This window comes from Ictidomys tridecemlineatus, chromosome 6 (assembly GCF_052094955.1).
Source record: "Ictidomys tridecemlineatus isolate mIctTri1 chromosome 6, mIctTri1.hap1, whole genome shotgun sequence".
NCBI classification, from domain to species: domain Eukaryota; kingdom Metazoa; phylum Chordata; class Mammalia; order Rodentia; family Sciuridae; genus Ictidomys; species Ictidomys tridecemlineatus.
In genome coordinates this window covers 71,871,504-72,359,090 of record NC_135482.1, presented here as the reverse complement: position 1 = coordinate 72,359,090, position 487,587 = coordinate 71,871,504, and the positions used below count along the sequence as shown (strand labels likewise).

The 487,587-nt window shown below is 36.2% G+C and overlaps 1 protein-coding gene across 2 annotated transcripts; it reads left to right on the top strand.

Annotated features, from left to right (window-relative positions):
• The first annotated feature begins 1,673 nt into the window (after positions 1–1,673).
• Pdzrn4 (PDZ domain containing ring finger 4) lies at positions 1,674–353,093 on the top strand. Of its 2 annotated transcripts, XM_005324834.4 has the most exons (10): positions 1,674–2,475; positions 4,714–4,800; positions 6,669–6,776; positions 286,206–286,462; positions 289,757–289,859; positions 331,440–331,538; positions 333,963–334,025; positions 340,527–340,628; positions 344,835–344,951; positions 350,747–353,093. In XM_005324834.4, the coding sequence occupies exons 1-10, from the start codon at positions 1,816–1,818 to the stop codon at positions 352,271–352,273; spliced, it is 3,123 nt and encodes a 1,040-aa protein (XP_005324891.2). In that variant the 5' UTR covers positions 1,674–1,815; the 3' UTR covers positions 352,274–353,093. The 2 variants fall into 2 exon arrangements, with proteins under 2 accessions (XP_005324891.2, XP_040136734.2); XM_040280800.2 differs by lacking the exons at positions 1,674–2,475; positions 4,714–4,800; positions 6,669–6,776 and adding an exon at positions 217,372–217,694.
• Positions 353,094–487,587: the final 134,494 nt, after the last annotated feature.

The window sequence follows — 487,587 nt, the reverse complement described above, 5'->3', positions numbered from 1 at the left end:
AGTTTCCATTTATTCTTTCTTTTTTAAAATGTTCTCAGTGTTGTGTTTATTATAAAACATATAAATGTCAAGATATAGCTATAAAATCACAGATGTAAGTCATAGCCTTTTATATGCTAAAGGTGAATAGCTCTCTCTTGCCCAGAAATATTTCAATAAATTCTATAACATTATGTATTCCTTGTTTATGCAACTCACAAAAATATGTTCATGCTGTTAATGTAAAATTATTTCTGATTTTACTCAAAAATTTATCATTTGCTTATTTATTTGTAGAAAGATAGGACAAAGAAGAGGGGGAAGTTTGAAACAAAGTGGCAAATGTTATTTAATCATTTCTATTTATATGTAGCAAATGTGCAATATAGCATCTCATTTTGAAGAAAAGGTTTAAAAATATGTCACACACTTGGAATGCCACTCTGATTCTAACTATTGAATTATTCTAACAAAATTTCATCTTTCAAACAGAAAATTCTTATTAGACCCAATTATTAACCTGTACTAATTTTTCAGTTAGCTCTAGGGATTTAAGAGACAAAGTGTGGAGACTTTTACAGTACAAACTGATGTCTTCACAACTTTCCAGGAACAACACTTAACTGGCAATGAGGACTCATCAATGATTGATGTGCAAAACCCATCTTAACCATATATATGGCAGTTGCTGCAAAATAAGTAATTGCTACCCCTGAATTAGGGGCTCTTTACCTTCTTGTATTTCAGAAGATGGTGAAGGAAATTAGGGAAAAAGGATTAGAGGGACCCCCTACTGTGCAGTTTTAGGGGGCCTGGCCTGCTACACACTTTAAAGAGTCAAACTGGGAGATGGGGAAATTTGGATCAAAGGGTATGTTCAGTGTAAGTAGAAGGAAGTATCCATTAAGATTTACTTCTATGTGATTTCACTGCTTTCTTTGGTAATCCTTCCCTTTCCAGGTGCCCAGATGATCTATTCCTATTCACAGAAGTGAAATGCTTGTGAAAAGACAAATGGTGTGGCGACTGACCCTGGAGTCAGGCTGCAGGGTAGCAATTCCAGTTTCCTCCCTGGGTAGCAGGCTTTGTGTGGACTGTTGACTTTCCAACAAAGAAGGAGGTAATCCTGAGGTGAACACCTGGCCTTTTCCCCATCTTTGCAGCTCAGTCAAGCATCCTGCCTCTCTATACTAACCTGATTTCTGGATCACAGTTTGAGAAGCCTGGTTTTGTGATTTCCTAAGTGATGTTTTCTTAATAGTGATATTCTCAGGTGGCAGCTTCTGAGCTGGCGATTTTGTAGTTGACAGATTTGAAAGAAGAAACGTGCATTTATTTCAAACTTTAATAGAAGATTTACTTGACGCAAACCTATGAAGATTCAGTCGAAAACCAAAGATAGTGCTCTCACGAAGTTGACATTCTGTTGAATTTAAAAGTAGTTTTTAAACCTCCGCCCTGAACTTATCTCCCTCTCTGCCCAGGGGAAGAGCCCTGACTTCTTGAAGTTCCCTGTTCAGGCAAAGAACACCTCTTTCCCAAGGGCCATTGTAAACTAGCCTCAGTTCTCCTCTGACAAAATTTGAAAGATCATAAATTGCAAAGCAAGCCAAAAAGGCCGGGGTCGCTGGAGGTGGCTTCTATTAGCGTCAATACGGCGAAGTCAAGGACCAAGCAGAAGCCTGAAAACTTCAAGCCAAACAAACTCTGAGATTACACCTCTCAACCTCCTCCTCCCCTTCAGAGAGCTAAGGTCGCTGTGAGACTTCTGTCTAGGGGCAACCCAGGAGAGGCAGGGGGCTCAGAGTAAACCGACTCTTCTTCCCCGCGCGTAACATGGGCTTTGCCCTGGAGCGCTTTGCAGAAGCTGTGGACCCGGCTTTCCAGTGCAAGCTGTGCGGCCAGGTGCTGGAGGATCCCTTGTGCACGCCTTGCGGCCACATCTTCTGCGCCAGCTGCCTGCTGCCCTGGGCGGCGCGGAGACGCCGGTGCCCGCTCCAGTGCCAACCGCTGGCGCCAAGAGAGCTGTATAGAGTGCTGCCGCTGCGCAGCCTCATCCAGAAGCTGCGCATCCAGTGCGACTACCGCGCGCGTGGCTGTGGCCACACAGTCCGGCTGCAGGAGCTGGCAGAGCACGTCGAGCACTGTGACTTCAGCCCAGCCAGTCACTGCCGCAGCCTCCCGGGCTGCGCCTTGGTCCGGGGCGGCTACCGAGACCGCGGAGACGTACCAGCGCGGGGGGGCTGCAGGCCAGCGACCAGGGTTCGCCCGGGCGGGGACACAGGCAGGGGGTCACCAGGCTGCCGCTGCAGCAGTGGACCGGGGCCCGAGCCTCAGGTCCTCGCCTGGAGGCAACGTGAGAAGGCGCTGCTCGAACAGCTCTGGGCGCTGCAGGGCGAGGTACAGCTCACAGCCCGCAGGTATCAGAAGAAGTTCACCCAGTACATGGCTCACATCCGCAACTTCGCCCGGGACCTGGACCGCGGCCACCGCAGGGTAAGCCTAGAGGGAGTGGGCACCTGGGAATGATCGATTGGGGTAGGAAGAGGAATACTTAAGGAATACTTAAGAATTCCTTTAGGAGGAAGCATCTTTCTTTACTACGCAGTAAAAAAGCATCACCCGCCCTGAATATCCTCTGTGGTCATTTTCTTCTAAATGTGTTTCTATTACAGTTAGAAAGGAATGACCCTTTGCCGTTTATATTAGGATTGGAAAGAGTTAAACAGATTCAATTCCAACTTTTCCCTGAGAAGTAGAAATTGGAAAAACTCATTTTCCCATCCAGACTCTTGTTTCCCATCTTTCACTCCCACTCCATCATCTCTGCCTATCTTTTGTGTCCGTGCAATGTGCCTGAAGCAAATCCCAGAGGGAAAGGCATTACCCATAAACGACTTACTTTTTTCTGTCAAATTGTCCTTATCAATCAACTACCCTCTACTTAGTTTAGGGACTGTGAGAGAAGAGGGGACCAGGACAACCTCAGGGGTTGGGAGGTTGAAAGACGGGATTTCTTAGACCTTCTAGCTTCATCACCCTTACTCTTCCTAAAAAAAAAAAAATTTTCCCTGCCTTGGAATCTCCCGAGGTTGTTAGTGGTGGTGGTGGGCGAACGTGCTTATGACTTGGGAAGCCTGGTCTGAGAGCAGCTACATCTATCAGCAATTAGACTGGCCCTAAGAGTCTTGGCTGGGGCTGTTTTCCTTCTTTGTCGAAGCTGCTGCCCCTGATCTGCTCTCCTTGACCGCCCACTTTCAGACGGCATAAACAAGCCTCTTTGCAGCACCCCTTGTGAAGAGGCTTGTTTATAAAGCTGTTACTTCTCTTCTGGAGGACTTCAGCACAGTGTTTGACATTGTTGGTCGCTGCCATGGTGAGCGGGGATTTAGCAGAACTTGCACTCCATTCAAGGAGCTGTTTTCATTTTTCAGTACTCCTGGGGAGGAGCAACCCAGACTGATTCCCATTTGGGACTGATTGCGTAGTACTGCCTCCAACGCAGGCACTGAATTTAGATGTTCCTGTCTTTTAATTAAAATAATAATAATAATAATAATTAAAGTGAGAGGGGCTAAAATGCTTCTACCCTGATAGGGGAAAGCTTACAATGCTTTAAAAGATTTGGTGTTAGGATTCTTTCTCTAGCTTACATACAGGTAAATTTACAAAATGTGAGGACCCAGAGAGAAGCCCAGAAATGTACTCTGCATTACTAACCCAGGTTTCAAAGTCTGAAGGAAAGGAGCAGCATCTAAGAGTTATAGGACAGAGAAGTCCACACAAGTCAAGCCATGGTTTGAGAAGTGAGGAGCAACTGCCAATGATTTGCAGATTAATTATCAGTTTCCCAGTGCTTTTCAGAAATATTTTTCCACTGCCAGTAGGGGCTGCTGTGTGCACTGCCTGGGAAAAGCTCCTGGGAAAAGGTACTGGGAGCTTATGCAATGTTATCATTCAGAAGTAATTTACAAGGATTTAATTTCCCAAGATAAATTAGTATCTCTAACCAGGAATAAAACTCATCTTGTCCAGTACTGTTTCACCTTACATTTAAATTGGTCTTTACTCACGAACAGGTTGTAGATATAATTCCTATTTATTTAACTGTTGTTGGGCTATAAGAAAAGAAATACATAATATTTTACCTGGCAAAATTTTGCTTTTTTTCTTCTGCAAGATTTGTGCAAAACCAAATAGGGTCATTATTTAATATTAGGAGTACTGTAACCTAACAGATCCCGCATTAGAGAAGCAATCCAAATGTTACTTAGCATTTATTAAATTCCTCAAGATTTAATCCCTTAAAATTTTGTAAAGTGAAAATTTTACAAAAATCTTTCTGAGCTTCACTGACAATTTATTTTATTTTCTGTCATGGAAGGGAAAATTGCAAAATTCCTGTAAGTTTAAACCAGAAATCTGTTTTAAATTATGAGGAAGGCAAAATTAGATGCTGCATTTGGATAAAAGCTGCATATGTAAAAATACAAAGCCATTGGTCATTTTTGAAAATAGTTTCTTTTTTTTTTCACAAGCACAGTTGTTCCTTTTGAATACATAGTTTCAAATATTTTTAGGAAGAAATTAACCCTCAGCCACATTCAATAACCCTTAATTTTAAGCTTTTCTCCTATTCACATGTTCATTTATTTGCCATTTTAAAATAGCTTCACATTTGTATTTGTTTTCTTTTATATTTTTAGCTTAGTCAGTTTATCCCTTTTCTTCTAGGATGGAGAACAGAAGCCATTCACCATCGTGTTAGAAAGAGAAAATGACACCTTGGGATTCAATATTATAGGAGGTAGACCAAATCAGGTAACCCACCTTCTTAATACATTACTCTCTTGGCTTATAAAATAATTGAAGTCTGAGCTTTCATTTGTGGATTTAGGGTCAGAAAAATAAGTAGTTTCATCTTTAAAATTATGCTTGAAATCAAATGCTGGATTCCTTATTTAGACCTTCTAGCTTCATCACCCTTACTCTTCCTAAAAGAAAATCTTGCAAAATTTCGCAAAATTTCCAGTATGTACCAAGATTTTCTTTTAGAGAAAAGTAAAAATCAATGGCTAACAAACTGGGTCTCCTAGCTGCTTTAAAAAAAGAGAGGTACATTCCACATTTTATGTTTTTTGGCACCATTGGCAAATTTCTTAAATAATCTTATTGCACAGTAATATGAATAAATAATTTCTGTTTGATATAAGGTGATTGTATTGTCTGCTTACACTTCCTATCTATTAAATCAAATTGTTAGACATTAATGCCGGCTGGGAAGTCAATAATACATGTTGAATGAACAGTTAAATTCAAGTAAGGGATGATTGTTTTCATAATTATTTAGGAAACTCCTTATTAAAGAAAGTTGATTTGAAATATTTTTAGCTTCTTCACTTAATTGAATGAAAAATGATCTCTACATTGATACCAGTGGCTTTCAAAATGCATATTATAAGCTTATATACCGAAGTTGCTAAGCTTTTTTACATCCTTCAAATTCTACATCAACTTAATTTTTACCATAGCTGGAAAAAGGTAGTAAAATTTTTAAAAATTATATTCTTTAATTTACGCAATAAACTGCCTTGAAAAAAATTTGCATTCTTCATTGCACATGTCATCCAAGGAAACTATCATAGGATTGTTGGCCATATGCTTTTCAAGTTAGGAAGGTGATGTCCTGTTTCCTCCTGTGTCTACGATGCAGCTACCAAATCTAGCAACTCACCATTACTGTGCCTCTGCTTCTAATATGGTCCCCATGCATGATAAAAAGACAGGAGTCTTGTCATATCATTTTTGTTCTCTTTTCCCCCAAGGAATACTTTTATAAATGCCAGTTAGGTATTTGACATTTAGATAATACTGGATTTTTTTGTAGTCTCTTAAAACTCATGTTAAGGCAGGTTAATTAAGGAGAAGTTATTTTATTTTACCTTCCATGAAGTAAAATGACATTTCAAACTATATAATGATCTATCATAGGTAATAATCATTTTTTTTTCTAAAAAAGTTTTATAATATAATTGGTTTCCTGAGTCTGGCTAAAATGTCCTATTTGAATCAAATGGCCATATGTTTGAGTTTCAGTCATGAGGCACATCAAACTAGAAGCAGGCAAAGATCAGCTTTGAATGGATTTCCTTGCAGTTTAGTGTTGATCTTTTGGGATTTTACACTTGAGCAAGCTCCTAGTCACCTCTGTGAATAGACATAATCAGAATTGTTTCCAAATTTGTCACATTGGAGCCTAACTCATATTTTCAAATGTAAGACCACATCTCAAACATATTGTACAATACAGGCTGGATATGCTTTGTTTTCCTTCTGTAACTTTATCACTTTTTATTTAATATCTACTTTAGAAGTATGATATTATAGAAATAAGACTTAGAAACCAGTCAATCTTACCTTGAACATGCCCCTTTCCCCAGAGCTTTTTATGTGTAGTCAAAAATGTGAAGTGAATAGATAATCTCGTCAGAGTTGCTGGACTTGTTCGTTACAGCTGTCATCCTGATTAATTATTGGTTGGTGTTAAGTAAGTTAAAATTCAGTGCCAAATTCCCAGCTGAGAGAGTTACATATTTAAGGAGGACTGGCAATGTTACATTTAGAAAATTGTCCTTTATAAAAATGTTACTTGCATATTTATTTCTGCTGATGAGTATATTTTTTTATAGAATAATCAAAAAGAATCATCTACTGAAGGAATTTATGTTTCAAAAATATTAGAAAATGGACCTGCTGACAGAGCAGATGGCCTGAAGATTCATGACAAAATCATTGAGGTAAGATAATAATAAAAGCTACATATGACCTATAGGTTAAATATTTAAACACTTGAAATTTCCAAGCTTATTGCTTTACCTTGGTATGGCCTTATTAGAATACATATCTAATGCAGCAGTGGAGGTATTACTTTTTCAATTCTTCACCAAAATGTGAAACTCTATGATGATTCTTTATTAATTAATAGATATTGGAATAAAAGATTAAAATGCTTAAACTTTCCAAATGTGTTAATGAATAACTCTTTTAATAAATTGTCTCTTCCATGAACTGTAAGGATTCTTGTATAGTTATTAAAGAATTAATTTTGTAACATTTCAAAGGATGATAAATCTCTGTTCAAGGACATTTTAGACCAGGAAATATTGCTGTTTTAACTTGTGATTAGAATATGTAGAATTTGTAATAATTTATACAATGCCTTCACCTTTACCATTTCTTAGTTTAATATGATTGCATCATCCCATATCCTTTTTTTTTAATGTTTGAAAAAAATAGGAAAGTAGCTTTTTTGTCCTGTTGAAAAAAAGTTGGTGGAAAACTTTTATTTTCTCTCATGTATGATACAACTGCATTGTATTTGGTGATGATATGAGTAAATACCTTTATGCTAGTGATATTGGACTAAAATGTGGAATTTGGGGTTACTGCAGTCTGCCATCTTTCTCCTTTGTATGTTTCATTAGCCAATTGAGATGGTATTCTTTGGCATTACCAAAATGATTAGGTTGCTTTTGTCAATGGATTTATTTCCAATGCGTTAGTAAAGGTAAAGGTAGAAATTAGAAAGGTTTATTTGACTCCACTATTTTTTTAAAAATTCTGTTTATTCTGTTATTTAGTCACTGATACTATCTTTCTGAATGTCTACATAAACTCTCTGGGTGGAAGCTATTTTTCTTTATTAAGCTTTGGATAAAGTTTTAGATTCTTATTCAGTATTTGTACATAAGTTGAATTTTAAATACATTGATATAGGATAAAAGCAAAGAATATGGAGGAGCCACTAGTTTTCTGTCTGAGGTGCAAGGGGGAAGAACGCATAATGTTTAGAACTTAGCTGACTAGACACTTTGGAAAGAGAAAAGCGTTACCTTGGGCTGAGCAGGTCTGGGTTTCTGTTGTTTATTTGTTTGTGTATTTTTAATCTAAAGAGTTCTTTTTTATCAAAGTTTTCTGCTTCCAGTTGTATAGTCAAAAAAGCACAGATTGCTTTCACTGTTGCTATCAGCTTTTCTTGACAGTTTGCCTACTGAAAACATTTAGAGGCTATAGTTTCCAAAGTTAGAATTTTTCTATTTCTACTCATGTTTGTGCATTATATTTTAAATAACAGCATAATTTAAACAGAAGTTGTCCTCATTATTGTCTGCCTTATCTCTAATGCATTTTCATTTTTCCAGATAAATAGAAAATAAGCACTTATATTTCATGCTATTAGAAGGGCTGATGGAACTGAATTACATGCATTCAATTACATACACACACACACACAGACACACACACAGACAGACACATACACACCACAGAAACAAGTACTGGTAATTTTAAAAGTAACTTATTCTAGATTCTAGCTGGGTAATAATGTTATAGATACTTCATTAATATTGCATTAAAAGGAAGGAAAAAGAACTTTTATGTTGTAATACTTTTGTTAATTACTTAGTTTTTGCTTATGTAAAGAGGCAATTCTATAGTTTTATAAAAACTATAGTTGATAAATCCAGTGCATCTAAATATCTGTATAATATGTTACTAATGTATGCAAGACTAGCTTTATGTAAGCCCAATAAGATAAAAGAAATCAACCATGGGAATCCAAATGGAATTTATTACTAGCTGCAATACTATTATTATTTACCTCGATTTTAATATATTAGCAATTAATGACAAGGACTTGAAATTTTTCTTATTTCAATATGAATTTTTCAATGTATCTTTTATGCAAGGATGTGTGTGTGTTTGTGTGTGTGTGTGTGTGTGTGTGTGTGTGTGTGTGTATCCCACACGCATGAAATCACTGTAATGGATTACTGTGGTCACATTTGCAGTTAGGAAATGAATTAGACATGCATATTTCTATAATGTTGTCTTGTTAATTAGCATGAAATATTTTAGAAGGAAAATTACTAGAAATAAATACATCATATTTAGTTGCTGTCAGTTTTTTTTTTAGTGGATAAGTATTTGTACGACTTCTTTTCTTTTTTATTGATTTTTTTTTAAAAAAAATGACAGCAGAGTGCATTACAATTCTTATTACATGTATGCAGCACAATTTTTCATATCTCTGGTTGTATATAAAGTGTGTTGATGCCAATTCATGTCTTCATACAAGTACTTTGGATAATGATGTCTATCACATTCCACCATCCTTGCTAATCCCCTGTCCCCTCCTTTTCCCTCCCACCCCTCTGCCTTATCTAGAATTCATCTAATCCTCCCATACTCCCCCTCCCTACCCCACTATTAGTCCACCTCCTTACATCAGAGAAAACATTAGGCATTTGTTTTGGGGGGATTTGCTAACTTCACTTAGCATTATCTTTTCCAAACGCCATCCATTTACTTGCAAATGCCATGGTTTTATTCTCTTTTATTGCGGAGTAAAATTCCATTGTGTATATATGCCACACATTTTTTTTATCCATTCATCCACTGAAGGGCATCTAGATTGGCTCCACAGTTTAGCTATTGTAAATTGTGCTGCTATAAACATTGATGTGGCTGTGTGTGACCTTAATATCTATTTAAACAAAGAGCATGTTTGCCTTGTGCATATATATCATGGATTTTAGAAAACAAACAAAAAAAACATGTAAAATAACATAATTTTCCTAAATCACTTATTTGAATAAGAAGATATATATGTTAAATAGTTGCTCCTATTATTGGTTAAAGTGACTTCACTAATACTCACAAAAATATTGATTATAACAATTTTTCTATTGGTAAGCAAAGCCCAACAACTCCAAAAGTATTATTTAAAAAATCTAGATTGTACTAAAGCTGATGAAATTAACAATCATGCAGGAATAAAAAATATCACAGTCACAAAGTAAGCCCATGTTGTAGTTTTCATATCACAAAAGACAAGTTGATTTTTGTGTTCAGTCTCCACAAGCCACCATGTTGCCCAGTTTCTAAGTATTCCCACATCCACATTTATGAAAATAGTCACTGTTTGAAAAACTGCTCTAATATTTGAGTTGCAGCATCAGGTAGCAAACTATCACTGGAGAGTGAAAAGGCCAAGGAAGATTCTTGAAATATCACAGGATTCCACATAGACTAGGCATTTACTCATATGCATGCAAATAAAAGCATCTTTTGCTTGCTTTTTTTTTTTTTTTTTTTTTGCCTTTTCAAGACTCAAAAGGAGCACAGAGCCTCTTTGCTACTAGAAATTTGGACACAGTTCTAAAAGAGGCTACTACTGTTGCCATATTATCATCGTGTTAGGATGCCTAATGCATTCATCGGAAGAGTTGAGAACCAAGTTCTCTGCTGCTGTCAACATTGTTCCTGTGTTAATACTGTCATATTGGTAGCAGGTACTGTAGGCATAACCCAAGAGTGCGAAAAGGTGCACAGCTATTTATAGCTCCTTGTTCACTATCTTGCCCCACCCCTTCCTCCAGCTCCCAGTCAATGCTGTGTAAAAGAACAGTGCTGGTGCAGGGTGGTCTTCTCTCTGCTTCTGGAGACCAGAGGACTCTGTGACATCAATTCTTTTGGGGGAAAAATAAAGCAGTGTTTTCAAATATATATTTGTCTTTTCTATATTTAACTTGAAATGCATAGTGAAACACAACTAAAAAGCCATTTTATTTTTCTTTGCAGTAGTTCCCACACTGAACAGTGACATTGTACTGCTTTCCATGAGGTGCAGAGTTCAGTACTAGAAGAAAGAACTTACTTGCCAGAATGTAATTATACTTTCCTTTAGTTCTGTAATATTTTCTCTCCTGGATTTTTTTGTCATCACTCCCTGCACAGCTAAAGTAAAAATCTTTATTAGCTCTCACATTTATTTGGCTAAAGTTTTGCAGAGTAGTTTATAGCTGTTAAGGAGGAAAATTAAATGCAGATCAGAGCTAGACACTTTGAAATGTTTAATCGGGTCTGCTTGATGCTTCTTCTGTGTATTTCTGATGGCACTTCACACCCCACAAAGCTGCAGGCCTCATGTGTTCATTATAAGAAGTATTTGCAAGTTTTGTAGGTCATCTATAAAACTAGTGGGCAGGTAGTATTTTTAACAAATTATTGTTTAATAATCTGAACACACCACTGAGTGCTTCAATAGAATAATATCCTCATCCTATATTTTAAAAGTGTATTTTAACTGTTCAAATAACAGACTGGCTGTTTGAAAGAATGAGGAAGGACCTAAAAGCAATTATACTTATTCAAATGAATAAGTGAAATTTGTAAACATAATTTAATGTTATTCAATCAATCAAATGTAGTTTCACCAACATAACGCAGTTATTATACAATTGTATATTTTAAAGTATCTTGAAAAACAGTGTGTTACAGTTGAAAGACGCCGAAATCTGAAATCAAGGAGACCTGGCTGAAATTTCTGTCCTGGGAGTTAAAATTTATGTGACCTGACCAAGCCAACTATGCCTCAGTCTCTGCACTATTCCGTTTCTGTATATACAAGTGCCTCCCCCAAGGGCAGATTTGGGGACTTCACTATTGTGTATCTACTGTATTGTATTAAGTTTGTACAAGTAAAATTTCTCCACAGTACAAGGAGGGAAATCGGCACTAGTTCCTTCTATTTCTTCCCTGGGAAACTCCAGGCTATCAGCTGCCAACTTTCAAGTCATTCCTTTGTGTATAGACACATGAGTTTAGATGAAGAAATGTAGGTGGTTTTAGCTTGTGGATTTTCACATATCCAAATGAATACCCAGAGGCAAGAAGAGCTGTAGGGGGACTTTTGTAACCATGTGGTTATGAGCTAATTCATTCATCCAACAAGTATTTATGCATTGCTTCATATGTGCCAGGTGGTACGCTCTGTGTTACAGAAAAGATCACTAAGACCCCTCTCTGCACTCAAGTGGCTGAAGGTGGAGAGCTGTTTTCTGCTCATGAGAAGCCTTTCCTTGAAGTTGCCACTTCAGTTCTTAAGGATGTAAATGGACATTACTGTCTTGCCTTAGTGGATTGACACTATGGGTTGATTTTAGTTCTGCCATCATCCTACAAGCAGTTCAATGCATTTTTAGAAATCATGACATGGGTTAGTGAAATAGTAGAATCTGGGGATGTGAGACAGCATTGTGGTTCAGGAAGGAGTACCTTCTCTGAACTTGAGTCTTGGCCTTGAATTTGTGCTAGATTATAATGGAAGCTTTCTCAAATTCTCTGTTTCTTTCCTGTAAGTTTATGTGTCACAAGAGGTAAAAGTTATGGTTTAACATATCACCCAAGGGTTTATACATTGGACACTTAGTCCCCATTTTTGTGGCAGTCTTAAGAGGTCACAGGACCTTTAAGCAAAGGGGGTCTAGTTAGAGGTTATTGAGGGCATCATCCTAGGAAAGGATCAAGGCAGTTTTGTTGGACGCTGACTAGTTCTCTCTAGAGCATTGTTATAAAAGAGCAATATTGGCCCCTCCCTGGGCTCTGGCTTCCTGCTTTGCCATATGACCTCTCTCTTTAATGTGTATTCCTTCCAACATGAAGGCCTAACCAGCGCCAGACTGTTTTGGTACCATGCCTTTAAACCTCCAGTACTGTGAGCTGAATAAACCTCTTCTTTAAAGCATCCAGCCTCATCTATTTTGTTATGGTAACAGAAAATTGGCTAATACACTAGTCCTTTCTATTTTCTGTCTAGATGATCATTTTTTTTTTGGTCATTCCACTGAGTTTCCATTATTAATAAACACAGTTTAAATTTACAAAAGAAAGGCTGGGAAGGTCTTTATGCAACTGAGCTTTAGTGTGTTAAGTACTGGTATATTTATTGTAAACTTATAAGACATAAACTTGGGTTTGATTTATTGAGGGCTAAGTTCCCAAGAAAGGAAACCAGGCCCCCATGTGATTGTGCCAATTGCATACTGCCTTACCCCATTTGGTGTCCTTCTCAGGAGGTCTAACTGTGTTTGCTAGTCTCCTCCTCACAGCACCTGTAACATTATCACAATTCATCTTAAAATGAGATACAGTGTTGATTTTAGGTAAAATGTCAGAGTGGGCTGTGTGTTTCTGGTTTTCAACCTCCTTTTTTTTCTTTTAATCATCCTAGCCATCTGGCAATTTCTTCTTTACTTTCTATTTCTCTGCAGCATTGGAAGATGTTGAGCACCCTTTGCACTTCAGCTGAAGATGATGCACTAATCTTTCTCCAGCTTTTGCCATTTTTCTCCTCCATGTTCCCTTTACCTACCTGTTGTCATTTGTAAATCACTTTGCTCACCCCTAGAGGATTTTTGTTTTTACTCCTTTGCTGAAGGTCCCTCATTAGCTTATTATGGCTTGGATATGAGCTGTCCCCCCAAAACAAGAATCTTCAGAGGTGAAATGTTTAGATTATGACAGCTGTAACCTAATCAGTCTATCCTAGTTTGAATGGACTGACTGGATGGTCTCTAGGCAGGTGCACCAAGGCTGCAGGAGGGGGTCACTGGGGGCATGCCCTGGAAGGGTTGATATTCCTGAGGCCCCTTCCTCTGTTTTTCCTTCCTGATCTGCTATCAGCTGAGTATCTTTCCTTCTCTGGGTCCTTTCCCCATGATGAGCTGCCTCATGTTGAGCCCAGAGCAATGGAATCCTCTGTCTATGAAATGAGACCTTTGAAACCATGAATCCCAAATAAACTTTCCTTCCTCTAAGCTGTTTTTTTTTTTTTTTCCGTGTGTGGTTTGGTGACAGTGACAAAAGACTAACTAAACATTAGCATTCTATTGTCAGCAGGTTAAAATTCAGCTTTCTTCTTCTTTTGTGGTGCCATGGGTTGAACCCATGGTCTTGGGCACACTAGGAAAGTGCTTTATTGCTGAGCTACATCTCCACTCTCCAGAATCCAAGTGTTTAGTGAGCAAACGGAGTTCTTCAAAACCTTTACATTAGATATTGTTTTTCTCTCTAGATCCTCTAATGTAGCCACATGAAACGCCTCTCCTTTCCTATCTTTAGACCTCTATGTTTTTTCTTTTCTTTCCCTGCTATCTGATATTCTTTCCCAGGCTCTTCTCTAGCTGGAAAACCCCTTAAATCCTTTTACATGCCCTGAAGCCCTTTACAACCCACCAAGCAGAATCACTTTATTATCTATGTTGCCAAAAAACTTTTAGACCTTTTACTTTCATAGCAATTTCATGTGCTAGGGTGAATATTTATTCTTCGGTGTTCTTAAATGTGGTTTTGGTATTTTATTGAAATTATTATCCTTCAGCATTGATACTGGTAAACTCCACACATTCTGTTCAATTTCATTGAATGTTGGAATAAATGAATGGATTAATCTTGAGCTCAGGATTTTAGGCATTATGGTCTTTATCCAAGGGTTTTTCAATGTCCCTGAAATCTTGCTGGGTGGGCAGTCAATCCCTAATGATTGTCTTAGCACATCCTATTCCTTGGTGTTGTATCTTAACTGCAAGATGGCTCAGAAATTAAGTGACTTACTCTTCCTTAAGTTTCAAGATCTCTAAAATCTAGTGACAGAAGCCTGAAGAATTTGTACCTCTCTAGATTGTTTCTTCTACCTACAAATCAAAAAAGAACTGAAGTGTGCAATGCAGGGTTTCAAATTTTATTTATGTTAATGTCTAAATTGGATCTGAAAACAGGTTTGTGGGCTTTCACCCTAATGCAGAGTTTTAGTTATTGAACTTGAAGATCACTGGTAAAACTGTCTGAATGTACATGATTGCCTGCAAAGCAGACTTGCAGAATATGGCCTTGGACCAAATATGAAATAAAAAAATAATATGATTAACCACAGAGGAATTGAAAAGATGAAAGATATTTTCCATATTTCCAAACATTGGAAATGGTTTGGTGAAAAGACAGAGTTAAAAACTTCCTAGAGCACTGGGATGGTCAGGGAGTATCTTTGAAGTTCTCGGGATGAGAAATGCTTGGAATAATTAACAGTAGCCCCAGCTGTGAGGACACCTGTGTAGGACTTTAAGGAACAATTCTCACAGCTTGTTCTGGGAACTTCTTTTTTTTTTTTCATAGAGCAAATGCTGCTGATTCCGAGTAGATTTTACTTTTTCTGAGAAGACATGTGAATGGAAATATTTCCACTCTTTTCTAAAAATCCTGTTTCATCCCAGTGCCTTGAGAAAACATCCCAAAGAAGAAAAAGGCAGCTGGCAAGTGTGGGGTGGATCTGGTGCTTGATCCTCTTAACCCTAAGAATTTGAATTATTCTGTCCACCCCAGAGTCCAGTGGCCTTATGGGTAGTACTTTGAATCACTTCCCTCTTCTTTTTGAAGCTGTTAACTGTTCTGAAGAAAAAGCAAATGATTCTTTTTTGTAATCAGCAACTCAAACGTGATTCATTGTTACCTTCAAATAAAAAATGTTCCCCTATATAAAAATTATTCTTTATGTGGTTTCAACTATTTTAAGCAATTCTGTATTACTATAGAATATATACAGAGGTATATATTCAGCTCACAAAATTAGATGGGCAACAGACTATAATCACTTTATAGATAGGAAAAAAACTATTTTTCATAATATAGATTAGGAAACAATTTATCACTGGGTAGATAGAAAAAATACATAATGTTCAATTAGAATTTTTCAGATATTTTTACTTAAAATTAGGTAATTGGGTATTCCAGTCACATAACCTGTCACATTAAAAGAAACAATACATTTGCTTTATGAAATCATATTTCAGAAAAGAAATCATTCGTTAACAAAAATGTTTTCCTTATATGAAAGATAATCAGTTTTTAAAGTAGTTTACTGCAAACGTGATTCCCCAAGTAAAGAACACATGTTTGAATAACAATTGGCTTTTAAAGCAGCTGGAGGTAAAAAGATCTGTTGGTGATGATACAGGACTCTCAGAGCTTATAATCAGAAGACAGCTGTATATTGAACAAATAAACTATAAGTAAATGACCTGAACTCAGTGGTGGATGACTGGCAGAGAGGAGCTACCCAAAAGACTTCCCTCATCTGATGGTGGTATGAAGCTTAAAGAGTGAAATGGAACTTGGAAAGGGCCTTTACAGGAAAGGTGAGAGATAAGAAGGTAGGTGCGTGCAGCAAGAGCTTTCCAGATCTAGGAAGAATGCCATGAGGAGCAGGATTTGAATGTCTTGCTGGGCAGCCTCATCATTTCATAATAATGAATGTTATGGAAAAATATATCAGCTAATGCTTATCATTATGATAAGCATGCCTTATGTTCTTCATAGGTATTAATGTGTCTCCTCCTCACAGCTCTGTGAGGTTGGTACTGTTATCAGTGGTAGGATTTTGATTTTCCAGAGGAGAAAACAGATACAGAAGTCAGTTTGCACCATCACATAGTAGGAGCTCCTGGGTCAGTTCTTTTTTTAAAAAAAAATATTTATTTATTTATTTTTTAGGTGTAGATGGACACAACACAATGCCTTTATTTTTATGTGGTGCTGAGGATCGAACCCGGGTCCCGCCCATGCTAGGTGAGCGCACTACCACTGAGCCACAATCCCAGCCCCCTGGGTCAGTTCTTGACTATCATTTGATTCTACCTATTATTAAGAGGTACTCGGTTGTAGCAGACTTTGAAGAAAGTTCCTATACTACAGGACATGAGAAGTCAGTGTTAAACTTCGAGCAGGGGAATGACATGGGTAAAGCAATTATTTAAAGATTAAACCTTCTGTAGACTTCACCGAGGTACATAAATAGTTTGAAAAGCAAAGTTATTTGAGACAGGGAGATTGATGTGTGAGGATTGCAGTTGTCCATATGAGATAAGAAGTGTAGGAAGCAAAACAACAGAAAGCTGTTGGAAGGTAGTGATGGGTGGGTGACCTTATCTATTCATCATACTTACCTTGAATATTTTCCTCTGTCTTCATTTTTCAATAGTTCATTCTGTTTAGTCTACTACCACTGAGATTATGTACTTTCTTTTGTTTTCTTCATTGTTGTGTGCAAAATAGTGTTTTGTCTAAATTATCTTTGAAAATCTATCCTCTAATTGGTCAGCTAAGACAGAGTTTTAGGAAGTCTTGAATGGTTTTGTTTTAAAGACAGCCTGTGAAATTCTTTGAAACATGGAGAGGGAGAAAGAGATTGAGTATCCAAATGTTTGATGCATTATTCTGCCTTGAGGAGCACTAAGGTGTCCCAGAATAATTTTCTATGCAGATTGTGGAAAGGGCCCTGCAATAATATGTGATTACTGGCAGTCCCAGAATGGCTTGGGGTCTATTGTTTACCTTTTGGATTTAATTTGATATACTTAGAAATAGTATTGCATACAACCAGAGATATGAAAATTGTGCTCTTTATATGTAATAAGAATCATAATGCATTCTGCTGTCATACACAAATTAAAAAATTTACATAAAAAGAAATAGTATTGCATCTTAAGCTTCTTGAGACAAAATTTACTCTGCAATGTCTCTCAAAGTGTTTCCCAGCAAAAATTGTCCTCTGCCAAAGCTCTCTCTATACTATTGTTTCTCAACCACTTGTGTGAAAGACAATTTTTTCAATTGTACATTGATAAAATAAAAATGTACTACTAGAAAGAAATGAAATACAATGATAAGATGTAGTCAATTTCTTTATTATTTATTATCATTAGATTCCTCAGACATAAAGTTGCCCTATGGGATCAGCATAAAACGTTCTGAATGCCTACTCTGTTTTGGTACTTATCCTGTCATGAACTTGTAGCACATTATTTATGAATTAGCCCTAGTCCTTGGTCCCCAGACCACTCTGAATGGCTCCTCTCACAGCAGTCAGAGAGATAATTTACAAAGTAAATGACATCTTAACTTTCTGCCAGTTACTCCACATACTTGCAAATCCTTTGCCTAGAATCCTTAAATAACTTCTCTGCATATGGGATAAAATGCAAAGCGTTCTCAACCTATTTGCTAAGGCCCTGCCTCCTTGGCTCTCTGACTCTCACTTATAACCTTACAACTCTTTTTTTTTTTTTTTTTTTTTTGCCAATCCCCTTGGCTTCCCTTGCTGAAACCACACTGGCCTTCAGGATGCACTGAGCTTCTTCCCATCACAAGGCCTTCCCACTGGAAGTCTCTCCCCTCTCCTGTACCTTTAGGTGACAATCATCTGTCAGCTCTCAGCTCACACATCACCATTGCAGAGAGGTCTTCTCTGATGGCCCTATTTAAATGATACCTCCACATTATGTTTTTTCACTTACCCTCTTCTCCAAAAAATCACAATTTGAAATTATCTATTTTTAAGCACAATTTTACAAGAGAGTCATAAATCATAAACGTCTAGTACAGTGAATGATCAGAAAGTAAAGTCATCCCTGTGTCCAGTTCCAGGATCAAGGAACAGATCATAGTAAGTGTCCCAAGAATCTGCCTTCTTCCCTGGTTTCATTATTACCTTCCTCTAAGTTCTGCCAATTTTGGCCCCTGCTTAAATAGAATTTTAAAATAGATATTGTCTAGAATCTGTTTCTTTAACATTATATTTGTGGACTCCACTTACGTTGCTGCATATAATTTTAGTTTGTTTGTTCTCATAGCTGTGAGCGCTGTAGCATTTCACTGTGTGACTGTACCACAGTCTGATTGTCAATTGTGTCATTAATGATATTGTTGAATCTGGACTGTTACAATAACAGTGCTCTGAACATTCTTGTGCATATATTTTTGTGAACATCTGTATACTTTTCTGAAATATGTGTATGTGTGTGCACACGTGCAAACACACATACACATCTAGGAATCTATTTGCAAGGTCATAAATATGTACATATTTAGCTATAATAATTGTTATCAAACATTAATTTAAATGATGTAGCAATTTACATTCTTTCTAGCAATGTCTCAGGGTTTCAATTTTTTCAAATACTTACAAAGACTTGCAATTATGTATAATTTTTTTGAAATTTTAAACCATCTTATAAAATGATATATAGGATCGTATCTGGTGTTTCCTTGATTTCTAATGAAATTATAAATAAGTATATTTTTTTAATTTTTTTTCAGCCATTTCACTATCCTGTTTCGTGAAGAACAGGGTGAACCTAGAAATCCTAGCTTTTGCTGTAACTTCAATACTTAGAATACTGCCTGGCATTCAGTTGGTATTCAATGGTTGAGGGAATGAATTACTATTTACAGGACTACAAGGATAAATTAAATCTAGCACTGCTCTTAAAACCCTATGCTTAACATATGAGATGTGTCATTGGCATGTTTTAAATAGATGAAAAAAAATCCTAAGTTTCTTTAAACATATTCTATCACAATGCAGTTAAGTTTTCTACTTTGTCCAGTAAGGGGGAAAAAATATCAGTTCTGTGTTTCTTTTGACGTTATCATTCTTGATCATCTTGGTATGCTCAGTTTTTAATGCTAGTCTTTTAGTAGGACCAGTCCTACACTGTCCCTCCATGATTCTTTGTTGTAATGTCCCTAAACAAATACTTGTGGCCTGGATACCCTGTTGCAAGCTCTTTCACTTAACTGAATGTGTGGGTGTTATTTTTTTCACAGACATCATGCTTTCCAACAGATAAGAATGATCAAAGAAGAAAAATTCTTTTTCTTCTTACACAAGCTTTCGCTTAGAGGAGATTTCTTTTTATAACAGAGAACTTTAAAATGCATATCTTTTCTTGGACTGGTATAATTTTTCTTTGAATCCAAATGAGAACTCCTGTAATGTCAGATACTACTGATTTAGAATGAAGTTGCTGAGACATATTAAGTAAATACCGAAACAAAGATAGATTCCCAGGCATAGAGATGGTGAGAGAGAATCTTAGATCTGAAAAAAAACAGGGAGGGTCAAATTTATTATGTGGTAAATAATTGAAAAACAATTTTCACACAAAAGCTGAAAAATCATATTTATGTATATACTATATACTTAAAATGATTGTCATATTTTACACAAACAAATATTTTGTATGAAATCATGAGTTATCAAATCATCTCACTATAATTCATGCGCATATGTCTAATACAGACAAATCAAAATATCTCAACACATAAATTATATACTAAATGATTTTTTTATATTTAATCATAACAGTGAAGATTGTGATGATTATAAAAGCTAATAATAGCTAACACTTATGGATCTTTATCATGTGCCAGGCATTATGCTAAGAAGTATATGTAATAAATAAGCACATTGGTGCCTTTGAAGGATTCTAGTGAACAGCTACTTCAACTTTGATGTGGTTCAATTGTCTCAGAATCAACTTTATCACATCCAAGGGAAAAATATGCCTTGGTTAATTTGAAAGCATAGTAACCATGCAATGACATATAATAGAGAGCTGTAGAAGTGAAAGAAATTTCTAAACGTGTCAATTATTTAACCAGTAGCAACTGTGAAACTTACCTTTTAGAATGAGCACAAATTAATAAATTTGCTAATCTTCTTCACCTTATTCTGTTAAATTATTTACATGAAAGTTTATTTTACAAAGGGTTTTTAAAAAATATTTATTCTTAAGTTTTTTAAGTGGATACAATATCTTTATTTTACATTTATGTGGTGCTGAGGACCAAACCCAATGCCTCATGCATGCCAGGCGAGCACTCTGCCACTGAGCCACAACCCCAGCCCTGAAAGCGGTTTTATAATATCAAAAACTAGGAAAAATATTTGTTTGTTTTTTTTATTTAATGAAAGCTTGAATCCTCTGATTTGCAGGAAACATTCTATGTAGTCTTTCTTCTCCATAAAAGAACTTGATAGGAAGCAGTCTATTGTTTATTCTTTGGAGAAAAGACCATATTAAGAAAAGAAAGCGAAGACTGTTAAGTTTTATAATTATTTTTCCTTGTTCTTTTTGGATTTTATCTTTTTTTGAGAACATTGTTAGAAAGATTTTTCCAGAAGATTTGCATACACAAGAGAACAAATTTGCACCTTTATTTATTTTTTCAGCTTCTAGGAGTTTAGAAGTATGTAAGTGAAATTACACAAGGTTTGGAAGGTACTTAAATATTATGAATATCTTCGTGTGTGTGTGTGTGTGTGTGTGTGTGTGTGTTTGTGTGTGTTTCCTTTCTCAGCTAGGTCTGAAAGAAACGTGTCAGCATTTTTTTGTCAGATAATTTTTTAATTCTTATTTTGGAAAGAGCTCCTGGGATGCTACAGGAGTGGCTAGTAAGGAACCATGAGAAGTGGTGGTTTTTTATGAGTGGAAATGACCTTTAAAAAAACAACCATTACCTTGTTTAGCCTTCCAAAATATCATTTGGACACACATGAAGATACCTAAAAAGAAGGCATGATTTTCTTTATCAGTAAGCACAATAGTAGTGGCATATTTTCTACTGAAAGTATTCAACAAACAATAGAGGTGTTAATTATGTTGCATTATTACTGATATCTTTTGGAAAAGAAGTTTACAACTTACTTAAAATCTCACAGTGTGCTTAAAATGCAATAAAATACAATTTTATATCTATTGCTTGTTTTCAGCAATAGACGCCCAAAATATCTAAGTATAAAAATATTTTAAAATTGTTTTATTTGTAGTCAGTTGTTAAAAATGATGAAGCCAAAGTGTAAAATATTATTAAAACTGCTTTTTCTTTTGGGGGATTATTCTTAGAAATTCTGAAACATGTAACTGTGAATTTACATTGCACTCAAAACCAGAAGCCTGGCTCTCCATTCTTTTGTTTGTATGGTTCCTTGTATGGACTGGTAGATACGAGTTTGCTAATGGTTTAAAGACCCAGAAGTTCTGAAACCATATCTTACAGTCCAAATCCTTTTAGGACTTTTTTCAAAAGAAAATAAAGTCAAAAAATAGTGAACTAATTTTTATCCTTAAACTTTGAGATCTGTTTCTGCTAATTATTTATAACTTTCTCTCTGTGTCAAGCTGTTATTCAAAAATGATCTCTAAAACATTGTCAGTTGCATACATAAATTATGTCTACACAATGCCAGGAAATATAAACAAATTGTAAATTAAAATCAAATTAATGTTTTTAATATTTCATTCTTTTGACAATCATATATAATTGGAGATGTATGTCATTGTTAATAGTTCCAGCTGCTAGAGTTGTCATTCCAGAGTATTCTACAAATAGTTACCTTATTCTTAGAATTGTCAGTATCCCTTTTGTCCTTGAGTGGAAAAAATCTCAAGATGTTGAAAGATTTCTGGATTCCAGATTGGATTTTAATTTTTAGACACAAGCTCAGTCCTGGAATTGTTCTTAGAAGACAACTTTAAATTCTATTGCTGTGTTTTATTTTTAGGATAAAACCTCTTAGAAAATATAAGGGCATTTCTTACCTATTTTATGCTTGACTATTATTTTATTTTCTTTCTTTCTTTCTTTTTTTTTTTTTTTTTAAAGAGAGAGTGAGAGAGAGAATTTTTAACATTTATTTTCAGTTCTCGGCGTACACAACATCTTTGTTGGTATGTGGTGCTGAGGATCGAACCCGGGCCGCACGCATGCCAGGCGAGTGCGCTACTGCTTGAGCCACATCCCCAGCCCTTATTTTCTTTCTATCTGTGGCAATTATAGAAAGCCTTTGAGATGGTACTGTTTTTCTAGTCATTCCTACATTGTTTAAGAAACTTCTTAAAGCTGGGAATGTCATTTACATTACATATTAAATCTCTACTCCAAAAAAAAAAAAAACTTCTCTGAGGTGCTTGCGTATTACCATTATCATGAGAAATGTTAGCCGCTTAACCTAAAAGGTATAATCTTTTTTTTTTATTGATTGTTCACAACATTACAAAGCTCTTGACATATCATATTTCATACATTAGAATCAAATACAGATTGCAGAATTACATCGGTTACACATCCACATTTTTACATACTGCCATATTAGTGACTGTTGTATTCTGCTACCTTTCCTATTTTCTACTATCCCCCCTCCCCTCCCCTCCCATCTTCTCTCTCTACCCCATCTACTGTAATTCATTTCCCTCCATGTTTGTTATCCCATTCCCCTCATAACCTCTTATATGTAATTTTGTATAACAATGAGGGTCTCCCTCCATTTCCATGCAATTTCCCTTTTTTCTCCCTTTCCCTCCCACCTCATGTCTCTGTTTAATGTTAATCTTTTCTTCCTGCTCTTCCTCCCTGCTCTGTTCTTAGTTGCTCTCATTATATCAAAGAAGACATTTGGTATTTGTTTTTTAGGGATTGGCTAGCTTCACTAAGCATAATCTGCTCTAGTGCCATCCATTTCCCTGCAAATTCCGTGATTTTGTCGTTTTTTAGTGCTGCGTAATACTCCATGGTGTATAAATGCCACTTTTTTTTATCCATTCATCTATTGAAGGGCATCTGAAAAAGGTATAATCTTAATTGGAAAACTATGGTCCTGAAACTGCAATCTCCACAAAATCCAAAATAATACAGAAGGTCCCCTGTGGTCACACTCTGCCTGTTTCATAATTGGACTCTTTAGGCAGTGGGCAAAAAATTCTACATATACATGTAAGACAGTAATTAGATTTTATTGCCTGTCTGAAGACCACCTTGAACAGAGTAAAAGGCATTATATTGGCCCAAATCAAATGAAAACATAGTTTCAAAATTATACGTTTTTTTGTGATCTGAAACAATAATGACATAAATTGTTCATTCTTTTATAAATGGTTATCCTTTGGCTCTTCTTTTTTTACTGGTCCCTTTATATGCTACTAGGTTCCTTTGGATGGTTAAATAGGCACATATGCTATAAGTCTAATTTTATAAACTCCACTTGCATATTTTCTATTTTCTTGCATGTTACTGTTCACCAAGCCGAGTGAACCTCTAACCAGGCCCTACTCCAGGCAGCCTAATGATGAAAGACTCTTAATCTGATGTCATTGGATCTGACCCTACACCAGCACACATACCCAAACCTGTGGGTCATTAGATTCAACAGTTATTACAGAAGAATAAACTCCTATATAGCCATTTAATTATTTGTTTTGCCCAAAACAAATTACTGCTAAGCATAAAATCATATTGCAATATTAAAGCAATATTTTTCTTTTACCTGTTTTTGGAGGTTCGGCTTGTTTTGTTTATGAACTAGCAATTATATAAGAAGGTTTGTATTCAGAGAGTTGGATTTCTTTCCAACTATTCTTATTTTATGTCATTCCACATAGAGTACCTATGCCCTTTAAATATGGGGAAATTGAGAGCCTGTATTTTCTGTTAATACGTATTAATTGCACACATTAATGGGATTCAGAGAGATATTTCCATACATACATAGAGTGTGTGTTGATCATAAAAAGTACCCTTCTTTACATCTATCATCTTCCCTCTGCGGCACCTTTTCCATTCCCTAATAATCGGTATTCTGTTTTCAAGAGAGAGAGAGAGAGAGAGAGAGAGAGAGAGAGAGAGAGAGAGAGAAAGCTTCCACATATGAGAGAGTACATGCAATACTTATCTTTCTGTGTCTGGCTTATTTCACTTAACATATCCTCTAGTTCTATTTATTTTACAGTAGATGAGATGTCTTCTTTCTTCTTTATGACTGAACAATACTAACTTGTGTATATATGCCACATTTTCTATATCCATTTATCGGATGAGGAAACCTACGCTGATTCCATATCTTAACTATTGTGAATTGTGACTAAAAAAAAAAACAAACCACATGGGCATGCCGTTTCTCTTTTGTATGCTGACTTCATTTCCCCTGATGTGCACCTGGGAGTAGGATAGCTACAGTACATGGTAGTTCTCTTTTTAGTTGTTTTTTAAAAATGTTTACTTTTTAGCTGTAGTTGGACACAACACCTTTATTTATTTATTTATTTTTATTTTTAATGTGCTGCTGAGGATTGAACCCAGGGCCTCACAAGTGCTAGGCGAGCACTCCACCACTGAGCCACAATCCCAGACCTCTTTCTAGTTTGTTGAGGAACTCCCATTGCTGTTCTCTATAGTGGCTCTACTAATTTACAGTCCCACCAACAGTGCATACGAGTTCATTTTTCTCCATATTCTATCATGCATTTGTTATTCTTTTGAAATACTAACCATTCTAACTGAAGTGAGATGATATAGCTCATTATAGTTTTGGTTGACTTTTCCCTTATTACTAATGAAATGAAGCATGTTATTTATTTATTTATTTATTTATTTATTGGCCATTTGTATTTCTTTTTCTGAGAAGTGTCTATTCAGATCACTTGCCCATTTTTAATTGAATTACTTGATTTTTACTGTTAAGTATTTTTGGATTCTTTATATATTCTAGATACTAACCTCTGTCAGATTAATAGCTGGCAAATATTTTCTCCTATTCTGTAGGTTGTCTCTTCCATCTGTTGATTGCTCCCTTTGTTATACAATTATTTATTTATTTATTTATTTTGATGTGATCTCATTGGTCTGGTATTTCCTGGGCTTTTGGAGTCCTGTCTAGAAAACCATTGCCTGTGCTAATATCTTGAAAAGGGCATAGGTACTCTATGGATGGAAAGTTGCACTTGTAGGACTTCTGAGGTCTTGTGAAAAAAAACTTGTTATAAGAACAAGACTGAATCCTGAATTGCTCTTTGGGCTTCCTGGTTTGATATATCATCTCTTCCCCTCACATGCACTCCTTACCATTAGGACCCAATTGTTGTTAGGTCCATACTAGAAGCCAATCCGGTGGGACTGCCCAATCTAGGATTTTGAATTTCAAGAACTGAGAGCTAAATAAACCTCTTTTATTTATAAAGTCATTCTGCTCTCAGATGTTTTGCCATAGTAGTGTAATACCAAAATATAGGTTAAACAAATATTAAATTATAAATTGTAATAAATGTATGAAGAGAACATTTATTATTTAAGGAAATAATAGGAGTAGGGTGACATGTTTTTTATTTGGAGGATCAAGGAAATCTTTGAAGAATGGAATTTACAGAATAATTTGAAATATAATAGATGCTATGGAGGGTTTGTTTTTTAAACAGACAGGTGAATATACATAAAACTCTAAGGCAGGAAAAAACTCAGTATACTACACAAATTAAAAGGAGGCTGGGTAGAAGAACAGTTATTGTCAACAAAGGTTAAGAGTTTGAGAGTAGCTAATTCACAAAATGTCACACAGACTAGTTGACCATGCATCTAAGTTGCCCTGGGCAGACTTACTGATCTGGAAAATGATTAATAGCACCCCTACCCACCCATTCACAAAAGTGTCTCAATTTAATGTTAAATTGTATGGTCTCCCTATTTTATTTAAAATAATTGAATTTGTATTATTGAAACTACTCATCTGGAACTCCCCCCCCCCAAAAAAAAAGAGGAGGAGGAGGAATGAGTTTAATAGGATCAGAAGGGGTAATAAGAATTTTCAAGTCCTTATATAGACAGTAATAGTAATTTAACATGGTAGAATATTTAATGAATTACAGAATGTTTTCATCTAAATTTTCTCATTAAATTCTGACAACACCCTGAGATCTAGGAAAGCTGGGATGTTAAATTTCGTGAAAAAAAAAAAAAAACCAAACAAACATGGAAAACATGAAGGATTAGAGTATCTATGAAGCTTATTCAAAATCAAAGCTGTTCAAAGAATGCAAGTCATACTCTGATAACGTTGCCTTAGGCCATGGTGATGGAAGAATGGGGGAAAATGATATTAGATCAAGAGATAGAAAGATAACCTGAATAGTCCTACCAAAGGTGAAAATTTGACAGTTATATCTCAAGTGGACATATTGAGTACCTGTAAAAACAATTCCCCAAGTTACATATTATCATCATGGCAGACAATCTGTAGAGACTCTAAAGACCGTCTCAGTACAGTCTTAGGTTGAGACAGCCTCCTCTCCCAGCTACAAAACAGACAAACAAAAACCCCAAAACTATTTTAATTTTCCTCAGGGATTCTGCATTACCAAGGAATTCTTAAAACTTAAAGAAGCACTACATTTCTAATGGTGGAAATTCAAGCCAGGTAATAGGTCAGAAGCAGGGCTGGGGATGTGGCTCAAGCGCATGCATGCGGCCCGGGTTTGATCCTCAGCACCACATACAAAAAAAGATGTTGTGTCTGCCGAAAAACTAAAAAATAAATATTATAACTTCTCTCTCTCTCTCTCTCTGTCTCTCTCTCTAAAAAAAAAAAAATAGGTCAGAAGCAGGTTCATCATTCTCCATGTTGTTCTTTCCTCTGTCTCAATTGAGAGTCATGGACTCAATTGTACCAGTTACCTAATTTAGTTACTTTAAGTTAAATAAAATTTCATCTCTGTCACCAGTGAGATAAAGTTCCATGGACCAATCCAGATTAATTGTAACTACTAATTAATAAGGCATCTAGGACATACAAGGAATTATTCTGGACATTATGTAGGAGAAATAATGAGTAATTAAAATATTCTTCATACTGTTGTAGAGATTTTAAGAAGAGGAAATAAGAAACGCAAACAGCCATAATGCAGTTTATTATGTAATCAGCACCATTAATAAAAATAGAAAGTGCTGGGGGTGGAAGTTGTTTGAAAGGAAGAAAAAAAAGATTCATTTTAAGGTAAAACAAGGGTTCCATATGGACTTTGAAAAATGAGTAGGATTTCAGAAGCTTTTTTTTCAGAAGGAATCTGACTTCCATATAAGGAAGAAATGATTTCCTAAATATATTTTAATTGCAAAATTTTGAGATTTGAGATCAGAAAAAAAAACTTTTCAGTATCTCTTTTGTTAATTTTTTGTTATCAAAAATTACATTTCTCTATATCTTAATAGCCTCTGTGTTCAGAGCATTAAAATTATGCCCTACCTTCCATTAGATTTTTCTATAGACAGCAATAATTGAGTAAGTTATTCAGCTATCTTCTGGGCTCTAATTTACAAATTTGCTTAAGAAGAGTTTTACTTGAAAGTCTAACCCTCTATTTTTTTATTTGTTTGTTTTGAAATAATTTTGTAAATCATTTTGTAATGCTAGAAAAATTACAAAATTCACAGTAAAATTAAAGAGCATATTTCAAAGTGATTTTTCCTGAAGTGGTAATGCTTAAAAATGAAGAATGTTTCACAACTATAACATTTATGTTGACAATCAATATTTGCATTGAAGTTATTTGTTTTGACACTTCATTTGATTATTGAATCATGCTGTTTATATTTCATGATAAATTTAATATATTTGAATATATCTGTTACATAACTTTATATGTTTCTGAGTATCATTACAGTCAAAATATGACATTGCAGTTATTTATTTATTTATTTAAATTAGATATTTATGACAGCAAATACATTTTGATTCATTGTACACAATTGCAGCACAACTTTTCATTTCTCTGGTTGTTCACAATGTAGTGTCACATCATATGTGCAGTTATACATGTACCTAGAGTAATGATGCCCATCTCATTCCACCATCTTTCCTGCATCCATATCCCATCCTAATGCCTCCCTCCATTTTTTGCCCAATCAAAGTTCCTCCATTTTTCCCATGCCCCTCCCCCCATATATGGATCAGCATCCACTTATCAGATAGAACATTCAGTCTTTGGTTTTGGGGATTGGCTTACTTTACTTAGCATGATGTTCTCCAACTCCATCCATTTACCTGCAAATGACATAATTTTATTCTCTTTTAATGCTGAGTAATAATCCATTGTGTACATATACCACAGTTTCTTTACCCATTCATCTATTGAAGGGCATCTAGGTTGGTTCTATAGTTTAGCTATTGTGAATTGAGCTGCTATAAACATTGATGTGGCTGCATTACTATAGTATGCTGATTTTAAGTCCTTTGGGTATAGACTGAAGAGTGGGATAGCTGGGTCAATTAGTGGTCCCATTCCAAGTTTTCTAAGAAATCTCTGTACTGCTTTCCAGATTGTTTGTACCAATTTGTAGTCTCACTAGCAATGTATGAGTGTACATTTTACCCTACATTCTCACCCACAATTATTGTTGTCTGCATTCTTGATAACTGCCATTCTGATTGGCATGAGATAAAATCTTAGAGTAGTTTTGATTTGCATTTCTCTAATTACCAGAGATATTGAACTTTTTTTCATATATTTGTTGATTAAATGTATATCTTCTTCTGAGAAGTGTCTGTTCAGCTCTAGCCCATTATTGATTGGGATTTTTTTTTTTTTTTTTTGGTGCTAAGTTTTTTCAGTTCTTTATATATCTGGGAGATCAGTGCTCAGACCAATAGCACAGAATAGAAGACACAGAGACAAACCCACATAAATACAGTTATCTCATACTAGACAAAGGTGCCAAAAACATACATTGGGGAAAAGATAGTCTCTTTGACAAATGGTGCTGGGAAAACTGAAAAGCCATATACCACAAAATGAAACTAAATCCCTATCTCTCACCATGCACAAAACTCAACTCAAAGTAGATCAAGGACCTAGGAATTAGACCAGAGACCCTGAGCCTAATAAAGGAAAAAGTAGGCCCAAATCTTCATCATGTTGGATTAGGCTCTGACTTCCTTAACAAGACTCCTACAGTGCAAGAAATAAAATCAAAATAAATATATGGCATAAACTCAAACTAAAAGCTTCTTCCCAGCAAACAAAATAATAGGTGAAAAGAGATCCTACATTTTGGAAGGAAATTATTCTTGAACTCTTTATTTGCTCTGCTCTGTTTCTAATTCATCTCAGAGCACAGAACCAGATATTTTTCATCTTCTTTTTTTTTTTTTAGGAAATATGGAATCATCAAGCATTATGTTTCTCAAAAAGTCATGGAGACAACCTATGCCTAAATTAATGTTCTTCATTACGTTATAAAGGAGTCACCTGTCTCAGTAATGTTCAGAATAAATACCTTACATATAAGAAGCTTCCTCATGAAGAAATCCACTCCCCAACATTACATCCTTTTTAAAATACATGGACTGATTCCAGGTCTCCCATTTTTCATGAATGATCCTTTCATAATTCTCTCAAAATTACCCAGACACAACAGGTCGGTTTGGAGCTAGCATAAGCAGCAGATGAAGCAACAGTGTTACTTAAAACTGGCACTGGGCCTGTACTCCCAAGTTCAAGTGCTCCTGAAGTAGGGTCTAAACTCCCAAATCAGAGCATCCCAGCTAATCATTGTGTCCTTATTTGAAATCCCAGTTCAAGAGGTCACAGCCACTCTAAGGCAGGTCTGGGCCCCTCTGAGAAGACTGCTGCAGTCACACAGGGCCCTGGGCCCACAAGGGTCCTGAGCTCTTTATAATGCATGGCTGTCACCATCTTGAAATCCTTAATCATGTTTAACGAGGAGCCTCTGCTTTTCATGCTATGCTAGGCACAGCGAATTACACAGTGATCCTTCTATACAGCTTTTATCTCTTACCGAGGAGACATCTGAAAACAGGATGAAAGCACCAAGTGAGTGCTTTCAGTTTTTTATATGAGGAGAAGAAAAGATCTTGGAGATCCAATCAGATGGAAATGTCATATTTTCCTAGTCTTTCCAATTCAAAAGAAAAAAAAGTTTATATTTGAAGCAGTCAACAAAGGTACCGGTAGGTTGGATTTTTTTTTTTTTTCAGTTTAACAAATGTTTTTGACAGCCTGAATTCATATGGCTGAGTTATATGGTGACCATTTTCTCAGCTCTGCCTCAACCTATCTGTTCTATTTTTTGGTTGTTTGTTTCCTTTCAATGAAGCATGCAGACACCATCCATCCTAGCCATATTTAGTATGGACTGCCAATGAGACAGACAATGCTGCACGTTGAGTCAATTTTTTAGTGTGCAGAGTTCCTCTCCATGCCTTTGAGACTTCTCTAAACCCCATCTATAAGTTTAGTGGAGAAACAAGGGAGACACCACATAATTCATAGGAGCTTCCACAGGGCACCCCCTTTCCAAACAATGTGAAAAAGACTTGGAATCAACAGGTCAGATAGCAAGGAGCTGAAATGCTATGAAAATGACATCATTCTCCCAGCCAACACTTCTGAGTGAAGCATTTTAAAAAGCAATCCATTATGTCTTTCCAAAATTCAGTCTGCTTCCTTGGCATAAGGTACCTATTGAAATGACTAAGCCCATTTTTAAAAAATAACAGTCATTTATTCATTCATTTTTCAGTACTAGGGATAGAACACAGGGCCTCATATATGCTAGACAAGCACTCAACCATTGAGCAGCATCCCCAGCCCTTTTGATTTTATTTTGAGACAAGGTTTCCCTAAGTCAAGTCGATCAGGCTGGCCTTGAACTTGTGAACCTTCTGCTCCAGAGTCCTGAGCCACTATTACAGGTGTGCGTGCCACCTCACCCAGCTAAAACAATATTTTTTTCTCTTGATTGGATTGTAGGGTTAATTAGAAAAAGAAGTCTATTTTCCTTTTGGGTGTTTCAGAATGTGTCTTCCTCTCCTAGCTTGTTGCTTCATTTAATTTGCTCCTTGGTTGATACTTTGTGCCTTAGCTGGGAGAGGACAAGATAAAGAAGATAGGTCACATAATAAGTAAGGTTTAAGAGTCAAACCTTACTTATTATGTGACAAAGAATTGTCTAAAGGGCTAAAGAACGGGAATCCTATTGAAGATCAGCAGTGATAATTGATTTTTAATCAAAAGATGAAAAATTCATTCTGTATTATAGCACACTCACCTATGATGTATAATTTAATTTCAGAGGCATTTGTTTCCACATATGTTTTAAATGACTAGAAAATCACTATTATATAAAATGTTATTATATTCTGATACTGTATAGAGCATTTCCTCTAATAAAGACAGTTGGAAGGACTCTTGAATAATTTAGTTGTATATGATGAAATAAAATAATATGAAATTATTTTATCTTTAACTACATCTCATTTCCAGCAAAAATGTATCACATAGATTAAAGTGTATTTAAATATTTTCTACCCATTGCTCTTTGTGCATTTTTATTTAACTTCTACCTCTTTTGGCAAGTTAAAATTTCTGGCTAAAAGAGAATAAAACTTAAGTTAACTGTAGAAATATTTCTAAAATTTTCAGCAGTGTCTAGGAATAATAATACATAAATTTATGAGCATAAGTAACTGTTGCTTCATTAAGCAAGAATTCATAGATGCTGCATTGTGTACAAAGACATGGCTCCTACCATTTAGGAAAGGAGGCTCTGTGAGAATTGCAAAGTAAAAGCTTCAAAAAGATATGAGCATATCCTAGTTCAAGGTGGACATGGAGAAGAAGCCAAGAAGACTGAGGAAACTTCTTAGAGGATGTGACCTCTGACCTGAATTTTGATGATTGAGTAGGAGTTCAGTCAAGATTAGAGGCGGGGGGTGGCAGGGAGAAGAAAACTGATAGACTCAAACCTCACATCACAGTTACTACAAATATTAGATTTTTTTATAAATATTTTGCTATTAAAGTGAAGATCAAGGGGAAGAAATAATCTAGTGATGATGCTCTAGGAGTGGAGATGTGCATTCTTAGCAGTGGGGGGAAGCCTAACTTCTTTGCAAATCAGTTGTAGCCTTGGCAACGTCCTTTATAATCTGAATTTTAAGTGGCACAAGAGCTTGAGAGAAATTGAACTATATATTAGGCGAGGTGTTAGAACTGCTGACTGACAAACTTGAACTTGCCTTGACAAAAGAGAATGTTTGCTATGGATAAGACACACAGTAATGCTTTAAGTAGTGTAAAAATCACGAAGAAACCCTGATGTGATATGAAGAAATTAGCTGTATGGTATTTGCTGCTTTTGCAGAAAACGGAATATTTTTCTTTAAATGGATATTTTAAAGGTGTATCATATGTTCCAAAAAGTTTATTAGGAATTCCATATTTCTGCAAGAATTTTTACCTATGTAGCTTGAACTGCTAAAATAGCAGCACAATAATAATAATGCTAGGAGAAATTCTGTGGCTCTTCTGTGTCAGTGTGACCTAGAAATCTGTCTCACTCTGCCTCACAAGGATAGAAAACCTTGTGCTGATGTTTTCTATAAAGGTGGCGAATGCAAAGAGGAATACCTGGGTGGAGACTAGTTGGGAGGAGTGGGATCAATGGAGGGGCAGCCAGGAAGCAAGTCTCCAAGCTCCAAGAGAGCACAAGGATTTTTATCTGTTTTCCTTTTTCTGTGAAATCTAAGCTTGTTTTCTAGGGCTTCCATAACAAAGAACCACAGACTAGATGATTCTAGAAAATTTTCTCAAAGTTTTGAAAGCTAAAAGTCTAAGATCAAGGTGTTGGCAGGATTGGTTTCTTCTGCAGTGTTTTTTTTTTTTTTTTCTTTCATGGCAGATGGTCATCTTTTAGCTGTGTCTTCACAGCTATTGTATCTGTCAAATCTCTTCTTAGAAGATTATGGGTCACATTAGATTAGGGTTCACCCTAATGGTCTCATTTGACTTCAATTACTGGAGTAAAGGCTTCAATATATGAATTAGAGGAAGATATAGTTTAGCCCCTGAAGAGAATCCTCAATACTTCAGTATTGTAAGTGCCCAACTGATAGGAGCATGCAGTAATTTCATTTTAATTGTTGTTTATAAGAATAAAGACATGGCTCAGAGAGAAAGTGATGTCCAAGGCTGAGTTGGGTGATATATATAACTGGACTAAGATAAGAAAATGTATGGTAAAATAGTAATTAGTTCTGGAATCCCAAAAGATTAAGAAGATAAAATTAAGAAGAAGTTATAAAGTTGACAAGGAAGTTAAAAAAAAATGCTAGATGTTAGTCAAGAAAGTAGATCCATAATAATGATGTCCTACCTTTGACACTAGTTAACTATAAGTAATTTTGGCCACTACAACCATCATTTGGAAGGACATCAAAACACTATAGAGAAAAGCATCTGTTTCAAGGATCCATCTTCCTACAAATTCAGCCTGGTGCATAAACATGGCTGAGGCAAAGCTGGGTACTTCCACATTGTTTCATTTTTCTTGTGGCCATATCAAACTCCATTTCCCTGCTCCCTTGCCTCATAGGTGTGACCATGTGACTACATTCTAGGCAAGAAAATACAAATGGGAGCACTACTACTTCCAGGAGTGGCCATAAGCATTTGAGCAATTGTTTTTGCTCTGTCACACTCTTTTCTGCTCACATACTGAGAAGCAAAGGATAATAAAAGGGTGAGCCACATATTAGAGAGAGGTCAGATTCCACAGTCATTGCTTGAAAAGAGCCACTCAGGAGAGCATTTGGTCGAGGAATACTCTTTTAGTCAGCTTTTTTTGCTGCTGTGACTAAAGGATCTGACCAGAGCAACTATAAAGGAGGAAAAGTGTGAGAGCTCACGGTTTCAGACGTCTTAGTCCATGGAAGGCTGGCTTCACTTCTCAGGGCTTGAGGCTGAACATCATGGCAGAGTGTGTAGCAGAAGGAAGCTGCTCACGTCATGGTAATCAAGAAGGAGAGAGAGAGAGAGAGAGAGAGAGAGAGAGAGAGAGAGAGAGAGAGAGAGAGAGATTGACTTTACTCTCCAGATACATACAAAATATATACCTCATAGTCACACCCAAATTTCCACACCCTACCACTTCAATTAATGTCATCAGGGATTAATTCACAGATTGGGTTAAGACCCTTATAAACCAATCATTTCTCCTCTGAACCTTCTTGAATTGTCTCACATGTGAGCTTTTGGAGGACACCTCACATCCAAACCATAACAAATTCTAACATGGTCAAAGTTCATGTTAAGCCATTGAGGTCTGAGGGTTGTTTGTTACAGCATTTAGTCATCTTAACACAGAAATGGGCACTTTGCAGTGGGCATTCTATTGTAAAATAAATACATGCATTGACTTAGTGTTTAGGGGACATCGTAACGAAGATGGTAACAAAGGCTGTAATCAAAATAGAGAAAGAGAAAAGGTCCAGTGGAAGATATAGTATAAGACCATGTCCCTGGTGACCTATTTCCTCCAGCCATAGATCACCAGGGACATGGTGATATCCAGTATAGTCCACTCTATTATCAATGATGAGGTCAGAGCTCCAATCATTTCCCAAAACCCCTTGTTGCACTGGGAATCAAGCTTTTAACACATAAACTATCAAGGTATATTCCAGGTTTAAACCATAACATAGATACTATGATATTTACTGGGAGCTTGTTAGATTCCACTAACCAATACCATGAAGAAATCTGGTATAAACTTAGTGGGATTATATGTAAAACATTATTATCAATATTCAACTCATATAACTAAATCACTTTTATGGTGGCATGTGTGTGTGTGTGTGTGTGTGTGTGTGTGTGTGTATTTTAAAAAACATAGTCTATCAGGTTCTTCTTAAAATTTTCTAGATTCCCTCTTTCTCTCCCCCTTCTCTCCACCTGTCCTCTTTCCATTTGTTTTTAATTCATCCAGTCACACAGGGGAAAGAAGAGTGAATGACATATATCTCTTTCTTTCAAACCCTCCAGTCTTCAGGTACATTGACTGTTTTCTGTGTATTTAAAAAGTAGAATTATTTTGATCCACATACCAAATTCCAGATAAGAACACTTTTGTTAAATGTCAAACATAAAATAATAATATTGGTGCTGGGAATTGTTGGGCAATTAGCTCTTGTGATGGTCATTTAGGACAATAATCCAAAATAATACTCAAGGCTTTATTGGAACTTTGCAAGCAAGAGGCAAAATGAGCTTCTGGCACTTTAGTCTGATTTTCCTACATGGAATGGCACTGGGTGGAGTTCAGGTTTGTGCATCACATGAGAGGAATTGTCTTATTGTTGAGGAGTCACAAATAAGTCTACTTCTTTATGAACCTACTGTTACAGGGCAGGAAAAGGGGAAGGTACTGAGTAGATAAAGTGTTTGAGCCAAGAACCTCCAGTAAAGATCCTGTGACTGGAGATGCTTGGGTCAGGGAAGCAGATGTGCACATAACCTGGCCGGCCTGGGGATGCTAGGAGAGGGCTCAGTCCTTGACTGTAACACCGTTCAGAAAACTTTGCCAAGTCTTGTGGGATTAGGGTTGTTTCCCCCGTAAGATCTGCAAGGTAGAGCTTTACAATTCCTAGGTGTAGACCTGGAATCACACATAGGATTTTAGTTGGAGCTGTACTTCCCAGGATCTAATATTTATTAAAAGCTCATGATGGCTGGGTACAGTGGCACACACCATAATCCCAGTGACTCCAAAGGCTGAGTCAGGGGGATCACAAGTTCAAGACCAGCCTCAGCAACTTAGTGAGACTCTGTCTAAAAATAAAAAATGAAAAGGACTGGGGTCGCAGTGGTAAAGTGGCCCTGGGTTCAATGCCTGGTACCACAAAAAGAAGAATAAAAAATAAATAAAGCCCTTCACTAGCCTTTGGAGGTCAAGTATTCATGAAAGTGCATTTAGGATATACGTAATGCCATTTTTGTAGATGAATAAACTGATGCTTGGGGACATGATGATGTCACTTAGCTGACATTTTGTCATTGAGTCTGATAACCAATGGCCAAATGCAGAGTGTCAGGTTATATTTCATCTATTGACAAAAATTGATAAACTTTGTCTTTGGTGGTCATCTTGAATCTTTATTGCATTAAACACAAATGCAAAGACTAATGGGTCAGTTATTTGCTGGTGTGTTTTTAAGAATGAAATTTATTCCTAGTGTGGAAAAAAATTACAGTTTCAGTGTTAATGAGGAGGAAATCATGTGCATGAACATGCTCTTAGTGGGGTTAAAGGAAAAAGAGAAGTGAATGGAGAGATTTCCTCTTCATAGAAGCATAGAATTTTGGACCTTAATGGTCACGGAGATCATTTTATGCAGCTCCAACTGCAGTGGCTCTCCTTAATACATTGACTTCATAGATGAAGAAATGAATACTTTGGGACCAGTAGCTTAATTAGAATTTGAGCCCAGACTGATGAACTCCAGCTCACAGTTTTAACCACAATGTAATGATGCCTTAATACTGCCCTAAGTCTACTGTACTGATGAAGATCATAATTTTTAGGAATAAATCAGGTTGCTGTGTCTGACAAAATCACAAGGGAACACTGAAAAAGTACAGACAACCTTTATTTACTCATAGTATCATTGTGTCATTGTATAGTTCTCCTTTATCCAGATTATTACAAAGTTGTGCTTTTCTTCTTTGGGCAATTTATAATTGCATGTATTCATATTTTAAATCAGACAATAGTATATTATTAATCATTTGACTTAGATTGCCATTCTGATGATATTTCTACTACAGAATTTTCAGGTGTGCTTACCATTTTAAGTGTTAAAGCTAAATAAAGATGGTTGCGATTTCAATCTGTCAATAGGAAGAATAACATCTTAATGCTTTAAGCTCTGGTGGTTGTATCTAATGTTACAAATCAAAGGAAGAAGGCTGAAAACAAAGCTCTAAATGATGCAATGTATTTTAGGGTTCAGATTGGATAGCATTATTCACTTTATTTTATGTTGTGATATTTTTCTGACACCACATACATTATCTTTAAAGTAAATTTTTAATTACGGAAAATTGTACTGTAATTAAGTACTTTATATTGAGATGCTTTTTAAGTACTTTTACAATTTAGTTAAAGAAACAGAGATTATGAGAAAAATTTTAAAACTAGCATGATTTTAACCCCCCCCCCTTTTCTTTCTGGTTCAGAATGGATGATCCCATGCTGTTGTGTATTAAGAGACAACTTCATAGAGGGTAGGGAACCTAGAAACTTCATCCTTTACCAGGAATCAGGAGTCAAAACAAGCCCCTGCCATTCTTGTCATCAATTTTACCTTCTGCACCTTTCATCTTGGTTTTCCTGTTAATTAACTAGCATTAAAGTATTCTAGAATTTGGTATCCCAGAATTTCATCTCATCATGCCTTCTCCTACCCTTTGAGTTATACCAGAGCAGGGTGCACTGATGGGGTGGGTGACCATTGTCAACAGCACACTCCTGCATAGCTTGGAATTTTTCCCACCTTCTGTGGCTATCCTGACATTCCCACTGGTCCTATTTACCTGCTCTGGGTTTCTATCTCTTAGGACCTGGTTACATAGTGCTTTGAAATGCCAGAGCTGATTATTTGATATTATACTTTTTAACATAAAGGCTTCCACACTATCTGAAACATGCTGTGTGCTGGATGTTATTATTATATATATGCATTGCAAAATGAAGATCCTTTTCCAGTCCATTTCACTCACCAAATTCATGGCATTGCTCAAATAGCAGCTCCTTGGTGAGTGGTTGCCTCATCACCTTCTCTAACTGCTCTTCTTTCCATAGCACTAGCAACTTCTACTCTGTGATGCATAAGGCACTCAGCTATGCATTTTTTGTCTATCCCTCACTAGATCAAAAGTTTTAGGATGGATTTGTTTGTGTGTGGCTTTTGTTCACTCGATAAGAACTGCAGAACAGAAAAATAGAGACTAGTACCTTTGTAGCTGCTCATGAATGTTGTTGAAGTGTTTTAGTCAGCTTTTTCACCACTGTGACTGAAAGACCTGAACAGAACAGCTGCGGAGGAGGAAAAGTTTATTTGGAGCCTCGTGGTTTCAGAGTTCTCAATCCATAGATAGTCTGCTCCATTCCTCAGGGCTTGAGGTGAGGCAGACCCTTATGGTGGAGGAGTGCAGTGGAAGGCAAGCAGCTCATAGGATGATCAGAAAGGAGAGAGGGAGACGGAGAGGGAGGGAGACTCCACTTGCCAGATCCAAATATATACTTCAAAGCCAGCCCCCAATGTCCCATCTCTTTGAGCCATAACCCATCTGCCTTCCATTATTAGTTAGTTAATCCCATCAGGTGATTGATTCACTGATTAGGTTAAGCCTCTCACAACCTGATTATTTGTCCTCTAAACCCTCTTGCATTGTCTCACATGTGAGTTTTTGGAGGACAACTCCAAACCCTAACATGAAGTAACAGTAAATCACAGAAGAATATTACTCTCATTAGATTCTAAAATAAGCCCATGACCTTTTACAACATAGAAGTAAAGAATCCCTCCCTCTCATAAAGCACATAGCCTCCCAATTTTAAATGTTGTTTTGATGTATAAATCAATACAGGTAATAAAAAATATGTCTGGGTTTCAAATATTGGCCATGTGATTCCAGTTTATAACCTATGGTGCAAGGTATTGCTCCTGCCAAGAATATTGGTATTTTAAGAATGTAGGTCCAGAAAAAGTGTCAAGATCCAGAGAGAGAACCAAATCATTAGTAGCTGGATGGTTGTAAGAGTATGTACTATGATCAAAAAAGGAAGATCTTGGTACTTTCTTCACCTCAGCCCCCAAGTCCCATTCCTGCCATGTGATGAGATCACCTATTGCCTTTCAAGTCACACTCTTTACCCTGTAAATGTCTGTCCACAGTACTCTTTCTCATCCTTCTTGTGTCAGTCAAACCAACTTTCACTTGGCCATTTTATATTTGTTGTTTTATTATACTCAAGTATCTTGCCTGTTCGTCTCATGTGACTGCCAAAATATCATCAATTGCATCTTAAAAGACTGTTCTCTATCCAAATTTGTAGACTCATTCAAATCTTGTCAACAAGCCCACATATTTAGAATGGTGAGTTATGCTAATGCAGATTCTCTCACACAGATGGAAAGTAAAATACACAAAAAGGGGATTAAAAAGATATCCAGGGGCTGGGGTTGTGGCTCAGCGGTAGAGCGCTCACCTCGAATGTGTGAGACCCTGAGTTCGATCCTCAGCACCACATAAAAAAAAAATAAACAAGGGAAATAAAGGTGTTGTGTCCAACTACAACCAAAAAAATACATTTAAAAAAAGATATCCATGTGACATTAGAGCATGAGTATTTCAGTCAAGCAATGGAAGTAACTTTGACTTAGCCTGAAGTTTGTTCTGCTCATCTCAGATCAGCCAGCTAAGATCCCAGTGATTTTTAATAGGTCCATTCCTTCTCCATATCTCATCAGGGCCAACTGAAGTTTGCACATGATTATCTAGTCATACAGTAATATGTCAAAGTCACCAGGATATGTAGTATGACTATATGTATATGAAATTATATGATGCTAGGTGTTTACTTATCAATAGCATATTTCTCCCTATGTCAAATGTAGTAATGAAACAAAGCAGCCAACAGTAGAAACCTATGGGAAAGCAAAAACCAAGTCTTAAACAAACAAGCAGAATCTACACACAGAAGGGTTGATACTGTGAGTAATCATACATTGAAAATGCAATGGCTTTCAGATGTTTAGCAATGCTATTATTTAGTGGACTGAATGCGCCATTAAAGTAAAGTTCTTTGATACTATCCATGAAAGAAATAAAATGATACAAGAAAAGACAGTAATTTAGACTGAAAGAATATGGAGCCAGAAAGACAACTCTGTATCTACTCACTATAGACGTTATGAACAACCCTCTTCAGAACCCATAAGAGCCTGGGGAAGATTCTAGCATTTCCCCAGTGAGTTGAACACTGCTGGCCATTCATCAGAACATCACCATCTATGTCATCAAAATTAGCTTAAAGCACAGATGGGAAATTCATGAGGCTTTCTTTGGGCTGAAGGTTAATTTTAATTAAGTATCAGGGCAGAAGTCAGACTTATGAACTACAGAATAATTTTTGTACTGCTCTGAGAAATTTGTGAGTACTCAAGAAAGTTCACAATAGCATTAGTATTATATGAATAGTCTGTTTAACTTGGACATAATAGTTTAAAAAAAAAGACCTTTTGCTAGAAAAAGGGAATGTGCTGAGGGTTAAAGTGTTAATTGGGCAGGCAGGGTTGGGGGGGCAGGAGAATTTTATCATCTTCATAAATTAAAAGGCTACCTTTGTTCAGGATATGTCACACTCGGGGCTGTGACGCTCTCATTTTTATGAATCAGATATTTGTTATATCACTTACACATATATGCATGAGTTTTAGCTCTTTTTTTTTAAGAGAAAACAAAGTTGGGGTTGACAGATTCCTTGGAGTACCTCAAGCAAACAACATTCCTTAGCACTTTATTGAGCCATATCTATGAAATTTAATATTATGTAAAATGAAATGAACTGGTTCTCTAAGTTTCTTTATGTATTTTTGTTTGTGTTTTATTGGGAAATAAGTGAATTTTTTTCATGGAGAGGATGTTATAGAATTTAAAGCTCAGGTAGTGGGTCATTATATAGTACTTAATGAGTCCCTTTGTTTTATTAATTCATCTAATGAAAAACTATTTCATCTAATGTTTACACTGATAATCTGAGGCAGATAATGTGCACTGTGCCTGTTTAACCCACTGATGGACCATGCACAGTGTGAACCTGAAGATTCTTACTGTAGCTGGCACTCAGAAATTGTCTGATGAAGGAATGGAAAGTTTACTATTATAAATAAATCATGGAAGACCAGACAGAATTTTTCAAAGTGTTCATAACCAAAAAGGGCAGATTCTGAATTCCTGGTGCTTTGTTATTTCTATTAAATCTGTGTTCTTATTTAACAGAAGAATCTCGGCCTTTCCAGCAAGCGTAATAGCCCGGTAGGATTATACACCAGGTCAGATGTGAGAATGAGGTCCAACTCTCTCTGACTGTGACCTTTCTTGTCTTTATTCCCTATCTGCTGTATCAAAGAGGACTCGTTGCAGTTTTGTTACCCACTTTGATCTAGCTTCACATTATTCTTAAAAGAACCCCATGACTATGGTACCATTGCTGTATTGGAGTTTTTCGTTTGTAACCCGTCTTGTGCTGGACTTGGAAGCGTTCCAGCTCTCCAGGCTTGAGGCCTGAGAGACTACTTTTATTAACAACCTTTCTTTCCCTCGGGGAACTAGGTGAGGTCAGTGGTATTCTTACTGCAAAGATAGCCTCTTTTCCCAGGCTGGTGGCTCAAGGATGATCCAACTACACATTTTTTTAAAGGTATAGTAATTTTTCTTTTGCATTAATAGATGAACTTAATGATTTTTTTTCTAAAGTTTCCACAAGTGGCTCTTAACAGAGATGGTTTATGATCTGATTGTGATTGTTGTGTCGGGGATTCCCTATAACTCAAAAGTAATTGAGTTTCAAATCCAATCCTGTCTCTCCTAGGGGCCAAAATTCACATACCTGGTAATATATTTTAATATAATGGACATTTCTATGGGGGAGCACTGTGTTAGCACCACTTACAGTGAGAACCCCTGCTTCAAGTTGATCAGGTAGACTTGTGCATGCTCTTTCAGTTCTGGGAAAGGGACATTGCATCCTATGTACGGGGTGGGGGGAGTGTTCTGGCACCTTATATTGTATTTATATCAGTTACAGATCTTTAACCCCAAGTGCCTTCCAGAGGCTCTTCTTATCACTGTATCTGGGGAGTAGAGTTGTAATAACTGTTAATTACCTTGAGGAAGGCATAGTAGGAAAGCATATCTTCTGTTAAAATATATAATCAATATCACATATTTGTGATGTCTCAATTACATCTTGACTGAATTAAACTTCTGCTTTCCTTTATTGGCACATAGTCCAAGGTATTGAACATTATTAATAAGTTATAAATGCAAGCTCTCATGAATAGGATAGCATATTATAATAGTATGGTGGAGTAAATAATATCCTATTCTGCTATCCTTGGAAATAGTAGATTCCAAGTGTATTTCATCTGTCTCAGTGGATTCGGAAACTTTTTTTTTTCCAGTTATTTATAAGCAATGTCTGGATTATTTTAGGTATTTTCAGTACAGTAGGTATAGTAGATTTTTCTTTTATTTCTAAATTGTGTAATAATCATATATATGGTGGTTCTTTTATGTTAAAATGAAGCTAATCTTTTTAGCCAGGAGGCAAGAAAATCTGTATTTCAGACACATTCAAAAGTAACAATGTACTCTTTGTTTTATTTCTTAGCTAATTCTGCCAGGGTATGATTGATTTAAGGCAATTCCTGCCACCTCCCCCATGGTTTAATGGAGTGTGTAGGTGCACTTGTGTGCGTGTTTTCAAAAAGGAAACATGGAGGCGATATAGAACAAAAATCCATTCATGAGCTAACACAGCTCCATTACTAGCACATTCATCTTACCTGAAAAGCCCTGATGGGGCAGAGCAGATACAGGGGGTTAGGAGCAGATTTGGAATTGATAAACCCTTGAGCAATAGGATTGCTCTATTATTGTTAATGGGTTTTGTAAATTTCTCAATTGCTTTACTGGATGGGGGTTATTAGGGAAAAATACATAAATACATGTATGCACAAAATGCTTTTTGTCATCAGCATTAAAAACTCATTTGTTGGCATTTACATTGCCTAATTTCCCAGTGACACCATTTATTGCAGAAAGGATCAGTCTCCCCCTCTTCTGACATATATAAAAGCATGAACCTGCAAGATAAGATAACTAACTTGCTGATCTATTTAATTTGACTTCTCTGTTGTTAAAACAATGGCAGAATGCAAATAGATTTCCTCTAGGTATGATTATTCCAGTAGATGGTGTCTTCTGGTTAAATGCTGCAAGAAGCAACATCTTTTCCTACACTTTTTAAGAATTTACTTGGTCACCACCTCTGCTGTTTCCAAATTGTATTAATTTTTTTAACTCAATAGCAAGGATGGAAAAGCCTGAACTATGATTTTATGTATCATCCTTACTGCTACATGAGAGTGAAAAATTTGCATACTTCCTGAGCTCTGATTTCCTTATCTTCCAATTGTACTTGCTAGACTAGTTATGGTTAGTTCCAGTACCAAAGATTTAGGATTCCATGAAAACATACTTAGAAGCTATTGTGTTGAAGTTAATATGCAAAAATCAGGATAAGAGTACAAAAACATTTCCAAAATACTGTGACAGAGCTTGTAATGGAATTGAAATTTTAATAAATTTAAAAATTAGTGAAACTGACATAGTTTTATAATAAGCATAATTAATGATCACTTTAAGTATAATTAGTAAGTATAACATATAATATATAATAAGTAAGTATTAATAAGTATAATTAATGATAAGTGAATTATTTGAAATTTATTTATATTAATTTTATGTTTCTCAACATGAAAATAAACATTTGACTCTTTCTAAAGGACAATTTTAAAAAAAAAAATACAGAGGTGTGTTGTGGAATACTATCTGTAATTGCAGACCCACTTAGATTATGAACCTATTAGGAAACTGCATGCTAAGTAGCATGTGTTCACTTTTAAATTCATAGGCTTCTATGTAGCACTGGCTTCATATACTTTTGGTGAATATTTTTATAATAAAGGAGTGATAAGCTGGTGCTATGTGGCCTCCCCTGCCTCTCCGCCTAGGATAATAATAGAGTGCCTTATCGTGCTTTCCTTAATTCACTGTGCTCTGAATGTACAGTGTGAAAAACACTGCTAATCCCCTACACCGTTCCTGGATATGGAAGGGGGTGTTCATCAGCTGTGTTCTCCAGGACTAGAATTTGGCAGCACATTGTGAAATTTATTTAGCTTCTGGATGAAGGAACTTTAATCCTTATATGTTGGCACATGAGGAAAGGGATAACAAATCTATTCCAGATCTAGCAGAGCACCTCTCTGACTGGACTCCATTAAAGAGCAATGCTGGGGCTGGGGATGTGGCTCAAGCGGTAGCGCGGACACAAAGATGTTGTGTCTGCCAATAACTAAAAGAAATAAATATTAAAAAAATTCTCTCTCTCTCTCTCTCTCTCTCTCTCTCCTCTCTCTTAAAAAAATAGCAATGCTGACCCTTTAAACAATATCCATTTCAGTGGATTTATTGATCCTTGAAAAACAAATCCCTCAGAAAAACAGGTCTGGAGCACCTTTGGAAAACTCTTGCCTGCCTGATAGTATATCTTATTTTTTTCCTTTTAAACACCTCAAATTACAGGGCTTCTTCAAACTTACAAAATCATTTTGTCAAGTACTGAGATCTATAATTTTCTTTATTTTTAAAACATACAGAAAGAGAGTAACTTCGCTCCATGTGTGCATTATGTTTCTCAAGTAAATTATGAATATGAGTAGCCAGGATTAAGATGGAAACTAACAAACTCTAGTCAGAAAAGCCATCTTAGAAAAATTTGAATACACTTTTCAGAGCTTCAAAAGAGAGAATTCTAGGTCCTGGTTTAAGGTATGGTTGTGTTACATTTAGAAAAGAGACATTCACAATCAAAATATGGAATAATCCAGTGGAAATATTAGATTTCTCTTACATCTGACAAACATAAGATTCTCACCTGGAAAATGGGCTGTTTCAGTGGTGGCTTCTGGATTTCTGGGATGAGAGTTTGTAGTCCCATCTGAGCCCATAGGCACCATGAGAGGTTCATCTAAATGTGCACGATTATCCTATTTGAGATGCATTCACAAAACCCCGAAAGGACAATGTTTTTCTTTTCTGAGTTGCCCTTTAGAGGTTATATCAATGTGTCCCGTAAAAGTTGACTGGATCAGAGTTGAGTTTTCTAGTTCATTGAATCTCCTGAAATTGGAGATGGTTATTTAACCCTATGACAGATGGAGACAGCCTGTCTCAGCCTTCAAGGATGAAATGTGAATGAGCACAAATGAGTGAATATGAGACTAATTGAAGTAGACTGACTGAGCGACTGAGGAAGGGTGCATTCCTGGCACTCCTCAGACCCCAGCTTTGAAGCCAGCCACCAGTCTGTGTAAATGACCCCACTAACCTATACCGGAAGGGGTTAGAAGGTTATCAAAACACACAGTTCTTTATAAACCTATTAGAAACACCTTTCAGAGCATGAGGAGTCCTGAATATGCCAGGCCTACTGATCCATCAGACTATAAGAATTAAAAAATACTGGTTTTAAGATGAGCTCTACAATTTTCCCTTGTTCAGATATAGATTTTTAATGTGGTATAATCCAGTGTTAACTCTTTGGCTTGACAACAGCAGTAACATCTCAAGCCCTGGCATCCTCTGAGTTAATATGCCATTTTTCCTCCTTTTTCAACAATATACATCTCCTGGAAAAATAAGAACTTGTCAAATAATGAAACAAAATTGAAAATATATTCAAATTCTACCTTTTAAGACTGATGGCATTTTAATGGAATATTAAACTAACAAAGAAGAGAATTATTTGAAACCAGGGTTACATATTCAAAAACTGTCTAGAAGGGCCACAGGGTTTCCACACATTGAGAGATCAGGGAGAGAGTTTATAGACATACTGCACATCTGAATGGTCAGGATCTCAAGGAATTAGATGCAAATGTGAATTGATAAGCATGCAGACCCAGATGTCCTAGACCTATTTTTAATTTCATTTTTTTTTCAGAAAGGTAGAAACCTAAATTTATATGTAAAACTGTCTCAATTTTTAAATGTTGGCTAAAAAACCCTCTATGGGCCAAGTCAGATACACATATGCTCTTCGGGACCATTTAGCATGTGGGCCACCTATTTGTAACCTCTGACAAAATGCATAGATGAGCACTTAAAGCTTTGTGTATAGCAGGCAATCCCCAAATTCCTGTGTAACCAGGTTGATCATAACCAGGCATCAGAGTTACCAAATTTTATTTTCAATTGTATAACACTAACTTTTTCTCATTGTTGAACTTTGGAAAGCCAAATTCAAGCTCAAAAGTTATATTTAGCTAAGTCAGTTCTTCATGAGACAGAGAAAAAACAATCATCATCTCTGTACTTCCATAACTCAAAGGCAAGAAAGATGGATTCTTTCTAGGAAATCAAAGACCAAGGAAATCATCCTGGAGCCATGGCATTTCCATATGTATGTGAAAGTGAGTCATTACAGAATCAGCGGCTGGAGAGTATCACTATTTTTGGACAAACTAAACTATGGTAAATGGTCTGGCATAGTTGGTGCACAGAGGAGCCAGCTGGAGCGGAGGTGGGAGGCTAACTGGGACAAGATTACAGGGAACTGTGGGTGTCATACTGGCACACTTGAGGGGCTTATTCTCTACAAGGAAAAGATCATGCTAGTGCCTTGTAAAACTTAGCAATGAAGGCGAAAAGCCCCAAAACAGAAATACCATTTAGGAGGCTATTTCAGTAATATAGGCAACCGATGAAAACTTGAGGTCATGCTAGTGGGACACTAAAAAGGCCATAGATTCAGATGTCCAAGGATTTATTTAGATGTCCAAGGATTTTTTTTTCTTTTTTACCCACAAGTGAAATAATTTGATCTTGGTCTTTATTTTTCTCCCACTCTATCAGTTCATCATTCTCTCTGAATTTCAACACAACCAGTGGAATAAGGAAAAAGTGATAAACTAATGGGTATTTGGATGTTCTCACATAGCCAAAAACAGCTTCTATGTTCAGCTTCAGAGCTTGTTTTATTTTATAAATGGAATTTATTGAGGTAGAAGAGACAAAATATAAAATTGGTTTTTAAAATTATATTATGCACTAAAGCTAGAGTTCTGATAGCATTGCATGTGCTTACATAGATCACATTTTAAATAAATTATTTCATAGATTACAAAAACAAAGACAAGAAAGATTCGATTTTGCAACACTGGAAAAACAGAACATGTAAATGGAAGCACAATTAGGTGATATCAATTTCTAATCATCATACTTTCTTGGTGATATTGACCCTTTATAGGTACTTCTCCAAAAAATCTTTGAAATCAAGATGTTTTAAATGAAAATATAATCCAGACACAGTTCAGAAAAATGAAAGACTTATTCATAGTACTTTAAAACAGAAATCAATTTCTTATATTTTCCCTTATGAAACTGAAATCTAAAACATCTGATAAAATTTTGATCACTAAATATAGACATATTTAGAACATATTCTCCTTTGGTCATGTTTATTGCTATATGTTCAAATAAATGTGTCAACTAAAAATTTTCATAATATACTACTATTACTAGTATGTTTCACTTTTTAATATGTAGTAAAATAATTTGAGGCTTCAGTGCACATATTTGTCACCTCCTCTGCTTTCCTAATTTTGAAAAACTCTACTAATATAGGAAAATTACGTACTTTACTGTATTCAATTCATGCACACCAAAAATTTATTGAGCGCCTTACTAGCTTTAAGGTTCCACCTACTATAGAGGTTAGAAAGGTAACAAATGAAGCATCAAATCAGTATTATTCAAGATGTCGAGGGTTTTAGGAAGTATTACAAGGTTAAATTATAGCTTTTTATTTCTGCTGATTGGTCAAGCAGCAAATAGACTACAGAAGGTAGAGTATTGAAGACAAAATTATATAATTTTGAAGAATGTAAAAATATATTTTAGAAGGCCAGTTTTATAAATAAAAACCATGAAAAGGATTGAGCTTAAAAGGTTGCAGAGGAAAAAAAAAAACTACTTGGTAGTAGTAAACCCAGATGTATCTATATCTATGTCAATTTTCTCCTTTTTAATAAATTCTAAGGTGTGTATTTAAAAATAGCCACATAAGGGACCTTAACAAGATGGACTAAATCACTGAAGTAGGCAGAAGTTTGTAGTGTTAAAAATGTGACAAATTGTATTATTTATTTCCTGTTCTATCTTTTCCTTGCTCACTGCTTTGAAAATCTGTCCTTATAATATTGTGATTATAACTGAATTAAAATCAATCATAAGCATCTGACAAATTTCTAGTTGTTGATAGCCAGTGGCCTTTTTCTTTGTGGACCACATTATTCCTAAATATTTGTTTCTCATTGTTCCCATTAATAGCATAATGGAGGTGCAGTTCTCATATGAACATCCAAGGGCCACGTCCAAGGGCCCTGTCTCAGAACATAATAGATATTATAGCTCTAGCCTGTTGGCATCATACTAATAAGTGAAAGGTTAAAATCTAAATTTTGGAGATGCATCAAATGGAAGTAGCTGAAGAGCCAACTAATTCACACTGTATAGCTGCTTTGGTTGCCAGGTGGATCTAATTAGAAGGAAGTCAGATAAAAAAACGATTCACACACACTAGATGCCTCATTGACAGTCCACTTGGGCTACTACCACTAATTCCATAACCTGGGACGATTACAAACAGTGGAAATTTGTTTCTCTCAGTTCTGGAAACTGGGCAGTTCCTTAAGAAGGAGCTGACAGATCTAGGGTCCATGGAGGTCTTGCTTCCTCACGGAAAGCACTTTCTTACTGAGTCCTCCTATAGTGGACTCACATGGCCAGCCCTCTAACATGCATGAGGACCCTACCTTCATGACCTAAGCACCTTCCAAAGGCCCCAACTCTTACTACTGTAATCTTAGAGGTTAGGATTTCAACATGATTTGGAGAGTATATGGAAGACCCTGGCATATATCAGTTAATTGTCTCTTGATCTAATAATTCTGTATAGATTTGGATTCTGCAGTTTTAAAATGGATAATATTGAGTGTCTATGAGTGAATTACTCATCTCAGAATCTCAACTTTTTCACCTACAAAATGGGGATAATAACTACATCCCAAAGGTATTGTGGGAATTAATGATGCAGTAAATAATAAAGCACCGTAAAACATTTAATACAGTACAGGACATGTAATTGGAATTCCAGAATTTTTTTTTCTACTTTTCTACTGTTGCTGGTCTAACCTGTTTCTTAACATTAGTGTTAAAAGTGTTTGTTGGGTCCACTCTCATTCTGTTCCCTTGACTGGGATTGTCCTAGGCTGTTGAAATTCTCAGCCATCCTTAAGCTCTTCCAACCCCATACTGTTTAGCTAAGCTAATCTGGAACTACATCTCTTAGAACCACTTTCTTACCTAGATCTGGCCTAAGGTTTTCCACCAGAGAAATTTCTGCCAAATCTGGGAGGCAGAAATGCAGCCGCAGCTCCGTTTCACTCTTGAACCTTCAGGGTAGGGTCGGTGAAGGTGACTGCTCACACACTTTTATCTTAGGTGTGCTGAGTCACCTTGTTGGCTTGAGGCAGAACCTGTGCACACAGTTGCTCCAGCTCCTGCAAGATCTTTCAACCTCCGCAATTGCTGGGCAGGAATGCATTGAGCTCTGTGATGCCGGTGCAGGGTGGTCTTTGCAGGACACCTATGTCATGGGAGCTGGAATCTTAGAGGCAGTGAGGAAGCAATGTAGGTTCTACTTTGTCTCATCCTGGCAGGTTCTCTTTCATGTGAAGTTTCTTTTTCTCATATAAAGTGTATCTTCTTCTTTCTACCCGCCTGCCCTACAGACATTAGTTCTGTATCAGATGAAATGGCCATTCATAAGTTGTTTAACCAGCACCTATAATTATCTAGTCCAAATTCTTTTTATTTTTTTATTAGTTACACATGACAGTACAATGATCTTGACATTTCATACATTTGAATCAAATGGGGTATCATTTCTCATTTTTCTGATTGTACAGTTTGCAGAATCACATTAGTCATACAGTCACGTATATACATACAGCAATAATAATGTCTATCTTAATTATTCTCATTGTTTTTAGTTTTTTGCTCAAACTCTGATTGATAAAGTTATAAACTATGAAATCTTCAACAACATTTCACATTTACTATTAATTTATTCTTTTGTACAGCATTGCTGGAGGACCAGTTGAGTTAGAGGGTAAGATTTGATTGCAAGCATGTTGGAACTTGAAATCTAGAGTTTTGCATGTATCCTCTCCCGTGACCTAGTGAGAGACACCACAGATAGGAAGAAAAAGAAGAAAAAAAATGAAACAATTTTATCCTACTTCTCAGTGCACTGAGACAAAATTAAGTAGAGATCTTAAAAATGAATCTGGAATATACAATCAAAACCACATCATGCTTTTTTTTTGGTGTTAAGTTTTTTGAGTTATTTATATATCCTAGAAATTAATGCTTTACTGAAGGTACATGTGGTAAAGATTTTCTCCCAATCTGTACGCTCTCTCCTCATGTTATTAATTGTTTCCTTTGCCAAAAAGAAGCTTTTTAATTTGAATCCATCTCATTTATTGAAGGTAGTCAGAGCCTAGACCGACGTGGTGAAGATTTGGGCCAATTTTTTCTTCTATTAGTTACAGGGTCTCTGTTCGAGTGCCTAAGTATTTGATTCACTTTGAGTTGATTTATGGAGATTGCTCAGAAAATTGGAAATGGAACCACCGTTTGACCCAGCTGTCCCACTCCTTAGTTTATACCCAAAGAACTTAAAATCAGCATAGTATAGTGACACAGCCACATCAATATTTATAGCAGCTCAATTCACAATTGAGGAACCAACCTAGGTGTCCCTCAACAGATGAATGGATAAAGAAAATGTGGTATATATGCTCAATGGAATATTACTCAAAATTAAAGAAGAGTAAAATTATGGCATTTACCAGTAAATGGTTGGAACTGGAGAAATCATACTAAGCAACATAAGCCAATCCCACAAAACCAAAGGCTAAATGTTTTCTCTAATATGTGGATGCTAATTCACAATAAGGTGTGGGGCACTAGGGAAGAATATTGTTACCTTAGATTAGATAGAGGGAAGTGATGGGAAGGGAGAGGAGGGGATGTGGGGATAGGAAAGATAGTAGAATGAAATAGAAATTATTACTGTATGTATATATGTGACTACATGACCAATATGATTCTGCAACATGTACACTCAGAAAAATGAGAAATTATATCCCATCTATGTATGATATAGCAAAACACATAAATGCATTCTACATTTTATCAAGACAAAAAAAATAATAATTTGCACAGGCTTTTTCCAAAGGTCAATGAATGCCTCCAACATTTTAGGAAGCCCATGTAAAAATTATACATACACACCTATGCATAAATAAATCTCCATGTATATGCTATAAAATGAGTATGTACTTATATCAATGTGTTGTAAAGGAAAATAAATAAACCTACACACACACACACACACACACACACACACACAGAAGTTACAGAGAATGGAGTGGTATTTGCCCCAAATTTTATTAGAGGCAATTATCCTTGTTGGTATTTTAAAACCAAGTACATATTTCTGGATGTACTCATGTCTTCCCACAGCAGGTAAATTGGACATTTAAGGCCTCTAGGGTTTGGGAAGAGGAAGCATCTGGGGAAACTGGATGGGCCTTATTGTTTCAAGGGAGGAGAAGCAATTGATTGGCTCCTATTATGAGCGGAAATTAAGTTTATATAGATTGTAAGTTACTGCTTTGACAGTGTTTGATAAGCATGTAATCTGAAGCAGTGACCTGGTTTCCTGTATGCTCTAAGATGGGAATCATGGGGTTAGATGGCCACTGTGTTTGTGAGTGCTGGTCAGTATTGCAATGGAATTGAGAAAGATAGACTTAACAGCTATGGAAATACAAACCAACTGTGTGTGTGTGTGTGTGTGTGTGTGTGTCTAGCCATAGGAACAAGAATAAAATACCCTCTAATTTTAATAATCCTGAATAATCTGGTGCTGCAACTTCATTAATAAGATTACTTCATGTAGGTCCTGAATAGTTTTACAGCTACTTTTTCAGATGCTTCCAGCAGAAGCTATAGAAGATTTTGTGGTAGTTGAGAAACTAGTAAAATATTCTTAAGTATAAGTATTTAACATTCAAAGATATGCACATTTACCTAATTCACTGAGATGCATTCTGTAAATGTTCAAATTCTCAGATGATCCATTGCCTAACACTTTGTTTAAGTTATCACATTTGACATTCCTTTCCCCTCTCTGAGACATTTTCTTTACTGTATGTATATATCTGACTATATGACCAATATGATTCTGTAACATGTACACTCAGAAAAATGAGAAATTATATCCCATCTATGTATGATATAACAAAGTGCATGAACGCATTCTACTGTTGATTTTGGGAGATTCTACTGTTGATTTTGGAAGATAATTTCTCAGGGAGAAATTTAGCATATCAATCAAATGTGCAGGGAAACCAACTAGCAACCAGATAACTGTATGACATCTTATTTTCAAAAGACTCAAGGAGTCCTGAAGCTTTTATTGTATTTTTTCCATATGACATTTTATTTTCAATGGGGTTCCAGGAATCCCTAAAAGTATTATTGCCTTTTGATTTCTTTACTGAACCTCTAATATCCTTTGTGCTTCTTTTGCTTTGATTTTTTTTTCTTGACTTCATCAAATGCCAGATAAAACTTCTGGAAAACATAAATTTCCTCCAAGTGACCTGGAGTATAGAGAGCAGCTGTCACCTGCTCTCAGTCTCATCTGCCATGGAACAAATGTACTTAGCGAGGACTATGGGGCCCATCTGAGCATCACATACAGTGTAGCCTTGTCCAGGGGTCAAGGTGATTGGTGGAAGCATCTTTTTTCTGAACAGAGTCTGGCTCCTCATTTTCTCCTAATTTCTGTGCTGATTGGTTCTAAATGCTTTTGTCATGTCTTGGTCTAGAGAAGTTTTCTTTCAGCATTTTCCTTTGTTGTCTATTTTTTTTTCTGTTTCTTTATTTATTCCCCATGTATTTCCCCCCCGCCTTTTTTTTTACTCACGTATTTTCAAAAATTTGATTGCAAGAGGAAAGAAGAGTTTTCTCCTACATTGTTCTGACTCCTGACCTTGCTCACAGAATATTATTGCCATCTTCAGCAGATAGCACCTGGACTGACAACCACAGGGAGACACACAGAGATATGGTCAAGGTCACATTTTTATAAATAATATCTTCAGCTATGACCATTTGAACAGACATTTCTCCTTAGATTTGTTTTAATCATTAACAACTGGGTCTGCTTGGTTAATTGTTTCTGCTGTTACAGTGAATAATTATAGTTTTAAAAATTGGTAAGTGCAGCCTTTGGTTAAACAAAGAAAAATATTGATCTTACCTCATGTGTTGTGTTGAGACAATATGTATGCAAGTAGTTGAAAAGTAAAATTCATCATTCAAGCAACACTGTAACAGAATATGAACAAATTTAAAATGTTTTGATTTATTTCATATTTAAAATCATATAGATTCATTGAATTACTTTTTACTAATGGGTATAATCCAAGTAAAATTATATTGCAGACTTCAACTTTGGAATATATTTTTTTGGGGGGGATACTGGGGATTGAACTCAGGGGCACTTGACCACTGAGGGACATCCCAACCCTACTTTGTGTTTTATTTATTTAGAGACAGGACTCTCACTGATTTGCTTAGCACCTTGCTTTTGCTGAGGCTGGCTTTGAACTCACAATCCTCCTGCCTCAGCCTCCCAAGTTGCTGGGATTACAGGAATGTGCACCACACCCAGCCTATTGGAAGATAATTTTTTATGAGTTCAATAATTTTTAATTTCTTATGAGATAGAAATACTTGGTAGTATTTCATAATAGCAGAATATATTTTCTACTTATATGTAACAAAGGATTTTGCATGAAGAAAAGATATCCCTATAACTAGTGAAAGAGAAAGTGCCTCATGTTCCCATTTTATAAGCTGAGCTGCAATATTCACTAAAACATCTGCTCCCTTTTTCATTCCCAATCCTTGGATGAATGCAAGGCTCCATACTCTGACTTCTTTTATTTGCTCTCAAGTCTTGGGTTATCTCTGTCAGACCCAAGGCTGGTGGAGCCTTAATGACTCACAATTTTGTGTGGTTCTGACCTCAGACCTAGACTCTCTCTCCTTTACCAACATTTCCACTGGGACATTTAATAAGTGTCTCATATTTTCTATGTCTCAAAACAAGCTTTTGATTTCCAACCCCTGCCCCAAGCATGCTCCCTTATCAGAAAATGGCAGTTCTGCTCTTTCATTGCTTAGGTCAAATCTTTGGAGTCATCCTTGTCTCCTTTCCCACTCTCCACCTGAGATCCATCTCACCATCTGCACTGCATTAGGGTTCTCTAGAGAGACAGAGCCAATTGGATGCATAGATGTTTGAGAAGGGGTTAGTTAGGGGAACTGGCTCATATTGGTTCATGCAATTATGGCAGCTAAGAAGTTCCACAACAGGCTGCCTACAAGTTGGTGACCTGAGATGCTGGTAGGGTGACCCTGATGAAAACCTCAGAAAAGACAAGCTTATGTTATACCTCTCAGTTCAAGGTAAAAAGCCTGAGTACCCCAGGAGAGGGCCACTGTAGTAAATCCTGGAGTTAAAGGCCAGCAAGCCTGGAGTTGTGATGTTCAAGGCAGGAGGCAAGTGTGTCTCAGCTTTCATGAGAAATATAAATTTGCCTTCTATATTTATTCTCTCTGGGCCCCTGGATAATTGGATAGTGCTCTCAATCTTAGTAGGTCAATTCTCCCTAGTCCATTCAGACTCATATACTAGTCTCTTCTAGAAATATCCTCACAGACACACGCAATACTGCTCCAGCTTTCTAGATTCTGGATTTCTTCATCCAGTCATGTTGACTCCCCAAATTAATCATGACATACACTAATCCACTCTCTTTCTCCTCTAGAGTATTGCAATAGGCTCCTAACTGGCTTTCCTCTTTCCTCTTTTGCACCAATGCAGAGTATTCACCAACTGGAAGTCCATTCATGATACTCCTCTGCTCAAAGTTCCTCAATGACTTCCCATTTCAGTAAAATCCACAGGTTTTTTCCATGCCTTAGCCCTACTTGACCTGTCACACTTCTGCCTCTCTGACCTCATCTCCAACCATAATCCCCTTCTCTTACTCTGCCTTCACCAGACCCAAACCCTCCCCATCCCTTTAGCAGGTCAGATTGTCTCCTGCCTGAGATCTTTGCCCTTGCTGGTCACTCCCCTGGAACACAGTCACCCAGATACTCCTTCAACTTGACCTTCACTTTGTATTTTTTGCTGATCAAATGTCCCCTTGTCGGAGAAGAATTCATCCATTATCCCATATTTCCAGCTCCCACTCCAGGGGCTAGAGTGTGCATTGTACAACTTATGGGTTATGTGTATGTTCATGGCATTTCTTTAGATCAGAGCAGTGTGTTCTGAGCACAGAAACTTTGCCTGTGCTTTTCATTATCATTTCTAGACCCTGAACAGTGAGATATCTTTTTAGGCATTTAATGGAAATTTGTTGAGTGAATGAATGAACAAATAAATTAGTTTATCAACCAACACACATTACCTATGTACCTAGAATGTTTCAATCCCTGAGAATTCCGACATTGATAAAGCAAGTACTCTGCCTTCAGGTGGGAGAGAGACATGCACAAGATTAATTAGATTATGATTTGACAATGGCTCTTACAGAGTTTTAATAAAAAGTTTAGGCACACTGAAATAAGTATGGGTAATGTGATAGGATATCTAGGATTGGCATCAAAATTATATAGGTCAGAGGATTTACTTTATATACAATGAACAATTATGTGTTCATACTTGTTGAATCTGTGTAATGGGTACCCAGGGATTCATTTTTTTAAATTTCTCTACTTGTTAAATTGTATGAAATTTTGTAATAAAACCATGCAAAACAGCAAGGTGTGGTGTTAAACACCTGTAATCCCAGTGGTTCTGGAATCTGAGGCAGGAGAATTTTAAGTTTGAGGCCAGACCGAGCAACTTGGCAAGATAGTGTCTCAAAGTTAAAACTAAAAAGAACTGGGGATGTACCTCAGTGGTAAAGCTCTGGATTCAATTCCCAGTACAAAAAAAAAAAAAGTGAAAAACAAAACCCTGTGGAGATACAAAATGATGAAACAAAAACTTGCTATGGCAGCAGGGAGTCTTTCTAGACAATATGAGATTTAGGATACATTCTCAAGGAAATCAAGGCAAACACTCATTTAAGAACATAGCAAGCAAATTAGAGGAAGCCCACCTCTGGGCCACCATCTGCCCTGAAAAGGAAGAGAACACTGCACGGACTTGATCTTGACATTAGATGTGGCAAACCAACAGGATGGTGGAAGGTGAGTTAGGAGTATCTTGGGAGAAATAGTCCACGATTTCACAATATGGAGAAATTCGGAAATATTCTTTAAAGAGCAGAAAGCCAGCTGAGATTCTAAGACTTCAAAATTTAGGAGGGCAATTTTAATAGTATGCAAATCCTGGAGCTTCGTGTAGGCAGAAAACATTATACAGATTACTCGAATAAAATGTCAATAACTTGCTTTGAATATCATTTTCTTGCTTTATTGCAACACTGATATGAGCTCTGGCTGCAGAGGAATGTTTTCAAAATAATAACTGTTTTGTCAGCAATAAATACAGTTTTGGTTAGCCCAATATACATCCCCCAAATTTAAAAGGACTGTACAATTGAGAGTATGCTTCAAAATTCACTATAGATTGAAAAGCTCTAGTTACACAATACTTTTTTATAATCAGTTATGCTATATGAATAAAAGGCTGTTGATCTGGGTTTGATCCTCTTGAGGAAATTATTAAAATATTCATGTTCCTGGATTCTTTCACTTAAGAAAAAGGTTTCATCTAAAATGGTTGGGGCTTGTTGCCTTGTGATATCTGGAGACGCCATCATTGCATGTAAGCTTTTCAGTTGACTTGTGTGTGGTTGGCTTGAGAAGTGGATGAGGCAATAAGATGGAGGCACTTTGATGAGGACAGTTGCTGGAATTGCAGCCAATTTCACTATGGCATCTGTTTCTATTTTTATCTTATTTATTCTCTAAACCTTCCCATTCAGTGGGGGCTGAAAAGCAGCAAATTTAACTTCAACTCTGCTATTCTTAATGACTGTGGACCTTTAATTGGTCCTATTATGCCACTAAGTGTGATATTTCAGTAGAGTGAATGATCTCTAAATGGCTTAAGAAGCAGAAACATTGCCCAATGTGGACACTCTATATAATTTTTTCCTATTTTTATGCTGAAAGGTAAGTGCATACATTAAGTCTTCAATCATGGTATTTTACCTCACTTTGTTTTCAGGTCTTCAGGAATTAATGTCGTTCTCCAATCCTTCCTAAATAATCTTACTCAACAATCACGTCGAGACCCAATATACCCAATGTTCTGAGCTAGGTGCTGTAAGGAATATGACATTTGAAAACCTAGGCTCAAATATTTTAAAATGTCATAAAGGGATTAACATGCACTCAAATGATACTGGTCCATGGCGGAATATGATAAATAATGATGTTTTCAGAGTACAGAGGAATGATGTCACATCTGGTTGAGAAGAAGGACGCTCCAGAAAGCAGCAGTTAATCATACTGCCCTCTGTGTTAGCTTCCATCTGTGACATGCAACCTGGCAGAATCACATTACCTAGGTGTGGCTAGATATTCAGATTCCCAGGTCCCAACCAAACTAGCTGAATCACAGTCTTTTCAAGTGTGGTCTAAGAATATGATTTGTGCAGATGCTAAAACATGCCACTGACCATTAAAGTCATCTAATATAAGTTGACTGATTATTGGTTGAATTTCCTCAGGTGTAGTCCCCTAAAAATTTTTGTATGTTGAGCAGATAACCTTTCTATGGCATAGGGTCCATTGAGCACCAACCACTTGCTTCACTACAACTTGGACGTGGCTTTGCTTACAACCAGCATTAAAAAATATGGTAAATCTCTAACACTGATTGTTTTATACATCGAGGCATGGTAGGTTTGAATAGAGGACAGATAGCAAATTGATGTGAGAGAATTGTTCACAAAGTATCTACTCGTATCCTATCTCTTTAAAAAACACATATACTTACGATATTCTTTAAAGATTTTTAAAAAGGAAACAAAATTAACCTTTGTCCTCGGGTAGCCAATTTAGAATATTAGTATTTGGAAATTGATTTTAAAAGATCTAGCCTCACCCTTTTTAGAACATTCCTGTTTAAATTAGGATGATTAGGACATTCAAATAGTCATCAGACTTCCAGATCCAGAACGCACTGGCTTTCGTCCACTGCTGAGAGAGTTTATGGATGTGAAATTTATTGGACTGTTGTTTCAGGCATTCAGGGAGAGACAGGAAATGACCTGTATATGGAAGACTGTAGTGAACTGAAATAACGCTGATGTTGCAGGTTCACTTCACCATCTTGTAATGAAACTTAAAGTGATGTTGTCTGCAGGGTGAGTGATGATTTTAAAAATCAGTATTTGTCTGTTTGTTTTGCTTCAGCAAATAATAGTCAAAAAAATTATAGATATGCTTCAGGAGGCATTTTGTGCAATATTTTAGAGTCAGACAGAATAAAACCTTAAGTACCAGATGAAATTTGGAGTTTTAGATGTTATTAAGACTTCCTATAATGAAATCAGAAATTTTTGGCCAAGTTATATTTCATCACCATGCACAATCACCATATGTAACATTTTATGAGTTGCAAGTGATATGCTAAAAACAGGGGCTGACTGCAAATGACAAGAAAAGTAATATTTTAATAGTTTGAAAAGAAAAACTATACTCAGCATAGAAAAACCAAATCCAACAAGTTTATGTAATAGGCACTAATAGCTGAGATTTTGTCCTCCTGTTCAGGAAAGCCTCTGTGAAATTGTTAGAATGGCAGTAATTAATCATTATGGAAGACTTCAAAAAAAGAGCTCAAGTCATTTATGTTAATGATTGCAGTATGCAGTTCTTGACATTTACTGTGAGCTCTAACATACTTCATATATAACAATTAACCCAAAATGCAAACATCTGGAAAACAGTTTGCCAGCATTCCTAGAAATGGTATAAATTAAGAAGTATATATATTTGAAATATACCTTAGGGTAAACAATTGGATTATAAAACAACAATTTTAAAATAAGCTAATAAAATACAAATAATTTACTTAGCAAAAACTGGCTATCCCCAGAGAAATTTACAGAATGTCATCTGTACCCACAACCTGATTACATAGGAATGTTTGTTTGGTAATAATGACAAATTATGTATGTATTACGGTTATGACATGAACCATGTATGCTTTGTAGTTAGGCAGGGTCAATGGCCATTTCCGATTTCCCAAATTTGTTTTAAGTTGTTTTGAAGTAAAACCTTCCTAATTATTAGCAAACAAAAAATGGCAATATGTTCCATGTAGGACAAGTATGTGCACACATACAGATGCATATAGTCAGGGCCAAGAGGGATAATTATTTTATAATGCCTCAGCATGCAGAAAAAGATGCCTTGAAATGTGACATACCACAAATAGCTGCATTATTAGTATGTGTCTTAGTCCAATTTCTGATGCTACAACAAAATACCTGAAGCTGGGTAATTTTAAAAGGAAAGAAATTTTGGCTTATGGTTCTGGAGGTTCCTAAGTATAGGCAGAGCATCGTGCTTCACCTAACAGTGAAGAGCAGATGACCAGGTGGATATATATGGAAGACACAAAGCATAAAGGGCATCACGCTTTACAATAACTCACTATCACAGTAACAAATCAAGTCTCCCAAGAAGGGCACAAATCCCTCAAAACAGCCCCACCTCCCAACACCATCACAATGGCAGTCGGATATCGACATTTATTGGAGGGGACAAACTACATTCAAACCACAGCAGTATAATACATCTAAACACATTTATTGGAGGGGACAAACTACATTCAAACCACAGCAGTATAATAGATCTAAACACACTGTATGATGAAATTCCCACCACTAGGGAAAATTTCTTGTGTTGAAGGTGTCTTGTAAATATTGCATATAACATTACAAAGTAAATTGTTTGGGGAAAATAAATTTGTACCTGGAAATTGTCATACCTGTTGAATGCATCTGGTAATATGGCAGTATACCACTGTAAAACCTGTGATCTGGCTATACTGAATTGTAGGGATTGGGTAAGAAGGAGACTGGAGAGAAGTTGGTAGTGAGGTGCCAAGAACATAATGGAGATGCCCTGAGCACATTGTTTCCTTGCTAATCCAGGCTGCTTTTATACATTGTTTAGCGTAGAAGTCATTCATAAATCAAGTCAGTGTGTATCAATTAGCTAAAAGAAATCTGTTGACCTTTATGAAAAGGTCACAGACTAAGATTGAGAAAAACCTAGGGATTCTATAATAAATATAATTTCTAACTGTGAAATATTTGACAATCATAAAAATGATGATTAAAGGTAAGAACTAAAAACATGAGACCAGAGTTAATTAATTCATTCAACAAATATTATTAAGTGCACACAGCTCAGACACAAGTCGAGTGCTAGGGATATGGAGGTGAGCAATTCACATTTCCTGCTCTTATGGAGCTTACATTCTAGTGGAGAGTTGGGTAACAAATAAATAAACCAAGGAGTATATAAAATGTTGGGTGGTAACCTGTGTCGTGATGAAAAAGCAAGATAGGAGAAAAGGAAACGATATGGATGCTGTCCTATTATTGATGAAGGTCATAACAGATAATACTGACTTTTACTTATCCTTTGTCTCTCATGTTGGTAAGGACATTGGTAAGTGGTAATAGATGGAGAACTGTGGTGAACACTGTACTGCAAGTTGAAGCATCAATTTTGAAAATAAGTGCATTCAAAAATTAATCCATACTTAAAAACTTGAATAAGAGTAAGGAAGAAAACTCAACAAAATTATATTTAATAACAACTAATACCAGTTTATTTTTGTTTTCACCTGTATGTTTTAAGTGTTTTAAAATAGATCTACAATGCATAATATTATAATAAGAAAAATGATACCAAAAAATGTACATTGAACCCTCTTCAAGATTACATAGACAGAGTAGAAAATAAAGGAGTCCCAGGCTCTCTCACTCAAAGATAGATATAAAGATACAAATAAAAGGAGAAATAAACAATGTTCATATTAAGGAAAAAAATGTGGAGAGAGGGAGATATATTGCTTATAGATTTGTTGACTTACTCCATGTTACAGACTTTAAGAAACAGCCAGTGGACTTCATAACAGTGAATTGTAACAGCACCAACATCAAGCATGTCAAAAAATACCAGTCCTTGGACACTGTTGCTTGTGTTGGATGAACTTAGTTAGGCTGGGGGTTGGTTCTGCTGTTGAGAGTAGAGTATCATGCTAAGTGAAATAAGCCAATCCTCAAAAAAAAAATGCCAATTGTCTTCTCTGATAAATGAATGCTGATCCATAGTGGACAGCAGGGGAATAGGGAAGAATGAAGGAACATCAAATTGTACAGAGTGGAGTGAGGGGAGAGTTGAGGTGGTGGGGATGGGAAGGACAATAGAATGAGACAGATATTATTACTTTATATACATTTATGATTACACTACTGGAGTGACTCTGCACCATGTACAGCCAGAGGAATGAGAAGTTATGCTCTATTTGTGTACAGTGTGTAAAAAGGCATGCTACTGTCATAGATAACTAATTGAAATAAATATTTTTTTTAAAAAAATGAATTAAATCAGTGAGTTACAGCAGAGGCATATTGCTGCCAGATTGTCTTTGTTGCAGGCTCTAATCCTATATGTGGTCAAAGGCTTCCAGAAATAAACCTAAAAATCATGTTAATAAACTCAAATACAAATCAAACCTTAAAAATGATTATATATTCATTAAACTGATTATGTAATAATTTCACTTGTGAGTTTAGTGTAGAAGGTTATTTTTTCAAGGTAATCAGCTTAGTTTTGGCTCTCTTTTCTTATCTCTATAAGTAACTACTTCAGTGGCTAGGATTATAAATTCTATTTATTTTCAAGTAAATCTTCAGAAATTGAAGTGTCAGTTATATATGTCTATTTCATCTGTATTTCTGATAAGGTTTAGAAAAAGCTGACCTTGAAGAAATAGCTTAGAATCATACTAGGTTATCTTCTACTTTATTCACAATACTTCTGGTGAATTGGGTTGTTGGGAATACTTAAAAACAGTCTTTAGAAATGTTTTATATTTCATTAATGAAAAAGAATCAAATGCATTTTGTATCAAAAATACTGATTGCCATTAAGTTCACATTTTAAAGGTCAGATCTTTCTGATAGCACTTTCTTTTGGTCAATTCTTTCGGATTGTATTCTTAGATATTCACTTTTCTTGATTTGTTTTGGCTTATGTTTTATCATAAGAACAACAATATCACACACATTGTATTTTCTAGCAGAACTTGGGTATAATTTCCAACATCAGAGTGGAGATGAAAAGTTAGAGGGTAATAAGAGTGTCCATTAAACAAAAGCTAAAGGAAATGCTGCATTCTGGGTGGTCTCTGATTAAGAGAGTGAGTGCATGGGAGTGGAATTGGCACTGTTTATTTCATTTGGAAATAGGATGAACTAAGAGCTTATGAAAATTCAGATTGTTGCCATCTAAATTATGACTCCAGTTGTACACAGTGTAAGATTATGTGTGTTTTCTTCTTTATATACTAGCATTATGTAACCAAGATTGTCTTATGTAATTATTAGCTAACTAATACATTACTTGGTATTAAAATTATTACTTACTACATTCTGAACAAATAGGAAAAGGTCAAATTTATTATTACCATCAAGGTAATAATATGTACACTATCAGGCCAGTTGAGATGATGCTATTAAATAAAAAAGAAGAAAGTAGGAAAAATCTTACATAGACCTGTGAACAATTGAGTTAATAGCTTGGATCTGCCAGAGTCTGCATTTCCTTCATTTTACCCACAGAGAAACATTAATATTTCTCATATTTTTCAACTTGAAATAGCTATAATGAAAGAAAATAATAAGCTTCTAATTCCACACATCTACTGATTTCTTTTACCAAATGACCCTCTATAATCAACACCTTTTTAAATGTTGGACCTTTTAAAAAAATTAAACTCTATATCCCTGCTTCCTAATTACAAAAGTAAGATGCAGAAGGGTGCAATATATTATTTTGTTTGGTCATAGATCCCATGGCTCATTCCAGTTTGAAAAGATAGAGAACTCTGTGCCATGTAGGACTCTGAGAATTTTTTAGAACTGTACATGTTAATTTATGTAGATTTTATCATAAACTAACCTGAGTTTTGAAAAATGTATTCAGTATCATGACGAATGTCAATTACAGTACATAGTGGTAGACAATTACAGATTTCTTTAAAAAACACCTAAGTTCAAATGTGTAATCCCATACCATATGGGTTATTTTTTTGGAAATCTATTTCATGAAAAATGAATTATGCTTATCAAAAGTCATAGGCTTAATCAATTTCCTGGGCATTAAAGGAATCAGATCCCATTCTTTTTCAAGAAACAAAGTAAAACTATTTCCTTTTCGTTTGAAGTCTCTTCAGCTTGATCAAATTTAACAATTTTAAATAAAGCATAAAGTGAGAAAGAGCACAGTGAGGTAAAAGAGCACAATGTGGTATAAGAGAAACATACTCTTACACCAGCAAATCCTTGGTAAAGAACATGGGATGGGGAGATAGACGACCAGGGTAATAGAGCAGCGTGAGAAGAAAAGGTAAGACTTTGGTGTTTTAAGATGGGACTCCTGGCTCCTCAATGAAATCCTGACATTTATCCTGTGGTGGCAATTTCTCTTCCCACTTTCATCCTCAGTGTCTCACCTTGTGATTCCATTTGTATTTCTCAAGCTCCCAAATGTTTGATCCCATTCTCTAAATTAGTAAGACATTGGGGCTGTTTTTCTACTTCCCAATGGCACTGATAAAATAGTGCTATAACAAGTCGATTATTCTATCTCTGATTGCTCAAAAAAACCACTGCCACTCTCCATCCTGAAACACTGCCTTGACACCATAAGAAGTCACCTGTGTGTGCACAAGGTGAAATTGTAGATCCTTGTTTGATCTAATGGTATACATTTGGCTCTCTTTAAGAAGCATCTGTTGAGCATCTCATCTTGAAATGTAATATCCCTGGCCTGAGTATATGAAAATGACTTGTTTGGGTTCTTTTGGAATTTTCAAGTTAGTAAGAGAGATGGAATTTAAAAATTGAATATGTTGTAACATATAATTATTATAATAATACTTTATGCAGAAGCATTAATGTGGTCTCAGAAGTACTGGCTAGAGGTTACTAAAGATACAGATTTCATGAAAGAAGTAGAATTGAGATGGTTTTTGAAGGAAGATTGGATTTTGAAAAGGTAAAACTTCTATTGGTGGAGAACCACCATTGAATACCATAAAAGTGATTGATAGGAAGCATCGGAGCAAATTAGTTCCTAGAATAAATACCACTTGCATAGACAAGCCAGATAATTATAGAAATCAAACCTCATGTTAGATTGATCTAGGTAAAAGTAATAAGAGTGAAATGTAGGTCACTAGAATAAGATAACATTTCTGAAATTTAGAATTAAACTGAAAATAAATCTTAAAGAGTGGTAGATAATTGTTTTGCTATTTTAAATGCCTGAATTTTGAAGCATATTTAAAAAGCACTATGCATGTGTGTTTGTGTGTGTGTGTGTATATATATATATATATATATATATATATATATATATATACAGACATATATATATATATACACACACATGTATATATACACATGTGTGTGTGTGTATAAGTATATATACACACACAATCCTCTACAGGTGTCTGTTATTATGTGTAGTGTATATGGGTATATTTATATGTTTCTATTTAATCTAGACCACATGGTATATATGATTTAATAAAATATGCCCAGTGTTAGAAAATGACTTCATACTATCAATGATAAATTGAAAGAGATCATGGTTGTGTTTTTATACTAAATAAAAGATACTGTGGAAGAACAAATTTTTTGATTAGCTAATTATTCCTCAGAATTCTTGCTCATGACTTTAGTAAGCTCTCAAAGCAAAAAGGAAAATGTGTATGTGTAGACATGCATATAGCAATCATATATATAAAATATGAATTATTCAGCCAAGCTGATATCATTTAGGAGGAATGTATTAATGTACTAATATAGTTTATATAAAATTATACTAATTTAAATAAAGGGGAAATAGGTGAAAGCAAATGCTGATAAAGAAGAATTAGTAATTATTTGTGTTCTTAACTTTTAAAAATTAATAGTAGTTTAAGTTATGCAATTAAATATTTCCCATATATGAGCTCTCGTTTCTTAAAACACAAATGGAGAGTCCTCCCTCCCCCCCAATAGCAAAAGATTTGCATCTACCCATCAATTTGATTGTTTGTCTGTGATCAAGAACTCCCTCTGACTAAAGGTCAATCTATGATCCAAAACAAAAGAGCCAGCCTTACAAAGCCCGTGCCTTTGACCCAGCATTCTATTCTTTGACTTCTCAGCACTATTTGAAAATAAATAAAAGTATGGTTAAGAATATGTGCATACTTCAAAATATCTTAATTAAGGGAAAGAGAAAATTCAGGCCTGTCATTTTGATACTGTATAACTACTCAAGGCTAGAGGTGCACAAAAACATTAAGTTTTTTATATAATGATAAAGTACTGAAAGGATTTTACTGCTACTAGTTATCTAATTGGAGAGTAGATCAGGTGACTTTGGCTTTATGAAAGTAAACTTCAACTGGAGTGTTTACAATTAAAAATGACTGTTAATTGACTTTAAAATCATCAGAAATAAAATGCCACACTAATAGCAATTAAGACCAACCATATGTGAGTTATAGGTCTTAAAAATTTGCTATCACCATTGAAATATGTTATTTCTCTTGTTTTCTTTTATCTACATAGTGGTTTGTAGTGGTTCAAAAAATCCATTAGAGGGCAATATAATATTGCTCTGAGGCTGAGCAAATGTGCTAGTGAAAGGACAGAATAACCCTGCCTCTCTGTGTGAGAGCTCTAAAAATGGGCTTCTTAACAAAAGGAATTATTTAATGCTAAGCTTCCTTTTTTAGTGGTTTATTTTTCTGAAACACAATCCCTCAGCTGAATTTTAAGCTTTTTAAAGATAATTTAGGGTCACAAGGGAAATTTTTCCAATCTTGAATTTCTAGCTCCCTAATATGTTTTAATGGTAGATACAAACACATAGCACAATAAATGACTGCAACTTTTATTTTAAAGGATCTTTTTTCCACAATATAAATGTTAAAAAGTTCTTAAAAACAATATCTACATATACATGTGAAGAAATTCTGTGTTTCTTTTTAAAGTCAATTATATTAAAGAACATATTTTACATGTCTGGAATATAAGGCAAGACTTGTACTCAGTCATCAACCCAGGTTATATTTGTAGTTTGAGAACACAATACATACAATCAGTTAGCTTATATAATTTATGTTACCTTTAAATTCTATTTAATTCGACCATAATTAGGAGTGGATATGTCACTGATATGGTTTTACTTTAAGAAACTGTTCTGTATGACACTGGGAGTATCAGAGGGATCTATCTCAAATCCCATCTTAAATCCTGTGAATTAGACTAAAATATATTGCACCAAAGATTTAAAAAATGAACATTTTAGGGAAATGCTAAGCATTTGACTCTAGAAGTGCTGTCTTCTAAACTGAATCAATTCTGGATGTTCTTAGCATGGTATAACTACTGACCGGCCCAATGGTGGACATTGGACTCCCAAAGCAGCCTTCTCCAACTACAGGCTGGTTTTATGGGGCATAGAGAGATTGCCCAAGTTAAATGGAGTTGCTGTCTTTGGACCTGCACTGAACCAGCACCCTTCAAACCCTTCTCTTTGCTCCAACTATGTATCACTTGTACTGTTGTTTATTCCTTGAGATCACTTTTTAGCAAATCAGTATAATATAAAGGTTATCATTAACATAGATCAAAGACCAGAATGATGTGCCATAAATATCAGAGAGCAGTACAAATGAATACAATGAAAATATTTTCAGTAGAAAAAGATTAAAGAATAAAAACTAAATTATGGTGGCTCTGATATAATTTTTAAGTGTATAACTGAAAATAAATTTTTCATTACAAATCCTTTTCATTATCAATCCATAATAAGGATTTTCCTTTGATCTCCTATTGCTTTGTTTATGATATAAGGTTAATTCAGTAGGAAAATTTCCTTTATTTTCCCTTGGTGTTGAGACTAACTAGAACTGAAAATCCTATTATCACATGTACCGACTTGAGTAATATCAGTTGGAAAACAGTTTAAATTTTTAATTATAGTCAGTTGTCCTCTGAGCAGTAGGAAGTAAGTATGGAGCAAGAAGCTAGAGCTGAGACTACCATTTGACCCAGGTCAGGCACTCACCTTAAGAAATTTCAAGAAGTCTCTGAAATTATACAGCTCCTCTTTAATTCCACTTATCTTCCTGAACCGTTTGCACTTTGTTCTGTGCCCAAAATGTCAGAGTCACAGAATGGAGAAGAGCCAATAGGTAACCCACAACTCTCCTAACCCATGCATGGCGTGGCCAAGACCCAATAAATCTAAATCGTAAAAATCTGCACATTGTCATCGCATTACTGCATGTGAATCCATTGTTTCCCAGCCTGAGGTCTAAGGAAAGAAACACATCTTTAGCAATCTCAGCAGAAGGACACATGCATGTCTATCTTTGTGCTATCTAAAATTATACAAATTCCACAAATTTTACAAGTCCACATTTGTGAAACACTGAACCAAAGGCCATGGTGAATATTAGAAATTTACAAACTAGAGAAGAAAGACCAAAGACCAATACTGATGAGAATGGATGTGAAGATGGTAACCATTCCCATAGCATTTTAACTTTCTAGATCCAATCTACCCATAACCTCCTATTGATCTGTTTTTTTCCCCTACAGTATAGTTTGTTTAAATATTTAAAATTTGTTTATTTATTGAAAAAAAAAACTTTTGTTCTAAAATTGTAGAATGTTTTGGGGGAATGAATTCAAATGGTGTATCATAAAAAAGGTGCTGTCTTTTAATAATATATTAGTAGCTTAACAATATAATATCATAAAGATAAATGCTCTTTTCAATTTATGCACACATTTGTATTACACATTACCAGAATTCTATTAGTCTTTTCAACCATGTGCCCATCCATGCAGTTAGTCAACCAGCCTGACATTGCTGAATCAAAGCATTGTTATTCCATGAACCTCTTCAGTTCTGGTGCCACGCAACTACTAATTAAGAATAATTTTAGTGCTAGTCTATAGACTCTCTGAGATAAACATACCCAGCCTTTAACTGTTACCTTATGTGGATAATTTAAAAACTGCTTATGACTTTCAGGACATAATGAAGCAGAAATATAGCTGTAGTGGGATTTACAAAGGATAGAGACTACTTGGCATACATAATTTATTTTCCCCTTCCTGTGTCTATGGCAGACATTGCTAATTGATCATTGCTCCTGGAGCTGGTGAGATTCCATCTCTAGACAGCCATTACTAATCAGCTAGAGTTGTCTTGCTATTTGAAACCTGTATTTGGAGCTTAAAAAAAAAGCTTAGAAAACAAAGATAAGGACATGGGACAGAAGAAACACAGAGACATTCCCAGTGAATTAGAAATAAGAAATTCCTTCCTCTATGCTGATAAAAATTGGAGTCATGGAAAAAGGAAGGCAAAGGAACTGGTAAGAAAGTATCTTGATTAATTTCTTTTCCAATGAAAAAAATTTCTACTCAAACAGGTAATTCTCAAAGGCTACTGTTGCTGCCATAGTGACCCAAGGGAAGCTAAAGACCTCTGCTGTGGACTACTCTGACCTTATTAAACTAAACCCAAGGTGTATTTATTAAGCAACAGTATGCATACTAGGTATAGGTTCCTGCTATGCAAGATTTTACAATGGACAGAAAAGATGATTTTTTTTTAAATTGGCACTTATGATATTTAAGACATCATGTCAGGTCATTAACATGAGTCATTTTATTTAAATCCCCAAACACCCTTGGGCCAAGAACCCACATAAAATTTTATAGTCATTCACATTTTGTTGCTTCCTATGGACGATGAGCTGGCTGGCCTTGTGTATCTGTATGTCTCTGGATTCTTTGGAAATACAAAAATAAGGAAAAGAACTAAGGCCTCCCTCCTGTTCACATAAATGTTTCCTTGACCAGACCATGCAGTTTCCAAAAGAAAAGGTAAAACAACAACTACTACCACTACTAAGTGCTAGACTGTTGCTGCCATAGTGACCCAAGGGAAGCTAAAGACCTCTGCTGTGGACTACTCTGACCTTATTAAACTAAACCCAAGGTGTATTTATTAAGCAACAGTATGCATACTAGGTATAGGTTCCTGCTATGCAAGAACCTATACCTAGTATGTCTATACCTATGTCTACTCTGGTCTTGTTACCTATAGTTTTTAAAAATATTTCCAGGTATGAGCAACTTTTTACATCAAAAATAACTGTCTACTAAAATTTATTGAAAATAGGGCTTTAGGAACTTAAAGAGGCATAACACATTAGGAAATCACATCCACTTAAAGGCATCATTATTTTCCAAATAGGGGAAAATATTTAGGAGTTAGGCAAATGAAATTTCCATTGGTTAGCAATGTTATTATTATAATAGAGCACCCTTAATTTGAAAGGGTTAGATTATTTTAAAAGTACAAATTAACTTGGAAAAAAATCATAAATGTTATATAAATAATGAATCTTTGAAGAATAAAAACATGAAACAGTGTATAATTTAAACTAAGGTGTTCTATTTTGCACCTGCCTTATATATTATCAACTGGATAATACAATTCTGTGTAGTAAACTTCAGTCATTAATTTTGCACTTGAAATGTAGTATTTGCTTCATCTAGCTGCTGTCTTGAGCTTGGAGAGCAAACAAGAATATCTGGGTTTAGCCTAGAGCAAAGAAGATAGAAATGGATTAATATCTTCTCCAAATGTCTGTGTAGCTAGTGGCCTACAGCAAACAAAGTTGAAATTATAATGGTTCTAAAGCTAAGGACAGTACTGCTAGTATCCATGAAAATGGAAAGCAACTATAAAAATGATTGACATCTTCTAAAAGTAGACTTTCACTGTCAATCATCTAAATATGATTCATTAATCATACTATAAGCATTTGACAGCTGACTGACAATAACAAATTCTCCCCAGAGAAAGCTATATAGAAACTTAAGAGCAGCTTATTAATGTTTATACTATTTAAGCTGAATGTTATGCATCACACAGAAAGCAGATAGCTTCTTGCAGCCCAACATAATTGATTCCAGCAGAACCTTGTTACAAGAGTGTGCATTACACAGCGTTTGATGCTCTCCCAATTACAGAGGACTGATTGGTTGGTTTAAAAAAAAATTATACAAGAAGAAAAAAAGCAGATGAAAAACATTTTTGATCTAAATTAAGCAAATTATTCAAAATAGACTTTTTGTAAAAAAAATTAAATTTAGTTTAGCAATTCAAGAGCCTCAATATTACAGGACATAAAAACATGATGTCAACCCATAGTCAGATCCTCCACAGTCTATCTCAGTGTGCCAGAGATCAAGACTTCATAGGCTGTGTTTTAAAGTTTTCCACCAAGCAGTGGTTCCCTGTATCAGGTTGTTATTTCCTGAGGTATTCCAAAGAAAGATGAAAAGTCAAACTTTAAAGCACAAGAGAAGAAAATAGAGGGTGTAACAATAAAGACTTGTTATACAGGAACCTACAGGTTGATCCTTAGGGGAGACACCAAGTCATGTCATCACTAGGTGTTAAACTATAAGAAGCATCTCTCTCTCTCTCTCTCTCTCTCTCTCTCTCTCTCTCTCTCTCTCTCACTCACACACACACACACACACACACACACAATTTTACTATACAACTTCTAGAAACTCAAATACCATATAAGATAAAATGCATTTCTGTTTCTCCCTCTACATCTGTCTCTTCTTGTGCCTCTCCCCCCCCCCTCTCTCTGGCTTTTTAAATTCTAATGGATCACAGAATAGTAAGACAGGTCATACAGACCTAAGTTTGAATTCAAGTTTCATGTTTGCCCTTGTAACAGCTACAAGTGCATAGATTATTCATTCTAAAATAATGATAATTGTTTTCCCATACCCAAGATTATTAGAAATTAAATGAGCTCAGATTAGTAGACAGTAGCCATGCCATCTGATCTATTAACATTGCTTATGTCAGGATAAAGTTTTGGATTGTGTGTGTGTGTGTGTGTGTGTAATTAGATTTTTCAATACATGTAATCTGGCCATGATTTAAGCCATGCATAGACATTTAGACTAAGAAAGTTTGCAGGTGGAAGGGGTTGTTAGAGATAATCTGATTCTCTAATACTATAGTAAAGAGAAGTGAGTCACAGAAACACTGAAACCATTTGTCTTATCATATCATTTAATTTTTTTAAAAAAAGATTGTGTCTAGAGCTTTTGAGTTGCTCAAAATTGATGCTTGCTTTCAATGAAGATGTAAAATTAAGATATTTTCATTTTTGGATCCATCTGGAGATTATCATGCTAAACGAAATAACCCAATCCCAGAAAACCAAAGGTCAAATGTTTTCTCTGATATGTGGAAGCTAAACCATAATATGGTGGGGATGGAGATTAGAAGTTTGGAGGAGTTGACAAAAGGGAATGAGGAGAACAAAGGGGTGATGGGAAAAGGAAAGACAGTGGAATGAATCTAACGTAGCTTTCCTCCGTACATATATGAATATACCACAGTGAATCTCACCATTGTGTACATCCAAAAGAAATTAATTTTAAAAACATAACAATGGGTAAAATGCAGAAATATCAATAGAGAAAAGGGAGCAAGGGGTGGGGAGAGAGAAGGGGAAGAAGAGATTCTGGGATCTGAATTAAAATAAGATATATTCCATGCTTTTATAATTATATCAAAATGGATTCTACTACTATGGATAACTAAAAAGAACCAATAAAAATATTTTCATTTGTATCTATTTTGCCTTCCTTGCAGTTTCATAATTCATCATTTCAAGTTAATTGATTAACCACATTACAAAGCATTCACCTTTGTGTTAACTATTTTCTGATATTTTTATATCATAATTGGGTAGAAAAGAATGCATCCAGTTGAAAGAAAGGGTATAAAACTCACTCTCTCTTTCATTTGTTTGTTCAGTAAATCTCAAAATATTTGTTTTGTGTATACCATAACGGTAATATAAAGACCCAGCCTATGTAGTGGGAATTAATATTTTAAATGAGAGGGCTCTTTAATGAAGTGATTTAGTAATAATCTTGTACTAAAATGTGACAGTATAATATGGCTGATCACTAAAAGATCAAAACTTTGTTAATTATTTACAAGTTGAAATTCTTTTTACTATTTTAGAAATCTGAAATTTAAAGTCTTTATACTAGCACATCATTTGTACTTTTTTGTTTTATATTTTTATGCTTCATGGTATAATATATATTTCTCATCCCATCAGAGTGAAATAATGGACCAAATTTTCTTGAATATCTATATTCTGGAATTTTAAAATAAACTGATTTAATAAACACACCCACTCCCCTCAACACACAGCACAAAGTAGAGACAAGATATATTAAGTATCTTCTGAGTTCATTGTTTTATGAATAGCTGAATTCTCTCATTATACTTGGCTGTTTCCCCTTAGGTACAAAAAATATGGGTCAAGTCCTATTTTCATGGCCTTATTAAATCAAAACTGCAGGTAGCATTTTTAACATCTGCAGCATTGTTTTCAAAGTATCTCACACAAAGGTGGTTTTAAAAAAGCCACTCTTTCCTATATTTTGCATAATTGTCTTCTCTTCCTCCAAAACTCAGAATTTTTATTCTGTTCTGTTTTGAGCATTTTGTATCTTGCAATTAAAATGCTAGCCTCTTGGCCCCAACTTCCTTTCCCTTGTTCCTAGCAAGCATCTGTTTTTCCACATTCTTCTATAGTTTAACTCAAAATGCCAATCAGTAATGATTGATCACATTTTCAGACAACAGCCTAGACCCTGATTCTGCACTCCACATGCATTTGCCATTTTGATTAATGAACATAAATCAGGGGTGACAATTCACATTTGCAAGTGGATGGGAAGAATTATTAGAAATGCAGCATGTTAGTAAGCTAAAGCTCCCCTTCATTCTATCACAATCGCATTGAAAACAAATACATGCCCCTCAGAGAACCTTGTGTTTATCATTAGGGAATATCTGAAATATGGAAATAAAACACATGCTGCCCAGGCCTGTTTTCATTATTTTGATCTCATAAATCTATATTTCAAAACAGCATAAGCACCAAGTGATTTTGAAACATAATTTCTATGTTTGTATAAACCTCTGTTATAAAGTCTCAAAAAGGAACCTTCTTTCCTTATCAAATAATGAGTTCATAATTGGGTTGGTGGGAGTGAGGCATGAAAGAGAACAGTAAATACACATTTAAATTTCTTTACTGAATTCACATACATGATAAAAATCACGGATGCATTCTATGTCTGCTTAATGAGCTATTTGCTCTACCTTTTCCCCTCAACTTTAGAAACACAAACTTATAAATAAATAATGAGAGTTCAAAACACCAATGATAATGTGGTAAATATGCCTAAAGTCGGTTGGCTCTTATTTTGTTTTCTTTGACCAAAAATTTCTAACCTAATGGTGACTTATAGATTTGGATCGTCCCATGAAATGTTCCTAAGTGGAATACATACACAATATAATTCATAGAGCATATGTATTGATTCTAATGTGACCTCTTTGACATACTAATTTTAAAGCCTCATAATTATAATGGCCCATTCATTGTACCAAATGAGTATTAAATATTTGAAACTACTTAAAACTGTTTTAAAGGTCTAGATCTAATTGCCTCAACAAATGCATGCCTATACTAGCAGTTATTTCCATCTTGCCACAGGCAATAACACCAAAGTGTTTAGTAAACATAACTTATCCTTCTGGCAAACAAAAAACAAAAATGGATACCATTTTAAAGCACATGTACCAATACTATCAGAAAAAAAATTGAAACTTTATCACCAGTTTGAAAGTTATAAAACCATTTACCATATTCAGATTAACTTCCTGTCTTAATTAGATCATAATATATTTGTTTTAGGAGTTGTATTTTCTTTCTCCTTCATGTTGCTCAATCTGTAGCTTAAAGGCATCTGGAGAAACCATAATGTCCATGTGGAAGAATAACAAAATAGGCAGTGTTGATTGGTCATCTGAATTTTTAGAAGGTACTTTAAAGTTCCACTAATCAAAACACATTGGAGGAACTAATTTGTGCAACTAAGGAAAACTGTAGTCTCCAGAGTACCTGAAAGTCCTACTTCTTGTCTTCTTGCATATACTTGTCTGGGCTTCACTTAGAAGTTTCAGTTTAAGCAATAGTGGGTGTGAACATTGTGCAATGAACCAAGTGTCTCTTTGGTTTAATTTTATTCAAAAATGTATATTTTAATGAGGCAACACCTTACGTACTATGCATAGAAATATCAGAGTGTCAGTTTCTGCTTTCCAGGTATTCTTGATCTAGAGAGGGAAATACACATAGAAGAAAAATGATTCATGATGCAGTTTTATAAGAACAGAAATGGAAGCAGGCATATGACAGGGTGCTAACAAGAGACAGAAAGACCAAACCTGGATGGGGGGAGTGTCATATAAGATATTATATCCAAGTCCTAAAAATGAAATTCCTAGCCATATAAGAAAGAAAAAGTATTCTGAGAAAAAGAAATAATGAATTCCAGACAGATAAGAATAAAGTATTATGGTATGGTAGAAGACTATAAGTAGCCTCACCTGCAACATAAACATAGGACACACTGCAGGTGGGGGGACAAAGAATGAAGCTAGTAAGGAACTTGTGGGCTTGGAACCTAGACAATACTTTGTAAGTGATGTAGAAATGAATATATGAGATATTTCACTGAATGAAATGTATATTTTAATTAGCAATAGCAATTTTCTGAATTTTTAGAGTACCTAAAAGAAGATTAAATATGAAATCATACTTTTAATTGATAGACTATTTTATCAGGCCCACAAGCAAAAGCTACAGTTCATTTTTAAATGTCTGATTGTAGTAAAAAACCACCAAATGTATACAATTTATCATTTATCTTCACTGCAGTAGGTGCCAAAATAACTAGTTTGGCAATTATGCCTTAATGTCATCCCATTATCATTTATCATTTTTCCTAATGCATCAAGATCTCAACTGTAAGTCCATGAAGGCAAGCTTGGTCAGCAAACATGGAAATATGAGGTTAATTTTATCCTCGCTTTCTCATAAAAGGGGTCTTGCCTCCTTATACATGGGACAGGGCATTTAAGTGAAGCTCACATAACCTTTTAAGTAAGGACACTTTTTAATATATATTTTTGACTGGGATAACTCCACCACCATAAGTGGTGGAATAAATTGTAGCCATGTGTCAAAAAGTAGGTCATCCTAATGAGAATGTGAAGATGGTATTTTCCTTTAGAAAATGTCAGGATTTTTTTTTTTTGTCATAGGCAAGTAGTACACTTTATTAATAATTACTTTGCACATCATGTACTCAAAATTATCAACTTTGTAACTTCTTTAATGCCAAGCATTATTTAAAATAATTGATCCTTGAAAAAATGAAGTTGTATGTCATCAGGTACAACTTGAATGGAAGTCTACCGGTATTTCGTTATAAATGGAAAACATTTTCAATCCTGAGTTTGTTTCTATGTTTAGTGAATACTTTATAGCTTAAACCAGAACGAATGAAAAAACACGCTGAGTTAGTAGAAGTTCTGAGTTAGAGAATACTTCAGAAATACATACTTAATTAATAGACTCTCAGGAACATTGGTGGTTATCCTTTCAACACCAGTTGTAGTCTGTAGTCCATATGACATCACCTCCACCCACTGGCTTGCTAAACCCACTGAACTTGACATGATGGACCTCCCAAGGCAGCCTGTGCATCTTGAGATGGTTCCATTAGAAAATGTTTCCAACTCTGTGTCCCTATAACCAACATTCTCTGACCCAAATACTTCCTACTGAGACTTCACAGAATAAGTCCTTTGAATATGTGAAAACAGTTCAAGATTAGTTCCCTTTCATTTTTACTAGATCACTGAACTAGCTGTTAGAGAAATGTGGTGATAAAATACTCTGAATTTAGCCAAATATCTGCAAAGTCTCTCGTTGAGTTTTTATAGACAGAAAAGAGTTGGCTGATATTTAATTAGGTGGATTGATAACCAGGAGCTACTTAATGGATTCCTGTCAACATTAAGAGTTCTGAGGGAATGAGAGAGAGAGAGAGTCTAGATGCTGCATGGGTCTTCACTGTAGAGACTTGAGTGGCACCAGATCAAATTAATTCTACAAGCAACTCTGAGAGAGAGAGAGAGAGAGAGTGCATATGCCTAATGACAGCCCAGCCAGAGCACTGGAAGGCTCACTTCCTCATTCTCTGATTTAAAAGTCCACATTTCAAACAACTTCTATGGGGTCCCCTTATGCACATGACAATTTTTCCCCATCCTGACTCCAAAGGCCTTATTTTTCTCCTACTACTTATCACCTATTGTATGTTTATTTGTCAGTTGGCCTGAAATATCCCATTTTAGAATGTAAATCCTAACAGTTTTAAGTTTTCATTGTGAAGATTCCAAATCCTCTATTCTTTCCTGCTAAAGCACTAATGGCCAAGTCACTGGCATGAACTTTGCAGTATATGGAATGATAGAAGAAGTAAGCTGGGAGGAGTGACATGGTAGGGTGGTAGGAAATAAAATCACCTCTGATACACATCCTTACCCACTATCTGATGAACTCTGTGCTAGCATCTGATGTTATGTAGTGCCTCTAAAATTTTATAAGAGTATATTGTAAAGATTTAAAAAACAATATGAGGAATCATTTTATTATTAATAAGGCTATTAACAGCTCAATTCACAATAGCTAAGATATGGAACCAACCTAGGTACCTTTCAACAGATGAATGGATAAAGAAAATATATATACAATGGAACATTACTCAGCCATAAAGAAGAATGAAATTATGGCATTTGCTGGTAAATGAATGGAACTGGACACCATCATGCTAAGTGAAATAAACCAAACCATAAAAACCAAAGGCCCAAAGGCTAAATGTTCTCTCTGATTTGCAGATGCTAACTTACAATAAGCCAGGGAATGGGAGGAATAGAAGTTCACTGGATTAAACAAAGGGGAATGCAGGGAATGGGGTGGGGTGGAATAAGAAAGATAGTAGAATGAATGGGCATAAATTGCCTATGTTCTTACATGAATACACTACCAGTATAACTCCATATCATGTAGAACCACAAAAATGAGAAGTTATACTTCATGTATGTATGATATGTCAAAATACATTCTACTGCCATATATAACTAAAAAGAAAAATAAATAAATAAGGCTATCTGTAGTAAGTAAAGGAGATTGGATTCAAATCCATAGGACTAACCACAGACTAGGGGAGAGAGAGTTTTAAATGTCTGGTTATAAAGGTCTCATGAATAAGTATAAAATGGTTTTGTTGGAAGAAAAATGAAGCATACTTGAGAACAAGGAAGTAACTATGGAAAAGTGTCTGGTTTCAGTGGGAAAACAGAAGTCATTTATGAAGGATGTGAGACCAGGGAAGGCTATGGGAGGAGTCCCTGTCAGTTTTAGATATGGGCAAATGTTATGGGCCTAGAAAGCTCCAGACTGAGAAATCTCTGTTTTGTTAGGTGTGGTTGGCTAGCAGAAATTTCATAGTTATTAAAAGCAGTATGGTCAGCCTGAAACACTCTTAATGGCAGTGACATCAGTCCCAATGGTGGCAAAACTTGGTTCTTGGAGGTCAAGAAACTTAGATGATACAATAGTTTGTAGCCCTCTAAAGACACACAGATACACAATATATCTGCAGTATTAAAATTTCATGGAGAAAAAGCCAGAAGTATTGGTGAAATGAGACACAGAGAGACACCTAATGCAATAGAGTAGAAGCTACTGGAGAAAATAATTTATACAAACAAACTCCTCTCCGGTATTTTAAGGACTCCTTTTTATATGTTAGGATGCATACATAATAGTGTTTAGGAGTACACTCTGACCCTGAACACACTCAGTAGACCTGGGGATTCTTTGATGCTACATGTGCCATAGACTACACTAAATGTTTCCCAAGTAAATTTGTGAGAAGGTATTTGAATAAAACTTGCCCAAGTTACATAGCTCCTAATGAAAGGGCCAACATCATTTTGAGCTGTATTTTCCTGATTAGGAAAAGTGAGTAACAAGATAGTAGAATCTATTTTTATAGATATTTTTGAGAGGGACATTCAAGATAATGTACATAAAGCAGTAAGCAGAGTACCAGGCAGGAATGTCAGCTACTCTTAGAATCCATTGTGGTTGATATGCTGCAATTGTCTGAATAATTATGGTCCACAGAATTTGCTATTCTTAAAGACAATATTCTACTTTAGTTAATAACAATGTTATCTACATTGATTAGTTAGTGTAACAAATGCATCATGCTCATGTAAGATATTAATAAGGGCGGAAGCTGGATATGGGTATACAGGAACTCTGTACCATATTCAGAACTTTCGTAAGTCTGAATGTACTTTAAAATGAAACATTTATTTAAAAATTTATCTCTAGAAAATAAATATGTTCACTTAACTTGCGATTCTATACAATTTGACTCCAAAAATTCTACTAAACAATGAAAATGTTAGGGCAAAAAACCCCCAAACAAAAAACTTATTGAGAGTGCACAGGGGGATTTGAAACGTTCTGAATATAGGCCAGCAGATGGCAGAGTACTCAAGCATCTGAACTTGGGCCTAAACTGGCTTCCCGTGAAGTGACGCCTTTTCATTTTTCACAGAGTTTTAGTTAATTTACAATGCCAAACGTAAAACCCATTGCCTCTCGGTACGGTGATATTGCTGAAAATAAAAAGGGTGTGAGCATGAAATGGATATTAAGCTGGGAGGTCTACCAGTGGGGGAAGAGGTGGCTTTTATTCTGAGCTCTGCTAACTCAGGCACTGATTCACAGTGCAGGTACAATGTCTACAAACAGATGGCCAGCCGCCTTGTCTCAGTCGCTTCCTCACCTGTTAGCAGTGGTGAGCCCTCAACCTGGTCCAGGCAGGGGGATGATTGATTCTATAGACTAGACTAGCTGGACTAATCAGTGATCCCCAGCTGTGCGGACTCTGATCTAGAGTTACTGCTGGAACCTCCAAATGAAATAAGGTTGGTGAACAGCTCTTGTCACAGCGACTGAGGAGACTCTGCTGCGCTTTCCTGTGTAGGAAAAGCAATGTTTGTTAGAGGAAATCGATTTCTCTTTGGTAGATTAGTGGCCATGATAGAATTCACACACAGAGGTTCCATATGGATAAAGATGCTATTTTTTTTCTTATGTCTAGGAGAGAGGAAGATAATTTATGTGAGCAAGTGAAAGGTAATGTAGAATAAAAGGGATATTAGTTAGACATTTTAGTCCTCAGCAAAGAATTTAAGGCTAATGGCCTCCATCTGATCCAAAAGCCAATTATGCTAATGGCTCTCTTAGATGGGAAAGCTGTGGCCATAAGTCAACACAGACCTTTGGCACCCAATATGTTTGCATGGATTCTAGGGTGATTCTTTTCCTCCGGTTGCCTGGCTATACTCAAAGTTAAAATCATTTTTTACCCTTTGATACATGCATGACCTGAAAGGTAATAAGACTGAATGAAGTGAAAGCTTTTTCTGAGACTATGAGTGTATAGTCCTCCAAGATGAGTCTTATTCTATACTCAGATGTCATGGAAGAAAAAATCGACTCAAGATGCTATACAAAGAAAAGTTGTCATCTTTATACCCAGGATGATGTTTCTCACCAAATGTAAAGAGACCCATTTCTTTTGTGCAGAAGGCTAATGGTTGAGATGGGTTAATGTACAGGTGTTAGTTAATCTTAGCAGTCTGTTAAATGAACAGATTGATTGACTTTACAAATGGCTACTTTGTGTAATGATTACGTTGAAAGACCAGAACTCAATATTATGCAATAGAAAGCATCATTTTCCTTCCATTATCCCCAAAACCCAGCCAGGCTAGCCAGTGAGTTCCAGGCCGTTGATGAAGTAGTGACTTAATTACAAAAACAGTCTCTTAATAATCAGAATCCCTCACTTCATTCAAAGTTAAACCTCCTCCATTTGTTCCCTTGAAACCCCCATTTTTTAAGCTTTAAGGGACAATGGGAAAATGCTTCCACCCTCCAACAACTTTCTCCAAAAGCCTTCTATCCCCAAAAGTCTCAATCCTTAACCCCTCTCACTTCTTAATATCATCAAAGTACTGATTGAATTAAGGGACTAATTTGTGTGGGGATACCATTTTTGCAAGTTATGTGTGGTGATATCAGGATATTAGGATAATGACACTCCTCTCAGCCTTTGGGCCTTCAGCCAAACATTGAGAAACTATAATCCCAGTGGCTCTGGAGGCTGAGGCAGGAAAATCAGAAGTTTAAAAGCCAGCCTCAGCAACAGCAAGGCACTAAGCAACTCAGTAAGACCCTGTCTCTAAATAAAATACAAAATAGGGCTGGAGCTGTGGCTCAGTGGTTGAGTGCCCCTGAGTTCAATCCCCAGTACCCACCCCCGCCAAAAAAAAAAAAAAAAAGGAAAAGGCCCCATTTAAATAGCTTGCTGTGTTTGTAACCGTAAGAGGATTTTTGGACATTGAAAATACATACAATGAATTCACATATCTAAGCATTACATGGAATCCCAATAATATGTACAATTTTTGTTTTATTACTTTATAATAAACTTAAGTATTAAAAAAAATATGACAGTGTGAAGATGGCAGTGTTCTAGGATTCCTGTTTAGGGACTCTGGAGGGCAGTGGGAAATCCATTGTATGCAGAGTTTAGGTATGCTGTTTTCAAATTTTGGAGTTAATAAAGTTCAAGAATCTGAAAGCAAGTCAAATTTTTTGACCCTCTCTTCTTATTTATAAGATAAAATATTTGAACTAGAAAGACTCTGAAGGTTCCTTTCAATTCTTCAAAATTATTTAAGAATGACAAGCAAGCAAGTGAAAAAAGAAATTAAATTGTCACAATATTATGTCTACTCATCTTAATTTTGATTTTGTACACATAGAGTAGGCAGTTTTTAAAAACCTAAAAAGCTAAGACACCTTCACACAATTTATGCACTTAAATGAGAAGAGCAAATGTTCATTTTATAAAAATGATGGCCATCACATTTAAGATAAAGGTTAATTCCAAGCTATAGGTAGGAGCATCAATTGTTGAATTAATTAGTTTTCACTTGGGTTTCTCTAGGGAAGTCTTGTTTTTTTTTTTCTTTTTCTTCTTCTTCTTCTTCTTCTTCTTCTTCTTCTTCTTCTTCTTCTTCTTCTTCTTCTTCTTCTTCTTCTTCTTCTAAATTCACTATATCCAATGGTTAGAGTATTAACTGTGAATTTTTTTAAACAAAAACATAAAAACCATTAAGTGAGTACTTATACGTTGTTTTTTTTTTTTTTTTCCCTACTGGGGATTGAACTCAGGAGTACTCAACCATTGAGCCTCATCCCCAGCCCTATTTTGTGTTTTATTTAGAGGCAGGGTCTGGATGAGTTGCTTAACACCTCGCTTTTCCTGAGGATGGTTTTGAACTCATGATCCTCCTGCCTCAGCCTTCTTAGCCACTGGGATTATAGGCGGTATGTGCCACCTAGCCTGGTACTAATGGTTTTGATAGAGGAGAAAAAGATTTATTGAGACAAATAAGTAGAATGGACATATTAAAATAGTGTTTAGAATAGTCTACAAAGCAACCATATTTAATAAAAGAGCACCTGCAAAGCATCCAGGAAGATTTTTAAAAACTTGAAAATGTCCTCCCCTACCAGTCTGCAGAACCATCATAGTATTTGGTAGAAAAAAGCAGCCTAAAGTCTTTTACGTTCTAAAGTGGACACTAAAAAAGAATGTTGATGGCTTAGAAAATTATTTTTCTCCTCATGGATCATTTTTTTAAAAATTTGGTGTAGAGTTCACTGGAAAACTTGAGCAGCCAAGGGAGAACTGCCCCGCTTCTCATCTCCTACACCCCACTTCTTATCTCCTACACCCCACTTCTTATCTCCTACACCCCACCTGCCACCCATATTCCTTTCGCTTGTCCCTCACTTGTTCTCCATAATATACTGGCCACAAATTCTAGGTCCTGGGAGGTAGCTAGTGTACAGTGGCCTTTCTTCAGCCTCCTTCTGTGAGATGAAGGGATGTCTGTTTAAATAGCCTTTCTGGTCCCTCTCACTGTTCTTGGAAGCACAAGTGGCTGTCTGGATGTGTAAACGGATGTGTCAACACCAGGAAGAGTAAATGTTTGGGTGTTCACTAGAAGTCTTTACTTTGGGCACTGCTGCTGTTTGCAGAAGGCCCAGAGGGCAGTGAGAGGCACTCATTTCACAGCAGCAGTTGAGGATCTCACTGTGGTGAGTGAGCCCAATGGCACAGGCAACAAGCCTCCTGCACATGAAACGATTTTAAAGTATACAGCATATTGTTCTGCACTATTTGAACATTTAGCTTCTTTTTCCAGTCTTTATGTTATCTAGTTCAGAAACTCTCATTTGTTTTATTTTTTTGGCCAGTAAATTTCCCTTACTGAGACATGAAATCACATGTAAGGTACCTTTTGTAACCTTGTCAACCTAGCTAGCATCTGCCTGGGACCTGGGGCAGCAGTGCTTTTTGGTGCTGAAAACAAAGCAATAACTATATTCAAACAGTAGTTAAGTAATTTAAAAACAATATATATATAAATTAGTACTCTTAGACTCCGGAAAGGATACTTGGAATAATAGACTGAATTAGGAAGAGACAAACCTGCATTTAAATTGTGGTTCTGCTGGAGACATAACCTAGAGCAGGCATCTCATGAGCTCAGATTTCTAATTTGTAAAATGAAATAGTTAAACTGCTGAGCTCTAAGATCTTTTCAGCTCAAAATCATATTCATGGAGTTCTTGATGTCTAAAAGAAATTTTCCCTTATTAAAATATCAATTACCCTCAAATTAGCTTTTATTCACTATATTTAAACTATTTCTTTGTACAGGGAATAAAAAAGGCAATTACTATATTTATTTACAGAGATCTGAGTGCCATTTGGTTATGCAGACTGACTACTTTAAAGTGAAAATAACTTGCAAAATTGAAAACTACAGAGGAAGTCTGAGTTAATGGAAAATCTCTAGCCTTCTTTAAGGACCTTCGTCTCCGAATGTGGTTTTAGTATCAGGCACTTCACCATCTGAGGCAAGAAGAGAAAGAGAAAGAAACCAAATAAAATAGCAGCAAACTCTGACAGGAGCTCTCCTCCTAAATTAGACTTCCTGATCTTCACTTGAGAGCCTTCATTTCCTATGGAGGCCTTATTGTTTAATATAAAAGACCCTCTCTCCCCCTCAGTGCATTTGGTTAGAAAATTACACCTGTCTCTCAGGGCTTTTGCCCAAGTTTCTCCCTTATGTACTACTGACATTTCTGCAAATCTCCTCTAAATATTGTGAGAGATAGAAGTGGGTTTTTATTTGGAATGCTAGTTGTGACTTAGGATTATCAGTGAAGCCCCTTTGTTTGGGCTTTATTGAAGCATGTCAACAGCTGTCAGCAATAATACTTGCTCCGCCTGCTGCAACGTGATGTATTGATATGTATACAACAATATGTTATAAATTGAAATAAAATATGCATTTTTTCATAATTTATCAGCATTATGATGGCACAAAAAAGGCAGTCTTATGAATAATACAGAGCTCTTCAGCGGGCATTATGTACTGTAGGTAATAAACGCAGCCTCTCCCCTGGCCTGCCAGGAGAGTTGTAAAGCAGAATGCATTAGTTCAGCCCTGTGATAATAAATCATTTTAGTATGTCAGTAGGCTCTGGCTAACTTTTACTCCTGAGGTCTGAAAGAATAGAGTGCCATACGGCTCTGGATGGTTCCTGAAGTGTTTAGACTGGCTCTGACTCTCCAGGGTAATGTTTTGAGTGAGCGATATGGTTAGATAACAAGTGGCAGTATTTCTCAGGTATCGATATTGTGATGTTTCCTGTTGTTTTATTGCCTGGAGTGGCTGATTTTGTCCTAATTGGAACTGTAGTTCTTCTTTGTGTCTCTATTTGCAATATGGTGTGGTGTTTCTTTAAAAAATAAAAGTTGTTCTGCAATCTTATGCACCTGTTCTAAGTGATATCACCCTGCCTTCTCAGTTATCTTTGCATGGATAAGAAATCAATAAGTCCTTACTGTTCTTGTTTTATCCTCTTGAAAAAATACAGATACCCTTATAGGAAATGTTTTCCTTGGAGCTACAATGGCCATCAGTTCATCACTACTTCATGTGTTCCTAATGGTAATTAGACATCTGCATTGGTAGCAAATCACAATTGATTACATGAATAGGATTTAGAGAAATATGCTTACATAAACTTTGTTAGGATAGCTATGTTTTCGGCATGTGTTAATTTCTCCTACTATAACAGCAAGGGTGATGATTTATACCTAAGTACAAAAGGTCCAACTTTAAATCACTCTTTTGGCTAAGAATATACACCTGAAATTTTAACATGTTGCAGTTTTCCCATAAGGTAACAAAGATGATACAAATTTATAAGAAGCACTTAATGGTAGGTAACAGCTGTTCTAAAGGAGATAAAATATATATTTCATTTTGTCCTTATTTTCTTATGTCATACCTGCATAGACTAGTTCTGAGAAAGTGTTTTAGCTCTTTCTTGATGTGTAAGATTGCTCACCCTTGCCTCTGCTGTCTTGATCTAAGTATTCATACATTTACTTCATGCTGATCCACGAACAGTTAAGAAAACAGTGATTTGAGGCACACACACAGTACCATTTACTGCAGTGTAATAGCATGGTTTATAAGTTAAGCCTATTTTAAACATTCAAACTAATTAGAGTCATAAAACTATAATAATAGTGCATTTTAATCCACTGATATATTAACCAATATGGGAGGGGCGTGCTTTTCATACAAAATATCCTGAACTAGTCCTGAAGAATATTTGGAATGAAACAGGTGGGAAATAACAGTTCAGGCCCACTGCTCCTTCATGTCTTTCTAATATAAATGCAGAGACCATTAGAAGCAGCACACCAGCTGAGCTGCATAAAGATGGCCAATTTCTAAGGAAACCAGAATTTATGTAATGCAGGGCCTTTTAGACCACATCAACTTGACTCCATTTGAAAGCAAATATGTAAGCGGTGCAGCTCACAAGGCACGGCATGGCTCTCCCACATTTCAAATGGTTTGTGTGGCCTCTGTTCTGCACCAGCGGGCCCTCAAAGCTGGCTCCCACAGAAGAGATTGCTGCAGTCCAATATTGGGATTAAGAAAGCGTGGAGCACTATGGTGACAGCAATTTTGAAGACAGATGCCTTCTGTTTGTTTCCAGATTGGGGACAGTGAAGAAAAGGGCAGTGCAAAGTCCTTTTCCATGAACTTACCTCTTCCTTTTGCTTTGTGCGTATACCCTACAGAAGAAATGGAATTCTGACGGTGGGAGGCAAGCTGGACCTCCAGTGATTGTTATGAAACGAGTAGGAAATGTTGACACCAAGGGTATGCTGTCAAATATTTAGCATAAGGCTGTCTACTTCTTTGTGAGAAGGCTCTGTGGTGTACAGGAAAAGCTGCCGATGGCCTTTCCTTTGGATTCATGTGTGGCTAGAGATTTATTTGATGTTTGAGATCCATTGTGCTTTGGAATAGAATCCTCTTAGCATCCCCACCATAAGCTCACATGAAAGATGATTTAAAGTACTGCGGTGGGCTAACATGCCTTGCTTCCTTTTCTGGGAAATGTTATCTAATAAAAAAATTTTTCAAAGAAAAATATCAAATACTCTTTAATAGGGAATTTCATACTCCACTGAGTTGAGGCTTTCTTAAAATGCTTTCATTCAAAGTCATCTTTTGTTTAGAAAGTAGAAATCCAGAAGCCAATCACTCTGGCATGACACTAAAATAAAAGTAAACAGGTCACTGACATTACATTTTCTATGAAATTCTTTTTTTTTTTTTACCATTTAGAAAAATATAAAAAAACAAATTATTTCACATACTTATGAAAAAAGTCAACCTTAGATAAAACATGTACATATTTATGCATAGTGTTGTAGAGCCCTCACACACACACACATACATTCTGACATATATACAAGTGTTTCATCAACTTGGAGAAAAATTCTAGAAAAAATCCAGTATTGATATTACTTGAACTTTCATAGAAAAGTAATTACAAAATCGTGTCTAAACATATGAGGAATGGTTTCATATATTTAGCTTGATTCCAAGAAAACATGTCAGAAATCTTCAAGAGGATAAATAACCAGTCATTCCTTATAATCTTATTATGTATTCACTACTTTTCCTGGGTCCATCATGGATACCATCTCCAGTTCTTTCTTCATCTATAAAAATTTGCAGTTTTCTACTTCTAAGTATTTTGATTTACTTCCTTAAATATTCTTTTTATTCTGTTTTCTCTGTCTGAATCAAAGCATAAATTTAAATGAGAGTATAAAATACTTTTTTTAAAAAATTGGATGTATTTTACTTGCTTCAAAAGTTTTTGCTTTTCTTTTTACATAATATGTTACTTTTAACCTTGGGTAATATTAATTCCACAATGGAACTTTTGAAATGTTTTCAAGATACGCAAAAATGCTTTTAATCGCCAGATTATCAATGCTTTTTCTAAAGATTTCATGTAGAGATATTAAAATTTCTAGGAACATTGTGGATATTGAAGGTGTTGAATATTTTTTGATATATTTGTTATCAGGAATACTATTATTTGTTCTAATAAAAATGCTCCTAAGATGAAAATTTTAAAATTGAAGAGCCAAGAAAGTTGTAGCCTCATAATTGATCAGATGTAAGATTTTGTGAATGTTATGGTATTTCTTAGACGTAGCTAGAATTGAGTTTAATCTTTGGTTTTCTCATTTAATAACCATATAAACTATGATATATTACTTAAACTCTTTGAATTTCAGCTTCATCATCTGTCAATCATGAATAATTACTCTCAGAGCTTCTGGAAAATTTGAACATGCCCAATAAATATTATTTTCCTTACTTATATGTTAGAAAAGAATTATTCAGAGTTCCCCAGTGTAAAGTTGCCCTTAAGTACAGCAAGTGCTCAATACAGTGTAAGTGTGTAATGGTTATAGTTATTAAGTGAGATCAGAACAACATGAGGCTTGTTTTATATACTTTACAAGTGTAAATTTTATGAACAGGGAATTAGACAATATTTTTATACCACGAGGAAGGTCTGTAGCAGGACAGGTAGAGACTGCAGTCACTCATCTTTATGAAGATCCCTTATCACATTCACTACTTTGCATGAAGGCATCTCATTACATCAAATCTGGTATATGAAATGCAACCTCCCTTAGTATCCCACTAAGCACAATGAATCCTGAGCACCAAACATGGGAAGGAGGAAGCCAGGACCAGATCAAACAGAAATCTGCTGGTATTAGGGCCTATATCCACCCAGGTGGTGCCACTGGCCCCAAAGAGAAACCCAACATGAGTTTTGGGGTTTAGAAAAAAGTATGCAGCAGGCTTAATGGTTCTAAGGCAAGGGAGCATTGTAATCCATAGTTGTAAGTATGACATTATGAATCACAATGAACAGAGAAACAGAGGAACAGGCAGATGACCAGACTAAAAGAACCAGATAAAGTTGTTAATCCCCAGCAGAAAGCTTGACAATCCTTACCAAAGGAGGAAAAAATGTTCCAGAGCTTGTCTTTTCTTCAGATAATTTGTAGAAGTGGGTTTTAGGTTTCTGGAGACAACTTGGGCAGAAAGTATAGACTAAGAGAAAAGCACAAAGGTCAGAGAAGGAAGCTACAAAGTCTGATGTTCACTTAAAACTCTTCATTGTGTTTCTCGTGATGTCATTCAGAATTTAATTAATGAATTTATTTATTTATATGTATCAGGAATTGAACCTAGGCATGCTTAACTACTGAGCCAAACCCCAGCCATTTCTATTTTTTTAGACTGGGTCTTGCTAAGTTGCTGAAGCTGGCTTTGAGCTTGAAGTCTTCCTGCGTTAGCCTCTCAAACCATTGGGATTACAGGCATTTGCCACCATACTGCCTGGAATTTTACATATATGTGATATCATCTTGGCCATGACTAGAAGCATGTCTCTACAGTTCTTGAAGTGACTTTCTAAGTATGGTGAAGCATAGTGCTGACTCATTGACATTATTCCTTAAGGAATTTGGAGAAGAAGTGTACACTTTAATAAGGTTCAACAGCCTTGGAAAATATGTTCCAAAGAGTTCATTCCATTAGGAGTAATGTTTTCGACCTAGGTTTGACAAAATAAAGGATGTCTCAATCTCCACATCTCAGTGACTTCATTTAATAAATGTTTATATCCCACTTTAAAATGTCTAATGTGAATGTTGCTGGTGAGGCAGCTCTCCTGGGTGGTTCATGTCTGAGACAAGTCTCAGAACTCTGGGGTCTTTGCACGTTTTGACTTCCTCGCCGTTCCTGAGTCCCTCAATTCCAGCTGCTCAGTCTGGGTGCGGTGGAAGTGAATGGGAGATGGGAGGGACAGTGGACTAGGTCTGGAAAAAGTCTTGGTGACTTTCACCCTCTTTCTATCAGCCAGAAATTTGTCATGGAATTGCACCTAAATCCAAAATACTTGGGGAATGTAGTATTTCTGGCGCTCATGAGGAATATGAACAGGCACACCGTGTTGTGTCTGTCACTGCCTCTATAGTGCTTATCCACGTCCACTCAAGTGACTGGTCTATTGCTTTGTCCCCTTTACCAGCTCCTACAGTTCTCCCCTACAGCCCTGTTTCTGCTCTATCAAGAGCTATCACCTGGGATGGCTGTAAAGCCAGTGGCTGCTCCCCACCCTCTCAGCCACTGTTAATTATGAATGCAATGTAAAGGTGCCAGCAACTTGGAGGATTTCCTTAGAATCTTTAACAGTTCTTCCCATGTTTTTTTTAAAAAGTAAACTCACCATTAATGCATATTTCTAGTATGTTGTTCTCCAAGTGGCAGAAATAACTCATCCTGGCAAAAGGAAATCACCCTGGAAATTACCAGAGGATGTGACATGGATTATTTAGTGTAATGGCTGAAGGTGTTTTCAGTAAAATGCAGTGTATGCTGTGTTCCCTGATCCCATTTGTCCTCTTAAAATTAATTTCTGTAGTGTTTCACAGTTACCTGTTTAATTATTCATTCCAGATGTCATGGAGAATGATACAGTACTGCAAAATAAAGCCAATAAAACAAGTTTCTAATGCTAAATATCAAAGCTGGGAAATATGACCATTACAAATAAGTAAAAATCTGTCTTCCCTTTTCATAAGTATTCTACAAAGACATTCCATGCAATAAACAATAGTGTCGCTTAGATTAATTTGAAGATGTTTGCATAAATATGCTGAGTTTTATAGATTTTTTTCCCCTCTACAGTTTGTTAGTATCACAAAAGTACATGTTCCCAGGCAAAATACTCACCTTAGTCTTTCATGCCTTAGAAACGTCCACTTGTGGTAGTGTGCTGTGGGAGACAGAAGAATGAGCTTTCAAGTCAGGTTCGGCCTTTGGCACACTTGTTTGGGCTACTTGCCATCTTGAAGAGTGTTTCCCATCTTAAAGTATACTTCACAGAGTTATTGTGTGTATGGAGCAAAACCTGAATTTTTATTTAACTTGCCTCTTTGGCTGACTCCCCTCTCTCTTAAAAAGTGATGAATTTCTATTAATAATTCTACATGAATTATAAATGACAAAGCTGATTTCACAGGATAAAAATATAAGTAAGAAGAATAGCATGAATTGTTATGCCTTAATAAAGATTGCTAAATGAGAAAGAAAATTAATTTATTTTAAATATTTAACATTTAAAATTGTTTTACTTAAAATATTATAGCAGATAGGGTAATTTTAAAACTAAGTTTCCTTATTATAAAGCATATGATTGAAACTATATTAACTTAAATATCATCTCCTTTCAAACCTGAGCTCAATGAATCACACCTCACCAGGTTCAAAACTCAGAAATTAAGGCAGAACCTTCGTATATTAAAGACACAATAACAAAAACAATTTTTAAAAGCCTATTATAAAGTCCAGAAATAATGCTGAAGAGATTTCCCAGAGGGGGGAAAAAAAAAACACAGAAAAGATCAGCTTAGGAGGATAAATTTCCTTAACATAATTCTAAAAGGAGAGGAACTATAAAATGCGAGAGGGGAAATAAGACATGAGAGAAGAAAATTTCCTATTGCTGAGTGAAAAATAAGAATCTTCAAAGAGCCTAAAAATCTTTCAGAAAGGAAAAAAGTGGTTATGAATAAAGGTACCAAACCCAAAAGTGGCACCTGAATTTCCATCCGTCTCTCTACCTACAGACAAAGGAGCAGTCCTTTCAAATTTTGTGCGATAAGGTTTCAAACTAAAATTCTACATCCAGTCAATCTTTCTTTAAACTAGGAGCTTAACAAAAAGACCATTTCAGAAATGGAATAGCTTGGAAGCTTTTAGTTCTATTCTAAGTTACTAGAAGGTGTATTCTACTCATGAAAACCAAGAAAGGACAATTCAAAACATTAGAAACACTGGAAACACTCTGGTGAGGTCCGTTACAAAGAATTCCTAGATCATCATCCATACATTAAAAACAGTCCCCAGGTCAGGAAGAAAACAGACAATGGAAGAGCACAGAATAGAAATTGATTTAATTCAGGAATAAAATTGCTAAGAATCTAGAAGCTGTTAATGAAGATCCCTTTTCCCCCATTACAAAAGAAAGGTACTCAGAAAAGCCAGAAAGAGCAAAAAAATAAATAAGCAGAAATGTACTGCTCCTGTTAACCCCTTAAACTAAATAACAAAATAATCATGGCCTAATTTTTTTTTAATTAAAAAAATTCAGAGTACAAAATATAACATAATTTTGTTGTTGTCGTTCTTTTTTTCCTTTGTGATAGTGCCATGATCGAACACAGGGCCTCACACATTCTAGGCAAGCATTCTACCACTGGGCTATTACTGCAAACTTTTCAGGAGTTGAGAGGATGGAAGAAAAGAAAGCCATTTGATAATAATGACAGGAGATTTTAATTTAAAAACAGGTAATTACAATTGGACTGAAAGAACACACACACACACACACACACACACACACACACACACACAAGACAGAACAAAAACAAATAAAATCCTTAACCCAGGGTTACCATGTCCCAATGGTCCTAATTCTTCCCTTAATCTTGCCTTGGATCCCTGCTTCACCATATGAAATTCACAATTATGCTTTTGCTGAATGTTGTAACTCTTTGCCAAATAATGTGTAGGCTAAGTTCTGTTTTCTGAAGCTATTTTAAAGTAGTTCTGACAGCATTCAAATTGGAGGAAGACAACAAACTCTTGCTGGCTGGCCTAAAAGGTACTAGGAACATTTAAAGAACAACTACAGTTTCATTAGTGAGAAATGCAAAGTATTCTTCGGCAAAAAGAGAGAGTTTTACCTCCCCCCTCATTTTCAATCCAATTTAGTAGAAAATTGCAGTCCTGTAACTTGTGCCCTTTTGCATGTGATACCAAAACTCTCATTTAGCGGAGATAAAATCGTACAAAGTTTGACTAAATTGACTCTTAGGTTAAAAGAGAAAATGTGGTATTTAATTGTAGTCATCCTCTAGGAGACACAGGAATCCTGAGGTTGGAGAAATCCCATGGAATGGCTTGTAAGTATCCCTGATAAACTTTGCTATATTAGGGCAGTGACATCTTTGAAAGCTCACTATCCCATCTGTCTTATGAGAGACCAATATACGTTTTCTAGTCCAAATATATCTTTTTAACTTTAATGTTAATTTTTAATATTATAGAAATAATGTAGCAAGTTAACATACCCAATAATCCTACCCAGAGAAAAACACTACAAATATATGTAAGTGTTCAAACATAATATTAAGAATTGAATTTTAAAATTGTTCCCAGTTAAATTTTATAAGGCTAGAAAATTCCTCTTGTGTATTCACATGCTTTACTGTTTATATATTACACATTCCTTTCTTTTCATATTTTCCTGGCTAAGAATCCATTCTTCCAGTTGAATAATCCTTTGTTAATAAATTGGAAGATTTCACAATGTCAAATCTGCATACCACTCTAGTTTACTTTTTGTGTAAATTTGGTGTCTACACAGACTTCATACCCTGTACCTAAACTTCATTTCATTTGTTGCTTTATAAATTTTTTAAATGACTGTTTTTTGGTTTTTTTTTTTTTTTGTAATGGAGTCCTTTATAAATTACCTGATAAAGATTGCACAAGAAAAAGTTATCTACCAGGGCTAGACTATAAATTAGAAAGTGGTTAAAGGCATTAAAATGAACTAATCTTGTGAACTAGAAGTAAAAGTGTCCTAGAAAGGAATGTAAATGTGCCAGATTACATTTAACATTTGGATTCTCACCGTGTATCAATTAAAAAGATAAGATTTGAGGGAAACATTTCTTTGCCTTTAAGACAGGCTATACTGGTCTGTCCTTTGCCCTGGCTAAGGGAAGTCAGGTCTCTTAGACTTCCTCCATTCTTCCTTGATACAGCCCTACCTGCTGTGTGATCCTGTACTGACTTTGACCTTATTTTCAACTTCCTACTGTTCTGTTGCACTTTTTGCTCTGACATCATCCAAATAGTGCTCTTTTGGAATCTAGTTCTGGGTTGTTCCACACGTTCTTTATTAAAAGCCATAAGCATTGGGTGATCATTAATTCTCAAAGAAATGCTAGGGCAAATAACTATTTAAAATAGATAAAAGAGAGCTGACCACTTTCTCTAGTTGTTTTAAGTCATGAATATAATTAGTTAAAAACTTCTTTATTGTTGGTGTTTTTGGTGTCACAGTGGAAAGCTGGCAGAGACAGGCAAGACACAGGGGAAATATGTAATCAAACCTTGTTGTGGACACTCATTTCTCAAGTCTGGGCTTGGAATTCAGATTTCTTCTCTGCAATATATTAAATCATCATCATTTGGTTATTTAGGAGGCTTATTGTTTCTGGCTTCAAATCCAGATTGATTTGAGATATTTTCTTTCCAAGAATTTGTTCATTTTATGATCCTCAGGTTTTTGAGGCTTAGATATTATTCTTATGATCTTTCTCTCATACTTCCAATATTCAGAAATAGAATTGCTTTACCCTTTCATATATTTGTTATTAAGGAGTAAAACTTTCAGAGTAGTTGTTCAGGTAACAAAATTATTTTAATTTAATCTCATGGTAAATGAACTCTAAATACTCCTTTCTATGCTTTTACATTTTCAAATTTAGTTTTCAAAGCATATTTCACTGTGTATTTGTGTTTCACAAAAACAGACTCGGCAAACTCTGCCACTAAAAGCCATTTAAGTATATTTATTGAGACCTGTACAATTTGGATTTTTCATTTCTGTGCTGCTATAATAATATTTGATAATACCATTTTATAATGCTTTCATGAACAAAAGTATATTACAAAAATATGTATATGCCACTAAATCCTAATAAAAATGGATGTGGTACATATATCATTATCTGTTTATCTGTTTTCACCTCTGAGTAAACTCTACCAGTATTATTCTAAAGTAAAGCTTATAAGATTTATTAATTTATAAGTTTATTTGTTTGCACAATATTTTATAATGTATCTTATCATGTTATTATTATGTACATATCACTGGTTAATATATTCTAAAAAGTGAAATACTATGTAATAATCATAGCAATGCTAGATTACTTTTACATAGCTCTTTTATCTTCCTAAAACTTTTTAAATAGGTAAATTTATAAATATATATAGTTAGGAACCAAAGATCCTATGGCAATAAGTGATGTAGCAAAGTCACAAAGCCTGATAAATTCAGTGCTAGAATTAGCATTTCCTGAATCACAGGTCAATGATGTCTCAAATGCAGATAGTCAATAAGCAAAAATTAAAATAACTAAATAACTCTATGTGAAACGATTCAGCAAACTATCCAGCATACCCAGATATGTCCCTAATTAAAATCTAACATGTATTAGAAATATTTCATAATATGTAGGTTTATTTTTTCCCTTGTGATCATTATCTCTTCTTTGAGAAATGACCCCTAATAAAGATATTCATTTGGTCTCAGGATGTGTGTACATAAAGGAAATAAAAACCTTAAGAGTTCTCCCTATTATATCCGTAAGATATTTGTCAAATATCCCCAGGGCCTTTCACATACTGGTCAGCCACACACAGTGAGCATTATGAAAGTTCATGTAGTTTTGCAGTATAACTTTGTGATCCTTCCAAGCTATTATATCTTCTAAGACTTCCTTGTGCTTTATTGAAAGCTTCAGGGAAAATAAATATGTCTTTCTAGACCCAGAACTTGAAATGACAGCGGACTCAAGAGATCAAGGTTATCAAAACAGGAGTTCTGTGTTATGGCTTCTGTTTATCTGCAGGAGAGCAGTCAAGGTGAAAGGGGTTGTTGTTATTTTTAAAGTATCGAATTATATGGACGAGGAATTCTTATCGCTACAGATTATTTTTGTTTCCAATTCTAAATGTTGACCTTATTTTTGATATCATCTCTGTCCTTTGACTGTTATTAGCTTACAGATGATTGCTGAAAAATGTTTCCTAAACTTGTATATCATGGGTTATTGGAAATGTTTGGGTATGTGTTTGCTTTCAAAGCAAAAGAAAAGAAAAAGATGCAGAATTTAGGATACAGGAAACACAGACAGACAGACATCAGACCTGTTGGAATATAATGTCTTGCCTTCCAGGCACTCACTTGGAAGATTTCTAGTGTTTTATACTATAGTTTTTCTTAAATCTCAATATTTGAATAATTCTTCTTGTTCTTCTGTACATCAGTGGAATAACTACACTATTGTTTTGGTGAGAATTATATCTGGTTTAGATATGGTATGAATGAATTAGAACTATACATAGACTTCATGAACTTTATGTAAGATTAAGGGTATGAATCCAAGTTATAAGGGTGTCATTCTCATAAAAAGCGAGATCACATTATTGTGATGTTTATGGGATGCCTCTATTTCTTCATGTACATAATTTAGACATTTTTATAACTCACTTAACTCAGAGGCTCATCACAGTTAGTCATACTGCATATCATAATCTGAATTAGAGAAAAAGCTAAATATAATAGCTTTTCAATAGTGGTAGTTAGGAAACTTTTTTTAAAAAATTGCAGAATAGCAAAAGAAAACAAGCCTAGATAATGGTTAACAAAATTTAAGTATTAGAATCTTACCAAAATATGATTAGAATTGGAAATGGCCTAGGATTTCTTTTTTAGATCCTTACAGTCCTAGGTTTGAAATCAAACCTTTATTAGCCATGAGGTCTCAGCAAATATTTTAACCAATTTAATCTCCTTGAATCTTACATGGCTTATCTCTAAAAGTGATTGCTATGATTTATATATGAGATATTCCCCCAAAGTTCAACTGTGAGACTACTAGGACTTTCAGAGGTGAAATTATTGGGTTATGAGAACCTTAACCTAAATGGTGCATTAATCCACTACTAGGAATTAACTTGGTGATAACTATAGGCAGCCATGGTATGGCTGGAGGGTATGGATTACTGGGGGCGTTTATATTGTTTGTCCCTGGTGAGGAACACTGTCTTTTCTGGTGGCCATGGTCTGAGATGCTTCCCTCCTCCCCACCTTTCTACCATGATGCTCTGCCTCACTTAGGGCCCATGTAGTGTACTGTCTATATATTGAGACATCTGAAACCGTGAGCCCCAAATAAACCTTTCCTTCTCTAAAATTGTTCTTGTCGGGTCTTTTGGTCACAGCACTGAAAAATCTTATAAAACAGTGACTTACAGTAGATTTCCAACTTTTAAATACATCATCTCAAATGGATATTTTTAAATGTCGAGCACAAATTCATAACATGGTATATGTTAAAAACATTTCATCCTTCTCTCTTTGCAGGTATTAAATTTATAGAATATTTCACATGCTCTGTGTGTGCGTGTTTGCATGTATGTTTGTGTGGTTCTATATATATGTATATAAATATATATATATATTTAGATATATATATACACATACATAGATAGAAAGAGTTATATATGTCTTCAGAGTATTTGGACTACAAGTATAATATCTCTTTTAAGTTTCTTGTTTAATCTTAAAATTTTATGTGCATTTTGTATTCCACACCTTATTATACTTTTAAATATTAAAATCGTATTTTCACATTCACCACTTTTTAAAATATTATCTTCTCCAAAAGATATTCCATATTGGTTTTATGATTTCTTGTACTTTTTTTTCGCTACTACATATCCAAGGAAAAGTGTGCATCGTCTAGTTTCAAACCACAACATTAAATGGGACTTTGAGGATGATTTGTGTACAGTTTTTTAAAAAGATATAAATAAGGATGTGAAGGATTAAAGAGGTAAGGATGTTAGGAGAGCTGCAAGATCGCTGCATATCACTCATAGACACTTAAATTTTTTCTTTCTGCTAGCAAATCAGGTTCATAATCCTGAAAGGAAGTTAAATCCTTTTCACTCATGTTGACTTTTGCATGATCGATTTTGAAGAAAGTCCCTTTATGTAGTTAAAAGTTCTTTTATTAATGGACATCACAGCCTTGTAGAAGAGTTTACCATCTGTAACTTTTTATCACTCTTGATTGGCCAATTGTTCATGTTACACTTTTTCCCCAGTCCCTATTGAAACTATATAAGTACATGTGGCTGTGGAGTAAGATGTATTTCAGTCCTTACTTAATTTCATTATGGATTTAGACTTAGTGATGTGGATTGGTATATACATTTGTTTGGTGAAAATCTAAAAGCTACAAGTAGTTAGTTCACAATATTGGCCCTAGTACTCACAGTCAGCTATGACACATAGGAACTGAAGAATTACCCACTAGAAGCACATGAACTCATGGCAGAATAAAGACGGTCCTCAGGGAGACCCCCACAGCAGTTATACTTATTGCTTCAAGTCCTCTATTTTCATAACGTTGTCAGTGTTGGCCAGTAAATCAGTAACACCACCAGTCAGACCATGCCCTTGGCAAAATAGGATGCGGCATAATTACAAAGGAGATTTTTAGAGAAAACTCTCCAGAGTCCTCTGTGCTGACTGCCTAAGGGTGATTTCCTGCTGGCCTGTGATTTGATCACAGTCGTAGGATCTCATGCCCACAGGCTTCCCAGAAGTTCTCCTTAGCCACAAACCATATTCAGAAACTTCTGTAACTCCACATAAAACAAAGGCTACATACACCCAATTATAAAAATGCTGCTTAAAATGAAAACATCAAAGAGCACACCTGTTTCCCCTGGAAATCTCACATACAGCTAGATTTCCACAAAATTTAATTCAGCTAATCATTTAATATGTTTTTATTTAAATGCTGCATGAGCTTTATGGGATCAGTCATCATTTTGCTTGCATGAAAGCAATGCTAATACTGATACCACCTGAGCACCCGATTGGAAAGGTGATTGTAGAACTGTGGTCTGCTTCCTAGGTAGCACATGTCCACCAAATGTAAGTTCCCTTCAAAGAAGTGCATTTGCATTTCTAGATAGGCTAATACTTGGACTTTGGACAGGTTAGGTAGCAGTATCTTTATTGTTGCTCCTGTATCAGTCACATGAGGCTTTATCATAGACACACAATTGCTGAGCTCAGATTTTATAATTCATTTGATTCTCTTTCTAGTATCCTACTATGAACGAGGGAGGTACAAACTCTGGCTCAAAAACATCATGCTCTAGCTTAGGATCACAAATCTAAGATATTAGTGGAGAGGTATAGACTGTGGAGTTATTTTCCCTTAAGAGGTCAGGAAATACTTTACAAAATACAGAAAGCTATTTTTAAGGGATAAAGAGGGCTTATTGAGAAGAGAAGGTGAAGAAAGTCATTCTGGTAGTATAGCCCTGAAGCATTATTGAACTTGTACAAGACTATTATGAGTCTTATATAATGCAAGATTCAAGCATGCAACATATATGTTATCTTTCAAGCTTTAAAGTATTTCCATGTATGTTATATGCATGAATCTTTCACCAGTCTTGTAAATAATAGATCAAGAGGAGGTAAGTGACTTATGTGGTTTCTGAAATAGAATGTTTTAATTAATTTCTTCTCAAATATATATTTTTTTCTTTTCAAATATATTTGCTGAAAATTTAAAATAAACCTTGACTGAGTGCTTATATTAAAGCAGTGTTTCTCAAGCTTTATTTCATTATCACCCCATCTAAGAAGACTTTTCGGAACTCTCTTTCCTCTTTGCTCTCTTGCTGCGAAATCTTAACACCTCTGACATAACATATATCTGGTGAGTACAGTAGCCCTTTGTAGAATCACCGACCTTCATAGAACTGATTTTTACCATCGTCCGAAGAACGAGGTTTTACCAACTTGAGAATGACTTGTGCTCCATTATAGACATTCTGATAGATGCTAGAGTTATAAAAACAAATAGGATACAGTCCTTTTCCTGATTACAGCAATGATTGATATAAGAGAGATAGAAGCAAATGATTTCTGTAAAGAGTAGTGAGTGCAGCAAAAGAGTAGCCATGGTACAAAATACAGAAGATGCCATCTTCGACTTTGGCTGGGAGCAGTTAGAGGAGATTTCATAAACCTTCTTCATAAAAATACTGCATGACTACATGATTCGTTAAGAAATCTCCATAAAATGAAAAATTTTTTTCTGCAGTTCTCCTCTTTCCATCCTCAGTTCTCATCAGAATCATCCTGAATAGTCCCTTTACAGCAATCTTGACTTTTTTTAGTTTTCCTCTGAAAATTCTTCTAGTCCCTACTACCAATCCATGGCACTGTTATTTAATGGATACAGCTAAGAGGCTGTAGATAAAGCATGAAGTTATAAGAGCCTTACTTGAAGTAGAACTTTGGAGAGTTCGATTTTTTTTTGTAAATATCTCCTTGTATTATATCACAGCAGCTTCATATAGTCCAGGAGTTAACTCTATATTGAATTTCAGATCATTTCTTCCAGAGTATAGTCTCCATAATACTTTAGAAATCTATTGTTGGTTACATATGAAATAGATTTGATCAGGTTGAAGTTATAATGTTTTACATATATTGAGGGTATATTATATGTGATAAGCACAGGATAATTATTTTATGGACATTACTTAAATTAATTTAATCTATTCAGTATTTCTGTGATGTTTTTGCTATTATGCCTATAAATTATATATATGGGCATATTATATATGGGGAAAATCTAAGATTTGGATAGGTTAAGTAATTTTCTTAAGTCCCTGAAGTTTTAAAGTAGTTGAATCTGAAATCTTGCTTCCGTATCATTTTTATAACAACCTTATGACATTGAAAAAAATAATTTTTTATATAAAATTTTGCAATAATCCTAAGTTGTTTTTAATTATTGAAATCATTTATCAGTTTATCCTTTATTGAAGAATACTATGGCCCGTGGGCAAGGCATGTTTTTCTCAAGAAATAGGAAAGCGAAAGCATGAATATTGGTTGTCTGACTACTGTATACCACACTGTGCTGGACTCTTGACAATGATCCAATTCTCACTTTGATTTGTGAGGTTACATTAAGATCTTCAAATGTCAGATGAGGAACCTGAGATTTGAAGATTTACCACTCTGTCTTTTTATATATATCACAGTATTTATATGTATAAAAGAAAAATGGCTATCTGTAGGCCTTATGGCTTCAAAAATAGTCTTTTGTGAATCATATTATAATGCCAGAAACATGAAGTCTCAGGAGACATTGTCAAAGATGAAATCCTGGAGTAATCTTAAACCCCAAAGAACTGAAACAAATACCATGTGGTCAGCTTAATTGTCTTCATAAACAGGGCAAAACAGTTGTCAAATAGCAAATAATCTAATAATATGTTCATATGTATTTTCCAAAGCTTTGGGGTAGGTACTAATGTTCAACAAAGGGTGGCATGTATTTGTATTTGAATACTAAAGTGGCAAATATTCTGAAATTATTTTTGCAAAATGGTTACTCAGTGATGTTAGATTCATATTCTCTTCCATTTTATATTTCATTCGATATACTTTTTGGGGAAAGCCTATTTTTTCTTTCTAAAAACATTTTTTTACAAAATGTGATATATCACATTAGTAAGTATATTTATAATAGGATATCTAAAGCCATTTTATGTTATTTGGGAAAACATATTCCTATTAAAAACTGTACATAGAAATAAATTCCAGATAGATTAAAGACCTAAATTTAAATACAACACTCCCCTTCAAAAACAATACTGTAAAAGTACTAAAATAAAGTAATTTTTCATAGTCTTTGAGTAGGGAAGGTCTTTCTAAGCACCACAAGAAAACTAATTTGCAACTTGGAAAAGTAACTGTCTAGGTCCACTTATTTTGTACTGCCATAGCAGAATATCACATCTTGTATAATTTATAATGAAAGCAAATGTTTTTGGCTCATGGTTCTTGAGAGAATGGGGAGTCCAAGATCAAAGGGCCAGCATGAATCAAGAAACATCCTTCTGTAGCCAGGTGCAGTGGTGCATGCCTATAATCCCAGTGACTGATGAGGCTAAGGCAGGAGCATAGCAAGTTGAGGCCACCTTCAGTAACTTAGACCCTTTTTCAAAAAAAAAAAAAAATCAATAGACTTGGGGACATAGTTTAATAGTACAGAGCCCCTGGGTTCAATCTTCAGTGCTGAAGGGAATGAGGGAATAAAAGAGAGGGAAAGAGAAAAACTTATTCCCATGACAGAGTGGCAAGAGGAGAAAAAGAAGGCCTACCTTGACCTTTTATAAGGAACTCAGTATAATAATAATGAACCCATTCCCATACCAATCCAATTATTCTAGCCTTATGGCCTAAACACCTTTCATAGGTCTCATTTTTCAACACTATTGCAACAGGAACCAAGTTTCTGATACATGCTGTTGGGGTGCACACAACAGTAAGTATAAGCAAAAATAAAATATCTCTAATATACAAAGAACTGATGTAAATAAATAAAAAGTTAAATAATTCAATGACCCAAGCCTAGGATTAGATAATACTGAATAATGGTAAAAAATATTTTTTTAAAAAAATATTCCTTGCTAATGATCAGGCAAATGCAAATTATCAGTTATCAGAATGACAAAAATGAAACAAATATATATAATATCCAGAATGACTGAGCATAGAGAAAAAGAGTAAGCTTTCTCTTTCTTCACTATTTGAGAGACAGTGAGGAACTGTTGTGTGTATGTGTGTGTGCATGTGTGGGTGCACGTGTGCGCATACTTACGCATATGTTTTTGAAGTGTTATTACAATTTGCATATCATAAGTGTCCATGCATGGATTAAACATAATATAGTGATGGGCTTTACATGTTAACAATATCTAGAAATTTTAAAGATCATCTCTCATTCTTAACCTCATCTTCCTTTTTCTTCACCTTGTGACTTACTGTATTAAAGAGCACTATTCAGTTGCTCTTAACCCTTCCAGACTTGCAAAGAGGATTTAATTTGGATCATAGTTACATTTGCAAATGCCATCCTCAGGACCTAAGTACATTATAACAGCATTGATGGTTCCATTATCACAGCTTGACCATGCCAGGCTTTATACCGTTGCTAAGTAATCTGTGTCAATTGCTGCTCTTGAGGATGAAGGACAAAATATTTCTTAAGATAAAACGAAAGCTTTATAAAAAAGCAAAATCTACCTTTTCCCCCACAGTATCCTATCTCTAAAATACTACTATGTTGTAATATTTAATCCCTGAGACAAATTCTTTCAAATATTCTGTCCCTCTCTTTAGTAACTTTATCTCAGAAGCCATTTCCATTTAGGGCAAGTGGTTCTAACAAACATAAAAGGCTTTTTGCATGTTCATAAAATTCATATAGAATTAAGGGAAATATACAGATCTAATAGCTGAATCTCATGAGCATAGGAAAGTTTTGCTACCAGCCTTCTCTGATCTGAAATGTAAATTAGGCCTCCTGCTAATAATATATTTACTTCAGCACACATAATAACTATTAAAAAATCCTTTTCTTACATCTGGCAAAATTTCTTGTTACACCAAATCATCAAAAATAGATGAAAGCATTAAAAAGTTTGAATATCCTTGTCAACAATTTAATATGCAACATGATTTTTCTCCCAAACTAATACTTTTGTGCCAAATGATTATATATTTTAATTTGGTTTCAGTATTTTTTAAATATCACATCATTCAACAAAGATATGTTGAGATGTCTATGTGATAAACAATAAAGGCATTAAAAGTAAAAAAAACTCACTAATCCTGGTAAAGGTTTATATGGGAAAGTTATACACTTGCCTATGTAAGGTAATTTGCAATACACAGGATATCATAGGAGTTCAGAATGGGGCAGATGGTATCCTGTATAAGAACACTTGTTTGGCTTCAGGAAGTTCAAGTAGGTTGGATATTTGTAATTTTAAAAATCTACAATGTGATATTGATATGTATCCTGGGCCGAGAACCACTTGGTTCAAAGATGTTAAGACTAAAATATTAGGTATCATTGTGAAGGAGTTACAATGTTACATTAAGTCATTAGGACTTCAAGGACTTGGCTTCCCAATTTACTGCCCACTCTTATAGAATGCAACCTGCCTTCATAAAATGTCAAAATGCTGTAGATCCTCTAGAAGTGTATACAGCCAGTATTCATATTTAAGAATATGTATGAGTCATTCACTGTTTTACTTGTTATGTGGGCTATTAATGTCTCATAGAAGCCAAAATAAATTTGAATCTGATGTAAAAATTTGTTCATTTGACAGAGAATCAAGAGGAATGGGTGACTTTTAAATGACAACATTAGAAAATGATCAGAATCATCATAGAAGAATGCTTAGCTTTATAAAAAGTTATTGCAATTTTTTAAACATACTGCATATGAAATATTAGACTTGGAAAAATATCAGTTTTTATTTTTAAAGAAGACAGTCACTGTGACAGATTGAGGACAGTACTTTTTACAGCTTCTAGCAGCTGAATGAGAGGAGAGCTTTGTCTCTTCTATTGCTGAAATCTTACTGCCCTCAATCAGCATCAGGCTTCTTTTTCTACCATGTCCAAACACTAAAACTCCAACAGTATTATTTTAAATACATTTGTACAGCATGTTCCACTTTGTTCAAAGTAGCTTCATGATCATTATATTTCCATTTGATGTTTTTATTTTTTTCTGAGTATTTTCATATCTATTGGCAGTTTTCCCGCTTTGCCCAAATGTTTTTTATGGAGCCGGAAAAAAAAAAGACACATTTCAAAATTCTCTGTAGTAAAAAGAACCTTGTAAAGCTGTTTCTCTGAACTAAGAGCTTGGCAAATACAGGGTTTAGGGGCTATGGGTATAGTTCAGTTGGTAGAGTGATTGCCTTGCATGTACAAAGCCCTGAGTTCAATACCTAGCACCATACATAAAAAATAAATAAACAAAAATAAAAAGTAGGGTTTATTCTTTTAGTAAACCTAGGTCTTGTACCACCTTCACAAGTCTGCCTGTATATACTTGAGGCCCCTGTGCTTATTCTGATTCTGAGTTCAGGCACGTGGCTTTTTCTCCTCCCCCTGAATTCCATTCCTAGGCTATAGCCATTCAGAGGGCAGTAGTTCCAATGTCCCTGGTTGCCAGATCACACTGCTCTTCTTTGTGTTAGATCCAGAAATTCTGATTGCCTACTAGGCCTGGATGTTCCATGGACAACATAAACTCAGACTATCAAAAATGATACTTTTGTCTTATTTCCAGACCCTTCCTTCCCCCATATCATCCATCTGTGTGAACAAGAACACAATTCATATTCCCTCCAAACCAGAAATATGAAAATCATCCTATTAATTAAGAATCTCAATCCTTACATGTCTGTTATCGCCCCCATTTCATATTCAAATCCAACTCCTACACCTTTTCTTAAATCTGTCCTTTTCTCCTCATTTCCTCTGTGCTACTGCATTAGTTTATCCTATTACCAGACTTCTGCTTATTATTTTCCATCCCAGCTCCAATTTTCTATCCTCCTCAATCCCTATCTTGCTAGAATGATCTTTATAAAATGCAAATGTACTTTTTTTATTTGCTTGCTCAAAAGTGTTCCTTCCTGCCTAGGTGATGTCCAAATTCACGAATCATTTCTTTCTGACAGACAGATCCTGCTCCAGAGGAGTCTCACTGTTGGCCACCTGTATGGGTCACTGACTGCTCTAATTTGGCTCATTCTACACTCTGTGCAGAAAAGGCCTTTGATTGTCACTTATACCAGCTTCCCTGGGAACTCAATTCTCCAAACTGGACTACTAGGTCCTATTTTTTGAGGTGTCTTTCCCAACTTTCTTAGAGAGTAGATCCTTCCTCTTTGTGCCCCATCTGTGGACTTCTCTGTGAACTTGTGAACTTGTCTAAGGCTCACTGCTGGCCAGGGGCCCTGCATAGGCCGTGCAGTCATTGACAGGCACCAAGAAGGCATTTAATGAGTTTGACACAAAGAATGAGCTTGAACATCTATTTCATTTTCATTATACTACAACTGTCCTCCAAAATTTTGGTCAGTTTTGAAGAAAAAAAAAGTATTGGAGGACAGCTGAGGCTGTGTTTATGAGTCCGCATTTGTAACCTGAGTATAAGGATCTGCCAATATATTTTGACTTTCTATTAGAAGATAAACCCATATTTAGCCTTATTTCTTAGAAAATAAATCTGTTAAGGCCACTTTTTCTTCCTGTCTTGGAAAACAACACCTATTCTTAATAAGTTGAAGCTCTGGAATCAGGAAAAACCCACCATCAAGTTCAAGTTTTATTGAACAAGTATGGATGGTGGTGTGGCTCAGTGGTAGAGCACTAGCACTAGCATTAGGGAGGACTTGGATTTGATCCCTAGCTTGGTAAAAAATAAAAAATAAAAATATTAACAGTGTTTAGGTAATGAGAATCTGTAATAAGTGTGTTTTCTTAGTATCTTTCATTTCCAGAGGCCCAGATGCCATCAATTCTTTGCACAGATGATCCCTAGGGGAGTTAAGTTTGATTGTCAGTATATCAAGTTAGGGTTCTCAGAGTCAACTCTGTGATCCTCCCTCCCTCCCTTCCTTCCTCATTCATTGACATTCCAGTAAGGATTAGACACTCCCCACAGTGCTCAGTTGGTAGAGTGCTTGCCTTACATGCACAAAGCCCTGGGATCAATCCCTAGCACCAAACCACAACACAAAAAAGTAGGGTTTATTTTTTTAGTAAACCCAGGACTTGTATCATCTTCATCAAATTATTCTTTTATTTATGTGCAATTCCTGAGGCTAAAAGTGAGTTTTTAGAAGTCTTGATCAGAGAAGTCTCTATATGAAGGGATAATTGAACCTGGTTTCTTGGCATAAGATGAAAATTTTGTGAAATATTTTCCTACAAGTGAAATGTAAGTGCGATTTTACTCATTAATCATCTCATCATTATCTTGAGAAACAATAGTCAGCATTTGCTGAGCATTACGACCGTACCAGACCTGGGCTTGTGCTCTATGTGGATTATGTGATTTAATGATCACAAGTAGTTTGTAGGTCTATCACAGAGGTGGTCACAGACAAGTTCAAACAACAAAGAATTTTAAAATTATGTCACAGCACAAGCAATACATTTTAAGGATACAAAGCATAGTTAAGGAAGAGTCTGCCTCTTAAGAAGTCTGAAGAGGTCACCAAAGAAAGAAGTCACATTTTAATTGTGTCTTGAAGATTGAATAGGAATATTCCAAGTAGAAAGAAGGAAGAGGCCATTCCATTCATGAACAGCAACATAGACATCACAACCTGCAGCATTTGGAGAAGCCCGGAAAGCTTGTGCTGCTGGAACATTCTGCTTCCTAAAGGCTTTGTTTGTTATTTAGCCTGTTTTTATCTTACTTGGTTACTTTTTTCTCTCTTTGAATCAGATTGCCTTTGTTTCTCACATTTAAAGTTTTCCACTTGAGACATCCAAGCTTTTCCCTGTGTTTTTTCAAATTTTATCTAAGTTTGATATATGTCTTGCTTAAGTTTTTAAAATAGAATAAAGAAAATGCTTCTTGGGAGATTTTAGAGCTTACATATCCATGAAACATAATTGAAAACTTGTTGTAAGTCATTAAGACTGGTAGCTCATGTAGGCAGAGGTCACATGGGAAAAATTGTGACTCGAGATGATCTGCGTGCTTGTTATAGAGTGGTGTACACCAAGCCAACTTGAGAATTCAAGAGAATTTATCCATTATCATTTTTTTCTCTTTCTGAACTCCACTCTGTTATATTATCCATATTTTCAATCTCAAAGCATATGAAACCAAACCTACAAGAAACGAGTGAGCATATATTTCATTGTGAAGTGACATTTTATGAACTCTACTTGTCCTTGTTCTCATGCATGCCTACTTCATAACAATGAAAATCTCCTCTGCCAACCAGTATATAAAATTCGGTTTAGTTTATTCTTTCTACTGTCATGATCACTATAGTGAAAAAGCCAAATGACATTTGATATTTTTCCTACTCTTGTTTATTATATTATAAGGCTTTGATCCACACCACTGGCATTTGACCTTTGAATTAAATGAAGATATATAAGAAAGGAATGTGAGCAAAGGAACTTTATCGTCCCTTTGTTTGAAGTAAATTATAAAAAATGAAATAAATATGAGCATAGAGATTTTAATATTATTTGTTATCATTATAGTTTGACTTTTAATCTTGGTAGCAAAGAGCTATAGTTCTTGTGCTTTTCATTATTTAATAAATTCTAAATGAAGTTTTGATGTGACTAAGTGTGTAACCCTGGGAAAATTAGGTATCACCCAGTGTTAGGATTTATAACAGTGCTGTGCAGTAGTTGTAAAGTACAGTAATTATCCTGGATTCATAGAAGTACTACTTAGGTAAATTGCCCTTATACTAATTTATTGTGCTCATTTATATTGCATTGCGAGTTGTTTTTCTTTTATGGTTGTTCCTGCTTTTCATAATGGAAAGGTAGAAAAGTCCTGGTCAGAACCTAAATTTGCAGCCCAACATAAATCAAAGCTCCATTCTCCAGTCTGAAAGCCCCTGCCCCCACCTTCACTCCCAGTGACCCTGTGAATGTAATCTTTTCTGAGTGAACCTTGAATCTGGTCTAGACAGCATGTGACTTATGAAGTGTGGTAGGGTGAGGTGTCCAGGGAGAGAGGCAAATCCTTCAGAAATGAGTCTCAAAATAATGTATTTTCTTTCTTAGAACCCTAAAACAGATAGAACTATAACCCATTTTCCTTTTTTTATAGCAAAGTTGTTCAGTCAGGTTTAAATGCTCTGTTTTTTTTTTTTCCCAAAAAATATTCATGCCTAATGATCAGAATCCATTCTTATGATGCTTCTGATTTTCATTTTAGTAACCCCTCTGGTTTAGAGGAAAAGTCAATACAAGTAAGTAATCTTGGGTAAAAGCAAAGCTCATATTAAAATCAAAATAGGGAGGCAATGAGTAAGAGAGACTGCTTTTTCTTTCTTAATATTTAGAAAGCTGCTTCTTGTACATGAGTAGTGTTCACCATGAGGAAATAATCTAGGAAGCATTTCTAATGAGAAGTTCTAAATCATTTCTAATGATTACTACAAAATATAAACCATAACCCAGAAGACCGAATTTTCTACTAGGATAGATTATACCAAAATATTTATTGTAATTTATGAAAATAATATAAAGGCCAATTTCAAGAGTATTCTGCTGCCTGGTACCAAGGAACATGGATGAATGACAAGAGCTCTTATATTTGTGTGGTTTATAAGATCACTAATGTGCTACATTGTTAGTGCTTTTGAAATAATTTAATCCAGTTAGCTCCTATAAAAGAAATTGAAATCTTATTCCATAATGCATTCAGAAATCCAGGTTTGCTAATATCACTCCATACTTATACTTTCAGTCATTCATCAAGGTTTGTTGAATCTTTGCGAGTAGTACTGACTCCATCTCACTGATACCCCTCAGGGCTTCTGTAAACTTCCATTGCTTTCCTATCCAGCAAACAGGGGTCAAAGGTGCAGCAGCCTAACTTAGTATGGCGGAATAACCATTAACCCCTGTAAAAGGCCCAGTGTTATTCGCTCTTTTTCTGGGGTTGGGAAGTTGTTTTAGAGTTTTTAAGAGAGAGCAAGTGAGAGAGAGAGAGATTGTAAAAGTAGAGTTGCAATTGTGGGTGCTGGCAATCTTGCAATTTGTAGGGCAAGCTGGCATGCTGGAAATGTTGGGAGAAGCTGATGTGGCTGCTCCACTGGAAAGTCACTCTGGACATAAAGACAAAGGGATTTAGTATAGTTTGTTTATTTCTTTTTCTTGTAGACACATTTATGTAATTACTTATATAGCATTCTATTTGCTATCATTTCACCGTGGTTACTCAGTCAAAATCATTTCCGCATTATCATAATGCCTCAAACTCAAAAATGTACTCAACCTTTAATAACTTTTTGTGATTAGAAATGATGCATGTCTGCTGTGGAAAATGAGGAAAGCAAGAAAGAAAATAAAAATGAGCCACAGTCCCAGCACACAGAAACAAGTGACAGGGAACATTTTGGTGTCCTCACTGAGTTCCTGCACAGGCTTCTCAGGGGGTGAGTCGGCATGGTGAGAGGTAGGGCCCTGTAGCCCTACCTCTCAACAGCATTTTCATCTGGGTTCACTCTCTGCATTTATATAATGAGGACAGCAGATGTGTTGGCTATGTTTTTTTCAAACTTGCCACATCTGCATTCTATTATTTTTTCTATCAATGGGAAAACAAGTACACAGGGAAACTTTGGAGTAGGAAGGCCCTTCTGTTCTGACTCTATCACTTACAAATGTGTGATGTCAGATTATTAGGTCTCTGAAATTAATTTCAGAAGCATTAGTCATTATTTAATAATTTGGAAAGCAGATTATTGCAGGGATTTAAAAGAAAGATTCATGTGAATTTCCTTGCAGAGGGGCTTCTTGGAAAAGGGAAATATTAAGTAGCTTCTTTGTGCCAGGACCTGAGTTGGGACCTATCATGTATGTTATATAATTAGTTTCTCATAAAATCTTTATAATTGGGTTCATTAAAGGAGAGGCAGAGGTGCAGAAAGCTAATTGGACAAAAGGGGTATGATCTAATTGTGACACATCAAGGAGGGAACCTAGCAAGGCCTGTCTGTTTGGATCTTTCTCAGCCTTGCTGTAAAGCACTCCTTTCTGCCAGGTAAGGGCAAGACCCCTTTTGGAATGAGGGTCCCATGATCTACTATCAGACACAGCTAGTCATAGAATTTTTTACGGCAACTCCTACAGAGAAAGGCAAGGGGAAGGTCAGAGTAATATTTCTAGGTTTTAATGGCTGGCTTTGGGAAGAAGGATTCTGGTTTCTATGTCCTGCATTAGGGAAGAGAGACCCCTAGTTTCTGTGTCCTGCCTAGGGAAAGCAAGAGAAAGAAGGGCACAAGGAGACCCTGCTTCTGCAGCACCTCCAGTGTCTTTCAGTGCAAAGTGCTCAGCTTGCCAAAGTGCCATACTTTGGGGTATTATGTTCTGAGTATTAACAATGTCTAGGAGACTAAAGCTGTCTGGTGGAGGGGCTTGCAGAGGATTAGGAGAGATAGAAGGCCCATGACCTTCTCTTCCTCTATGGTGAGCTAGGACACTGGGAGTCTTTGTTTTACGTTTGTGGCCTCAATTTTATAGCTTCACATATGTACAAACCACTTGTTCAACAGGCCTCCAAATTAGTTAGGGCTCCTTCTCATGCCACATCTTCTGTCTTTCCCCAGCACTGGGCTGCATATCTCTCTCTTTCTCTTTCCACCAAAAGGCAAAAGCTCAAAACCACAGAGACCATCCCATGGTTAAACAGTCCACCAATTCCATAATGAGTTGAAGTTTAAATTCATATATATATACATATGTGTGCATACATATAGATGCATATATTTTTTAGTAATAGAACACCTTGATCCACTGGGATAATAAAACTGAGGCTGAATGTCATTGGTAAATGTTTATAAAAATGAAAAACAGCTATTCATTTCACATGCAACCCTGTGTTTTACTTGTAAAAGTACAGAGCCTGCCTCTTGCTTTTTAATTTTATGGTTGCCCTACTCTTCTCTGCAAAATGAGCTGCTCCATCTCTGCTGCTGTCTCAGGTTGGTCCCCTCCTGTTGCTTCCCAGCAGCCAGCATCTGTGCAGCATGGCTTGAAACAGTGCTTCTGCACATCTTAAGGCATTTACCCTACCTTCTGGGCTTCCTGCTGCCCTGGTCTTGCCTACCATACAGCTGCTGTCCAGGTACCTGCTGTTATTCATCTCTGGCACAGTCCCACCTGGGAGCTGAGGGCTAGAACATCATTTCAACAGTAGGATCTGGGCCGTGTTCCAGGTCCTCGCTGGAGATCTTGCCATTCCACTTCACATTTCCTATGGCTTGGAGGGGTTCCTGAAGGTGCTGTGGGACACCAGACCTATGAGAATGCTACCAGTTTCCTTAGATGTGTCACTGGAACAAAATCAGATACAGCAATGACACTGTACTTTGTCCTTCTGTCTCATGATGTGTCCTGATGAAATAGATCCTAGGTTTTTCACTCTGTCAATAAATATTAGGATGTCTTGTTGCTGAAAACTAAGTTATGATTATCAGTTGTTTTTTTTTTATCTTAAACATTCAGGAGTAGCTTTTCTGTCCAAGGTATTGTTGGAACATAGAGCAAAACACTACTTGTAGCACCTTGAGTTGTCTCCTTATGGCTCCTTGCTTTTCTTGAGATGACCTTTAACTGCTGGTGGAGACCCTGGGCACTTGGTCAAAAGGAATGGGCTTATTTCTAGCTGACCTCAGGCCATCCTGCAGAAACAGAAAGATGTTGACAGAGAGAGAGGAGAGTTGTTTCAATATAGTTTTTAAAGACTGAACTTAAAAGACTTTCATTGGTGGAAGTAGGAAGTAACAAGATAAAAGAAGTCGCATCGATCCCTTTGAATGACAATCTGTGAATTAAAATTCACTATAGTGCTTGAGTACAGTTCATAGAATAAATAATCTTATAAATATGAAAATGTCAAAAAGAAATCATACCACAAAGCTAACTGGCTACCTTTAGGTGATGCAGTTATATGTAATGCTTACGTTTGTCTGCATTTTCTAGCATTTCCACAATAAACACATGTCACTTCTATAATAAAATAGAACTACATATATTTAAATTTCTACAAATTTGAGTAATCATACACGGAAAACATTGAAGAACAAAGTAGAATCCTTTTCACTTTTCTGCATGAATTTCTAAATACTTTCTCATGTATTACAAAATCCAATAGGGAACCAAACAAAAATAAATAAATAAATAAAACCCTTTATATGCACCTTTTTTTAAAAAAAAAATAAAGTTTCTGCTGTTTATGTCACAAATGCTGCACTATGCAGATAAACAACAAATTGCTCTCCAGTGTTTGAGTTTTCCATCTGCTCTCTTACTAAATTAGGCCAGTCATCAGAAAGCTATGTGTATTACCTCAAGAGTACAGGAATGTCTTCATTGAGTGATGATTTAGCAGTGTATTCTCTGCTTCTAATCTCAGAATCATTTTAACATTATTGCTAGCTTTGTTTTTTAGTACTGTAGCTTAAAATATTGCCCAGACACATTGATCTGTACACACAGACCCACACAGAAATCTTTGTGACATTATCCCAGAGAAACACTGTGTTTAAATGGACAGATTTGGTGTACCCTCTCATGGCAAAATAAAAACTACCTAATCCAAATATTCCCTAGAAATCCAAGTCAGATTATCTCATAATCTGTTTTTTTCAGCTAACTAGTAGCATCTACTCCCTTGATTTGTTTGCATCTTGGTTTGTGAGTTATATTTTATGTTATATGATCTGTCCTGATCATTGCATTTGAAATACATTCTTTCTCATATTGCCTTAGAACAAAGAGATACCACAAGACAAGGGTCACATATATAAATGTGACAAATTAACCTTTAGTTTCCTTGAATAGAGATGCTTTCATCACCAAGAACATTTTCAAATTATTGTAATTTTTCAATTTTAATAGTATATATGAATTTCTGGTTGAAAAACTTAAGATTGTCTCATTTTCATGTGGGTGAGTATGTTTATAGGCTATTGAAACTGTCTTTCTACCCTGTAAGCGTATCGAAATTTATATATTTAAATTTGACTCTTAATTCACCTCAAAGGCTAGTCAACCTACATTGAAAATTTGTTGTAGCTAGAATTTGAGGATTATCTACTGGGTAATTTTATTACTCATTTTAAAGTACTAGAAAAGTACTCCAAAATGCACACAGCTGGAGTTCATCTTATACAATAAGTATATTACAAAATGTTGTATAAACTTAACTTTGGAAACATTAATTTTCTTGAAGTCATTAGAAACATCCTTATTTAAAGGAATCCCAAATCTGATTTATTCATTAATTCACTACTTCCCCCCTCCTTCCCTCCCTGTATTCCTTTACTTCCTTCATCTCCCATTCCTTCCTTCCTTTCTTTTATTGTGTATCTTGGAAAGAAAATCAGGTTTTTAAAAAATCTTGAAGTTAGTTATCTACTGCAATGCTTGGATAATGAAAACCATGCTAGAGGGCAATCTCCAACAATCCAGTGAAGAAGTATGTTTCCCTCCCCTGCCTGTCCCTCCCCTGCACGTCCGATGGGTGATGAAGGTGGCTAACTTAGTGGTTGCATTACTTTTCTTTAGGAGTTTACAGATCTTATCAAAATATTGCATTTCTTTTAAGCCCAGTAGGATAAGGCATGTTGCTTTGCCCCAAGGTTAGCATCTCCATTGCAGCTTCAAGTTGACAGCACGATGCTGGAACAATCTTCTATGGATAAGGTATGCCTTAAAGGAAACATCTAAATAAAGTAATTCCTCATTGTTATTGGAATGAAAGATCACAGTCTGTTTTAAAAATATAAATAGTTTATCTCCTTTGTATTATAAGAAAATATTGACCTCATTCCTGAATTTACATAAGACCTTTAGTTGAATTTGATAAGCCATCTAAAAAAGCATATGACACAAGCACAGTAAAATAGAATAAAGCCCAAAAGCAATGAAGCTATTGAAATTGAATGCTTCCAAGATAAACAAAAGATGAAAAAGTAATATTTCTTGCCAGATGAAGAGATTGGTCTTCTTATTGTAATGTTCAGGCAAATGAAAACAAGGAATAATCTTGTTAGAATTCAAGCTGTAAAATAACAATAAGATAAATTTCATAATTTGAAATGATATTAGACTTTAAATATGTCATAAAATGATTTATATTACCCCAAAAGGATGTCCCTAATAAAGTAACAAATGCTGTACATTAGACATTTACATTTCTCTTTCCTAGTAATGAATTATAAAATGTCTGAACATTCTATGTGTTTTTTATAGCCGCACACATTACTTTAATCTTATTAATAAATCTGACTATTAAATTTGTCTTAGAAATGTGATTTGTATTAATTGTATAAAAATTTAAAGGTAATACATTAAATGACAGGTTAATCTGGGTGAATGTATTATAATATCCTATGTATTTTGAACAGAAAGTGCATTATAAAACATGGTACAAAAGTTTAGCTGCACAGCCATTTAAAAAAAAAAAAACTGGGTTTATTTCTTTTGGTTTCCAGGCATTTAATATTATATACATTCAAGTTCACATAATTTGAGTCACTTATTTGCAGGCTGAACTTACAATAATATGTGAAATAGGATTGTTTTGATATATCTGGTGTTTTATGTGAAATGATTATTCTAATAAGACTTGGGTCCAAATAAAAATGATCTAACTCCATCTTTCATTCTTGTGCCTGGAATTTTGCAGGTACCAAAAAGTTCATAAATGTTCCTTTAAACATTATTATATTTATATTTCACTATACAAAAACAATATCTGTAAAAATTTATATGTAAAACAAGTTTTTGAAAATTGGGCCATATTTTAAATTCAGGAAAGATGTTCCTGTTTTAATCAGTAGTTGTTCAGCTTATCAAGCTATTGAAACAACTAGATATTCTTATGCTTTTTGAGAAACTTATGAAAGAGCAGAAATTTTACAATTTATATGAAGAACACATTTTAATTGAGAAATAGATCATCTGTTAGCTGTATATTTTGTCTTATGACTTGGAAAAGTGCTATTATTTTCCATCGCAGACACTACTGTAATCTAGCCACTGGTTTTTCATAGACCCATCCATCAAGAACAATAGGTTTGAAGACACTTTATGGTAGTGATTCCTGTAAACTCAGATAGATACCTTCTAAGTTTGTGCTTTCCAAAATAGTAGCCAGTAGGCACAGATGGCTTCTTAACATTAAAAACTGTTAAAAGTGACTAGATTGAATTGCAAAGTGATGAATTTCAAGGACTTAGTATAAAAACATTTTTTAAAAACCTTATTAATTTTTATACTAACTCCACATTAATATGAGAATATTTAGGACTAAAAATATTATTAGAATTCATTCCACATGCTCCATATTACTTTTTTGAATGTAGATACTAGAATATTTGACATTTGAAATTATATATATATATATATATATATATATATATATATATATATCTCATTTGTTCTCACATTATTATTTCTGTAGGGTAATCTTAATTTAGATACTTGCAGTCTATATTATAAATTAATATAACAAAACAAATATCTTTTCTTTAAAGTATATCTCTCAACCTGCACAAAACTCAACTCAAAGTGGATCAAACACCTAGGAATTAGACCAAAAACTGTGCACATACTAGAAGAAAATGTAGGCCTAATGCTTCAACATTTTGGCTCAGAAACTGACTTCCCAAACAAGACTCCTAAAGCACAGGATATAAAGCAAAAAATCAATAAATGAGATGGCATCAAACTAAAAAGCTTCTTCACAAACAATGAAACAGTCAAGAGCATGAAGAGATAGCCTACAGAATGGGAGAAAATCTTTGCCACCTGCACCTCAGAGGGGTCATTAATTTCCACGATGTATAAAGAACTCAATAAACTTAACACCCTTCCAAAAGTAACCCAATCAAAGAAACTGAGCAGACACTTCTCAATAGAAGAAATATGAACGGTCAACTAATATATGAAAAAATGTTTAACATTTCTAGCAATTAGAGAATTGCAACTTAAAACTATTAGTGAGATTTTATCTCATTCTAGTCAGAATGGTAATAATAAAGAGTATAAGTAACAATAAATGTTGGCAAGGATGTAGAGAAAAAGGTACATTCATAAATCACTGGTGGGACTGTAAAATGGTGCAAACCCCTCAGGAGAGTAGTGTGAAGACTGCTCAAAAAACTAGGAATGGAACCACCACATGGCCCAGCTATCCTACTCTTTGGTGTATATCTAAAGGATTTAAAATCATCATACTATGGAGATATAGCCACATCAGTGTTTGTAGCAGCTGAATTCACAATAGCTAAGCTATGGCAGTAACCAATGGATAAAGAAAATGTGGTATATATACATACACAATAGAATGTTATTCAGCCATAAAGACGAATGAAATTATGGCATTAGTCTGTAAATGGATGGATCCAGAGACTATCATGCTAAGTGAAATAAGCCAATCCAAAGGTCAAATGTTTTCGCCTACCCACAACAAATGGGGGAGGGAAAGAATAAAATTTCTGTGGATTAGACAAAGGGAATAAAGGGAAGGAAAAATGGATAGGAATAGGAAAGAGAGTGATATGAATTGGACATAAATTCCATGTGTGTGTGTATATATATATATATATATATATATATATATATATATATATATGAATACACCATCATGTACATCTAGAAGAATGGGGTCCTAATTAGAATAAGATATATTTCATGCTTGTATAACTATGTCAAAATGTATTCTGTTGTCATGTATGACTAAACAGAACCAATGAAAAAGAGACACTTTAAAGCTGTATACATTTAAAGTATATCATTAGTATCTGTGAGAGAATATTAGGAGTATTATATCATGATTATTCCTTTTTACTCTATAACATAGACACTTTGAAAAAAAATATTTCAGTGCCCCACGCTTTACTTATATGCTGTAGTATTATGTGATAATTCAGTGATATTTGAATGCTTACTTTAAAAATTTAGAATACATTATGCTAAAAATTAATATTTCCTTCAGAGTTGTTTATATTGATGTGCTCAGCATCATGTAGTTCAGGGATTTTTCTGAAAACAGAATGAACTAAGATTAATTCATATGTATCAGACAGTGTCTTCATGTTTACTGATTTCTTTAACTGGATTTTCAGAAATCAGAAACAATAAAATAATTTTTAAAAGTGTAAGCACCAGTGCCTAAGGATATAAGTTGAGATGGGTTTTGCTAGAAAGAGGAGACCAGGTCTTGGAGACTCATGTCAACAAACTCATGTCAACAGGGAGGAGATCATTGCTATCATAAGCCACAGAGGCCCTCTGCTAGTGAAGGTCAGTCCAGGGTCCACTAGAGAGCAATGTTCAGGACCCAGAACACAGAGCTTCTATCAAAGATCATTTGTTAGAGAGTCTAATCATTGATCTGTTCAAGTTAATATTGGTTTTGGAGTTTAGACATCAGGAATACAATTGTCAAAAGGAAAAACAAAACAAAAAAAAGACATTTATTTTAACAAGCAAGTTATTCCTGAAATGAAACATAGATTATGATAATAAATGAGCAGGTTTAAAAGCATGACTTAGACAAATCAAATACAATAAGCATATTACCTGAAATGAACCAAGTATCAGAAGACAAGTAGCACATGATGAAATCTTTAAAAATAGTCATAATCATCTCATCAAAATTGAGAGTAGGGCTGGGGATGTGGCTCAGCGGTAGCGCGCTCGCCTGGCATGCGTGCAGCCCGGGTTCGATCCTCAGCACCACATACCAACAAAGATGTTGTGTCCGCCGAGAACTAAAAAATAAATATTAAAAATTCTCTCTCTCTCTCTCTCTCTCTCTCTCTCTCTCTCTCTCTCTCTCTCTCTCTCTCTCTCTCTCTCCCCTCTCTCACTCTCTCTTTAAAAAAAAAAAATTGAGAGTAGAATAGTTTCTACCAGAGGTTTCCAAGAGTAGATGGAGGGAGAGATGGGAGAGAATGGATTAATTGGTACTAAATTATAGTTAGGTAGAAGAAATAGTTTCTGGAGTTCTAGTGCACAGAAGGGTGACTATAGATAACAAGGATGAACTGTGTATTTCAAAAAACCTAGAAGAAAGGATTTAAATGTTTTCACCATAAAGAAATGATAAATGTCTGAAAAGATAGCTGTTCACTCTGATTAGAAAATTATGCAATATATACATGTGTCAAATATCAAGTGGGATCTCACATATGTGTACTAACTTTAATATATCCATAAAATAAATAGATATTATCAAATAAAATTTAAAAGCCTTCTAGAATAACTCCATTTTGGATGCTTTGACTCTTTAGCTTCATGGGTAAGTATTCTCCTATGCTAGTAGTTTTCAACATTACTTGACCATAAGCAGCAGCAATACCCTTATATCATAAATATCACAGCATATATGCAGTTTACCTAACCAAAGTACAGCTTTGATGTTTTCTATTTCATTTACTTTCTAGCCATGATCCATTAAATAGACTTCAAAACCTGTGAATTAAGAACATACCTTTAATTGAAAAAAAAAATCCCTGTAGATATCAGACAGCAGGAGTCTCTGAAAGCTTGAAGATACAGCAGCAAAGGATTAAAAAGAAAATAGAAAACTTGGCTCTCTGGGCTCCAGATACGCTGGACACTGAAAAGCAGAGAAATCATTAGGCTCTGAGCAACAAAAAACCATCATTAGAGTTGAACTTGATGAAAATGCGAACATCCACTGCCCTAGTAAAATTTCCCCCATATAGTTGCAAGAGCCCTAATTAGATGCCAGATTACGCAATATTCAGCCTCCTAGAATCAGAAAATGAGTTGCAAAAACTTTCCTCACAAATAATTGAATTTTTAAAGAAAAAAAATAGAATATCATCAGCTAAAATGAATGATATCATATATAACTTAGGGTATTCTGGTGTTATTAAAGCACATGGACAAATAACTTCAATTAAAATGAGAGCAAACAAACAATACTGGATGATGTGTTATTTGGTCCTAAGTGTCTGGATTGAATGATTTCTCTCCCTATCTTTTCAATCAGTTTATCTCCCAGGGAATATGGTCATATACAATTTCCATTTCTCTTGGAGATGTAATTCCCCCTCTTTTCCTGGTTTCCCTGCTTTCCTCCTATTAAAGAAAAGGCTTTGTTTCTTTCCAGTTGTAGTACACATTCTACTTTGCAAAATTGGGATGGTAGGTGCACATTGCTCTTGCATTGTTTGGGCCATTTTTTTTATTTCTATTGTTTATTTCTCTAGCAACCCTTTCTTTGCTTCCACTGTTAGCTATTGGCAGAAAGCTTGAACATTTCCTCTTGCGGGTTTGCTCCTGAAGGGACCTTTCCTTTTACAGTTAATCCCTGGTGCTGAAGCACAAACCTCTCTCTTCACTTTTGATGTTAGTTCTTTGCTAAATCATTTCCCTCTGTCCCTGAGACACCTGAACTGTAGTACATGAGTTGAAATTTAAAGGGCAACCTTTATCACTGCTCGAGTGTGCCTCCTGATTTCTGCTTTAATTTTGGGGAAGCAGTTTTAGCTGTGAACATCAATCCAATAGAATCCTGTGCCATTTAAATAAAGCCTTTGCTTATCTTGTGAAGGAGAGGGGTAAACAGTGAGCTCTCAACACATCCCAGAACCATCGGATAAGGGCAGGGGTTTAGGGTTCAGGTGACAGTTATCACTTTTAGCTCTCTGTTGACAGAGAATTTAAGATCACAAGTAAAATCAAGTGTTCATCTTTGCAAAAGAATTCAAAAGGTGTATACCAGGGATGTAAAGTGATGGTAAACTATTCTATTTGTTAAGTGTGTGTGTGTGTGTGTGTGTGAGAGAGAGAGAGAGAGAGAGAGAGAGAGAGAGAGCGCGAATATGGCTATACCTATTTATACAAGATATTTTACATATTGACCTCTATACACGGTTATACACTCAAATATGTTTTTTTTTTCATTTTTAGCATTTCTCAGTCTTTAATAAATGGCCAGCATTTTAAGACACCAAAAATATTACAATCACTCTGTCCATGATGTCTAAAAGACACATGTGTGATCTAGATCCTTTTCTTTTCTTTTTTTCAAATATGTTTAAGCCATCCAAATGATTAAAATGTTTTTACCTTTATGTTCTTGCTAGGGCATGGTTGACATTGGAAAAACTAGACTAAAGAAATCAAATATGGGGGAGAGGGCTCTGATAAATAGACTTGAAAATACAAACTATATTTAATATGGCTTTCCCAATTATACTATGTATTTAAAAAGAAGAATGAAAAATAAAACTAAAACCAAAATTCGAATTCCTGTTGTAAATATAGACAGTTGTTTTCAATCTTTTGTCAGCATCATCAGTGTTGTACAAATTGCAAAATACGATTGTTTTGTTTTCTATGTTATTTGATGCCTGCCTTAGATGAAATGTGTTCAGAAAAATAAATTTGGTATATAACACAAAAATACAAAACCGCAGGGATTGCTGGAGCGTGGAATAAAATAGCTCAACTTTCTTTAAAAGGATAGTTGTCAAAACTCTGTTTCTATATGCCTGTTTCTCCTCTAAAAAACCATGTGCAAGTTCTTTCTAGAAGCCTGTCAGCATGGAGTGTGGTGCTGGGCTCACATCATAACATTCTCTCCAAGGGAGGGTAAAAATGTTTCTGGGTTTCAGAACACACAAATCTCATGAGTCTATGAGACTCAGGGAGACGAGAGGCAGGCGATTGGGGAGGACCATTTGGGCTGTTTTGTGACAGGGAGTGGAGCTTTTCTGTTTTGTTGCTTTGTCTAGCCAAAAGGTGAAGATTTGGAGTGTCATTCCAGTATTTCAGAGAGCAGCTTTCACAGAGTTCTCCTACAGATTTTGTAACTTAAGCACATGTAGGTAGAACAGAACTGAAATCAAAGTTGATGACCTTGAGTGTTGAACTTGGTCCTCACGTCCATTTCAGCTTTGAGGTTTTTCACCTGTAAATAAGTGGAAGGGCAAGGTTAGAATTACCCCATACCTTCTCCACAGCATCCCCTGCTGGTTTGGAGGGTTTTCAGAATGTCATTCATTTGTTTGGGAGGCCTCAGGTGCCTATATCTTACATATTCATCCTCCCTAAATAGTCGATATATTTAATATAGCAATGCTTTCTCTTTCTTCCAAGACTAGAGCCAGCTGTACTACCTAGATGTTCTATGCTAATACTTTGCATATGCTAATATACTGTTTTCTTCATGTTATGTTTTTGAAAAAGAACATCTATCAAAGAGATATATTTGTCAGAGCATGTGTTTACAAATCCCATGGTAGCAAGTGAAATTTTTTTCTGCTTAGTTAATTCAGCCATCTCAGTCACTTTTAATCAATTCCCTAATCATGTTTTCAAAAGCCAGTTCAGTATATTGTTCATGACGACAAATATATCTGTTGTCATTCTTGGTGTGAGTGTGTGTGTAATAATGTAGTGTTAATGTGCACTTTTTTCTTTAATATAATCATGGAATAATGCTAAAATAATGACTACTAAGAGCAGGCAAAATGAGATTCTTAATTGCTGATTAAATTCCTCTTGTATTTTCTTTAAGAAAATGTTGTTTCACTTGGCGTTACTTTTACAAATTCAACTACATTAAATTTATGAAAAAATATAACCATCACGCAAAGAAAATCTTTCAGTAAACTAGCACTTAAGTCGAATGCCGCTTTTACTGAAGTTTCTCAGCCCTAATTCAGAAAGATGAATCCTCAATCCTTCCTTGAATCTTTTTTACCTCATTCTCTCCTGATAGCAATAGGACAGTCTTTGCCTGGGGGCTGGAGTTTTGATTAGTCTTAGAATTATAGCATGTGGAGATAATGTACTTTTTCAGGTTTCCTCAAGAGATAAGCTAGACTATTTAAAAATCCTTTGTTATGTGATTTTCAGTAATAATGAATAATTTAGGATTATTATGTATTGTTTAAAGAATTACTTTACTATCATGCTTCTAAAGTTAGGATAGTGAATGTCAATCTGGATGACAAAGTACAAAGAATTGTCTCATAAAATCTGAATGGGGTGAACCACTGGTAATCCAGTGTTGCAGAACTCAAGCACTGGCATTGATCAGACTTTTCCATTAGAATTCAAGAGTTGCCTTGAGACTCTCAGAGCTGCGTTTTAAGTCTTTCCAGTTCTTAAACCACACAGGTTTGGCTGATTTAATAAGTCTTGAATAATCAGCTTCAGCTCACTGTCTCTCAGTATCCTCATCTGTAAAATAGGAATATTAAAATTGGGTTAAATCAGTCAGGCATGGTGGCCCAGGCCTGCAATCCCAGCAGTTTGGGAGGCTGAGGCAGGAGGCTTGCTATTTTAAAGCCAGCCTCAGCAACGATGAGGCTCTAAGCAATTCAGTGAGATCCTGCCTCAAAAAAAAAAAAAAAAATACAAAATATAAAATAGGGCTGGGAATGTGGTTCAGCGATCAAGTGCCCCTGAATTCAATCCCTAGTACCTCACCCTAAAAATTAGGTTAAATCATATAAAATTGCAGTTACATATATTGGTAAAATATAGTAAAAAAATAATTACTTATGATCTTCCCTAATAGAGCCTATTACATAAGGCTAGTGAGAAAATTTAAAAAGATAATACATGTAAATTTTTAACATGATGCTTAATATGCTAGAGTAAGCTTTTATAAATTCTACAAATTTTATAAATTTGAGTTACTATTCTTACTGTTACTCTAATAAGACAAGAACTATTTGGCAAACAAGAAAGCAAAAGAAATGTGTTCAAAGCATTATGATCCAGCAGACCAAGTAATTTAGAAACAAATGTTGTTGTCTTCAATTTCTCAGGTAAGAATAATGAGTCTTTATTTGCATTTGTGAAAAGGTGTTGCACGTTATGCTTAACTTGGGATATGTTCAATGCAACCATCTTTTAAGAAATCAATCCCCCAATTTTTTGGTACTGTATTTAGTTCACATTGTCAAGATTCTAAGTATGTGGCTTTAAATTATAACATATGGGTAGCTATTTTACTGGAGCTATTTTCTTCCATAGTGTTTGAGACCCGAAACTAAGAGAACTACAGAAGAGAATTCAAACTCAATACATTAGAAATATGAATAGACTTTTGGGGAAACAAATATCACAGTGACAAATTTCCCCAATTGATTGTAGAAGTATGATTTATGCAATGAGCTAACCAGAATGAATGCAGAGGATATTTAGACCTTGAGAACATGAATTTGATTATTGTGAAAAACAGAGGAGTAGCAGATATATTTGGACAATATCTCCCTTATCCTGCTCCATGAAGACCTGTCTCAGTGTGGTAGAAATGTTAAATATTCTTAATTGTCTCATATATTTATGTAGGCTTATCTGGCCACATACGAATAAGCATGCCAACTTACAAATATGTCAATCATTATATAAACCCACAATTACATCCCCCCAAATAATTATGAAACAAACATGTAAAGAGCTAAAGCTATTAGAGTTGTGTAGAAATAAAGGAATAAAGCACTTGAAAGAAAAACTAAAATGGAAGCCAAGCATTTGTTAAGGGATTGACATTGGCATTTCTTTATGTAAAAGGAAAGAAAAAGAGGAGATCTATCAGTATATAAGTTTGTTGATTTGTTTATAAGCAACTTGACAGCTAGTGATTTCTGTTTTCACAGTAGACAATAAGGATGGAACATCATTTAAGCATGAGTCAAAAAGCTGGGGTAGTCAAAAAGAGGATAATGTTTGAAATACTCATTTTGGGAAGTGAGTTTAATTAAGAAACAATTGCTGGGTGGTGTTAGGGCTCATTGGGGATATAAGGCAATGAAGTTGAAGTGTATAATTTTCTGCAGTTCTCTTCAGCTTGTCAGAAAGGAGCATGAAGGAAGCAGATGGTAGTGTTTCACCTGGCACATGAATCCCAGGACGAGAGAACAAAAGGAGAGGAGAGAAGTACCATAGCTGAGAAGATCGTTATATTAATGGATTTTTGCCTACAAGTTAGAAAAGTGAAGATAAGAGAAAAAGGTGAGGGAAGCTAAAAACTCTGTGGGCTCAATGCCCTGAGGACCAGAATGTCGAAAGTAGAATGTTTATTTGAATGAGGAAGAGAGAAGGATAGGGAACTGTGGCGCTACAGATTGGGAGACAGTGCAGGTTCTAACAGTGATGAAGTCCTGGTTCAAGATCCTAAGGGTCTAGTGAATTGAGTGGATCAGCCCAATTACTGATGAAGTCTCTAGCACTGGCTAGAATTTGTATGGATGAGGAATATTGATCCCAGAGCTAAACTGATTTGTAAATCAAGAGGAATAACCAAGAGATGAATATAAATAGCTCCGAAGAAGTAGGGAGGGCAGAATATTAAGTTTTATGAGAGACAGAAAAAAAAAAAAAGATCTGGAAACTGAAATAGGTGCGGGGGGGTGGGGCGCGGGAGGGGTGCAGGTACAGAAGAGAATTCAAACTCAATGCATTGATTTCTGTTTTCACAGTAGACCATAAGGATGGAATATCATGTAAGCATGAGACAAAAAGCTGGAGTCGTCAAAAAGAGGGGGGGTCAATAGGACAGTTTCTCCTCTTCTTGATCTGGGACCAGTTGATATTGTTAGGTAATAGACAGGTGAGAACAGTGGGAAAATGAGGTTAAGAGAATGATTCTATAAAATGGGCTCACTGAGGACCCCCCACATGCTTTCTTTTTCAAAAAAGTGGTTTACCACAGCCTGCTTAACCTAAGTAGAGAGAATATGTCACGTTCCTCAGCAAAGTACCTATTATCACCAAGGAAATGCAGGTAGGAAATAATATGGATAACAGGAACCCAAGTTACTTTGAAGGGAGAGACATTTGTGACCCTTTGCACAGACCAGATTCTGGAAGATAAGGATAATTCCTCCTAATCATAAAACCTGTAAAAGTGATTAAGAATCCAATTAGAACCACTCAGCATGGGCCAAGGTGACATAGAGTTGTCATGGCAATGGGGACTTGAAAGTCTGATGTCACCCTGCTGTCAGTCAAAAGTCTAGAGGTGGACCTGCATGGGACTCTCTGGAAACTTCCCTGTGACCCCCAATAAAACTGGAGTGCAGGAGAGGCACCCTGAGAGGCCCATTCTTTCCCTTTAAAGTGTCCCTTTTCCTATCCCTTCAATAAATTCACTCCTGTTATTCTGAGAGACATGTATGAAATCTTTCTGTCTTGATCACAAAAATCAGGGTTTTTTTTTTATTTGTTCTAAATAGTTATACATGATAGCAGAATGCATTTTGATTCATTGTACACAAATGGAGCAAAATTCTTCATTTCTCTGGTTGTACATGATACAGAGTGACACCATATGTGCCATCATACATGTACTTAAGGTAATGATGTCCATCATATTATACCATCTTTCTTGCCACCCCCCCTTTCCTCCCCTCCTTCCCTTTGCTGAATTACAGTTTCTCCATTCTACCTCCACCATACACACCCCATTATGGATCAGCATCCACTTATCTGGGAGAACATTCATCGTTTGGTTTTGGGGGATTGGCATGATATTCTCCAGCTCCATCCATTTACCTGCACATGTCATAATTTTATTCTCTTTTATTGCTGGTTAATATTCCATTGTGTATATGTACCATAGCTTCTTTATCTATTCATCTATTGAAGGGCATCTAGGTTGGTTCCACAAGAATTGGGGTTTGAAGGAAAGTCTTTGGGTTGCCTCAGTTTCCTGGAAGGCCCCAGCTCCGTAACAGCATCAACAGGCTGGAGTTCTGAGAGAGTCTTGAGGATTATGCTACAGGCAGTGTGTGGAGAGGCAGTTCACGCTTCTTTCTTGGCAGCCACATGCTCCGGTACAGCAGCTTCTCACTACCCCTCACTCGCATCTTGAACCCACCTAGAGTCCTGACAGAACCTCTGTTCTGCACAATGGTGGACCCGACTTCCTGCTGCATGAATGGAAAGAGCTGGACTCCTTGATGGTCGGTCTGACAACGGGTTCTTCCACTGAGCCTGGCCTATTGCCTGCCTGTTGGATTCTGATTTCTAGCCTCCAGATCTGCCTCCTGCCTAGCCTTCAGCTGATGCCGGTCTTAGACCCTCCATCATTCTGCCTTTACTCCATCCTCCATGGCAAATCCCCAGAATGGTTTTCGATTTGACAAAAAGATAAAACAATTGTGGAATAACTTATTATGTTTTCTACTTCAAGCATCTCACCAGAAAATCTCTCCATTTCTTACAGACATCAGCGTTAACTCTTTGCAAGTCCTTCTTGGGCAGAGCCACGTGAAGGCAAAACAAATGATCATTTGTGTGATTCATTCTATTTTATTTTGTGTTGAGCTGAGCTATCAGGGTTCTCAAAGAATCTTTGTTGAATCAACTAGGAGTCCTTTCATGCCAAGTTATCTTTGCATGATACACACACTGAGAATTGGAACAATTAAATATCCCACAACCTTTGGCCAAAGTGAAATTTCCCTATCTTTCTAATTCCACTGGGCTTTCAAGGCACTGACAGGGACACTTATTACTAGCTGCCTATCTACCACCCTCCTGGCAGTTGTTTTTGTGATTGTTTTCATTTATGCACACCTCTTTGGGCAAAGGCCATGCTTTTCTCTATAAACCTTTGGCTCTTAATTAGCATTTGAATCCCTCTGATCCTGTACTATGTTCTTTTTTGCTAGCATCTCACCAATCCCAGTCCATCCCAATGGAATCATTCATAGACCCTCTTGCTGCTGCCTTTCATTGTTCTCACATCCCTGGGGTGTTCTTGTTTTGTTTTGTTTTGTTTTGTTTTTCTTGAATTCCAAGGATCCTTCTTTGGTGACACACTAATGAAAATTTGCCAGTATTCAGTGTGGGACATTATTGAAAAGTTTTTTTTTTTTAAATTGAATAGAGGAAGAAAGAAAGAAGCCAAATTTATGATTCTTGTTCTAAATGCAGATGGCACTGATTAGTTTGCTGAGGTCCTTCTCTGAAATAAGCTAGGCACCAGAGAACCCTCTTATCTCAAAATCAGCCTTCCTGCCAGAAGTGATGGCTGGGACAATGCAGATGGCTCTCAAGTAGAAGCTTCTCTCAGAACCCAGTCCTTATCTCGGCTTTGACTGGCAAAGGCTGTCATTCATGCTGTCACTCACAGTGGGTACACAATGGATCATGTCTGACTTGCACATCATAGATAACTAGGCTAACCGGGGCTGAATTTAATTCCTTAGTTACAAAAAAAAAAAAAAAAAAAAAGGAGAAGAGATAAATCAATGATTATAGAATATCTGATTTTTCTTTAATTCACTTGTCACTGAAACCGTAACCTTGTGTTCTAGATTGGAGAAATTTGTCAGCATCACTAATAGAAACTGCCATTTTAATAAGATTTTTTTTTTCAAACTAACATCTATTTAAAAGTCAGAATAAAATATAGGTGAATCTTTCAACTCCACCTGTGCCAATCTTTTCTTGAAAAACAGGAAGGTGATTTTGATGTGCTTTGGAATTCTTAACCTAATATTTTAAAGTAAAATGGGCACTAATGATCACGACAGACAATTCTTGAGGAAAAAAATATAGTGAAGTGAACTTGAAAATATAAATCTATTAAAAATAAAGATCTTTTGTGTGAAAGCCCACTGTTTATGCTATAATTGTGACAGCAGAGGATTATTTAAACATCTCTAACAGCTTTGTATGTTGACAAAAAAGATGTTTGAAACAGTGTCATCCAGGGTGCTATTTGCCTCTTCCCCACCATTTTATGTTGTTTACGTCACGAATGTTGTACTCCTCCTAATGTATTAAAATAATGGGATAGAAAGAGCAATAATTCTTAGCAAGGTTAATTATTGAGTTCTTGAATAGCCTATTAATGATGTCAGGCCTGATTTGTTTTGCTGTTGAAGGAAGGTATTGAAGATTTTAAGATATGCAAATATTCCTTAGTATACAATAAAACAAATTTATAATGTTTGTCCAGGATATTAGTTTTTTCACTGGGTTATGACACTGAGAATGAAGAGGCTAATATTACTTTATGGATCTTTGCTCACTGGTAGGAAAATAGCCCCTACGTCCAGGAAAACACATGGAGTTAATGTGCCTAAGATGTATACTTACAAATTTTACAGAGCAGGAAACAATGAAATGTGACTCACCGTGTACTAATCAAACCAATGTAGTAACTCCATGTGGGTATCTAATTTCTAATCATATTTTAATACTTTTACTCTAATGGCATGGTTCTCTTTTTTTTTTTCTTTGCTTTTTTGTTGTTGTTGCACAGAATTTTAACTAAAGAAATGGCAGTGTGTGGTTTATTAAAATGTTAACTGAAATAGAGTTCCTTTCAGGAATAGCCTTGTGGGTCGCATAACAACTACTGTAGAGAAGGCATATGGGGGGAAAATGGTATCTCTTTTAGAGATAATCATAGTTCTTTAAAGGTTTGTAAATCTGCATGCAAATTGAGGAAATATTCCTCCTCCTCAAATAATTGTCATTCAAAAGTATTCACTGCATACCTATGCAAAGACTCAATCCATGGTTCTTCCTATTCAACCAATAGGGCCATTATTATGCCTACTCCTACAAAGTATTCCATGGAGTAATGTATATATCCCCTAAGAATGTCTTAGGGGATATATACATTACTTGAATCATCTTGTCTTGTGAGATATAAAGAGAAGGAAGAAAGAGGAGCTGATAAATAGAAGCTTTGGGGTGGGAGAATAATGCTCTGCTCTTGTAGTGGACACTAGAAGTCACCGGCCAGCTCAAGGTTTAACTACCCTTCAATCAGATGTCTACCACTGGTCCAATCAGTGCCCCCCTCCATGTGAAGACCAGACTGGTCCTTCTCAGAGTACAGTACTATGTATAGGGAAGTTATTAAGGAAATCTGAACATGATCACCATATGACAGATGTGTCTAGAACATTCTCTCCCTATACATACACAATCTGATTCTGAAGAAATTGAGAATTTCTAAGTTTGTGTGCACTTCTTTACTAGAGAAATGAATTTGTTGCTCTTCTTCTCTATCCCTGACAAGTCTTTCCAGTTTCTTAACCCATAAACACTTTCCAGGTCAGAGATACTTTATAAAAGAAGAAAAGCTTTATCACCAAAAAAGGGTTAAGTAATTGGATAGCTGAATGCAAAGTAGTGTGGAGCCTCTAGCCAAGTCCTAGCCATCAACAAAGTCGTGAACTGAGGCATGGCATGGAGTCTTCAGAGTTTCAGGAGTGTGCAGGCTAGAAGAGCGATGGCACCTTTCTTCTGAATTTTGAATTTTGATCTTCTATCTTCTAGTCTTTTGGGAAAGACCAGAGAAGATTCTTAGCCTTTCAGTATGCCATACAACAATCATCACTTGATCTCTGTTTATATAGTCCCCTTTCTTTGAGCCATTACTTTGTTTATAAAATGACCTTGACCCAGGGTTCAGTTTCCTTGTTTCCTATCAGGAAGAAAATGAAGCCATTCCTTGAAATCCAACAAAGGTGAACTGTCTTTGGTGCTAGTCCTGTCCTTGAATGGACTACACCAAGACAAGCACTTATGTGGATAACTTCAGAGAAGCTACAGGATTTATTTTTTTCCTATGCACTGTCTTTATAATTTCTTGCTAAAATGGCCCAAGTTACTACATATAATTAGAACATGAATGAAGGGAATATTCCCTATAAACTTTTTCTTTTCAAAAATTTATCATGTCTAAATATGTGTCTAGAGAATTATAATTTTGTTGTTTAGAAAGAGTTGATATTTTTCTTGATCTTTTGTTTTAATATAATAAATAAGTTGCACTGTTATAATAAAATGTAACCTAGTCATATTGTGGATTAGTTAATTCATTAATTTGTCTAATATTTATCGAATACCAACAATTGCAGTTCTCATGGATCTCAAGATCAGTGAAGTTTGCAAGAAATGTTTGAAGATTGGCATTATGAATTTTTTAACAGACACCAGTGTTAAGTTAAAGCTCTTATGACCTTGTTTTTACCTTTTCAATAGTATTCAAACAGGGAAATTTTTTACCTTAACATAGGACCTAAATCTCTACTGTAGTGAAATTGGTCATTTTTTAAATGTAATGCTTGTTTCTGTGTAGTTTTTGATAATTTTTCATTTATTGCATATGCAATGGGGTTATAAATATCTATTTTACATAATTATAAATACAGGTATAATTTTTATTTGAAAATAAGGTATGTTCTCCTAAAGCCTATGCAATTAAAATGCCATCGGTCACAATACATAAATCATCTTGTTTTCTTTGGATTGTGGTTATATAGTTTCCATAAGCTTGTATGGACTGAGAAAAGGAAATCAGCCATATCCATGGTTAGAAAATGACCATGACTAGGTTGGACCAATTCTAGTACCCCCCCAAAATAACATGCCTATGGATTACAGAAGTACAGCACTCTCCTTAGCATTATAACTATTCTTCTTGGTTAAAGAATGCTGGTAGGATTTGTGTTAGTTGTCTATCAATACATAACAGATTATTTATTCCAACCCTTAGCAACTTATCATCCCACCCTGATCCTTAGGGTCAGGAATCCAGGTATAGTTATCTGGGTAACAGGTTCATTATGTCTCATGAGGTTGTTTGTAGTCAGGATATAGAAAAAAAAAACTGTGGTTATCTGAAGGCCTAGTCTACTTTCTACCTCACTCATGTATCTTTGGTTAGGAAACATCAGTTTCTTCCTGACTTTTGGTTGAAGTTTTTGCCACATGTGCGTCTCCGGGTCTGCTTATGACATATATGGAAGCCGGCATCTTCCAGAATAAGTGACCTTAGAGAGAGAAGAGAGAACAACTAAAACAAAAGAGACAATGTTTTTATAAACTCACGACAGAGGTCACATAGCATCACTTGTACTATTTTCTGTTATTAACAGATATCCCTGGTATAATGTGCAAGGAGATTAAATAAACACAAATAATAAGAGACGGGGACCGTTGGTGGTCATATTGGAGGCTGGGATCAAAAACTTCTGATCTGATTCCCAGAAGTGTTCTGCAGAAATTCAAGCCAATTACTATTTATTTATGATAGTAATTCCCCCCCCCTACAAATTAAGATAGCTGAAAAAGCACATTCAATACTGTGTGTTGTGTGTGTAAATGCACGTATATGTATATATATTTTTTGAAGTAAGTAGGCACACTTTTTGAGTTTGAACTGTAAAAAAAATAAATTTAATATAATTTCTTCACTTGAAGTAAATATAATATATACTTATCAGTGATTTTTTAAGGAAAAGTTTACAATCTTGGCATATGTATGGGATTTTAATTTTTGTTGCAAAGAGTACATATTTTTTTAATGCTGAAACTACTTTAAAATAAAACTACACAACTTTGGTAAAAAATATAGACCCAATTATTAGCCCATCATCAGTTACTTCTTTACATCTCAATGAGATAAGACCATGTTTCATAGTTGTTCAATTAACGTTTTCTTCAGATTTTTAAAAAATTAAACTGTATCCATTTATGTAATGATATTAGGATTTATGATAGACTTATGGTACATAGATCAAAAATTTTGAAGTTTTAGAATTATTTTAGTTCTAAAACACCATAGTGAATATTTTTAAGTTGTATTGTTCAGGTTTCTATTCATTAACTGGATGTTTTATATTTCTGTCGTTATGCTAAAGCAGTTTCCCTCAGTTAGACTCTGTACTGCAGATGAAGGAAGCTGATTATATCATCCTGTGGTAGGAGAACAGCAGGCAGAGTTCAATGAGGCTTTTTATCTTAAATTATATTTTCAACTTGACCTCATTAAATTCTTTTCCTTCTGTTTGTCATTGTTGGGCTTACTATTTTTCCCTATTTCCTTTCAGCCCCTTTCCCATATTTAAACTGTCCTTTAGAAATAACTCTTTCCTGTGCAGTTCATTATTTCTAACAGCAACAACATATTGAATGCCCTAGTGCATGGATTTCATTCTGCCTCGTGACCCATATTTAGACAAATTCAGGTACATTTCCTAGTTGCTGAATATTTTTTAGAAAATCATTAAATTTCAAAGCCACTTCCATGCTATGTTTATTTTCAAATTTATTTTTTAAACATCTTTAGGAGAAGTTGCTGTAGTCTACCAAGTGGAAAAAAATTATTTTTCACTTAGATTTTGATTAAACAGAAAATAGGGAAAATGTTTGCCTTAGCATAGGACCTAAATCTCCATTGCACTGAAGCCAATCATTTTTAAATATAATGCTTGTTTCTGTGCAATTCTGTAACAATTTATTTTTCATTTATTACATATACAAGATGGATATAAACATATATTTTACATAATTATAAATACAGGTATAATTTTGACTTTAAATTAAGGTAAGTCATTTAAACTAAAGTACAGCTTCTCAAACATCATTTTGAAAAAAAACAAAAAACAAAAAAAAAAACCCTGACTGAAATGTAATCAGATGATCCAATGTTATTAGACACAAACACTGGAAAGACTAAAGGAACTCATAATGAATTAAAAGAAAAGGGCCATTAAACTGGAGAATCCCAACAATCAAGTAGAGACATTTCAGGCTCTTTAGGCATCACTGCTGGAATAAATACGTTATCACACTAAGCTTTTATGAAAAGCTGTTACATTTTTACCAACTTTAATCTGTTTCATTTTTGTGTTTAAAAGATGGGAGTTGCATTAAAATAAAAATTCCATTTGGGTTATTATCTCCCCAGCTGTCTTTACAGACCACAGGGATGGCCAGAGAATACTCTCATTATGTGCGTGGAGCAGTTAGTCAGTGATTGATGCTGCGTTAATGCACAGCACAGACGCCTTCCTTTTGTTACCAAATATTAGACAAATTAGTCCTTAACAATTCATAACCCCCGCTCCTAGCTGGTGTGTCCTCCTCTGCCCTCTTCTCACTTCCATCCCTACCCCCATACCTTCTGCTGAGCACCTGACTCCACAATCATAGATTGTTAATATTGAAAACAACCTTTCCTGAGAGTGAATGGAGGAAGGAGGAGAAGGAGATGACAAGGGAGGGTACAGAAAACAGGCATTGGTTCTTAGTTAAAGATACACACTGATTTTTAGTCATTTTCCAGGATACATCAATGCAGTAATGACAAAAGAATGTTTCCTTATCACAATCCCAAATTAATTTTCCTCCCACTTTATGTGAGGAACTATATAGCTTTTCAATTGCTTAAAATTTACTTCTGTCAGGATGAAGAGAGATGCATTATTAAAAAAAAATATTTAGACAGGTTTTTATCCACGAAGCCAAGTGCAGGGATACAAACACCTTTCTTCCTTTTGTCCAAAATGTTTGTTTTGGAATTCTTCATGGAACTTTTGTAATGGTAGTCCAGATGTTAAAATTGAAAGGTAGACTTCTGAGTCTACTCAATGGCTTCCAGCTGGACTGTATACCATATATATTTATTTTGAAAGGGTATGTCCTTGATTATCAAGCGTTCGAAGAATATATGATTGCATATTTCTTATTAATGCCAATAATAGCTGGTATTTTTGACAATAGAATTTTTTATGTTTACTGGAAAACAGTCATCACTAAACCTTAGGTGTTTTCTAATTTAATACTAAAATGGACACTTTGCAGTTGCATAGATAATGAAACTGAAGAACACAGTTTAAGTACCTGGCCCAGTGTTTACTAGTTTACAAACAGTTCTTGTGTCTTCTGAAAAGATGCAGAATTAATTACATTTTGTTTAGAAATCAAAACTAATTAAAATTGATTTTTGTTTTCAAATTTTATAATATCAGCCATCTGAAAAGATCTTTTAACATTCTAAGATTTAAGTTTGAATACAATAAATACTGATATAGAGGTGTTGATATATTTAATTGATATTAATATAACCCATCTAATTAAGAACCTGAAGAACTGAATAATTCTTTTTAGTATACAAGTTGGTATCATTTGGTATTTTGGTATATTACAGCAATCTAATGTTAGAACATGTTTTGTTCCCCCAAAGAAACACCATATCATTCTACATTCCCCAGATAAACTCCGTAGCAATGTACTTTTTGTCTCTGTACTTTTCTGGAAATTTTTTATAAATGGAATCATATAGTATGTGGTAATTTTTGTCTGGTATTTTCCACTTAGTATGGAGTTTTTAAGGTGTATTATTATTATTATTATTATTATTATTATTATTATTATTATTACAGAACTTCATTGGTTTTATTGCTGAATAATATTCTATTGTATGTATACAGCAAATTTTGTTTAAACTTTTACCAGTGTATAAACATTTTCAGTTGTTTTCCATCAGGGTTGTTAGAAATGATGCTGCTATAAACATGTTTGTTCACATTTTTATGTGTATATTAGCTTTCATTTCGCTAGGAGTGGAATTACTAAATCATATGTAACTTCGTGTTTAGCCTTGAAAAACTACCCAATTGTGTTCCATAGCTGCATTGTCTTACATTCCCACCAGCAATGAATTAGGATAGTAATTTATCCACATTGTCTCCACACTTGTGATTGTCTTTCTTTTTTATCATAACCAGACTAATGAGTATGAAGTAATATCTCATGGAGGTTTTGATTTTCATTTTCCTAATGACCAATGATATTGAATATTGTTATCATGTGCTTACTATTTGTGTATCTTCTTTTGAGAAATATCCATTCAAATCCTTAGCCCATTTTTAAGTTGATTGGTCTTCTTATTGTTGAGATATAAGAATGCTTTATATGTTTTGGGTACAAATCCTTTATTATATATATTCTTTTGCAAATATCTTCTCTTATTCTATAGGTTGCCTTTTACCTTCTTGATTGATAGTATTTTTGGCTGCACATAATTTTTAAATTTTTATGTAAGAAAATATTTGCCAGTGACTGTCACATATTCACAATGTTTTCCTAGAATCTAATACTAAATCTGCACTTAAGGAACTTTGCCTAATAAAGAGTAACACATGACATGACATAAATATAAAATATAAAATTGTTATGTAAAATGTGACAAAGAGCCACTTGGAATTTGCTGACCATGTATCTTGGGATTTGAGAAATAAGATTACTTGTGGTTATGGGAAGTGATATTATTCATATTTGTTTTGAAGTAAAAATCAAGGTGAAATGCGGACAGATTTTCCCTGTTCTAATAAAGATTAGGGAAACTATTGATTGGTCCCACTTATACTTTGGCTTCTGGAGTACAGTACTTCTGATCTTGACTACTTTTGCTATTCTAAAAGTACATGTAGTTGAGCTCTTGGAAAGTCTGAAATCCTTACGGGCAGATAAAGATTACTACTGGGTCAAAATAATGTTCAAAATGATGACCCGATATCATTTGCCATCTTCACTGTATTAACATTTGGCTGATTTTCTAGAAGCAATGGTGGATAAAACGGCTATTCCTTAGCATGGATCCAGGCAGCGGCACCCACCTGTGCGAGTGTTCTTACGTTCCTACTACCATAGTTTTGCAGGAATAGTTTAAAAATTAAGTAAACAAATGAGTAAATAAAATCACAGTTTCACTTCAGAATGTCCTTGATTAAGCAATATCATCATTAACTTTACTAAATCTCAACCCTTGATTACAGGTGTTTTTAGTAGACTGTTTGATGAATTGAGAATAAGCACAAAGCACTCTGCTATATACCAAAGCCTAATAATGGTTTTCTCAAAGAAAAGCACTCATGTGGTTGAGTTGTAACATGAACTGCTCAAATTATTATGAAAACAATTTTTACCTAAAAGATTGACAAATTGTGGATACTGAGACTTAAGTATTTGCCAGAAATTTTCGCAAAATGAATGAAATGATACTGTCATTTGAAGGAAAAACACTGACGGTATTGTTAGCTGTCATAAAATTTGACTTTCAAGTGAAAATTGGAATTTTGGAAACCTTACATCTGTCACTGGGAGCTTGAGAGAGTCCCCCAAATTAAAGGCTTTTCTGATGAGATGATGATATTATTTAAAATGCGATTTTTTATACTGTATCATGAAATGTGTCAATATTTGGAAGATCTGTATAACAAAATGAATAAATCAATAACTTCCCAATCATCTAAATTTGATTTTATAAAACTGCTTGGATAAAATACCTAAAGTGATGAATAGATCTTTGGATGTTAATGGAACAGAATATAAAACCAACCCCTCTTTATCTGGGTTCAGAGTACATGTTTTATGAAACTTTTGAAATTTGATTTACACTGTAGGAGGCTAAATATTTTATACAAAGATTTTTATATAAAATATGCTATTTTCCTCATCATTTTTTAAATGTGGAAACATATTCTTAGATTTCACTAAAATCTTATTTATAATAACAAGTAAAATTTTATTATGTGATTTTATTAAATTAATAAAAACTTAAATTTTAAATTATTGATGTATAGTAAATATCAATAGATGTAACCTATATTAACAAGACACTCCTTAGAGTCTTCAGTAAGGGGTGAGGATATTGATCAGTGGTAGAGCACATGCTTAGCATGCATGAGGCCGTGAGTTTGATTCCCAGAATCCATCAAAAAAAGTTCTTTCTAGAGTCTTCGGTAACTTTTAAGAGTATAAACAGTATAATGTAGAGGAAAGTTTGGGAACCAGTGTTGTAGTTTATTTCTCTTTACTACATTATTTCAGATTATTCTTTGAGACTATAGGCAAAGGAATTTTCAGTACAATTTAATCAACTAAATTGCTTTGTATGTGTTGTGTTAAATCATATGAAGTGAACAAAAAGAGAAGACTGAATTTAGAATATTCTTTGGCATTAAAACCATCTCTAGTTAAAGCTTGTAGTCAGACTTGTGATTATAATAGGCACTTGTTTTACCATCTATTTCCATCTGCAAATTTTATGCTATATTTTCACAACTCCATCATAAAATAGGGAACTGAGATAAAATATTAACTTATCAGGCTTTATCTAAGTGAAAAAAATCACTATAGATTTGCTCTTGAATTTCTACCTTATCTAATAATCCATGTGTCCTTCATAAACATTATTGAACCTTAAATTTAAAATTTATTGACTGTCTCATATGTGACCATGAGAAAATCTTAGCTTGGGGGAAGAATGTACATACATAAATACAATGCAGATTTTACAACAGAGGCATATAAATTGTTTTGTAAAGCAGTAGCAAGAATGCAATGGTCATTTCTTCCTGGAGGAGTCAAGAAGATCCTCATGAAGCAGGTAGCCTCAAGCTAATCATTGAGAGATAAAAACATGTTAGCAGGAAACACACCAGGAAAAGAAAAGGGAAAACATCATAAAGCATATGGGAAAGCACAAGTAATTCCATATGATTGGAGCAAATGGTACAGGAGCACCTATAAGAAATGAATTTTCAGATTAGTCAAAGACCATGCTAAGAAATTGAGACTTAGGTCAGACTTTACCTGAAGTGGAGAGTTGTTGATATGGTATGAACAAATTTAATTTGTATTCTGTGTGGTTGACTCTCCTATCAGTTTCTTCCTTCTCTAAATACTTCTCAAACTCTTCCTGTGTAACAGGTACTATGTTCAATGCTGCAATTATGCAAATAAATAAGACATATTTCCCAATATCAAATAGCTCTAGTGTTCTATTAGATTGACAGATGTGCTCTCATGACATTAACACTGCTAGTTCTTAACAGTATGGGCAACCAAAGTCACTCTAGAATCTAATGTTAATCAAACTGTAATTGCTATGAATTTGGTGTCTCCACAAGATGGTCCAAGAAGTAACAAGTGGTTGTAATTAATCTTGATAAGTATAAGAAAACTAGTTAGAAAGTTCTTAAAGTGCCAAATGAATTAAAATGAGAAAAAAAATCATCACAAACAATGACAAAAATAATAAGACTCTGGGGTAAGTGTGTTTTTAAGGGGGTAGAATTCTAGTTTAAATTTAGTATAAGTGCCTGGTTTTTATATTAATAATTATCCCCTAAAAGGAGGTAGAGGTAAAAGCATTGTTTCCTGCAAAGAATCCAGGAAAAAAATAGAAATGACTTTAAAATACAGCAATAGAAGCTTGAAGCTTTACCTAAATTTTTAGTACATCCCTTGGTCATGTTGCCTATGTTGTTATTTATCTACTTTGTGAGAATGGGAACTGAATAACTGACACAAGGCCAAAAATAGATTTATTTATTTTTGCTGAGGCTGGCTTTGAACTCATGATCCTCCTGCCTCAGCCTCCTGAGCCGCTGGGATTATAGGCATGTGCCACCATGCCTGCTCCCAAACATAGAGTTGAGTTTTACTTACAAGCAGCCTCCCGCATCAGGTTGAAACAAAAATCACCCACCTGCCTCATCTGTAGCACATGCCTAGTGTCAATCACACCATAATTTGATTAGGAGCTATGAAATCTTATCAATTTCATTAAAACTAAACAAGGAAAACAGGGGAGGAGTATTCTGTATTATTAGGTAGCAGTAGTCTTAGAGGTAAAACAGTATCTGTAAAGAAGCTGAGAGTGAGGAATTCAGAAATGTGGATAGATGGAAAGCAAGAGGTGAATAAGACTGAGAGTGACATCCAGAGCTGAACACGGGGTGGGGGGGGGGGGTGGTGGTGGTGGTGAAGTGGAGGAGATGCCTTTTAAATATCCAAAGGAAGAGATGAGGAAGTAAAGCTGGAAAAGACACACCTAAGGTGTGTCACAAATAAATATGTCTTATATATTTGCATAATTGCAGGATTGAACCCAGTACTTGTTACACAGGAAAGCTAAGGTGGGGACCATTGGGGGAAAAAAAAACGTAGGAATGGACGCTATATCGGATATACCTGGTGGTTACGAAGGATAAAACAGAGCATAGGACGGGGCGAAGGACAGCTACCTGGTGAACTCAGTCATAACGGATTCTCCGGAACAGTGATTCCAGCTTGAATAGGTTTAGGAACACAAAGACGACAGGCATGGGCCACACTTTTAAGCAGCATGGCTGCGAAAGGAAGAAGAAAAGGGAGAGTGTCATCCTACAAAGGGACAGACTGTCAAGAAAGCGCTTTGGCTGATTTAGGTGGTGTAGACTTAAGCATGTCAGAAGCTAACAGTATGAGCCAGTGGCAAGGGAGTGGCGGGTGATTTATTTGGTTGAGTGGCAGCTCCTGTTCTACCCAGTATAAGAAACCTTGAGTTCTTTTCATTTATCACAGCATTTCCATCCCTGGTAAATGTATTCTTGTCAATTCTTTCACTTTGTGTCTCACAGAACTTTCGTTACATGCTTTAAAGTGAAACAAAATAAAAGTCTATGAGAACAAAATTAATGATTCCAGAAGCTTATTATGATATTGCCTTGACTAACAGGAAATCCGCTTACTTACTAACCTAGTTTTTTTTTTTTTGCACTTTTTATTTTATATGAAAAGGAACTATTTTATATGAATGAGGATGTATGTGGAGGTGGGTTATTAAGGATTTCATTTAAAACCTACTTCAGGGTCCGAACAGCAATCAGTAAGCCTTTCTTATGTGCTTGTTCTCCCAAAGATAGGATGATAGGTGCTAGAGTTGATACCGGGAATTACAGCACATGGCCTTTGTTGTCATGAAGGCTGCAATCTGAAGATATAAAACTGCACACATGAAAAGGTAGCTAACGGTGTGACACCATATCCATTATGACAAACACCATAATGAATGATGGGGATTAAATGCAATAGGAACTTAGGAAAGATGGATAGCACTGAGTTGGAGTGTTCTGAAGTAACTCCTTGGACAAGATTGAATTCAAGCAAATCCTTAGGTTGGGTGGATGGGAGATGAATGGAAGGAATAAATACTCATGAATTCGGGACTCCTCTTTTTGATAGTAGGTTTTTTTTTTCATTGATGAATCTTTTTCTTCCTTCCTTTCTTCCTCCCTCCCTCTTTCTTTGTTTCTTTGTTTCTTTCTTTCTTACACTGAAAATTGAACCCAGTGTCTCACACATGCCAGGCAAGCACTCCATCACTGAACGACAACTCCAACCCTATAGTAGATGTTTTGATATGCATAATAATTAGTGATTTGTGGAAGTGAGAAGGAATAAGGGATTTGTTCCAGGTGACCAAATGCACCCTAGCTTACAGGACTAATGGTTTAGTTAGCACATTTTTTTTAATCATAGAACTCTCCCTGCCTCCACCTTTATTTTGGGTTTGTTTATTTTTGTTCTTCCTGGCCATCTGAATACTCTTCCAGTGTTTAAGAAATTCTCCCCCCTATGAATATTGGTAGGAGACAGAACTTACTTCTGCCCACATGCTCGCTGGCCCAGCACCCTTACAACAAAAGACAGGGCACAGACACATGTTCAGCCAAGCAGAAGACCCATCTGGGACTTGGAAAGAACCAGTTGGCTCTGTAGCCAGCCATGCATTCTGGCCTGGGGACAGCCTCCTCCTGTCTGTGGTGAGAGTAGCAGTGTACCTGGTGTTGAGCCCCGACAGTGTTGCTGAAGGGCTATGGCAAGCTGTGGCATCTCGAGGTCAGTGGTGGAAACAAAAGTGTCCTCCTCATCATGGTTCAGAGGCTTCATTTGGATAGGGTTTGGGCTGCCTAGTTTCTCTTCTTTCATGTCCATTTTCTGAGCCAGGTTCTCCTGCCTTCCCAACAATTCTGTGAGTAACCCCATAGTTCTTCCAACAAATACCTTTTCTGCTTTTATTGGTCAGAGTTTTCTGTGGCATTTATCCGAGAATCATCACAAATCCAAGAGTTGAGGATGAGATGGTGAGGGCATTTCATATCAGCCCACGGAATTTGACTTTTACAGGGACTACCCTTATATTAAAGGGTTTTGAGCAGAGTGACATTACCCAAAGGATACTTTATGAGGCTCATTGTCAGTATGATGAAAAATGAATATTTTGAGAGAGACTATAGCTAGTGCTACAGTCTAGATATGGAATGTCCCCCAAAGGTCTGTGTGTTAAAAGTTAGTTCCCCAGGATGAAAGTGCTGGGAAATGCTTTGAACCTTTAAGAGATAAGGCCTCATGGGTAGTTTTTAGGTCACTAGGGGCCATGTCCTCAAAGGAAACTGTTGTACCTTGGTCTCCTCCTATTTTGTCTTGCTTTCTGGCCATGAGGTGAGCAGGTTTTTTTTTTTTGGTTTTTTTTTTTCTGACACATGTTCCCTACCATTGTCATCTCACATGCCCATCAGAGGCCCAAAACACTGTCCTCCTTGCTTGTACTTGGAACCTCCAAAACTCTGAACCAAAATAAAGCATTTTGCTTTATAAGTTAATTATTTCAGGTATTTTGTTATAGTAATGGGAGCTGACTAATATAGAGAGAATGAATAGGAGAAGTGGGTCATATTAACAAGTAAGCTGGCTTGCAGGAAAAGCGATTAGGTTGAGTTTGAATAGAATCAGCATTTATATAATTAGGCAATAGCAATGTGGGATCAGGCACAGATTAGATAAGTAAGAGTCAAAATTTTAAAACAATAATAATGTGTGTGTATTAGGTAATTGTCTAAGCGAATGAGTTATAATATCTTTGGTGAAGATTCCAGAAGACTAACACAGAAATAATGTTTCCTTTGGACAATGATTATTTTCATCCTTGTCTCACTTGCAATATGTATTTTCATCTGAAGAAAGAAGGTGAATATTAATTGAGAAAGAAGTAAAGATTATTAAATAAGCCCCACCCCCTACTGTACTCGTATGCATTTACCTGGAAATCTTTTCTAGAAAGTAAAAAAAAAAAAAAAGAGAAAGAAAGAGAAAGAGAAAACAAAAGGACAGAAACAAATATTGGGTACATTTACAATGTGGGATGATAAAAAAAATAAATTTATAAAAGAAGGTGACCAAGAATTTGCCAGGAAGTATCAGGATTTTCCAGAACTCTAAGCAGCTGAATTTCACATTCCTGTTTTAACATCAGAAGCAAGGAGGGCCAGGAGGGCTATTGTAGATAGCATGAGATACCAGACTTTGATAAGGTAAATCCCTTATTTTATATCTAAAATCCTTGTGCTGTTGAATAAGGTTTTAACCCCATTTAGTTAAGATATTAGAGAATGAAATTACTCATAAAGGATGCTCTTCCATTACACTCCTGTAAAAAAAAAATTCAGAATCATAACTGTCTAGATCTTCAAAGACAAACGGGAAGCAAACCAAAACATGATAAACTAACCAAGGACTTCAAAATGCCTTTCCCTACTGCTGTAATGCAGTGGAATTGAAACATGGTGAATTCTGTGCAAAGCACAGAGTGGTGTGAAAAGGCACCACACCATTTAATGAGGAGTCTTATTTTGCCACTGACTAATTGTTTGCTCTGAAGGTTTCCCTGTCCTCCCTTGGCTTCAGTTTCCTTATCTCTTCACTGACTGAGGTCTTTGAAAGCCCTTGGGGAAAAGATTGAGAAATTAGAACCAGGGTCCAGGAAATAAAACCCGGGACCAGAGGGAATGAACAAATGCTGCTGCTGCAGGGGATGGCAGCCTCCACGGCAGAAGTTGAGAACAGTCGCTACTTTCCTTAAAGGTCATTGTTCATATTCCAATAGAAATGGCGAGCTGGTGTCACCCTGAGAACCTGTTGTCTTTGTCTGGGAGGGACCTACCTTTCTCTGTTATCAGTTTACCTTTTAATATAATTAGGCAGACCAGATTGGTCTTTAGTCTTGTTCTGACAACAGCAAATTAGGCTTAACTCTTTAATTACAACGAGAAGGAAATCACCTTTCGGATATCCTTCAATTAGCTCAAGCAGCTGTTAAGTTATAATTAAAATTTCACATGGATCATTTGAGTTCTTGGAATGTTTCCATTTAATAACAAAACATTTGCATATATGCATTCAGTTTTCAACAACCTTTTCAAATCTGTCAATGGTAAACCAAGAACATTGGATACTGTATTAAACAAAATCTTTGTAGTCTTGCAAGCAGACAGCTGGGTCCCACAAAATGAAAAATGGAAATAGAAGAAAGTGATCAAAAAGTATGAGTGCCTCCAAGTTTTCTGGAGCTTGTTCAAAGAATTAAACTTCTGTTTCATTTATTGTTAACCATGAGGGAAGAAAAAAGCTAACCCAGGAAAGAGTGGTTATTTGCTGCTCCACAAATGGACGTCTGCATGGATGTACCCCATAGTACGAGGACAGTCACCCTATTGTGACTTCACAAGTGGGTTCTTTCTCCATAGCCTTTCCAAAAGTGTTAAGGTGAGAGGAACAAATTTTTCACGAATAATTATTTGTGAAAATTCAAAGATTATTTTTGTTCTTATTTCATTAGGAGAATTAAATAGACTAAGATAGTCTCCTCTTTAAAATTGCTGTGGCCAAAATTTGTCCAATACACTTATGTACTCAACTATCTAGATAGGGCCAAGATGTAAGAATAGACATGTTTTAAGCATACACGACAATTTTAGATATTAAAATCTTTTCAATATCTAAATGTTGCCTACTCAATCAAATTATCACAGAATTTTTTAATATTATGTTTAAAATTTCAAATTCCTGACAATTGGATTGAATGTCAGAAAACTAAAACAAAGGAGAATGAAAACTAATTTTTCTCCCTCTTCAGATATAGTTTACATTTTCTACTCTTTGACATTAGAAGGAGGAAGTGATAGAAAAATTGTCCGTTAATAACAATGTTGGGAGGTGATGGTTTTAGACTCCACACTGAGGGCCTGCGGCTATTTTTTAACAAACCAAGATTCTGTTCATGCTTATTTGCTGATAGCCTCTATTGACAAAAAGAATTCTATATTGGCTAAGAACCTAATGATGTCTTCCCAACCAACAATCTGTATTGTCTATTATTGAATTTCAACTACCAAGGTAATTGTATCTCTGGGAATTAAAGAATGCATGTTGAGAAGGGAGAGAGATGAAAGAGTTCTGTCTGATGTCATAATTACACCAGTGTGCACACTTTGGGGGGCTACCAGCTGTGATCAGCACATTTTCCATCTGCCTTTGCTAATTTTATTATGACCTTTTAGAACTGATTTCATCTGGTAGAGAGAGTTGGCTCTGACACCTTCACTGAGTCAATTTTATCTTTGAACAACTAAAAGGGAGAATGAGTAACAAGTGGCATTTTCTTCAGAAAAAAAAAATGCTCAACTAGTATCTCATGATTCCTTTGTTGGGAAACTTCATTATTGACGGATTTTTAAGGTTCAGCTATTGCGTTTTAGCACTCTGCAAGTCTACATTTTATCTCAAGGAGTCAGGGTTGATCTAAACTCTAAAGCATTTTTCAATAGAAGATTCTTTAGAAAATGTTTAAAGAGATTTTACATTTTATGCACATGAAAGACAGAACCCTAAAAAATATGATTTCCTTTATTTTGACTCCAAAATCTAGAAAGATATACATTAACACCCCCCCACACACACCACACCCTATATGGAGACTATACTCTGAACTGACATTAATATACTTAGGACATTTACTGTGTTCTGTTTAACTTACTGTACTACTTAATTTATTCATCCTACAACCCAACAAACTACTTTATATTACAATATACATCTTATGTGAGAGAAAATTGAAGCCATAAAAGGTTAAATTCTTCCACATCTTAGGTTTTAGCCTCATATACAAGGGTTTAATGAGGTATTAATGATGCACTTGAGACCTGCAGTAATGCTAGCAAGTTTTCAGATTCTGTAATACAATATGTTTAGGATATTCTCTGACAGGCCTATTAGCCTTGACTGGCTGTTTGAGGAGTAGCAACAACTTAGGCAGCCACTAGAATGTTCTAGTACCCAGGTGTCTGACACAGGATCAGTCTCTCAGTTGCTCTTGGGATTTCCCTCAGTTTGAAAACAACCTCTATCCCACCTAAGCACTCTCTAGGATCCTAGTAAGTAAGGAACCCAAAGGTTTAATGCCTTTCACTTCCGCTGGAATGCAGGGTGGTACCCCTTTTCTGCCATACTTTGGAAGTAATCCTCCGTAAGGAAGAGAAGTTGTGAAACACAGGGACAAGTAGCAGGTTTGGAAAAGTTTCATTCTGAACAATGTAAATTTGCAGGTTTCTGGTAAGGTCTCAGAGGAGCTTTTTCCTTCATTAGGTTTTGATATTGAAAATCTAAGATGGGAGGAAGGCAAAAAACACAGCCTTGAAATTATAGCTATTTATGTATGAGCAGCCACCCACCCCATCTAGATAAATAGAAGGTTATATGTAAGATTGCCACAACTCTTATATACAGCTCCTCAACATAGGAAGAAGGTATATTATATAACTTTCCTTATGTATATATTGTATATACCTTCCTATAGTATATAATTATATATCTATATATTATAAATTGATACATATATCTATATGTAGATATATAATTGTGTACAATAAGGCATATAGGTATGTTATAAGCTACATTATAAGTATATAGTAAGTATATTATAAGGTATAAAATTATATAATTTCCTATAGGAAGAGGGTATGTTATATTCTATATTCCAGTGTTTAACCAATAATTGTCTCATTTCTTCTTATTATTACTATCATCATCATCATCATTATAATGTCTTTTATTGCAATTTTGCAATGTGCTCTGTAATATCCTGGGCAATTTCCATAGAGTTATCCTCCTACCTACTGACTTTTCTCCATTATGTAGATGAGGAAACTGAGGCTAGAAAAGATTGATTGATTTGCCCAATGTCACCCAATAGGTAAGTAGTAGAAACAGGGCAGAATTTGGATCTGTCTGAGCTGTCATTCACCCATATGTGGACCTTGCAGGTATATCTGGAACTTCAATGCATCTTATGAAAATTTTTCTTGCACTAAGTATATATCCATGGATTATTTTATTTCATGTAAATACCTTCATCTTTCAGTTATGTGAAGGATTTGCATGCTAATTTACATATTTTTATGAGCGCACATCAAAGCTAAGATATAATTTTGTCTTTTAGGGGTAGTTACTCAGGAAAAATTTCTTCCTCTTCCTCTTCTTTCTTCTCCTCCTCCCCTTCCTTCTTTTCATCATCCTCCTCCTCTTCTTCCTCCTCCTTCTCCTTCTCTTCTTCTTCTTCTTCTCCTTCTCTGTCTTCCCTCCATTACCATTTCTGAAATAACTAAGTCTTATTAATGTATGTAAATTATTTAATTTAATGATTAAGGATCCACGATTCATTTATCAAACAAAATTTTAAAAAATCACTATGATATCACTTCTATCAGTACAATTGTGATTTGTATTTTATTACTAAGTTACGTGTCACAAGTCCTTCAATCTCTCTGGGCTGTATGTTTTCTTATACTAAATAATGTTTCTGGTACTTTCTTCAAAGGCATTTTAAATCATCAAATTCTAAAATTTTAAAAAATATTTGGATAGAAATACCAGGTATTGTATCATGGATGAAATGAGTTTGGAATTGAAATTGAAGAGACTGGAAACCTATTCAGTAGCTACCTTGGGTTTGAAATAAGACACTTCTATATTCAGATTACCACATTAATACAAGTACTGATTTGCCCACTGCTTAAATATTTCATTTTTGTCCTCCAAGAAGCTTTGTGCTGTAGGCAATCTTCATTTGGGTTTAGGAACCAAAACCTTTACCTATCAAAAGTGAAGTTAAATTACAGTGGATAGGGTAACTCAGTTTATGAAATAGATTTTTGCCTAGAAATTTTGTGTGACAATTTTCTAAAATCATCTCTAAGGGCATCAGTGCATCTTGCTATTCAAAAGAACACTTGATAATGTTTTCAATAAGAAGATAATCAACACATGACTGCACACTGGTCTTTTCTAGTTCTGCTGCTTCTTTGACATTTATTGTAAGCATATTTATATGACAATTTAAATACACTATTTGGTTAATATTGCTGTTTGTGTGTTTTCCCTATTCAGATGATTTCTCCATGAACCTAAAAATCCAGTATTTACTTATTTTATGTTTACCTACAATACCTAGTATAGTCTGAACATGTTGTTACCTTGCAATAAATATAAGATGGAATGTGCCAAGAATGTTATTGAGTTATTTAAAACAAGAAATATCTGTAACTAATAAAGTTTTTCTAATGGAGCTGGGCTTTTGATTTCAGGTGGGTGCTAACTCATACATTTAGAATGACTTTTTAGGCCATGTTTATAAATAGGAGTCTATCCTGCATGGTGCAGGAGCCCTTGTGGAGGAAACCATCTTTGGAAGACAAGGCCTACCCTAAGGCATTCAGTATCAGCATACTGGAAGTAAGTCACAGGCACTTGATTTTAAAACATGCCACAATTTATCCTAAGGTGCATCCAAGTTGAAAACCCTGGTTTAGAATGATCACAACCAACTCTACAGAAATTATCACAGAACACTGCATAGGAAGTTATATGATATATCTGGTTAAAAAAATTAATGAATAATTGGCTTACTTTTTATACATTTTTCATAAGCTGGATAGTCTAAAGGCATAATTGCCACATTAGAAGACTACTTGAAAGAGGCTTGATTTAAAATTACCCTTGTGCATATTATAGATCTTAAAAGTCAGGAAAAGCACGTGAAGTTGCTACCTGAAATTGCAATTGCCCATTGACAATGATCTGCCTTATACTGCTCGAGTTTTTCTACCTAACTGTAGGGTTTAGAAATTAAAACAACAAAACAAAACCCTAATTATAGTTGCAAAAATAATATAGAGTATTTAATATATAAGTGTGCATGTCTACATACATACATGTATAATATATAAAGTGCACAACTATACACACATTTATATATTAAGGACTTTTTCCAAGTGTCTTACACAGGTTTTTCTTTCCCTTACATCTTTGGTGATCTGATTTAGTGTGGATACTTTTATCTTCCAGCTGCATGAGAGATTTGCATGTTAGTGTACAGGTCTAGGTACTAGTTTTCAGATTATAATTTTATCTTTTAAGAATAATTACTCAGAAAAGAAAAAAAATGTACCTATCAAAAGTATGTACTATTGGGTATGGTGGCTCATGCCTGTAATCCCAGTGGCTGGGGAGGCTGAGACAAAAGAATCCTGAGTTCAAAGCCAACCTCAACAATGGCAAGGTGCTCAGCAACTCAGTGATACCCTATTTCTAAATGATACACAAGATAGAGTTGGGGATGTGGCTCAGTAATTGAGTGCCCCTGAGCTCAATCCCTAGTACCAAAAAAATGTATGTACAAAGCGAATTAATTATAGAATTTATTTTTCATTCAGCCTTTCCTGAAATTTAGATTTTATTCTATTTAATGTTAGTGGAAAGTCATCGAAAATGATAAAGACATATATTTGAAAGGGCTTCCTTTTTTTTAAAATAAAGATGGCAAAAAATAACAATATTCCTACCTCAACTCCAGTTTTTGTTTTTACTAAAAACATGCAGAAAAGGAAGTTTGTCCGTGAATTGGTATTGAGCTTGCTAGTTATGAGTTATGGATGTTTTAGCAATAAAATTTGGCTTTCTGGAACAAATGGATGTTCAAACCTGATTTTATTAGTGTGGTTGAACATTGTGGAACTAAAACAAGGAAATTCTTGCATATTGCCACAATTTGAGGCCATATGGATCATAAACTTTTCTATTTATATTCACTGGTGGACATAAATGGCATTATCTCATCAGGTAAAGAAGGAGAAGCAAGGAATACACAAGTTAGGTTTGGAAACCCTACATGTAGCTACTGAATGTCAGATAAAGGCGACGCTTTTAAATAAGAGGCCCCTTGATTTCGTACCTTTAATGTGCACAGAAAGGGATGTGCTCGGCGCATCATTAGTGTGACAGGGTGACAGGGGCAACACGTTTCCTCTGTTCCTGTGGAAAGAGGATGAATCTGGCACCGCTCTGATGTCAGAACCCCCATCACCTTTCTCGCAGATGATGTAGATTTTAATTGTACTCGGGACTGACTCTCGTCGCACCAGCTCCTACGTGACATTGAGATAGATGAAGCCATTTGTTGGCATTATCAGAGCCAGCTGTGTGCTTGGCTGCAGCTACAGTAGGCATTTTATCTCATGCATAATCCTCTCATTGAGAGGGGATCACGAGCATCTGAACCATATGGCAAATAATTTTATTATGATCAAAAAAAGGACTCTTGAAGCTAGTTAAATAGAAGAGTCCTTGAAATTCAATTGAAGGAAGTTTTATTTTCATGTCACACCATCATCCTAAATTAATTCTTAGTGTTTTCACACACAAGTAGAACCAAGACTCTCTAACCCTGGCAAAATGAGGATAAACTGATAATTGTTTTTATTTCGTATGAAATTTGTTTTTGTTCTCAATTTGGGAGAATTTATTTAGATCCATATTAGAGAAGAGAATCTGGATTTCAAAAACTGAAGCTGGCTTCTGATGAAAAAATAATGATAATTTTATAAAGCTCTCCAAATACCAGAACAACATACCAAATAAGACAAGCTTGAACGTATGTCCCAATTGCTGCTCTCTTAAAAGCTGCATGAGATAGAGGCTATTTTATTTTTTCTTTAGGAGAAGAAAGTCTTAAAAGAGAGAGAGAAAATCTATTTCTTCCCAGGGTAACCTAATGATCCAATAAGTTTAGCATACGTCTTCCAAGTGAAGAGGCAAACTTGTCTTTTCCACATGGTGGGATTTCCTGCACATCGTCAAGGAGATGCATAGGTCTCCATAGCAAAGTCATGTCATCCATGCCCTTCTGTCCAGGGGAGTGATGGGGACCAGCTGCTAGAGAACAAGATGGGTTCCAGTTAGGAGATGCTGTGTGAGGCTCTGGCAAGCAATGAAATAGCTGCCTCAAGCCACATCGCTCCTAGCCATCACAGACCTGCGTTAATTGTAACTTTTATTAATCACAAAGGAAGTTCCAAGATTCCAGTTCAAATGTTACAAGACCATAAAACAGCAACTTGCCTAATCTTACCTTGTCTATGATGTATATGCTCTGTTCTTTTATTACGATTTTTTTTTTCCAGAGGAAGGTATATAAGATTTGGGCCTGAGGGCAACTGTTAGTGTTGTGAAGGCATTATCAGCAACTTCCACACCACAGTTTGAGAACATGAAGTATCACAGGGTCCACATGGCAACAGCTGCCTTATCTTGAGACTTGTCTTTTATTTGGTATTTTATTGACAAATAATAAAGCTAGTAATTGGACTGGGAGAGGAACACAGCCACCTAATTTACGGAAACCTTAATTTTCTAGTACTAAATGCCTGAAGCAGCTTTTTGTTCTTATCACCCCCTCATGACTAGAACAGAGTAGCTGGCCGAACTGTTAAAATGGTTTAAAATGTGTATTTTTTTTTCTTTTCATTATTTAAGAGCATTTTTGGGGAAAAAAAAAGTCATTCTAGGATATGACAGTGATTTCTTTAAAAAAGCAGGCAGGCAAACAACAACAACAAAATGCCACTATGTAATCTTGATTGCAAATCCACTGATGGCATTTGTTCAGGAGGTCCTTGTTCCCAGAGAAGGTGTGTGGAGCAGAGTTGTGGGTTCTGGCAAAAAGTGACCACTGTCTCAGCTGCCAGACATGGGCTTTTCACACTAAGGAATTGGGTAAACACACACAACTCCTCACCCTTCTTCAATTTAGTGATCTAAAAGAGAAAGGGGAAAAAAGACAGAAGGAGCAAACTGGGTTCCTCCTGGCCTTGCCTGTTATTGAAGTAGACGTTGTTATAAGCTCAGAGTTGGGCTCCTATATGATCTTTCCACTTCCTGTCTCAACACCAGAAGATCATGGAAACGCCATTGCTCTCTAACAAAGAACAGGCATCTGGGGGCCTTACGGTTTCACCCAAGTAAGCTTTGTTTGTGTGAAACATCCAGTGCATTACCTGGCTAAATGAGATGTGTCATGATTCTGTCTGCGATCCTTCTGTTGCTCTTCAGACATTTTTTAACCTCTCCAAAAACCATTTACACAGTATTTAATGATTATTATCCAATATGCTTTCCGAAAGTTTTTTGATGGGTGGCAGAACCTTGATTGTCAATGCCACACTACATCCTTCGTAGGGATTTCACTGGCAATGAAGGTTGTAGATAAATAATAGATGAAGAAGGGTGACAGGGTCTGAGCTTTGGGGGCTTGACAGATTATCTTGTGATATATTACAATTAGATATGCGTCAGTGTCACTTCATTTATTCAGCTACTAAGAGTGCATAACTCTTTGAAGGTAGATTTATTAAGAGCTTTCCTCATGTCTTTTCAAAATTTAGGATTGGTTTTTGAGCATCTCTAACAGCTTTCTAAAATCACCTATCCTTTACATTTCTTAAAGTTGGATTTTATGAAAATCTCTACTAAACAGGATCAAGTTTGGCTTGTGTGTTTTATTTGTGCCCAAAGCAGTTGCTGGATGATGGATCACCTTGTCACCAGCTGGTCAACAGACCAAATGGGCCTTTGGGAAGAAAGAGCATAGGATTGTGATATAGGAATCATAGGTGCTGGCCCATGGCAAATAGCAAACATCATCATAAAGAATGCTTATTTCCATTAGAAATTTTGTACACCTGCATTCCAAAGAGCCATTGGATGATTCTTTGGCAAATAGATGCCAAAGGGGAAGAAAAGATAAATCTTAGATTTTTAGAAAGCTTTTATATACATGGCTTTTTTTTTCCCTGCCCCTGAGGCTGAGTTACATACATTAGCAGTGAACCAAATGCTTTAACCCGAAACTGCAGGGGAAGTTAGACCTGATCAGAATTTTACAAAGTCTTACATCTTGTCTGAATTTTAGATATTTTTGCTGGGAAACTTTTTATCAAGTGTGTGTGTGTTCTCTTAGAGTTCAGTGATATGGGAAATAATAGAAGATACTAGAGATGACTAAGGAAAGAAAAAAAAATGTCATTCTTAAATGTGAGTGAAGCCCATGCTGACTTTTTATTATGGATCCAATGTTCTAGCAAACTTTTTCATACATCATGTTAAATCAAGTCCTGAATTGTCCATGTGAGCACATGTATCATTTCAGCTATTACAATGTGATTTTTGTTCATTGCACAATGGACTTAAATAGATATTTCTAAAATAATCCACATGATTGCAAAAAGACTTTCAGCTTTTCTTGCCAGACTGAGCATCACCTTAGAGAAATGCAATTCTTAATGTGATTAGACATTCTTGTACAATCCATTGCTATGAAATAAATTATTTTGATGCCCTTTGAATGTTTAATTTTTGGCAAAGGGAAGTATGTTTTGTGAAAGACAGAAAGTGGCTACAAAAACAGAAGGATCCAGAATTCTCAAGATTATCAGTATTTTTCCTGTCTCCCTTTTGAACCCAAATCAGTCTCTTCAGGCGACTGAATAAACAATCATGCTTGTCACTGTCAGACAACTTTTACATTCTTCAGATAAGGACTCAACTCAGTTTGGGGTTAAATTATACTGGTAGCAAAGCTGATCAGAGCAAACATGGGTTTTGGAGGATTCACTCACTCTTGTAAAAGCTGATTATAATTGATGAACGACCAGCCTGCTAGACCCTGACAGGTTGGTTGCCTGGCCTTTGCTCTCTGCCAGTTCAAGCCTTACAAGTGTGAAATAGCCAATTACTGGAATACCTATTGAAAGTAATAGGCCAATGAGCAAATTGCTACTATGGGACACCGTAGCAGTGTAGATGGAAGGAGGCCAAGATAAAGTTCTGCTCTGAGCAGCTGCTCCCGCCACAGATTGCTAACACTATTGGATGACCAAGAGATGAGAGCAAGGTATTTTCCCATGCAAACTGCAAGTGTCCTGCCTTGTATTGACTTAAAGTTTATGATGCATGATACCATCTTGTTACCTAGGTCCTAATTTGCAGAAATAAATCCTCCTTTTAAAAGGTAGTTAAATAGGTAATAAGGATAGTCACGGCCATAGATTTTGTGCAAAAGCATTAAATACAATTTTTGCAGGGAATGAAAAGTCATATAGTGTGCAGAGTGTTAATACTTGCCAGCCATTTGCTATTGACAGAACAATTTATCTTGATAAAGGACAGTGAAAAATTCCAATCTATTCACTGACATCACATTATCAGCAGTAATATATGACTGCATCTAAATATAAGGTTGAGATCTGATACAGCTGAGAAGTTCTTGGTGATTTTCCTGTAAATATATTGTGTACTGGACAATGAACAAATGACACATTTACCATGTAATTGGATAGACTATTTTTATGTGAAATTTTAAGTTTGATTGTGTTTAATGGAATATACCATAATGTTTCCTTTTGGAGGTAACCTGTTTCTTTAGTAAGACTTTAGCAATAAAATGAGTTTTATAGAGAAGGAGGAATAAACAGAGATAAATCCTAAAAATCTACATAAAATAAGAGATCCTCTAATTATTTACTACCACATTACCTTAATAATTACTATAAATGTTCATTGCATTACATTCATATAATAACATATATCGTCTTGTGAGATTAGGAACCCGGGGTTTGCTTCTTAATTGAATGTTTGTTTGCAAATTGTTCTACCATAAGTCTGAATTATATGAAATGTATCTGAGTGGGTCACATTCTGCAGAAGGGTCAGGGTTGTGTGACATGGAGCATAAATGGTTCAGGAAAGGTGATTTAGACCCACTGGGAGCTACTGAGCCTATTTTTCCCTAGGCTGGAGGGCATACAAGTTTACCTCAGTGAGACCACTGGAAGAAGAAGCATAGACACACACAAATCATTCACATACAACACCTTTGTCTCTATATCCTTAAGCACCTGTGATTATGTGGGTCTCAAATAAGAATCAAATCTGTCATGACCGAAGACCTGAATTTTGAGTTTATTGGTAAAACTGTTGTGTTTCCTAGGAAGACCTGTGTAGAAACCCACAACTTCTCATAATTTCTATTTGTCTTTCATGAACTCTTTCAAACACACACACACACACACACACACACACACACACAGAAAACAACAACAACAACAACAAATGCTGCTAGTGACATAAAATAGTTTAGGCGTAATTCATGTGTTCCTTTTTGAATTGTAGTTGTGGAAAAATTAAAATGGATTGCTACTTTTTAATATATTTCCTGTCCATTTTTGATAGGATTCATGGAACTTATTAAATTATAATATAAAATCTCTTATTTAGTTATTGAAAACAGAAACAAGGAAACAAACCCCAGAGCTATGTGTAAGTGGCAGAGGAAGTCCTTGAGAAAAATTTTTCACCATCTTTGGCATGGCACTTGACAATTTGATCTTGCGCAGAAGAAACCTATATGTATCACAGGGTAGAGTAAAAAATAAAGTGTTTTGGCTTTCTAATATTGACCAAAACCGATTTAATAGATTTAATAAGCAGGATACTCAGTTTTCCTGTTTGTGTCTCCTCTTAGGAAAAAAATGGTCAAAAAGTAAATAAAATTCTTAGTTTTAAAATCAGAGTAAAGAGAATTGAGAAATGAGCTCAGCCCTTGCCATTTGCCACCTTTACTTCTCTGGGCCACAAGGTGTCACTGTTGCAAACAGGGCCTGCACAGTTTGTTGCCCTGTGTTCAGCTGTGTTCTTGCTTTTCCAGGACAGGAGGGTTTGACAGTCCCACTCCACCTAGCATTTTCAGTATTATCTACTCTCAAGTCTATGGTCTCCACCAGCAGCACCAGAGACTGGGTAAGAGGGGCTCCAGACTCATGCCACATGAGAGTCTATACAGTCTATACAACTTGTTAGTTGTGTGAGAATGAGGATTTGGTGAGATTTAAATGAAATGTATACACATACCCTTAGAACGAAGGCTATTAACTGTTATTGTTAATTTTCAAATAATTCAATGCACAGCCACCAGGAGGTTGGGAACAGAGCCTCAGTCTAGCCTTATCCCTTTATCAACCCATAAATTCTTCTTCGAGGGTCTTTGACATCTTTCTTGCTTGAAGATTTCAGTTGGTATTATTTCCATCCTTTCAAAGGATTCTAATAATATCTAATAAGGATGCTGAGCTCTTTCTCTCTTTTGTCCAGGTGCTCCTATGTGCAGTTTCTCATCTCCTCCCTAGTGACTAGCTGTCTAGCAAGGGGCAAAGAGGTTCTCTGGACAAGAATGTAAAACTCAGCTATACTATGTTGGGGGTACCTTCTGAAACAATGGAAGCCTCCTGTTTTATATTTAGATGCAAATTTATGCACAAAATCAAAACAAACTGTAAGGTGACTTTCCATTTTCACTTTAAAGAAAATGTCAATCACATTTAAATTTTAGCTTCTCTTCCTAAAAACTACTGCCAGGATCATATTCATTTCCTCTTATGAGAAAATTTTTTGTAACTACAAATTTTAGATTTAAACCTAATTATTAATTTTTCATGCAGAAAGGAAGTTGTATCACATAACAAGGTATCTTTATTATATCTCATTAAATGAACTTCATGGCGGGGAGAGAAAATGATGTTTCTTGGTGTTCCACATAGTACCTCATTTGATCTTTAAAACATCTGTGGGCAATAGTAGTGTCACAAAATTTCAGGTAAGGTAAGGAATTCATGCTCTATGCCCAAAGCCACATTGCTGAAAGTAGCTTACAGAGAGAAACCAGAATTTACACAGACACCATATCACTTTATTTCATGGACTTCATATGCAGTAAATTTATTTAAAATTTTTAATAATTTCCTAAATTTTGTATTCATACAGCAATGTCAACAAATGAAGAGATTTTTGTTTCTCCTATTCCAGTTATTTTGTCTTTGTGCTTTCCTTTCTTATTGTATAGCTCTAGTTCCAGAGCCATTTTGAATGGGAAAATGAAAAAAAAAATCTCTGCTTATTCTTGATTTAAAGAAAAGTTTTCAGATGAAAACTTTAATTCTGAGAATGATATATGCTGTATGTTTGTGAGAATGAGAAAGTAAATTTTTATCTTCTTTTTTATAATTTGATACTAGAGATTAAACCCAGGGGCACTTTAACACTGCCATAACCCCAGTCTTTTTCATTTTTTATTTTAAGATAGGTTCATTCTAAGTTGCCCAGGCTGGCCTCAAACTTGTGATACTTCTGCATTCACCTCTGGAGTTGCTGGGATTACAGGTGTGCACCACTGTGCCCAGCTGAAATTTTATTTTAGATGGCTCTCCGAATCAACTAGTCTTTGTAAGATAGGGCATATTTCCATGTGCATTTGCAGTTTTTATGTTCCGGTTTTATAGAGATGCATTTATATATCTACAGTAATACTGTACATAATATATACATCTATGATAAATTTGAAATATAACTCCAGACTGTTTTTTTTTTAATTTACCTATTTGTACCCCAGAGCCAGTCTTGAACCATTTTTTTAATGTTACATTTTTAGATTGGGATTCCATAATTTTATGGTTGACTTTTTTTGTTTTGTTTTGTTTTTGTTTGTAACAGGAATTGAATCCCGGGGTGCTTAACCACTGATCCACATCCCCAAACTGTTTTGTTTTGTTTTGTTTTAATTTTCAAATAGGGTCCTTCTTAGTTGCTTAGGGGATCATTAAATTGCTTAGGACCTTGCTAAGTTGCTGAGGCTGGCTTTGAACGGGTGATCCCCTTGTGTGAGGGTGACCTGATTACAAACTGTATATGGCATTGACTTGGGATTATGATTTTATCAGAAGAGAGTTTACTTTATTGCTTGATTGCTTTCTTCTCAGAATTCCAGGAAAATAGTAGGCTTTTCTCTGCTATTCTGGGTCACTGAGTGAGTTTAACCCAGTATTTCTACAGAAAGGAGACAGCCCTATCAAGTTCTGGTTCATATGAGGTTTCAATCCAGTTCTTGTCTCACTTAGGCCCAAGGCCTTAAAACACTAGCTCCTAGTTGCCATGACTAATCACAAATATACACAATACAAGCAACAACAAAAAGTCCTATCCTCACTGGAGCAATGTGGCATCCACTGGAGAGTTTATCTTTTTTTGTTTTCTTTCTTCTTCATTTTTGCCACATCTCCCCTATGTTCCCCACCACTGAAGTTGCTATATAGTTTTTCTTAAATGCTTTTCTTCTACTATGCAAAATTTCAACATACATATTGAGAGGCAAGTTCTTGTTAGGCTAGTTGCACATTTCTAGGAGACCTCCTTTGTTTTACACAGGAAAAAAAAATGAGATATCTCAATGCTTCACCCAAATTTATATTGATAGTTTATGTCTGGCTAGTGGCAGGTCATCCAGATCTGGCTTGATGACACATTCTTTGGCTTCTTTCATCTTTTCCCTTCAGGTATGTGCACCTGTTAGATTTCAGCATCCTGAAGAATTTATTCATCATTTTATTTCCTTTATCAACCACAATATGGAACTTATTACATGCTTTAGTTTGTAGTCTTTTTTAAATTTGCATGTAATAATTTTGTTGCCCCTAAAGAAAAGGTGTAAAACTATGACCTCCGTGGGACTAAAAGAACAAAAGAAAAAGATCTTAAAGTGCTTCAAATTGAGTACAGAGAGTAAAGTTTGTGAAGCAATTATAAGTACGGGCCAGTCTAGTAATTATAAAAGCTGCTACACAAAATGTGATTATTATTCATTCATGTGTTTCTACTATGTGCTAGATGTCAAGCTAGGCTTGTCTAATATAACAGTGAAAATGACAGTTCAGAAAGCAAACAGTCTAGTGGGGTCAGTAGATAATTAAATAGCCAGCCAATTACAAGACTAAATAATACATGTTGCCATAGAAATAGGTATGGAGTTAAATGATAAGGTATGGGGAACAGTTACAAAAGGAATTCTAGTAAATTTTCTCAGGGGATATAACTTACAATGGAAGCCTGAAGGAGGAAAGAGGATGAACCAGGCAGACCAGGAACCAGGTATCCTAGAGAGATGAACTTGGTTCACGCACAGGCAGTAGCACTTTTATTTGTAATGGAGACATCTACAGAAAGATTCCCAGAGGGCAGCTAAGATGTTGGGGGAGGAAAAAAGAGTCAAGGAGGAGTGATCAGGGCTGAGGTAAGAAAAGAGGCTGAATAATGCAGGATCGTCTAAAACATTCAAAACAGGTTGGGCAGTATCACAAAAGTACTGGAGAACCATGAAAGAGGTTTAAAGAAGATTAAGACAAAATAGATGTATATATATATATATATATATATATATATATATATATATATATATATATATATATTTCTGAAAGAACTCTATGACAGATGAATTTGAAATAAACTGTGCAGGGGAAGTGACCTCCTATGTTCTTGCAGTGTACCAGTCAAAGGTTTAAGAGGCGAGCTTGGCCTAGGCTAAAGGGATGGCAAAAGAACTATAGAAAAGAGGTTCTATTTAAGAGATATTTAGTAATTAAGTTTGAAAAGTCTTGAAGGTTGGTTGAAATTAGGATTTAATGAGAAGGAAAAACTGGAGATAGACAGGAGCCCTGGCCACTCTCTTTACAGTCTACAGAAAAGTTTAGCCTGGAAGTAATAGTTAAAGGGAGGGATATTGTAGTGGTTTTTACACTATATCCACAAAGTCTTTGATACTTCTTACTTCAAGAGTTGGAGGTGAAGCTTAATTCCTTTCTCTGTAAAAATGGGCTGAACTCAGTGACTCCTCTCTGACCAATAGAACAGAGCAGCAACAATGGCATGCCATTTTAGAGATTATATTACAAAAACCATAAGTTTCCATCTTGGGCCATCTTTCTCTTGGATCATTTGCATCTAGGAGAGCTAGTGGTCCTGTACAACTATTACCCAGAAATGATGATTTCTAGACAGTCGCTGGTGGGAGCTGAGGTCCCATATGTGCTAGACTCTCCAGTCTCAGTAGACTTTGAATGACAACGAATGCATTCTAGGAGTTGATTGCAATCTCTGTAAGAGCTCTCAAGCCAGAACCACACATCTAAACGGCTCCCAGATTATCAGATTTTGACTCTCAGACTATGAAGATAATATGTGTCAATATTTTAAACCTACTACATTTTGGGAGAGTGTGCCATTTAACAATGCTCGTCCATACTTTCAACTTCTAATAAGGATGATTGTATAGAATTGTATACAAAAGAGAATGGCATTTGAATTACAACTGGAAGAGAAATGGATTGGAATTTCAAGAGGAAATGATTCTGAAATAAGAATAGTTATCATTCATTAAGAGCTATGTCAAAAGCACTGTTCAAAATGCTTTACATAGACTAACTTCGAATACAGCAATTCTATGAATTAGGTATTATTATCCCTCGTTTCCAGGTGAAGATATTAAAACCCAGCAAAGTATACAATTTGATTGTGATTGAACAGCTAATTAGTAGTGGCCTCTCAAGCCCCTACTCTTCTCTACTGTGCACAAAGTAAGAAACAGCTCAAGTGAAGACATGACCCAGAAAAAAAAAAATGTCATTCAGGAAACAGAGCCTCATCAACTGCTTCTGAAGTGAAAGGTCTTTTGTTCATGTCATCACTCATTCATTTATTAATATTCCTTTTAAAATTGAATTTTATGTTCCAGCTTTTATTGGGTGTAATTAATTAATAAAATTTAAGGTATAAAATGTGATTATTTGATATACCTATATATTGTGAAATAATCACTACAAGTTAGGTAACACATCTATCACCTAAAATAGTCATCATTTGCATATATCTGGTGAGAACATTTAAGATCTTCTCTATTAGCAAATTTCAAGTGTATGCTATTGTATTGTAAACTGTGGTCACCATTTTATAACTGAAATTTTTACTTTAGTTTTTTGTAAGTTTGATAATTTTGGATTCAATGTATAAGACCATACATTAATTTTCCTTCTCTATCTAACTTATTCCCCTTAGCATAATGCCTTCAAGTTTTATCCATGTTTTCAAGAATGGTAGAATTTCCTTTAATATGAATGAATAAATACTGTTACATTATATGTGTGTGTGTGTGTGTGTGTGTGTGTGTGCTTATGTACAGCACAATTTCTTTAGCCATGCCTCTTTTTTTATTAATTTTTAAATTTGTTTATTTTACATATACATGAAAGTAGAGTGTGTTTTGACATATTATACATACATGGAGTATAACTTATTAGGATCCCATTCTTGTGGTTGTACTTGATGTGGAGTTTCACTGGTCATGTATTCATTTATGAACACAGGAAAGTTATGCCTGATTCATTCAACTGTCTTTCCTATTCCATCTCCTTCCTTTCCTTTTATTCTCCTTTGTTTAATACAGTGAACTTCCTTTCTCCCTGTCCCCTTATTATCGGTTAGCATCTCCATATCAGAGAGAACATTTGGCCTTTGTTTTGGGGGGATTGGCTTATTTCACATAGCATCATAGTCTCCATCCAGTTCCATCTATTTACCAGAAAATGCCATAATTTTATTCTTCTTTAAGCTATGCCTCTTATTAATGGATATGGAGGTTGAATAGATATCCCAAAAGTTATAGGATGAAATGTCATTGTAGTTTTAATTTTCATTTACTGGGTGATTTGTGATACACAGTACCATTTCCCTTACCTTTTGGTCACTTGTATATCTTTGGAAAAATATTTATTTAGGTCTTTTGCTCATGCCTTACTCAGATTATTTAATGTTTGCCATTAAGTTGTAAGAGTTTCTGATATATTTTATCAGATACATCATTCTCAGATCTTTTCTAATATTCCATAGGTTTTCTTTTTATATTATTGGCTGTTTTCTTTGCTGTGTCAAAACTTATTAGTGTGATGTACTCAACATTTGTTTTTGCTTTTGTTGCTTGTGATTTAGTGTCGTAGTCAAAAATGTCATCACCAAGGCCAAGGAGCTCTCTCTCTTCTTATGCTTTTTCCCTAGAAGTTTTATGGCTTCATGTTTTACTTTTGAAACCTTAATTTATTTAGAATTAATTTTTTTTGAGTGAGGTATTAGAGGGTTCCAATTTCATTCTTTCGCATGTGGGTATATAGTTTTTAACCATCATTTATTAAAGAGGGCTATTCTTTCTCCACTGTGTGTTCTTGGTACCCTCACCAAATATTAGTTCATTGTATGCACAAAGGTTATTTCTAAGCTTTCATTTGTTACAATTAGTTCTTGTGTTAGTTTTAGGCCAGTATCCTACTCTTTTGATTACTGCAGCTTTGTAATATAGTTTGAAACCAGGAAATTTAATGCATATAGCTTTGTTTTTCTTTATTAAGATTAATTTGGATATTAGGAATTTTCTGTGCAATATTTAGCCAATATTTATTTTATTATAAAATTTCTGTTAAAATATCATTAGAATTTTGATAAGTATTATATTGAATCTATGGATAGCTTTAGGTAGTATGGACATTTTTTTAAAATATATTTTTAGTTGTAGGTAGGCACAATACCTTTATTTTATTTACTTATTTTTATATGGTGCTGAGGATTGAATCCAGTGCTTTTCATGTACTAGGCAAGGGCTCTCCAACTGAGCTACAAACCTAGCCCAGTAGGGACATATTAATCCTCCAAATCCATGGAGATGAGATATTTTCCCATTTATTTGTCTCGTCTTTAATGTCTTTCATCAATATTATGTACTTTTTAGTATATAGATATTTGCCTCCTTGCTTACATTTATTACTGTGTTACTGGTTTGATGCTATTGTAAATGGGATTTTTTTTTAATTTTCATAAAGTTCGTTGTTCATGTATAGAATCACTATTGATTTTTGTCTGTTAATTTTTGTATCTTAAAGCTTTACTGAATTCACTTACTGGTTTATTGGTGAAGTCTTTAGAATTAATACACATGAGATCATGTCATCTATAAACAGAGATAATTTAACATTTCCCTTTCCAACTTGGATGTCATTCATTACTTCTTGTTGACTAATTGCTCTGGCTTGTCTTTCTGATATAATGTTGAATAGAAGTGAAAATAGTGGCAATCCTTGCCTTTTTTCTGATTCTAGGAAACAAGCTTTCAGATTTTTATTGTTGAGTGCAATGTTGGATGTGAACTTGGTATTTATGATTGTCATCACCTTGGAATACACTTCTTCTATAACCAGTCTATTGAGAGTTTTTATCATGAAAGAAGATTGATTTTTTTCAAATTTTTTTGCATCTGTTGAGATCATCATATGGATTTTATCCTTAATTCTGTCAATGTGATGCGTCCCATTTATTGATTTGCATGTATTCAGTCCTCCTTGCATCTTAGTGATGAATCTTAGTTGATCACATTGCATGATCCTTTTATTATACTCTTGAATTCAACTGGCTGGTATTTTGTTAAGGATGTTTGCATTAATTTTCATCAATGATTTTGGCTTGTAATTTTCTTTTCTGTGGTGCCTTAGTCTGACTTCCATATCAGGGTAATGTGACCTCATAATATGTGTTTGAAAGTGTTTCTTCCTTTTCAATATTTAGAAAAGATTAGTAGTAATTCTTCTCTAAATGTTTGATGGAATTAGCGAAACCATCCAACTTGGGCTTTTCTTTGTTGTTTTTGGGTGACTGATTCAACCTTGTTATTCATTTTTGTTCTGTTTGGATTTTCTGTTTTTCATGATTCCATATTGATAGATTATATACTTCTTAGAATTGGTGCTTTTACTTTAGTCTATCAAATCTGTTGGTATATAAATAGTCATAGTAGCCTTAAAATCCTTTGTATTCTGTTATCTCTTATTTCATTTAGAAATTTATTTATTTGAGTTTTTTCTTTTTTTCTTGGTCAGGCTAAGGCTAAAGGTGCACCAATTTTGCTTACCTTTTGTTTTAAATAAAACTCTTCATTTTTGTCTGTTTATTGTTTTTATAGTTTCTACTTTGTTTGTATATTAAATAGGTAAATAGTAAATATTATTTCCTTCCATCTAAATTGAGACTTTACTTATTCTTTTTGTAGTTTCTGAAGGTATAAAGTTAGTTTTTTGTTTGAGAGCATCTTTTTTTTTTTTAAACCAGGGATTAAACTCCAGGCACTTGACCACTGAGCCACATCCCCAGCCCTATTTTGTATTTTATTTAGAGATAGTGTATCACTGAGTTGCTTAGTGCCTTGCTTTTGCTGAGGCTGGCTTTGAATTCATTATACCCTTGCCTCAGCCTCCTGAGCTGCTGGGATTACAGACTTCTCTTTTGATGGAATAATGGCATAGCTTTAAAATTTCCTCTTATATAAATCTACTTTTGATGTACCTCACAAGTTTTGAGGGTCTTTATTCCATTTTCTTTCACTCAATAATATTTTTATTTCCTTTTGATTTACTTTGGACATTTGTTGTTTAGGATCATGTTTTTTTTTTTTTTTTGCACTAATTTGTGAATTTCCCAAATTTCCTCCAATTATTGATTTCTTATTTCATCCCGTTTTGGTTATGAAGGATGCTTGATATGACTTAAATCTGGAATTTATTGATTTGTTTGGTGAGCCTACTGTAGGATCTGTCCTGGAGAATGTTCCATGTGCACTTGACAAGAATATGTATTCTACTACTACGGGTTAAATATTTTTTGTATGTCAACCTATACCATATGTCTATAGTGTTGTTCAAATTAACTGTTTTCTTATTAATATTCTGTCTGAATGATCTCTCTGTTGTAAAGGTTAAAGTTTTCTACTGTTATGGTAGACATTGCTGTTCATGTCTCCTTTCTGTTCTATGAATATTTGATATATATATTTAGGTGTGCCAAAATTTAGCACATATATTTTCAAATTATTATATCTTCTTGATAAATTGACCTTTTTAATATTACATAATAACCTTTTTTGTTTCTCTTCACTTAAATTTTATTTTTTCTATTATAAGTACAGCCACTCATATTCTCTTTGGTTTTCATTTGTAAATAAATGTCATATTTTATTCTTTCATTTTAAGTCTATGTGTGTTCTTAAAGTGAATCTCTTATAGGTATTAAATCATTTACTTTTATTTTTAATCTGTTCAGTTTATGTCTTTTGATTAGAGAATTTAATCCATTTATGTTTAAAATAATATTGATAGGTGAGGCCTGATTGTTGAAATTTTATTATTTTTTTCTTGTTTTGTAGTTTCTTTCTTCCTCTTCAGTTGTTTCCCTTTGTGAATCAATGACCTTTTCTGGTTGTTTGCTTTGATTTCCTTCTCACAATCTCTTTTGTGGTTAAAATATGACATAAAAATATAGGTCATCACATCCTATTTTAAGCTGTTAACAACCTATCTTTAATCATATAGAAAAATTCTGTACTTTACTTTCCTCCTTTACATTTTAAGTTGTTATAGTTTACATCTGTTTTATACTGAGTATCCAATAATGATTATTGTATTTAGAGTTATTCTTAATACATTTTTCTGCCATAATCTTGACTCTACTTCAGGTCCTAATTTACACAGTAGGCTTAGCCCTTGTCAGGAAGAAGGTACTGGGAATCACAGGAATTAAACTGCTTGGCAAAGTTCACATATGTAATATCAGCAGTGTCTGCTTTTCAAATTTGTGCTTTTTCCTTTCAGAAGACTGGATCATAAAGTGGACAAACTCAGGTATAAATGCGCTAATCTTTTCTCCTATGGCAATGTTTTTATGCAATGGTTTTCACATCTCTATTTATAGATGTATCTCACAAGAGCATGCTAAGAAAAGGCATTAGCCTTTTATACTAAAGAGTATAAAATTATATATCATATTTACTAATAATCACTTGTCTACTGACACAGAAAAAAACTCATCTAGTTTTGTCAGTTGTCATTTTGCAGGCAAAAATAAAATGATTCATAAGCTTTCCATATATCTCCTCTTTGGAGTTCTCTCAGAAAGGCAGTAAATATACCCAAAATATTTATTTAAATGTGATGTGGGTGACTTCCATTTTAATAATATAATTTAGTAATGTATTAAGCCTCAGATATGACTACTTGGCCCTGATTATGCCCCAGGTCCTCAGATGTGTGAGGCCAAAGAAATAGGATCCTCTGTATCTATTCTTGGAATTCTTTTGAGTACCAATTGAGAATTTTGGGGATTGCATCAAGTAAAGTTGTCTTCAAGCCAACAGTAATCAAATGGAAGGACATTTCATACTGCTCAAGGGATCCATACACCAACAATACATAGCAATTATAAATAGATATGCCACAAACAATGGAGCAGCTATGTTCATCAAACAAATTCTTCTCAAGTTCAAGAGTCAAATTGACCAAAACACAATAATCTTGGGTGACTTTAACACATCTCTCTCACCACTGGATAGATCTTCCAAACAAAAGTTGAATAAAGAAACTATAGATCTCAATAATACAATCAACAACTTTGACTTAACTGACATACATAGAATATTTCATCCTCATCAAGCGAATACACTTTCTTCTCAGCAGCACATGGATCCTTCTCTAAAATAAAGCAAATAATATGCTACAAAGTAACTCTTAGAAAATACAAAAAGTAGAGATATTACCCTGCATTTTATCAGATCATAATGGAATGAAATTAAAAATAAATGACAAAATAAAAATTTTATTTTATTTTTGAGGATATTGTGAATGGGGTGGTTTTCCTCATTTCCAGTTCAGAAGATTTGTCGCTGATATACAGGAATGCTTTTGATTTATGCGTGTTGATTTTATATCCTGCCACTTTGCTGAATTCATTTATTAGCTCTAGTAGTTTCTTTGTAGACCCTTTTGGATCTTCTAGGTATAGCATCATATCACCCGAAAATAGTGATAATTTAAGTTCTTCTTTTCCTATCTTAATGCCTTTAATTTCTTTTGTCTGTCTAATTGCTCTGGCCAGTATTTCAAGAACTAAATTGAATAGAAGTGGTGAGAGAGGGCATCCCTGTCTTGTTCCAGATTTTAGAGGGAATGCCTTCAGTTTTTTTCCATTTAGAATGATGCTAGCCTGAGGCTTAGCATAGATAGCTTTTATAATGTTGAGGTAAGTTCCTGTTATCCCTAGTTTTTCTAATGTTTTGAACATAAAGGGATGTTGTACTTTGTTGAATGCTTTTTCTGTGTCTATCGAGATGATCATATGGTTCTTATCTTTAAGTCTATTGATGTGGTGAATAACGTTTATTGATTTCTGTATATTGAATCAGCCTTGCATCTCAGGGATGAATCCTACTTGATCATGGTGCACGATCTTTTTGAAATGTTTTTGTATACGATTTGCCAGAATTTTATTGAGGATTTTTGCATCTAAATTAATTAGGGATATTGGTCTGTAGTTTTCTTTCTTTGAGGTGTCTTTATCTGGTTTGGGGATCAGGGTGATATTGGCCTCATAGAATGAATTTGGAAGTTCTCCCTCTTTTTCTATCTCCTGAAATAGATTGTGGAGTAGTGGTATTAGTTCTTCTTTAAAGTTCTTGTAAAACTCTGCTAAACTCGGTCCTGGGCTTTTCTTGGTTGGTAGTCTTTTGATGGCTTCTTCTATTTCCTCACTTGATTTTGGTCTGTTTAGGTTGTTTATATCTTCCTTACTCAATCTGGGTAGTTCATATGTCTTAAGGAATTTATTGATGCCTTCACTATCTTCTATTTTATTAGAGTATAGGGTTTCAAAATAATTTCTAATTATCTTCTGTATTTCTAAATTGTCTGTTGTGATGTTGCCTTTTTCATCCCGTAAGCTAGTAATTTGGGTTCTCTCTCTTCTTCTCTTTGTTAGCGTGGCTAGTGGTCTATCAATCTTATTTATTTTTTCAAAGAACCAACTTTTAGTTTTGTCAATTTTTTTGATTGTTTCTTTTGTTTCGATTTCATTGATTTTAGCTCTAATTTTAATTATTTTTTGCATTCTACTATATTTGCTGCTGATTTGTTCTTTTTCTAAGGCTTCGAGGTGTAGTGTGAGGTCATTTATTTGTTGGCTTTTCCTTCTTTTAAGGAATGAATTCCATGAAATGAATTTTCCTCTTAGTACTGCTTTCATAGTGTCCCAGAGATTTCAATATGTTGTGTCTGAGTTTTCGCTTACCTCTAAGAATTTTTTAATTTCCTCTTTGATGTCTTCTGTGACCCTTTGTTCATTCAGTAGCATATTGTTTAATATCCATGTGATGTAGGATTTTTCCTTTCTCATTTTATTATTCATTTCCAATTTTATTCCATTATGATCAGATAAAATGCATGGTAGTATCTCAACTCCTTTGTAATTGCTAAGATTTGCCCTGTGACATAATATATAAAATAAAATACTTGGGAATTGACCTAACAAAAGAGGTGAAAGATTTATACAATGAAAACTACAGAACCCTAAAGAGAGAAATAGAAGAAGATCTTAGAAGATGGAAAAATATACCCTGTTCATGGATAGGCAGAACTAACATCATCAAAATGGCGATATTACCAAAAGTTCTCTATAGGTTCAATGCAATGCCAATCAACATCCCAACGGCATTTCTTGTAGAAATAGATAAAGCAATCATGAAATTCATATGGAAAAATAAAAGGCCCAGAATAGCAAAAGCAATTCTAAGCAGGAAGTGTGAATCAGGCGGTATAGCGATACCAGACTTCAAACTATACTACAGAGCAATAGTAACAAAAACAGCATGGTAACTGGTACCAAAACAGGTGGGTGAACCAATGGTATAGAAAAGAGGACACAGAAACCAATCCACAAAATTACAACTATCTTATATTCGATAAAGGGGCTAAAAGCATGCAATGGAGGAAGGATAGCATCTTCAACAATGGTGCTGGGAAAACTGGAAATCCATATGCAACAAAATGAATCTGTATCCCCTTCTCTTGCAATGCACAAAAGTTAACTCAAAATGGATGAAGGACCTTGATATCAAATCAGAGACTATGTGTCTGATAGAAGAAAAGGTTGGCTCCAATCTACATATTGTGGGGTCGGGCTCCAAATTCCTTAATAGGACACCCATAGCACAAGAGTTAATAACAAGAATCAACAAATGGGACTTACTTAAACTAAAAAGTTTTTTCTCAGCAAGAGAAACAATAAGAGAGGTAAATAGGGAGTCTACATCATGGGAACAAATTTTTACTCCTCATACTTCAGATAGAGCCCTAATATCCAGAGTATACAAAGCAGTACTAAGAGGAATGTTCATTGCATGGAGTTCATTCCTTAAAAGAAGAAAATGTCAACAAATAAATGACCTAACAGTACATCTCAAAGCTCTAGAAAAAGAAGAACAAATAAACACCAAAAGCAGTAGAAGGCAAAAGATAATTTAAAATTATAGATGAAATCAAAACAAAAGACACAATTGAAAAAATTGACAAAACAAAAAGTTGGTTCTTTGAAAAAAATAAATAAAATTGACAGACCTTTAGCTACACTAATGAAGAGGAGGAGAAAGAAAACTGAAATTACTAACATATGTGATTTTTAAAAGGTAATATCACAAAAGACACTACAGAAATACAGAAGATAATTAGAAATTATTTTAAAAACTTGTACTCCAATAAAATAGAAGATATTGAAGGCATTAACAAATTCATTAAGTTATATGATTTGCCCAGATTGAGTCAGGGAGATATACACAATTTAAACAGACCAATATCAAGTGAGGAAATAGAAGATTGCATCAGAAGCCTACCAACCAAAAAAAACCCAGGACTTGATGGATACACAGCTGAGTTCTACAAGACTTTAAAGAACTAATACCAATACTCTTGAATTTATTTCAGGAAATAGAAAAAGAGGGAGCACTTCAAAACTCATTCTATGAGGCCAATATTACCCTGATTCCAAAACAAGGCAAAGACACATCAAAAAAAGAACACTTCAAACCAATATCTGTAATGAACATAGATGCAAAAACTCTCAATAAAATTCTGGCAAATCGAATACAGAAACATATCAAAAAGATAGTGCATCACGATCAAGTGGGGTTCATTCCAGGGATATAAGGTTAGTTCAACATATGGAAATCAATACATGTAATTCATCACATCAATAGACTCAAAAATAAGAATCATATGATCATCTCAATACATGCAGAAAAAGCATTTGACAAAATACAGCACCCCTTAATGATCAAAACAGTAGAAAAACTAGGGATAACAGGAACATATCTCAACGTCATACAGGCTATCTATGCTAAGCCCCAGGCCAACATCATTCTAAATGGAGAAAAATTGAAAGAATTCCCTCTAAAAACTGGGACAAGACAGAGATGCCCTCTTTCACCACTTCTATTTAATATAGTTCTTGAAATAGTGGTCAGAGCAATTAGATAGACGAAAGAAATTAAAGGGATACACATAGGGAAAAAAAAAGAACTCAAATTGGAACTATTTGCTGATGACATGATTCTATACTTAGAAGACCCTTAAAGTTCCACCAGAAAACTTCTAGAACTCATAAATGAATTCAGAAAAGTAGTGGAATATAAAAATCAACACTCATAAATCAAATGTATTTTTGTATATCAGTGACAAATCCTCAGAAAGGGATATGAGGAAAACTACCCCATTTAAAATAGCCTCAAAAAAAAAATACTTGAGAACCAACGAAAGAGATGAAAGATCTATATAATTAAAATTACAGAACCCTAAAGAAAGAAATCAAAGAAGACCTTAGAAGATGGAAATATATACCTTGCTCTTGGATAGACAGAATTAATATTATCAAAATTACCATACTTCCAAAAGCACTATACAGATTTAATGAAATTCTAATCAAAATCCCAATGGAATTCCTCATAGAAATAGAAAAAGCAATCATGAAATTTACCTGGAAAAAAATAAGAGACCCAGAATAGCTAAAGCAATCCTTAGCAGAAAAATTGAAGCAGGTAGCATCACCATACCAGACTTTAAACTGTACTACAGAGCAATAGTATCAAAACAACATTGTACTGGCACCTAAACAGACTAGTAGATCAATGGTACAGAATAGAGGACACACAAAATAACCCACAAAATTACAATTATCTTATATTAGACAAAGGTGCCAAAAATATACATTGGGGACAAGATAGCCTCTTCAACAAATGGTACTGGGAAAACTGGAAATTCATATGCAACAAAATAAAATTAAATCCCTATTTCTCACCAAGCACAACACTCAATTCAGCGTGGGTCAAGGACTTAAGAATTAAAACAGATACCCTGCATCTAATAGAAGAAAAAGTAGGCCCTAATCTTCATCATGTCAGATTATTGACATGAATTTCAACTTCCTTAATAAGACTCCTATAGTGTAAGGTTTAAAAATCAAGAATCAATAAATGGGATGGATTCAAACCAAAAAGCTTCTTCTTGGCAAAAGAAACAATCTGTGAGGTGAATAGAGAGCCTACATCTTGGGAGCAAATTTTTACCCCTCACACATCAGATAGAGCACTAATCTCTATGGTATACTAAGAACTCCAAAAGCTAAACACCAGAAATAAATAAATAACCCAATTAATACATGGGTCAAAGACCCTAACAGACACTTCTCAGAAGAGGACATACAGTCAATCAATAAATATATTTTTAAAAAGTTCATCATCTCTAGCAATTAGAGAAATGCAAATCAAAACTACTCTAAGATTTCTTCTTACTCCTGTCAGAATGGCAACTATTATGAAGACAAACAACAACAAGTGTTGGCAAGGATGTGGGGAAAAAGGTACCTCATATATTGCTGGTGGAACTGCAAATTGGTGCAGCCAATATGGAAAGCAGTATGGAGATTCCTTGGAAAACTGGGAATGGAACCACAATGTGACCCAGCTATCCCACTCCTTGGTCTATACCTAAAGAACTTAAAAACAGCATACTATAGGGACACAACCACATCAATGTTTATAGCAGCACAATTCACAATAGCTAAACTGTGGAACCAACCTAGATGCCCTTCAGTAGATGAATGGTTAAAAAAATGTGGCATATATACACAATGGAATATTCCTCCTCAGCAATAAAAGAGAATAAAATCATGGTGTTTGCAGCTAAATGGATGGCACTGGAGATGATAATGCTAAGTGAAGTTAGTCAATCCCAAAAAACCAAATGTCAAATGATATAAGGAGGCTGATTCATAGTGAGGTAGGGAGGGGGAGCATGGGAGGAATAGACCAACTCTAGATAGGGCAGAGGAGTGGAAGGGGAAGAGAGGGGGGCAGGGGATTAGAAATGACCGTGGAATGTGATGATCATCATTATCCAAAGTACATGTATGAAGACACAGATTGGTGTGAATATACTTTATATACAATTAGAGATATGAAAAAATGTGCTCTTTATGTGTAATATGAATTGTAATGCATTCCATTGTCATATATTAAAAAATAAGCTTATTTTTTATGTAGAATTTATCTTAGAAGGGCCCAGATGTCTACTGTTCTTTGTGTGGGTCACCTTTGAAGACAGTTTATCCTTGCTGCTGTGGGTTTATTAGTCGATGACTATCTTATTTTTTTATTTTAATTTTTTGGCATGTAAAACCCTTTGCTTGGTACTTAAAAGGTTGTACAATATAAAGCAAAGAGGACAGGCTTTTCTAAAGTTACCAGACCTGGATTGAAATCTTGTATTTCCTATTTAATCATTTGTGCATCGAGGGTTAAATTTGGTTTCACTCAGGAAAGGGAAAATAGTAACACTAAAAGTAGTAGCAATACTCAACTCCAAGAGACTTAAGAAGATTAGCTGTTGAATATATATTACCTTTAAAATCCTGCTGGTTCTCAGTACATCCTTAGAAGGAGAAGGCCTCTCCACAACTACCACTTACAGGCAGTCGACACCTGAGTGAAGTGGAGAGCATCATGAAACCTCCTACACTTATCATTTTCATTCATTCTTCAACAAACAGAACACGTTGATGCTAAAGATGATAACAACACTGATCCTACATCATTTATAACAAAAATGAAAAATATATTGTACTTACATATTCTGAACAATATATATAAGTATTATAGTAGCTTGGACATATTCACTGAATATTTTTTTTTTTTTAAAAAGCAAGTATGTGCGGATAGGAAGTTCTATAGAGGAGTTGCATATATGGAAAGAAAATCAAGTTTAAAAAAAAAAGGAGCACTTGAACCCCAAAATAAAGCATGCAAGGGATGCAGCCATTCACTTTTCTGTGGGAAGGATGTTCCAGGCAGAGAAAACAGCCAATGCAAAATGAAATGGGCATGTTTTTGCCATGTTTAAAAGCCAATGCTCTAAAGCAGAGGGAACAAAGGAAGTGCAATAGAAAGTGAGGTCAGAGAAGTCACAGCAGCCAAATTGTGAAAAGCTTTGGAGGCCATTGTCAAGACCTGGCTCTTACTCTAATTGAAATGGAAGCCATTAGTGGGTTTTGAGCAAACCTGTCATGGTATCTGCTTTGCCTTTTATCTCTCTGATTGCTCTTTTGAGACCGGACTGTAGGGAAACAAAAGTGGAAGCAGGAACACATTTAGGAAACTATTGCAATAGTCTAGGTGAGAAATTACCCAGTGGTTGTGAGTGAAGGTGGTGAGATGGTTCAGATCTTGGATATCTTTTAGAGACAATGCCAACAGTATTTCCAGATTAGACCCTGTATATAACAGAAGGAAAAAAATTAAGGACATCTGTAAAGGTTTTGACTTGATCTTCATTTACTGAGTTTATGGTACCCTTGTCAATAACTTTCAAATCTTAGGCATCTCTTTTTGAATATTTGTCTGATCTCAAGAGCTAGTATAAATTTTTCAGAGCAAAGATAGTATTCTATCTTTCCTTCATGTGCACTCATAGTACTTTTTTTTCCCATATGGTAATCAGCAAATATTGATGACTGATTGATGGATCTTGTATGGCTTGTCAGTGACACTGATTAAACTTGTCATAAAGTTGGCTTTGATGACTGAGATAATTCCACATGCTGTAGTCACAAATGGTTATGGTTGGATTGTTAAATGTCTCGGGAGATATTTAAGGTTATATGAAAACAGAGGAAAAATAAAAGTTGGTTCATGCTAAGGATTTTGACTGCCTTTAAAATCCTCAGATCTCAAATATACTATATTTGAAAGTTCATGATACCATATGAATAATACTATCAATGAGAACATCAATACATTCCTAAGTCAATTAATGTCTAATTACAGCAAGTAAAGTCTAAATTAATGCTTTAAAGACTAAAAACATGGCTTGTTTTGTTACCAAAATCTTTAAAAGGCATTTTCTAGGCTTTCAAATGAAAGCAAATGAAGCCCTAACTTAGAACAAAAGATGACCTTTAAATATAGACAAGCATACCTGTGCCTCAAGTGAAAGTGAGTTTAGTAAATAGTTAATGACGAAGGATGGGGTCAAGCCCACATCTACTTGCCCTAGCCTGACATCTATTTACCCTGTTTGTGCCTTTACTTTAATTCTTTGTTCTTAATTATTATGTAATTCAGTGACTATCTGGCACAATCCACTCATCCCATTAGTGACAGAGATTAGAAATGAGGTGATTTGAATGCCAAAGAGGTACTTGACCATCTCTATGGCATCACCTGGGCTGAAGCCCCCATGTGCTTTCCCAGGTTATGAACTAGGGCCTGTGAGTTCTTAACCTCCAGCATCCTTTTGTTATTGCTTTTTGCATTGGCCACACAAAGGCCAAATAGAGGAGAGCCTCACCTGAAGGTGTGAGCAAACATTTCCATTTGTGGGCACTTTGGGGGTTTTCACCACTTTCTACAAAACATGGAATATAATCATCACACTCTGCATTATAGTCAAGAGTATAAGCAACACAGTCTTAAGCACTTTGGGAATTCAGTAGCATCCTATGCTAGGTAATGTCAACATAGATTATTTTTAAAACAAGATAAATTAATGGCTAAATGCCAGTAATTCAACATTTTGTATGTCATTTGTAAAGAAAGGGTGGTAAATCTTGGCTAGATGCCTGAGATTAAAACCCTTTATATACTTCAGGACAGTAATAATTTTAATAACACTGTTTTACAATTGACAAATTGTATATTTTGAACACTGATAATCTAGCCATTTATTAGACTTTTAGAGCAGGAATAATTAAGTATTACTGCCCAGAAGAATTTATGTGTTGTTATTTATAACCACAATGAATATAAAAAAAGAAAAACCTTTTTTGTGTTCAAATGAACATTAATTCTCGCTTCATTAAATACGTACTAGGACATTTGCAATGAGGTTTTCCCTATACTCTTGCATTTCCCATGTTGTTTGGGCTGCTTATTTGTCATTGTTGTTTATTCTGTTTTGTTCTTCATCCCAAACAACCCAAAATGACTTTCCAAGTATTATGAATTAGCTAGTAGGAATTTCCTAAAAGAATTGTGCCTTATAATTTTTAAGCAAACTACAGTTTTTACCTCCTAGCCTGGTGTTTATAAAGAACTTTTAAACAAAATAAATAAATAAATAAAAATTTTTCTGATATTTCCAAACCCATGATACATGAGGCTTAGATCATACGTGTCCTACTATTTGGGATAACATGTCATTATACCATCAATATGACATACTCTTTAATTCCAGTGCCTTTTTTGGTATGTATACTCTAACAATATTCAGCAGGAGGTGAGATTTTACCAGCCCCTGTGGTACAAACAATTTTAGAAGCTAGTAGAACCAAATAACTAATACAAAAACCTTTTTTTGCCATTTATTTTAAAACAAAGAATGAAAATTCCATGAACACTTTTATTTTTCTTAATTCTATGTGTAAGTCACAGATGCAGTGAGAAAATGTTTTCATCATGAACAAAAAAATAAAAACTAACTTTTCAAGTTCTTCACTGTAGCTAAAATTATGGTCCCTCCCTAATATTAGCCTGTGGCTGGATGTGCAGTCTCAAATGTTGTAGGAATATTGCAACTTTCCTTCAGAAAGCCCAAAGACTCAGTTTCTTATTAAAATTCCATGTCTATGTGCTGTTATGTTATGCCTCCACCTGTTATGTCACTCCCACTCTTGATAGAAACTTATTTGGATAATGTCTGGAAGCAAAGCATTCCCCCACCCCCTTGAAAAAGGTTAGGAATGGAGGCACTCTGTCAATACCTGACAGGTGTAAATTTTTTAATGTATGAGCAGTGTATGAAAATACAAATCACCATGGAAAGCCAGGCTAAAACAGACTGAAAAGCTGTCATGAGCAATTTTCAAAAAGCATGAGTTATTTGGTTCCCTTCCAAGGGGAATGACTCTACAGGCATAAATTTGTGAATGGTACTTGACAATCTTAACAAGTCCGGCTCAGCCCAAAGCTTACATAATGTGCAACATGTGATGTGGACGTTCTGGTCACCTGCAATCTGGAGTCCAATGAGAATTCACAGAGCAGTTGGGAAGATCTTGAGTCACCTTACTGAGGCATGTGTCAAAAAACAGATTAAATAGCCTCACAAACTGGAACATTTTGAAGCAGATTATTTGCAAATAGATTATTTAGGAACCGTCCTCATTCACACTAATTTCTTGAGTTTCTTAATATGAAGAGAAATGGCAAAGTCTTTAAAATGTACCCCTCTCCTAGTCACTAGTTTATATGCTCTAGCATTGTAAGATTTTTTTTTCTTTTGGCCTCGGGTTCACTGAAAAATCTTTACTAATAGAATAATGTTCTCCCACATGCGAGAAGCTGACTTTAGCAAAGGAGTACATGATTGGCAAGTCAGTTCTAATTGAATAAGTGTCAAGGTCAAAAACCAACAAATGATGAAGATGAGGAACCCCTGGAGTGATGTTTGTTTCAAATCCTATTATATCTTTTTTAGTAGCACAGAGCTTTAAGGATAATATGTAAAATTGAAAGAACAAGAACATTATAGCATTATGCTCTAGATGTTTATATTCTCTAAAATGAAGAAACGTGTATTTCATAGCTCTTAATAAAATTGGTCACATGAAATATCATGATGTCAGAATTCTTGTGAATTCAACAATTGGGGATGAATTAATACATGAATGTGCACTGAAGCCTTCACTGTAACAGAAGAGTAAAATGAAGGCTTTGTTTCCTACAATTCAGGATTCCCCAATGGCTTCTATTTATGTTCACATAGGAAAATAGTTCCCAAACTACTTTGGTCATGACCCAGAAAAAGAAGAGTTTATTCACTGGGTCTTAGTATATACTAAGACCTGAAATTAATGCTATCAAAAATACCTATTCCTATGTCACATTATTTACTTTAATACTTTTCATTTTGTAGGATACATATTCTAGAGTACATATGTAGTACACACAAGACCGTTATATAATATATATACATATATATGCATATATATGTATTACATAAATACTATAACTATATAGTATTTATGTATTTTCTATTTTATTTCAATACTCCACTTAAGAGACAGATTATATTACACTAACTTGATGATTCTGCTTACCAAAAATTAATATACTACTGCTTTAAATACAGTGCACTAGAAGGCTCCAGATTCCCCCATTATGTTGTCTGTATTCCTCTAATTGGACTTGTGTTCATGACATCATTCCTTGTGGGAAGTCTTCTACATATCTACATCCTAAATGTCCTGAAAGTAACCTACTGAATCTTGTGAAATAGTTGGGAGATGAATGGTGTATGGTTAGAGGACCCAGGAACATGGCAGCTTATTCTTTACCAGCCATTTGTTTTTCTATGAGATTTCTGATGAAAATAAAAGCATAATAGAAACTGGCTGGCCGAGGATGTCTTCCTAATGCTGTGGTTTTAACACCAAACTACAAGGTAAGTAGCCTTGATAGTACAGAAAACATTTTTTTAGTTTAGAATGAACTTTGAGACAGAAAACAAAACGCTGCTCTTAGCCACTGCATTCTGCAAGCATGTGCAGTATTTAGTGACTCAAAAGTCAATCCTTTATTCAGAAAGAGTTATGGAGTGCCTACTGTGTCCCAGGCACCAAGTGATTAATATGGTAACACTATGGTACTGCTCTTCCTGCCTCCAGTACATGTGAGTGAAAAGCTCTTCTATTCCATTAAGTCCTTCAGCTTCTTTCTTTGGTTCCTTTATTATGTGCTTACCTCAATTTATAGGATTGACCCTGCAGAGAGTATTTAGAAGTACTTCTTACCCTCTTTTAAAATCATATCGTAGTTTACATAATACCTAGCACAAGAATTTGTAGTATAATGATGACTTTTTCTTTTTTTTGAACGCTAAAATTAGTCTGAGACTAATAGATATTTGTCGGATAAATACACGAACACATTACATTTATTTAAAAGGCTTGATTTGTTGCCATAGCTATGTGTAACCCAATTAGTTGTAGCAAGTACATATTTACATATTTGGAAAACTGAATGTTAGGATGCTGACTCTCAACACATACATACACACACACACACACACACACACACACACACACACACGATTTCCTAGGGTCTTATAAATTTAGGAAAAAGCCTAGAACTCTTCTAGAATGGAAATGGTAGCTTTTCTCATCATGTATTGCTGGGTAACAGAATATTTTTGTCCAAGAATAAAAATGGCACTGTTTCATTTATCTATTGATGCATAACAAGTTTTCCAAGCTTAATACTTCAAAATAAAAACAATTTTATCATAATAGTTAATGATTTTGTAGGACAGGAATTAAAGGAAGACAAAAAGAGACTTGAAGAGTGATTGTTTTCTCTATATAAAGCTTACGAGTTACTGAACATTATTTGGCAGGAATGTGGACTGATCAGAGGACCCAAGACCACTTCACTCCCACGTCTGGTGCCTCAGCAGGGATATACATGCCTGGCACCTTGGCTAGAATGGTTGTGCAGATGGGCTTCCCTGGAATTGATAACCAGAACACCTGCATATGGCATCTCCACAGTGAGAGTTTTAGCACAGTCAGATTTCTTATATAGCAGATAAGAACATGTCTTAGTTCAGGCTGATAGAATAAAATACAATAGAGTTTGGCTTCTTAGCAGAAATCTCTTTCTTTCAGTTATGGGGGTAGAAGTTCAAGATCAGAGTACTGGTGACAGTTCTGCTCTAGGTTGCAGACCACTGGCTTCTCATTGTATCTTCACTTGGAAAAAATACTGTGAAAGATCTTTCTGGGGTCTCTTTCATTCATTAACCCCATTCATTAGGGCTCCAACCTCATCATCACATTTTCACTCAAGGAACCACCTCCAAATACCAAATACCATAACACTGAGGGGTAGAATTATGGCATATGAATGTTAGGGGGACACAGATATTCAGTCTGTTGCAGGACATTTCTAAAGACAATGTTCCGAGGTAGAGCTTTCTAAAAGGGCCTCATGGCAGCTGTAAGTCTTTGTTTCATCTAGACTCAGAAGTTCCAGAATGTACTGTCTCTGCCTTCTAAGAACAGTGTATCACTTTTCTATTGCATAACCAATTTTTCCAAAACGCAGCAGCTTAAACCACCTAAACACCCAATTGGGTAGATATTGTTCCCAAGTTCATTCATATGGTCATTGGAAGATGTCAGTTCTGACTGTTGGTCAGAGAGCACAGTTCCTCACCATGTGGCTTCATGGCATGAAAGTGTCTCCATGCATGAAAGCTGGCTCTTCTAAAGTAAGTGGAGAGAGAGAGAGAGAGAGAGAGAGAGAGAGAGAGAGAGAGAGAGAGAGAGAGAAAGAGAGAGAGAGAGAAAAGAGAGAAAGAGAGAGAGAGAATAAATATGAAATAGATAAATATGAAAGTGAAATTCACTATGGTATATTTCATATATGTACATAGCACAGTTTGGTTGTTTTGGTTGTTTTGGGAAAGGCATGCCATCACTTCTGCCACATTTTTTTTTCCACTGGAAGCTACTAAGTCTAGCTACACACAAGAGGAGATGAACTAATTTCCATTTTTTTGAAGGGAGAACTACAAAAGAATTTTAAAAACCACCACAGCCCAGCCCACTTTTTTTTCTTTTTTTTTTTTGTACCAGGGATTGAACCCAGGGTTTCTTAACCACTGAACTATATTCCCAGCTCATTTTTTTCATATTTTATTTAGAGGCAGGGTCTTGCTAAGTTTCTGAGGCTGGTTTTGAACCCTGATCCTCCTGCCTTAGCCTCCTAAGTCTTTGGGATTACAGTTGTACGCCACCATGCCTGGCTCACCACAGTCCACTTTCTAACCACAAATTATTTTTTCCATTGCTCATACTTGCAAAGTACACCCACCTCTGCCAAGCCCCACCCCCCAAATCTTACCTCATTATACTATTAGGTCTAATTCCATAAGCTCATCCTCTAAATCAGGTCTAAGAGAGTCTTCTTTGCTCAGAGACCCTTAAATAAAGATTCAGTGTAGTCCCTGGTAATATGTGGACCATGGGCTGGGGCTGTAGCTCAGTGGTAGAGAGCTTGCCTAGCATATATGAGACTGTGGGTTCAATCCTTAGCACCACATAAAAAATAAATAAAATAAAAGGTATTGCGTCTGCCTACAACTAAAAACAATTTTTTTAATAATAATATATGGACCTGTTAAATCAGAGGCAAATTATCTGTTCCTCATATAGCCAAAATAGAACAAAATCACAGGTGTAAGACAATAATATAGATATTCCTTTCAAAAGCAGGGGAATGTGAGAAACAAAGATAAGTCACTGCTCCATAACAATTCTGAAGTTCTTTCATTAGGTCTCAGAGACTGCCGTTGATTCTTCATGACTCTCAGTTCCATCTTCTGGCCTTTGTGATGCTTTGTTTTTTATGAAAGTTAGCACATGGCTTGGAAATGCCCTTAACTAGATCATCAGGTTTCGTGAGCACTCTACTACCTTCCATGTTACTTCTGGTAAAAGGGTTTTTTGTGTCATTCATAACAACATCCCCTTCCCTTGGTTCCTAATATCATTTACTTCACTTCTTGAATATATCCTCAACAGCCCTATCAATGACCATGCCACAATTTCTTCAAGGCACATTGCATTCTTAAGGACACCACCTGGTTCAAAAGGCACTCGGGTATGGCACAGGTATTGTCATGGCAGCACCATGCCTCCTGGTACCAAGTCTGTATTATTCTGTATTAATGTTATGTAACAAATTACCCAAACCTTAGCAGCTACCAACAATATACATGATGAATTTACAGATACTTGGTGTTTGATTAGGATATTTCTTAGAGCCAGATTCATCAGAAAGCTAGACACAGGGAGGATCTATTTCCAAGTTCATATTTATAACTAAACCAACCGATTGTTACATCTTATACATTTGTATACTGGTTAATTGGGGAATCTAGTTCGAATAATTTTTAAAAAATTTCTTCATGTATTTAAAGAATAACATTGAAAAATTGTCACGTCTTAATTGAAACACACTTAAAAGAAAATTATCAAACTGATTAAGTGTGTGCACAAAGAGGAAATCAGGTATTGGAGATGAATTTTGGGGTCAATTTTACTAGTGATTATTTTGCGATAAAATATAATAATCATTGCATTGTGATATAAATGTGATATAAAACCATAAAATACAAATATAACATAAAATCTTTACAGTATAATATAAATAGAAACTATCCAAATACAGTTTTTACAATAAATAGTTTATTCTCTTGCTCATGTGATATAGTTTTAGAGTGGCATTTGCAGATTGATTGGTATACACATTTTACTAGTAAACAAAAAATAAAGGTGTTTTTTTATTAAGGTAACTCTTTTTGGAATTCTTTTAAGTTCAATCTGATACTTGATTGTTGTTCAAAGACCTTATGTTGAAACACAACATAACATGGAATTACTTTATTGCCTTTCCTCTTCCTTTATTGTAAATGCAGGTGTGGTTTCTAAGGGTGTGTTTTACTCTATACTACTTTTCCTAATCCCAACTAGGCACAACAAAGGATTCGTGCTTTGCCCTGTGCTTGTAAATGTCTGGCAAAACTAGTACATCTTTGAAAGCAATTTCTACTATTATAACAAGCTGGAATCAAAATGGCCAATCAGTAATAAGCCAACTCTTATTAACTTGCACTAAATTATTTTCATTTGGCAGATAAAATAACCACTTTTCCATCCTTAATTAGAGTTTGGTCTAATAGGATTGACAAGACAAGCTGGAGGAAGAAAATGCTGTATTTAATTGCTTTTAGAATTCAGTGTTTTTTTTTAATAGATTAGGTTTTGATAAAGTTCCAAAGAAACTTGGAAAACCCATATTTTGTTTTCCAGATTACTCTTACTCTTAAAAATAAACATCTGTAGCCAATAGACATTTTTAAAGTATGCTGTCATGTATTGGTCTTTATGTCCTTTTAGAAACTAATGATATTGTTAGAAAATACTACTTTATTTTGTGACCCAGTTGTATTTTTTTACTCTTTTATTATGTGAATACTAATTATTCCACCCCTTAGGACTGTGCTTTATATTAAAAAGTACAAAAAATTACTTACAGAAAAGGGAAGTACTGTAGAGGGGGAAAAAACAGTACAGGCATTAGAGTCACAAGAACTCATATTCAAATCCTATCTCAACTGCCACCTAGCTGGGTGACCTAGCACATGTAATTAAATTACCTGGGCCTCTAAGATGTCATGAAAAATAAAGGTATAAATCATAATGCTTCTAGCAAAGTTCTTGGTCCATAGGCTATATTCTGTAAATTTTGCTTGTTCTTTCTATTACTACCCTGTTCTCAATATGACACTAAATTTTAAAATATGCCCACATTGGCATACCCTCTCTTTCCTAGACCAATTCCCGTAAATCACAAGTCTTGCTGTTGTTGGAAAAGAGTGGGTTAAAAGCAGCCATGAGATGAGAGTTTTTAAGTGAAGTTACATAGAACTTTTAATAACCAAAAGTGACTGGGAAACTATGAGATTGGCTGCAGATGTCATTCAATAATGGGAAAGTAGGACAAAGTGTAGATAACACCAGCTATTGGAGAAAAATAACTAGTTCAAGTTTGGAAGGAGAGAGAGAGAGAGAGAGAGAGAGAGAGAGAGAGAGAGAGAGAGAGAGAGAGAGAGAGAAAGGGAAAGACTTTGATCTGTTTTTCCTTTTTTAGGAAATAATAGGCCACTCATTGAAGAAATGAACAGATGGAATTGTAACTATAAAGTACACGGTGAGGTCTTTTGCTATTCAGATTTAAATCAAGAAGTATAAGTTACAAAAGCCACAGTTCAAAACAAAACAAAAAGCCATAGTTATAACTTTTGTGTAACTTACACTTAGCAAAGTTTTGTGCTTTGTCAAATATCTGATATTACTCTATTTTAATTAATATCTCAGTTTAAGCCTATTCAGTCTCCCTGAGAGGTAGAAATTCAAGGACAAAGATTTTGCTCCCCATTTCCTTCATACCTTCCATAAATAAATGACAGAAATATTTATTCCAGAACTTACAAAAGTGCCTGATGTATACTAGGCGCTCAACAATTTTTGGTTGCACAAATGATAACTTAGTTTGAAAATCTTCCCCTAGTCCACTAATTCTAAAGTGAAACTATTTTCATATCATTTGCACAAATTCACCCATATAACATTCTCGGTTGTAAAACAAGAACTTTCAAAGACATTTCAATACTTCTGCTTATTTATTTTATTTTAAAAGGATTGGATCGTCAGAAAAAGTAAAAGGCTGGAGATGTTCTAAAAGCAAAGTGTTTTTACATATAATAGAAGAGAGTATGCAACTCAGAAATACTGTCTCTTATTTTCATATTTTGATCTATTAAAATCCATTATTTGTTTTACTATGTAAATAATACATGGTGATTATCAATAATAAAAATGATCAAAAAAGAAGAAACAATTATCTATATCATTTGAAAATAATCAGTTAATACATACCAGATGCAACTATAAACATATATGCACGCATAAGAATGGTAAGAAGGGGTTGGGGATGTGGCTCAAGCGGTAGCATGCTAGCCTGGCATGCGTGCAGCCCGGGTTCGATCCTCAGCACCACATACAAACAAAGATGTTGTGTCCGCCGAAAACTAAAAAAAAAAAGTATTAAAAATTTTCTCTTTAAAAAATAACAAATGGTAAGAATATTAAAATTCAAATGATAAATTGTATCCCTTTATGCTGTTTCTTATTTCTTTTGCCTGTTTTGCCACCTTCCTAAAATTTTCTTCATTTTTTTTTAATGCTACACACTAAAATTTTTATAGATCTACAGGTCTGTAAATTATTCCCACTCACACTGACCTGTGATATTAATATTCACAGAAGACGGAGGAAAAAAACAAATAATTTTTCTTCATATATTTTTTTCTTAATCATTCTGTAAGTCTTTCAGTTTTAGGGTAAAATCCAGCTACTCCTGTTAGGTTGATGCTTCTGCTTTGTCCACCTGATAAAGAAGGCTTCTCATACTCTTCAAAGGACACTGCCAAAAGGGAGTGGAAGTGGGAGAGGATGTCATGGCCTTTTGTACCAGCTTCATATGTAAAGTGTTGCTCTCTTTTAAACTTGGCCTATTGTGCAACTTTTCTGAGGGGATATTGGAGCAGCCTGCAGTTATGAGCTGTTATCAGATAACTCAGGTTCTGGTCATAAGAATATGAGAGCAATGCACAGACACAGTCTCTTTGTTTCTGTATCTACAGAATCTGCAGTTTTCTAGCAGCTTTTTTTTTTTCTCCCTGTTGTACATTTAACTTAAATCTGACAGAAAGCATGGATGAATTTTTGTAATAGATATGATTGGTACTTAAATCCCAGAAAGGCATTTTGGATAGGCTAATATCAGCAAAATTTTAGTGGGTAGTAAGGGAATGATAGAGAAAATATGTAATTGGCTTCCATGTGAAATAGTTCACTAATACTCTTCTGATGGGGCTTCAGATTCATCTAAACCTGAATAATTTGTGTTAAGTGATTTGCAACACATCGGAGGCACCACCAAGGGTGCATTTTGGGCAGAAGGCATACTTTAGAAATTAGGACCTCGTGGGTTTGGGGGGATTTTTCCTTCCTGTATGAAAATATACTACATATGTTCTGTTTTGTTCTGGGACTGTCACAAAGCCCTAAAATGTTTACAGCTTTCAGCTAGAGGGAGAACAAGGTGGTGAATGAGGGGAGGTAGCCAGGGGAAGATGACTCCATAAAACCACCCCAGCACACCATTTTGCCCTTTCTTGCAGCAGAATCTAAACTAGCCCTTCCTGCAAAATAATTTCCCTGAGACCTGTCCTATAAAAGTGCCTTTAGGAACAGAGGCCACTTTACAAGCAATATAGAAAGTCTTTTAATAAAAATGTTCAAGAAGCCACACCAGTTCTGGAGAGATCTAGCCTACTTGGCCAAAATTGGGCCTCTTTGGATTTACCTGCATCGAAGTTATTTGCATTTTTGAGGTTGGCCTGAATCCTGTTTTTCATCTCGTTTTTTGTATCCTTGAAATTCTGGATTGCATATTGCAGTTGGTATTCTCATTTATACAGGACCGAAGCATCTAAATAATTCTTCCTAATGATTTAAATGTTTATATTTCCAAAAGGTGACTGACTGCAATGAGCTTTTTGTGTACCAATAGTGGTCTATTACAAAAATTCACCCATGGTTTCTGTTAGATTTAAGTTAAAGGTATAAAAATCCACTACCGGCATTTTGTGTTTTCTGTGTAAACATTAAAAGTTTATCCGTATGATTTTCTTGATCATCTTTCAAGGTAAGCCAAAAGCTGAAAATATTTATGATACAAATTGTCACCACCTTAATATTTTGCATGCCTCTATCCATAAATGTACACCCTCCCTCCAATTAAAGAAAGGTTTAATGACTATCTTCCGAGAACTAAGGGAAGCTATTTGAAGCTTCTCCCCAGTAGTTTGTGGTAGGAATAATTTCTCCAATGTCTACAATAATACAGGTTTTAGATTTCTTTAAAATTTGCTCTTATATTGTACCCTTCACTAAATTTAATAGTTTTATTATGAATGTGTGATTTATAAAAGGCTTTCTATTATGGTTTAAATATGGCTTGTCCCTACCACCCCCAAAGTCATGTAGGAGTTTAATCTTCAAGGTCTTGTTTAATAATATTAAGAAGGTAGAAACTTGTCCAACTGTGGTATTTAGAGGTAGGAACTTGGAAAATGATTAGAATAGGGTAGAGCCTCCGTGATTGAATTGAATCCTGATGGTTTTATGAGACAAGAGAGAGAGAGAGAGAGAGAGAGAGAGAGAGAGAGAGAGAGAGAGAGAGATCACACAGAGATGTATATGTGTGCCCACCGTATATATTGGCCCTTGGTAGACCTGCACTGTGCCATTTGCATGTCCAGCCTTCAAACCCATGTGCCAAAATAAACCTCTTTTATTTATAAAGTAGCATTCCTTAGGTATTTAATTATAATAATGAAATTTTGACTGATATAATTTATTTCCTTGCCTTCAGTAAACATTAGTTATCTAGTCATAAATGCTGAAATTTTCTTCAATTTTCCCACTTGCCTTGACCTTCTTCCATGAGACAAATTCTGTCTTCACAAGGCTTCTCTTCTATATATGTCCCCCACTTTGCCACTCCCACCTTTCACTGTACTATAGATTCCTTTCATACAATACTCACCTTTCTGTAATAATTTCCCATTGTGTTATCCAGTCCAACCTCTCCAGTGCTATCGGACTCTCTCTTCTCCAACATAAAACCGACTACATGATCTTCAAGGTGAAATCCAAAGTTCATAAAAAGTCACAAAAATGCTACGCTTTGTTCCTAATCTTAACCTTGAATCTCTTCTCCTTCAGTTCTCCACAAACTATACCAAAATGGCCCCAAATAATTCATCCATATCATTGTATAAGCCCTTATATTCCCCAGGACTCTTACATATTCTGTGTCTTCACCTACAGGACCTCTTCCTAATTTTTCCTCATGTGAAAAGATTCTGTCCATCTCTGGGGGTCAGTGCTGAAGTATCCTGCCCTGTCAGTGGTCCTCCCACTTAACACAGATGTTCTTCCCACCTGTGAGTGTAGCAGAGATATTTGCATTTACCAAGCTCTAGCACTCTTTCTCAAAAGTCAGAATCACCAGTGACTTTAACTTATCATGGTTGATCATATTAAAAGATTAGATTCTATTTTATGTAAAAAAAATCAATAAAAATATTAACCCTTTGAGGGGGAGGATCAGTGTTTTATTTATATTTGCCCACACAGTACCTAATAAAACATTTTTTGTGTAACGTGAACTAAATTTCAAAATTGAAAAAGTTTATACTATGGTAGCAGATGTAAGGATGTAAGGAATATTATCTTTCATTATGCCTTAGATCTCAATGCTGAGTGAGTTTTTTCACTTCATAATTCAAGTCATATATCTGTTCTTCTGTATCTAGAGGTTTAAAAATGGAAGTCACGATAAGTTTTTAAAAATTCAAAATTGATAGAGTGTCTTCCTCCTGCTCATTCATTTGAAGTAAACCCAGCTTAATAGTGACAGGCAGCACATAACCGTTGAGCCATGTGACAAGAACTCGTGATTCAGGCCTTAATACTGAGCCCCAGTGCCTAATAAGCCTCAGTATGAAAGTTTGAAAAAATATCTACTCTTTTCAGCTGATTAACTTTTTGCTGATTTTAGTTTAATTTTATTTTCACCTTCTCATTTTATCTTGATTTCATTTATAGAGCATTGTCAGGAGCTAGACCATTAGTAGCCGCAGAATTAAAGCAATGGATTTTAAACCACCTTTTGATTCTTAAAATACTTGTTGGGTAAAGATATTTCCATAGGGAGAATGAGGGAAGGGGAAGGAATATTCTGGTTATTTTGGCAAAGTGTTCCAGGCGATTTACATATGCCCCTAGCTCAGGTAGAAAATGTTACAGTTCACATTTTATGATAATAACAATTTCAGATTCTAAAAGTCCCAGATTATTCTCTTGATATGGTTAGTAGACAAATGTACTAGAAATATAAAGTTGTTGTTGATGGTGGTGAGGGTGAAAGGAAGGTGGAAGTTAATGCACATAGAGACCAACCTCACTGAAAATTTTGACATAACATTTCAATCAGAACAGACATGAGATTGTTTTTCTTCTTTTAACTGTCTTTACTAGAGTCTCCTGAAATGTGAGATAAATTTCACTCAGTGCTGGTATATAATTCATTCAAAAAATGTTGTCAGTTACGTTTTTACAGTCCAGGTATATAAAATGCGATTTTAGAAATCACAAACTGTTCTCAAGAATTGGACAAGCAGGATGATAAATTATAGGAATCCATACATTCTAAGGGAGTAGAGATGTGGATAACAAATTTGTGGGAGGGTATAGGAGAGAATCCAGAGCCCTGTCTTGGGAGCTCAAAGACAAGTACCCAAAAGATGTATCATCTGAAGGAATTGTGTGAGTTGACTGGTACAACTGTTGTCAACTCCAGCTGCCAGCCCATATCACTTAAGAAGCTTTAAAACAGGCCAGATGTCCATGTCCCACCCCTGAAAATTCTAGTTCTGTGAGGCCCTCACTTTTTTTTTTTTCTTTTTTGGTGGTACTTAAGATTGAACGGAGAGCCTTTGCATGCTAGGCAAGCACTCTACCAAGTGAGCTATATCCCCAGCCCTTCACTTTTTTTTTTTTTAACCATACTTTAATTTTTTTCCCAAGCCTTAAATTCTTGATTGCTATAGGTAAGTACTAGGCATATGTACTATTTTTCTTTATTTTTATGCTTGCTTCAGACTTTCCAAAACAATAAATATGTTTTAAAAAGAATACCCAAAACACTCCAAATCACCCAGATGAAATGTTGATGTTGAAACTCATTATGAAGGCCCAAAGAGAGAGAGAGGGGTTTAATTAGCACAATATAGGTACTTAGCAGGTATGAATATCAATATCAAATTCATGAATTAGGGTGCTGTTTTTATTTTTAATCAACTTAATTTCTACTTAGAACTCCTTTATAACTGTGTATTGAAAATATAATCTCAGTCACATAAGGTCCCTACCCCACATGCTCAAGGTTGTGTCTATGTATGAGCTTCTATTAGTGCAAACCATCAGAAATGGACATCTGATCTCCTGTGCCTCCTATCTATCTGTCATTCAGAAAGGAAGCCTCATTTGACCTGGTTTTCAATCAAGAGTTCAGCAAAGTCACTGTTGAGAAGATCTCCATTCAATGTGATAGGCCATTACAGGCTTTAGCTCTTTCTCATTTACTTCCCTGCCCCTCTTACATTAAATCTCTCAAAATACATGGTCCATCTTCTGATACTTGTTCCCCTTTGTTCTCCACCAAACCCCCAGATGAAGAAGAACCAAGGCCAATAAATTAATCTTTTCACAAGTATTTTAGTGTCCTGATCAGCTATATTATTCCTTAGTAGTCTTCCCAAGTTAATGGAAAGTTGAGAGTGACAGAAAGGTACAGGAGTTATGGTATAGAGAGGGAAGACTAATATTTTAAAATGTTTCATACCACAGAGAAAATGGTGTGTGGAAAAAAAAAAAAAACAGAGGCAAAAGAACTTAGGTTAGAACTAAGGGACCTAAAAAATAAATAAATAATTAAGTCTAGCCAGAGTTTGGAGAAAATACCTATGAAAGGACGAAGAGGAGGGAGGCAAAGAGTGGCCTTTGGATCCTGAAGAGCATTTCATGCTATACACTTAAGTTCTATCTTGAAGGCCATGGAGAAACACTAAAAGGTGTGAAGAAGGGAAAAGGTCCCACCAGATTTATGTTCTATAAGGATTGATTTGGGTGTCTCCCTGGTGGATTCCTGATAGACAATGAGACTGAATTTAGGGGATTGTGTCTTTTGCTCTTTTTCAGGAAAGACAAAGACAAAGCCTTGGAACAGGATTCTAGACACAGGATTAAGAGAATTTAGGAGTATAAGGGATTTTAATTAGAAATGATCAATAACACTAGATGATTGATTGGAAGAAGGGAATGAGGCGAGGTAAGGTTTAGATGGCAACTCAGTGTCTAGCGTGGTTAATTGGATGAATGATGCTACCATTTTTTTTAATACAGAAAACCTCAGTTGATTTGAGAAATTATTAAGTGCAAAGAGGAAGGAATCCAAAGAATTCACTAAGTTCAAGATTGTAAATGTGAAACGTAAAAGTCTTTTGATAATCTCAAAAGAAATCCCCAGAGACATGTCCCGTAAACTGTTGACTGTGTAGGTCTAGAGCTCTGGAGAGAAATTTACAAAGATAAAGATTTGTCCAATAATCAGCATATACAAAGAAAAAATAAGAATTTCTATGATTCAGAATATTTGAATTTAAAATAAAGTATGTTTGCTTAAGTTACGGTTTAAGTAAATTTTCATTATATTTTAACTTTTTTGTCTATATAGTTAAATTTGGTCAAAACCAAATTGTCCAAAATGTCTGCAACTATAGCAAACAATAATTGCCTGTTTGAGTTTATATGTTCACTTTTCTACATAAGAAAAAAGTATGAAGTGGCTTATATTTAAATTTTATATTTAAATTATATTTAATTTTAATTTTCTCTTAAATCCCCCTTAAGAAAATAGAATGCCACAAAACTGATATTGAGTTTCTTATCAAAACTGTAGAATTTGAACAGCAACTTGAAGATGACCACTGTGTATGAAGAAGGGGATCTTTTGTCTGAATTCCTGTGGAATGTCTTCTTTAAAGCACTGAATGGATCTAAAACATGATCTTACTTCTTTTCCCCTTGAATGATGACAGTGTTTTTGGCAGAAACACTAAAATACAAGTACTAGATGGGCCTAACAGTAAGAATATTAAAGCACTCTAACTTTAGGAATGTTTCCAAAGAGCAATGCTATGGGGGCTAGGGGTGCAGCTCAGGATAGAACCCAAAACTACCTTTTGAGTTCACACTAGATGTTAAAATGGAGAGGTTATAAGGAGATGGGGTTAAGAAGAGTGAAATAATAACTTCACTTCACAGCAACACATTGAGGACATCACAATGGCTTGGTCAAGATGGAAGGAGCCACGCTCAAGTTCCTGGGTTCAACTCCCAGCACCGGAAATAGAAAAGAGAAGAAGCAAAGCTCTACAGTCATGCACCACATAACACATTTCAGTCAGTGACAGACTGCAGATACTACAGTGATCCCATAAGATTCTATTGCCTGGCACATCAGAGCTGTCGTACTGTGTGGAAGTAGAGTCTGTGATGTTCACACAATGATTGCTGAATGACACATTTCTCAGAATGCATCCTCATTATTAAGTCATGTGTGACTGTATTAGCAAGAATAAAAATGAAGAAATGGAGTAGTTAATTAAAAGGTCAAAAAAGAGAGTGTTAGAAACAAAACAAAACAAAACAAATTCAGTCTATTGTGGGCATGAGGATGGCTCCTTCCGTCTTGACCAAACCATTGTGATGTCCTCAATGTGTTGCTATGAAGTGAAGTTATTATTTCACTCTTCTTAAACCTAACTCCTTATAACCTCTCCATTTTAACATCTAATGTGAACCCAAAAGGTAGGAAGAGAGCTGTCAACTAGAAAAATTACCTTTAACCATATTTTATTTTAAAAGATGTCTAATTTGAAAATGTTCTTTTATTTCATGTTCATGTTATGTCAACAAAAGAAGAAATGAGAACAATGCATTCCCCAGACCACATTCACAGTGGGGGAATTTCATTGACAAGAAATGCTACAACCCCTAGGTGTTCAAGAAGTGCCTGATTTGTGAGCCTCGGTCCTCCTAATGAGTTGTGTGTTATGATGCAGAACTTATATTCCCCATGGACCCTGCACTCTCAGATCCACTAATTTATCTTCTAGGAATTAACACTTAATTGTACAAGGTCCAAGCCCTTGTTGAAGGGGGAAAATATCCACCTAAAATATCTCAGTGTCATTTTAGGTTAATATTTTAGGTGACAGAGTAGACTCACCCAGCAAAAAAAAAACACCCTTCTTTTCTTTATAAGAAGGCTTCTAAGTTCTCTGATTTAACATGAGCCTCTAGTAAGCAGAGTGCTATTTGATGCTGAATTCTGAGCAAAGGGTTCTTTGTGGGAAGGTCTGTCAAACAGCATAGTTACCATGGCAACCCTGGCTAGATAACCCATTTGGGAAAATACTTGTAGGACCTAACACTCTATCATCTGTCATTCAATAATTTCATGTTCATAATAACTAGGAAATCAATGGCTGTCCTCTGAGACAGTTTGTGGAAAGGGCAGACATGCTATTGGCAGTGCGCAGCTTGCATTTGCGTCTATTTGTTGTGATTCTCGTGCCAGGTTAGGAGTGTGAGAAAGAACTTGTTTGTTTGGACTGGCACAAAGATTAAAGGCAGGTTCAGTTTTGCAATCTAATTACAACTGTAGTGTTTACATGTACAAAAGAGAGAAAACCAAATGGCATATTAATAGAGCATTTGCTAGACTGTTAGGAAGTAAGGTTCACCTAATATTAACATTTCACATTTTAAAATTCTGCAGGAAAACACAAGTCCAAGTTATCATGAGACTGGCATGAACAAATTTGGTAACGTAAAAGGCATTTTTCTTATCTCAGCTTTCTAATTAAACTCCTTATCATTGTAGGAGCTGTGTTACCTGGATGTTACGTACAGAATATAAAGTGATCATAGAAAAGTAATTAAAATTCTTAAACATGCAGCCCGTTGACTTTACATACAATTAGTTTTTAGAGTGTGAGGTTTGATAATAAGCAAGTTAGCTGAGTAGAGAAATATACACTTAATAATTACCTTGACAGTGTTTATCAACTGGAAAAAAAATGTCAAGAATCATTTCAGGAAATAGGTTTTATGAATAAGAAAGCATGATGAACTGAGACCATGGATATGAGTAGAGGAGAAAAATTAAACATTTGCATTCTATAAAGAAAGGGATGTTTCGCCTTTATGGAAGCATTCAAAAGGTACTTACTCATACATTGGGGAAAGCTCCTGGTTTTCACACTTAAAGATGAAAATGTCTGCAAATTGCTCTCACTCAGCACAACAGGTTTTAGTTTTGAGCCGCCCTTGGTAAGTGCACAGAGTTATTGGTCCTCCCCTAAGTTTACAGAGTGAAGTTTTTGTCAAAGTGAAAGCGTGAGAGCCTATGAAAACATCATCTTTTCCAAACTAGGAGGTGAAGCCTTTCAGGGTAGAAACAGTGCTTTATCCAGAAGAGGATTCTCTCTAAAGAGCTGTGCTGAGCATGAGCATGTGAAAATGCAAAATGACGTGGCATCTTTTGACCATGTAACCTACTAAATACGTGAAATCTAGTAAAAACTTTTAAAGTCTGAATTTTATACATTCCCTCACTAAACAATGTATAATTTTTAAGGCTCTAATTGGACAAACTATTTCTCTCTCTCCCTTCTTTCTTCCTCCTTCCTAACTTTCTTCCCTTTCTCACTCTGCATTTTTTTCTTTTCTTCTAGCTACTTTTGGAACTGAAAGATATTCATTTATGTTATTAGTGCTTACTCAGAGGAAAAAATGAACATGTGTGCTTTCCTTTCCTTTAGAAACCTCTACAAATATTCCTAATTATTTAGATGCATAAGTTGTATCCAAGTGGTTTCAAAGACAAAACTATTATTATTATGGAATAAATTTTTTGGCTGCAAATAGCTTTAGTTTTAAAAGAGGGAGTTGATTATATTTCTGAATATAGCAACAGAGATAAGAAGTATGATAACAGTGGAAGATGACAAAATATTTCTTTAAATTTATCAATGGTCTTTAAATACAGGGCATGTACCATACTTTGTGATAGGAAACAGATTTTAAATGTCTCTTTTATCTAGATTTTGTAATGGGTAAGCTCTATGCTATTGGATATTCCTTCATTCATTCAGTGTATATTTATTTCCTGAATATTTACTAGGTCTTCAGGCATTCTACTAGATGCAATAGCTACAAAGAGACGATGATCCTATCCTCAAGTACTCCCCAGCCCATTGGGGAAAAATGTTAGAAAGAGGGATGCCTAGTGTTATGGAAATAAGGGGGAAAACATTTTATCTATCATTCTTAGATGCATTTATTCTCCTGACTGTAAAACTTACTGATATGCTCCTGATCTTTTTTTTTTAATTTCAGTTATTTACCACTTTATAAATGAGGACTCAGAATATCAACATGTAAAGAATGTCAATAAGTTTCAGATGATACGAAAGATACTTTTTATATTCTCTAGTGAAATTCAAACAAAGCTTGTGTTAGCATTACATTAATTTCAATGGTCTGTCTCTGGTGGCTTAAAACAACAGAAATTTATTCTCTCACATTTTTGAGTGTCTGCAGTTAGGAATCTAGGTATCTGCTGGGCATGTTCCCTCTGAAGTCTCAAGGAGAATATCTTTTCTTGCTCTTTCTAGCTTCTGGTAGCCCTGTGTCTTCCTTAGTTTGTAAGTAACACAATTTTAATCCCCCTTTGCTCAGTAGCACATAACACTTCTTCCTGTGACTATCTTCACATATGGCCCTCTTTTTATCAGCTCATCAGTCATATTAGAATAGGAGTCCACCCTATGCCTATATGCTGTATGACCCCATCTAGACTAATTACATCCACAATGGCCCCATTTCCAAATAAGGTCATATTCCATGGTATGGAACCTCAACATAACTTTTCTGAAAGAACACAACTCAACCCATAATTACCCATAAACCTCCATTTCAAATTTCTTACCTCTTTGAGAAAATGAAACACTTTAAAGTGTGAATAATAAATATTGTTTATCCCCAAACAATTTCAAACACTTTTTTAAAATTATTTTGATGGTCATGGTCACGTCTTGCCTTTTTTTTTTTTTGTATTTTTGTTTAAAAATCATATGCATAAATACGTACTGAAAACCCTTGATATTCTCATATACTGAAAAATCCACATAATAAGTACAAAAATAAAGATGGGTATGCTGAAACTTTTGCATGATAATTCCTCCTTTAAACACAAACCACTGCCTATAATTCTGTATCACAGCGGGACTATAATTAGCATATCTATTGCTACACAGTTTACTATTGAGCCTTTTGATATTGTTCTGGTCCAGCCTCAAGTGAAATGCTAAAATATTATGTCATATTCATTATTTAAGTGATGTAGTCATTTCTTTGACATTGAGAATGTCAGAAGGCACGTTGGGTTTTGTACCTTGTAGAGGAGGAAAAATGCTGGGACGATACGTGGACAAAGACTGCTTAAATTTGGAATTCTTTCCAGGTTTCATGACTTTTTCTGTTGAAACGGACTGGGCCTTAATTTCCTCATCTTTAGAAATGAAAGGGCTGTTGTCAGATGAAATCAAGTAATACCAAAAATGGGAGCTTTGTGAGGATGGGTCAGGAATTCAGTTGGAAATCAGCAGCAAGTGAATCAGACTTTCACAGCCTCATGCCCACGGTGTGAGAACAAGTAAAACCAGTGTTCTCTTCGGCTTTAAGTAGGGCTGTTATATTTGTACTTCTAGATTTCACTTCTAGACCCATGTCCTTTCTCTTCCCATGTAAGAAAGAAAGAGGAACTAGAAACTTGGTAGTCCTCAAGAGCCACCAGAGAGATACTCTTCCTCCCATGATGCTCCTCTGTCTTTGGTTATGAGCTTTATCAGTAGTAGGAGTCACTCTGGGTGAGAAGTGGCATTGGTCACGCTGCCTTCTCTCACTGTGTCAAAGACAGTTGACATGGATTGTGTTTTATTGGACACTCATCAACAAAAGCACAGACATTGCATCTTGGGCTTGGCTTTTTAGTGTATTAGAGGACTTGGAGGACAAGCAAGTCCTGGTTTATTTTATCCTGCTGGGTTATTGCTTTTTTTTTTTTTTTTTGAGTACTGCTTAATTGAAGCGAGTTCTATTTCAAGTGAAGACATCAAAAGGCATTTCATTTAAACCTAGTTAATTCTTTACAAGGCCCTATAGTAAACAAAATAGAGCAGCTATATCCTCCACTTTTCACTTTCTTCTCCTATTAATTTTAGCTGTTAATGTGATCAGCAACCTTTTTATCCCAGGTGGGATAACTAAGAATTCTACAGGTTAACAAGAGTGAAAAAAAAAAATTGAGAAGAAAGGTTATAAAGAGAGCCAAGAGCCCGCAAGCTCAGGTTCAGTCTAATGGCTGAATATTCACTTTCTATATTTCTATAAATACAAACCTGGGGTAAGACAAGCTCTCCCTGGGGCACTTGCCTTAGTTGTCAAATAAAGAGATTGTAGTGCATCAACTTTAAGGTAATATTTTTTCGGGCAAAGTTCCCCTCGTTGACTATCTGATAATTCCTACAGATGTTTTCCTGCTGTATGTGGTCTTCTGTACTTGGAATGCTTTATGGTCCAGATGACTTCTTCACCCCTGGCCATGCCTGCTTATTTCCTGCTGGAAAGATAGCAGAAAGGATAAAAAAGATGAATGAGCAGAGGGCATCATTTCAGGGGTAATTAAGGAAGGTGCTGGGAGATGCCACATGAGATTTCACCAATGGCTCATTGGTCAGAAACTTCAGCCACACCTGAAAAAATGTAGTCTTTCTTATGGATATTCATGTGTCAAAGTAAAAATAAGGAGTTCTCTTACATGATGTACATGATACTAGGTAACACCTAGCAGTCTCTTCTATAAAGACAAATAGATACATACACAGATATTGAGTAAACAAACAGGGCAATCAGACCAATAAAAAATGTGGAGAGAAAAAAAAAGTGTTTTTAAAAGGGCAGTCAGCATTAACTCCAGGAAAAGCAAGACATTATGTAAGAAAGAAAATATAATCAGAATACATGATATGACTAGACTGTGACTCTCATGCACACATGATGTCATGATTGAATATTGATTTAAATGAAAATTATGAAATAACAAGTAATATATAATGCTCTGAGGGGAGTTAAAGACCTAAATCCTTATTATCCACTATAGAATATCAATACTTAATATCTAAAACTTAAAAACTCAGGTGAGCTTTCTTAGTGAAGAATGATGAACATTAATCAGATTTTCACAAAAGTAATTAAAACTATGCCAATTCTAAGAAGGAAAAAATACAGAAGGCTAAAAATATGTCTAATGGACAAATAAATAATCTGATTTTGAATTTCAGAAAAGATGTCCCAGAAGTGACATTGCAAAATGAATTGGGATTTATGAAATGTGGAGAACTAATCTACATTCAGAGAGCACAGTCAAAGGCCCTGAGGCAGTCAGGCAAACCGCCTAACACATGAAAGAGTTGATAATGACTTCTATAGCAGCATGGACCCAGACCAGAGAGGCAGCCTTACACACAGCGTAATAGGTTTAGAAATTTTAAAAGACACGAAGAAAAATAAACACAGGTTTGAAGAAGGGATGTGGTATGGTCCAGTTTGTATTTTAAGATATCCTGTTATCTTAGATAAACTACAGAGAACTTGTGGAAGGTGTCAGAGGCGGGCAGGACATGACCCAACCTTGAATTAATTATACACACATATTGTAAGTTAATATAATTACTACTAAGGCTAGTCTTAGATGCTGCAGTAAAACATAGAATTAAGAGATATTTACAAAAAAAAGTTAATGAGACTTTTTTTTTTGTAGCACTTTGTAAAATTTAGTTACCTGGTTGGAACTTTACTTTTTCCTCTTAGAGACTAGCACAAATAACAAACATCTTAGCCTATGCATAGGAAAACATTGACACCATTCAATTTCTGAAAACCAACAGCCTTTATTGTAAGGCATATAACATTTCTGGTGAAATTTAGACTTTGGGGAAGTATCATAGTTAAGTATATCAATATTTTTCCTCTGTATTTAAAGGAAGAAATTGGTTACCTTACGGTAGATAAAACATAATTATTTGGAAACAAGGAATTGTGTCCAGAAGGCACGCTTTGCCATAGCAACCTTAACATTGAGTTACAGTATGTCTTTCCGTTTTACAAAGGGTAATTTATCATGGGAGGAATGTGCTGAATATGTCACATTTTACTATCTGCTTATTTAGTTAGATAGCCAAGATCTTGACTCTGGAAATAGAATTATTCTAAGTTTTGTCTTATTTTCATGCTTGCAAGGATAATATGCATATACTCTAAATTCATTTTAAATTTTAAATAGAATGAAACAGACTGTCTAGGGAGCACACTCAGGACCTAGAAGCAAAGCCATATTTCAGTGTTCTTCCATGACTTTACAACTGTGTGATTGATGGAGACCCAAATATTTTCTCTGAGATTGACAAATATTTTTTTCCTTAAACCATGCCATTAAAAATTGAGGATTTAAACATAGTGCAAATAGAAAAAGAGGATTTGAATTCAAGTGTGAGCAAATGTACAGAATTTATGTCCATGTTTGTTTCCACTTACTCTACAGTCTTACATGTCTATGTAGTTTAAAGTCTGGTGACTAAGTTTTTATTTTAGAGATATGATTTTCCTTCTGTTGTAAATAAGATAATATTTTTCTCCTTTCTAAAGACAAAGAATGGGAAGACCTACACTTTCATTCTGATTAAGAGCATTTGATCTTTTATTTTACTCAACATGGATTTTTATAGACAGCTAGAAGTTTAGGCAGATATAGCCTTGGGAGATGGCTATAAGAAATGAATTGTTTTTTTTTTTTGGCTTTTTGTATTTATTTTGTTTTTTTCATTGCATACCCAACTTTATTATTATCAGTTTTTAATGAAACACAGGGCACACATAAAGGTGGAATCAAATAATTTGTTTCAGCTACATTTTTCTCTTTTTTAAAAAAATTGATTTGATTGTAAACACATTAGTGGAATGCATTACAATTCTTAATACACATATAGAGAACAATGTTTCATATCTCTGTTTCTAAAGTGTGTTCATACCAATTCATACCTTCATATATGTATTTTGGATAATGATGTCCATCACATTCCACCATCATTGCTAACCCCCTGCCCCCTCCTTTCCCTTCCCATCAGTCCCTCTGCCCTATCTAAAGTTCATCTATTCCTCCCATGCTTCCCTTCTCTACCCCACTGTGAGTTAGTCACCTTATATCAGAGAAAATATTTGGCATTTATCTTTTCCAATTTAGCATTATCTTCTCCAACTCTATCCATTTACCTGCAAATGCCATAATTTTATTCTCTTTTATTGCTGAATAATATTCCATTGTGTATATATGCCACATTTTTTAATCCATTCATCTACTAAAGGGCACTTAGTTTGGTTCCACAGTTTAGCTATTGTGAATTGTGCTGCTATAAACATTGATGTGGCTGTGTCCCTGTAGTATGCTGTTTTAAAGTCCTTTGGGTATAGACCAAGGAGAGGGATAGTTGGGCCAATGATGGTTCCATTCCCAATTTTCCAAGGAATCTCCATACTGCTTTCCATATTGGCTGCACCAATTTGCAGTCTCATCCACAATGTATGAGTATGCCTTTTTCCTATTCTTTAGACAGCTCTAAGTTTGGGGCAAGTTGATCTTCAAGTGCATGCAGGATTAGGCCTTTTTGTTTTCAGTGCTGGGGATCAAACCCAGGGCCACACTTATGCCAGTCAAGTTTTTCACCACTGAGCTGCTCCCCCAGCCCATTCTATTCTCATTTGCAGCACCGGAGCACCAAAGTTAAGTACAAATATGTGTAAACTTTTCCCCAAACTCTACCTTTATACCCTTTACTTAAAAGCATTATATGCCTTGATGTTTGAACTTAGTGTTAAAAACATCTAAAGACTATGTTCATAGGGTAACTGAAATTTGTCTTTTTAAAGGATAGCTTCTTTGATTATTTAATAAAGAGGTTGTTTAACTTCTGTTTATCACTTTTACAGATGGAATACTGAAATGGATGCATAACCTGACCAAGGGTGATTTCCAAATATTCTTATTTGGAAAGAAAATTGTCATATTACCCCAATTCTAAAGAAAGACATTTTAAAAATATTTTCATATATTTGAAATGTAAAACGATGCTTATAATTCAGCCGAGCATGGTGTTGCATGCCTGTAATCTCAGCCGCTCTGGAGGCTGAGGCAGGAGGATCACAAGTTCAAAGCCAGCCTCATCAACTTAGCAAGGTCCTAACCAACTCAAGGGATTCTGTCTCTAAATAAGATACAAAAAGGAATGGGGATGTTGCTCAGTGATTAAGTGCCCCTGGGTTCCATCCCTGGTACCCTTTCAAAAAAAAGCTTATAATTCATATATCCCTTAAATATTGCAGTATTTTCTTTCCTTCCCTCCTCCAAAGCTGATGTGAAAGGGATGGTCATTACATAGACAATGCCACTTTTGGCCAGAGGAAACTTGTCTAAGTATCATTGTCAACATGAACCAAATAGTATCGTCTACTTTCAAGGAGAATTGGCAAAGCCATTGACAATGCTAATTGTTTTAGAGATTTCCATACAATGTTCTTCTTTAATTTAGTCACAGATTGAGTTTCACTCATCTTCTTCAATCATCCAATAGTACTTAGGGAATATCTTTTGTGTCAGGCAGAAATCAAGATTCGAAATAGGCAGATATTGTGCTTGTCCTCTGTGATGTCCAATCCAGCAGGCAACTAGAGATGGGTGTCAACAGTTCTATCATAGTGATGATTACAAAGTGATATGGAGGTACAAAGGAAGAGTACTTGATTCTTCTACAGAAAAAAAAGGGAGAAGCTCATAGAAGTGGTAAAGTTTGATTTCTTAAATGAGCAATGATATTCGTGATGGAGAAAATAACACCAACAAAATTATATAGGGATATATGTGCATGAAAATGTTGTGGAATGGTAAGAGTACACAGTGTTTGCAGGAGTAGAGACAGTTAAAGCTATGAGGCAGGGAAACATTATGTGGGTCTGAAGATATCACCACACACTTATCTACATATGATATGACAAACTTAGTCAAACATGTTAGCTCCTTCAGTAGTCATGTAACACAATCCAATTCATTAATTTTCTAATTATTCAGTCTTATAGTGGATAATAAGCATTCTGTACCTATGCGACATAACATGTAATTACAGATTTGTATATTTTTATAGAAATACTGGACATTGAATACAAAGTAGAATTTATGCAGTTCTAATAGGGCTCTTTTGCCTGCTTCTGTGAGCACCCTCTGTAGCAGATTATCATTTATTTGAATTTATAACTGACATTGACAAACAACAAAAGAACACTGATATTGCATGTATTCACTTTTTAAAATAGAAACATGCTTTAAAAATTAAATTGAAAAACTTGGAAACATCGCTTTCATTCTATGGAACATTAATTGAAAGTAGAATGTCATCCTAAATGAATCATTGGTATCATTTCTGCTGGTACATTATCTGGAAAGAGTAACAGGGAGAAAGATACTGTGATATGCATTTTCAAACACTAACAAAGGCATTCTAGCTTGCATCAAAACTCAGAAGTAATCAGAGCTATTGCACATCGATACCAACTTTAAAAACTGCCCCTCAGGAATTTTATTTCTAGTTTAAAATAAAATAAAAAAATCCTTGACTTTTAAAAAAGTGTGTGATCAGGTTTCACACAAATCCAAAAGCAAGCTGCATCTTTATAAATAGTCATGACTTTGCCCTATTTTTAATGGTTAAACTGGAGATTCTCTGAGATTCACTACATTTTGCCTGTGGCTACTTTTCTACCATGAAATTTCAGAGTTGGCTGTTATGTAAAACAAAGCAATTTTGCTGCAGTCCTCCTTGGAGGACAGCTCTGATATATGAAGGAAGTGTTGATCTATTGCTATTTCCCTGAGCAGATGCAGCAGCAGCCAAGGGAAAAGAGGGTTTGGCTGGGGAAGAATAGTTGGGTGGCCAGCGTAGGGTGTAGGTGTCAGTGGGGGTGACTGCTATCTCAGATCAGCATCTTGCCAAAAACCCACAGCCTGAGAAGCAGTCAAACGTGACAAATCTCCCCTTGCAATTTGATGGGATGCCCTGCTTGGTTTCTTGTAGCCAGAAGAAGAAAAGCAGATTTCAGATTAAGGATATATAACTCCATTCGGAGATAAAGCAGGATTTTCCTATGCTAATTTGTATTATTTTCCATAGGAAATGAGAATAAAAGAAATCCTTTCTTAAATGGGTTTGAGTGTATCGGGAGCCTTCCTTTTCTCCATGTCTTCTTATCTTGAATACCTGTTTCATATCTGGTAGTTTGGTTTTGTGCCTTTTTTTTTTTTTTTTTTTTTACAAAGTATAATGACTTCTCTGAGAGTTCTCATAAAACTGTGGTTGGATGACAGAGTGCTTACTGCCAAGCTTGTAGTTTCCTGAGCTGTAATCCTGTTAAGTACCTGTACAATAGTGCAACAGCTGGTGCAGGCTGCAGACGGTGTGTTCCTATGCTATGCTGGGACTTGGGATCCACGCAGAAGATGAGCTGGGTCAGCTTAGAACAGACCTAAGTACCCCTCAGACAGCTGGCCCAGTAACTATACACTAGCCAGTCTTGGGAGAAAGACTCATTGCATAACATTAATTTTCTTCTCTAGCAGACGGTAAGGTAACTGAAGCCAGGTTGATTTTGCTACCTTGGGATTTTTACCTAATGATCTTCTGGAAGGCAGGTGCATTGGCAGGGATATTAAGCTTCTGAAAACCCAACTAGTATTACAGAGTAAACCTTTGCTGCCATGGGGGTTTTAAAGGAGTGGGTGCATTAGTGTTAGATCATTACAAAGCATTTTGCTGACTACTGCAGAATTAATGGCACTTTTATGGCTTGCGGTTAATGACTGTCAAGAAATAAGAGTTTATATCTGTTCAAATTGTAATTTTAAATCAAACCAGCCAGCTGTCAGGGCATCCAGCACACACAGACTCCTTCTGGGTAATTTTTGGTGCTTCCCTTACATCCATCAGGGTGTTAGATCATTACTTGGAATCTCAATTGTTTTGCATATACTCCATTTAAGTTTTATCATGAGTTTTCTTCAGCATAGATGGGCTTGTAATCATTGTTATCTGCTGTGCCTGATTTTTTCAAAGTTTCTTTTTTTTTTTTTAATTCGATGAAAGCACATGAAAAACGACCTCATTTTCTCCATTACTAAATGCCAAGACACCTGATGTGAACTCTTGGTCAGTACCTCCGCTTCTCAAACTTCTAAATTGACCAAGTCTTTGCTTATCATTGTCTTGTGTCTGAGGGGAAAAAAAAATTTCTCCTCCAATCAATACCTATTTCTTTTACTGTGCCTTTCTTCACTTTTAGCCCCTCTAGATTTGTCCTGCATCACAGTTCAACATCTGCAACCTCCTCTTTCTTGGTTTCCTTTATTTTCAGAAGCAAACAAACATACCCTTCCTTTGATCTTGCTGTCTGCTGCAAAGCCTTTTTAGCTCCCTCTTCTTTCCATTACAAACTTCTTGAAATTCTAAGCTTCATCTGTCTTCTCTACTCCATCATGTGGGACACACACTTCTTGGTCAGCTCTGCACTACCCATTCTGCTTTGCTCTGCACAACTCTTGCAGAAATGACCAATGGGTAAATAAATGATAAAGCCACCACACCCCACACTGCCTCCCGCAGCCTGGAACTCTCAACCACACTTAATTCTACTGAGAAACCCTCAGTTTTGAAATTATACATCTGCGATTTTGTAGCTCCTTTGACTGAACTTTCTTGGTCTTTACTTTTCCAATTTCTTTACCTAAGGATTTCCAAATGCTCAGATATTTTCCACAAATGCCCAACTCATTGCCTAGGTTTCAAACAAATTCTGTTGACCTTCAGATTCATCTCATTATCTTTGATTTCTCTTGTCAAAATCTTAGCTTCATAAAAGACATCACCATTCTGAGAAGTAACTCGGTCTCAACATACCTAACTCTAATCTGTTTATATCCCTACCCACCATAACTCTTCCTCCTGACCTCCTTTGTTCTATTATGAAAGAGCCTCTGTCCCAGACATCAATCCCAGACACCCAGTCTCACAAATGCACTCACCATTGATTTCCTCCTGTCCCTTGCCCATTGCTTGGCAAGACTTCTTATTCTTACTTCTGTGGCATTTCTCACATTAATTCCATATACCTTTTCTTCCTATTTTCTTTATTCAAGACCACCCACACACTATTATAAAAGGTTAATTACTACTTTTAATTATTACTATTGTTTGAGACTCTTGTTTGCTTCTTCCAGTTAAAGAATCTTAAGAAACTGAAATTATACAGTAAATGTTGGCAATCCTTTACACAGAAATCCCCAGCAGCTCTTCATCACCCACCTCAGAAAGGACAATGCATACCCTCAGATTCTTCACTTTACTTTCAAGATCATTTGTCCTGAGAGGATCTGCTTTTTACACCCAGACTAAATAATGTGCCATTCCTTTAACACTTCTATAATTTACTAATTCTTCCTCTTTTTTCTTCACTATTCCTTTTCCTAACAACTTTTTTTTTCTTTAATTCCTCCATGTCTGCCTGCTAAATATACCATGCCTTGTGATATTTTTTCTGAGAAAGTCAAATATTATGAGCAATAAAATTCATGTATATGGTTCACATATTTATAAGTGAGTGATAAAGAAATAGGTCTTTCAACCAGCTAATAACCCACAGTGCTTAGTATTCTGTATCTCTACTAAGAATTCTGTTTTAATGATTTATTTATTTAATTATTTAAGGTTAGCAGAATACCCATGTGTATCAATAAATACTTGTTGAATGAATAAATGAATTTAACTGATTGTTTTTAATTAGAGTCTCTTGGCTCATTACCTTGGTATTTCTTGGGACTGACAGAGTTATCAGTTTTGCTTTTATTTGCAATTTTGTTCTCAGTGATTTGTATGCCATTTTGTACTATACCTATGATAAACTCATTTCACCATTAAAGTGAAAACGGAAAAGTCAACATGATATACCTTATTTTCATGTTGCTAATTAGCATTAAAAGTGAGGAGAGTGTATCTGTTCTTAAATGACAGGAATTATAAAATATATTCTCAGTCAAATGAGAGCTATGTTTCATAGATACCAATCAGATACTCTTGCTTTTCAATGAAATTTATGGTAATCATTAATAAACTCCATTAAAATCTGGCTCATGTCCTACATTTTCTCAATTTATACATATACATAAAATGTACACATACATAGTATTCTTTCTGTGTGTGTTCATGTGCATGTGCACGTGGACCTTTCTTTGATAATATGACATTTATCTAAAACATTTACAAAATGCTTAGTCAACTTTCTATCCTCCAGTATCTTCCTTCCACTTATAGTGCTCTGGTTTTATCAATCCTTTATCTCCTATTTCCTTTGTTCAACAACATTTCTTTGTTAGTTAAAACGTGGCAACCCAGTTTGGGTCTGTTTATAGAGGGGTGGAGGGTGGGTAGGGGATGTGGGAGTGGGTTGGGGGGTGGGAGGATGGGCTTGTACTCCTCAGTAGTAATTTTAGTTAGATAAGTTTTTCCACTTGATTCTACTGGAATAATTTTCCTAAAATTTTATTGAATCTGTGAAATATCACACCTCTGATCTCTCGCATATAATATGGTATTCTTAACAGACTGCCATGAAAATTTTACTCAACTTCTAATATTAATTATATATTCCTGAATCTCTCCCCAGAGCAGAAATTTCCAGTTTACCTTGCCACTGTATTCCCACCCCACAGTGGGTAAATTGTTATATATTTAACTTCCTTAGCTGTTGAGATTTTTGAACAAGCTTATAATTGTAACCCTTCCAAATCATTCAGAAAGTGATATGGCTCTTGGGAGCTTGGGTAGGAAAAGATGGTTTATATGAGGAACAATTACTTCAGGTAATCAATTCTATCAATAACACCAAGAGGCAGAAGCTATTAACTCTATCTCACAAATGGAGAAACAAAGACTCAGAAAGTTAAACATGGTTTTGTTGCTCAAATTGTGGAGTCAGAATCTAAGAACATGATTCTTATTCTGAAGCCCATATTGTTCCATTATTTGGACTCTAGGGAAGTTCTTCATGTCCTGAAAATTTATATTCTCTGAGCCACACTAAAAGATGTCCATTCTGTATCTGTTTTCCTTCAGGCCTTACCCTCCTTATGTAAAAATAGTTATTTATCACTTGATCAGGAATCAGCTCAATCTATTTATGCTGTAGTTGTGTGCTATAGAGTTGCTGTCTTAACCAAGTTCCTCTGAGAGTCTGTATTTCTGAAGGGGGCAAGGTATTTGTGCAGAAGAATTGTTGGTTCTATATGATCATGCAATGCCTATATTTAGACTGCATATATAAAACTATAATTCCATTGCATTTATTCTCTGCCCCCAACAAAAAATAGTGCTTACTATATAGGTAAACAGATGACCTGTTTAAAGTCTGGATGGATTATAGCAAGATTGACATTTCTGAACATTTATTCAATTAAGCTAGGTAAAGTTGCTGTATCTCTCTGCACAAAATTGCTCAAGAAGCCTCTAGAAGTCACCATGACATGTTATTGAGTCATGATGACTTGAGTTTTTTCATTTAAATACATACACTCAGAAGTGTTGTCTCTGATTCTTAGTTATGCTAACCCGTCAGAGTAACAAGCAATCCTTAACGCCTTCTTGATTTATTGAAGTAAAGCTACATTTCTCCTTCATCAAGAATTAGTTAGGTCTAGAATCTCCTGTGGATGACTTTCTTATAAGTGGGAATCAGAGATTTATACTTTTCCTACCATGTGGTTCCATTGCATTGGTGCCTTTAGCTAACTGTCATGTGAAAGGTAGAAAGAGAGCTGAAAGCAGATTTCAGAAGCCAGGCCTGACAATGCTCTTAATTAGCACTTCTGCCTGATTCTGTAGACTAGAACTTGTCATATCTTCCCACCAAGGTACAAAGAGATGGGCAAATATAGGCTTCTGGGTCTGAAAAAAAAAAAAGAAAATAGATTAGTTAACATATCACATAGGCCCTGTCACAATTAGGAAGACTTATGTGGATCAAAACTATATTCAGAACAAATGATTTATAAGTATTTTCAGTAACAAATTTTTAACCAGTTAATATAAAAATAAAAGAATCTATTTAAGATAAAACCTTATACCCATGGTTATATTGCTTTATTTTTATATTTAAAAATTAAGTTAATCAAAATTCAAACCAAATGCCTGAAGTGAAGTCAACTTTCACACATGAGTGAGGAGACAAGCTGGACAGAAGTTAAACTAAGAGCTGATCATTACAGGTTATGGGAAAGGGAAAGGATGGTCAAGGGTTAGGGGGGAAGCTCAGTCTACCCATACACAGTGGCAGGGAACATTCAAATTTATTGGCCCAGCAGAGAATCTGCTGGCCCAAGAATAACTGGACATTTTTTAAACAAGTAATTTTCTGATATATTTTAGATGTTGTTCTTCTGTTACAGAATGAGCCTTTAGTCATGCCTGTGTTTTTTGGCAAATATGTCTGAGAAAAATCCACCAGGTCTAGAAACTATTGTCTCCTATCTTGTGAAATAAAGTCAGAAAAAAAAATATGACTATATTTACACTTGGGTCAGAGGATTCACTTTTCATTTGACTTGAACAAACAACTCAAAAGCATTCACCAGTTGTTAAGCAAATACTCTAGAGTTGATCTAATTCAGTCAATAGCAATTGTGGATTTTTAATTAGTCTTCTTTTACCTACTAAAACCTATCAAAATATAGTAGATTCTATATTTATCAGAAGATTTTTCATAATGCACTACAAATTATCAAGCAAACCTGTAAACTTATTCACTTGTTTAAAATATACAATTTTTATTATTTACAGTATCACTAGACACCAAATTCAATCTGTCTGGGGCTACGTTGTTTGTGATTGAAAGCCATTTCACATGGTGCAATAAGTAGTGGTGATAAAGGACTTATGGTACTCCAAGTCCTAAAGCCTGTGGTATTAGAGCAGTGGTCATGCAAGTTCTGCCTAGGAAAATGTAGCTCCAATTTGGAATGCTTAAAATTTTGCTTTTTTTATCTATCTATGTGTAGGCCTCCTTCCTAATTAATATGAAGTAGACCCAGGTGTTTTGTGACTAAGTTCAATGGGAAAGGGTCAAACTTACTCAAGATGCATCACTCTTCCTAGAAAACAGTCACTTAATTCTCTTTGCCGATCACCAGCCCCTGGAAGTTGGGCCAATCACTATTCCACTAGTGGATGGTAGGTTCATAATGCTGATCCAGAAGCCAAATTTCAGACTAGCTGCAGATATAGTAAGAATCTGACCACCTGCACACCTATAGGTAGATGTGTCTGATGAACTGCACACGCAGATAGTGATTCTCACTCAAAGCCAGCCCTTCACAACTGCTTCATTCATGGCACACAGGGCTAAATCCAAACAATGCTAAATGAAGTGAATCCTGATTCTTAACCTCTGAGAGAAGAAGGGAGTCCTACTAGAAAAGGCGGGGTCTTTAAATCAAGTCACTTCAAATTTAAATCTCCACCATTTAACGAATTCTGTGACTTTGATCAAATTACATAACATTCTGACCACGACCACGAGTTTTCTTTTCTGTGAAAATGACGACATATATCTCATAGAATTTTTGTGAGACAGAAAATTTTTTTAGATATAGTAGGTATTTCATAAATGTTAGTTCCCTTTTCAAATTAGTAAAAATCATGTAAGTAACCATATCAGAAATTGTTGTGATGTGAGGCAGTCAAGAGACCGAGTCTGGTTTAACACCTGATGTGGAGATTTGGAGGAGGGAGAGGAAAGAAGGCAACACATCTGAATCTTCTGTGGGATGCTTAAAAATACACATCATCAGACCACTTTCCAAATGGGCTCTTCTCAGAAATATGGGGTAGATCTTATGTACTTGTAACTTGAAAACCCTTCCTGATTGATTCTGATGCACACCCCTAGAGAAGTACCACAGCTTTGGAAGCAGAATATGGTGAAGTGAACAGGAGTTACTATGTGAATACTTATGGAACAAAGAGGATTCATGCCTTGGCCCCGTTTCTACCTCCCATGATCATAGAGGTCCTTTCTTCTCCTTTTTGACTGACATTCACCATTACACCAATCATTGCTTATCCTAGGGGAATCTGACCCCTCCTAGAGAAAAGTTTCAAAGCATCTTTCTAGACATTTGCCAAAATGTAGACAAAGCAATAATATGGCTGCCTGCTCATTTGAATAATTTCACAATAATAGAATATAGACACTTCTGTATGTTGTAAAATGTGAGCTAATATTTATTAAGCAACTACATGGAATAGGCCCCAGGGAAAGCACGTATTCACAAACTCCTTTGGGGTAGCTGTTATCAATATCCTTTATTCACAGTGAGGAAACTGAGGCACCTAAGTGTACCTAAGTATGTAACTTGTTCAAGTTCATATAAAAGGCTTTTTAGAGTGAATTGCAAGTACACTTTAGATGACTTCAAAATCTAAAAAGTCTGCAGTGGCACGTGCTTGTAATCCCAGCAGCTCAGGAGGCTGAGGCAGGAGGATCATAAGTTCAAAGCCAGCCTCAGCAAAAGCAAGGTGCTAAGCAACTCAATGAGACCCTGTATCTAAATAAAATACAAAATAGGGCTGGAGATGTGGCTCAGTGGTCGAGTGTCCCTGAGTTTAATCCCTGGTACCAAAAATAAAAAATAAAAATAAATAAAAAGCACCTAAGTGCTCCTTCTGATGACAATAGTATCCTGAACTAGAATTTGTATGTAATTAGACATTCTATATTATTAGTTTCACAATGAATTAGCATTCTGATTTCTAGTGCCAATGTTTTAAAGAGCCATGTGAGGGCCATTTTTATAACATAAAAAGGCAATAAAGGACGTGGTAGGTCTGAAGCTCCCAGGACCAAAACAAATAAGTGATTTCCTAGGATCTCCCAGGTAGAGAAAACTTCAGACCCTGAATGCCTTAATAAAATAGCTTCTCACTTGAAAAATAAAATAGTTTATCTCTTTTCTTGCTATCTCCTTACCTGTCTTACTTTCTTCATTTAGTTACTAGTGATACACACATACACACACACACGCACATACACACACACATACACACACACACACACACACACACACACACAGAGGCAGCTAGAGAATGAAGCAGAGACAAACATTCCAGGTTCTGAAATGTCCAAGAACACGGATCCCCACATAGCATTCCATATTAATTCTTTGCATAGTCCCTATAATTGTCTTAATATTTTATATAATAATGATCTGTGTAGTTATTTAATGATTTCTCTAAGTACAAAGTTTGTTCCATGCACTCTGGGATCTTTCTTTCTATGTTGTGAATATCATGATAATGACCAAAAGAATGATAGAGGAATGATTATGTTTCATAGTACCCAATAAAAAGTAATAACTGTTAAAAGGAGAAAAAGAGAGGTTGGAACCAGGGAACTGAGGAGTAAGAAGGGCTTACAGATGTATGTTTGTAGGCAGAGAAACAGAACCCAGTTGAGTAAAGATGGTGGACTGAATCGAAGAGAGTGACCTGGGAGAAATGGAAGGAAAAAAAGAGAAACTGAGCCATTCACACTGACAGTGTTTTGTCATTAGATGTAGGCTGCAGGAAGAGCCAAGACAGACACTCAACCTCAGACTTGAGCACCTAGGGATACTCAGGCCATTCATTGATATGAAGCACATGCAGAGCAGCAGTTATGGGGAAGAGAATTATAATTTAAGTTTTGATAAGTTGAAGTTAATATGGTGGACAGCCCCAGTGGAAATACCAGTAGTTAATGAATAGGGAATCTGAAGCTTAAGAAATTAAGTGTGGCAATTTAGACTTGGGAGTCATCAGCAAATCTCTACCTTCACTTTTCTCAAAACCTCCAAAGGTTATTGGTCTTGATTAACTGTTGATTATTCCTCAATACAGAGGTATGCTATAACTGTCCTATTGTCAATGTATATATTCCCTACCATAAAAAATACTAAGAAAGAAAAATATTCTACAGTTTGGGGTACATATTCAGTGCAGTAGTACCCTATCACCACTGGAGTGGAGTAATGTTATGAAATTGCTTAGGTTTTATTCAATCTATTTTATGCAGTCATGCTTGAGGACGCAACATGGAACCTGGAAGTTAATTTTAGACTACACGTCTAGTCCTCAGGGAAATTCTTACATCTCAGTGTGCTGCAAGCATCACCAGAATTTTGTCCCCTAACCATCTAGGAATGTGCCATAATAATAACTACTCCTCAGAAGCAGGAAGTTTAGGATGCCGGTTCAATAGTTGATCCAGACTGCTTGCATTTGAGTTCTCCTCCCCCATTTACTATTCATGTGATCTATTAATCGCCCATGTCAGGAGGAATTATTTATAGTACATACCTCATAGTGTTTATATGAGAATTCAGTGAAATTAATAACACATAGTGCTTGAACTATAGTGTACAAAAAGAGCTAAACAACCATTAGCTCTTGTTTTCAAAAAGGGCCAGGAATTATCACCATGCTTTGCTCATAGTACTATCCAATAAATTCTGGTTGAGTGAATTTACAGAGCATTTACCCCTTTTGCAGAACTGAACAAGGTGATGGTAGCATTCTGGGTAAATTCCATATAGTACCTATAGTGTTGATGAATAGTGTGAAATAATCAAAATATTATTTAACCTCCAATGAAGTGAAAAACCAGTATTATACTGGGCTAGGTTAGTAGATATTAATATTCCTAAAATAAATGTTTTTGGGTTCCCTATTTCATAAATGTATAAGCCTAGCTTCATATGATATAACTGGTTTCCAGTATACTCAGCTATGCACTGCTTACACATTGCACATTTTAAAAATAGAGTATCGAAACTATTGCTAAGAGTGGTATTACATCACAGTCCTTATACAGAGAAGTGCGTGTGCGTGTGTGTGTGTGTGTGTGTTTGTGTGTGACATTTATCAAACAGGTACTTCCTGGGCTACCATTTCTGTTATACAAAGAACTAGTAAACAAACAGCCTTTAAAATGATTGAATAACCAGCCTAAATGTACAGTAGCAAACAAGGTGGATAGAGGAATGACCATAATAGTCAAAGAAGTGAATTTCAAATTATATAGTTATGACAGAAAAAATAGAAATAAATATTTTGAAAATCTAAGATGGAAGCCATTCTTATCCATGACTCCACTCTGTCCTGTGATTACTAGTAGCCATTATGTGTTAGGCAGATACTCTGTGCCAGGTATTCTTAACATGTATCATAACAATGGCTTTGTGTCTTGCAATAACTATATGATAGATTCTGTTACCATCATAGTTTTAGATATGAAAAACCAAGAAACAGAGTGAAGAAAATTATAGTAACAACTTGCCTCACATTACATAGATAGAAACTGAGGAAACCAAGACTTGACCCCAGATACACTGACTCTAGCTCTCATGCCTAACCTGCACACCAGTGTGGGCAAAATCCTTCTCAGTTCACGAATCTCTTCTCACATTTGTTACCTTGTTTCAATCTGTGAAATCAGCCTGCAAGGTCAGTATTATATCAGAGTATATAAGTTGCACAGAGCCACACAGGTGAAAGTGACAGGGCTCAGATAAGAACCCCAGTCCTCTCTCTTGATATCCTACAACTTTTCTTTCCATTTCTAGCCTAGTACCTGGCAGGTCTCAGGAGTTTGTAAGTCAGTAGGGCCATCTTGGTTCAGCAGGCAATGACTATAGTACAGATTGAAGATGGCCAACTAGTGAGTACAGTGTGCAAAGGATCAGCACATTGATCTGTGGAGTTATAACTGGGGAAATGAAGGAACACGTGGGAACTGTCAGCAGAGCTCCTTTCTAAATTCGTGACATGAGTTGATGTCGCACAGTGTTGTGGAAAACACTAGATTAGTGTCAAAAGGCAAAATCCCTAGACTCCCTTTGGAATGGGAATGGCAATATCTTATAAATTCTTCATTAACAAATGAGGGGTGATATCTGACATATTTACCTCTGAGTTATTGTGGAAATGAAACAAGATGATTTATAATTCCAAAAACCTTGCACTCATATATCATCAGATTTATGATAAGCACTGAGTAAATACTTCTGGAATAAATAAGCGAATAAGTGGCTGTGATATGGATCGGAGTGTAACTTTTAAGTGTGCAGGTAGTATATTCATATCAATACACAAATAATACAGCATATGTTCTTATATCTCATTCATTTGTATCCCTACCACAGACATTTTTCCAGACTCTAAAATTTATGTTTATAGAATTGAATCAAATTGAACATATTTTATGCTTATAATTCTTCAGTCTTTTAACTTTAACATTCTAGAAATATCCCTAAAGGGGAAAAATACCTGACAATTAGCTATGGAAGCACAAATAGAAATTTATGTCACTTTGCCAGGTTCAGGTAAACCATTATCTCCCAGTTACATTCATTTATTCAATATGTGTTTATTGAAGTCTTGAAATATGAATGGTACCATGCTAGAAGTTTTAGGAACTCAAAGATTAATTATACATTTCTGCTTCCCTCATCTGTCTTATAATCCAATAAGAGGGGTGAAGCATGATATAGAGAGAGGGGATACATGCTTTGAAATGGGAATGGATAAAATGCACTAAGAATTTAAAAGTTGTAGAGATCACTACAAGAGAATGAGGTCAGGGAGACAAGAGAACATTTAAACTGGACCACAAAGTGTCCAGAGAATGATTTGTAGCATTTTCAAAAAAATAAGCAGAATGAGTTACTATCTGGGTTAAAGATAGGATGGAGTGGACCTGTACACCTCAGGATGACTTTGCTGGAGCCTTTTCCAATGCCCTGGAATCAAGGAATTCCAGGATCTGAAACTGAGTGCTAAAGCCAGCAAAGTCCCAGGTGCCACAGCAAGAATTGGTCATCCTAATTAGGTCATCCTAATTGGTGCATTGAGGACTGTGAGATCTTAGCTAACTCAGAGTATTCAGCTGTAAATACAAAAACATTTTGGTACTTAAATAGATAAAGTTTACATTTTTAACTACAAACCACTTCCCCTATTTTAGGTTCCATCTATTTTAAGTTATTCTCCACCACCCCCACCACCCCCTTGCCTTTAATTTCAGCACTTACAAGTACTAACCTCTACTTCCTCAGTCACCAGGAAAATACATATCAATGGCGCTCTGGCTTCCTCTGCCAGAGAAGTAGGTCAGCAATTAGCTATTGAATTCAACCACAGCATTTGTAATTGGAGAACTGAGTTCCGATCTCTTTACTGAGGTTGACCTTGAGCAAGTCACAGTCTTTCTCTAAGCACCAGCTTCTTTGTCTCTGTGTTTGAATATAAGATACATAAACTTTAGAAGATGTTAGGCAGCTGTGTGTCTATTAATATTCAAAGGTGCACAAATATCCCCTAAGATGAATGTGGGATTGGACCCAGAATGGAAATGTGTAGCCACACATTGAAGTAGTTGGAAAGCATGCCCGTGAGGAGAGTGGAGTTACCTACTGAACTTCTACAACCACACAGGAAAAGAACATCAGAGTGATTGCAGAAAACAATAGAGAAAATGGGAAGCTACAATTTCAGGCAGCTGTCAGACTCAGGACTTAGCCAATTCAGGACAGTCCTATCTGGGCTTTCTATCCCTCCTTCAGTAGAGACTTCAGTAGAAGATAGGTACATATTCCCTTCTTATCTGCAGGGGATATGTTCCAAGACCCCTAGCAGATGGCTAAAACTGTTGCCACTGTATACATACTTAAAGTTTAATAAATAAAGTTTAAAATAAACTTTATAAAGTTTAATTTATAAATTAAGCATAGTAATAATTAACAATAACATACAAAAATACAATTATAGTACTTTACTACTATAAGAATTATGTGAATGTGATACCTCTCTCCCCCTCCCTCTCTCTCTCTCTCTCTCTCTCTCTCTCTCTCTCTCTCTCTCTCTCTCTCTCTCTTTCTCTCTCTCTGTACTTACTGTATTTTCACCTTTTCTTCTTGAAGCATTTCATGGCTTCTCTTTGGCATATTCAAATAGCCGACATCACTATGTTTGTGCTTTGTGGCCATTATTAAATACGGGTTGCTTGAACACAGGCACTGTGATACCACAACAGTTAATCTGATAACAAGACAGTTACTAAGTGACCAACAGGCACGTGGATACATTGCACAGAAGGATGATTCACTTCTCAGGTCGGGTAAAGTAGGACTATGTGGATTTCATCATATTATTCAGAAGGGTGTGCAATTTTAAACCTCTGAGTTGTTTATTTCGGGAACTTTTCATTTAGTATTTTCAGACTGCAGTTGACCCAAATAACTGAAACTGAAGAAAATGAAACCACAGAAAGCAAGTTGTGAACATGGGGGTACTCCTACACCGTATTGACTAGCAGGGATGAGACAGGCATAGTCTCTTTTCTAAATTAGTATTCAATAAGTCTTCTTTAACATAGCAAAAATATAGAAAACACCTAAAACAAAGGTCAGATTAATGAGTATGTGACCACTTAGTTAAACCAGTACCCAGGTCTGAAGTTAAAACTATTTTAGCCTCACTAAAACTTTCAGTATAACTAATCACAGGCCCTCTCTCCCACTAAAGACCTGCCAGGCCAGTGTCCTCTTGACTTTTTTGGCAATCATTTTCTTATTTTCAAATTTATCATTTAAATTATGGTCATATGGAACAGAGTTTAGTAATGCATGGAGCTTTGTTTTCAATGCCATTGAAGTCTCTTTTAATCCACAGGCCTCCTCTCTTTCCCTCCCCTCCCCTCTCTGAAACTGGAATATGTATATGTCTATGCAGTGTTGCCCACAGTCTGAATTTGGCTGATTGCATCCTTATGGTGTAGTTTAATATGCTCCTCTGTTCTTTATCTTCATTGTAATTTGTTCCTTGTGGAAAGACTATTTCAAGAATGGTGTCATTTTATTCTATCAGGTAGCACATAGCATTCACTCTTCTCTTGGGAGAGATTCTGTCATAGTATTAGCTTTCAATTCACAGTGCCCAGATCTATTAATTGATTAAGGATCTCTGGCTTAGGCACAGCCTATGATTATTTTGTTCTTTATTATCCTGAATGGGTCTATAAAGAGAAATTCCTTCTTACCTATTCTTTAGCTATTCAGGGACACAATTTATATGAGAAAAGCCAGAAATTTGTTGGATGTCTTCCTTTCATCACTTGGTTAGGCTCTTCATCTAGATCTTGGCAGACACATGTCCTATTTTGAATGCTAATGTATGGGTGTGGAGTAAACTCACAAATATTAAATGCAAATAAAAAACTGCATCTTGAAATACATATAATATATATTCTTACATATTTGTATGTTTTTTCCCCTAGGGAATTTGGAAAGATAGTCATTCATTCTCTACTTATTTTTTATTCCATATTATCATCCAGGAGAGATCATATCTAATCCATTTGTATTTTTAAAATGTTGTTCATATTAATGCTTTTATCCCTTTCTGTTTCAAAGGTTATGTTCAAATACAATATTTAGCTTTTTAGTCATTGGGAAACCCTCATATTCTAATGACATTTAGAGGACACTGGCCTGGCAGGTCTCTTTTGTTCAAGTCACTCTTTAATTCTTTGGGATGAGCCCATTAGTAGCACAAGATGGAATCTTTCCAGGGTAGATGGGCCAAGGGCAGCATTTGATAAATGATTGGAGAAACTGCTCTTGCTTCCTGAGATAGAAACAGAAGAACAGAGGGACCAATGATGAATAAAGAAAACAGCCAAGAGGAATTACTGAGAGAATCACCTCAAGTGTAATTGCTTCCTTCACTGGAATGTCCATTCTTCACTTTTTGATCACTAAGAAAATGGTTTTTAAAGCTACATTGTTTAATTTTTCTTAAAACCCAGGTATAACATTTTATGATCAGAAAGTTGCCATAAGTAGCAGCTTTGACCATTGTTTCCTATAACTTTTTTCATCACTAAAGAATGATGAAGTTATAGCAGTGCACGAGGCAAACACTTCCTTTGATAGATAGGTGAGCCATCCTTGCCTTATTGCATTCTAAGTCCTTGATCTGGCTTTTAAAATGCTGAATCTACATACTTGATAATCAGATATCTATTCAGAATTTAGCAATACAGAACCCTTCAAAAAAAAAAAAAAGACTCAATGTTTTCTTGGAAGATGTGAAATCTACCAAAATAACACTTCATGGGAATTGACAGAAGGACTCTGAAAATTAAGACTTTAATAAGCATCAAAAACATATGTTTTACAACTACTGCACATAGAGATTTTGCTTCTCTTTGTGGCCACTGGTGATTTTCATGATTTCCCTTCATATACCTCCTTGAATGCATTTTTCCCATAAGAGAGTCACACCTTAATGAATGTCTCCTACAAGTGGTTTCTAATTTGGAGAACTTTGTTCACAACACATTGTTCCCAATTATGGTGCCACTTTCATGTAGGTCCCTCAGCTTGGCTTCCAGCCAAGTTGTTAGGTGAAATTAGGCCCAGAAAATCGGATTATTACATCTCAAGGGAAACAACCCATGAGCAGCAGATGATTGCTCATCTCCTCGCTACTTACTGGTGTTGAGGTGTTGATAGTTGCAAAGCCAATTTGTTAACAATTAGTGCTCATTAGAATCATTTCCTGTTATCGATTCTAAACATTTGACAAAGCACTTTTAGGAAATTGGACCCCAAAACATAGCAATACCTAAGTGTTGAGCAATTAAAAATCTTCAAGATCCAGTGTAATTCCTAACCAGAGTCATCAGTTTCCAAGTAATTATTTTTGCTTTCAAACCCACCTGCTATCCTGTCCAGTTTAAAGATGTGCTGGAACAAGGACATACTTCTTAATTAGCAGAGGTTGTAGATAAAGCAGTGTGGAAACAAAAGGAATTTTCTTTTATTATCTGCTTTGGCTATTTGTAGTATATCTTTAAGGGACAAAAACTGCCAGCTTGCAATACAATTTAAGTATTTCTGAGAGTGTGAAATTAAATGTATTACTTCTATTATCTAAACATCTAAGCTTAGTTTATAAGTCTTTCACCTTTTCACATTATGAATGCTAAATATAGAATCTTAAATGGCATCACTGCATTACATTCGAATTTAAATATTGCCATTGTCAGCTTTCTGAAATATTATATATGACTTTAATAAAATTAGCATAAATACCATATGTATTTGAAATTTTTCTCAGAAAAAGCATTATATTTATCTATTTTTTAAATATAGATCTACATGCATTACAGTGCTACAAATTTATATTCAACAGAAATGCCCTTATTATCTAATTAAAATATTTATTATCTGTATAGTATCATGTACTCATACCTGCTTAAATGTTCTTTATTTAGACTATGTTTTCTCTCCTTCTTAGTAAGTAACAGTGTTTGTGTATGAACTAATTATTTATTTTTATAGGATCAGAATTAGAAATGAATGAAACCCCCACCTCTTTTTCCTCTCTCATATTACCCCCCATTTTTTTTGGCTTCTAGGTTTATTTTGCAAATTTCAGTAATTGCACCTATTCATTTCTCTCTAGAGTTTATAATGCTGAAATATTTTTCTCATTGTTGAAAACCATGGAGATGTGAACTAAGTCCATTTCTATTTCTGAATTTCTTACAAAACTGTTATCAATAGAGAAATTAAGTGTGTGCTCTTTTTTGAAATGCCCTGTGCTCAACCCCTCTATCCTTAATAAACAGAGATGGTATTGACACAAGTGAATTTTGTTTAACCACACTACATTTGCTTCTTAATTAGTGAATATTCATCTGTCATCAGCAGCAGCTATGACACCCCTCCCTGCTAACATGTTCTGTCATAAATAATCAATGAGGCACTATTAATATTCATGAGCTGGAATCTGTGTAGTCATGTGCACTGATGCAGAGACAGGGGGAGTGTTGCCATGAACTGACTGGAAACTCTGTGTGTGTATCCGTGAGTGCAAGATACTTAGGGAAAGCGAAGAAGAGCATGCTGCTACACACCACCCTGGCTCATGCTTCCAGCTAACAGCGGTTTGTCTGTGTTTCTGGACTGAAGTGACTGATGAAAAACAGTAGTCAAGTCTGGAGGGTGATTCCCTTTCAGTTCACTTGCCTTTCAGTTCTGGGGAAATTAGAAGATTTGCTCTCTCTCTCTGCTTCTTAGAATGGGCTGCAATTTGTGCACTTTTCAGAAAAGAGAGGAACACTACAAACTGCTCTATGAAGTTTCCCAGGTGAGTGCAGGTCTAATACCAGCAACTAAATAGCCAGGCTTTGTGTTTGTCTGAGAGGTGGTAAATGAATTCTGGCTAGCTTTATTTTATTTTATTTTTGTTTTTATTTTGGCTTTCAGTACATTTCAAAATTGAGGGCAGATGTGCTGGTTTGGGGCTTTTTATTTTGGGTTTGGGTGGCAGTTTTCAGTTTCCTTGCCACTCCCCCTTCAGATGACTTCCTGTGGGATTCTTTTTAACATTTTGTGTATCTGCTGCCAAGATGTCAGTCAAGTGAGAGGAGTAAAACTGAGATCCATCTCTGTAATACTTTGAGATACCTCTTTCATTTTGGAATAGTGTTGACATTTGAAAATCAGTTGTATCTTTGTCTGCATAAATATTGGGATTTAATAGGTCTATGATCTCAGTTATTTTGAATAGACAGGAAAAGTTTCTTGCCAAATCTTGTTAGCCAGAGGAAATTATTTGATTAATTAGGAATTTTTGCTTTGGTTTAAGAGGAAGACCTGGTATTTGTGTGTGTGTGTGTGTGTGTGTGTGTGTGTGTGTGTGTGTGTTAAAAAAGAAAAAAAAATATTTGACATGTCTTGGCTTAAAAAAGAGATAAAGAAATATTTTTACTACTTGATCTTGGATCCTTTTTAAATAATTCTTTTGCCTGCTTAGCCCTGAAAATTAAATTCTAAGAGCTTATTATAGTATCTATATGTGACCTAGGAAAAAGTATATTAGTTTATGTATTTCTTTAATGTGTATCAGGGGACTTTTCAGAATAAAAATAAGAAAGTCATATACACAGCTTTCATAGTTTTAATAGAATTCTGTTAATTTACCATTGTATTTGAGCAGGTTCCCTTGGGAGTAAACGCTCAAGTACAAACGTCTTGTCAGGCAAAATAAAGTTTATTTCCCCTTCTTCCAGTTTGCTCCAGATGTGACACTACTACTTTTGTTTATAGACAGTATTTCTGGTAAAAGATGATGTTTGGGATGTTGGTGGTCTGTGGCCCAGCAGTAGCCAAGTGCCCACTGCCTCCTGGTTCCCTCAGATTCTCCCTGACGTGATTCATTTCACAGTGGGCTAATTACAAAGTGGATTTGCTACACATGAAACAGCCTCCTCAGTTGCAATGTTAATGCACATTTTCATGGTAATGTGATCAGAGGCTCATTAGCCAGTTTCCAAAATGATCCTCTGCATTAATTAAATATAAAAATGACTCCTTTATCACCATAGAGAGGAAAAAGAAGATTAACATTGTTAATTACACCAGGGGCAATACCGTTTGCTTCTTTTTATTATTATTTTTTACTACAAAGTTGCAAGGATGGACTAAAATAATATTCATTTTCTGGATAAGCTCTCATCCACTTTGATTCATGAAAACAGTCTCTAGGTGGAACACTTTCCTTTAGTTTGCTTGTTGGAGTTTGAGTTATAGTATTGTTTTTCTTTGGGTGGTCAAGGAGCAACGAAGTAGATTCATGAATCTATTTTTTTCCCTATAAATTACTAAATGATATAAAAGTATAATATGGCAGAGGTGATAGCTGGCGACCTCCAACCCCAGCATTATGCCTAGGTTAAGCTGTTTATATTCTAGTAAGAAATCAAATAGGATTACTGCATTCTGAAAGGACCACTGTATTTGCTAAGGCACAGGAGCCTTTGTTATGGATTTTTAAAATGCTTGTCTGTGAGTTTTGCCTTCAAGTGCTTCCTAAATCTTGAGAAAATAGATAAGCCATACTCTTTATTGCCTCTACCTGTACTCCTCCATATATTTATTTTATTTTCTCCACCACTGAGTTGCAGTACTTATGATCTTTAATAAAGGGGGTGAAAAATGAAGTATTAGCTTCCATTTAACTGGTTTTTATTAGATAAGTTAAAAGCCCAGCTTAAAGGTCTTGCATGTGCTTTCCAAGAGGATCCCTCCCACAGTTTGTCCCCAGCTTTGCCTTCTATTTTATTGAGTTAATGGAATAGATAAGATATCAAAGGAAACCAGTGATAGGCTCATATAATACACTGGAGCCCCGTGTGGTGCTGCAAACTAGTTTCTATTTTTATTGGGAGGAAAGGCATCTCAGAACACACATGAAAGTGAACAAGTTCTTAACCAGGTGTTCAGGAGGGCACATAGCTGCCCCTGTAAGAGAGTATTCTGTTTACAAAAGTGACTTGAGATTGGAAGGCTGAGTATTTCTAGCTGGTATATTAAAACAGATTAGCTCACACAAATATTAACACCTGATTGCCCAAATCCTATGCATTTAACACTTGTAATTCTCAAACCACCTGCATTTTTGTTTCTTTGGTTATTATTTCTTAACAGCTTAGGCAAATCAAAGTTTAGCAGGGAATGTGACAATGCAAAACTAGAGGTGGCTATTAAATGCATGCCCAACAGTAAAACGTTTATTTCTTTATAATAGAATCATTATGATGTTGAACTTTGTCACATTTTCTTTCTAGATTTAGTGACCTGGTAACACAGACCAACTAGAATACAGTTTCAGGTTTATAACTGCAGTAAACAAAAGCAAATGTGTTCACTGAGGAATCTGATGAAACAGAATGATGTGCTTGAGGTGTGAAATGAGGTCAAGTTTTTATTTTTTGGTTTTTTCTTTTTGTTTGTTTCTTTTTTTTGTCTTTTGCTACTATGGAGGAGCTGAGACTTTCAATTGGCAGAAGAAATGGAATGTTGCCTCCAGACAATTATTTTCAGCTGGAACTGAGCCAATGAGTGTCCAATATGAACCTGGATGCAAGAATCCAGGGTTTGGGGAGATTTAGTAACCTTCCCACCAAATAGTCTTCATGCCTCTTTATGCATCTATTAACTTTTACATGTGCCAGGAAAGGAACTATTTTCTGCAATGATTTATTTTATTCAAAGTAGGTTATTTATTAACCTCTTAAGAATTAATAAGTGGGTAATTTGAACAGTGCCCTTCTATTGACATGAACTGAATTGCCTGTTTCATATTAATCTGATTAAATAACCACCTGGACCAAAAGAGCTACTTGTAAGGCATTTCTAACCTAATAACAGTTTTACTTCGGAGTGAGATGTTATAATAAATTCCCTAATCTAATGACTTCTTGGCCTGATTTTTCTTAGAGATGAAATGTAACTTTTTGATTGATTCTGTGATAAAAGTTATCAATGGGATGTTTGTTGGTGTTAAATAGTGTGTAAAAGCAGGGGCAAATATTTAAAAGTTCATGCTGTTAACAGAAAAGTGTTTATAGGATTTCATTTAAATCCTATAATGTAATAAGGCAGGATTCTGTTCTAATTCACTTGCCAAATTAGAGAAAGGAAATTAATTTGCTTTCAATCTCAGCAAAGCAAAAGTAGCACAGTGCTGATTCTCCAGGCCATGTCACTGCTGGGAGTCTGTTCTCTTCTTGTGAACACTGTGGCACAAGCAGAGATGATTTATTAATTTGAATATTTGTGCACAGCTCAGAGGGCTGCCCACCATCTGCATCCATGAATCAGTATCATCAGCTGGAACAGAACCTGCATTCATGGTAACTACCACATTGGCAGCAGCTGACAGAGAGCACTTATGGTATCCTGGCACGGCACTGGGTACTCTTGCCCACAGCATCAGCTTTTTTATTCCTTATAAAAACTCTTTATCAGTAAGGAGTTGTCTAATCCCTTCCCCTAATTTCTACATATGTGAATGTCAATTCTATTGACAGTGTTCCTTGAATCTTATATAATTTCCTTTCTCTAGATACCACCCTAGATCATTGAGAAATTCATATTTGTCTTGTACCATGCAAGCCCAATTCAGCATCTCAACCTCTTTCCCCAAACGCCATGTTTTCCCCCACATTTCTTAGCTAGTGAAGGTCTCACCCTACTGGTTTTCAAGAAAATTCAGAACCAATGAGTGGAAATGGACACTTCTGTTTCTGCATCTACACATATAGCTTTCCTGGTTAGTTTTCTTCTTCTCATTCTTAGGCCTCAGTTTCTGCCTTCTCTCCACCATGGATCCTTCAATAACTTGCTCTGAAAGCATGCTGAGAACTTTCCTCTTCAGTTTGTTAGTAGTCTCGTCCACCCTGATTGCTGCTGCTGTAATAATTTTCTAGAAAGTGTTTAATGACTTTTGATTCCTATAAAATGAAATAAAAATTTCTTATTCCAGTATTCAAGGCCCTACTTGGCTGACTGTAGACACCCATACAATTTTCTGTCTCTCCATTCTTATCCTTATCCTTCCAGATCTTTCTCTGTTTTGCTTTTGCTTTTCTCTTTAAGTCAGCATTACAACTTGTTATTTCCTTTCCTTGAATTTCTGTGGAACACTCTCTATATCCACCTCCGCGATTACTTTTTTCTGCAACTAGTTATTCAGATGGCTCCTTGGGCAGAGAAACTTCAGCAATTATTGATGAACAAAACAAGTAGACTCTCCCACATTGGGATTCTGGTAACCTTGATTTGCATGTTTTAGAGCTTCTTTTTCACATTTGTCTGCCATGTAGTATAGTCAGTTGTGAATGACTGAATGTAAGCATCTGGAAGTCAGTTCAGGTGTTCCTTTGCTCTTTCTCAGCAGTTTCTCAAGATCCACACAGTGCCTTGCTCACCCACAGGCTCTTTGCAAGTAAGTGTCTCATGAACAGTTTCTGGAAAAGGGCCATATCATTGCCTTCCTCTCAGCCCCATACCTAGCAGTTTATTAGCACTTTGTGCATGAAGTTGAAGGTTCAATTAGATGTTTTTCAGTCTCAGAAATTTATCATGGGAATTAGGTCACTAGTAATGGGATTAGGATACAAACGTAGGCAGAGAGAGAGAGAATGTGAGACAGAGACAGATAGACAGGCAGAGAAGGCTTTGAGCTGGGAGCTTGGATTTTGGTGGTTCACCACATCTGTGAGGATCAGACCTACCCAAAGAAACAGAAACATCTGAGAAATAAAGCAGAAGGATCATAAGAAAGAGAAGCCTAAAAAACCAGTAGCAGACCCTGAGAGAATGACCTCTTTCCCCAGATGTAATACACTCCCATAATAAACTCCCATTTTATTTGCTTGACTAAGCTATCTTTCCCTACAACCAGAAGAGAGGTGAAGACACATAACAACATATTATGTCTAATAGATTATGTCTTGCTTTTGTTGACTACCTATCAGGTGCCTTAAACTCTAGACATGTGATTCAGTTGAATGAATTTTCAACAAACTTTGACTTCTTCATATGTGGAAAGTCCTAAATTTTGTTATGATGAACACAAAGACAAATATAACAGTCTTTGCTTTTGAGAAACCCACAGTCTAGCATCAGAGGAGAGATACATAAGCAAAGATTCTCCGGGTAATATGGTGAGTGAAGCATTAAATAAATATAAGTTGATGGGTGTCTATAGGAGTGTGAATGTGCTCAACATGATGGCAGCTTGGGAATGGAGAGGGAAAGGCAGAGGAAACCAAAAAGATGGAATGGCAAAAAGATCCGTTGATGTGGCAAATAGTTGCTACATGGGAATGGATTTGTGGTGGGGAACTATAAGCAGGACGTGTGATGAAAGCAGAAGCAGGGAAGGAGGCTCCACAGACATGGCCTGAGAGTGGATAATACCACACCTTAGATGGTCTTTCATGCTGATTTTAAGTTTTTGTTTGTAGTTTGTTCTCTTTTTTTGTTTGTTTTGTTTTTGTTTTATTAAACAGAAAAAGCCTCTGATAAGTGGGTAGGGATGGTGTAGGAAGTCAAGACAATGAAAAGCAATATCAATTGGGAGGCTGTTGCAAAGGGTATGTTAATCTTAGAATGCAAAGAAAGGGTCAAATTGAGACCCCCGAGGACATAAATTCAGTAGGTTTTTGGCATGTGAGATTGAGTAGATGTAGTGAAGTTTACAGAGAGAAGAAATGAGGAGAGGGGGGTGAGTTCTGGAAAGAACAGGAAGGCTGTTAATGCCATTTCGGGGCTATCTAGGCAATGTTCATCAGACAATTGAACCATGAATCTTCAAAACAGAAACCTGGCATATGTGTGTCTGTTGGAGGAGACCATTAGGCCAATGTAAAAAATGGGAAGAATTGAAAAGTGAGAAGTTACAAGCCACAGATAAAATATTGAGAAACAGGCAAAGGAGAAGAAAGGAAGACGAAAAATTGAATTTGTTACAGAGCTAGGAGAATAAGCAGAAAGTTATAGGATAAGTCCAGAGAAGAGAGTTTTAGAAAGGTAATGGCTATTACAGCCAGGTATATTGGAGTAACTAAGAACTAAAGAACCACAATATCTTTTTTTTTCAATATTTATTTTTTAGTTGTAGTCAGACACAATACCTTTACTTTATTTATTTATTTATTTATTTTTATGTGGTGCTGAGGATCAAACCCAGGGCCTCGCACATGCTAGGCGAGTGTTCTACCACTGAGCCACAATCCCAGCCCAAGAGCTACAATATCTTTACATTTGAAAATATGTGATGCGCTACCAGATTCCTCTTTGGAAAGGACTGGCCCCGGGGTGCTAGGAGCATGTGCAGGGAAAGACTTTAATTCTTACTCTTTGTGAACTATGGTAGTCAGAGAACCCCTCACCTGAGTTCATTCCCTTCCTGAGAAGTTCACCTCCAATGACGGATTGATACACGGATAAAAAGGGTCTGTCTATCTTAGCCTCACTTGGGACTCTGAGTGTCAATTCAAACTCAAGAGCCTCAGGGCCATTGATGGGCATGTCTCATAGTTAGTTCAGTCTTCCTCTGTCCAATCCTACTTTCTTCTTCTCCCTTGCAAAATAACAAAGACTTCTTAGTAAACATCTTGCATAATCTACTCTCAGAGTTGGCTTCCTAGACAACATAACCTGGTGATGATTACAAAGCATTTCAGTACAGAAATGTGAAAAAAAAAATAATCCAGAAGTGTCTGGAGTTGAAGCAGAGATTGACTGCATTTTTCCAGAAATTGAGATATGACAGGTTATCAACAATGGAGTTTCTGCTAACATTAGAGTATAACTTTTCTTAATCTTTTTTTTTTAATACAAAAATACTAAAAATGTGTGAACATTAAAAATTTATATTCACTTTTCCTTTAAAATCATTAGAATATATACTTAATCTTTTTTAGATTCTTATGATTTATTTAATTGACTTAGACATAGGAGAAGATAATCCATCTGTAACTACACAACTAGACAAAAAACTGCAGGAAAATATTTTCCCTGTTCCATATTATATGAAAGGGAGACATGTTAGTAGTTACATTGAGATCTTGAACTCTTCAATTTACCTGATTTTGTTTTTTAGGAAATAAGATATCTGACTGAGAAATTTCTATTTTTCTTCCTTCCTTCCTTTATTCCTTTCTTTCTTTGTATTTTATTATTTATTTATTTACTTTTGGATTAGAGATTGAGCCTGGAGGCATTTTACCACTCATTTTATTTTTTCCCAGCCTTATCTATTCACTAATTTATTTACTGAGAGACAGGGCCTCCCTAAGTTGCTGGGGCTGGCCTGGAACTTGCAGTCCACTGCCCCAATTTTCCAAGTCACTGGAATTATAGGCATGTGCCATTGTGCCCAGCTAAGAAAATTCTTTAATTTTAATTTATGTTGAAAATATTTTTCAAAAACACATGCTCTAATTTACATAATTACTAAACAAAAGCGCATTGGTTATTTTCAGTCAGGTTAGATGGTAACAAGTGAACCAAATATCTTTAGCAAACAGTAGTTTCTTAACTTTACAAGAGTTATTAAGCAAGTATGAAGATTAATTGATAGTGAAAAATCCCTCCACAACAGTCAATCACCGTCCAGTACATTCATTTTACATAAGTAGATTTTCACATATTGAATTTTCACAAGTCATTTAGTAGGTATTCAATCAATCTTATTAAATGATTGAGAAAGGCACCAGAATTAAATCACTAGGTACTCAAGAAGAGGCTTCCAGGCTGTGGCTCCGTGACAGAACTGTACTCTTGAAATGCTTATAATTCATGGGGGGAAAGTGAGTTTGGTATCTAGAACAGGGGTTGCCTCAATCATTTCAGCTTTCGCAGACAATGTTTTCCTCTTTTTCCATCCTAGACGTCAACCTTAAGAATTTTAGACATTATTCTTAAGAAACTGGGACTCATGTGGATTTAGGTATCACTGGGTAGTAATTTTGTCTACACATTTACAATTCTTGATAATTCAGGTGCAGCTGTGTTTTTCATATCTAAACACAGCATTTCCAAAGTCATCAATATAACCTGTTCCATCTTTATCTCCTTCCAGCTGTACTCATGACTTCTCTCCTCATTCTAACTCTCCCAATGTGCAATACCAGCTTCAAAAGAGTTATTATGAAGAGTTCATTGTTTCTGTCAACAAATTGCTCAAAAGGTAGCAGCCTCGTATTCTCCTGTGTTTTGACATCTAACGTCTAATTGCTAATCTGTGCCATTCTGTAACAAGCTGTAAATCTTGCTTTATGTTTGTTTGGATCCTTGTAAAGCTTTCTCCCTCCACCCCTTCTGCTTTTTTGTAGCTTTATAGAAACATTGTTGGAAACTGGCTCTCATTTAAATAGAAGCTGGATGTTTTTCTGAAGTAAACTTTCTCACTCCCAAGCCATTTGATTGTCTATTTCAGGTATCTTTATTTAAAAAATAAATAAAAAAAAGACTCTTTTCAAGGATATGTGAACAGAGAATCTTTAAAACAGTATGGTTTTAAAAAATAATAAATACATAGATGAAAGATCACTGTTATAAGCAGTGATAATGTTTTCCTAAAGTGTACACTTAGTAGAATGCAGAGGTTATATTTTCTAAAGAAAAGAAAGTTTGAAAAAGTGTGTATCCCATTGAATAACTGTAAATAATCACACTTGCTTTGTGCTTAGGTCTCTGGTAGATAGTAATACAGGATTAAAAGGAAGTATAAGCTCAATCTAATCTTGAAGGAATGTGTCATCACAAAGCAATTAGAAGAAAAATTTTAAAATGTGTGACCTTAGCAAGGGACACTGCAGAGAAAGAACAATTCTGTATGGGCAAGGGTTGTCTAGGGGACTTTATGGAACAGCTTAACTATGACTCTTATTTGGAATGCGCTTGATCAAGAGCAAGATTAATTTCTTAATGAAGTATGATACTGTATATTCATTCAGTCAAAAGTAAGTATTTGGTGTCCAGGATATATTGTAAAAGCAAAGTCATAGAAAGATGACTTTGTGGAAAATTAGAAGAAAAGCCTTACTAAACTAGAATATGGGATGTGTATCATTGTTGAAGTTCTTGATCTCCATGCAAAAATGAATGAACTTAGTGCCCTCATCACCACAGGACACTGTACACTCTAAGGATGCAATCATATTGAGTCTGAGGTCAATTTATATCATAGAATATGTATAAATATTGTTTTCTTGGCACTTTACTTAAAAGAACACAGTCATGTTAAGTTGACCTGTGGTCAATAAGTTTGCCATTCAATCCATGAGCATGTTGTGTAAGTCCTTAGTGACTCATTTGTAATGCTTGAAGACAGTTTTGCCTAAGTAAATATGTACCTCAATGTTAAGACAACATGGGAAATAAGGGAAATGTTCACTAACTTAACACATGAGGTGTTACTGAGCCATAAGTAGTACTAAATACCATGCATGGTATAGTTCATAGGAACAGCACTGTGCACAGGAAAACAACAATGAAAACAGAGGCTTTCAAATCTATCAACAATGCCACTTATTCCCTTTCTCAATGTGATTTATTTAACATCATCAGCCTACATTTAATAGATTAATACCCACCTAAGAGTGTTTGATGATTAAGTGAGAGAATACATTTAAAGGCTAGAACACATTACAAGCATGCCATGAATAACAACTTTTATAGTTATGATCTCATTTCAATATAATAATGACCCTATGAGATGATAAGTAACATCATTCCCACTCTGCAGATGAGAAGACTAAGACACAAGTGATCAAGTGACAAATTAAAAATCAGTAAGAAGAACAAATGGAATTCAGACCAGAATCTGCCAAATGCTAATATCCACATTCATTTTATTAGAATTTCAATATTTCATTCCCTTTGAGTATTCCATACTTATCCACTAAATTGATCCAGAAATACTGAGCTCCTGGCATATAGCAGGTACTCAGTAAATAGCTGATAAAGGAAGAAAAAAGAAAGAAATGGAAGGGAGGGAGAGAGGAGAGAAGATAAAGAATTTAAAAAATGCTATTTATATCTCTCCTTGATATTTATGGAAGTTGTTCTTTTGGGTATAAGAAGAGAAAAAATGGTCCTCTCTGCTACTTATTTCCATATCCCCTTAGCAGCTTAAATCAAATCATTTCATCTACAATAACTCATCAATATGAAGGCTTGAACACCTCTCACCATTTTTTCCATAAATCCATGTCCATCATCAAACAGCCTCCATAGTCCATTTCCTCATTTTCTCCTAACAGCTCAAATTTCAGCCAAACTTAACTACAATTTCCTATTTGGAAACAATGTGATTCTTCCCTCTCTTTACCTTTGGACACAAAGTACCTTTTTCCTAGAGAGACTTTCCCAGCCTTGCGCTCCTGAAAACCCAATTCTTTATGACTCAATTCAAGGTTTTCCATATGTGAAGTTTTCTATGAACCCAAGACAGTGTAATTATCTCTTTCCAATATTCCTCTTTGAGGATACATCATAATTTGAAATATAGTCAGATGTGTCTGTGTTTGTAAGTAGTTCTGCTGTATCTGAACAACTTTGCCACCTCATAAGGTATCTGACACTGAGCAAGTACTCAATAAGACTGAGTTAGGGAGTAGAGACATAATAACAACTGCATTTCCTACAGAAATCTTACCTTATTATTTTCCCCAATATCCAAATGAGATCCCTCTGAAAACAAAATTATTAAAGAGACTGTGCTTTAATAATTTTTATTATTAATAAAATAAAAATAAAGTTTTCTTGGTTTTAAAGATGTCATCTGTTTTAAGAAACATTTTAATTGTAAGGCTCATTATCAAATTTAAGAACAGTTTTTTTGGGGGGAAGGGTTAATTTGAATATTTGAATATGCATATTGATTGCAAGCTACATCCCAATTTCAGAAATAATAAAATACTGGAGATAACAGATGTGTTAGAATTGATTTGTAAAATGGTCAATTTTTTTCTCAAAAAGAACCAAAAACACTATTGACCCTTCCTTTACACCTACCATGCTCCACTTCCCTGCCTCTTATCCCAGATTGAAGATGTCAAAACCCAAGTAATGTAGATCCAGTACCCCAGGATCTTATCTCAAAATCTGCAATCATTATGGGAAATGCTAGTTTTCTTTTACTCATTTTTTTTCTTTCAAGAAGCTCCCTATAATTCTTCAGCTAAGTTGTATAGCTCTCCCTGAAGTGTAGGTCAGGTATCACTTTTCCCAGGAAAACTTCCTGGAGTCCCTGGATTGAGTAAACCCTTGCTTTTCTCTTTCCAAGGTAACCCAGGCTTATGTCTGTCATAACATCCTAAAATGCTATCATTTGACTTGCTTATGATTTCCAATGGTCTCTGAATTTCTGGAGGGCAAAAACTCTATCTTCAACCACTACATCTTCAGACTCTTCCCTGGTACCCGCATGATGTTTCTTGAGTCAAATGTGAAGGACTAAGCCCACATGAGCTGTGTGTTGCAGAATAGTATGATGTAGGTGACATAAGAGCATAATAAAGTTGTTGTCTGCCCTCAGTGCTTCTTGTAACAGACCTCAGCAATAGAGCTATACACAAATAAGCATAGTGCCAGGAGCAACAGTGGTTCCGTAGGAGAGAAAGGGACAAAGTATCCTTAAAGGTCACTCTGGTGATGATTTGCTTTAGTACAAATAAAAATTAATGTGCCTAAAATAGGACACACACACACACACACACACACACACACACACACACACACGTGTGTGTGTGTGTGTGTGTACTATAAGCAAAACTGTTTATCATATATCATATTATATTACATATAATATATGTTATATAGTATAAAACAAAACACTATTCTGTGTGTGACTAAGTGAATTGATTATTGATTATTGATTTATTAATTGTCATGTTTTTGCTATCTTGTATAAAATTGCTATCTTGTATAAAATTGAAAGTGCTCTTTGGTGTAAGAGCAGCTCAATAATACTTCTCTTTATTTTTGCATGATTTATATTTATCTCTTTTTTTAACTTTATTTCATTTGTTATTCTTTTTTTTTTTTTTATGTGGTGCTGAGGACTGAACCCAGGGCCTCATGCAGGCTAGGCAAGCATTCCACCACTGTGCCACAGTCTCATCCCCGATTTATGTTCATCTTTAAAATAGTAAAAGTGTGGCTAAATTGTTAAACTATTTTTATATATGCTTCTACTTAGAATAAAAAGAATTTAAAAATAAAAAGAATTATGGCAAATGCTAGTAAAATAAACTGGAAATTGCCTAAATTTTCCCTAATGATGATGCCTTTGGGTTCCATAATCTAGCACTAATATGAGAATTTTTCCAAGTGCAAATATTCCAATTAAGATCACTTATAGCAAATACTAGCCTAAGAGCATTATTAAAATTATTTTAAAAATTTTAAACTCTAAATAAAACCTAATCCAATTTAATAAAATACTGAGAATATATTTTCTAGTAACACCGAATCACATTTCTTTCACTTATATTAAGCTATTTCTTTACAGCTAGGATATTCTTTGAACCGCAAAGAATATAATCAGAGTAAAGATAATCTACCTTTATATCCAGTATCAGTTAAGCTTTTTAAGAAACTAACTCAGGGAACACAGATAACTTCAGATAAAAAAAGAAGTTAAGTTTTTGCAAAGTTATTTTTTAACCAAGATTAAGTTTTCACTCCCCCCAAAAAATCCACTCTGAACTAATTGTTGAACAAAATGCTAAACATATTTTCCATGTCTGCCTTGAATCTTATCTAGATTCTGGGGAAATCCAAAGAAGAAGGGAGGAAGGATATTTTTACTAATTTATAGTGACTATTTTAAGAACTGTATGTTAGGGTGGGATGTCTACTTATGGGTAAATTTATTCAAACTTTCACAATTTGTAAAAGTCAGGTTTAAGTTTTTGAGGAATTTTTGGCATTGCACCAAAAATTTCACTTAATGCAGTTAGTACAATTGACAGACTAAGACAATATTTCCATTCAATGTAGTCATATTTCATTGTAGGTTAAATTTAGACTAAAAAGTCTCAGAAAATATCTTTCTTTGTTATAATTTTTAAGTGGTGCATTATAATTATGCATAATATTGGACATAATGTTCATTATGTCATATTCATACATGTACATAGCATAATTTTTTATGCATAATATTGGACATAATATTCATTATGTCATATTCATACATGCACATAGCATAATTTGACCAAACTCATTCCCCAGTATCTTCCTTTCCCTTTGCTCCTTCCTCCTGCCTCCCTGGATCTGCTTAGCCTACTCTAGTGATCTCATCATCATCATTATTATTTTAATTAGTGCATTACAATTATATATGAAAGGGAGATTCATTGTGGTATATTCATGGCTGGAAGAATAGCGTAATGAGTTAGATTCATTCTGCTGTACTTACCCATGCTTTGTTCCTACTCCTCTCATTCTCCTTCTTCTACTCTATTGGTCTCCCATTTTAGAGTATCTCTTTATGATTTGGCACAAATTACCTGGCTTAATATAGTGTTTTTCAGTTCTACCTACTGAAATAGAATGTCACCAGTCACTACCAATAAGCTCCACAAATATATAAATATGACAGATTCATTTGTATGATATTTCTACATAGAGTAACTTATTAAGTAGAGTCAGTGACTTTCCATTTTTTTCAGGTTTATGGGATCTATTTGGAAACTAACTACATTGGAAAATGGTTGAAATTAAGTTCAGTGTAAATACATAAAAAAGCTGCCTTAAACATCTTTTATACTATCATTCCAGTCTCCTGAAAGCAAGTAACTAAGTCCCGAGTTTCAAGAAGATGAACTGTGGTTTTGTAACTGGTTAAAAAAAAAAAAAGAATAAAAGCATTTAAATCAAATAGTATACATAAATAGCCTCTTCTGCAATTTCTAAGACCATCACAACCCATGAAATAACCCTCTTGATGGATTACCATTTTCTGGCTGAGTAATTGAGATTTTGTCTGAGGCTGAGAAACATGACCACTTTGTCTCCCACTGGTGTCTTTGAGCACACCCAGTAACAATATTATCAATGTGCTAATGACTGCTCCCGAGTGCTTTCCCCTTCTTCTTTGCACCACAAATACCTGGTTTTCATTTTCCACTACAACCAGAAAATAATTTTAAAACTGGCTCCTCACTTTGAAGTTTGCTTTGACGTCTTTGAAGTATTCACAGCTTTCTGGACAGTATTATCTGTGTTTCATAGATCACAGAAAATTCTGAGAGAGGGAAAAACACTTAATAATTTGAGATGTAGAATCTTCTATTGATATGTTTCACATAGGTTGAGTTTCATTTTTTAATATCCTGTAATAAATTATTGCTTTTAGAAGGCACAGGAGACAAAGAAATATGGCTAACAGGAGCTTAGGGAACTATCTATTTACATATTATTAATAATATCACAGTAGTCATAAGAAAGAACCAATAGGTAATTATATCATGCCTAATGTTGCCTTGAATACCCCCAAAAGGAAGCCATCCTTCCTAGAAAATGATGTCCTGGCCCCTAAAGACATGGACACACTTTAGCTACTAGACTACACGTGGATATAGACACCCTGTAGAATTGAGCTCCTTACTGCAACTCTTTAAAAAAAAGTTTTTAAAAATTTGTTCTCTTTAGTTACACATGTCAATAGAATGTATTCTGGCAAATAGAATGTCAATTCCAATTCTTTTTTTTTTTTTTTTTTTGGTTGGTGTGGTACTAGTGATTAAACTCACGGGCACTTGCCTGCCCACTGAACCACATCCCCAGCCCTATTTTTTTTTTTTTGTATTTTATTTAGAGACAGGCTCTCACTGAGTTGCTTAGCACCTCACTTTTGCTAAGGCTGGCTTTTGAACTCATGATCCTCCTGTCTCAGCCTCCTGAGCTGCTGGGATTAGAAGCTTACATCCCTGCACCTGGCTTATACTTTCAATTCTTAAATGGAATACACTTTACATTTTCTTAAAAACTAAATAAAAGTTGTCTTTTTGTCTGTGTAAGTTCTACCAAAATAACAGTAGGTTATTTAATAATTGTAAACCTGAATTCCATATTTATTCCATTTAGTCCAGAATTTAAGTGATCATAATTTGTTTTGAAGGAAAAGCATTTTGATGATTTATGGTGTCTTGGGTTAAATGGGCCCCCAAATAGGCCCTGAGATAGAGATTTGTCTGTCAGTAGCTGGGGCAGTCATTTCAAGAATTCCAGGCAGGGAATGGAGAAAATAGGATTGGGCAGAGAGAAAAGGTAAAACTGGGATGCTGTCATAGAGACCTCAGCTAATCATAGGGAACTCTTCAATAGGGATGACTCTTCACAGTTGTTCCCAGCCAGGCAGAGCCATGAAGCCTTTGCACTCTCTCACCTTGTCTATTCTTTGCATGCAGTTGCCATTGGGAAGTGGACCCAGCTTTGAACAATAGGGACTCCCTTAGGCTGAGGGCAGCTCTAAAAGCAGAAAAAAGCTATGAGGCAGCAGCAGCCAGTATCCTCGGCCCCAGAGAAGGACTGCCTTGGTTCTGAAGGAGAAATCTCAGTGCCCAACATCCAAGCCGACACCAGCTCATCTTGTTATATGTGGACATAATTTCTAGGCCATAATAAAATTTCCTCTCCAAAGGAATTTTAATCACTTAGAGACAAGGTCAGGCTCCTTGAGGTTAGATTGTTCTCCTCTTCGTCTACTTTGTGGCTAGTTTAAATCATTTTCTGGAATTAAGGGTGTCATTGGAGCATGTTTTGAGAATGTGACTTTGAAAGTCTGACCTATGGAAATGTGATGAATTGTACCTGGAGATTGATTTTGCTGAGTGCTAATACCAAATCATGCAGCGACATAGTTTCACTTACTAAATATTGCCCAGGCCATATTGTTGAACTCTGCATTGCCACGGTCACCTCATCAGGATGTTTTCTGTCCTGTGACTAGTGGCTTCAGATGTACTCATCCATCTTCTTGTCCCATTACATTTTGTGTGACTGATGTTCTGTACCCATTAAAATTGATGGGAAAGAACAAAGAAAAGAAAAATGTGCCCTTCAATTGATTATTTCTCTGAAAGAACAAATGAGAATTCTCTAGTACCAACAAGAGATTTAAAGTGGAGGGTTTCCCCCATTTATTAAATGCTTTAATTAGCTAGGTTTACTAAACAGAGTCTCCTTTTTATAAGGGAACATTATTCAGCATGTTTTAAAATTCAATATCCTTCTGAAATGTTTAATCTTTAAAAGATGAATTCAATAGCTGTAACAATGTTTATAGTTCAGGGATATTTTGGTGAATCAATTATATCAGATGCCATCCATGTTAGAATTTTCTCCCGCCTGATGAGCTATGATAATGACCCATTTTATGTTCTGTGATAGTCGATAATTAAATTGACCATTATGGTAAACTGAAGCCAAAACCATAGTGATTTTGGAAGGCCCAATCTTCCCAGGTTTTTCTTGGATCTATTGAATGTTATCTTTGTGTTCAACAAATTGCAGAGCAGCAAGATATATCTGCAGTGCTCACAAAACATTTGTTTAATTACATTATTTAATGTGTTAGGGGACAAATAAAACCTGCCCACTGGCAGCTACCAGGCTTTGGCTGCTATTCCTCCTGTCTCCTGAGGTTTCCATGTCTGAGTTAGAGGAAACTCAAGTGTGGACTTGTTTCTTTAAAGACACGATACAGTCCCATTTTTTAACAGATACTGATTTTTCACTTTCTTACAAAATTCAAAATGAAATAAATTTGATCAAATAATATGATACAAGTTATTTTTGAGTAAATTCCCCTGAGGGAGTTTGACTGCCCAGGGATCTATGGGGTAATTTTAGTACTGTGGATAATACGGTCCCTTGAGGGAAACAGGAAAGTAAGAAACATTCTTTCATATTGACCTTGGTCACAAGGATGACAGGAGCTATTCTGGGACTTTGACCATAGGACATATCTGTGAACAGCTGTCAGATTGGCTGTGGCCTATGTGGTCCACACTTTCAGAAATATTAATGATCGTATGCTATACAAATACTCGGACCCACTGAGGGGCAAATGGAACTAATCAAAAGGGAGGCAGGTCCTTTCATTTGTGTGAAAAATGGCCTCAACCCTCACTATCTGATAGAAATTTCTGTGATAATGGTGATATTCTATATCTGTGCCATTAAGTGCAGTAGCCACTAGCCACATGCAACTATCAAACAGTACAAACATGGCTGGTACAATTGAGGACATGAATTTCTGATTTTATTAAGGTTAGATAATTTAAATTCCCAATCACTTCATGCAAATTGTCAAAATCTGGGGTTCCTTCACCTCCACTCTTTCTTTTCTTTACTACCAATGTTCTGGATTTATTAAACCTGTGTTTTATTACAACTCCTAACCTATCTTTTGTTTCTGTTGTCTATGCTTCAAGCCATCTGCACTCTGTTACCAGTACCTTGTGTTTTCTAGCATCTTTGCTTAGAAGTCCTTAATGACAGATTCCTCAATATCTGCAGGAGAAAGCCCAGTTATATTCGCAACACCAGCTCTGAAAACACTGTGTCTTGAAAGCCTTCCACAGACATCTCAGTTGGAACCGATTTTTTTCTTTCCTATGTTAATTGACTGCATTTTTTCCAGGATAATTAAAAAAAATTGCAAAGGAATTAATTGTTCATTGCTTTAAAAATTGCAAAACATTTTCAGTGTTCTTACTTCTGTTTACTTTTCCCAGACACTAAGTGAGCAAAGTAGGGCAAGCAGGATGTTTGCCCATTTGTAAAGAAGGAAACCAACAGATTACAGAGGTGAAAGAATTATCCCCAAATTATATGGCCAGTAAGAAAACCAGATTCCGGGTTCTTTCCATATTAATAAAATAAATCTTTCAGTGGAAATAATATCTTAGTGCTCAGTATTGTGCCTGACACATAATGTGTTAAGAAATAAATGTTGAGAATGAATGAGTAAATGAATGAATTTAGGCATCTTGTAGAGGGTCTTTTAAATGTCATGATTGATGTTTGAACTGAATTAACTAGACAATGAGCAGCTACTGAGTCATGTGAGCAGGCTAAATTGTGTGGTCAAGGATCAGTACTAGTAACTTTGAGAGAACAATTAGAAAGTTATTGCAGAATGGAGATGCTTCAATACCATATGAGAATGGAACACCCAAATAAAATGGGGTGGGTGAGATATATTTTTAAAAAGAATTAAAAATCATTACTGCTTGATACTGATTGAATGGAAAAGTCAGACAAGTATTTACATTTCCAGTGATAGTATATGAGCAAAGGGTAGCGACCATAGTAGAAAGAAGCAAGCTTAGAGCTATTTCCTCTGAATACAGATGAGTCTTTATCTGTACTAAATCCTTTGGTATCTGATTATACTAGATATTGTCTCTTGCTCTTTGTTAGATATATGTCTAATTATGAGAATAGAGTAAAATGCTGTTTTCCTCTATCTTTTAATTCTTTATTGTTCCCAAGATAGCAAGCCCACTTCCAGGCAAAAAAGTTTACCCTCCAAGAAGTATGGAAATTGACTAATTTGAATATGGTTCACACCACTAGGCTATGGAACTATGCTTAACTCAGGTGCAAATTATACAACCAAAAATATTACTTTTCAGGAAATTACGTGATCCCAAAAGTACCGGCTGCATTTTTCCTAAACACATCTTGCTTCAGGATGCTTTTAAAGTGGGACTGGAGTGCCGAGAACAATGCAAACAAACTTTTCCACAGAGCAAAAGTTGCTTAAATTCTAAAGACTGTTTTTTCAACCTTTCTAGCAAATACTGAAATAAACTTTTAGATAAACTTTTTCCTCTAGCTTTATAACAAAGAAATCTTTAAGCCATAACACAATGAATAATCTTTTTCTTTTCTTTTTTTTTAAGCTAGAGTAGAATAAAAAGACAGGATTATTGTACCCATTTGAGTCATGTACTCATAAATATAATTTCTAAGGAACCAAATCCTTTTCCATCAATGTTTATTTTTACTGTATCAATGTCAGAAACATGGGATTAGTTTTAAATTAAATTAAAATAATTTAATCTGCAAGTTTAAAATGTAGCTCTTATAAGTAATTGAAAATCACTAATGACGTTTTGGTAGCAGGAGTAGTAAATTAACCCAGTGTTTGATAGTGACCATCCAGTTAAATCCCCGAGCTTGCCAAGTGCATTGTAAGGTTCAAAGCATTTTACTGGTACAGTGGGAACTCTAAAGGAGAATAAGGCAGGACTTTGACCTTCCAGGGGCTTAAACTCTTCAGAATGTGTCAGTACACAGTGAGAAACAATGCAGTGGCTAACCAGGAAAGGGAGGGGATTACTGCCAAGGGAGCCCAACAAATCCTCAGGAGGAACAGCAGGGTGGAGCTGTTCTTCCAACATCCAGAGACACAGATTGGGGTGCATCATTCTGGCCTTGAAGACAGTGAAAGCAAAGGGGCAGAATCTTGGAAATCTAGAGTGTTCCTGTGGCCCGGGGCAAGCAGGGGCCACTTTGGGAAAGGCAAGAGGAGTAGGAGATCAGAAAATTGGAAGGAGCAGATCATTAGAGATTTTTAGTGGCAAGCTATGAAAATAAGTTTTATTTTATACTCAGTAGAAACCTTCAAGTGCGAAAGAGGATAGGCAAGTGCTATGGTTTGGATGTGGTTCGAGTGTGTCCCTCTGACCGGAAGCATGGTCCACAATGTGGTGTTGTTGAGGTGGTGGGTCTTTAAGAGGTAGGGCCTAGTGGAAGGTGTTCGGAGGGGGAAACCATCCTTGGAGGTGAATAATGCTCCAAGGATGGTTTCCCCCACCTAATACCTTCCACTGTGGGATTTAGTTCTCATCAGGTTGGGTTGGGATAAAGCAAGGCCACACCACATATTGGCCCCTTGTGCACATGGCCAGTTCCCTTTGCACTTCTATGCCATGCTGTTGTGGTGCAGTCATGGGGTCCTCACCAGAGGATATGAATAGATAGCTCTGCCCATTCCTGGGCTTTCATAAGTCTTCAAAACTATGAAATGAATAAACCTCTTTTTGAAATAATCTATCTAGTGTCAGATAGTTTGTTACAGCTGAGAAAATGACTAATGCAGCAAGATCAGATCTGTGCTTGTCTGAAAGGAAGACAGCATTACTATTAAGATTTCCATTCTATGTTTTAGAAGCAGAGCCATCATATTCAAGTGAAATAAAGAGCTTCAAAGTATAAAAGATAGGTGACTGTCTGAATGTGGCAAGTTGTAGAGACTGAACTGAGTGTTGCGTGCCCTCAAAGTGTCCCTGAGGTTCCTGAAGATGGGCCTTTAAAGGGAGGTGAGAAAGACTAGAGGTTAATAGAAAATCTTAGTTTCTAGGCAACAAAAATGAGAATAGGAGGAGGGAGGTGGCTGAGAAAGGGGAGCTGGGAGATGGAGCCCAGCCAGAGCACCATGATTTGGTAATGGATTTTAATACAGAAGGTTAGGAAGAGAAAGGAGTCAAACAGTCATTTATAACTAATGAGAATAAATTTAAAACAATAAAATTTTGAAAAAAAAAAGAGAAACAATTGGGAAAAGGACAGTGGCACTAAAATGGGAAATACAGGATACAGAAGAACAGTCTTTCAAAATAGATGAGTAAGTAGGTTTGGGACCTGAGTTAAAAGGGTTGATAGAATGGAATGCTGGGTACCTAAAACTTAGACAAACATTGGTAGCTTTATTCACTGGTCTGAATGTGCCAAATATATGTCTGAAATCATATTGGTATCCCACGCTTAAGGGAAGGCAATTTGTATTTATTCTTATTTTTCTTTAGTATATTTCAGAGCTTTGGTAATCTGACCTTCTACACCAACATTTCACAACAACTTGAGGATGTGCTAGAGGAGAGCACTGAGATGTGGCATATGATACAGGATGATGTAACAAATTTTAAAATGTGTTTTCATGTGCAAGTTAAAAATGTGCAGCTGAGAGAGTAGTTGAAACTCCATATGCCTCTTTTGGCCAACACAGTGATACAGCTTGCAGAAATATAAATGAACATCCAAAAATTGGAAACATGCCTTTGTCTAAAATCTGTGCCATATTTAATCCTTTTCACACACTGTAACCTTTCAATTAGCCATTACCAGACTTAGCTATAGAAGCATTTGCTGGTATTCAGTTCTTTCTCCTGACTATCTCTGAATCAGATTCCACAGCTAAGTAGATGCAAGGTTTTTAATAACCTCTATGAATAGACATAGACACCCCAAGATTCTGTTATTTCAGGAAGCTGTTAAGAACAACAAGCCTCTAAATTGTGAATGCTTATTAGACACTATAAATCATTTCTCTTTGCAATAAACATCAATTAAATGTACTTCATGTGCCACAATGCATAGAACAGATTGATTTTGTAGACAGTATAGTTCTGCATCACCTATATTCAGAAGTATAAGGAAAAATGTCCATTAAATTAACATTAGTTTAAGAAAAATGAAAACTTCTGGAATAATTACAGTTTTACTGTTTTGACTGAAGGGAAAAAAAATCACCTTTGTTCCAAGAGATGTGACTTGAACAATGCTATTCTGCATGAAACTGAGAAATTGCCAGTGTCCCCAACCTGACAGATAGTGTGTGTGAGATCTTAGTTCTGCTTCATTAGGCTCTCGTGAATGAGTGGTAAATTTTCCCTATTTATACATTTTCTGTCAGGGGATCATAAACACAGGCTGCCTGGCACATGTTTTTACTGCTGCCTTTTTGTTTATGTATTAGTTGCAGCTTTGACAAGAGTTTATTCTTGGATTGAATAAATATCCTATTTTTAAATATTTAAGCAGGTATTAAGAATAGGTAAAAATATGCATTTGATAAATGCATATTTTTTACAATATTGCACATTAAACATGCAGTCTATATTGGTTATCATTTCTCAGTGAACAAAAATAAACTTATATTTAACTGTTTTCAAACTTTCTAATGCATAATTTTTTATATACTGGAAAGAAAGCTTAATGGAAGTACTTCCTAAACCAAACTTTTGTTTCTTGTTCAATTTGAACAAAACACAAATGGAGAAAAATGAATGGTTCTCAAATGAATTCAGTTGGATTTTTTTTTTTTGAGAAATAAAGTAAAAGCAAGCTATGTATACTAGTCTTCTTAAAACCTACCCAAAGATAAGAATGGACAAATAACTGGCTTCAATTATGTCAGTACCTCTCTCTCCAATTATGTCAGTACCTTTTAATTAAAACATGTCTTAGAAGTTGTAAAATGTGTTGTAAGTAAAATGTTACTAATAATCATATAAAAGTATCCAAATCCAGAAATTATTTGTGCATGTGTGTGTATGTATAAAATACACATATATACACACCCAAAGAGTGAGAATTGTTCTATAACCAATCAATGTTACTCTGATGCATTCTGCTGTACCTTTATGAAGAGGGGAAAAAAAGAACAGAATTATGTTCTGCTCTAAAATGCACATAAAACCCTAGCTAAATATATTCATGGAGCTGCATCTCTGTCTATACAAGACACCTTTGTGGTGCTGGACTAAGGAACAGTAAAATGGATAGGAAAGGTTCCTCGGAGTTTCAAACTGTTCATTTGATTCTTTCACACACTTGGAGCCTCTTCCACTTCTGGGATTTCTTCATCTGCTTTGTATCTCCTTTCCACCGGATAATGCTCTACCGTTTCCCTGTATACAAAAGTAGAGCAGTTTCTCTGGGTATTGGCCTTTGGAATGACTGCAGTCATTTGACCACAGCGGCAGAGAGACAGTTCACATGCTTATGCCAATCAAACAAATCATAAGCCCCAAAGCAACAGCATGCAACAATCATTGTGTTGCATGAACTCCCTAAAGAAAGAGGAGGAGGAGGAGGAGGCTGCTTTGACAATCACTTAAAATCCCAGATACTCTGGAGGATTAAGGCAGAAGGATCACAAGTTCAAGGCCAGCCTCAACAACTTAGTAGTAAAGTGTCCTGGGTTCTGTCCCTAGTACCAGGTTAGACAGTATGTGTGGGGGTGAAAGAGAGGAGGCCCCCCTATCAGCCACGCCTCCCTGTGGTACTCCCTAGTGATTACATACCACTCCAAGAATTTCTTTGGTATTTATGTGTATCAACCAGATATTACCCATATAAAAACATTCTTAAATGTTAAAATCAAGATTGAAATTGTCTTCCCCTGATTTCTTTACCTTTAGACCCAATTTAAATACTACCTGTTTCACAGAGCCCTAAATAGAATAAATGGATTCTCTTCCAAACAGCCGTAATGTTGTCTGGGTTTCTCTTAACTGAACTTTTAGCAGATGCTTTGTATTGTAATTGAGTGCATGTCTATCTTTTTCCTTTATAGCATGACCTGTCTCCTTCAGGTTTCCTTTACTCCCTCACTCCAACTCTAGCCCCCAGAACAGTGTTTTGCACATGGTAGACGTTCTGTAAAATGTTAGTCATGTTCATATTCAAAATTAGCCTCCTATCATGTTCCCAAGAGTTAGACTTGAAAACAGCACTGGTTACATTCGGTCTCATGGGACTATGCAATGACTGCCTCTTCTGCGGGTCAATAATCCAGGAAGCTTTCTGAACTGGACTTTGAAATCTATTCAGTATTAAACACAAGTGGATTGACATCTACACTAAAGGGTCCTTGAGGAAAATATCCACTTCATATATCATTTTGAATCCCACAGAGTTGCTTAATACAGGGCTTTTAACAAAATAGATATTCAGTGTTTGCAGAACTAAATTGTTAAGTCAGGAATACCTATAAAACTCAGATGGAGTCACCCAGCTGCTGAACATGCATTTCTTATGTATATTTCTCATAGAAAGTTAATGTACCAGGAAGCCTTCATTAAGTTTTCATTATGCTTTAACTCTAAAAAGGTATTGACATGGTTTAGAAGTCATTGATCATTAGTCACAAGATGCTACTAATCTCTCCACCTGAGTAAAACAAATGAAGCTATCCAGGTAAAAAATTGGTCACCACTCACTCATTCCTTTATGACGGAGTTCCTAGACTATCTTTAAGGACAAACATGCAGTGACCTAGGGAGTGACCCCGTCTGGATTCCAATATCGTTTCTAGTCAACCTCTGAGAAAGAGGCCAAATATTGACTAATGTCAGACTATGACAAATCAAGTTTTTTTTTTAAAATGTGAATTTTAGAAAGGAATGAAAGAATATATCACCAAAAAATTCAATTTTGAATCAGTAATTATGTCCATTTTTTCAGAAAATCATCAGATAAGAAAACAGAAGAATTATAATTTAACAGTAGTATGAGTATTAGTAAAAATATATTTGGATGGATATTAAAGCATTTGGGGACCTGTCCCCTGCCATACCCTGGATATTCTAGTTTCCTCAAGGTCAAGATGAAGGAATGGAATACATGACCCGTGAGATCACTTCAGTAATGGACAGAGCCTATGGAGCCAGTCCATGGCCAAATATCAAATAGGTACTCTTTTTTTTTTTAAAAAAACCAGGGACTGACTCTAGGGTTGGATAACCACCGAGCCACATCCCAGGCTCTTATTATTATTATTATTTTTTATTTTGAGTCAGGTCTCACTAAATTGCTTAGGGCCTCGTTGAATTGCTGAAGCTGGCTTAGAACCTGTGATCCTCCTGCCTCAGCTTCCAGAGTCCCTGGGACACATGGATGCCACAGTGCCAGAATATGTTCTCTTAAAGAGTATCTAACTGTAGTATTTCCTTGCCAAAAATCTTCAGGTCTATAAAAATCACAAAATCAGGTGTGATTAGCATGTATTTTAAGATTATAGAGCAGTGATCAGACTTCCCTTTCTCTCAAGCCATGTTTTCTGATTCTTCTAAATACACACATGCCAAAGTGGACAATTGGCTGACTTCTAACTTTATTTCGAACTGGGCCCATTCCCTGTTCTCTGCTGAGAACATCTTTCCACCACCAGAGTGCCTCTTTTCCCTGGAAGCCTTTCCTGGGTTCCTCAAATCTATTTCCTGTAAATCTGTACTGTTCCCAGTTTGCTGATTCGGAATGCAGTTCGTCACACCATAACTGGTTTGCAGTTGCTCAGAGCGTTTGGGCTGCTTCTTAGTTCACAATCTCTTGAAAGGAGGAGGCCTGTGCTAGACCCTTTTATCTTTGATAATATCAACTACAGTACCTTATTCATTGTGGATATAAAGCACTTAATCTTTAAGTAATCAAATGAGAACCCACAGCACCTTGAGGAGCACAGTGCAAAACACAGGTGTCAAGAAACACGGAGAAAAATATTATATGGTGATGATTACATTCAGCATGCAACTCCCTTGACACTTCAGACAGGAGGGTCACCGTTTATTCATACCCATTTGTTGTCAAAGTAATTTTTTTTTTCCTATTTCTATCAAACTGATCTTGAGAAAGCACCTGGACTCACTTAGACAAGATGGAGGACAGTATACTCTCCCACCAATAGTTAATGATCTTGCCTTAACCATTTCCATCTGACAGGAGGCTCCTCTCTGGCCAAACAGGGGGATTCTGGAAGCTCAACTAACCTGAGAAGAAAACAGCTCTGGGGCACTGAGGACAAGCAGGGCTCTCATGGCTCCCACAGTGAGTCTATTGTGAGGGTTAGATTTGCATCCCCAAGGATGTCATGAGAATAGAATTCAATTACTTCCAGAAGTGGCTGCTTTGTCTTCCACACTCCATAACAGCAACCATATTCCACCAGAATAGTCAAGCAGTTATGTGCCAGCCTAGTCCTGAAGGAACACAGAGACAAATCACTTTCTATTGATGACAGAACTGGCTCTCTTCAGAAACCCAGCTGAATGTCAAGAGAATTAGCCCAGTTCTGAACTTCCACTCCACTCACTTGTAGAAAAGATAGAATGTGGCTCACGTGTGTTGGTCAATTCTGTAAGATAGAAGAGCTCACGTTTCAGTGAACAGAATAGCTACCTCTGCCTGCTCACCGATGCCATTATGATGCCATTTAATAAAGTCACTTATGTCATTCAAAAGTGTCCAGGGAAGTCCAAGTCTAGACGTAGATTTAGAAGATGTAGAAATTTTCAAGCAAAATTCATATACATTCTGAAATTGTAGTTGATGTGTTTTTTTTCTTAGGCTTTTCTGGTCCATATTGCTACTTTTCTTCTGGATTAAAGACATATTGCACAATAGAGTTTACATATGAAAATCCAAAACTAAAAACAGCCAAGTTCTAACTTAGATATTTTTCTCTTTAATTCACTCATTCAGTAAATTCAGTGATCACTCAGGAAAAGTAAAGTCATCACATAACAATGATTGGGAGCCAAAGCCCATTTGGAACCATTTGGGATGAATTCCATTGTGAAATGAGTGACTGAATGTTGGACTGTGCCTTTTGCTCCTTAGATAGTGAGTGAACATGAATGGACAATTGTCATACCCGGGAACTATGCCTCTTTCTCTTTAGGGTCATGAGAGTGACCTGTAAGCATCCCTCTACTTATGTGGCTTGTCTTCTGTGGCGTGCAAATATGGGCGAGTGGAGAAGATACAGATGCTTAAATTATGACATCTAAGCACATCCATAAAAATCCACAAAGATTTCCCTTTTAATTGCTTCTCTACACATCTAACAAACCAAATTTCTTTTTCACTTTTTTCTGATCCAAGAATCATAAGAAAATGTGCATTTCTGAAAAACTGGTTAATCAAAGAAAACCTCTGAAGAGATATTTTGTTAAAAAATTATAAATGAAAGCTTATGTATAGAAGAAAAAGCAAATGCCTTGATATGCCTACAATCAGATTAATGACAACACCATTTATAGATTCTTTTGGGGTTCCAGCCGTTGTCTACCTTTAACTCAGCTCCTGTCCTACCCTGCCCTTACCCCCGTGACCATATCTGGACAACTGTGGAACTGGTCTCTGTCTTTTCCTCCAATTCATGTGGCAGTGGGGGTGCAGAAGAGGAGACTGGTGTGAGAAATTTTTACATAAAACCACTTCTAGTCTTTCTAATCTTCTGCCAACCTTACTTATAGAATCTTGCCTCCTACTCTGTACATAGTATTGGCTATAATGCTGTGATATTCCCACAAAATATATGCAGGATTATTTTTAGCCAACTTTTAAAATAGGCTTGCTTTCAATACCATCATCTGTTCATTACCAGTGTATTGTTTTCCTCATTGTCCAGCACAACTATCTGATAAAATCCTTAATTATTAAGCATCTGATAATACTATCCAAACTGCTTTAATTACAGCACACTTTGTGCCTTGTTTTATTACATTTCATGCCAGAATGAACCTAGCCAGGATCTTTAATAAGGCCATATTAAATCCAGGCTAGAGGTTAAAACGCAGGAGACTGCCTTGATTCTCTGCCTATTGTGCAGGGAATCTCATCAGAAAAGCCCCAAACTTCATTAAAGACGGCTGGATGCGGGCCCTCCTATATTGCCATTTACTTTAAGGGCTATCACTCAGGGGCAATTATTGGTGTGCTCCTCATGATCCCCGTTATATTAAGGCAATTTCTACACCTAGGTTAGGCATTAATACCGCCATTATCTCCAACACAAATCCCCTGACAGTTAGAAAAGCAGGAGAAATTACAGACGGATTAATCTCTAGTGCCCGTCCAAAAAGAAAACCTTTCCCCAGAGGATAGCAAAGGGTGTGTTGAACTCGGTTAAGCTATGTTAAATGTAATGAAAAAGAGCCCCCTGTGCCTGCCTCTGTCGGAGGCGTTAGATGACCCTTTCTCAACTTGTCAATATTCCTTTTGGGCTTTCTGTCTCTCCACTCCAACCAGGCTTCTCTTGAGTTTTATGGCATCTTCAAATAATTAGGTTTGCATTTGAAAAGTAAATAAGAGGAAACAACTAAGCTTTCCATGTAAGAAGACTAGACAAAGCAATCCATTTCAGGCAAAAAGGAAAGGGTGATGGGGAAAGAACCTCGTGGTTCACAAATCCTTAGATTTCCAGTGCTGTTTTCCAGATGTGTTTGTGGGTCCCACATCATGAAGGACGCTGAGAAAAGCAGATCATAGAATAAGGACAAAGAATCCCACTATGCACAAAGGAGTAGGAAGAGGAGAGGATGCAGTGACTTGGCAGGTCATTCCCAGCGCACCCTGCTCCGCCTGATAAGGATACCTTTGACAGTGGCTGATGCTGCTGTTGACGCACCTCTGTGCTTGCTGCAGAATAGCTGGGGTTTGGGAAAGGAATGATAAGGAACACAATGAATAACTAACAAAGCTCCTTTGATGAATGCAGTCATTTGCATTACAGCGCAAAATAGCTTAGCTCCTGATGGGAGCTCAGCATACCTAACCACAAATATTGTTTGTATCTTTCAATGACATATAAGGGCAACAGAAGACAGGGTGAGAGTTTGGTGAGAAGGAAGTTTTGATTTATTTTAGTGTAATAGTATAGAAAACATTGAACTAGAAAATAATCTTTAAAATGATATTGGTCTCGGAAAAAAAATAAAGTTCTATTGTTTTTTTTTTCTTTATTTTTTTCTGGTTTGGAGTGAAAATATTTTTAATTAAATAGTGCATGCTTTCAAAACCCAGTATTATTTAAAATTAGTATGTCATGTATCTTTATATAAAGATGTTAAGAAATGATTCAATTGAACTGTTTGCCTCAGTGCTACAGAAATGCCACCTCACCCCACTCTTTCCCCTATCTTATTCAATAGGATAAATTTAGGGAAGGTTTTGAGTAGAAAAGAGTGAATGCAAGGGACTGTACTCCTTTAGAGGGAGCAGCCGAATGCACTTGTCACTCTGATGTGTGTGAGCCATTTGCCCAGGACACAGCAGTGATTTGCAGGGTGAGCTTAGCCACTCTTATAAACCAGAAATAAAAAACTGTGACCCTGAGCAGGCCGTGGTCTATAGCTTCATCCCTAGTTTTGATCTACTGCCTGGTGATAGCTGTGATGCCCAACTCACAATGCAGAAAACCCCAGGGGACTCAGTACTTTCTGTCCAGGTAAAAGCTAATATAAAGCAAGAAATCACTGATTCCACAAATCATTCCTAATTCATCGTGGGTTCCTTTTTTTGTGGTTGATCACTAGCTCCTCTTCTGGCAGAAAGACCATTTTCCCCTTTAAGTTACTTAATATTATATACCTGCTATAATTAGTAATAGTCTTAAATGAACTAAAAAAAAAAAAAACACATGTTGAAATAACCAAAGAGAACCCTGTGGTCTTATATCCCTCCTCTAATGGAGGAAGAAACAACATGCAAATATTTGCAATGCCAGGAGGACTTAGGGAAGAAAAAGAGGCTTGGAAAGAATATACAGTGATCCTTAGAAATGTGAAAACTAAAAATGAATTGGTGACTACACGAAGAGACTTCCTAACTTAACTCTCTACCTTTTGGATTGAATGCCTAGATTTAGAAAATAGGTGGACACATTTTCCACAGATTTAGATGGATGTTATTAAGGAACCCATTCTCATCCATAGATAAGAGAGAATGTCATCCCTTTGAAAGACTCCAGAGTATCGACTCCTTCTGTACACCAGGCCCCCAGACATTGAGCTGAACATAAGGTAACTTGACATCAAAAACAGATATTCTTGACTGAAGTGTAACCAAAAGAGAAACCACCTGAAAAATCCATATGCCAGTTTTCTTTGCTAAAAATGTACTTTCTTTGCTTCTCCCATTCAACCACTATAAATATGTATTTTTTAAAAAAATAGCCAACTTTCTCAAGAGATTTCTCTGCCTATTTATTTCTTTTGAGTTATAGAACTAAGATTAAAACTTGCTTAATTTTGTGGGTCTTATCCCCTTGTGAGTATAACCTACCCTCATTAGGATAATCTTTACATAAATACTGTAACTAAATCTCCTACAGAATCTCTTCCATTCATCGACAGCAACTAATTAGGAATAATCAGAATCAATTCTACCACAACCTAATAAACCCCTCTTGCCCCCTTTTCTTTTGTGCCTTCAAATGTTTAGTTGTTGCTCAAGTCATCTGATTCTGTACCTCCTAGCTATCAGGGTTAGTCAGCTTCCCATCACTGTGATTAAGTACCTGAGAGAATCTGTTTAGAGGAGAGAGATTTCTTTTGAGCCATGGTTTCAGAGATTTGGGTTCATAGTCACTTGACCCCATTGCTGTGGACTGGTGGAGAAGAGGACCATGGGAGAGTCTTTGGTGAAGCAGGATTACTCACCCCATGGCGTCAAGGAACCACAGGGTTGGGGGGGTGGGAACAAGACATACCCTTCCAGTGACCTGCTTCCTCCAACCATGTCCATCTCTTACACTTTCACCATCTCCCAGTAGTCCATTCCACTGAACCCATCAATGGATTCATCTAGTGATGAGATTAGAGCTCCCATGATCCCATCACTTCCCAAAGTCCCATCTCTAAACAATACCTTCAGCACAGGAGCCTTTGAGGGACATTCCACATCAAGGACACAACACCATCCTTTCCTCAGTTTCTCTGTGGTACTAGATTTCCTCAATGTCACCATGAGATGCTAGGCACATAAACAAAGAAATACCTTTGATAGAACTATAGAAAGCATTTAGAAAACTAACTTTCCTCCCAAGTATTATAGAACAACATTTTGCCTGAATAGCCAGCTAACGGTAATGTCTGAAAAGTGTACTAAGAATAATTGAAAAATTATAAAAGGAACAGTATAATTAGTAAAAGAACTAGGTAACTTGATATTAACCAAATGTGGAAAACCAAAGAGTTTCAATCTGTTCCATCGCTGCTGGCTTATTCCATGTGAATCTTGTTCCGTATGTGCATAAGTGTTTTCTAAATCCAAGCTTGGTTCTAAGTGAAAAGAAAGTCTATTTAGTTAATACAGTGATTTGTATTATTTTACTCCCTCTACTAAATGCCCTCTCGTAGTTATTGAAATTTTTATCTCTAATTTTTGAAGGTTTTCTTTTTTGGTCAGTTTTTCACATTCATCCTTTCGGTTCCATTTCTTGCTGCAATGTGTGTGTGTGTGTGTGTGTGTGTGTGTGTGTGTGTGTGTGTGTGTGTGTGTGGTGGTGGTGGTGGTGGTGGGTTTTGTTTGTTTGTTTTTTCTATACTGGGGATTGAAGGCCAGGTTCCTTTACCACCGAGCTACATCCTCAGTCCTTTTTTATTTTTAATTTTGAGACAGGGTCTTGCTAAGTTGCCAAGGCTGATCTCAAATTTGGTTCCTCCTGCCTTACACTCCCAAGTAGTTTGGATTAAAAGTGTGTGCCACCACACTGTGCCAATTAGGGTGTTTTAAAATTCTTGTGTACCATAGACTGGACACCAGATATATAGGTTCTTACTTGTAAAGTAAGAAAAAAATAGACTGAGACTTGGATCTTATAGATCCCTCCTAACTTAAAAGTCCTATGATTTGGCAGTTTGAGCTTGTAACATTCACTTATTTTGAATATTTGAAGGCCTTTAAAAGCTTACTTTGGACATATACTGTGCTTTAAAGAGATGTATATTACAAATAAAAAAAGTGCAAATGGAGGTCTCTACCTGTAACTTTTCCCCAAGTGACAAAATTAAATAATTCTTGATAATTTTTTGATAATGATGATAAGAAAGCTTAAGCTTATCTTGGTAAAGATTCTCTGCAGGAGGAAAAATGTCAGCCCATGCTTGGCTACTCTTTTATTGACAAGAGAATGTTCCCTTTGTTATTTAGGACCCAGGCTCCTTCTGCCTTGTGCCCCTGTTATCCCCTTCAGGTGACTGTCTGTCCATTTTCTTAGATGACAGCAGATCCAGAATTCTCTGCTTCCAACTAACAGAAGGAATAAAATAAGAGTAAAATAACCTACCCTTCTGCTCTTACTCTGTTGCCTAGAACCAGCTACATCTTATACAGTAGCAGAGTCAGGATACAGTCCCTGGCTGGGTAGCACCCTCAACCATAACCCCACACTAAGATACCATAAATGTAACTGTAGGGTTTTAGAAGTTCTGGCAAATAACAGAAAATCCCCCCCAACACACACACAAAGACACATAAGACCACAAATAATACCATCTAGCTCCACCAATACTCAAGACGTTTAAGGACACTCCTGGCTGAGTTAGCCACCCATATTGAATGATATGTTCAGTAATAGGGGTAGTTTGTAATTACCCCTTGTGCGATAAGAATGTTGTGCCCGTAAGAGCTAGTGACAGGGAGACAGTGATGAAGAGCACCCATAGGACAGCCTGAACTGAACAACTTTAATACTCTAAAAACATGCAAATGGTCAAGGAGTAAGAATTATTTTATGAATCAATACTATGTTCTTTTTCTTCTTGATTTCTCTTTAAATGTAATCATTTATTTGTTTGTTACATATTTTCATATCTAACAGGTGATGTCAAGGAGAAATGTAAAATGCACTCAATTCCAGAGTAAATTATTTGTGTTACCATATCTGGAAACATATTAGGGAATTTAAATTTAGCTCTAGGAAGGAGTTATTCTTTACTTTTGCAGAAAGGAAAAGTCTATTAGTTTTCTTTTTAAATTATTGTTTTGTAGGTAGTATTTAATAAATATTGATGAATTTACATAGACCATTTGATGATGTTGTTGGTGATTGTGATGATTTTCATACTGAAACCCAGATAGTTGTATGGATTAATGAATGCATATTGAAATTATTTCAGCTTTGTGATGGACTGTATCATCATCATAACAATAATTATTATGATTATTAGGGGGATGATTATAAACATAAATTATTGGCCAAAATATTCTGAGAATAATGCTCTACTCAAAATAGAATCTGCTCCTTTATTAAAATTTATTTTTGGAAGACAGTTTTCTTTTAAAAAATAAGTGTTAGTATCTTGAGATTCCCTTGAGCATAATTAATTGTACTTTCAAAAAACTTCATTGTAATTGACAGGTGACACATGTTGTCATCAGTAAGTCAGTTCAAGGAATAAAAGTACATACATTAAGTAATCGTGTTATTCTGTATTACCTATTTTAAAAGAACCAATTGTACTTGAAATGTTTTATATTCTACAGTGCTGTTTGTTGATCAGCTGTGACAAAGGAGAATACATTTTTGTGGATGCAGTTCTTTACTCAGATGCATTTCATCTCCTCAGGAATATTAAAGTAATTCATTTTTCTTTGAAAGTGTTTTTAAATATTTACCCTAAGTTTGCCACAGCCTTTTCACCATGATTGTCTGTTAATATACATACAGCTAGTACTTGTTGAGTTTTTACCAATTACTAGGTGTGACTCAGAGTGTTATGTTTATTAAGCCATTTGGTCTTCTCAATAGACAGATGAAATAATAGTAAGTTATTCCTATTTCAACAGTGAAAAAATTGAGGAACAGAATGGATACATAACTTGCCCACCCTCATCCGTTATCCCACTGCTAACAGGAGAGTAGTACTTAAACCTAAGAAATTGAACACCAGATCCAGTAAGCTTTGGGTCCCTACTGGAAAAAAAAAGCTTCCTCTTTACTAGAAAGAGCCCAAATATTGATCTTATGGTATTAAGGTTTTACACAATCATTTTTGTAATGTATGTAAGCAAGCAAGACATTCCTAAGCAAACAAAGTGAATAGAATATCTATGTATTTTGTTACTACATTTAAGAGACAAAAATAATAGTTATCACTGTTTCTTTTAAATTGAAAAAAGCGTTCTTGTTTTTAGAGACTTCTCAAAACATTTAATACTAAAGGAAAAGAAAAAGAGCTGGTAGTTAACTTTATCAGTTTCAGTTGTCTTAATGTCAAAATGTTTTCAGTTGTCTTAATAAAATCGACATTTTTGAAGATTTTGAAGATTGAAAACTGAATTGACAAGTCCATATAATTCAATCTATTATCAACCCAATGAAGGCCACAAGCATTTAGTGAATAGTGGATCAGGACTATGATGGGGATACAAGAATTCCCATCAACCTTGACTTAGAGTTTACAGTGTGAAGCACAAGCCATACACACCTGGGAACTTAACTGATACCACTCAGGAGGTCTTCAAGTGGAATCATGTTCAGTTGATGGGTTCAGATAGCCTTCTCTATCAAACAAAAGGAAGCCTGAGGGTAGGAATGAACTCTCAGGCTTTCAGAAAGAGCCCAAACCTTATTATACTTCCCCAAATCACTTTGAATACTTGTGCCTTGCTGCAGTAACCTCTACGGGCCCCTCAGCCACGATGCTCACTGTATTCCCCATTGATTCAAGCTTATGCTCCTGCTCATCCTTCATAGCAATGAATTTGCCCCCTGAAGCTCAGGTCCTGGTGACCTAATGATATGCACCAGTCCCTGTCCCACCCACTGCCCTCACCTCATCTTTGTCTCTACCTGCTGTATTCAGCGGAGCTGTCCCCAGTGCCCATCTGGTATCTTATAAGATCCAACCTATTAAATTGTTAAGGTATAAATATCATGCAAGAAGGTTTCCCAAAGTGATCAATACATTTAGTGTAGTAATTTTTGACGATCAGACTACTTAATAAAAAACTTCCCTGATGATGGGGTCAGCCTTGAACAAAGGTTTGAACTAGAAGGATTTGAATGAATGGGAAAATACACATTAGAATATTTTGGCCTTGGAAGCACTAGGACTAAAAGTTCTTTTTATTCCTAGTAGGGAGGTGTCTAAAGGCATGTGAAGGTGTAAGAAATTGTCTGGCCAAACTGAAGATTTTATGTAGTGGGAGATTAAAAAAAAAAAGAAAGATTAATTAAAACAGTCTGTGTGAAGGCCAGAACGTTAGGCTGACTGTGAGTCACCACCAAGAATAACCAACCCCCAAATACTGAGCATCCACTAGGAGCTGGGCACTAACCTAGAACCTCCCAGGTTTTGTCAAATTGAAGAAATTATCAGTAATACAAATGGGAAGCTGAGACCCAGAGTGATTGTCTCTTCAAAGAATATATTTTTATTTTTAATCATTAAATTAAATTAATTAATTAATTCATTCATTCATTCTTGGTATTGAGAATTGAACCAAGGGGCTCTGTATCACTGAGCTACATCCCAAGCCCTTTTTTAATTTTGATTTAAAGGCAGGGTCTTACTAAGTTTCCTAGGCTAGCCTTGAACTTGTGATCCACCTGTTTCAGCCTCTCAAGTTGCTGGCATTACAAGTGTGTGCCAGCTCTAATCACTTTTAAATAACTTCCTATATAATATATATATTTTACTATATATGCATATAATATATATTTATTATATATATAGAATATGTATTATATAGTATATACTTATTATATATAATATATAAATGCTTAATAAAAATTAACTCATTCTGACTACACAGCAAATCAATGAAGGAAGTACTATTATTCTTCTTGTTTTCTATTAGAGCTAACTGAGTACCCAAAGGTTAACTTGCTCTAGTCTCACAGATCATAGATGATAGGGATGAGTTTCAATTACAGGGAACCTTGTTCCAGGGTCTGTGTTCGTGCACACTCTGCTAATAGATGTACAATTGGAGGGCCACGGGGTATTAAAGGGTTTAGACAGAATAATTATATATCCAAAGTGGTTTGTAAGTATTATTAAACATTTCAGTGGAAAGTATTGTGTGGAGATTATACCTATGATCTTAATTTGAGATGATCAAAGCTTGGATTAAGGTAGTATTAGTGAAGAAAGAGAAAAAATGGGAGAAATATTATGAAGGAAGAAGAAAATAGATATGAGAATAATTGGAGATGAAAGGACAGTGTAAAGGAGAAAGGTATGATATGAGGATGTACACATAAGTAGCTATAATTATGATACAATTATCTGAAATTGAAAAAAATCTTTAAGAAATATTTTCAGGCAGATTTTGTGCCCAAGCTGAACAATGCAAGTAGAAATATGTAGGAAACTATTGGAAAGAGATACCTGGATTTCCTATTGCACACTGGATGCACTTACATGTATTCCATGGTGTGCTCACACTGTATCATGGCAGTGTCTCCTACTTGGAAGTGATTTGCAGGCTCTCTTTCCCTTTGAATCCCCAATGCCTCTTGTCCAGGACCTGGTGACCTAGTAGGTGCTCAATAAATGATTGAATAAATAAGAATTATTCCGATGATAGCAATATCTCAATGATCTTGAGGCTCTAGAATAGAAATAAGTATAGAAATAAGGACCACAGGTTAGATTTCTCTTTCAGTTATTGCGGTTTTGACTCTATCTTTTCCTAAAAGACTCTGGAACTTGCAACCTGTGTTATTGTAGAGTAAAATTAATCACCAGATGTTTAACAGAATATTGCCTTAGAATTCTCTTAATGGCTTTGTATTTGGAATCAATACGTGTCTCTTATTTTCCTGTCTTTAATTGTGCTTATCTAGAGTACTTGATGGCTAGGCTATAAGTGGTATGGAGAAACAAATTCTTTACAACTTTAAACAGTATTGTAGGAAATACCCTTAAGGACATTTATGTACTAAAAGTTACTTTTATTTCAACATTATAAATAGCAATGTATTTGGATCCTGTGCCTCTTGAATCTACACCATCACAAAAAGAGCAGTTAGCATTAATAGTTAATTGCATATTAGCATTAACATTTTGTAGGTTTCATACTTGATACCATGAAAAGCATGATTCTTGTTCTGTGATCACAATATTTGAGCCATGTTAGAAATGTGGAATTCCTACATGTATATATCTTGAACACAGTACTTATAGAGCCTTTTCCACTTATTCCCTTTGCTTTCTTCTCCCTCTGTTTTCTTTTTTGGGACTCCAGGAGTAAATTTTGTCTATACCATTTATTTGACACCTGCTACACAGCCATTTTAAGCTGCAGTTTCATGCATAGAGGATTTCAGCTTTTTGAGGACTCGGCCTCAGGCCTCAGTGCCCTGCAACCCTCATACACATCACACAAGCACACAGGGAGTACATCCAAATGCATCTGTTAAGTGACAGCCTTTTGAGACCCCAAACTACTTTGAAGTTAGTCTTAGGATTCCCTGTAAGTGTGTAATTATGACTGTGAAAACTTGATATATGAAAAAATAAACAAGGTATTAGAATGAAAAAGACCTACAAAGTCTGCCTTTTCAGGGGCTGTTCCAGTACACTTTCTATGCTTGATTTGTTTCTCTTTACTAGGTTGACTTTAGATTAGAAGTACTTGATGTTCTTTGCAAAACTAACTAAAACTATTTATTATCATAGGATGTATGCATTGCTAAAGAATAAGCACAGCAAAACATGGACAGAATCACAAATAAGAACTAAAATTAGGAGGTGCATATCTCATTTTTATTCTGAGTTGTTAGGAGTGACCTAAAATGAACTGGCGTTTGAATGCCATTCTTTACAAAAACTGAAATAGGTGACCAGTCATTGCTTCATCCATTTGATACTCTTCTAATGTTTGTTTTTGCCCAACAGAAAGGCCTAGAATGACTTCCCTTCCGACTTATTCTCTCCCAGGAACACACTGGAACCTTTGGTCTACTTTGAGAGCTTTGTTTGTTTTATTTATAAAAAGCTCCTTTTATCCAGGTGTTTTACTCTTTCAGGAAAGTGCCACCTTGTTGACAGCTCTGATAGTGAAAGAAAATTGACAAGCCTGAGCATCTAATGTCCTTAAACTACCTGTTAATGATTGTGGTGCCCATGCCTGCCTGGCCGCCTCCATCTCCAATTAAGCATCTGTGAAAGCTGGAAAGCAGACTCTTAATTGGGAAGCTGCAGATGCAAGGCAGGTTGCAATTTCTGCCAAGACATTTATCACTCAGACCAAACTTCCTTCCCTCTCCTTCACCCCCGCATTTGTGTTTGGTTATTCTACACATCTCCATGTTGCAAGACAAGGATGCTATTTGGCAAACATCTGAATATACAAAAGTCATTTTGCATGAGGAACTTTGGAGTGCCATAAATAACACCCTACATAACCAGGATCCGTGACAAATTTAGTCCTAATTACACTTTATTCTCACCCTTCCCCCAACCTCCCATTAAGATATATTGTCTAGGACACATGCAGGAGATCTGTTTGCAGCTATCTTTTACATAGAACTGATTGTTTAATTGCAGATTAAAGATTAATGCAAGTATAATGATTCCATGAGGACACTTCAGACAAAAGCATCCTGCATCAGGCTGCCTGCCTCCATTTTTCAATTTGACCATAAATTTGGCTGGGAATTAAATAGTAAGTAGCCGTGATTGCAACTCTGGTCTCTGAAGGCACTCACGGGAATGAAAATAAATGAACAGGCTCTCACACAAAGCATGTTTCATTATGGTCATTAGTGGGTAGATTCTCAGCAGTATTGAAGGTGAAATTGTGTAGAAGAGATGTTGGCACATGTCTGTTAAGAAGAGCTGGGAAGTAGGGTCAAAGTAGAGAAGTAGTCTTGGCTGGAAAGTACCGCAGCATACTTCTTGAATTTTAATTTCTTTTGTTTATTTTCATTTTTTAAAGGTATCAGGCATTGACAATAGGTTACATATGCTAGAGGTTCACATAACCGTAAGCTTATTTTGTATGAATTCAAAATCAGCACTATGGATAATATGAATACAAACATGCATGACCAGGTTATTTGGTAACCAGGCCACTTCTGCATAAACCGGCCAAATATAAAAAATGTATTCTAGAGTAAATGTGACATGATAAAAAGCCCACGGGGGCCTTTACCATGTATGTGGTAATGATTTTGATTATGAAATACTTATGTTTGGATTTCTGTTGTGCTTTTCAAGTAAGAGACAGTTTTTCCTTAAACTTTTGGCATTGTTGACAGGTTGGCCATCCATTGCAAGGATGAAATTAACTTTATTTCATTTGTTTATTATTTTCCTAGTGAGTAAATTAACCTATATAGCTAATGAGAGAACAATTCTCGATGTTCTGGTCTTTTTTTTTTCTTTGACCACTAGTTCTGCACCCATAAATAATATATTTCATACAAAAAGTACTTTGAGTAATATTACACTTTCAAATATGTTACTCTATAGATCCTTTCATGCACAGTAATTTAGTTATATCATTATTTGAAAAACTAGTTTTACTCATTTTAAAATGCTAAAAAACTGTTCATATTATATATGATTTTTTTTGTGTTTTGTATTTTGTTACTATTGGAGATTGAACCCAGAGGTACTTAGCCACTGAGACATATCCCCACCCCTTCTTATTTTTTATGTTGAGACTGAGTCTTGCTAAATTGCTTAGGGCCTTGCTAAGTTGCTGAGACTGGCCTTGAACAAGTGAATCTCTTGCTTCAGCCTCCCCAGTTGCTGGGATTACAGGTGTACACCACCATGCTAGGCATAAATATTTTAAAACATTTTTACCTGCTCATAACTTTCATGAAGCAAAGATATAACATCTGACAAGACATAAACTTACCCTCATATTCTCCAGTCTTACAGAAGTCCTCTTATATGAAGGAACAAATATAACTGTAATATCAGCATGACCCAATAGCATGTTTGAAAAGAAAAACCTAAAATGTTACACAACCAAAATGCATTTGGTCCCTTAAGTAAGAAAAACATAGACATATTATTCTCTCCTGTTCATGATATTCTGGGAGATCTTCTGGGAAAAAATGGATTGAATTCTGCTAAAACTCAATAAACTCTTTGTTAAAAACATACTGCCTCAGAAACACACATCAATTGCATGGCTTCAGCATTTGCAGAGATGCTTCACGTCAGAATTCTAACGAAAAATAATAGTGCCCTCAGTCTTTCACAAATTAAGAAAATAAGGACCAAACCAACCTCTACCTCTACCTCTCTTGCCAAAATAAAAGCAAGTAGTTAAGAAGGAAATAAGTTTTTATTTTCTATGATGAAAAGCATTCCAATATTTGATCTCAGAGTTTGATGAGAAGATTTCAGAATAAGAAAGAATGACCTTCACCAGTGGACCTGTTGAGGATATGGTGGGGAATAATAGCATATAGAAAGGATATGGTCACATCAGACTTGGAGGTAGGCATGTGTGTTTGATTGATGCATAGGAGGAAAAGCTGACTTCCTCTCAAAATTGGGACAGTATTGATTTGTCAGGCAACTAAAGTGGTTAAAGTGGATGGCACAGTATTTTTTCTTCATTTTTTTACAGTCTAATGGGTCAATGAATATAGTTATTATATTATTATGATAATATATATCCATCCATTTTGACTTGGTTCCCTTATTGCTTCAAAATTCTTCTATGGCTGAGAGTATGATTGAGTAACTTCTCATGTGCATGGGATTGTTTTATGAAAGAGTTTAACCAGCTGCTCACTATTTTCACTGAAGAGTGAGCAAGAAGAAGTAGTTTAAATTGAAGTAGCAAGTTTCTAAGTTTCATGGGAATCATGATCGCTGACATCATCATCAGTCCAAAACCTCCCTGCATTTTACTTCCTGCTATACACAGAGAAAAGTGCTTCTTCTTTATCAGGTGGTTTGATACAAAAAGGCTCAAGAGAGGAAAGTTCAGAATGCCCATTTATAGATCCCTTTAAAAAAACCATAGATATAAGTATTTCCCTTTATTCAAGGGATCAGTAACAATTTGATATTAAAGAATAAGAATTCAGAAAATGAGAAATGTGAGAATTAATAATTGAACATATTAAAAATACTTTCTCATCATTAAAAATCACTCATTTGATCCAGCTGTTTTATCCACTCTGAATAACTATTTTGTTAAATTTGAGTGAATTTCACTGATCCATAACTCTGTAGAAATAGATTAACTGATGTAGTGTAATTTACATGAACCAAGACAGATCCTGTCTTGAGACTATACCATTCTTTACATACTTTAAGTGGGACTGTTTCATGCTTATGGTCCTCTGGTACAGAATCCTTCTCTCAATTAATTACTATGATTGGAAGTTCAAGGGCATGATTTTGGATATGTCAGCAATTTCTACTCTCACAATAGCTATTGCTTTTGCCAGTCACCTGTTGAGAGAGCAGCTGGCCTATTTATTGCCTCAGTGACCTTGGTGTCCTTTTGCAAGAAGGCTAGCTTATCATCCTCATTCTAGTTTTGATCCTGTTCACAAGACATGTGGTACTGACATTCTCCAATTGCTAGGTCATCAAATCGCTTTCATGTTACACATAGTCAAGTCAAATTAATCAATATTTGAAATCCTTAGGTAAAATGCATTTCCACTCTTTGTTCTGTATCTACCTATTGTGCTGAGATAAATATTCAGTGGTGTTAAAGGTCTTATTAAGATTTTGGTCTTGAGACTGACTCCAGATTAAATGTTGAAACATAATATAACATGAGAATATAAAGTTGTTTTATATCCAGATGCCCCGTGGGAAAATTTCTAGTTGTCTATGTCTACATAAATATAGCTTTAAAGAATGTAATAAACAAGCAAAATACATTGATAATGCCATTAAAATTTCTCAGTGGCAGACTTAGTTACAAAATATACATTTTTATGTATTTTCTGATTTCTTACCTTCTTCCCTGAAAGATATTTTTTTCTGGATACTCAACAGAGAGCAAGTTAGGGGAGGAAACATAGAAAGACATTCTGCATAATTCGGATGAGAGTTTTAGTTTGCTAGTGTGGTTATGTGGTAGCAGGAGGAACACATAAAATATCAGCAGGGGATAGAATGGAAAAGATAGATTTCAAAACCTCACTAAATAATTTTTTGTTAGACTGAGAAGCTCTATTTTGTCAGACAAGTTAAATATAAACATCAAAATAAAACATCAGATTATAGAAAATTACTTTTTCTAGAAGGTCCTATTTCAAAATTATCTCCATTCTCCCTCTGTGTAAATGAAATTGCACTGCACATGAAAACAATATTTGGTGTTGAAGTGTTGTATGCCTCAAAATATATCTATTTCTCAACTTTCCCATAATGCCTCATATTTCCTCTACAACAGTTGCTCTCTGTGAATTGTGACATGGTCTATCAGTGTGTTAGTCAGCCTTTTGGCTCCGTGGCCGAAATATCTGACACAAAGAACTTAGAGGAGGAGAGATTTATTTGGAATTGTGGTTTCAGAAGTTTGAGTCCATGATTGGCTCCATGACTTTGGGTCTAGGCTAGGCAGAATATCATGGCAGAAGGACACGGCAGAGCAAATCCACACAGCTCGAGGCAACGGGGAAGAAGAGAGTAGAAGAGGAAAGGGCCAGGGACAATATATAGTCCCCAAGGTTATGCCTTCAGTAACTTACTTCTCCAAATATGCCCCATCTCCCTGTAATCAGTTCAGATGATTAATCCATCAACTGGATTCGCCTGCTATGGACATTGCTGCCTTGAGGACCAAGTATGAACACATGAGAATTTGAGGACCATTCCAGATCTAAACTTTCACAATCACTCACTACCAATGTCACCCATCAAAACAGAAGCACCTCTTAGTCACCTCTCCTTCTCTCTTCCTACTCTGACCACCTGTATTTGTAGACTCAGCTCAGGAGCTCTCTAACCTTCAGTTTCTCTACCAACTTACTCTTTCTCAAGCATGAAACGACTTATATGTCTTTGCTCAAAATCCTCTTGCCTGTATAACCAATTCATTAACTTGGTGTTTATACTCCATAAAGTGACCTTAGGACTGGTCTCATCACATTATCAGTGATCTTCTTTCCTGTGTGCCATTGACCTAGCCATGTTTTTCCTGACTTTCTCTTTATTTTCCATTTAAAATCATGTTCTTCAAACACTCCTTCTATATAAGATCATATCCAGGGCTTCTATGGTGTTTTCCCTGATCATCAATAATACTGAGAGTTCTTTAAATTCTCTTAGTACTGATCATTTGCACGGACAACTTAGCACTTCGTATATGCTATTACAATATTAACCTTTATTCACACATGCTTTATCTCCTCTACTAAATTGAGATTTTCTCCAGACAGAAGTCATACTTTATATCTATTTGCCAACCCTAAGTATCTAGTACATTATTCCACATAGATTAATCATTTACTAGGTGTTTGTGGATAATAATGATCAGCACACTAAATCAAGAAGTATGATTTAATTACAAAAAGATTTTTATACTTAATTTTTATCATTTTTATGTGTTTTGGCTACAAGTAATGTAATGCTCACCAAAAAATAGATTAGATGAACTAGACATGTTCAGGCTCATTTTGATTACATCAAAACATTCTAGAAATAATTGTTCTACAAATAATTGCTCTAGTGGGTCATTAAGGTCTGAGCATTGGGTTAGCTTCTCCTTCTATTAGCCTTCTTGTCATTCTCATGAATGGATGCCACAACTACAAGCATCACAACCTCACACAACCTACCAAAGCTAAGATGATAGGAGTTTTTCCTTGTCATCTCTTTCTTCTATCAAAATAAAAACTTAAAAAAACACCTCACAATATATCCCTCAAAATACTTTAGATAAGTATAGCATTAGATAGACAGACAGATGTGTCAGTATCTAACACACACATATATAGTATGCATTATTACATATGTAATAATGCATGCATAAGCATACATAATATATATGTATATACATATGTTTGTGTATATATATATATATATATATATATATATATATATATATATATCAAAGAAACTAGAAAAGAAATATCTGAAATATTTATTCTGTGTCAGAGAAACTGAGGTTCTACAATATGGAATAAGAAATAAATGAATGGTAACTTGTGAGGCGCCCAATAGTATCTGTCAACAGGTAAGATTCAGACTCAACTAACAATCATTGGGTACCTAAAACACCCTGGATTCATACTACTTGCTACTGTATATTTATTTCTCATAGAAATCCTGTGAAATTGGTATTTTCCCACTTAATATATGAGGGTAAATTCAAGACCATGGTGTTTTCTATTGTATCTCAGCTTAGTCTCAGAACTGAGAAATTTAAAGTTTCCAGATAAAAAGAAAACTAACTGATAGGATTGAAGAGGGTGCCCAGGGTGTACCGAGAAGCACAAGCCCACAGCCTTCTAACAAAAGAGGCTGCTTCAGGAGGATGGGGATACAGGGGCATCCATCCAAGTGTACTCCAAGATCCACTCTAGTTAAGACATTGAAGAACTATTCTAACCTACACAGTTGTTTTTATTTATCTAAATAGAAAAATATATAACATTTTGAGAAAATTCATCTCAGCATTAAAAATATATATTTCAAGAAGCAGTCATGAAATTGAACTTTTTAAGAGATAGCATTTATGTAGGATCAAAAGTGAATCCTGTATTTCAGCTGAGACTTTGAACATTCTCAACATTTTATATTCTGTTCTCTTTTTCAGATAAGCAGTAGTAGGTATCTGCCATATTCAAGTTTGGTCATTTTTGTCCTTATTTTTAAATTTCCTTTTTGAAGGCTATTGGGAAAGTTGTGATTTATTTTCTTTCTCTCCATAAGCTTATAAAAGGCTTAAAAGAGAATGATATCAAGAAAAGTAAAAAATAATATATGTCTTTTTTTTGCGCTTTCTTTGGATTATTATGGTGCCAGGAGATTTCGAGAAAGCAAGAACCTAAATGTTTTCTTTTTTTTTTTTTTTTTTTTGGAAGCAGCTGGGGAGGAGAAAGGAGAGGGAGGTGATAGGGATTTCCCCTGACCCCCATGTAGGAAGCTTCAGAGCAGTGTGTAGCATTGATGTATGACATGCTGTTCCTTTCTAAAAGCATCAAGAATATTAAAATGTTCCTATTATCTGTGCTTAGCCTCAAGCTTCCTTTAATGATCCTCCCAGATCTTGCAAGAACTCAGACTAAATCGGCTGTATGAGTTCAAATGGTAGCAACACAATGACAATTAATGGTACTTGTCAGGATCCATAAATTATGGCATCTAACTGCTAGTCTTTTTTATCTTTCCTAAAGGTTCTTGGGCAGCTTATTAAAGTATCTAGCCTTTGCTCTGATGTGCCCTCTCAAAAAAAAATAATAATAAGCAACCAATCAAGTAGAAATTCTTTGTGGCTTAATTCAAGTGTGGTAGCACACAGATGGTGTTTATATGAATAAAGCTTCCTGCCTCTGACATTTGAACTTATATTCTTTTTTATCTAAATTTGCTGTACTTATTTTTCATCTTTGTTATATTTTATTCTGAAAATATATATATATTTTTCAAGTCGTTAAATAGATAAAAACACAGTAAAAAATTAATGGGTAAGACACTGGTCTTCTGGGTTGTTAGATATAGCAATAAAGCTCAACAACTCATTTTTATAGAAAACTTAGGAGTGTCCTAAACCAACACCAAGGAAGTTCTGTTCCTCAGATCTGGGTTTTCTTGTCTTCCCACAAAGTGAAATTAAGAAAAGACAGTTGGAAGTACTCAGATAGTCATACAGAAATCTATGGGATCGGAGAAAATCCATGTGAATTTTTAACTTGAATCTTTCACAAAATTGCAGGATTAAAGTGTTCATTTATGTGCCATCTTCTTTCCACTATAACCCACGAACTCGATATTGCTAACCTCAGTGAATTTTATCATTTTAATGTAGTAATTAAGAGTTTTGATTCAAATTCTGCCTTTTTATAAACTAATTATGTGATTTAAGTAGTTCAGAATCACTGCATCTATTCTCATCTACTTGAAAAGGAGTGTTCCAGCACAATGAGCATTTTTTGCTGGTTGAATGAGGAATATACAAGGAAAATATTTATAGTCATAGTCAACGAATAGTAAGAGCTATATAACTGTTAATTATTAGAATCATTGTTTTTCATATTTTCATCCCATCTAGTATAACCCTAACCAACAAGGAGTCCAATGACCAGATGGATCTCTGTTAGAGGTTTGCTATAAACTGTGATTTTTGGACTGTTCACTTCATTCTTCTGATTCAGTTTTCTTAACTTCAAGGCGAAGGCTGTGGTCCTAGTAGTCTTTATGGGCATCCAGGCATGAAACTCATCACAGGACTTTTGCCTCACTCAGATCGTAGCTGTCCACTGCTCATCAAGATTGGGCCGTACATGCTTCCCAAATCTACTCCCTGTTCATCTACCTCATGCCTCAAAACTTATCCCTTTTCTCCAGCTTCAACCTCTGGAAAATGTATTTACTCTGGATCCAGGTTTATAAAATCTTAAGTCTGAACACAAGTTGGCCTGATAAATTTATTTGTAGTAAAGTTCATTGATGCTAATATGTCACTATCCCCAGAAAAGCTAATTTGTTTTTAATAAGAGTCTGGGCAAGTGAATGGGGGATTAAAGGGGAAAAAAAGAGGAATCCCAGGTACCCTGGCAGAGGAAAATACTGAAGGAGCAAGAAGAAATATACATATCTCAGGCTTATACAATGTGCATTGTCCTGGACTTAGCCCAAGACAGTGTACACCCTGTACTTATCCTGAGATGACAAGTTCTTAGAGATCAACTATTTCTGTGGGTTAATTCCAGTACGGAAATGATACTTCAGGAAATTACCAGCATTCCAGGACTCTTTGGAGGTGTTACTATTCTTACTGTCACCTGTTTGAGACTACTATTAACCTTTACATCTGGAACACGCTCTCTTTTTCTCACTCATGCTGACTAATTTACATATATGAATATGTGGGGAAAAAAGAGAACAAAAATATCTCATTAATCAGAATAGAATTGAACCAGCACTTTTGGATTTAGAAAATTGAGACAATTATAACAAACTATTTTAAATAAAGCACCAGCCACTCCTGTTCTGTGTCTTAATTAAAAGCTAGAAATCATTTCTTGGGCCCAAAAGTGACTGTTTATATGTGTTTTGAGATGGAATCATAAGCAAGGCAGTTTACTCATTTCTAAATCTCTCTTTGCTATAATTTAACCTCACAAATCAAATTTAACCAGAAATATACTTAAAGGAGTACTATTAAATTTTAAACATGTGATACTTTAAATTAAACAATTTAAAACTAAGACAAAATCAAATATAGGAGAAGAGCAAATTGAAAGGTAAGGGCAACTTTTCATTATTATTATTATATGAAAAACCATAGTCAACAATTTTTCAGGTTTATTAAAAGAAGACCACTAGAATTTCATTGACCTGTATTGTAATAGTGTGATATATTTAGAAAAAGCAACATTATTTTAATACTTATTTGCTCAAAATTTTCATGTATAGCATAGATGATCACTTGGCAGAGATGTTGTGAAAGAGATTTATACATTGGGGGTAGGAAGCCTGGGGAAGTAAACAGAAAGACTTCCATTTTAAGAGTGCAAAATAAATATAAGAGTCTTAGTCCATTAAATTCAATGTTTTGAAATACTTCTTGATTTAAATTGGGAACAGAAAAACCAGGAAGCAATATAAGTTGGTGGACCAGAATCTTGGGTTTGGAGTCAATCTAATTGGGTTTCAAATCCATTGCTTACTGATATTTATTGTACAATATAAACAGAAACACTTAACCCTTATCTCTTTTCTCATCTGAAAAATCGGGACAGTCATAATGCCCAATCTAAGGAATTTTTTTTTAATGAGAGTAAATACAATTATATCTAATGTCTTATTGCAGGGCAAAGAGTAAGAGCTCAATGAATGGGTTTTTTTTTTCTTTGTTTGGACAAATCTACCCAGACACTGCAAAAGAAATAGCAATAGCATGAGAAGATAACAGCAGGGAGGATGCAGGTGAAGAAAGGGAAGGAAGAAAGCAGTTAGACTAAATAGGAAAGAAATCAGAGCAAGAAAAATATGAGAGCATTCTTAGAAAATTGTCTTTCTTAGAAGGATAACTTGAGGGTAAAGTCCTATTCCATACACTGACCTAGTAGATGTCTGGTTACTGTGAGTTCATCTATTACACACACACACACACACACACACACACACACACACACACACACATTTTTCTTTTCCACTTTGCTCCTGACTGTGCCCAAGTGCATCAGGAATGCTCTCACCACTGGGTATTTGCAATGGCTGTTTCCCTCCTTGGGTCCTTCCAGATGGACAAAGAAGCATTATTTTATTTCTTAAAATCTTTGTTCAAATGTCTGGCACCTGCTTAGTGAGAGCTGCATTGTCAACACAAAGAAAAACTACAGCTCCCCTCTCCCATTTCCAATCCTCTTCATGTTGATCTTTTTTTTTTTTAATTGCCTTTCACAGCACTTAAAAATAATTGAAGTATTTATTGTTTATTTTCTCTTTGCCTTACTAAATTGTAAGCTCCAGGAGGTCAGGAACTTTGTGTGAAATACTCACTGGTTTAAAACAGTATCTGGCACATAGTTGGTGTTCAGTAAATTTTTTTTAAAAAATTCATGAATGAAAATTGGAAGGAAAAAAAGGAAGAGGAATCTAATTGAGACTCAGGAAAATTATTTTCTGATTTTCCACTTTAATTCGTATTACCAGTGCTTTGACAGGAGCATAACATTACACAGTAGAAAGGTCCCAACATCTAATTATATTTTAAATTATAACTGTTACTTGAGTTTTAATAACATCATTTGCCTTCTATTCTAAATAGGCCACAACTTGAAATTGTATAGGCAGGGAACCTCAATTATGTGTATCATAAGGTTCAAAATTGTGAACTCTACAATAAGCTGGATTTCAAAAATTGGCTAATTATGCAAAATATCAATTTCTATGTTTGGTAACATACCAACAATATTCTTTAATTCATAAAGCTTGTCTCTTGACAACCAGATCATCTGAAGCCCTCATATATAGCAATTAAAATTGGAGCGGAAGCAACTGGTGTAGACAGGCACAGGTTTTGTTGCACTTGATCACTTCTTTCTGTATCATGCTTGTCCATCCTTAAGAAAGTAAGATGAAAAATATCTGCTAGCTAATAGGTAAGGGTTTTCTCAAATTGGAGTTCTAAAATTGAGAAAGTAGTTTCTCATTGGATAAACATCGTAAACTTGACCTTTATAGCCTTTTGGAAGATGCATATGTATGTGTCCTTTTTAAATCTACAAAGAAATGCATTATATATGAATGAATGAATAAGAAATGAGTCTGCTCTGTTTCTTTCCATCAGCATCCACAATAACACTGTGCAATCATGTCAACAGCACTAAATACTTAAAGATTCTTTCCAGAACAAATGCTACAAGGTATTATTGTTAATCCACTGATGTTTCACAACCTTTTAGTTCTGCAAAGTCTATTTTGTCACCTCTTCTACATTCCTTTACCCAGAAACATAATCTTGACCCAAGTAGGTAATGCAGTGAAGTGTTCAGCTGGTTCAAACATGGATCAGAGCATTTCTAGAGAGCATGTGGAATCTCAAACAGTTTTCAAATGAACAGTTTTCACATTAACACTGTCCAGGCCAGTATGAATTGAAATACATATTGTAGCCATACCTAGGCCACATTACTTGAGAAGGATATGGAAAACTTTAGTCAACTTAGAGGAAAAGTTAAAAATTATATATAAAAATTCGTAAGGAAAAGTTATTGAAACACAGTATTTATTGAAATAACAAAGCACCAGTCATCTGGAATCCAGGGATCCTGTTGTCACAATTCTTGTCATTTGACCACCAACAACAAAGCATGATATTAACCTCTTTACCGAGAGCTCAAGGAATCCGGCAAACAACAGTTGATACACAAGTGACCATCTTCGAATTTCCAGACCAGGACAATGGAAGAACCCTGATAGTCACCCTTAACTTTTTCTTTCTGACTAGTGGGAATTCCTAAAATAATGGTTCTAAACTGGGTGTGATCTTTCCTTCTAGGGAACATTTGGCAATGTCCAGAGACATTTTGGTTGTCATAACCTGGAGGGATGGCAATGTACGATTGGCATCTAATGGGTACAAGTCAGAGATGTTGCTAAACACCCATGGTATGCAGGACAATCCTTATGCCAAAGAATTATCCAACTCAGAATGCCAGTTGTGCCACAGTTGAGAAAGCCCAGCCTATAGGATATCGTGCTATTCAACAAGCAGTCCACTCATTTAGGAAATCATTTCCAAGGCTGCTCCTTTCTGCACTCCTTGTATTAGGGCAATCGGGAGAGTAACGTAGCCATAGATGAACTTACCTCCATGTTTGGAATCACAGTAGTTTACATACAATGTTTAAGCAATGAGAGACCGTGAACTCACCATTCTTTAACCTAAGTTTATTATTTTATTTTGAAAGAGTATATTTCATACATGTTGGATATTTTGCTGAGGTTTCCAATTCTTTTCAACATAAAACTTTGACCTCATGTTGCTGTCATTTGATAAATCGAGGACATTAGTTATAATGTAATGGTGATGTCAATTCCCCATAATCCTCAGCTTTCTATTGAGTGGCAAATGGAACATTCCACAAGGGTCAGGTTCAGCCAATAGTTCTCTGTTCTGACTTCTAGTTAACTCAAATATACTTATCAGAACTTGAGAATCAATAGTTTCTGTCATGTTTTCAGTATGTCTTTTATAAGTAGTTTTGCTGAGAACATAATATTTGGATTTAAATTAAACCACTCCCTGTATCCCACACAGTGATTAATATTAGGTTGAGGACAAAGATGAGACCTCTCCTGATGATATAAAAGAATGCTTGGAGCCAGTCAGAACTTAATCCCAGCTTTACCACTTGTTATATGACCTTGGTAAAAAAATCAATTTAACCAATATTTACTTCTTCCTTAAGATGTGGATAATACTTAAATCTCCTATGAGCAGTGAGATAAATGTTGGTGAACTAATTAATTTATAAATTGCTAAATAGATTGCAAATGGCAAGCACTAAACTCCCCTCATCTGTGATGCCTTCACATGTGTTTGAAAATTTATTATGGATTCACATTTCCAGAGTATATGTGACTTTTCCAAATCTAAATTGGTAACAAATGGTAGAACTATAATGAAGCTTCAGATTCTCTGACAACTAATCCAATACAATGCTCTTTTTGGGTATAATATTTTATTTCTCAATTTAGTACCATCCAAAAAGCTTGCAATCATGCTTTCTCTACTTCTAAATGTACCATAATTATCCTGCACTGGCCAACATTGAATAGACACTCCTTTCGAATGTTATGTTGATGCCAAATAATTTCTACATTTTTGTTGAATTCCTACTGTCTAGCATACTGATTCCTCTTTATCTATTATTTGTGTATCTTACACTATGTCCAAAAACATCAATGTAAAATAAAGGATTTGATAATAATATTATATGATATATATAACCAAATTACCTGCCCTAGAGAGCAATACTCAGGAGTTCACCAGAGTCCCTGGACTCTCCTGACTGGCACATCTCTAACATCTCCTACTTTGAACTTTGCTACTTTGTACTTCAAGAAATTCCCACTATTTACCTGTTGGTAAGATCTCACTTCTCACCTTGTCTATGTTCTGAGGTTTAGCATTCTCAAGTCTGAGTTATTAGAAGAAACTTCTTGAAGTTCTAAAACCTTGAGTTAGTTGAAGAAATTTTTAAGAGTACAGAGCAGAGCATCCTCCTGTACTCAAAGTACCATGGAATAGTTGAGGGTGAGCTTGGACACCATCCAGCTCTTTGAGGTTTACCTATATGATAGCAGTACATCTGCCACTTCATTGTCCAGAGGATCTGTGGGTGACTGCTAAATCACACACCCCTCAGATGCCCTTGCTACTCTCCCAATATCATAAGAATCCTCAGAAAAAGTTGTCTAAACTGTCAGTCTCATTCAAGAAAAATTCTATGAAAGTTAGACCAAATAATGGAACCATGAATCCTGGCTTTGACTGTCCCAGCAATTTATTTTCTCCTGTGACTTCATAAATAATTTTACTGGGACATTTAAAGAGCCTATATCAGGAGTTGCCAAGTAGTCACAATTCAAAAAATGAAGACTCTCTCTTGCAATTTTTAGAATAATTATCTGTAACAATTTTGTTCTCAGTGGAAAGTACATGTTATTTTATAAACAAATTTATTGCTGAAGAGCTCACCATGTATTTAGAATTATGTTTGATCACATGATATTAGTGGTGGCCTTTGAGAAACCTGCAGTCTGTCACCTCTGTAATTTATTCTACTCTCTGGGTACTGGACCTTTATAATGCCCTGTATAGAACAATAAAAACAGTTTCACTTGATATAATTTTAATAATTTAAAACATATCAGTTTCCTTCATACATATTCATATGAAGACCACATAACCCCCAGAAAAATGGAGCTTAGGCTATGAGTTGATTAGCGTCTCAAGCAATTGTATCAGATGCATACAAAAATACATTCTCCATGATCCAAAAAGACATTTTTTAAGGATTTGTCCAACAACCTGTAACTCCCACATGGTACTGTAATAATCTTAATAATAGTAAAGGCAAACCAATAATTAAGTTTCACCTAATTAAAACATCTGTGCAAGGTGGGAAAAAAAAACCTACCATCTAAGATTCATTTATTATGTTGTCTTCTTTTCCCAAAAAACTTTAAATACTGCTTCTAAAAAAGCAAAGAGAAAAAAAGAAATCTTAAATCATATGAAAAGCATGTGATAGCCTCCCAAAAGAGGTTTCTCATAAAAATTAATGAAATGGTCCCTTAAAAGCAAACATTTACTATATTTGACATGGAAGAGGTCTTATGGTGTGTGTGTGTGTGTGTGTGTGTGTGTGTGTGTGTGAGTGAGTGTGTGTGTTTGTGTATGAACACATGTGAACACAAATTTACCACTATATGTAAAAGCTATCAAGTCGTTGCAAAGAGGAATCTGTTTTGCTGTGCTCTGTGGTGTGAGCATTTTACCAGATTTCAGGTGATGGAAATCTCTGAGTCTCTGCCATATAAGAGGAAATAAAGGAACTGTTTAATTCCAAGTCTAACCGTTCTAACAATCTTATTAATTTAGAAGCTGCCTACAGTTCTCTAAATTATGAAATCTTTATGGTATAAAAAAATTCATTTAGCATTCTACAAGACACCCCTTTTGGATTATTCCTTACACCTTTGAAATGTCCATGTCATTCTGGGATAGCTATTATAAGCTGCCACTGTGAGATGACATTTAAAATGAATAAAAGAGATATAGACAACATCCTCTCTAAATAAACAAAATCAACTGTGGCTTGAAAGCTGGTGTGGAAATGCTTATTTTCTGTCCCACTCTTCTGTGCATATGGCATTCTGGAAATTATAAATTCTATTTCACAGAACTACAATATTTACTACCAGAGGAAAATAGATTATTAATTACAGCCAAAGGCTGCTTTGATTAAATATACAATTAATTAGCTATGCTAAGCTCATCCATCCCAGAGCTCCTAATATTTTCAGCCCGATGATTCTTCTAGTACTTTTAATTAAAATTGTTCTAAAAAGCCACAAGTTAGCTGCATGTGCACTTAAACTGAAGTTATCTCTTCAGTGTTTCACTGGTTTCCGTATGCCATGTAATTAATCTTTAGTGATTAAATGTACATAAAATCATCAGAGATGCAAAGTAATTTGTGCAGACATGGAACAATGGAGAGCTTTTACTGGGCCTTGGCAGGATTGTTTAATCTGCTGAAAATTATTTCAAAAGCATACAGATGTTAATTGCTTGAAGGAAATAAATTTATAAAAATTCGCCCCTTTCCCACACTCTTCCAAATGAAACTAAATGAAACCAACAGTGTTAGTACAGAAACATTTTTGTGGCAACTTAAATTTAAGACCATGATGGCTCTATTTGTGGAGCTACAACCTCTCTGTTGCCCTGTCCTATTCCCTTCGTGAAGCAGACATAAAGCCCAGAAAACAGTGTTCAAAGAGTGCTGCCATGCATACCAATCCGTGGTTGTGCATGGATGAACCCAGAGAGACCCACAGCCTTAAGAGGGGTTCAAGTCTCCATTTGCTGCAGCTCGTTCTAGAAATGTTCTCCATTTTTGAATCACTCATTGATTGTGTTCACTGAATAAAAGCATGAGAGAACCCAGGTGGTCTTTCCTCCGGGTGCACTTTGTACCATTTTGTCTGTGAGGCAGAAATAGCTAACATCATTCAGCCATGCGTGGCCTAGGCTGGGCCTTGAGTGGAGATCTTAAGCTAAAAGTGCTATAACAGATTGTCAGGCATTTGAGATAACTTTAAGAGTTTTTTTCTGATCCACTTACAGAAAAAAAAAATGAGGAAGGAGTTATTCCTCTTTACCATACTTTTTAACAGACTTTTGGAAGTGAAACTATCCTTGGGTAGCATCTTGTCTAACCTGTCCATTTAACAGAAACATGTTTTCATTTTCATCTGGAGTTTTCTTGACCTAGAGTCACAGGTTAAGATACTTATCCATACTTTATAAATGTCAGCAATTGATTTACTACCTAATCATAATTATATGTATTACTTACTGAAAAGAAATAGAAAAATAAATTCCACACCTATTCTTTTTTTGAGTGGGGAGGGAGTGCTGGGCTTGAACTCAGAGGCACTTGGCCACTAACCACATCCCCAGCCCTATTTTTTTTTTTTTTTTGTATTTTGTTTAGAGACAGGGTCTCATGAGTTGCTTGGTGCCTTGCTTTTGCTGAAGCGGGCTTTGAACTCTCAATCCTCCTGCCTCAGCCTCTTGAGCTGCTGGAGTTACAGGTGTGCGCCAATGTGCCCAGCTCCCAACCTGTTCTTTTGTCTGAGTTTTAAAGCTTCTATCCTGAAACTCCTATTGACTTGTTTGAAAATAATCAATGTTAATTTATAGAAAAATCTTGCTTCTTTTTTCACATAGCAGCCTTGTGTGTAGGTAGCTTTGTGATCTGGAGCTTGACCTGTTGGTTTAAATCTCTTAGTCTATTTGAATGAACATGATAACTTCTGAACCTCTAATATCAGATAGTACAGAGTAAGCAGAATGTGTGGCACATACTAAGTACTCAACAAATTTTGTTATCATTAGTATCATAATTGCCAACTTTGAGGTGCACTTACAGAAATCCAAATCAAGAAAATTGCTGGGACAAATACCAAATATACAGGAAGGCATCCATTGCTACTTCAAGTTCCTCACTTCATTTTTGCCCTAGTGTGTTCATTACCTTTCCATTGCTCTGCCAAAATACCTGAGAAAAACAACCTTAGAGGAGAAAGATTTATTTTGGCTCAAGATTTCAGAGGTCTCAGTCTATCATCAGCTGACTTCATTATTTCACTCCTGACATGAGACAGAACATCATGGTGGGAGTGTGTTGTAAAGTAAAGCTGCTCACTTCACTGTGCCAGGAAGGAGGATAGAGACACACCCTATGCAATGAAGGAAGGAGGACAAAATAAACCATTAAAAGGCATATGCCAGTGATACACTTCATTCAACTTGGTCCCACCTCTTAAAGTTTCCACCACCTCCCAATAGCACCACAAGCTGGGGACCAAGTTGTCAAAAAATAACCTCTGGGGAACATTCCAGATCCAAACTAAAACAGACAAAAGTCTAATTTTTATTGACATAATACAAAATATGTGTTTTCCAAAACCACGAATTCAAGGAAGTTGGGAACATGGTTTTAGGAAGGTGAATGTGCACAAGTTCAAGTGGTTTTACTTGTGTATGTGAAAATTGGTGAATTTCCCTGGGGACTTGGCCTTTTAAGTGTGGTTTTATGTCATTGACCAAGTTCAACAAGTGTCAGAATGCATTCAATGGCAGAATTTATTGAAAATAGTTTAAACCTCCTACTTCTTCTAGGGTGTTGACAGTTTGTTTGGATTTTGACCTGTCCTTTCAAACTAGAGTGAGAAACCTTTCATCCTACAGAAAATCTACATTGGAGATGGTGGTTTTGAAGAGACAGTTGTATGCTATTCAAGTTCTTTCTTCTGTTAATCTCCATGTCCTAAAATTCTTATTAATTCCCTTTGTAAAATATTTTTCTAAGTTTATATCTTATATGAGGTATAAATTATTTTGGTGAACCCTAGAAATCATAAAATTGTACGTGTGTGTGTGTCTGAGAGAGGGGGGGTGATAGTGGGACAGATATTGGCTAAGCAGATAATAATCAGAAGAGCAGAGTTTCAGAATATTGGAAGCAGTAGGTTTTTTAAAAATTTATTCATTAGTTATACATGACAGTAGAAAGCTCTTCGATTCATTGTACACAAATGAAGAAGAATTTTTCACTTGTCTAGTTGTGCATGAAGTAGAGTCACACCATTCATGCAATCAAACATGTACCTAGGGTAATGATGTCCAGCTCATTCCACCACCTTTCCTACCCCTTTGTCCCCTCTCCCCACTTTGCCTCATTCAAAGTTATGCCATGCATTCCTTCATATTGATTAGCATCCACTTATCAGAGAGAACATTTGGCCCCTGTTTTTTTTTTTTGAGATTGGCTTATTTTATTTAGCATGATATTCTACAGCTCCATCTATTTACCTGAAAATGCCATAATTTTATTCTCTTTTAATGCTGACTAATATTCCATTGTGTATATACACCACAATTTCTTTATCCATTCAGGTCTTCTGAAGGGCATCTAGGTTGGTTCCACAGTTTAGCTAATTGTGAAGTGAGCTGCTATGAACATTAATGTGGCAGTGTCCCTATAGTACACTGATTTCAAATCCCTTGGGAATAGACTGGGGAGTGGGATAGCTGGGTGAAATGATGGTTCCATTCCAAGTTTTCTAAGAAATCTCCATACTGCTTTCCAGATTGTTTGCACCAATTTGCAGTCCCACCAGCAATGTATGAGTGTACCTTTTCCCCTACATCCTCACCAACACTTATTGTTTCTCATATTCTTGATAACTATCATTCTGACGGGAGTGAGATGAAATCTTAGAGTAGTTTTGATTTGCATTTCTTCAATTACTAGAGATGTTGAACTTTTTTTTCATATATTTGTTGATCAGTTTCTTGGAAGAAGTAGCTTTTGATAACTAAAATAAGTACTGAAAATGTGAGTCTATATACTTAAAATTTAAATTTTATAGTCTATATTTCTGCACAATGTGGATTTAATTTAGAAATAGAGGCTGGATTGTTGTAGAAAAATCATTCATCTGATGAGACCCCATGGAATGTGCATGAGTAGGAGCATCAAAGTACTCTTTACACTCTTTCCATCCTCCACACTGTCCGTCTTGACTCAGACACACACCATTTCCTCCAGTATCTTCCTGATATTACTTTCCTACTTCCCTTCAGATACTTCTCACCACAGCCTTCAAAGTCATGCTCCTAACACCTAAATGAGATCATGATACTTTTCAGATGAAACTGTTTGGAGTAAATCCCTTACAATATCCAAGCAGGACATCAGGATCTGTGTTAGAGTCTTCTCTCCAGCCTCTTTGCCCAGTGTTCTCACCCAAATCCCTCCATACTCAGTCCCACCAGATCTCTCACTGGTACTGAGAAAACTTGTTCTTTTGTGCATTTACCCTAGGATTCCTTTCCTTTCTCCCATCTTTGCAATTTATAAATCTTCTCATTTTCTAAAACCCATATCCAATTTTAAATCCTGGAGTCCTATTGGAGAATTCCCTGGCATAATTAGCCCTTTGAACTCTTACAGAAGTATTAACACCCATAGTTATTGGTGTACTTTGTTTTTCCCTAGCAGATTATGAAACCAGATGCCTTTCCTGTTCAACTTGCTTTATCCATCTTTTACATCTTTCAAAAGGCACTAAAATACTGACCTCACATGTCTGTTTTGGGGTGTGATAGAGAGAATAATGTCCAATGGCTTGGCTCAGCTGCTGGTTTTTTGTGCATGCTGACTGAATGCTAACTGGTATTGTTGCTGTCACAGCCCAGACTACAAATTGTATCCCAGAGAGTGACCTAATCTCTGTCATTCAAGAGTTAGGAAGGAAGGCAGAGAAAGAAGTTCTATGTATCAAAATAGTACTGTGTCTATGCTATATTATTTACTTGCTATATTATTTATTATGCTATAATATTTATTATTTAGCGGCCTTTGCTATATTATTTACTTAATCTTATCTACAATTCTGTGAGTGGGTATTATTATTGCCCTTTGCAGATGAAGAAACTTAGGCTCAGAGGATTTAAGTGACTTAAAGGCAGACCACTAATTAAGAAGCATGTTCAGACCCCAATCCTCAATGAATCTACAGTTGTATTCTTTTCTAATACAAGTGATTGGTAGGGCTTAAGAGCCCCTTCTTGCCTCTATAAGTCGTTTGCATAATATATTTAAATTTAAAAACTAATATGGACAATTGGACTGCAAAATGAAGCTGAGAAGTGAATGCAAAGCAGTTTGCAAGTAAACAAATAATATTAATGGCAAATACAATTATTTGTTTTAACATTTGTCTTTATGGAGAAATATAAGAAAATTTATATAACACCTTTTTATTGAATGTCAAGTATGTACTAAGCCCACATTTTTAAGACCTGATTCTGCAACACTAAACAAAGCAGTTTCTTCCCATCCCATGCTGTTTTACAGAAGCATGGGAGTCATTATTTGCTCTCATAGATGGGGCACAGTTAATCTCTGGTGATTTTGTTATGACACATGCCCTATTAGTTTTCATTCTATTAGAAATTATGTGGTAAATTGTTTTTATTTAATAAACAGCTATTTTAGCACTTCTTTGGCACTGTGTTAGTCAGCTTTCTTCAAAACTGACCAAAATATTTCACAAGAACAACTTAAGGGAGGAAAAGTATCCATGGTTGGCCAACTCCATTGCTGAAACATCATGGTAAGAAGGGCATAGCAAAAGAAGCTGCTTTTGAGCTCATGGCAGCTCTGAAGCAGAGCATAGGGGCCCAGAAGGAGAGAGAGAAAGGGGCCAGAGACAAAATAAACCATTCTAGAAGAAGCGCCCCCCCCACCCTAGTGACCTGTTTTGTCCAACCAAGTCCCACTTCCCAGTAGTGCAACCAGCTTTCGATGGAAGACAGGGTGCTTATGATACAGTCATTGCCTAAAAGCTCCACCTCTAAATGTTGCTGCCCTGGGAACCATGCTTTCAAGCCATGAACTTGTGGAAGGACATTCCAGATCCAAATCACAATAGATACATACTAAGATGCTCCTAACAAGGAGAGTATTTTATAACCCTTATGCTCTCATCATAAAGATGGGACCAAGAGATATTGTATTGTCCAAGGCACAAGTACGTATTTTCCCATGTCCAATAGATATGAAAGATACTAGCTCTTTCTAAATCGTTAATTACTGATTTACTTTTTTAATGGATTATTTAATTAAAAGGAAGTTTTTCCCAATGAAATTATTTGAATTCATTTTTGCAGCGTTTCCTCTGTATTTGCCTTATATCTTTATATCCTGGGCCTGTTGAACAAAAATTTATGTCTCCATCAGAATTTCTCATTAAGTTTAACATACTGGGATCTGATATGTCAAAACTCAACAGATAGCTTTATTAATAATCGCCTACATGAGCTTAGTATTATCTTAGGAAGTGAAAGGTCAGTAAGTAGTTGTTATCCTACCATTTCATCTGTGGACTCTTCTCCAAAGACTTTAAGTCATTATTCAATGCTTATAGAGTCACTTGAGATATAAAATGTCTTTTATAGTAATGAAAGAACTCCCACAATTAGCCAGAAGGCAGCCATCTATCTTCTTAAATAGCTCAGCTTGGAGAAGAACAGTATTTCAGGTGATATTCAGCAGATGAATTGTTATGACAATGATAAAATTGGTGATACCAATCTGTGTTTTTCGCTTGTAGGGATGTGTGTGTGCATGCACAAGCACACACAAGAAAAATAGACATTCAGAGCACAGTAGGAATTTGCTTCTCTGAAGATATGCAGAAACAGAAACAAACACTGTAGGAAGCTCTTCCTCCATCAGTTCTTTATAATTATTTGTGAATTCCAAATGATTGCAGCATGAATCCATTTTTAACTAATGAAAATATAACAATGTTTTTGGAATGTTTCATTTTGATATGATTTCAGACTTATTAAAAACCTTTAAGAAGCATACAAAGAATTTGCAAATACCTTTCACTTAGATTCCTCTAACTTTTAACACTAGTTAATACATTGCATTTGCTTTAGCTCCTTCCTCTCTCTCTCCTCTTCACTCCCACCTCCACCTCCTCTCTTCCCTTTTAAGTAATAAAAGTTAACAACCAGTGATAGACAAATAGAAAGACTTGCTTCCTGATAGAATAGACAGAGAGGGACACAACTCCACTTCTGGGGCATTCCTGCCAAAAATATATAACCTAAACCTAATCACAAGGAACACTAAACAGACCTGAATTGAAGGATATTCTATCAGATTATGGTATGAATCAACTGTAAGAATGTTTAAAATTTGCCATATGATCTCAATAGAAGTCATATTTTAGTTTTCCCTTAAAATGTGTGATTTACTAGTGCTAGATGCAGTGGTGCATTCCTGTAATCCCAGCAGCTCAGGAGGCTGAGGCAGGAGGATCATGAGTTCAAAGCCAGCCTCAGCAATTTATCGAGGCCCTAAGCAACTTAGGCCCTAAGTAATTTAGCAAGACCATGTCTCAAATGAAATATTAAAAAAATGGGCTGAGATGTGGCTCAGTGGTTAAGCACCCCTGGGTTCAGTCCCTAGTACCCCACCTCCCAAAAGTGTGACTTGGTAAATCTGAGCAGCTAATCAGTGCATTGAGATGCAATTAATTTTGATAGTGAAGTCAATGGGCAAAAATGGCAAATTTCAGATTTAACTATCTTTTTGCTATTTTTATTGTTTAAATCAGGGCCCTGAGTTTCATGTTAGATTATATTAGCCAAGGTTCTAGAAGGAAACAGAAGGCACAAATGGTTTAATTAAAGAAAGCTTGATGATAGTACAGTTTCCATAGGTGGGAACAGGGTTAAGATTGAAAGAGCTTAGGGAATAGCAATGGAGAACACTTTACTTGCTTAATTATATTTTTAATTGACAAATAATATTTGTACATATTTATGTGATACAATGTGATTTTTAAGATATGTATACATTGTAGAATAATTAAAACATGTTAACAAATAAGATGGCTCACCTAATTTTGTACAGAGATCATTTAATATCTACTCTTATAGCAATTTTGAAAGATGTAATACATTATTATTACGTATGGTCACCATATTAGGCAATAGACTGGGAGGAGCCCGAAGGAGAATGGAGAGCTGCTCAGAGATAAGTATTCATTACCTGTAGACCTAGAGTAGAATGGTGGGCAGGGATATGAACAGAACCTGGCAAGCATTGGCATCTTGAAAACCAGGTAGAGAGGGGGCTGGATGAAGAGCTTTTATGTGCTCTCCCCAGTGACTGAACCAAACCAAATGCATGGTTAGGCAGTATGTAGTGGTTATCATCCCAAAACACAAAGATGGGTAGAGAAGAGTGGGCTGTGGATCCGAAGAACAAACCAAGAACAGCCAGCTCCTTTGCCAAAGAGGAAAACTTCTCTTTATATTCTTAAGGCAGAGGAGCTTAAACTTATTTATAAAGAGACAAATAAACTATGTCGAATACATTCTAGTTTATTTCTCTCATTTAGAATCAGAATATATCACACAACCTGTTCCTTAATTACAGGAATAATTTGTGTAAATAAGTGATCTTCAAATGTGTTAAGTCCCAAACAGGAAAGTCTAGAAATGTGGCAGATGGATAAGGAAAGGAACAGAAAATACAGAAGAAGGGATAAAAAAAATGAGGCAAAGAAACAACAATAGAAAGCAATTGTAAAAGAGACATACCCAAGACTTCCTACAGACAAAACTGTAAATTGACTCAAGAATCGTTTTGAAAAGTTCACAAATAAAGAATTCATAACATCTTAACATGAAAAGTTAAGGTTGAATTTTCCTTGCATTTGGGAAACCCTAACCATCAAAGTATGCCATGGAGGGGGACCAGGAAGCAGTACACTGGACCACTGTTGTGACCGCAGTGCTACAATCCATGGGCTAATGTCATACTTGACCTTCTAAATATTTCTCTGGGCTGCTGGGAGCCTTCAGTTCAGTATTACATATATAATCATTTCCCACATATGCAATTTTCTTTGGTGGGAAATGTTTATAGTATCATATAAGCTACCTGGTAAGGGAAAATCCCAAAATGTCACAAGTTAAATGTCAGGCAACATTCCTAACCTTTTGGTGTAGAAACACAAGTTAGGAGGCAGCCACACACAGAGTCAAGCAGGGGTCCAGAAGCTGTTGGAGATGCAGTAAGACTAAATTATAACAGTGAGATCCCACCCCACCTTGCTGTCTCTTTTGGGGGAGGGGATGAATTGTTATTCAGAGAAGAGACTGCTGGAGGTTCAGGTAGTCTGGGTTAGAGATCAGTTATTTCCACTTGTATGGAAAAAGACTGTTTGAAACCTGGGAACTTCAGAACTCAAGGAAGCTGCAACACCCTCATACACAAGGAGATGAAGCTACACATTCCTCTTTGTCCAAAAGGAACCCAAAACCACTTCTTGATACATCTGCTTATGTGTCAAATCCAATAACTACCATATTCTCTTCCAAAAACCTAATCATTGAACTGTCAAAAGTAGTACACTGGACAAAATGGACTCTGGGGTTGATGCAATCTAACATTTCTAATGTTCTAATGCTATTAAACTACATAATGAACACACACCTACATACCATTGATTGTTTTGTTGATTGATACATTTTTTAAAGGCCAAAGTTCATTTTAGTCCATCGACCACTAGGTTTTCTTCATGCATTTTGCACAATTTCTGTTGTGCAAAAATTGTGCATGAATTCCTTTTACTATAAGTGTTTTCTTTACACTGTGCAGTATTTAATTTACATAACAGATGCCCACCTAAAACCAAACATAACAAAGTTTAGGAAAAATTATATGCTTAAATTCTTTAAAATTAACTTGAAGATTGCATATGACAAGTGGTTTAATAACTATAGAGTTTGGATTATTTTGAATTTCTTCCATACCAAACATTTTAACAAGAATTTAAATGTTATTTGCTCTTTCTATGAAATGTTACTAAACCATATTCTGGCAAGAACTCTGTAATTTCTAAATAGAGAATTTGATCTGAATAGAGAATTTCATCTATTTGGAGAATTTAGGAAAAATTAATTCCACAGTTACTTTTGCGGGTAGGAGCTCTTGTGAACTAACTGGGTAACATCATCAGGTCCACCAGAATCCTAATATTCAAACCCTTCATTCTTATTTTCAACTTGAGATTGGGCTATGCTAATTGGTATCCATACTTCTATGAGATTTTCTTTTATTTATGCTCCATTGGAAGCCATAAATGCTTGGAAGTTCTTAGTTTTCTTAGGGGAAGTTTGAAAACCCTCATTATTTCCAAACAGATAATTCTAGAAAAGGCCATTCACTGTGACGACTTGGATATTCATGTGAGAGTGGGAAAGCCTGTTGGTTTTCTGTTATTCAAAAAGAATTTTCATGTGATTGAATTTGGAGGAATAATCAAAGAGGAACAGCTCATATCCAAGCACAAGCTATCATTCACTGAGGAAGTCAGGATGAGTGGCCCAGGTTTTGCAGTTTATCCAAAAGGGTACATTATTCATTAAACAGAAGCTTCATCAAAGATTGCCATAATACAGTTTACATATAAAAGGCTATATTCTTTACTTAACATTCACAAGTTGCTATGGCTTAATTAGCCCATCTGCCACAACAAATGTATTCACACATCTTTAGCACTGATTGCTGAAAAGTGATTTTTTTTTTCTCTACCCACTTAAGATCGTACCATCAATATCATGGAAAATAATAACTTTTTAGAAATAAGATGCTCAGAAAGTGGAAGACTTCAGATTATGGTTTCCTATGATCATTTTTTCTTTAAGTGCCCCATTGCATGTGCTTGCTGGTTCATCTGAATGTCTATCCTGTGACTGCTTCAAAGGGGACAGAATTAAGACCTCTCTCCCCACTTGCATCCAACCCAAATTTAGTTTGTCTGAGGACAACTACATATCACTATTTATAATATAATCAGCATCTCTCTTTTCTCATTTTTGCTTTTGCCAGTTCTAATGCCTTGTTGTTGCATAATGTGTTTGCTTTCTGATTTATTCTGAATCAGGTGACTTAATCACCTTCCCAGAGTCCAGCTTTCCCTCTCTGGGACTGCTGCCCTCTCATCAAATAGCAATCACATCTATCTTTTTAGTATCACTCTAGCTGCTCAGTTGCGGCCCAAATCAGTTTGGGCTACAGTTATCAAAATTCCAGATGTAGCAATAGATGCAATTATACTATTCATGTTTATCATGACACTCTACCTTATCTCTCATTCTGTTTAACAAGGTTTTGTGGGGGGAAAAAACAACTTTCCTTGTAGCATACTTAAACTGCTATACTTGAAACTCCTGCTTGAAAACTTCAAATCAAAGTCCTTAATACACTCCTTTTTTTTAAATCATCTCATTCCACTAGTTTTGCTCCCAACTCTCTTCCTCTATTTTTTTCTTCCTGAAAATCAATTCTGTACTCACCTAGCAAAAATAATAATTTTAAAATAATAATAAAAAGGAATAAGAATCAGATGATGAAGAAGGAGAAAAAGAAACTTGGATATGCATCCTTAGTTACCAAGTGGGAAACCTTTAATAGAAGGCTTCTCCATCTCCAATCTCATTCACACAAAACCAAGTTCAATATTTAGAGAAGGAATAAGAGGTAAAGAGAAGAAAAAGAGTGTCAGGGAGCAAAGACAGTGCTAAAGATACAGAATGATAAAGGTATGGCACCATGACATCCAAAATTCTTATTGGTTTAGAAACTAACCACTTGAAAAAATGAAGTTTTAACACTCATTTATTTGTTTACTTACTACAGAATTTTCCTGTAACATTAGATATTCTTCCTGTGTTGTTATTCTCTCTAGCTGTAACTGAAGACAACTAAGCAAAGCAACTGCCAGCAAATCCCAATTAATCTACTTTTTTTTCTGTTGTGAAAGGCATAATTTATAAAATGGTGACCTTTTTGTAGGCTAACACTATGTTGATGAACTTCAAGTGAAGTGAAAAAAAGAGTGTTTAGTATTAACAGTGCTTACATTTTCTAAGAGATCACGTGGGGCAGCAGAGCCTTTAAAGGTCATAGACTTCTTTACTTTGAGAGATATTAAATAGCTTATGAAAATAGAGGTCAGCGGCATGGCAACTGGAAGAAAAGAGCATTTCCCAATTGGGAAGGAAGATATTTGAGATTGCATTTCCTGTTCTTTTTTAAGATTATATTTGACTGTCATAGCAAAGAATAAAATTTGCATATAAATGCCATCATCATAAATGAATGGACACAGGTCATAGAATCGATAGCTATTGATCTTAAGTTTGATGCCAATTGTCTGCCAATACAAAACATTGTAATAAAAACTAATGATTTCTCAGTCTAAAATACTTTTCCTGCATATTTTTTTTGTTTCTGCAGAAATTATTGTTCAATCTGAATTTGTCAAAAAATAATCTTACTTGGCACATAGGAATACGAAATAAATAATCGTTATCAGTGGGAAACTTACTTTTGCAAAACGTGTTCTTGCTTTGAACAGCACTAAAGTAAATAAGTGTACTGAACACCAAGACTAGATTGACATAGGCAAAGTTCTCAGCCTTCTAAGGAAAAAAAAAATAGATTCATGGCATTGTCTACAAAATATTGAAACCCTTTATCCACTAATAGACTCTAAGGTGTGATTGGGAGAAATCCTGGCCACAAATTTTCCCTTTAAACCTCAGATAATGCTTAAAGTAACTTCAAAATGGCAGGCATTCCTTTAGTTCATTCTGCCACTTTTAGAGGTTGTTCTTGATGCAAGGTTGTAGGAAAAGGTTATCTACTGACATAGATCCAATAGATGTTACATAGTTGGTAGATAATGACTGAGAGTTTATTTCAGAGAGAGAAGGGTATGGAACACTGCAAGAGTGGGTCTTCATTAAACTGAAGGGACATCATGAAGCTGAAGGCTGGAGACAAGAGGACAAGTCTGTCTTACTGCAGAGACTCAGCAGTCTTAAATGCCACTTTGTCATCTTCAGGATTTCTGGAATTGATAAACACTGACTACAATGAGAAATAGAGGGTTGATATCATTCAAACCTGAGGGGCAAGATATTAGGTTATGCCTCTCAATTCTGGGCTTTCTTTTCTGATTTGCTGACTGCACATCCTCAGGGGAGACAGTGTTGGCCCTGTCCCAGAGCACCTGGCTTGCCTCCAAGAATGAACAACCGTATTTGTAGGTACCCTGTGTTGCTGTATCCCACGTGCCCAAGACAGACATCACAAGATGGTGTCGATGAAAACTCAGTGACAATTTTTCAAGCTTATTCCATGGAGGAAAGAATCGGAAATGGAGTGCACAGACTAGTGAATGCTTGCACACTATTGGGCATCCACTTGGATTTCTATGTGCGGGTTCTTACTAGTGATCCAGGGACTGAACTAGGACTGATTTTGTGCCATGGAAACCTAATTGCTCCTTTTTTGAAGGCACATTAACTCTTTCAGGGTCCATTGAGTAAATTAGATCGTGCAGGTCATTAAGCCTGTCTCTATATAACATGCCCATTTCCACCTGGCATTGTGTCATTTACCCTCAAATGCCCCATTCTTGCTCTGAGTGCATACCTACCCTTTGTGTATTCAGGAAGAGAGAATGTGTTCATCTGAATGTCAGCAATTGTTCTACAATCTCATCTCACTGACTTCCTGTTTTAGTCAGCTTTTTCACAAAGACTAAAAAGGATTTGACCAGCATAGCTGTAGGAGAGGAAATGTTTATTTGAGGGATCAGTTTCAGAGGTCATAGTCCAGAGAAGGTTGGCTCCATTCCTCAGGGCTTGAGGTGAGGCAGAACATCATAACGGAAGAGTGTAGCAGAGGAGAGCAGCTCATATCACAGTGATCATGAAGCAGAAAGAGAGACCCCAGCTCCAGATACAGAATATATACCTCATAGCCATGGCCCCAATGAACCACTTCCACCAGGCACACCTCTAGTCATCATTCCGTTAATCCCATCAGGGATTAATTCACTGATCAGGTTAAGACTCTCACAATCCCATTATTTCTCCTCTGAACCCTTTTGCGTTGTCTCATACATGAGCTTTTGAGGGACACCTCACATCCAAATCACTACATTTCCTTTTGTTCTTTTTAGGCACCCTGGGATCTCTAAGGGTTTGCTACTGCCTAACAGATATCAGTGTTTTACCAACAAGGAGGTGGCTTAGTTATCTGTCAAGAAATGTTTTAATTCCCAGAGTATTGGGCACAGGACTGGGTCACCAAATTTCTCTTTGCATTGGCAAAAGCCAACATTATTAATTCATTTAGGATAGGAGTCATGAAGCTATATCAGGATCCTAGAGTCCTTTAATAAAACACAACTTCCACTGAAGCTGTGTTCTCAGGACCTATTTTAGCAAAATAAATGGACAGCTATTTCAAAGCAGTCTGTGTTGCCCCTGAGAAAGGGCTAAGGAAAGTGTGCAGATGTTTTGTGTGCTACCAAGGCTGGGAAATATCCCTGGCCCTCAGTAGGCAGCTGTGGGAGAGTCACACCTAAAGAAGAAATTTTTTTTCTCTCTTAAATGCCAGTGGTTGTGCCTTGCTGCAGGGCATGACCAAGAACAGATGCAAACTTCACCTCTTTCTCTGTTACGACCAGGGCTACCTTGAACGGTCATAACTGAGTATAAATTGAGACAGGTGAGGATGCAAAGGGATGCCAAGTGAATTGCTTCAGAGGTGTTCAGAGCAGCACTTCTTTCACGTGCTAGAAATCAGCTGTGGTCTTATTAAAATGCCAATCCTGACTCAGTAGGTCTCAGTTAGGTCCAGGGATTCTATAGGTGTAAAAATCTCTTCAGTGATTCTGAAGATGCTGGCCACACTCAGAATAGTGAAGATTTATGATAGAATTCACGTGAGCAACAACCTAGTCTTGGCTAAAAAGATGAATATGAAGGAAATTCGATAATATTCTCAAAAACCAGATTTCAGACAAGTAAGACTTTGATTAAACGCTGAAAATATCACCAGGCGATTTGTTGATCATTTTTTACAAAGGATATATTTAATTTCTACCTATCTTGAGGTTTTGGGAACACCTTCTGATACTGATGTGTTATTTAAATTTGTAAATCCTTACTAATAATTGTGATGATATTTTATTAATCAATTCCAGATACTTCATAAAGTTACAAAACTGATCTTCACTTCCTCCTGTTGGGAAAGAGTTTGATAAATGTCTGATTAAATATTCCTTTAACAATTCCTATCAGAGCTGGCTGAAATCTCCCCTCTCCACTGTCTACTAATCTGTCATGATGCCCCCTCATTCTTTCCTCCAAGATGAACACTGTCCTTATATCCTCCTAGGTCAATGGGAAGGATCTCTCAAAGGCCACCCATGAAGAGGCAGTGGAAGCTTTTCGAAACGCCAAGGAGCCCATCGTGGTGCAGGTGTTAAGGAGAACTCCTCTCAATAGACCCACCTATGGAACGGTCCCCGAAGTGCAGCTCATGAATGCCAGCACCCAGACTGACATCACCTTTGAACACATCATGGCCCTGGCCAAGCTTCGGCCACCTACCCCTCCAGTGCCAGACATCTGTCCTTTTCTGCTATCAGACAGGTATTTCTCTGTCGTTTGTCTCCATGACCTATTTGTTGTTGTTTGCCATTGAAAGCAGGTATTGGAAAGAATTGGTCCCCTCAGCAAGCTGTCAACTATGGAAGCAGGCTCCCAGCTCTGCTTGGAAAATCTCTCCACTGTGCCTGCCTCTGGCAAGTCCTTAATTGTCCCTGCTAGCTACCCTCCTGACCCACCCAGTTGCTTCTCCTCTGCAATCAAACTTGCTGAGATACAATAAAAAAAAAAAAAAGGTCTGGCTCTGATTAGCTCATCTATATACTTCCAGCCCTCAAAAGCCTCTCTCTACTCATGAGTCAGGGAAATAGCTTTTCTCACCAAAGCTGCCAAAAAGCTTATTAAGACTCAGGTGGAAGTGACATGTTGGCACTATACTCTCCTCTGTGGGTTGCTTCTCTCTCTCTCTCCCTTGCTTTTCTCTTAAAAGAGAATCTAGAAAACTAATTTAATTAAAGTGCAATTCTCTAAAGAAACCAATTACCCAATATATTGAGATGTAAACAAAGGGTCCTGGCTGTCACACAGTAAGTAGAGTGCTAGGAAATATGGAGTGATTAAAGAAAAATTTCCTTTCTATTTTTACCTTGTTTTAAGGCAGTTAGATTTTAATTCAAATACTCTTACATGTATATCTTTGGAAGTGCATTTTGACCTATACATTTTGTTCTTTGAGCTTTTAAGCAAATATTCAAAGATTAACAAGAGTTTGATTTATAACAGCAGTCTCCTCTTTAGACTTCATTTTTATTGCCTTCTCTAATCCATTCTCTACTTAGTCAACAAAACTGATCTTGCCACGTCTCTGCCCTTTAGTGTCTTCTATAAGCTGTTTCAGTGGGTCACGGGTGTGCATTTGAATCATGTGGGAACTTTGAGAAGCTCTATCAATGCCTTATCCCACCACAGGCTAATTACATAAGAATTTTTAGAGTGGAGTCAAGGCAACAAAAATTTTCAAAAATCTACCTAGGCAGCCAGGCACAGTGGCGCATGCCTATGATCCCAGCGGCTTGGGAGGCTGAGACAGGAGGATAGCTAGTTCAAAGCCAGCCTCAGCAATAGCAAGGCACTAAGCAATTCAGTGAGACCCCATCTCTAAATAAAATACAAAATAGGACTGGGGATGTGGTTCAGTAGTTTAGTGGCTCTGAGATCAATCCCCAGTATTCATCCCCCGAAAAAAAAAAAATAATCTACCTGGGCATTTCTAATGTGCAGCCAGGCTTTAGAAACTACTCCTTGAAACTTCAACTTCAGGAGGGCCATGGCTCTGTTTGCATGCTCTCCATGTAACTACATGATACATAGTCCTTTGTGTCATACATGGGCACTAGGTACTAGGTATAAAACTATGAAGAAGAATAAAGCCCCTACCTCCTGGAGTTTATATTCTAGAGGAGGAGATGAATGATAAACAAGCAAACAAATATATAATATTCATTAGTGCAGCTTTTGACACAATAAATACTTTCTTAAATGAATAATAATATTTAACTTTTATTAGCCAACTGAACACATTTTAGGTAATATTGCAAGTATTTTATATTTATTGCCTCATTTAGACCTCACAACAACCTGATAAGGAAGCACATTCTATTACTACCATCCCTATGTCACAGATGAGAAAACAGAGGTTAAGTAATGTGGCCAAGACCACACAGGAAGGAAAAAACAGGGCCAGTTTTCTAAGTAAGACTAAGAGGTCTGACCACTGATCCCACTCCCTTGACCCTTGTACTGCGCTGCTTTTCCTAAATCTTGTAGCTCTTAGCTTACAGGCAACCTCTTCCAGCAAACTTCCTAGGAATGCAGTAGGTTCATCTTCATCATGTGCTTGCACTGTTTCCATATCTTCCTTTTAATCATTGCTCTGAAATTGCTATTGTGCTACTTTACACAATTAATTGGGAGAAAATTGGATTTTGTGCACCAACGTATTTCCAGCACTTAGCATAGTGCCTGGCATCTGGTAGACACTCAATAAACGCTTACGGAATGAATAAGGTGTTCCTCATGATAGAGTTCCACTCTTACTAACCGAAAGACCAGGAAAACACACCAAATGCTCCCAAACAGTGAGCTCTGACCTTCTCCCAGCTCTATGAGACTTTTCAGAGTCAGTCTAGATCCAAGCAAGGAGGCTCTATCTGGCAGACCAGCAGACTTGGAGCAGAATGCTGCATAGTGATGCTTTTGCCATTTTTTGCTTAACCTTATATGGAACCAATAGCCACAGAGATAGTAAAAAGATGGTGATAGAGTATTTATAGTAACCCTAGGAAGGTATCAGGATGCATCTCTCTCACCTTTCAGCCAGCAAAAAGGGAACTAATTTATATTACTAACTCAGTTTTTCAAAAATGTCCACAATGAAAAGATTTAGAGGTCATACCTGCAACCAATGTTTCAATATGACAAGAATTTTTCAATGACTTTTAGAAATAGAGATGGCTTTATACCCTTTCCTAGTAAAGTATGCTTAACTCTCATTTACTGAAATGTATAGTATCTATATCAGAACATATAGCAACTCAAAGATCACTTCTACAAATTATTTTAAATATTTTCCAAACTTGAAGGATACACAAAAAAGTAATGCCCAGGTTCCCACATTTGCTTTACCTAATCTATTTTCTCTGTCACTGGAAATGTTACAAAAGGATTTTGAAAACTGTGGCGTATAGGAGCTTCCAGTGAATTAAGACCAATGAGTACTCTTTACTATTTGAGCATGCACCCTTTATCAAAGACAGAAAAATGTGGGCTATGAGGGCAAAGGAGGAGGGATGTCTTAAGGAATGAGGGTAATGGAGTATATTCTATACTCTGAAAAATATGAACTTTTGAAAATGGCTTTCGAAAAACTGTTTGGGGCTGTATATTTTGAAACTGGTAGCACTTTGCTCCAAAATATACCCTTTTGGATAGATTGCAGTGTCAAATGCCACACACCCATGTGAACAGGTCACATCAAAGTATCACTTGAAGCATCATGTACCCTGGAATATTTTCCATTGGTCCCTTCACAGAATGCCATTGCAACCTGGGCCCTTCTGTTAGTGTTCTCTTAGAAATAGCAAATCGATGGACTTCATGGAGATGAGAGAGAAAAGCAATTGCTTTTTCTGAGCTGTAGTCTGTTTGAAGGTTGGCTCACTTAGATAGCTACAGTTCTTATTCCAAAGCAGAGAAAACTAAAGTGAAATCTAAAACCAGTTTTAATCTTGAAAACAATCCTTTTGATCCACTTCTACCATATTGTTGCATTCCCCATAGCTGCCATTCTCTTCATCCAATGGACCATGAATTTTATGAGGACAACGAGTATCTTTCCAGCTTGCCTGCTGATGCAGACAGAACAGAGGACTTTGAATATGAGGTGAGATCATTTTCAGACCACTTCACGTTTCTTCATGAAGTTATGGCTGAAGGTTTTTGCATAATAAAAAAACGAATGTATTACTGTAAGAAATATCTTGCCTATTATATATCTAGGGTAGGATCTTTTTAACAGTATTTGTTTTAGCTATTTGTTTCCATTTTAAGTACATGGGAAAATATTTTTATAGTATAAGCTTGAAAATAACTTGTCTATATTTTGTTGCCTTTTATATGCAATTTTATAGCAGCTATATTTTTTCTTCTTTCTGTAATATAAGTAGATTTCTAAGTAGAGTTTGGAAAGATAATTATATTTAAAGCCAAAATTGTGATTACTATTTTTAATTCATTCACGAGTGTTCTGTTTTTAATCAATAAAGTAAATTTTATTATATTAGTTACATCATCTTTCACACATTCCATATTCTCTTTATTTGTGACTTAGGTAAGTACTCTAAACAGCATTTCCATAAGTATTTTAGATATAGAAATGGCCTGCTGCCCTTTGTTGTTAAATTGTTTGGCCTTCTCATGTTATAGTGGTAGAGAACCTGTACTGAAACACATAACACTTCAAAAGGTCCTAATTATTTTCAGAGCTTTCACAAAAGTTAAAGGATTTATCCTAATATTTCCTCTGCTTCTGCAGTCTATAAATCTTTGAAAGGTTTCAGACTACTCTGACATTTGGAAATAAAATAGATTGAGGAGGTAAAGAAGCTTTGGTAAATAGGCAGAGAACCCAAGATTATCTGCCCTTTGGATGCTTCAGATGATGTCATACAAGTTCAGCAAAGTGTTCTTTTCCATTTTACAACCAGGAAATCCTGAAATCTTTTCTCTTAGGAGAACCTGAAATCAAATAAGGCCAATTCAGTGAAGCTCGCCTAAAGCAAATACTCGTTTATTTGAAATCTTCCTCCTGCAAAAGCCATTGCTAGCAGTTACAGAAATCATCATTTCTTTACAGCCAGATTCGGCAGGATGTGCAATGACACCTAACATCTGAGTATGTGGTTTTATTGTCAGTGATGATGTTAATTTTTTTTCCTCATCATCATTAGGTTGAAAAATTTTATTTTATAAATGTCCTCAAGTACTGGCATACATTGAAGTATCCATTAAGTTTTGTCTACATGCATGCAAAAATTAATCATGAAATTAAGTTACTTCTCCAAATAATTCGAGAGTAAAGTCTTTTTTCCTTCAATTAATGAAAACTTCGGGTTTAGGGCCTGGAATTATCAAGATAACTTAAACTTTTCATTGAGTTTGTGCCTTGAAGTTCCTTCAAAATACGTTCCTGTTCTAGGGGAGGGCATAGGAGAAAGACTTCTTTAAGATAAGCAGGTTAACAAGAAAAATGCATTTAGTTAATCATCATGTCATAGAAGTACAATGCAGACAGATTTTCTTCAACTCTATGAAGCTTATTGTAGCTGAACCACATCCTCCTTTGTGACCACTATCAATCCTAAGTAGAGTCTCCCATTAGGAAGATGCCAGTGATGAGTGCTCAGACAGGCTCACTGTAGCCTGTAATTCAACTAATCACAGCATTATAGTCATTAATTTGCTGTCAGCTGTGATTCTTGTTGCCAAAGGCACCTTTCTAAGTGATTGAAATAATGAATGTTCCTGTGAAATTTAAATAAGGAAGGATTTGCTATGACAGTCTTCAATCATGAGAAAGGATGCATTATGAGAACACCAGGCAGGTTAAAGGAGTGGGTAGAGACAGAAAGGATACCCCCGGGACAATTCACCAAATGTAAGAGAATGAGGAATCTACCCAGTCCTCTTCAGTTTGTTATCGTTAATGACACACCCATAGAGTGACACATGCTATCCCCCACGATTGTGACAGATTATAAAATCTCGTCAGTCCACTATCATTACCAGAGTCTGTTAAGGATACTATTTTAATTGGACTGATCACAAACTGCTGATCCTGTCCTTATGTTGGGCACATCACTATTACACAAAGAAGCAGACTGATGGAGCATTTCTGGGACCAGCTCCTCTGGGAGCTTTACCATAACCCTGCAGCTCTAGAGGTAGAATGGATGAGCATCTTCAGGGAATACCAGTTTTGTGCCACTTAAAGAACATTACAAGAGACTGAATTGTGGTGGTCAAGCAGAGATTTGTATTCTTCCTTCACCTAAACACGAATAAACATCATCCTGGCAATTAAGGAAATTTAAAAAAGACTAGTTTTTTTTTCATCTACTTTTATTCATTTGTATCATAAGTATTGAACGAGCACTTAAAAGGTACCAGGAACCTATCAAAGAATAGATTTATGCAGTTCCTGCCCTAGTGTAGCTAAACTTCTAGAGGAAGGAGAATGGACAATGAATAAGTAAATAAAGAAGTATTGTTTTAGAGAGTGACAATTGCTAATGGAGATCAACAAGCATGGGTATCAGAAAGGGGAGGTTTGGTGGCAGGACAGGAGGTTTCTGTCTTACACACAGTGGTGGGGAAAGTCTTCTATCAGGAGAGACATGAGGAAAGTAATAGATGGAGCCATGTGGAAGGAGCTTTCAGAAAGAGGGAAGGGATAGTATAAAAGCCTGCAGCAGGAAATGATGGTGAGCTCAGAGAACAGCAAAGAGGTAGGGTGCTCCAGCAGCACAGAGAGAACCAGAATGGGAACAGGTGTATCTGTGAGAAAGGGTCTACTCTGGGAGCCTTTGGCTTTTGCTAGGAGATGGGAGGTGGCTAGAGCAGATCAAGGCCATATTCTGGCTCTATGGAGTGCTTCTCTGGCTCCTGGGATGAGCTTGACAGAAGGAAAGCCGGGCAGTCAGATGAGAGGAAGAAGAGCCTCGGACCTGGATAGTGGTCATAGATAGAGTAAGACACAATTTGGAAAGACAGCATATCTACCCTGGCCCCAAGGGCTGTGCCTAAATTTCTGTGTTTCCGTTTCTTGCCTCATAACTTTAATACAGTTTGTAGTGCTACGATGGTTTTTTTTTTATTTCATTTATTTATTTATTTATTTTTGGTCTGACTTTAAAAAAAAAACATCATAGAGCAAAGTATCCTAGAGCAGAGTGAAAGATAGCTTCTGGCATCCCCTGGAACTACCATAATAAACATGCTCTTTAATAAACGCAATTCTGAACCTGCTAAAATGCAAACTATGCAACTACATAGGCGCCTTTTTAAACACCTACTTATCACTGACTTAGTGAACCAAAGCTGATCTGTCTATCTTGTGAATACATATTTAGGGACTTTTAGCACATGGATTATTGACCCAGCAGACCAAAGCAAATCTGACTATCTTGTAAATACATATTTAGGGACTTTTTAACATGCAGATTATTACATTGATAGACTGTAACAGCTCCCTTCAGAGCTGTGATGGACAGCAAATGCTTCTTTGGAGATATTATAGTCCATGTGTCAATGTTATAGTGACTATGGTGTGTTAGGGACCTCAATGAAATTTTAATGACACACATATCTCACCATGACCTATCACCACTTTTCCTAAGAAAAATATTTGACTAGGTTTCAAATTTCTCCACCAAGTGCTTCAGAAAAGTCTCAGAGGACCAGTCTACATTAAAAGACTCACAGCTTGAAATTTGTTCTCTTTAAAAAATGATGGCACTTGTTCTCTAATTAAAAATGATGAATGATTTTAATTTTATTTTTGAGAGGGAAAAAATAAAAGTATCAAAATTTAAACAATGCACCCATCCTAAGAGTCAGGAGGCTCCCCGCCACTGGGGTACCACTGGGAATTAGATTCTCCTGTTCTTTATTTTCAACTTTGTTCATTTTTTCCCCCTAGAGCCAGCTAAAGGTTGAAATAAATCATAAATAGCCCTTAGCAAGTCAGAGGCAGACCTCAAATCCAACCTCTACCAGAAATAATTTAAAGGGAAAGGCTCTGAGAAATATAGAGCTCTTTCATCCAACCCCTAATAAAGATGTGTTTGCCACTGCCTGAGAAAAAGGAAGAAGCTGAATTTTCTGCAGCATTTGCCAGGAACTCTCAGAAATCAGTGCTGATGGAGAAGTGAGAAGCCAATAAGTGTCCAATTTTAATAGTAAAAACCATCATGTTTACTAAGACAAACTAATAATTGAAGCAACATTCCTGGGCCTCTAAATTTTCATTACTTGGATATGCTTTACCCCTTGAAATCAGGCTGAAGTAACATCTCCAAGAGCCTGAATTAAGTACCCTTTATGTGTCTACTGTCATAAAAATGGAAACAAAAGGTATTTTGAGAGTATTTTGAACCAGTGTTAAGTGTAGAAAGGAGAGGGCAAGTATATGTCAGAATTTCATGTACATGTTAAATGAAAGCCAAACACTTGCGCCAGTTTCATAAATAGAAGTGAGCATTTAGCATATTAATTAGCTTCCTCTTGGCAATCCTCATGCAGAGAATAAGTAAACCCTTGTGCTATGCTGAGAAGTGTCATTTTGCAAAATGTACTTCCGGGCACTGGATCCTTCCAAATGCGTGCAAAATATTTGTGAGAATTTAAGTATATAATCTCTCCTACATAATTATGTAGAATTAATTAAGAGAATTGTGGACCAAGAAGATTGGAATTGCACATATACATATACGCAGGTGTACACAACAAGTGGATGAAGTTTTAACTAGATTCCAGCCACATTTTTTGAACTACATGATTTATGAAGTTAACATAGAGAAAAATCTCTCCTGTGTGAATGTGTGAAGCTACAGGGTTTTTGTTGTTGTTGTTGTTGTTGTTTTGGTCTCTAGAAACAGAAGATTGACCTGCATTCTTTATCATTCTATCATATCTTTGTTTCTTGTGAGTGGAATAGATGATGGATTTAGTCTCTTGATGAAGGAATAAATGAGAATCACCACAGCTCTCTGTATGAAACAACTTCTGAGCAGCTCAGTCCTTTCCTCTTTTTTATATAAGGGAATTGAAAAAAAAAAAAACCTGGGACCACCATCAGTCACAGCAAATGCCCTCTCCCTTTCCCACCAGGTATCTGTTCTTTGAGTCATGGGATTTAATACTAGTACTACTATTAGTTTCAGTTAAATAATTCTAAGGAAAGTGGTAAAAGATGGGGAGAAATAAGTAATGAACTAGAAAGTTAATGATCTCCATAAAAATTGGTCTTTAATAACCTTCATTGTAGGAAATCATAGAATCTCATACCTGGTATAAATTTGACATGCTCTCTAATCCACCCTGGTACCTCCTTTGTAATATCCTCACCAAGGGGTCATTCAGCATATGTGTGAAACACTAAAACAGGGAGCTGAGGGCCTTTGCAGCTAGTCAATTTTGACTTACGACTTCTGACACTCAGAGAGGTCACCTTATGAAAGAGCTTAAAATCAGCCATGAAAGGAACAGGTTTGGATAATTGATCCAGAGACTATGCATTATCTACACATTGTGGGTCACAGTAGAGAAAAGAGATAATAGTGCATAAAGTGTGAAAGGGTATGAGAGCCACAATTTTTTTTAGTTCACTGAATACTTTGCATTTCACCAGTTTCTTTTTTCCCACTTGTAGGAAAATAATTTTACAATTATTAATGAAATATCTAAAACAATGTTTAACTACTTACCAGGGTAACAAAACCATCCATTAAAAATCACCTTAAGTGTCATTCTTTGGGGAGGATTTCCTGACTGGAAACAAATCTAGATGGAGGTGAAAATATTTTTATTACTTGAACACTGAAGATAACAAGGTGTTTTGTCAGTGTGGAGTTGGTTCCTGGGGATGCCTGTTAATGGCACCACCATTTTCTCAATTAGATCAGCTTTTATTCTTCATCATGGAGACTGAGCCATGATATGAGTCATCATATATTGGAGCTTGTATTGATTGCTAGGATCTCTATGACACATTTCTCCTTCCCATTCCCCACCGTCTCTGTTTTGTCCTGAACATCGCTCTACTTCTAGGTAGGTTTTTGGTCTCCTGTGGCCAGTTCCTAGTCTCTATAGTCATCTTCTAAACCAATGCCAAACCAAAACCAAAACAAAACAAGATCAAAAAACCTTCCCCAGTATACTTCTCATTAAATCATTATCTGGTTTATCATTTTGTATGACTCAGTGGCTTGTATTAGCTCAAAATTCCTCTGCCTGATTTTGATGTTCTTTGCACTGGTTCCTACCCTACCTGTACACATCTTGAGGTCTGACGCTACAGCTCTGTAACACAGAGAGCAAACTGTGTGCTTTCCTCTTCTTATGCCTTTGCTTATGGGCTTCTTTTGCCCTTGGAGCCCCTTTTGACAATCTCTACCATCAATCAAAAATGGATCCAATCATCACTCCCTCAAAATTGCTCCACAATGTCCTCCAAAACATAACGCCACCTTTCCTACCACTGAACTCCTATACCACATTCTAAGTAGTTCCTAATTTTTAGATTATGCCCTGAGTGATAGCCATTTGTATATTTACCTTTTCTTTTTCCTTCTTAATAGATTGTCATCTTTCTTAATAGCTGTGACCACCTCTAATTATTTTTATATCACCAGGAGAGTCTGGCATATGCCCTGGCTCACAGGGGGTCTTCAGCAGCATTGCCCTGATGAATGAATAAATTATTGACCAACTGCCCTTGTTTTATAAGGGCACTGAAAACAATTTCAAAGTATTAAATTCAGAAAAAGGGAGAAGGCTGATGAAGAACAACAACTTGAAATCAAGTATGCAGTCTTTGTTTCCCATAATTCAATTAATCTAATAACTAGAATAAACAGATTTAAGCATATACTCACCCCAGACTATAAAGAAAGAAAATTGAGGATTTTTTTGTTATTATTATTATTATTGTTATTATTACTTTAACTAGAAAGATGTATATGTTTCACCCCAAACTTAGAAGCTGGTGAAACCTGGTAAAAAGACATACTAATTTATGTACTTGGGAAATAACTAGGGTTTGATACTGTTAGGATATCTATACATCCCAATTTGCCCTAAATATTCCTGGTACATAGCTAATGTTTCACTGTAATTTTGAACAGTATCTTATTAAATATTCAAACATATACTAGCAGTACAATACATCCTGTGGCTATCTTAATTTTTTATACTTCTCAACTATTAACCTAAACTGATTGGTTGTGATCACTGGTAATATTCAAGGTAGCAATGAGTCCAAGTTCAATTTGAATACTCATGTTTATAATCGAATTATTTCCCTAAATTGTGAGAGTCTTTTCCATGAAAAGTGACTAGAAAGAAAATGCCACAAAATTGAGGACAGTCTTTGAAATTATTAAAATTCTTTCAGATTTATTACTGAAAGAAAAGCTAGTATTCCTATTAATTTGGTCATGTAATTTTATAAAACAAGTATGAAGCAAATCTATCTTTGCCTCACAGATTATGATAACATTAAACCTTCTTTCAAGAAAAACACATTGAACCTTCCAACTTTATTAGACAAAGCAACCAGGGGCCCATGGGACTAGGAATCCAGATATACCATGAAGTTTCCTTACACTGCATACATAAATTTTACCAAAGTGCTGACATTCAGTTTTTGTTTAAAGATGCTCATGACACACATTCAGAGGATTTCCTTAATTATTTGAAGGTGTTTGTGAAAGGTTGTATGTAAGGTGAGTATTTACATATCAAATCATATTTTTCTACTGACTCCTTTCTATTATGCTTTCAAAGAACTGTTTTCATAGGGGTAGAGGCAGGGAGCTGTCTTTTCTAATATAAAACAAATTGCATGTAAGGATTCCCATGTTTCTTTCAGGGGCAATATAATCTAGTGAAAAGAAACCAGCAAAGAGTGTGGTCCCAGTTCTAATTCCATCCTTAGTCCCTCCAAGCTCAGCATCATGGCATGTGAGCTCCACAGAGGCAACTAACTAGTGTTGCTTCTGCAGTGGCTTGTCAGCATCTGTTTCTCCAATGTAACTCATATTAGCAAAGTGAGACAAAGTCATGGTCAAATCCTTAAAAAAAATTACACATATTTTAACATTTCAAACCTATCAAACATATCGTAGATTTTTTTTCTTTTTATTTATTTTTTATTGGTTACACATGACAGTACAAAAATCTTGACAATTAGTACATTTGAATCAAATGGGGTATAATTTCTCATTTTTCTGATTGTACAGGTTGCAGAACCACATTGGTCATATTGTGGACTTTTACAGGGAGAACACACTCACTTACATGGGCACACATTGATCTGTGTCTCATACCAGTTTATACCAATTGGTAGCAAGTAGCACATCTCTTCATATTATCTCTGACTTTAACTTTAGTATTCAGGGTAAGTTAAATAATATATATTTGCTAATTTGATGTGGTGGATGCAGTCTATGGCAATTAGAAAACAAATCATTTTATTTGAATATACAATTATTTTTAAATTAGAAAAATACAGAGAAGAAAACTGATATGGTAGATCTTCCCCCATTATACTATATTGTCTCTAAAATAAATATTGGAATCCACAAAGGTGATATATTCTTTATTGGGATGACAGTTCTCCTCTATCTCCTCCTTTAAGGACATGAGCTATTTGTAATGTCCTGGTTCTTGGCTATGTGTTTGGTGTACTGCATTTACTATGCATTAAATAATCAAATCTAACATAGCTTAATACAGTTTAATATGAACAAAAGAGATCCAGCCCAGATGATGTGTCATGAGCCAAAGATTATGGTAAGCCCAGTCTATGTATCTGAGATCTAAAATAAGATTTTAAAATATTATCACCTACAATTGTACCACGTAACCATTTTGTGTGAATGTTCCTGTTTTGCATATACTGTGTTTATAGAACTACAAGTTTAACATTTTAGGTGGTGTTTGCATTTTTTTTCAGATGCATGTATGAATCTCCATCCACATTTCAGAAATACCCTTATAATAAAAGCTTTCTAGAAGTAAAACTGTTGTATTAGAGCATATAAATAGTTGTTAACAGTTCAGATAAATGAGTATTAACAAATTGTTTTCCAAAAGAGTTCTGTCAAAGCCGGGCACGCTGGCACACACCTGTAATTCCAGCAGCTCTGGAGGCTAAGATAGGAGGATTTCGAGTTCAAAGCCAGACTCAACAATGGCGAGGCACTAAGCAACTCAGGGAGACCCTGTCTCTAAATAAAACAAATAAAAATGTGGGGTTGGGATATGGCTCAGTGATCAAGTGAGCCTGAGTTCAATCCCCAGTACCAAAAAAAAAAAAAAGAGAGAGAGAGTAGTTTTACTAGTATTCAGTGGTCACCTCCTTTATTACCATGTAATATTTTTACAAATTTTAAAAGGGAAAGAGAATGGGGGAAAGGTTGGTCAGTGGGTACCAAGCTATAGGAACATAGAAGAACTGGTGTTGCACGAGTCCAGGTTCTGAGCTGCTTTCCTCCTCCACACCCTCCTACCATGATGTTCCGCCTTACTTTGGGCCCAGGGCAATAGAGTCAGCTATCTATGGACTGAGAGACCTCTGAAACCATGAGTGCCAAATAAACTTTTGCTCCTTTAAAATTGTTCTTGTCAGGTCTTTTGGTCACAGTGGCAAAAAAGCTGACTAAAATGTGGAAGGTGACCATAGATAATGCTAATGTACTGTGTCTTTCAAAAAAGATAGATGAGAGGATTTTGAATGTTTTTACCACAAAGAAATGATAAATGAGGAGACAGATAAATACTTAATTTAATGTGAACATTACATAAAATATACATGAATTGAAACATCACAAAGTACCCTGTAAATATGTACAATTTTATATGTAAATTAAGTCATTTAAAAAAAAAACCTTAAAATTTAAGAAGCACTTGGGTTAAATATCCAGTTTATGGAAATAATATAGTCCCATCAATGTAGTAAGTGGACTTTAATGTTATAGTTAATATTTAAGGCACATCTGCTTTCGTATCTGATAAATGTTCAATTATAGTTCCACGGCATATGGTTGGTAAAAAACATGAGGCAAAATTTCAGTGCGTTAAGATGTTTTAAATGAAATCAGGGATAGTCTCCCAACTTAAGCATGCTTCTTCCCCATATCTGCCCTCACTTTTCTCTTCTTTAATATCGCATCATCTGCACAATCATGAGACACTATGGCCAGTTGCTAGTCTCTCAGTGGTGTACTTTAAAGATCACCTACAGTCCTTAAAGTAAGACTTGCTTTCTTGGTAAGGTGGCACAGGCCAGGAAGCTCAAAGTAGTCTTAATTCCTTCCTGCACTGCACCTCCAATCATCTCAGTTCAGCCTGTGGAGTCTCTACAGGCCACCCCCACTCCTCATTCCTTCTGAGCAGTAGCCTCACAGTCTCTGCACCATTGTCTCCTACCCATGCTATCATGTCACTCTTCTGATGAAAACTCTTCCAGGATTCTCCTTTGCTTCTGGCATTGCTGCTCAGTGCTCTTTTCATAGAGGAATAATGAGGAACATGAAGTACTTGTAGCCCACGGAGTCTGTGTGTACAGCCTGAAGCACAGTTCTCTGTAGGTTTTGTGTTTCATTTTTTAAAGTGATGTGAAATTTGCATTATACCCCTTAGTAGACACACTGTAGTTTTAGAAGAATTTAGATATTTTACCAGTAACTCAATTTTATTCCCTTATCCACAAATTGATACTTTAAGGAGATGCATTGTGTTTAAGCTGTGACTTTGTGGATCCCCTGACATTTGAGTCTGGAAAACTCAGGCCTTTAGAATGCAATGTGAGCTACAGAACACCCAGAGCTTTTCCAATCTACCTTCCTGTGCTCACCTACCACTAATCAATGCACTTTAGGATACCGTGATCCTGCCACACAAACTGCTTACCATTCCCCTCAAGCAAGCCTTGCCTTGATTTCTTATGGTTTTCTTTTCTTTTTGCCTCAATCCCATTTTATCTTTCTCTGCTCTGTTATCCCATCTCTAGAGCCCACTACCCATACAATGGAGGTAAAAATATGACACAAAGGCAAAAATAAGTTTGAACTATTAAATATTTGACAAACATTACAGTTTTCACTTACAGAAGCACTGGGTCTTGGTCTCTGGCCTCTGCACCCTCCTCTATTTGCCTTATTGACAGATTATTGTTTGTTCTCACTTCAAGTTCCCTTCAAAGTCTCTAACTTTATGCAGCATGGAGGATCTTTCCCTGTCTTCCAAGTACCAAGCACGTGATAGAATGATTGAAGTGATGATTAAATCTTAAATATACCTGCAGGCTAACAAATCAAAGGTCAAATCTATAAAGGGGGTTAGACCAGAAATTCATGAGCATGTTCTCATTTGTTTTTCAAAAAGTTTTTTATTCAAATTAAGTATGAGAGAAAATATGTTCATATTTTTCTAGCTGAAATTTGAAATTATTATTCATTGTTCCAGTAAATATGCCAAAAAGTATGATGCATGCATGCACGCACACTCAGAAAGCCCATGCCTCTGCATCTTTATTGCTAGTAGGGTGTTTCGAACGTAGTGATGAAACAAATAAATCTTTTGGCTCACTTTAAAACCAGAGAAAGATGTCAACGGTAATGATGATGCTTACAGATGAGACATTAGACAGTAATATTTTGAAATACAACAACAAATAATCTATGCCTGTGGTCATCATAAATGGAATAGATTAGGAGAATATGAAGATGAATGGCACCAAGTGGATGATGGCTTTGATTGAATGGAGATAAGGCCATTACGTGGGTCATCAGATTTTAAATGACCAGATGTTGTTATGTGCACAGCACATTTAAGGCAATATATGTATATCTTTGGTGTTGATGCCACTTATTACAGAAGTCCCTATTTTGGAAACTCAAACCTAAAAGTAAATTGGAGCTCTATAGCAAAAATTGCTCACCAGCCAAAGTTATAATTAACCACTCTCTCAAATACCCTTCTGTCTGTGCTTTCATTTCATTGTTCTCACCTCTTAAAAATGTTCCCTTTTCCTATTTCTATTTGTTTTTCACTGAAAAAAAATATTGGAAGTTAAATCTGCAGCTTTTTTTTTTTTCCTTTGTTCTATAAAACACATTGAAACCATTTGCTCTTTTCACTCTCCTGGGAAGACCAGATTTTTTAAAGTCACAGATTCAGCCCAGTAGGAAGTGGATGATTCTATAGAAAACAGTAACCAAAGAGGAACTTGCTATTTAAAAGAAAGAAAGAAAAAAAAAAGCATGTACTTTTAAAGGGAGAAATAGAAGATGAATGGAGCTTTCCTTTCAAATATAAAGGACTATTAGTAATTATGGCATACTTTTAAATAAAGATGGATTAACACATTTGGAGACAGAAAAATTAAATGGTATTTGGGTAGAAGACAATTAAAGAGAATTTTGATATGGTGAAATAAGAGCCATAAGAAGACTAAAGGATATAGAAACACATGTGTGGTTCTTGACAGAGGAATCGGGAGCCCATGGAAGTTAAAGATTCACCTATAGAGCAATAATTTTATTTTTGCTACAAAAAAAAGAAAAAAAGAAAAAGAAAGAAAAAAGTTTCATAATTTTAAAAGCAATAAATTCCGATTGTTGATATTTCCTTATTCCAACTTCAAAGCATGTGTAACAGAATATGTATTCTTCTCTAGGGGGTTAATGGTCAAAAGTATATAATATTTCACCTTCCTTTCATAAACAAACTAAAACTATTACATCCTACCAAGTATGAGTACCTGTGATTTATCTTACAAAAGAGGTCTAAAATTCCAAAATAGCCCTTGGAAGGATAGTAGGTTTCCAAGGGGATGTTTATGAGTAACTAGAGGATCCACTGACAGCTGTTGAGTCTTTTTAAAGCCAGGAAGTTCATAATCCTTAAAGAATTTTTCCTTCCTTTGACTTGTACGTGGATATGTGCCAAATAAACACAGTTGTGAATCCTTTTCAGCAAAAGTTGTAAATATGCTTTAAGATCCTGTGAATAATTTAGTTGAGAAATTGAAAAGAAAACCGAATCCCTAAGGAGAGACACCACTAAGTATTTTAAGTTAGGAAGGATTTAATCTCTTTATGTCTGAAATGCACAGAAATGAATAAAATATCTTTTTTTCAAAATAAAAGTGAAAGGGACCCCACACCTGTTTCTCTCCTTCCAGTAACTCAGATGACCGGCAGAGTTTCTATTGCCTATGGTTCATTGGAAAGTCTAAGTTTTCCAAATGAGATGCTTTGGGATTTATCCATTTAAAAATTATTTTTTGGACTAATGCAATCTCATGCAGTAAAACCTAGTGTAGGATGGTTAAACAAATTCATAGGCATAGAATGATTCATATGTGAATATCCAGCTAGAAAATCTCTCTCACACAGGGACATGCATTAACCTTATCAAAACCAGAGTAGACATTCCTGTGCAGGTTTTATTTTTTTATATCTTCCCAAAGCAGATTAGGTCAAATTTTCTTTCAAGGAATTCTCTCAAATCTAGATAAATTGTTTTTAGGACCATTTCCTGCCACTTTCTTTAATGGTTCTGACTATATCCACAGCATAGCAACAAAGAGTCGCCTTCCTTGACATAATAATTCAAGGTGATCAATATGTGATTGCTATTAGATCCGTCAAATAAAAATATTCTAAGATGTTTTCTAATACCCGAATTACTTTGCTCGTATTCCAACTTCCAACTATATGAAATAAATTTCCTTCGGTAAGTCCTCATTTACTAGTCTTTATAAATAATTTATCCATTAATTTGTGAAACAACCCTTCAAAATTTTTATCCCAAACAAACTAAATTTCAAATTTTATCCTTCTTACTAAAGGATGTCAGTATGTTTATGATCTGCCATGAGTAATCTCAAATCAGACTCTACTTCTTATATTCCTACTTCATATTAATGACTGTCTCAGGTATTGAGAATCCAGGGGTCAACAACTCAATACAGCTGCTGTCCTGGAGCTTGTATTCAAAATGGAAAGAAGACAATAATGATATCGTTTAAAGTAAGAAAATCTCAGATGAAGATAAATGTTAAGAACAAAATAGTGTGCAGTGCCAGTGTGGGGTGACTACAGACAGGGTGGTCAAAGAAGGCCTCTCTGAAAGAAAAGGAAAAACACTTGTGCACAGACCTCAGAGAATAATAATAATCACCAACATGAATTATTTCTTGCTGTAAAGCTCTGATAAAATTTCCTTATTCATCCACTTTTGAGCAACTATAAAGAAGTGGATGACATACAAAAAGCTGTGAATATTCAACATATGTAATTTGATGAGATTAAAGATGAGCAAATATTGGCAAAACCATCACCACTATCTATGGCATAAACATTCAGGAAAGCTGTAGGATACAAAATTAACACACAAATTCAGTTGCACTTCAATAAAATAAACAATTGGAGAAAGAAAATAAGAAAACAATCCTGTTATAATAGCATCAAAAATAATAAATTTTTATGAATAGCCTTAACCAAGGAGAAAAAAGACTTGTACACTGAATTTTTTAAAAAATAAATAAATAAACATATGAAAGAAATCAAAGCAGACACAGATAAGTGGAAAGACATCTCCTTCTCAGGAATTAGAAGAATTAATATCGTTAGAAGGTTCATACACCCGAGGAAATTCCTTTCAAAATCCCAATGGCAGAAGAGGGAAGTTTATTGGGGTAGGAAGGATAGCAGAATGAATCTGACATTATTACCCTATGTACATATATGACTACATAACCATTGTGATTCTATATCATGTATAACCAGAAGAATGAAAAATTATACTCCATTTATTCATGATGTATCAAAATGCATTCTAGTGTCATGTGTAATTAATAAGAATAAAAAAAAAAGACATGGGAAAAAAATCCCAATGGCACTTTTTAATATTGACTCATTTAAGCTTTACTACAAATGGATGAGGTAGGAATTATAATTACACCCATTTTACATATAAGGGAACTAAGGCAGGAAAAAGTCAGGAACCAAGTCACAGCTGAGTGGCAGAGGAGATGGTGGTCCTGTTGCAGCGCCTGGCTCCCCAGCACCTGTTCATCTACACAAAAGGAAGCTAAATGGAAAGTTCAAAGTCCCTTAGGAAAGAAAGAGCTTGGCTCACTATGCCAAAGCCAGGATCCTTTGGAGTACAGCTTATAGAAGACAGAGTAGAATTATTGGCCAGATCATTAAGGGCCTTGCAAATCATAAGGCTCACAGATTTTATGGCTAAGGTCGAAAGAAAGATATTAAAAGCATTTAAGAAGGGTATGGCATTATCTAATTTTTATTTTTAAAATATTACTTTGGCTACCATTTAGGGAATAGGCTGTCAAGTCTGGTAAGGACACAGAGATAGTAGGAACTGATCATGTTAATCCTTGTGGGAACAGGATTTGGTTAGTTGGTAGAAGGGGAGAGTTAATTCAGGATATATTTTTGAGGCATGGCAGACATGACTGCTGATGAATTAGTTGTGACTAATTGTGGAAATTAGGAAAGCAGAAATGAAAGTAGCTCCTCTTTGTAAATTTGATATAGCAAAAAAAAAAAAAAAAAGATGAGGAAAACTGAAGGAGGGAAATGTGTGGTGTAGGGGGCAAAACCAAGAAGTTAAGCTTTGGGCCTAAGTCTGAGATGCCTCATGAACTTACACATGCAGATGTGGGCAGGGGGTTATCGGAATGCAGTGCTCAGGGGAAAATGAGGTCTGGATGAGGAAATCCCAGAGAGAGAAAATGACATTTTTTTAAAAAGGAGGAGGAGGAGGAGGAGGAGGAGGAGAAGAAGAAAAATAAAACTACTAAAGATAACCTTTCAAAATTTAGTTCTAACAAATTAGAACTCTAATTATTATCACTGTTGAGGGGAAATTATACTTTAGCTCTTTTTAGAATTAGCCTGAAGTGAGCTGAAATCAAACTATCATACTCCACTGCCTAGTATTTGTGGAATCCCTCTGCATCTTGGGTTTCTCATCTATGTAAAGATAATAATGATAATACATATTTAATAAAAATAAGAGGATAATATTTAAGAGCATCTAGTATAATGATTGACACATATATTATTATAATAAATATATACATGCTACATATAAACGTATATATGTGTGTGCATGTATACAGACACAACCTATAGATGATGGAGGGTGTGTGTGTGTGTGTGTGTGAGGGGGGGGGGAGAGAGAGAGAGAGAAACATTATGTACCACTGTATTCCATCATTTAACCATTCCTAAGTCTCAATTTCATCTCCTCTAGTGGAGAATACTAATGAAGAAATAGGGGAAAAAAAGAGTCTTAAGAAACTATGTCTGTAGGTGATAGAGTCTGAGAAAAAACACCTGAAGCAGGACTTATGAGCTGCACACAAGGAGTAATGCTCTTAGAGTCACAGTAGGCCCAAATTTATTTAAGTGTCTTTATTTTTAAAAAGAGAGAGGGGACAAAAAATGCCTTAAGACTATTTGAATCTCTTCTCTGTTCTTTTCATTAAAAAAAATAGTTTGATTCTCTGTCACTTCTTAAGAAGTTCATTCTTCAACCCATTAAAAATCTGATTTGAGAAGGAAGAATGATGCTGAATTATCAATTCCACTTATGCCTTCTACTTCTTTTTCTTCTTTGTGATGTTTGGTGCTGCTGGCTATCTGCATACTCTTGAAATGTACTTTCTCTTCTCTTCGTAATACCTTACTGCCCTTCCTTCTAATTCTGACAGGTGTACCTGGACTTAATCCTATTCTAAGTTTTGGGCTGCCAAAATCATATGTCTTGGGGATATGGAAGGGTTTAAGCTGACCTATAGTTCTTAGTATTGTGATCTGATTGACAAATAGGGCTGAAGGAATCCCCAGTGTGCCTCTCACCCTTAACCTTCTATGTTTCTGGAAGCTCCAAGCTCAGCAACTCTCTGGTTCAGTGTTGCAGGAGAATAAGCCTCTTAGTTCTCATTCTATCTTGTTTGAGTTTCAGGCTTTAACATAATCACTTCTGCTTTTCATCTTCTAGGGATTTCTCACTGTTGCCAATCCAATAAGTGTTGTGTTTTCTATTTTAAAGCATGATTGTTAGTCTTTTAAAATATATGATTTTCTTACATATTCTGGGATTTTAAAGCATGAGAGAAAAATGATAATCTGTACTACTATTATGATTTGGGTCTTTAATGTCCCCCCAAGAAGCTCATGTGTTAGGCAATGCAGGAATGTTCAGAAGTGAAATGATTTAGATTATAAAAACTGCAACCTCACTGATGGATTAACCCATTTGATGGATTAATAATTTGAATGGACTGCTGGGTGACAAATATAGGTAATGGGGTATGGCTAAGGGAAGTAGGTCACTGGGGTGTGGCATGGATCATATCTGGTCCAGGATATGATCTTCTCTTCCTCTCTGCTTCATAGCTTACTTGCTGTCCTTTACCATATCTTTTCACCATGATTTTCTGCCTCACCTCCAGCCCAGAGCAACGAAATCAGCCAATCTCTGAAACCATGAGCCTAAAAAAAAAAAAAAAAAACACAAACATTTCCTCCTCTAGATTGTTCTCATGAGGTATTTTGGTAACAGTGATGAAAAGTTTCTAACACAACTAGTATCTAATTATTCTTATTCCTGTTCTCTCTTTCAAATTTGACTCCTTTTTATCCATTTTTGCATGTCCCTAATATCAGTTCCATGTTCCATGTTTCTGTGAAATGACTTCTTATGTATTTTAAAAGAAGATGAGTGAAGCATTAGTTTTATTTTTTAGACTAGAGTATAGGAAGCACTAGTAGTTGTAGTAGCAGCAGTAAAAAATGAAAGGAATGGATCTTATTTAAGAGGCAAAATTGAAAAGACTTGAAAAATGTTGGAATAGGAAATGTGAGGAACGTCCTAAGAGAATATTAGCTCTTCTTATTAAATATAAATTACTACAAAGGCACATATAACAAAACTCCAATATTTACTAAAATATCCAAGTGTTTTATTGCTTTTTAAGTTTCATACAAACATTACTATCAGAAATGTCTTGGTCCTTAGTTTTACAACTTTATGCACATGATAGTCAAAGATTTTAAACTGTACTATATGTTCTCAATCCTTATGCATGCAAACACAGATCATGGTGTTCCCATAATATGTGATTAAATATGAAACTTTTAAATTTTTCATTTGTAATATCAGACTAAATGTTGCATTATATCCAAAGATTTTGAAATCACTTCCACTTACATTATGATACAATGATGCTTTCCTTTCAGCTATATGAAAGTCATAGTGACCCAATTAAGTTCAGAAATAAGTATTTCTGAGCAATAGAGTATTTCAGATTCTATGCTGAGTGTTGATAAGCCAAAATAAATAAGCTTCTGTTAAGAAGCTCACAGTGTCAATGTGGAAACAGGAAGGCATATATAATTACACTACTGTGAGGCATTCACAAAAATAAAATACAAATGCAGTACAGAGAAGCCAGTGACTGACTCTGGGGAACCAGCCAAAGAGGAAATGATACCCGAGCAGAATTTTGAACAGGCTAATATTTAAGGCAAGGACAAGAATTGCAAATGGCACCATCTAACTGGAGAGTTATAAGACATAAAGAAAGAAAGAATGAGGCTGGACCAGATAAGAAAAAGCCTATTATATTATAAGGAGGAACTTGGATTTTAGACTACAGATAATGGGAAGACAAGACAATTCCATGTCAGAAGAGGCATGATGGAGGTCAAATTAGTATTCCAGTTAGACCTGATTTTCTTTTTTGCTTTATGTACCTGGAATGGAACCCAGGGATGTACAACCACTGAGTCACATCCCCAGCACTTTTTAGTATTTACTTATTTATTTGTTTGTTTGTTTGTTTATTGAGTCAGGGTCTTGCTAAGTTGCTTGAGGCCTCACTAAATTGCTGAGACTGGATTTGAATTTGGTAACCTCCTGCCTCAGCCTCTGGCCTTAGGCTCCCAAGTTGCCAGGATTGCAGGAGAGACCCATTTTTGTAGGAATGTGGAGGACAAATTTGGAGAAACAAAACCCAAAGAAGAAAGCCAAATAAAGTACCATTTTTTAGATCCTAGATATAATATGAAAAGGAATGTAATTAAAGTGTTAAGAAGGGGAAGGGATAGATTCAAATGAGTAAATACGTGGCTCTTAAAAATCAGCACAAGCGATCCAGGTAGACTGTTACATTTCCCCTGCATGACAAGTGGCTATGAGTCTGATTTTCTTCCTAGTCAACTGCTGACCAAAGTCATTCTGGCAAACTTGACATCCAGCATGATTTGTCCTCTTTGATAAATGTTGCACACAGTCAAGACAGTCACATGTCAAAATTGATAAGTGAGCCAACAGTGAGGAATGCAGTCTTATTTGTAATAGCACAGCTGCCAGCTCTTGCAGCCTGTTTACCTCTAGAATGGTCTGTCTCGCTCCAAGACTTTCTTATTTCCACCCAAATAGCCCCAAAATGCATCGAGGCTGTACCTACCTATGTGAGATATTCATTTCAGACTCGTCTACGAGTGCAGGGGGGATAAAGAGGCTACTTTCATTAGGCTGTTTTCACAACCGAAGGGTTTCAATAGCTTTAAAAAGTAAAAGCATGAACTTGACCAATTCTCTGTAGGCATTTAGCAAAATAGGTAGTAAATTCCATGAAACAGAAAAGCTCAAGGGATTACTGTGAAGCTTACTTTTAAAATCCTAAAATGTTCATTACCTCATGCGTGGAAGGTGTCTGAGGAATAAGGAGCCTTTTTTTTTTATTAAAAGGACTTAGTTCTGAACAATGGAGTGGCTGGTATTTTTAAATTAAATACACAAGAAGGCACTTAAATTTCATCTTCTGCTTTTGTGAAGGAGAGAAATGAAAGTCTCAAAGGACTGCACCTGTGCTGATAAGTCCACAGTACACCCTGAACACACACAAAAATGTTTCTTTTATTTTCACAATGGGATTTTGATTATCTATGTACATGAACACATTGCTGGAAAGAAAGACTTGGAGCCTAAAGAGAGCAAGTGCAGGACTTAGGTTTATCCCCTGCATGGTCATTACCAAACCTTGCATTCCTAGTGGAAACTCAAATGTTCTTAAAATGAACATTTTCTTGAAGTGAGACACTTGGAACAGTTAGACAAAGCCTAATTGCATCAGGCTATACCCTTTGCTTCTCAGGCTTCTCACTGCCACGCCATCCTGCCTCTTGTTCTTTTGACTTCAGGAAGCCATATTTTTCAAGATTAAATGGAGTTTACTTTCCTAGAAAGCAAAGAATAATTCTTTGAAATATAATTCCCTTTACTTTCCAGCACACAGTGGTGATTTCCAAGGTTTTCTCTTTAACACACACACACATACACACACACACACACACACACACACAAGTTTTCAACAGTGGTTACAAGCCTGGTCGTATTCCCAAAGTCCTGCCTTGCATCTGCTGCAGGTATTTGCCTCGTTAACAGTTTACACCAGATTTTTCATTGAGGTTTTTAACATTCCTTCTTTGATACAGACTTCACATCTTCCTGCTGAGATTATTCCAAGACCTAATAGACTTCATCATTAGAAAACATTTTAGAGTACGCAAATTGGCTTTTCCTATGTTGAATTTCATCCAGTTTTTCCTCTCCATTGCCCATTATAGAAGTAATTTGCAGAATCTTTGCATTTTAGCCAGGAGCATTCAGAGAGTGACTTCCTGGAGTGCTGATACCACTGGCACTGCCAAGCTGGAAAGGACTAAGCCATTTAGGGCTGGTACATATTCAAGAGGGTGTGTGTGTGTGTGTGTGTGTGTGTGTGTGTGTGTGTGTGTGTGTGTGTGTGTATGTGAGAGAGAGAGAGAGAGAGAGAGAGAGAGAGAGAGAGAGAGAGAGAGAGAGATTTTTTCTGGATTTCCATGTATATATAAACTACTATCTCTCTCTCTATTACCCTGGTTTCTTGTCCCCCTTATGAACTCATGGACACCAGTGGTTGCACTAGGCTCTTTCCACACACACATACTTGTCCTAGAGTAGATATTGAGTAAAATTTGCATGCACCTAATGGTATTAGGAGACTAACAGAAGAGCACTGAAGTGTAACAAATCATGCACCTTCTTTTATTTTCAAAAACAGTGGTCCCTAATGTCTAAATTTAGAGACACTTAAAAGTTGTTTTACAGGAATTCTGTTGGATTTATGCATTTGTGCAAATAGTCTTTTTTCTTTGTATCAGGTACTATTATGGTGAAAGAAATATATAATCTATGCCCTATGAATATCTATTATTCATTATCAGTGAACAAATAACAGCTACCCAGTTTTCTTAGAAAATGCCTAGCTTTAGCTAAAACAGAGACAGTAAGTAAACAGTATTTTTTGACCCTAAATTTTTCTCTAGTTTTGGGGGGATCCTCAAGACACCCCTCAAAATCCTTCCAGAAGATTGTAGGAATCCTCAGGATCTGTCTCATATGTGCTCTATGACTGCCTTATTGCTACTTCATAAAGTCTGACATTTTCCTTTCTTTGGTTTCAACTGTGCTGATCCTGGCCTCTGGTGAATCCAATGTTCTGCTGCCCTCTCTCTTTCCCTGTCTCCATTTCTGCATGGTGCAGATGGATTACTCGGATCATTGCATACACATGATGCCATGTTCCAACAATTACCTCAAGGAGAACAAGTAGCCTCTGATTTCAAGCTTCCAGTGTCATAAATACAGTATTGAGGTTCTCAGTTGCACCACATCCTCAAAAATACTTGGCTTCAACAGACATTGATTCTCCATATTTTCAATTGTGTCCATTTAGCTTAAAATGGTAGGTAACATTGTGTCTTAAAATCTCCATTCCCAGGTGACTGAAGAGGCTGATCTTCTCATATGTTTATTGGCCTATTCAGTTTTCTGCTTCCTTATAATCTCATTATGTCAATTATTTTTTTCATTTATAGCTTTTTCAGCATTTTCTGTATTTTGGAATCAATCCTTTATGTGGCAAATATCATTTCCCAGGTTATGATTTGATTTTTTATTTTTTTCATGGTATCTCTAATAAATAAAAGTTCCTAATTTTAAAGCAGTAAAATATATTAACATGTTTCTTTACAGTGTATTTTTCTATCTAGTTTGAGAAATATTTTCTGCCCCAATAAAAAGTGGCTTCTCCTTGTATTCTAATTTTTTAAAATAATTTTGCGGTTTTTACCTTAATCTCTAATCCACACAGAGTTTGTTTTTTTACTGTAGTGAATTGTGGGCCCAAATTTAGTATACATGTTATATTCTCTCAGTACTACCCATCGAAAGTCCATTTTTTGCTGGATATGTGATTACAATTCTCATAAATCACATTTCTGTATATGTATGTGTAAGTCTGTTTCTGGTCCCTCTGATCTGTTCCATTAGTCATTTTATTAAACTTTGTGCCATACTACAGTTTCTTAAACTGTTCCAGAACTGTATCAGCAGTTTTGGTGGTTGACTGGATAATGCTCTTACCTTACTTAGTCTTCTTTATAAGTATTTTCTCTATTCTTTGTCTGTTGCTAGTGCCCATAAATTTTCAAATTAACTTTGCAAGTCTACAGCAGAGTTATGAGGAATTTGAATCTGCACATCATTTGGAGAAAAATTACATCTTTATACCATTAATTCTTCCAGTTTTTAACAAGAGTTCTCCTTTTCTCTAGATCCTCTTTAATGTTTGTAAGTAGATTTTATGAGTTTTTCCATAAGGTGCTTATGCATCTTTTTATTAGCTTTATTCCCAAAAAGTACATATTTTTCTGAAGTACTGCATAGTAGCTAAGAGCATAGACTCTCGAATCCCAACTCTTACATTTTCTGATTGTATTACTTGGGAAAAATCTCTATGCCTTATATGTAAAATGGGGATATTTATATACCAGACCCTATAATGGTTGTGTGGATTAAATGTATTCTAAAGTGCTTGTAACACTGACTAACAAAAATTGAATGTATGTGCTTGCTATTATTAAGCAGAATATTTTCATAAAAGGTTCATTCATGCTTGAAAATAATATGTATATTCCATATATATTGGGGGATAATGTTCAATAGCTGTACATTAGATCAAGCTTGTTAATCATGTGGCTCAACTTTCTGTATCCTTGAAGATTCATTGCCTGATTTATCTATTAATTAGCAGTATAGTAATATTTGCCAATTTCTATGTCTACTTCTGTCATTTTTACTTTCTAAAATTTGAGATCATTTTTCAAGGCACACCCAAGTCTGGAATGTTTCTATTTCTTCCTGGTCAATGTATTTTAAACTGTGTGTCTGTGCACATGGGCTTCTGTGTTAATCCTCATTTTTTCTTATGATCCTCTGTGTCAAAGGGTATATTTCACTTTATAACATAGCTATACCAGCTTCTCTTCATATTTCATAGTTTATATCTTTTGGAAAACTTAGACTTTTTTCTTTTCTCATTTAATATGTTTTAGATGCATTTCTTATAACCATTGCAAGTGTTTCTTGTACACTTTTGTATAGTTAGGATTGTTTTGCTAGTGGTAGCAGATTGTTTTGCTAGTTTGTTTGCATTTCTATTTTGTCATTTAACTATCATTTATTTGACTTATACTTATCATTATTTATAAATTTGAATTTGATTACATTACTCTAGACTGTATTTCATTTGTTTTATCTTTTCTGTTTCTCTTTACTTCCTTGCTTATCTTTTATGTGAATTGATTATTTTTCTCATTCACGTTTTGCTCTGCCAGATTGGAAGTATACATATTTTTCTATTCTTTTACTGCAATATTAGAAATACAAATTGTCCATTTTTATATTTTTTTAACTTTCAGCAATATAAGTGTTCAAAAACACACTTTAAGCACCCCCTCCTGTCTTATGTTACCCTCATAAATATTTAAATTTTGTCTCTATTTTAGCTCTTTAGGCCATTATGAGTTGTCATACACATCTCAAATTTGATTCAATTGTCTTTGCTCTTTATTTTTTTTTTGAATCCCAGACCTTCCATCTGTGTTTACCTTCTGAACTTGAAGTATAACATTTAGTTTCCATTTGTAACAGTCTGCTCCTGGCAAAATGTTTTTATGTTTTGTTTCTGAAAATGCCTTCATTTTACTCTTATTCCCAAAAGGATATTTTCCCTAGATATAGACCCCTGGGTCAGCAGAAGTTTCATCTCAGCATAGTAAAGAGGCTGCTCCAGGGCTGGGGATGTGGCTCAAGCGGTAGCGCGCTCGCCTGGCATGCATGCGGCCCGGGTTCCATCCTCAGCACCACATACAAACAAAGATGTTGTGTCTGCTGAAAACTAAAAAATAAATATTAAAAAATTCTCTCTCTCTCTCTCTCTCTCTCTCTCTCTCTCTCTCTCTCTCTCTCTCTCTCTCCCCTCTCTCTCTCTCTTTAAAAAAAAAAAAGAAAAAAAAAAGATGCTGCTCCACTGCATGAAGACACGATTCCTAAATCTGTGGATTACTACTTTTCATAATTTCTGGAACTTTCTCAGTTTTTTATCTCCATGTTTCTTAATTTTTATTTCCTAGTTTTCCCCTCTTTGTCTTTTTATATACATTCAAGAAATTTTGTCAAGTTTGTCTAATTTCTAGTTGAATTCTCTCCTTAAGTATATCTAATCTGTCAAACACATCCAATAAATCTTAACTTCAACTATTATGATTTTCATTTTCCAAAAGTTTTTTTTTTCCTGGTGGCTGTTTTTACACTCACTTTTTAATCATATTTGCAATCTTTTCTCATTTATTTTATGATATCTCTGTATTTCTAATGGCTTTGCTATTATGCCTGTTTTATTTTGTCTTTTTCCTCATTCTGGATCTCACTTATCATGCTTTTTTTCTTTTCCTGTTTTTAAAATATTTTGCTTGCTTCAAAACGTTGAAATCTAAGCTTATTCTAATTTTGTCTCTGGAGTCCTTTGAGATCTGAATTTCTCTAGTCAGAAAGTGTCAAATTTCAGTCCTTCCAGATTGCTGAGGAAATCACCTTCCTAGCTAGTTTAAGCTCAATTATCAGCTCAAACTGTTTTAGGTTCAGTTCATGCAGTGAGAATTTGAGCTGCAAGTCTCCATGAGGTTTGCAGGAGAGCCAGCTTGTTATTGCACCTTCTCAAATGAATGAAAGTTTCCCATACACTCAAGAATAAATTCTTGATAGACAATTTTCTGTTCAGTCCTCTGGGATGGTGATGGTGCCTTTCTTACTTACCATTACATGAAAAGTCTAGCTTTTGGGATTCGCAGCTTCATTTTTGAGGTCTCCTATTAGACACTTCTCTTTGTATGGTACCTAAATCTTTGTCTTCTGCTCTTTACATCCTATGATACCATCAATATTGTGGCATAGGTTTACTTAAATCACAAAATACTCATAAGGTTAAAATTAACTTCCTTAATTGCCAAGACTTGGAAGCAACCAAGATGTTCTTCAGTAGGTGAATGGAATAACTAGGGGGTATCCAGACAATGGAGAATTATTTGGCACTAAAAGAAATCAACTACCAATCCATGAAAGGACATGAAGCAAACACAGGTGCATAGGACTAAGTGAAAGAAGGCTGTCAGAAAAGGTCACATACTGTATGGCTCAAACTGTTTGAAAAGGCAAAACTATGGAGACAGTAAAATAATCTGGTTTTCAGACATTAATGGGGAGGCAAGGATACATAGGCACAAATCCCAAATGACTTTTAAGGCAGTGAAAATACCATGTATAGATTTGTTCAACCCACAAAATGCACACAAGAGTGAACCCCAATAGAATCTATGGATTTGGGGGTCATTACGTGTTGATGGCGGTTTATTAATATTCTCCCATTCTGATTAGGAGACACTGATAATAGGAAAGGCTATGTATGGATGGAGGAAAGGAGTATACAGTAGATCTCTGTACCTTCTGCTCAGTTTTCCTATGAAATAAAAATAATCTTAAAATAGTATCTATTAAGAAGATTTTTAATAGATTTTAAAAGATTTTAAAGGATTCTTAAATCTTTTTAATAGATACTATTAAAATCTACTTCTTGAGTATTCTCCAGATTTGTACTTTAACTCATTACTGTTGGTCTTCTATGGTTTTCAGCAGGAAGGTTCATAGTAGCTTTCACTACACACTGACAAATATGGAAGTCTCATCCAAATATTTTCTCACAGGCAGACCCCTCATAGTCTGAGCAGGCTACCTAACACTACCTTTCTTGGTATATTCACATGCAACTAAATCCTAGTGTGAAAACATAGACCCCTGAAGCTGGGATCATCCCTGTCCTTCTTAAGAATGATGTAAAATCAAGCGTGATATGTGCTGAGCTAAAGATGCAGAGACTTCTGCATACTTGTAGAGTTGGAGAGCACTTCTGGGCCATAAAAAAAAAAAAAGACTGTGGTAAAGATGTGATTTAAATATATGCATTTAAATAAACAGGCACCAAGCGCTCTTTACTGGCAAATCCCTGCAATCAACACTGAGATACAAAGTCATGTGTATTTTCTACATCCTTTGGAAGTTTGTATTTCCCTAGATCTTAAATCATAGGAAGAAATTTAATCAGGGTAGGAAGTGAATTGGCATTCATTTGGAGGAAGGGACAGATGCAGAAAAGGGTTCTTGCGTCAGTTGGCCCAGGTCATCAGATCCCTGAATGGAATAGTAGGGGATGTTGGGGCAAAGTTTTGGGGTCAGAGAAGAGAAGGTCTTCAGTGTCAGTCCGAGGAGTTTGGACTTACTTCAATAATCAGTGGGAACCATTCAGTGCTTTTAGCATGGAATGGTATGCTTAAGGATTTACACAGAGATTAATCAGGCAGCAATGTTTCAGATGGAATTGAGAGAGTGAAACATTTGGAGAAGAACTATTGCAGTGATAGAGAGAGTAGAAACGAAGAAGGGAAAGATAATCATTTTGTATTCAATGACCATTATCCTCAAGAGATCAAAGTATATAATAATAAGTAATCCTGCTGACCGAAACCTGGCTCACTGGCAAAGTGATAAGGTCATAAGCCAGCTCAGGAATAAGAGCAGCTTTCTGAAAAGTCAGCAAGTCCAAACTGCTCATGTGCAGCTTTGGTTCTGCTACCAGCACAGAGAACTTCAGGCTCTAACATGCTGTAGCCAAAAAGCTTGAGCTTTCTACCAAAAATACTGGTACTTTGGCTTGGTTTCTTCTCATCCCACCAAATCAATCAAATTGCATTTTTTCTAATTTTTTTAAATCAATGCTCTACAGTAGACAAGATGGGTAGAAGGAAAGAATACAGATCTGTAGGCATCCATGATGTTTATAGCAACCATTATTTACCTTTTTGATGGTAAATGATTAATATTGTATTGTTGATACTCACTTTTCTAATTCTAAGTAAATACATGCCTGAAGCCAAAATGTTGGAAATACAAGAATTCATTAAAAAGCAAGTAGTTGCCAAAATAAACAGCACTGGAGAGCTCACCACTGTAACATGATCTTCTAGTAATTTGTCATGATCATTTCCCATTTTTGTTAAGTTCTTTAGAACCATAATATTCGTTGTTTAGATATTCCTTCAGTTATGTAAGAATTCCTGTATTGTGAAGATTGAGGACATTTATGATACTTTGCTGCTAGAAATTACATGGTGATCTGGAGGTATTCCTTAGTGGTAGCATGCATAAATCCCTAGTTTCAGTCCCCAGCATAGACAAAAAAGGAAAGAAGGAAGAAAGAAAAAAAATGAAGGAATGAAACTATATATATATATATATATATATATATATATATATATCGGATTTTGTTATTCTTCTGGTTAATTTTGATACAAGTTTTTGTTTGTAGCTACAACGTGGACTGCAGAAAGGGTAATGCAGTGATATTAATTTTCAAGTGGATAAATAGGTCAGATTAATTTCATTAACAACAAATAGAGAAACATGGCTACTCTTCAAAGACCCAAAGCAAAAGCAATTTATAAAAGAGTTGGACAAATAACCATAAAATAATTTCAACAAATAAATAATTTTAAATTAATCTGATGTTCAAATGTTGTAAAATACTCTATAATGCCTTTAAAATGATACCAATTATGAATGTGATTATTCAGAAATAATTAGGCACCTATGTATTAGTGACTGGAAAAATCATGCCATTTAGAATAAAAAATTGATATGAATGTGAGTGTAAATTCTTATAAAAATTTAATAGCTCTCAAAAGTCTATACCATCACTTATTCTGCAATTTTTAAGGATAGATGGTAACACAATGTCAGTGTTAAATAGTACAGTGCACTATTAATTATTAATCTCATGAGTATAGGCAAATAGCTATGATTTGACATAGAAAACATAGGTATGAAATTTTGACATAATAAGGTATATACCTTTGGTAGGAGTTCCTGCAGTATGTCAGAATGTTCCTATCTTTCCAGAATAAACTTTCTCCCTTCTAAGAGTGTGTACTTAAAATGCATGCCTTTCTACTTGTTAAGAAATATCATCAAGTACTATAAGTTTTTTGGAGAAAAGAGTAAAATATAAATAAAACAAAAAACTTTAACCTCAATATTTCAGACCTTTTGTTATATATTTTTAGAGTTGAATTTCCTTGGTTAGATCAGAAATATTTGTATAGATTTCATTATACTTAGAAACTATTTTACCAAATAAGAAAAAGGACAGAGGATAAAATATTGAGAAACAATTTTTTTGCACATATAGGATCTTGGCAGCTTTAAAAGTATTGTACTGTTTCCTGTTGTAATGACCATGGGGAAAAGCTCCCTCAACCATAATATAAAATAGCTTAGAAAAACCTTGCAATAATAACCCAGTGCCTCATTAGAAAAGCCTATATTTCCTGCTCCAGTAGCCAGCTGATAGAAATAGAGTTCATCTTGTCAACAGGCTTATTTATTTCCTATTCTTCTTCTTCTTTGTTAATCTTCCTTTTATGTTTCCTTAATAATACATGCTGGAAAAGTTCCTGAATGCTTTTCAAATAAAGAGAAGCTCTGAGGAGCATTGACAAATTTCTGTTGTGTCAACACAGAGCCAGGCGTCACCCAGTCTGGAATTCAATGTATAATATCTGAAATAGATAAATGTGGACCCTCCTTTTCTCATTCATCAGATCAGGAGATATTCAGGTCTACTAATTGGTTTTAATGCTTGTTATTAGAATTTTATTGCCAGTACAATAAAGATGCAATGCATTTCATGTATCATGAAGAGTGGCGTTAAAAAATAACTAGGGGAGCCTGCTCCCAAAAAGGGACAGAAAAGAAAACATCTAGAATTCATCTAGAATTCATGTTATTAAATGAGTTCTTTGGGCACTTTGGGATTATGGTCAGTGACAGAATGTAGAAGCAATCAAATATGAAATCATGCATGAATTCAAGATCAGCCTATCACCTACGATTAATCAGTATGTATTTATAAGGCAATTTATTTTTATTATGTACTGTGGTATTAATTTGAAAATGAGGGACACCAGGTAGCTTTTAATAATGAATCTTATTAACTTTCTTATTGACCATTGGATTTTAAAATGAAATATCATTTTTAGGTTGTCATTGTAAGATTATATTCTTAAACAATGTCTAAGCATTAACTATAAAAATCTAATAACATGAAAAGATTTCCTTGTCTGATCCAATTCCAGGAACACAGATTTATCCTATGTAATGTTTACAATATAAAATCTTTGTAGTACCTGTGTAACTTTTATATTTAATCTCCTACCTATGAAGAAAGCAGTGAGTTTGCAGTATTTGTTTTGCAAGTAATTTCCATTGCTTATCAGTCTAGACGTCCATCATGAAGCAAACTAAATGGAATAATCTGATCAATTTAGATTAACACCCCCACTCAAGTTGAAAAGAAGTTTTTGTTAATAGGCCCTAGATCTCTTTCTTTCAGTAACTTTTAGCCCAAGTTGACAGTAAATCTCTAGTCTCTACTAAACTCTTTGCCATTTGGATCCGATTTTCAGTTATAGATAACCTTGTGTTTATCTTAAATTGCAGGCCTAAAACTCTAAATTTGGCCTTTTTCTTCTTTTGTCCTTACCCATGTGTCTTAACTCTCACAGAGTAAGCCATGCCTCAACTTCTGTGCCAAATATTGAACAGTGCCACGTATATTTCAGAATGTTGGTTGCCAATGACGTTGTTTCCCACTTGGTAAACAATGATCATCGTTAATATCAAAACTTATTCCCCAAAGTTGATGATGATACCTTATTTCACTCCTAATTTACTACATTCCCTAAGGAGCTCCTGTGAATCACTTTAGGAATGTTCAGATTTTGCTTTTATCCCCACCCCACCCCTAGGTTTCACTCTGCCCCATATAGGAGCTGTATATTGTCTGTAACTCTCCTTATATTTAGATAAAAGATACTTTCCTTTCTCCAGTGAATGTCTATCTCTTCCAAATGTTTTGTTTTGTTATTATTAAACAGCATCCAAACTATAGATGGCCTCTCTTTCCCTGACCTCCTTTGAAAACATGGCCAGCTGAAAAACATGGTAGCCACTGTCACCAAGAGGTGCTTTTGTCAAATCAGATACAAAGGGGTTGACCTATTCTTTTCCACTATTTACTCTGCAGAAAACACATAGCTAATATCAAAGAAATGTTACTAACACTTTCTTTTGAAAAGGCTATTTGCAGTAATTCAAAGAAAAGACAGCTTACAAATGTGGAGTGTAGAGATACAATAGAGACAGCAGGACCAGGTGAAAAGCAGCACTATTGAAATGACAGTGGGTTGGAGCCTCTCTGAGGATGGACGGGGCTTTTGTGTGAAAGTTTGATGAACTCTTTCTTCTTTATAAATTTGATGTAGACACTAAGGGTTGAAAAAAATACTAATTTTTTTTCAACTCAAGCCTTGTCCTCCTCTGGATTTTATGCTCATTACCTGACCCAGTTGACATTACAGCAACATGAGGTCCTCAGCCTTGATCCTGCCTCTGTGCATTTCACCCGAGTAACATGATTCCTTCAGCATCTCTTGTTCTGTTCAGGGATTATGACACTCTAGCACATCTTTCCCTGAAATTCCAGCCCGTCATCCCAGGTGAGTATTAGTTAATTAAAGAATAAGAGAAGAGCCAGCAAAGTAACCCATTTACAAAAGAGAGAGAGAGAGACAGATGAAGGGTGTCTAACATTACCTTTAAATTCCAGGGGAAAATTATAATGATATTAATTTCCTTAAAGCTTAGTCAATTGTAAAGATAAATTAGAAGAAATTTATGCTACTGCCTGAGTTGAATACCAGAAAAACAATTCTTTGTTTCTCTCAATATTCCTAATTTTATAATTAGGACTATTTGTGTTTTAAAGATTGATTCCCATTTATTTACTACTTCTCCCTTTTGTGCCCAGAACTTTGGCCATGGGAACTTGTAGAAATTGGTGCTAACCTACCACTCCAGCATCACCTCAAATGATTTGACTTCCCCAAATTCTCTCCAGCCACCCTGAGCTTCTCCTGTCCACTGAACAACAGCTTCTCTCTGCAGCCTTTCCTCTTGTGGCTCATCTTGTCTGTCTTCATCACATGACCCCCTGCACCAGAGGGAGTTCATTATAGGCTTTAGCCTCCATCTAGACCATGAACTCTTAGGTGACCATTTGAACTAGAAGAGTGTATTGAGTGAAAAAATAAATTTCAGGGTTAAAAAAAAAAAAAGACCTACATTTAATTCGGGATTCTAAAAAATAGTTGCCAAGTTACCATAAGTAAATTTCTTAATGCTGGCTCTGAATTTCCTTATCTACAAAATGAAATTTATAACCTCCACCAAAATCAATTAGGACTATGATCACAGAAAAAGAAGACCCAAAACAAATACTTCAGGGAAAAGAAAGTTCATCAGCTCTCCTAACTAAAAATTCTAATGTCTTACTGCTGCAGATATTACTTGATCCAGGGAGCTCAAATGATATGCCTAGATCTTTCGGTTTATCACTACCTTTTAGATTACTACTCTTCTTTTATGAATCTATCCTTAGGTTCTATATATTGTGGCAAGATTAAGCTTTGAGCTACTCCCGATTTACATTCTTGCAAATTCAAGTGTGACAGGAAAGGCAAATGTTCTTTTCCTAATAGTTTTAATAAGTCTTGGTCCCAATTTTGATGGGTTTGAAGTGGATCTTATACCCATTCCTAAATGATCACCATATCTTGGGGAAAGCATGCACTCATTGGCTAATATCTAGGTCAAATGTCCATTTCTAGAGGTAGAATCAACCCTAAACATACACGCATGCACAGAGAAAGGAGGTGTCTTTCTGCAAGAGAAATATAATGTCATGCACTGTAATGTAATAGTAGCCTATTAGCTTATTATAAAATAAAACAAGGCATTATTTGCAAGGCATTTAGCATAATATTTGGTGATAAGTTTCCAAACCTGAACATGGCCTTTAGCATATAGTGGGCACTAAGGAAATAAGTGAGTAGAGTGAATAAGTGAAGATAGAACATGCTAGTGGGATTCTTAGAATAAATAACTTAATTTTTAAATTTCATCTTTATAGTTAATTTATTAATTTCTTGTTGGTAGAGTTTATGAGACTAAGTCACATCTACTGTTTGTAGAGCTTTCTGAATGACTTCTACTTAACCTAATACAATTACACTGCAGTACAAATATAGCAAACATGATTATACCCTATCCAACCTTTCTGCAACAGAAAACTCACCCAACAAATGCATCTGGGCTGCTCATAAGCTCCTAGCACTATGCCAGTACTAGAAAGGCAAAGGATAAGAGGACAAGGCACCATCCTCAAAGAACCAGATTTTTTTTTAGTCTTATATGTAAGGCTTGCAGAACACAATAATAAACAGAACAGCAAAGTACCCGCTTAGACAATAGTAAATGAAACAATTAAAAATGTAAGCAACTTAACAAAATCCAAATCTGTTAATTAAAAAAAGGATGAAAATTAAATGATCATAATTGTCAAGAAGTTACTAAGCAACAGTGAAATCTTGATAGAGAGAGAATTTCAAAAGCCTGACTTCAGAAAGAGTAAAGGGATGGAGCGCCATGCTGGCAGGAGCACTTGAACTGATATCTGAAATGTGAGAAAGCAATATTAGAAACTAGAGAATCCAGGTGTGGTCCTTTATCTAGAATTTGAATCCCACCTCCACTTAGACTTTCTGAATGACTTTGGACAAGTTACTTAACCCTCTCTGAGCCTCATTTCTTATCTATAAAATGAAAATAATAGGAAGCATGTTTAAGAACTGAAATGACTACATGTGTTCGGGTCCTTTTCTTCTCTCACATGAACTGGTAACTTTCCCAATTTGCTTTTCTCTCTCTCAACCTCTCTAACTCATCCACAGTGCTACTAGTAGGTTTTTAAATTGCAAATATAGCTGTGTTATTTCCTTTATAATGGCTCCACTTTACTTTTTTTTACAAATACTGTGATTTGAATCTTGAATGTCCCTCCAAAACCTGTGTGTGTGTACATTTGTGTGTAAGAGAAAGAGAGGGAAAGCGAATGGGTACGATCTCATAAGAAAAAACTGATGATACAGGAAAAAGAAAGAATAATTTCATGAGATAAATTCTTGAAAAAAAATTTAATGGTTTATACAGCATGAAGGAGGTATTTTCCTTTGATAGAACCGGTCTCTTTCTTGCATTGTAATGTAAAGACAACATAGAGGGGTGCATATAGATTGATACAGCGATTGAAGGGAATGGAGTATCTACATCTCAAGCTTCCTCTTACTCCATGAAATATGAAAGAGGGTGATTGTTTAAGGCTGAACAGAGAAAAGACACTAAGGCTGAGTTGCAGAGAAACGGAATATGAAATACCAATCTGGCAGAGTAACAAGTTGAGATCATATTGATCTATCTAACTGCAAAAAATGTAGTCCAATAGTCCAATGAACTATGAAGTGAGGTTATCAACTAAGAGTGGGCAGTTTTTGTTGGAAATCTGAGAAAAGAATATATGATGTTTGTTTTGTTTGTTTGTTTAAAAAAGTGGGGAAAAGGTTCTGTGGTTTGGATCTGGAATGTCCTCCAAAGGCTTATGTGTCAAAGGCTTGGTCTTCAATGCAGCAGTGTTCAAAGGTGGGGCTTTGGGAAGAGGTCAGACCATGAGGACTTTGACCTCATGAGTGGATAAATCCACTGATAGAATCATTATGTGATGGCATTGTTGGGAGGTGATAGAAACTGAAGGAGGTGGGTCCTTGATGGGGGCTCTAAGTTACTAGGGGCATGTACTGAAGCAGGTATATATCACACGTGGACCCTTCCTTGCTCTCCCTCTGCTTTCTGGATACCATGAGATGAGCAGCTTTCCTCCCCCATGTCCTTCTGTCATAATGTTCTGCCTTGCCTCAGGCCTAAAGCAATGGAGCCAACAACCATGGACCAAACACTCTGAAACCATAAACCAAAATAAATATTTCACTGGGTGCAGTAGTACAAGTATGTAATCCCAGTAACTCATGAGGATGAGGCAGGAGAATCACAATTCGAGGCTAGCATCAGCTACTGAGGCTTTAAGCAATTTGGTGAGACCATGTGTCAAAATTTAAAAATTTAAAATTATAAGGTCTGGCAATGAATCTTAGTGGTTAAGTACTCCTTGGTTCAATTCCCAGTACCAAAAAATAAAATAAATATAATTAAGTCTTTATTCTTTTAGGGTTTTTTTTTCCCATGTATTTGGTCACAGTGATGACAAGCTGACTAGCACATACATTAAGTATGGTATGATGACGTGATTTTAGGGCAGCATTGACTGCCCATTTGGGTTTTGTTGAATGAACATACAGTGAAAGCTATCAGTCTGGTCACTGTGGTGTGCATTTCCTCCAGGACCCCAAGTTGCTGAGGTGGGAATGTTAGGAAGTGAATATTTAGGCTTAACTGCAATTGACCTTTTTCTGGGTGAAATTCTGAAAGATGAGAACAAAGGAGTGGTAAATTTTTATAAAAGATGATTATGCATAACTCTGGATTCAAAGTCATGTAAAGAGAGATGTGAGGGTATGAGGCAATTATTCATAATGAAAAGTGGAAGGGTCAACAGGTTCAAGGTCTAGCTGGAGAGCAAAGGTGCTGGAAGGGGAATACATGGGTATCTGAGCTCATCAGAGAATGAGCTCAAATGCTTAAAATCACTATTTTACAACCTAACCAACTCTGGAAATTATATTTTATGCATAGTCTTTCCTGCATATTGCTTATGGCATCTTAAGCTATATTTTTGGAGAACCCCCAAAAACTAACCTGAGAGGAACAAAACCTCATCACAGATGCCATGGATAGTTAACAACATCACAAGAAAAATAATAAGTGATCATTTTCATGTTCAATCAAAGCTCAAGAGTTAACTGTGAGAAACACTGGTTTTCTGGATTCCTGCAAATGTAAATTACATGTTTATCTAAAAGAAATTACAATTTCCTCAAAGGTTACAAGAAGCAAAACTTCTAGGTGGGGGCACATCCAGTACAAACAGAAGGTTTTCTTCTCTGGTTTCCCTGTATGCCTTTGTTTGTTTTTTCAAACAGCATATTTGTAAAGAGGCCATCCCAAGACTGGATTCCGCAGGGTCAGTCTGAGTTCCTAGTTGTCACAGTAGAAGTAATGACATAAAAGTAATGGGCCCCTTTTCACTTATCTCAATTTTATGTTTCCCATTTTTATTACTGGTCCAAAATTCATGACTTTGACTATTGATAACCAGCAGCATGAATCTACTACTTCAGTTGACAGTATAGATGAAATTATTATTTTTTTCTTTATTATGGCATGAAAGCCACTCGATATAGGTCATTTCTCACTTCCTAAAGTGATCCACAGCCCACAGTGAGAAGCCATAGCTCACCCATTTCTGTTTCCTGAAGAATTCTCTAAGTCTATTTTGAAGAATGGGTAATTGAGGATCAAAGGCTGCCAATATTTCAGAGCAGTACCATTGAAACAGAAATAGTTCAATAAGGGATTGAGGTTAAGGATTCTAGTGAAGAGACATGACAAGAGCTTTGTCTTTCACCCTATATTTCTACAAAAAAATGTGATTTGGTTACTGTTGCAGCCACTTGCTATGAATAATACCTGGAACGGCATGTGTGGGTCTGGAGCACCATTGTCAGATGAGTTTGGGTATTCCAGAAGTTTTATTATTTACTTCCTTCTAAGTATGTTACCTGGTTTTAATTATCCAGGGAATAATGATTTTGAAGCAATCCTTCTATAGTACACTATCTAGGCTTCCCTTATCTGTAGGGGTTAAAATTTTCACATTGAAATTTGATTTTATTTTAAATGAATGTCTTCTTTGAACAATTAATCATGGTATTTCACTAGTTACTAATCAACCTTAAGAATGTAAGACAGCTGGCTGTGATGGCTCACACCTGTAATCCCAGCAACTCAGGAGGCCAAGGCAGGAGGGTTGAGAGTTCAAAGCCAGCCTTAGTAGTTTATCGAGGTACTTGGCAAGTCAGCTAGACCCTGTCTCTAAATAAAATATTAAAAAGGGCTGGGGATGTGGATCAGTGGCTAAGCACCCCTGGGTTCAATCCTTGGTACCAAAAAAAATGTAGGAAAATAATAGATTTTAAACACTAAACTTGTGTAAAATGCATATGTTGTTTTATAATAAAACCAGCAAGATAAGTGAAATAAAAATAAAGATATGGACATAATAATCCCCTTTCTTCCTTGTTTCATGTTTAAATAACTGTCCTGCCTTGTTCTGGTTCAGGCTTGATTATTGCTAGCTCCCTCTGAATTTTCTCACCCAGAGGAAAAACTTTCATGGTCTGGGGTGGTGTTTTTTAGAGTTCGGGAGTGATTCTGTTTAGAAACCCATTGCAGGCAGCTTCAAACCTTGTAAACTCCTCCATCAAGACAGCCCTATCTAGAAAGTAAAAGTTGTTTGTTTGTTATTTTAAGTTTTTATTCCTCCTCAATCTCAATCATAAAAATTATAAAAATTCCATAGCACTCATAGTATAACTGATTTATGCAAAAATCTCATTTTTCAAAATAAATACATTTTTATTTTAATTGAAACATGGTAATTATGCATATTGATGAGGGGCAGTATGCTATATAAAGATATATATATATATATATATATATAGTAATGATCCAGTCAGGGTAATTAATGTATCTATCATCTCAGACATTTGTCATTTCTTTGTCCTAGGAATATTCAAAGTTCTCTCTACTAGCTCTTTTGAAGAATTCAATCAATTATTGTCATATTATTTGATCATAGTTATCCTACAGTCTGACTATACTCTAGAACACTTGAAGTTATTCCTTCTACCTAGTAGCACCCCAGTGTGTGTTAAGCATCCTTTCTCCATGCCCTCACCCCATTCCCTTCCCAGGCTCTGACAACCACCATTCTATTCTCTCTATGAGATCAACCTTTTAGTTTCCACATATAAATGAAAACATGGTGCTTTCCTTTGTCTGCCTTGTTTACTCAACCTAATGCTATGGCCTCCAGGTCCATCTTTGTTGTTTGATACGACAGCATTCCATTCTTCATGTATATATACCACCTTTTCTCTATACATTAATTCATCAGTGGACACCCATGTTGATTCCATGTCTTGGATACTGTGAATACGATTGCAATAAACATGGAAGTAAAGATGTCTCTTTAACATACTGATTTCCTTTTCTTTGTATAAGCCACTGGATCACATAGCAATTCTCTTTCTAGTTTTCTGAGAAAATTCCATACTGTTTTCCACTACAGGTGTACTAATTCACGTTCCCAACAGTGTATGAGAGTTTTTCTTTCTCCTCGCCCTTGCTAGCATTTATCACTTTCTTTTTTATAATAGCCATTCTAACTGGGGTGAGATGATATCTCAGAGTTAAAATCCCATTCTTGTCTATGATTAGAAGGCTATTTATCAGCAAGTTATTCTTACTTTATTCCTCTGCTCCACCTTCAACCTACATATAATCAGTTTCTTGCAGGATTAGATACCATAATTTGATGTGTGTGTGTGTGTGTGTGTGTGTGTGTCTTTATGTACTTTCTCAGAACACAGCATCTTGAAGCCCATTTAAGTCCAAATGCACATGGTCTCTCCAGGTGTGTGCAGTGATTTTTTTCCACTGCAGTCACTGATGACTTATGGGTGGTTAGCACTGCCATCCACACAGGCTTGGCTTTGATTTGTATATGCCTATGAATTGTCTCCATGGAGAAAATGTACAGAGGTAGCATTTCACTTTTATGTTTTTCATCAAACAGCCTCCTAGTGACAGAGGAAAAAGTATGAAAGTTGTTAGGGAAAACATTCTCTATTACCAGGAGGTTGTTTCTTCAGAAGTCAGGGCTTGTGTGCACCGTGAAGGGAATACTTAATTGAACCTGTGCTGTAAACTTCCTTTCAAATAATAAGAGCCTAGAAAGCCACCTTTGCCTCAGACAAACAAATGGGCTTCAGGTACCTTCTTATAAGTTGTTTTGTCATAGAACTAAAGGAACTTTGATTCTAAAATCTGTGTGTCGGTGTGCCAATATGTAACGTGCAGCAGTTGAGACCTTTTCAGCCGAAGAAAGAAATAATGCCAGTTTGTACTGAGGACTGGTGTTTGGTGGATTTTGTGATGTCACTTTGGGGGTCCCTCACTTCCTGAAATTCTGTCCCTTTAAGTTCAGTCCTTTGAGCTAAGCTTTGTATTTTCAACCTATATTAGTATGACCTGAAACCTGCTCAGTCACATTTTAAGGGATCTTTCATGATGATCCTATTAAAAGAGATTTATTTATCAATCATCTCTCAAAAGCTACTTGTGAGAGAATGAAAGCCCATGCCAAATGCCAGATTTTGCTAGGTGATAGGTAAAATGGAAAACCTACCATTTTACCATTTCTACCCAGAAAAGCAGACCTCGGAAACTCCAAGATGCTACATATAAGAGGGTTTTGAGTGTCTAAAACGAGGGGTATCAAAAACAAACATTAGGTAGATAACATTGAGACCTGTTTTAGAGTTTTACTTAGGTAAGATGAGAATATTGAAAAATTATTTGGACCTCGGGATCTTAGTCTCCTTTCTCCTCTGATTCTTAGATAGAAGTTTTGATTTGGAATATTAAAGCCTTATGGGTAGATTCTGCTTTTTTCTTTTTCATAGATATATTTTACTGCATTGCCAAAAAAAAATGGATAATCGTCTACTAAACAAACCCCAATATCAAGGCATACCATTGAGAATATAAAGAAAACACTCCAAAAGAGCGTTCCCTTCCAAAAATGTCTTCCCACAATATTGTGAGTTTACAGCAGGACATTGAAAGTCAATGGATTTCGACTTTGACTACAGCTTCTTATTTGCCTTGATTTAAAAGCCCAGTGTCAGTTGTTTATGGAGTATTTAGGTTCCCTATAGGTCTCTCAGGAATCATAGGCTCCTTTACTAACTGCGTACCTGGTTGCTGTAATGGAAGCTCTTCTGTCACTGTATTTCCTTCCTAATAGTACAGGTTTACTCAAGTATTCCTTCCCTCTGGAGGCATTAATTGTGGCCAGTTTTTAAAAGACCCTTGCTTGGTGTGTACATGTTTGTTTCTGGTGCCAAATCATGTCACTATTTACTGTTCTTCATCTATATCAGGGAATTTTTCCACCTCTTTTGGTGACTGTTCAGCATATACCATAACCTTTTTAACCACTAACATAATTTGTAATACCTTTGCCCACCAGCAAAAAGTGAGTTCTTCAGGGTTTCATGTATTTCACTAATTTGCAGCACTTGTCTCAGGATAGAGGACCTAAATTTAGTTTTATTTGCTGTTAGCTGTGAAAATTATGGGTCACTGGAGTCTAGGATAGTAAATACCCTAAGGATTTACACATAGTTTATAGCATATCATTAAAATAAATGGTCACTATCCAATGACAAGGACTTCACTGAAACACAAAAATTGAAAGGGATACTATTTCTTCTAATGTAGCAAAATGTTCTAGAAAATATCCTCTTGTTTGAAGTGAAGTGAATCTTCTTTATTTACCAAATAGTTTGCTAAATAACTATTTCAAATCCTCGACAGTTAAATGTATATTTTATGTCTTAGTCCATCCTGGCTACTATAATAAAATAGCATAAACAGTGTGGCTTATAAATAGCAGAAACTTATTTCTCACAGAAATAGAGGCTAGGAAGTCAACGTGACAGCATATTGGTGTCTGGTGAAGGCTTACTTCCTTTCAGAGTGCACATCTCCCAGCTTGTTGCAAGCTAGCTCACTGGGACTTCTTTCATAAGGAGACTAAATGTATTCGTGGAGTCTCAATCCTTATGTCCTAATCACCTCCCAAAGGCCCCAACCACCTAAAACATTCACTTTGGGATTTGAGTTTCAATGTATAAATTTTGGGAACACAAACATTTAGCACTTTACTGTTAAACTTAGTAATCTTCTTTACACACACACACACACACACATACACAAATCTATTTCCTTCAAAGAAAAACTCCATAAAAATTATTTTGTAAAATGCAATGTGCAGTAGAAAAAATTTTGAAGTAAAACCAAGCAACCTTCCTGGCGTTTACTGAGCATCAAGACCATGCCTCTTGCAGGCAATGGAGAAGGGGCATTAGGCAACACAGACAAAGGCATAATTCCCTCAGAGCTGAGTCCCAGAAATGTGATCCAGATTTCACTTCCAATTTAAATATATTTTGTCCTTCCTCTTCTGATTATTTACTATATATTCTTCATCCAATAGGAACAAGTGCTCCATGATTACAGCATCAATTTGAGTTTTAATGCTGGGAATTAAGGTGATTTATCCTGAAGTCTTCTGCTTCTGAAAGTAGTACAAGTCTGTTTCATGATATAAAAGTGAAATACACTGAACTTTTTATTATTTTACTGAACATAAATCAGGAAATAGATTCAGTATACATTATCTAAGGTCTGACATTTCAAGCCCCTTAGCCATGTATTTCAGTAAATGTATTTTCATGTTCATTTACTGCTGCATTTTGAATCATTGCCTCTGCCCCATATGACTGTTGATGTCTCTCCCTTCAGCCTGGATGAACCCATTTCTTTCCAAGGGTGAGAGTTTCTATAAAACAATAGAAAACCTTAACCTGACCTCATGAAACACTTGCTTATTGTCACATTGTAGAGAACTCAAAAGAACTGATGGAATGTGTCCAATGGAGTTTTTTTTTTTCAATTTAAACTTATGTTATTAAATTTATTTTACTTAAATGTTTTTTTAAAGGAAAACACATTTTAGGAGATTTTGCTATCTACTTTGATGTTTTCAAATATTTTATAGATTGATAATTTGTATATATATATATATATATATATATATTAACATTTTGTGACCTTACATATTTCCAACTTCACAATAACATGAATATGTAAGATCACATAATGTTCGTATTTAACAACTTCACAATGGAGATATGTAACATTGGGATGAATATTTAGAAATACACATTGAAGGTAAATTTTGATAATTTGGGTCACACGAGTTAATTTCAGATGTTGGGCAGTAATATTCAAACTTCCCAGGGTGACCCAAAGAATATTTGTGCCTTCTCCATTCTGCTGTGAGATTTCTCTGAGATAAATGTCGCTCTGTGTGCTGTTCTCTCAGGAGGTCGAGTTGTGTCGTGTTAGCAGTCAGGAGAAGCTCGGTCTGACAGTCTGCTACAGAACAGATGATGAAGAAGACATGGGCATTTATGTCAGTGAGGTAAGAATGCTGTGGAGCGGGGGAGGAAAGGGAGGGATGGAATGAAAGGACTCACAATGAGAAAATCCTTGCAAGGCTTGAATGTGAAGCATTGGCCACGTTCCAATACTGTCACTTTCAATTAGGAAAGTAAATTATGCTGCCCAAGTAATGTAATTATTATCAGCTTGTTTAATGTGGATGCTTTTACCATAGAATCCCAGCAAGGAAAAGTGTGAAAGTAGTAACATTGTCTAAATTTGAATAAATTCTCATAAGAATGCAGGGAGTGGAGCAAAGTTTTTGATCTGCAAACATTTGTCCTTCCATTCCATTGCTTCTTTTATTGTTCTGTTAACAATAGCATTAGCTAATTATTTTAAGTTAATGTTCGAAATAATCACGTCTTTTACTCTAGTGATGAGATGGATAAATTTGAATACCCAAGGAGCACATCTATCAGTTTCTTTCAATCTCATAATCACTTTTAAGAAGTGAGGAACTAAAGGTGAAAACCCTTTGCAATTAATTATTTTGAAAAAGTGTCCAGTAAAATTTATTACCATAGATGATTTTTTTAAAACTTCCAAAGATCATTTTATGAGAAATAGAAAAGTATGGAGTTTTTTTTAAAGAAAAAACTATATTTACATATGATTGAAAATTACACACAGCATGCAAACACACACTTATATAAGTGTGTGTGTGTGTGTGTCTGTGTGTGTGTATGTGTAGAAGCTATCTATCTATATTCCTGTAGAAAAATACTCAAGAGTTAGACAAACTAATATACAATTGCTCTTCCATGTTGTTCCAAGTTCTCATGGCTATGGTGCTGAAAATATTACCTAACATGACAGGCTTCAGCTTTCTCAACTAGAAATTCAATGCAACAATCTTTATATTATTGTTTTTGTAGAGCTGTTTAGAATATGAAAGTGATCACATAATTAACAAAGTCAGAAAAACTACACAGCTTGATAAATGTAGAATGTATTATTTATCATTTTTCCAAAGAATTTGCTGACTGGCTCTTCCGATGGTAAATGCTCCAGAGAATATTTGATCTATATACTTCTTTCAAATGTAAAGCTATGACAATCCCTCTGATTAAATTGAGAAAGTAAAAGAAATACCTACTGAACTATCTTTTGTAATAAGCACAGAGGTAGAAAGCTAAGAGTTTGAAATTAGTTTGATTATAGTTTTGAAGACAAAGTTTTAGATTGTGAATAGCTTTTAAATGGGATATAATTGATTGATGATCCCTCACTTCCTTTTGATAAGTCTCTATTTACTATTTAAATGTCAGATTTGAAGCTTCACTTTCCAGGGATGATAAGAAACCACAGAAACTGAGCATATGAACTTGGAAGGAATGTTGTTCTTACCTCTCCTCTGTGTAATTATAGTTGCATGCATTTGATTTATCACTTAAGACTCAGTTGTTAGGTGGCAAAGATCTGGGTAGGCTGGATCAACCTCAAGCTACATTTGAAATACTTTTCTTGGAAAAAGTTTTGAAGCAACAAGCCAAGTAAATAGTTTGAAATCATATAGGTGGAATTCCCCCGGTGAACTGTAAGTCATCACTCAAGTTCAGCACATTAAAATGTTGATACACTCTTGCTAGACCTTTAAATATCTATTTATTCTAAAATAGTTTACAGTTAAAATACTTGATCCTGTATGTAAAGTGATACTGAGTAATAAAATGTATAGCTAGGATTTCTTTTTTCATTTCTTAAGCAAGATAGGTTTAAATCCCTTCATAAATTAATATACTTATGAGACAGAAATCCCTTTAATAAATGTAGACTTATAGTATATCTATCAGCTTTTCTAAGACAGCCAGGGCAGGATTTAAAGACTGACTTAGTAGAAAGAAAATTTCCTGGGTCCAGAGAATCCTAACATTAACATTTCATGTCAGCTGAAGACCATCTGACAACTGAGATTCAGAAATAAATGAATGAATGTGGGGAAAAAAAAGGAAAGAGAAAGAAGGAAGGGATGGATGGAAGGAGGGAGAAAAAATGTCTTCAAATCAAGTTCTACTCTAATCCACTTCATTTTATTATTGTTAACTCTAAAATAGTCTATTTACATTTTTAGGATTAGTAATTTTTTGGGGGGGTACCTGGAATTGAATTCAGGAATTCATCCCCTGCCCTATTTTATATAATATTTAGACCTTGAATTGATTAGCACCTCACCATTGCTGAGGCTGTCTTTGAATATTAGATCCTCCTGCCTCAGCCTCTGGAGCCCCTGGGATTACCACCATGCCTGGCTAGGAGTAGTAATTTTTGATGGATAAAAATACAACATGCACTCTGTCAAAAATCAATAGAGAATTTTGAACCAGGAACTTAAAACTGAATCTGTAAGTTCTTGGGTGGATACTGACTGCCCTTTTAAAGATGTATATCCTTTCCATTGCAGGTAGATCCAAATAGCATCGCAGCCAAGGATGGACGGATTCGAGAAGGGGATCGAATTTTGCAAGTATGTGGTGTGGTTATTTCCTTAAATCTCCTACTGTCTACCCAAAAGTTTTTATTATGTTTCCTATAAAACATTAGAGAACAGATTTTGCTTTGCTTTTGTATATCAACATCTATGAAATAGAAAAGCTACCATTTGAACATTTTTAAAGTAAAGATGGTAGCATTTCTTAAGAGTTATCAGATAATAATTAATGGGTTAATATCAATCTCTGGAGTGGGATTCCTGGACTTCAACTCCTAGGTCCACCATTGGCTTGGCTGGGCACATCACTTAACCTCCTTTCATTTCAAGTCCATTTTCACATCTTAGAAAGTGGTAACAATTATATAACCTATTATTGTTGTGAAGATCACATATTATGCATGAAAAATGCTGAACCCAGTGTGTGAAAGTGTTTAATAACCATTAGTGGCTATTATTTCTAGCAGCATCAGCAGTAACAATTGCTGCCTTGTCTAGAATAAATTAGGTGAACTTGGATCCAGATGATCCTTTACTATATGAAAGTTTTGACATCTGAAGAAGGTTCAACCACTCACTAATGAGTTGCTGGGGCCAGGAAATACAATTTCTTCTTCATATAGAAATGTGAAAATATAGAAAGTGATTAAATATCAGTTTAATGAGGGAGACAATAAGCAGAACACAGAGAGATTGCAGGGCTGCCAAGAAAGTTCCAGGCAAATCAGGAAGAACAAAAGTTTGAGTTTCTGCTCCAAACCTGCCTGTACATATTCCATCCCTTCAGAGTCCTCTCCCATAAAGAGTGGATGCCGAAAGACACAGGCTCCCCAGCTCCTGTGTCCCCATCAACCCCCAATAAGAACAGAGATCCTTCTAGGTTGAGCTTCACTGTCAATCACAACTGTAAAAGAGAGAGGACCACTATAATAGCAAGTTGAAGGAGTACACACTGTTAAAACACCCAACAGAACTTCTAGTTGGGGTGACACAGTTTCCATTTCTCCTTGCTGTATGTGGACCTCCAGAGGATGTTTCTTTGGAAAAATCTCAGTTTCAAATTTATGATAGTTGCCTCCCAGCATTCTGGGCAACCTGTCCCAGGAAGACATCAGTTTACATAGAGGGTCACAATACAGGGTGACACTGTCATGATGTGGCTGTGCATCTGCAGCCTTTTCTTCTCTTCCTTCTTCAAGGGGACACTCACTGAATCCCACCACTTCTTTATACCTTTTCCTCTCTGTAGCAGAACTCCCTTTTCATCAAAACATCTTCTAAGATTCCCATTAGTTAAGGATAATGAGTTAATGGTCACTTGGAGTCCTACTAGTTTGCAGAGAATCATTTTTAGTTCTGTGAGAATGGTAAGTGGAGACTTGTAGTTAAACAAAATGGAATTGTGTCTGTCTTTGGATTCATCACAGGAAGAAAAAGTGAACCAGGAAACCAAGACATAGTCTTATTTGCCATCATATTTGCATCATCTTTCACAATCCACAGGAATAATTCAATGAATGAAAGGAGCTAGTCAGTTGATAAGATAAATAAGACCTATACAGCCTCATTGAGAAATTAAGAGTACCATTTTAGTGTATCATCCAGGCACAAAGCTTTTAAAATGCTTACTCTTTAAATTTGAAAATAATTTAAAATGTACTGTTCATTTTGTTAACATCTCCAATTAAATATACTAAAAATGATGCTACCTTTTGATGCTCAGGGTCATGCTATACCCAGCAATCATTACACAATGCAATAATGAAATGAAAAGCTCAATGACTGAAACATGTAGGACATTTTGTGCCCTGATATTAACTGACCCTATTTGGATGTACTGAGTCTACATATTGTCATTTTTCTTACTGATCTCTTGGCTAACACCAGCTGCCACTTCTTCTCACCATCTACTCTCCACACCACCTTCTATTATTTTCTCACCTGACTTCTTTGCTAATTTCCAGCTAACCACCCTCACATAGGCCAGATACACAAACACAGTTATTAAAATTAGTCCTGTGGGTGTCATTTTAGAAATAAAATTCACCTTTCCTTACATGCATACAATGTTTTGACATTTCTAGAGTCTCAGCTATATTGTGGGTGGATAAATTTCTGAAGAAAAATCTGCAAGATGATAAAACATTCCTTAATGGAGTTGGTTCATTGAAGAAACAACAGCAGGATTGATAAAGTGTTGTTTGCTGCCTGATTACTTTATATTCTGTGACAAATATGTCACACTTAATGAATAAATACATGTCACATTAAAAAGCCTAGAACTCAATTCTATCTGTGCACATAGGCAGCAATGTCTTAAGGGTGATTGTGGAATTATATTAAGTAAAACTGTGACAAAATTGTACCCATAGACAAATAGCTCCCATATGGCTGATGAGAGATTATGGGATACCATGTAATGAACAATTAATGACTCCTTTCCCAGGGAAATGAGAGTGAGGGAAACAGAGGATTTACTCCTTATCCTTGAGGTTTCCTGGCTGGCTTTTATTTAAATGAATCTCTTTAGAGCAATTGGGATTCTAATTTTCTGTTCACAATGACCTAAGTAGAGCACAGTTTATGGTCCTGCCCTTAGTGAGTAGCTAAGATTTTTTTCCATTTAGCACACCAGGTGCTTGTGAAATGACCTCACACAAAAAACATCACATGTACTCACACTTAGGATAGCTTCATGAGAACCTTGCTGGTTCTCATGAATTTTCCCTTTGCAAGTGCTTGATGGTTCTGTTTCTGTGCCACTGCCTAGAACTTGTGTCAAATTCATCCATAGTAATTATCCTAGGGAAGTCCTCTTACTAAATTGCACAACCAAAGAAAGTATTTGTGAGCTAGAAAGCAAGAGTTAAATGCTGAAATAAATGATCAGCTTTCCCAAGGAGAAACCACTGCGTTCTGTTTTCTCCTTGGCATGGGAAGTGTGTAACACTCCAGGTAAGCAGCCCAGTCTCATGCTGGCCAGGAAGTACGACATGTTCCGAAGGATTACTTCCAGACAGATCTCTGCCAGAACTCAACAGTGGAATATGGAGACTTCTAATGAGCCCTTTCTGTGTGCTACACATAAACTTATCCTCAGAATTTCTTCCTACTTTTGAATTTTCTTCCCTATGAATAGCTATTTCCTGTTGGTGTTCTTTGAATATCTATATCTCTATACTTTGTACTCACCCTTTTCTCTCCATATTAAAATATAAACAGACTTGAAATAAATCTTTCCTTTTCTACTTAAGATTATTGATTTTTCCTAAGAAATTCTGTAGGTAGTTGGGTGCCAAGAATTTCAGTCACCAATCAACCTCTGGGGTACAATAATATAGGAAACAAAAATTGGTACATACAAGCAGAGAAGCTATATCAGACCATTTCTAAGTATTTAGGCTCTTTCTCTCTCATATCCATGCAGGAGATTTGGCCTAACATGATATTTTTGACTCCCGTATCTCTCCTAAGACAAAAGTAATATCCATCTTGAAAGTAATCTTTACATATGATTATGTAAACTGGGATATACGTTATCCACAAATATTTCCCTCATTTATTAAAAAAAGTTACATATTATCTCCTCTTGGTTCTCTTCCTCTCTCTCCGCTTAAAATTGAGTTCCTTCAGTAAGAGGAGAGACTTGATTAGTTGTAGGTCTCCTTCCCTTGCTATGAGGTTCTCCACCTTTATGTCAGTCTGGGGTCTTCTAGACAACTTCCCCACAAGCAATCCTGACTCCATAAGCCATTTTTTTCCGGAGCACGGGAAATTGAAGTTTGGAGGCTCTATGTGGTACCATTCCTAAAAGCTTTTCATTTCTTGAGAGGAATCTTCTGAAACACATGACTATATTTCTTGCCTTAATATGAGTTTGGGCATCAAACTAAATCCTGAGTACAATGGGATCTACCAACCATTTGGCTAAAGTGTTCCTTATTTTGAAAAAGAAAACAGTAAATTACATTTTAATGCCATATTTCTGAGGCAAATTCATTTCATCGTTGGTATGATTCTGACTGTAAGTGTTTCTGCAACAACTCATCTGCACCAACTCCTCCCCAAACAAAAAGTAGGACTAATTGGCAGAACTGGAGACCAAGCTCTCCAGAGGAGTTTTCAGAGGAGAAAGATGAATACCAACAGGAAAGGGACTGAAAAGAGAAAACCATATTTTTTCCTGATGGCTAAGAGTTAATAAATAGGAGGTAAATATCTTTCTAAATAGAACCACGTTCACTGCTGTGGATTTAATTATTGTTTATGAATATATTTGCTTCGTTTAACAAGAAATAACAGGAAAGAGTCTTGCCTTTACTGAGAATTAAAATATAAATGGTGATAACTATAACAATTGCATCAATACTAATGTGTACCAACATTGAATACGATTTTTTGTACCAATCACTTATTTAAACCTTCTATAACAACCCTCTGCACCATTATTATATGCATTTTAAAGTAGCAAACATAATAACAACTTTAGGCTGATATGAATGAGGAATATTTAGATTGATGGCAAGTGAAATTCAGATGAAGAATGGGAACATATGTTCATTTTTGAGTGGAGACTGGGGGAAATGTAGTAAGAATTATATTTCAAACAGAAAAGGTGAAGATAACCTGTGTGAAATCATTCAACTCAACTTAGTTAAAATCAAAATGTGCCCATAGGGGAGAGGAGATGAAATGATTAGGTTCATGTTTGACAAACATATAATTGTATTACAGCTATACTACTAAGAATTATTTTAAAGTGAACATAAGCCCTCCAAGGTAAAAGAGAATAAAAATCATAGTCATTATTTTAAAATAAGACTTAGTATAGAATGGAGGAGGTACAGTAGAATCCATGAAGACCCAAATTTATCTTTGAGGAAAAAAAAAAAAGACCTTGGATACAATACATACATAACTTTTCTGATACATTTATCAGAAAAAAAACAACCACAACATACCCTTTTCTGTCATTATTCCCCACTTTGGGATCATGGATCCTGTTTTCTAGGTTGACAGATTTTATTTGTAGTTGAAAAACAAAAAAACAACGCACATGAAACTTGTAAAAGTTGGCTTTCTTGTTTGCATTATAAGCAAGAAACGCAGGTAGTATTTGCATTTTTCAGAGAAGATGTAACATGTGGGTTGGATTGTGGGCTTTTTAAACATATGATAAGAGGCTAGGAATAAAGATCATAATTGTGGGGGCTGGGATTGTGGCACCGTGAGAGAGTGCTTGACTGGCACTTCTGAGGCAGAGGGTTTGATCCTCAGCAACACATAAAAATAAATAAATTTATTTATTTTTAAAAAAGACCATTATTATGGTCTAAAGTTGAGATTTCTTGCTTCCTAATCACTGTGTCTATCTTCCTTTCATCAGCCAGCCTCCCTGAGTCTCACAGGGGGAAACCACAGTAGTCTACTTAATGTTTTACACAACAATCCTTAGTAAAGGATATTAATTATGGAAAAAATGGTTAGTGCAGCCATATTTTCCATATGTCTCTTATTGAAATAATTTAATACTTGCCTTAGGTAAAATATATGAAAAATTTCTTTTCATATATTTTGATTATATATTATATATGAAAATGTTTATTATCTGTCTTAAAATTCAACATTTAAGATTTTAATTTTTAAATACTAAAACAAAAACTAAAAGCTAAATACATTTGATCCTGAAAGTCTAGTTTAAAATACAAACTTTAGATGTTTCATTTATTCTATCTTTAGAACTTAGAAAAAGTAAAAAAGCAGATTTCAAATGCCATAGGAGTCTTTTCTGTGTAGCTTAAAGTTTACTGAAGATCGGATTCTTTCCCTCATTTTTATTAACAAGTCAAACTTATTCTATGTTAATTTTTTAAAAAACATTGAAGTGTAGTTAAGATATTGCATGAGTTTAGGGTTAGGAAATCTTAGAAAGGAGCTGGAGTTTTGATGAGGAGGTTACTGATGAGTTTCTCCTTTTGATTAGCTAAGCACTGAGATACACCCTGAGTGATGTTTGGGCATCTGAGTCAGACCCACACACAAATATGAAATGATTAAGTGAAAATGCAATCAGCAGTGGCTTGGGAGCATCGCCTGGTGAGAGATAATACTGCAGCCCTCTAATTGGCTCACAGCAAGCATGCAGGATGACGGATTTCAGTTGTGGTATTGCCGGTCCTGCTTCCCCCAGCACTATTATCTCAGAGTGACACTTCCATTACTCTGAGCGGAGAAAGATGAACGTCACCTGTCAGGGGCTGGTTAATTGTGTTGCTAGATGTATGTTGCCAGGGCGCAGGTTGGACATTTATGAACATAACTGCTTCCTCTGATGTCCGCCATCCTTCAGGGATCGATATGGCTCTTACAGTAAGCGCGTAATTGAGTGAAGGCACTTTCCACGGAGGGGCTGAAGATGAGCCCATTGTGTGAGCTTCATTGTCCATACATTTACCATAAATGAGCTGATATTTGCCATTTATTGTGCGCAGCATTGTGGAAATGGAAACTAATGTGCCACTTTCATTTGTTTTCTAGATAAATGGGGAAGATGTCCAGAATCGAGAAGAAGCAGTGGCATTGCTGTCTAGTGATGAGTGTAAGCGAATCGTGCTGCTTGTTGCAAGGCCAGAGATTCAGGTCAGAACGGAGATCAAGAGTCCTCAGACTGTACTCGATATTCACTGACTTTGTGGATGAAACTACAATCATTATCTGCTATTCTACATCAAATCAACCTCACAGATACCTGTAAAACCAAGCATACAAAATACAACCAAGACTGATCTTTCCTAATTTACCAACTTTACCAAAAAAAAGTATACATTGAAGACTGCCTTATACAGAATACCAGCTAAATATCCCACTTGAGGATATTTAAAGCACACAAAATTGAATCATTATTCTCTCTTTCCACTTGCCAGTTTTTAAATGAAGTCACACAAATGGTTGACTTTATATGATTTTTAATTTTGTGTGAATCCTCACATTAGCTTCCTATCTAAAAAAATACTTAATTGGCATATGAAGGTATGGTGAAAGAATCTCTAATGAGAACATTAGCATATTTAATAGCTGTCATGTAAGGTATTTTATGTAGTTTGGTGTGGTCCCATATATATATTAAGTGAATTTTTTTCCAAGTTCGATATGACAGAAACATTTGTCCAACCAAAAATCTGATGTTTCTAAAGGAATTCTGTTATATCTTTACCGAGGAAGATGTCATGAAAATAAAGGAGAGGTAATGGTGGAAGAAATGTACTATTGGTACTTCCTTTTATATCCTTTTTATATCCTACCACAATGCAGAAAGGACAATACATTGTCACCGTTCTATCCATCTGTCAGTAGTTTGAGTGAAGTTAGTTATATCGCCATTTGTCTCTTAGGTTATTGATCTGATATTTTTCAGACTCAGTAACTACATACTATCTATAAATTACATTGAGTAAGTGTATTTCAGTGTCAGACTGAGTCCTGACTTGAATATAGTGGTTATAAAAGATCACCCTTTCCGCATATATTTCCTTTATGCCCTTGACCATTCTAAATGGTTCTCATAAAAGTCGGCCATAGCCTGGAGCAGAATAGAGTCACACACCTGAGGTCTTAGGAGTAGGGAACTGACCCCACACAACTGGCTGGGTTGCCTAGGTGGTAATGAATTTTTGAAATACGAATGAGACTGTAACAATTACCTGGAAATTTCTCAAATCTGTTATCTCACTGATCACATTTTCTTGAAAAAGAACAGAATAAAAGGGCTAAATATTAGTGAAATTCATGGTAAATTGAAATGAACTCAGTCATGCAAAAGAAATCTTTATATTACAAGGTGGTTTCCTGCCCTTTTTGTGTAACTGCTAGAGAAACTCATTAATTTAGAACTAAAGGCATTTCCTTAAACTATGCCACATAATGGCCATAATGGGCTATGAAAAGAATAGAAATTAATGACACAGGACCAGATCCTCTGAATCTTTGATGGAATACATATGCTTGGCAGAACCAGTGGCATCTTTGAATATTTGGCTACACTCCTGGTCTTTCCCTCAAAAGAATCAATATTGGAGAATGAATTTTCAAATGAGACTTACTTTCCCCAGTTGATCAAAGATGGTCCTCTGACTCCATAGGATGCTACCCTGCTCGTCAAAATCAGGATGTGCATTAGCTCATTGATCCTAAAGAAGGCTTCATTGCACTGAAAGGAAGCTAATTGCCTATAGAAAATCAGATTTCCAGAGAAATCAGCAAAGAAAATACACACCTTAAAAATGCAATTTAAGCAGACATGATATAAAGTCACTACCCACCCACCCTCCAAAAAAAAGCAAACAAAAAAGTTGTCTTTATATTACCCATTTTTCCCTATCAAAGTTAATATATCTCACTGCATTTTTTTGCATGCGTATTTTATTCAGGGAGAATGTAGAAGCATTTTGTGTGCTTTTAGAATGTTTTTTTAAAAATGCTTCGAATACTCGCTAGATTCTTGGAAATGATCTACAAAGTTGCTAGCGGCAGTATTGTGCATCTGTGCAATATTTTTTAAATAACTCATTTCCTTCATTCCCTGTCACCTCTCTTTCATTTCCTGCCCATTTTCTTCCTCAGACCATTAAAGATATTGCTTTTCTGTCCTATTCCCCTCAGGACATAGGGGCAGAGAGGGTTCTCATAGGAACCTGTAGCCACTACTTTTGAGACAGTGTATATTGTTCCTTTTTCTGCAATGTTACATATTGTCCACTCTGGTACAGACAGATCCTCACTGTATTATGCAGACAATTCTTCCTTTCCTGCAGCTCAGCTCAAGAGGGATGCCAATCTCTGTTGAAGCATTAGACTCAGACAGCAGTGAGTGAATGTCTAGGTAGAAAGGGAAATACAATAGGGAAAGGAAGCCAGCAAGAAGAATCTCCCTCTACTTCCCAGCCTGCAGGGAAGTTTATTAAAATAGGCATGCTGACTGTAGATGACATCTCAGGGTTGTATAGTGTTAGCCCATATGAAAAGAGTAATAGGGAATCATTAATTTCTACTTAGTTCTTTTTACCTTTTCTACCACTTCATTTAAACCTCAAAAGACTCTGTTCCATCACTCACTATATCAGTATTAGGAAATATTTTGTTTTGAACTAATTAAAGAAAAAATCCTTGCTGTGTTCATGAAAAGCAAACATTTTTAGCTTTAAGTAATTTCTTTTAGAGTCCGGCATTTGTAGCTTCATGACACTTAAAAGAGATTACAGAATGTAAATTTGGACAATTATAAATTGGACTGAATTTAAAATTTTAGTCAGCATGACTATCATAGCTCATCTGCATATCAAAGTCAGTGGAGTGCAGTTAGGTCAATTTATTCAGGCCATATTAAGATAAATGAGGGTCAAAATTGTGTCTATACTTTTGGCTCCCATTGGATTAGAGTTTGTTCTACATGGTCTTTAATAGATAACACAAAATCTATGATTTGCCTTCTTGTTAATGAAAGTGATACATACATGCTCATTCCTCTTTGATGAGGTTTTATTGACCTTACAGGTTTATTTTGTATTTTTTATTTTTTTTTTAGTTGTGGATGGAAATAATACCTTTATTTTATTTATTGATTTTCATGTGGTGCTGGGGATCAAACCCAGTTCCTTACATGTGTGCTAGGCAAGAGCTCTATCACTGAGCTGCAACTCTAGCCTCTTTCAGGTTTGTGTATGTTTTAAAGTTTTAAAAGTTCAATTCAATTTAAAAGCTTATTTTACCAGTTTGTTGGTGAAAGTACTCTATTGTCCATGTTTGCTCACTAGAAAGTCATTTCTTTGTAACACAGAGTAAAGCAGAGTTTTGACAATAACCTAATTCATTTAATAACTATAGACAGCTAATTTATGTAATCCAGCTCCAGAATCCACTTTGAGGCAAATTAGCTGTATTGACTGTCAACACCAATCATATTAGCAAGGTAATCACCAACTTTTCAATTCATTTTGTGGAGGAGACAAAAGCATTTATTCAGTTTCATTTGTGTAAGATTCCCACAAGAACACATGCATCTTGCACCCACAAATAAAGCCCTATATGCTATACACAGCTTCATCGGCCACCAACAAGTCTTTTTTTCTAGTAATTGAGCCTCAAAAGTGAATTAATATAGGATGGGATCTGGGGTTGTAGCTCAGTGAGAGAGCACAGGCTTTGTATGCATGAGGCCCTAGGTTTGATACCCAGTGCCTGAGAAAATAAACAAACAGACATGAGACAGCATTGATGTATTTTTTGTGTCCATTATTTACAAATGAAATAGATGTTAGTTCCATCTTGTCAACTATCTTGTTACCTTGGGAATTACCCGTCTAAAAGTAAAAAACGAAAACAAAGAAACAACAAAAACAGGATGAGGCTTACATCAGCCTGTGGGGTGACTTTGCAGATGATCTCATTGGGGGTTGTTGTAAGGGAAAAAAGCACCTAATTGCCCCATAGTCCTATTAGTATCATTGCAGTTCTTTCAACTCAGGGACTGTTGGAAGTAATGAGCATGACAGCTGTGGATTATGCAGTATGCTTTTCATACATTTTGAAAGAAGGTAATGTTCTATGCTGTGAGATTTACTCAGTTATGGGAGAAAATCTGTAGCACTGTTACAGGAAAGGATAAAAGAATCCAATTTTATTTTTTGTATTACCTTTTCTTCTTTCTGAGAGGTGAACTATAGGAGGCTGATATTCTGAAGAGAATCATTATGATAAAAGGAACTGGTCAGGCATCGCCACTTAAGTTTACCCTATTTTAGCATGAGTTCTCACTAACATAATATAATGTACTAATATATTCTTTTGCAGCTGGATGAAGGCTGGCTGGAAGATGAAAGGAATGAATTCTTAGAGGAGTTAAACTTAGAAATGTTGGAAGAACAGCATAATGAAGCAATGCAGCACACTGCCAATGAGGTGGAGCAGGTAGGGCCAACAATTTGAATGATAGCATTTGAAATGTTGCTAGTTCTTTCTTTAAATGTGGAACCATAAATGGAGAAAAAAAAAACACAATCTAAGGGTTTGATCAAACATCTCTGTAATGGTAATTTTTTAGAGCAAATGATCATCTCAAATGAAGCCGAAGGAATACATTTTTTTTTTCTGTTAAGAATATTTCTAACTTGAGAAGCTTAGAGACTGTTGTTAATAGAGTACAATAGTATTCAAATGTTGACCCAGGTACTGTTTCAACCTAATTACAGAAATTTATAGTAAAACCGTGAGCTGCTTGCTAATATGCTAGCTGGAGATGAACTATATCCCATGAGGCAAACCTTCAAAAAGTAATATTTAAACTTTACAATGTTAATGTATCTGTTTGAGTATTTAGGTTATGACTATTGGATAATAATGAGACATGATGTAAGCCATCAATCTTATCTGCATGTTCGGTGGCATGATTACATCTGTATACCCCTGAAAAATCAGACTTATCTTTGGTCCAATGGCTGCTGTTGACACATTGTGCAACATCTTCTATGACATCATTTGAGATTTTGATATCATTTGGTCTTAAAGTCACCCACTCATTTAACAAAAATTTTTAGTTTCTATTACTTTCCAAGTACCACACTTGAATACTCAGAATGCAAAAAATAAAACTTTTTTTGTAAAAACTGACAGAATTTCTGTTCTTAAATAACTAATCAATAGTAAAAGATCACAGAGTGGCTATGGCAAAGTGAGGCTTGGCATCTTTTTCATTATTTTTACTTTCTCACTATATAAAACCAATATCAAATAATTTGGATTTTTAAATTCATGATATTCATCTGCTTGATGTAATTTTGTTACCACTTCAATCTCAGTTTACTGCTTTGTTTAATTATCATCCTATTTTAAATATTAATTCTTAATACTTCTAAAAAATGATTTTTAAAAAATCCTGACAGGCTTAACCACATGAAACAAACATTCTGTCACTTAACCCAGCTGAATAATGAAACGTGTTTACATGCTAACATCTCAGGACAAACATGTGGGTGCGCATGTCCATATATTAATAAATCATCAGATGGCAAACTACACATTTGCCTAGCCATGTTTGATGTACTCATGTGCTGACCATTGCTCCTTGGATACCACACAGCCTGCAGTTTATGCTTAGAAGTGACTCTGCTACTGTGTTCATTGCTTTTCAATATAGGTGAGACAGACTGAATTTTTTATGTATGACTTCAGCACTGGCCAGAAATAAAGATATTTTTGGTGGCAGTTGCTAGTTGTAAGCAAGAAAGTCCTCGCTCCAGGCTTTTTCTCTCTCAGATACAAAATGTGACCTGATACAGAATTGACAGGAGGATGTTGAAAAAGGGAAGGGAGAAATCCTGCCCAGGTGAAGTGATATGGTGTCAAATGCTGCCTACTCATCAGACGTAATACAAATGTTAGGTCTTTTGAGGTAACATTAGATGTCCCTGAGGTTAGATTCTTATTGTGTGGAAATTTTTCTTCACCCATGAAACTGAAAAATGATGAGAAGTACAGAAACCTTTAAAAGTCTTTTGCCCCTATAAACAATAATACTACATTAGAAATGTCTTGGTAGAAACATTGCCTGTCACTGTAATAATTCCATAGGGAAATGATAAATGACAGAGCAGCATTACATTAGAAGCCAGGAATTCTAGGTCTGAGAATGGAAAACTATTTTGCCCATTATTCATAGACCAGTAACAAAAGAAAAGGGAATTCAATTAAAATTAAATATCTAACTATACATATGCCTACTGATATGAAAAAGTTTCATTTTCCATACACTTCCTGCCCCGTACGGCTGCTACTGAAATATTGTGCAACATCTCCCTTAGCATAATTTGACTGCAGTACTTCAACTGCATGTAAAGAAAAAACAAACTAGTCTTCCGGTAGTTTTTTCAGTTCATTACAAAATATGTGAAAAAATATCATTGTAATTAGTGTGATAAACTCAAACATACAATATCAATAATGTCTGAGGCACAGTAGGCAGACCTCAACACATTTGATACTATTGTGACCTTATAGTCAGAGATGCCAGAAGTTGCAAGAAGTTTCCACTGTCAGTTATGATCACTTATAACTTTGTTATCAATAAAACATTTAAAATCAATATGTCCTAGGGCTGGGGATATAGCTCAGTGGTAGAGTGCTTGCCTGGCACATGCAAGACCCTGGGTTCAATCTCTAGCACCATAAAAAGAAGAACCAAAATCAGTAATTTTTTTTTTCTGGTGATGGTAGTGGTGGGGTGGGTACCAGGGATTGAACCCGGCGGCACTCAACCACTGAGCCACATCTCGAGCCCTTTTTTGTATTTTATTTAGAGATAGGGTCTCACTGAGTTACTTAGCACCTCACCATTGTTGAGGAAAATCAGTATGTTTTTAACAAGTGAGGAAAAATTTTTTAGGAAAAGATTAAGAATCCTAGAATATGACATGATACAGGATCATCTTTTCCCTCCAAATTATGTTACATTTGTTATGTGGAACAAAATAGCAATTAACTAGAGAAATCTTTTTAGACTTGTTTTTAATACCTTTTATTACACATTCCATCCCTCTTTACCATTAACAGTTTTTACTATATTTAATTATGTAAGTATACCTGTTAGAGAAAAGAAATATATGCTGTAGTAAATAAACTTAGATGTAAGGCAAATATAATCTAGAACTGCCCTGTTACTATTGTATAATTTTTATATGATGTGCCAGAGGAGAAAATCACTTTACCCCATTCACAGAGAAAGAACTACATATGTACCTCATTAAGGCAGAGACAAATTATTCTCTATAAAAGGCAAAATCTAACAGGGAGTAGTTATGCATGTGTGTGTGTGTGTGTATGTGTGTGTGTGTGTGTGTGTGTGTGTGTGTGTGTGTGTGTATAAACAAAGTATATTCATGACCAAATCAAACAAGTTAAGGTCACCTGCTAATATTCATTTACAACTCTTATGCTTTGGACCAAATGTTTCAAGTAAAGCAATTCCCTTGTCACTTTGTTTGCTTAAATTAAAAAAGAAAAAAAGAAAAAACCTTCTTTGAGATTTCTTTATCTCAATGAATCTCAGAGTTAATTCTTAGATATTACCCTTTTAGTTAGGACTAACTGAAATAACAAACTTCTGAGCAACCTTGAATAATCTACAGATTAGAAAGAGAGCTAAAAGCCTTTGCATGTTAACTCTATAATTGTAGTTCTAAGAATTATCTTAAAGGTAATTATGAGAGATTTTTAAATCAGGTTTGCTAATCCAAAAAATAGTAAAACAGGTGCAAAGAAACAAAAGTGAATTTACTGGGTGGGGTGGGAGGGGGAATCCATAAGACATTAACATGAGCTCAATTATGTTATAAAGGTATAGGGGAAACCCGACCAAAAAGAGGGAAGTGGCCGCAGGAACCCCACCCAAACTATTCCTAGGAATTCTGGAGGCAGCTTACTTTGATGGGTTTGAATTAATTTCTGTCCAGTGATGTCTTCAGGACCATTATTTGAGAAGCTTATCTATCCGATAACTACAACGAGAATGAGTGTTTAGAAAGCCTTTCAGTCCAATAATATGCTCCTTTTTGGGGATTCTTTCTCAGAGTCACCAGTGGGCCAGATATCCCCTTTTGTGTGTCTCAGAAAACCCCAAGAACAACTCTGGGGTGTGAGATGGCTCAAGGTATTAGGACCACTCTCATGGGAATCCCTCACGAGTAGGGTGTGTTCTTCAGAGGAGGTTAGGCCATTGCATATTAGAGGTGAGTTACCTCCATAAAAATCTAGTCACCTGTGGGGACAGAGAAGGCTGCAGGGGGCATTCATCTCTTTCCTCTGTGTCCAGGGACCTTCAAGTAGATAAATATTCTAATAGGACTATGTTAGCCACCAAATAATCTCTTACCTTCAAAATGATTATTACAAACACATTTTTTATAATCATTACAGACTACCAGTAATAGGCAAAACATAAAAATAAAACAATTACATTAAGTCATAGTGTCCTCCAGAGCAGACCAGAAAACTACTAAGTAGCCGATCAATGAATCCTTATTATTTTCACTCTAAATACAGACTCCAGAAATTGGAAAATACCAGAACTCCCACAGAGATTATTTCATCTCAAAAGTCAAAACTAGAGGGGCCATTCATACCCCTAAATCAGAGAGAGAGTTCAGTTTGAGGCAGAGTTGTTCTCAATAGTCTTACTCTCCCAGTTACTTCTTGTTCTTGGGAGCGGTTCAGTTTTACAAAAATAAAACAGGCTCAGATGGTTAGCAATGCTGCAGAGGAAGTATGCTCAGGCAGTTGCGCCTTCCAGACTAACATCAGTCCAAGTGGCCACCAAAGTTCAGCAACCACAACTGCACCCTGCTGAAAGACAAAAGAACCCCAGAGAGTCTGTCCCAGGACTCAAGGTCTATCTGGATCACTAGAAATGTTATTAAACAAGCAACCACTGCCCAGAACACATGGAAGCCAATATAATGCACCAAGCTTTTGTACAAATAAAAAATATTTATTGTGTTGTCAATCAAAAAAGGGTCCAAGAGCTAAAAAGGAACTGAAATCTGCTTCCCCGGTTAGTTGGAGCAGGGGAACTTACAGGGAGGAAGTAAAGTTGCTTACTATTTGGATTGGCATGCCTCTTCACATGCCTCTTTATAAACTGGGTATGTTAGGTTCTGTGCAGGATCATTTGAGTTTTTGACATCATCAACCAGACAACCTGGCTTCTTCTGCTCATTTCCATTCTTAAAAAGCTGGTTCCAAAGCCTAAGAATGGTTACTGCCAGGCCTGGAGGCTTTTCCTGGTATAACTAAAGAACTTTGTTATTGAAGGAATTTATGTCCAAATGGGTCCAGGCCTTAGCTGATTTTACTTGCAATGCACCAATTCTTATATCTGAAAGAAATTACTGGTTGAAAGTAGAAAAATATTTTTATGTAACTGAAATGAGCCCTAAGAAATTGTTGTTGCTTTTGAGAGACATGATTTCAAGATGCACTGAGGTCAACACATGTACCCAAGAATATGCCATGCTGGCAACCAGCTTTGCCTCTTATCCCTCTCTGTTAGTAATAACCTGAATTCATCTGGGATTAACCTTCCACATCTATAGATGGAAAGATTTTGGGCTCTCATACACAAAGTAAAACTCATCCTGCAATTTTGTAGTGTTGGGCTTACGATTGTCAGCATATTACTAAGTCAATAAAGTTGGCTCTAAACTTGAAGAAAACTCAAAAGAAAAAAAAATAGGTGACTATGGCCTCTGAACTCCAGGTCTCATATAGCTGAAGACCATCAACATATTGTGTCTTATCTTTTTATGTATTTCCCTCTCAGAGATTCATAACAGTGTTTCATTTATACATCTTCATCTCAGAGATTCTCAAATACGAGAAAAATCTATAAAAGCAACTCCCATGTCACTTTGTTTGCTTAAATTAAAAGAAAAAAAAAGAGTCACTCATTTACATGGGTCCTGTTATTTATACCCAAGTGAATATCACAGGCACAACCAAGCAACTTTCATTTTCTCTATTTCATTGCCTAAAAGGTTTCCATGAGCTAATTGCCCTTATTCCTGATACTAATCTATATCTTTATATAGATACTAAAACTAGAGCAGCTTTCTAGGAATTGCATTTTGCCAAGAAGCATTGTTTTACAAGCAATTTTCAACAATCAATGTTTTTCAAAATCATTTTCCTTTGTTCTCTCAACTTTATTTTCTCAGCCAAAAAAGCAAGAAGAAGAAGAAGGCACAACAGACACAGCAACATCCTCCTCCAACAACCACGAGAAGGACAGTGGGGTGGGGCGCACAGATGAGAGCCTGAGAAATGAGGAGAGCTCAGAGCAGGAGAACGCAGCAGAGGACCCCAGCGGTACATCTTTGAAGAGCAAGAGAGAGCTGGGGCAAAGCCAAGACACCCTAGGAAGCGTGGAACTTCAGTGCAACGAGAGCTTTGTGTGTGGTGAATACATTGACTCAGACTGTGTTGGCAACCACGATGAGGAGTGTGAAAGATTCCGGCAGCTCTTGGAGCTCAAATGCAAGATTCAAAACCATGGAGAGTATGACCTGTATTACTCAAGCAGCACAATTGAGTGCAATCAGGGGGAGCAAGAGGGAGTGGAGCATGAGCTACAGTTACTTAACGAAGAGCTAAGAAACATTGAACTTGAGTGCCAGAATATTATGCAGGCTCACAGGCTCCAGAAAGTGACAGACCAATATGGAGACATCTGGGCTTTACATGATGGAGGCTTCCGAAATTACAACACCAGCCTCGATATGCAAAGGGGGAAATTAGATGACATCATAGAACATCCAGAGAAGTCAGACAAGGACAGTTCCAGTGCTTATAACACAGCTGAGAGCTGCAGAAGTACACCACTAACCGTAGACCGTTCCCCTGACAGTTCCCTTCCCAGATTGATCAACCTCACCAATAAGAAAAACCTGAGAAGCACAATTGCAACCCACCAAGCACCTTCTGGACAGAATAGCAAAGAGTCAACCTCCACCAAAGCCAAAACCACTGAACAAGTTTGTAGCATTGAAAGCCAGGAGAAGAGTTTGGAAAGCAGCACGCTTCCAGATCATGAGAAGACAGTCAGTGAACACGTCCCTTACCTCTCTCCTTACCACAGCTCCTCCTATAGGTATGCAAACATCCCAGCCCACGCTCGCCATTATCAAAGCTACATGCAGTTAATCCAACAGAAGTCTGCGGTGGAGTATGCCCAGAGCCAGCTGAGTTTGGTGAGCATGTGCAAGGAATCTCAGAAGGGTTCCGAGCCCAAGATGGAGTGGAAGGTAAAAATTAGGAGTGACGGGACCCGGTACATCACCAAGAGACCAGTGCGAGACCGAATTCTGAAGGAACGTGCCTTAAAGATCAAGGAGGAGCGGAGTGGCATGACCACAGACGACGACACCATGAGTGAGATGAAAATGGGGCGCTACTGGAGCAAAGAGGAGAGGAAGCAACACCTGGTTCGGGCCAAAGAGCAGCGGAGGCGCCGGGAGTTCATGATGCGGAGCCGGCTGGAATGCCTTAAGGAGAGTCCTCAGAGTGGCAGCGAGGGCAAGAAGGAGATCAACATCATTGAACTGAGTCACAAAAAGATGATGAAAAAGAGAAACAAGAAAATTTTGGATAACTGGATGACAATCCAAGAACTGATGACCCATGGCGCCAAGTCTCCCGATGGCACAAGAGTTCATAATGCCTTCTTGTCTGTCACCACCGTATGACCAAATGAATGGAATGCAACTGATTTTCAGAGGGTGCTACCAGTTTCGGTAGAGTATGATTGCCTCGTTCAATGTGGCGTTTTTATATATATTTTGTGACTCTTTATAGTTTAAATTTTTTGTAAGCAAAATAACCTGGTAATTTTTCATTTGTTTTTCATATGCCAGTACCTTCTTTTTTGGCTGAGATCTTTTCCTTAACTTGTGATATATTCATATTACTCATTTATATAAAACAAAACAAAACAAAAAAACGAAAGGAAAGAAAACAAGCAAAAAAAAAAAAAACTTGAACAAAAATACTGAGAAGCCAATTAATTTCCTACCTTAATGTATCTATTGTAAGTTAAAAATCTGGATTTATTTCTCTAGTTTACTTATTTTCTACTTTAATAATTCAATGCCAAAACAATTTCTATGCTTGCTTCTTTGCATAATATGTACTAATTTGAACCTGTTAATAAATCACATGCCACATCCTGTTTACACATATAAACACCTCTTTTTAACACCTTGTACTTTTAACCCATAAATGGCCATTGTCTTTGTCTCAGTAAAGTGTAGGTGGACAATCTTCCTGTGATTTGTAGTGACATTGGTCATGTAGCTAGGTAATTGTGATAACTGTGACAATAAAAAAGAAATAAATTATTGATTATCCTTAAGAAAAGTTATCAAGGAGTGTTTTATTTTCATTGTCCACTGTGGTTAACAGATATAAATTAGTTATACATGTATACTATTTAGAAGACTCCTAATTGTGGATTATAAACTGTGTACATTTCTATCACTTTTTTTTCAATAAAGTTGTCTTGAACCACTTCTTATATAGATCATTGTGTCACATATTCCTTCCAGGATCGCATTAGATATGTACAGTGCCTAACAGATGCTAACTAAACATTCAGTATATATTCATGCTCCTCTTGCCTGCCACTCATGTCATACAAAGCCAAGAAAAAAATCAGGGAAGCTGGAAACAGGATCAGTAAAGTGATTGAGATTATTTATAATGATAGGATGTATTTTAGTCTGCTCAGGCAGCTATAACAAAATAACATCAACTGGGTGGCTTAAACAACAGGAATTTCTCACAGTTCTCGAGCCGGAAAGTGAAGATCAAATGTGCCGGAATTAGAGTTTTCAGCATATGAATTTTTGGAGGACAAAATTTAGTCCTTAGCACTTAGTTCATTTATTGAGTTGATAATTCAGGAATAAATTTTGGAAAAACATCTCGGCACTAATTTTCAGCAGAATCAAATGCCTTATATGTCAGTTTATTAAAAAGTAAGATTGTTAGATGATTAGACAGATTTTTTTAAATCTAGTTTTTCTTCATTTGAACCGATAAATCATATCATTGGTTAATCAATCACAAGCTCCCAGAGTGAAAGGCCAGATCAACCGTGTGCATGCAAACATGAGTTTGATCCTATTTTCATTCAACCCAACGTGTCATTTTAATATAATGGATACACAACATCTGGATATTTCCAAAGCTTCTTTCCTGTACAAAACCCACAGTGTCATCCTATCACCTCTTGAATTAAACTCTGATGCCTTGCATTACATTCAAGGCCCTCCATGAACTTGCAGCTTTGCCTACTGTTCCTCCAATACAGATCTTTTCTGAATTATTCCTGGCTCCTGTTCTTCCTGCTGAAGTTATGTTATTTTCTGTCTGAGATTTCTAGCAAATCCTATTCCTCGCTTAGACGGTGACACATTTTCTTGTTGGAGCCTGTTTGATTACATGGGACTTTCTCAGGTCTGTGGCATACATGAGTGTGCATTTTGTTTTACCTTGGAAATTTTATTCTTTGATTATTAAATCATGTGCATAAAACTTATTGTGTCCCTACACAGATTTCAAGTTCATGAAGGGAGGTCACTGTGTCCTCCTCTGTCTTTGTAAGCCTCTGGTAGAATGCCATTTGAATAATGATGTCTACTAGTTGAGCTAGATTACTTTATTCATTTCTCTCATCCACATATTAGTCTTTATGCTACTGCTTTCCTTACTCTTCTAACCTTTCCAATTCTTGCCTTTTGAAGGGATATCACAGAGGAAAACTAACTTATAAATAATGAAAAGCTGGAACCAAAAATTTTGAAATAATAGTAGTAACAGCAAAGTAAGTCAACTGAAACAAAGTCCTCACTTCTAATTTTACCCACTGTTAATACAATAGCCTACCCAAGAGTACTCTGCATACACCCAGAGTTAACATTTGACATTATATTTTAAAAAAGAATACCTGCCTGGCTTAAGAGTTCAGTTCTTTCAATACCTAAACATGTGGTTACTGCAACTTGAACCAACGTGTGGATTTTCCTAAAGAAGCATTTATACATCTCACAGAATGCAGTGTTTCCAAGGTTACCAGCTTAGTTTTAATTTTAGGAAGGACAAGTAGGCTTGCCAATTTAAAAAAAAAAAAGTGACAATGTTTTTCATGTTTGTATTTATGCAGTTCTACAAGTTGAGAAATGTTTCTCTTTTAAAAATCAGTGAAAATCTAAAATGTGTTATGCTTTATCTTTCCATATAATCTACCTTCGTGCTAAACATGTCTTTTTGGTAAATGAAAAATAAATCTGTTGCCGATCCAAAAAAAAATTAATTGGCTATATGTTGGATATTTTATTTCAGTTCAGAAAAAAAATATGTCAGTGAAAGGAGAAAAAAAAATTTTACTTGGGCTTTCCTTTGAAATTCCAATTTTTATTGCCTTTTAAATTCAAAATGTGACATCAGTTTATGTTAGCCATATGCTAAAGACCCAAAGGGACAGGAGAAACTGTATATACAATGGCTATTTCTTCATCACATGCCATGAAGAAGGTCTCTGTGGCCATCGTATATTGTGCAGACTTTCCCTTTAAAAAAAATAAACATACAGTAGGGTGATGTCCTTCAGGCCCATCTACATCATCCACCTAAACTCCATCTCCATCCCTCTCAGGAGCTGCTGCTCTCTTCCCCAGCCACAAATTCCTTGTTCTGTGAGGACACCACTATCCGTGGACCTCCCAAGCTAATCACTGATCCTTTCAGAGTTTCTCCTTTATCTAGTCAGTCACAAAGCACTTTTCCTTCAAAAAGTGTCAGATTGTTTGTAATGACCACAGATATAGCCCAAGGGCTGAATGTCAAGGTCTCATACCTAATTGCTTCAGCAGGTCTCTTCTGGCTCCTGGTGCCTCTTTTCCAATCTATCCTGCATGCAGTATCATCACTTTTGCTCTCCTACACACGACTTTCCAACATAAGTTCAATACCTTGAGGGATCTTTTCCTGGTTATGGAATAAAATCTGATGTCCCAAGATCATTATTCAAAGATTTCCATCTTTTAACCTCGACCTATTTTCCACCTGATATCACACATGTCTACATGAGGGACTTTTCAACTCAGACCTTGAGAAACCTATGGCTTGATTAGATGATGTAAGATAATATTCCTTAAATTTAAATAACACTTTTTTTGGCGGGGGGGGGGGGGGGCTGCAGTACTGGGGATTGAACTCAGGGGCACTCAACCACTGAGCCACATCCCCAGCTCTATTTTGTATTTTATTTAGAGACAGGGTCTCATTGAGTTGCTTAGCACGTTGCTGTTGCTGAGGCTGGCTTTGAACTTGTGATCCTCCTATCTCAGCCTCCCGATTGCTGGGAACATTTTATTTTTATTTTGTATTATTTTATCAATTCATTATTTTCTATTCTCAAATTTTATTCATTATTTTCATTATCAAATATCAATATATTATGTGATTATTAAATAACATCTAGTAGTTTTCAATTAATGAAGTTTAATACTACAACATATTCATTATTTCACTCCTACTTTTAAAAAAATGCAGACAGTAGATCTTCCCCCAGAAATATCTGGCCCTCTGCTCTCCAGATGCTGACACTTAGGCTCTGGGAATATCTCACACATTTCAAGATGGCTGAGCAGAGACACGCAGCCCTCACCTATTCCTCCACAAAGAAGAACCAAAGCAACAAATGTCTAGCTGCATTTTGAGATAAGTGATGGTGGAAGAACACTGAAAATCAGAAGGAGAGAAACTGGAATCTGGCAAGATTCAGAGACCTGAGACAACAGCATAGTAAGAGAAACAAAATATCCTGGCACTTCCTCCCTTAGTTCCAAAGTTAGGGGCAAGGAGTCTCCTCTCTGCAGGGTTAAGTATGAGAGAGAGAAACCCAGCAAACCATCAGCTCAGATACTTACAATCCTAGCTCTTAGAATGTTTTGCAGTCCTCACAAGATTACAGCCTAAGTGACCTGAAATTCATACCACAGCCTTGCTCTGGAGAAAGGATTTCACATCATCTCTCAGAGAACCTCTGGGGTGCTATAGCCAGGAGCCATATTGAGATGAGACCTATTGTCTGAATTTGAGCTCCCATAGGGGTCACAAACCCCTAAATGTTCCCATGTCTGGGACCCCATAGTCTACTGGCCTGGCTCCGTGAAATACTGTACAATCCTTTGGGCAATGCAATAAGAAAACAGAAAATGATGAGTTTTCACTCTCACATCACTTTTGTTCTAGTCAGATTTTTTTAATTTCTGTGACCAAAAGACCTTACAAGAAGAATGTAGAGAAAGAAAAAAATTATTTTGGCTCAGGGTTTCAGAGATTCAGTCTATAGCTGGCTGACTGAATAGCTCTGGACCCAAGGTGAGGCAGAACCTCATGGTGGAAGGGCATGATGGAGGAAAGCATCTTAAAACATGGCCAACAGGAAGCACAGGGAGCTCTGCTCACCAGGGAGCAAATATAAACCCCCAAGGCATGCCCCCAATGACCCACCTCCTCCAGCGCACCCTATCTCCTACAGTCATCGCCCAGTTAATCCCTTTCAGTAGAAAATCAGTTTAAAACTCTCATAACACAATCATTTCAGCTCTGAACATTCTTGCGTTGTCTCACAGATAAGCTTTTGGGGGCCACTACATATCTAAACCATAACAAACTTCTAGGGCCTTTAATCATTATTCCATTTCTCATGATTTTAATATTTCTTTTAATAATGTTTAAAAAATAACTGTGAAGTAATGATCACTAGGATGATATAATCAGTGGGATTATGAAGTAGCAAAATATTTCAAGATAGAGGCAATAATATGATTGCTAAGATTCCATGATATATTAAAAATTTGTAAAAGATCTCAACAAAAACTATATGACAAAGATTAAATAAGTTTTAGTGGGTTTTTTTTTTAGTGCATATTTTCCACTTTGGATTCTGGAAAACCTCTAACAAAGAGTAAAAGTCAAAAGGTATCATTTAAACTTTTCTTAAAATACTCAAAAATCAAAACCACCTCCAGTGACTGTTGGTGTAGAATATGCACAAGTCATAGTGAGACTCCCAAAGGCCAGCAAAGGCAGGGAGCCATCACTGCCCCAGAACAGAAGGAACAGGGTGAAGAATTTAGCTTCTGTGAAGGAGCCCAGTGAAAAAGAGCCAGAAGAAAAGGCCACTGGAATAAATAGTAATTCTGAGAAATTCTCTCTCTCTCTCTCTCACTCTCACTCTGACTTTCTCTTAAAAAAAATCATTGATGTTGGAATTTTTTGACTTATTGAACTCTTTATTTCTAAGATTTCCATTTGGTTCTTTCTCAAAATACAAATTATCCCGCTTCTACCATGGTGTTGTTTCCAAGCAAGACAGCAGGATACACTCAGTGTCTCTCCTCCCTCCAGCTCCTCTTTTGCTCTCCCTGGCCAAACTCAACCAGCTGGCACCTCCCAGGACCCAGCAGGATAAGAACGCAGAGGATGGATCTGGGCAGTGATACATAGAGAATAAGCCGAACTCCTGCTGATTTCTTTTCAGTTTTGTATATCTTGGGCACCTTTCCATTTCAGCCTACATCATTCTTTTAAGCTGCCCTGGAAGACTAACCATACATTAATCATATTGGGGAAGGACTCTTCTTTATGGGTCTTTTTTTTTCTTTTTTTTATTGGTTGTTCACAACATTACAAAGCTCTTGACATATCATATTTCATACATTAGATTCAAGTGGGTTATGAACTCCCATTTTTACCCCAAATACAGCTTGCAGAATCACATCGGTTACACATCCACATTTTTACATAATGCCATATTAGTAACTGTTGTATTCTGCTACCTTTCCTATCCCCTACTATCCCCCCTCCCCTCCCCTCCCATCTTCTCTCTCTACCCCATCTACTATAATTCATTTCTCTCCTTGTTTTTTTTCCCATTCCCCTCACAACCTCTTATATGTAATTTTGTATAACAATGAGGGTCTCCTTCCATTTCCATGCAATTCCCCTTTTTTCTCCCTTTCCCTCCCACCTCATGTCTCTGTTTAATGTTAATCTTTTCCTCCTGCTCTTCCTCCCTGCTCTGTTCTTAGTTGCTCTCATTATATCAAAGAAGACATTTGGCATTTGTTTTTTAAGGATTGGCTAGCTTCACTTAGCATAATCTGCTCTAATGCCATCCATTTCCCTGCAAATTCCATGATTTTGTCATTTTTTAGTGCAGAGTAATACTCCATTGTGTATAAATGCCACTTTTTTTATCCATTCATCTATTGAAGGGCATCTGTGTTGGTTCCACAGTCTAGCTATTGTGAATTGTGATTCTATGAACATTGATGTGGCAGTATCCCTGTAGTGCGCTCTTTTAAGGTCTTCAGGGAATAGTCCAAGAAGGGCAATAGCTGGGTCAAATGGTGGTTCCATTCCCAGCTTTCCCAGGAATCTCCATACTGCTTGCCAAATTGGCTTCACCAATTTGCAGTCCCACCAGCAACACGGTTTGCTGGAGTGACTCACAATTCAACTAGCTGAGTGCCCTGAACTGTAGGGACAGGTGTTTCAATGTGGAGGGAAAGAGAAGATGATGCCCTCAAGAACTGGGAGATTAGGAGCTCACCCTAGGAGACCAGGGAGTGGCCAGTCACATGTGGTTTTCCATTGGTTCCAGGACTAATGGCAGTCCCCCATGCAGTTCTTACCATCTCTCTACCCACGCCCACAGGCACCTGTCATAACAATGCAAGTAAAGAACTTCATGGTTCCACTGCTTTCCAATCCACATGGACCTGCTAGGGTTGCTTTGAGCAGAACTGGGGTGCTAGCTGCCTTCAGAGCACATGACCTATAAAGGTTCCCACTGCTGGCCATGCCCCACTCTGGTTCCATTTTCGGTGGGCACTGTACTTGAAAGAGTCAGAGGGAAAAAGCCCAAGGCCACCTCCCCACCCCTGGCAAAGAAAGGTCCTAAGAGGAATTTTTCCTGACTTTGGCCACAACCTGACCCATTCACTCCCTAGAGGTCTCTACAGCTGAAAGAATAAGGAGAAGAAAAACCCCAGCCAACAGCACATCCTCAGGCACCCATGGAACAAGGAAACCCATACAAAATTTTGTCTGGCTGCAGCCACATCTCATTTCTACTCGTTGCCTTGGAGGAACTATAACTGAAATAACCAGAGAAAGAACAACCTCACCCATTTCCTTATCCCACAGAGTGCACAACCAGGGGCGACCCAAAGTACTGCCCATGGAAAGTACTCCCACAGTAGCAGCAGAAAGGAACACACAATCCCTGCCACCACCACACCTATGCCGTTCTCACCACCAGCCACCCCCACATCTTGTCTGACCACGCACGGCTGTCTGGACTGGACGTGAGCACCACAGAGGAGGTACTATGGTTCCTGACACTACCTTGACCCATTAACTATCTGGTACCATGCCATGATTTGATCAGGGGACAAGTGCTTTAGGCCTCCTCCAAGTACTGATGATGCCAGTGCCAGAGGTACTTATAAGTAACAGAGCCAACATCAATGATTTTTAAGGGAACCCCCATTTCCTAATAGGAGCCATCACTCCCATTGTAGGAGTATCCACAAAGTGTGTACCTCACACATAAATCTATACCACCTAGCAGAACTGCTAGAGTGTCTCCACTCTTACATGACCCTAAGAGACAGCAGGCATCTCCAACTCCAATGTGTATGCACTGTGCTTTAATTCACTAAACACAACAAAAGAGGTTTCAGGGAAAACTATAATAAGGTGACCAGATAGAAATAAAGCTAACTTTTCAAAACAAATTGATACCCAAATGGGTGAGGTTTTTGTGCACTCTGTGGGATAAGGAAATGGGTGAGGTTGTTCTTGCTCCCATAAGGAGCAAGTCACTAAGAAGATCATATTATTAAAATGGTAGAAATTCTGACCCACCAGATATGCATCTCTATCTCTGAACACAAGCAATATGAGAAGAAGATACATGACACTTCCAAATGGTCATGATTCACTAGTAACAGATTCCAAAGAGAAGTAGATGAAATTCTTGATAAAGAACTCTATACAAATATTTCAAAGAAATTCAGTGAGACCCAAGGAATACAAATACATGGTTAAATAAAATTAGGAAAAGACTGCATTTTGTAAATTATAAATTCATCAAAGAGAGATTTTGAAAAAGAACCAAATGGAAATCTTAGAAATAAAGAGTTCAATAAGTCAAAAAATTCAGCTGAGACCCTCAACAACAGACATAATCATGTGTAGACAAGTATTTTGAAATTTGCCATTCAGGCAGAAAAAAAAAAGAAAAGAAAGAAAGAAGAACAGATAGTTCAAGATCTTTAGGACATCATTCAGTAATCAAATATCTGCAACATTGGAATTTCCAATTCAAAGAGATGAAGATTAAGTACATAGAAAACTATTAAATGAAATAAACTTCCCCCAAAAAACCTTTCCAACATCTTAGGGAATCCATGCGCATTCATAAACAGAAACCCAAATAGACATGACAAGAAAAATCTTCACCATCACATATTACAGTCAAATTGTCAAGTGCGCAGGATAAGGAGACAATTTTTTCTGCAACAAAAAATCAACAAGTCACATTTAAGGGCAACCACATTTCTCAGCAGAAACCTTACATGTCAGGATAAAATTGAATGACATATTCAAATCTGAAAGAAAATAACTGCCAACCAAGATTAATATACCCTGTAAGCATATCTTTCAGAAACAAAAAAAGAAAGAATAATCTTTCAACATAAGCAGAAATATCATCCAGGCTTACCTTACAAAAATCTGAACAGAAATCCTGTCATTTTCAGCAAGATGGAACTGGAGGACATCATGTTAAGTGAAACAACCCAGACACAGAATGACAAAAAAATACATGTTGTTCTATCTCATACGTGAAAATTAAAAAAAAAAAAAAAAAAAAGAAAGAAAAGAAAAAGAAAATCAATCTGAAATCAGAATTGTGATCTCCAGTGACTGGGAAGGGTATAATGGTGGGGTGATTGAAGAAGGATGGTTAGGGGTATAATCAGTGCACACTATACACAACTGTGGAAATATCATACTGAATCCCACTAATAGGTATAATTAATATATATTAATAAAAGCGTTTTTAAATTCAGCAAATCATTTTCTATTTCTCTGAAGTCTGTATCCTCTCTTTAATGTTCTTCCATTATTTTCCAAAATATATGTATTCAGATCTATTTCAAAACCCAAAATCCTTTCAATCTCCCTTAAAAGACTTAAAGCTTAGGTAAACTATTTGTTCCTATAAATATGTATGCTGTAGCTTCAGAGTTTGAGCAGACTACAGGAAGCTACTAACAAAATAGATGACCAAGATGGTTAACCTCTTAAGGACAGCTTCAAGGATATTTTGAGAGCCATTCAATTTTGCTACTCCTTTCTGCCAAAGAAAGACTAATTCATACTGTGACCATTTTGTAAGAACTTTTCATGTTAACTTGAGTAAACAGGCACCATATTGATGAATATTTGGGGACTTCTGCACTAATCTAATATTGTATAATGTTTCTGCTCTAGCTGAACAGGACACCCTACAGTTTTTTTCAAACTTACCATTCTCATTTGCAGCAGCTATTTTGTATTCTAGATAAAAACTTCCCCCTTCTCTGTGCCCATCCTTCCTTCAATGTTCACGTCATGTCTTCCTATATTTACAGAGGATTTTTTCTAACTCTTACTAACAATCACTCTTATTTCTGAACACTCACAGTTGGTATTTTCTTATCATTCATTTGGCTTTCTACTCAATAGTGCCTAATGTATTTTTTCCATCATGTGTCTATCATGAGTATAGTATGTTGCAAAATTAGAAACCACTGCCAAATGTGTTCTTCTGGCATTCCTTCTAAACTGAACAACAGTTGCTTAGGATTTTGGGTACTGTGCTTTTTTCACATGACCCAGCTGACTGACAGTGCTTGCTCCCAGTGAACATTGCTCCTAGGTTTATGGGTCATCAATAAACTAGAATCCTACTTGTTATTCAATATCTTACTATATGCTTTTAACTTATTAATATGTACTACTTATTGCCTTCCAGTTCTATCATTTAATAAGCTTGTAATCTTAAGCAAGTTACTTAAGCTTGCTGCTGCTCAGTACAGAAGATATAACTACAGCCTTTTTTAAATAAGTTAAAACATATGAAGAAGCTCGATAAATGTTGAGACAAGTGGATATTCAATAGACATCAGTTTTTATATTTATTTGCAGATGAGAAAACAATGCCTAATATAATTCCAATAATCTGCCAAAGATAACACAGCTACTAAGCAATGCATTATAGATTCAGATTCATGACAGTCTGGCCACAAAGATTCTTTTCTTTCTGCTGCTCACTGCCTCCACATTAATTACAGATGAACATCAGTGACTTTTCACTCTATCCCCATCAGCTTTACTTCCAACAAAGGTTCAGGCTCTGACACTGTTTTCTCTGTGTTATCAAACATGTACTGACTTTCTTCACCTGGTTCTGCCTTATCAGTCAGTATATTTTCCAAATAGCATGCTGCCTGTGGTGGGGAATTACAGTGGGAGATTTTGTTTTTAATCAATCATCAAGTCTTTGATATTTCTCTAGAGCTAGCCAGTACATAATATTATTGTACTTCTGATTATTATTTCCCTTTTCTGTTGTGCTGTCTGCAACATCTATGATCAGACATGTAACATTGTGGTAAAGAATCTCCTGGATATCCATTTGCAGCATTGTCAGGGATTCTTGAAGCCTGGTGCTTTTATGCAAAGCCTATTGCTGACCACTCAATCCTCAAGTGTTTTTGAATAAGGAATTTAATTTTAAAAAAAAGACATTCAACTTCACCTATCTGATGGTGATGGGAATAGATGGAATAGGATGCAACTTTCCCAACATGTCTTGAAATATTTGTGAGGTACTCTGGGAAACGGAGCCTCCTCATATGTGTCAAGAAATCAGCCTTTGCTTGCTGTTCCTTTTATGGCAGGGTAAGGGAGTAGATGTCTATTTGTATCCATTCAAATCAGTCTGAATTCATCTTTGAAATATAACATTAATCACAACATGGATAGGTATTTGAAATGTACAATGAAAAATGAGCAAAGAAATAGAAATGGTACAAAAGTCATGAGAGAAAAAATATATTCAAGAGCCTGAAGTGTTTTCTGTGTTAGATGCTTTACATGGGTCATTAATAAACTTGTTGTTTGGGGGAGGTGAACCAAGAGCACATGAAAATAAAACTAACTTTTTAAACTACAGAGTTCAGGGTGATAGAGCCCATGAGGAGCATAGGAAGATGAGAGGAGTGAGGACTTTGTATGGACTGTCACTATTTCTGGAAACTGGGTGAATGATGGTTTGACTTTAATGAAACAGGCATAGAGTTGAGTGAAACATGAGAAGGATGTTATAGAAAGAAAGATGAACTGTTCGCTTTTGGAATTACTCTTGGATTAAGTACTTGTCAATGTGCCTCTTGCTCTCCCCTGGCATAATGTCCAGCAGAAACTGGTTCTTCTTAGCTACAGTACCCACCAGACAGGCAGACCTTGGTCCCCGATTCCATACATGACTTCATCCTCTTAAAACCTAAAACGTGGCCTGAGAATGATGGCAGGCTTCCCATGAGTTCTAATTTTGTTAATTGTCTCATTCTTAAGATATTTTTTTTATCACACTGATGGATGTTCTGTATTAGTCTCTGTTTTAATTAAAGCAATTTCTTTTCTCCTGCTTGAAGATAGAAAATGAAGCCTTAGCTGTGTGAGCAAGCAGTGCCTTGCCTGTAGTTGCTTGGATTAAGTACTTGTTGAAATAATATTTTTAAGCAATCAACTAAGCTCTGAGTTGACAGATTTGCTCAATAAGGAAATAATAAGGATTGCAAAGGATATGGAGTGTGATTATGATTTCTGATAGCAACAAAGAACTTATATTTAGAGAGGGAATGGTTATTTTAAAAGGCCTCTTAAAAAAATAGGGGCCATCTATAGGAATAATAAATAAACACTGATAATCATATAGCAAATCTATAAAGGACAAGCTAAGTTTCAGAATGCCTAAAGCATACATATTTCTCTTCTAATTATACTTTTTCATGAAAATACATATCTGTATAATTGATTAGACAAAATGGTGGGCATCTAACTAATGGGTGTCTAAACTTGAAGCCAGTCATGTTCTTGAGAAGTGGCCTGGAATATGGGCATTGTCCAAAGAGAAATTGTAGGGCACGTCACATCAGAGAAATAGAAACCTATGATGGAGAAAAGGAAACCTAACTTGCAGACTAATGCTCACTTCCTGGACTTGGGGCTGCATGTGGTTAAGATGGTGCCTGGCGATCAGCCAGAAGGCATTACCATGGGTTGTGGCGAAAAATTGGACCACCTCTAGGATAGGCTCAGAACCCTTCTGCCCTCGTGGACAGCTCGTGTCTCCCCTTACTGCCTGTAGAATGGGTGTACATGTGAACTCTCCTCACCCTGCTGAACTTTATCCTGATTGGCTCCTGTGCCTTATATTAGCTGTGTGTGCTTCCTCAATAAACGAGCTCCTGCCTTGACTGGTCTCCCTGATGTGTCTGACTGTCCTCTGGCGAGCAAGGGCTGGGTGCAGGTGGTCAGTCAGCCCTCTCCTTTCTTTTTGGCTCGTCCTGGTCCTGGCGGAGGCATGTTCTCCCTATCTCTCCTGCAGGTAGGGAGGGAACGAGGACTAAAAAACCCTGACATCTGGTGCCCAAACAGGGACACAAAGAAGTCGGTTCATCAAAAGTGAAAGTATCGGAAAGCCAAACCAAGCGAGTTCCAAGGTAAGGGTCTCCCAGAAGAGGTGGGGCAATCTCACACTAAGCATGATGCTCAGGCTCTTAAAGTGCTGAGATTCATGCTCAAAAGCCGAGGTTTAGAGATCTTGGATGCCCAGACCCAAAAGGTCCGGGAAACCTTGACACGTGCTGCGCCCTGGTTGGTGGCTTTTTGATTGGGCCACCTGGGACCACGCAGAACAATTGGTGAGGAAGAGGGAGATTAACCTGGGAGAGGACTCCCCTCTGGGGGTCTACTCGACCCTATCTGCCCTCAAAGCCTGTTTCTTCCCTGGCCCCACAGAAGGAACATCTAGGGGCGGCAAAGACCCTTTAAGACTCCTACTCCTCCTACCTCAAAGGGCGACCCGGCTTGGGAAACCCTTGTTGAGGAGTGACTTGGGTCATGGCGAGTCAGTCCTCTTGCTGCCCAGGAGGAGAAAGGCTTAAAGCCTCACTCTGACAATGGCCCTCTTAAACCCTTTTGATCCTTGGCCTGGTCCTCTGAGTTCCGCACCAAGTGCTCCTGTCCCAGAACACATGGTAAACAGTCGGGATGGGGAGCGGCCTCCGCCATATTGTCACCCCTCCCTGCACTGAAATTCTCCGCCATCTTGTACAAACCCAGAAAAGCCAGTTATGCTGCCATCTTGTAAGACCAGCAATGACTTATCCCTGGTCTTATTACCTGGCTTTCCAAGTAAATGCTAACCCTGGGGGCAATAGACCAGCCTTATGGTATCCCTGGGAGGCTCAAGATTTGAAAGAACTCAAAAAGGCCATCTCTGAGGATGGACCTAATTCACCCTGGGATGAAACCCTCCTCCAGGGTCTGGCCCACCAACAGTGTACCACCCAAGACTGGAAAAATCTTAACCAAGGCCATGCTTCCTGGTCCCCTCTACCTGAAATGGTGTGCATTTTTTAATGAGGAGTGCCATGCTCAGGCTGAGAGGAATCAGGCTGCTAATCCCCCAGTTCCTGTAATTTATGAGATTCTGTGGGGGTCCAGTGATCAATCTTCCACAGGCCTTCAGCAAGCTGCTATCCCTGCCCCCTACCTGGAGCAGGTACAGGCTTTAGGACTGGTGGAATGGAAAAAGTTGGAGGAAGGCCCCTCAGAGCCCCTGGTAGCAGGAATTACTCAGAGGGCTACCAAGGATCTTGCCACCTTCATCAAGAGGATGTAAAAGAGGATTCCGACATGGCAGCGGGTGCGGAAAGATCAAGTCTCTGACCTCTTCAGCTGTGCAGGCATAGGGAGTCATAAACAGTCTAAATTCTGTTTGCTCAGGATCACTAGGCAATGCTGAGCTGACGTGGATCTGGGGCGAACAGTCTGGGCCTCTAATAACACACACTGAGCCCGGATCGGCTGAATTCAAGCTCCCTTTTACCTGCTTCCTGCAGACAAACAGCTGTGACTCAGCACTAATCCATCCAGCTGAAACAACTGGTCAGCCCTTCTGATCCTACGGAGGTAAATGCCAACCGAGCCTTCATAAGTAGTGGCCACAGGTTTGAAATGGCGCTTGGGAGAGACAGTAAGGACCCACCCGTTGCATTGGTCACCCGGCAAAGGGAAACAAACTGTTGCCATTTGCAAGAGATACCACCATGGCAGAGAACTGACATCATCAGACTGCGGCGGAGGAGATAACTTCATTGAAACCTGAGGCTACAGGTGTGTAATTCCCTAGCCTTCCCTCTCCACACATCGGGGAAACCTTAAGGGCCCCTCCCAGCTCTCCCGTGAGCGCAATAGTGCGATAGCCAGACGGAGGGAATCAGACGTGTTGCGGAACCCGCAGCGCGGAACTCCCAGCTACCGCTCCCACCAGTGCTAACAGCTGAGGTCTCTTGCACCAGCTACCGGGGGCATGGCTACTGGAGGGCAAGTAAAATTTGCTGAGGATTCTCAGCCCCAAGCTCTACAAACTTAGGGTCTGAGGGAGGCAAACTGGGAGAGCATGCCCAGTCGTTCATGAAAGCAGGGCTCCCGGGAGCAGCAGACCTGGTGTGTAGCCGGTATTGTGGTGAGCGGCACCCGTGAGAGGGGCCTGGCTAGAGGAAAAGTGGGGAAGTGACTAGACACAAGAGGAGGCCCTAGGCACTCAGGATTGGAGACTCGCCCAGTCTGGGAGGAGGAGTTGCTGCACAGTGATTGGCTCCCACGTATTGACAGGAGAAACTTGGCCTGGTGGGCACAGCGTCACCTACTGGAAGAGAAGTTAATCAAACTCTAAGACTACATGTATTAGGTTTTTTTTTTTGTTTTTTTTCTCTTTTTTTTTTGATTTGGGTTTTTTCTTTCATTTTCATTTTTCTTTCTTTTTGTTTTTTCAATTTTTTTCTTCTAATTTTAATTTTTTATTATTATTATTTTTAAAAAATTTTTTTTCTTTTTTTATTTCCTATTTTTTCTTCTTTTGTCTTTTCATTTCTTTTCAATTTTCTTATTCCCCCTTCCTTGAATTCTACCTGCTTACTCTCATTCTCTTTAGTGACTTCTTCCCTTCCCTTCTAATACCTTTCCTTCCAAGCATCAAATAAATTTATAGGAGTAAACAGTAACTCAGCAGTCAAACAGAACAAGAAGTAACATGAGCAGCTTCAAAAAGCAAGGAAGAAAAGGAGTGCAAACAATGCAGGACAGCCTAAATATTCAGAAGGACCTAGAGTCATCAGAAAAATGGTCATATAAAGAACTCAAGGAACACCTTAGACAGATGGAATGGAACCTTAAAGAGGATACGAGACAGCAAATTCAAGCAGTGAAAGAACACATTGAGAATTACATAAACAGATAAAAGAAGAAGTTAAGCATCTTTGTCAGGAGATAGAGATTATAAAAAATAATCAAACAATAATTCTAGAAATGAAGGAAACGAAAAACCAAATTAGAAACTCAATTGAGAGTATCACTAACAGAGTAGAGCAAGTAGAAGCCAGAACGTAAGATAATGAAGACAAAATATATCATCTTGAAAAGAGTCTAGCCAACTCAGAAAGGCTGGTAAAAAACCATGAGAAAAACATCCAAGAGTTATGGGATAACATTAAAAAAACAAACTTATGAGTTATCAGGATAGAAGAAGGTACAGAGATTCAAACCAAGGGAATGAGTAACTTGCTGAATGAAATAATTACAGAAAACTTTCCACAAATAAAAAAGGAAACAGATATACAAATTGAAGATGCATACAGGACACCAAGCACACAAAATCACAGTAGATCAACGACAAGACACATTGTTATGAAGATATCCAATATACAGAACAAAGAGAAAATATTAAAAGCTACAAGAGAAAGGAGGCAGATTACATTCAGGGGTAAACCAATAAGGTTAACAACGGATTTTTCATCATAGACGCTGAAAGCAAGAAGGTCATGGAACAATGTATTTCAAACACTGAAAGACAATGGATGCCAACCAAGAATTCTGTATCCAGCAAAATTAAGCTTCAGGTATGACAATGAAATAAATATCTTTCATGATAAACAAAAGTTAAAAGAATTTGCAGCCAGAAAACCAGCATTGCAAAGCATTTTGAGCAAAGCACTACACGAGGAAGAAATGAAAAACAATAATCAAAACCATCAGTGAGAAGTGCCTCGGTAAAGACAGAGGGCAAGGGGAAAGATAATCATGGAGAAACAAACTAAATTTTTTTAAAAAAGGATAAATAATCAAACATGGCTGGAAGTACAAACCATATATCAATGGTAACTCTAAATGTTAATGGCTTAAACACTCCAATAAAGCGACATAGGCTGGTATCATGGATTAAAAAACCAACTCCAACAATATGCTGCCTCCAGGAGACACATCTGATTGGAAAAGACATACACAGGCTGAAGGTGAAAGGATGGGAAAAAATATACCATGCACACCGCCCTCCTAAGCAAGCAGGGGTGGCCATCCTCATATCAAATAAAATCGACTTCAAGACTAAGTTAATCAAAAGGGATAAGGAAGGACATTATATACTGTTAAAAGGAACCATTCACCAACAAGATATAACAATTATCAATATTTATGCACCAAATAATGGTGCTGTGACATTCATAAAACAAATTTTCCTCAAGTTCAAGAATCAAATAGACCACAACACAATAATTATGGGTGACTTCAACACACCTCTCCCACCATTGGACAGATCCTCCAAACAAAAGTTGAATAAAGAAACTATAGAACTCAATACCACAATCAATAACCTAGACTTAACTGACATATATAGAATATATCAAAAATCATCAAATGGATATACTTTTTTTCTCAGCAGCACATGGATCCCTCTCAAAAATAGACCATATATTATTCCATAGGGCAACCCTCAGTAAATATAAAGGGGTGGAGATAATACCATGCATTTTATCAGATCATAATGGAATGAAACTGGAAATCAATGATAAAAGAAGGAAGGAAAAATCCTACATCACATGGAAAATGAACAATATGTTACTGAATGATCAATGGGTTACAGAAGACATAAAGGAGGAAATAAAAAAATTCTTAGAGATAAATGAAAATACAGACAGACACAACATATTGGAATCTATGGGACACAATGAAAACAGTTTTAAGAGGGAAATTCATCGCCTGGAAGTCATTCCTCAAAAAAAGAAAAAACCAACAAATAAATGAGCTCACACTTCATCTCAAAGCCCTAGAAAAGGGAGAGCAAAACAACAGCAAATGTAGCAGAAGGCAAGAAATAATTAAAATCAAAGCAGAAATCAATGAAATTGAAACCAAAGAAACTATTGAAAAAATTAACAAAACTAAAAGTTGGTTCTTCGAAAAAGTAAATAAGGTCAACAGATCTTTAGCCATGCTAACGAAGAGAAGAAGAGAGAGAACTCAAATTACTAACATACGGGATAAAAAGGGCAATATCACAACAAATGCTAGAGAAATACAGAAGACAATTAGAAATTATTTTGAAAACCTATATTCCAATAAAATAGAAGATAGTGAAGACATCGATAAATTTCTTAAGTCATATGATTTGCCCAACTGAGTCAGGAGGATACACACAATTTGAACAGACCAATATCAACAGATGAAATTGAAGAAGCAATCAAAAGACTACCAACCAAGAAAAGCCCAGGACCAGATGGGTATACAGCGGAGTTTTACAAAACCTTTAAAGAAGAATTAATACCAATACTTTTCAAGTTATTTCAGGAAATAGAAAAAGAGGGAGCTCTTCCAAATTCATTCTATGAGGCCAACATCACCCTGATTCCGAAACCAGACAAAGATACCTCAAAGAAAGAAAACTACAGACCAATATCTCTAATGAACCTAGATGCAAAAATCCTCAATAAAATTCTGGCGAATCGAATACAAAAACACATCAAAAAAATTGTGCACCATAATCAAGTAGGATTCATCCCTGGGATGCAAGGATGGTTCAATATACGGAAATCAATAAATGTTATTCACCACATCAATAGACTTAAAGATAAGAACCATATGATCATCTCGATAGACGCAGAGAAAGCATTCAACAAAGTACAGCATCCCTTTATGTTCAAAACCTTAGAAAAACTAGAGATAACAGGAACTTACCTTGACATTGTAAAAGCTATCTATGCTAAGCCTCAGGCTAGGATCATTCTGAATGGAGAAAAGTTGAAGGCATTCCCTCTAAAATCTGGAGCAAGACAGGGATGCCCTCTCTAACCACTTCTATTTAATTTAGTCCTTGAAATACTAGCCAGAGCAATTAGGCAGACAAAAGAAATTAAAGGCATAAAAATAGGAAAAGAAGAACTTAAATTATCACTATTTGCGCCGACATGATTCTGTACCTAGAAGACCCAAAAGGGTCTACAAAAAAACTACTAGAACTAATAAATGAATTCAGCAAAGTGGCAGGATATAAAATCAACACACATAAATCAAAAGCATTTCTGTATATCAGCGACAAAACTTCTGAAACGGAAATGAGGAAAAACATTCCATTCACAATATCCTCCAAAAAAATAAAATACTTGGGAATCAACCTAACAAAAGAGGTGAAAGATTTATACAATGAAAACTACAGAACCCTAAAGAGAGAAGTAGAAGAAGATCTTTAAAGATGGAAAAATATACCCTGTTCATGGATAGGCAGAACTAATATTATCAAAATGGCGATATTACCAAAAGTTCTCTATAGGTTTAATGCAATGCCAATCAAAATCCCAATGGTATTTCTTGTAGAAATAGATAAAGCAATCATGAAATTCATATAGAAAAATAAAAGACCCAGAATAGCAAAAACAATGCTAAGCAGGAAGTGTGAATCAGGCAGTATAGCGATACCAGATTTCAAACTATATTACAGAGCAATAGTGACAAAAACAGCATGGTACTGGTACCAAAACAGGCAGGTGGACCAATGGTATAGAATAGAGGACACAGAGACTAATCCACAAAGTTACAACTATCTTATATTTGATAAAGGGGCTAAAAGCATGCAATGGAGGAAGGATAGCATCTTCAACAAATGGTGCTGGGAAAACTGGAAATCCATATGCAACAAAATGAAAATGTTCAGGCCAAGGACCTGAACAGACACTTCTCAGAGGAGGACATACAATCAATCAATAAGTACATGAAAAAATGCTCATCATTGCTAGCAGTCATAGAAATGCAAATCAAAACCACCCTAAGATACCATCTCACTCCAGTAAGATTGGCAGCCACTATGAAGTCAAACAACAACAAGTGCTGGCGAGGATGTGGAGAAAAGGGTACACTTGTACATTGCTGGTGGGACTGCAAATTGGTGTGGCCAATTTGGAAAGCAGTATGGATATTCCTGGGAAAACTGGGAATGGAACCACCGTTTGACCCTGCTATTGCTCTTCTCGGACCATTCCCTGAAGACCTTAAAAGAGCATGCTACAGGGATACTGCCACATCGATGTTCATAGCAGCACAATTCACAATAGCTAGACTGTGGAACCAACCCAGATGCCCTTCAATAGATGAATGGATTAAAAAATGTGGCATTTATACACCATGGAGTATTACTCTGCACTAAAAAAATGACAAAATCATGGAATTTGCAGGGAAATGGATGGCACTAGAGCAGATTATGCTTAGTGAAGCTAACCAATCCCTAAAAAACAAATGCCAAATGTCTTCTTTGATATAATGAGAGCAACTATGAACAGAGCAGGGAGGAAGAGCAGGAAGAAAAGATTAACATTAAACAGAGACATGAGGTGGGAGGGAAAGGGAGAGAAAAGGGAAATTGCATGGAAATGAAGGGAGACCCTCATTGCTATACAAAATTACATATAAGAGGTTGTGAGGGGAATGGGAAAATAAACAAGGAGAGTAATGAATTACAGTAGATGGGGTAGAGAGAGAAGATGGGAGGGGAGAGGAGGGGGGATAGTAGAGGATAGGAAAGTTAGCAGAATACAACAATTACTAATTGGGCATTATGTAAAAATGTGGATGTGTAAGCGACATGATTCTGCAATCTGCATTTGGGGTAAAATTGGGAGTTCATAACCCACTACAATCTAATGTATGAAATATGATATGTCAAGAGCTTTGTAACGTTGTGAACAACCAATAAAAAAAGAAAAAAAAAGAAAAAAAGAGGGTGTAAAAGAGCCTCCAAAGGAAATTCCCCCCAGGGCCCCTTCAGGACCAGTTTGTCAAAATGCTGGTCTGGGACGGGATGACCACACACCACAAACTAGCCTGTGCGGGGATGAAGGACAGATCTATGGGGAGGTGGATAGTGGCCACTAATCAAAGTCGGTACTCAGGCCCACTAATCAAAGTCATTGGTCGCGGCCTTGCAGGCCCACATGGCTTTGCTACCTGAGGCCCTTACTACCACTCTTGCCTCTTCCAGTGGCGCTGGGAAAGGGGTTTGTTATGGGTGTGGTAACAGGGCCACTTCAAGAGAGAGTGCCCTACAGGCCAAATAAGACCTGGTGCCCCGCAGGGATGTCCCCCAGGCCCGGCTAAGGAGGAAACTCCACCTAAGATGACTTGCCCCAGGTGTAGAAAGGGATTCCATTGGCGGAGGGATGGTCAGTCCAAATTTGATATTGAGGGGAAGCCTTTAAACTAATAACGGGGCACCCTCCAGCCCCATCACCCAAAGGAGGCGCCCCACCTAGTGACCCGCCTAGGGCCCACTGGACAGTCCCAATAATCCTGGCAATTAGGCCAAAAATGGATATCTTCATAGCAGGGGAAAAGTTCCGCTGCTTGATTGACACTGGAGCGGTTCGGGCAGTATTAAGGAAAGAGGAGGTCCCCCCACAATGGAAGCGGCCCGGACCTCAGATATTAGGGGTGGGGGGTGACACAACGTCTGAAGAAACCAAGGATTGGCTTACTTGGAAGGATGTAGATGGTAGTCAGGGAGAGGTACACCCTCTGGTGGCATCTGGCCTGACAGCTAATCTGCTGGGACAGGATATTTTGGAGGAAGCTGAGGTGTTCATCACCACAGATCACAAAGGGATATATGAGATATCCTAGAGGAAGAGGAGTACCAGCAACAGTTTGGCCTATCAGGTCCCCTTAGCAATTACTAAGGGGATCCACTTTTTGAGACATCAAGGCGGAACAGTCCTGCACCTCGTGTGAGGCCTCACCCCAAATTCTAGAAGCCACTGTCCCTACTGTCCCTGCCATTCAATGGCTTCCGGGCCCTCCAATGAGGGTGGAACAGTGGCTGCTTCCCCTAGATAAACTATAAAAGTTAAAAGAGATAATATCAGAACAACTGACCCTAGGGCATACTAGGCCCTCCCTGAGCCCTTGGAATAGTCCTGTATTTGTCATAGAAAAGGCCACAGGGAAATGGAGAATGTTACAGGACCTAAGAAAGAGCGGATGATTCCCGTTGGTACCCCCTTGAGAGGGCTACCCTGGATCCCCTCCATCCCTCGGGATTTGACCCTCATTGTGATTGATATCAAGGATTGCTTCTTTTCTATTCCCCTTGATCCCCAGGACTGCGAGAAGTTTGCCTTCTCCGTTCCCCCTGTTAACTTCCTGGGGCCAGACCAAAAATATGAGTGGGTGGTGTTACCCCAGGGCATGGATAACAGTCCAGCTTTTGGTCAACATTATGTTTCACAAGTCGTGCAACCCCTTCAGAGGTGATCGGACATAATTCTATATGTTTACATGGATGGCATCATTATTGGGGCTGCGGTCGCCAAAGCGTTCGGCTCCACCTATAAGGAACTCCAGACTCTCTTACAGAAGGGAGGATTACATATATCTAATGGCAAGGTCCAGACCTTACCCCCTTTTAAAATTCTAGGGGCCGAACTTAGGTTGGACTCTGTCTGTCCCCTTAAGCCTCAGTTTTACTTTTCCAGTCGTCCTACACCTTGGTGGAATTACAAAAACTGTTGGGCGAACTCAACTGGTTAAGGCCTTGGCTTCACCTGCCTACAGAAGACCTGCTTCCGCTTTTCGGCTCTTTAAGAGAGAAAGTCCCCACAGATGTCGTCACAATGACTCCATCGCATCAACTGATATTCCAAAAGATTCAGTCAGCCTTAGATGCAGCACCATTGGCTCGATATAGGCCCCAATGCCCCCTCTGTCTTTGGATCCTCCCTGGCTCGCAGCTTTCTTCGGCAGCCATTACCCAGTTAGGTGAGCCTCTTCAATGGATACCTGCTTCTGTGGGAGGAGCCCCTAGGGTCTAATCCCAACTTGATCAGTTGGCTGACCTGACAGTTAAGGGTAAGGATATTTCCCTGAGACATTATGGGTGGGATCCTGATGTGCTAGTAATCCCCTACCGGTTGTCAGACTCTGAGTGGGTCAGAAGAAACCATAGTCAGGTATCCAATACCTTGGAGGGTTTCATGGGAAAGGTGGGTTGTCATTATGGTACTTTGAGATGGGTGACATCATTCTTGAGGTTACAGTGACCCCCCCCATACTTTTTTCCACCAAACCCCTCACTAAAATGGTAAATGCCTTTACTGATGGGGGAAAAGCAGGATCTGCCGCAGTGGTGTACCCCGCCTCTTCCCCTGCCAATGAAGGGGAAAGTACTCACTATTTTGAGCCGGTTACAGGATCTGCACAATTTAAGGAACTATATGTGTTACCCTGGCCTTAACCCATGTTCATGGACCAATGAACTTGTTTTCTGACAGCCTATATGTAGTCAACTTGTTAACAATTCTAGTGTCAGTGTATATTAAGTTAGACAAAAAAACAATTACTCCTCTAATGATTCAAGTCTGATCCTTGTTGAAAGAGTGGGCTGAGCCCATTTTTCTGCAGCGTCTCAGGGGACATCAGGAGTTACCTGGGATCTTGACATGGAGGAACCAAATGGCTGATTGATTGGCTACCAATGGAACTATGATAACTACTGCTAAGTCTCAACAGAACCTTCAGATGGCTCAAAGTGAACTTACTCAAACTGGAGAGAGCTACATCAGAGATTCCTCCTGATTCCCATAAAAGATTTTTTTAAAAAATCATAAGAACATGTAAATCATGCATGCCATTTTTACAGGTCCCACCTCTTCAATCCACCAGGGTCAACCCCAGGGGCCTCAGACCTAATTTCTTCTGGCAAACTGATGTGACCCACTATGCACCTTTTGGAAAATTAAAATATATGTATTTATGTCTATAGATAACTATTCACATGCTTGTTGGAAAACTGCTCTTTCAGGTGAAAAAGCTCGACATGCTGAAAGCCATTTCCTACAATGTTTTTACCATTTTGGGATTACCTACAGGTTAAGACAGACAGTGGGCCCTGCTTTGTGAGCAAATCATTACAAGAATTCTTCCAAACTTGGAATATTAAACATACCACTGGAATACCATACAATCCAAAAGGTCAAGCTATAATTGAGAGGCATAATAAGACCTTAAAGGACCAACTAATGAAACAAAAAGGGGGAAACAAACCCCATGACCAATTAAGGACAGCCATGCTTACATTAAATATTTTAAATTTTTCCAAAGACCAACCTCTAACTGCTTTTCAGAGACATTGGTCTAATCAGACACCTTATTTGAAGATAGAAGTCCGATGGAGGGACCCCATTACTGGATCATGGTGTGGCCCTGATCCCCTCATTAGTGTAGGGAGGGGATTTGGGTGTGTATTCCTGATTAGGGAGCCAAGTCCAATTTGGGTACCTGCTAGAGATCTAAAATACTGTTCACCAGAACAAAAATGATTACCCAAGAGCACCCCCTCTTGAGGTATGATTCTTTATTTTCTAATTTGTAATGAAAAGACCATTCTGGACGCTTTGCCTGGTTGTGACCGGACTCCTCATTGTCTCCCTCATGGCATTCATCATGGGCACAGCCATTTCGGAGCTTCCTTCAGAACGTTCTAATTCCACTCATTCGGATGATTCCAGCCTGTATGGTGGCCCTTAGAGTGGTTCACCTCCTACTATATTTGTTGGGGGAGACGCGCTTTGGGGAGGCATGCTTTGATGTCGTACTTCATATCCTTGGCTCCCCCTGCAGGCAGTGTGTCACTAAGGCCCTTCTCATAGTTGATGCTACAGGACCAAATATGATTGTGGTAATGGCTTATGGGGGGCATATGTGATCCATGATCTTGAAGTCTGTGAAGCTGGCTCAGGTTGCCTGGATACTATGGCATCTGCTGCCCCAAACCAGTGGTTCTTCCTTCTAAGGCCCCCTACCCCCCAACATGCCCTTGCATGACATTCGAGTCAGGCGTGGTAAATCAGCATCTAAATGTACTCACAAGGGTGTAACTTACTGGATGGGCCACTCTGAGGGGTCCCATTCTGGGTATCAGTGTCCTGGAAGTGGTGGTAAGCCAATTTGTTGGTCCTTATATGCGCCCCCTGGGGTCTCTGGTTGGGGTCGGGGGAGCTCAAGATCTGGCCAGGCAGGCTGCTTTTAACAAGGTTGTAAAAAAACTTGGCCCCCCCCAATATACCATCCTATAATGCTACCCAAACAACGGGGGCCCCTCTGTTTAGACCCTGAGACTCAAAATATTCTACAAAGTGCATTTGATCTTTTAAATGTGACCAACCCTAAGCTTGCTCAAGACTGCTGGCTGTGCTTAAAGAATGGACCGTTAAAGGCTACTTCCATTCCCGTTTGGTGGAATATAACCTCAGCTCTTCCTAGTAGATGCCCTATACTCCCACCCCACTCAGAAGTCTTTTTGCCCTTGGTGACCATGCCTAACGTCACCTGTCTCACTAGGAATGGCACTCAAGATATGGGGACATTGAGTCCCTTCTGGTGTGGAGGCAATAGGTTTTTTGATGGATCAGTAGGTGGTATGCTCTGTCCTCCTAATGGTATTGCCTTCTTCTGTGGGGATATAGCATACAGTGTCCTACCAGGTAATTGGAGTGGGATCTGCATTGTGGTCCTCCTCCGTAACATTGGAGTCCTCCCTAATAACCAGTCCCTGCCCATACCTGCTGTTGATTATTTCCTTTCCAGGCCCCGAAGAGCCATTCATGCTGATCCTTTGCTATTGGGTTTGGGGATAGCTACGGGGATGGGAATTGGACTTGCTGGCCTCAGTACTTCTTTACAAATGTACAATAAGCTTTCTCAGCAGATGATGGATGATATGCACCATGTTGCCAGCACTATCTTGGACCTGCAATCTCAACTCGATTCATTGGCTGCAGTTGTCCTCCAAAATCGACATGGGTTAGACCTGCTTACCACCAGAGAGGGAGGATTATGCCTCTTCCTACAGGAGGAGTGCTGCTTCTATGCCAATGGCTCTGGTATTGTTCAAGATAAAAGGTTCCAGAAGGACCTTGAAAACCGTCAGAATGAGCTGCAATCAAGCTTTCTATGGACTGGGCTAACTGGGTGGCTCTCTTACCTTCTCCCCTTTGTAGGCCCCTTGGTTACTATAATTCTTGTATTTACATTTGGACCTTGTGTAATCAACAGGCTCCTCCAGTTTCTCAAGGATTGAGCCAAAGCTGTTCATTCAATTGATGGTGGTCCAGCAGCAATACGCTGTCTTACAAGATACTGACTGGGAACCCTATGAGGTTGGCCATGGCCCCTACCAAGATGTGCAGGTGTAAGTCAGAGGCAAGAGGGTTTTTCTTCATAGGCCTAAGTCACCTCCCTTTCTTGAGATTTCCCATTGGGTCTGCCGACCCTGCAGGTGAACGGCCTAAAGAGCCAGAGTGGTAGTCAATGACGGGTAAGATCCCCAGAGGGGGACAACCTAAGACAGGCACACTCTTGAGTAAGGCAGACACCTACCTTGAGTAAGGGCACATCACATCAGAGAAATAGAAACCTATGAGGGAGAAAAGGAAACCTAACTTGCAGACTGATGCTCACTTCCTGGTCTTGGGGTCGCACCTGGCTAAGATGGTGCCTGGCGATCAGCCAGAAGGCGTTACTGTGGGTTGTGAAGAAAAATCGGACCACCTCTAGGATAAGCTCAGAACCCTTCCACCCTCATGGACAGCTCGTGTCTCCCCTTACTGCCTGTAGAATGGGTGTACATGTGAACACCCTTCACCCTGTTGAACTTTATCCTGATTGGCTCCTGTGCCTTATATTAGCTGTGTGTGCTTCCTCAATAAATGAGCTCCAGCCTTGACTGGTCTCCCTGACGCATCTGATTGTCCTCCGTTGAAGGAGGGCTGGGTGCGTGCGGTCAGCCAGCCCTCTCCTTTCTTGGCTCGCCTTGGTCGGGGCATGTTCTCCCTGTCACTCCTGCAGGTCAGGAGGGAACGAGGACTAAAAACCCTGACAAGAAATAATGATTTACAGAACCAAACTTGCTACATATTGTACAACATGGTAACTATAGTAAATTACAATGCACTGTATTTCTGAAAATTGCTGAAATTAGATTTGGGTTCTTGCCACAAAAAGAAGTAAGGGTAGCAATACCTTTGTTAATCAGTTCAATTTACCAATTCTATAACATATGCATATTTGAAAACAACCTGGAGTGTATTATAAATGTATATAATTTTGCCAATTAATTTCTTTAAAAAAATAGGGAGGTAGAGCAAGACAGTGGCTGAGTGAGATCCTCTAGCAATCTCTCCTGAACTGAGTAAGTGCTGGGCTGATGAGACACTGGGAAGCACTCACAGACCTACCTGTGGACAGAGCCACTGGAACAGCTCAACAGCCAGGGGAAAACTTGTGGCCCCAATATGGTGGACTTCTATTTCAGCTGGCATCAGCCCTGGCTGGCTGCAGCAGTGCTGGGCCACTAGTGCAGCTCACCAACAGGCAGTCCACGGTAGTGTGGGCCTTGGTCCTAAACCAATGTTGTGCTGGTCTTGCTGGGCTGTGAACTCAGGGTGTGACAGAGCTTAGAGGCATTGGTGGTCACAGGTATGACAGAAATCTGGGGCTGGCTCATCCACAGTGACTTTGCCCATAGCTGGGAAGAATCCTACAGTACCTGACTATCGAATAATATTGGAAGTCGTATATGCATTATGGGTTTGTTTAAGCCATCATAAGGCAGGAGGGTTGCTTTTCTGAGAACTTCTGGTGTGAATCCACTGGTTGCAGATCACTCAGATTAAAGCTGACAACCTACCTTAGCTCACAGCCTTAGGTTCAAACGCAGCTTCCAGAGGTAGGTGTAAACTCTTTAGTCCCCAACAACTTTTTCCCCTGTCTGTGTTCTGTTTTCCTCAAGAAACCTACCACACTGAAACTTTTTGATGTATTTCCCCTTAAATAAAGAATTTGGGCCTTTAACTCTGTTTAGTTCCAGTTCCTATCAGGGCTGGAAACCCATCAGGCCCCAGCTTTTAAAACCATTTTCTGCCTCTTTTTTGTTGTTTTTGTTCCTTATTGATTATTTTCAGACTTTTAATTTTCCCAGCCCATTCACACCTCCAAGCAGGAATCTGCTCTGCTGGGGTGTTCATAACCTCAACAGACCTGTAGCTATGAATGAGGCATCTGGCCTCCCCTAACCCCTAGGAGTAGATCATGGGGACAGACTACTCTTTCTAGGTACTATCCTGTTTCTTTCTGACCAATATACCCAGAGTGTATTTAGAGACAAATCTGTGCTTGGATTGTCCTCTAGTACTGAAACAGTGACAACACACTAACAGCAGACTCCTGGCAAACATGGATGTAGGCACCATCTCCTGCTGAAATAGTGGAAGTGAATACAGTGTCAGAGAAAATAAGCAGGCTTCATAAGAGTTCTGGAAAGTCAAGCAACAAAAATCTAGATTAGGAAGACAGAAATAAATACCTAATTCTTTAATGCCCAGACAACATTGCACACCAACAACACATTAGGAGCTTTCAGGAAACCATGACCTTACCTAGCAGTTAAAATAAGGTGCTAGAAACTGATCGGGAACTGATCAATATGGGAAAGTTCTCAGAGAATATAAAACAATTGTTTTAAAGAAATTGAATGAGCTTGAAGAAAACAGAAACGTTTCAATATTCTGAGAAATGTAAAGAGGAAAAAAAAGAAATTAAAAATAAAATTCTTAAGCTGAAAAAATACACTCAGTGAAATTAACACTATAGAAGGTATTAATAGCAGGATGGATCAAACAGAAGAAAAACTTAGTAAGCACAAGGATAAGCTATTTGAAAATGCACAGTTGGAAGAGAACACAGAACAGAGGAAATGAAGAAAGCTATGGAAATTTTGAGACCTATTAAAGAGCAAATATTTAGGTTACTGAGGTTTGAGATGAACTTGAGAACGTCAAAGCAATAAAAAGTTTATTCAAAGAAATATTAACAGAAAACTTCTCAAACCTACAGAATCCAGGCACAAGAAAGTCAAAGGTCACCATTCAAATTTAACTCAACCATGTCTACTCTTAGATATCTTAAAATTAAGCTCTCACCTGTCAAAGATTAAAAAAAAATGATTCTTAAGGCTGAAGAGAAAAGAAAAAATAACAAGTAGGGGTGCCCAAGGCACCTGACTGCAGACTTTTCATCAGAAGCCTTATAGTCCAGGAGACAGTGGCAGGAGATTTTCACAGTACTGAAGAACAAACAGCCTTCAAACAAGAACAACGTACCCAGTGAAAATACCTTTTAGAAATAAAGGTAAAGATGTAAACATCCAAGACAAAGAACAGCTGAGAGAATATATCTCCACTAAAACTGTTCTATAAGAAATGCATAAGGGAGTCCTTCAAACTAAGAGGAAAAAAAGAAAAGAAAAAAAAACATGGAAAGGTATAAAACTCCCTGAGAGTAATCATACAAAAATCTTAGAATGACCTAATATTGTAAACGTGATACATAAACCATTCACATATTTAGTATAAAAACTAAAAACTAGTTCAAAATAATAGTAACTACATCTATATTTTAAGTGATAGGCAGTATAAAATATATAAAATAGGATCTCAAGAATTCTAAGTGTTTGAAAAATGGAATACAACAGGAGGGTTTTCTGATTTGTGCATTTTCTCTTGTTCTTTTATTTATCTTCTTATTTTGACTATTATGTTAAGTTGCTATTCATTAAAAATATTTTGTTGTAGTCCAAAGAATTTTTTGTGAGTGTCATGATAACCACAAAGCAAAAATATATTATAGACAAATCAAAAATAATAAGCAAGTAATCAAACATGTTACTAGAGTAACTCATTTAACCAGCGAGGAAGTCTTTACGGTGACGACAAATTCTCCTCGCTTTGGTATATCTGAAAATGTATTTATTTCATTATTCTGTTGTCCCATAGCATTCTGGGTTGACAACAACTTCTTTTGGTGCTTTAAATATATATAATTTCATCGTCTTCTGGCGTCCATTGTTTATGATAAGTCAACCACAATTTGTATCATTGGTTCCTGTATGGAATGTGTCATTTTTCTCTGGCTACTTCCAAACTTTTAGTTTTATCTTGTTTTGTAATAGTTTGTAAGAAACCTAGACATGGGCTGGGGATGTGGCTCAAGCGATAGCATGCTCACCTGGCATGTGTGTGGCCCAGGTTCGATCCTCAGCACCACATACAAACAAAGATGTTGTGTCCGCCGAAAACTAAAAAATTAAAAAAAAAGAAAAGAAAACTAGAAAGTTATATAACAGCTGCACTAGCACTAAGACTTCACCTGTCCATAATTACCTAGAAAGTAAATGGATTACATTTTTAATTATAATATATAGAGTGACTGAATGGATAACTTAGTTCACCTCTAAGGACACACAGAGACAGAAAGTGAGGGGATAAATTCCATGTAAAAGGAAGACAAAAGAAAACAAAAAAATGTATTCATACTAATATAAGATAAAATTGACTAAGTCAAAAGCAATAAAAAAAGATAAGGAAGGTCATCCTATAATGACAAAAGGGTCAATTCAGCAAGAGGAAATAACAATTCTAAATACATATGTCCCAATATTGGAGAATATATATATATATATATATATATATATATATATATATATATATATATAAAATATTAATAGACCTAAAGGGAGAGATAGACTCTAATATAATAATATTTTGAAATTTTAATGCTCCACTTTGAGCAATGGACACATCATAACAGACAGTAAATCAACAAAGAAACAGCAAAGTTAAAGTGCACCCTAGACTTAATGGATCTAACAGACATCTACAGAGCAATCCACCCAATAACTACTGAATGCACGTTGTTCTCATCAGCACATGGAACATTCTCCTGGAGAGATAACATGATTGGCAAAAAAAATAAGTCTCAAGAAATTTAAAAATTTTAAATCATATCAAATATTTGTCCTGACCGCAATGTAATTAAGCAAGACATTGATAACAAAAATAACTTTGAAAACTAAAAATATATGGGAATAAAACAAAACTTACTTTTAAACAATTGATGCATCAAAGAAGAAAGTTTTAAAATGTTTTTAAACAAATGAAAATGGAAACACAAGATACCAAAAATTATGGGATTCAGCAAACACAGCACCAAGAGGAAATTTTATAGCAATCAATGCCCACATCAAAAGCAGAAAAATCTTTAATAAATAACCTAGTACTGCATTTCAAGAATGAGAAAAACAACTGGATGTGGTGGTGAACACCTGTAATCCCACCACTCAGGAGAATGATGCAGGAGTATTGCATGTTTAAGGCCAACCTCAGCAACTTTGTGAGATTCTATCTCAACATCAACTTTTTAAAAAAAAAAAAATGTGAATATATCTCAGTGGTAAAATACCCCTGGGTTAAATCCTCAGTATGAAAAATGAAACAAATAATGACAACAAAAAACCAGACCAAAAAATATCCATTCATTAAAGAAAATCCCAGAACCAGATGGCTTCAATGCTGAATTGTACCAAATATTTAAAAGACTAATACCAATTTTCCTTAAGTTAATCTGGAAAGCAGATGAGGAAGAAATTATTCATAATGCTTCCATGAGGCCTGCATTATCCTGACACTAAAACCACATAAGGACACACACATTAAATAAATAAATAAATAAATAAATAAATAAATAAATAAATAAATAAATAAAAAAAAACAACCTACAGGCCAATCTCCTTAATAAGTACAAATGCAAAAGTCTTCAACAAACTACTAACTAACCAAATTCAACAGCACATTATAATGATTATTCACCATAATCAATGAGATTCATCCCAGTGATGCAAGAATGGTTCAGTTTATGCATATCAATAAATGCTATATACCACATCAACAAAATAAAGGACAAAAACCATATGATTGCCTCCATTGATGCAGAAAAGGCACTCAGCAAAACTGAACATCCTTCATGATACAAATGTTGAAGAAATTAAACATACAAGGATTATATCTCAACATAAGAAAAGCTATTTATAAGAAGACAACAGCTAACATTACACTGAATGGGAAAAGGTGAAAGCTTTATCTAACATCTGATTCCAAACAAGAATGATGGAGCAATTAGGCAACAGAAAAAAAATAAAGTACATCAAAATTGGAAAAAAGTTATGAAATTGTCATTGTTGGCAGATGATATAATCTTATATATAGAAAACTCCAAAAACTCCACCAAAACCCATTAAAACTAATAAATGAATTCAGCAAACTTGCAGAATGCAAAATCAACATACAAAAATCAGTAGTCTTGCTATATGCACATAGCAAATTATCTGAAATGGAAGCAGTCCCAATTACAATAGTTTCAAAAAAATAAACCTGTCAATCAACTTAACCAAGAGCTGAAAAATCTCTAAAATTAAAATTATAAACATTGATGAAAGAAATTTAAGAGAACACAAAAAAGTGGAAGGACATTTGTGTTTATGAATTGGAAGAATCAATATTGTTAAAATGCTCATAATATCTAGAGCATTGTACACATTCAATGCAATCCTTATTAAAATGCTAATGGCATTCTTCACAGAACTAAAAACAATTCTAAAATTTATGTGAAACTCCAAAAAAATTAAAAATAAAAACCAGAATAGCCAAAGTCATCTTAAGAAAAAGAGCAAAGAATGTGGTACATTACCTGACGTCAAACCATACTCCAAAGCTGTAGTAATCAAAGCAGCATGGTATTGGCATAAAATCAAACACAGAGACCAAAAGGACAGAATAAAGAGCCTAGAAATTAAACCACACATGAACAGCCAAAAGATTTCCAACAGAAGTGCTGAGAACCCACACAGGAGAAAAAAAATAATCTTTTCAACAATGTTGGGAAAATTTGATACCCATGCAGAAGAATGAAGTTACACCCTTCCCTCACACCATACAAAGATCAATAAAGTCTTAATTTGTATTAAGATTCCCATATTCTTTATCTTCATGTGGACTCTTACGATGAGACACAATTTTTAGAATAACTCGAGGAAACCTCCATTAGCTGCAACCAGAAGAACCCTCATAAAAAAATCCTTTTAAACCTCTTTCTGCACATACTTATTATTACCAATTCAATTATATGACACAAACCATATCTTGATTGACTGATTGATGTATCAATACATTTAAAATATTTTTCTGTAAAAACAAATGTGCTTATTAAGCATAACTTTAAGTGTTTATATAGGTACATGACTTATCTAATAATTTCTTTTCCCCCTGTCTCTTCTCTGCTGTTGGTGCAATAAATAACAATGCAATAAATACACTGGTTGATATATCCATCTGTACTAATTTGAGTGTTCCCTTTGGATAAAGAAGCCTGCTAGATCAAAGAATGTAATCATTTATAAGACTTTTTAATTATATTGCTAAAATACCCTCCAGAAAGTTATTAACAATTGCATTCTCAACATTGTATAAGAATGGGATTTCTACTGGAAAAAAATTTTTTGCTGTTTTATTTTTTTTTTAAACATAAAGTCTCATCTGGGAAATTCCCCAGTTGCAGCAACTATATGCACCAAGGGAGACCTTCTATTGGGGGAAAATTTTTGAAATGAGTTTATTGAATATGAACATGTTAAGTAGCTAGAAAATTTTTCAGTAGTTTGGTAGATAAAAAACTTTCTGGAAATACTGCTTTGTATACCATTTCCAGGAAAAATAGTATACATTTCCTAGAAGGGTTTTATAGTAGAAATGGGTTTTGCTTCACTAAATCATTTGAAAGTTCTAGCAATTGTTTACCTTCCTTTCAAGATATATTTCTAAATAGTGCAAGACAAAATGAGAAAATGTTAATATAAGGATATTTTAATAGTGTATGTATACACTACATATATGGACAAGGCTTACGAATTCATATAAATAGCATATAAGAGAAAGAGTATAATCAGTGGACGTCAGAAGCAGTGAGATGTGGAAAGAATGCTGAAATGGTAATTGATGTACTAGACCCAGCTCTCTACTAACTTTGTGAACTTGCGCAAATTGCTTCACCTTCGTGAGCCAGTTTAATAAAGCATCCAAGGAAGAGGACACTTCCTTGCTCTTAAATAAGAAATGAATCACACAGTGCATCTTAGACTGTGATTAGAGCTATGAATTTGACAGCACTCAAGAAAGTTTCAACTATTGATCTGTGATCTGTGAAAATTACGCCCTAAGATGTTGTCACTCCTCGGTGACCTGACACAGGCCACGTGTGATGACTGACAATAACAGGAACACTAGGTTCCACTCTGTGGTCCCATAATACTGGCTTTATACAGGCATGGCTGAATATGCTGGACTTGGTGGGAATCCTGCTGGGAAGACTATGTGAGTTCTTGAATATCATGTTTGAATTAAATCCTGAAAAGGCTAAGAAGTGTATAAGGAGAAGATTCAGTCATCTTCTTCCTAAATGAGGAGTCTTACACTGGGAATTAAATTTTTATGCTAGAAGACAAAAAGGTTGACACTGTAATTATGATGCTTGGACCTTCTTTGGCAGAAACTATGGGAGAAAAAAAAACTGAAGTAGGAAGTGGAGCAGTCAACAAGCTCATGAAATTCACTGGAGATCAAAACAATCCCTTTTGGCACTTTAAAGGCTTTCTTCTTAGTTTCTGTGATTATTTAACCCTGCTGCCAATCTTAACCGTGAATAAATATTTTTGTGGCTTTGAAATCACCATCTTAATGGCATATAGAAGCTATACACTGAGAAACATGAAATGCATAAATATTCATATCAGTCAACATGCTGTCACACCTCAGACAGGATGGGCTCTCCCAAATTAAAATATAAAAGGATATTCCAATTCCCCTCCCTTTTTGTCTTTGGCTTCATGCTTAAATAAAGGGTGAGGATAAAGAAGTGGGCTCCGAAAATTATATCAAGGTTCAGGTGTAAGAAATTAAAACTGAAGACCAGTTCAACCCCGACAGTTTAATTTACTTCTCTTAAGATCTTTAATACTAAACTTATCAGTTCTCTCTGTTAGGCATTAACTTGTTAAATGAGTCTTAATTATACATAAGCAGATGGAGATTTGAATTAAAATTACCTTACACTCGAGTGGCTTTAGTTCATTATAACATATCTTCCTCTTAATCATTTAGGCAGTCTCATCATCTTTCATATAGAAAGTTATTAAAATATTCCAATTTCCATATTTCTTCAGATACAGCCACTATTAAATGGCAAGTAATGCACATTAGTAGGTGACTTATACCATCCGAGAGTTGGTGAATTATTCATGTCAGGAACAATTTTTGTACTTTTATGTCATCAGTAGCATTTTCTTTTAAATACTTTATATTTACTTGATACGTGGAACCTCACCTCATTTAATTTTAAGTACCAATTTTAATTCCATTCCATTTCCAGAGGGATGGAAACAGAAGATTATCAACTTCATTTTGTACTTTCGTTCATCAGAGTCCAGAAAGCAGAGGTGTAGAAACTTTCAATTATGAAAACTAAGTACTTCCTAGTCACATCAGACTTCAAAGAGACTGCTGCATTTGCAAGACAAAGTACCCATGAAAAGTACAAAATGCTTAAAATCAGCGACTATGTTGTTAAGTATTGAGACATAACTCAATAGCAATTTTACCTTGGAAACTAATATTTCTTGGCCTAACAACTGATTCCAAGATTTGTTCTTCTCCAAAGTTGCTAAGAATCCTGAAGCAGGGTTTGTCTGGTTAGTGTTCTAAGGTCACGAGATAACTCCAGGTGTACTGGGTTAACTTAAGCCAAGTAGTGGCATTTTCGTATTCCTGAAAGTGAGAAATTTACGGTTATCCTCATAGGAATCCATCTTGAGAAAATTTCAAAATCCAGCACTGCCATACCTTCCCTTAGAAGCAGATCCCCCTTGGGCTATTATTTTACTCAAGTAGTCAATCAGTATCCAATAATGTTCTGTTCCAGGGGTGTCACTGGATTTACAGGCAGCAATGACAGTGGCAGCAGAATCAAACCAGACAGCTGACAAGAATGGACGGTCCTGAGTCTTGGCTGAGTCATCAAGACAAAAGTTCAGTCAGCCTTGGGAAGCATTGTCATATTTTATTTATAAAATGAAGAATTCCATCCTTTATGTTTGACAAAACTCAATATTCAGCACAACTCTTTCTGCACTGCTTCACCTGTGTGAGTGAAGACAAATGAGCCCCAAACCCACACGCAATTTGAAAACTAGAGTAAACTGGGCCTAAGTCACAAAGTGAGCTGTAGGTGGGGCCAGTAACACTGAATGAAAGAGCAGTGATGTGGAGACATTGTCTGTTAAGGCCAGGAGACTTTTCTCCAACCAGCAGGCAACAGTTATGATAATTTTTAATTGCAGGGTATTAGCAGTTTAGTATCCTTACCTTAATAATGCCTATAAAATTGTCTAACAACATTCACCCATGGAAAACAAAATTGAGAATGCAAGATGTGGTAGAGACATTAATGCCATTCCATTTTGTTGATTTCTTGAACAGAGAGCATCCACACATTTATATACTTATCAGCATGTGTGTGTGTGTGTGTGTGTGTGTGTGTGTGTGTGTGTGTGTGTGTGTTCCTTCTGCCAATCCTCGGGGAAGTAGAGAGACAGGCCTTTACGTTTCTATTTGTATTTGTTTATTTCACCTACTGTCACACACTACTGAGTTACTTGACAAATGAACATATAAGTGTAATGTGCTCTCAAAAGCAATTTGAAGTGATTAATAATCTTTGAAGGCTTTGAAAAATCTCCCCAACCAGCCTCCCTGCCAAGGCTGGTGGATTTAAACATGGTCACTTCCCTGCTGAAAGCTCATACACTGTTTGGGAATCCTCCAGCCAGCTCGTGCTCTGGACTCCAACTAATTAAGTTTTCTGCTTGCTGCCATTGAAAGCTTCAGTCAGGTATAATTAAAACTGAGCCAATGACAGCAGTGGCATTTGTCAGAATCATCCAGTGGTTCAAATACCAGTTCTGACAGAAATGTCAAACTGATAGCACTCCCATCTTCCCAGTGAATGCTAGGGGAAAGCAGGGAGGGCTTTTATTATAAATGCTTAGCTGATAACCTTTTTGAATCCCAGAACACCAAATGCCTCACATGAAATTTCATTATCCTGGAAAAGAATTCAGCTCCGAGATGCTCCCTTCCCAGGAAGTAAAGCTCAACCTAGCTCAAGAGCCTTTCTTTCTTCTGGTAGGTCTTCCAGGGGATTTTGAAATAAACAAACAGAAAATAGCAGTCATACAGGAAGAAATATTTTAGTTACAAGAGCATCAAACTCTTAAAGGAAATTTTCCACAGAGTCAAAGCTTATCAATCAAATGTCTACATTCTTTGTTAGATTGTCTTTTGTTTCAGTGACAAAAGACCATGAAAAACTAGTAAAGGTACCATTGTAAAAGGGGGAGAAGTTCAAATTTTGACCACCACTAATTAATGTGATCATGTATTACCTAGCATGGTCCCTAGTGGGACATAGATTATTTTACTCAGCATATGTTTGTTTTCTTAAATGGTCAATCAATGGGTATCACACACATTTTTAAGAATTCTAATTTTAGAGTGACAAGCTAACTTTGTAGTTATTTACAGGTGAGGAAGATGAGAAATGAAAAGGAGTTATTTGTCCCCCTTCTTCTACATCAGTACATGGTAGAGAAGATTGGACAAAGCATTTTCATAGCTGATAAAAATTAAAATCTCCAAGAGCCAATGATAGCAGATATGAAATGGTTAGATTGAAACAAACTTGAACAGTTGACGCATGAAGATTTAATGTTCTACCCCGGAAATGGTTATGACTGGATATTTTGTTCATTTTTAAATCATATTTTCTAGTTATCTTCCAAAAGAAAATGTGTCCCATTAAAAATAAAAGATTTTTAAATATCTACCTTTGCAAGGAAAACATACCTTCTAAGGTGGAAAAACAATTAAAGAAAGTTACAATGACATAGTACTATGACCCAGATAAATAGATACTAATATGTCTGATACATGGGAGATAAATAAATACTTATATGAGAAAGAAAAATGGAAACAGTAATTGTCTTAGAGCTCAGTAAACACTTTCAGAGTAGAAGGTAAGATCCTAGGTCATAAATGAAAATTGTCAAGTGATGATTAAACCATTTGACTTAGAATAAAAACAGAAAATGAGATATGGAGAGATGGAAAGGCTCTGAAAGAAAGAGAGGAAGAGAATGGCCAGAACCACATGGTAGGAAGTAAGCACCTATGGCAGATGGTGGCTAGAAAGAAAATTCCAAGTGACCAAGGGCTTGAACAACTTGATAATAGAGGTATCTAATAAATGATTTTACAATTTTTTTTTGCATTTCTATGCCGTAAATCCTCAGGAAAACCAGTAAGTTCTACCACATATAACAATAGAAGACACAAAATTGTGGGCTACATCTAGTTGCAAATAAAACAGAGGAACACCCTTGGGAGATGAATGTGAGTAGGATCAAGAGTTCAGTGGAATGAAGGAAAGGAAAGAGGCCTAGGAATAGGAAAGATAGAGGAATAAATCTGACAAACTTTCCTAGGTACGTACATGAATACATCATAGTTAATCTCAACATCATGTACATCAACAAGACTAGGATCCTAATTAGAATAAGATATATTCCATGTTTGTATAATATATCAAAATAAATTATAATGTCATGAATAACTAAAAAGAACAATTTAGAAAAAAATGTTCAGTGGAAACAGGAACCCAGATCCAGAAATACACATGAGAAGGTAAACCCCTGGGAATTTAAATTCTATGACACTAGTTGAATTTCTTAAGGATATAGAAGAGTATTGAGTCAATTGTATATAAACAAGGACTTGAGGATTTCACCTAATACCTGAGTTTTGCTCTCAATAGTTTAATGAATTGGGTCACTGTGCAATTATGCACTTTTCATATAGCCTTTCACATCCAGATATTGTTATAATAGTTTTGCATTCAGAATTGTTATACATGAATGTTTTTCAAAATATTTTACGAGATATAACAGTTCTTTAAGCTATCAGATACACATACACACACAGAGAGAGTTAGAGAAAGGAGATTTTTAATTCCTTTGTCAAATTAGTTTGTGGAGGCTAAGATAACCAAAATAATATAACCACATATAACAATAGAAGGCACAAAATACTGGGCTACGTCTAGTTGATATAGAAGAGTATTGAGTCAACAAGATTCATTACAGTCAAGGTTATACAAAAGCCATAAGTATTACTAATCTCCAAGAGGGGTTATATTTAATAGTGTTTTATTGAGCATCTTTAAAAACTCTTCAGTGCTTTTTAAAAAACACTGGTCAGCATTCATTGAACAAACCATGGAAAAAAATGTTTAGCTCATTTAAAGCCATGAATGCCTTTGAGAACACCTTGAAATCTTTAATCCTCTCCCCAAAATAAGCACCCTATATACACCCAAGGAAATATACATACAACTTTGAAGCAAGTGTAGGGAGTTGGAGACCCTAAAATTCGAAGGTTTCCAGATGTTGAGAAAATATTAATTGTTATATGAATATGGAGTCATCCACTCAACTGATAAACATTTGGGTTGTTTCTAGTTTTTAACAATGCTTCTATGAACATACTTGCACACATCTTTTGGTGCACAAATAAAAGCAATTGTATGACAAAAATGATAAAATTACTGGGTTATAGAGTATTCTCAACTGTAGTAACTACAGTCAATTTTAAAGTTGTTTAACCAAATGTACTCCCACTATCTGAAAAAATGTTTTCTTTTACCCTGTTTGACAATATCTTGGCAACACGCCACATCCTAATGGAAACATAATTCACATACCACATAACTGATTCACTTAAAGAATACAATTCAATGGTTTTTGAGTGTAGTCACAGAGGTGTGCAACTATCACCACAATCAATCTTGGAACATTGCCATCTGAGCAAAAACTTACATCATTCCTTATTTCCCCTTAATTCTCTCAGCTCTAACCAACAACTAATCTCCTTTCTGTTTTCATGGATTTGCCTGTTTTGGACATTTCATGTTAAGTTGAATCACATGATGTGTGATCTTTTAGGCCAGACTTCTTTAACTTAGCAGAAATTTCTTTAACATCCATAATCAAGTAGTATTTAATTCCCATTAATAGCCAAATAATAATATTATATGGATATACCACATTTGTTTATCCATTTGTCAGTTGATAAGCATGTTGAGTTATTTTTCACTTTTTTGCTATTATAAATAATGCTACTATTAGCCACCACGTGCAAGTTTTTAATATAGACTATTTTAATTTCTCTTTAGTACATATATAGGAGTGGAAATGAGAAATTGCAAACCATTTTTCTAAAGTGGTTATACCATTTTACACTCACACTTGCAGTGTACAAATGTTACAATTTCTCTACGTTTCTGGTAACATGTGTTTTTGTCTGTTTTATTAATTATATCCATCCTTAAAGGCATGAACTATTATCTCATTGTAGTTTAGATTTCCATTTCCCTGATAGCTAGTGATTGTAAGCAATGTTTCCTGAACTTACTGGTCATGGAATTTAAGAGTTTTAACTCTTACATTTAGGTCTTTGATCCATTGTGAGTTAATTTTTGTATATGATGTGACATGGGGGTCCAATATTATTCATCTATAAGTAAATGTACAGTTGTCCTTGCACCTTGGCTGAAAAGACTATTGAACATCATTATCCAAAGTACATGCATGAAGACACAAATTGGTGTGTAAATACTTTATATACAACCAGAGATATGAAAATTTGGGCTGTATATGTGTAATAAGAATTGTAATGCATTCTGCTGTCATTTATTTTTTTAAATCAATTAAATTATTTTTTTTAAAAAAGAAAAGACTACTATTTTGCCATTGTGCTATCTTGGCATCCTTGCTGAAAAGTCAATTGACCATAAAAATGAGTCTTGGGCTGGGGATGTGGCTCAAATGGTAGCGCGCTCGCCTGGCATGCGGGTTTGATCCTTAGCACCACATACAAAGATGTTGTGTCCGCCGAAAACTAAAAAATAAATATTAAAAAAATTCTCTCTCTCTGTCTTTCTCACTCTCTCTCTCTTTTATTTTATTTATTGATTGTTCAAAACATTACAGAGCTCATGATATATCATCTTTCATACATTTGACTCAATTGGGTTTTGAACTCCCATTTTTACCCCAAATACAGCTTGCAGAATCACATCTGTTACATACTCACATTTTTACATAATGGCATATTAGTGACTGTTGTATTCTGCTACCTTTCCTATCCCCTACTATCCCCCTCCCCTCCCCTCCCCTCCCCTCCCATCTTCCCTCTCTGCCTCCTCTGCTGTTGTTCAATTCTCTCCCCTTTTTTTCCCTCCCCCTTGCCCCTCATAACCTCTTATAATTTTGTGTATCATTGAAGGTCTCCTACCATTTCCATATGCTTTCCCTTCTCTCTCCCTTTCTCTCCCCCCATTCGTCTTAGTTTAATGTTAGTCTTTTCCTCATGCTCTTCCTTCCTGTTCTGTTCTTAGTTGCTCTCTTTATATCAAAGAAGACATTTGGCATTTGCTTTTTAGGGCTTGGCTAGCTTCACTTAGCATAATCTGCTCTAATACCATCCATTTCCCTGAAAATTCTATGATTTTGTCATTTCTTAGTGCTGCATAATACTCCATTGTGTATAGATGCCACATTTTTTTTATCCACTCATCTATTGAAGGGCATCTAGGTTGGTTCCACAGTCTAGCTATTGTGAATTGTGCTGCTATAATCATTGATGTGGCCGTATCCCTATAGTGCGCTCTTTTAAGGTCCTCAGGGAATAGTCCGAGAAGGGCGATAGCTGGGTCAAATGGTGGATCCATTCCCAGCTTTCCCAAGAATCTCCATACTGCTTTCCAAATTGGCTTCACCATTTTGCAGTCCCACCAGCAGTGTACAAGTGTACCCTTTTCCTCACATCCTCGCCAACACTTACTGTTGTTTGGCTTCATAATGGCTGCCAATCTTACTGGAGTGAGATGGTATCTTAGGGTGGTTTTGATTTGAATTTCTCTGATTGCTAGAGATGGTGAGCATTTTTTCATGTACTTATTGATTGATTGTATGTCCTCCTCTGAGAAGTGTCTGTTCAGGTCCTTGGCCCATTTGTTGATTGGGTTATTTGTTATCTTATTGTTTAATTTTTTGAGTTCTTTGTACATTCTGGATATTAGGGCTCTATCTGAGGTGTGAGGGGTAAAAATTTGTTCCCAGGATGTAGGCTCTCTATTTACATCTTTTATTGCTTCTCTTGCTGAGAAAAAACTTTTTAGTTTAAGTAAGTCCCATTTGTTTATTCTTGTTATTAACTCTTGGGCTATGGGCGTCCTATTAAGGAATTTGGAGCCCGACCCCACTATATGTAGATTGGAGCCAACTTTTTCTTCTATCAGACACAGTGTCTCTGATTTGATATCTAGCTCCTTGATCCATTTTGAGTTATTAAAAAAATTCTCTCTGTCTTTCTCACTCTCTCTTTAAAAAAAAATTAAAAATGTCTTTATTTCTAAACTTTCAATTCTATTTCATTGATCTGTGTTAGTCCTCATGTCAGTACCACACTGTCTTGATTAGTATAGCTTTGTGTAAGTCCGAAAGTTAGAATATGTGAATCATTTGACTTAGTTCTTAGTATATTGCTTAATTTCTACACATTTGTGAATTACACCAATTTCTTTAAGTTAATGATTTCTAATTATGATCTTATAATAGGAGCACATACATTGTTTAATTTCAATTCCTTTAAACTTAATGAGGCTTGCTTTGTAAGAATATGTATTCTTCTATTGTTGGTGTAGTGTTCTATATGTGTCTATAGAACTGGATGATTTATAGTGCTGTTCAAGTCTTCTACTTCCCTGTTAATATTGGATGTCTATTTCATTAATTTTGGCTATTTTCTACTATTATTTCTGTCCTATCTTTGTGTTTAATTTGCTTTTCCTTTTGAAATTTCTTAATATGCACACTTAGAAAAGTGTTTCTCAAGTAATTTTCATTATTTCCCCCTAAGGATGTCTTAAGATATATTTTTCCTAATCGACTCCCTTGTGAAATATAAATAGCACAGATATAGTGTACATTTATGTACTGCAAACATCTGCCCATGCCTCATAGGCACGTATTTTTCACTATTTTTTGCCACATTGTGGATTGCATTGCCATGAATAAAAATGCAGGTGTTGTGGTATTTATTTTAAACCTTATTCTTTTATGATATGTGAATTCTTATATGAATTCCCTTCTAAACATGGTTTTAGTTGCATGTCAAAATTAGTAAAACATATTATCCCATCATTATTTTGTCAAAAAATGCCAAGATATTCTGTTTATAATGTGCAATTGATAAACTTTGTGGTTTTTGTTGGTGGTGGTGGCTGTTTTGTGTTACTGGGAATAGAACCCAGAGCCTTGTACATGTTAAATATATGCTGTACCATTGAGCAGTGCCCCAAACCCCATTGACAAGTTCTGACTTACATAATACATTCATGAAACCACACTATAATCAAGAATGTGAACATATCCAATCCCGAAATTTCCTTGAATTCTTTGAATTCATTCTCTCTTGCCTCTAACTATCCTCCTATCCTAAATAATCACTAATCTCTTTTCACATTCATTTGCATTTCCTGAAGATTATACACATGGATTCAGATGGATATATACTTTTTTTGCAGATTGGTCTCTCACTCTGCTTACTTATTTTAAACTTATCCATTTGAATTAATGAGTAGTATTCTATTGTCTGGATATACAACAAAGTATCCAGTTAACTTTTGAGGGACATTTGAAATGTTTCCAATTTGAGGTTAATGCAAATAAAATTCCTCCAAGTATTTGTGCTCAGATCTCCATATAAGCACATACTTTTACCTTTATGGGAATGGAATGGTCCACATAGTAGGTATATGGAAAAAAAATTCACTTTTCCAAAGTGGTTTGCCAACACTTGGTATGTTCAGTAGGTTTGATTTTAGCCATTCTAATTAGTATATAGTAAGGTATAATTGTAGTTTTAATGGCTACTTCTTTCATGATTAATAACGTAGAGCATCTTTTTATGTTCTTATTTGAAGCTCATTTATTCATTGGTGAAGAGTCTGTTCAAATATTTTTCCATCCTTTACTGGGTAGTTTGATTTCTTATCATTAAACATTGAAGGTTTCCTGCCCTGCACTTGGGCTGGAAATTTTCTCAAGCCACTAAGCTGGGGTAACTGTGTGCTTACCTCTTTGTTCTGCATCTTTCAGGGATTTTTTTCATAGTTTTAATGTTTAGTGTTTTCAAAACTTTTGTTTTGTCTAGTTTTTATTTGTCTAGTTTTTGTTTGGCAGGAGGGTAAATCTGATGCCTGTTTCTTCATATTGTCTAGAATCATTAATCCCTATCTGTTTTGCTCTTTTTAATAATATTTTTTTCTAATCGTAGAAATCATCAGCATTTTGAAGGTAATATCATTGTTTTCTGTCTTGTATTATGTCTGTTTATGAGGCCTTATTGTTCCCTTGAAGGTATGATAGCATTTTCCTCTGGCTTATTTTAACATTTTTTTGTCTTTCATATTTGGCAGCATTATTATGTGCTTCTATGTAGTTCTCTTTGGGAATACAGTACCTTTTGAACCTATTGCTTGAATCCTGCATTCATTTGGAAACTTTTTGTGACATTATTCCTTTAAGAATAAAATATTTATTTCATCTCATTCTCATTTAAACTCATTCTCATCTCCCATAATTGCCATTATACTTTAGACTTTTTCTTGGCATCCCATCCACATCTAATGTTCTTCATCGAAATTTCTAATCTATTGTTTTTCGGTGCTTTAGACAAGATATTTTCTGCTGACCTGTATTGCCATTGCATAATTCTTACTTTAGTTGAATATTATCTGCAATTAAACACACTCAATTATCTATTTTTTTTTTTTTTTGGTATTTGGCAGTTCTAGAATTTCCATTCGATTCTGTGTTTCTGATCTGCTGGAAATTTATCATCTTGTTATGTAATTTTTGGAATTACTTTAAGTCTAACTCATCCTGTATCTGTGTTTACTATGAACCTGTTTCTTTGTTTTGTGTTGATTTTCTCTTAATTCTCAACCACTTTTTGCCATTTTCTTACCTGGTTATTTTTTTATTCTGGGTAATACACTTTTTGAGAAAGACTTTTGAAAAAACTTGAGGCCCTGGATGTCTTCATAATGCTCTCTAGAGCACTCACTTTTTTTCCTGAAGATAATTAATTCAGGAAAATATTCCTTTAATATAATAATTGATTGAACTGATTTGAACCTGAATTTCTTCCCATTTTTTCCTCCCATACCATACACTACCACCAGAAATACATTCATATATTCAGTGGACTCCCAAAATCTAACAAGGTAGTTTAAATGTTGAACTGCTAAAAGAATGACAAATGCCCACCCATTTCCACTTTATCACTTAAAACACAACTCTAGGAAAGTATCAATTTTAACTATATATATATATATAGTTATATATATAACTATATATATATATATATATCCACACAAATGTCTAGGAAACTAATTTGATATGTTTAAAAATAACTTAATAATGATTGTCCTGATGATCTGGTACATTTATCAAATGTATAATTCTAGATTTTATACTATAGGTATGATAAATGATATCTGTATCATTTTATTTCCCTAACTGAACCTCAAGGGAAACAGACAAAATGAACACTTTTTGTTTTGGAGCATAAATAGTTAGACTACCAGGTGGATCTAGAGGATTAGATCTAATCATGTGGAAGAGACATGGACTCTTTTTGGAAAATGAAAACCATAGACGCTCTCTCCCTTCCAAAATGAAGTGTACAGTGCATATTTACATGAATAATTTTGTCTACAACTGTAGACTGCTGAAAGTCAACCGAAATTCATGAGCAAATCCACATTTAAGAGTTCCTGCTTCAGAACAAAGAGCACTTGCTCTTTGGGAACAAAAATATACAACATTAGCATTTCATGAACTACTTTCTCATTCAACATTTTTTTTTACAAGCTAGGAGGTTGTTTTAATTACAGTAATAATAAAAGGTATACTAATATGTCCATGTTAAAATAATTCTGAACTATTTCAGATACACCAGTGCAATAGTCATACAGTTAATAAGACAGGAACCAGTACACTGGGAGACACACCTGTATACAAATCAAAATTGAGGATAAATGATGCTTCACTTATTTTTAAGGGGAAAACCCAACCAATGAAAAGTTGCAAAACTTTGTTCAAAAAAAAAACTTACATGTACAGAATAAGCTTAGACCTTCAAAAACTAGGTAGAAAATGGCAAAATCGACTGAGAAAGAATGGTTAATTTCACTATAGCAAATATATAGGCATTTTAGTAAAATAAAGCATTATAATAACTACTCTATCATAGGATTGACTTGAATCTATTTAACAAAGGATGATCTAAAGTGAGTTAAGGTAAAGAAAACAAACCTTCTATTTTTTATTTTTCATTAAATAATTATAATTATACATACTATTTGTGTTAATTGTGACAAAAATTTACATGCAAGAAATTTGATTTCAATCCCCTTCCCTTTCTCTTTTCTCCCCTTCTCCCTCCGCTTTTATCACTCTTCTAGTCTACTAATCTTCTTTTCATTCCTTTATTTATTTGATTGGTACTTTCTACATAATAGTAGAAGGAGTTATTCCTTTTGGTACATTTATATATGTTTAAAACATGATTTCGTTAGATTCATTCCATGTTTCTTTCTCTTTCTTTCTCCATCATTCTCCTACTTCTACTCCACTGATCTTCCCTATATATTTGTAATATCCAATTCTTTCCTCTACTTCCCTTATTTTGCTGTAGTTTCCACACATAAGAGAAAATATTGACTCTTGATTTTCTGAGTCTCGTTTATTTCACTTAGCTTGGTTTTCTCCATTTCCATCCATTTATTGGCAAATGCCATTATTTCATTCTTCTTTATGGCAAGTAAAACTCCACTGTGTATATATATATTTTCTAGATCCATTCATCTATTGATGGACTGATTCCATAATTTGGCTACTGTGAATTATGCTGCTATCAACATTGCATTGGCTGTATAAATTTTAGTTCTTTTGGTTAAATATCAAGGAGTGGGATAGCTGAGTTTTATGGTAGTTTTATGTTTCATTTCAGAGATCTTCACTCTGCTTTCCAAAGTGGTAGTACTAATTTGAAGTTTCACCAACAATATATGAGTGTATCTTTTTCTATTCTGGCACCTGCCACCCCAGCTCCACAGCAGGAAACAGAGAGTCTCTGCTCTGTAGGGGCAAGTGTGAAAGACAGAAACCCAGCCAACTCTGTCACCACAGATACTGGCAATCCTACTAGCAATCCTTGGAAAGTTTTACAACCATCATAAAATGGTATAAGTAACTTTAAATAATTCACACAGTAGCTTGCTTTGGAAAAGAATATCACATCATCTCTCAGAGAACTCACTGGGAGAGTGCTTTAGCCAGGAGCCATCTTGAGAAGAGACATATTGTTTGAATTTGGACTGCTCTGGAGGAGTTAGAAACTCTTGAATATTCCCATTTCTGGCACCCCATGACTTCCACTGGCTCAGTGGAGAGTAAACATGGCTCAGTAGAATGACCCTCATTCCAATTCACTGGATGCCCTGAACTGTAGGGTACAGGTGTTGTAACCTGAAGAGAAACAGAAGGAAATTCTCCCAAAACTGGGAGATTGAGAGCTTGCCCTCTAAAACCAGGGAAGCTGCCAGCCATATGTGGACTCACACTGGTGCCAGAATAAAGGCAGTCATCCACATGGTTCCTGCCACCTCCCTATTCTGCTGTGAATGGTCACCTGTCACTAACAGAACAGGGAAAGGACTCCGTGGCTCCACTGCTGCCCTGCCCACAGCAGTATGCTGGGTCAAGTCTTGAGCAAAGCCAGGACTCAAACGGCCATCCTGCTCTGGGGAACAATATCTAAAGGGGTCCAGAGAGAATCTTTGCTAGGTGATCACTATATTCCACCCTCGCTTGCTCCCACAGACAGTTGAGCTAAGGAAGTCAGGAGGAGCGACGCTCCAGGCATTACTCCATCTCTGGGCACACACAGCCAAGGGAGGTCCCAAGAGGAATTTTGGCCAGATCCAGCTGCTGCCCACTCCTGTTCACTCCCTGGAAACAGTACAGTTGAAATAGGGTGAGAAAAGCCCAGGGGCACATAGCTGAGGTCACACTTCTGGATATGCATGTGTATATTAGCAGCAGAGAGGAACACCACAACTCCATCTACCACCATGTCTGTGCACTTCCCACCGTTTCTGGCCTCTGCACCTCCTCTAATGTTGGTATTTTGTCAGGAATGGGCATGAGTTTCACAGGAGGGTGGTGCTATGGGTCTTGCCACTTCTCCCTGTGAAATACCTGGGCCTACACCACTGCTTAGTTAGAGGGCTAGTACTCAGACCCTTCATAAGTACTAATATCCTTACAAGTAACAGAACCAATAACAGTAGAGCATGAATACACACACCCACACCACATGAAAAGGGCAGTCACTGCTATCATAGGAGCAGCCACACAGCATGCACCCACACACACACTGATGTCTATAACACCTGCCCAAACTACAAGAATGTACCCACTCTTGTCTGACCAGTATAGTCAGTGAGTCTCCTCCACTCCAACAGCCTGTGTTAGCACTATGCCCAGAATTGCTAATCACAGCCAAAGAAGCTACAGGCAAACTATGCTATGTGCACATCTAGAAATAAAGCCACTGTTATGTAACATATATAACACAAATAAAAATTCAGTTGAAAACCTCACCAACAGCCTTGATCAAAGTAGAAGAAAGAAATCTGAACTTGAAGATAGATCTTTTTAAATTTGCAATTATGACATAAAAAAAGAAAGAATGAAGAAAGCATTCATGGTCTTCGAAAAACCATAAATGTATCAATCATCTGCATCACTGGAACATCTGAAAGTGAGGAAATAAAGGTTAAGGGTATAGAAACTTGTTCAATGAAATAATACCAGAAAATTCTCCTAATCTTGGGAAAGTCATTGATATCCATATACAGGAGGAAGAACTCCAGAAAGGCACAACAAGAAAAGATCTCCATCGTGACATATTTTAGTCTGTCAAAGTACAGAACAAAGAGAAAAAAAATTTAAATCTGCAAGGGAAAATTCCACATCAATAGGAGCATAATCCCATTACACTAACAACATATTTCTCAGAAGAAACTCTCCATGCCGAAAGGAAATGGAATGATATATTCCAAATCCTGAAAAAAAAAAACAACTGCCAACCAAGATTTTTATACACAGCAAGGATACCCTTTAGAAACCAAGGAGAAAGGAATATCTTTCAAGATAAGCAAAAATTGAGGGAATCTAGTTTCTCAGTTCTCATAAGGCCTTATGACAAAGGCCAAAGGGAGTCATATATCCAAAGAAAAGAAAGATAACTACCATCATGATAGTATTTAAAAGTATACAACCCACTAGAAACGTAGATACATAAAAGAGAATTAGAAAATAATCAAACTGTTTTTGCATACACATTGTTTTTATTAGAGCTTTATAATTATATATAGCCACTGGGTTCAGTCTGAAAAACACATACATGGATGGAGTTCACTTTAAATGATCCCTCTTCCTTCTCCTCCCCCTTTTCCCTTCCAGCCTCCCTTCCCTCTCCCATTCTCCTTCCTCTAGAAGGAGACTTCCTTTCACTGGTCTGTTTATATACTTGATTGGATTTTTCTACCTATGCATGAAGGTGAAGTTCCCTGGTACACACATATATTTATACATCAGATTACAGATATATAATCAAGGCAGGAAAAAAAAAACCTTTTCAAATACTTAGTGTTGTATGGGAAGTAGTTCAATGAGTCTCTTTAAAGAATTTTATTTTTTATCTGAATAGCCTTTTTTATAATAATTCACAATACTAAATTGTTTCTTTAAGTAAGAAAAAATGCTGCATAAAATATTATTTATAGATCCAGAAAATAAGAATATTGACTAGATATTCAATGATACTAGAAAGGTACTGTTGTATTTTAGACATTCAATAATGGTATTGCAATTTTGTTTAAATAGTGGAGCCCTTCTCTTGACATTTGTACTAAATATTTACAGAAAAAATATAAGGTATAGAGAAAAAAATTGGCTAATTGATACCTGCTGAAGCTGGGTGATAAGTATATGGACTTTCTTTTCTACTTGTTCTATTGAGTTATACATGACAGTAGAATGCATTTGACACATCATATATAAATGGAGTATAACTTCTCATTCTTCTGGTTCTACATGATTTAGAATCACACTGGTCATGTAGTCATATAAGCACATAGGGTAATAATGTCCAATTCAAGAGTCAAACATTATTGATACAGTAAACCATTAGATCATATGATGAACAAGGAGGAAGAAAAAAGAATATACAAAACAACTAGAAAAAACCAATTAAATGACAAGCATAATGTCATACCTTTTAATAGTAACCTTGAAGGTAAATGGACTAAGCTCTCCAATTAAAAGAAACTGACTGGCTGAATGGACTTACAAATATATATATAAAAGAAATTCATTTGCCAGTAAAGATACCCATGGATTAAAATTAAAAGGATGGAAGATGTGAAAAATTATATTTTCAGTAAATGGAATCTTAAAACAAGCTAAAGTAGTTACGCCTGGCAAAAACATTTTAAGAGAAAAAAAATGTTAAGAAGACACAAAAAAGTTGACTAGATAATGATCAATTAAATACACAATAAAAGTAATTCCATATACACTGAATGTTGGACCACCCAATTTTATAAAACAAATTCCATTAGACCTAAAAGGAAAGCTAGACTCCAATACAATCATAGTGGGAGATTTCAATAATAGAGGAAATAAGTCATCCCATTTCCTCCTGTCATATAGGTTTTTCACTAGGAAAAATTCTTACTAATCATTAGATCATCAATTTTATAAAATTAACAAAGAAACAAAGTTAAACTATTGTATAGATCAAATAGACTTAACAGACACTTATAGATCCTTCCACTCAACAGCAGCAAAATACACATTCTTTTCATCAGTGCATGTAACTTTCTTTATAATAAACCATATATTAAACCGCAGAACAAGCCTTAACAAGTTCACCAAAGTTGAAATTGTATCCTACATCATGTTTTATTATAATGGTTTAAAACTAGAAGACAACAAGGAAAACTTGAAAAATTATACCGATACATGGAGACTGAACTACACACTTTTGGACAAATAGTTGACCATTGAAGAAGTTGAAAGGGAAATTTAAAAATTTCTTGAAACAAATGAAAATGAAAAAATAACATACCAAATACATAAGGTACAGCAACATAAGCACCAAGAGAAAAGTTTGTAGTAATGACTGCCTACATTTTTTAAAAAAAATGATTCAAGTAAACTACCTAAGGATGCATCTTAAAGACAAAAAGCTAAGAAAAATCAAATGCAAAATTATTATAGGAAAGAAATAATAAAGATCAGAGCAGAAATGAAAATGTGTCCTTTGAAACGAAGTAGTCTATATTAAATAGAGTCTTAAAAATACAGAAAATAAATGAAATAAAGAGCTAGTATTTTGAAAATACAAATAAACTTGATAAACCTTTGGCTAGACAATATACATACAACAAAACACAGATGGTTTAAATAAGTAAAATTAGGATGAAAAGGAGATATTACAACTGACACCACAGAAATGCAAAGGACTATTAGGGGTAGTTTTGGAAAACTGCATGTTAAATTGGAAAATCTAGACAATATGGACAAAAAACATATATGGACATATGTACCAAAATTCAACTCAGAGGATATAAAAATCTTGAGAGACCAATACCAAGTAATGAGATCGAATCAGTAATAAAGTCTCCCAAGAAAGAAAAGCCCAGGACCAATGACTTCACTGAATTTTAAAAAACCTGTAAACAACCAACACCAATGCTTCTTAAACCATTCCATAGAATTGAAAGAAGGGAAACTCTTCCGTACTCAGTCTAGAAGACCACCCAATTTTATAATCCATACATAGCAAAATCTAAAGACTCTCATCAGGTGATCACTACATTCCACCCTCACTTGCTCCCACAGATAGTTAGAACTGATAAGTTAATTCAGTAAAGTAGCAGTATACAAAGTCAACATAGAAAAAGCAGTACCTTTTCTATATAACAATTATGTATTTTCTAATAAATAAATCATAAAAATAATCCTAATTGCAATACCTACCAAAAAAATCTAGGAATAAACTTTACAAAGGAATTGAAAAAAAAAATCCTATAATGAAAACTATAAAAAATCGATGGAAAAAAAAACTGAAGGAAACACTAAAAAACGGGAGACCTCCCATACTCATGGATTGGAAAAATTAATATTATTAAAAGACAATAGTGTCGTCTGGACATTGGTATATGTATCCTTGCATGTATTATTTATGTTCATCAGAAACATGATCTCACATTTGGAAACTTAAAAAAAAAAATCCATACTGTCCAAAGGTATCTATAGACTCAATGCAATTTCCATTAAAATACTAGTGACTTTCACAGAACTACAAATTACAATCCTAAAATATATATGTGGAAGCACAAAAGACCCAGATAACCAAAGTCATCATGAACATTAAGAGCAAAGCTGGAGAACTTGAAATACCTGATTTTAAGACTTAGTACATAGTAAACATAAGCCCCATAATATTGGCATATAAAGTCATATATATGAAAGGGACAGTATAGAGAACACAGAAACATACCCACACACATGCTACCAACTGATTCTCAACAAAGGTGTTGAAAGTGTACCTTGGAGAAAGGATGGCCTCTTCAACAAATGGTCCTGGGAAAACTGGTTATAACATGCTGGAAGATGAAAACGTCAATCTTCTCTCACTTACCTCTCATCTCTACCTCTCACCCCGGAGAAAAGTCAACTCAAAACTAACCAAAAATTTAATGCAAGACCTGAAAATACTAGAAGAAAATATGGGACACACACTTCTAGATATCAGAACAGGCCATGAGGTTCTGGATAGGACCCCAAGAGCACAGAAAACAGATGTGAAAATTGACCAGTGGGATTTCATCAAACTAAAAATCTGCACAACAAAGAAAACCATCAAAAGAGTGAAGACACAACATACAGAATGGAAAAAAAATGCCAGCTATTTGTCTGACAGAGTTGATTTCCAGAATATAGAATGAAGCCAAAAACCTGACCAAAAAAGTGAGTGATCAAATTAAAAAATAGGCAAATGATCTGAATAGAAATTTTTCAAAAGAAATACAAATAACCAAAAAATATATATGAAAAAAATGTTCAATAGAATAAGTTATCAGCAAAATGCAATCAAAACCAAAGAGGAAAACCATCTCACCCTAGTAAGAATGGCTATTATCAAAATAATAATAATAATAACAATGCTGTGAGGATGTGGAGAATAAGAAACTCTTACCCACTATTGGTGGGAATGTAAATTAGTACAGCCACTACGTAGAGCACTTTGGATAGTCCTTTAAAAACAAAAAATAGAATTATCGCAGGATCCAGATATCCATTCCTGGGTATATATCCAAAGAAAATAAACTCAGCATACAAAAGGGACACCTGCATACCCATACCTACTGTGGCATTATTCACAACAGTTAAGATGTGCAATCCATTTAGTTGCCCATCAACAGATGAATTGATAAAGAAAATATTGCATATGTACCCAATGGAATATTATTCAACCATAAAAAATGAAATCCTGTCATTAGCAGAGAAATGGATGGAATTGAAAGACATCATGTTAAATGCACATGTTCTCTCTCATATGTGTGACTAAAAAAAGAAAAATCTTGACCCGAAAGTAGAACAGGGGCTGTGGGACAGAAGGAATGGATGAGGGTGAAAGAAGGATGATTGATGATATGATCAATGTCCATGACAGACATGTATGAAAATACCACACTGAATCCCATTAATATGCTCAATTAATATGTTACTATAAATTTTTAAATATGCAATGGATACAAGTATTGAAACATAACATAGTACCCCATTGATATAGACAATTTTTATATTTTAGTTTTGAAAAGATTGAACCAGGAAAGTATTTAATGATAAAAAAGAGAAAGTAAATGACAACAGGACTTACTAAAACTTCATTTTAAAGTTTCAAATTTCTCTCAAATATGCTAAAACAAATTTTAAAACTATTCACAAAAAATATTATATTCATAAACTCCAGTTTGCAGACACACTAATGGAGGATGCCTATCTGCCCACAAGCAGATTTCAGGGAAGAAACAGGAGGCCTTGCAAATCAGTGACAAATGCTAAACAGAAGGCCGTGTCTTGCACAGACAGGTTTTGTTGGGTCTCTGCAGTAATTCAAACATTTACATTACTTGTACACACTTAGAAATTGAGAGATTTCACATTAAAATATTTTTTTGCTGTGTCCTCTTTGAAAGTCACACACGTCCATGTGGTGGCAATGGAGAAGGCTGAGCTGCCCCAACCTGTGGTCCTAGCTCAGCAGAGTTAGAAGCACCTACTTCTCCGCTTCACTCACTCCCAGCGCACAGCGGACCTTAGTGGCGTTGGAGTTTGCAATCCACAGTGGTCAGCCCTGGAATCAATGAAGGCCGACCCAGTGTCACCGAGCACTTGGAGGGGAAGGCCTGCGTTCCGTTTCCTTCTCTCCTGGCCGATTGCCTAGCTCCTTGAAGGGAGATTCCAAACCCATCCCATCCTCTCTGAATTCATCCCTCAGTTTTTTCCAGATAATTTCCAGTTGACCTCCCGCCACACTCTTCTAAGCCTCCTGAAAGAAGGAAGGAGAAAGGGGGCGTGGAACACTAGCTTCCCATCTCAGGGCCTCTGTGGCATTCCCATTTCCCCACACCACTTTTTCTTTCTTTGGGGGAGTTTTTTTTGCTGTTTTAATTTTGAGCTTCATTAGAAAGGTCATCAGGTTACTTAGTGCTGAAAGCTATGTCTGAAGTGATTATATTTCTTAGTGGAAATGTCTAGAGATCATGGTGAGTATTTGTGGCAGAGCTGGGTCAAAATTAACATATTGCAACAGCTTGTGTCAGCCTGGGTTGCAAACTTTCTACAAGAAAGGGTAGGCCGAAAGGTCACACTCATCAGCTTATAGCGCAGAGAGCTGCAGAATCCTAAAGCATAATTTCTTCTCTTTATAAATAAAGTCACTGATTTCCTATTGCTCTTAGCCAGCCCACCCACCTCCCCACCCATACCCAGGACTTCCACACATGTCACTCACCCATACTCCATAGCTAGCTTCTCTCCTGTCCATCTCTGTGACCTTGCTTTCCTCCAATCAGTCCCTAGTCTGATCACATGTGTGTTGAATCTTTTCATTCTTTTGTTTAGTTGCTCCCATGGAAATGTGTAGGTCATTGACAAAGCCACAAGCTCAAACATCAACAATGACTGCACTAAATAACATAAGAGCTCTTTGCAACGCATTTTGTGTAATCTGTGCCTGTGGCATGGTCTCCTATCATGAAACCTCTCTAACACCTCACTCCATTATGCAAGTAAAACAGAAAAAGTGCTTCCTAACTTCAGCCTCAGCAGTGCAGACTCTGGTCCCACATTGCACACATCCCGCCCAGGGTAGGGATGCAGAGTGTAGTGGGCACTGACTGCTACAGAGTTAGATGCTCAGTGGATTGTACACCAACTGGAAGAATAAGCCTGGCTTGATCACTCATCCAGCACAACGTCAAAATGACAGGTTATTCCCAGTTGTCTTCTGCTCTTGGCTTTATAAGCTCTCAAGTTGGTGAATGAAAAATGCCCACACTCTATGATGATGATGATTGTACTAATCCTTCCGGGTGATAGTTCGGACTCTGAGAGTCAATCTATATCCTCAGAGAACAAAAGATGAGGAGAACCTCAAGCACCTGACCAAGTTCCTTGGTGTACATTTCCTTTCCTCTGCAGACTGAGCATCAGACAGAATGTCAGCATCTTCCACTGGAAGATGAAAACAGACAACTCTGAAGGTTGTGGCAACCAGAAAACACTTCAAACTATGGGAATCTCAGAGCATTCATAGCTTCGTGTCACCAGAGTATTTGCTTAGGTCACACAAGGAGAGCCACTTGATTTTGCAATAGGCTATCTTCTTCAGTGGGGTCCTATCCACACCCTTTGTCCCAAATCGCCAGCAACTCATATAAGACATAGTGTCTCCCTCCCTCTCCCCTCCCTCTTTTCTTCCTTCTATACAAAGCATGCTGTCTTTCAATTAACATAGTGATGACCTATTGTCACCCGTTACCATGCTAATCCTGAGCTGGTGTGAAATTACTTTATAATAAACACTATGGAGTTCTGACTTTCAATTAATTTTTCACATGCTGTGCTAAATCAGATTAACGCTCCCACCACCACCACCCTTTGACCACAGACGTAATTCCTTCCTTATAATGAAATGGTGGATTAATTTATATGAAGCATATCTGTACACATTTGCAAATAAATGTAAAGATAGGCTTTGTGCCATATTTGCATTGTGCAGAGTGTCAGGTTTAATACCGCCTCTCTGAGATGATTAATTTTTTGTGTTCACTGGGGTGGGGAAAAAGATACTTCCAGTTGTTGTTGTTTTTCTGTTAAGTTCTAACTAAATGCCTTCATGAAGAATAAGCAAAGAAGTGCTCGCATATGCCGCAGTGCCCAGAGAGTGGCAACTTTTTTTCTGTAAATCGTACACCACCGCATTAGCAGAGGCTGGAGGAAAACATAAACACTCTGAAATGGAAACAATGAGCATCAGCTGATCAATTGATTGGCGCTCCCGCTGGATGTGCACATTTATGTTCATCGGAAGGAGTGGAGGGTGGAGGAGGGTAAATTTTATATGACCATTAAATTGAAGGAATTTGATGACAGTTTTAGGCAAATGATGGTGCGTGTTTGTTTTCTTTTTTAACTAACATAGACCTTGCACTAAATTATATTCTTGGTGAAATAATTATTTTCATCCTGGAAACTCATTATTAGCTTGAATGATGGAAGATGAATGTGGGCACACACTAAATGAACAAATTTGTGTTTAAAAAAAATTAATCATACTACTCAGACGGTAGGCTGTATTTTTTCTCCTGTCAGTCCCCAGTGTATTTCATTCAGCCTCCTTTATTACTACAAAATATTGATAGAAAAATTTCCCCAAGACATATTTTCTTTTTGACACCAAATGAGAAAAACTGCCAGAAGAAGTAAAGGTATGACACATATAAAAGATAAATGTGTACTTATCAAATCCTTTTAAACCAGTCTTTTAATAACAATAGCAGAAATAAAATCTTGTTCACTGTTGCAATAATGAAAACAGTTTACCACTGAGTTACTTTAAGGCAAACTAAGCAAATTATGCTTGGTGAACACTGGAAATTTATTGATTCATTCTATCAACAGATATTTATTTGATGCCTGCTATCTGCTAAAGACTCCTCTAAGTACCACACTGATAAAGCATGAAAAACACAGACAAACTCCCCTGCCTTCATGCAGAGTCCCATTTAAGGGGATGCAAATTGAAACTAAAAAACAATTCATCATCACCCTCAAGATAATTAACTGGGTTCTATTCTAAAATTGTGAAGGTAGAGTGGATTCATGGTACGAGTATCCCTGACCCTGTAGCACTCCTTATGTGTGCCCTTTGCAAGGTGATTTTGTAGCTCCTTCCCCTGAGAGGTAGAATCGTTTCCTCTATCTTGAATCTGGACTGATCTTAGCTGTCAGAAGGTAACAGAAGTGGTTGTTGCCAGTTTAGAACCGATGACCCATGAGTCTTCTTGTGCTTCTGCTCTCTCTTTCTCAGACCCCAACCCCTGCCATAATGAGAACAGGCCTGGTTTAGCTTATTGGTAAAGGATTAGAGGTCCTGGTCATCTTAAATGTCACAGCCGAGGTCATCATTGACCAGCCACGATCCAGCAAACGCCCTTAATCACATACACACACGGAACCCATATGAAACTGGAAAACTGCCCAAAACCCAGCTGGGTTCATAAAGCTGTAAAAACTTCCTCTTTTAAGTGGCCAAGTTTGGGAAATCTTGGTATACCAATAGTTAACTGATAAACAATAATACTTGATAATTGACAGCAAAGGTTGTCTTGGGATATCAGTTTTGGATGCTGGAAGTCAAGATGCACTGAGAAATACATTTCACCATAAAGCCCCTACCTTACATATCTTTCCTGCTATTCAGGTATCACTGATTTTTAAAGAATCATCATTTTAAAGAAAATGAATGATTAATGCACTCGATAATTCTCTATCAGAGTTAAACCAGATATCCACCATAGTTATGAACTAGTAAAGGCATCGTAGACCAAGTTTCATGTGGAATTTTCAGATAATCCTACAGTGATCAAAGTGTGTTTCTTGGGAGAAGAGTCGTCTTCTGGTTTCCTGTTTCCACCACATCCATCTAAAGGATAAAGATACCATGAAAAGGCATAGATTAAGAATGTCTATAACTCCTTGGATGTGACTCAAGTGCAACAAAAAATAAAGGAAAACGGATGAGTTTTAATTTACTAGTCTGATATAATTTTTTCAAATTTCCCAAAACCTCTTATTTAAATGTGTTAACAAATCTAATCTTGATTATTTTTTCAACAACTACTTAGTGATTGCTCTATTGCAAAGTACTCTGAATTCATTATGGTATAAAATGAGGTCTTTATTGTCAAGAAACAACCATAGTTAATGGAATAGATAACCATTAAAACAATGTCTTTGATTCTTTTTATTACAGGTTATTGGCTGTCATAATATATAGTTGTAAGTATTTTTAATATATTCTTACATAAGCTGTATTATGTGAGCAAAATACCATTTAACTGAAAACTTATAGATAATTTTAAAAAATTAGATACTATCTAAGAGTGTTAGATATCACCTTGTATAATACATTAAAAAAATAATCTGACTACCATTTGATTAAGCACCCTCTAACTGTAATGAGTTATATTTCAAAAGTATGTGACATGATCTTTCCCCTTCAAGAAATTAGAATATTGATACTGAAAAACAAAGGCCTTTGTATGTGCCAGATTGTGTACAAAATAACAAATTTAAAATTTAAGAAGAAAGAGCTTTTGCTCAGTTTGAAGGGGAAATAAAATTTTAGTGCACAAAAAATGGAGTAGGATTAGACTAGCAACAGATAGAGTAGTGGTACTGCCGGCTGTAGGAACAATGTGAACCAAAGGTCTTCTGGTAGGAATGTGTGTGCATGCATAAGTATATGTGTGTCTGTGCTTGTTACTTAAATACATACATGCACATGCATATCCATGCTGCTTAAATGCATACATGTGCATAAATACATTGATATGTGCCTCCTTTTATACTGACTCATTTAATTCACCCAATAATCCAATAGACTCAGTTCTTTAATACTTGAAATCCTATACTTGTCAGCAACCAGCATGATGTCTGATACATATTAGGTACTCAATAAATATGTGTTAAACAAATTAATGAATGGACATAGTACAATAGGTATTGAAAACCTAACACTTTGGGTAGGACCTTCCCAAGGTCAAGGAATTGGTAAAATATATACTGTGACCATATTTTCTCTTTACTCTTTACTCAGAGCTATTCACACAGCAGAAAACTAGCATCTCTTGGGAGTTTATTAGAGATGCAGAATTTCAGGCTCCACCCCACACCTGCTCATTCAGAATCTGCTTTTAACCAGATCCCCAGGTGATTTGCATACACCGGAAGCTTGCACTATGGCACACTGCATCCTGGGAAAATGAGGTAAGTCGAAGCATTCTGCAGATGTATGAAAAAGACAAACAAAGAATAAATGTGGAGACATGGTTAGAAAGCACTTCAGAGAAGGTCATGAATGCAAGGCTAAAGAATTAGTCTTATGAACGGGGTTTCTGAAGGATTGTGCCATGCCCCTAAGTGGGGTGACAATCAAGCAATCCATTAGGATGTAAAAGAAAATTTTAAAGCTCATTAATATTTAACTTTTACACAAAACAAGAAGGGGATTGATTTTACTAATGTTTAATATTATGTTATTAATATTATGCCACACCCACACCTGCTTTGCTTTTCAGGTACAATTCAGACACATAGCTCTGGAAACCAGTATTCTAGGGTCTGACAGTAGAGCCCCTCTTCCCCCTGTCTTGGTTGTGCCACCCACTGTGGAAATATAGGTAAACTTACTTAAGAAAATTCATGTACTAATTATATTGTTTCCATTAAAATAAACTTTGACAAATGGATAAGTGGCTAGAAATGATTCACACGCACGTGCGCACACACACTGGGTACTGCACGAAAGCACAGGTGAACAAGAATATGGCAGAGCCAGTCCTTCCCTTATATCTGATAAAAGCTGTTAACCACATTACAAGGGAGAGACAATGGCAGTCTCACCAAAGTTGACAAGGTGCAGCCAAGGAGTAAAAATATAACTGCTTTTCAGAAGAGATTTAGGAAATCAGCATGTTCACAAAGGATGCTCAGAAATATTTCCATGGATTGTGTTTTATTAACAATAACAATGTAAGTGCCTATTATATTTTTAAGAATTTCTATATCTGCATGTTTAAAACTGTTGAAGACAGTTTTTTAACTTAAACTTCTAAAGAAAATTACATTGAGTTTACACAATTGTAAAAAGTCAACATCTTCTGTTTACAGAAACAACATGTTGACATAAAGGAAGATGATCCGGCTTTAAGCAAAATCCTTGGCTCACTGCTGATTAGGACCAAATGTGAGTATTGTGACTAGAAAGTGTAGCTACTCTTGAACTTGGTCAGTTTAGATATACGTATATCTCAGAGGCATCTTTCTAAAATATGACGTGTATCTATACCAACTATTTTAAAAAACTGTATATAGAAATGATGCTTCATAAATAAATAAAAATACTGAAACATATTTAAATACATTGTTCTTTCCAAATGTGTTATGAGAGCTAACAAGTTCTATTTAATTAATATATTTTAAATTAATGTATTTAAATATTTACATTCTCTACATCAAAATGTCTTCATTTTTTTGGTGTGCATATTTAGTAATGTTTGATATTATAACTCACAAAGTGTCACTATAGTTCATTAAATATAAGTTGCCACCAATTAAAAGAAGTAACATAATTATATGTTCCACTAAGAAAGATAAGAGCATTATAATTTTAATTCTGTAAGACACCATTAATTGTTAAGAAGCATCCGAATTTCAGGGATATTAAAGCCTGTTGGGGGTAGGTAAGCACATCTGGAGTAATTATGATTAAGTTTGATGGCTAATAACAACAACAACAGAAAAAAAAGAAAAACTAACAGTCGTCTTAACAATATAGGAGTCTTTCTCTTTCATATAAAAGTGTGGAGATAACAGTCTAGCCCTGGTAGTGGACCCTGCTTTGCAAATAAATCAGTGAACCAAGTTCTCCCATCTCTCTGCTGTCCCTAGAGCATGATCCAGACTGAAATTCTGTGAAATGAGAAGACTGAAAGGTAAATTCTAATCCTCCCTTAAGGAAGGGTTAGAATTTCCTACATATGTTCACTTATATCCCATTGGCCAGAATTTGAGCATCTGTCAGTTATAAACACAAGAGAAGCAGAGGAAGGTAGTATTTCTCTAGTAGTTGTGACCCCATTGATACTAGCTCTTAATGTGACATGGAGAGTATCAGAAGACAAACAAAAGTCTTTCCATGGTATATGATATACTAGTATAGAAATGCATGCATCCAGCTTTATAAATCACTAAAAACACTGAGGGTGCATGTTTAGTTTTTATTTTGCAGCCATAGGTTTGGAGATGATCTCTATAGAAAATCATTTTTGAAGGCAATAGATACCTTAGTTTGGATTCCCTGGAAGCAGAAACTGAGGAATTTTTGATGAAGGGATTTATTGAGAGACAAACAGACTGACAGACAGATGGATGGGCTACTGTCCGAGGGAAGTGCAAAATGCAGGATGGAGAATGGAAAGGAGAAGAAAAAAAAAAAGCTAAGCAAAGACATGGATCCACGGGAGGCTGGCAACAGCGTCCTCCCACAACACTAGAAGCAGATGCCACAAAAGAGTTGGCATCATCTTGAGGCAAGAAGCAGGCTTTTGTATCCTCTTTGGGTTAGTGACTGGGTACAGAATTGGTGGGTAGTGTCTGAGGCCTGACACTGAGCACCAAAGTTCTTCTCTGAACAGGGGCAGAGTGAGTGATCCATAGCTAAAACCCAGCAGCTAGAGGATGCCCCCAGGATTCACTGGTCTTCGATGAGTGCATCAGCTGATGATCTTCTGTTAATCAAAAACATAATATTGTGCATTGCCTTCCTTATCCATTTGCTTTGCTTATTAATTTCTTCATTCACTCATTCATTAAGCATGTATTAAATGTCTTCTGTGAGCTAGGTGCTCAGAATATAGATAAGAGGAGTCAAAACCAGCTAAGCATCATTCACAACACCCTCCCTCACAGGGACAAAGTAGCAGGTGCCCTATCAAAGGAGCCTGGCATGGAATATCAACATTCCGGGGATCTTTTGCATCTTCAGCGACCTACTCACTTTATCTTGACATTGTTACTTTTCTGCTAAGAAGCCAAGAATGAGCAATCCCCCAAGCTGGCTAGCTCTCCTGTTTCAAAGCCTGATAGGTCTGCATTTGAATATTGCTTTGTGATTCAGATTCGTTAGTAAAATGACATTAATAAAATATAGGTTAGTGAGTACTGAATTAAGTGATACACCTAAATTTCTCAGCACCTGCATAAAATTCACAACATTTATAGAATACTTAAGAAGTATATTATAAGTTCAACCTCTAAAAGATTTCTCAAATCCATTCACTTCTTTTTCACTATAAGTCAAACTACTACCAGTCCTTATAATAGGTGCTGATTCCACTATAATAGGTCCTGATTCCCTCCTTTAATCCTTTTTTATACACAAAAAGTACATTAGTCCACTGCATCCTTGCAGTCTTTCTGTGGCCCCTTGCATAGAAGATAACGGCTAACATTGTCACTTGGGCTATGATTCTACAAATGCCTGGTCTCCATCTCTTTCCCACCTTCATTATGCTTCTGCTACACTGGCCCCTTCCTGCTTCTCTTTGAAGGCATCCAACTTTGGGCACTTAGACTACATCAGTGAACAAAACCAACAAAACCCCCTGCGCACAGGAGTCTTATCATCGTGCACATAGTAAATGATGAAGCTTGGATTTGGAGTCAGCAGTGTGACTCCAGAGCCTGGGGACGCCATCCTTAATCCACAGTGCTCCCCACTACTGATGGAATGAACAATGTGGACAGACCATTTTGAAAAACCACACTTACCTAAATTCAGGTTGTCCGTTCATACCTTTTGGATGTGTTTGTTTTCTCCCAATTTCCCAAAGGAAAAAAACAAATGAAACATAAAACAAATCATAACTTCCCATAGAACTTTATTCTTCTTTATATACTCAGTACCTCATAACTCCCAAGTGTGCAATGTCACCTAATATGCATTTATTTTGAATAAGAGTGAACAAATGAAGAAGGACCAATTAATTTTTCTCTATTGTGTACATTACCACTTGGCTGTTAGTGTGAAAGCTTCTCTTATTTGCTTTGAAATTGTAGGCAATAGACTCAGCACTTAAATTCCTAAGACCATGTTTCATCAGATACAATTTAAAGTGATGATCGATACAGTTTTCATCCCTGTGAGGAAGGCAAGAGGACTGTGGGAAGGCCCCAAGGAGCACTCACATCCATGTGCACTTGTCTTTTATATGTATATAAAAGTTATATACATATATGGGGAGGCAAGAGATGATCTTGCATCCCAGGAATTCCTTCAAGCCACACAGTTTCATGGATCTCTCATCCAGGGGTTTACCCTGCATGGTAGAGTCATACCAAACATTATAAGTGATAGAAATACAGATGTCTCACTTTTTTTCTCTCTCTCTTGATACTTCCTCAGTGGTATTAACTGTGAAATGGGCTAATCTGTTATCACATCCTGGAAAAATGAAAGAAAATTGTGCACTCATAAGACCTAATTCCTATTATTAATTTTACTTGCTGAACTAAAACATTCATTTGATTGGTACATAGCATGCATGCCATAAAACCATTAGTGAGAAACAAGGTTCTGGATTTCTATGTGTATTTGAGAATTCTAAAACAGGGTTTTGGAATACTGCTTTAGTGAACCATCTATACTTGGCCACTCATTCAGGTGCTACATTTCTACCCTTAGATACTAAAATTAAATTGCAGCACCAAGGTTCAATCAGGACTGCATATCTGAAAAAAATAAATAAAAGGTTGAGACTCATTCATTAGGCACACTGTTCCTTGTTCTTAAGGGAACAGTAGAGAATCGGGGAAAGAACAAAGAGCAAGGAAATCTTCCATCATGACAATAGCAATTATTTAGCAACTCTCAGCACCTACCAACATAATTCTTCTTGAAACAGAAAACTTAGAAAAAAAAAGAAAAAGCCAGAGTCATTCTGGATTTTCCATATTGACATATTATCCCAGAAGCCACAGCAGAATGCATGTAGCTTTGATAAGATAGCAATAAATACACATAACAACCTTCTTCAAAGGAATATCAAGTCCTTTTTCTTGAAAAAGTGGCCTCCAAAAATAGGAAGAAAGAGGCAGGCTTAAATATTTCAGAATGAAGCCTGCAACCTTCACAAGGACTTCTATTCCAGCTGTGTTCACATTCATTATAATGACTGGAGAACAGCACTGACTCATTTTAGATGATGACTACATAGCTATTCATTTATACTTAATGAGTTTATTCCACCAGGTATATGAGGAACTCTAAACAAATAGTGTCATTGAATCACACATGTCAATAAATTTGAGTACTAAACTGATTCCACCTAGCAAAGGTAATGATGAACTAGGAGGAAAGAGAGCTGTGTCTAATTAATGAAAATGCCCTTTGTATTTTCTAATGGTTGAAACATTAACTAGAAAATGGCTTTCCCTGCAATAATTTACAGACAAGCACTCTTTAATGAGAAAACAATTTAAATTTATGTGCACTTGAACTACAATTATTTGATTAACTTTATTAAATTCTTGTTGATTCCACAGTCTGGATGAAGCATGTCATTTTTTATAAGTTTCATATGTTGCAGTTTTAAATTTTTCAGCCTCAGGATTCAATCGATCTGGAAAACATCCTTAGGAACCTCCCTTTGTGTCTAGTAGATAGAACTTAGGTGGCTGAGGGTCACTTGTTTCTCTCCATAATGATAATATTTTCATGTTCAAGGAGCACTTGAATAAATTTAGTGGAATTCAAATGATTCTCCGCTGGTTTGTGTGAAATGGAAACTATGGAAATCACTTGACTGAAAGAAGCTTCATTCAGTGAAATGAAATTCATAGCTATATGTTTTGGTTTCATTAGGTGGTGCTGACAACTCAGAGCATTCTCATATAACATGAAAGGTTTATACACACCCCCCCACACACACACACAGAGACATACACACACCCACACACACACACACACAGAGAGAGAGAGGCCCCAAATTAGTAGTCTAGACTTACATATTAAGAAACTAGAAAAACAGGAGCAAATTATACCCAAAGCCAGCAGAAAAAAAAGAAATAATGAATACAAATTTTAAAAAACACTAAAGATAGAAGAATAAAGAGATAAATAAAACCAAAAATTGGTTCTTTGAAAAGGTCAACAAAATTTATGAATTTCTATCTGGAGTGCTCATGAATAAAAAGACAATATACAAATTACTAATATCAGAACTTTATAGATACTATAGTTTTAAAAGAATAAGTAAATATTATGAATAACTTTATGTCCATAAGTTCAACAACTTAGGTAACATGGATGAGTCCCATCAACAACACAAACTATCAAAACTCATTCAAGAAGAAATAGATAACTTGAATAGTCCTAAATCTATTGAAGAAATTTACTAGTAGTTGGAAACCTTCCAACTACCACAATGAAACTGTAGAGGAATATAAATTTCACAATTTGCCCAGAAAGTAGAACAGAAAGCAATACTTCCCACCCAATCTTATGAGGGCAGGATTACCTTGATACCAAAAATAAAGACATTAAGAAGAAAGAAAAACTAAAAACTACACCCCAATATTTTTTATAAAAATAGGTGCAAAGATACTTGACAAAATATTAGAAAAACTGAATACACCAATACACCACTATATAAGAGAGAGAATACATTATGACAAATTGTGTTTATTCTCAGAATATAAGTCTGATTCAATATTTTAAAAAACAACATAATTTAGAATATTAATAAAGAAAAAGTCAAATTCTTTTCTCAATATATTTAATAAAAATCTGGCAAAATAAGCTGGGGGCAGTGGTGCACACATGTAATCCCAGAAATTCGAGAGGCTGAAACATGAGGATCACAAGTTTGAGGCCAGCCTCACCAACTTGGTGAGACTCTGTCTGAAAATAAAAAATAAAAATAAAAAGAGCTGGAGATGTAGATCAGTGGTAAAGCACAATTGGATTCAATCCCAGTACCAAAAAAAAGTTGACAAAATACAATATTTGTTCATGATTTCAAAATAATAACATTCATTAAACTTGTATTAGCAGGAATCTTCCATAGCCTAATAAAATACACCTACATAAAACTTATATCTAACACATTATACTTAATGGTGAAAGTCTAAATGCATTCTAAGATTGAGACAAAGCAAGAATGTCCCTTTTTATGACTCCTGTCCATCTCCTTAATGGAATTGCTGGCCAGCACAATCACAAAATGTGAAGAAATTAAAAGCATCCGTTCCTGAAAGAAAAAAATAAAACTGTCAGGTGCAGATGATATGACTATCTCTGTAGAAAATCCCTAATCCACAAGAAGTCTTTTTGAATAACTGAGTTGAGCAAAGTTACAGGACAAAAGGCGTATATTAAAAATCCAAGTATATTTCTATATACTACAAGTCACAGTAAAACCATTGAAAGAAGAAATTTTAAAAGTGCTCATTAAAATAGCCCCCCAAAATGAAATTCAGAGGTATGACTCTAAGAAAATATACTAAGGATATGTCTACTAAAAACTGCAAAATGTTGATGAAACACATGGAGACACATACTGTGTCTATGGATCAGAGGACGCAATATTTTTAAGATGTCATCTCTCCCCAAATTGTTCTATGAACTCAGTGCAATCCCATTCAAATTCCCAGAATTTTTTTTTTGTAGTTACTAACAAGCTATTTCTAATGTTTTTAAGTAAAAATGCAAGAAACTAGACAAAAATGTTTTTGAAAGTGGGAAGACTCACCTTACCAAATTTAAAGACTTACTATAAAGCCACACTAGTCAAAATAGTGTGTTACTGATGAAAAGACATACACATAGATCAAAGCAAAAGAAGAGAGTTCAGAAATAGATCCATATTGATATGGTTGATGATTGATTTTTGACAAACATGCAAAAGACAACTCACTGGATAAAAGAATAGAATTTAAACAAGTAATATGAGGATTAATGAGGCAACATAGGCAGAAAAGTAACTTCCACTTCCACTTCACACAGCATACAAAAGTTAATTCCAAGTGGATCACAGACCTAAGTGTGAAATGTAAAACTTCAAGACGTTTAAAAGAACATGTGGATGGAAATCTTTATTATCATGCAGTAGGCAAAGAACTTTCAGACATGCTACAAAGTCACAAACCATAAAAAAATTAACTTGATCATAAAAATGTAAAATTTGGGGGGGACCGGGGTTATGGTTCAGCAGAAGAGCGCTTGCCTAGCACGTGCAAGGCCCTCGATTCGATCCTTAGCACCACATAAAAAACAAATAAATAAAATAAAAATATTGTGTGTTTTTTTTTTTAATAAATGTAAAATGTGGGCTGGGGATGTGGCTCAAGTGGTAGCGCGCTCACCTGGCATGCGTGTGGCCCGGATTCGATCCTCAGCACCACATACAAACAAAGATGTTGTGTCCACCGATAACTAAAAAATAGATATTAAAATTCTCTCTCTCTCTCTCTCTCTCTCTCTCTCTCTCTCTCTCTCTCTCTCTCTCTCTCTCTCACTCTCTCTTTAAAAAAAATTAAAATAAATGTAAAATGTGGGTTCTTAGTCCATTGAGACTGCTATAACAAAATACTCTAAGTTGGTTAGCTTTTAAACAACAGAAACACATTTCTCAGAGTTCTGGAGGCTGTGTCCTCACATGCTAGAAGGGTCAAGGTCGGTCTCTGGGGACTCTTGTAAGGTCACTATTCCCATTCCTGTGGGCTCTTCCTTTGGGATCAGTCACCTCCTGTTAGGGTTTGGATGTGAAATGTCCCCTAAAAAGCTCACATGTGAGACAATTCAAGAAGGTTCAGAGGAGAATCAATCAGTGATTGATCCCCTGATGGGGATTAAGTGCGTGGTACATGAAGTGGTAGGGTGTGGCTGAAGGAGGTGGGAATTGGGGGGGTGTGGCTTTGTGGTATATAGTCATATATATGTATCTGGCCAGTGCACACCTCTCTCTCTGCTTTCTGATCATCATGTGAGCTGGTTCCCTGTGCCACACTCATTTGCCAGGATGTCCTGCCTCACCTCCAGCCTATGGATTGAGACTTCTGGAATTGTGAGCCCTCAAATAAATTTTTCCTCCTCCACAATTTTTTCTGGTCTGGTCTTTAAGTCACAGCAGGGAAAACACTGACTAAAACACCTCCCAAAGGCCCCACCTAAACCACAGCACTGGTGGCCTTGACGACTGGGTTTCCACATGTCAAATTGGAGCCAACATACAGAACACAGTGGGCACCTGGGCACTTGTGGGAATGAAAAGACAAGCCACAGACTGGAAGAAAAGAGCTGAAATTCATATATCTGACAAAAGATGTGTTCATAGAATATATTAAGAACTCTCAAAACTCAACAATAAAAGCTAAACAATTTTTAAAATGTAAACTATTCAAAGAGGTGTTTTACCGAAAAATGACATGGGAATGATAATTAAGCATGTGAAAAGATGATCAATATAATAAGTCAATCGAGAAATGCAAATAAAAACCACAATAGGAGGAAATACTACTGCACATCTATTTGAAGGGTTAATGGGAACCAAACACACAATTCCAAATGCCACCAGCTAGGATGTAAAGCAACTGGAACTCTCATACACTGCTGGTGGAAGTGTAAAATGGTGTAGACACTTTGAAATTTGCCAGCATCTGATAAACTTAAACATTCACTACCCTATGACCCACATATTCCACTCTTAGATATTTATCTCAGACTCTATTCTGGGGTAAACTATATTCACACTAAAATCTGTATAAAAAATATTTTTAACAGCTTTATTTACAAACATTTAAAGCTGAAAGCAACCCAGAAATCCTACAACTGGTGAATGGTTAAACAAATTAGCCAACAATACTAAAGAATGTAATGATACACACAGCCTGGATGAGTCTCCAATGCCTTATGCACAATGAGCAAAGTGAGCCTCCAATGCCATGGATGGCAGGTTTCCGTTTTGAGAAGCAAAACTTCATGAACAGAAACCCCATCCATGTTGCCGGGAGTGGGGGGGAGCAGGAGTTGTGGAAGATATTTGTTACCATCTAGGGGTGCTGGATTCATTGTCTCCATTCAGCAAAGAATTGAAGAACAGAACACAGAGATAGCAAGCCAGCAGCAGAGTTAATGCAAAAGCAACAGAGATAGAGTTCTCTGAAGAGAAGGGGCCCTGGAATTGGGAGTCCAGTGCGTGGGTATTGGCTTGTTCTTTTTATGGTCTCTGAAAGTTCCTCCTTTCTGTATCTCCTCCCCTGCCCACAGCTTCTCACTACTATTGATTGGTGCCCTCTCTGTCCAGGTGTCTGTTTTATTTTTTCTATTAGAGCCCCCACTTGGGAGCACTAAGGAAGTGTCTGCCTGATTGGGTCCCCTGCTTGTGTCCAGTAGCGTTTTCATCAACTAGGAAGTTGACCTTATCAGAAGACCCACTCCATGCTCTTTTATTCTGGCCCTGCCCCAACCTCCTCATTTGCCATCTTGTCCTGGCTTCCTAAGCCCTTCTACCTCTCCTTCATGTTGACTGCACAGGGGCAGCATGATGAAATTTCAGAACATGGGAATATGATAGTGGATACATGATTCTTCGCATTTGTCAAAATTCATAGACTAGCACACCAAAAAGTGAATTTTGCTGGATGCAAATTAAAAAAAAAAAAGAAACTCATAGATTGGCTACATTCACCTTCACCTTAGACTTCCATTTGCCTATTTTTGCACCTAAATTTTAAAAACCCAGACTAGTCAGTTCCTATCAGTGGCACCACCTTGCTTACAGTCCTTGATTACCATTATGTTGCTGCCCTTGGTTTATTGTCTTACATTCTCCATTATAACCCCTTTTTCTCCACACATCACCACTTTCTGCCAACTCTTCCTACATAGTATCTTTTATATGCACCTCTTTCTTGTTTTCTTAGTTACCACGCTTCCTTCTTTTACCAATCTATCACTATATTTAACTGGCAACTTTGCTTGTTAAGGGAAAGCGTTTTAAAACAGTTTGTTTAAATATTTTCTTTCCTCTGATCAGAAATCTGCAGTGATTTCTCATTCTCTAATGCATCTGTCCCAAGTGCTTCAAACTATTGACTACCCTACATAATCTTTTCCATCTTCATGCCTTAAAAGTCTCCCTTTATCCCAGGTAAACTAAAAATGCTTCCAAAAAATAATATATACTACTTATGAACAGTTTATTTTATTTTAGGCCCTGTGCTAAGTTATCTTGTATTATTCCTATCTAAACCTGACAAGCAATCCTATGAGGCAAATTTATACCCAAAAAAGTAATTTCAGAAGTCATCACATAAACAGCTAAATTAGATTTCAAACCAATTCTGACTCCAGATCCTATACTTTTAACTTTCAAAATCTTTTAAGCCTTTAAATTCACTTCATTTGACTTTTTACAACATTCTTTGTGAAAATGTTTTTTCTTAAAGATTATTTTTCCAGCTAATCTTTGCCAAATTTTTCAAGGAGCCGTCCCTCTATCAAGCACACCACTACTTATTTGTCCTAAGTAGATGTTTTAAGAATGTTTTCTTGCCACTAATCACAGGTGCTCCATAATTTTTCTAAGGTGTTTTATACGAATACACTTTATCTCTCCTCCATCAACACAATCTTATTCATTCATTCACAAAAGAAACTCAGATTTAATGAACTCCTATTATATACCTGGCAATAAGCAAAATAGGTCACTGCTTTGAGGAACTCGCAGAAAATTGCCTGAGAACAGAACTATTGTCCTTTCCCTTTTGTTTTCACCAGGTCCCCGGCTCTCCCCAAGCACCTGTCAGTGTGCACAGCCCTTGCATCCTGGTTGAGTGAGTTCACATGCTGGTTTGCCATAGTCACAGACTCTGCATCTAAGAGTCAGGAAGGGCAAGCACAGGTTTTATGTTGAAAAGCTACTAATGATGCCATCAAGCCCTATGTCCTTCAGGGGCCAAACAAACGCTTAAGGCAAACATGTAGCAGCCGCAAACCATTTGTAATCAGAAAGTGAAGAATGCAACAAGGGAAGCTTGCCAAGCTCAAGGACTCGGTAGTTTTAATGAAGGGATGGTATTACCAGTGGAAAATCAAACTTGCCTACCAGCTGGATGATCCCATCTTCACAATGAGCTTTGCTAGCTGATAACCACAGGGTCCCGAGAAATTAAGCAGACCCACAAATTACCTGCATAACATTCTGGCTAGATGTTAGAAAGTTGAATTAATTGCCTGAAAATAAATGAACAGGGTAGGGCCAAGAATTGCCTCATTAGTATTCAGCAAGGCTGCTGTCTTTTGAAGAAAATGAGAGAAGGCGGGAGGGAGGAAGGAGAAACAATGGGAAGTAGAGAGGGGAGGGGAACTGAGAAGAATAATGAGAGAAATCATTATTTCACGAGTGCACCACGAGCACCCTGTATATAGAACTAGTTACAGAATTTCCAGGTCTGGCAAAATTCACAGTGTCTAGGTAAGCAACACCCTTGCTTTCTGATATAGCAGCCATGCTCGGAAGCCCAGCAATTGACACATGGGCAAAATACAAATTGATTAACCACATGGACACTTTCCCTTTATTTCCCAAAAGAGAGTTAGCAGCATTCAGGTGTTTTTCTTTGGCAAGAAAGGGTGAAATAGAAATAGTGCCCAACAGGTGCAATGCTCAAACATTTTCATCAGTGGCTTTATTCCAACAAGCACTACAGCTAAAACTGGAATCTGCCTGGCACAATTACACTTTCTTTTACAGCATGTTTAATGTTTTCAGTTAATAATTCTGCTAAGTCTTAAAAACCGCAGTTACGAAACCATGTCCTATGATACTTATGTGAACGATTTCTCCAACACTTACACTGGGCAGCGTCTTGGCATAAACCATACAAAAATCACAACATGAAGGGAATGTCGAGGACAAGGTGGCCAGACAGTGTATTATAGGCAGAATTTGTGGCCTCCACATTCATAGTTTGGATCTTCACCCGCAGTGGGATTGAAGTTTGACAGAAGACGCTGGACACATGAGGAATTTTCAGGAAGCAGATTTATAAACTACAGGGTCCAGAGGGTGTCTCACCTAAAATATTCTCCCCTGGATAAATATTTTGGAAATTCTTTGAACTTTATACCCAATAGGAGGGGGGCTTAAGGTTTACACGTCAAGTGATTTTTGTTCCAATTTTTTAGTCTAGACAGCTTTTACAGGTTTTTTTTTCCCCCCTGCAAACCTGGTATTTACAAAAAGAGGAAACTATCAACCCCAATACCCTCTGCAGAAGTTTTTGCTGATAGAAAGCTTTCTGAAGAAGAGGAATTTATATGTTACAAATATAGTGGGAGTTTCTGCTTAATTAGGGTAAGGGTCTTCTGGGTGTGGGTCTCTGGCCTGCTTCAGGATGATCCTAGGTGGGGGGGGGTTTAGAGATTTCGGAGGTGATTAGGTCATGATGATGGAGCCCAGATGAAGGGAATTAGAACCCTTAAGATGAGAAGAGAGCTCTGACAACACTTTGACATCTCACTTCTAGCTTCCAGAAATGTGAGGAATAAATGTTTGTTGGCTAAGCCACCCACTCTATGGTAATTTGTCACAGCAGCCCAAATCAACTTACGTATATAAGAGCAGATTATCTTAAATGATCTGAAGCTGAATGTCCTCAGTGGCCGTCTGCAGCCTGGAGACCCCAGGGAATCAGTAGTAGCTCTCTCCAAGAAACTGGAGCCTCAAGACAAGAGGGACCAACGAGGCAGCCCCATTCCAGGGCCGAAGGCCTGGAAGCTTCCTAGAGAGTCACTGAAGTCTCTAGAGTGTGACATCCTCAGGCAAGAGTCACAGCAAACAAAACATACCACTTAAGAAAGGTCAAGCTGGACAAGAATGTGGCCTGCTCTTTTCTTCCATGTTTTGCTCCATCTGAGTCCCCAACCCTCATACTCAGGGCATCAATTTGCTGACACACATGCCAATCTTCTCTGGAAACACTCACAAAGACACAGCCCACAGTGTGTTTTACCAGTCTTCTAGGCATCTCTCAATCTAGTCAAGCTGACAACCAAGATTAACCATCCTAAGCTCCCAGGAAGAGTCACCAATAACTGATGAACTATTTCTTCCTGAAAACCTGAGGGAACTTCTGTTTGCTCTTTGCATTCTAGTCACTCCCTAAACTCAGTGGCTCTTTTCAGGATGGCTGACATCCTTTCAACTTTTCAAAGCCCTTCTGCACTGATTTTATTTAAACCCTTCAAGACGTACCCCAAGGCTAAAGACAAAACTGGTACAATTTTACTTCATTCATGTGTGGACCCCTTTCTTTGCTGCGGTTCTGGCAGGGCCATCAGGGACAGTATCTCTGTTTATGACGTGTGTGTTTTGAGCAACTTCCAACAAAAAGGCTTTTTCTTCATTCTGAGTACTGAGTATACACCTGGCCAGGAGACTTGATTTTATACCACTGAATTACCTTTTGATTTCAAGAACGATTACACCTCATTATCTTCACTGGAGCTTTTGTTACCTAATAAGACCATACAGGGCCTTGAGATTAGGTTTAAAAAATTCCCCCATCATTTTTATATTTTCTCTTCTTTCCTTTGTCTGTCAAATATCAAACACTGCCTCTTACTCTGCTCACTTTTCTTTCATATCTCCAAAATGAAGTTATATGCTGGCAGTGATCTCAAAAAAAAAACAAAATTTTCTATCTGACCCATGATTTTTATCTTGGATGAGCATATCTGTTCTACTTTATTTACATCTAGTAACATAAAAACAACTATGTCTTTTTACCAGCAAAAATTATTTCAACCCTACTTAAAAAAATACAAATATACTGAAGTGTAGAAATCAATTGTTAACAAATTTACACTGAAAATTTATTTGAGGTAGTGATCTGTATGTAAGGACGTGCAAGAATTGGGACCCCAACTCTTATCATGAATATCTTCCTCTTTTTAAAATAAGATAGGTCCAATAATTATGCCAGTGATTCAGATGTTACCATATTTTTTTTTCAAGTAACAATCTGTTCTGACTGTATTCATATGTAGTTGTCTCGAGTTCAACCTAAAAACTCATTTTAGGAAGAGTAAGTCAGTCCCAGGGGATCATCATGTGCTTACATGTTTGTCCTGGATTTTCTTATTATTTTACTTGCTGAACTCCTATATCAAAGTCCTTTTGGCTGTCTGTATAAGAAATCCATCCCAAAGCAGCTTAAACAATGGGTTATAAATCAACTTGTGTCCCCTCCCAAGTCCACCTTGAAATCCTCACCCTCAGGACCTCAGATCATGACTGTGTCTGGACATAAGATCCTTACAGACACAATAAGTTAAAATGAGGTCACTGGGCTAAACTCTAAGTAAGTACAACTGGTGTCCTTATTAAGAAGGGAAAATTAGAGGCAGACATGGCACCCAGGGAGAATGTTGTCTAAAGATGAAGGAAAAGACTGGGTGATGCCTCTGTAAGCCAAGGAACACCTCAGACCTCCAGCAAGCCTCCAGAAGCCAGCAGAGAAGGATGCAGTAGAATCTCTGCCCAAGTCTCCCAAGGAAACTGCCTTACTAACACCTGCTAACCCCAGAACTATGTATGAGACAGTAACTATTGTTTAAGCCACTCGGTTTGGGGTGATTTATCATAGCAGCCTTAGCAAGCCAACATAGATGGGAGGACAGTTTAATGTCTACCACCGTGCTATAAATTTCCCTCTCTGGAAAGTGGTCTAAAAAACCAACAGCTACTATGATAGCAAAGGTTGCTGCTCAGGAGGAATGCAGCTGAGGATAACGCCACACAGAGGCAAGTAAAGAACATACCTTCAGAATAAAGTTAACTATTCTGAGAAGACTCCCTGCCCAGGAGGTCCCTCCGTTTGCTTTGTCCTTAGCTTTTGGGCTTGGCCTGTATTTGTCACTATCTTTATCTGCACTAAATCCACTAATCAGACATTCATGTATATTTTTAAAGCATTTATTTTTAATAAGTAAAGAAGGATTTCTGTACATTACTGATCATACGGTTAACATGGAAATAGAGAGATTTGAGGTTTGGGAGTGGGAAGGAGTGGAAGTCCAAAAACAAAATATTATTTCTGTTATTGTAGACTCAAGAGCAATCAAAAACACCAAGCTCTTGATGTTGTCTGTGGTCCTGAGATTCATTCAATCACACATTCAACACCTGCTATGGCATTCCTCCAGCTATATTAAATGCTAAGAATGCAAGAATAAACAAAAATGATAGTGTCTGTCCTCCCAGAGTTTAGAATTCAGTGCAGAGAAAAATACAGAAAATAAACAGGGAAAAAAAAAACAGTGTGATAAAAGCTAGGATAAAGGACCTTTAGGATTTATGGGAACATGTAAGAACACATACCTGGTTAATGTGAATCAGGGCAATTTCCTAGAATAAGCTTTATCCAAGCTCAGATTTCACAAATGGGAAATATTCAGGACAAAATAAGTATCAATGAAGAATAAGAGAGGTCATGGCCAGGGGCAAAAACCATCTTAAGAATTATAGTCTTGATCCTGAAGAAAATGAAGAAGCATAAAAAAAACGCCATAAGATGTAATTAATAAATATGGCTCTAAATTATCTAAAGCTTCACCCACCTAAAATAGTCGGGCTGCCAGTTGTTCAAGGCTAGCCAAAGTAGCCATAGTAATGTGGGAAGGTACTGAAAAGGAGCTTCCTTCGTGAATGAGAACATGGTGACAGGACCTCTGGGGAATATAATGTAACCTTATCAAGGACAATCATTTTTTAAAAATACAACTATCTGAAACATGATCTTAGGAATAGAGAGCACTACATGTAGAAGATGTAGGTACTAAAACGGGACAAGGTTTCATAAATTTACAAAGGTAGTCCATTGCTTCGGTGGCCCCAAAAGGCCACACTCTCCATGTTCCACCTGTGCTGGAAAGTTCTGGACCTGGACCTTAAGAAGCTGATGCTCACAGACTCTGCTGTTGCAGGCTTGATGGCCCTGGGCCACCCTTTAAGAAGTCTGATTACTCTACTTGGGAGATCACATGGGTGGTCCATAGGAGAGGCACCTGATGTTACTTCTTCAACAGGATTCCAGAACTCTGGGGGTTCTCACTAATCCTGACTCCAGATGACTCACAACTGAACGTAGTCACAGGTGATCACCGGAAGGATTAGCTCAGAACAACTCAGCAGGGCCCAGAGAGATTGCAAACATGTCACACACAAAAAATGGTTGTTGTCCAAATCCCAAAGTTCTGAGGTGGCCCCTTAGGCAGCCATATGTAACCAAAGCTCCATCAATAATGTCTAACTGCTTCATGTCAGAGAAGAAACTGGGAAACAGAAAAGTTAAGTGACTTGTTCAGATCTCCACAGCATCTTCCCCTTCGACATGTAACCTCTGAAAGCCCCAACATCAATTTTCCTGTGTAAAATGGGGATAAGGGGAAAGGAATGAAAGAGTAAAATGGAAAAGATCTGAATTAAGCAAGACCATTGCAAATCTAACAAATCTAAGGACCCTGGTCAGAAAGCTGCGCATAGGGTAAACAGAGCACTCTCCCCTTTTGCAGCATTGTGTCTTGTGTGTGTATTCTCAGGGCCAAGAAATCTAGGAAATCTTGAGAACTGTGCATAGCTATTAACGACTGAAAGTCACTCCTACAGACACATCTGCATGTCACTCTCATCACCTCATTTCACGCTATAAGTTTCTAAGCTATTTTTCAAGTCTTCGAGGAGCTTATGGAGTCGATTGACAGCAACGGGCACCCAGTTGACTCCCCCATCTGCCTGAACAAAAAGACAACACTTCCAGATTCCAGAGGGCATTCTTGTTCCTAAGGGAGGCTTTTCTCCAGATGCTTAATAAAGGACTCTCAGGTTCTTTCATGTTAGCCCAGGAGCTAGTGCCTTCCGAGGCATTTTATAAATAAGTAAGTTACCCTATTCTCAGAAGACTCTAGATGGAAACACTTTAATAAAGCAGACCTAATTTTTCAACCTCACCTTTTGTAACTGGGTATGAATGAGCTATTCTTCATGTTCTTGTAGCTTGACAGGAACAAGAAAGTGTACCAAATCATTAATTCTCTAATTTGCCCACATAACATAAAACCAGCTGGCTTTTAATATTTAATTAAATTAGTGAGCTCCCCGACTGAGTTCTAATATTCCAATTTCAATTTTCAGCACAAAGCTAATATAAAACCAAAAAGCACTGAGTGACATGGAAAGGGAAAAATGTGACCTTGGTAGGATAATGTGAAGGCGTCTACCAATGAAAAGATTTCTTTTTTTTTTCCTTAAGCAATATAAGATGTCCAAAGTTAACACTCTGACTAAAAATATTAGTCTTTTAAGACATAACATCATGTGGTAAAATGCATGCATATTGGAAGGCAACTTCTTTTTTCATTAATTCATTTCTCACTCTTGGATTTCTCATGTCTATTGTACGCCACATGCTGTTCTGGGTGCTCAGAAGTAAGGACGAATTGCAACAGCCCTACCTTGTAGCCAAGTGTGTGTGTGAGATCCTGGACAAGTTTGACCTTTGAGCTTCAATCCACTATCTATAAACGAGTATATTAACACTGTAAGGATTAAATGAGATTTTATCTCATGAAGGAGTTTACTGTGATGTACAATGGTAATCTAATGATGAGTAGAAATCATCAGGTGTTTGGTGCAGGATTTTTGTTGTTAATACACACATTCATATTTGTGGGAGGCAAGATAGAAAGGGCCCTGTTAGGATTACCTGTTTTCCAGGTGGTCACTTCTCACTCGCAGGAAGTTAACACATGCTTAAAGTCTGGCCTCAGGAAATTCAATTGTGGGCATTTCATTAGCAATTCCTATGAAGCGCTTTCTGTCCTGAATACCAGGTTCAGCATTCAGTGCCAATTTGCTTCTTATTTATTTTGATTAGATTTGATTATGTCAAGTTCAGGAAAAAAATTTTCAAAGCTTTTTGTGGTGATTTTATTCCTATGGGTGAATGTTTATCATAGCTTTTAGGGAGAAGGTGGGTCAAGTGACTCTTTCCATCTCGAAAGCTGCATTTTCATCTACTTAAATATATAAATATCTTTTGTATAGAATATCTTAACATATCTCTGCATATATGTCTTTAAATGTGTGTGTGTGTGTGTGTGTGTGTGTGTGTGTGTATGTGTGTGTGGGGGGTGTATCTCCTGTTCCTTCTATTCTGTTTCTCTGGGGAGCCCTAACTGATATAGGTACATGTTTTTAAATGGCTGTAATTATAATTATGATTTTTGATTTTTTAATTTAACACAGCATCATAAGCATTATTTCATCTCATTACATACTCTAAATAAGTGTTTTAATGGATCCATAATAGGTGGGTTCATTAAGAAAAGTAAAGCGGAGCCTTCCCTGACTACTATTTTCTTTGTTCTGGTGTTTAGACTTTGTACTAATTAGTGTAGAGCTTAAACCGCTGGAAAGAAGAAAAGAAGGAGAGTAGGGAAGACAAAGAAGAGAAAGGAGAAGAGTGCAGCTTATACTGAGGAAGTTTATTCCTCTCTCACAACAGTCCTTAGGCAGCCAAGGGCGTGAGACTGGCAGGTGCTCTGCCTTCCTCACTTGTCTCTGCTGGCATGCCCCAGCTGGTTGCCTTAGCTCTCATTATCTCCCAGTGGGCAAGAAGTGGAGAAAGCAACCAGGGGAGCGCCCTCACCGTCCTCCTAAGGGTAAGACCCCAGAGAGTGACACACATCACTTCTGCCATGTATCACTGGCCTTAGTCTTATGACCACATCAGCAGCAGCAATGGGGCTGAATACTATAATTCTCATTAAAAAAAAAAATTTTTGGCTGCACATGTGTAGCTGGGACTTTCAGAAAGTATTCCACTTAATACTCTCTTACTAGATATTATAATCAGCATCATGATCTGGGCGTCACCAAGATTCCAGACAGGTTAAATTACCTGACCAAGTTCATAGCATGTTTGTTTATATAGCCAAATCTAAATCCAAGTCTAATTCCCAAACTAAGCTCTTCCTGCTACTTTTTAGGATTTTCAATTAACTTAAAAATTAAAAATTTTAAACAGACAAGGTTTACTTTCAAGAATTCCTAATTTGTAAAAATAATTCTAATTGAAATAAATAATTTCTGTTTTGCTTCCAAATATAAGTTTAGTAGAAAATATTGTGAGATGGTTGTAGAATAAGTTCTGTCTCTGGACTTGTAATTCTTCCATTTGTTCCCACATAAATTATGAATGTGATACTTAGTGTTTCTCAAATATTTCTAGAGCTTAGAGAATGGACCTTTTTGTGAAAGAATGGAACTGGGGAAAATACTGTGCCTCCATACCATTCGCACAATAATGGTGATATTATTGTTCTGCTAGGAGCGAGGTCAAATTTCTTCATACAACAAGCAAATTCAGAGAAATAGGACAAGACTTGCTCTGTTTTTGGAAAACGAATAAGGCAACCAGCTACATGGATTTCTGCTGGGGAGACTGGACTGGAATGGGAGCATTCCACTTCACCTTTACTTGCAAGATTGAAGCCTGCATGTCTGACACTCAATTTTGCAGGACATAAAGACACCAAAAGAGGAATTTCTTCCTGTGAAGGATAACAGAGTTTCAACCAAAAAGGTGTGAGGTCTTCCAACTGGGAGACATGAAAGAGGCCCAGAGAGAGGGACAGTTAGAAAGCTCTGGCTTTGAGAGTCCCAAGCCATAAATAAACCCTTCCCTTAAGCTGTTCAAGAATATGCTAATAAGTGAGTAATACAGTATGACTAATACACACTGCATTGCTCTTTTAGAGCTACCAGAGCTTAAGAAATTAATATTGTACATTCGCATTACAGAGGATTTGGTCTGGGGAAGGCTGTCAGGATAATAGTTACTCAAAGAAAAGATGGTATCTGCTCTCACAACATCCCACTGTGAAGGAAACCAGAAACTCCCACTATATTTGTATTATATATATTCCTCTTCTTGTCAGAAAGCTTTATAAGAGAATACCAGCAAAAATTTCTACCAAAAAAACTCAATGTGGACTTCCCATTTCTTGTGAGAGCTAAATCTCCCTGTGTTGTAACAGCTAAGTTTGGCCACAGACTTGATGATGTTACTTCTGCTTTTTTTGATAAAACTTGTAAAACCTCTGACTAATCTGAAAATATGGGACAAAAATCACTTGTCATATAAACCTTCAAACTCTTTCTCTCACTGGGTATAAAGTCCAAAGAATTCCCAGAATCATGGTCCAGAGAAATCATGGCCCTTCTGGACCCTGCAGCCAATAAACCTGTTTCCTGAAAATTCCTTGGTGCCCAGCATCTTCTGTGTCTTCTGTCTTACTTCAACTGAACTACAGAGTCAAGGAGTGGGCAGGAGGAGGCAGGAGACCAACTCTCAGATGCGCCCCCACCAGATCTCCCTCATCCCTGCCCTTCTACCACCAGCCATGATAAGCATGGAGCTTCCTACAGGATAGAAAAGAAGTCCCCTTTTCACACCAGGCTACACATGCATCTGGTAAACATAACTAAATTTAAGCAGCAGCCATATGAGCAAAACACCGAGGACTTATACAGATCCAGGTGTCTCTCAGGGAGCGTGGCAACAGTTAATTAAATAGAATGTGCAATCATTAAATAATATATGAGTAATTTTTTTTGTAAAATTCAGCATTAGCTTCTAAAAGGCTTCTACTGATTATGTTTTATTACCTAGTTTGTTAGGCCCCTATTGTAAAGTGCTGCTAAATTATAATAAATTAGCTTTCCTTCCTCAGAAGTATCACCTAAATGTACTTAGCTGGCTCATCAGTACCATGAATATATAATTATTTATTTTATTAAGCAGTCCCGTTGCCTTTTACATATTACAAAGTGCTTTTCCATTAGTTTTACCTTTTAAAAAAAAAGATTAAAACTATTGTAAAATGTGGAGCTCTTGGCTCTGACTGTATTTCCACAAAATTCCAAAGTTCTAAATAGTTTCTGGGCTCTCTGATACTGCTTAGAGTTTTACCTTTGATCTTCAGATCAAAGACCACAGTGAGAATCTCATTAAAGATATAAAACTTCCCCCCAGAAAATGAATATAAACAGAGAATGTTATATAAAGCTTCAGTGGTTTCATGGATCCCCAGAAAGCTATCCTATGGAACCCTGGATAAGAAATTGAGTTAAAGGATTTTGAAAATCTTGATACATTACATAAAACAATGAACTTCCTGATACTCTACACTTGACTTTTTCAGGTATTGATGCAGTAACGAAGCAGAAGCAACTGTCCATCATTGTAATGGCAGAGAAAGCGAAGGTCATTTCAGTCTGGATTTTGTTAAAAAATAAATAACCCTCCATCCCCTTAATCTTCCTATATCAACCAAGGATACATTTTTCTGGTCCCTTCTCCCAGGTGAATTTTACATGAAAAAAGGAAATTACTTTAGTCATTACAGCAATGTCAAGTCTTAAAGAATTGAGAAAATATGTCCTGGTCTAAAATATATTCAGTGCTTGTTTTGCACTGGACAGTGTACTAAGCATCTTTCATGAATTATAGCATTTAATTCTCACAATGAGCTTATGAGAAAGCTGTTATTTCTATCACCATCTTATCTGTAAGGAAACGGAGAATAACACAGTAATTGGCTAAGGTCACATTGTTGGTCAATGATGGGGCTGAGCCTCCATTTTTCTTTTCCAAATTTGCAGGCAGGCAAAAACCATCAGAAACAAGTGTCTTTTATTTATCTGAAGTTCTGTGGAAAGGGAACAGTTTATTTGATTTTAGAAAAACAAATGACCAAAAGCAATTTATGCCTACCCTTGATTTTGTGCATGTTTATTTATATTGAATTGTGAAGGAAGGAGTGATAGTCCTAAATCCAGCAAATTTTAAATAGTCTTAAATCAAGCCTATAACATGCAATCGTGTTTGTCCAGAACAGAGGCAAAAGGCAGAACAGTAAATCTTTTTCCACAGCAAAATTATCACAAAGGTGTGTGGTATCTTCTGATCTCAAGCACTTTTTCCCCTTTGAATAGAAACTGCAATTCACTGAATTATTATTTGATATAAGTAGTGAGTCCATCAATCTCTTCTGCTCTTCTTCTGCCATGGATTGATCTGACTTTGTGATAATGTATCCCTCCGATCATCCTGTGCCATCCTTGGTATGATGTCTCCAGAGAAAGCTACAGAGAAAGAAGGATAGTGGCTTAATCTTAACAGGGTCTTGGATGAGGAATGGCAATCTTTGGGAACATCTTCAACACAATAGTGGTGCCCAAGAGAACGTTCAAGACGTAAGCCAGCAGTAAAACACAACTAGAAGTGAATGGCAAAACAGAAACTGAAAATGAATTCTGTTAGCCACTCCACTTCAGAGCAGTTTTACTCCTAAGGATATAACACTCAGATGCCTGCTGAGCACATAAATATTCAGCTAAACGTGCACCACAGTGGTTAATAGAGTTAAAACCAGTGTTTTTATCCATGAGATACTAAAGTCCAGAGTGGCTGAATTACTTGAGATCTCACTGAAAATTGGTGGTGATAGTGAGACAGGGACAAAGGACAGGTAGTCAGCATAGATAATGAATGATGGGGTCAAAAAGATGGGGGCTAGTGCAAAGAAAAGGAAATGGAACGCTAACCTCTGGATAGCACTTCCCCAGTCAACCAGTTGCTAACACTATGGGGGTAGGGAGTGGGAGTGGATCGAAGGTTCCAACATAAGCAATTAACCTTGCAGCTACTTTCCTGCCTTTGGGCATGTCCACAGGAAAGAAAGGAATTTGGGATTCTATAAAAAAAGAAGACACCACCACTCACTCAGGGATCCACTCTGGGCCCCAGCTTCTTTCCAGAGAAGACTATCTCTGTCTTTCCTCTCTCTGTTCTGTCTCTTAAATAAAACTTGCTCTGTATACTTGCCTCACATTTCTCAGGGTGTTTAATCTTCACCATCAGGGAAACAAGGACTTGATCCTGATTTCCAAGAACCATAACAATAGGGCTTGTTCCATTGTCCACTGTACCCCATTCCTACTGCAGGCTACTCTAGACTGCTGATCAGCAAACTTTTTCCTAAAAGGCCAGATAGAAAATGCTTTATTCTTTGTGGGTCACTCTGCCTCTTTAACAGCTACTAAACACAGTCACTGTAGCAGCCATATGGTGGCAGCCACAGACAATAAGGATGAATGGGCGTACACTCCAATAAAAGTTTTATTTGAAAGACAGAGGGCTAGCTGGATTTGGTCAGCAGATGGGAATTTGCCAACCTTAGTCGGAGACTACACATTCTAGCTCAGGCATGCATTAATTATAGGCTTTGATTTAGTCATTTTTTTTTCTCTCTCAACCTCAGTTTCTTCCCCAAATGATAGTGGAAACAGTTTTTTCTCAGATAAATTTATTGAAAATCATTTTCTATAGAATATAATTTGGAGAAAATCACTCTTCAGACTTGTAAAATCATACATAAATATCTGTATATGTGTAGGATCTTAAGTATATATAATTTATTGGACAGCTATGATGTGTTAGACATGAGAGTAAACACTTCATATATACTATCAGATTTGATCCTTAGAGCTGTCTTCACTAAGATGGTAGATATTTCAGAGACATTCAGAAGCATTCCAGAGCTGCATAGCACACAGTGGCAGGAATGCGATCACTTGCTCAGAGAAGTTTCACTCAGGCTTACAACATGCATGTAAGAGCCTTGAAGAGTCACAGGACGGGGGGCAGAGAGTATCCTGTATGTTGAATACAAAACCATTTTTTGCAGAAAATAAACTTCTGCCTATCCAATAGACCATATCTGACTTGTGGGTAAAGCATCAGTATTCAAGTTTAGTGTTCATAGCTAATGTACTTTCCCATTCTAGTTTCATTTCCTTGCTTTTGTTTGACTCCAATGTTCAGCAAGGGGACTGTGGTCTTTTTGCCCCTTATGGGAATAGTACAGGTCATTCATGGATCTCTCAAATATTTGAGATGCTCCTCAAACATAGGGCAACTCAGCTCCAGGCATGGGGGCAAAATTTTGTTCTCTTGCTATTTTGTTCCTTTTACTCTGGCATAGAGGACAAACTTAAGATTCACTTTGTCTTGCAATGCAGTGATAAGATCCCATCCTCAAGTTGTAGATGTATAATGGACCTAGACATGTGGAGAAGAAAACAGAAAGCTTGAATTTGGTATTATGCCTAAGTTGCATCCTATATTTTTATCTTATTAGTAATATTATTTTTGATCAAAAAATCACAAGTGTATACATATTTGGAATACAATGTGATGTTCTGATATATGTATACAATGAGTTATGATTAAATCAAGCTCATTCGCATGTATCATCTTACTGATCATTTTTTATGGAGAGATATTTGAAATTTACTCTCTTAGTTTTGAAATACACTCTACTATTGACTATAGTCCCTCTCTGTGCAATAGATCCACAGCACACTTTATTTATTCAACCATTGATGAATATTTAGATTGATTTTATATCTTGGCTATTGTGGGGGAAAAAAGGCTGCAGTTAACATGAGAGTACAGATATCCCTCTGACATATGGATTTCAGCTCCAGACATTAGGGGATCATATGGCAACTCTATTTTCAGTTTTCTGAGGAATCTCCATATCTTTTTCCATAATTACTATACTAACTTATGTTTCTCCCAACAATATGTGTTTCCCTTTCTCTGCATCTTCTCCTTTACTTGCTTTTCACCAATTTTATAGAAGACATTCTAGGGCTAGAAGTATATCTCAGGGGTAGAGCACTTGCCTAACATGTATGAGTCCCTGGGTTTTATCCCCAGCAACACAAAACACACACACACACACACACACACAAACACACACACAAACTCATTATAACAGGTGATGTGTTGTTATGAAGTTTTGTTTCCTGTTTTTTCTTTTGGTACCACAGATTGAACTCAGGGGCACTCAACCACTGAGTCACATCCCCAGCCCGATTTTGTATTTTATTTAGAGACAGGGTCTCAATGAGTTGCTCAGTGCCTCGCTCTTGCTGTGGCTGGCTTTGAACTCACCATCCTCCTGCCTATGCCTCCAGATATGCTGGGTGTTGTTATGGTTTTGATCAAAGCTTTGCATTAAGGCACTGGGAAGTTAATGAAATACTAATTCCTCACATTTGACACTGTTCTTGCACCTTAGATCCCTTGGCAGGGAATGCCAGAGAGGAAGTGAAGAGCAGCCCAAATACTCATAGAGGCCTTCTGTGTGTAAAACAGGAAAATAATCAAACCTAAAAACTTTCTACCTCATCCTTAACAAAGGTACCAGAAGACTATGATATAAAAGATTGCCATTTTAGCAAATGGTTTGGGGAAAACTAAATATTCATATATGCAAGAATGAAATGAGCTCCTTACTCTTGCACAAAAATCAATTCAAAATAGATCAGAGATCTAGAAATTAGACCAGAAACAGTAAAACTGCTAGAATAAAACATAATGGCAACATTTCAACATGTTGGTACAGGTATTGACTTTCTTAATAATACTCCTAAACTCAAGAAATAAAACCAAGAATCAAAAAGTGGAATGGCATTAAACTAAAAAAAAAAAATACACACACTAAAGGAAACAAGAGAATGAAGAGAGACCCTACAGAATGGAAGAAAAATCTTTGCAAACTACTCTTCAAACTGGGAATTAATTAACCAGAATATATAAAGGAGTCAGAAAATCTGAACACACACACACAAGAAAACTAATAATCCCCCAACACGTGGGCAAAAGATCTAAATAGAGATTTATCAAAAGAAGTACAAATGACTAATAGATATGTAAAAAAAATGTTCGGTATGCCTTAGCAATCAAGGAGATGCAACTCAAAACTACACTGAGATTTCATCTTACCCCAGTGGTAGAATGGCAATTGTCAAGAATACAAATAACAATAATTTCAGGCAAGGATGTGAGGTAAGAGGTGCACTTATACATTGTTGGTAGGAATTCCAAGTTAGCACACTCACTTTGGAAGCAGTATAGAAATTACTCAAAAGACTAGAAATGGAACCATCAACTATCCCACTCCTTGGTGTTGATCCAAAAGAACTAAATTCAATATACTATAGTGATACATGTGTACCAATGTTTATAGCAGCATAATTCACAATCGCCAAGTTATGGAACCAGCCTAGATGCCTGTCCTCAGGTGAATGGATGAAGAAATAGATAACAATACACAATGGGCATGATATACAATGGAGTTTTACTCAGCCATAAATAAAAATACAATTATAGCATTTACTGGAAAATTGATAGAACTAGAGAGAACATCATGATAAGAAAAATAAGCCAGACACAGAAAGTCAAGGGTCTAATGTTTTCTCTCATATGTGGAAACTAGAAAGAAAAAAGGAATAAAAAGGGGATTCCATGAAAATAGAAGGCATATCAGCAGAGTAGAAGCAGAGGGCCAAGACAGGTGGTGGCAAAGGGAGAGAACTGGGTAATGAAGCTGACCAAATTATGCTATGTACATGTATTAATATAATGCAATACATTTTGATTTTATACATAGGTATAATGAACCAATTAAAATACATAAAAGAAAGACCAATAGAGTAGAGGAAGTGGATCAGAGGAGAGAGGAGGGAAGAGAAAAAGGAAATACTAGGGATTGAAATGGAGCAAACTATGTGACATGCATTATGAATATGTTAAAATGAGCCCTACTATTATGTATAACTATAATGCATTAGTAAAAATATTTTTTATACAAACCTCTCCACCTCAAACCCACATTAAGCAACTTTTATGGATTATGGTCCCTCCATATTCTCTAATTTTCTTGATCACCATTTCCACCTCATGCTGCACTGAAACTTTTTTTCATTATATTCACCAATGGACTCCAAATATTTGAGTCTTGTGACCACTTTGCAGTTTTCAACCCACTTGATATCTTTTTAGGATGATCCTTCTTTATAGAAATTCTCTCCTCCCTTTGAATTCTTGTAAGCTCTTTCTTTATCCTTTTATATCACAATTCAAAACTTAAATGCCTACTAAGGTGAGGTGGGGCAGATAACATACATGAATGAGGTTTGCTCTTTGTTATGGTTTGGTTGTGAAGTGTCCCCCATGTGTGCAACAATGCAAGAAGGTTTAGAGGAGAAATGATCGGGTTACGAGAGTCTTAACCCAATCAGTGAATTAATCCCCTGACATAATTAACTTAGTGTTAACTGAAGGCAGGTAGGGTGTGGCTGGAGGAGGTGCATCATTGAGGGTAACCCTTTGTGGTATTATTTTGTACCTAGAGAATGGAGTGTCTCTCTGCTTCTTGATCAACATGTGAGCCACTTTCCTCAGCCTCATTCTTCCACCATGAGCCCCAGGAAGGGAGCTGGGCTTCTGTGGACTGAGAACTCTGAAACGGTGAGACCCCAAATAACTTTTCCTCCTCGAAAATTGTTCTTGGTCGTTTAATCACCGCAGCAAAAAAAAGCTAACTAAAACACTGCTACATTATATTTTTTCACAGATATGTTTTGCACAATAGCAAGCATGTAAGAATATTCTTATATCCTATGGACTCACACACTACTCTTAAAACTAGTGTACTATATACCTTCTTATTTTCCCACATTTGATGGAAACATGGCACAAGAAATATTTCCCTTTCCCCTTGCATGTACTATAAGAGATACAGCAGTACACCTATGTGATAAACAGCTCCAGAATCTTGGTACCAGGACAATGGATTATGATGGAGACTGTGATGAACTAGAGCCCACACACCCTGTTTAAAGAAGTTTCCATCTAGCTCCCATGTCTTATTTGCAATGAATGTTAGACATCCAGATTTTAAATAAATTTCTGACTTGTTAAATGTTGGCCAAAACAGCACCCCTGATGTTGGATTAGGTCACTAACTTGGTACCTTTGTTGTCAGAATCAGATCATATTTTCACTGACTCCTTTCTTTCCAGTGTATCTTCTGGTTCCTCCTTGAATTATATTCTCACTCCAATGCTCTTCCTGAGAAAGAGCATCTCCATGCCACCTTTCACTCCCCAAACATTTGGCTGATAACAGCATTCTCATACACTTTATTTTTCTTTGTATAATAGTTACTTACAAAGTTGTCTTTTCAGTTTCACATGCTTATAAGTTTATTGTGGATAGTGACTGGTTCTTACTCGTAAATGTATTCCATATAGAATCTGGATCCTTTGCTTTGGGCATGACATTTTTTTTCCACTTGATTAATTAACATTTAGAGTCTGCATGTTTGTAAAGAAAATGCTTTCAAAACAACTGGTATGTCAAATGGTCCTAGGATGATGCAGGTCTCTCACTCTGTAGATTTTGATTTGTATAGGGCTATGGTTGCTTTTGCGAAAGTCCTACAAAATCCACAGGGTACCAAAAGCAGCTTTGTTCCCTGGAACAGTGCTTTTGCTCAAGGCAAAAACATTCTATGGGGGACAAAGGGAAAAAAAACTTCCAAAAATTTGAGAACTTTTGGACTGAGCAATGTTTTGCAGTTTCCTCTTTGCAGCACTCTCAGAGTTGACCATTCGAACATCTTTGCCCCATAATTATTTTGTAAGGATCATTTTGGTGACTCCATGGCACTGGAACAGTTGAAGCTAAACACGGATTGACCTAAGAGTCTACATGCTTGGAATGTGAAGTTTGCTACCATCTATCTCTCCTATATTTTCCTAGTGAATCCTACTAAATGAATTTCCCATTCTAGAACTCACGTTCTTATCTGTTTCCCAAACATGCAGTTCCTTCTGCCGCACATCTTCTCTCAGAATTCTGATGGCCTAAAACATCATTCAAGCTTCTTTAAATCTAGGTAAGAGCTGTCTACCCTTCAAAGCCCAGTTAAATACAAACTTACCTAAAACTCATCAGAAACCACTCCAGTCCTTGTTTCTCTCTCTTTCCTCTGAGAAGCAGCTACATAGGCCTTTGATAGAAAAGATAATCCATGCTAACTTTATATTTTTTTATCTTTATTAGCCTACTTCTGCTCCACCTCTTTAGATAATTATCTTCTCAAAAGCACATTTTACTTAGTCCCGTCTTCACAGAGGAAACTCAGTCTGTGGTTCTCATAATTAAATAAATAGAGTAAAATAACTTGGCAACCTAAAAAGCATCTGACTAGAGATTTGCAGAAGTAGAAGATAGGGAGGGACTGCTGGGGTAACGGAAGTCTATATGCACTGTGATTTGTGAAACAGAGGGCCATGCACACACACGGCATAATCTTTCCAGCCACTATGTGTACCAGAGAGAGCTTTTGGTCTCTCCAGTAGAAACAGTTGAGGTCTGAACCTTCAAATATCAAAGATAGCAGAAGAAACTCTTAGAAGGAAAAAAGAAAAGACCCTCCCTAGAAGCAGGAAGCACACTTTTGGGGGCGGGGGGCGGAGGGAAATGTATGTCCAAACATCATATTTGCTGCCTTGGTATTGCTGAGGAGGCAAAGATCATAACACAGGATAGAGTCACACAATTACCTCTTGCAGTAGTACCATCAACTTTCTTGAAGGTCTTTCAGTCTTTCTTTGCTCTGTCCCTCTACTATAAGATTCTGGGGTCTTCTGCAGAACACAAACACCTAGAGGTTTTGACTGAGGAATAAGAATAGAAGAGGCAAATGGGTATGTCATTAAGACCCCATATAAGGGAATAACTAGGGAAGAAGCATGGGTCAGGGTCAGGGATGGGAGAGGGCTCCAGGACAGCTGGTACCCTAAGAACAAACCGAAAAGCTAGAGTCAGCATTGATTCTGAAGCCTCACTCCTCCTCTCATGGCCACTCTATCCTGAGAAGGAAGGGTTATAGTAGCCTACTGCTCTTTACTCCCCAATATAGTAAGTGCAGCAGAGTCCAGAAATCTATTTTGCTTACAGATTGATTTCCTGGCCTGTTAATTTCTCAGGAAGAAGAAAAGAAATTTCAAAGTGAGAAATATTTACTTATGTGGGAATAAATATGCATGAAAATGCTAAACAAAAGTGCTAAAACATTATTTATGCCCATTTGCATGAATTTTAAAGCAATATGAATCAAGAAAGCGCTAACATTATCATTCTGACTTTCTATAATGGGACAGAGAATATAGTAGTATATACATTTAAAACATATTCTGTGTTATGAATAGATGCACATTATGTGGATGAGTTTCTTAGTGAAATAATTGACTTTTTCCCTATAAACCTAATAAAAACAGTTTGAGATCATCAAAATTAAGAGATCAAGCTAGTGTATAACAAAGCGAAACATTCTAATCTGTATATGTAAATGAGGTAACAGCAACACATTCAACATCTGTTAAATTCACAATATATATCACATTTGCTTCATAAGGTTTGAAATACAGGCATGAATATTATGAAGGGGAATATAACTGCACTGAGAGAACTCTATGTGACATTTTTTTTTCATTTCATATTTACACTCAGCTATATGTGTAAATAAACAGGAAGTTTAATATCTGTACCAAATGAGAAAAATATATTGCACTAGTTTGAGTTTTTATGCACATGGTGCATATACGTGGTTTAATTTCGAAAAAGAAAATGATGGAGAGCCTAGAGATTATCAAAGTTATACCTGGAGAAATGAGAAGTTATCACCTCAGCCACCTTCCCTTTTGAATGGAAGCCCATCTGGAAATGCAGCATTTTATATCTACAGAAAGCACACTGTTGCCTGGGAAATCGTTGCATCTCATAAAAAGTAGATTATCTCTAATTAACAAAAAAAAGAAAGACATTGCCTTTCTAAGTCTTGGTGTATTATCTTGTGATTTTGTCACAACTGATCTTTATTTAATTGTTCCATTTTAAGGATTATTTATCTTGTTTTCTCCTCTTTGATTGCTTCCTTCTAGTGCCTTAGAAATTGGAACCACTATTAGCAACATCACTAATTTCCCCTAAAGATCATCTGAGCTTTCAAGCTGAAACATTGCACTCAGCTTTATTTTTCATAAAATTGAAATGGTTTTAGATGGCTAATTTTTATCATCTTTAATAAAAGCCTCAAAGGTAACCATTTTTTAAATAAGTAATTGCTTGGACTGAAAGATTTAACTACAATATTTCAAAGGGAAGATAATGCTAAAATGGTGTTGGTTATAATAATTAAGCCCTTTGTTGTATCAAAAGTAGAATGTTTTGCTAAAGCCTACTAAACTTCACAAGGTATATAACAGATCATATTTCAATTTATTGAACATAGATTTTTTTCTTCCCGGTGTTTAGTGTTTGTCATTTGGATACATAAATAGAGAATTAGATTCAGAATAAATTAAGCATAGTGATAATTTGTGACAGCTCTGATAAATCATGTCTATATGCACTGTGATTACGTGAAATGAGAGGGCTATCTACACATAAGGCTGATAAATTGCTTCTAGTCCAGAAAGGATTTGATCTGCAGACTGGTTCCCTTTCCTTTTTTACCCAGGCAAAAACACATTAACTAGAAAACCTTTCCCTAATATTTCAAAAGCATTTTAAAATATTACTGGTGCAAGGTGATATTCAATTGTTAGTATTAAAAACAACAAGATGATATATAATATTTAAAAGACAGAGCTGAATATTAAAGGTGTGTAACACAGTTCATTGATGGGGAGATGTGCTTGGCTGAAGTGTAGGGGAAATGTGTCAGTGCAGAGGATGATTAAATTGGAACAGAAAAAGATAGCTACCTGGTGGAGGGGTTAGGGTAGGATATTTAATCTGTTGACAGTGGGAGCCACAGTGGGATCTACAATGGATTTTGCACAGGGACTGAAACACCATCGTTTTTATTGTGTTTCTCACTGCTAAGCATTGAGTATGGGTTGTTTCCTCCAAGGGACCATTGTATTTAAATGTTTGGTCCCCTGGGTGGCACTATTGGGAGGTGATATGGACATTTAAGAGGTGGAGCTAAGTAAGAGGTCCTTCAGTCATTATGGGCATGCCTTCAGAAAGAATTGTGAGACACTAGGCTCTTTCTCTGACTTGATGTTTAGCAATGTAAGCTCCTCAACATACATATACTCCCACCCTGATTTACTACTCTTACTAGGAAGAAAACCAATGTCCTTCTTCCCCTTCAATCGTGGACTTCGAGATTTCAAAATTATGGACTTCGAGCTTTCAAAATTATGAACTAAGTAGACATAATTTCTTTATAAGTTTCCAGTGTCAGGTATTTTATTATAATTACAAAAGCTAACTTAAACACCCACTCACAATACCTGTCCATGGTAGTCAGCTGGTCTATACCCCTCATTATTGACTATCCTCGAGAACATGCAGCACTGTCAATAACTGTTGCAGAAGGAAAAGAGAAAGGAAATACACTGAGTCCTACAAGTCCTATGAAAGGGACATATGGGGCTTTCTGCCAGTTTTCATAACTCAAAACAAGTCAAACAAATCTGCCTGGCTTCAAGAAGATAGTTAATAACGATTAGAAGTACAGTCTACTACTATCTCCTTTTGCAACAGGTCAGGTGTTTGGTGTGTAAGAAATTTTTAGATGTTATTGCATAAAATATGAAAAGCAAAACTATTGTCTTCTCTTAGTGACAAATAAGTTAGTACTCCTGAATCAATACGAGAGGAAATAGAAATGTAAGTAAATATTTAAAGAAATTAATGCTCATTTGTTTATGAACTTCCATTTGAAGAGTGGCTATTTTCCAAGGAATGGAAGGACTCTTCTGCTATCCTGAAGTTTCCATGTAAGCCTCACTCTTTGCTCTCATACCTGTTGTCCTATTAATCTGAGCATAAGAGAAATAAGTCTGTAAAAACCAGACATGTGTACCTTAGAAAAGGCTTTCTGTACATGAAAAATATAATAGATCCAAATGGACAGAAACTGAAGGAAGGATATAAAAGTTGGGGAGGCTGAAGAACAAATGGTAGAAATAACTAAAGATAATTTAATCCATTTTTGTTGCTGCCAGGAATGTAATTTTAGATAATTCTGTGAGTTACTATGTAAAAAGCAAATACCTGGCGGTGGGTGAAAGTACTCATTTACATACACACACACCAGACATAATCTCTGCCTCATTCCCTACTCTATTTATTGTGCAATACATTTTATGCATCAATTATTATATACTAATGGGCTATGTAATATCCTTTCCAGATTTCATTGTAGGTATCTTATTAAAAAAACAGATTCAATTACAGAAAAAACTTAAGTCTTTGCCCACTGCTAATTATGTTAACTATAAGTAGTTAAGAATTCATATTTTGCATTCTTAGGTTTAGATCCAACCTATATGTGGAATCTGATTTCCATTTTCCCATTGCTCACTCTTTGTGTATAACCTTTGCATTCCAGGTAGGCCAGGATGTGAAATTCTGAAGTTTGTTTTACACATTCCATTCTTGGTATATTTATAAGCATTTCCCATCTTCAAAGTTTACAGTTAGAGAAAGGTCATTTTAATCATTCATTCTATAAACATCTACTGATTGTCTTCTATGTACTGGACATTGTTTTAGGCACTGATAACAGATCAGTGGGTGGGGGGAAGACACATATTCTGACAGAATGAAACATGCATCCTAATCATTGGTGACAAACAATAAACAAGTAAATATATTTGACATGTCAGTGAGCAATATAAGTGAGGAGGAACTTAAGGCACAGAAAGGACTGGGGAGTTCCAAGGGTGGATAAACTTTTCAAGTTTACATAAGTTAGTGATCATTCTGAAAAGATCTGAGAAAGATGAGGAAACAACCCATACAGATAGCTTGTGAGCATAAAGAAAACAGTAAATGCAAAAGCCCTGATGCAGAAATGTGTGTGATGTTCTAAGATCCCAAAGGGAGGTCTGCCAGGAATAGAATGAGCCAAGGGGAGAGGAATAGGAGATGGACCAGAAGGAGATGGTGAAAATTATACTAGGACTCTGGTTTTTTACTCTGAGGTGGGCAGGAAGATATGATAAGACTTAAATTCTTTCTGAATCTGATGAATAGCTCTAAATACATATGAATACATCTTAAATTCTTTCTAAATGTGTCTGGTGATGCTCTAGGCAGTTGTCTTCTGCATGGTGGGTGATTCAGTAATCCAGGCTGCCTTTATCTGTAGCTCTACCATTCTAACACTCAGTGGACACTCACTGACAAGGAGAAAGTCAGCTGGAGGTCCACATAGGACTTTTGCTTCTGCTCACACTCCATGGACAAGAACTAGTTAGAAGCCTCAGGAATACATTGCCACTGAGAAGAAAGGAAAATCAGACTTCAATGTGCACTAATCACATCGACCATTGATGAATGTAGAAACAACCAGGCAAGGTAAGAGAATGTTGCAATTAGCTAGGAGTAAAGGTGACAATTGATTGAGCTATGTTGGTAGCAGAAGTCAGAATATGGACTGTATATCTTTGATGGTAAGAGTGATAGGATTTACTGATGAATTGACTGTAGAACTTTATCGAGAAGATTGAATTGGAAAGATAGAGTTTGATATTTACTGATTTAAAAAGACTTCAAAAGAAATGCCTTCAAGGCAATACCAAGAGCTTGGTTTGGAAACACCGAATCTAAAATTTTTATGGAACACTCAAACTGAGATGTTGAGTAGACAGAAAATTGAGTCTGGATTTTAAAAGGAGAGATAAATTTAGGCATCAACAACTATGTGACCTAAGGAAAATGCCTCTAAAGAGCATGTGTAAAGAGAAAATGTCCATGGACTGAGCTCTGAGGCACTCCATCGTTTATAATTGTGATAAATGAGTAGGATATGCAAAGGATGTCAAGGAAGAGCAGCTATAAACAGGGCACATTAGCTCATGCCTGTAATCTCAGTGACTCAGGTAGCTGAGGCAGGAGGATCACGAGTTCAAGGTCAGCCTGGGCAACTTAGTGGCACCCTGCCTTAAAATAAAAAATAAAAAGGGCTGTGGATGTAGCTAGTGGTAGAGCCCCCGTGGATTAAATGCCCAGCACTGCAAAAAAAAAAAAAAAAAAAAGAACTATGAATTAGGAGAAAAACCATCAGTATATAGTGTTGCAAAAAAAACAACTATAAATGGTGGTTAAAGGAGAGAAAAATCAACACTGCCACATCCAGCTAAAAGACCAAGTTAGGTAAGGACTGATAACAGGTCATTGGATTTAGCAACATGGAAACCATAGCTAATCTTGATAGGAGACATTTTGTGGAGTGGTGGAAAGGAAAGCCAATTGGAATACAGAATAGGAACATGGGGTTATAGTCAGAGAGGAGTGCAGACAAAATTCGGTTTGTCTACATATTGGTAAGACTGACCCAATTGAGCAAGAATAGAGGCATACACAGGAGAGGAAGAGGAAATTCCTGGGGTGACATGTAATTGAGAAGAAGTGGGAGCCAATGCCCTGGAGAGGGTGTTTCTCTCTGAGAAGAGGAGTAGATTCATCCACTAATATGGAGAGAAGTCAAAGTATACAGGAAAAATGCAGGTAGGTGTAAGGTGTGATGGTGGGAACCCACGGGACAACTTTCTGCTAGCTTCTTGTTTTTCTGTGAAATAGAAATCAGTCATCAGCTAGAACTGGGATGAAGGAGACTTGTAGACCAGAGGTGAACTTATTATCTCAAGTGTAGGACCTTGACTGACTAGGGGATAAAAAATGAGTTACAATTGCTCTGAGGGGCATGGATTGCTAGTGGTGTGAACTTAGAGCTAGTCTAATCGGCATGTTCAACTGAGTACATACAAGGACAGGTATGAAATAGGAAGAAAGCTGAGTTTTAAGAAGTCTTATTTTCGTTGATTATGATCTTGTCACTAGTATTCTTAAATATTTTAACTGTCTCTTTCCCACTAATGCTCCTGAGATTGTAAATCACTATAGATCTCTATAGATCTGCCTTCAATGCACCCTTCTAAACCCACTTCCTCTTACTCCTTGGGTTCCATAGCCTGAATCTACCCATAAATTTCCCTTAGTACCAACCCTCTCACCAGGACTTTTTATCTTACTACCACATGACCCTGAAGGATATGGTTCTAGTTTTCCTCAAGGGCAATCTCGGCAGCCTCTGGTCTGGTGTCCCACCTCTTCACTCTCTCAGTCCCCTGGTGTGAAAACCTATCAGCAGCTCCAAGCCTGGATCAGCATCCTGACCAAGAGAGTTCAGAACATAGATGTGAACAGAGTCCTACCACAAAGAACTGTTCTCCGATAAAAGAAGAATAAACTGAGCATCACTAAGGAAAGAAGCAAGAGGTTTTGGGACCCTGTCTTTCCACTCTGAGCCCCATCTGCCTTTCTGCTTCATCTATCCAAAAGCCAATGAAAGACAGTTGGGATGGTGAGTGACACGGGGTGACAGATTGCATTGCAGAACCTGTGCTTCTTACCTCAAATTGGACCAATTCTTTCACAGTCCAGATGGTTAATGCTGCTGCAAAGACCTAGTTAACATGTTGAGCTTACCACGGCAAATAACTTGCTCCTGGGGAAATTTGAGAAATTGTTATCTAAACAAATGGGAGGTCAGCCTATGTTGGAGGTGGGGGAGTCTCTACAGAAACATTTGGGCAGGTTTCAGTTTAAGCAAAAAGCATTTCATTCATTTCATTTTAATGGTCTCTGTTGAATAAGCATGAAAAATGTTTTTCATTAGTCCTTCTTCCATATTATACCTGACAAGCAGGGGGAAAACATGAATTTTTTCTGTACTTAACAAATATTCTGTAGTGATATGGAGCAGCGGGAGAGATGCAAAAGGAATGGTAATTTTGCAAAATGAAAAGACTTGGGCCAAAACAGCTCATTTATTCCCAGGAAGAAGCAAGAATATGCTAGCACATGATAAAAATAAACTGATGAAATTTCTAATACTGGAGATTATGATTAAAGACAATTTATAATCGGTCTGAAAATGAGGCGGGGAGAAATGCTTCATTTTCATTATTTGCTTCAACCTAATTTATTTTCTCACACCCCATTCATTCAACCGGGGACCCCCAACAGTCTCGCCATAGGTAGAACTTTTTGTCTCATTCCCTGGCTAATGCTTGCTACTACACAAATAGCTTATTTCAGAAACTACTTTCCTTGCTGGTTCTAGGATTTTAACACTATGTGATTTTCCTTTATTTTTAATGCACTGAACTTAATAGTACATGCGGAATATCTAGTTTTAAAATGTAAATGCCTTTGACATTTTACTTTAATTCCAATTTGAATGGTAATTTAAGGGTTTAATTAACAATAAAGATGAATCAACCTATAAAATGAATACATAAACAGGGAGTAGCAATTTACAAAAATGAAAGAAAATTTTTCTAATGCATTCTCAACAGATTCTCACTGGAGTGGGAGGATAGTATGTGTTCAATGAATTAAATATAGGAAAGACCCATCTTAGAATGTTGCTTATCTAAGTAACATTTTAGGCTAGTTAGTGCTTGTGAATACTGGTAAAAAAAAATAGTAAAAAGTATGGTTATTGTGAAGACAGAACAAGTACAGAAAATAAGAAATTAAAATATAAAAAGAATACCTTCCTTATATTTGCATAAGCAAAAATGAGTAACTTGTAAAAGTGGAACACAGAATTTTTATTGCATACTGATGATGAGCCAGGAATATGCTAAATACTTTACCTGTATTGTTTCATTTATCCTCACAAAATACTATGAGAAATTGTGTATTATTCCTTTTTTTTTAACAGACAAAGAGACTGCAGTTCAGAAAGGTAAAGTAACTTTTACAACATCACATAGCCCATAACTGGCATTGGCAGGATTTAAGTACAAGTCATTCCAACTCCAACCTTATTTAATACACAGATAAAAATTAAATAAATTTTAATAAATTAAGAGAGAGAGAGAGAATTTTTTTAATATTTATTTTTTAGTTTTAGGCGGACACAACATCTTTGTATGTGGTGCTGAGGATCCAACCCGGGCCGCACGCATGCCAGGTGAGCGTGCTACTGCTTGAGCCACATCCCCAGCCCTTAAAATTTATTTTTTACTCATAAAAACTTCTTAAAATGTATAGAATATCTTAAATATATAATCTTCTTAACATGTTTACAATAGCATAAACTCTGATGAGAGTTCATACCCACTAAAAATCAGGTATGAATTAGCATCTGATGTAAAAATATTTTTTCTCTCATAATATGTGCTAAAATAATGCTTATTTTCCCTATAAATTTTGAACTATAACATGATAAACCAAAGGAATTCTCCTCTGTTTACGGACAGTGTTTTCCTCAGGAAAATAAGATCTATAAGTATTTTTGAATAAATGAAGGAAAACAAAGTAGATAATTAATAAGTTATAAAGTATTCAGAAGCTCTTGACAATATATACAATGTTTTCAAATAAAGTTTCATTGACTGGGCAGGGCAGATATCATCATGCACATTTAACACAAGCACCATGGAAGGCCAAGAAGGTCAGGCTGCTTGTCCAAAGCTACATGGATTTTAAATAATAATAGTGGGCTCCAGCACAGGCCTTTTGACTCTGTCAAGATTTAGTGTTGATAAAATATGTATTATCTGATGGCTTGTGGGCAATATTATCTCATCAAACAGGAAGTCCTAGAGGCTCTTTCTGAACATGATGCTCCTTGCTGCATGACCACACAAGCCACAACCTCTCTCAGTACCTCATTCCAGTTGTATAACATCATCACTATCACCATCTTCCCCAGGACCACAGGTACCAATCCGTGCCTGTGAAGTGCTCCTCTGTAGCAAACATTTCTTACCAGACATAAAGTGGCACCCCTTTCTCCACAGAAAAGTCTTAACTGGGCTTCTCCAGAAATTTTCAGTGCCGCAGTCTGGCTGGGCAAAATAACCGAGAGGTGACAAGCAACTTGAAGGTTGAAGCGGGAACTACTTTATTTCAAGTGAACTCAGCGGGAACTGAGCAAGGACTCAAAGTAGCATGCACCCAAGGTAGCGGGAGCCGCTTCTCTGCCGGACAGCAGAAGTATATATACCTAACTAATTACACACAGCTTGATTCAATTAACATCATCTAGATACAGCAGTCAGCCAATAAGGAATCCTCATCATCTTAATGGCTCATTGGCATTGCTTCACAAATCATTCCTCCTGGCAAACTGCCAGTTGCCATCTTGACTTGATTTGCATCCCCAACACTTCACCATGGCTGATTTTTGGACTGTCAGCAAAAGAGTCTCTGCAAAAGAGTTCAATGTAGATAAACTTCCTATTTTCATGTCGTCCTGTCTTACTTGGTCATTGGCCGGGAAGAAATCAGCACTCTAGGTGCTGGACACCCCTTACTAGTTTTTCACAAACATGTACCCCAGTACAGTAGTTTGTAGAAATGTGCAAACAAGGCCTCTGGCCTTGAGCTGGGCTTCACACAGATATCTACATCTTTAAGATAAGTTACAATTGGGCTCCATGGTAACAGCTGGCAGGGGGAGGAAAGAAAGGAGGAGCAGAAGCTCTCCCCTTCTCAGGTGTTGTCCTTGAAGGGTTAACTTGCCCAAAACAGTGAAAGAAAAAAGCTGCTTTTATGTGAACTTCTGCAGACTGTGAACTTCTGAGCCCCTCCCCTTACATATATAAGGGTATGAAACTCTGAAACTACTTGAACTCAGGGTTCAGGGGATTAATAGATTACAGCAAAAGCTGTGCCCTCTGAACCTGGCTGCAGCCGAATAAAACTGTTTCCTGCTATCTTTGGTGCCTTGCCTCGTTTGTCCCTACAACAGACACATTAATTTTTTCAGCCATCACAAAAACTCTAATGAGGTCTATATTACCGGCCCCTTTTCTATAGAAGCTGGGACAGGAAGTGACTCTTCTTAAAAAGCTATCGTGTTGCTGGATCAGTCAGAGTATGTTGTGCTTAATAACAAAAAACAAAATCACACAAAGAGGGGCTGGGGGTTGTGGCTCAGCAGTAGAGTGCTGGCCTAGCACATGCAAGGCCCTGGGTTCGACCTGAGCATCACATATAAATAAATACATAAATAAAATAAAGGTATTGTATCCAACTACAACTAAAAAATAAAATTTAAAAACTGCTTTAAAAACAAAACACACACGCTCACACAAAGACCTCAGAGTGTTCCAGCTCCAAAGTCAACATCAACAAGTTGGGGATGGTTAATGTCCCATAATGAGGAAACTTATGGAAGCAGTATGTATTTTTAGACAATATCACACTTTACAAAGTCTGCTATCTGGATGACAAACATTTGGTTCTTCCTTTGCAGGAGTTACACCAAAAGTTTTATCTAAACATAAGCTCACACTGAAAGTCTTACATTTTGTGATAGCTTCTCCTCAAATCTGGATGTGACCCTTAGGGTTGTAGAGACCTATGGACAATTAGTTAATCATCTCAAATAAATTGTGTGTTCCACATCAGTGATGTGTGGGAGCTGACTTGTACCTCTTGAGGGAGTCAATTGCTGAATTTTCAGGAATTCTGCAAACATCACGTTGTTACTTACAATTGGTCTCTGCTGGAGTATATTTTGCTTTACCCTGTTTCAGTTACCTAAAGTCAACTGTGCCCCAAAAATATTAAATAGAGAAATTCCAGAAGTAAAATCTCTATCAGTTTTCAGCTGTATACCGTTCTGCGAAGCTTGATGAAATCTCACACCATCCTCCTCCAACCTGTCCAGTAGGTGAATTGTCCCTTTGTCCAGTTATCCATGTTGTACACACTGCCCACTTGTTAGTCATTTAGCAAACATCTCAATTATCAGATCAACTGTCATAATCCTGCAGTACTTATACTTGGGTAACTCTTATTTTATTGAATAATGGCCCCCAAAGTGCCAAGGAAGCCATAAAGTAGTTCCTTTAAGTTAAAAGGTAAAATATATTAATGAAAAAGGAGGAGCAAGAAAAAGAAGAAAGCATATGCTAAGGTTGCAAAGGTCAACAGAAAGAATGAAACAGCATACAGGGTCCAGTACTTTGGTGAAATCACCCATCCCCCAAGGGTCTCAGAACACATTCCCTAGAGATTAGGGAGAACAACTGTATTCACACCATAGAAATGGCCAAATGCTACAATCAGGGATTTCCCCTGACATTACGTGTGGTAAATCACACATTTACTAACACACCACAGCAGGCTCAGCCTAGCTTAGTGCATTGGAAAAGGATAATGGCAATAAATTCTCCATCTGGGAAAGAAGACCTATGGCAGGCACACAGGACTCATTGGTCCATAGGATTCTGAAGTGACATTGAGAAGTTGTTGCAAGAGCCCCAGATATAGGAAATAGGTCTTTTTCTATTCCCTGGAAGTAGCTCCCATTGCCTTGTAATAAGACCTTGGCCCTGCCTTCTGGGAGACCCTTCCTTTTCCTTTCCTTCCTTAGCCATAACTAAAGGACACATTGGCAATCTGCCCCACTTGGAGGCTACACAGCTATTTCAGCCTCTTTCTTGTCCACTGACCAGAAAGTGGCTCTTTATTTAATTGTTGTCAGTTCCAGGTGCCTGTGGCTATGCCCCAGTTCTTTGCCAGACATAATTCTCTTTAATTGCTAATAATTTCAGTCTAACAGGTGTCTGTGGACAAGTCTTGGGTGTCTCTTGACCCTGAGCTAACTTTTCCATTTGAAAAGATTTTCCAGACATCAGCTGAATTGATTTGGATCTCAGCAAAAGGGCCTGGCCTATGACCTTGAATTAACTTTTCCAAGAGTCTGGCTTTTAATCAGTCTTTGTAGCTCCCAAGATTTTCCCAGTTTTATCATTTTTGGTTTTTCACACCATGAGTCTTAGATTTTATGGACTTTCTCCTTTTCTTTCTATTTCATCTCACAAACCAGTCAATTCATTCCTGAGCTCATGTGTTTCTAAGTCTCTTGTCAAATACAGCCAATTTATGAGACATTCTGCTCTCCCACTTTTTCACCTGAAGCCACAAGCTAATTAAGTACATCATCTGCTTTCCAAACTATTAAGAGCAAGGGTTATACTAAGTGTTTCATGACTGCATTCAATGGCTTCCAGCCTCCAGCAAGCTTCTTCCCACCCTCTGCTCAGCTCCAAAGCAGTTCATGTACCTTATGCATTTTTTTTAACAACAGAGAATTCTACTTCCAGTACAATTGTATGTTATCATCTTAAATATTGGATATTTGATGTTGGATATAATCCAAAATCTCAGCAGATTACAGTAACAAAATGTTGTCCCTTTTGTTAATGTTGGCTAAAGGAGACTGCAATTCTTCTTGACATAGTCTTCCTTAAAGTCAAGGTGAAGTTCTTTACCTTGGGCACTGTTGGTCTAAAAGCAGAGGAGAGAAAGAGCATGTGTTGCTGTCCATAAAACAGATGTTAAAGCTGTTAACTTTGCTCACATGCCAGTCATGCTGAAGGTATATGAGTGACAGGATTTAATATGCAAATCTTTGGAAGAACCACAGGGACAAGGAGCAAAATTGGCTTTTGTTTTGGTTTGTTTTTAATAATGTAGCATTTTATAGTAGCAGACCCTGTTTAACTCCCAGACTGTGTTCTTAACCAACATAATGTACTACTGCTGTTCAAACTCTGGCTTAGACTCATTTGGATTTTGGGCTAGTGACCCAAGTTCCCAGACACAGAGTAAACATGATTGTGCTTTCATTGCTACAGTTTCCTGAGTGACAGGAGGCTCTACAGCCAAGGCTACCATTCCTACCTGTACTTCCGTTAACTAGTCTGAGACAGAAGTCATTTCTCTCCAGAAATTGGAGGGAAATGCATGCCCACAATAATATAAGGTATATTTTTGTACCCTTTTTAGAGTGATGATAAAGTAAGTCATAAAAAAATGATATTCTTTAATGATGGCTTTCATCTTGAGAGATTACTTGTAATTACTTATCATTAGCTACGATTTAAAGCAGTCAGAGAAATAAATACTTCATCCTGCCTATTTTATGTTAGAAAATGTAAAACAGTTCTGTCATTTATATTGACGCAATAAAGTAATAAAGTAGAAGTATAAAGCAATTATACAAATGAGTTAAAGAAACACACACAGTTTTAGTAGGTTTTTTTTTTCACTTCTGTGACTAAAAGACCCAATAAAAACAATTTTAAGTTAGGAAAAGTTTATGTGGGTGCTCATGGTTTCAGAGGTCTCAGTCCTTGGACCATTCCTCAGCGTTCAAAGTAAAGCAGGACATCACAGCAGAAGACTGTGGCAATGGGAAGCAGCTCATACGATGATCAGAAAGGAGAGAGAGAGAGAGAGAGAGAGAGAGAGAGAGAGAGAGAGAGAGAGAGAGAAAATACATACCCCAAAAGCATGCCCTACAATGACCCATCTCTTCCAGCCACACCTACCTGTTTTCAGTTACCACTCTTGTGAATCCCATCAGAGGATTAATGCACTAATTGGGTTAAGGCTCTCGTAAACCAACCATTTCACCTCTGAATGTCTTTGCATTGACTCACACATGAGTTTTTGGGAAACACTTCTAACTCAAACCATAACACTCACACACACACACACACACACACACACACACACACACACACACACACACACACACACTATTGCTCCTTATTTATGTAACTGGAATAAATACAGCCCCAAGATCCTGACTCCAAAAGTATCATTTAAAGGAAGAAGTTTTGGCTGCAAGTTGTAGCACTGTTTTTTATTGTAGCTTTGATTTTAGAGCCATAGTAGCATCTCAAATTTCTCTTCTTATTGTCAACATACCTAGGATATAAATAAAATGTGAGACCAGGAGAAACAGGTAAAAGAGAGTTGCAGTGTCAAAGTTAAAAACAAATAAGTAGACATCAGGGTTAGCCAATGATTTTCAGAGTTTGCTGTTGCATTTCCATAGGTAATTAGAACCAGAGTTATGTAAAACTTAAAGTCACACTTGAGCATTAGAGATTGAGTATCTCCCAAAAAGGAACTTTGACCACTTTTCAAGCCTGGGAAGGAAAACAGTATTTAGCATAGTGAAAGAATTATTGATATTCAAGAAGCAAAACCAACCTATTTTACCATATGAAATCACTTGATTTATTCCATTCAGCTCTTTATTAATTGGATATGGCCCACCCACATTAGAGAGGTTAATCTGCTTGTTAATCAATCTGTGATTCAAATGTTAAAGTCATCTAGAAACATCCTTACAGTCACACCCCAGAAATACCTTTATCCCAATGTCTGGGCACCCTATGGAACAGTCAAATTAATACATAAAATTAAACCTTCTTAGAATCACTTAGGTACTTATTTAAATGTTAAAAATTCTAAACCTAAATACCATATATGGAAATGACAGATGGATTACACATGTGCATTATATGAAAGAAAAGAGTCTTTTGAATGTGGCTAGATAGCCATCCAAAAAGTATGATGTCTGCATTCTACATTAAAAATCATAGAGAATAAATTAACAAGATTAAATTGAAAAATGTTTTCAGACTTTCATTTTTTTGAGTTTCATATTTTAATAAATATTTTTCAATTAATCCAGCAAATGGCCATCTCAGATAACATTGGTTAAGAGTGATTCTGCTATATAAAACCATAAATTGACAAGTAGATTCAAGGAAACAAGACTTGTAAATGTCTAATAACACATGCAGACAGATTAATTTTGCCTAAAGGCATCCTTTTTCCCCCCATACATCCTATATATGAGTAAGTTCTTGCTACTTGGTATTTTAAAGGTCGCTTATAAACTGAAAATATCCATCATGACCATTCCAGCCTTGGGTGATGTCAGTGATATCACTCCTCTCTTGACATTAACTGCTGACACTGTTGGAACAAGTTGCATAGTGAAGCCAGCTGGTATCAGGACCCTCCATGTTATCCAGCACCAGCTGGCTTATCAAGGCTGCTAGGCAATCATTTATCTCTAGTTGACTCCTCCTTCATGAAATCTTTATTAAAAACCTTTTTTTTTTTTTGCTTTTCACACTCTCTTAGAAAGTCCCCAAATCCATATGCATCTCCTTCACTATTAACAAATGGAAGACTTGCCTCTAATGATTATATGGTATGAATTGCCTCCACTTCCTTGCATTCAACCACAACTTGTCTGCACTTTATCCCTCTTCTCTTTCTTTCGTATTCTCTTTTCTTCTCCTATTTTATGGTTTGGGTCTGGAATATTTCCCCAAAATCACATGTATAGAAGACTTGGTCCCCAATGCAGTAATGTCCAGAGGTGAGACTTTGAGGAAGTGATTGGATCATGGAAACTCAAAATTGAGTGGATTATTGGCAGGTGAGACCTAGCTGGAGGAAACAGGTCACTTGCGGCATGTCCTGGAAAAGGGTTTATCTTACCCCAAAACTTTATTTTCTCCTTCATTCTCTTTCTTTGTTTCACTCTATCCCTCATTCTCTATTCTCTCTCCCCCCACCCTCCCTCTCTCTCTCTCTCTCTCTCTCTCTCTCTCTCTCTCTCTCTCTCTCTCTCTCTCTCTCTTCCCCTCCCTCGATTTTTTCTCTCTCTCCTTTCTTCTTAAGCAGGTTTTCTCTGCCATGCTTTTCTGTCAGGATGCTTCTGCTTTGGATCCAGGTGACCATGTGCTAAAATATCTGAAATGATGGGCCAAAATAAATTTTTCTCCTTCAAATTGTTTGTGTCAGGAATTTTGGTCACAGGTAACAAAAATGTGACTAACTCATCTCAGGATTTTCTTCATTCTCCTTCTTCACAGAGTCATTCATTCACACAATATAACAACACAAAGATCTCACTTCTGCAATTCTCCTTGTATTGTGTCATTCAACTACTGGGTATCCTCTAGATAACTACAACTACTAGATTTTCTGCTAGTGCTTTAAATTCTTTAAGAATCCTTCCAATTCTATAAAATTATGTGGATCTATAAAATTACCTGAATATTTGTCTTTATCATCTAATTAATTTTTCAGATCAAAACAAATGATCTTTTTCTTCCTATTCCTAGTGCCAAACATCCATAATCTTTTCAAGTAGAGTTTAAAACTCTATCCAATTCTTCCTCCAGGATTTAGTCCCATAATACATTCCTTTTGGCGATCTTATGAGTTTATTCTTGTTCTAATGTGAACTCCCATTTTCCTGCTTCTCCAAATGTCAAGCCAAATGAAAGATCCCTGCCAATAGATTTCCTAAATGATAACCTAAAGTTGCCAAAAATACTCTCCTGAGAGAGTCTCCCTTCACTCTGGCAGGATCTATGTCCAATAGGCAGTGCTCCCTGAAGGCTATACCTGCCAGCTGTCACTGAGTTGACTCCAGGTGGACATTTCAGCTAATTGACAATGCTGTTGGAGGAATTGGAATCTAACTTCAGTGACTCATAGCAAAGGCAATTAACCTTCCTTTAGGAATAGAAGGACAAAATGCCAAATGCAGCAGGTTGTATACTTTCACTCATAAAATATATAACTTGTCAAAATCACTTTTCTTTAAATGCTTTAATGGAAATCCTTGGCAGGAACATACATTAATGATTTCCATATTAATTCAGTATTCCATTGTCCATTTTATCCCAAAACTCTTTGTACCTCTCAGGTAGTGCTATTATGCATAATCTTGATTACGGATCTCATGACCAGCTCATTTTGCAAGGAAGAGGCTGCCTCTGCTATATTCAAAAGTGCTCTGTGCCTCTCCCTGAATGTCCTGTGCTGAAATTAGTAATAGCAGGCTAAACTGACAATGGAACAATATTTAATAACTTATTGTAAAGTTGGATTATATAGTTCCAGAATAATAAAAGAGAAAATATTACAAGGCAAAAAAGAAAGGGGAAAGAGTTTTCAAAGTTGAGAAATCTCTTTTGTCAAATGAAACTCATTCAGGGTTACTTCCCAATTTAAAAGCATTTGGATATCATTAGTTTAATGCCAAATTTGATTTTCTTTACATATTTTAAAAAACAATTCTTGTGTTAACTTTTCATTTCTGTAACCAAAATATCTGATAAGAACAATTTAGAGTAGGTAAAAGTTATTAGGGGCTCATATTTCAGAGGGTAAGTCCATAGAAAGCCAACTTCATTGCTCTGGGTCTGTAGTGAGACAGAACATCATGGGGGAAAGGCATGGTAAAACAAAGCTTCTCAGTTCATGGCAGATAGGAAGAAAATAAAGAAAGATAGGAGCAAGGGACAAGATACAATCCCCAAGGGTATGCCCTGGTGACCTACTTCCTCCAGTCATCCTACCTACCCACAGCTACCATCCAATAGTCCATTTGAATTATTAATCCATCAAATGGATTAATCCACTGTTGCGGTTGCAGCTCTAATAATCTAATCATTCTACTTCTGAACAATATGGCACTAGCACATGAGTTTTTTGGGGGGACACCTCATATTCAAAGTATAACAATCCTCAAATAAAAATTTAAAATTTCAGCTAATCCTTTAATGGCAAGATTAATTTTGACTGCCAAATTTATAAAATAATAGAAAGGAAATTAAAAGGGTTGTACTTCAAGAGAAAATAAAATCATCTCCCATTAGAGTAAAATAGACATGGAGTGCAGGTTCTTGGGCTCTGAAGTCTATGTGAGCTACATTAGTGCCCCTATTAAAATTCATATCACATCTCAAGTTTGTTTCTACTGAAAACTGCTCTGCTTGATCTGATCTGTTATCAGTCAGATTGTAAGTAGCACTCCTCTTACCTTTAAGAATATGATAAGGTGTCCTACTGAGCCATCAAACTAATTTTGTTTTTTGTTTAATCTCTCAAAAAGCTGCTGCCAAGGGAGAAGGGAGCCCAGGTGAAATCATTCTGCTACTAGGCAGGTGCTGGCTGCACCCCACCCCCAGTAATTCAGTCTTCCTTCCCCTGCCAAAGGAAGGCTATTCGAATCTCTCAGCTACAGCAGTTTTACTTGTCCTTGTCTCTCTTCGCCCCCAAGATATTCTCAGAGGGGTTTTACTCAATGCCCTAGGAAGCTGAAGTGGTACAGGAGTGATATGGTAATTGCGTGTGAGCTACAGTTGAGGCCTAATGAACATTATGTTTATGAAGAATGTAGCTCTGATTTCTAAAAGCACTTTGGTAAATTATACAAATTAAATATTCATTACTTTGTACTTCATTAGTTCACATTTGGAACTCTTTTTCTTCATTATAATAGCCTGGAGTAAAAGCTTTTTTGTTTTTTAATACATTTTATTCTGTTATTTTTTTCAGAAACTCTTTACTTACATTATTAGGGCAAAACTATGTTTTTTTTTTCCCATGGAGGCCATAATAATCGGAGTTTTCCTTTAAAAAAAAACATGTATTTACTTCACACAAAGAAAGTGAATACGTGTTGTGTTTGCAGTTCTTATTTCCATAGTCAGCATAAAAATATGTAAACTTTTTGTATTAGTTCTAATCAGTTATACATAACAGTATGAAAGCTCTTTGATTCATTGTACGAAAATGGAGCATGTAAACTTTTCATTTTGATTTTCACTCAAAGTTTACTTACTACTCTTATTCCTTTAAAAGAAATGTTATTTTATTAGGGATAAACCTCAGCCCTAAGCTACAGGTATTGCAATGTTAAAACGAAGGTGCATTTTCCATGTTGGAATAACCCTATCATGATTTATTAGTCATCAGGCTCCCAGAAGTTAGAAATCCTTTAAGTAGTAAGGTTGTTTGTCTGAGGTAGGTGATAAATAGAGAGCCTTCCTTGGCACGTGGAAATTAAAATAGAAGGAAGAATTATGATTGGAGCTACTCTTTTTCCACTTCTAAACACCCTAGTCAGCTAAAATGTATTCTTCCCTCGACATATTCAGCAAATACTGAAAATGAGAAACCCCTAGTAGGACCCGACCATTTGAATGTGTGCTGCAGGACATCATATAGCTACAGCTAAGACTGGAAACATCTGGCTTAAAAGCATATTTGTGGGAAAAATAAATGTCTCCAAATTTAGAGAAACTAAGAAAGAAGAAAGGTAAAAGGAAAGATTTGTGTAAAGATTAATTGGAGCAGCAGTGTTTTTCATGTATCCAAGGAAAAAATGACTGAGAGATCATCTTGGATGCCAAAAAAGCAATCTTTAAATAGACTCTGACATTCTGAGGATAGGAAAAACAACAGCCCAACATGTAATATTTTCCTGTTGTCTACTTTAGATTCAAAGGTCACAGAATGCTTCTATGACCCAGATATTGTACAGGGATTTCCCCACAAACCTACCAACCAAGTAATTTTGCCACTGACACCACCAACTGTCTTCTAATTCAATTTAATTCTGACACTAGTTACCTGGAGATAGTGCCTGGTCATTCAGGTTGAGAGCTCTGTCCCCAAAACTGCCCTCTCACTTCCAATGTCAACTTCTAGCCCCAAGTTGTGACCTGTGCATCTGACTGACCATCTATAAATCAGGGTTTCTACAACCCTGACTAGTTTGCTAGAGCAGGTCACAGAATTCGGGGAAACACCTTACTTATATGTACCCATTCATTATAAGGGATACTAGAAAGGATTCAAACAAATAATCACTGAAAAGACTCAGAGGGCAAGGCATGTGTGAAGAGGCACAGAGCTTCTAGGTAGGACACCTCTGTGGGTGTGCCACCCTCCAGGAACAGAATCTCTCCAAAGCCTTTAGGTTTTTATGGAGGCTTCATTACATAGTCTCTTCATTTGAGGAGAGACTGGTGATTGGAAGAAGTCAAAGATAATGGGAAAATTACATGTTAATGTAATGGGATTGCTAGAGGGTTTCCTATAGGATAAGAGTGACAGGCTAGGATAAATATTAGGACTAACACAGAGAAGCGATAATGCCTTTTTCTGTTCTCTATTGATCTACACTTATGCCTGACATTAACAGTTGTTTAAAATTTACCTCATTCAATAAGCCTCTTCAGAAAAACCACAGAGTCATAATAGCTAGAATATTTTAAAGACTTCATCCATCCATCTTCTCCTTGAATACCTTCAATAACATCCCAGCCACCTGGGTGTCTGGCTTTTGTTCAACACCTCCAGGGATGAGATGTCCACTGTTTCCTGAAGCCACATATACCCTGGTGAACTTTGTATGTGAGAAACGACTTCCTTTGGTTGAGCTGCCAACTGACCTTCTATATAGATTCTTCCCATTACCAGTTCTGCCTCTGTTGGACCTTGCCCATTCTACTGAGTTCTGAATTCCTTACTTTCTCATGCTAATGTACTGAGCAAATTTTATACAGAATTATATACTATGATACTCTAAATTCATCTCCCCTTTTATCTGCACAGTGATAACAGGCCTTCACCAGTCTCTTAGTCTTGATAGTATCATGGGTCCAGGGTTCTATGACAAATACACATTCATCAAATTTCTATGAGGAAGGACATCAGTGAGCCCATGATGTACCAGAAATTTGACACAGATTATGACATTCAATATTACTGACACCTTCATATAGATAGTTTAATCCTTCTACACTTAGACACTATATTATTACTTTCCCAGGTGCTGATTTTTTTATGTCTACTCCTGCATTCCCTTTTATTTTCTTTCAGTGTTTATATTTTTATTTTTTTAATATTTTCTTTTATAAAAGTTTTCCAATGCTTTCATGAATGAGGCAAGATTTAAGTAAAATAAATGGTGTTTGAAATTGACGTTTTACGGATGGAGTGCTGATGATCAAAGAGGCTGAGTAACTTGACCAAGAGATGATCAGACTCTGGAAAATGGATTCTCAGTAACTGAACTCTTGAAAATCTGATTTATAAACTTGAAGTCTCATTTACTACTTTTAATGGAAGATCTCTGTGGAAGAATAACTGATGGCCATCTTTGCACAAAGAGCTCAAAGACCAAGTCACAAATCAAATGGCATATCAGAAGATACACTTAGTTAGAGCCACTGAAAAAAAGTGTCTATGATACTAAAATAATATGCACATAAATATAAAAATGCCTGACTATTAATCTTCTTTGCCTAGGGATGTTTCAAGCAAAGGGTTTTTTTTAAAAAATGGTCATTAAAAGTGTAGTGTCAGCTCCCTTAGATATCTTTTGAAGCTAAACTATCCCAGTTTTATTTTACAACATTCTATTCTCAATGTTATTGATTAGTTACCTACATTTTCAAGCAGTGAATCGCCTAATATTACAATTTCATTTAATTGATTATATGTTATTTTTTTTAATTCAGAGAGAAATGTTTGTTAATATCTAAAATATTACAGAGGTACCCCATTTATTTAGATAAATATTTTTGGTTTCCATTTCCTGGATGACATTGTATGACTAAGTTCAGGGCTCTGCCTTCCCTGACACTGACAGTCAGGCCACACCCCAGGAGAGCAATGGAATGTTTCCCTCAAAGAAAATGGGTATTCTCTATATGACGGAAAAAGTTCTAGAACCAGGAGAAATGGAATGTGGGGTCCAGGTTGAAGCACTGTTCAAAGAGACTAGGTCCAGAGGAATTAAGCAGTGCACAATAACAAGTACAGAGGCCTGGGGAAGAGAAAGAATTGCTCAGTGGTGTCTTTAACAGTAGAGGGTTGGGGGACTTCCTGATTCCTCTCACCATTTAAGGAACTTAGAAGTTGCCACTCCATCTGAACAACAAGCAAAAAGTTGAACTGTTAATGCAACAGCTCATCTAAGTTCCCTTAGAGACGTGAGGTCACTGGGCCAACCACTGGCCCCAACTTTAGAATGATAAACAGGCAAATGCAGAGAACATGAATCACTGGAGCAGAAGCCTCTGTGGGAAACAGTGATGGGATGGGATCCTGAAATGTAATTGACAAATTACTGGAAGCTCAGTGTGGTCAAGTCTGAGAGTTAAAAACTGTATGTGAAGGCAGACACAGCCCCCTCCCACAAGATCTTTCAAGCTTATCTCTAGGAACCCTACCCGTCCTCACAGTGACTGTCACAGACCAGGCCTTCAGGAGAAACTATCTTAAGAACCTAAACTGCTGGTGTTTCATCAGAAACTAACCTCCCGGGGGACAGGAGATACCCAATTCTATGCCCTCTTGCCATCCTGACCAACGTAAAGGTGACAGGGGTGTTTTGAATGGGACTAAGCAGCATTGATAAAGTTCACAGCCAGGGCACATGTTCACCCTAAGACTGAGGCCTAAACATAGAACTGCAGGGTACTTTCCCCTGCCCCACACCTGACCACCTCCTTACTAATGCCAAGGGCTCTAATGGGAAAAATACAAGAATAGATGGATAATATTAGCAGAAAGATGGAAATTCTAAGAAGTAATAAAAAGAAATGATAGCGACTGAAAACACTAAGAGAAATGAAGATTGCCTTTGATAGGCTCATTAGTAGACTGACTGAGCTTGAGAATATGACAATAAAAACTCCAAAACTGATCAAAAAAAAAAAAAAACAGAATACACAAGAATTGTGGGATTTATTCTGAAGCAGAATCCTAGGCATATTATATTCAAACTTTAGAAAATCAAAGATAAAAAAAAAATCTTAGAAGAGTAGAAAAGTGAGAGTTGATGAACTCTAGGAGCACCAATTTCCCTCATAAAACTCAAATTTTGTATCTTTTGTATGTAATGCTGTTATGGAATGTTCAAGATTTCAAGGACATTTCCTGGAAAGGTACTTCTTAATGTATTTAGAAGACAAGGATATGGCAAAATTTTTTTCTTGGAAAAAGGAAGGGGATCATAAAAAATTGCATAAGCAACTAAACAGTATTTTCCTCAGAAACAGAACCACAGAGACAAAAGGGGGTGGGGTGGGGAACTGTTTCTCCTGATGGTATTTATAAATATTGTTTTGAATTTCCAGTTTTGACAGTCCCCATTGAATTTTTCAAATTATGGTCACAATAAGGCATGTTCCCAAATGGGTATGTTATCAGCCATGTAAAATCAGAGACATAATTTCAGAAAGAGAGATAAATATGGCAATTGTTTATCCTTACATTGATAAAACAATGCAACTAATAGAAAATATACTCCTCTTTTTGTTTCATAATTGTGTAAATGAATAATTAATGAGCATAAAGGGTACTTATAATCATTCTAAATTTATTATAAAATTGTTACATTCTTTGAGAGTTAGAAAACCTAAGTCATCTTATATATTTGAGAATGAGGTTTGGGGGGACTTCAAAAATCAGTTTAAAAAATCACATTGCTAAATATAACTCACTGACAGAGATTTGAATTTTTAAATGTCTTAAGTTGTTAGACTGAGAAACACACTTATATTAGTTTAGAGTTACCCTGAGCTAATATAAATTAAAATTTTAAGTCAGTTTAGTTCAGTTACATTTCAAAACCTATTCAGTGCTTTCAATGCTTCTACTTTTCTTAGTCTTGCTATATATATATATATATATATATATATATATATATATATATATATATATATATATTATAGAAAATTTTAGAGTTAAAAATAGGAAATGAATACACATTTTTCAGGCCATGAATCCAATGTACAAATAATGTCAATTTAATGTTCTATAATTTTGCTTGGTTTCTATCTCGAACCTCCATTCTACCTGATGGCAGCAGTTTAATTTTTGTAAATTTAGAGTAAAAAAATAACTCAGTGTTTTCTCAGTTTACACCTTTAATGAGTAAACATTTATTTTTCTTCCAGCCCCAGTTGTGCACAAGTTTGAAAAACATTTACACATATACACGAGCTGACTCCTCTGACCATCCTTGTACCTGAAGGATCTCCAGTTATTGGAATCCAGAGACCATCCCATGTTTTAATCCAGTCTCCATTCACACAGCACAGGCCAATTCACTGCTGTGCAGGTTTTCTCCTAACAAATGCACCACTACTTCCAGGCTTCCATCTTTCTCAGTTATTGTTCTTTGGAGAATGAAAAATTTTAGATGCATGTTCATACCCCTCTGGATCACAGGTAAAACACCTGGGCTCTCTCCATACTTCTCTGACTAGTCACAAGAAGTTTAAGCCCTACCATGTAAGTTAGAGCTCTTCATAGGACTCCCAGAGATGTCTGGGTCATTGACACTGACCTTATTCCACCCAGAAGGCTTCATGAATATGCTCATGGCAGACTGCATTAGGGTGGGGAGACCGAGAGTTACGGTTCAGAATCGTCAGCGCTCAGGGCACCCTGTACTGTTCTCCAGAAACCACAATGTGCTTTGTATACTTGTGAGATTCTAGTGACATGGGTCCAGATGAATGTGAATTTTTTTTTATGCCTAGGAAAATCTCAGCCCTTCTTAGATGTTCACTAGCTTCTGAGTTTTCTGGTTCAGAACTTGCTCCATGGTCCCTCCCCTGTGAAATTTTTATCTTTGTAGGGGAAGAGGCAGAAACTGCCAACATGCACTTCTCTCACACAGATTTTCATGGAAAAATTCTTGGCCATAAATATTCCAAGACCATGGATTTTGATACCAAAATGAAAGGCATTGAGACTCAAAAACGTTGTTCTCTGTTATACTTTTGTCTCTGCCGTGAATTTCAGAAATAATTAGATGATTTAAAGGCTTAATAATTAAAAATACTCTGGAATTTAAGACTGTAATCTATATAATTTTCCATATTCTAATTTTTAAACATTTTAATCCATTCAATTTAGTTATGAGATAAATTCTTATCATAATAACTGGCAATTGCATAGATAATTTCCTCTGAATTGTCAATAATTTCAACTTGAATATGACATTACACTTACTTGATTGGAGAAATTAAATTCTTGTTTAAAAAAAATTAAGTCTGTTTTCTAACTCCTTTTTAGCATAAGATCTTTGCAGTAGTTAGAAGAAATCTATTTTTCTATGCTAATGAAGTTTTAACTATAGAAATAAGTTTTATAACACAGCTTGAAAAATTCTTTCATATATCCAGTATTTAAACAATGTTCTTAACAATTTTCAGGTTCTTACATAATTGAACTTGCATTCTCAGTTAGTAGTATGTAATTTGTAGTATATTTGTATCACCTATGGTTTCACTTCTTAAAAGGATTAGCTTATTTAATTTCAGCCAAACTAACCTATAGGGAAGGACTGATCCTACTTACCTGAATTAATAATATTACAAATTAAAATTTTTGTCTCATAGTGTAAAAATGACTTCCCTGGTTATTTTCTAAGATGTTGATCTTAGATTATTTCTCAATAATTCAGTAATAATTCCATATTTGCACTCCTCAAAGTATTCTTCACATGACTATTCTCCTCCTTGCAAAAGACAAAAATATGCACTGCTTATATATGGTATAATAAAATTCAATGGCTATGGATATAGATATTTTCCAGGTGAAAGTCACTGCTGATGGGAGTGCTAGATGCTCTGATTACTTCAGTAAATAATTCAGCAACAGCTAAGAAAGTTGTTTACTCCAAGACCTAGCCAACCTGTAGATACTTAAGTATGTACAAAGAAAACCCTTATAAAGATGGCTTTCAACATGATATATTTTGAATGACTTTCAATAGAAAAAGAAAGAAAGAAAACACCCATAAGGTACAGCAGCTAAAAATGAGCATGATCTGTGTCACTATTATTAGATATCAAGAAAATTCAATGTTGAGAGGAAAAAGCAAGCTGCAGTTTTATATTAACAAAAACAATTTGATGCAAATTACATGCATTTTAAAAGCTTCAATAATCAAACAGCATGGTTTGATTAGCATTAAGACAGACATATAACCAATGGAAAAGAACAGAGACCCAGAAATAAGCCCTTGCACATATGGGCAAATTATTTTTGATGAAGGTGCCAATACTATTCAGTGGTGAAAGGACAATCTATGCAGCAAATGGTGCTGGAAAAACTTGATACCCATATGCAACAGAATGAGGTTGGACCCTGACCTAAAGCCATATAAAAATTAACTTGAAATGGATCAAACACCTAAACTATAAAACTCAGAAAATATGGAGCAAAAGCTTCATGACATTGGATTTGGTAATGATTTCTTGGATATGACACCAGAGGTACAGGCAATAAAAAGGAAAAAATAGACAAATTGGAATTCATGATAAAAAATTAAATTTTTTGTGCATCAAAACACACTATATTAACAGAGCAAAATTCAACCTACAGAATGGGAGAAAAGATTTGTAAATGATATACTGGATAAGGATTAATATCTGGAATATATAGAAAATTCCTAAAACTCAACAAGAAAAACAACCTAATTTAAAAATGGACAAAAGACTTAAATAGACATTTATCCAAACAAGATACACAAATGGCCATGAAGCACATGAAAAAATGTTCAATATCACTAATCATTAGGGAAGTGAAAATCACAACTACAATGAGATACCATCCAATATCCATTAGAATGCCTAATATTAAAAAAAAAGAAAAGAAAATGTGTGTTGGTGGGTACATGGCGATTGGAATCCTTATGTCAAAGTTAAATGATAGAATGCACCATGCAAAACTATACAGCTCTGTGGAAGACTATATAACAACTCCTCAAAAAATTAAATTCAAAATAGAATTATCATATCATCCAGGAACTCCATCTTTGAACATACACCCAAAGAATATTAAACTGAGTCTTTAAGCAATATTTATACACCTGTGTTCAAAGAAGCATTATTAACAATAGCTAAAACATAATAAAAAAACAATAGCTAAAACTCAGCTGTCCATAGACCATACATAGATAAGCAAAATGCAGTGTATACGTATAATTTGGAATACTATTCAGTCTTAAAAAGGAAGGAAATGCTGACAGATGCTACATCATATAAGTACCTTGAGGACATTATACTTACTAAACTAAGCCAGCCACACATACACACACATAAAAAAATACTGCATGATTCCACTTTTATGGGATACTTGGAGCAGTTAAAATCAAAGGCAAAAAGTAGGATAGTGGTTGTCAGGATCTAGAGAGAGGAAGAAATTGTATGTTATTGCTTAATAAGTGAAAAGCTTCAATTGTATAAGATGAAAGTAGATCCGGAAGTGGATGATAATGATGTCTGCTCATTATGAGTGTAATACCACTAAACTGCACATTTAAAATGTTAAGATGGCAAATTTTATATTATATGTATCTTAGCACAATAAAAAAATTAGAAAAATATGCATAAATAAAAGCAACATATTATTACTGTGTGTATGTGCAAATGTTAAAAGTAAATACACATCAAAGATTCATCTAAAATATACTAGGTCAAGAATTTTTATATTTTACCAAAACCAATATTTTACCAAATCACAATGATACAGGAAATCTATAGCACAATATCTTTCATGAACATAGTTGGGGGAAAAATCTTTTACAAAATACTAGCAAAGCCAAATCAACAGCACATTAAAAGGATCATTCACCATAATCAAATGGAATTCATCCCACAGATGCAAGGATGGTTCAACATACATAAATCAATAAATGTGATATATCACATTAACAGAATTAAGGGAAAATGTGCTCATTTCAATAGGTACAAGAAAAGCATTTCACAAAATCGTATTCCTTCATGATATTAGGTATAGAAAGAACTTACCTCGACACAACAAAGTCCACAGATGACAAAACTACAATGAAAATAACACAGAATGGGGCAAAGTTGGTAAGTTTTCCTGTAAGTTTTTCTGTAATAATATGAGGATGCTCACTTTTGCCATTTCTACCCAATATAGTATTGGAAGTCATAGCCAGGACAATTAGGCAAGAGAAAAATAAATAAATAAAATAAATCTAAATTGGAAAAGGAAAAGTTGTCCTTGTTTGCAGACAACATTATCACTATATAGAAAACCCTAGATACTGCACTGAAATACTGATAGAACTAATCAACAATTTTGATACATTTGCAGAATACATAATCAACATGCACAAATCAGGAGCATTCCTACACATTAATAGCAAACTATCTGAAAATATTTTCAAAAGCTCAAAAAATTACTTATCAAAAAACAAAGTTTGGCCAAAAGAACAAAGAGGTACCACACTACCTCATTTCAAAATATAGTACAAAGCTATGGGAACTAAAACAGCATGGTACTAGCAAAGAAATAGACACACTGCCAGTGGAACAGAATAAAGAGCACAAAAATCAATTCACAAACTTACAATCAACTGACTTTTGACAAAAAGTGCCAAGAAGCATAATGGTAAAAGAATAGTCTCTTCAGTAAATGGCACTGAATAAACTGGATATCCACATGCAGAGGAATGAAGCTAGACCCTATTTTTCACTACATGCAAAAGTCAAATGAATGCTTAAATGCAAGACCCAAAATTAAATGGTTACTAGAAGAAAATATGAGGTAAATGCTCCATCACATTGGTCTGGGCAAGAATTTTTAAGACCCCAAAGTACAACAACAAAAGCAAAAATAAATAAACAAGTTGAGATTACATCAAATTTAAAAGCTTCTATACACAAAGAAAACTATCAACAGAAAAGGAAATGACCCATAGAATGGGAGGAAATATTTTCAAACTAAACATCTAACAAAGAGTTGGAATGTTCAGAATATACAAGAACCTTGAACAATGCAATAGCAACAACAACAAAACAGAAGTTCCATTTAAAAATTAGTAAAAGACCTGAATAGACATTTCTCCAAAGAAAACATGCAAATGACTAACAGATACATGAACAAATGCTCACCATCACTAATCACCAGGGAAGTGCAAATCAAATCCACAGTGAAATATCACCTTACCCAATTTGGAATGGCTATTTTCAAAAGTACAAGAACTAACAAATTCTGAAATGGGTATGAAGAGAAGGGAACTCACATAGACAGTTGTTAGAAATGCATTATATTAGTATAGCCGTTTTGGAAAACAGTATGGAGGTTCCCTCAAAATATTAAACATATCAATAAATGAGCTAAGGAACTTAACAGAAACTTCACAGAAGAAGAAATGCAATTGATCAACAAATACATGAAAAAGTGTTCAACATCTCTAGCAATTAGAAAAATGCAAATCAAAACTACTCTAATATTTCATCTCACTGCTGTCAAAATGGCAATCATCAAGAATACAGGCAACAATAAATGTTGGTAAGGATGTGGTGAAAAAGTTACACTCATACATTGCTGGTGGGACTGCAAATTGGTGCAACCACTACGGAAAGCAAAGAGATTCCTCAGAAAATTCGAAATGGAACCACCATTTGACCCAGCTATCCCATTCTTTGGTTTATACCCAAAGGACTTAAAATCAGCATACTATAGTGACACAACCACATCAATGTTTATAGAAGCTCAATTCACAATAGCTAGACTATGGAACCAACCTAACTGTGCCTCAATAGGTGAATGGATAAAGAAAATATAGTATATATACTCAATGGAATATTACTCAGAATTAAAGAAGAGTAAAATTATGGCATTTGCCAGTAAATGGTTGGAGTTGGAGAATATCATACTAAGCAAAATAAGCCAATCCCACAAAACCAAAGGCAAAATGTTTTCTCTAATATGTGGATGCTAATTCACAATAAGGCAGAGGACACTAGAGAAGAATAGTGTTAGATTAGGTAGAGGGAAGTGTGATAGGAGTGGAGGGGAGGGGATGTGGGGATACAAAAAATAGTAGAATGAAACAGACATTATTAATATATGTGTATATGCGATTGCATAACCAATATGATTCTGCAACATGTATGCTCAGAAAAATGAGAAATTATATCCCATATATGTATCTCAAAGTGCATAAATGCATTCAACTGTCATGTATAACTAATTAAAACAAACAAAAAATTTTAAAAATATATTAAACATAGAATTACCATATGGTTCAGAAACCCCACTACTGGTTATATATCCAAAGGAATTAACATCGGTATATAGAAGAGAAACCTGCAGTCCCTTGTCTATTGCAGACTACTCACAATTGCCAAATTACAGAATCAAGTTCATTGTCCATCAACATATAAGTGGACATAGAAAATGTGGCATAGACATATACACTAGGATACCCATCAGCCATAAAAAAATAAGAATGAACTTCACCATCTCTGACAATAGGGATGAACCCGAAGGGCATGATGATAAAGTAAGCCAGGTGCAGAAAGACAAACACCACATGATCTTCCTTAAATGTGGAATTTAAAGAGGCAGATCTCATGAAGACTGGTAGAACCATGGATACCAGATGCTATGGAGAGATGAGGGTGTGGAGGAGAGGGCAGGGAGAGATTCATCAACAGATAAACTTATAGCTAAATAGAAGGAATAAGCTCTGGTGTTCTACTGTACAGTAGGGTGATGTGGTTATCAAGATTATACTGAATATCTTAAAAATCACTAAAAGAGATTTTGGATGCACTTATATCGAGAAATAATAAATGCATGATACATTAAATACCCTAATTAGATTACTATGAAATGTATACATGAAATGTTTTAAATACGAAAAATTTTTATGTGTCAATTTAAAAATAGTTTTAAAAAATTTGATGTATTTCAAGTATCTATAACTCTTCCTGACATGTAGTGGGATCTTACTATTATGAAAAATGCATTCGTGATAGTGATTGCCTGAGAGAGGGTCTAGGAGGGAAGTGAAACCAGAAGAGAGTAAGAAGAGCAACAAACTTATCTACAATGTGATATTCCTCTTATTGAAGGGGTGAGAGAGAGAAAGAGAGGACTCAAACAGGAAAAAAGTTATGTTTCAGTTGTCAATTGATACATGAACTTCTTTCATGACTGTTCCTACAACTTTGCTGTATTGTTTAGCTTTAAAGAAATTCCAGTCTCACAAAATGTAACCCATATTTTTAAAAGACATGAACGTTGGAAATTAATCAGGAATCTTATTTTGAGACAGGATCTCACTAGGTTGCTGACTCTGGCCTCAATCTTATGAACCTCTTGCCTCAGCCTCTTCAGTAGCTTGGACTATAGGTATGCACCATTATGCCTGGATAGGAATTTTAGAAGAAATTCAGGCCAAGAATGTTGGCACACCCTTGTACTTCCAATGATTTCAGGAGGCTGAGGCAGAATGAGAGAAGTTTGAGATCAGCCTTAGCAACTTAGTGAGACTCTGTTTCAAAACAAAAAATTAAAAGGGCTGGGGATGTAGCTCAGTGGTAAACTACTCCTGGGTTCAATTCTAGTACTGTTAAAAAAAAAAAGAAATTCAGTGATAACATATGCACCCTTAATTCTAAATCTTGTCCTCTAAAATTATGTTCTAGTTATTTCTTGTGCATTCACTTTATTTTCTCCTTATCATTGTAAGCAATCAATGTAGAACCAATCTTTAATTTCTGCCATATTTCTCCTAAAATCCTCATTCTGAAGTCAGAATATTTGGCTTCCAACTTTAGTTACACATTTTAACTAGCTATGTGATAGTCATCAAGTTGCTCTGTAATATGAAACTTTGCTCCCCATTAGAAAATTAGAGATATTGTAAAAGACGAGCCTTAAAATATCTCCAGTATTTAAGATTCATTTCCTTACCATTTTAAAATACGTTGATTTTCCCACTAAATTCCTATTGCATGTTTATTACCTTTATTATAGTATCAAACCCAGACTCTTCCCCACAATGACCTTACAGTACATGAGAGGACACAGTAAATATGCTGGTTTAAGGCAAGCAACCTGTAGAATGCCAATAAGGATTTTTAAAGAACTAAATCTAATGTCAGTTTTGCATATTCAAAAATGTTTCACTAATTTAAGCCACGTGATTATGAGAGAAGAAGCAGGCTCTTCCTTGGGCTGTTTGCCTGCAGCAATTCCATGGTGGGATATATGTTTTTTGTCTTAACATGCCAGCATGCTGGTATGAACGAGCACATTGCCTATCTCTTCACCCATGCCTTTGAGCAATCACAGATCAAATGGCATGTAATCATGAATCTTTCTCCCTCTCTCCTACATGATCCTTTTGAAGCCTGTTACAAAGTAGAGTTGTTTCTGTGTGATTTTCAAGTTCTATTTCGACAGCACTGCTTGAAAATCCAGTTACTATGGTGATATGTACCACTGCAAATAGTCTCCTTCACAACAACTAAAGTTATACCCTGTTCAGTAAAAGTGGTATCTATGGCTTAATGGTTCAGCAAAAGGCCGACAGATCTATGGTCTTATTTCCAACTGAGAGGTTTTTAATAAGCAGTTTGAGCCTCTGGAATTTGAGAAGATGGCACAGGGACTGTTCTAAATTTAGCAGGGTCAATCTTAGAGGACATTTCCTGAACAGATCAAATGCTGCATGCATTAGAATATGCTGAATCAACATGCCACTATTGGACTCTTTTCTCAGGCAATGAAATTGGAAACAAAACTGTCTCAAAAGACAAAGAAACTGGCACACTGGAAATACACACCCCTCCCCCAGTGCCATTCTCCTTCTGAAGCCCCCTGCTCGGTCCAGCACTAGCTCAGCCAAAACCTCACCCAGCCAGGCTCCACCAGCACCCAAGAGCTGTGGCTGGAGCTCTCAGCTCTCTCAAAAGGGTGGTGATGAAGGGCAATTTCCCCTCACCCCTGAGAAGCGATCTTCTTAGCATTCTGAGTGGCTTCTCTGAACACATTCTCCCTAATAAATACCACTCTGCTCAAGGATTAGATTCAATAACAGCATGTGTCAAGGGCTCTATGGGATTGTGGTTGAATTGCCACATTAATACCCTCTGTGTCCTATTTATATGACAAACCATATCCTGAGTTCTGGATAACTGACTGCCAATAAAACTTTTGAAGAACAAATCGCTATATTAGATAACTTTGTAGACTGCTAAAATAGGAACACCTCGAGCAACAGGAACTGCCTCCTTCATACTTGAACATATTGGGCAATTAGCATAGGCCTTGCTAGCATAATGACAGGCCCATGGTACTTAATAGTGTTAGGGGTGACTATGTGGCTAAGACATGAATAAAGCTTATCCACAAGACTTTTGACATAGAGAAGTGTTTTTAAGTACATTCCAGATGTTTATCATGGTTTACCCTTAGCTGTTTTTAAGGAGAGAATTTTCTAAAGCCAAGATAAAACTACCAGTCAAACCTCTCATGAAGGTACCAACAAATAAAGAAAGCAAGAAAGTTTTGTGCTAATAAAGTGAACTAATAAACACCACGTTTATCATCTCTGACTACAAATTCATAGGGTCACAGTCTGTAAATAAGAACATCTGATGACATAAGCATTAACAGCTTAAATTAATATCTGCTCTGAGCTAACCACACAGCTTGAGGCAAAATGTAGGCTTCTAGCAATCCTCCAGTGTGCACTCCTGGTGATAAGGCCTGAATCAGCAGATATTTTTATCATTACATGGAACCTCTACCTTGGAGACTATGGCTTTAATTGTGATCTCTATTTATAATTACTAATCAAAACACTATGGGCCAAATAATTATCTTCTAATAATATGGTGCTATTTTTTTCACTCCGATAAAAGATTTAGTCCTTTGCTCCGTGTGTGTGTGTGTGTGTGTGTGTGTGTGTGTGTGTGTGTGTGTGGAGGTTGGCTACACAGCTCTCGTCAGCCATGAGCACTTGTTTTGTTTGAAATCCTTCCTCAGATGCTAAGTTTAAAAAAAATAAAAATAAAAATATTGAGAAACATAAACTAAGTGGCCATTGTCCCAGTTCATCTAGAGGTAATGACAGTTTCTTTGAACCTAACTTAAATTACTTTATAAGCATCAAATTCACATATTGTATAGTTTCCCATTCTATTGTTTTTTGAGGGGTTTTTAAAAAAATCATTATTAGAGTTTTATGGTTACACACAGTAGTTGGGTTCATCCCAACAAACTCATACATGCATGGAAATTGATTTCAGTTCCATTCTGTCATTTTGCAAAATATACTAAAATAGGTTTCTAAAGCATCTGATTCACTTGAATCACCTGTTTCTGCTCACTGTCTCCAAGAAGCCCACAGTTCTTATTTTCCTTCATGTTCTCCCAGCTATCTGTGACTGTGGTCACTTTCCCTCCAGTTCATAAGCATAAGTGCTGTTTAAGGCACAGTTCTAGAGCACTGTGGTCACAGCAGCCGCCCTCCCACCCCCACGGTTCTGGCTGTACTGTTATAGACATGACTCCCAAATCTGCCTCTTCAACCCAACTTCTAAGCTCTGACCCACAGCTGGAACTCTTTATTAAAATAATATACCTAAGCAATATTTGTTATTTTCTCTCCCACTCTGAATAATCTCCCCTTGTCATCTCTTTACATTATTAATAATCTCTTTTAGGTGCTACCGCCCCAAATCTCAGGATCATTTTTCATTCCTTCACCACCTGTCTCCCACATCAAATTAGTTCCATCCTGCAGGTTATATCTTCATGGCCCTATTTCTTTCTTCCTGGTCTTTGCTAGCATGTTGTCTTAATTCAAATTCACCTTGCCTTCCACGTATTCCAGGACTACAGCTGTTAAACTGACCACCCAATTCCTTATTCCAATTAATCAAGCCAGCACTTCCTACAGTAACTCATGCACATAATATATAAAATAATAAAAAGTTGAATTTTTAAGTCCTCTCTCTCTCTCTCTCTCTCTCTCTCTCTCTGTGTGTGTGTGTGTACATTTCTTTAATCCATTTGTCAGTTTAAAATTTTCATGTCATTTGATCTAATAGCTGAAACTCTCATACACAATGCACAATGGTACACTGAGGGCAACTTCTTATCAAATTAGGCTTACACCTACCATATGTCCCAACCATTCCATTCCTGGGTATTTATCCCAAAGAAATAATTTAAGTCATCTTGATAGGCATCCTAACCAGTTTTAAGCCCAGTACTGTTTTATGTATAACAATGAAGCTCACTTCTGTGGTGTTTCATATTTTTTTAAATCAAGCATTTTAGAGTGCTTGGAAGAGGCAGAACTCAGAAAATGGTATGCTTGGTGGAAACAGACCATATCCTCTCTAATTTCACTAAAGAAACAAGCAGGACTAGAATGTTAACTTCATTATTTCCCCCCAAAGTAATTGAACTTGCCTGCAGTTTTATTGGCAGACATGGTATGTGTTAAGTTTACTCATCATCTCATTGATATGGCCTGTTCCATTTATAGTAGACAGAACTAATGAGTACCAGGAAGAGGTGACAGTTGGGAAGCAGCAAACAGGCCTGTTTAGTCATCAACTCTGTATAGACAGTGTCAAGCTCCTATCTCTGAATACCTCAGAGCACTTTACAAATGTCATCTATTAAACCTGCTCCACATCCATGGAAGGCAAGAAGAGTAACTACCTCACCATCTTCGTTTCAGGATAAGGAAAAAATATTTTTGACAGAAAACAAGAAAAGTGCTTATTTACTGACAAGCTGAATAGCAATGAACAGCACAAGTCCTAGTGCTAAGACTGTGTTGTCCAAGTCTAGATGTCAAACACCAGTTCAACAAGACAAGTCCACTTAGCCAATTACACAGGAGAAGGGGAAAGGATCCCAACTTTTCATTTGTTCAGTTATCACCTATAACATATCTTTCTTTGTATCCCCAATAGGTAGCACATGGTAGTTGTTCCATATTTTTCTTTTTGCATTTTTAACAGTTTTATTGTATCGTATTTACAAACATAAAATGCAAAAAATTCATGAAATTTTAAAAATTCGGTTTATTAAAATATAAAGAACGATTTTTAGGAAACTTATACAGTGATATAACTATCATTACATTTTATATTTAGAGCATTTCTAACATCCCCTAAATACAATCAAGTTCATCTGTGGTCAATTTCCATTCCCTCCCCCAGTTCTAGGTAAACACTGATCTGCCTTCTGTCTTTATAAATTTCACATAAATTGAATGTTACAATAAATGTTTTTTGCCTCTGACTTTTTATACTTAGTATGTTTCTTAGATTCATCCATTTTAAAAAAATATATAAGTAGTTTTTATATGGATGAGCAGTCTTTGATCCTGTATTTGATCCTGTAAATATGCATTTTGTTTTTGTTTATCCCTTCACCAGCTGATCACCTGTTACATGGTTTTCATTTATTAACTATTATGAATGAAGTTTCTAAAAACATTTGCATTCTGAGTTACATGGACATACATTTTTTTTTATTTCTCTTGGACAGATACCTGGGAAAGAAATCACTAGGTAGATTAATACAAAAAATCAATTCCAGGTAGATTAAATTCAACTTTATATGAATCTATACTTATTTCTCATGAGCAGACACTTAGGAGGACTATCCAGGCCACATAGTAGATATATTTTGAACTATTTAAGAAACTGCCAAAATGTTTGCCACAATGACTTTATCATTTTGTATCCTTATACTAGCATTATAGTTCCAGTTACTCATCCACTTCAAATTTGGTATAATCAATATTTTTCATTGTAAACATTTCAGGAAGTGTTGTAGCATATTATTGTGGTTTAGGTACATGCCCTGTTGTGGAATAAATTGAGTTTCCCAAGACTGAAGCACTAACCCCTAATGTGACTGTTTTTAAAATAGGGCCTTTAGGATGAGGATATAAGGTGGGACCTTGAGCAATAGCCTTGGTGATCCTATATGAAGAGTCACCAGAGATGGATATCTCTAGCGCACGTGTGCTCTCTCTCTCTCTCTCTCTCTCTCTCTCTCTCTCTCTCTCTCTCTCTCTCTCTCTCCCAACTCTTCCACCCACATTCAGAGGAGAGATGGTGATCATGAGAAGAACAAAGCAGCCATCTGCAAGCAAGAAAGAGAGCCTCTCAGCAGGAAGGAAACTCTGATAAGAACTTGATCTTGGCCTTCCCAGCCTCCAGAACTGTCTAAGCCACCCAGTTCGTACTTTGTTATGGCAGCATAAGAAGGAAAATATATTTCCCTCCTGGTGACTGATGATGGTAAGTATATTTTCATGTCCACTCATGGAAAATATTTGAAAAATCACATATCTGAAGGCCTTACATCTGGAATATACCAGAACTCTCAAATCTCAATAAGAAGACAAAAATTCCAACAAAAGCTGGAAAAAATATTTGAACAGACTCAGACAAAGAGGATATGCAGAAGACAAATAACCAGAAAGAAAAAATCTGGGTTCAGTCAGATAATCCAGGATAACATCCTTACCACAAGATCTTTGAATCTTGACTAATAATCCTGAATGTTCAAAAAATAAAATGGAATATGAGTTTGTCTAAATATTCCAATAAAAAAACAGATTGAATGAAAATGTCAGGGATGGGGACATTATTATCTCTACCATAGGTGACATCCCACAAATTTTGGTATGTCGTGTTTTCAATTTTATTTTATTCTTTCTCATTTCCTTTTTTTTTGACAAATGCATTATTCAGACATGTGTACTTATGTTACCAATATTTAGAGATTATGTAATACCTGTATGCTATTGATTTTAATTAATTTTCTGTCATCATAGTGCATTCTTTTTATACTTTGAATTCATTTAATTATTTAGAGATTTGTTTCATAGGCCACAATTTTGTCTATTTTGGTAAACATTATAAATTTATTTGAAAAGAATATATTTTCCTGTTGTTGTGTGTGGTGTCCTGTAAATATCAGTGGTTTCCAATTGTTTGATAGTGTTGTCCAAATCTTTGATATTCTCAACTGATTTTCTATTTCTTTGATAAATTATTGAGGGTTGAAATCTCCAACTATGAATATAAACTTATCTATTTTTCCTTGCAGTTCTATCAGTTTTTGAAACATGTATTTTGGAGCTGTTATTAGGTACACAGTACATAAGACTGTCATATTCTCATAGTGAATTGATCCTTCTATAATCTTCAAGAAATTCTCCTTATCCTTGTAATATCTTTGCCTTGAAATCTCCTTTGATTGTCATAAAACCACTCCAAATTCAGATTAGTGTTAAAATGGTTCTATTTTTCTATTCTTTTACTTTATGTCTGTATGGTAAAGTGTATTTCTTTCAAGCAGCATGAAGTTGAGACCTTTATTTCTATCAATCTGGCATTATCTGCCTTTAATTGGCACATTTATACTATGTAAGTTCAGTATTATTATTGATATTGCTGCATTTAAATATGTCGTTTTATACTTGTTTCCTATTGGATCCATCTTTTTTCATTTTTTTCCTCTTTATTTGCCTTTCTTTTGGATGGAGTAGTTTTTATAATCCCATTTATCACTCTTGTAGGATTATTAGCTAGATCTTGTATTACTTTAATGGTTGCACTAAGATTTATAATATACATTTTTAACTTACCAAAGTTAAAAGTGAGGTAATACTGTATTTTTTCACATTTGGAATTAGAACCATAAAATATTATGTTCTTTGTGCTATTATTGTCATACATTTAATTTTTATATATGTTATCAGTTTTATAGTGCATGTTACTCTTTTGGCTTTAAACAGTAGATTATGTATGAAGGAGATCTTTTGTATAGATCCACATTTCTGATTGATTTCATCTTTCTTGTGCCTAAAGCATTGTCATTAATATATCTTGAAACACAGTACTGCTGTCAATGAATTCTTTCAGGTTTTATAAAGGTCCTTTTTTTTTACTGTGATAAGAGTACTTAACATGAGATTTTTCCATAACAAAATTTTAAGTGTATAGCACAACTATAGCACAAGTACCAAGATCTCTAAAATTCATGGATCTTGTATAACTAAAACCTTATACCTATAGAACAGCAACTACCTGCATCTCTCCCCTTCTCCTGACCACCACCATTTTACTTGTTTACTTGATGTTTCTATGAGTTTGACTATTTTTCATGTGTCATATAGTTGCCCTCACGGACTGTTTCCTTCTATGCGAAACTTATTCCACTAGGCATCATGTCCTCCATGTTCAACCATGTTATAAGACAGAATAGGATTCTTTCCTGTTTAAGGGTGAATAATATTCTATTGTATGTATATGCCACATTGTCTATCCATTTATCCACCGATGGATATTTAGATCATTTCTAAATCTTGGATATTGTAGATGATGCTATAGTGAACATAGGAGTGCATGTATCTATTCAGGCTACTGATTTTTTTATTACTATCACATTATATTTTTATTTGTTCTTTTTAGATATACATGGCAGTAGAGTGTATTTTATACATATATGGAGTATAACTTATTGTAATTAAGATCGCATTCTTGAGATTTTTCTGTTGGGTATACACCCACAAGTGGAATTGCTAGATAATTTGATAATTCTATTTTAAGTTTTTAAAATTTCATACTATTTTTCCAAAGTATTATAGGCATTGTGAATTATCCATCTTAGGGTGTCCATGATTTCAGGGAACATTTCTTTCCTATTTTCCATTTTTGTGTCCCTAACATATTTTTGTCGCATAGTAGTAAATAATCTTTCATGTAATAAAGACCATAAGAAGAAAGAATCAGTTACCTAATGTCATTACATTCAGTTGGGGCAAAATCTAATATTCCTATAATGCTAGCAATGTAATTCCTCTTAAGGAGGGAACTTTCTTTGTTAGCTTTTAGTGTAGATATTGAAACTCACACGGCATGAGTTATCAGGAGGAAAAGCAATAAGGGACAGAGTTAAAGTACTTTCTGTGATGAACTGTCAGGGAATTGAGGGGTTTTAGTGGAGAAGGACAAAGAGAAAAGGGGAGAAATGAAAGAGAATAATTAAGAAGTAGTAGTGTTTGAATGACACTTAAAATCAGGAATGACTAACACTATAAAGTCCTTTGCACTGATGAGAAGTAAATTTGCTGTCTCCCTAAACTTCACTAAAGCCTGATACTTACATTTCTCCTAAAAGTGTTCTTGAAGATGTTTTTCTTTCCAATACATTCAATGATGGACTAGGCCCTATATTTGACCTACAACATCAAAGCAGTCATGAAGATACATCCAGAAGACATACAAGAAAACAAGAATTCAGGGAAGGCAGACAAGGAAAGCTAGACTGATCATGAGAAATAAGTTTTTCCTCCCCTACCCCCCAGGAATTTTTAGTAGTTTGAAGAAAGACATGGAAATTTCCTCAGGGCCTGGATTAGAGATTCAATTTAACTTTTTACCATCAATGGGATTAGAGACCCAGTTAAAATGTGAAATAAGGCAGCACCTCCTCATTTTTACCAAACAGAAGTGTTTACTTGCACTACCAGCATTAAAAATACCCATCATCATCAATTTCTCCACATTTCTACTTCCAAGCAGTCCTAGTGCACACAATTTCCCTTTCTCCTCATTTTCAGATGCTGCCTCTGCTCACTAACCTCTCATCACAGACATTTATACCTAGCAGATGGTGGTTTGTTCCCTTCCTTCTTTGCATTCACACTCCCTACACTATGTACTACGCAAACATTGAGTGCAATAAACATCTCAGCTGCTCAAAAATTATGCTGAAATTTATGGCAGAGTCAGTTCAATTTAGGAAAGACAATGCAGATGCATCAGTGCAACAGAAGAGACATTAAAATAAAAATAGCAGTTAACAGGGCTGAAGTTAGTAACATCACTTCATGGTTTGTCTTCTGCATTTCCCCCATCTTCATACAAGTAGAAAATCCAAGGATGTTGGAACCATAATAGGGTTGTCAGGCTGGCTGTCATGAAAGACTGAGCCTTGTTTCACCCCAATGACTCTAAATGGAAACACATGTTAAGAAAGAAAGCTAAGTACTTTAATAGAGTGCATGGGAACGTGTAGGATTGTATTAGGGAAGGCTTCATAGAAGTGGTACCATAAGAATTGCATCATAAGGGAAGAGTAAGAGTTCACCAGACAAATAAGAAGGGGCAGAACATTCTAGGCAGAGAAAACACTGCATTCAAAGTCTCAGACGCATGAGAGAACTGTGTTTTGTGTACAGTGAGAAGCTCAAAAGTTCTATAACATGGAAAGAGGTTATAAGGGCAAGTGGTTGAAGGATGTATCCTAATTAAATGACAGCTGAATTTTAAAGTCTGTTCAGTCAATGATGTGATAAAATTATTAGAACCAACAAAAATGAACACTATAAGCCTAACATTTTGTGTATGGAATTTCTCCAAACTCTGAGTTCATGGCCCAGGGCACATAATTGATCCAGCATCCAGGAAAGTCCAGACATCACAAGCTCCCTCCCCTAGGCTGCCCTCTGTATCAACACTTTGCCTGGTTTGGTGACTTGGGCTTACTGATCTCCCTTCAGAACTGCTCTCCAAGTATATGCCTTCTCATTCTATTGACCATCATTTCTGAAAAGAGCTTCATGCCCTTCTCTCACCACTCAATCCCAGTGCGCGCGCGCGCACACACACACACACACACACACACACACACACACACACACACACACACACACACACGGGCATCTTTTGCAAAGCAGTTACCTGCCTGCTGTGTCTCCACTTGTCCCAGTTTTCTCATCACAGTCTGGAATCTCACAACAGGCAATTAGCAATGAAAAGTCAAGGGATGTTTTCAAGCAAAGGAAAAGAGTGTTAGAATTTTTGAGTTTTAACATTGAATATTTTTTATTCACTAAATATAAAAGCAATACAGTAGTATTAAAAAGTTGAAGTTCAAAGAAAGGTAAAGAAACCTTCATAGATTTTCTGAAGTAATAGGCCCTTGAGTGGCAAGTTGTAGAAATTAATTCATGATATTAAAATACACCCAAATAATGCAAATAGTAAACTTTTTGGATTTGTTCAGAATTAAATAGTTCTGTAATATCCATGTTATTTCTCCTCTGCCATGAATTTCATTACTCAAAATAGCATGTGAAGCTGAGGGAAAGAGACAGGGAAGAGTGTGGAGTAAGATAACAAACTTGAGTACTCATTTCTGGGCTGCAATGCAAAATAATATTAAAATCTAAATCTCCATAGCATGAATTTAGAGAGATTTGCCCGGTATCAAGAAGTCATTTATTATTAGTTTTTCTGCACTCATAGATAAATGAAGCCAAGAAAATTTCCATTTTCCCAGCTGCAAATTTTCTGAGTATGGTATAATATTAAGCTATTGAGTTGAAGTGTTGTCCGCTTTAACTGCTGGTTTTGAATATAACATGAGTAATCAGCATGAAATAGTATTCTTAGACCCCTCATTGTAATCAGAATGTTATTGTTACAATATTATGGTACCCAAATAAAGCAGAGTTTCCTCATTCTTAATTTTTGAATGTTATAAGAATAAATTATAATAATTTTCAAATGCATGAAGGACAGCTTTGTAAGATTGCATCTTTCTCCTAAAAATGATAAGAAATTCACTAATGAGTCCATTAGACAGAGTCCATTAAAGGTGACAGGACAAAGATCTCTTAGAGACCTCATCAAGCGGAGACAATATGCAGGATTAATTCAGTGTCCATTCAAGTTCCCTGTGTTCAAATGGGAAATGAGGTTTGAGTGACAACTTTATTTAGTGAGTCAAAGACTGCTGAAATTTTTATGAAATGGTACAACTTACATGCAAAACCGGACAGATTTTTAGTAGGAGAGCTTGATGTGATACAGAGAAAAATGTGAATAATTCTCATTAGATATGAGTTAATAAAGAGCATGAAATATAAATTAGCTGCAAGCTTGATCTGCATAAAGTTGACTTTGTGTTTCCAATATGGTCTTATCTCTGTATGTTTATTAATATGGACTCATTTATTGTCCTATCTCCTTTTATTGTCAACTCATTTGAAAGCATAATGGTTCATTTTTAGGCTTTATTTAAAGCCTAGATGTTCTAGTCATCCGTCTTTAGAAATTTATTTATCACTGTAATTCTTGGGGCTCAGGGATTTTGTTTCAGTCAAGAATAAGTTTTTTTTAATAGTTAAGAAAATAAGCCTGATATACACAGACATACAAAACATACAATAAGCCTCATATACACAGGATCACTAATACTTGAACAATACAGAAACAATACCTCAAAAACAATGTACTCATGTAAATGATGTTATAAAAATATAATATTATAAGTTTTTATATTAATTATATATATAATTGTGTTATATTTTATGTTAATATATTAATTATATATAAATAATTATATATTAATATAATTTTATAAATGTTTATATATAAATATTATAAAATAATATTATAAATGTTTATTACATAATATACAATTTTATTATAGGAGAAAGTAAATTTCAAGAAAGAATACAGAGACAGAGCCAACTTTATTGAAGCCATGCTATTATAATGACAAGGCTCAATATTTTCATAATCATGAAAATAAAACATTTGCTAAATGTTTCTCATTTATTTAGATGTCTTACTGATACATGAAATGTGGATATTTAAGAATGTTTTGACAAAGTGATTGTCCTTCCATGACTGCCTCTAAATCATGAATATGCTAACCCAAATTGCACTTAAAAAACAGAAAAAAAGAATGGAGCTAGCAAAATCAGTTTATGTTAGTATCTACTATTTTCAAAATTAAATGCTTACTCTTAGGTTCATTTGGGGCTGCCTGAGTTCTTTGTGAAGACCCAGGAATCTAATAAACACTTGTGGTTCAGATCTAGAATGTCCCCCAAAAACTCATGTGTTGAAGACTTGGTCTCTAACGCAGCAAAATTCAGAGGTAAGACTTTGGGGAAGCAACTGGATCATGAGGGTCCTGACTTCATCCACAGATGAATCTATTGAGGGATTCATAATTTGATGACACTATCATGAGATAGCTGAAACTGTAAGAGGTAGAGCCCAGTTAAAGGAAGTAGTCACCAAGGTGTGACCTTGAAGTGTGTATCTTGTTCCAGACCTTCCCTTGTTCTCTTTCTCTGTTTCCTGGCTGCCAGGAACAGAATAGATTTGTTCGGACACACTCTTCTACCATGATGTTCTGCCTTACCTCAGGCACAAAGCCACAGAGCCGGCTGACCGTGGACTGAAGCCATAAGCCTGAATGTTTCCTCCTTTATAGTTGTTTATGTTGATACCAAGAGCTCCATCCTTGTCCCTGAGTCCAATCCAATAACAAGGACAAGGTTTTGAGGAAAAGGAAAATGAAGTTTTATTGATTTGCTAGCAAAGAGAACACACCATGGACTAATGGCCCCGAGGTTGTGATTCTAACTGCTAGGAGGAACCATGGGCTTTTAAAGAGGCTATAGAAAAGCTAAACTCCAGGTATGCCTAGCAGGAGTCATAATTCATAGCCAAGCAGTAGCTTTGAGAGTTGTGTTTCAAATCTGCTGATACCAGTTTCTAAGACTGAATTTCTTCATTCCTGTGTTAGTGAACTGATGGACAGATATCTTGGCCTAGGATGGGAAAGAGGTTAAACTTGCTTCCTCCAAGATTAACAAGGGCAAGAGGGATAAAAGGAAGGAAAATAAAATGTCAGTTGATTCTTTTGTTGCTGCTATTATATGAGGGTGTACCCATGAATTTTTATATTTTCAATGACTTTCAGTTAAGTTCATTATTTCTGTTATCATATTTTCCCAATTTGGCTGGTTGAAATCCTTTTAAATTGTTTCTCATCTTTTTGATAACATTTCTTTGATCATATTCTCAGTTTCTGGAGCAAAATATCCAAAAGTTGAAAACATCTATTTTTCCAAGATATTTTTTTTAGTATGAAAGATGCTTAGGAATCCAAATTCGGACACCAGTAATTGCATTATTCCTGAGGTAGCAGTGATTCTGGTTTTCCCCAAGTGGTCAGAACTAGAAAATAATGTATTTTTCAAATCATGAATTCAAATCAATGCTTGCCATTCAAATTCAACATTTAAAGGTATTTTTATATCATTTCTTTGAATTATATGTGTTTTGTTAG

Excerpts from the sequence above, each read along its gene's own strand:
- Pdzrn4 (XM_005324834.4), top strand. The coding sequence starts at position 1,816 with ATGGGCTTTGCCCTGGAGCGCTTTGCAGAAGCTGTGGACCCGGCTTTC. Across the intron at positions 4,801-6,668 it reads TAGGAGGTAGACCAAATCAG|AATAATCAAAAAGAATCATC; the intron begins GTAACCCACCTT and ends ATTTTTTTATAG. Across the intron at positions 340,629-344,834 it reads TTGCAAGGCCAGAGATTCAG|CTGGATGAAGGCTGGCTGGA; the intron begins GTCAGAACGGAG and ends ATTCTTTTGCAG.